The 576,716-nt window shown below is 41.0% G+C and overlaps 1 protein-coding gene and 1 long non-coding RNA gene across 6 annotated transcripts; one reads left to right on the top strand and one right to left on the bottom strand.

The window, feature by feature from the left end:
- Positions 1-245,866: 245,866 nt before the first annotated feature.
- On the bottom strand, positions 245,867-262,945 carry LOC144593562 (uncharacterized). The gene is made up of 3 exons (XR_013547268.1): positions 262,719-262,945; positions 262,108-262,143; positions 245,867-245,946 (listed from the first exon to the last, which is right to left on the bottom strand). It is a non-coding gene; the product is annotated as an uncharacterized LOC144593562 (long non-coding RNA).
- Positions 262,492-565,970, top strand: klhl29 (kelch like family member 29). Of its 5 annotated transcripts, none has more exons than XM_078399306.1 (15): positions 263,299-263,416; positions 303,215-303,287; positions 411,099-411,414; positions 457,728-457,875; positions 473,742-474,263; positions 478,764-478,841; positions 499,167-499,305; positions 511,220-511,416; positions 513,213-513,472; positions 520,152-520,350; positions 525,496-525,678; positions 530,214-530,394; positions 542,675-542,868; positions 546,893-547,037; positions 559,954-565,970. In XM_078399306.1, the coding sequence occupies exons 3-15, from the start codon at positions 411,142-411,144 to the stop codon at positions 560,135-560,137; spliced, it is 2,703 nt and encodes a 900-aa protein (XP_078255432.1). In that variant the 5' UTR covers positions 263,299-263,416; positions 303,215-303,287; positions 411,099-411,141; the 3' UTR covers positions 560,138-565,970. The 5 variants fall into 5 exon arrangements, with proteins under 5 accessions (XP_078255433.1, XP_078255432.1, XP_078255436.1 ...); XM_078399309.1 differs by lacking the exon at positions 303,215-303,287 and adding an exon at positions 384,256-384,342 and having other exon boundaries at positions 263,376-263,416; XM_078399307.1 differs by lacking the exons at positions 263,299-263,416; positions 303,215-303,287 and adding an exon at positions 262,492-262,966.
- Positions 565,971-576,716: the final 10,746 nt, after the last annotated feature.

Here is a 576,716-nt window from a genome sequence, read left to right as displayed (position 1 = left end):
CAGCAGTTGATGCGTTCACGCTGTATTGGGGGAAAATGTTCTTTTATGCTTTTCCACCCTTCTGCCTCATCAGTCGGGTGTTACGCAAGATTCAATTGGATTCCGCTTCAGGAATCTTGATAATACCCGACTGGCCTACACAGCCATGGTTCCCAGTGGCCCTCGACATGGCTGTCGAAACACCGTTGGAATTCCCCAGCAGTCCGGAATTATTAATCCACCCAGTGTCAGGCATTAGTCACCCGTGCCATGACAGAGTCAATCTCCTGGCTTGCAGATTCTAAAAAGACCTATACTGGGCCTGGGACTGTCTGAGGACGCCATCAACATAATGACCGCATCCCACCGGGAGTCCACCAGGCGACAATACCTGACCAACATAAGAAAATGGGAACGGTATTGCTCCGAAACAGGAACTACCTACACTACAGCAACACCCACCAGTGTTGTAGAATTCCTGGTTGGATTACATCGGGAAGGACTCAGCTACAGCGCCATAAATACAGCCAGGAGTGCGTTGTCAGCTTATTTGGTTCCAGCAGCAGGACAACTGGCTTTGGGGTCCCATCCTCTAGTAATCAAAATCATGAGGGGCATTTTTAACACTAACCCTCCCAGACCAAGGTACACTCAGATCTGGGATGTCAGCATTGTGCTGACGCACCTTAGGGGATGGCCACCACCCAGGGCACTCACGCTGGAACAACTTACACTGAAATCAGTCATGCTCATGGCACTAGTGTCAGCTCAAAGGGTACAATCCCTCCACCTTCTGAGGCTGGACAGCATGACAGAAACATTGGACTGTTTCACATTCCACATTCAGGGACTGGTCAAACAAACTAGACCAGGTACCACGCCTCCAGTTATGGAGTTCTGCACATATTTATCTGACCCACGGCTGTGTGCCAAGACCCATCTCGCCAATTACATAGACACAACACTCAACTTAAGAGGGAGAGAAAAAGCCTTATGGATAAGCCACAAGAAGCCTCATGGTCAGGTGACGAGCCAAACCATTTCAAGGTGGCTCAAGCAGGTGCTCAAGTCCGCGGGAGTCAATACCAATGTTTTCAAATCTCACTCCACCAGGGCTGCATCTACGTCGGCGGCAAGTCGAATGGACGTGCCTATGGACCATATTCTGGCCAGAGCAGGATGGTCCTCGGAAAGAACTTTCCAAAGGTTTTATAATAAACCGCTGGCGCAACCTGCTACATTTGCAGACAGAATTTTAGAGTCTGCAGATAATATTTAATTTGAGCCCTGGGGAGCTCTCTGTTTTTTGTTGTCATTAATAAACCTTTTTTGTTCACAAACAGGCTCTTTATTGCGATAACATACTTCCTCCCTCTAAGGTCTTCAGACAGTGAGTGAAGCATGAGCTGGTACACGGTTCGGAATCACAGAGCTTTGAAGTCTTCACGTAGTCACTCACGTGACTCCGAAATAAAATAGTAAGATTAAATGAGAACTTACCAGTTCGAAGTTTGATCTGTATTTTATGAGGAGTTACGATGAGGGACTACGTGCCCTCCGCTCCCACCCTTTTTTATACAGATCAACTGGTAATCAAGTTCTTATTTTTTCTTTACTATATTTATTTCAATCGTTGTGTTTTTTCTGTGAATCCACACCGCTGCTTTGAAGAATGTCGCGCATGCGTGCTGGACGGGGTCTTCACGTAGTCCCTCATCGTAACTCCTCATAAAATACAGATCAAACTTCGAACTGGTAAGTTCTCATTTAATCTTACTATTATATCCAGTTACTGGGAGCTCTACACAAAAAGAAATACTGGATTAAATGAAACAAGTTCAATGGCAAAAAGTGAGAGAAACAATTAAGAACTTAATTTTGCCTTCAACTCACTGTTGGTAATAGACAATAGACAATAGACAATAGGTGCAGGAGTAGGCCATTCGGCCCTTCGAGCCAGCACCGCCATTCAATGTGATCATGGCTGATCATTCTCAATCAGTACCCCGTTCCTGCTTTCTCCCCATACCCCCTGACTCCGCTATCCTTAAGAGCTCTATCTAGCTCTCTCTTGAATGTATTCAGAGAATTGGCCTCCACTGCCCTCTGAGGCAGAGAATTCCACAGATTCACAACTCTGACTAAAAACGTTTTTCCTCATCTCTGTTCTAAATGGCCTACCCCTTATTCTTAAACTGTGGCCCCTGGTTCTGCACTCCCCCAACATTGGGAACATGTTTCCTGCCTCTAACGTGTCCAACCCCTTAATAATCTTATACGTTTCGATAAGATTCCCTCTCATCCTTCTAAATTCCAGTGTATACAAACCTAGTCGCTCCAGTCTTTCAACATATGACAGTCCTGCCATTCCGGGAATTAACCTAGTAAACCTACGCTGCACGCCCTCAATAGCAAGAATCTTAATGAAAACTACAGAATACCATCCTACATTTGTGTTTCATAGAGTGGGTTCTTCTGCCTGTAATGACTTCTTAGTTACTAGCATTTCTCTGAAATAAATGAAAAATAACTTTCTTTCAGATCACAAAGTGTTTCGTTGAGGGAGTGGCCCAACATTAATTGTAGTCATGGAGTCATATGGCACAGAAACAAGCTCTTCAGCCCAATTTGTACCATGCCAATAAAGATGTCTATCTGGATTATTCCCACCATTCCTATCCAAGTAGCCATTCAAATGTCTTTTAAATGTTGTAATAGCAGCCGCCTCAACCACTTTCTCTGGCACCTCGTGCAAATTTCATACAAACAGCACCCATAGTCAGGATTTAACCCGGGTCTCTGGCACTGCAGGCAGCAGCTCTACTGCTGCTGTACCGGGTCATCCTTCATCTCTCTGACTACAACACTGCTCAGGGCGCAACCACTCACTGTGAAAGTCCTTGGTTTGATACCTCAAAATGCAGCACCTCACAATTATCCAAATTAAACCCATTTGCCATTCCTTGGCCACAGCAAGCAGATCAAGATCCCGCTGCAATCCTTGATAACCTCCATCACTGACTAAGATACCAATGTCATCTGCAAATTTACTAACTATTTCTTGCACATTCGCAACCAAACTGTTGATCTAAATGAGAAACGACAATGAGCGCAGTATCGAGCCGAGGCATACTACTAATCATAACCATAATCATAACCATAATCATAATCATAACAGTACTTGATTAGCCAAATATGTTTTGCAACATACAAGGAATTTGATTTGGCATACAGTCATACCAATAAAGAGAAACAAGACACCCAAATAAATTTTTAACATGAACATCCACCACAGCGACTCGTCCATCCACAATTACCATTATGCTTCCTACCATCAAACAGTTTATGTACCCAATTAGCTAGCTCTCCCTGGATGCTATGTGATCTAACCTTACAAAGCAACCAACCAGGTGGAACATTATCAAAGGCCTTGCTGAAGATCACATAGAGGACGTCTACCACCCTGCCTTCATCTCCCTTTTTGGTTACTTCTTCAAAAAACTGAATCAAATTTGTGTGACATGATCTCCCATTCGCAAAACAGCACTGACTATCTCCAATTAACTCTCATCAATCCAAATACATATATATCTTATCCTTTAGATCCCCTCCAGTAACTTACTTACCATACTTACTTACCACCGAAGTCAGGCTTACTGGTCTATATTTCCAAGGATTTTCTTTGGAACTCTTCTTCAATAAAGACACAACATTAGCCACCCTCCAGTCTTCGCGAACCTCACTCATAGCTATTGATGATTCATATGCCTCTGCTTGGATTCCTGCAATTACTTCTCCAGCTTCCCACCTCTCTGGTACAGATATACCTGATCAGGTCCCGGGGATTTATCTACCTTCACACATTTTAAGATGTCAAGTGCATCCTCTGCGTTAAAATAGACTATCCCCAAGACATCCTAAGTAACATTCCCGAGTTGCTCAGTCTTCAGTTATTTCTTCATGGTAAACACAGAACAGAGATATTCATGGAGGATCTTGCCCATCTCCTGCGGCTCCAAACATGGACACCCACTTTGGTCCCTGAGGGGCCCTATATTTTCCTCCAGCACTCTTTCTCCCTTAATATACATAAAAAATCTTTGAATATTTTTAAATTTTTTCTGCCAGACCTATCTCTTGCCCTCTTTTATTCCTCCTGATTCCCCTTATTCAGTATATTCCTGCAGCCCTTATACTCCTCAGAGGAATTCATTTGATCCCAGCTGTTCAATCCTAGCTAACTAATACTTCATTATTTTCTGACAAGAGACTCAATCGCTCTTGTAATCAGGATTCCCTACTGCTGCTGACCTTGCCTTTCACTCTAAGAAGAACACGCAGGCCTTGAACTCTGATTTGTTAAGAGATATTTAACTCTTTACTGCAGCAAATTATTCCTATTTCAACTTTTCCACTAACCATTGCAAACTTTAAACCTTACCTGCATACTTTAAATTTACACAAGGTATTTGCGAGCACTCCAAGTCATTTTTCTGTCCACGGAGCCAAGGGCACCACAGGTGAGATGCCATATGCTGTGATACTTTGCTCAGAACACACTTGGGAACTGATTATTTTCTCTACATTTCTGGTTGCTTACTCATGATATAGACATGTTTAGAGGCTCAGCTGGAGAAACCTGAAGGGAATTCACACTCAGTGGTAGATTTGATTGGTGTTTGGGCATCAATGCAAGATCCAATAACTTCTATTTTATTGAACAAAACACCGTGGAGAAAGCAAATTTTAAAAGAGAAAGATAATGATTATTTTGTCGGTGGCATGGAGTAACTCTGCTGTTTGGATTCTACTTTTACTTTTCCATTATTTGTACTGCAGCTGTTATGCGCAGGAGTAATTTTACCTTTGTAGATTTTTAGCTCCATTTAAATCACAAAATCACACAGATGTCACCGATCATAAACGGCACTTAATTAAAAAGATGAAAAGTTGGCTGCTAGGTATTCACACGATGCCCAGATGTACCCTCAGATAGTACAATTCCATCTCATCAGAGTACAGATAGAATCAATTCTGCTTAAAAGCACTCGGGGAACAAGTCGAAGCAATGTGGGCCACCTTGTGTGCCTGCAATGGCGGCTGACTGAACAAATGCGAGCAAACTGCTTGCGATTTTCCAATGCAGTTACTGAGAGAACATCCCCTGATGATTGTGTGTACTCAGATAATTACTTTCCTAATGTGGAGTTAACAATAAACATAATGCAACAAATTGCTTTCCAATGTTCAACGGCTCTACTTAAAATAACATGATGTCATACCAGTTGATTATGCGTTCAAACACGAACACTTTGAGCACCATTCACTATCAGTCATTCGTCCAATATGTAAGGAGTGGGGAGAAAATTCAATTCTGAATATCAGTTTTAGTATTAAATAAAAGTATAATTTTAATGCATTGCTCCAGCCAATAATTCTTGATTTTTTTGTTGTTGATGATGCTCAGGCAGTGATTTCAGATCAATGCCTTCTATATTCCAAGAAACCACGAAGCCTTTACATGTACTCCAGTTGACTTGGAGCTTTTATAATAAAGCAAATCAGCTGTACTTTCACAAGTGTAACAATTCATATTGAAGTTTATTTTAAATTGATTAAAAGAAACAGGTAACCTTTGGCAAATATATTATTGGAATGCAAACATAACCAGCACACATAATGAAACTTTAGATCATTGAAATAAATGTTAAGCTGTGAGCCTGATACCCATTTTAACTATTATGCCTTGCATCATGAATTCCATGTTATAAAAGAGAACAGGAAGTTATTCTGGCACACTAGAATTAGCTCTGAAACAAATTGGGCTGCATATTCAACTTAACTATACTTTAGAAGTGTATTTTTCTTCATTTTGTTCTTTATTGTAACACTCCTTTGGTTGTACTCATTATGGCTCAATACATTTGTATTTTTTTGCTGCTTTTGCAGTTTGGTGCATGCGCATAAGTTCATCAAAATTTTCCTTTATGCGGTAATGTTAAGATTATAAATCCATGAATGATCTAAAAATTTCAGGGCACCCAATTACAAGAAATTTATCATCTTTATTCATTCTGGTTTTAATTGTCACCCCAGGCTTTTATATATTTGAAGTTTCATCTTCAGAGACCTTGCAATTTAATTTAATGAAAATGACCCAAAATATTTCAGCTTCATTAAGAAAGCTATTAAAAAGTGTTCAGTCCATATAAATTGGATACCTCTCAGGCAGAGCACCCCACACCGTATACCAAAACAGAATAAGAAGATACAGCAGCCACACAAACAGTCAATTATAATTCATGTAAATGAGTGGTTTGATGGTCTTTCTAACTTTAAGGTTAGCAAAAATCGCTGCCAAAATAGCTCTCCTGCCACTGGAGCTAATGCAAAGCCTACGATATTTCGTCATATGTGTCTCCATCAGTATCTTATGCATTTTCACATCTTGCTACTGGTAGTGGAAAGAGTAGATAGGCTTTCATTACCGTAAAGAGCAGTAGTTATCTCTGTAGTTATCACAATTCCTTCTTTCCTGAATAGTCCCAATGTGAACACTTCAGATTCCCTAGCAAGTTCTTCTCTTCTCAGGTAAGGGAGATGAGTTCATGAATTCACAGCAGCGTGCTTCTCTGCCATGCTTTAGTAGTTTACTTCAGTTTAGTTTAGTTTAGTTTAGTTTAGTTTAGTTTAGTTTAGTTTAGTTTATTGTCACGTGTACCGAGGTTCAGTGAAAAGCTATTTATTTGCATGCTATCTAGTCAGCAAAAACGACAATACATGATTACAATCAAGCCATCCATAATGTACAGGTACAGGATAAAGGGTATAATGTTTAGGTCAAGATAAACTCCAGTAAAGTCCAATTAAAGATAGTTTACCAGGGAAACAACAAGAGGGAACAAATAGCGGTGGCTGGTGTAGAGAAATTTACATTGTTAGCCATAGGTGAGGTTCCGTAAGACTGGAGGGTGTCTAATGTTGCACCGTTATTTAAGAAAGGAAGCAAAGACAAGCTAGGTAACTACAGGCCAGTGAGTCTAACATAATTGGTGAGAAGGTTGTTGGAGAGTATTCTCAGGGACTGGATCTACCAGTGTTTGGATAGGCATGAATTAATTTAGGATAGTCAGCATGAATGGGAAATTACACCTCACAAATCTGATAGAGTTTGTTTGAAGAGGTCACGAAGAGGATTGATGAGGGCAGGGCATTGGATGTTGTCTCTATGGACTTTAGCAAGATCTTTGAAAGTTCCCATATGGTAGGCTGTTATGTATGGTTAGGTCACAGGACATCCAAGGTGAGCTAGCCCAGTGCTTCTTAAACTATTTCAGTGTCATTCACCCTTGACTCTTTATCACAAAATTTCATTCACCGTCGACTAAATTTTCTTATATTTTTTGGTAATTTTCGTCTTTTTCTCACTTGTGTATAATTTTATATATATTAAGTCATTCACCCCTCTAGTTTCATTGGTCAGTGCAGGGGTCAGTGCTAGGTCCACCATTGTTTATTATCTACATTAACAATTTGGATGACAATATAGTTAAAGTTTTCAGTAAGTTTTCAGATGACACCAAAATTTGTGGTACAGGGGACAAGAGGAAAATCTAGATCAGTTGGAAAAGTGGGTGAGCCAAAGAAAGGTAAATGGAATTTAACTCTGACAAGTGTTGCACTTTGGTGTGTCAAATCAGGGCAGAATTTAAATAGCGAACGGTAAAGCTCTGGAGAGGGTTGCAGAATAGAGAGATTTGGGAATACAGGTGAATGTTTCTCTGAAAGTGGCAAGTCAGCAGTCAGTGTGGTGAAGAAGGCTTTTGGCATGCATACCTTCATTGGGAGAGGTAGAGTGCAAAAGTTAGGACATGATATGCTTGTATAAGTCATTAAGTCATAAGTCATTGTGGACTGTGACATTGGGAGCTCGCAGATCCCTGGTTGGCGGCCGATTTTCGGGGGCTCCAGCAACAGCATCTCCGGCCGCCAGAATAGTGGGGCTTGGGTCAGCCAGTAGCTGGACCTTTCATCGTCCGTCGTGGCTTAAAATCAGCCGCGGGATCTTCCATCGCCCGGCGGGGGCTTCAGTCGGGAGCCTTAATCGCCTCGACGCAGCAGTTTTGACTCCCTGGCCGTGGGTGAAGAAGCAAGAAAGAGATAAGATTTTCTTCTTACCTTCCATCACAGTGAGCAGGTGCCTGGAGGAGAGTCACTGTAATGGATGTTTGTGTTGAATTATGCAGTTGTGTGTTTTTGTTGCTTTTGTTGTTTGCGACTAAATTTCGTTCAAACCTGTTTTTGAATGACAAATAAAGAAATTGAATTCAATTCAATAATGAGACAATATTTGGAGTATTGTGTGCAGTTCTAGTGACCCAGCTACAGGAAGGATGTCATTAAGTATGCAGAAGGGATTCACCATGATGACAACAACACTTGCACTCTTCTGTTATAAAGAAAGATTGGACAGGCTAGGATTGATTTTCTTTGGAGCATAGCAGGCTGAGAGGTGACCTTACAAAATACAAATATAAATAAATAAAACGGAATAATTCAAATTCATGAGAGGTATGGATGAAGTGAACTCTCACAGTCTTTCCCCTTGTATAAAGACAGCACCCAAGGTCAGGCTTGAACCCAGGTCTCTGGTGCAGCGAGGCAGCAGCTCAATCCGCTGCAACACTGTGCCACCCTATTATTTAGAAAATATTCTTACTCCCTTATATTTATTGAATTTTAATGTTAAAGAAACACATTGTTCCTCTGTGTAAAGTTCCCCTTACTCGCTTTGCAATCTTCCACTGGTCTCAACTGGGATCTGGTTTGACTGGATTATACACAATTTTGTGCACATGGCTGGTCCACCAACTTCGTGGATTTATTCCCCGTTCCTTTGCGCAATAAATTTGTTGCTGTTTCCCACTTATACATCATCTTGTATTCATTATATTGCTGTGTAGGTACTCGTGTATCTTTTAACCAGAAAGATACAAACTTAGCCATGGTATCAGAACATGGAGCAGACTTGCACCATCTGTCTTAAAGGCCTCATCTGCCTTTTCAATAGATAATAGAGATCATGGGCTAGAAATCAGATCCATGCATACAAGCAATTCATACTCAATTAGTGCTGGTCTTTAGTCCCAGTTTGCTTGCTGCTCATCAGAAGTTGGTTCTGGATCCTCTGTGTGCAATGTGTTTCAGTCCAGCTTCAGTTGTCAGCTTGTGGGGGGGGAATGGGGGGAAAAGAGGGGCATTTGGCGGGGAGGAAACGAGGGGGGTTGAGCGAGAGGGAAAGAAGGGGAGCTGTGGTGGGGGAAGGGAGGGGGGGGGGGATCTATAATCTCTGCTGCTCACTTACAAAAAAGACTGGGAGCCTTTTCAGCAGAACTCAAAAATGAGGATATAATTGAAGGGTGTGTATTGCTGCTCTGCCTTGCATACCATATCTACCTCCCTCCGTGCCTTATGGGCAACATTATGAAGATTTCATCAGTTGTGCTCCCTTAACTGACGATAGCATTCTTTCTTTAATCAATGCAGAGCAAGCCGTGTGTTGCAGCGTGTTGATCAATCCATTTCACGCAGTGGCTTAAAGCTACTCCTGACACAGGAGTCAATCAGGCCAATTTATCAGGTGTGGTGACTTCCCCCGACACAGTGAAGCCCTACTCACAATGACGGCAGCCTTTCCTACCGCTGTTCAGTGGCGAGCATGGGAATAGTTCTGCGGTTTAGCAGCTAGCCCAAGGAGAATTCTTTAAGCATTGAATTACTGACTAGCAGTCAGCCTGGCAATGAAGAGGCAGCTGGGAGCTCTGCATACAGCTCCCAACTGGAGCCACATATGTCTTGTTTCAGCCTATGAATCTCTGTACTAAGCACCATTATGCTTCTTTTAATATATTTTTACCTAATTTCATGACCATAGTCAAACCAAATGAGCTGAACTACAGTTGAGACTGAAAAAAACAAGATTCCAGGTCCCCCTCCCCAGCATAGTGTTGGCAAATGTTTAAGCTGCTGAGAACAGTGGATGAACCTAAGGCTAGACTTACCTACCTTATAGAGGACTCAGGACTTCAACTTGAAACCCCTATTTATCGACTATTGAGCTGCCTTCAATTGCATAATCCCATCCAAACATCTCTAAAAGTTCCTGGACCTAGGAATCTGCTCCCACATCTGGTTCTGGATTGTTAATGCCCTGACGCACAGTCCACAATTATTGAGGATAGGTGACAAAACTACCTCCACAATAATTCTCAAGTCCGATGTCTTACAAGAAAGTGTTCTCGGTCCCATACTTTACTGTCTGTACACTCACAAATGTTCGATCAAATTCTGCTCTAACTGAGTCTATAATTTTGCACTATGGTGGGCCGGATAATGAACAATGATGAGATGGAGTACTGGAAGCAGTTAAAGAACTTAGTAACATGGTGTCAGGACAATAACCTCTGTCTTAATGTCAGTAAGACGAAGGAGTTAGTTATCAACATCTGGACCCATGGTGGAGTATATGCCCCAATCAGCGTTAATGGTGCGGAAGTGGAAATGATTGAGAGCCGTGTACATTCTCCACGTGACCTATGTGGGTTTTCTCCGGGTGCTTACAACTCCGAAGATGTACAGGTTTGTAGATTAATTGGCTTTGTAACAATCCCTTGTGTGTGTAGGATAGTATTAGTGTGCGGGGATCGCTAGTCGACACGGGCACCATGGGCTGAAGAGCCTGTTTCCACACTGTAACTCCAAGCTAAACAAAACTAAACTTAAACTTCAAGTTCTTTGTCATCTATATATATATTAGTAAAACTCTCATCTTGTATGTATGTATGTATATATATTTGTATGTATGTTTGTTCCCGAAATACAGCCAAAACGGTACATGATAGCGCATCAATTTTAGGCTCATTTTACTCACCATTCACCTGTAGGGTGCATTGATAAAGTTTTGTTACATTTTAAAAGTAATTATCTTAATAAACTTTAATAAATGCACTCCCCCCTGCGCAGCAGCGACAGGAGGACCGCCGCCCATCCCGGCGTGCCCCACGCTTGACCTTCCTCCCGTGGTGCAGCGCGGCAGCAGAGGGTCAAAGAAGATGGCCACCGGCAGGACGAACATGCGGTAGCTTCTTGCCGCCGCTCTCCTTGCCGCTGCAATTGCCGCCCGGGGCTGAGGTGAATGGCTCCCTTTCCCCTTTCCTCTCCCCACTCACCCACCCCCAGCCCCGGGCGAGACTCCCCGCCGGCAACGGGTCCACGGGTCGTCAGTTGGGGGAGGGTTGCCGGGCTCGCAGGAGAAGTTTGGAACCAACGGGTCTTTGGCTCGCTCTGGCTGCCACGATGGCGCCCAGGGCCAGGGTGAGTGGCTCCCTTTCCCCCCTCACATGCCCCCAGCCCCTGGGGAGACTCCCCGGCCGGCAACAGGTCCATGGGTCGTGACCTCTTTCCGTCCGCAGGTCACCGGGCTCACCCTTCCTTGAAGCCCCTCTCTCTCCTCGGGTCACCAGGCTCCTCCTGGGGCTTTACTTGCCCTCAACACCTCTCTCCTCAGGTCACTGGGTTCACCCTGTTCTCGGTACCTTCTCTCCCCTCAGGTCATGGGGTTCATCCTGTCCGCGACGGCCTCTCTCTTGACGCCCTCTCTCTCCCCCTGCTGTTTCTCCTGGGCCTTAGAACTCGACATCCTCAGGTCACTGGGTTCACCCTGCTCTCAGTGCCCTCTCTCTCGCTCTCCTCGGGACAGCGGGCTCGCCTTGCTCTTGGCGTCTTTCCCTCTCAGGTCATCGGGTTCACACCGCCCTTGGCACCTCTCCCTCCCTCCTGAGGACACCAGGCTTATGTTGCATTCGCCGCTTTCTCTCTGCTCCGGTTACCGGGCTCGGGTTACCTGGGTTGCCCGCTCTCTCAGGCCCTGTCCCCGGGTCGTCTAGTTAATATTATTATCGATCCGTCATGGACCAACTTACATTGATTCGACAGCCAAGGAGGCATACCAGTGCCTCCACTTCCTGAGGGGACTGAGAAAATCAGCATGTCTCCAGTGACTCTTACAAACTTCTACAAATGCCCCATTAAAGGCATACTGTCGGGTCACATCGCAGCTTTTCACTGAACCTTGGTACAAGTGCCAATAATAATAAACCTAAACCTATTTTTTTGGGGAGATCCTAATGTGCATGAGGCCTTTACACAGCATGTGTTCAGTACAACTAAAGAGGGTGAACTATTTCAAGGTAAAGAAATTGTCCAGAAGGAGATCATCTGCTCACACAGGCTGCATCTTTAATAGGCCTGTCCACGTGGAAATATTCAATTGCTCTTTCTCCATAAATTTTATTTCCATTTTCTATGTATAAAATGAAAATCAGCATTGAATCTGCTTCCACCACCTTCCACTCCTGATCATAACAAGTTGCTGCTTCGAAAAGTCTTCTAATCCCTTTCCTGAAGTTTTGCCACCTTAAGCAGATACAATTCCACAGGCAGTATTGGGAAATATTACTGAGGAAGGGGATTTAGTCTTCAATGTGAATCATGTTGGAATTAGGCCAACCTCCAGAATAACCTTCAAAAGGTCCTGTTCTTCCTGTGTCACCAATATCAAGTTGCAGGAACATTTACATCATTAGAACTAACCCTAACAAAATAAGAGTGGAATATACTGCAACTCTGAAATTAAGCAGAAGCAGCTTATTGAAGGAAACTTTAGTCACAGATGTATACGGCAGAGAAACAGCCCCTAACTTGTCCAAGCTGACCAAATTACCTTCCTGAGCCTGTCCCCTTCACCTGTATTTGGCCCATATCCTTCTAAATATTTTCTAACCTTGTACCCATCCAAATTTATTTTAAACATTGTAATTCAGAAGAAGGGTCTCGACCCAAAACGTCACCCATTCCTTCTCTCCAGAGATGCTGCCTGTCTCATTGTAAATTGTCCCAAATGTGTAGGATAGTGCAAGTATAAGGAGTGATTGCTGGTTGGTGTGGACTCGGTGGGTCGAAGGGACTGTGTCCACACTGTAAAGTCAAAAGTCAAATGTTCTGAATGTTCAGACTTCTTCTGAAGAAGGGTCTTGACCCGAAACATCACCCATCCCTTCTCACCAGAGATGCTGCCTGGCCTGCTGAGTTACTCCAGCTTATTGTGTCTATCTTCGGTTTAAACCAGCATCTGCAGTTCCTTCCTACACAGGGACAATTTTTCTGAAGCCAATAAACCTATAAACCTGCCCATCTTTGGAGTGTGGGAGAAATTCCATGCAATCATAGAGAGAACATGCAAACTCCGTACAGTCAACACTTGTAGTTAGGATCGAATCCGGGTCTCTGGCAACATGAGGCAACAGCTCTTTTAGGTGCCACACCTAAATGTGTATAGACTGGAGTTGATGGGAAGATTTTAAGCATCAAGGCATTTGCAAATTTAGGAGTGGTCAGAAGTTAACTCGAGAAAAGTCTCAGCACATTTGGAAACTAACTTCAAATGGACACATCCAAGTTTTGCCGAAGCTGTATGAGGGGCAGGCAACTTATTCATTCCCAGGAAGTAAGTTGACATTTAAAATATATTAAATTGACTGGGACTTTCATTAACATATGAAAATTGGGGAAGTTTCATGAATGTTATTAAATACATATATTTTGAATATTCTGAAGGAGCTCAGGGTGGGTTACTTATGGAATGTAGAAAATTGGGATTAGAAGGTCAAGGAAAGACTTTTCTGGGGAAGATAAGACTTGGCAATATTAAGCATGGACTGTTGAAGCGAGTCTCAGCTCATTCATTTATATTACAATATTAATCCCAGCATAAGATATAAAGGACCAAGTGAGCTTCAAGAAAATCATTATTTCGCATTTTAGCAAAGACATGGAAGGTAGGGAATATGTTATAGATATTTTATACTCTTAAGCACATGCAAATTTATGATTGCCTCTGCAAATAATCATTGTTACCAAATTTTCACCTTATCTATGAGCATTGGAATTATCGGAGAAGTGTATATTTTGTTTCAATTAATTTAGGCACAGGTGGCATTTTTTTTCATGAAACAGACGGTTGCTGAATGATTTGTAGATAAAACCATGGAGATTAGTACACTGACATTTGAGGGCAAACGGTTATTCACTTGAAGCTGGCCATTAAAAAACTTAAAGGCTTTTTTGTTAGTATGAACCAGTCCAGTGCAAGCACATTATTGCATCCAGGATAGTGAAGAGTACAGTGGTATCAAAGAATTATTAGTGAGGAATCCCTGTGCAACACACTGATAGCTTCCCAATAATAACAAATAAGTAAATCACCATATCCCTTACACAAATCTTCCAGTTATTGTCAGCCCGATGCAATAGGTAACACCATGACCATTGATGTAGTTAACAACTCTTTGATTCAACCTTGCAAGCCACTCGGGTTAATGGTTAATTATGGATGGGGAATAAATGCGAGCCCAGCCAGCAATTACTATATCTTACGAATGAATAAAAGAATCAGAGTTTTTGAAGAGGAATACTGCTTTCCCAATGGGTATACCCGCCATGGTTGAACAACTACAGCATAAGATGAAGTAAAGAGAATATGAACTTATGAAATAGCCCCCTCGAGTCTGCTCAGCAATTCATTAAGACCTCAACTAATCCAATTGTGGCCCTTTCTGTCCTGATCCCTAAACCTTTGATTAATCCAAAGAAATGTAAATGTAGGAGATATTTAACAAAATAATATTCACAGTTCTCTGAGATAAAGAGTTCCAAAGATTTGCTTTGCTCTGAGAGAAGAAAGTCAATGAAGAAGGCAGTGCTGACAACAACAGCTTGGGCATTAATAGCAATATGGGCATTGACTACAACCGCCACATCCTTACTGCCAGCAGCATTGTGATGCCATTCACCATTGTACCAAAGTTAAACCTCTTTTTTACTACTGCAAATTCTCCTTCTTGGTAGCCTTTCCTTTAAACAATTAACTATCCATATGACCACAGCATCTTTGCCACCAAAAACCTCAGAGGTTGAAATGCTTGTTTGAGGAAGATTTTATTTGGGGTGACTTATAGAATGCAGTACCTCATCTGCAAGACAATCAATATTTGAGGTGAATGCTTTCAGGAGGAACAGCTACCAAATGGTTTGAGGGTGTTAAAGTGGAAGAAAAGTAATTAGGGTTAATGCATAATACCATCGATGAACAAGTCTGGTCAGCTCAGTTGGTTAGAGCATGGTGCTAATAGTGCCAAGGTTGTGAGTTCAATCCCTGTATGGACTTTAAGATAAGAAGGCCAGAATTTAAGCAGGTACTATTGCAACATTTAAGAAGCATTTAGACAAGTACCTGGATAGGATAGGTTTAGAGGGAAATGGGCCAAACGCAGGCGGATGGGACTAGTGTAGATTGGGCCTGTTCGTCGGCGAGGGCAAGTTGGGCCGAAGGGCCTGTTTCCATGCTGTATGACTCTATGACTCTAGGTCCAAGGTATTGATTTGGAGCCCCCATTTAACTAAGGAGTAGTGTGAAAATGTAAGTGTAGAAATTATGTTTTAACAAGGTGCAAACACCCAGGGCAAAATGCTGACAATACAGAATCTCTTCCTGTAAATCTCACACATAACACAATCATTTGATTTTCTTTTTCAGCTGCTATGTTGAGGGCGGGGGTCTTAACCCTCATTGCCACTGCAATGGTAGATATTCTATCCAACTGCAATCAAAATTTTGTTCTTGACAATGAGGTAATTCAGAGTGGAACGAAAAGCCAAGCTGTGTTTCATTTTCTACCTGCTTGTCCATAGTGTTCTGGTGAGTAGTGGAAATCGAGCAATAATTCAAAAAGCTGCTGAGAAGCTTTCTGCTGATTAAATTATTTGAAGCTGGTTTCCACCAATACTGATGGTCGTGTAAATAGGTATGGCCAGAAAAATGCCATTTACCTCCATCTAGGGGCTTGTGAGGGTGCAACGTTTCCTCAGTATTTGCTGGAGCACATAAATAACAAAGTGGAATGCTTGACATGTTTGACTGGTAGATGTCCCATTGCTGGAGTAACTTTTAAAAGCTGTTGTTTGGAAAGTAATGTCCATGGGGTGACCTTGAATTACAGGCTGCTAGTAGCTCAGGTGAAGCTGGCATTTAAAATAAAAACAGATATGTTACAAACACACAGTAGATCAGGAAGCATCTGTGAAGCGAGTAACAGAATTAAAATTGCAGGCTAAGCAGTTCAGGCCTAAATGTCTAAGTCTGCACACATTAAGCCATTGTTCTATTTACACAGAACAAAGTAGAGTTGCAGACATTAAAGGAGCTTTGTCCAAGAATTGATGCTACACTGCCTGTTTCGGATGTACAAGCTTTTAGACTTTTGACTTTGGAGATACTGCATGGAAACAGCCCTTCAGCCCACTGCCAGTGATCACCCTGTGCACTAACACCATCCTACACACTAGGGACTGTTTACAATTATACCAAAGCCAATTAGCCGACAAACCTGTATGTCTTTGGAGTGTGGGAGGAAACTGGGGCACCTGGAGAAAACCCATGTGGTCACAGGGAGAATGTACAAACTCCTTAAAAGCAGCACCCATACTCAGGATCGAACCCAGATCTCTGGTGCCGGAAGGCAGCAACTCCACCGCTGTGCCACTTTACCACCCTTTGCCTTATTTGGGACCATGTATTAGAATTAGGGGCACCATAACATTACCTCTTATTATAATCAAATAGAGGCCCACCACAATGGAATTTCCCTCCCCTAGTTTTAAACATGATTCAAATTGTTTGAAATATAAATATAATATGTGCAGAATTCCTCAGCTGTCTCCATATGTGAAAGTTTGTTGCCGATGCTGTTGTTTTACTCACCAAGATAAATCTTACACCTAACACAATCATTTGATTTTCTTTTTCAACTGCTGACTGATTGGCTGTATGTATTTAACAAGCTCTGAGTGTTTTTGGCCCTGTTCCAAATTGCAATTCATTCATTACTAAATTTCTGTGTTGCTGCCAAGAACAAAAATCAATGTGAGTCTCAGACAGGATACCCAACACACTTTATGAAATCTTGCACAACTGATAGCCTTAGAAATAATTGCCTGATTCCACCATTGCACTAATTAAGGTGCGTATAGGCCCAGTGTGTTCCATGTGATTGATTAACGAATTCAGAATGTCAGCAAAAATACTGCAGATGCTGACAAGCGGGCTGTTGAGCTAAAATGTTGACTGTTTCTATTTCCACAGAGATCATTAGACTTGCTGAGATTTCCCAGCATTTTCATTTTTTTTCTTTTCAAATTTGTGTCCTTCATTTTAAAGAAATATTTTCCTGAGGTGGGTGGAGGAGTTGAAATGTTATGTTGATAATAAGACTACCTGTGAAACCTAGATGTGAATTTCTGCACAAATACAACTAATTTGGGTCAGATTTGTTCATTGGTTTCTGGTTTAATTCTTGCTTACATTTTCATTTCCATATCATCATGTTGTGGCATTTGCAATTATTCATTACACATTATTTTAAAGGATTACACCTGTCATGTGCCATTGAATGCAAGACCTCAGAGAATTTTCTGTGTTTTCTTGGAAATTTTTCCATATGTGCTTTATATAAAATGTATGCTTCTACAAGAAACTACAATGCGGTTTAGCAGAAACATCAATATTCTGCTTTCAAAGAATTAGAAATCTCATTCCGTGAGCTGTGAAATCACTTAATCGTCCTCTGAGGCTTTTAATGAAATTAACATCGAAGAGCTCTGATTTCTACTACAACATGGTTTGGATTTCATAGAGTCAAGGGTATTTTAAAATAGGTTACTGCATTAAGTACCATTGGCCTATATCTATGCTATTTTCTGAACCCATGGAATATCTTTATCGTGTACAAAGGAACTGCAGATGCTGGTACATACCGATGATCGGCATAAAGTGCTGGGGTAAATCAGAGGATCAGGCAGCAACTCTGGAGAGAAAAAATGGGTGACGTTTCAGGTCAGGACCCTTCTTCAGACTTCAGAATATATTGATTGGTGCTGTACTATGGAACAAATCAACTGACAAGAGGAAATTTGCCTTTGGTTGCTGACACGAACTGTGCACATCAGCCACCAGTTTTACTCTCCACCCTACCTGGATTGGATAGGTTTTGAGGGATATGGGCCAAATGCAGGCAGGTGGGACTAGCATAGATGGGACATGTTGGTCAGTGTGGGCAAGTTGAGCCAATGGGCCTATTTCCATGCTGTATGACTCTATGAGCCAATATTTTGTTCCAAACGCAACTGACTATCAGGTGGTGAATGCATCCTGCTGCTGATAATCCTACACTGGCAAACAAAGATGAATTCAATAATACAACTATCATTGCCCAGAAATCTTTTAGTCTCCAGTGTTTATATTTCTGTCTTTTCTCCAGTCCTTTAAATGAAACCTTTAGTTTTGCTAAAACCTATTAACGTGTAGCCTGCAGCTCAATAAATATCGAAAGCAAATGGCTTGTTTCGTACTGATTGTTTCTTTTCCCCCACTCAGTCTTGTTCCTCAGTTTAGTTCAAGTTATCTCAAACCATCAGAGGACAGTGAGTGTAAAATGGCACTTTCATTATAATTCTGAGCTCGCAGGTACAGAGATCCCAAAATCAACACGTTTCCTGTTACCTCCCACTGGTAAGGAAAAGAGCACAGCTCCAGCTTAAAACAAAATGCTTCAAATATTCAGTAGGTCAGACACATGCATGGAAATACAAACAGAGTTAAAGTTTCAAGATGACTGATCTTCTATATCTCTCTACGTCAGTCTATATCTCTCATTTCCCTCTCCCCTGACTAGTCTGAAGAAGGGTCTCGACCCGAATCATCACCCATTCCCTCTATCCAGAAATCCTGCCTGACCTTCTGAGTTACTCCAGCATTTTGTCTATCCCAAAATCAAGGGTTGTGTTTTCTTCATTTCACAACATTCCGTTAATTTTTTTACAACAAGTGCATAGAGACGTTACTGACCATCCATATCTAGCACTGCACTAAGGAATAGTTTTATTTCCCTTAGTGAGAAGGAAAACAAAAGCACCCTCTTGAGGTATCGTTGAGGGCCCAAGATGAGATATTTCACAGTTATGCTGATAACTGAATGTGCAAATTTGTGTTAAATGTAATGCTGATCAACTGAAAGGTGGGCATTGTCATTGACAGCATCATTACACAACTGAATTGAACTGCAAAGAGAGGGTTTATAATATCTATCTCTAAGAATATCAGAAACAGAAGAAGGGATGGCACAAGAAAGATCTCATTAGAGACATAGGTGCCATGAAGTAGGCAACAATCAAAGCACAATAGAGTTGACAGTCTAGGCACAATGCAGTTTATCATTAACAGGAAGTTATGTAATCTCTTTAGTATTACAGCAACAGACTACCACTGTCATCTTGCTCCAAAGGGAATAATCCACACATTAATAAAATATGTATTATTACAAAAAATATGTACAAAGTTATTTGATCTCCTTCTTCATTGCAAAGTTCTATAGGGAGCTTGTGATAATAAAACACAGAACAGAAAACTACTGCACAGGAACATGCCTTTTGGCCCACAATATCCGTGCAAACCATGATGCCAAGATAAACTAATCTCATATGCCTGCACATGACCTATATCCCCTATTCCCTACATATCCATGTGCCTATCTAAACACCTCTTAAATGCCGCTATTGTATCTGCCTCACCAACACCTCAGGCAGCACGTTCCAGATACCCACCACACACTGTACAGAAAATGCTGCCCCGCACATATCCTTTAAACTTTGCCCTTCTTACATTAAAGCTGTGTCCTCTAGAATTTAATGTTTTTACCCTGGAAAAAAGGTTCTGACTACCTACCCTATCTAGGCCACCAATAATTTTATAGACTTCTATCAGGTCTTCCTTTAACCTCTAACGTTCCAAAGAAAACAATACAAGTTTGTTCACCTCTTCTTGGAGCTAATATCCACTTACCCAGACAGCATTCTGGTAAATCTATTCTGCACTCTCTCCAAATCCTCTACATCGTTCCTGTAATGGGGTGATCAAAACTGCATGCAAGGCTCCAAATGTGGCCTCACAAAATTCTTATAGAATTGTATCATGCCTTCCTGACCCTTATACAATGCCTTGACAAATTAAGGCTGGCATACCTGATGCCTTCTTTACCACTTCAAATACATGTGTTGCCACTTTCAAGAAGCTATGGGCCGGGACCCCAAGATCCCTCTGCATAATGCTATTATTGCTATCAAGCATACACCTTCCCCTTACATTCCACCTCCCAAAGTGCAAAACCTTCTACTTGCTTGAATTAAATTCTATCTGTCACTTCTCCGCACATTTCTGGAGTTGATCTCTATCCTCTCTGCCACAACTCCAGCAATCTAGGTTTGGTCTGCAAACCCATCTACATTTATGTCCAAGTTATTTATGTACATCACAAACAACAGACCTCAGCACAGTTCCCTGAGGAACTCCACAGGTCATATACATCTAGGCAGAATAACACCCTTTCACCACAACCTTCTGTCTTCAATGTGTAAGCCAGTTCTGGATCCATATGACCCAATCACTGTGTCTCCCATGGATGTTAATCTTTTGGATCAGTCTACCATAGAGGACTTTATCAAATGCCTTGCTAAAATCCACAGCCCTATCCTCATATGTTTTCAATCAGTGGGAAAAATAAAATATCATACAACTCGTTGAAACAGAATGGCAAAGGCAGACAATTGATTCATTGGAATTGGCTATCATCTATGATTAAGTTGGTAATTCTAGCTTCTTAATTGAAACGTCTATTCCTAGATTCACTTCCAATTCCAGAGACTTGAACTAATGATTCTGAGGTATAAAGGGTGGTCACATGTACCACAACGTGAACAGCAGGTGGGTGTGAATGAAAGTTTGTGATCAAGGCCACTATCAGGGTAAGGATACTGGATGCTTCTCATTCCTCTAAATTAAATTCGTTTTCAGAAAATTCAATAGCATTTTGGCAACCCATTTTGCAATTAAGTTTTATTTTGCTTCCAGCTTCACTCCTGATTCAAACTCAGTTACTGCCCTGATTGCAGCAGTACATGAACAGACTTTTGTCTCTCATGGCAAAACTAATGGTAACACCAACATCATGGTAACACCAATTCTATATCAGCAACACAAACATCACGGTGGTGCAGCAGTAGAGTCGTTGCCTTTCAGCACCAGAGACCCTGGTTCAACCTGACTACAGGTGCAGTCTGCATGGAGTTTGTACGTTTACCTTGTGACTGCATGGGTTTTCTCAACGTGTTCCAGTTTCCTCCACATTCCAAAGACGTGCAAGTTTGTAGGTTAATTGGCTTCTGTAAATTGTCCTTAGTGTGTGGGATAGAACTAGTGTATGGGTGATCATTGGTCGCCACGGACTCAGTGGGCCAAAAGGCCTGTTTCCATGCTGGATATTTAAGCTAAGCTAAACTAAAAAATCTGTGCAAAGGTTACAAGCTGAGTCCTTAGTGGTAGCGCAGCGGTAGAGTTGCTGCTTTACAGCGAATGCAGCGCCGGAGACTCAGGTTCGATCCTGACTACGGGTGCTGCACTGTAAGGAGTTTGTACGTTCTCCCCGTGACCTGCGTGGGTTTACTCCGAGATCTTCGGTTTCCTCCCACACTCCAAAGACGTACAGGTATGTAGGTTAATTGGCTGGGTAAATGTAAAAAAAAATTGTCCCTAGTGGGTGTAGGATAATGTTAATGTACGGGGATCACTGGGCGGCACGGACTTGGAGGGCCGAAAAGGCCTGTTTCCGGCTGTATGTATATGATATGATATGATATGATATGAAGCACAAAGACATTGGAACCTGATAGAACTCAAAGGACACCAAGGTGATATCTTGTAGTCAGCCTTTATCCTCATCTTTCTCATTAAAAAGCCAGAACAACCACAGATTTCACTTTACATTCATAGTAAATATTCTATAAATAATGAATAAAATAATGCACTTTGCAGTGCCTGTGTGTGATTTTTTCCCCCCCACACAAAATAGTTTGTTTTATGCATTAGGCTTTATCCTGCCAGAGGCAAAAAAGCTGAAGGGTAAATTTTTACAGCAATTCGAATGGTAGTTCCCTGATGAATTTCTATCCTGGCCTTTGTTTTAGTTTCTTATGAGCAACATCTAGATTGTAGATGTAAAGTTATTTATTCAGATCAAGCAGCTATACAGAGCAAATAAAGTGAAATTATAAGGCACCGGTCCGACCGCATTTGGAGTATTGTGAGCAGTTTTGGGCCCTCTGTCTGAGGAAGGATATGCTGGCGTTGGATAGGGTCCAGAGCAGGTTTACGAGAATGATCCCAGGAATGATTGCGTTAGCATAAGATGAGCGTTTGATGGCATTTGGCTTGTACTCGCTGGAATTTAGAAGGATGAGGGTGGACCTCATTGAAACTTACCAAATAGTGAATAGAGTGAATGTGGAGAGGATGTTTACACCAGTGGGAGAGTCTAGGACCAGAGGCCATAGCCTCAGAATAAAAAGATATATTTTTAGAAAGGAGATGAGGATGAATTTCTTTCATCAGAGGGTGGTGAATCTGTGGAATTAATTGCCACAGACATCTGAGGAGGCCAAGTCAATGGATAGTTTTAAGACAGAGAATGACAGATTCTTAATTAGTATGGGTGTCAAGGGTTATGGGGAGAAGGCAGGAGAATGCGGTTGAGAGGGAAAGATAGATCAGCCACGATTGACTGGTGGAGTAGACTTGATGGGCTAAATGGCCTAATTCTGCTCCTGGAACTTATGAAGAATTTTTTGGAAGAATTTCCTGGAAAAATCACAGTTAAGAATCTCAACCCTGCATCATCCACTGAATAAAGACATAACCAATGGATGTCACACTACACATCTTGCCGCTCCACTGCGCAGTTTTTGTTCATAATCACCACATTGTGAGAAAGTAGGGTGAGAAAAGGGGGTGTAGTTTGTGGAGGGCCTAGAGGTTTCCTAAAATTTGAGAATTCAACGTTCATAGTGTTGGATTGTAAGAATGCCAAGTGGAATATGAGGTACTGTTCCTCCTATTCTGCAGTATGAACAGAACCTCATATTCCACTTCGGTAGCTTAGAATCCAATGGTATGAAGATTGAATTCTCCAATTTTAGCTTCCCTCTAAGTAATCCCTCACAACTCCCTTCCTTTTTCCCCCCACACTGACATTTATCTCCCCACACCCCTCCCCTTCCCTGTGCCTAACCTGGACTCCCACCGATTTCTAACTTCAGTCCCCCCCACTACTTTCCTCCCTCTGGCTTCACAGTTCGCAACTCGTCAAACCTGTCTCACACCTTCTGCTTTTAACTCAGGCTTTTATTTCAACCATCTGCCCATCAAAACCCTCCCTCGCCAGTGTTCACCTATTATCTGCCCCACTTCATCCCTTCTCCCCCCTCTTGCAAATTTATTTCCCCCCTTCCCCCTTCAATCAGTCTGAAGAAGGGTCTTGATCCGATACGTCACCTTTCCATATTCTCTAGAGATGCTGCCTGACCTGCTGAGTTACACCAGCACTGTGTGTCCTTTTGTGTATTAACTAGCATCTGTAGTTCCCAGTTACTACATGCGCTACTCTCTTTACTTCAGTATTCATAGTGAGTGCTGTAAACCAGACGAATACTGGTGAAATTGATCTTTTTCTTCTTCCATGACTCAACATAACCAAAGGCAGGCAGAATGTCACATGGTTGTATGTAAATAAACATTGCACTTTCCAAAAGCCACAGCGAAAAATATATATTTACTGTTGCTTGAAGCATTTCAAAAGAAAGCACCATCACATACATGTACATCACGGTAGCGCAGCGGTAGAGTTGCTGCTTTACAGCGAATGCAGCGCCGGAGACTCAGGTTCGATCCTGACTACGGGTGCTGCACTGTAAGGAGTTTGTACGTTCTCCCCGTGACCTGCGTGGGTTTTCTCCGAGATCTTCGGTTTCCTCCCACACTCCAAAGACGTACAGGTATGTAGGTTAATTGGCTGGGTAAATGTAAAAATTGTCCCTAGTGGGTGTAGGATAGTGTTAATGTGCGGGGATCACTGGGCGGCACGGACTTGGAGGGCCGAAAAGGCCTGTTTCCGGCTGTATATATATGATATGATATGATATGATCATAAATTATGTTCAGTAATGTGTCAGAAAAGGCATGGAGAATACAAAAGGGCCATTGGAGAGTGGGGGAGGCCGTCGGAGTGCGTGGAAGGCCGTGGAAGGGGGGTGGCACTGAGAACGAAGAGGAGATCCGGCCGGGGGGGGGGGGGGGGGGGGGGGGAGTTGGCTGCTCCATGTGTGGCGTCTGGCAGTAGATTGGACTGTTCAGTGAACTTTTGTAACTTTGTCGGCGCCAAGAAGTGGCGATACTTGTTTACCGTCTAGGTGAGGTCTGCTACATGATTTTACCGGGTTGTATGCAAAACAAAGCATTTCACCGTGGATACCGGTGACAATAAAGTATCAGTGAATCATTGAAAAGTCATAAGGTCATAAGGAATAGGAGTAGAATTAGGCCATTCGGCTCATCAAGTCTACTCCGCCATTCAATCATGGCTGATCTATCTCTCCCTCCTAACCCCATTCTCCTGCCTTCTCCCCATAACCTCTGACACCTGTACTAATCAAGAATTAATAGGGCTTTAATAAAAGTTTAATAGGGCTTTACTTTGATTCTTGATGGGAAGGTACATCCATGAGCAGATGTCTATGGCTTATTCCAGTAGATGTCAATTGGCAGCCCACGGCTTAAGTTGCAACCTTCCACTGTGAACGAAAGATAACCACATAATGTGTTTTATTCTTTGGAAAGTTCAAAGGAAGGTCTGTCTTTACTTCCAATCTGGCAATTACTTCAGCATTTCAATAATGTTAATACTCCGGGCTTCCAGTATTCACGCTGATGCAGCTGTTATTTTAAGAAGAAATCCATCATTACTGACCTGCTGTTGAATTCTCCACGTCAACTCTGAATCTTCACAGAATTAGTGACAAAGCAGCATGCCATCTGCATAACCAATCGAAAGCTGTTGTTCTCGGCTGAATAACTCCTAACGTAACACCTCTCTGGCATTTAATAAGTGGAACGAGGCTTGCACTAGAAGAAAATGTTTGTTTACCAAAATAAGGAAAACAGCCTCCAGCAATTTCAATTTAGGCACTATGAACAGGATAATGTTCCAATGTCAGGAAATTATATTATACACTAGCAATGCCAAATAATTTCTTTTGTAGACTATGACAAAGGTAATTTCAAGGTTCTTGTGAATTATGTGCCTCTCACACATAGATAAAATAAAACTAGTAGTACAGAAGTGACAGCGTATTACACTAGGCATTTTTTGAATTTGCAATAAAATAATTTACCTGATTTACGAATACAATGCCTGTTTTAATATTGAATTGATGGCAACTCATAATATTTTATGATGAATTGAAAATCATTTTGAAGAGCCAAAGGATTTTTGTTCCCATCAAATAAACAAAATCTCAACAGCATTAGATCACACTATATTCACAGCAGAAAGATTATAATTCAACATCTTGAAATTGTGCAGCCATCAGTGAAGAAAGTATTTTCACTGAGTCAATGATCCTTTCAAAAGTGAAGGTTAGACTGTATATATAATCCCACAAAATAAATATCAAAGCCAAGCAGCTCTACAACCTTTTGGGCAATTTTGCAATGAAGTATGGTGAAGTAATAATGGAGTTTAAAGGCGAGAAGTGCTTCACCACACGGAGCATTTGGATAACAGTAACAGGATCGTTCCGAGTCAGCATGGATTTACGAAGGGGAAATCATGCTTGACTAATCTTCGGGAATTTTTTGAGGATATAACTAGGAAAATTGACTGGGGAGAGCCGGTGGATGTGGTGTAACTCGACTTTCAGAAAGCCTTCGACAAGGTTCCACATAGGAGATTAGTGGGCAAAATTAGAGCACATGGTATGGGGGTAGGGTGCTGACATGGATAGAAAATTGGTTGACAGACAGAAAGCAAAGAGTGGGGATAAATGGGTCCCTTTCAGAATGGCAGGCAGTGACTAGTGGGGTACCGCAAGGCTCGGTGCTGGGACCGCAGCTATTTACAATGTACATTAATGACTTGGATGAAGGGATTAAAAGTACCATTAGCAAATTTGCAGATGATACAAAGCTGGGTGGTAGTGTGAACTGTGAGGAAGATGCTATGAGGTTGCAGGGTGACTTGGACAGGTTGTGTGAGTGGGCGGATGCATGGCAGATGCAGTTTAATGTGGATAAGTGTGAGGTTATCCACTTTGGTGGTAAGAATAGGAAGGCAGATTATTATCTGAATGGTGTCAAGTTAGGAAAAGGGGACGTACAACGAGATCTGGGTGTCCTAGTGCATCAGTCACTGAAAGGAAGCATGCAGGTACAGCAGGCAGTGAAGAAAGCCAATGGAATGTTGGCCTTCATGACAAGAGGCGTTGAGTATAGGAGCAAAGAGGTCCTTCTGCAGTTGTACAGGACCCTAGTGAGACCGCACCTGGAGTACTGTGTGCAGTTTTGATCTCCAAATGTGAGGAAGGATATTCTTGCTATTAAGGGCATGCAGCGTAGGTTTACTAGGTTAATTCCCGGAATGGCGGGACTGTCACATGTTGAAAGACTGGAGCGACTAGGCTTGTTTACACTGGAATTTAGAAGGATGAGAGGGGATCTTATCGAAACATATACGATTATTAAGGGGTCGGACACGTTAGAGGCAGGAAACATGTTCCCAATGTTGGGGGAGTCCAGAACCAGGGGCCACAGTTTAAGAATAAGGGGTAGGCCATTTAGAACGGAGATGAGGAAAACTTTTTCAGTCAGAGAGTTGTAAATTCTCTGCCTCAGAAGGCAGTGGAGGCCAATTCTCTGAATGCATTCAAGAGAGAGCTAGATAGAGCTCTTAAGGATAGCGGAGTCAGGGGGTATGGGGAAAAGACAGGAACGGGGTACTGATTGAGAATGATCAGCCATGATCACATTGAATGGTGGTGCTGGCTTGAAAGGCCAAATGGCCTCCTCCTCCTGCACCTATGGTCTATTGTCTATTGTCTATTATCTAGAATGACCATACTTTGCTCTGTCCTTTTGAGGGCATAACATTAAACATATAATGTAGTAACAGACTTTTCTGGAATTCTCACTGAAATCTCTGACTTAATTATTTTGATTTAGATTAGCACTAATCACTGAAGAAGGGCCTCGACCTGAAACATCACCCATTCCTTCTCTCCAGAGATGCTGCCTGAGTTACACCAGCATTTTGTGTCTATCTTTGGTATAAATCAGCAACTGCAGTCCCTTCCTACACATTAGCACTTATCACTCGTACAAATTCATTCGAATTGAGTTTAGGGTTGAGTTCAGTTTATTGTCATGTGCGCAGTGAAGAGTTGGCTGTGTGCCAACCAGTCAGTGGGAAGACAATATGTGATTTTATATTGAGTCAGTGATAATACAAGCCCTTCCATAGGTATAATCTTAAAAGCAGGGTCATGGATCAAGTAAACAAACTGATCACCAGTCATTCTAATGATCTAGTCTAATTTTGCCAGGAATGCTTCACATAAAACCAATGTGACCATTGTCTCTGACCAGCCAGGTCTTGCTTCTAATCACAAATTAAAGGGCAGGCCAGGTAGTTGATTTCTCTAAGCTGTATGATATTGTCATTGGCATGATCCTGAATGTCTTCTTTAAAAATAGCAAGCTATAAATCATGGAAAACCAAGGTGATAATGGAATGTTGCAGACTCAATGTCAAAAGTTTGCTTCATTGATTTTAAATGTCTCTGATAGTCAGAGCCAATTAGTATTTGCTAAATTTAGTTAACGTGATTAAAGTTTCAATGCTATTCTAAAATATAAACATTGAAAACATTATTTTTATTTAAAACTGATTGAATTATTGTTAATTAATTTTAAAGATATATAATAAAATAGAGTAAAATAAACGTAACTGAACATTGATGACCCTATTCAAAGGAAAGGTCATGTTGGTTGGCCGCTTCAACAATGATTGGTGTGAAGTTGAGGGTCCTGATGGTAAGTGTGTCTGGCCCCTTTGATCAATATGTTATTAATGCCCCTGGACCTCAAGGTAAGTCTGAGACACTGCAATGTGCCAGATGTGCTAATTTCTGTCCAGTATATTCCACATATTTGCCCTGCAGTGCAAAATAATGTAAATTTGGAATTATTGATTGTTCAGAACAAAGTTCTTGAGTTTTTGACAGCCAAATAAATCAGCTGGCTCAATCAGCTGTCAAACCTTTTTGCGTCTGGTTTGTCAGTAGGATTTGTTCTGGCCTACCCACGTGACAATATAGGGTTCCACAATCTCAAAGGCAATTCCATTTAGCAAAGGGCTTGTGCTCAAAGAAGTAAAATCTGGTGAAGCTACTGAATATATGTATGTGTAGGAAGGAACTACAGATGCTGGTTTCAACTGAAGATAGACACAAAATGCTGGATTAACTCAGCGGGACAGGCAGTATCTCAGAGATGAGGAATGGGTGACATTTTGGGTCTCGACCCGAAACGTCACGCATTTCTTCCCTCCAGAGATGCTGCCTGTCCCGCTGAGTTCCTCCAGCATTTTGTGTCTATCTTCGAAAATATGTATGTGTTGGCCACGTAAGTCATGGGTCAAAACAGGTGACTTACCAACAACATCCACTGGCTACTTTATACACCTTTTAATCCCCCATTGCCATTCCCATAGTGACCTTACTGTTCCAAGCCTCCTCCATTGCCAAAGGAAGGCCACATGCAAACTGGAGGAATGGCACTTCATATTCCGTTTACAAACCAACAATGGATTCTCTAATTTGTGGTAATCTCTACAATCCTCCTCCCTTTTCTCCCCCACATCACCTTGTTCTTTTCCCCTTCCCCTACTCTGTGCCCCATCCAGATTTGCACCAATTTATCCCCTCCCTCTCCCGCTCCACCCACATTCCTTCCTCGGGTTTCGCAATTCACTACTCTTTAATCCTTTTGTTTCACATCTTTGGTTTTAGTCTCAGGCCTTTGTTCCAACTATCTGTCTATCAAACCCACCTTCTCTCCTGCCCCGACTCAAGACTTCACCTATCCATGTTCTCCAGAGATGGTGCTCAACCTGTTGAGTTAGTCCAGCACTTTGTGTACTACGTTATTCACATGCTGTTTACATGCATTGTTATTTGTCATGATTAGAAGCTCTAGGAGAAGAATTAGGCCATTTGGTCCATCAGGTCTACTCCGCCATCAATCATGGCTGATCTATATTTCCCTCTCAACCCGATTCTCCTGACTTATCCCCATAACCCCTGACAGCCTTTATATTTTAAGCACATGCAGTTTTAAGTTTGAGTATTCCCTCTCAGAAGAAGTCATCTCCATGGGTGCCTGGCTAATTGGTCTACACATACATAAACCCTGATTTAGACAGCTGCACGTCATGTGAAAATAGGCAAAGGACCATATGAATGCATATTAATAAACTCAGCCAAAAGAAACATTAACGTCAATCAGCATTACTCCTTCTCCTTTCTCAAACTACCATGTAGCTGCTGTTTTAAGTAATCCTTAGCTGCTGGGTGATAAGGTTGAAGCAATGCCAGGCAATTAGAATCAGTCCTCTGATTGTACTAATTCATCAAGACTATGGTTATTTAAAATGTCCTTTTTGAGCTAAGTGTTCAAAAACCCTGCACCACCTCTGCAAACCTGCAATGTCAATCAGCACCAGCGGATTTCCCACTGCTCAAGTGATAAGCTTCCAAACAGCAGCACAATTAGAGCTGGCAGTTAGCCTGAGCTTGACTTACTGAGATAAGACCTGGATGTCAATGACTGCTGGACTTCCAGCCAGCCTAAACCGGGAGGTAAAGTAAACCCACATCGCCTGATCCATGTGTGCTCTGCACAGTCATAATATATGAATGAGACTAGGCTTTCGCACTTGATTTAAGATGATTTATAGTAATTGAGTCCTAGAATCTTACACAGAAACATAGAAACATAGAAAATAGGTACATGAGGAGGCCATTCAGCCCTGCGAGCCAGCACCACCATTCATTGTGATCATGGCTGATCATCCACAATCAATAACTTGTGCCCAACTTCTCCCCATATCCCTTGATTCCACTACCCCCAGAGCTCTATCAAACTCTCTCTTAAATTCATCCAGTGATTTGGCCTCCACTGCCCTCTGTGGCAGAGAATTCCACAAATTCACAACTCTCTGGGTGAAAAAGTTCCTTCTCACCTCAGTTTTAAATGGCTTCCCCTTTATTCAAAGGCTGTGGCCCCTGGCTCTGGACTCCCCCAACATTGGGAACATTTTTCCTGCATCTAGCTTGTCCAATCCTTTTATAGTTTTTTATGTCTCTATAAGATCCCTTCTGATCCTTCTAAACTCCAGTGAATACAAGCCTAGTCTTTTCAATCTTTCCTCATATGACAGTCCCGCCATCTCAGGGATCAATCTCGTGAACCTATGCTGCACTGCCTCAATTACAAGGATGTCCTTCCTCAAATTAGGAGACCAAAACTGTACACAATACTCCAGATGTGGTTTCACCAGGGCCCTATACAACCGCAGAAGAACCTTTTTACACCTATACTCAAATCCTCTCGTTATGAAGGCCAACATGCCATTAGCTTTCTTCACTGCCTGCTGTACCTGCACGCCAACTTTCAGTGACTGGTGTACAAGAACACCCAGGTCTCGCTGCACTTCCCCCTTACCTAACCTGACATCATTGAGATAATAATCTGCCTCCTTGTTTTTGCCACCAAAGTGGATAACCTCACATTTATCTACATTATACTGCATCTACCATGCATCTGCCCACTCACTTAACCTATCCAGGTCACCCTGCAACCTCCTAACATCCTCTTTGCAGTTCACACTGCCACCCAGCTTAGTGTCATCTGCAAACTTACTAGTGTTACATTATGGAAACAGGCCCTTCGGCCTAACTTGCCCACACCGGCCAACATGTCCCACATACACTAGTCCACCTGCCTGTATTTGCCCCATTCCCTCTAAACCTGTCCCATCCAAGTACTTGCCTTAAACGTTGCAATAGTACCTTCCTCAACTACCTCCTCCGGCAGATCATTCCATATACCCACCAGCCTTTGTGTGTAAAAGTTACCCCTCAGGTTCCAATTAAATCTTTCCCCCCTCACCTTAAACCTTTGTTCTCTGGTTCTCGATTCCCCTACTCTGCGCAAGAGACTCTGTATGTCTACCCGATCTATTCCTCTCATGAATTTGTACACCTCTATAAGATCCTCTTGCGCTCCAAGGAACAGAATCCTAGCCTGTTCAACTTCTCCCTAAGGCTCATATCCTCAAGTCCTGGCAACGTCCCTGTAAATCTTCTCGGCCTCCTTTCCAGCCTGACAACATAATTTCAATGGGTATATGTGTTAAAACATGCTGCTTCATTTTGTAATTCTTTATTCTTTAGTCAAACAAATTGGTTGCAGTATTCATGAAAAGTTGTTTTGCCTGTTTACCTGTTAACAAATATTATTTTTCTTCCTCCTTCTTAGGAATTATTACTATTATTATTAATAATTCACTCATAAAGAATGTCTCAACTCAGCTCTTTGAGTTAAATATCAACAATGTCAGGAGACTTATTCTGTGAGAGTTCTTTTAGGCAATCTAGAATCTTCAAGTCAATTACATCAAAGTCATTGATTTTACTTAGTTGGAATGAACATTTTCCTAATGACTTCACTTTGTAAGTATTTGGTGGAAATATTCATGAGCTATTTGATGTTCATCAATTAGCTTCAAGCCAGAATCATTGAACGACAAATTGCAGGCACAAAAGGGGCAATTGGGCCTATTGAGTCTGTAATGGGATACAATTCCATCAGCAACATTCCCATAACCCTGCAAATGATTCTCTCTACAGTGCCTGTTCAATTCTGTATTGAAACTACCTATTGATTTTTGTTTTCACTATGTCGTGAATTCCAGATAACTCAGAGTGAAATAGATTTTCCTCAACTACCCCTTGTCTCTTTTGCCCGTGAATTAATTCAATACCCTTGGTCCTTGAACTATTTACGTCCGTGAACAATCTCCTCCCGTTTGCCCACATCAAAACCAGTTACGAACCTGCACATAACCAAAACCCTATCCACCTTCTTTGTTTCAAGGGAATAATTCCAGTTTCTCCAGACTAACATTGTAGTGGAATTCCCTCTTCCTTTGTACATGTGTCTTTCAAGATATCCACTTCTTCTCCAACTGTGTTCTTAGGTTTATGTCACAGACGGAATTTCTAACTATTATATTGAGCTACTATTTCTTTAGGTCTGGCTTTGTTCCTGTGCTACTGATCTAACATCCATCAGTGTTTTCTTACATTTGTTGCTCAGATCTCCCCTAACATTTTTCACCTCTCTCCCTGGTCTTTTGTAGTCTTCTTTAGATTCCTTCATGAGCTCATAGAGCCTCCAGGTGTTACAGATGCAGTAATCTTTACCTGGATTTGTGTACATATTGAGGTTTAGGTTATAATGGCTGAGCTCACTGTTCTCAAACTGATGGCTAATTTATATTTATGCAGATTTCGAATCGATAATTTCTCAATCGAGGGTAAACTAGCCAATAATATAAAGGAGGATAGCAAAAGTTTTTTTAGGTACGTGAAGAGGAAAAAAATAGTCAAGGCAAATGTGGGTCCCTTGAAGACAGAAGCAGGGGAATTTATTATGGGGAACAAAGAAATGGCAGACGAGTTAAACCGTTACTTTGGATCTGTCTTCACTGAGGAAGATACACACAATCTCCCAAATGTTCTAGGGGCTGGAGAACCTAGGGTGATGGAGGAACTGAAGGAAATCCACATTAGGCAGGAAATGGTTTTGGGTAGACTGATGGGACTGAAGGCTGATAAATCCCCAGGGCCTGATGGTCTGCATCCCAGAGTACTTAAGGAGGTGGCTCTAGAAATAGTGGAAGCATTGGAGATCATTTTTCAATGTTCTATAGATTCAGGATCAGTTCCTGTGGATTGGAGAATAGCAAATGTTATCCCACTTTTTAAGAAAGGAGGGAGAGAGAAAACGGGTAATTATAGACCAGTTAGTCTGACATCAGTGGTGGGGAAAATGCTGGAGTCAATTATAAAAGACGAAATTGCTGAGCATTTGGATAGCAGTAACGGGATCGTTCCGAGTCAGCATGGATTTACGAAGGGGAAATCATGCTTGACAAATCTACTGGAATTTTTTGAGGATGTAACTAGGAAAATTGACAAGGGAGAGTCAGTGGATGTGGTGTACCTCGACTTTCAGAAAGCCTTCGACAAGGTCCCACATAGGAGATTAGTGGGCAAAATTAGGGCACATGGTATTGGGGGTAGGGTACTGACATGGATAGAAAATTGGTTAACAGACAGAAAGCAAAGAGTGGGGATAAATGGGTCCCTTTCGGAATGGCAGGCAGTGACCAGTGGGGTACCGCAAGGTTCGGTGCTGGGACCCCAGCTATTTACGATATACATTAATGACTTAGACGAAGGGATTAAAAGTACCATTAGCAAATTTGCAGATGATACTAAGTTGGGGGGTAGTGTGAATTGTGAGGAAGATGCAATAAGGCTGCAGGGTGACCTGGACAGGTTGTGTGAGTGGGCGGATACATGGCAGATGCAGTTTAATGTAGATAAGTGTGAGGTTCTTCACTTTGGAAGTAAGAATAGAAAGGCAGATTATTATCTGAATGGTGTCAAGTTAGGAGGAGGGGGAGTTCAACGAGATCTGGGTGTCCTAGTGCATCAGTCAATGAAAGGAAGCATGCAGGTTCAGCAGGCAGTGAAGAAAGCCAATGGAATGTTGGCCTTCGTAACAAGAGGAGTTGAGTATAGGAGCAAAGAGGTCCTTCTACAGTTGTACCGGGCCCTGGTGAGACCGCACCTGGAGTACTGTGTGCAGTTTTGGTCTCCAAATTTGAGGAAGGATATTCTTGCTATGGAGGGCGTGCAGCGTAGGTTCACTAGATTAATTCCCGGAATGGCGGGACTGTCGTATGTTGAAAGGCTGGAGCGATTGGGCTTGTATACACTGGAATTTAGAAGGATGAGGGGGGATCTTATTGAAACATATAAGATAATTAGGGGATTGGACACATTAGAGGCAGATAACATGTTCCCAATGTTGGGGGAGTCCAGAACAAGGGGCCACAGTTTGAGAATAAGGGGTAGGCCATTTAGAACGGAGATGAGGAAGAACTTTTTCAGTCAGAGGGTGGTGAAGGTGTGGAATTCTCTGCCTCAGAAGGCAGTGGAGGCCAGTTCGTTGGATGCTTTCAAGAGAGAGCTGGATAGAGCTCTTAAGGATAGCGGAGTGAGGGGGTATGGGGAGAAGGCAGGAACGGGGTACTGATTGATAGTGATCAGCCATGATCGCATTGAATGGCGGTGCTGGCTCGAAGGGCTGAATGGCCTACTCCTGCACCTATTGTCTATTGTCTATTGTCTATTGTCAATAGCTTTTTCTAAAGAAATTCAACATTTCTGAAGAATTCATGCTGAGTGTAATACAACATGAAAATAAATTAATAACCAATAATAAAAAAACAGGGAATGCCAGAAACACTCAGCCAGTCAGTCAGCATTTGTGAAAAGAGAAATTGAGTTAATGTTTCAAGTCAATCTGATTTGCCATTTCTTTCTCCTGTCACCATTTATGTCGTAAATAAGGGATTGGACGTGCTAGATGCAGGAAACATGTTCCAGATGTTGGGGGAGTCCAGAACCAGGGGCCACAGTTTAAGAATAAGGGGTAGGCTATTTAGAACTGAGATGAGGAAAAACCTTTTCACACAGAGAGTTGTGAATTTGTAGAATTCTCTGCCTCAGAAGGCAGTGGAGGCTAATTTACTGGATGCATTCAAAAGAGAGTTAGATAGAGCTCTTAGGGCTAGCAGAATCAAGGGATATGGGGAGAAGGCAGGAACAGGGTACTGATTGTGGATGATCAGCCATGATCACATTGAATGGTGGTGCTGGCTCGAAGGGCCAAATGGCCTACTCCTGCACCTGTTGTCTATGTATCTATGTACTTACATCTTCTTCAGGCAGAAGAATTGCAATTAATAGGGCCTCGTCATTCTCTGTCAGCCAGCACCACTCCTTTTAGGTCTCCACACAATCACCAAAGCTTCTCTATGTTCTCTGTGCCCCTTCTCCTTCTCTGCAATTTGAAATATATAAGAACACAGATCATAAAACAGTAAACAGAAGAACAGGCCCTTCAGTCCACAATGTCTGTGTCGAACATGATGCCAAGACCACCTCTTACCTGCCTGCACATAATCCTGCACATAATGGAGGGCTACTCCATTCCCTGCGTATCCATTTGCCTTTCCAAAAGTACCACTTTCGAATCTGCCTCATCCACCACCCCGGCAGTGCGTTCCACTCCACTCCCCTCCCCCCCCCCCCCCTTGAGTAAAAAGCATACTCTATACATCTCCTTTAAACTTTGGTCCTCTCACCTCAGAGCTATGCCTCTAGTATTTAATTTTTCCATTCTGGAAAAATGGTTCTGAATGATTACCCTATACAGTATATGCCTTTCAGAATTTTAAAATTTTGATTTCTAACATTGCCTACATCTGATGGATGTTCATCAACCTGAAAGATTTACTTTGTTTCATTTTCCACAGATGCTGCCCAACCTGCTGAGAAATTCAACTAATGCCATTAGCTGGGAACACTCACAGGGAGCTGGAAAATGTATTCAGCATTTCAATGGTGCCTCATCTTTCCAACATCTCTCTCAACAGGCCTCCTTCATGGAGAATTGGGACAACAGTGAGCATTGTGTGGGAGGGCAGCTGGCATCTGAACCTTGTGGTCAAAAGGGAGGCACATTTGCTTGATGCTGGTATGTTGTGGAATCGTATCTGATGATTTTAATTTTGATAAGCTAGTTCAGCGTGAAACGATTGCTAATGAGGAAGATTACGTTTGAGAAGATGCCTCTTGATTCGTGCATGATTTTTGTAACGGATCAGGCCCTGGAGTTGGCCAAGCCAGCAGGAATTGTTAGAACCCCTCGCACCCCTCCCCCAACCCAGCACAGTGGCGCAGCAGTAGAGCTACTGCCTCGCAGTGCCAGAGACCTGGGTTTGATCAGTGCTGACTGTGTGGAGTATGCACGTTTTCTCTGTTCCAGTTAAACCCTCTGGGTTTTCTCCGGTTTCTCCGGTTTCTTCCCACATCCCAAAGACTCACGGGTTTGTAGAGTAATTGGCCTCTGCCAAATTGCCCCTAGTATGCAGGATGCAAAAGTGGGATAACATGGAACTAGTGTAAGGGTGATCGATGGGAGGCATGGTCTCAGTGGGCCGAACGGCCTGTTTCCACACTATTTCCAAACTAAATTAAACTAAACCCTGCTGAAAACATCTGCACTATTCATCTGGCTTACAGATTTGTTAGTGATTCATTGGACAGAGCATTAATTGTGCAGATATTTACTTGCCAGGAGTGCCAAAAGGTTCCATTATCCTCAGGGAATCAATTGAAATGTGAACAGCTTTGCTAGTTGCTGCTAATGGGCATCTGCGATCATGAGTTTCCTCATTCTTGGGTTGTTTGCCTACAAAACTTTCTCAATTTGCACCACTCCACTACATAATTGTGCTGGGTCTATGGAATGAGCTGCCAGATGAAGTCGTTGGGGAAGTTACAATAACAACATTCATAAGGCATTTGGACAGGTACATGGACAGGAAAGGTTAAGAGGGATTTGGGCCAAGCGCAGGCAAATGCCACTAGTTTGGATGGGGCATCTCCGTCGGCATGGATGAGTTGGGCCAAAGGGCCTGTTTCCATGCTTTATGACTCTATCTCATTCTCTCCCTAAGAGAGACACAATAATTCTCTACTCAAAGAGAGAGATAGTTATCTCCTTCTCCCTGCAGCAGGACAGTGTGGGATGGGGGAAAGGAGCTTCCCGAGATAATAGCTTTCCAAATGGCACAGAGACTATTGTCTGCACTGTACATCACTTTGAGATTAGCATGCAAAAATCCAGGGATGTCCAGCACTCACATGGGATTTTCATTACCTGAAAACACAGTGGAAATCCAGTCATATGCAAAAGATTGAGATGAATAATGCCAGATAAAACCAGCTAGGGCTAACTGGAATCTTCTCTTAGGTTAGAGATTATGACTAGAGTTTCCAACGATCCTATATTTTACAGGATTTCCCAATGTTGGGGGAGTCCAGAACCAGGGGCCACAGTATGAGAATAAGGGCAGGCCTTTTAGAACGAAGATAAGGAAAAACCTTTTCACTCACAGAGTTGTAAATCTGTGGAATTCTCTGCCTCAGAAGGCAGTGGAGGCCGATTCTCTGGATGCTTTCAACAGAGAGTTAGATAGAGTTAATGATAGCGGAGTCAGGGGGTATGGGGAGAGGGCAGGAACGGGGTACTGACTGTGAATGATCAGCCATGATCACATTGAATGGCGGTGCTGGTTCGAAGGGCTGAATGGCCTACTCCTGCACCTATTGTCTATTGTCTATTTCTAAAAGGAAGCTTAGACTTCCCATATTATGAAGGCCAAGGGGTGGGCCTGAGATTGCTTGGATCAGCTCAAACACCAAATATGTAACCACGCACTTTATAGAAAAGTTACAAGCCCTCTACATTGTTGTGACTAGGGTACTCATGTGGTAAGCCTATGGCTACAGACCAGAGGGTGGAATGTTCAGACATCAATTATTATCATTATTACTACACTCGTATCAAACTGAAATGCTTTCTTGATTGCAGTTTTTTAAACTTTTGAAATTGCATTGTGGTTTACCTGTTTGCCCTGTGTTATTAAAAATAATTTTATTAAAATTGCATTTGTTTCAATTAGTTTACATAAAATCAATGGCAAGCCAATCATCAGTACCAGCGTTTAATGAGATCTTGTTGGACTAACATGTTATTATAGGCTTTTGGTATTGCTTAAATATTCCTTCTAGTGATTCAATTTGCACTTCAATAATTTGGAACATATCTCTGCCAATTTGAAGATTTTAGCATTATCACAAAACAATTAAAATAAAATCCTTACATCCACTCTAAATCCTCTAAAATTACTAATTTTACTCTTCTTCCTGGGCCAGCTAAATAGTTATTAAAGGTTTTATTATCAATATTTTTAGCATAATCCAATAAAAATTGTAAGGAGCCGATAGAGACCGGCAAGCTGCTATATGTCATCAAAATGATTGTATTAGGCTTCTTCTTAACGCAATTTTATTTACTCTGCTGTCTCTGAGGCATACTGTTTTATTGCCTCACGTTGATAAGTTTAATGCAGACTGTTTCCTCTGCATTATTTTAATATGCTGGTGATGCCTTGTGGCAATCCTCTAAGACAAAAAAATAAAATTAAAAACTGGGTAATTATCCCACCGCCTCACTCTCTTTCCTTCTGATTATTGTTCCTTGTCTTTCTTTCTCCGCACATCACTCACTCATATTGTTCTTGTTTGCACCCTTCCAATTGCATATCCTCATATCATATCATATCATATATATACAGCCGGAAACAGGCCTTTTCGGCCCTCCAAGTCCGTGCCGCCCAGTGATCCCCGTACATTAACACTATCCTACACCCACTAGGGACAATTTTTTACATTTACCCAGCCAATTAACCTACATACCTGTACGTCTTTGGAGTACCTCATCATACCTGTACCTCATTGCTTTACTGCCTCTGAATCCTATCAGGTGTTATGTTTCCCACTGTCTCGTGCACATTATTGAATGAATGAGCTAGGATTAATTTGAGGGTTTGCTCACTCACATGTGGTAACTTCCAAGGAGGAGCTGCAGATAAATGATGGCCTGGAGATGGTGATGCTGCTTTCAGTACTTGCCTTTAAGGAAAAATACTTGCCTTTAAGGAATAGGAATAGGAATACTTTATTGTCACATGTGACTAGGCACAGTGAGATTCTTTGCATACATACACAATGTATACAAACAGCAGCCACCTACGGCACTGACAAAGTTACAAAGCACGCCGGCTCCCCCCTTTTGTGTCCCCCCCCTAACAGTTCCCCCACGCTGGGTCCCCATTGTCCTTTGTCTCCTCCCCCACCTATTGTCCATTGTTATCCCCCCCTCCCCCCTTTGTTCTCCCTCTCTCCCCCCTCCTCCCTCACGGAGGCCCCCCCACGCCGGGTCCTCCATTGGCCTTCCCCTCCCCCCTCCACGCTCCCATCGACTGTCGACCACGGGTCAACCCACGAGGCATCGCTGCCGCCGCGAGGCTTCACCACCGCCGAGGCCCCATCGTCGCGAGGCTTCACCGCTGCCACCGCTGAGGCCTCACCACTGTCAACGCCCCACTTCACACCTCCGTGGTGCCGACCCGGGCCCTAGCCGCGGGCTCCGCCGGCCACTCCACCGACCCGGACTCTGATCTGCGAGGCCCCGGCCGGGCCCCAACTCGGGCCTCTATGTGGCGATCCGGGAGGCATCAAAACCGTGGTGCCTTGGTAGATGCCTCCGCCATGTTCCCAGTCCACAGTCGTGGCCCGTCGGGAAGATAGAAGAAACCCGACAGCACAAATGTGTGGTTAAACATGGAAATCCCAGAGGTTTTTCTCAGGTTGCAGTTTCCTTTGGTGGAATCAGTAAAACGCAGTAAATTGCAGAGGCCATTCATTATTTACAATCTATACAGACTAAAACATACAGAAAACCTACCCTGATGAATGAGACATCCTGTGTTTTTATAGTTCACATATCCTTAATTATTGATTAACAACTGCTCTAGTCTTGAAAATCGCTTCTTTAGAAAGTAATTGATTAATTGATTGATATTTTATTATCACATGTCAGAGTGAGTGAGATTCTTTGTTTTGTATACCACATACTAGGTATGCAAAGAGTCGCCACATATAGAGCGCGGACAAGGTTACAAAGTATTTATTATAGTCGTCAATAGTCCCTCTTTGTTCTTTAGGCAGCCGTCCCACACCGGATTCCCCTTTGTTCTCGGTGGCATGTCCTCGTCCGACCTCCAGCACCCACTGTCTGATAATTAAGTCAAAATTCCTTATTCTAACAGTACATATATTTTAAAGCATGTATATGATATTTTAGCTTCACTATTGAACATACGAGTCTGTATCAATGTTTATTTGGCTCTCTGTAAATATTTTAAAAGTCAGTAAAAAGGTTGTGCATTTTTCTTCTCGTTTTCTATTTAGAAAAATTATTCATAGGCCATAACCTGCTTGAAGCTAACACTTTAGCAAAACTCCACATACTGTATCACTACAATGGAAATTCAACACAAAAGTGTCTCTTTATCACTGATCCTTACAGCAAATAATATGTCCCTTCAATGTTCACATTTGTTTTTCAAAATTAGAATGGGCAATTGACAGAAAACTTATGTTTGGTAACTGAAAATCAAAAACCAAAGGTGCCAGAAATCATAAATATAAACAGAAAATCCTGAAAATAGTTAACATCTGTGGAGAGAAAAGCAGATATTTCCTCCCCTGACATCAGTCTGAAGAAGGGTCTCGACTAGGTTTGCCAACTTTCTCACTCCCAACTAAGGGACAAAAAGTGACGTCACCGCCCCACGTGACCTCACCCAGCCAGCGGCTATGTGCTACCGCTCCACCAATGGCGGCCGCCCGGTCCGGGAGGCGGGTTGCTACACAACCTCTGTTAGGTGGCGCCCGGGCTACCGGGCCGACACTGTCTGGGCCTACAGTGTCCGGGCCTACAGTGCCCGGGCCTACACCATCCCCCGGGCCTAATACGGGACAAGGGCAGTCCCGTATGGGACAAACCAATTTATCCCAATATATAGGATAATACGGGACAGTTGGCAAACCTAGTCTCAACCCGAAACGTCACCCATTCTTTCTCTCCTGAGCTGCTGCCTGTCCCGCTGAGTTACTCCAGCATTTTGTGTCTACCTTCGAGAAAAAAGCAGAGTTCATTGACCTGAATATTTCCTTCACTCTACCCATGCTTCCCCCCACAGTCTCAGTCTAAAACTAACTAGTTTAACAATTCGAAACACAAAGTGTTGGAGTTACTTAGTGGGTTAGGCAGTATCTGTGGAGGGAATAGATTGGCAACGTTTCCGGTAGGGACCAAAATATCACCTATGCATTAACTTGCAGCAGCATAGGACTCGGCCTGGCGAGTTGAGGCTGTATCCCAATCGCATGCCCAGCTCTCACGGTGAGGGGAGCCCACCGAGCCCAACCCCTGTTCATCCTGTGGACCCGGATTCAGAGAGGGGACGGAAGGAGATGGCTGGACGCTTGAAAAAGGGCCCTGAGAGAGGAACCGGGGGGGGTCTTATCTTCTGCGCCCTCAAAGTCGGCTGCAGGAGGTGTCCCCCAGAAACAAGGGCTGGAGAGGGCCAGGCATGGAGAGGAAAGAAAGTTCGCAGGATGACCGGAATGGAGGTGACATCTGCAATGGGCCTCGAGGCCAACTGCAGCTGGGACTGTAAAACGGCATAAAAATCGGTCCTCTTGCATTGGTATCTATGTAACCGGCGGGCTGTTCTGTAAATTCTGTAATCACTGGGGCGATTATGCTTATGTACAGAGATAGTCTTGCTGATCTGTATGCAAAAAAATGTATTTCAATATACCTGTTACATGTGACATTAACGAAACCATTGACCATTAACCATTCACAGATGCTGCCTGCTCTGCTAACTTACTTCATCACTTTGTGTTTTGCTCAAGATTCCAGCATCTGCATTTCCTAGTGTTTCTTTATTCTCTAGCTCACCTAGTTCTAATGAAGGGCCCTAAACCGGAAATGTTGACTAATCCTCTTTGCACAGGTAACACCTGACCTGCTGAGTATTTTCAGTTTTTCTCTTATTACATCCCATGACTGTTTGGCTATGCTCAAGTGGGAGAATAATTTAGGGATGAATATTTTAGCAGGGGAAGTATTGGCTGAGGGTGGCATCAAGATTGTGGGGATGTGAATACGACTCAAAGTCAGTTTAGACAATGAACGACATGGACCTCAACTTATTGTGGAATTGAAGAAACTATTAGAACACTGCCCATTTCCAGCACATGTGCCAGGATAAATGAACCAGGACAAACCATGATCTTAGTTTAAAATCATAAGGTAATTATTAAATCATTTGTCTCCATGAAAACTAAGAAAAAACAGAAATTTGGGTTTTAAAAGGGTTTACTCAATACTGGGACCAGTACGTTTAGGGTTGCTGGAGCCAAGATACTGAGGTTGGATAAACAGCTGAGGAAGCGAGGCATCTGAACTGAAAAAGAAACAGGTTTTGCATGGGAACAAACAGAGAATAGTAAAATGTGTAGCCTGGTATTTCCATGCAATGAAAGGGAACCAAGGTATCCAACTTGATATTGTGTGTTCAGATTTTCAGAAGTTTCAGTGAAAAAATAATACCAAAGATTGTGTTAGATGTAAATAGTGAGCAAATATTGTGCTGATTTGGATGTTTAATATAGTTACAGCAACAGAGAGCATCTCCACCAGTGGGCAAATCAATAGCAGAGAGCTGCAAGGATCAGATTTAGGGATTTGTTCTTTATCTTTATTGTCAACTAGACCAAGTGGACCTGTTGGGCCCAAACCTCTCCTGCATTGGTGCGGCACCCTCTCCTTCTCCCCCTCCCCTCTCCCCTCCTCCCCTCCCCCCCTCACATCCCCCCTCCTTCCTCCCCTCCCTCCTTCCTCCCCTCCCCTCCCCTCCTCTCCCGTCCCCTCCCCCTCCCCTCCCCCTCCCCTCCCCCTCTCCCCTCCCCCTCCTCTCCCCTCCCCTCCCCCTTCCCCTTTCCCCTACTCCATTCCCCTCAACTCCCCTTATCCTCCATCCACCCCCTCCCTCCCTCCCTCCCTCCCTCCCTCCCTCCCTCCTCCCTCCCTAGGAGATAGATTTAAACTTAAAAATGTGAATAACTTTAAATATATAACACCGATTTCAATGAAACAACTTTCATTAGCACCAAAGGGACGACGGTGAGTAAGGTGGGCCTAAAATCGTTGCACTATCATGTACCGTTTTGGCTGTAGTTCAGGAACAGACAAACAAACAAACAAGAGTTTTAGTATGTAGATGATCCAGAAGAAGGTAGAAGAACAATCTACATGTCTGCAGATCATACAAAAATCCTTAAGGGTACAAGATATTAGTTGAAAACAAACCATGGCTAGATTTAAGTGGGAATCTCATGGAAATATACAGCATAGAAACAGACTCTATTGTTCACCAAATCCATGACGACCATCAACTACCCATTTACATGGATCCTATATTAATCCCATTTTTTATTCTCCCTACATTCTCATAAACTCCCTTTAGATTCTGCCACTCACATACACTCAGGACAATTTAAAGTGACCAATTAACCTTCAAACTTGTACGTCTTTGGGATTGGGAGAGGACCAGAGCAACCTGAGGAAAACCACATGTAAAATCTAAAGCGAGGATTGAACTCAGATCTCTGACACTGTTTGTTAATGGCTCTACAAGCTGAGGTGCCCTAATGAACTTATGCATGATGCAAGCATTCTAATGCAGACAAATGTAGCATTCTGCATTTAATCATTGGTAAGTCCATGCTGGGAGATATTGTAAAACAAGAAAAAAACTTTCAGAGGACGACTGCTAATAATTGCCAGTTTAAGGACAAAGCATTGATTCTTTTCACCTTGTAAAATTCTCAAGGAAGCTTGATTCAGGTTTTTGTTCAAGTCAGTAGGTCACTTCAGAAAGATAATGATAGGAGAACTAAAAAAACAACATACCAGTTATTGAGTGAACAAAATCCCCCTGGAGAAATGAAGCACGTCATTCAATATATATAGTTACAGAAAGCATCTGTGTCTGTTCAACAGATGTACATTTGACATGGAGACAAGCACTGTAGGTGACCTTCTCTCAGAAAGAGGGCATTAGCAAGGTGACATCCAAAACTAAAACTTTGAAAACCATTTCAAGGTCTCGGCTAGATTTCACAAAGATCCAGAATAGATCATTCATCAATAGGTACATGGCAATGCAGTAAGGAGTGTATCAAATAAGGACCTTATGATTGCACACAATATCACTTGGTAATTTCAATAATGCTTGAAGAATGAATGTCAACATTTATCTGACCAAATGTAGGATGTTCATGTCAAGTAGTACATTTTCAATGTAGAATTCATACAGACAATTTTCAATTTAATTTATCTTTCTGCAGGAGCACACAAAAAACAATATAATTTTTTTTTTAATATCAATGCCGCTATTCAATTTGCAACCAGAAGCATGATATTTATTATTGCATGGAAACATGGGTAAATGGACAAGGACAATATACTCTAATACTTGCTTTCAGTTCAACTAATTCACTTCAGTTTATTAACTTTTAACAAAAATATTTTAAAAGAAATGAACATGTCTACCTCCCACAAATTTAACGCTGACTGATGAGTTGAAAGGGAATCTCTTTTAACTTCTTGAAGCTTGCTTTTAATGGGATCAGGACCAATCCTCAATCAATCATGAAGAGTCTGAAGAAGGGTCTCGACCCGAAACGTCACCCATTCCTTCTCTCCTTAGATGCTGCCTGACCTACTGAGTTACTCCAGCATTTTGTGATACCTTCGATTTGTACCAGCATCTACAGTTATTTTCCTACTCAATCAATCATGAGTCACTTTTGACAAATCAGTACAGTTAAAAGAATGCAACTGTTTTTTTCCACCTAACATTATCAATCCTTTTTCAGAGCAATTTAATCCACACTAGACCAAGTGGACCCATTGGGCCCAAACCTCTCCTGCATTGGTGTAGCACCCTCTCCTTCCCCCCCTCCCCCTCCCCCTCCCCTCTCCCCCTCCCCCTCCCCTCCCCTCTCCCCCACCCCCCCTCCCCCCTCCTCTCCCCCCCCCCCCCCTCCGTCCCTCCCCCCTGGTTCTTGATTCCCCTACTCGGGTTAAAAGACTGTGCATTCACCCTATCTATTGCCCTCATCATTCTATATACACCCCCATAAGATCATACCTCATACTCCTACACTACAAGGAATAAAGTCCCATCCTACCCAACTTCTCCATACAGCTCAGACCCTTGAGTCCTGGCAACATCCTCATAAATCATCGCTGCACTCTTTCCAGCTTAATGACATCTTTTTTATAGCAGGATGATCAAAACTGAACACAACATTCCAAGAGCAGCCTCACCAACACATTGTACAATTGTAATACAACATCAACAACACTATTCTGAATACCCAGACTGATGAAGACTAATGTATCAAAAGTCTTCTTGGCCACCCTATCTACCTGCGATGGCAACTTCAGGGAACTATATATCTGTACTCCTAGATCCCTCCACTCTATATCATTGTGCAAGCCCCTGCCATTCACTGCATTGCAACACCTCACACTAATCTGCATCAAACTCCATTAGCTATTCTGCAGTCCATTTCCCCAGCTGATCATGATTGTGCTGTAATGTTTGATAATCAACTTCACCATCTTGGATCTTTTTAAGGCTCAGATTGACAGTGCTTGATTAGTACGGGTGTCAGGGGTTTTGGGGAGAAGGCTGGAGAATGGAATTGAGAGGGAAAGATAAATCAGCCATAATTGAATGACGGAGTAGACCTGATGGGCTGAATGGCCTAATTCTGCTTCTATAACTTATGGACTTAGAAACTTATCTACAAAACCACCAAGTTGCAAATGACACTACTCTGCACATGACATTACAAACGTACTAATCATACTTTGTCATATAGACCACAAAGAGCAATGGACCAGCACCGATCGTTTACGCACACCACTAGTCATAGGCTTCCTATCTGAAAAACAGCCTTCCACCATCATCCTCTGCTTCCTTCCATTAAGCTAACTCTCTATCCACCTGGATCCCATGCATCATTGACCACGAGTAAATGATGCAGTAATAAAAATGCCAGAAGGCACAACTTCAAACATTAGAATGTGAACTGTTAATGATAATGACAATGGAAGCCAATTGTGACCTGGTGAAAGAATTATATTTCAGCACTTCCTGAGTAGTTTTTGAGAAACAATACCAATCTCTAATTGCTGGAAAATATATTGATCCAATACTAAGATGCACAATATTGGATGAAAATAGCCCGTTGGCAATTGTTACAAAGCTAAGTTTCGATCCAAGTCATCTGGATATCAGTGAGCTTTATTACAGGTTCATGACCAATTTCAAGCTTTAATTTAAGATTTGTGTATACTTTCTTCTTTCCACATTAAAAAAAAAATGGGATTCAAGCAACTGTTATTTTGTTTAAAGGCAGAAGTGAGTATATCTTTTGGTTTGTTTTGGTTTTTTTAAATTTGGTCCAAAAAAAGGCAGATACACTCAACAAAATTTGAAATAGGGGTCACATTCTCTGACCTCCATGAATTCTATACTTACTCTGCATGCAATGTGCTAATTCATAGCAAGTATCATTATTAATGAGACCATAATAACTATTTTTACGGTGCTTTGTTAGTTTCGTTCAATTCAATTTTCTTTTATGATACTGAATCTCTATTCATAGCTCCTGAAGTCATTAATTTCTGCAATGTTTTCCTTCTAGGATGTTTCAACAGTAAGTTATGTAAATAATTGAAAGGTACCCCATTTATTTGTTTTGTGTGTGCTATCAGATCTCATTTAATAAATTTGTTCTGTTTTTGGTTCTACTTTGCAGCAACATCTGACCAAGGAAGAATATTTGTCTTGGCAATGAAATTAAAAACCAAAAGTGGTAGAAATACTCAGCCAGTCAGCCAGAATCTATTATCAAAATGTTACAACATGTGTAGCAATTAAACCACTGACTCAAATCTGAATTTCTGAACTGTTTCCTTTTAATGTGCTGGCCATTCCTCCAATTATAATTCTGTTTCCTTTTGTATGGAACGAGCTGCCGGAGGAGGTAGCTGAGGCAGGGACTGTCGAAGTGTTTAAGAAGCAATTAGACAGGTACATGGATAGCACAGGGTTAGAGGGATATGGGCCAAACGCAGGCAAGTGGGACTAGTGTAGATGGGACATGTTGGTCGGTGTGGGCAAGTTGGGCCGAAGGGCCTGTTTCCACACTGTATGACTCCATGACTCTTTTGACTCTATATGGATCAAATTCAACAGTCAGGCATCTATGGAGGGGGGAGATACAAGAGACTGCAGATGTTGAACTCTGGAACAAAAATAATCTAGGGTAATATAAACAGGAAATGCAGGAAATGCTGGAAATCCCTAATAGATCAGATGGCATATATGGTTATTGGAAAAAAATTGAGGGTATCAGTTGATGACCTGTTCTCTCTCCATGAAACAATCTGCTGGAGGATGTCAGCAGGTCGAACAGTTTCTATTGGTGGAAGAGAATGGTCACTTTTTGGGTTGAAGCCTGTATCTGGACCTCATGTGGGGATTTGACAAAGGTCAATCATTCCTTTCCACACACGTAAGCTGCTTGCTGCACTAAGTTCCTCCACCACGTCACTTGTTGTTCCATGGTCCAACATCTGCAATCTCCTGTATCTCCCCCCTCCATTGGTGCCTGACTGCTGAATTGATCTATATTTTGAATTTTTAATTTAGTTTCTGGTGACTCGTGTTTCGCTTCCAGCTGGGGTCAATTAGAATCAAAACTTAAAGGACAATATTAGAATTGCAGAAATGGCCAGCATTTTAAATGGAAATAATTCAAACATAGATTTGCCACATTCTTAAAAAATGAACAGGTCCAACATAAATTAGAGCTCTAGGCTGCTTAACTGGATGGAACATAAGATTAAAAAAGAAAATTAAAAGAGTGGTAATACAAATGTAAGGTTAGTTATACAAGTAAGAAGCACATAGAGCATTAAATCAGAACGGATGTATAAGGAGATAAGAAAGTCAAACCAAGAGATTAAATGGACTACCAGGTAACTTAAAAGGGAATCCTAAGATTTTCTATAAACAGCCACTTGAGAAAGGGTAACATTGATTGCATAGACGAAATAGAAATCTGGAAACAAAGGCAAATCTTAACTAACAGGGATATTAAATGTATCTGTCCTTGTCTATGGATAGCAACTGGTCCAAATGAAGTACCAGACTGTACATATCAACTAGCAGAGATATTCACAGACATCTTTAAGCTCTCACAACTCCATTGTGAGATCCCCATTCTGCTTCACAACGACCAATGTCATCCGGTGCCAAAGTAAAGTAAGGTAGCGTGCCTTAATGTATACTATCTAGTGGCTCTGACATCCACCATCATGAAGTGCTTTGAGAGGCTGGTGATGATGCACATCAAGTCCAGCCTCCCAGCCAGCCTTGATCCATTGCAGTTTGCCAACCACCATAATAGTAGATGTTATCTTCCTGGTGCTAAAGTCTTCTCGGTAACCCCTAGACAACAATGACTCCTACTTATTGACTATAACATCTTTTTCAACACCATATTCCTATCCAAACTCATCTCCAAACTCCTGGACCAAGCACACCCCTCTGCCGCTGAATCCACGACTTTCTGGGCCATAAACCACAATCAGAGATAAGTCACAACACCTCCTCCACAATAATTCTCAACACTGGAGCTCCACAAGAATGCGTTCCCAGTTAGATACAATAGTTCCTATATACTTACAAATGTACAGCCAAATTTGGCTCTAACTCCATCTCCACGTTTGCATTTGACGCCACTGTGGTGGGCCAAATCATGATCAATGATGAGACAAAGTACAGGAAAGAGATGACATCCACATGGTGTCAGGAAAATCATCTCTCCCTCAATTGCTGCATTAAAAGGAACTAGTTATCAACTTCAGCAAGCATAATGGAGTAGATGACCCAATCCACATCAATGGTACCAAAGTGGAAATGGTTGGGAGCTTCAAGTTCTTTGGCATTAATATTACCAATGATCTGTCTTGTACCAACCATATTCATGCAATAGTCAAGGCAGAACACCAATGCCTCTAGTTCCTGGGGCGACAAAGGAAATTCAGCATGTTTCTAGTGACTCTGAAAAATTGCTATAGATGCACCATAAAAAGCATAGTATCGGGTTGCATCACAGTTTGGTTTGGGAAGAGCATTGTCCAAGACCAGAAGTAATTACAGAGGGTTGTAAATGTAACAGTCCATCATACAGACCAGGTTCATGCACTTAAACACCTAGATTCTTCTGAATTTCACTCATTTGCAACCTCTCTCCATTTTGACGATAATCTGCTTTTTGATTCCTCAGGAACTCATTCTTCCCCATATTCAACTCCATGAACCAGAGTTTCACCCAGTCACCAAGTCTATCCACATCCCATTGCATACTCATAATATTTTGCCCTTCCACCTATTTTCATACCATTGACAAACCTGGAAACCTTACATATTGTTTCTTCCTCCAGATGATGAATTTAAATTGTGAACATTTGAAGGCCAGGAACGGATTTCTGGGGGACCTTCACCAGTTACATCCTTCCAACCTGCAAAAGACCTATACAATACAACTCTTTGTTGTCTATGTGACAGCTAGTTTATGCTAACATGCTTCTTCCAATATCTCGGGCTCTTCATTTATGCATCAACCTGTCATGCGCTATCTTGTCAAATGCTTTTTGGAAATCTAAATATACTACATCTAAAGGTTCTGGTCTGTCAGGTCTCTCTGTTATATCCTGAAAGTATTTAATCAAATTTGTCAAACATGATTTACCTTTCATAGAACCATGTTGATTAGGACTGATTATATCAAACCTAGTCACATGGTTATCAGTTTAACAGGATCTCAGACATCCAACTTCCATAATGGCAGAGGTGGCAATTTTTAAGTAATATTTTACACAGAGGAAATAAAAGAATTGGATGTACATAAGAATATATTTTGAAATACATATTGAAGCTATTATAATTGCTTTAGATAAATCCAGATTCCTAAAAATTACGTTTTTAGGCCTGAAAGTTTACAAAGCGGCAATTTTATGTCATTAAAATCGTACTTCAACATGCAAAACAATTAGAATGTTTTTAGGTCTTTTTCCAGCAATACCCGCTCATAATTGACATTTTCTACAATCCATGGTGTAGGAAAGCAAGCTGCAAAACATTGCAGTTGTTGAGGAATGTAAAAATGAAGTACAAAGCCTTATTTGTTCCAAAGTTTCCGCGGAAGCTTTAGAACCATACAACAACACAATTCCTTCAGCCCACTGATTAAGAATGACCATCCATTTATACTAATTCTATTTTCTCCCATTTTATTCTCCCCACATTCCCATCAAATGCTCTTCCATTTTGTCATTCAGTTACATATTAGGGTTAATGTTTGTTGGTCAGTTTAACCTACCAACCTGCACATCTTTGGGATATGGCAGGAAACAAGAGCACCTGAGGGAAATCCTTATGATCACAGGCAATATGTGCAAACTCCACACAGACACATTGAGATTGAGATTGAAGCTGGTCATTGAAACTATGAGGCTGGCTGTGCTACCAGCTGTGCTTTAGTGCTAAACAAATCCTTACTGTGCTAAAGTCCTACAATTTGTGTCATTTTCATGGTGTGATGATGACAAACACAAGTGCTTTCTCTGTCAATGCAAACCAATGCATTTGGCTGCGCCTAACGGCTGCGGCTCTCTGGCAGTCTGTTGTCTTTTTTTCTTTTTTTTGTTTGTGTCGGTGTTGGGATGGTTTTTGTTTCTGTTTTTGGCTGTGTATGTGTGGTGGGGGTGTGGGGTGTGGAGGGGTGGGGTGGGGTGGGGTGGGGCGGGGGGAAACCTTTCTTTTATTAGGTCTCTTCCCCGGGGCGCAGCTCGCCCGCGGGGCCTTCCATCGCCCGGCGCGGCTTGGCCGCTGGACTTAACATCGCCAGCGCGGCTCGGCCGCGGGACGTTTCAGTGCCCGGTGCGGCTCGGCCACGGGACGTTTCGGTGCCCGGCGCGGCTTGGCCGCTGGACTTAACATCACCAGCGCGGCTCGGCCGCGGAACGTTTCAGTGCCCGGTGCGGCTCGGCCGCGGGACGTTTCAGTGCCCGGTGCGGCTCGGCCGCGGGACATTTCGGTGCCCGGTGCGGCTCGGCCGCGGGACGTTTCAGTGCCCGGTACGGCTTGGCCGCTGGACTTAACATCGCCAGCGCGGCTCGGCCGCGGGACGTTTCAGTGCCCGGTGCGGCTCGGCCGCTGGACTTAACATCGCCCGGTGCGGCCGCGGGACGTTTCGGTGCCCGGGGCGGCTTGGCCGCGGGGCCTTCCATCCTCTTGCGGGGGCTGTGCGTGTCGGTTGCCTCGGTAGGGGTCGAGCTGCCTGTCCGTGGGTGCGGGGGGAAGAGAGGGGAAGTTTTGTTGCCTCCATCACAGTGAGGGGGTGTTTGGAGTCACTGTGATGGATGTTTGTGTTGGGGTCGGGTGTCCTGTGTTCTTTTCTTTTTTGCTGTGTCTTGTGACTGCTGAAATTTCGTTCGGTGTTGTGCCGAATGACAATAAAGTGTTGTTATGTTATGTTATGTTATGTTATGTGCCATAATCAAGATGGCCTGGTAACAAAACAACTCATTTTTCCAACACATAGACATTGGGAGTGCATTATTTTTGAGGAGCAATCATTCAGGGTCTTTAAGTATCTTCCTTTCAGAAATTGGAATTTTCAATGCTAACATTATCATGCCACAAGCCCAATGTATTTACATTTCTACTTTTCTATAAAACAGTTTAACCTTAATAAAAATTAAAGGTAAATTTGACCTCTATGTTCAAATAACTTTATTTTGCTTATTAATCACTATTGATTCAATCATAAATCAATAAATAGACTAAGGACATTTCAAGCACAGCGGTAGGTTCATCGGACACTTGCACACATATCTGAATTGAACTCCATTAGCCATTCCTCGGCCCACTTGCCCAACTGATCCAAAATCCTGCTGCAATTCATGATAACCGTCTTCACTGTCTACAATAGTATGATCTGTAAAGCAAATCATTGATATTGATGATAATGGGCTTAGCACCATGAGACACACTACCAGTCACAGGGCCCCAGTCTGAAAAACAACCATTCACCACCAGCCTTTGCTTCCTACCATAAAGTAAATGCTGTATCCAGTTCGCAACATCTCCCTGGATCCCATGTGATTTAACCTCCCAAAGTAGTCTACCATGCGGGACATTATCTAAGGCCCTGCAGAAGCCCACATAGAATATATATATGGCGATGCTCATATCTACATTCTTGGTTATTTTTTTCATACATATTTGTGAGACCTGATCTTCCAAATACAAAACCATGTTGACTAGCCCTAATTTCTTATCGCTATCACTAATAGACCTCTGTCTATCCAAATGCAGGTATATTTAAATCTTCACTACAAATTTGTAACTGCGATATCTATCAGGTTCTGCTAGATGTGTCTTTACCTCTACCTGCAAGCCATACAATGCTATACCAATGACACAGTTCTGCTTCTCACACCTGCAGCACAGTCATTAAAATAAATATTATGTATTTTATGGGTCTTCCCGTCCACTCTTTGGTATATTACATTAGTTACAGCTTCCTACCTTAACTATTACCACAGATAACCATTCATTTTCTAATATCAGGCTAATATACCTATTCTAATTGTCTTCAAATTAACTCTACTAAAAACCGGTACATTAATTTTATTATTCTTTCCTTTGACTTCTGCTGGAAGACCAGATCTAATTACACCTTGAAGAGAAGCAAGTAGTCTGTCTACATCTTTCCTGCGGTCTTATTTTAAATGCAACACTGACATTTTCTGCTGTACATTATTTTTAATAAGTGCATAAATGTACAACTGGCAAATGTGTATTTGCTGCCATTTACTCAGATAATACTGTACAATGAATTTGTTTTATGAATGAGTCTTCTATTTTTAATAGACCACCAGAACCGGTTCATCTAAATTGCAAATAACATTTTCTTCCAATATCCTGTTTTCCAACACCCTTAAGTCACTGTCCAAGCACTTTAGTGTAGTGATACCATTAAATGAATGCAATCAAATACATTAGCTTTTTTATGCCTCAGATGTCTCATCATGTCTACTTTGCCCATGGCAATTTCTTTCTAATAATTTTCTAACAAATGTTATTCCTCTTGCCTTCATTTTCTAGGTGAAATAACAGCATCTGGGTCAGAGATGGAGACTGCATTTCATGACACAGACATAGCTTTAGATAAATAAATTATATACCAGTTAAATACCTAAAAACACATGGTACATAATAGAACACAGTAAAAGGATAAACATCTGTTCTCATTAAAGCTGTTTTGTCTGCACACTGCGGTGTCATCTGTACTGCAGAACAAAAACATTCTTGATGCAATGTGTTAGCCTTAAAATGAAGAACCAGACTTCCACAGTAAGGAACAATACTGGGTTCGTGGAACCACAATCTCAAACTTCCAGGAACTATTAATCTTTATGGCTGGGCACACTAGGGTTTACATAACCTCGAGCAGGAATTTTCTGCATTCAATCAGCCATTTTCCCAGTCTCGTGGTGGCTAATATGTTAGATGGATAAGGAGGTCACACACAACACAAAATAAAAGAAGCACCAGTTGCATTTAATGGAGGCAATCTAACTTCTCTCAGAAACCACCATTACATGTTTTAGTTCCTGTTCGAGCCACACACATCTCATAGATAATAAAACCTATTTGCTTTGAAATTTATTCCTGAGCATGTTAAACATTAGCTTCAGCATGTTATTCTCTGCTTGTGCAATACAGGCTTTTGAACGTATGGTCGCAAGTACTGCTGCTACTGTAAAATATGTTTATCCATATGGGGTAACATTTTGGAAATTTGCAACTTGGTCAGCTGCATAAATAGTCATCCCTAAGTACTAGAAAGCGAGATAACATAGCACTACTGTGACTGGGTGATCGATGGCTGGCATGGACTCAGTGGGCCGAAGGGCCTGTTTCCCTGCTGCATATCTAAATTAAACTAAACTACTACATTAGGCTTTATTAAAAAACTGGAAGGAGCACATTTGTTGCATCACTCAAAATAAATAATTAAGTAACTACAGGATAAAGCAAGGTTGAGTAACAACATTTTAAGTCAAATAAATGATTGCAATATAAGGAAAATGGCAAAACATGTCAATAATGATGGTAATGAAGTTGAATTTGAACTCCCTGTTATAATGGAGAAACAAAAATAAACTCCAGGTATTTAGTCATAGTCTGTATAAAAATAAATCTTTGATCTGTGTTAATATTAAACTGAGATGTGAAAATGTGGGTTTTCCAAAAAGTGCAAAAAATCTAAAAAGTGTGTATGTATCCTAAAAATGCACATGATGCTTTAACAGGAGTGATCAATTCATGTTGGGAGGAACATGACAAAAGATAATACAGAAGATCCTTTAGATAATTTCACGTTATAATGTATTCCAGTCAAAGAATTAATGAGACCTTGGCTCGGAAGCACATTGGGAATGAATTTCAGCTTGCCTGTCTGACAGATTTTATAATCAGCGAGCTCAATATCATATTACTTCCAGGATTGGCATTGATTGCATAATGGGTGCGATGAGAACAAAACATCACAGCAACAGTACTTGAGGGCCAAACCAAAGATAAAATCTGTGGAATTTTGAACGGCAGCTTTCCCTGTCGTATCTCCACCTGCACTGCGACCTAACATCGTGGAGTTGGCAGCCTCTTGTTTGGGACTTCTTGAGCTCCAAAACCGCGGAGCCTGTGGACTTTAACATCTTGGAATGGGTGATCCGTTTGCCAGGGTCGTCCTTTGGTGCTCCACCTGCAGGAGCTGCGGACTTTAACATTGTGAAGCTCGCGGTCCCTAATTAGGGACCGATTTTGGGAACTCCAAGCTGCAGGAGTTTCCACCGTCTCGATGCGGGAGCTTAGACCGCCCCGACGTGGGAACTCGATCACTGGCTGCGGATGGTTCGACTTCCCCAACTGCGGGAGGAAAGGAGGAAAGAAGATGACTTTAGTGCCTTCCATCACAGTGGGTGATGTGGAGGAGCCGCTGTGGTGGGTGTTTATGTCAAATTGTTATGTAGTTGTGCATCTAATTGCTTTTTTGGTATGACTGTATGGCAAACCAAATTCCTCGTATGTGACAAAGCATACTTGGCTAATAAATTACGATTATGATTATGCTTATGAGATGAAGAGCAGTTACAATGGATTCAGAACGGTCTAAGACTGAATTTTACAAAAAGTTTGCACTGTTTAATATTGGTTCCACTCCGAATGCAACATTGGGAGATACCACCCTCCAGCAGTGTCACAAAATAGGAGGCCAGCAGCAATGATATAGTCTCACTCTTCCGGAAATAGTACCTTGGGTATCTCAATGATATGACCAGATCAAGAAAGATAAGGAAAGGTACACATTGACCAGCATCAGACTATGCACATTACACTAACTTCTCAGTCTGCCTCCTCATGCCTGGCCCATCACATGATATATCTGATCAAAGGCACAATTGATTTTTGTTTATTTATTCATTTTCCAAGATCCGGGCAATACTAGGAAGACAACATCATCCAGCTAATCCCTAATATCCCATTGGCTTCTATCTCAAAACTCCTTCCACAACCTATACCTGACAATCTATACCTCTCTTGTTCCAGATGCCCATTGTCTCCTGCACCTCACCTGGTTCTAGCTAACACCTAGCAGCCCCAGTTTCATCCCTCCCTCTCATCCCTTTGCAATTGCTATCACCCCTCCAAACTCACACTCCTGATGCAGGATCTCCATCTGAAAATCAACAACTCCTTTGCCTCCACAGATTCTGATTGACCAGCTGAGTTCCTCCAGTGGTTTATCATTGCAAAAAGAAAGAAGTTTAGAATTGTTGGAAGGCATTTCAATTTAGTTGCAAGGTATCACCACTGGAGTTCCTCTGAGCAGATCTTCATCAATGACATTCCTTCCACCTTAAGGTCAGAATTACAGATGTTTGCTCAATGTCCTATTCGTTCACAGTTCCTTAGACAATGAAACAGTGTATCCCGCTTACACAGTAAAACATAGATGACATTCAATGCTAGGCTAGTGGAGTGGCAAGTTCATGCATTCCATGTGTACCAGACAATAAGTATTCAAGCACAACATCACTTACATTCAACAGCACTGCTATTTTGATGAGCCTTCTCCTTCCATATCCTGGCTTGACGAGGTGGGGGTGGGGTTCATAAGGGGAGGGTCTACATTGAATAGAAACATCTGTACCAGTCACAAGTATCCTGGGCTAACAAGGGGACGTCAATGGCTATGAATCAGGTGGTGTCTTTGGAGTAGTATACATGAACCCACTAATGCTGAAGGCAATCAATACACCAGCAGACACTCAGCAGGACTTTGCAGGATGCTTCTGGGAGGAAGAGAATCAGGGCATAGTCTCTCACCTCGAAGGATTAGAGTTTAGGCATCTATCTCTCTCTCTCTCCCCAATAAAAACTGGTCATGATTCATCATTAATATACACTTCAAGATTTCAAGATCAATTTATTGTCACATGTACCAATTAAGGTACGGTGAGATTTGAGTTACCATACAGCCATACTAAGTAAAAAGCAACAAGACACACACACACATAAAATAAAATTTAACATAAATATCCACCACAGCGGATTCCACATTCCTCACTGTGATGGAAGGTAATAAAGTCCAATCATCTTCCACTTTATTAAACACCTGAGGAAGTACAGCTGATCATCTCTTATTCATTTTAAACAAACACTTCAGATAGTTTTTGAGGAACTCAGAGGCCCTTTTCAAAGCCGGCTTGCCATGAGAATGGATTAGTTCATGTCTGCTCACACAAAGCTTGAGATCAACATTGGAACCATTTTTATTCTCAAACATTTTAGAAGAGTGAAGGATGAATCACAATAATCCACTTAAAAATATATATTACTAATTGGCCCAGTGGTCATTCCAAAAATAGGCTTCAACTCCTTTACCAAGATGATGCAGAACATTTGTCTTAAAATCACTCAAGTCCATACCTTCGGTGCATACATGTACTAAAAAAGTATACTGCACATTTATTCAGGGGAAAGTCACTAAATCTTCATGTTAATAGGTTCTAGGAGCAGAATTGGGCCATTCAGCCCATCAAGTATACCCTGCCATTCAACCATGGCTCCCTCCTAAACCCATTCTCCTGCTTTCTGCCATAAACCCTGATATCCATACGAATCTGTCAAAATCTCCACCTTAAGAATATCCATTGACTTGGCCTCCACAGCCTTCGGTGGCAAAGAATTCCACAAATCTTACTAAACATCCACACTCTCAAGTTTCATATTGATAGCCATCCTTCAGAACTGGGAAATTTAGAAACAGAGAAGAGCAGAAAGAACAAAAGGGGAATATGTGAAAGACAGAGAGCAGAGTGGAGAATGGGTGGACAAAGGCTATAGATGAAAAAGTGTAAAATAAGGAGAAAGAAGTTGTGCATTGTGAAGCTAGAGGAAGAAATGTAGATGGAAGAGGAAGGGGAAGAGAGAAATGGGTATGAGTTCAGGTGGGAAACTGAGGAGTAAAAAAAAGGGGCAAAGAATTTTGGTTAGTGGCATTAACGACAATTTGAGAATTAAACATTCGTACCGTTGGGTTATAAGCTACCCCAAGCAGAATATAAGGTGCTGTTTCTCCAGTTTGCATGTGGCCTCACTCTGGCAATGGAGGAGGCCCAGGACAGAAAGGTCAGTATGGAAAGAATCAGGAGTGGAAAGAGGAGTTAAAATGGATAGCAACCGGGATATCCAGCAGGCAATCACCCCCTCCACTCCCAACTTCATTCCTTCTTCTGGTTTCACAATTTGCAACTCTTCTATCTTTAATAGGCGGTCGGGAGAGCAGCTAAGTTGAGGAGAGTCAGTGGCGGGACAGGTCTGGAGGCGGGCAAGCTTGTGATCTTTAGTGAAGTCCAGGTAAGCAAAGAAGCGTCTATTGAAGACATGGATCCCGTGGAGAATGAAGTAAAGCTGAGGTCCACTGCAGGTCTGGACGTGAAGCCCTGAGCTGCGGAAAAGACTGAACTAGGGCCTGTTGGTGCCAGCGCATGGCGGCCTGTGTGAAATACAGGGCATGGAATGACAACTGTTGTGAGAACTGATGGACTGATCATTGGTACTTGAAATCCAGGTTGGATCTGAAATGAGAAGTCTGGAACCACAGCTGGGTTGGTCCCAGTTCAGACTCACCTTGATGGAACAGCACCTCATATTCCGCTTGGGTAGCTTACAACCCAATGGTATGATTATTGAATTCTCTAACTTTAGGTGACATCTACAAATACCTCCCTTCCCCCTTTCAACATTTCTCCCCACTTCCTTCCCCTGAACCCTGGCTGAACTTACACCAGTTTCTTCCTCCCACACCCCCTCCACAACACTTTCAACAAAAAAAATGCTTGCTTTTGAACAAGCTTTACAGTTTCGAACTATGTATTTCTGTTAGGCTCTCATCTGTTTCTATCCAACGATCCGCCTATCAGGGAACATCCTTGAACAAGGTCATCTGTTGATATTTCCGCCCTCTTCTCTTCCAGTTTTCATTTCAAGCCCCACCCCCTGTAATTAGCCTGAAGAAGGAACCCGACCCAAAACATCACCTATCCATTTTCTCCAGAGATGCAGCCGAACCTGTTGAGTTACTCCAGTCTTTTGTGACTATCCTTGGTGTGAACCTGCATCTGCAGTTCCTTGCTACGGTATAACTCATGAAACATCTTTTTGATGCAAAATTACATCATCTCATGATTCAGTCATATTAGCAACTCTACAAGCAAACGAGCAAAAGATAGACACAAAATGTAAGCCTAAGCCTGTCAATGTTGTGTAGCTAATTGGACTAGTCAATAGAATTTTTCAATTCAGATAACAACTCATTAAAAATTATCCTAGCTTGAGCTGTCACTAAATGACACAATAACACATTGTAGCTCAGGCAAAGGAAGGTAGAGTGACAATTCTTTCCAGCTAACTTAAAATTAAAGTTATCTATGACTCCCTATAAAACATGCATTAGCAGCAGCTACACTGTATTTTACTTGTATTAATACATTTCTGATTACCAATGGAGGTGATGGTGTTGTAAATGGTGAGTAAAGAAGGTGCCATCATAAACCCTACCCCTCCCCAGGTAAGGTCAACAGATAACTGCTTGAGGTTAAGTTGTAAAACCACCATTTTTAGTTTAGTTTAGAGATACAGTGTAGAAACAGGCTCTGTAGCCCACCAAGTCCATGCTGACCAATATTCACCCCATACTGTAATTCTATTCTACACTCTAGGGACAATTTACAGAAGCCAATTAACCTACAAACCTGCACGTCTTTGGGATGTGGGAGGAAACCGGAGCAGTGGATAAAACCCACGCGGTCACAGGGAGAACAAGCAAGCTCCGCACAAACAGCACCTGTAGTCAGTATGTGTAGAAAAACCTGTAGTCAGGATCGAACCTGGGTCTCTGGTGCTGTAAGGCAGCAGCTCTACCACTGCGCACTGTGCCCCCCCTAGCACCACTGCTAGTGGTACCATTAAACTAAACTAATTGTGCAATGGAATGTTCAAAATGGAAAGTTTGAATGAATAAAATTCATTCAAACTGCTCCAATTCTACCCCATCTTGAGAAGCTAATATGGAAACAGTCAGATTAAAATGCTGTCAGAATTCTTGTTGCTCCTTACTTTGAGGTATATTTGATATTTAATTTTTGGGGGGGCAAATTTTGCTTGCTCTGGCTGACAGTTCTGAAGGGAATCAGCCTTTCAAACTGAAGGAAGTCTTGGACTTAGCTGCATGCCCTGTGAGTTCTGGACTTAATTGATTTTCAGGGGACCAAATTCATCACTACTCCCATAGATAGGATTACTTTGAGGAATCACCTCTCAGATCTGACCTGGGAGTGGATCAGAGACCCCAGTCATCTATTTGGATCAGTGGCCTGCTGATTAGAAAGCAAAGAGGAAGCAGGTTATGTTAGAATATCTTTACTTTGGAGTAGTGTTTATAATTATTTATTTGCCTATTAACTTAAATTTGTTTTTAACGGTTTACTTTCAATTACTTTGGTATTACTCGACATTAAATAAAAGATGTTTAAAAAATAAAAATCCATGACATCTTTGATAAAGGAGAGAGCTCCATATTCAACTTTACAATCTGTCAATGCCTGTCGGGGTTGTTTTGGGATGAGATTTTCACACTGCATCGACAGTGTTCACACACTCGGGACAATTTACAATTTTACCAAGACAATTAGCCTACAAACCTGTACGTCTTTGGAATGTGGGAGGAAACCAGAGATCCTGGCGAAAACCCACGCAGGTCAAGGGGAGAACGTACAAACTCCATACGGACAGCACCCGTAGTCAGAATCAAGCCCGGGTCTCTGGCGCTGTAAGACAACAACTCTACAGCTGCCCACTAACTTTAAGTAGAAACAAGGAACTGCACATGCTGGTTCAGAAAAAAAGACACAAAGTGCTGGAGTAACTCAGCAGGTCAGGCAGCATCTCTGGAGAGGACGGATAGGTGATGTTTTAGCTCGGGACCCTTCTTCAGACTTCTGTATTATTGCCTGACCTGCGAGTGACTTTGTGTGCTTCTACTTTAACTTCCATAATCTGCTCAAACTTTCAGATAGATAATCTTTTAGGATTATGCTACAACACTGATGATTGCTAACTAGGTTCTATTGCTGGTGTCACAAGGACCTGCAATTTCTGGAATGTTGAGCGATACACCAAGTGCTATAGTGACTCAGTGGGTCAGAAGAGGTTTGAAGAATGATCCCGAACCAAAAGGTCCATAACCTCCCAGAGATGCTGCCTGACCTGTCAATTCACTCCAGCATTTATGTTATGCTCTAACTGCTGGTGTGTTAGACAACCAGTGGCATGCACTAAAACCAAAGGAATTAATGTCTGTGTGTGTTCACCTTGTAATTCTGGGTACTGGTCGCAAGGATTCGATTAATATCATATAAATGCAGCCAATTAATTCTTAACATTTCTGAAGGATTATAGATTCTTACTTTGAGCCATCATAATAGATTTGTTGCAAGTTTGCCACACCTTCTGGGAGTGCACCTCAAACTCCACCATGCCTGTAGGTAGCGGGCTTTAAATAAACAATTAAAAAACTATAATTGAAAATCTAATGAGTGCAGATAGTGAAAATATGAAATAATGACAAAAGTGCTGGAAAAAACTCAGCAGATCAGGCAGAATCTATAAAGAGAAATAGGGTTAAAATTTCAGGTCACAATTTCTATTGACCCGAAATGCTAACTATTCTTCTTTCTCCATACATGCTGCCTAATCATTATCTCCCACACATGCTGTCAATACTAATGTTAATTGGTGGAACTAACATAGACTCCAAGTCTATGTGGAGTTCTTGCCATCATCAGCTGTAACTTTGGAGAAATAGCTGCAGGACGGCAGGAGGAAGATTGTATGTATCATTTTATCCAGAGTCTCTGCATTTGTTTCATCTATGTTCCAGTGCATGAGCATGAAAACTCAAACAAAACATTTTCACTAACAGGATCTTTCAACGTTTGCCCTTTCTTATTCCATATGCATTGATATGGGAATTACAGAGCGCCTGAAGTCTGTGACCACCAACCAAGTGGTAAGAACCAAAATCAATCTTTCATTAAAACCAGTCAGACTCCTTGGAATATGGTCCATAACGTGCAAGGCTGGTCAGCAAAAGCACTAACATTTTCAAGATAAATTAGTGATGTTCACACAGTCTGTTTCCAGTTTCAGAAGTAGGATATAAATTACAGCTTGCAGTTATAAGACACACTCACAGGAAGGTTGTTTCCAGAACGAGTGCGGGGGAAAAAAAAATCAAAAGATTGGCTAATTAGGTCCTCGAAGACCTTCTTGGTCTATAATTAAACACACAGAGGGCACGGGCTGAAGACAGAGATCCGGCACCTCTATGTCGGGCCATGAGCAACCAGAAGGAACAGAAGAGAGTTAAATGAGTGTGAACCGTACATGTCTATACTTGCCCCGAGGCAATTCTTCACAAAAATGATGTTGAGGAAGAGAACCATGAAGAGTGAAATTTGTTTTGCCTTCACCTCATAGACGTGATGCTTCAATTGAATAATTGGAGACAGAGTTAATTACACAGGTTATATAATGGCAACACTCGGTAACACTGCCCTTTATAATTAACAATGTTCTTCAGTACCAGGCATTCTAGAGGATAATAGTATTCCTTTCATCATTCCACCAGAATGTAGACCACACCACGATAGTGTTAATATGCGTGGATCGCTGGTCGGCACGGACTCAGTGGGCCAAAGGGCCTGTTTCCGCGCTGTATTTCTAAAACTAAAACTAAAACCCATCATGTTGTGAACCGCACAACCCTGAAGCTTGAAAGTTAATGTGAAAATATACTGTACAATTACCTAGAATGCTTGCATCTATACTTTAAAAAGATAATAAGAAAAATATAATATTGCTGAAGTCACAGATATTGTACTATATACTGTGACCAGGGCACGGAAACAAAATAAGGCTCTTTTATGCCAGTATTAGTCATCGCCCCATCTTTCAGTAGTTGACTTAGCATGTCATTATTCCATGTTCATTCTGCTTAAAGAGTCAGTTGGAAGGGAATGAGCAGTATCAAAGTTCTTTCATGGCTTCAGGAGCTGTTGGATCCTGAAAATAATGAGGAATAGATTGGTTGAATTTATAGTTAGGGACAGGGAAAAATTTGCAGATAAAACTGAAACACAACTAGAGTAATCTGGTTCATCTAAGAGAATTATAAACCAAAGAGATGAAACAGGGTTGAGAGGGACAACAACAGGTGTGATTAACAAACTCAGTGCTTGAAATAGTAGGCAATATAAGGCCTTGCTGAGATTATTCTCGGAGAATTAGTTTTGATCTTGTACAGAAAGGAAATGGTAGTGTTGCTGTGTGAATTAAATCTTCAGAGGCTACCCTCCAACAACCTGTGAAATGAAGCTTCCGGATGGTGAACATTCATCCTTTAATGGAAAATGGGAAATAGATTGCGTGAGCTGGAAAATTAGAACGGAGCTGAGAAATTGCCTTTTGGGATTTGCAACATATAACTCCCTGCAAATGCACAGCTCAGAGCTTAAGTATTGAAAGCAAGATAAATTCTCCGTAGCTCTCTACATACTGCTAAGAAAATACACTTTTGTGAATGCGCATGTATGCGTGTGTATGAATGCTTGTGTTCGTGAATTTCACTGAAAACATTACTCCAATTAACAATTGAGCCAGATTGCATCAAATTCCTACCTGCTCACTCATAACCTGTTTATGTGAATGGTTTTGTTTCATGGTTCAATGGTTGAAAGGTGCTTTATTATCCCATGTACCAAGGTACAGTGAAATTATTTTTCAGCGTACAGATCGATAAGATTATTGCCATGTAGAAATACAATCCCAGATTAGGAACAGAATGTATAGAACAGCCTATCGAGTTCGTATGCAAGAGTCGCCAGGTTTTGGCACCATTTTCATCGACCCAGCTGCAGCTGGCCATAAAGGCCCATTGCAGCGACCACCTCCATCCAGATCGTCCTGCCAACCATTGTACCTCTCCTCGCCCAGCCACATTCAGTCGTGTCCCGGGGGTGCCTCCCGCAGCTCTTGAGGGTGCAAATGGCATCTGGTTCTTCTTATCGGCCCTTTGTTCTGGCGTCTGCCACCGTCGCCGACTCTCCAGTCTCCTCGGGAGTTTCCAACTCCAGGCAGCGGGTACGCCAGGCATGCTGCCGGGGAATGACCGTGGCACATCGGGAGCTGCTGCCACACGGCGCGCTGCGAGAATATGCCAGGGAATTTTACAATCAGATGTTGATCATTCTTCCGAAATAACGAACAGTGAACAGGGGACGTACAACAAGATCTGGGTGTCCAGATCTGGGTGTCCAGCAGGCAGTGAAGAAAGCCAATGGAATGTTGGCCTTCATAACAAGGGGAGTTGAGTATAGGAGCAAAGAGGTCCTTCTGCAGTTGTACAGGGCCCTAGTGAGACCGCACCTGGAGTACTGTGTGCAGTTTTGGTCTCCAAATTTGTGGAAGGATATTCTTGCTATTGAGGGCGTGCAGCGTAGGTTTTTTAGGTTAATTCCTGGAATGGCGGGACTATCATATGTTGAAAGACTGGAGCGACTAGGCTTGTATACACTGGAATTTAGGATGAGAGGAGATCTTATCGAAACGTATAAGATTATTAAGGGGTTGGACACGTTAGAGGCAGGAAACATGTTCCCAATGTTGGGGGAGTCCAGAAGAAGGGGCCACAGTTTAAGAATAAGGGGAGATGAGGAAAAACTTTTTCAGTCAGAGAGTTGTGAATCTGTGGAATTCTCTGCCTCAGAAGGCAGTGGAGGCCAATTCTCTGAATGCATTCAAGAGAGAGCTGGATAGAGCTCTTAAGGATAGCGGAGTCAGGGGGTATGGGGAGAAGGCAGGAACGGGGTACTGATTGAGAATGATCAGCCATGATCACATTGAATGGCGGTGCTGGCTCGAAGGGCCGAATGGCCTCCTCCTGCACCTATTGTCTATTGTCATCTTCAATGAAAATCTAAATGTATTTAGTTACTCATTGGCTCAGTGCAAGGGTTCTTAATCAGGACTGAAGTTATTCTGCCCAACCTTTGTTAGTAATTAGATTAATTACTGAGACTTCCCATGTTATTGAATCCAAAATAAGATTGGTGCATTACATTCGACTGAGTCTGAAGGAGGGTTCTGACCTGAAATGTCACCTATTCTTTTTCTCCAGAGATGCTGCCTGACCCGCATTTTGTGTCTATCCTCGAGAGATCTGCTGAGTTACTCCAATACCTGGTGTTTTTGTTTTTGTTTTACTTCTGCAATGCTATCAGTGACTATGCCTCTACCCCTCTCTCCAGCAATTCCTCCCTTCCAGATGCAGTTTCTCACAGTAAGACGTGGAAATATAAACGGCAGACACCCTTGAAAATTCAACCTCTGATTTCCAGTTTGCAAAGAGCCTGCATTAGTTCTCCAGTAAGCTAGGCACAGGCTATGATCTTTAAGAAGAAACACAAATGAATACCTAATGTCTGAAAACTGGCTTAAATATCTGAACAGCAAACCTAATCCACCACTTCCATTTGAATTTTGATCCCTGTTTTCTGTGATTTATCAATGTGGCTTGGATTATTGCTTCCTGCAATATACTCCAGTGAACACTGTGAGCTCTCCAAGCAAATTCTATAGCTGGCTGGTTTTGGAAAGATCAATTCATGAACATTTAAAATATGATTGCCCAAATCAGATAACGTACTGAGTGAATGAAGGAAAAGGCGGGCATTTTTCCAACTCTGTGCTGACAAAGTACCCACAGTACGATTTTACAAATGCTATTTGATTTTGTTCTCCTCAGCATTTGCAGAAAGATGCACATATTGCACAGATTATGTCAGTACCAAGCCACTATTTCATTTCAATTCCATTGTTCAGTAAAAAAAAACAACTCAGCAGTCACACATCAGTAATATGTTCTATGAACAAACCATTGAGGTAAGCAAGCAGCTGCAAAAGGCAAGGCTCCAGGGGGACCAATCTAGGAGCTTTTACCAACTCACTGAACTCAGCCCTGATCCTGTTGGAAATCTTGACGTCAAGCCAACTTTTCTTCCCTGTGCGGAAGCTCCTTTCTGAGCAAGGAGCGTGAGAAGCATCACTACAGTTCCTTGTCACAGTGGAAAAGTCGGCACTTGGTGGCACGGCAGTGTAGCGGTAGAGCTGCTGCCTCACAGCGCCAGCAACCCGGGTTCGGTCCTGACTGTGTGCTGTCTGTGGGGAGTTCTCAATGTGACTGCATGGGTTTCCTCCAGGTGTTCTCGTTTCCTCCCGCAATTCAAAGATGTGGAAGTTTGCAGGTTAATTGGCTTCTGTAAATTGGCCCCAGTGTGTAGAATGCGAAAGTGGGATAACATTGAACTAGTGTGCATAACATAGATCAATGGTCGGCGTGTACTCAGAGGGTTGAAGTATCTCTAAAACTCAGCTAACATTACCAAACGTAAAACAAATTCTTCCTTTTCAACCCCTGTCACCCCCCTCCTCCAGCCCTTCCAGTTCTTTGCAATCCACTTCCGGCAGTTCTGAAAATGGAGTTGCCTAGAATGATCTACGTGTGGCGGCTCCCAGGGGTCAGGCCACTCCCATATCGAACCTTCCAGCACGGTGATGGACAGGTCCGGGGGCGGCTCCCAGCTGCAGAGATAATCCGGGGGCGGCTCCCAGCTACACAGATAAGTAGCAAGGATTTTGGCACGAGCCCAGTTCAGTCTCTCACTGAAGCGGAGAGTAGTGTGCTGTGCTCATTAAAGCCTCTACAGAATTTGCCTGGCTCCTCGCCTTCATTCCGGGCTTTCTCACGCACCCGCTACATACGCTTAATTTTTAGTTTACCACAGGTACAAGGTTGGGGAAGGGAGGTGGAGTTGGTAAAATTCCTGCGCAGGCACAACTCAAACAAAGCAGATTTGCACCTTGGTAAGTGGAAATGAGCAGAAGGGTGGCACAGTGGTGCAGCGGTAGAGTTGCTGCCTTACAGCACTTGCAGTGCCAGAGACCCAGGTTCAATCCCGACTACGGGTGTTGTCTGTACGGAATTTGTACGTTCTCCCAGTGACCGCATGGGTTTTCTCCAAGATCTTCGATTTCCTCCAACACTCCGAAGACGTACAGGTTTCTAGGTTAATTGGCTTGGTATGAGTGTAAATTGTCCCTAGCATGCACAGGATAGTGTTAATGTGTGGGGATCGCTGGTCGGTGCGGGCTGGGTGGGCCAAAGAGCATGTTCTGCACTGTATCTCTAAACTAAACTAAACTAAACTAAACTGTTGAAAGTTTAACGGTTGTAAGGTCGTGTGAAGGTCATATAGGAAATGTGCTCTAGCAATTCACTTATAAAAAATATGAATAGATTAATTAGGTCAATTATTTATCAGATCTGATAATATGCTTCTGGAGTTCTACTTATGTCCTGCAGTAAAGTAGGTAAAAGTGCAGCAAAAATCCTAATTTCAAGAAAGATTACAGTTATTTCTGCTGCACCTGTTGTTAGTGTTCTGCCATCAAGATAGTGTCTTGATTCTATCATGTGCTTTTAAATGATGAATTACTGGAGAGCAAGCTTCAGCAGGCAGACTCAGGGTAGTGGTAACAAGTTATGATGAGGCCCATTGCAGTGCAGAAGGTGCATTAAAGCTGACCAGACACTTTGTTCAATGCTTTTCAGCTTCCGTTCAGCTCTCAGCAGGCCACGAGAGGCAGCCACAACTCGTGCTACGGGAAACAAAGTCTCACCCCCATCAGCTCCTTGACACCAATTGATAGCTCAATACTGTCTGAGTTTTGCTTCACTGTTTTTAAATGTTTGTGGTATTCCAAGCTACTTAAAAGCAATCTAAATGGATTTAATTCAGAATACTTTATTGTCATATACACAATGGTGCAATGAAAGTCCTTGTACGGGTGAGGCTCACAAAATAAACAGTATACCTACAGTAATGATATGTACAACAGAGTGCAAAACTGCCGAATGGTGCAGACAGAACTGTTTTGGTTGCACTAGGGACTAGGGGCTTTTTGCAATTATTTTTTTTAAATCTATTGATTTTTTTGTTTATTATGTTATCTAAGAGCACTGAGTTTTCAGGCCGGTTATGCTGTTGCAAGTCAGGATTTCATTGTTCTGTTTCCAGTACATTTTACCATTAAACACTCTTCACTCTTGAAGAAATAAAATTAAAAGCACAATAATTGAATAACTGAATGAGGTAGAGTTAAGCGTACATGGCAGCATTTCCGGGAAGTAGATGTGAAAGTGGTGATTGATTCAGGGAAATTTTTAATGCAAAAATCATAAGAAAATGTAAAACATTCATTGATCCAGTGAAGTAATTAAAAACATAAAGTTGAAGCAATATATAAAAAAAACAAAAAGCTAATCTGAACAGCTTTTCAATGAAGACAAACAACACGGTTCACATGCATGGATTTGCATTGCATTACATATGCCTGCCATGGCCGGCATAAATGTGGGGAGCTGGATTCATCCAACCCACTTCTCAATCTCAAACTACAATGGGGAGTCCAGCACTGGAGAGGAACATCATGTGAGCTGGCATCTGACCTCCAGCACGTCTCCAGATTGTAAGCAAAGCCGACATCAGTGTTTGACCTAGTCCCGGGTCACTAGAAAGGCTTCTGCTTCAGGTGGCAGAGTGGCACAACTGGTAGAGATGTTGCCTCACAGTACCAGAGAATTAGGTTCAATCCTGAGTTCGGGTACTGCCTCTGTGAGGTTTGCACGTTCTCCCTGTACATGTTCTTCCTCCTGATTATCCGGTTTCCTCCATCATCCCAAAGATGTGTGGGTATGTAATTTAATTGGACTCTGCAAAATTGATCCTAAAATGTCGGAAGTGGATAGGAAATTGGGATAATGGAGAATTAGTGTGAACCAGTCATCGATGGTCAGTGTGGACTTGGTGGACCAATGGGCCTGTTTCCATCCTATATCTTTAAACTAAACTAAACATAACTTAATGCTAAAGGGAATGGTGGTGATGACAGCAACAGAGGGCTTCTATTTCCACATCAGGCGAGGTGAGGTCCATGAGAAGAAGTGATGAAATGGGACAGGTTGAAAAAGATGGCTACATATGGCTTGATGATTTTCATGATCAAATCAGTTTGCCACACTTGCTAGTATTTCCCACCGTTAAGTCGATAACTATCAGACGTTTGCTTTTCTCATTCTTAAAACACTGAATTGTATTCAACTGCCGTAATACGACATCATAAAATTAAGCCTACACAGAAGCAAGTTCTGTTTCATCAGTTCAACTGTGCTGCATTCAGTTCTTGAAATAACATTTGTAAAAATCTGGCAATAAATCCTTACCTTTGACACCACTTTTAGCTGGCCTTGTTAAACGCTGTTGCTGTAAATCTGCTGGTTTTACGAGGCGATTTCAGAATGAGATGAAGTTAAGTGTTGGGAAGCAAGGTAGGTTCTCTAGAGCCTTAGAGGTGTCAGATAACTTGCCTCTGCAAGGTATGTTCACCTGATTAACTTTCAAAATGTTCAGAGTCTACTTCTAAAGCTTGATCAGGTGCAGTCATTTGTTAGGACTTTAAGGAAGCTGGCACATGAACACTCTCTAAAGTGATTATGTTATTTCGGACCATTCTCTGCCATTCCTCAATGCAGGGCAGCAGACTCATTGGTCTGTAACCAATGCAGGGTTATAGATGCCCCATGCCATGAAAGACTGCACAGAGATATCCGAGGAAAGTCTGTCAGCTTCTCGACAGAATCAAAGAACCATGTGGCAGGGGATGCCAATTACTCCACTGCATGTTATATTCTCCTTGAGAAAGATGTCGAATTAGTCCCACTACCTGATGTTCAGAAAGGATTGTACAAGGGCAGAGTTGATGAAAATGAAGTGGTAATTTTGGATTTAGTTTAATTTAGTTTAGTTTAATTTAGTTTAGTTTAGTTTAGTTTAGTTTAGTTTAGTTTAGTTTAGTTTAGTTTAGAGAGACAGCGCGGAAACAGGCTCTTTGGCCCACTGATCCAGGCTGACCAGTGATCCCCAGACACTAACACTATCCTACACACACTAGGGACAATTTACAATTATGCCAAGCCAATTATCCTACAAGCCTGTACGTCTTTGGAATATGGGGGAAACCGGAGCTCTGGGAGAAAACCCCAGCAGGTCATGGGAAGAAAGTACAAACTCTGTATAAACAAGGCACCTGTAGTCAGGATCGAACTTTGGTATCTGGCGCTGAAAGGCAGCAACTCTACCACTGCGCCACCGTGCCGCCCTTAATTAAAGCCTGGCTGCTCATTGGAACTCTGTGATAACCTTTCCGCATTACGAAAAGTGGATTTTTTTTCAATATGTACATGATATGAAAAACATTTTTTTTTTCACTACAAGAGGCAATTTGCAAGTGCAGTGAGAAAGCATTTTGAAAAGCAAAGTTAGATCAAAAACTTAAAATTATGCTGTACCTTCACCTTTCTATGCCATTGTAAAACCTTCTTTAAAAAATCTGTATCCCTCAACTGTGCTTTCTTGCCCTAATATCCATTTCTTTTGGAAAATTACTTCTTTTAGAATTACTCTGGAAAAATATATTTTGGAAAAATCAAGGCAGTAGAACTAATTGAATGTGTAGAAAGAAACTGCAGATGCTGGTTTATAGTGAAGATAGACACAAATTGCAAGAGTGACTCAGCGGGTCAGGCAGCATCTCTGGAGAAAAAGGAATGGTGACATTTTAGGCCTTCATCAGACACATGTCTGAATTCAGGTCTGAAGAAAGGTCCTGACCCAAAACGACACCCATCCTTTCTTTCCGGAGAAGCTGCCTGACCCGTTGAGATATTCCAACACTATTGTGTCTATCTATTACTAATTGGAAATATTTCTCAAGTAATATACAAGACACAGTAATAATAATAATAATGCATTTTATTTATATAGTGCTTTTCATATACTCAAAGACGCTTTACAGAGATTTAGAGAACATAGGGAAATGAATAAATAGATAAATAAGTAAATAAGTAAACGAACAGAGAAAGGAGACAGAAGGTGAGGTGACCTTCAGTGGTTGAAGGCAGTACTGAACAGGTGAGACTTCAGCGATGTTTTGAATGTGGTGAGTGTGGAGGAGTCTCTAACGGTTTGGGGTAGTGAGTTCCATAGGGTGGGAGCAGCGATGGAGAAAGCCCTGTCCCCCCCAGGATCTGAGTTTGGTCCGGATGTGGGGGGATAGGAGATTGGCAGCAGCAGAGCGGAGGGTGCAGGTGGGAGTGTGCCTGTGGAGGAGGTCGGTCAGGTAGGATGGGGCCAGGTTATGGAGGGCTTTGTAGGTTATGAGGAGGATTTTGTACTGGATTCTCTGGGGGATGGGGAGCCAGTGGAGTTTGTAAAGGACGGGGGTGATATGGTCACGGATCGGGGTGTGGGTGAGTAGACGGGCAGCGGAGTTTTGAATGTATTGAAGTTTACTGATGATTTTTGAGACTATTTAGTAGACTATTTGGCCTCCATATGGTCCTTTGATTCTGTCAAGATGTTGCCAAACCCTCAAGATATTACAACTGTTTACTACCACTGAACTTCTGTGCTCCAAATTTCTCTGTCCTGGAAAACTCTCCAAGAGTTTTTATTAAATACAAAAAAGCTGTAAATTATTTTGTTCCTTGGCGGTGTAAATCAAAGTTGTTATTTTTTTAAATCTGTACACATATTTCAGTTCGGGACCTTCTTCATTGCAGTTCATTACATTAATCCAAAATAATGTCTGGAATGGAATAGTTATGGAATAAAATAAACTCGGCGATCTGGAACACAAACATCTGTTTGTCTTTAAAGTTTAACTTTCCCAAAATAATGTTGGGAATGATTGTATGCTGTTTGATGTGGGTTCAGTGGTGAGATCTCAGAGGGATGATCTGCTGTCCTACTGCTTACTTTTAACAACACCAACTTCTATTTTTATAACTTTTTCCTCAGATGCACTTTCAACGCTGAGCTAATAGTCATGGATTCTAATCCTATCTTCTTCTTGCGTTTGAGGCAGCAGAAGTTATGAAGCTGCTTCTGCTTCTGCTGTCTCTGTTTGTTGTCGTTCGCCTGGCTGAGGTCAGTTGACAGGGCTCACCACGGGGAGGTCGACAACATGAGTCCCTCTAATCCTATGATCTCCTGGGTTTCCTCAATGTTCTTTCCAAGCATAGAGGCAAACTGGGATCAATCAGCCCAGGCACCAGGGCTAACACATTGGTGGGATTCGTCTAGATTCATTTATTTTGTGTATCTCACTTATCATGCTGATCACTCCATAATCCCCCAGGGCAACAGCCATTAATAATCAGAAGGACACAAGTGCTGGAGTAACTCAGCGGGTCAGACAGCATCTCTGGCGAACATGGATAAGTGACGATTCTGGTCGATTTATGATTTTGATTTTATATGTCTCTATAAGATGCCCTCTCATCCTTCAAAACTCCAGTGAATACAAGCCTAGTCTTTCCAATCTTTCCTCATATGACAGTCCCTCCATCCCAGGGATTAACCTCGTGAACCGACGCTGCACTGCCTCAATAGCAAGGACGTCCTTCCTCAAATTAGACCAAAACTGCACACAATACAATAGACAATAGACAATAGACAATAGGTGCAGGAGTAGGCCATTCAGCCCTTCGAGCCAGCACCGCCATTCAATGCGATCATGGCTGATCACTCTCAATCAGTACCCTGTTCCTGCCTTCTCCCCATAGCCCCTCACTCCGCTATCCTTAAGAGCTCTATCCAGCTCTCTCTTGAAAGCATCCAACGAACTGGCCTCCACAGCCTTCTGAGGCAGAGAATTCCACACCACCACTCTCTGACTTAAAAAGTTCTTCCTCATCTCCGTTCTAAATAGCCTACCCCTTATTCTTAAACTGTGGCCCCTTGTTCTGGACTCCCCCAACATTGGGAACATGTTTCCTGCCTCTAATGTGTCCAATCCCCTAATTATCTTATATGTTTCAATAAGATCCCCCCTCATCCTTCTAAATTCCAGTGTATACAATACTCCAGATGTGGTCTCACCAAGGCCCTACACAACTGCAGAAAGACTTATTTGCTCCTGTACTCAAATCCTCTTTTTATGATGGCCAACATGCCATTAGCTTTCTTCACTGCCTGCTGTACCTACACGCTTACCTTCAGTAACTGGTATACAAGGACACCAAGGTCTTGTTGCACTTCCCCGTTCCCTAATCTGACACCATTGAGATAATAATCTGCCTACTTACTTTTGCCGCCAAAGTGAATAACCTCACATTTATCTACATTATACTGCATCTGCCATGCATCTGCCCACTCACTTAATCTGTCCAAGCCACCCTGCAACCTCCTAACATCCTCTTCGCAGTTCACACTGCCACCCAGCTTTGTGTTATCCACAAATTTGCTAGTGTTATTCTAATTCCATCATCCAAATCATTAATATATATTGTAAATAGGTGTGGCCCCAGCACCGAGCCTTGCAGCACTCCACTCTCCTCTGCCTGACATTCTGAAAAGGACCCGTTTATTCCCACTCTTTGCTTCCTGTCGGCAACCAATTCTCTATCCATGTCAATACCCTACCCCCAATACCATGTGCTCTAATTTTGCTCACCAACCTCTCGTATGGGAACTTATCAAAGGCTTTCTGAAAGTCTAGATACACTACATCCACTGGCTCTCCTTCATCCATTTTACTTGTCACGTCCTCAAAAAATTCCAGAAGATTAGTCAAGCAGGATTTTCCCTTCATAAATCCATGCTGACTTGGACCAATACTTTTACAGCTCTCCAAATGCGCTGTTATTACCTCTTTAATAATTGACTCCAGCATCTTCCCCACCACTGATGTCAGGCTAACTGGTCTAGAATTCCCTGTTTTCTCTCTCGCTCCTTTCTTGAAAAGTGGGATAACATTAGCTACCCTCCAATGCACAGGAACTGATCCTGAATCTATTGAACATTTGAAAATAATCACCAATGTGTCCACGATTTCTAGAGCCACCTCCTGAGTACCCTGGGATATAGACCATCAGACCCTGGGGATTTATCAGCCTTCAGTCCCATCAGTCTACCCAATAATATTTCTCACCTAATGCAAATTTCTTTCAGATCCTCTGTTCTCTAATACATCTGGGTGATTATTTGTGTCTTCCTTAGTGAAGACAGATCTGAAGTACCTGTTCTATTCTTCTAATTTCACCCGTTTCTGCCTTCAAGGGACCCACATTTGTCTTTACTAATCTTTTTCTCTTAACATACCTAAAGAAGCTTTTACTGTCCTTCTTTATATTTTTGGCCAGCTTCGCTTCGTACCTCATCTTTTCAGCCCATATTGCCCTTTTTGCTTTCTTCTGTTGTCCTTTGAAAGTCGCCCACTCCTCTGGCTTCCCGCTACTCTTTGCTATCTTATACTTCTTTTCTTTTAGTTTCATTCCATCTCTAACTTTCCTTGTCAGCCATGGTTGCCTCTTACTCCCCTTAGAATCTTTCTTCCTCTTTGGAATGAAATGATCCTGCATCTTCTGGATTATGCTCAGAAATTCTTGCCATTGCTGTTCCACCATCATTCCTGCTAGGATCCTTTTCCAGTCGACCTTGGCCAGCTCCTCTCTCATGCCTTCATAGTCCCCTTTGTTCAGCTGCAACACTGACATTCCTGGTTTAACCTTCTCCCTCTCAAATTGCAGATTAAAACTAATCATATTATGGTCACCACCTCTAAGCGGTTCCTTTCACTTGATGTTAATTCATAGATCTGGATGAATGATCTGGACATCTGAGTTCAGATCCAACCAAGACAGCTGGATAATTTAAATTCAGCTAATTAAAAGTAAAGCTTAATCCAAAATTATAAAACCCATAAATCTGCCAGATTGTCATAATATCCCATCTGTTTCCCTTTTGGCAAAGGAATCTGCAGTCTGTACCCAGTCTGATCAATGTCTAAGTCCAGACCCAAAACCACATGGTTTGCTTTCACTGTCCCCTGAATGATTGGCCAAAAACTGTTGTGTATCATGTCCAGTGAATTAATTATGTAAAAATATGGAAACTAAAGTAATTGCAGCAGAAAAAGAGATTGTTTACAATGTGGTTTCCATCTCTGAAAAAGAATAATGTTAAATAAAAGGATGTAACAAAAAATGAAGCACAGGTTGCAGAAAATGGTTTAGAAATTTGCAATTCTTTGTACCCAGTACAATGTTCATCTTCAGTAATTATCACTGCAGCAAGCTTGTAGAAAAGACAATAGCCTTACCAGGAAGAAAAAAGGAAGATATAATATACCAATGATGAAAATTAGTAAATGCTGACTAGTTTCACATTTATATAAATTAAATCTCTAAGTATTACAGACAGGAATTCAGCGCTGGCATATTAAATGTAGTGTAGAAGTTGGGTAATTAGACCCTTTGGGGCATTCTTCACATTGCATTGGATCCATCAATGCTTAGAAAATGCAAGCCAATTACATAATCACCACAAACACTTAAGGGGATGACTTGAGAGTGGTAAAAACAACTTCTGTCTCCTTTTTATCTCTATCCACCGTCACTTACTCCACCCATTTGCTAAACAAACCCCCCCACCTCACCTGTAGCTTGTCCCACTCCCACCTCTCTTTTCTCCCTCTCTTTCTCCCCCTACTACAAACTGTCTGAAGGGTCCCAACATGAAACGTCATTTGTCCATACCCTTCACGAATGCCATCCGTTGGGTCTGAAGAAGGCCCGAAACGTCACCCATTCTTTCTCTCCAGAGATGCTGCCTGACCCGCTGAGTTACTCCAGCAGTTTGTGTCTATCTTTGATTTAACATCCAGCTTTACTGATATGAGTCTACCTTCTACAACGTGCAGAATGAGGAACTGTATCAACTCCTTCAAGCAGAGGGTTTGTAATTGCAACAACTGGGGCAGCATATGGGAGTCCAGGCAAGTTTATATTCCATCCAACGAAAGGAAAATCAGTTCAGGGAAATTTCCATGAAGAGCTGGAAAGGAAACATTCCACTGAGCAGATGGACAACTGCAAAGTCATTGATGCATGAAGTTTAACAGCATGGAGGAAGAATCTGCTGTTGTGTCTGATCAACCAGCATTTGAAAACACACCATGGCCATTTAGTCATGAGAAAGTAGATAATAAGGCTGAGAAGGCAAGTGGGTCACCATGAATATTGTGGAGAAGGAAGCAGTGACTATTATATCGAAATTCAATTCTTCAGTAGAGGTTTCTGTCTCTGCTGCAGAATATAGGAATTCCCATTTCACCAAGCTTTCCCAGGAATCTAAATCACTTTTGGCCCCATTACCGTGCATTTTGCTAATTATTTTGCAAGAGGTAGTTAGTTAGCCAAGTATTGACTGATCTGAACAATTGCAGATGAACAGTTCTCTGTTCATGGAGCAAGTGAAATCTTGAGGCATCTACATTGGACTCCTCAGTACTTTCATGAAGGCACGGCTGCTCCTGCAGAGGTCTTGAGTTACTGTTAAAACATCGCTCTTGGACACTTCAAAGTAAATGGTGGGGTTTCAGGCAGGTAACACATGCAACAAAGCAGATTAAGAACCCATTAGACCTGTCACATCTGTGCTGGTTCTTTGCTGGGGAAATCTAAAGATCCAACTACCTCTCTCTAACAGGGATTCACGTGTCTGCTAACTGATGAGGATGAGCAAATTGACAGAAGAATGAGCAACAATGCCAATTGAGCAACAATGATCAGTCAACCATCTGTCTTAACAATGTCAAAACCAACCCTATATTTGTCCTCAATCAAGTGACAGTAGGCATACCAAATTACATTTGTTTATCTTAATGTAACTTATTGGGATCACTTTTCCATTTTAATCATGACTAGGGATAATTTTAAGAGATGAAACCTCTATGTCAATATACTCTCTGCCATGAGTGTAGAAGATCTCCAAGTTAAAGTTTATTGCACAAAGCAATTAGAAGCCAGATGCATGTATGCATGTATATGTGTTAACTCCAGGTTATTCTCACTATTAAGAGATTTAATTATCTTCAAACTCCTTCAAACTGTATTTCGATGTCATTGACGATGGGATGTTCTTCAAGAGGATGAGGGGGGATCTTCTAGAGGTGTATAAAATCATGAGAGGAATAGATCGGGTAGATGCACAGAATCTCTTGCCCAGAGAAGGGGAATCGAGGACCAGAGGACATAGGTTCAAGGTGAAGGGGAAAAGATTTAATAGGAATCTGAGGGGTAACTTTTTCACGCAAAGAGTGGTAGGTGCATGGAACAAGCTGCCAGAGGAGGTAGTTGAGGCTGGGACTATACCAACATTTAAGAAACAGTTAGACAGGTACATTGAGAGGACAGGTTTGGAGGGACATGGGCCAAGTGCAGGCAGGTGGAACTAGTGTAGCTGGGACATTTTAGCCGGTGTGGGCATGTTAGGTCAAAGGGTCTGTTTCCTCACTGTATCACACACTCTATGACTAAGTTTCCACCTCGGGTTACCAGCTTAATTGGTCACTGCCATTCACATCTAGATAGAAACATAGAAACATAGAAAAATAGGTGCAGGAGTAGGCCATTCAGCCCTTCGAGCCAGCGCCGACATGGCTGATCATCTAAAATCAGTACCCCGTTCCTGCTTTTTCCCCATATCCCTTCATTTCATTAGCCCTAAGAGCTAAATCTACCTCTCTCTTGAAAACATCCAGTGAATTGGCCTCCACTGCCTCCTGTGGCAGAGAATTCCTTCTCTCCAGAGATGCTGCCTGTCCCAATGGAGCAGGATGGCAGAGCTTTGATTTGATCTAATAGATGTAGATTCATTTAACTCAGCTTTTTGCTTGCTGTTTAATAGGCACGTAATCCTGCCTTGTAGCTTTCATAGTGTTGTGTCACAGTTCCCTTTTTTTTAAACAATCGAGGACAACAGATGTGACTGTGAGAGATGTAACCTAATTATTTCACTTCTTAATGGAGGTTAAATGAGGTGCTGATCAGTCAGGATATAGACTCACAGAGCTACATGGACTGCTCCATTATTATCATAATGACTAAGAAGACATACCAATGCCTCTACTTTCTCAGGAGACAATTGGTATTTGGCATGTCTCCAATGACTCTTACCAACTTCTGCAGATGCATCATAGAAAGCATATTGTTGGGTTGCGTCACAGCTTGGTTTCCAACAGCTCTGCCCAAGACTGCAAAAAATTGCAGTAAGTTGTAGATGTAGCCCAGTCCATCATGCAGGCCAGACTCCCCACCTTTGATGCCATCTAGATTTCAAACTACCTCGGAAAGCAGCCATTATAAGCAAAGACATCTCTACTCCTGCCTCTTCACCCCGCTTTCATTGGGCAGAAGATACAGAAGACAGAAAATGCGCACTTCCAGACTCAGGGACAGCTTATTTCCCTCTGTTATCAGGCATCTGAACAGTCCTTTCATAAGCTGGGATGCAATCTGATTTTCCTCGACCTCAATGAGGTCACTGGACCTTGTCTCTGGAATTGTTGTGCTATATTGCTGAGAACTATATTCACAAGCTCACAAGTTCACAAGTTATAGGACTAGAATTAGACCATTCGGCCCATCAAGTCCACTCCGCCATTCAATCATGGCTGATCTCTGCCTCCCAATCCCATTTTCCTGCCTTCTCCCCACAACCCTTGATACCCATTCTAATCAAGAACCTGGTTATCTCTGCCTTCAAAATATCCACTGACCTGGCCTCCACAGCCCTCTGTGGCAATGAGTACCACAGATTAACTAAACCTCTGACTAAAGAAGTTTCTCCTCACCTTTCTAAAAGAGCATTTAATTCTTGAATTCTGAGGCTATGACCCCTGATCCTAGACTCTCCCATCAGTGGAAACATACTTTCCACATCCACTCTATCTATGCCTTTCATTATTCTGTAAGTTTCAATGAGGTCCCCCCTCAACCTTCTAAACTCCAGGGAGTAGAGGTTCAGTGCTGTCAAACACTCATCATACGCTAACCTACTCATTCCTGGAATCATTCTTGTAAACCTCATCTGGACCCTCTCCAGAGCCAGCACATCCTTCCTCAGATATAGGGCTCAAATTTGCCCATAGTACACCAAATGCGGCCTAACCAGCGCCTTATAAAGCCTCAGCATTACATCTTTGTTGTTGTACTCCAGTCCTCTTGATATAAATGCTAGCATTGAATGCTAGCAGGGAATTAGGGGTTACGGGGAGCGGGTAGGGAAGTGGACATGAGCTATGGTTAGTATAGTAAGACCTGAGTAATCTCCTGGACAAGTTTCGATCGCCTAGCTTGGGGTCGGAGAGGAATTTCCCGGATTTTTTTCCCAAATTGGCCTGGGTTTTTATCCGGTTTTTCGCCTCTCCCAGGAGATCACACGGTTCTTTTGGGTGGGAAGAAGGGCGATAGTGGGAAGGGGGTTGGGGTAGGATCAGCCATGATCGTATTGAATGGTGGAGCGGGCTCGAGGGGCAGGTTGGCCTACTCCTGCTCCTATTTTCTTGTGTTCTTGTGTTCTTGTGAATTTGTCTTCCTTACTACCGATTCAACTTGCAAATGAACTTTTTGGGAGTCCTGCAACAGCACTCCCAAGTCCCTTTGCACCTCTTTGCACCATATTCTGTACGATGTATCTCCCCTCCACTCGACCTTTTGTACTTGAGTTTGCTTGATAGTAATTAGGGTAGTATTATCTGATTTGCATGTAAAAGAAAGCTTTTCACTGAACATTGGTTCACGTTACAATAACAAACCAATACTTACTTTAATAGTGATATATGTGCTATATGAGAACATTATCATGTTATGTTCTACCTCTGAAATCTATCCCATTAGCTTCAATTGAATGAACTCTGGAAGCATCAAATTGTGCGATGATACAACTCTTAGCATATTTGTATTAACCAAGAGTAGATTTGGAGATATTTCTGCCTTCATCTGATGAGGGAAACAAGAGACCTCCTTTCAGCATCTTATCCCAAGATGACAATAAGATAGCCTGCCCTTAGTATTTTACTGAGATTACTAAATTATTAAATTGTGTGGCCTTGTCTTGGTGTAAAATGGGACCTGTGGCATTCTGGCAAGAGTACCGCGCACTGAATTGAGCACACACACGTTGAGTGTTTTTCACCAATACTGCACTGAATAATGTGATAACATACTGTGCAATCGAAAAGTATTTGAGTTCATTTTATTTCAATCTGATTTTGATGCTAATTGTTCAAGGAACTCTGAGATACTGATTTGGTACATTTTCCAGAGAAGAATGATGTTGGACCTTACCAAGACTACAGTTTCAACACCCCAGAGATATTTTATGAAATACTCGAATAGACAGCATCTAGACTTGGAGAAAGCTATTACTTGAGTGTAATCTTGTTGTCATTGATCCAATGCACATTTGAATTCTTCACGATGCATCCTTTTTTTTCAGAACTTTAGGCAATTTCTCATCTGCCTTGGTGGGATCTGAGCTCATTCTCCCAAGGCTGCTGCTTGATGGTCCCATACCCCTTAGATGAATCAATGAATTATTATAATCCTGCGCGTAGGGTTATTTTTTCCATCCCATCTTTAACTGTCGTCAGGATATACTTTCAGCAAACTTCTGCTCGTCTCAGCAGGGAAAGCACAGGAAACTGATTCATCTGTAAGAAGAGACGGGACAAATGGGAAGCTCAACTCATCCTGCTGTGCAGTAATTTGTTTCCTGTTGGCTGATCTTGAAACAAAATGATATTGACAGTGGGAATAAAAGAGTCCAGACTATCCAAGCAGGGTGAAGAAAAACATGGAGACTAAAGTCTTATTTTCTATCATTTTATTGAGATTTTCTCAGTTCGATCATTGCTGTTTATAGAGGCAGAAGAAACACAAGCTGCATTTTCAGTGCATTAATGGAAGAAACAAGGAAAGAAGATTATTTATAGGAACTAAGGATTAATGCCATAAATTCACAAAATGTCAAGCTCCAAATGTTAGCTTATCAACGTCATCAATAACTGCCCAAAATGCTATTACAATATCAGCAAAGCAGAATTCCCTGGCAAGCTGTACAGATGGATTTCAGTTATGATTAATGGCATAGTGTTGATGAGAAGATATGGAATAAAATAATATTGTAAGAAATAGTTTCCCTTTTTGGCTTTGTGTCTGCTCTACTGTCAAAAGCAGTTGGAATAATAAATTAACTTGATACTGCACCATTCTCACAACAAGCACGAACACATCTTTCAGGTCAAACCATTATGTGGATGTCAGAGAGTCATAGAGTCATAGTGTCATACAGCACAGAAACAGACCCTTTGGCCCAACTCGTCCATGGCGAACCATGATACCCCATCTAAGCTGGTCTGATTTGCCACTTATTAATTTTATTGACTACTCTCCACGCAATTATTTTTTGTCACAAAACCCGCAGGAAAAGTTCAACGTAACAGAATATAGGAGACCACAGTAAATAATGGAAGCGGTGTTCTACTTAAGGATTGAGAAATAAATAGAGTGTGGAGAAGAAAGAGACAAAGAACAGTAGGGGCAAAGTTTACACTCAGAGGCTGGTGAGCATTTTGAACGAGCTGCCAGAGGAGGTAGTTGAGGGAGGTACCACAACAGCATTTAAAAGACACTTGGACATGTACATGGATAGGAAAGGTTTACAGGAATATGGGCCAAATGCAGGCAAATTGGACAAGCCCAAATGGGGCACCTTGGCTGGCATGGATGAATTTTGCTGAAGGGCCTGTTTCAGTGTTATATGATTATATGACTATTACAAGGGGGAACTAGAGTTAATCCTGTTACATGGAAATAAAGGAAGACAAAGATTGATTAGATTAAAAGAGAAAGAAGATAAATGAGATAGAAAAAGAAAATAGGAAATTTAAAATTAAGGTGTGTCTTTTTCAAATCCCTCATCAGCAATTACTACATGCAAGAGGGAGGTTAAAGCATTTTAATGTTTCCCTTTTTGGACATAGGAATTTGATTGGCAATGCACTGACGATTAACTTCTTATGAAAATATTATTGCACTGCTGAAGTCATATCCTAACATTCTGCAATGAATCTAAAGATTGATTAATGTACAAAATACTGCAAGTTCATGAAAAGACTGCTGAGGTAAAGTGAAGTAGGATTTATCTTAAACACATTTTAGTGCATTGAAAAGGTTGAATGAATTCAGAAGGCTGTAATTTAAGGTATATCTCTTAATCTTGTAAAATTGGTTGGCATTAGGTTGGAGTTATGAAATTTTGGCATCCTTCCATGTTTTGTTCTCTGAAAACATTCAGAGTACAGTTGATAAATCTGCCCGCCTGGCTGTGTTTCTACCTGTCTACAAACAGAAACTGAAGTAGGAGGATCCAGTACAGAATCATGCAGTGCTGGTCTGTGGAAACAGATGAGATTCTTTGCGACTACTTTGAGTCATTGGACTGGTCTACATTTAAGGACTCTGTGTCCAACCAACATGAGTGTACCATTGCCATCGCAGACTTCATCAGTAAGTGTGTAGACGAATGCATACCAAAGACGATGATAAGTGCATTCCCCAACTGGAAACAATGGATGAAATGTAAGGTCCCCTCCCAGATGAATGGGCAGCTTAGGGATGCAGCAATAGAGTTGCCACCTTACAACACTGGACACCCGGGTTTGATCCTAACTATGGGTGCTGTCTACACGGAGTTCGTACGCCCACCCCATGACCAGTGTGGGTTTTCTCCAGGATCTTCGGCTTTCTCCCACACTTCAAAGACGTACAGGTTTGTAGGCTAATTGGCTTGGTAAGGTTGTAACTTATTCCTAGTGTGTGTAGGATAGTTAGTGTATGGGGATCACTATTCGCCACGGACTCAGTGGGCCGAAGGGCCTGTTTCCACGCTTTATCTCTAAAATAAACTAATCTAAAAAGTTGAAGTCCAAGTGTTCAGTCTGAAGAAGGTTCCTGACCTGAAATGTCACTCATTCTTTTTCTCCAGAGATGCTGCCTGACCCGTTGAGTTCCTCCAGCACTTTGTATCTATCTTCGGTATACATCAGCATCTGCAGTTCCTTTCTACGCTCCAAGTCTAGGTGGTCAACTCAAACAACCCTTAGCCATACAATTAATCTTTTTATGACCTTTGCGAATCTATCAAGGATGCCATGAAGGAATTCCAGACCAAGCTAGAGCCCTAAGGCAACGACACAGACACTCTACAAAGATTGTGGAAAGGCTTGCATGCTGTAATAGACTACAAAGTGAAGCCAGGCAGTATTGCTGGCAACAATCCCTCCCCAATGAGCACAATGCACTCTTTGCTTGCTGTGAACAGAAAGTCAGTGGAAGGATATCACCTGCCCTGTTCGACTAGGGTACGTCTGTACCAAAGGTCATCATGGCAAATGTAAAACAGGCCTTTTTGAGAGTGAATATGTGGAAAGCAGCTGACCTGGAAGGAGTCCCCAGGTCTGTCCTCAGGCCATGCGCGGAGGTGCAAAGGATCTTCGAAGTGCCGGTGCAGGTTTCCTAAAAAGTTCATTCGTGAGTCGAATCGGTAGTTTGGAAGGCAAACGCTATGCTGGCATTTATTTTGAGAGGACTAGATACAAAAACTGGGATGTTCCGCTGAAGCTCTTTCAGGCACCGGTCAGACTGCATTTGGAGTATTGTGAACCATTTTGGGCCCCATCTTTGGTATGGCTAGTGGTTTATTATTGTCACGCGTACTGAGATACAGTGAAAAAAACATTGTGTGAAATCATACTGTACATGAGTACAACATGTAGTGCAAAAAGAAAAATAACAGTTCAGAATATACTGTTAGAGCATTATAACATTAGGTGCAGAGAAAGTGCAGGATAACAATGAGGTAGGTTGGAAGATTAGAACTTCACCTTCTGCTTTTGGAAAGACCACTCAAGTCTTAATACAGTGAGGAAGAAGCTGTTCCTGAACCTAGTGGTATGTGCTTTTAAAAATTTAGATCTTCAGATGAGAGAGGAGAGGAAATGACCTTGCAGATCCCAGCCCTATTTCTGAAACTCCTAGAATTGCTTAGAATTGGGATCGGCTCATGGGAAAGCATGTGGAACAAATGGCCTTTTACCAATAGTTGGAGAAGGGAAAGTTCATGTTACAACCTGCCAGAGGAAGGTCACGCATGTGTTCTGGTGCATCATCTGTTGGCCAATATTTCAGGTTCTACTGTGACATAAACAGCTTCCACTGAAGATATGAATGCAGCAACAGGAGTTCAGATTGAATGCACACAGTTTCTGCTCACGTCTAGCCAGCTGGTGGATATCAATGCTCAAAGATGCTCACAGTGTGCCTCTGCAGTCCAACAAGCAGTCGACCAACAGATCGCCAGGAGTGCTGAGGTGCAGTAACTCCATGGAGCGTAAGCTTGCTCCTGTTGATCAGGATGAGAGTGTTCCAGATCCCAGAACTGCCATTATGTGCATTCAACTTGAACTCCTGTTGGCTATTATTCCGCTCGGATGGCTGCTGTTCAATGTGCGAGCATGCAGCTTGAAGGCGGGTCTACCAGACCCAGAGTTACTGCATCTTGGGGAGAGAGTGATGGTCAGTGACAGTGAAAGTATGGGTGTGGTACAGGTACTGAATGAATGGTTAAGGTTTCCGACATTAGTTGATCTAATTTTTCACACACAGCTTGGATAGAAAGAGACTGTTTAAGTTGTTGCTCTCTTCTTCCACCTCCTCTATCCATCTCCTCCTGCTACACTGTTCTTCAACCTAGTAGGTGCTGGCCACACACAAACGGCAAGTATGGGCAGCATAGAGGATTGAAACAAATTTCCTGAGAATGCTTCATCTGAGTGTTCTACAGTGTTCTTCTCGAGTAGTTGTGATTGTTCACTCCTAGCTTCACCATGGTTGTAAAATCACACTTCTTGTCGTGTCTTGTATGTGGGCTCACAGCATGAGGAGCCTATGTCATAGATAACCCTTGATACCCAGTAGCTGTCTGTTGCTTAGCTGATGCAGTTACAGGCACAGACTGAAGGCTTTGCGAGTGCCTTCTGGATAACAAGCACTGATCTGCAAGCTATGGCGGCGCTGCCATAGCAGCTGCGGCTTACCTGCGGTCCATTTGTCTTTGTGTTTTTGTTGTTTTTTTGTCTTAATTGTAGTTGTGATGTCGTGTTTTTGTGTTTGTGTACTATGTGTGTATGTGGGGGGGAGGGGGGGAACTGTAAAATTGTAAATAGGTGTCCCTTCCGAACGGAGACCCGACCTTTGTTTTCTGGGTGTTGTCTCCGTTCCTGCTGCGGCCCAACCATCGGCCCAACTCCTGGAGCTGGCGGCCTCCAGGGCTCCGGTTCGCAGAGCCCGCGGACCGGACTTACCATCACCGAAGCCGGCCGTCTTCGGAGGCTGCGGGAGCGGCTGCGACTCGCCTTAGGCTCGGGCCGCGTGGATGCCGACATCGGGAGCTCCGGCAGCGGCAGCGTGTTCGCCCGCCCTGGATCACGGGGCTTGGGTCGGCCCGTCGCGGACATTTCACCGTCCGGCGCGGCCTAAAATATGCCGCGGGATATTTCTCGGGGGCTTCAATGTCGGGAGCCACGCCCCGACGTGCAGCAACAGCAGCAGCGTGTTCGCCCGCCCGGATCGGACTTATGTTCGGCGGAGCCGGCCGTCTTCGGAGGCTGCGGGAGCGGCTGCAACTCGCCTTAGGCTCGGGCCGCTGCGAACCGTCCGGCGCGGCCTGCAACCACAACAACCTGACTGCGGGAGAAGACGGCAGGAGAAGGGAAAGACATTGTGGCCTTCCATCACAGTGAGGAGAGGACTGGAGGAGACTCACTGTGATGGATGTTTCTTTGATGGATGTTTCTTTTTTTGTGTGTTTTTGGGGTTGTGTAATTTTAATGCCTATTTAATGCTTTTATTGTTGGACTGTGGGTGACTGAATTTCGTCCAATATTGGATGACAAATAAAGCTATCTTGAATCTTGAATCTTGAATGCTGTGCATGGTCATAAATCAACTGGAAATTAAGAGAGTGGAATGCCTTTTGCTAGTGAGGTAGCAAAGTTCACAAATGGGGCTATCAATTACATTAGAATTAAATGGTATAAAAATCGCATTGTGGATGTATCTAATGTTGTGCAAAATAATCAAGAATTTTAATTTTGCACTTTACAGATTGGCAGACTTTCCTTTGTCATGCCATACTGAAAATTGGTTTTACATTGATGCGTTGCAAGTTCTCATTATTGTTAGTATTAAAGCCTCATAGCTGCAATCCATGCAGCCATATCATAAAGAGATGAACAAAACTTGGCTTCCTATTCATGCAAACCTTTAAAATTGGGCCATTTAGTTTATGTAATTTCTTCCCATCCATCTAAAACATAACACTTCATATTTCCTTGTGTATGGTTGCATAGAGACCATTTCAATTATCCATATTTCCCAAATTGTATTGCTAACTTTTCACTGTTTACAATATTTTCAAGTTTTACGTCATCCATAACTGAAATTATGTCCTATATATCCAAATATAGGTAATTAAAATGCATCCCTCCAGTCTAAAACCAACTGCTCATCATTATTCTGTTTCCAGTCTCCTCACTTATTTAACATCCCTGTTACTGTTGTCCTTATAATTTCATGGTTATCAATTTTGATAACCTTTCTATTGGATGATAGCATATCAAATGCCTTTTGAAAGTACTTCTACAACACATCAGCATTACCTTCATCAACCCTCTGTTATCTCACAGGAGAACTCAATGAAGTTAGTAATCTATAATTTCCCTTCATCAGGTACATCCATATCCTTTCAACTGACAATTGATTTTAACTCAGCCCAGTTTTTAAATGTTACCCCATTATAAATATGGTAGAATCATATTAGATTTAGTGTGTAGAAACCTATTATTTTATTAGCACAATAAACATTTCCCCCATTAAGAAATTCATAATACATGGATGTGGCTGCCTGTGTTGGCATTGAAATGGAACTTCAGTCAGTCAGGACTCACTGCATACAACGTCTAGATAAGTTCATGAGCTCATAAGTCATAGGAGCAGAATTAGGCCATTTGGCCCATTAAGTCTACTCCACCATTCAATCATGACTGATCTATATTTCCCTCTCAACCCCATTCTCCTGCCTTCTCCCCATAACCCCAAACACCGCTAATTATCAGGATGATGGCTCTACACTAAAGAAAATGTAGCATTTTCCTCACCTTAAGGATGGTTGCATATCTGTTCAAAATATTTATAATCGAGGGACTCTTCAGTGCTAATAAACTTCAAAGACTTTTCTCAAAGTATTTTTATAATTTACATTCAGTATCTGGACCATAATTAACATTAAGGGAATGGCTTAAATTGTAATTGTGGAATGACATGTTAAAAATACCAGTGACATGGTTATCTGTTGTATATCGAGGTTAGCAATTTCAGAAACAGGGCAAGGAAAGTAATTAATTAATGTGCATTAATTAATCTATTATGCTTGATTCCAATTAAGGAGCCAGAACAACTTCCTCCTACAAATTCATCTCAGAGTCTCAGCAAACAAAACAAAACAACAATTTAATCCATGCTTCCGACAATGTCCTAAGACACATTTGGATAAGCCCCAGGAGTTTATATCCGCCTTTAGGCAACTCTGGACCACCAGCACTATCTCTCTTGTAATGCTGACATGTTCTGGACATCAGTGTTCTCTTCTCTGACCTCCCTAGCTTCCACACCATCTCCACAAAAATACAGGTGAGTTCATTTAAGACCTTTAAGATTGGGGTGGCAAAGTCGCACAATGGTAGAGTTGCTGCCTTACAGCACCAGAGACTCAGGTTCGATCCTGACTATGGGTGCTGAATGTATGGACTTTGTACGTTCCCCCTGTGACTGCATTGGTTTTCTCAGAGTGCTCTGGTTTTCTTCCACGTTCCAAAGAAATGCAGGCTTGTAGATTAATTAGCTTCTGTAAATTGATCTAGTGTGTAGAATAAAACATAGTGTATAGATCATTGCTGATCTGCGCAGACTCAGTGGATTGAAGGGCTTGTTTCCACACAGCAATTCCTAGTTCTTTATGCTGCAGCGCAAGAACTGTGCTTTAATAAAATTGTTGAATAGAAAATGTTTGAAATAGGCAAGTACAGTGAACTCTGAAAAAGAAAATTATAAATTAATGTACCCCTATTTCCAGAAACCTGACCTTGGCTTATTATTTCATGAATATCTTAATGAAGAAATGCTTCAAACTGTCCCAGCTGAAACATGGCAGCAAAAATGTTCAATCTTTTCCCATATTCATTGAATTAGCACAGTAATAAATATAGTGTCATTAGGTTTATTATCTATAACTGACATCCAAAGATATAGAAAAACTAATGTAAAACTAATCATTTTGAGCTATTAAGTATGTTAAAATTTAGAACAAAATGTACTAATGCTGTACAATGAAATGCTTTAAAATCTAATTAAAGCCTCATCACGATCCTTGTACTGTGAAAGGCTTGAGAATTTAGAAAATGGTAGACTAGGTTATGCTAATGAGATCCATCTTATAATAACTGGCTTAATTAGAATAGTTGCTCAAGCATCAGCAATCACTAACTGGTATATTAAACCCTTAATGAAAAAATGCAGAGTGCTTGTGATATTCCCAAAGTACCAGTGCTTTCATTTTAAACCAGCAGAAAGTGGACAGTAGCATTATTCCATATTTAAAGATGCTCGCTTGTTTTTTGATTGAATTGAGTGAAAGATACAACATAGATACAATGCCCTTTGGCCAACTAGTCTACATTGACAAATAATCATCTGTTCACTCAAGATCTATGTTATCCCACTTTCAAATCCACTCTCTTCGCACTAGGGGCAATTTAGGGAGGCCAATTAACCTTCAAACCCGTGCGTTTTTGGGTTGTGGGAGGAAAGCGGAGCACCTAGAGAAAACCCATACAGTCAGAGGGAGAACGCGCAAACTCCACACAGACAGTACCTGAGGTCAGGATTGAACCCTGGTCTCTGGCACCGGGAAGCAAGAACTCTGCCAGCTGTGCCAATGTGCCAGCTTTTTTTATATTATTGCAAAAAATTATATAATTGAATGAATATGATTGTTTTGCAGATTAATGTTTAAATAATTTTATAAAGTGTGAAATCATGTATAATTTCAACCCATGCATAATAAGCCAAACAAATAATATCACACATAATATTGCACTATCAGCCAAAAAAAGGGAAATTATAATCATGTATCAACATGCTGCAATATTGAATTCTATTGCTCTTTCAATTATCACTCAGAAATTTAAATTCCACCTGTAACATGCTAATATAAAAGTTTAAATAGAAAGACAATCGGGATTATTCCTTAAAGAACATGTGACCCATTTGCACAATCTTATTCCACTTCCTATGATCAGGTAATACAATTGCCGAACTGTAGGAGCAGGAAAATTTGATCTCCAGTGAGTCTCTAGTTTCATCTGCATTGTTATAGAAAATATTCTATGGGGTGCGGCAATTCCTCAGAACAAGGAGCACCCTGTATTGATAACGGCCTTGTTTGAGAAGCCTTCTAAGATATCCTTCCTCAAAACTGAAGTCTTGTAGCCCTTGGCGAACAATGCGATTCCTCCTCCTCCTCATCACAGTCTCAGTTTAGTTTATTGTCAAATGTAACCAGGTACAGTGACAAGCTTTTGTTGCATGTTATGCAGCCAGTGGAAAGAAAATATTTGATTACAACCGATCCATTCACAGTGTACAGATACATGATAAGGGAATAACGTTTAATGCAAGGTAAAACCAGCAACCTCCGATATAACGTCTCCGTCTCACCTGAATATTCTGTACTCCAGGATATTGCATTGCCAATCTTGCTCATCTATCAACCATGTCTCAGTAATGCAAAAGTATTGTGGTCCCACAAATTCAGTTAATCTACCGTACCAATTAGATTTCTTGCATTAAAATAGCCACAATTTAGCTTTGCATTCCCCTCATGTTCATTTATCCACCCGCTCTGCCTTCACGACTGACTAACTTTTTTCTTCTCCAGATGACTGTGCCTTCCCATCTGAACACTTATCCAAAAGCACATTTTGAGCTTAATATATTCCTTTATTCGTCCCAAACCGGGAAAATTTACAGTGTTACAGCAGCAAAGTGGATAGCAGGAGAGCAAGACATCATTCATTATAAATAAAAGATACATAAATTGTCATCAGTTTTCTGTGTGTTCTTAGCTGTTATCGTTGACTCGTCTGCAGGGAGCAGTGCTGGTTGTGCAGTCGCGGGAAGGAAGGACCTCCTATATCTCTCCTTCACACACTTGGGGTGAAGGAGTCTGTCACTAAAGGAGCTACTCAGTGCAGTGACAGTGTCCTGCATGGAGTGGGAGTTGTTGTCCAGCAGCGATGTCAGCTTTGCCATCATCCTCCTCTCTCCCACCACCTGCACTGAGTCGAGGGGGCAACCCAGGACAGAGCTGGCCTTCCTGACCAGCTTGTCGAGTCTCTTCCCTTCCGCCACTGAGATGCTGCTGCTCAAGCAGACCACTCCATAGAAAATGGCCGATGCAACCACCGTGTTGTAGAAGGTCCTTAGGAGTGCCCCCTGACTCCAAAGGATCTGAGTCTCCTTAGCAGATGAAGTCGGCTTTGGCCCTTTCTGTACAGCGCATCGGTGTTTTCAGTCCAGTTTATTGTTGAGGTAGAAACCCAGGTACTTATAAGAATCCACCCTCTCGATGTCCATTCCCTGGATGTTCACCGGTGTCGGGGGGGCCTGGCTGCGCCTGCGGAAATCTACCACCATCTCCCTGGTTTTCCCCGGAAGCAGTTCCGATGGCACCAGTCCACAAATTCCTTGATCAGTTCTCTGTACGCCCTGTCCTCGTCGCCTGTGATGAGGCCGACGATGGCAGAGTCATCAGAGAACTTCAGGAGTCTGCAGAGCTGTGCCTGAAGTCCGCAGTGTACAGGGTGAACAAGAATGGTGCTAGCACTGTTCCCTGCGGAACCCCTGTGCTGCAGACCACCCTGTCCAAGACCAGGTCCTTTGTCCTCACATACTGTGGTCGGTTGGTGAGGTAGTCCAGAATCCAGGATGTGAGGTGGTGATCCCCATCAGAACTGCCCCATCCATCGACTCCTTTAAGTCCAGGCTCAAAACCTATTTCTACTCCCTAGCGTTTGAGGCTCATTGAGGAGGCGCTGTGAACTGTTTGCGTGCTACTGTATGTTTCATTTTTTTTCCTTAGTACCTAATCAGATGTACAGCACTTTGGTCAACGTGGGTTGTTTTTAAATGTGCTATACAAATAAAATTGACTTGACTTGACTTGACTCCTGTGCGCTCCAGCTTGCTTATGACAAGTTAATCGCAAACTCAAAAGAATGGCTTCCCACAATTTTCCATTCATTAAACTGAATGGATTGAAAATGACCAAGAGAACACTCATGCGTGGGGTTCAAAACAGAAAATCATAATACCAAGAGTGCACATTTGGAAACTTAGTTATCTCTAGCTTATACTATCACTCATATTATTATTTCAAATTATTTCATGCAAAATATTAACATGTGTGGATTGGTTAACTGTACAAATATGACTCCTCTGGGCCCCATGTGGCTACTCCTGCATGAAGAGTGGCTAACTGGACCTGCATTAACTGACTGGTGGCTGTACAGGCTTGTGGTCTACGAACCAAAGCACTGGGCAAACGTCTAATTCCCCAGAGGCCCAGGCACAACCAGGGCTCTGTAGATGTGACGGAGAAAAAGAGGGGATGATTTATGCCTGACCTATTGTGAATTTTGGCTGTCCCCAGAGTTGCAATGATCACAATATCGAAAAAGTGAAAAACTATTGAGTCAGGAGCTTTTGAGAGAAAAGACTCTCAGAAGAAAAAAGACTATCTTCTGAGCTTGCAATATAGCTTGCAATATTGAAGCTGTTTGTTTGAACAGAGAGCAGTTGCTGTATTTTATTTTTATTTTTTATTTCCCCACGTGGAATGTACCCCATAATAAAATGGAATTCATCTGAAATTGGCTTCCAATTTGAAATATTGAAGTTGGTAATGTAATCCCACCACAACTATTGAAATTGGTGTTGCCTACCAGAAATATAACACAAAATTTATAACTGAAACATTAAACAGAATGTTTCGGCATTCTTTGGCAAATCGAGTCCGTGCCAAACCAACAATCACCCCTCACACTAACATTACACACTAGGGACAATTTTACAACTTTTACTGAAGTCAATTAACCTATAATCCTGAACGTCTTTGGAGTATTCCTTTCATGCTTTAACATAGAGGTCATGGTACAATTGAGTGGCTTGTAAGGAAATATACATTCATCGCATCGCTACCTGCTTGGAGTCACATATGGGTCAAACCGGGTTAGGAATTAGATCTCCTTCCTGAAGAGCATGAGTGAACCACGGAAGTTTTTGTTTCAATCTGCTAAGTTTATTTTTCAAACTAAGAAGTCCATCTTATTATTCTTAGTGAGATTTGAATTTGTTTCTCTGGATTGTTAGCAACAATGTCCATTCGTTGTTTACTATGCACCACCAATTATGTCTCATGTTTTGGAATGTGGACAATGAACCTGATCTCTTAGCTATCCCTATCTTCAGCTGCTTCATCAATGACTTTCCTTCCATTTGTAATGTCAGATTGAAGATTGTTAACTGACAATTGAATAATGTTTAATTCCACTTACAACTCCTCAGAAAATCATGCTGCTTGCATCAAGACTGAGTAATTCAAGTATGGGCTGATAAGTTGTAAGCACCAATCATATCACAAACGTTCTAAACAATGACCAACAACCGGTCTCACCACCCACTCTGACATTGAATGGAATTACCATTGCAAGGTCTCCATGATCTACATCCTTGTGGATACCATAGAACGGAGGTTAAAGGGGACCAGAGACATAAACTGGTTTTGAAATAAAATAAAATAAAGCAATCCCCCAAATAAATAAATAAAACAATTGAATAATATAATGGTACTATAACAACATTTAAAAAATATTGGACAGGTTCATAGATAGGAAAGGTTTAGAGGGATATGGGCCAAATACGAGCCCATGGGATTCATGTACTTGGGCATCTTGGTCAGCGTGGGCAAGATTTGTGCTCAAGGCCCTGTTTCCGTGCTGTATGACTCTACGACTCAATTATTGTCAGAATTGTGCAACCGAAAATTGAATAAATCTGAACAAAACACAATGACAGCAAATTTTAAGTCATTTTCTGCCACTCCAGGAATTTAACTGGCCACTTCTTAGGATGATTGACCTTTAATTTCCATGTTAGTCATGCACAAAATGTCGTCATTTCCCACGCAAGGTGCCTTTTGGAGAATCAAGCACCAATCATGCCACAAACGTTCTAAACAATGAACAACATGGAGTTTCACCACCTCCCCCTAAAATCGAATGACATTACCATTGCCAAGATACACCATCTACATCCTTGTGGTCATCATAGAACAGATGTTAAAGAGAACCAAAGACAAGTCTATCTCTTAGAGAGGTTGCAAGTTCCTATCCATTTTGTCTGCTCCACTGCAAAACCTCCTCAAGGTATTACCTTCCTACACACATCACTTAGGCTCTGTGCTTTCTGCCAAGATGATTTGTTGACTGTGCTTTTTGTTGACTGTGCTTTCTGCCAAGATGATTTGGATGAGGATGCAGTGGTCTTTGTTGAGGTTTGTCCCAAGGAGCTGTATAAGCAAGGATCTCTGACCTATGGACTGTTTCCAGGAAAACATACTGACTGCTGTTGGAAGATCGTCAAGTTGGTGAAAAATACACTGTGTAATATGTAATTGTGTAATCTTGTGTAATATGATACTTTTAAGTGAATGCCGCTCAAGAGTGCAGGAGTACAGGTGAAGACATACACTGAAGACTCGTGGGGAAAGATCTCAGTCTAGTGTCCTTCCAACACAGATTACTGAAGTTCCTATGTTACAACCTTTCAGATACTTCATAAGTGTATTGCTTACAGTTGAAACATAAATGGCATATATGTATTCCAATATATTGAATGATTGTATAGCAGGACGTGAACTGATTATATTGTATAGCCTGTACATATTTCTATGAAACATATATTTTTCAAATTAAAAAAATACCGCTGCTATAAGAGCAGGTTTGACGCCTGATATACTGCAGTGAGTAACCCACCTCAGGACATATCAAAGGCCTTGTCTCCATCTGCAAGGCACAGATTATTAATGTGATGAACAAGAATGAATATAGCTCCAACAGCTTTCAACAACTAACTATCCAGTATGACCAGCCCATTTGACTAGTACCCAAAACATTCATTTCTCTCCTCCCACTCCTGCCCACCACCACCTACATTGTGGCTCCAGTCTGCATCATTTACTAAATCCATTGCCATTAGTCCACAGACCACAAGGCTAGTTCCAAACAACCTCCCAAACCAACAACCTCTGATGGCAATATCACCAATACCAGAAATTCTTGCATTCCAGATACCACCTTGATGTGCCAGTCCTTCATTCCAAAACCCCCTCATAAACAGTGGGGTCACCAGATACTGCAGTGGTCCAAACAAGCAGGTCACCACCACCTCCTCATGTGCAAGTTAAACAGCAATAAAATGCTGGTCATAAAATTAAAAATTAGAAAAACAACACAGAGCCTAAGTGGAAGCATGAAATCCTCAATACCAAGAGGCTACCTCAGAGGGAGAAGATGTTATGTGCATACACCATATCACACACATGCATGTGCATACATACATGCACACACATACACATACGTACATGTCTGTTGCTGTTTATAAACGATTTGCACAGGAGTAAATACATGTTCAATGCTGCTGAACATTTTGCTTATATTTGTCATACTTTGAATTTAAAAATAGCGCTGTACCAAAAGCACTAGCAAAATGGTTTAGTGTAATAAACACTTGGAGTGCAAATGCTCAGAAAATATATCAGAAATTCTTGAGCTTGAGAGGAAGAGAATAAATAAACAGAAAGACCAAAAACCACTTTCAGCCACTATTTTGAAATATTAAAATCTATTTGATCCTGTGGATTTCCACCATTGCTATTTCTCCTTTTCAGTCAATACACTCTAAACATTTGCCCATATTATCTTTGTTTCTTAGATAATATGATGATTTTTTTTCTTCTACAGTTATCTATCTAATGGTCTTTTTAAAATCCTGATTGTCATGATTTCAGCAGCAATAGTGCTTCTCAGTACCTAATTAGCCTTTGCTTAAGAAAAGCCGATCTGATGCCCACCTTTGTCAGGATTTATTATAAGAGAAGTATTTCCAACTCATTAACACAGTTGTTATCTACTGCTTAAAAGTTATCTAAATATATTACTGTTCAATAATAATACTGCAGAAGAGGTGGATGTTATTCAGTTGGGTATTGTAAAACTAAAATAGCATTGACATTATAAACGTTCAATTATAATTCGCCTGAAGGAAATTCTTAATGAAATTACAAATGTCTTCTGGGTTACCTTGATCTTAATCTTGCATTTAAACTACCAACAAATCTTATTCTCTTTTTTTGCATAAACTGGTTTGGAAATTAAATTAAATAACACAATTTTTGTCAGAAATATGCAATTGAATAATGAATAAATCTGAATTTAAAAAAAGACAGTGAATTTCAGGTCATTTTCTGCCAATAAATTAATATGACTGATCATTTCTTAAGATGATTCACTGTTGATTTCCATGTCAGTATTGCATGAAATGCAATGATTTCCCAGACAAGGTGCCTTTTGAAGAATTGCAGTAAAATTAGACTAAGTTAGCCTGGGTGTAACCTTAGTTGGGCACTCCTGACATAATCACCTTTTAATATTGCAGTGCTGGCTTTGCAAAGCTAAGTTTCCATTTTACCTTCTTCTGCATCCCCCCTCCAAGCACACTGCCCCTCCTAATCTTCTTCACGACATTCTGAAAACAGCCCTCCCACTGCTGATCTGATGTCCAAGGCCCACTGAGCCAGACTTTCTAAGCCCACAAAACCACTGCTAACATCCATCAGCTATTCTCCTGCCTCTCCACTGCATGCATCTGATTATTCCAGAGTTCCCATAGACATAATGCCACCTTACTGCTTTTTTGCTCCTGACCTCGGGCTCCGATTGTCTTTGTAGAATCCCTTCCCAGTCCAAATCATTTCTTGAAGATGCATTCCCCCTCCATTCCCACTCTGAACTTCGTCAGGCACTGGATGCAGGCCATAGTTCTTGATGTCTGATCATCTCTCTATTCCCACATCCCAAACCTGTCCTCAGGACTGGGAAGCAAATTTTCCATTACAGAAAAATGCGATGCTCTTGATTATGTCGGAATATGGTCTTGGGTGCAGTTGTAATTTGCAGCTCGGGGTCTGTAACCGTAATGGCCATCACCATCCCATTACAAAGCCATCCAGCACACCCATCATCGCACTTATTTTGCATCATTGCATATTTTGCAAATATTTAAGTAAAATATTTCTTATTTACCATATCTTTATTTTCCAGAGAGATTCTCGATTTCCTTTAATCCTTCTGCTGCATCAGAATAGATGTTAAAAACAATGTATTAAATATTTGCAAATGTCAACACATTTTGTAAATTGTATCACCACAAAGGTAATAAAATTTGCATATTTTAAAAGCCTCCTTTATTTGAGTCTCTGACCTCATAAATTATCAAAAAAACAGCAAATACTAATTATAAATTCATGCACTTGGCCGCTTGATGACTGTCTGCTGTGTGAAAAAGTCACCATTGTATCCATGGCAACAATTGCTCACTTTTGTTTATATGAACAGGTTGTCACGGTTTCCCAGTGAATGGCTTTGCTTTACCATTTATAAGGATCAACAAGAAAACAAGAGCATTCGTAATTATCTGAGTTTAGGAACCTTAATGTCACGGGACAAATGGCACAGGGATGGGGTTATTCGTACAGTCATTGCTGCATTCCTGGAACTGTGAGTCACATAAAGGTGCCTCACATTTCAGCGCATTGATTAGTTCAAATTGTCAACGTGCAAAAATTGCAATCGATGGAACACAATATTTGGCCTGCACGGTGACCACACCTTGATTTGTATGAGTTGTTGTAGAGGACTTGGTCTTTCTTTTTTAAATAACCACTGTACCTGACAAACTTGAGATATCATTATCACAACAGCAGCAGTCATTAGACGTGATGCCCTGCAATGTATTCATCTCTTCAGATGATGTGCCGCATAATATAAAGTGCTACAGAACTCGGTTCTGAGCTCTAGCGAAAGAATTAATTTACATTTGTGAAAATAATTACTAAATAAGCTCCGTATGTAGCGGATTTGTCTAATTTTGATTTGAATTAAGCAGCAGTTCATTCGACAGGTGAATATTTAATGTTCATCATACAATACTTTTGCATACGCTTTTGTAAAATATGAGCGCAATCTGATGTGTTTCTCAGCAACTACACATTCACAGAATGGAAAGTGTGGAATTAGTATAGTGATATAATTAATATTTTCTCCGACAGTTGCCACTCGTATATCTGTCCAGTTAGGCATGAAGCCCTAACTTGTGAACTTGAGAACTTGCCCAAAGTTTACACTAATTCCATCCTTTTGCTTCATGCCTAACTGGACAGATATACGATCCATTTTTCTGCCTTCTCCCCATAACCCTTGACACCCGTTCTAATAAAGAATTTGTCTATCTCTGCCTTAAAATATCCACTGACTTGACCTGACTTACAATGACCTCTGTGGCAATGAGTTCCACAGATTAACTACCCTCTGACTAAAGAAGTTCCTCCTCGCCTCCTTTCTAAAAGAGCGCCCTTTAATTCTGAGACTATGACCGCTGGTCCTAGACTCTCCCACCAGTGGAAACATCCTTTCTACATCCACTCTATCTATGCCTTTCATTATTCTGTAAGTTTCAATGAGGTCCTTCCTCAACCTTCTAAACTCCAGCGAGTACACGCCCAGTGTTGTCAAACACTCATCATATGCTAACCTACTCATTCCTGGAATTATTCTTGTAAACCTCCTCTGGACCCTCTCCAGAGCCAGCACATCCTTCCTCAGATATGGGGCCCAAATTTGCTCACAGCACTCCAAATGCCTGACCGGCACCTTATAGAGCCTCAGCATTACATCTCTGGTTTTGTATTCCAATCCTCTCAATATAAATGCCAGTTCATGGATACTACTGGAAAAAAATCATTGAATATAGACATAGCGCAGTACAGCATAGGACCAGTCCCTACGACTCACAATGTCCACGCTGAACATGATGCAAGCTAAACTAATCATCTCTGCCTGCACTTGATCCATAACCCTCCATCCATGTGCCAATCTAAATGCCTCTTAAATGCCAACTCACAGGTCTTAAATCAATTCACAGGTCCTCTTTTTATAGAGTTCCATTTACAAGTATTGTCATCAATAAACAACTCACTGCAATAAAATATTCACAACTCGCTGACGGACGGGGAAATCTTGTCATTTTGTCACGCTGCTTTGACTCCTAAGAGTCACAAGCATCTGTTGCCTGCCCATGGAATTAATTTTGGTACTCCGCCTACAGATTGTAATTTAAACCACGTTTTGCATATGAATTTTATTATGACGATTCAAAATCTCACTAGATACGCCTATACTTATGAATCCAAGGGAATGTGCTTGCATCCTCTCACAGAATAATAGTGATTTGCATGCCCGAGGCAAGTAATAAACTCTTATTGTTACCAGTTGGTGCATAGGAATTTCACTCCAACTCACATCACATAGGACAGAATTAGCCACACCAAATTAGCTCTCATTATAAACTAGCCCATCAAATGGATGTTTGTCTGAATGCAATCATTTACAGCGCCAGTATATTAAATCAGACAAACCCATCAAATGACCTTTGAAAAGTTTCAACTGAAACAAATATTTTTTAGGAAGTCAAATGATTAAGGACTGCAAAACAATTGATTTTTTTGTACCAGCATCTGCAGTTATTTTCTTATACTGATTTTTTTTACAATGCTGATTAAGGCATCTTTTAAGAACCTTACTCTATCCTGATCTTTGTTATTGGTATAATTGTTTTGTTTGGATATTCACCTGTTGAATGCAGACCTGGTTTGTCGATCTGCCTGGACGACAATGTTAAGCGCTGTCCAAGTATGTGACAATCTCTATCGTTTAAAACCATGAATACTGTATATATGACATACATTTTAGGTTACAGCAACATTCTCATGATATGGGGATCAAGTAACTTTCCTGATTCAATGTCAGCCAGCTGTTATTCATGTGAAAGCCAATCAATTTTCAGAGGCGAATAAGCAATTCCAACTTGTCAATTAAGTGTGTCTGTACTTGTCAGTAATTTAGGGTGGCACAGTGGTGCAACGGTAGAGTTGCTGCCTTCCAGCGCCAGAGACCCAGGTTCAATCCTGATTCTGGGTGTATAAGAAAATAACTGCAGATGCTGGTACAAATCGATTTATTCACAAAATGAATAAACTGATTCTGGGTGTTGTCTGTATGGAGTTTGTACGTTCTCCCTGTGATCACGTGGGTTTTCTCCAGGTGCTCTGGTTTCCTCCTACATTCCAAAGACGTATAGATTGCAGATTTATTGGCCTAACAACTGTCCCCAGTGTGTACGAAAGAGCTAGTATACAGGTGCATTGGTCAGAGTGGACCTAATGGACCAAAGGGCCCGTTTCCACACCGTATCTCTAAAGTGAGATCCAATCCATAGGATAGTAGCTTCTGGGATAATACCGCTTAACAATTCCAAACTTACTCTTTCTTGCTTAAGACCCTTATCATCTCCATCAGCTTCATCGTCTTCACCTTTAGGGTGGCACAGTGGCACTGTGATAGGGTTGCCGACTTTCAGAAAACGAATGGCTTTCTTCATTGATATTACAATTTAAAAAATTTTGCAATGAGATTAGATTTTGCCTGGGCTCAGACAAAGGGGCTATCTAAGATTTGGATTCATTTAGTTTAGAGATACAGCATGGAACCAGGCCCTTCGACCCATTGAGTATAAGCTGACCATCTGTTCACGCTTGCTCTGTTAACCCACTTTCTCATCCATTCCCTAGAAATTAGAGGCAATTTTACAGAGGCTAATTTTACAGAGCAAAAATGCAGCCAATGGAAGTACTTTTTCCATGTTTGCTTTATCTAAATTTATCACTTTCATTTTGCCACTTCTGGCAAATTTTGTTCTCCTCTGATTTAATTCACTATAATAACTTCTCTATTTTTATTCCAAACCATTATTTATAAAGCCAATTAATCTACAAAACTGCATGCCTTTGGGATGTGGGAAGAATCAAGAGTACCCAGAGGAAATCCACACTTCACAGGGAGAATGTGCAAACTCCACACAGACAGCAGCCGGGGTCAGGATCAAACCGGGTCTCTGGTGCTGTGAGGCAGCAGCTCTACCAGCTGTGCTACTGTGCCACCCAGTGATACTCCAGGAGCCAAGAAATCATAGGTGATACAGTGTGGTGGATCCAGGTTCTGATGTTCTATAAGGAAAGTGCGCTGCATGTCCCCATTCAGTAGTCAGCATATCGTGCCAACTTTGTCATGAGAGTTAATGTTCACAAGTTCAGAGGAGTAGAATTAGGCCATTCGGCCCATCGAATCTACTCCGCCATTCCATCATGGCTGATCTCTGCCACCTAATCCCATTTTACGGCCTTCTTTAATCTGCAATTTGAGAGGGAGAATGTTAAATCAGAAGTGTCAGTGTTGCAGTTGAACGAAGGAGACTATGAAGGCATGAGAGAGGAACTGGCTAAGGTCAACTGGAAAAGGATCCTTTGCAGGAATGATGGTGGAGCAGCAATGGCAGGAATTTCTGGGCATAATCCAGAAGGTGCAGGATCATTTCATTCCAAAGAGCAAGATAGATTCTAAGGGGAGCACGAGGCAACCGTGGCTGACAAAGGAAGTTAGGGATGGAATAAAACTAAAAGAAAAGATGTATAACATAGCAAAGAGGAGCGGGAAGCCAGAGGATTGGGTAACATTCAAAGGACAACAGAAGGTCACAAAAAGGGCAATATGGGCTGAAAAGATGAAGTACGAGGGGAAGCTGGCCAAGAATATAAAGGACAGTAAAAGCTTATTTAGGTATGTTAAAAGAAAAAGATTAGTAAAGACAAATGTGGGTCCCTTGAAGGCAGATATGGGTGAAATTATAATGGGTAACAAGGAAATGGCAAAAGAGTTGAACAGGTACTTCGGATCTGTCTTCACTAAGGAAGACACAAACAATCTCCCAGATGCACTAGATGATCTAGGGAGACAGAGGAACTGGAAAAAAAATGCATTAGGTGAGAAATAGTATTGGGTTGACTGATGGGACTGAAGGCTGATAAATCCACAGGGCCTGATGGCCTGCATCCCAGGGTACTCAAGGAGGTGGCTCTCGAAATCGTGGATGCATTAGTGATCATTTTCCAATGTTCAATAGATTCAGGATCAGTTCCTGTGGAATGGAGGGTAGCTAATGTTATCCACGTTTCAAGAAGCAGCAAGAGAGAAAAAGGGAAAATATAGACCAGTTAGCCCGACATCGGTGGTGGGGAAGATGCTGGAGTCAATTATTAAAGAGGTAATAACGGCGCATTTGGATAGCCGTAAAGGGATTGGTCCAAGTCAGCATGAATTTATCAAGGGGAAATCCTGCTTGACTAATCTTCTGGAATGTTTTGAGGATGTGACAAGTAAAATGGATGAAGGAGAGCCAGTGGATGTAGTGTATCTGGACTTTCAGAAAGTCTTTGATAAGGTCCCTCACGGAAGATTGGTGAGCAAAATTAGAGCCCATGATATTGGGGATAGGGTATTGACATGGATAGAGAATTGTTTGGCAGACAGGAAGCAAAGAGTAGGAATAAACGGGTCCTTTTCAGAATGCCAGGCAGTGGAGAATAGAGTGCTGCAAGGCTCGGTGTTGGGGCCGCAACTATTTACAATATATATTAATGATTTGGATAATGGAATTAGAAGTAACACTAGCAAATTTGCAGATGACACAAAGCTGGGTGTCATTGTGAACTGCAAACAGGATGTTAGGAGGTTGCAGGGTGACTTGGACAGGTTGAGTGAGTGGGCAGATGCATGGCAGATGCAGTATAATGTAGATAAATGTGAGGTTATCCACTTTGGCGGCAAAAACAAGGAGGCATTGAGATTATTATCTCAATGGTCTCAGATTAGGTCAAGGGGAAGTGCAACGAGACCTGGGTGTCCTTGTACACCAGTCTCTGAAAGTAAGCGTACTGATACAGCAGGCAGTGAAGAAAACTAATGGCATGTTGGCCTTCATAACGAGAGGATTTGAGTATAGAAACACAGAAACATAGAAACATAGAAAATAGGTGCAGGAGGAGGCCGTTTGGCCCTTCGAGCCAGCACCGCCATTTATTGTGATCATGGCTGATCATCTACAATCAGTAACCTGTGCCTGCCTTCTTCCCATATCCCTTGATTCCACTAGCCCCTAGAGCTCTATCTAACTCTCTTTTAAATTCATCCAGTGAATTAGCCTCCACTGCCTTCTGTGGCAGAGAATTCCACAAATTCACAACTCTGTGGGTGAAAAAGTTTCTAGGGACTAGTGGAATCAAGGGATATGGGGAGAAGGCAGGCACTGGTTACGGAAACAGTCCCGTCAGCCATCCGAGTCCATGCTGACCACGATTGCCCATACACAAATTCTATCCTACACACTCGGGACAATTTACAGAAGCCAATTAACCTACAAACCTGCACATCTTTGGAACGTAGGAGGAATCCGGAGCACCCGAAGAAAACCTATACAATCAAAGGGAGAATGTACAAACTCCATTCAGACAAAGCCCATAGTCTGAATCAATCAGGTCTCCGGTGCTGTAAAGCAGCAACTCTACCATTGAGCCACTGTGCCACCCCACAAAACTATTTTGATAAATCTCTGCAACTCCCAGTGGCCTTCATATCCTTCCTAAGGTGTAGTGACCACGACTATGTGCAATGGTTTAACTTGGACCTCACTAGAGCTTTGCAGATGTCAGCATAACTTCTTTGTTTTAATTAAAAACCATTATTTAATGGAGCCAAAGGACCCACGTGCTTTACTAACCAATCCCTACAGAGTACCAAAGCAAAAGTGGATTAATGTAACTAACCTAACACCAATCATCCTCTCAGCAGAAGGATTTATTGGCATGCTTATGGCCATTGATATAGATTGAGCTAAACTGGAGTAAACGTGGGCAGAGCTTGTAATCATAAGAAGTCATTTACATTAATCTTACATTGATCCAATTTTATGCTCCTCTATTATCATTCAACTTACTTCTTCACCTTGGAACATGCAAGTTGGTATCATGCAGTTCCGGATAACTCCTGCATTGGTAGACCAACGTGTTCTGGGCAAATCTAAGTGAGTTGATGAACATCAGCAGCAGGCAATGTTTGTCTCAGTGTGTTCTCTTGGGTTACACAGATGCTCACTTTGAACACTGTCAATGACTACTGCGTCCTTTTCCAGACCTTCTTGCCACTTGCACTGTCCATAAGGTGGTGGACGATATTCTCATCCTCACCACAGCTATTTGAGGACAATGTGCAATGAGATTATGACAGCAATTGGAGAATTCAAACTATTTTCTATTTGTGACATTTAACAGAAGTGCAATATCTTGACTGAAAAATACGTCTGTCAAAAAAGAGCTAAATATCCCATGATATTTGGAGCTGTCCCCATTTCCCTAGTGGCATTATTATTTCTTAACTATTACTAAAACTGACAATCATTAAAAATCCAACTATTCAGAAACCTCAATTGTTCAACATCGGCCTCACCAGATGATGTTTCCCCTGCTCCCTTTCAACTCACCAGAACTTCAGTCCCCATGCTCCCTAACAATTCCTGAAGGTTAGTAAAATATTCATTGTACTTAAAATCTAAAATGGATCACAAAGCAGGGTATAATTCAGTGGGAAATTCTACCAATTTTTGTATGGCATATTTCATTATCTGTTTCTGTGCTTAGACTAATCATTTTTGGTCTTGTTTTTTTAAATATCCCTTGGTTACTGTAACCCAGAAACTATTGAGAATAATGGACCTACCCAACAGTGGAAACCAGAAGAGACAACTCATCCATTTTATCATTTCAATATTCCAACGGCTAGAGTTACAGGAGGATTTGTAGGTTCCAAAATGACAAAACAACTAGAGCTGAAAATCAAGTTGAATTACTCAAGATGCCAAAAATAACAGTAAATGACAATGCAGATACACCACATACAAGGCAACTATTCAAAGATATTATTGCACATTATCTGGTAAAATTAGAAAAATAATTCAAAGCGTACGCGATGGAAGGAATTTTGTCAGTCTGAGATGACACCTGAATCATAAATTATTACTGTTCTAAACATGAAATTGTGGCCTTGAACTTTTCAATTTTACATTACATTCCCTAGATTTATTATTTTGGTTTCCAATTAATTTCATAGTCTGGAATGAGAATGGTTTGTAAATCAGATCAGGCACTTTGAAATCTAAGTGGTATTATTGGACTAAAATGGAGGCAGACTTTGTTGGTCATGACATTTTCAATTCTTTTCTGTTTATAATCAATTTTGTCTTTTCCAATAACAGAGCAAAATGAAAGATATGGTACAAATGATATCGGTAAGATTGCATAATCGCAGATTATGGAAATTGATATGTACAGTAAAATAACCACAATTATTCAGATATTAAGGTCAGAGAGGTCTAAAATCAGGAAGCGCATCTTCATAAAAATGGTTAGGGATATGATACCTTCTCGAAGTCGCTCTGGAACGTTGGGCCAATTGAAGACCTTCTAGAATAATGGTACTTCTAACCCAAATGTATTGAATAGATCTCTCTTGGCAGTATTAAGGGAAAGGCAGATGAATGGATCTGAACTATAGATTGGTCATGGTTTAATTGAATGGAGGAACAACCATGTCCAGTCCCCAATTTTCTATGAATATTACATTCACATTATTATATGATTGCTGGTGGTTCTCATGTCAAAGACCTAATTTTCAAAATGAATCACATTTGGTCCAAGATAAATGTGGGTACACTATGCCCATTCCAATTTTACATTCTGAAATCTAAACACTTATCTGCATGCTAATCAAACTTATTAAACATTATATTATTGATTAATGTGTAAGAAGGAATTGCAGATGCTGGTTTAAACCGAAGATAGACATAAAAAAGCTGGAGTAACTCAGCGGGACAGGCAGCATCTCTGGAGAGAAGGAATGGGTAATGTTTTGGGTGGAGACCCTTCTTCGCAAAGGATGGCCAAAGATGAAGCAATGGCATGGTTTGCAAAGGGCTGAAATTCTTTTTGTCTTTGTTTTCTATTTTTGTTTTTCTCTTTATGAATTCTTAAAATAGGACCACTGTGGTGACAGTGGTTTGCTTGACATAATGTTAAAACTAAAGATTGACAGAAGATGCAGGTTAAAAGAGAGGAAAAGAAATGTATATTCTTATCATACCTGTATTCTTATTATACCTGTATATTGTAAGAAAGTGTGTCTCAGCTTGCCTTAAGGAGGTTCCTATAGTTACAATGAAGTTCCAATATATTTTTTAACCAATAACATGTGCATGACAGTGTTAATCAACCAACCCATTTCGGAATCTCAATAGATGCCTTAGTTTTGATGTAACCTCGAAGTACAGTTCAAACTGGATATTATTATGTTCTAATTACCATCATCAATTTTATTTGGGACAACGATATGTTCTACTACATATATATATATTTGTGACTACACGGAATTGAGCAATTAAGAAAAAAATGAAAGCTAGCATTGAAAGAGGCAGATAGTCAAACTCCAAATGCAAAAGCTTGATAGACAATAGACAATAGGTGCAGGAGGAGGCCACTCGACCCTTCGAGCCAGCACCGCCATTCAATGTGATCATGGCTGATCATTCTCAATCAGTACCCCGTTCCTGCCTTCTCCCCATACCCACTGACTCCGCTATCCTTAAGAGCTCTATCCAGCTCTCTCTTGAATGTATTCCGAGAATTGGCCTCCACTGCCTTCTGAGGCAGTGAATTCCACAGATTCACAACTCTCTGACTGAAAAAGTTTTTCCTCATCTCAGTTCTAAATGGCCTACCCCTTATTCTTAAACTGTGGCCCCTTGTTCTGGACTCCCACAACATTGGGAATATGTTTCCTGCCTCTAACATGTCCAACCCCTTACTTTCTTACTTTACTTCCTTCTCTAACTTCTTTTCCAAGGGGCTTTCTTTTCCCAACACTCTCTTGCACTTCACGACTCTTGCGCACTTTCTTTCTTTACTTCTTTACTTCTATCTTTTTCTTAAAGCTCAAAAAAATGAAGCGGTATAAAAAATGTATTAAGATATATCTGTTGTATTATTGTAATTTACCGTACTTTTAATAAAAATATTTAAAAAAAATAAATTAAAAAAAAAAAAAAAAAAAAAAAAAAAAAAAAAAAATCTTATACGTTTTGATAAGATCTCCTCTCATCCTTCTAAATTCCAGTGTATACAAGCCTAGTCGCTCCAGTCTTTCAACATATGATAGTCCCGCCATTCCGGGAATTAACCTAGTAAACCTACGCTGCACGCCCTCAAAAGCAAGAATATCCTTCCTCAAATTTGGAGACCAAAACTGCACACAGTTCTCCAGGTGCAGTCTCACTAGGGCCCTGTACAACTGCAGATCTCATTGTATGTCCCCTGTTCCTAACTTGACATCATTCAGATAATAATCTGCCTTCCTATTCTTACCACCAAAGTGGATAACCTCACACTTATCCACATTAAACTGCATCTGCCATGCATCCGCCCACTCACACAACCTGTCCAAGTCACCCTGCAACCTCGTATCATCTTCCTCACAGTTCACACGACCACCCAGGTTTGTATCATCTGCAAATTTGCTAATGGTGCTTTTAATCCCTTCATCCAAGTCATTAATGTATATTGTAAATAGCTGCGGTCCCAGCACCGAGCCTGTGGTACCCCACTAGTTACTGCCTGCCATTCTGAAAGGGACCCATTTATCCCCACTCTTTGCTTTCTGTCTGTCATCCAATTTTCTATCCATGTACCCTACCTCCAATACCATGTGCTCTAATTTTGCCCACTGACCGGCTCTCCCCTGTCAATTTTCCTGGTTACATCCTCAAAGAATTCCAGAAGATTAGTCAAGCATGATTTTCCCTTCGTGAATCCATGCTGACTCGGAACAATCCTGTTACTACTATCCAAATGCTCTGCAATTTCGTCTTTTATAATAGACTCCAGCATCTTCCCCACCACTGATGTCAGACTAACTGGTCTATAATTTCCCGTTTTCTCTCTCCCTCCTTTCTTAAAAAGTGGGACAACATTAGCTACCCTCCAATCCACAGGAACTGATCCTGAATCTATAGAACATTGGAAAATGATCACCAATGCATCCACAATTTCTAGCGCCACCTCCTTAACTACTCTGGGATGCAGACCATCAGGCCCTGGGAATTTATCAACCTTCAGTCCCATCAGTCTACCCAACACCATTTCCTGCCTAATGTGGATTTCCTTCAGTTCCTCCGTCACCCTAGGATCTCTGGCCACTAGAACATCTGGGAGATTGCTTGTATCTTCCTTAGTGAAGACAGATCCAAAGTACTGGTTATTGATAATAACCAGAAGCTCTTGCTGAAGTAATTGCTGAGTGTGATGAACATGAGACTTCCACAGTAACCCAGAGACCTGATTACTTTATAGATTCTCAATGTGGTTTCAGGAATTTGGGGATAAGCAGGATCAGCAAAGTAGGAAGTAGAGTACTCATCAACCTTCCTGAGTCTCAAAGATGTCCCATCAAGTATGAGTGCTCATCCTAAAGGGATCTGGGTGTTTCCGTAAATACGGGTACCAACCTGTGACATGAGTGGCCAAATTTGAAAGTTATTAAATCATAATGAAATACCACAGGATTAAAAATGGGTCCACCTATGATCCTTTTGAGCTAATTTGTGATCAAAATCGACCAAAGTCTGACCAAAATATAATACTTTCAAAATTTGACCAAAAAATGAGAAAAAAATAGATTTATAAAACATAAAAGGCAGGTGGGATACTTACTGATTTCGAAGCTCCCTTAGAAAATGTCGGCACCTAACCCACAATGTGGCCCGCAGTTCACACCAGGGTCATTATAATCGCATTGTTTGAATTTATTTTAAAATCGTGACGAATGCAAATAAGACCCGTTATTGCTCCATAAATAACATTCACGACGTTACTCAATGGGGGGGACAACAGAATGAGACATCGCTAAAATAGGTGTGGGAGCTATTTTGCTTTTATTAGTTATTTTGCATATTATTATATTACTTTGTATCCTGCTGTATTTTTGGATACCAAGAGGGTTAATACTATGTTTACATATATGGACTGGGTGGTGCCATGGGCAGGGCCAGATCATTAATATAACTTGCCCAACACTGGCATAATGCTTCAGTGTGACACCAAAGATATTAAGGTCTTAGTGGCCATACAAGTCAAGCCTGCTAAGATAATAAGATTTTAGCAAGTAACAGGATATGAAGGAGTGTCAGTGAGAAACTAAGTTTTTACTAGAAACAAACAAGTTAATGACAAGAGATAAGCTAATATGTTTTTACTGCAACTTCAAATAAACGACTAACTAACTGCAATGTCGTGCAGATCTCTCTGTTGTTATTATTTGAGTCAAGAACCAACTCCATAAGACCATAAGACATTGGAACATAAATAGGCCATTCAGCCCATTTTTAAACTGAAGATTGATCGGTTCTTGATCAGTAATGGCATCAGAGGTTATGGGGAGAAGGCAGGGGAATGGGATTGAGAGGGAAAAATCAGCCATGATCAAATGGTGGAGCAGACTCAATGGGCTGAATGGCCTATTTATGTTCCAATGTCTTATGGTCTTATGGACCCATTTATTAAATTTACTGGCTCAGCCAAATATACCATTAACTTGTTGACCAGTTGTCCAAGTACAACTTCAGGACAAAATCCAGCTCCGTGTGGTAAGATATCATTTCTTGTTTTGGAGACACAAAGGTCTGCAATTGCAGGAGCAAAAAAAAGCAAGCTGTTTGAAGAACTCCTCAGGTCAGACTGCATTTGTAGAGGGAGATGGACACTGGCATTTCGGGTTGATCCTTGATATGGACTCATTCATGTTTTCTTTGTTTTCCAAAATATAAAGGTGTCAACATGAATTTTCACTCACACTCACGGAGTCTTGACTTACCTGCTATTCAAATACTTCTAAAACACAAACAGAATTCATTTAGTCTTGGACAATTCAGTAATGGACGTTCCCACTAAATGGTTAGGAATTAGTAAAACCAATTAAAGAACTAGGCATCAGAAAAAATCATGCAACATCTGCCGAAGAAGTATTTTGGAACCTGATAACTTATTTGTCTTTACTCCAGAAAGTCATAGAGTCATGGAGTCATAGAGTGATAAAGTGTGGAAACAGACCCTTTGGTCCAACTTGCCCACACCACCTAACAAGTCCCATCTACACTAGTCCCACCTGCCCATCACCTCCAAACCTGTCCTATCCATGTACCTGTCTAATTGTTTCTTAAATGTTAGGATAGTCCCTGCCTCAACTACCTCCACTGGCAGCTTGTTCATTACACCCACAAATGAAAAAGCTACCCTTCAGATTCCTATTAAGTCTTTTCCCCTTCACCTTAAACCTATGTCCTCTGGTCCTCGGTTCACCTACTCTGGGCAAGAGATTCTGAGCATCTACCTGATCTATTCATTATATTATACACCTCATTAAGATCATTCCTTCATTCCCCTGCGCTTCAAGATATATTCTTTGGAAAAGATTCTCGATAGAAAAGCATTGGAGATTTAGGGGCAAATAAAGAAACACAAGTCAATGAAAATGGTAATATACTGTAAAAGATTAATCCTATAGCTATCAATCTGAACTATAAAATTAGACCTATGCATAGCTTAGTGTATTCTAGCCCTTCTTTTCAGATGAATGATACCTCCAATAGATTCCATCTTCAGTCAGTATAGATTAGGTGTCTCTCGGCCCCAGATGACCAAGAAATAATCGCATCCATCCACAGGTGAAAACAGACTATGCACTGGAATTCATTTAAAATTAATCACCCTATAAATATTGAAAGAGTATGTTTTAGGCCAAAAGATTTAATATGATAAAATAAAACATTGGATTCTATGTGAGTTCTGAAAGTCAATTCCACTGGTGAAACAGTTTTTTTTCATTTCTCTTAGGGAATTTGTAGCAGCACAGTTTTGTTAGACTAACTAATTGAAGGAAAATCCATTAGCAGTTCCACTATTCAATGTGTTAAAAATTAGTTTTCAACCACACAATGACAAACATGAGAACATTGTGCTATTCTGCTTTCTTCCTGATTAATTTGTGATCTATTGCACAAATCAGCTAGTTTTTTTTTAGCTTTAGAAATTTGACTTGCTGAGTTTAGTATTTTACTACTAAATAATTTCCAGCTTTGAATCAATCATTCCTGTCTGGAACATTCAAATGCATAATAAACATGACCGCACTTGGCATTATTATAGAAGCATTAATAGCTAACATTCGACAGAATGGAATAGACACAGCAATAACACACCATTTTTTTTTAAATACCCAGAAGTGTGTAACGTTTTGTAAAATATGACCTACACAGAGAGACGTGGATTTTGCGCCTTCTTTCCAGTTTAAGGGTACTTTCAATAGATTCCATCTTCAGTCAGTATAGATTAGCCATCTCTCAGCTCTAGATGACTAAGAAATAATCCAATTTCTCCCAGAGGTCAAAATAAAGGTTATAAGGGTAAAGGAAACTACAGATGCTGAAATAAAAAAAGGAGCTGTGGTAATTATAATTGACTGAGCCTTTGACTGTATCTCATCTACCACCCCCAGCTCTGCTCTCACATCTTTCCTCTTGGACAAAGCTAGGATGGATATCTTCTAGTCCCCATTTTCCACTCCACCAACCTTCACAGTAAACACATTATCATTTGCAATTTTTTCACTTTCAATGAGGTTCCACCACCAGATCTAGTGTGACTTGTGGTGTGGCTCAGGGATCAGTGCTGGGCCCATTGCTATTTGTCATCAATATCAAAGATTTGGATGAGAATATACAAAGCATGATTAATAAGTTTGCAGATGACACTAAAAAAGGTGGTATTGTAGACAGTGAATATGGTCATCAAGAATTACAGCAGGGTCTTAATCAGCAGGGCAAAGGAATAGAAAATGAAGTTTAATTCAATTAAGTGTGAGATACTACTTTTTGGAAAGTCACATGAGTCCTGGGGAGTGTTGCAGGGGACAGGGATTTCAGATAGAATCGAGAACAAGAAGGGCATAGGTTTAAGGTGATCTGCTCACCTTTAACAAGATTTAACAGGAACCTGGGTGGTAATGTTTTTACACAAAGAGTGGTGGGCATATGGAATGAGCTACCAGAAGAGATACTGAAGACAGATACTATCATAATGTTTAAAAGACATTTGGATAGGTACATGGATAGGATAGATTCAAGGGTTATGGACCAAGCAAAGGCAGGTGGGACTAGTGTAGATGGGACATGTTGGTCTGGTCAGCGTGGACAAGTTGGGCCAAATGGCCTGTTTCCACACTGTATGACTCTAGTACGTACATATTTCTTCCCAATGGAGTGGAGAGAAGAGGGAATGATCAAGGTGTAAGGCACAAGCCAGTGGGAAGTGTGGATGGAGTCAATGATGGTGCATGGTGGTTTCTGCGAAGCACTGGGCTCTTGCAGTCGTGGACTCTTGGCTCTGTGGGGTGAGAAAAATGCTACGGAGAAATCCCTCATCATTGGTCATAATAGGTATGTTACATAGTATGTGTCTATGTTGTTATCAGTCTCCAAAATGAACTAACTTCATTGGAATGAATTTCAGAGGCAGAGTAAATTGTGGCTGTGCTGCTATGTGTGGCTTTTAGCACCATTGATCAAGGATACAAAATGATTTTACCTAGTGTCAAAGTATGTGAAGTTTAATTGACTTCTGTGTACCGCTGTTAAGTATGTCAATATTTCTAGGTCAGGAGAAAAAAGCCAGCAGAGCTTTTATACATTATTGTGAATATACTAATATTAATATATCCTTGTGACAACTAAATGTTAAATATTTGGGTCAGCACATACCTTCTGAGGGAATGATGACATCAGCAGTTAGCGTCAGAGCACATGTGCTCAAGGGTGATTTTGGATAATGTTTCTTTATACCTAGGGTACCGGAAATCCAGATTTCCGGTACCCTAGGTATAAAGAAACATTATCCAAAATCACCCTTGAGCACATGTGCTCTGATGCTAACTGCTGATTTCATCATTCCCTCAGAAGGTATGTGCTGATCCAAATATTGAGACCAGATAACAAGAGTTCAAAATCAAAATTGTATACATATTTGATGGGCATTGATAGATTTGTCGGTGCACTTCATTCATCGTTTATTTGAAGGGTGTAACAGATGGCCTGCTACTCCCATGCTTTTATTTAAAATCAACAAAGTTTTTGAGATTGGAAGAATAAAATCTGCACATAACTACAGATGAAAAACAGGAACAATTATTGATAAAGTGGGCTGACTAGTTCAGCAAAGATGACGTGGTCAGTAGTCACAATGTACGCAAAAAAAGAGGACCAATGAGCTAAAGAACGATTCATTTTTCTCTTTATCCTTTGACAAGCTAAGGGAGACGAGAGGCAATCTACCAGCTCTAATGTCCAGGCTTCCTCTTTAGCCCTTCTTGAACACCTGCTCCTCTTATCCTACACTGAACATGGAAAAATAAATGATAAATATGTTGTAGGCCTCTCCTGACTCCACATCTAAGTTCTGATCTGAGCCTGTGCTGTATAGGGTGAGGTTGAGCAGCCTAGGATTTTATTCCTTGGAACGCAGGAGAATTGGCTGGGTAAATGTAAAAAATTGTCCCTAGTGGGTGTAGGATAGTGTTAATGTGCGGGGATCGCTGGGCGGCACGGACTTGGTGGGCCGAAAGGGCCTGTTTCCGGCTGTATATATATGATGATAATAGAAGAATAGATAAAGTAAATGCACAGAGTCTTTTGCACAAAGTTGGGGAATCGAGAACCAGAGAACATATGTTTAAGGTGAGGTGGGAAAGAATTAATAGGAACCTGAGTTCCTATTTTTTCACACAAAGGATGGTGGCTGTATGGAACGAGCTGCCAGATGGTGAAGTTCAGGTAGGTAGTATCACAACGTGTTTAAGAAACATTTAGACAGGTACATGGATAAGATAGGCTTAGAGGGATATGGACCAAACACAGGAACGTGGGACTAGTGTAGATGGGGCATATTGATCGGAGAGGCAGGTTGGGCCGATGGGCCTGTTTCCACGCTCTATATCTCTATGATACTATGACTCTATGTTGAAAAGAATTGTGCATCCTATTTGGCAGAGGTGGAATGCCTTCTACTGCTGTATATTACTCTCTTGTGGATTAATCAAATGTTTCAACATTGAATCAACGCAAAGCAGAATCCATACCATTAACTTTGAGTACATCTTTAGTTTAGTCTCTTGCAACTATTGCTGTCTGAGTTTCTAGGGAAGCAACTAATTCTCGGTCTGCTACCTCTCAAGCACAAAGAGGTGGTTTAGGCTGAAACATCTTGGAAAGTAATTTGACTTGTATGCAACAAATAATATGCCAGAAACAAAACCAATATTCTCTAGAAATGTCATTCAACAAATGCCTTTGGATTGAGATGATGCATGTCGGTGCGGCATCCAGTGAAGGTGAGCTTTCATTATCTCTGCCTGTTTGCTGCTTCTTGATTCTTGGAAACTCTGTAGTGCCTGAAATGCAAAAACAAAATGGATATGTTGTGCAGGAGGTAATTGTGAGGATGGGGTGAGGGTGGATCATTGATTGTGTGCGCAGTGAGTGGGTAGAAGAAAGAAGCACATGCGCATGTGAAAACCAGCTCGAGTTTGAAGGTGAAAAGCACAATTTCTGAAGACCACATTTACTCATCAGTCATTCTCCATCCCAAGGGACTTTCTAAGAAGAAGATAATTGGGAACTGCATTAAATGTAATTGCAATGACACAAAAATTTCATAATAGGAAGGTGATAATGAAAAGATGGAAATGGATGCATTCAATCAGGAACTGAAATCAAAGAGATAACGTTTCAACAAGATGATAAGCATTTTTTAATGATATTTTAGTATTAGAGAGTAATGCACAGACTTCAAAATCAGTTGAACAGTCGACATTTGACTCGATTAGGTATAAGCTTGGGGATGCATTCCAGACTTAGCATGCACATCTTGCAAAGATTAAACAAGAGATTACAGAGGTTAAATTCAGTAACTGCCAAAAATGGTGCAATCTTCCTTTGCAGCAACAGCAAGAAAAAATCAACAAACTAACCTGCAAGTAATTAGTGATCACTTTAAATTCTGTTGGTATGGGACCAGGCTTCTTCCCTCCGACAGGGTGTTTATGTTTTATTCAAGCCATTGTTAAGAGTTTTAAGTCCCAAAATCACATCAACTGTGACATACTATCATTGTATGTTAAAGATAGATACAAATGCTGGAGTAACTCAGTGGGTCAGGCAGCATCTCTAGAGAACGGGGAGCAGCATCTCTAGAGAACGTGGATAGGAGATGTTTCAGGTCGGAGAAGAAGTCCGACCCAAAACGTCACTTAATCTTGTTCTCCAGGAATGCTGCCTGACCCGCTGAGTTGCTCCAGCACTTTGTGTGTATCTTTGGTATAACCCAGCTTCTGCAGTTACTCGGCATCATATTTGATCATTTCATGCTAATTGATGTAGTATGTTTCTATCGTGTGTCATTTGCTTTGAGTTCAGTGCACGTATCCTATCTACCATCATCACAAATGTGAAATGTGACATGTGGCATAGGTGTGAAGGGCTCTCAATGGAGCCTATAACTCCCAAACACTCATCGGAATTTTAGATAATTACAAAGTTGATGCTTGCTTCACACTTCCCTGCTGACCGGTTAGCATGCAACAAAAGCTTTTCACTGCACCTCGGCACACGTGACATTAAACTAAACTATAAACATGCAAGCAAATGAGCTAGGTTGTTCGAACCCCATGCTGGTTACAAGCACTCATTAAATAGTATGGGGTTGCAGCTCCTACACAAATAAAACATCAGCATTGAAGCTTGATAGCAATGCAATTCGGATTCAGTGTTTACATGGAACATTAATCTTGATACAAACTTGCCTTACATATTAAGAAATCAAAATTAATTTTGTATGAATAATTTTCACTTTTGCCACCTGAGCAGCAAACGTCTGGAACAGATCAACAGCCCATTATATATGAAAATTAAAATTAGCTGAGCTGTATAATTGATAAGCAAATTATTCCCACATCTTATCTTCCCAGAGGTGAAGGTGAAAATTCTCCCCCAGTTATCTTTTCCCATGCACTCAAGATTAAAAGATGGTGATAAAAAATGTGATTATTGGGTCCTTCTTATTTTCAATGGATGTTATTCTTGCATCAAGACATCATGATATGTCTTTGATCTTATGGATCTAATATTAATTACTTTTGAAATTTTTAAAATTTTCTCAGTGAAGATTCTACTCTGATTTGACTTCCCAAAATGCATACCCCACACTATTCTGAATTCAACTCCATTAGCTATTCTTGGCCCACTTGCCCACCAATCAAGATCCTGCTGTAATTCTTGATAACCATCATCACCATCTATAATACCATCTATTTTAGTGTCATCTGCAAACTTACTAATCATGCTTTCTATATTCCCATTCATATCATCAATATAGATGACAACCAGCACTACATGTTACAGTCTTCCAGTCCGAAAAATAATCATCTTCCACCATCAAACTCTGCTTCCCACAATGTTACCAACGCTGCATCCAGTTACCTAACTCTCCCTGGATCCCATGCATCTAACCTTCCATAGCAGCATGTGGAACCTTATCAAAGGCCTTGCTAAATTCTATATAGATTACATCTACTGGCCTGCCCTCATCAACATTATTCTTAATTTTTTAAAAACTCAGTCAAATTCACGAAACACGATCACCCATGCACAAAACCATATTGACAATCCCGAATCAACCCATGTCTTTCCAAATGGATGTATATCTCATCCCTCAGAATCCTCTCTAGTAACTTTCCTATTACATGCTTACTGTTCTCCTTTCTTACCATAGGTTCCCAGGTTTTTCTTTGCAGTTCTTCTTAAATGGGCACATAACATTAGCCATCCTCTAGTTTACCGGGCACTTCATCGGTATCTAACAATGATTCATATATCTCAGCCACGACTTCCCCGTTTTTTTCTCTAGCTTTTCAGTGTCCTTGGATATATCTGATGAGGACTAGGAGATTTATCTATCTTCATACATCTTGAAATCCTCAGTTATAATACATAATTTCCTCAAGACATCTTCATTAACTTTTCCTCATTCCCTAGTTTACAAATCTTTCTCCACAATAAAAACAAGGAGGACTTTACCCATCCCTGCAGCTCCACACAGAGATGACCACTGACAGATTTCCGAGGCACCCTATCCTCTCTCTAGTTACCCTTGGTCCTTTAATATACTTAGACAATCTTTTTGAATTCTCCTTAATCTTACAGTATTTCAGATTTTAATCTTAAAGCCAGAGTTATTTCATATCCCCATTTTGTCTTCCTGATTTCCTTCTTAAGTATACTTCTTATTCTTCCATGGATGCACTTGATCCCAGCTGCCTATATCTGATCTATGCCTTCGTTTTCCTGACCAGACTCAGTTTCTCTCATCATCGAGGGTTCCTTTTTCCCACCTGGCTTGCCCTTCACTGTAAAAAGGAAGTTGCACTCTCACATGCATACCTCAAATTCAGGTTACTGTTATTGTGCAGTAATAACACACAATGCGATACATTATTCAATCATTTCAAGCACCCATTATTTGCCCCAAGTATGCCTTCTCTATTGGCCTTTTCCAGTAAAAAAACAATTTCCATTTTGCATTTTGATAAGGTTGTTGATTCTGCTCCCTTTAAATAACTCTCTGTTTTCAAAAGAAACAAGGTTTGTAAACCTTGGTTATGTCAACTGACATCAGTTTGCAATCAATCAAAAAACAAGGAGTAGGACACAATGTGCTGGATTAACTCAGCAGACAGGGTATATTTTGGGTCAGGACCCCTCTTCAGAGTCCTCGTTCTGAAGATGGGCTCCTGACCTGAAACATCACCTATCCATATTCTCCAGAGATGCTGCCTGACCCGTCGAGTTACTTCAACACTGTGTGTCCTTTTGTGTAAACCAGCATCTGCAGTTCGAATGAATTGAATGAATGAATTGAATTGAATTGAATTGAATTTATTTGTCATTCAAAACAAGTTTGAAAGAAATTTAGTTACCATGCAGTCACAACACTAAAAAAGCAACAAAAACACACAACTACATAATTCAACACAAACAGGAGTGATTCTCCTCCAAGCACCTCCATACTGTGATGGAAGATAAAAAATAAAGTCTTATCTCCTTCCTGCTTCTTCAGCCGCGGTCGGGCAGTCAAAACTGCTGCGTTGAGGCAATTGACGCTCCCGACTCTGACGCCCCCGCCGGGCGATGGAAGATCCCGCGGCCGATTCCAAGCCGTGCCGGATGAGGAAAAGTCCCGCGAACGGGACGACCCAAGGCCCACGATTCTGGGCGGACGAAGATGCTGACGCTGGAGCCCCTGAAACTCAGTCACCAACTAGGGACCCGTGAGCTCCCGATGTCACAGTCCACAGGACCCGCGGCCGCGATGGAAAGTAAGTCTGGAGGCCGCCAGCACCCTGTTGCTAGGCCGCAGCACGAACTGAGATGCGATCCGGAAAAAGGTTGCATCTCTGTTGAAGAAGCAGATTTAAAAAAAGTTCCCCCCCCCCCCCCACATAACTAAAAGTAAACTATAACATACATCTAACATTAAAAACAAGACAAGAAGGAAAAGACAAACGGACGGCAGGCGAGCCGCAACTGCTAGGGCAGCGCCTTTTAAATCTTTCCCCTCTCACTTTGAATCTATGCCCTCTAGTTTTAGATCCCCCAATCCTAGGATTTTTTTCTGAATGATTTTGAGAAAGTTATAAATATTGCTCCAAGATAAAAGATGTCATCTACTTTTTCGACTATGAAGACTGGATATCTTTTGTCTGCACTTACGAAACCAAACCAGGTTTCTGTTTAGTATCTCAAACAAGAGAAAATACCTCTGAAGATGCAATATTCTTTCAAGACTGTAAAATAAAGAGCCTGGACCTCTGTTTTCAAGTCGTTAGACTGGAACTTGAATCCACCACCTTCTAACATAAAGACAAAAGTACCACAGCTAATTTGAATGCATTTAGCACTATTACCTTTGCCACAACCCAACAACCAGAGATCATCGGTTTTAATTAAGCTTTTACCGAGGTTCTAAAATAAATTAATACATGAAAAATAGTAGTGGATCGTCGGAGAATTTGAACTGTTTCCATGATCGTGCAGTATTGTAAGGTTTTATTTTTAATTCCCTTCATATTCACACAAGTGAATTATTAATATTCTCACTTTCTGATTGTCAAGAAAAGATTGTTATTGTCTTCAAATGAGTAATGAAGCACAACATTATTCAGAAAATAGTTGTGGTGATATTTGTTACTCTCAAGGGAAGCCATTCACGATACCAGAACTGTCAATTTCAATAAAGAAATATCAAAGATGTGCAAGGACACTTCTTCTCCTCTGTATCATGTCGCACAGTAATCAACATTAGTAGACAATAGACAATAGACAATAGACAATAGGTGCAGGAGTAGGCCATTCAGCCCTTCGAGCCAGCACCGCCATTCAATGCGATCATGGCTGATCACTATCAATCAGTACCCCGTTCCTGCCTTCTCCCCATACCCCCTCACTCCGCTATCCTTAAGAGCTCTATCCAGCTCTCTCTTGAAAGCATCCAACGAACTGGCCTCCACTGCCTTCTGAGGCAGAGAATTCCACACCTTCACCACCCTCTGACTGAAAAAGTTCTTCCTCATCTCCGTTCTAAATGGCCTACCCCTTATTCTCAAACTGTGGCCCCTTGTTCTGGACTCCCCCAACATTGGGAACATGTTATCTGCCTCTAATGTGTCCAATCCCCTAATTATCTTATATGTTTCAATAAGATCCCCCCTCATCCTTCTAAATTCCAGTGTATACAAGCCCAATCGCTCCAGCCTTTCAACATACGACAGTCCCGCCATTCCGGGAATTAATCTAGTGAACCTACGCTGCACACCCTCCATAGCAAGAATATCCTTCCTCAAATTTGGAGTAAGTTCTGATCATTGACAATGTAACTGGTAGCTGGAAAGATGTCAAAATGCTAACAGCTGAGAATCCACCTGAGCGCTTCAAGAATAATGATATGAGAACTCAAGAGCAAGAAACTCGACACCTGAAAATAAGAAAGAGTTTTACACTGAAACCACTATATGTGGTTTCACCACTGAAACCATCCTCTTTATGCCATTAGCTATTCCATTGACATAGACCTTCTTCTCCGACATGACCTGCTAACCTGATCAAGCACAAGGTGATCTTGTTCATGACACCAAAAGCAATTATACTGATGAATACAAATGCAACTGGCACATTTCATGCTCCATGAAGTAAATGATAGCAATTCATCTTATCAATACATTGTCTAAATTCAAAAGTCAATGTGCAATGATAAACCTCAGAACTTTTGGGGTTACCCAGGCTATCACTCCAAAACAGCAAAAGGAACTTCCATTGCTAACACATTGCACATCATTTTCAGGGTGGCACAAGTACTTGACTGCAAATGAAAGGACATGTGAAATGTAGCTACTGTGGCAATGTGGGGAATGCAAGGGCCAATTCACACACAGAAATCTTCCAATATTTTAAGAGTCATAATGATCTAACAATCGTGAGACGGATTAGTCTTGCCCTATTGATGATGTTTTGTTGCAATAAGAATTCTGTTCAGTCTGGGAGTAAATGCAGGCCAGGCATTTGGTGCATGTGCTTGGCTGAGGAGCTAATGGTGCAAAGCTACCGTCTGTTGGATTATGACTTAACACCTCTAAATCAGAAGCTGAGTAACAAACTAATTAGTGCTGAAGATAGACACAAAATGCTGGAGTAACTCAGCGGGACAGGCAGCATCTCTGGAAAGAATGAATGGGTGACGTTTTGGGTTGAGACCCTGCATCTGCAGTTCCATTCTACTTCTGCTGAGTTACTTCAGCATTTTATGTCTATCTTCAGTTTAAACCAGCATCTGCAGTTCCTTCCTACAACCATTCCTTCCATCCAGAGATGCTGCCTGCCCCACTGAGTTACTCCAGCATTTTATGTCTAACTTCCGTTGAAACCAGCATCTGCAATTCCTTCCTACAAAATAATTAGTGTTGGACGCTGCGGCTTGCCTGCAGTCCGTCTGTCTTTTGTGTTTTTTGTTGTTTTTGTCTCAATTGTAGTGTTAATATGATGTAGTGTTGTATGTTATGTTTGGGGGGGGGGGGGGGGGGTGGGAGGGAACGGGAACTGTAACTGTAACATTCTCTCTCCAGAACGGAGACGCGACCTGTGTTCTGTATCGTGTCTCCGTTCCCGTTGCGGCCTACCACCGGCCATGCACCTGGGACCACCTGGGTCTCTGGTCCGCAGAGCCCGCGGTCTGGACTCACCACCTGCGGCGCTGGCTGCCTGCGAATGCTGCGGGAACGGCTGCGACTCGTCTCCGGAGGCTCCGGCGCGGGCCGCGTGGACGTCGGAAGCCCGCAGGCCCCTGGATGGGGGCCGACATCGGGAGCTCCGGCAGCGGCAGAGGCAACGTGTCCGCCCGCCCCGAATCGCGGGGCTTGGGTCGGCCCGCCACGGACCTTTCACCATCCGGCGCGGCCTGAAATAGGCCGTGGACCTTTCACCGCCCAGCGGGGGCTTCAATATCGGGAGCCCCGACCGCCCCGACGTGGCAACTCCAACAGCCTGACCGCGGGACAAGACGGCAGGGAAGAGAAAAAGACATTCTGGCCTTCCATCACAGTGAGGAGGGACTGGAGGAGACTCACTGTGATGGATGTTTCTTTTTGTTTGGTGTTAGTTGTGATTGTATGTGTTATTGCATTTTTATTGATTAATCTTATTGGTCTTATTGTTCAACTGCGGGTAATGTTTCATTTTACTACACATTTATGTGTATGTAACAAATAAACGACTATTGATTGACTATTGAAATGCCCATCAGGGCATGAGTAAAGTACTGATGACCATAGTTTGTGGCTTCTATATTACAGTGTCCAAATGGTAACAATACATTCACTAGTTCTGTGATGGAGTTGCTGAGCCTCCAACCTAGGTTATTCTTTATGACAAAGCTCACTCGATTAAGATAGCATTCATCTTCTAGTTTAACCCTCCAAAAGGTGTATCACCATTTTGTTCTTTGAGGTGGTCTACCGCTCAACTGATCTCAGTCAGGACGACAACATAAATGTCAAAGTCTCTGAGTTCTGTTGCTACAATGGAGCAGTGTTCTGGATTGCCACCGTTGGAGTCAGCATGAGGGTCCTGACTGTCCATGCCCTGATAAGACCAGCAAGAACTTCTTCTCTGACCTTGAAGAAATTCTGGTCCACACTCAGAGGAAGACAGACTGATCCTCTGTAGTGACTCATTGCCAGAGTAAGAAGGAGAGCAACCCCCCTGGGATGGAATGATTGGCAAGAGAGGAGAAGGGAAGGCTAACTCCAACAATATCCTTCTCTTAGAGTCAGAGAGTTATACTGCACGGAAACAGGCCTTTTGGCCCAACTTGCTCATAGCGACCAAGATAAATCATGGACACTAGACTCATCTGCCCGCATTTGGTCCATGTCCTACTAACTCTTTCTTATCCATGTACCTGTCCAAATGTCTTTTGTCTCCTGACAACATGCTTGGTGAGCAGTCTTATTATGACTAACAGTCTGTTCCATGAGAGGTAAAATTACAATTACCAGGCCTCGTAACCAACCATGGTGCAGGCACTTGAACCCATTAAGATTATATTATCATTTGAGTGAGGGACGTCAAAAATGTTAATTTCGTTCAAACTATAGCAAATGCTGATAATTGCCAGACTCTCTCCTTAATACACTGTATTGTCTCCTTCAAACTGAACCTCAGCATCAATAAAAATATTGCCCTAAGAAGATCAATATCAGAGCTATCAAAGACTCCACAAAAGCAAATTCATTCAGGCAGCACCTCATTCACAATCTACCTACTCCCAGAAAACAGGAGTCAGATCTATAGCTTATCGTTATCAATAGCTTATTGGTTTTCCTAAAGTCTACCACGATTTACACGTGTGAGGAGAACCTGAACTGGTTTAATGAAAACTAGTAGAAGATCCAGGAGCTAGCCAACTGCAAAACATAAGTTGTGCCTGCATTTCAAACTCCACCACTTTTCACGGGGAAAGAAAGAACATTTCAGGCACTTGAAGCAGTGGTCCAACAGAAAACCCATGAACGAAAGAACAGGTCACGGATAGAAAAAAACACAGGAGGCTCAGCAACTCACTACCATCCATGACATAGAGATCCTCTAGCTCTGACAAGTCACAAACAACCCATACATGCAAACTAAACTAAACTAACGCTGCAAAATCACTTTATGTTATTTGAAGCTTCATAGATCAAATAGGATTGCATCAAATATGAACTGCTGCATTTACCCACTCACGCTAATTCTATGATACTTCACTGTTATAAAGTAGAGTGAGTATATATAAAGCCTTTACATTTCAGAGGTAACAATAATGAAATATTTCTCTGATAGAATTTCAATTAATCAGCAGGAATTATGAGCAGACACATTAAACCTAAACAACATTACTCAATAATCACTTTCATCCCTGCTCATATTTAAAACCATGTCTCATCTTGCTTTGAAGCCCATTCCAGTTATTGTTCTGAAATTAGATTTTTTGGGAGAAGATCAGAAGATAGAAATGAGAGAATATCTGATTGTTTTATGTCCAACAGTAAAAACAACATCCAATGGAGAGAACTAAATGATCTCACAATGAATAGATTAGATAATTTATCTGCAGTCCTACCACATGTGGTCACAGATGGTAGCACAGAATTAAACCAGTGTGGGGATCAGTGATGGTAATGCAATTGAATGTCAAGGATAGGTGGTTAGACTGTCTCTTGCTGAGGAGGATCTAGGTCTGTTCCCAAATTCAATGAGTGGGCTCCTATCCACTGTGAGAGCTAAAGAAAAGGCTGATACATTTGCAACCACATTCAGCCAGAAGAGCCAAATCAATGATCCACCTCAGCTATCTGCTGGGATATCCACCATCACCAAAGCTAATCCCAAGCTAATTCATCGGAGTACTAGATTCATCAAAAGTGACAGATGAGCAGTCATCCAGGTGTAGAACTGAAGACATGCACTGAGAGACATGCACCAGAAGGGGGAGGGGAGGGAGGAAGGGAGGATAAGGGGGGAGGGAGGGAGGGAGGGAGGGAGGGAGGGAGGGAGGGAGGGAGGGAGGGAGGGAGGATGGGAGGGAGGGAGGGAGGGAGGGAGGGAGGGAGGGAGGGAGGGAGGGAGGGAGGGAGGGAGGGAGGGAGGGAGGGAGGGAGGGAAGGGGAGGGGAGGGAGGGAGGGAGGGGAGAGGGAGGGGAGAGGGAGGAGAGAGGGAGGAGAGAGGGGAGGGGGAAGGGGGGAAGTGCTGCACCAATGCAGGAGAGGTTTGGGCCCAACAGGTCCACTTGGTCTAGTCAATTCTAAATTCTGATCTAGAACCCAAAGCTTATTCCTTTACTAAAAAATGAACAACATAGAGCAAACAAGGAAAGCTGTTGACAGGATCTGAAGAGTGAATTACTACATTTCAATATTATATTCAGCAGTGTTATTGCTTTCTATTTGAATAGCTTTTGTTAAACTAAAATTAATTGGCAGGAACATTTTGCTTATTGAATGGTGGCTCCACACACAACCATCAGCTGGTTGCCAATGGCTGCCACTTCTGAACATCAATTCTGCCACAGCACAGCACTGAGTCTTTTTATCTTTTATATTTTTCATCTTCTTCTGGCATAATAACAACTTCTAAGAATGGTCAGTGCACAGTACCTCCTCGTTCTTTAAGCTCCTCTTCCTTTTCTTGTGACTCACCCTGTGTAATACACCAGGTTAACCTATTCTTGGTTTGTGGATAGGAATAGGTTTTCCTGATAGACACCAGACAATTTCCTAGTTTTTCTCCCTCTCTCAATCTCAACAGCAGCTTTATTGCTTTGCGAAGGTAAGAAGAATCAGAAATATCATAAGAATCCTGCTGTCCGTTGATTTAGAGTCATAGAGTCATACAGTGTCTAAACAGGCCCTTTGGCCCAACTTGCCCACACTGACCAACATATAACCGCCACAACATGCCTGCGTTTGGCCCATATCCCTCTAAATCTGTCCTATCCATGTTCCTGTCTAATTGCTTCTTAAATGTTGTGATAGTCCCAGCCTCAATTGCCTCCTCCGGCAGCTTAATCCATGTACCCACAACCCTCTGCATGAAAAAGTTACCCCTCAGATCTCAAAATCTTTCCTCTTCCACCTTAAACCAATGTGCTCTGGTTCTCGATTCCCCAACTCTGGGCAAGAGACTCGGTGTGCCCACCTGATCTATTCCTCTCATGATTTTATACACCTCCATAAGATCACCCCTCAACCTGATGCACTCCAGGGAATAGAGGCCCAGCCTGGACAGCTTCTCCCTATAGCTCTCCCTATACCTCGAGTCCTGGCAACATCCTTGCAAATCATCTTTCTTGTTATTCTCATGTGATGTCACCTTCTGAGTGTGACGCTCAGAAAAGCAATAATTTCTGACCTTTGACTTTCAATACTGGCTCAGCACAAGCCGAATGCGAGGCAAAGTACTTCCCACCCCTCCTGTCATGTGAGTTACAAGGATTTCCATTGTCTTTACAGAGAGTATACTATCCTCTTTAGATATTGTGCATTTTATTTTCCAGCCTAACAAATGAACACTCATTCACAAAATGCTGGAGTAACTCAGCAGGTCAGGCAGCATCTCGGGAGAGAAGGAATGGGTGACGTTTCGGGTCTAGACCCTTCTTCAGACTGATGTCGGGGGTGGGACAAAGGAAGGATATAGGTGGAGACAGGAAGATAGAGGGAGATCTGGGAAGGAGGAGGGGAAGGGAGGGACAGAGGAGCTATCTGAAGTTGGAGAAGTCGATGTTCATACCACCGGGCCGCAAACTGGTGGTTCAATAATGAACACTCATTATTGTCAGTCACAGGCTGTTTAATTTTAGAACTATTTCAGAATTCTCATCACTTCTCTCACAGAATCCCCACAGAGATACTGAGACAACAACAGACATCCAGGCACTGCAGGAAGCTTCATCCATTTAATTGAGTTCTTCCATGTGCAGGTGTCAGTGTATTTTGGTTGGTGCACAGATTGATGCCTTTGCATCTGTAAATGCACATCTCGGTTAAGTAAGGATCTAGACACCTATTGTAAAAAAATGTACACTCGTGCATTCACAGGGAAGACATGGAAACTCCACATTAGACAACACCAGAGTTCAGGATTGAAACAAGGTTACGGGAGCCATAAGACAGCAACTCTCCTATCCGTGCCACTGTGTCACCATACACCCCAATTTCTGCAGTCATAGAATCATTGAGCTGTACAGCATGGAAACAGGCCCTTTGACCCACCTTGACCGTGCCAAAACTGGGCTAGTCCCATTCGCCTGCATTTGACACATAGCCCTCCAAACCCTTCCTAACCAAAAACAGTATCTGTCCAAATGATTTTTAAACATCGTAATAGTACCTGCTTCTTTAGCTTCTTCTGGCAGTTCATTCCAGAATCTGACTAACCTCTGAATGTAAATGTTGCCTCTGAGATCCTTTTAAAATATCTCCCTAAAACCTATGCCCTCTAGTTTTAGAATCATCTACGCTGGGAAAATGACTGTGGGCATTCACTTTATCCATGTCCTTCATGATCTTGTACATCTCAGTAAGGTCACCTCTCAATTTCCTATGCTCCAAAGAAAATGTCCCGGCCTATCCAGCCTCTCCCTATAATTCAAGCCTGCAACCCCAGGTAACATCCTGGTAAATCTCTACTGCATTCTTTCCAATTTAATGACACCCTTTCTGTTGCTGGGTGACCAGAACATCACAAAATATTCCAAATGTAGTCTCACCAGCGACTTTGTGGAGATTCCCCAAATCGGAATCTCCAGCTTTCTGTGTTGATAAACTGCAATCACGGAACAATGTGAATGGGCTTTGTATGTGCGCATTACTGAAGAAAAAAACATTTTTCAGACATCAGAAACAAAATACCATGAACCTGAAATAAAGACTGAAGTGGAAGGCAAATCTGTCAACATTTGAAAGAGAAAATTGCTTAGCATTTGTGAAGGGTATTTTGCTGGTGGTCAAAAGCCCTTTGTCGGACTGACCAGAGCATGAAGTGGTGAAACAAGAAGGGAGGATACAGCTCCAGGAATACTCCTTCACAGGGTAGCAGTTGAGGGTTTAATAAACTGTAAACAGATGTCAAAATGCTGAAAAAAGCATCCATTGGGCTTTTGCCACATGCACTAGAGGAAGAATACATATCGCTTTACTTCAAAGCATTCCACTTGAAAGTGCACATAGCCCTTGGGTTGTGTTTTCTGAAAATGCTTTGAAATTTGGCCTGTACAGCAAATGTAAACAGTGTCATTCTAGTGTAAGGCTGCTGAGCCTTTTCTTTAACACACTAAAGAATTGCCCTTCAGTGCTGAAGCAAACGTTTTAGTCACTTGAACACACTTATATAATGAAAGAGCCTTTATGGATCAAGTATCTGACAACCACTTTGTGTAATTAATCTGGCTGCTAGCAGTAGACACACAATGTATCGATGTGAAAGATATTTGTATTTAGTGAGATCTAGAATTCATATCATAATCTACTGGAATATCTACAGTTTCAGCTTCAAATAATACCCGTAATAGTAGGGATCACATAGGGCCACAGATGCTGGTATCTTGAGTAACAAGCATACTACTAGATGAACTCAATGGGTTAGGCAGCATCTGTGGAAGGAATGGTCAGAAGATGTTTCAAATCATCTTCAGAGGGTTCCCAATCCAAATCATTGTCTATCGCTTGCCCTCCAAAGATGCTGCCTGACCCGTTGAGTTTTTCGAATAGTTTGTTTTTTTGCTGTTATCTGAATAACACAAAGGTTTACTTTGTTCTGGAACATACATTAATGGAAACATATTAATGCTCGTAAAAGTCTCCACTCTATGTTCTGTTAAAGTTGGAAATTGTTTACATAACAAAGGAAATGTTGGATGTGTACTAGCTAGAAATTAATAGACTTGCATTTTTATAACACCTTCACATTCCCATCAAAGCATCCAAAAGTATTTTACAGCTAATAAAGTACCTCTAAGTTTGTGACAGCTCGAACATTGGAAGCTCACAGAAACATCAATGTGCAAATACAAGATGGCGGCTGAGGAATATGGTCCAGGACACCAGACATAAATTCCGGATCTTATTTACATTATTGCCAGGGAACATTTTATGTCCCCTTTGGAGATTTGACAGAGCCTTGGTTTAATACAGCTACTGAAAGACAAACCTAAGATATTACCGAATCCAGTCTACCCAGTTCCTTAACCTTTCCCAAGCAGTACTGGATGGTTGTCAGCCTAAATAAGATGCAACAGTATCTATTTGTGAATGTTGTGTGTGGAGATGGTGGAGTGGAGTGACAAAAGTTGTGGAATCAAAATAATAAAACAGTTCTGTGCTTTCAGGGAAGATAAGACATTTCAAAGTCTCAAAATGGCACCCTTTTTTTCCAGAAAATATTGCTTCAAGGGTTTGTGCAAAAATCCAAAGCATCCAACTCCATGTTTTTACCAAAAGATGCCCCAGCATTGCATCTTAACTGCTCAGCAAATTATCTGGAAGGAGATTTTTATTTTCAGTTGTTAAATGTGTACTGTGGCTTTAGCCAGAACTGAGCAGATTGTAGACATTAGTGGGTTTCAAAAGTCAAGAGAGTTTTATTGTCAAGTCCCAGTGAAATTCTCACTTGCAGCAGCACAACAGAATATGTAAACATAGTACACTGTAAACATTATAATAAATGAAAAAAAAGTTCAGTGTGTGTATAAATATATACACACATATATACTGGATACATACATATACACACATTGTTCCACAAACAGAATTAATTTTCAAATTATAATATATTCTCACAGCTCCTTCCTCCCACCCTCCTCCCAGCCCCATCACCACAATCACGTCCTCACTGCAGTAAAACAATCATTCTAGTGCACAGTGCTGAGTTTATGCTGAACATAAACCTTGTCAGAGAAATCATATTGTTTAATATGGGAAGAATATTTCTTTTACAAATCGTGCTTGAAAATTTTTAAGACTGAGACAAAAATGAACATGTATTTGTTAAATGATGCAAACCCAACTGTATGGTACCTCCATGTATAAATCGTTCAGGACCCTGGTATGTACAGGGCTCCTGTCAAACGCATGTTTCCTGAAATTTAGATTTTTTTTTTAGATTTAGAAATAAAGTTATTTGCTATTTGAAAAAAAAAATGAGCATCATTAAATAATAAACACTCATACCTTTGCTCAGGGCTCTCTAGTTGAGTGACTATAACTTCAGCAGAGGTGCAGGGGAAAACTTAAATGGGTTTTCTGTTGATATTATACCTATCACATTGTCATTTATGGCATTGTTTATGTAATTTATGTCAATACTGTCATTTAAATTAATTTTACAAAATTGTCATCTGCAACAGTGGGATTTGATGCAGTTACATGTTCATCAATTGAAAAATAAACTTGGGAAACAGCAAACAGCTCCATCGCATCATGATAACCTTCAATTGACTGCTTGGGAAGAAGTTTAATGTGAAATTGAGTTTGGGTTTGAATTTAATTGGTGATGGGGAATGAACGGTGTGTTAAAATTGATAAAAGTATATGGAATCTAGTTCAATGCCACGAACTTCAGCATGAAACTTGGTGTGTGCAGCAATCTCGGTTGAGAAATGGTTGTCATTTTCCTAATCTCCAGGCTTCCAGAAATTTGCCTGTAAGACAATGATGACGTGCGTGAAGAGGTTTTACTCCGAGATTGCCTGGTTCTAACTTTATGTTCTGCCTCCATATTCAAGAATCCTCCACCAGCAAGAATTAGTTTACCCTTAGCTACAATACTGAACCTTTATTACTTTAAGTATACTGATTAGATCATTCCTTGACAATCAAAGATTATGTAATTGAGGGCGACATGGTGGTGCAGTGATAGAGCTACTGCCTTACAGCTCCAGAGACCCGGGTTCGATCCTGACTATGGGTGCTGTCTGTACGGAGTTTGTACATTCTCCCCGTGACCTGCGTGGGTTTTCTCTGAGACCTGCTATAGTTTTGCTCTGATATTTATAGTCCTTTGTCTATTCCTGTTTGCAGTTATTGAAATGACTGTGTCTCCAACTTTGTGCTACCGGCAAACTGAAATTTAGTGCTCATTATTGAGTATAAAAACTTTAATATATATATATATGTGGAATTATGCAAGCCCCTCTTTCCAGGCAAGTTCCCATGAATTTTGTGATGCACAAAACTAACATTATTTTCTTGCTCTCTTATAGTTATAAAATCATGCAGCATGGAAATGGGTCCTTTGGTCCATTAAATTTGTGACAACCATCATGCAGTCAGTTTGTACTTTTATCAATTAATTTTCCTCACATTCCCATCAAGTACCCCAATTTACCTACCAATCCACATGCCTTTGGGATGTGGGAGGCATCAGGAGCACCTGGAGGAAACCCATACGGTCACAGGGAAAATGTGCAAAGTCCACACAGAAAACATCATGGATCAGTTCAAACCTGCCTGGGTCATTTAAACTGAGAAGCAACAGCACTACCTTCTGCACCATTGTGCCACCATCTGTCTACTCAGACTTTCTAGGAAGGATATGTATCCTCACCCATTCTCTACTCCTCTATCTCCCTGTCTACGAATCATTTGCTGCCACTACGTTATCTAATACCCTCTCCATTGGTGCATAGGAGTAAGAAAGTAAATGTCACATGGGTTAACAGAGTTGAGTCAGGAGAAGGTGAAACAATTTTCTCCCGAGAGAATCACCAATTCTTCAATTGATGAGATTTTTGTGCCCATGGCAGTCATTATCCCGAGGAAAAAAGTCTTACCACTGACTCATCCTCACCTTCTTCTTCATCCTCTTCAGTTCACATTGCTGCGATCCGGCTGCAAGACAAATAAGAGAGAGATGGATGAACACATCCCCTTGAAACTGAGATGGCAGCAAAAGGTGAGGAAGTCTTTTACTTTAGCTACTTCATGCTCTTACAGTTCTTTGAATCTACTGTCATGATTCAGCCTCCCGCAATGCAGGTAGTCCCTAGATTACAACGGGGAACTGCTCGTAACCCAAACTGTTTGTAAATCGGAAATGAACAAAAACAAGAGGATCACAGAAACAGCTGTAACAGAGGATTAGCAGGTGCAGGGAGAGCTGCCGCCAGCCAGGCTCACTGATTGAGTGAGTGAGTGAGTCTGCTCAGAGCTCCTTACTGTCCTCACTCAACTCTGTCCCCAATTAATGCAGCTGGGGGGAGGAAGAATGTAGGTGCAAAAGCACCATTGCCACCTGCAGAAGATCCTTGCAGCACTGCAGCAGCCTGCAAATACATCCCCATTCACCCCGCTGGTGTTCCAAGTACTCATTCATAAATTGGGCATTCTTAACAGAAGGAGGATCTGTAGAGATGCAAACTCCCAAAATAGAGTGGTCCAGTCCCTGCTTCCCTGAGATGGCCAGCTCTGAGATATCTGGAAAGCCTCTTCTGACCTTCTGACTCTCATGGATGGTATGCATACGTTTTCCCCATTATGAGTTTGAATAAATGGAGTTATCTAAATCTGGACAGAATGTACCTCAGAACTTTGTCCAACCCTCCATTTAATCCATTCAGTTTACTTTTCTGTTTCGCTCTCTTTAGTAATTTAATCCAACTTCTAAAATGAATATGTTTGAGGCATCTAATTTAGGCTAAGCAGAAGTAGAGTCATAGAATCACACAGCATGGAAACAGCCCTTCAGATCAATTCATCTATGCTGACCATCTAAATGCCCTATCTAAACTAGTCCCGTTTTTCTGTGTAGGAAGGAACTGCAGATGCTGGTTTACACCGAAGATAGATCACAAAATGCTGGAGTAACTCAGCGGGACTGGCAGCATCTCTGGATAGAAGGAATGGGTGGCGTTTCGAGTAGAGACCCTTCTTCAGACTGAGGAGTCTGTGTTTGGCCTATATCCTCTCAACCTTTCCTATCCATGTACCTGTTCCAGTGTCTTTTAAATGCTGTTAAATTATTTCCCTCGATTACCTCCTCTGGCAGCTCGTTCAATATGCCCACCACTCTCTGAGTGAGCAAACAAGTTCAACCTAATTTTAATGAATGATCGAGTTCAGTAAGTATCTGAAAAATAGCTCACAGGCAATGAGCAACTGAGGTTGAAGTGGAAAAAGGAAATTTACTGTCTCTGCATCCAAGTAAAATGATTCACACATATTAGTTTTAGTTCTAACAACCCTCTGAGCTGCAATGCATTGCGATGGTTGACTAGTGCTACCCATAGAGGGTGATCAGTGTACTAATGTCCAAACAGGTAAGGGGCAGTAACAGCATCACTGCAGTTGTAATGTGATTCACAGCTCCATGAATGAGGCAGGTGCCACTGCTACTTCCCTTCCCAAGGCGTGCGAGATATTTGTTTGATATTCTTCCCATGAGCAATAAGTAGTCTCTCTCTCCGATGTTACATTTAGAATAGTTGAATGTTAACCTTTAACTTAGTCTCTCCTTCCCTGCCTCCTGCCTTGGGTGTCTCTGTCTTGCAATCCACTTGGAAGCATTCATTAACATCTCAGGCTTCAAGGACAACTACTAATTACTCAACTGAATCTTAATGAATGCTTGCTAATTTCTGATCACTCTCCCAACCTGTTCCTAAATTTTGAGGCCATTTTTGGTTAATTAAACCATCTGAAAATTATCATAATGCCTCCTCCACCCCATCCCTCATTGCCAAAGCAGCCACACCTACTAAGTCCACAACCCAAATCCACCATATCTCCTTTTACCTTCTGCCTGAGTGACTGTTCTCATGTTTAGGCTCACATCCTGTGTACATTTTCTTTCTATTCAGGCCATAAATATAAGTAAATGATAGTAAGCTTACATAATTGCTCTGGAGGCAACCTTTATGCCGAGTAACAAGACTTACTAGATTATAAAATAAGGTGACATATGATGAAATAATGGGTTGACTGGGCTTGTATTCACTGGAATTTAGAAGGATGAGAGGGGATCATAATGAAACATATACATTTCTTAAAGGATTGGACAGGCTAGATGCAGGAGAAATGTTCCCGATGTTGGGGGAGTCCAGAACCAGGGGTCACAGCTTAAGAATAAGTGGTAGGCCGTTTAGGACTGAGATGAGGAAAAGCTTTCTCACCCAGAGAGTTGTGAATCTGTGGAATTTTCTGCCATAGAAGGCAGTGGAGGCCAATTCACTGGATGTTTTCAAGAGAGAGTTAGATTTAACTCTTAGGGCTAAAGGAATCAAGGGATATGGGGAAAAAGCAGGAACGGGGTGCTGATTTTAGATGATCAGCCATGATCATATTGAATGGCTGTAAGGGGTTTCTGCGCCGAGCTTTCGCCCGACCTAAGGTCCCTGTGCCTTGCTCTGGTCCCTCGACCAGGCCGCGCACACTGGTTCCCCGTGAGTGGTTCGACCCACTCACCCCCTACGGTTCTAGACACTGGACTTAGATGCAGGAGCGTTGATAGTGCAGAAAATTCAACCAGACCAGATTTGAAGACCAGGGTTTAAACGGAAAAAGGCTTTTATTGAGTGCTTGGGACTATGGTACATGAATGCTTTGACACAGTTCTATAAGACATATGCATAATTACATGAATACTTTGACACTGAATCATAAACGCAATGTTCTATAAGACATATACTTGACTGTAAGATGGGGAACGTACGACACATCGTAAAATTGGCCAACACATATTCACTTACACCCACGTTAATTAAACCACCCTCCCCTCTACACTAAACTATGTCCAGGATGTGCAGGATCGGGGTACATGTTCACCATGGGGCTATTACTGGGGTTACTGGCTGTTCGTGCTGCTTCCTCCGATGTTTTCCGTTTCTTGCGTGCCCGTGCTTCTCCGTGAGTTTCTTCCTTCCGTTCTTCTTTCTTTTACCGTGCTGTGCTTTGGTTCCCGTGTGTGTCTTGCGTGAGTTTTTCCTCTTTTGAAAACCCAAAAATCGTGGCCAGTTATACTAATCCTGACCCGTCCTATCTCCCGCCAGATCTCGGGATCTCTTAGTTTCAAAGATAGGTTTCGAGTTTTCTCTTTGTTCTGCGTTATGTCGGGGGGTACCGGTGATGGCTAGACGGTCTGTTAATCTGTTTTTCGTTAAGAGGTGATGGGTTTAACTGGTTTCCCATCACCTGCCAGGTAAGTTTCTATGGGCTATTGTGCCCCCTTAACGGGATTAACTGTGTAGGTCGGCTTGGGGCATTGTGAAGCATGCTGATGTCAGCGCCCCAGTGTCTGGACTTCGACCTGGTTTCGGGGGTTTCTGCACGGCCAATATCCATCTATTGTTCTGGCCGTGGCTTTGCAGAAAACCTAGAGACTGGGCTGTGGGGTTTTTGCTTTTGTGGCTGGTCACGAGGTCCCGCGGCCATCTTGGGACCCACTGATTGTGACATCCCTTGTTAAAAAACTGACCGCAGCATTTCTCTGCTATCAGCCCCAGTCCCGTATAAAATGTCCAAACTGCAGCTCTTTGGTTTTGTTGATTGCAGAATGAGGGAAAACTTCTCAAATCTTACAGGCGGTGCTGGCTCAACGGGCTGAATGGCCTACTCTTGCACCTATTTTTCTATGTTTCTATGTTTCTATTTACTTGACAGTGACAAATAATATGGAGGAGGAACTCAGCCGGCGTAAATGGGGATCCCAAACCGAAATGTCACCTGTCCATCCCTCGACAGATGCTGCCTGACCCACTGAGTACCTCCAGCACTATGCTTATAACTAAAGATTTCTGCATCTGCAAGATCTTGCATCTGTTATTTAGACTGCAAATTGTGCCATATTGGCAATTTACCTTCAAAGACCAAAGCAGTTAGAAGTTGGATCAGAATGTGATTATCTTGCAGAACTCAGAATTCAGCTTAAAGTAAATGGTTACATCTTCAAGTGACACTATTTATTCATCATATAAATTCTTTGAAATTTTAAAGTAAAAGTTGTTATCTGCTCAGATATATATATTTTTTATTGGCCAACATTACTGTTTTTTTGAGGAGGAAACTAAAGGACCTGTCCCATTTTAGGCGATTTTAAGGTGACTACCGGCGACTAGGCTATCGCCGACAGTTCGCCGGGTGTCGCGGGCATGATCGTGAGGCATCTTCCAAGAATCGTAGTGGATCTCAGCGCGTCACTGACAAATCATCCGGAGTGAAATTTCTCGCGACAGCTGGCTTGTCGCCAGGTATGGTTGCTTATTGCGGGCGCTGTCGCCTGCTGTCCCTGAGAATCTATGCTATTAAAATCTGATGTGCTCATCCAGTATTACGTGTGATTATTCAGACTGAAGGTAAAGAACTTGATTTATCATCCCCAGGTTTGCTAGGTTCTCTTAGATGCATTTAGAAGCACATTATATTAAAATAAGTAAAGTCATTTCAAAATACCATCAAATGCTTGTGTTTAACCAATTTATTTACCGTCAGGACATTTGACTGGTAGATTGGAGGCGACAGTTTGACGGTCAGGTTAGCGTGGGAATTTTCGTGATGTTTATGGCCATCATCCATTACATTTAAAGTGGGCTGGGAAATAGTATGGGATATGCAACCCAGAAACCAGATATGTATCTCCCATACATTTTCAAAGAATGCCCACACACTTTTCACAAAAATCCACTTAACCACTTTTTAAATTATTTTTTATAATACAGCTATTAGTAAACTGGAAGTAAATCCAGTTTATGCCTTTAACTTCAACTTAATTAGCACTTCAACTCCCCCTCCTATTCCCAGTCTGATCTTTCTGTCATGGGCCTCCTCCAGTGCCATAGTGAGGCCCACCGGAAATTGGAGGAACACCACCTCATATTTCGCCTGGGCAGCTTGCAGCCCAGTGGTATGAACATCGACTTCTCCAACTTTAGATAGTTCCTCTGTCCCTCGCTTCCCCACCTCCGTCCCAGATCTCCCTCTATCTTCCTGTCTCCACCTATATCCTTCCTTTGTCCCGCCCCCCTGACATCAGTCTGAATAAGGGTCTCGACCCGAAACGTCACCCATTCCTTCTCTCCCGAGATGCTGCCTGACCTGCTGAGTTACTCCAGCATTTTGTGAATAAATACCTTCAATTTGTACCAGCATCTGCAGTTATTTTCTTATACAGTTTATGCCTTGTTACAGTGATGCTTGGTTTTTAAGTAAATCATACAAGATGTTATAGTTCAAAGCTCACAAGTACTTGTCAGTGATATTCAGCGAAAATTAGGACGCCGGAGAAGCATTGACAGCGTGGGAATTTTGCGATGTTTCCGAAGACGCTGTAATCTCGACCTGACTCGGCATTATCGTGTTCATTGTCGTCGGGTAAAAGAAAAGTTCGGCAATCTGCTACGACTTTGACAGTCGCTGGCAGTCGCCTTAAAATCGCCTAAAGTGGGACAGGCCCTTAAAAGCATGCAAAGCTGTAGATCGGGTTTACATGGACTTTAGTTAGGCTTTTGACAAAGTCTCATGGTAGGCTGGTCCAGAATGGTAAGGCACAAATCAATTGAGGTGTGTTGGCAAAATGGACCCAAAATTGGCTTGGTGATAAGCAGAGGGTAGTGGTGGATGGCTGTTTTGCTGACGAGAAGCCTGTAACCAGTGATGTACAGGAGGGATCAGTGCTGGAACCTTTGTCATTCTAATATATATTAATGACTAGGCTGATAATGTAGGGGACAAGATTAGTGAGTTTGCAGTCAAGATGAAAATTGGTAGATATAGACAGCGATGAAGCATGTCTAAGGGTGCAGCGGGATATAGGTCAGGTGAAAATTTGAATGGAGTGGTGGCAGATAGAATTTAATCCAGACAAGTCATAAGTAATGCCTTTTGGGAAGTCAAATTCTTATAAAACATATAAAGTAAATGGCAGGGACTTACAAAATATTGATGTACAGAGAGAACTTGAGGTAAAAGTTCATAGTTCTCAGATGTATAAGGTAATGAAAAAATACATTTGGTATGCTTGTCTTCATGGCCCAAGGCAATGAGTATAAAGGTTGGGACATCATGTTGCAGTTGTACAAAGCAAGCAGTTGTACACTTCAGAATGTTGTGTGCAGTTCTGGTCACTGCACTTTTGGAAGATGTGTTAGTAATAGAGAAATTCTATAGGGAGTACAGTAGAGATTCACCAGGGTTCACCATTGCTTGGAATGATGGGCTGTAATTAGATGTAGAGATTGGATAGGCTGCATTTATTTTCACCGGAAAATAGGAGACTAGTGGTGATCTTATAAAGGTTTATTAAATTATGAGGGGCATAATCAGATTTTTTTTTTCCAGGACTGTGTAGTCTAGAATTAAGGGGCATAGAATTAAGGTGAGAAGGGAGGAATTTAATGGATATCCGAAGAGTAGATTTTTCATACAGAGTGGCGAATATCTGGAACAATCTGCCAGAGGAGATGGAGGAGGCAGAAACTATTATAATTTTTAATAGATGATTCAATTGGTACTTGATTAGGAAGAGCTTAGGGAGATGGCACAGTGGTGCAGCTGTAGAGTTTCAGCCTTACAGCGCCAGAGACCCGGGTTTGATATTGCACGTACTGTCTGTACGGAGTTTGTACATTCTCCCCATGACCATGTGGGTTTTCTCAGGGAGCTCTGGTTTCCTACCACACTCCAAAGATGTACAGGTTTGTAGGTTAATTGGCTTTGGTAAAATTGAAAATTGTCTCTAGTGTGTAGGATAGTGCTATTGTACGGGCTGATTGCTGGTCAGTGCAGACTCAATGGGCCGAAGAGCCTGTATCCACGCTGTATCTCTAAAAACTAAAAACTAAAAAAAGGAACATAGGTCTAATACAGGCAGATGGTATTAGCATAGATAGACATTATGCTTTATGATTTCTATGATTTTTTATTTCTATGAAAATCCAAAGAACCATTGCAGTGCTAATTGGATCACTGAAATGCTCACATCGAATTAATGACACTGCTTGCAATATGCCATTGTTTCAGTGCCATTAAACTGCCCTCTGGACCTGTTCATGAACAAATGATAATTCTTATAGTGGCTCAGCTCATTTACATAGCTTATTGGCAGAATGAGTACATGATTCACAATGTGTAAGGACTGCATTTGAGAATCAATCACATCCACTTCAAATGACAAATGCAATCAGATTACCAAACTAATGCTGGTAAAATGTGACATTGGTATTGGTATTGGTTTATTAACTTTTCCTCTCCTCCGACACTGGCAACCTCAACATCCTCATCCTACTTGACCTCAGCGCCGCCTTTGACACCATAAATCACTCCATTCTCCTCACCCGACTTGAAACCTCCTTTAACATCACCGGCACAGCCCTATCCTAGTTCAAATCTTACCTCTCTGACAGGCACCAGTTCATCTCCATTAACAACTGTAAATCCCCCACCGCTCCCCTCCCCCAAGGTGTCCCCCAAGGCTCAGTCCTTGGCCCCCTCCTCTTCATCCTCTACCTGTTCCCCCTTGGTCAATTAATCCGACGTCATGGTCTCAACTTCCACTGCTTCGCCGATGATATCCAGAGGGTAACGGTTGACAATTGTATGTCAGGTTGGAGGCCAGTGTCTAGTGGAGTGCCCCAAGGATCTGTGTTGGGTCCACTGTTGTTTGTCATTTACATTAATGATCTGGATGATGGTGTGGCAAATTGGATTAGTAAATATGCAGATGATACTAAGATAGGTGGAGTAGTTGATAGTGAGGTAGATTTTCAAAGTCTACAGAGAGACTTGGGCCTTTTGGAAGGGTGGGCTGAAAGATGGCAGATGGAGTTTAATGCTGATAAGTGTGAGGTGCTGCATTTTGGTAGGACAAATCAAAATAGGACGTACAGGGTAAATGGTAGGGAATTGAGGAATGCAGTGGAACAGAGGGATCTGGGAATAACTGTGCATTGTTCCCTGAAGGTGGAATCTCATGTGGATAGGGTGGTGAAGAAGGCGTTTGGTATGCTTGCCTTTATAAATCAGAGCATCGAGTATAGAAGTTGGGATGTAATGTTGAAATTGTACAGGGCATTGGTGAGGCCAAATCTGGAGTATGGTGTGCAGTTCTGGTCGCCAAATTATAGGAAGGATGTCGACAAAATGGAGAGGGTACAGAGGAGATTTACTAGAATGTTGCCTGGGTTTCAGCACTTAGGCTACAGAGAGAGGTTGAACAGGTTGGGTCTTTATTCTTTGGAGCGTAGAAGGTTGAGGGGGGACTTGATAGAGGTTTTTAAAATTTTGAGGGGGACGGACAGAGTTGACGTGGGTAGGCTTTTCCCTTTGAGAGTGGGGAAGATTCCAACAAGGGGACATAGCTTCAGAATTGAGGGACAAAGGTTTAGGGGTAACATGAGGGGGAACTTCTTTACTCAGAGGGTTGTGGCTGTATGGAATGGGCTTCCGGTGGAAGTGGTGGAGGCTGGCTCGATTTTATTATTTAAGAGTAAATTGGATAGGTATATGGATAGGAGGGGATTGGAGGGTTATGGTCTGAGTGCAGGTAGATGAGACTAGGTCAGGGAAAATGGTCGGCGTGGACTGGTAGGGCCGGACAGGCCTGTTTCCATGCTGTAGTTGTTATATGTTATATGTTATATCCAGCTCCTCATCTCCACCAAGTCAATCTCCACCACCACACACTCTACACTGACAAATTGCATCACTGAAATAAAATCTTGGCTTCAATCAAATTTCCTCAAACTCAACTGCAACAAATCTGAAATCATCATCATTGGTCCAAAAACGCTCACCAAATCCACCCAAAACTTCATCCTCAATATTGATGGTCTCCCAGTATCCACCTCCCCTCACATCCGGAATCTTGGAATCATCTTTGATCAAACCCTCTCCTTCGACAAACACATCAAACACATCACAAAGACAGCCTTCTTCCACCTCAAAAACATTGCCCGTCTCCGTCCATCCCTCTCCTCCACAGCTGCAGAAACCCTCATCCACGCCTTCATCACCTCCCGTCTGGACTACTGCAATAGCCTCCTCTATGGCGCACCCTCAAAAATCTATCATGATTTTATTCATTTTATACATGAATTTGTACATATGTACAATCAAGCCATACACAGGTGCAAAAGGCAGTGCAAAGAATAAATGCAAGAGTGCAGAATATTGTGTTTTACAGTGTTACAGTTACAGAGAAGTCCAAGGTCTGCAATGAACTAGACTGGAAGATTGGGACTACACACTAGGTTATGGGAGGACTGTTCAGTGGTCTGATAACAGTGGAGAAGAACCTGTTCCTGAATCTGGTGGTATGTGCATTCAAGCTTTTGGATCATCTACCCAATGGGAAAGGAGAGAAGCGGGAATGACAGAGCAGAAAAGAGTTCTTGACAATGTTGGCTGCTTTTCTGAGGCAGCATGAAATTTAGGTGAAGGCTGCTTTGTGCAAATGTTTGTAAATGGACTTAGAGCAAAATGTCACCGTACAGCAGTGAGTGTGTAGGGAGTATAGTAAGTGACTGAGAACACATCCTTGTGCGGCAATGGTGTTTAAAATGATTGGGGAGGATGTTTTGTTGCCAATCCTCACCTACTGTCGTTTATGGGTCTGATGGCAAAAGTGGATGCTGACTCCAAATGTTGGAAAAGCATTTGGTTGGATTATAGTATTGAAGACAAGGCTTTAGTCAATAAATAGGAGCCTGACGTAGGTAGCCTTGTTATCTCGATGTTCCATTGGTGAGTGTAGGGCCAAGAAGATGCTATCTGCTGTGGCCCTCTTGTAACAGTAAGCATACTGCAGTAGATCAAGGCCATCTGGAAGGCTGGAGTTAATATCCTTCATGACCATCCTTCAAAGCATTTCATGATGATGGATCTCAGAGACATTAGTCAATAAGGCATGCTCCTTGCTTTTCTTTGACACTGTAGTGTAGGAAGGAACCTTCTCTCCAGAGATGCCGTCTGTCCCACTAAGTTAATCCAGCATCGCTGAGGAACATGGATAAGTGATGTTTTGGGTCGGGATCCTTCTTCAGTCTGATTGTATGGGGGAGGGGAGGAAACCTGGGAGAGAGGAGAGGCAGGCAACGCATGCAGGTGATAGGTAGATCCAGGCATAGGGGTGGGGAGGATTGATGGTTGGAACAAAGGCCAGAAGTTAAAGCCGAAGATGTGAGACAAAAGGATTGCGGTTGCAAATTGTGAAGCCAGAGGAAGGAATGTGGGTGGAGTAGAGGGGGAGAAATAGGTGACAGCATCAGGTTGGTTGGTTTTCCAACACTTCCATATTCCTCTCTATGAACTGTTCACAGAATTTTATCAAAAATGCCTCTAACATTTATACAACAATTTGCGATCAAAAATAAAATTTCATCCTAAAGGCATGAAGTTTAATTAAAAAGAAAATGAGGATATAAAATAAGTCAAAATCAATAATAAATAGAATAAAAAATATTGATGTAATTTCTTAATTGCCAACTTTTCACTGAATTGAGGTAATTAACCAGCACTATTTCAATAATTCAAATGTGCTTCAATGGAGCATAAAATCAGAAAGTCATAAAACAAGGATTGCAAGCTATCCCATCATTTCTCCAATGGGCACGTTTGTTTAAAACTACCCTGAGGGGGCTCTGTAAAATATTATTATGGACTCTGAAGTCATCATATAATTCAAAAATTCCAAATTTTTGCAGTTTATATTACAGTCATGTTCGATTCAGTATTTGTCATCTTTATTACATTTGATTCTGTCCATTTACTTCATAGGTTGCGTACTTCCCTTATTAGATTATAATCTTTTGTGAACTCTAGTTACAGTCCATGCAGTCACGGTTACATAGCTTAGACTTCTATTTTGCACACTGGCCAATGTTATTGCTATCTTAAGGGAAAACTTCAATTTGAGGCAAATTCTGGATAGTTTAGTGCTGTGGAACTGAACTAAATGTTTAACTCCGGTAGCCACAATTATATCGTCATTTTAACAGTCCAAGCTAAATTTAAACTATGGTGCTGTCATTCTGTGGCTTGGCAATTTAATTAGTGATATAAAGGCCGCAGATAAAAATTAAATGTACTGGTTGTATATATACCTGAAAATATTCCAATGTTCCCATCTTTTCCTTCTCTGTCACACACACACAAGCACACACTAAAGTAAATTCTCATTCTACACAAACTCACTCTACCCTGTAAATTAATGGCCTGTCCCACAAATGTAGCTATATTACAGTGAATAATAAGCTGGTTTATTTATGAGCACTACCTCATTCTGCAGTTCAGAAAAAATGGTGTAAGTGATAATAAAATGTCATACAATGACCACAGTCCCAATTATCTCCAGGTTTTACCACAATTCAATTGCATTCATATGTATATGTGCTAATTTCAGAAATTCCCCAGGATAATGTAGAGCAATAAATTAACATTCAAATGATTCATGTGAAACACCAGTGTTTCATCGCCTTCGTTGGGAAGCATTCTGAGGAATAATGTTAGTTATACCCATTTTTTTGCATTTTCCCTTTTTTCTGCCCCAATCTCTAGAAGATGCTGAGTTAACTGTGCAATTTCAATCACACACTAATTACGAGTTTGCCAGTCAGGTGGCTTTTGATTTCACATTGACTAATACACTGAAGGCCTAAATTTAACTGTGGTCGGGAATCAGATTGGCAGCAGGCGAGACAAGAGTTCCATCCTTCCCTGACCCAAATATCATGAAGACTAGGTGCCTCATCTCCAGACATCCAGCTTCCATACGCAGGACTCAGTCTGGGCTGTTGATGGCATCAGAATACTTATGGAATGACCAAGCCTAACTGTATCAAGATAGCTTAGTTTAGTTTAGAGATGCAGCATGAAAACAGGCCTTTTAGCCCATTGAGCCCACATCAATCATCCATTCACACTAGTTGTATGTTATCCTACTTTCTCATTCACTCCTTACATAATCGGGGCAATCCTCAGGGACCAATTAACCCACACACCTTTGAGGGAGTAAACCAGAGCACCTGAAGGAAACCAACAGGCACAATGTGCAAACTCCACACAGGCAGCTGCCACGGTCAGGGTCTCTGTTGCGGTGAGGTAGCAGCTCTACTAAGTAAGCATTGTACCACGCAAGTGCTGAAGGGATGGTCAAAAGTGAATGGTGAGAACCATATAAGGCTTTCGTGGACCTACAAATTTCCTTCTTTAACCTGCATTTCCTCATACATTCTAATAGGGAGAGAAGATTAAAATAACCTTCGAGAACCTCATTAGGTTATTTCAATCTGGTGGTGCAAAATGTACAAAACTACCCAATATCAATCTGAGAGGTGTTTCCAGCAACAACCTCTGGGAACATTGAATAGAAATCCTGCCTGATTCTTTTTTTCGAAAATAGTATACATTCTGGGCCAATATGAATAGAACCCAGTCTGAAGAAGGGTTCCGACCCGAAACGTCACTCATCTTTTTTCTCCAGACGCTGAGTTACACCAGCACTGTGTGCCTATCTTCTGTGTAAACCAGCATCTGCAGTTAATCCCAACACATACAGTAAATAGAACAAATATGACTCTGTTGGAAGCTGATTGGTACAAATTATATGTGGCAGATATCTTAAAAAGCAAGTCATCTCAAATGAGATATTTACCTTTTTTGAGGAGATAACAAATATTGTATATAGAGTGAATTTAAGAAGGCATTTGACAAGGTTCTACTGAAGTGATTGCAGGTATAAATGAAAATACAAGGAAGTGGAGACAACTTATTGATTTGACCAAGGAATTGATTAGGAGCAAAGTGATAGAAAAGCAGAAATATGCCCTTGGTTATTTGCACAGTGCATAATTTAGTATCACTTACATTTTGTTCTCTGTAGTCACAATTTGGTTCCATTGAAGTCAATTTGAAAAATGTAATGCAAAATGCAAAGGACTGAAGATTATTTTCTTTACTGAAGAGTTATGGATCTGTTCTTAATTTGGTAGAATGTATTGACTAGTGAAGATCCCAGAAATAAATACTGGGAATCACAGTTTGTTATCATAGCGATAAATAACTTTTAATGAATATGTGCATATAATAGTAGAAACAAGGAACAATGATACGTAAGAAGAAACAAGATCTGCTTTAAGTGTGTCACTCAAACAAGATACAGAAGGTTCATAATAAACATGGTCGTGATTGATACCTTTTGCTGTTTTTATGCTTTAATTTTATAAAATGGAACACTATCTTAGTAATGTAACTGAAGCTACATTATCTTATTGTCCTGGGCAAATTATCTGATCATTCTCACACTGCAGGAAATTTGACCAGACATCCTGATCCACCCATGCTTCTGATATGGTTTCCTCACCAATCAAGCATGAGAAGGGATTAGGAACAAGAATGTTCCAAGAGTAGAATGCATAGGGATTGGCATTTTCACATGCATGACTAGGATTAAAAATATATTTTTTTTTGGTATGACCTCAATGTGCAGCTATCATTAATGAGCCTGTTGGGAAATGTTGGAAACAGCATGCCATGGCTCATCTTTATCAGCAGGTATCAAGTCAAGTCAAATTTATTTATACAAGTACATTTAAAAACAACCCACGTTGACCAAAGTGCTGTACATCAGAGCAGGTACTAAAAACACAATAAGAAACAGACATCACAGCACACAGGCACAACAAAAAACAGTTCAAAGGGAGCAGCACAATGTTGGGGGAGTCCAGAACCAGGGGCCACAGTTTAAGAATAAGGGGTAGGCCATTTAGAACAGAGATGAGGAAAAACTTTTTCAGTCAGAGTTGTGAATCTGTGGAATTCTCTGCCTCAGAGGGCAGTGGAGGCCAATTCTCTGAATACATTCAAGAGAGAGCTAGATAGAGCTCTTAAGGATAGCGGAGTCAGGGGTATGGGGAGAAAGCAGGAACGGGGTACTGATTGAGAATGATCAGCCATAATCACATTGAATGGCGGTGCTGGCTCGAAGGGCCGAATGGCCTACTCCTGCACCTATTGTCTATTGTCTATTGTCTAAAACAAAAATCAGCCCCATCAGAAGACTTCAAAACGCTAAAGAATAGAAGTATGTTTTGAGCCTGGACTTAAAAGAGCTGATGGAGGGGGCAGATCTGATAGGGAGGGGGATGCTGTTCCACAGTCTAGGAGCTGCAACTGCAAAAGTGCGGTCACCCCTGAGCTTAAGCCTAGACCGCGCGACAGCCAGTAGCCCCTGGTCAGCCGACCTGAGGGACCTGGAGGTAGAGTAAGGGGTTAGGTTTCTGATATGGGGGGGGGGGGGCAAGCCCCTTTAGGGCTTTATATACAAACATGAGAATCTTGAAATCGATTCTGAACCGTACTGGCAGCCAGTGGAGAGAGGCCAGAATAGGGGTAATATGGTCCCTCTTTCGGGAACCTGTAAGGAGCCTTGCTGAGGCATTCTGGACTAATTGCAGGTGGGACAGGGATGACTGACTGATAAGTTTGAGTGAAGAATCCAGCTTAATTAAATGAATCAGACCAATGTGTACACAGGAGCACGGTTGAGTATTTAGTTAAGTTTAGAGATATAGCGCGGAAACAGGCTCTTCGGCCCGCCAGGTTCGCGCCGACCAGTGATGCCCGCATATTAACACTATCCTACACACACTAGGGGCAATTTTAACATTTACCAAGCCAATTTACCTACAAACCTGTACATCTTTGGAGTATGGGAGGAAACTGAAGATCTCGGTGAAAATCTCCGACGCTGCAAGCGCTGTAAGGCAACAACTCTACCGCTGTGCCATCGTGCCGCAATGGAGAGAATTTAACAAATATAAACGTACTTCATACAAGAATGAGAGTGCATTTACTAAAGCTTCTTTTAAAAATGACCTTCAAAAAGTAATTATTTGTTCCTGCCACAGTTCTTTGATAGGTCATGTACAGGGCTCCAAAGCTAGCCCACCCAACTTGACTTTGACAGAAATCTAGCAAAAGAAAATGTTGACTTCTAAATCTGAATTTCCAATCCAGTCTCCCATTACATAAAGATCTTTACTGGGAACACTAATTCTTGAAGTCTGCTTTTTGTCACTATTTTTCCTACCTCCTCCAAATACATTCTCTAGAAAGACAGGGAATACTATTAAGTTGGATAGTTAGTCTGATCATTTAGTTCATTTTCAGAAAAATCTTCTCCTTGAAATTCACTCATTATAAAGATAAATCCAGCAATTCATAAAGCAGTGACCTCTTGGATTAGTTTTCATTTGATCTGTTTCTGTTATATTGCCAAAATGTAAACCACCCCCTTTCTACCTACACCCTCCGCTTCCCACCCAAACCACCCCCTCACCAGGTACCTTCCCCTGCAACCACAGGAAGATGTAACATCTATCCCAATAACTTCTCCCTCACACCTGCCTTCCACTCAGACCATCCTCTCCCCAGGTACATTTCCCTGCAATTGCAGGAGATATAATATCTGCCCCTATAACTCCTCCCTCACATCAAGAATAGAGTACGCCTGGTCCTCACCTTTCACCACACCAGCCTTCACATCCAACACATCATTCTCTGACATTTCCACCACCACATGATTCCACCACCAGTCCCATCTTCCCATCCCCACCAATTTCCACCTGCAGAGTGCGGTTCATCTGTAACTCCTTGGTTCATTCATCCTTTCCCAGCTACTGCATTTACACCTATGCCCTTTCCAATATAATTTGTTTTTTAAGTACTGGAGGAACTCAGCAAGTCAGGCAACATCTGTGGAGGGAAAAAGACAAATGGCATTTTGGGTCTGGATCTTCCTCAAAATCTCGTCTGGCCATTTCCCCCCTGCACCAAAGCAGCCTGGCCCACTGAGTTCCTCCAGCACTTTGGTTTTTACTCAAGATTCCACCCCAACCCTCTCTGGCAGTGCAAATTTGGTCTCCAAATTTGAGGACGAACATTCTTGCTATTGAGGGCATGCAGCGTAGGTTCACTAGGTTAATTCCCGGAATGGCGGGACTGTCATATGTTGAAAGACTGGAGCGACTAGGCTTGTATACGCTGGAATTTAGAAGGTTGAGAGGGGATCTTATCGAAACATATAAGATTATTAAGGGGTTGGACACGTTAGAGGCAGGAAACATGTTCCCAATGTTGGGGGAGTCCAGAACCAGGGGCCACGGTTTAAGAATAAGGGATAGGCCGTTTTGAACGGACATGAGGAAAAACTTTTTCAGTCAGAGAGTTGTAAATCTATGGAATTCTCTGCCTCAGAAGGCAGTGGAGGCCAATTCTCTGGATGCTTTCAAGAGAGAGCGAGATAGACCTCTTAAAGATAGCGGAGTCAGGGGGTGTGGGGAGAAGGCAGGAATGAGGTACTGATTGTGAATGATCAGCCACGATCACATTGACTGGTGGTGCTTGCTCGAAGGGCCGAATGGCCTCCTCCTGCACCTATTGTCTGTTGTCTATTGAATTTACTTCAGTACTCATGGTACCTCATTCATTCCAATTGTAATCATTGTGGGTGTTGAAAATACATATTTCAAGGGTTGCTTCTGTCTCAAATAACTCTTCCATTGTCCAAATTGAAATTGAATTAAAAATGTTAACTTACAGTTATGTATGACTCGTTTAGGAAACATTTGGACAAGTACATGGATAGGACAGGTTTAGAGGGATATGGGCCAAATGTAGGCAGGTGGGACTAGTGCAGATGAGACATGTTGGTCGGTGTAGGCAACTTGGGCCGCAGGGCCTGTTTGTCTGACTCTACGACACAAAAGGGTCTATGCCTGAAACAATCGCTGATCCGTTTGCACTGAGACTGTGTGAAACTGCTGATCATAAAATCCAGCTGATTATCTCAGTGCCATTAAGGGATTTAAACCAATATGGGGAAATTAAATACAATCTGCCACTTAAGTTTCTCAAATATACTGATGATATCATTAAAGTAGAACTCAGATTTTATAGAATCACAGAGTGCAGCACAGAGGAAGCTATTTACCCCCATCAAGTCTGGACTGGCTCCAAGCAAGAGCAATCCTGCTCATCTCCTCCCAGTACTCTCCACATGGACCTGCAGATGCTTCCTTTTAAAATACACATACGTCTCCTTTTTTAACACAATAAACTGTGCCATTTTAGTAAAGTAGATATTTTCAACTGGCTACCATCTTTTCTGTTTAATAAGGAAAGACTGATCCAGATTAACAATTTTTTTTGTTGTTTGATAGTTATTTCGGAGAACCGCCTGGTTGCATTCCTGCTGTGCTCAGTTTCGATTGTAGCCATGCTGTTTTCCAAGATGGTTCCCTGCAGAGAAGGATTGGAAAACAGCATGGAGAACTCTCAGCAGGTCACTGTCACATCCTCTGGCTATCTTCAAAAGAGGGTTATTAGCAAAGCATCCACTTGCTTTTTCAGTGGCAGGATTGGAACTGTCTTTCAGAAACAACAATGTGAAAATAAACTGATAACATCAAAACAAATGAATGATTTTATAATGCAAAAAAGTGTTCCATTACTTTTGATTTATTGTTAATGATTTGCTGATAATTGGTTTGTACAAGGAAACAGTAAATATTCTCTTCATTCATTATAATCCCAGGGTGGAAATGTCAGAGTCGAGAGAGCATTACTTTAAGGTGAAAAGAGGAAAGTTTAAAGGAGATGAGTGGGGCAAGTTTTTTTTTTACACAGTGACCATAAGACATAGGAGTATGAGGCCAGTATTAGACCTTTAGGCCCATTGAGTCTGCGCTGCCATTTGATAATGGCTGATCTATTTTTCCCTCTCACCCTCTTCTCCTGCCTCCCCCCCCCCCCCACATAACCTTTGACACCCTTTCTTATCAAGAACCTATCAATCTCCACTTTTAAAATACTCAATGATGGACTCCAAGCTATCTGTGGCAATTAATTCCAGAGCATGGTGGAGGCCTGGAACATTCACAGGGGTGGTGGTGGAGGCAGATACAATGGAGGCATTAAAGATGCTTTTAGATAGGCACATGGATATACAGGTAATGGAGACATATGAACCATGTATAGGTAGATGAGATTAGGATTTGGTATCATGTTCTGCAAAGGGCCTGTTCTTGTGCTTTACAGTTCCATGTCCTATAATCAGCTTAGCATCAACATCTATTAATAAATTTAGTTGTTCAGGTTTCACTGGTTAAGTATATTCTAAGCTTTTCCACCACGATAATATCCTGAGTTGTAAAGGAAGGCCCTATGGCTAGAAACAGCATGAACAGAGAGGAATGATCCATGTAGGCCTAAGGCTCACCCAGTGTTGAATCCGCAGAGACCTATTGCTTTCCAGTATGGATCTTCCATATGTTGCATTTGAAGTCCTTTTTAAAAATATTCACTTACAAGGAATGAGGTAGGATTTACTGCCTTTCATTAATTGTCCTTAAGATTTAAGTTGAGCCACTGGAAGTCTGGGAGAGACCGATTGAGAAAGGAACCGTGTTTGAATAATGGTATCAATTGAATGACATAGACAGAGCTCGAGGGTGGGATTGGTGAGAAGAACCAAAGCAGAAATCATGTCACGTGTGGAGGATTTGAATATTGCCCTGCTACAGTGTGGATTGGGGGCGAAACAATCCTTTCCACAAACTTACCTGTTGTGCAGTTCTGCTGTATGTGGGGCTGTTATTTCTATGACCGTAGTCAGAACAGGATGGCAGTACAATTGTACACTGGGGGCTTCAAAACAGTCATCACTCATAAGTTCATCAGTGATAGGAACAAAATTAGGCCATTCAATCATGGCTGATCTATCTGTCCCTCCTAACCCCATTCTCCTGCCTTCTCCCCATAACCCCTGACACCTCTTTACTTAAATACTCAAAAGACCTAATGCAGGGACACTGGGACTGTTTTATTTTGCTTTTATTGTGGTAGGTGGCAAACTAATTATTGTGTGCATAACTCCTCATTGGCACGCCAAAGATTAAGATGTTGATCAAAAACACAGAAACTGGAGAAACAATATTGGATTTCTAAGCCTGGTATCTTACAGTTTTAAAGCATTGTTTCCCCAGATATGAAAATTTCCTGCTGTGACAGTTCTGGCAAATATTGCTAAAAGGGGTTGTACAATGTCCAAAATAGTAATAATGTTGAGTTTGGGATCTCAGAATCCAAACAAGCGTGTTGAGTATCAGTTGGAAAACCTAGCTAAAGGAAAGGTAAACCGTTTGACTGCTCCTACAGTTCAATCAGGCTTGCATGAGTACACTTCTCTTCAGTGAGGGAGATTAATGCACAGTAAGTATTAGCATTGCAGAAACTCTTATTCTTGGTGAGTTATGACTAAAATAATAAAGCCTGTCATCGAAACACACCGTGGTAATATTAGGCAAACAATTTCAACAAATATAAAGAATTCTGAATTGCAAGTTTATGAGATCATGGATCTGTAAAAAGCAACTAAATCAGCCTCCAATGTAATCACACTTTACAGATCAGGCAAGATGATAGGCTTAATAGCTTAGATTTTAGCTGAAGGCTCGAAGACCAGTAAAACATGTAGACCAGCTGTGTGATCTTACAACTAGAATCCCTATTCATTTTGAAAGATAAGATTTTACAAAATTCGACCAGCAATCTGCCACTTTCACAATAGCCATTTGCTATAGTAAACATGGGGGAAATGGAGGCCAACCCATTGGGCAAGGAGGGGAGATCAGGCTAAATAATTGTTAGAGGTGGAACCCAAGGAGATAGCAGATAACAGCCCAATTTATTGCTCAGACAGCAGCAGACAATCTTTTTTCAGGTCCCACCAAAATACCTCCACACTCACCTTTGTGAATCTCCTTGTATTGATTGATTGAAAGATGTAACATGGAATCAGGCTCTAGCGCCTACTGTTTCCACTCTGAACATTGATCAAGCATTGACATTGGTTCGATGTTATCCCACTTTCTCATCCACTCCCTACACACTAGGGGCAATTTACCAAGGCCAATTAACCTACAAATCCGCAAGCCTTTGGGATGTGGGAAGTAACTGGTTCACCTGGAGGATATCCATGTGCCTCAGGGGAAATGTGCAAACTCCACACAACAGCACCCGAGGTCAGGATCGAACCTTAGTCTCTGGCACTGCGGGACAACAGCTTTACAAGGGATGCCTGCTAAAGCTGTGACTCCCTTTGTTGTGCAGCTGAGTATTCAGGACAGAGTGTGACCAGAATGGACTTTACTTGCTAACTTACATTCAGATCTTGTTAACAGGTTGCATCACCAGAAAAAGTTAGCAATCTTGTCACCCAGGTCAAACCCTGTGGAGTGAACAAAAATACCAACAGGTTATTTCTTGGTTAAACCAAAGTTTAATGCTGGCAACCCAAATGAGATTCTATTTTCATGGATGTAATTAAAAATATCTGATGATACAAATCTATGGCTGTAAATGCATTTAATTTAAAACTAGCCATTGCATAGGAAAGCTATTGGTGGAATATGATGGTGCACTCCAGTGGCATGGAGTGCAGGAGGCAGGAATGGCAGGTATTGAAGGATGGTAGGTTGTGTGGACATGGGGACTTGATCAATGTACAGAGTGGAAACAGTAGGCCGTAGAGCCTGATTCCATGTTACATCTTTCAATCAATCAATACAAGGAGATTCACAAAGGTGAGTGTGGAGGTATTTTGGTGGGACCTGAAGAATTAGGGACCAACTGTTTGTATGGGGAATGTGTGTGAGTGAGCGTGTGCATGTGCAAAGTCCCTGAGATATGAGCCAAAAGAACCCAATTTATTGAGCAGACTGACATAACACACAGGTGCCGTGGTTGGCCCAGAGGTCATAAGGTCAAAAAGTCCTAAGGTCAAAAGGTCAAAAGGCAGAACTAGGCCATTTGGCCTATCAAGTTTACTCTGCCATTTATTCATGGCTGATCTATCTCTTCCTCCTAACCCCATTCTCCCACCTTCTTCCCACAACCCTTGACACCCGTACTAATCAAGGTGTGATGTGAAGATTGGCATTCACTCTTCAGGGGCTGCAAAGTGGTTGAACATTATTCTTGCCTCATTTGCTTCCAGTCACTTCACGTTCCAGTTTCGTCATTCAAACAAGCAGCCCTTGACCTGGGAGTGAACCGCCCCATACTACAGCTGTGTTCGCTCGTCTTAAATATTGAAATGTCTTAATTCACAGGATATATGATGGGCCTGAAGTGGAGTGGTATGTTCTATGATGCTGAATGTGTTGTTTAATCTTTGTTTACATGTGCTACCAAATCTAATTAATAATATTGTGTTACTCGAGACTTATTTTGCTGAAATCAATAACAGCTGGACATTTAATTTGAATTTATATTGATATATTAATGCAACCACATCCCATATTCAAATGAAAGAGAACAGTTCATATTTCTGTGTTTCTCATTACTCATCATGTCAATCCTGATGTGAATCCAATACATGCTCAGGAACAGAACTATAATCCTTTCTTAAGACACTGATGTACAATTCATTTTTGCTTGATTTGTTTTATATTCCTATTTAAAACCTTATCAATGTGGAAACAAGCCTTATGTTAAGGATGTAATAAAATGTCAAAGATTATTTTTGCTTCTGCAATCTGAATGCAATGATAATGTTTCCAGCTGCACTGACAATATACATAAATCTAGAAGTTTTTCAGCATCGCTTGCTTCAGTTGCCAGTGCTCTCAAGTTAAGAGGCTCAGGTTTTGGGTTCAGTTCAGGACTGAAGTACATAATCTCAGCTGACAAACATCGCTGCACTGCAAGAATCAAGGGATATGGGGCTTGTGTAGGAAAGTAGCATTGAGGTAAAATATTAACCATGACTTATTGTATGGTGGAAAAGACACAAGGGGGTTAATGTCTTGCTGTTGCCAACAGCAATACTGGGAGGGCTATGTTTTTGACACAGTCCATGAGTCATGTTGGGATGTCCACAATCATATCTTCACAGCCTCACAGCCACAACCTTTCCGCAATACAGTGATACACGAGCACAAACTGACGGATTGTCTACGTAGACTTGGTCACTGTTTCCAAATATCTACTAACGATCATAGGCATTTATACATTTAGACAATTAAAATGAAAATATTTGTATCATTTATAATATTAAAAATGAAATATATTCAAAATACACACAATGGATGCAAGTTAATTAAAATCATCAATTTTAATTAAAATGAGCTTAACAGCTTTTTGCAGTGACCCTTAGAAGTGACATTAAGGCAGATATCTGCTAAAAAGTGTATCTTGTCCTCAGAATGATTAAGACCAGCCCCAGAGTCAGTGAAGGATCTGGGGATGGAGTAGGGAGAATAGTGGGGGGTGGTGTTCAGTTGCATCAGGTTACTAGTGTGTCCTGTGCTTCCGCATTTCCCCACTCCAGTGTAAAAACATGGAAATAAGGAATATACTGATATGTACACTTGAACTAGCCATCAACATGCTCCAGCTTATAAGGACTGGTAAGTCTGTGTTTAAGTACCAGAGGTGCCATTTGAAGACCGAAATGTTGGCTGGGATAAACAAACATAATTCTGCCATGACTTGCGTCTGATGTTATAATGTAGGCAGAGCATCGTATCATCCAGCTGTGATCGGACCTGACACTGGGTTTGTTGGTCTGGAGTTCAATGAATTTTGAGGGCATTTGGAGTCATTATCAAATACTTTCAGTTAGGCACTGTATGATTTATTCTAGTTGTTGATACAATTCAACAAGAAGATGACACTTACCACAGTTATTTGAAGGTGGAACAGCCAGCTGAGAGTGGTGTGGCCTTTCTGAATAAATGCTTGCGGAAGCTTTCTGCAAAAAAAAGCAAGTTGTTCCTAGCTTTGAGTACGTTAGTTAGCATTCCCATTGGAATGTAGCATGACTGGGAAAATAAGCAGAACACTTGCAAAACAGCTCTAAATACTGGATGAAGAGGGAGGGGGAGGGGGAGGGGGAGTGGTGGAGGAGGAGGGGGAGGAGGGAAAAAGTCTATTTCTGCCACGAATATTCATGGAGCAATTCCCCTATTGGAATGTCAGTTTCAGAGCTTCAGTGATGTCCTCCCGCACTGATATCTACCATCTGCCGCAGCTGTACCTACAATCACAAAGCAGGACAAGGGATGCATTTCCACTGACCATGACAACCGATGTTTATTCACCAGGCTCCACCTGCGATGACTCTGCAGCTTGCTGTCAGCTGTTGCATTAAAAAAGTTCATAATGTTGGCTATTCAAAGAGACAAATTTCATTTCAATCTCTTTTGCCAGAGACCAAAATATGCCTTATAAATAAACCAAAAGGATTTCACTCCCTTGATATACAGTGAAAAATTAATGGCACAACAACATTCAGATTTACGCCCAATCGCAACAACCAGGAGCTCAATGCTCTTAAGACGATGGAATTGATTGTAGACTTTAGGACAGCTCCCCCTCCCCTCCCCCCACTCACCATCAACAACACCACAGTCACATCTGTGGAGTCATTTAAGTTCCTTGGAACCATCATCTCCAGGGACCTTAAATGGGAGGCCATCATCGACTCCACAGTCAAAAAGACCCAACAGAGGATGTACTTCCTGTGGCAGCTCAGAAACACAATCTGCCACAGGTAATGATGGTCCAGTTTTATACTGCCATCATTGAGTCTGTTGTCACCTTCTCCATCATGGTCTGGTTTGGCTCAGCCACCAAGCACGACATCCGGAGGCTGCAGCGCTTCATTCGATCAGCCGAGAAGGTTGTTGGCTGCAACCTTCCCCCCATCGACGAACGGTACTCTGCAAGGGCCAGGAAACAAGTGGGTAGGATCATCTCTGACCTCTCTCAGCCTGGCCACAAACTCTTTGAAGCACTTCCCTCTGGAAGGCGACTCCGGACTGTCAAAACCACCAGAGCCAGACATAAAAACAGCTTTTTTTCCACGAGCAGTAGCTCTACTAAAACAGCCAAAAGTCTGTAGCCTCCTTTTGCTCTGGTATTTTATTTAATTCATCAAATGTTTAAATTATAATGTTTTATTTTTAGTTATGTACTGTATATCGTGTTGTTGCTTGCGAGCAAAGCACCAAGGCAAATTCCTCGTACGTGTACATATTTGGCTAATAAAACTTATTCACTTCAATTCAATTCAATTCAATATACTACTTGCTGTCAACACGAGTTCTACAGCAATCTGCTGTTCAATCTATATTTAGTCACTATTGCAATCTAAGGCGATAAGACGACATGATGACATTGTTGATTATGGTAAACATGCATCACCCATTTACATGAGTGCATTTGTTGAGAGCCACAAAAAGTGATGCAGCAGACAATTGCTCGAAAGACCTTACAATATGTAGAAATATTTAGCAATGTACAAAGTGCTGGAGGATCTGTGGAGGGAGTGGATAGGCAACATTTCAGGTTGGAACTCTTCTTCAGGCATAAATATTGGCAGTGAACACCAAATGCTGCACAACTATTGAACAGCTGAGGACATGGGGATAACATTATTGCTCCTACCAGCATGTTGAGCGTACCTGCCTCCCATAAACTCAGTCCCATTGCAATCAATGGAACCAAGCAGAGGAAGGCAAGTACAACTGGCAGCAGATATTCTTGTACATTCAACACTGTGAACTTTATTTCAATTTCTCTTCCACATTGTTTTGGAAATGAAAGAAGATAACCAATAATAAATGACAGAAAAAAGGCAGTATTTCTCTTGCCATCTTTCCATTATGAAGGAACTTGCACTCTCTCAATCTCTCCGTCCAAAGGCCTACTTTGGATTAATCCTGGAGGTATTATATTAACAGTGGTTGATCTTCAAATAAACGGGGGAATATTCTTTCAAATCTTCAGAATATTTAATATGCAGTCCATATTGGTTGATGATAGATTTATCAAATATTCAGAAATATTTTATATTCAGAAATATTTTACAGATATATGCTTTTTTTAATATAAATAGTTTTTGTTGATGGTGAGAGTGTGTAATGAAAAATCACAGTGGGGTTTTCCTTGTCCTTTTGTCAATTCCAGACCCATCAAGAACAGAAATGAAAGTGCCCTTCTGTGAGATTTCAAAGATAAAAATGTGACAGAGAAGGAGTTATCAGTCGATGGATTAATGGTTCTAGGCCAGTCATCTGCCCAGGTTCACAAGTACAAAAATGGTCTGTCTTTTTCCATCACATGTTAGGTGGATACAAAGTGAAAGCTCGTACATTGAGGATAGACACAAAATGCTGGCGTAACTCAGCGGGTCAAGTAGCATTTCTGGAAAGAAGGAATGGGTGACGTTTCGGGTCGAGACTCTTCTTCAGACTCAATACATTGAGGTATATTATTCCTCCACAGGATGGTGACTGATGTCGAAAATTCACTGGATTAGTTCTGGCTTCTCTAATCATGATGATATTTCATGTTCTCTTCAAACAAACTCATTTATGTGGGACCCAACATGGATGAGAGGAGATCTTATCGAAACGTATAAGATTATTAAGGGTTTGGATACATTAGAGGCAGGAAACATGTTCCCAATGTTGGGGGAGTCCAGAACAAGGGGCCACAGTTTAAGAATAAGGGGTAGGCCATTTAGAACAGAGATGAGGAAAAACATTTTCAGTCAGAGAGTTGTGAATCTGTGGAATTCTCTACCTCAGAAGGCAGTGGAGGCCAATTCTCTGAATGCATTCAAGAGAGAGCTAGATAGAGCTCTTAAGGATAGCGGAGTCAGGGGGTATGGGGAGAAGGCAGGAACGGGGTACTGATTGAGAATGATCAGCCATGATCACATTGAATGGCGGTGCTGGCTCGAAGGGCCGAATGGCCTCCTCCTGCACCTATTGTCTATTGTCTATTGTCTATTAACAACCACATCAAAGACAAGACAGATAGAATGGGTGATCCACCAGCCTCCTGCTGAGATCTATTCCTGCATGGGTGCCTCTTTTTATCCATTGATATCACAAAACTGCTGAGCACACTGAAAACATAAAGGCACATAAGGAGAAATTCACTCAGGCTAATTAACACCCACGTTTATATTCAATCCTTTTATTTGCAACAATATGGTTCAATAGTTTCTTGATAGGTGTCTTAATAGTTTCTTTATAGATCTCAATAAGTGTCATCATCAGCATGATCGGATTGCATTTAATCTCCGATAACCCATTAATGGATCTTTAATTTCAAGTTCTGCCAGACCACCTGGCTGCAGATGTCATTACCCCCTTATTTGAAACGTGGCCAAAAGACATAAACAAGATTAGATGGGCTGTCCTTGACGTTGATTCACTATTTAATCAAGTGTGTCATTAAGGAGCACATTTGAAATTAAACTCAGTGGGAATCAAGGAAACCTCTCCACAGGATGGAGTCATAAATAGTGCAAAGGAAATGGGTTGTGGGTGTTGGAGGTTGAATGTTTCAGTCCCAGAACGTAGCTGCTTGACTTCAACAGTGCCACATGTTAGACTATTTATTCTTTCATCAGCAACCGCTGACAATGTTCAATTCATTCACAATTCCTCATTGAATGAAGCAGTGTGCGCTTGCATGCAGCAAGAACTGGATGGCCTACAAAATAGCCTTTGAACTATTATGTGACAAGTTACAGCCTGGCACACAAATATCAAACTAGAGTTCTGCTTCAGCCTTTGTTTAGCAAAGGAGACCATCTTGGTAAAGTTGAAACAGTCTTACAAAGATTTTTAAGGGGTTGAATGAGAGATAGAATTACTTGATAATGCTTATAAACAAAGCCAAATGGCATTTTTAGTGATTAATTTTTTGGTCTAATGCCTTCATTTAACAATGACCAGTTGATCGGGACCAAATGAGTTGTTGCTGAGGTTTCATGCCCAGCATTCATGTTATGGGAGAGGACTTTTGATTCATTCCTATCTTCACCTGCCCTCTGTCGAGATTTTATTGTAAAATCCTGAGAAATCCACCTTCCAAACTGAGTGTGAACACAAAGTGCTGGAGTAAGTCAGCAGGTCTGGCAGCCTCTCTGCAGATATGTGATGTTTTGGGTCGGGACCCTTCTTCGGACTAGTTGTGGGAGGGGGAGCTGGAAGTGAGGAGGAGCAGGACGATGCCCGGCAGGTAATAGGTGGATACAGGTGAGGGGGGAGGGGTTAATAGGAAATGATTGAACAAAGGCCTGAGATGATGACAGATGGTGTGAAGAACAGGCCGGCATGGTGGCGCAGCAGTAGAGTTGCTTCCTTCACAGCGCTTACTGCGCCAGAGACCCGGGTTCGATCCCGACTACGGGTGCTTGTCTGTACGGAGTTTGTACGTTCTCCCTGTGACCTGCGTGGGTTTTCTCCGAGAACTTTGATTTCCCCCCACACTCCAAAGACGTACAGGTTTGTAGGTTAATTGGCTTGGTATAAATGTTAAAAAAATTGTCCCCTGTGTTAATGTGCAGGGATTGCTGGTCGGTGTGAACTCGATGGGCCGAAAGGCCTGTTTCTGTGCTGTATCTCTAATCTGATCTAAACAGAAGGACAGAAGACTCAGTAAAAACAGTAAAAACTTAGCTAGTCCACTCTAAGCAACCTTAGATAGCTATCCAGACAGAAGGTAGACGTTATCTTCAATAATTCATAAGAGTAACATGGAGAAAGGGTGGCACCTTTTTCTGGGGACCCTCCCGATCTGGATGAGACACAGAAGAAGCTTTAGGACCAGGCGAAACAGTCCCAGTTACTGGAGGAAGAAAGAACATGAGCCAAGGAGGACTCCTTCCACTCTGTGTACCCAAATGGTCTTTTCACTTGTCCTCTTCTTTCAGAACTCTCAGTGCTGTTACTCAGCCACTGAGCCACAACAAACATTGTCTCAGTACATCATCCTGCACATTCCACAAGTTCAGAGAAGGAGACAGCAACATTGCTGCATAAAAATAAATCTGATGGACATCTGCTCTTGTACCTCCAGGCAAGATATAATTATAGCCATCAGTAACGGGAAGAATTTTATGTGAATACGTACATTTCAAACAGGCATTTCTGATTAATGTAGTCCCCTTTTAACATATCTTTGACCACGATAATTCCTATTGTGTTTGCCACTGCTCAATTCATGTCAGATCAGTTTCCTGCTATCAAACTGTTTTGTTAAGATTCCCGAATAAACTTTTCTTCCATTGGGAGTATCTGTTTGTGTAAATTCTGCTACTCAGACTGCCGATCACATTTTCTCATTAAATGGATTGTTCTACAAAATAAGACAGTTGTATTGAGTTCCTACAGGACAGCACAATCCCTGCTGCTGAGAACCAGTAAACAGCTGGTGGCTCATAGGAACACATATCTGTTGGGTTTTATGTTTTGTGCATGAAAGGAATGTTATAGGTTACACGGCTTAAAATCAAGAAGTCACGTGCCAGGTAAGTGGTCCTAGCTACAGTATCACCAGTGATAGATCCATTCCATCAAGTCCTGTTAGAATTTAGGGCCCAACTGCCAAACTAAGTTGCGTACAGTCCTAGCCAAGCTTCTCAAGCCAATCCCCCAACAGGTGCCTGTTGGATAACAATGCTGATAATGTTCGAGTTCTCAGATGGAACTGGGTTAGAGCAAATCTTAACAAAGGGAAGCCTAGCCTTCCCTGGTCCTACAGTGTTGGAAGGAACTGCAGATGCTGGTTTAAACTGAAGATAGATACAAAATGCTGGAGTAACTCAGCGGGACAGGCAGCATCTCTGGAGAGAAGGAAGGGGTGACCTTTTGGGTCGTGAAGAAAGGTCTCGACCCGAAACGTCACCCATTCCTTCTCTCCAGAAATGCTGCCTGTCCCGCTGAGGTACTCCAGCATCTTGTGTCTACCTAAAATGTTGGAACAGTCCGGACCTTGTTGAAGGCTTCTTTGCCAAGTGGGGACATTGTATGCCCAATATTCATCAGAATTCTTGGCTTTGCCCTTGCACCCCAACAATAACAACTCATACTTATCTACCCTTCATAACGGTGTTCTGGGGCACTTTTAACTCCTCTACATTTTTCTTGTAGCATTTATTAACGCAACTTGTTCACTAAGAAGTGGAAACCATTTAAGAGACATATTGAGAGAGATTTGATAGAAAAGATAAAAAGTGAAGGAAGTAACTAATTCCACAGCCAAAGTTAAATCAATGAATCATAGTTAATAGTTTTATTTGGCCACTGTAACCCACCTCTAATATGCAGATGAGTGACAGAAAGTGGGTAAATTAATGGGAATAAGGAGGGAATCAAACGGGATTGGTGTTGGATTAGTATAACTGGGTGAATGAAGGTCAGCAGGGACATAATGGGCTGATGGGCTTGTTGCTGGTCTGAATGACTGACATGGTTCAAAAGGTAAAGAGACTTTGTCAACAAAAGTTTTATCGCTTTTGCTAAATGAATCACAATTATGTAAATAAAATCACACAACCATTTGTGATCCCATAAGTGTCATTAATTACTGCACATATTAAAAAAGCAGCATGCTTGCAATAAGACCAATTATTTTTTAGTCCCAGTTCAATAACCATAGGCATTCACTTATTGTTAACATGTGTGTTTTTTATATTCAAAAATAAATTTCATGTATGAAAATATACACCAATGAACCAAAACATTATGATGCGCCAAAACATTATGACCATCTGCCTAATATGCTGTTGGTCCTCCATATGCAGCCCCATACACAGCAGGGCACGATGCACTGTGTATTGTGACACATTCCTCCCGTGACCACCATTAATATTTTCTGTTACTTGTGCCATAGTAGACCTTCTGTCAGTTCGGACCAAACGGGATAGCCTTCGTTGCCCTCGTGCATCGATGAGCCTTGGGCGCCCAACATCCTGTCGCTGGTTTGTGGTTTCTCCCTCCTTGGACCACTGTCGGTAGGTACTCACCACTGCTGACCGGGAGCACCCCACAAGCCTTACCGTTTCAGAGATGCTCTGACCCAATCGTCTGGCCATAACAATTTGGCCTTTGTCAAAGTTGCTCAGGTCTTTACTCCTGGCCAATTTTCCTACATCCAATAGACAATAGACAATAGACAATAGGTGCAGGAGTAGGCCATTCGGCCCTTTGAACCAGCACCACCATTCAATGTGATCATGGCTGATCATTCTCAATCAGTACCCCGTTCTTGCCTTGTCCCCCTACCCCCTGACTCTGCTATCCTTAAGAGCTCTATCTAGCTCTCTCTTGAATGCATTCAGAGAACTGGCCTCCACTGCCTTCTGAGGCAGAGAATTCCATAGATCAACTGCACACATCCAACACATCAACTTCAAGAACTGACTGTTCACTTGCTGCTTAATATATCCCACCCCTTGACAGGTGCCATTGCAACAAGATAATCAATGTTATTCACTTCGCCTGTCAGTGGTCATAATGTTTTGGCTGATCGGTGTTTACAAGAAACACCAAATTAATTGTGTGCTTTGTTTCTGTTCATAGTGTCATTCAGTCTATACATTCATAATGTTGTCATGTTTTATCCATTTGTGGTGTCAGCACATTCTTATGTACAAGATACATTGCCACTCCTGTAGCCTCCTTGGACATTATCAACATCAAGTGTTGGGGAGTAGGCTTTTACTCAATGCTTAGCCTCTCAATATCTTGTAGCAGCAGGATCTTCAACTTTGGTCCTTCCCTATGAAGCCTTTGCACTGGTTGCACTAAGCTTCAGTGTGTTCCTTAACACATACTCCTGAAATTTTGAAATCACACTCCCCCTCCCCCGAGACTGTACAAGGATTGAGTTGCTTTCACCCCACCTGTCTCAGCATCCAACATATTATTCCCCAACATTTCTGCCACCTTCAATGTGATCCCACCACCAGTCATTTTCCTATCCCCACCCCTTTTCACTTTCAGCAGAAACCATTTCCTCTGAAACTTCTTGGTTCACTCATCCCTTCCCATCCAAACCACCCCCGCCCAAGGTACTTTCCCCTATAACTGCAGGCAATGTAACACCTGTCCATATACCTCCTCCCACATATCCATCCATGTATCTCAGCAGTCCTTCCAGATGAGACAGTGGTTCATGTGCACCTTCTCTAACCTCATCTATTTCATTTGGTGTTCCTGATATGGTCTCCCATACAATAGCGAGATCGACCATAAACTAGGCGACCATTTTGTTGAACACTTGCGTTCGGTCAGCTAAGGCTTGCTGGATCTTCCGATTGCTAAGCAATTGCTAAACGATTGCCGATTTTAACTCCCCTTCCCATTCCCAAACTGACCTTTCTCTCCTGGGCCTCCTCCTATGCCAGAGTAAGGCCACACCAAACTGGAGGAACAGCATCTGATATTCTGCTTAGGTAGCTTATAATCCAACAGTATGACCACTGAATTCTCCCTCCTTTACCATCCCCAATGCTTTTTCCCCTCTCTCTTCCTTTTGCCCCAATTACACATTTCTCACTTTCCTCTGCCTGTTTCCACCTTTATATACCTTTCTCTGGCTTCACATTTCATACATTTTCTACCTTTATTTCCTTATCTCGCATTTTTAAAATCTTTTCATCTCTGGCTTTGGTCCAACTATCAACCAATCAAAAGCCCCCCTGACCTGTATCCACCTATCACTTGCCAGACTTTGTCCCGCCCCACCTATCTTCTAGTATTCTCCATCCCCACCTTCCCTCACCCCCTAAGAGAATTAGTCTGAAGAAGGGAAGCTGTGATGCTGTACATGTCCAGGATGGTAGTGACCAGACTTCCCCCACTCCCTGGCCTCCATAGGGTTCGATGAAACAAGGCAGGGAAAGTGGACAACCCTGTCCTATTGCAGACTTGATGGGAAAGCAAATTGTTTCTCCTATTGATTGTGCACTGCAGATGTCCGTGTAGAGAACTAGGATCTAAATTCCAGATTGCCTTCCCAAAGTCCATTTTGGAGATGAACGTGTGTGATGTTGAATATGTGTTGCCAAAGGCTTATCCCTTGCCTAAGCTGAGCACACAAGTGTCCACCCCCTGTCCAGCACATGGGTGATGGTATCACTGACCAGCACAGGTTTGGTCCAACTGGATCACATGTTCCAGAACGGAGGAATAGATCATGCAGATGCACAGAATCTCTTGCCCAGAGTAGGGGAATCGAGGACCAGAGGACATAGGTTCAATGTGAAGGGGAAAAGATTTAATAGGAATCTGAGGGGTAATTTTTTCACACAAAGGATAGTGGGTGTATGGAACAAGCTGCCAGAGGAGGTAGTAGAGGCTGGGACTATCCCAATTTTTAAGCAACAGTTAGACAGGTACACAGATAGGACAAGTTTGGACAGATGTGGACCAAGCACAGGCAGGTGGGACTAGTGCAGCTGGGACATGTTGGTCGGTGTGGGCAAGTTGGGCCGAAGGGCCTGTTTCCACACTGTATCACTCTATGACCCTATGACTCTTTAACAGACTAAACCTGATCGACGATGACCTTGCACTGGATCCTGTAATCCACATTCAACAGCAAGATGGGTCTCCAAATTCTGATGTTTGTCCTCCATAACCATACTGATAATCTGTAGGACCAACAGTGTGACCACCTGCATAAACCGGTTCACACTCCTGCAAGAAAGTATGTCCACCTTGACCGTGGCAAGACATTACAACGTGGCAACACATCATACTGTGTACTTTCCACTGCACATGATATGTAGTTCACTTCCATTGTTTTGTTTTACAATTCAGGGTTCATTTTCACTGTCAACTGTCCTGAGCCCGGACTCTCACAACTTTTGCAAACTGCTGCTCTGTCAACCAAAAAAGCAAATCCAAAGAGAGGCCCCAACCCAAAACGTTGCCCATCCATGTTTTCCAGAGATGTTGGCTGACCTGCATCAAGTCTGAAGAGGGGTCCCTGAAACATTGCCTGTCGATGTTCTCCAGAGATGCTGCATGATCCATTGATTTACTCTAGGACTTTGCATCTTTTTTGGTAAACCAGAGCTGCAACTCCTAAATATACATTTGTTTTTGTATTTGTACACTGAATACAATGTTCAACAATGCTCAGATAGAAATCATCTTTCACGGATGGTAAACTTACTTAAATCGGGCGCCGTCTGTACGGAATTTGCACGTTCTCCCCGTGACCTGCGTGGGTTTTCTCCGAGATCTTCGGTTTCCTCCCACACTCCAAAGACGTACAGGTATGTAGGTTAATTGACTGGGTAAATGTAAAAATTGTCCCTAGTGTGTGTAGGATAGTGTTAGTGTGCGGGGATCGCTGGGCGGCGCGGACTCGGTGGGCCGAAGGGCCTGTTTCCGCGCTGTATCTCTAAATCTAAAAAACAAACAAAAAGGATTAGCGAAAGAAGTGGCAATATTTTAATTTTGAATATAACTGTTTGATCGACTCTATCGGTTATAATTGGAACAACAACAAATGCTCTCTCTTCGAGAATGCACAACAAAACTAGTATGTAGCGGAGGGTTGCGGGAGGTGGGTGGTGTAGTGCGGGAGTCAGCCTAAACTGACATCATTGCAACAAAAGTAAAATAGTATATTGAGAACAAAGGAAAAGTTGTTGGTTCAAACAGCATGAGCTATTGCAGGGAATTACTGAAAAGAATGTACTTGTCACATTGGAATCAAAAACAAGGGGAAGAATACTACTAAAATCAATGCACTTAGTCAAACACTGGGAGGTTATTCCTAGAGACAGGAATTCTCTCATCTCCTCAGAGGTAAAGGATGGCCAATAAATCTTTTCAAAAATTAGTTAAGAAATATGTTAACAAATCTTGCAACACCACAAAAAGCAAAAGATGTTTCCTGTGCTGAAGTTCTGCAGAAGCTACAGGAGCAACCCTAAACCCTCAGATGCTGACATCTACTAATAGGGAACTAGTAATCAAAGGTTTGACAAGACTGCCAGTGAGTGCATCAAGTCAAGTCAAGTCAAGTTTATTCGTCACATACACATACAGGATGTGCAGTGAAATTAAAGTGGCAATGCCTGCGGATTGTGCAAACAAATTACAATTACAGCATTAAAATTAAAATTAATACAGAATTTTTTTTTAGTCCCTGGAGATATAATAGTTAACAGTCCTGATGGCCTGTGGGAAGATACTCCGTTTCATCCTCAGTTTTCACAGCATGACAGCGGAGGCGTTTGCCTGACCGTAGCAGCTGGAACAGTCCGTTGCTGGGGTGGTAGGGGTCCCCCATAATCTTGCTTGCTCTTGATCTGCACGTCCTGATGTATAGGTCCTGCAGGGGGGTGAGTGTAGTTCCCATGGTGTGTTCTGCCGAACGCACTACTCTCTGCAGGGCCTTCCTGTCCTGGGCAGAGCTGTTCCCAAACCAGATTGAGCTGACTTGTCACTAAAACTTTTACAATTTTTTTCAACTGTGGGTTTTTGGACAAGATTGTTTTGTGGCTTAATCAATTAGTAAATTCAATCTAAATTGTTAAGCACATAGTTATTAATCATGACAAAATATTAGGAAAACTCAACAGGTTAAACGGCATCTGTGAAGATAATATAAGAAAATAACTGCAGATGCTGGTACAAATCGAAGGTATTTATTCACAAAATGCTGGAGTAACTCAGCAGGTCAGGCAGCATCTCGGGAGAGAAGGAATGGGTGACTTTTCGGGTCGAGACCCTTCTTCAGACTGAAGATAAAATCTGAAGATAAAATTCATTATCTGTGAAGATAAAATCTGTAAGGATGTTTTGGGTTAAGGCTATGCATCAGGACTGTGTGGGAAGAGGAAGAATTGCCAGTATTCAGCAATACGAGGAGCTGTGATAGAGGCTGGTAGGTAATGGGTGGAACTAGATGGGAAGAGGAAGACGGGCAGATTGGACCTGGTGGGTCTACCATCCACTCCCCCATGAGCTTCCATGTGCCCAATCTCCCCTCATTATCTGGTTCTACCCAACACTTACCAGCCTCTACCCCACCCTCACACTTCTCATACCACTACACATTGGCAACCATTCCTCTTCCCGCTCAGTCCTAATGTAGGATCTCAACTCGAATTGTCACTTCTCTGTCTCCACAGATGCTGCTTAACTCATTGAGTTTGTCCATATCATATCATATCATATATATACAGCGCGGAAACAGGCCTTTTCGGCCCACCAAGTCCGCGCCGCCCAGCGATCCCCGCACGTTAACACTATCCTACACCCACTAGGGACAATTTTTTACATTTACCCAGTCAATTAACCTACATACCTGTACGTCTTTGGAGTGTGGGAGGAAACCGAAGATCTCGGAGAAAACCCACGCAGGTCACGGGGAGAACGTACAAACTCCTTACAGTGCAGCACCCGTAGTCAGGATCGAACCTGAGTCTCCGGCGCTGCATTCGCTGTAAAGCAGCAACTCTCCAGTATTTTGTTTTTTTTGTTGTTGCAGATTCCAGCATCTGCATCTCTTTTATTTGACATTGAATCTTACATTTGAGCTTGCCAGCAAAATTGAAACATCTGTGGAAATGAAGGCACTGAGGAATGCTGAAGAATTCTTCCCAATCCAAATTATAAATATGGCAATGGTTCACAATCATGGGCCAGTGATGGAGACCGAAGCTCCAAAGCAGAATCGGAAGCACGAAGGTGAGATTGGCATAAACTGCTGTTGCAGATATAATGGAAAGCATCCAAAACATGGGTGTTAACATAAAACAACAAAATATTTTTTCTGCCAGGAAAAAAAAGGACCCATATGCTCACCATGCAAATCTTAAGCCATGATAGTTAACCAAAACAGTTCCAGCAATGTGATATCTTCACAGAAGGAAGGTTTTCACAACAAAAAGCCACAGACTGGAAGTTTACTCAGAACTGAAGCCAGTGAGAATAATAAAAAATACTGTGCTGGAGTAACTCAGTGGGTCAGGCAGCATCGCTGGAGACGGTCCAAGCTCTTCTTCAGACTGTTTATCATAGAGGAGAGAAAGCTGGAAGAGGCAGAGGCAGAACAAAGTCTAGCAAGTGATAGGTGGATATCATTGAGGGAGGAGGTTTGATCAGCAGTGCTTGAACAAAGACCAGAGATGAAAAGACAAGACGTGGGAGATAAGGAGATAAGGCCTTCATAACGAGGGTATTTCAGTATAGGAGTAAAGAGGTTCTTCTGCGGTTCTGCCCTGGTAAGACCACATCTGGAGTATTGTGTACAGTTTTGGTCTCCTAATTTGAGGAAGGACATCCTTGCAATTGGGGCAGTGCAGTGTAGGTTCATGAGATTAATCCCTGGGATGGCAGGACTGTCATATGAGGAAAGATTGAAAAGACTAGGCTTGTATTCACTGGAGTTTAGAAGGATGAGAGGGGATCTTATAGAGACTTATAAAATTATAAAAGGATTGGACAAGCTAGATGCAGGAAAAATGTTCCCAATGTTGGGCGAGTCCAGAACCAGGGGCCACAGTATTAGAATAAAGGTGGGGGCATTTAAAACTGAGATGAGAAGGAACTTTTTCACCCAGAGAGTTGTGAATATGTGGAATTCTCTGCCGCAGAGGGCAGTGGAGACCAAATCACTGGATGGATTTAAGAGTGAGTTAGATGGAGCTCTAGGGGCTAGTGGAATCAAGGGATATGGGGAGAAGGCAGGCACGGGTTATTGATTGTGGATGATCAGCCATGATCACAATGAATGGCGGTACTAGCTCGAAGGGCTGAATGGCCTCCTCCTGCACCTATTTTCTATGTTTCTATGTTCTATATGGAGCGAAGTGACATGACATATGAAGCCAGAGAATATAGGTGGAAGGGGAAGGGTGAATAATGTGTATATATCAGGGGAAATAGTGAGTCTGCGGTCAGCGTGTCTGCCCCGACACTGTCCTCCACATCAGACACAAAGGATGCGTTCTACAATAACCTCACATCCATCATCAGCAGCATCCCCAGCAAGGAAGAACTTGTTCTCTTGGGCGACGTCAACGCCAGAGTGGGGGCAGTCCACGAATCATGGTCTTCCTGCCTTGGGCAGTTTGATGTGGGCAAAATTAATGAGAACGGTCAGCGACTGCTCCAGCTGTGCACTTACCATGACCTGTGCATTGCAAACTCGTACTTCGAGACAAAGCCCCAGCACAAGGTATCCTGGAGGCACCCACACTCAAAGCACTGGCATGAACTGCATCTGATCCTTGTCAGACATGCTGCCCTCAAGAACGTTCTCCCCACACGCTCCTACCACAGTGTGGACTGCGACACAGACCACTCCTTGGTGTGTTGCAAGATCAGGCTGCAACCAAAGAGGTTCTACCATACCAAGAAGCAGGGGAAACCCCGCATCGATGTCAGCAAGATGCCCCATCCAGACCTCGTGCAACAGTTTGCAGAGGCTTTTGAGAGAGAACTTGGCACCTCGTGTCCTGGAGACTCTGCAACAGAGAAGTGGGAAACTCTGTGGGACACCATGCATCGCACAGCCTTGGCTAGCTTTGGGAAGAAGATCTCAAAGACACACGACAGGTTTGAGGCCAAGTCAACCGGGATGACTCCCGTCATTGAAACGAAGCGCGCCGCCATAGCCGAGTACAAGCGGTCAGCCAACGAGAAGAACCTGCAGATCCTCAGGGCTGCCAGGAGCAAGACTCAGCAGACTGCCAGGCGTTGTGCCAATGAGTACTGGACACAGCTTAGTGAGGACATCCAGACGGCCGCCATAACAGGGAACATCAGGGGAATGGACGATGGCATTAAGAAGGCACTAGGACCAGTCCAGAGCAAGACAGCCCCTCTCAAATCCTCTACTGGGGAAGTAATCACAGACAAATGCCAGCAGATGGAGAGATGGGTGGAACACTACTCCGACCTCTACTCGAGAGAGAACCCTGTGTCCCTCTCAGCCCTTGACGCCATCGAGTGCCTGCCGACCATGGATGAGTTAGATGGAGAGCCGAAGGTAGAAGAGCTCAGCAAGGCCATTGACAGCCTGGCCTCAGGCAAGGCCCCAGGCAGCGATGGGATTCCCCCTGACCTGATCAAGCATTGCAAGACTACCTTACTGCTTCCTTTGCATGAAGTCCTCTGCCAGTGCTGGCAAGAAGGAGCTGTACCGCAGGACATGAGGGATGCCACGATTATTACCCTCTACAAGAACAAGGGCGAGAGAAGTGACTGCAACAACTACAGAGGTATCTCCCTCCTCAACATCATCGGCAAGGTCTTTGATCGGGTCATCTTGATCCACCTGCAGAAGCTGGCAGAACGTGTCTACCCAGAGTCACAGTGCGGTTTCCCAGCTGGAAGGTCAACAGTAGACATGGTCTTCTCCCTTCGCGAGCTCCAGGAGAAGTTCAGAGAACAGCGGATGCTCCTGTATATTGCTTTCATTGACCTCACCAAGGCGTTTGACTTCGTCAGCAGAGATGGCCTATTCAAGGCTCTCCCAAAGATCGGCTGCCCACCAAAACTGCAGAGCATGATAGAATCCTTCCACATCAACACGAAGGGGACAGTGCAGTTCAATGGCAGTTTCTCGGAGCTCTTCGACATCCGCAGTGGCGCCAAACAAGGCTGCGTTCTCGCTCCCACACATTTTGGGATTTTCTTCGCTCTGCTCCTGAAACATGCCTTCGACACTGCAACAGAGAGGATCTACCTGCTTACTAGATCAGACGGCAGGCTCTTCAACCTCACCAGCCTCCGAGCCAAGACAAAAGTACATGAAGCTCTCATCAGAGACATGTTGTGCGCCGATGACACAGCAGTTATGTCCCACACCCAGCAGGAACTACAGTCATTGATGGACCGCTTCTATCGGGCTTGTAAGGGCTTTGGACTGACCATCAGCCTGAAGAAGATGAACGTCCTGGGGCAGGATATTGAGGCACCGCCTGTCATCACCATCGACAACTACAAACTCGATGCCATCCATCATTTCACGTACCTCAGCTCCACCATCACCGACAACCTCTCCTTGGACACAGAGATTGACAAGACGATCGGGAAGGCAGCTACAACTCTCGTTCGCCTCACAACTCGAGTGTGGACCAATCCAAAGCTGACAGTGAAGACGAAGATAGCAGTCTACAACGCCTGTGTCAACAGCACGCTGCTGTATGGCAGTGAGACATGGACTACATATGCCAGACTGGAGAGAAGACTCAACACCTTCCACCTTAGAAGATTCCGCCGTATCCTGGGTATATCCTGACAAGACAGAGTGTCCAACGCCGAGATTCTGTCTCGCACTGGCCTTCCCAGTATGTACACTATACTCAGGCAGCGCAGGGTGTGGTGGCTGGGCCATGTCCACCGCATGGAGGATGGCCGCATTCCAAAAGACATCCTCTATGGAGAGCTGACATCTGGGAGGAGAACCATCGGCCGCCCCCAGCTACGTTACAAGGATGTCTGCAAGAGAGATTTGAAGGCGCTCGACATCGATGTGGAGTCCTGGGAGAGCCTTGCAGCTGACCTTACAAGGTGGAGAGGTACCCTGAACCAACATCTCAAAAGGGGGGAAGAGAAACTGCTGAATGCGGCAGATAGGCGGGCACGCAGAAAGGAGCGCAGCAACTTCAACAAACCAGAGACCACACACAAATGTGGCCTTTGCGACAGAGACTGTCACTCCCGCATTAGTCTCTTCAGCCACAAGAGACGCTGTTCTAGCCGAGGTGTGGAGCAAGCAGCCAACTTGAATGCATCACCCATGGTCATGGCCTAAGATGTTATATATGGAGCAAAGTGACATGACATATGAAGCCAGAGAATATAGGTGGAAGTGGGAAAGGTGAATAATATGAATATATGAGGGGAAATAGTGAGAATAATGGTGAATTAGATTTTCATACTGTTTACACTGCAAAGTTGAAAAGCACAGCTGCATCAAGAGGAAAGGATGGTTGAAAGGTGAAGCCTGAAATATAAAGGGACATCTTGTGAAAATAGGAGACATAATTACAAACATAAGCATAACTTGCTTAATGCCGGCAAGGAATATACAAGACAAGAAAAGTTATGTCCTCATTATGTGGTCCACAAGCTGATCTCATGGAGACTACAGAATAGATGACACGGGGTTCTATTGAAAAGAATCAAGAAACAAAAACATTTGTTTCATAAGTTAGCGCAGCGGTAGAGTTGCTGCTTTACAGCGAATGCAGCGCCGGAGACTCAGGTTCGGTCCTGACTACGGGTGCTGCACTGTAAGGAGTTTGTACGTTCTCCCCGTGACCTGCGTGGGTTTTCTCCGAGATCTTCGGTTTCCTCCCACACTCCAAAGACGTACAGGTATGTAGGTTAATTGACTGGGTAAAAAAAAAATGTTAAAAAAAAATTGTCCCTCGTGGGTGTAGGATAGTGTTAATGTACGGGGATCGCTGGGCGGCGCGGACTTGGTGGGCTGAAAAGGCCTGTTTCCGCGCTGTATATATATGATATGATATGATAAGGTTTACTGGAGATTATATTATAGATTTTTTTTTTAAATCTTTTTTTTTTTTTTGGACCAGGCCATTGTGACAAAATAACTGTATGACTGAGTGAATGTGTGCCAAAATTGAGATTATATAACTGAGGTAACTTTCACCTACAGTTCAAAAATGTCCCATTTATTTCAAACGAGACCAGCTATGAACAAGAAGGAGCAGGGAAGAGGGAAAGAAAACCAATAGCCAAGGAGTGAGGATGCGTAACAATCGTACGTCTAAACCTAAACCTAAAGATTAATTGGACATAACAATGAAGGACTCTCAAATTACTTTTTTTTTACTTTGAGAGAAACATACTGGGTCAAATTGTTCTTCTTTATAAGTGGTCATTCAGTCAACAAAATGTTAGCTTCACGATTTAAATGGTAACATAGTTTGGACTCCCACACCACATCTGTACACAGCAGCTTAGAGATATACAATGTGCTGAAGAACAGATTCCAATATATCTGACCTCCCATTCCACTCCATTGGAAGAGCCCAGCAGCACCTGTAGACCATCCCAAACTGAGGTACTGGGTGTACTTTCCATGTGGCCCCTGTGCTTTACACTAGAAGGATGGAGGCCTTCACTAAAGAAATGAATTTAGTTGCGCTTTTTTGTTTCTTTATTTTGCTGTATATTTACACTTGATTAATTGAAAGCAGAATAATAGATTTCTAATTCAATATTTTCTCATTTTTAACTTACTTTCAAGATCTTTGTTTGTTATTTTAATCCATCTGAACTGTTTTGAACAATTCCTTTGACAACAGTGACCTGTCAAAGGCAATAAATAATAATATATTCCTTTATTCGTCCCACACCGGGGAAATTTACAGTGTTCTAGAAAGGGGGCCTTAGGTTCCATCACCTCAGACTTGGCCATCACTTAGGAGTAGGAATGCTTTATTGTCACATGTGACTAGGCACAGTGAGATTATTTGCCTGCATACCCAATGTATACAAATAGCGGCCACCTATGGCGCTGACAAAGATACAAAGCACGCCGGCTCCTCCTTTTGCTCTGCCTCCCCCACACAGAAGTTCCCCCACGCTGGGTCCCCATTGTCTTTTGCCCCCCCCCCCCATTGTCCATTGTTCTTCCCCTCCCCCCTTACGGCTCCCCCACGCTCTCATCGACCATCGACCACCAACCGAGGCATCGCCGCCACCGCGAGACTTCACCAATGCCAAGGCCCCATCATCGTGAGGCTTCACCGCTGCCGCTGCTTCACCGCTGTCGCCGCCCCACTTTACGGCCCCGTGATGCCGACCCGGGCCCCGACCCGCGTGGGATCCGTTGGTCGCTCCGCTGACCCGGACTCCGACCCACGAGGCCCGGCTCATGTCCCATGGTGTGGTGGACTCCAACATGATCTATCTCGCAGTTAAGTGTGAGCTTCAGATGAATGTAGGGGCTGAGTGTGAGGGGAGTGGGGGATGGGGCATGGGCACAATCAAGTCCAATACTTGATCAGGGCACTTTTGCAAATATTTTAATAATTGTTGCATCAAAGGATATTTATCTGTTTTAATCACATCAGGCATTATACTCAATTTTTTTGTTAATACAGAGTGGGTAATTATGAGGTCACTATCCTAAACTATTCCTTGCCTTTCCATTGTTTAGTTTTAGTTTAGTGATATAGTGTGGAAACTTGCCCTTCGACCCACCAAGTCTGTGCCGACCAGCGATCAACTGTACGCTAGCTAGTTCTATGTTACCCCAATTTCACATCCCGCACACGAGCGTCAATTTACAGAAACCAATTAGCCTTCAAACCTGCACGTCTTTGGAATGTGGGAGGAAACCGGAGCACCCGGAGAAAATTCACATGATCACAAGGATACAAACTCCGTAAAGACAGAACCCATAGTCACGATTGAACCCGGGTCATCAGCGCTGTAAGGCAGCAACTCTACCACTGTGCTGCCCTGGTGTTATTGATACATTTGATCATGTAATGTGTTTGTACCAGATGTCATTATCCTACTACTCCGGTAAAGCAAAGACACCAGATTCAGTTCTGCTTAGTTAGATTTAGATTTTAGATTTAGAGATACAGTGAAGAAACAGGCCCTTCGGCCCACCGAGTCCGCGCCGCCCAGCGATCCCCGCACATTAACACTATCCTACACACACTAGGGACAATTTTTACATTTTACCCAGTCAATTAACCTTCATACCTGTACGTCTTTGGAGTGTGGGAGGAAACCGAAGATCTCGGAGAAAACCCACGCAGGTCACGGGGAGAACGTACAAACTCCGTACAGACGGCGCCCGTAGTCAGGATCGAACCTGAGTCTTAGGCGCTGCATTCGCTGTAAGGCAGCAACTCTACCGCTGCGCCACCGTGCCGCAGTAATGGCTCCTGGACTCAATGTGCATGATCCAACTCTTCCTTTCTTTGTGTAAATTGTGGGACATGTCCTACCTTTTTGTTTAATTGGGGATTATGCAGTTTAATGATCACAAATAATATAGCACTCCATGACTTCAGCTGACAAAAAGGGCTGTGAGACAATAAAAAATTAACATCTTGACATTTAACAGAAATCGCATTTTTTTCAGGCAAACCTAGAAAATAACATGAGGTTGTACAGCCCTTAGGCACTGCACATACAGTCCACAGTTTGGAAAGCCTGCATGACAAATACAAACAACAATCTACTTTGCAGATGGTACACAATGTGTGACCTTTACCAATGAAATGGCAAAACATATCTCACAATGCTTTGTACCTGTGACTCATAAAATGTCTGTGCTTCTAATCAGATATAATACAACCTTCTTATTTGACAGACCTTAGGAAAAAATTTAATATTTGAGACTGTGTTTAATATAAAAGCTAATAAAACCATAACTTTTTCTTAGTATAAGAAAATAACTGCAGATGCTGGTACAAATCGAAGGTATTTATTTCACAAAATGCTGGAGTATCTCAGCAGGTCAGGCAGCATCTCAGGAGAGAAGGAATGGGTGACGTTTCGGGTCGAGACCCTTCTTCAGACTGATGTCAGGGGGGCGGGACAAAGGAAGGATATAGGTGGAGACAGGAAGACAGTGGGAGAACTGGGAAGGGGGAGGGTAAGAGAGGAACAGAGGAACTATCTAAAGTTGGAGAAGTCAATGTTCATACCACTGGGCTGCAGGCTGCCCTTTTTTTTAAACCGCTGGGCTACAAGCTGCCCCATCAGCCAGCGTATCCAACAAATCATCCTCCAACATTTCCGTCACCTACAACGGGACCCCATTACTGGCCACACCTTCCCATCCCCTCCCCTTTCTGCGTTGCGCAGAGACCGTTCCCTCTGTAACTCCCTGGTCCACTCGTCCCTTCCTACCCAAACCACCCCATCCCCGGGCACTTTCCCCTGCAACCGCAGGAGATTGAACACCTGTCCCATTACCTCCCCCCTCAACTCCATCCAGTCTTTCCAGGTGAGACAGAGGTTCACCTGCACCTCCTCCAACCTCATCTATTGTATCCGCTGCTCTAGATGTCAACTTCTTTACATCGGCGAAACCAAACGCAGGCTCGACGATCATTTCGCTGAACACCTTCGCTCAGTCCGCCTTATCCAACCTGATCTCCCGGTGGCTGAGCACTTCAACTCCCCCTCCCACTCCCAGTCTGACCTTTCTGTCATGGGCCTCCTCCAGTGCCATAGTGAGGCCCACCGGAAATTGGAGGAACAGCACCTCATATTTCGCTTGGGCAGCTTGCAGCCCAATGGTATGAACATTGACTTCTCCAACTTTAGATAGTTCCTCTGTCCCTTTCTTCCCCTCCCCCTTCCCGCATGGTCTGGTTTGGCTCAGCCACCAAGCACGACATCCGGAGGCTGCAACGGATCGTTCGCACAGCTGAGAAGGTTGTTGGCTGCAACCTTCCCCACCATAGTCACAGCTGTGGAGTCAGTTAAGTTCCTTGGAACTATCATCTCCAGGGACCTTAAATGGGGGGGCCACCATCGACTCCACAGTCAAAAAGGCCCAGCAGAGAATGTACTTCCTGCGGCAACTGAAGAAACACAATCTGCCACAGGCAATGATGGTCCAATTCTATATTGCTATCATTGAGTCCGTCCTCACCTTCTCCATCATGATCTGGTTTGGCTCAGCCACCAAGCACGACATCCAGAGGCTGCAACGGATCATTCACACAGCTGAGAAGGTTGTTGGCTGCAACCTTCCCCCCATTGACGAACTGTACACTGCATGGGCCAGGAAGTGATCGGGCAAGATCATCTCTGACCCCTCTCACCGTGGCCACAAACTCTTTGGAGCACTTCCCTCTGGAAGGCGACTCCGGACTGTCAAAGCAGCCACAGCCAGACATAAAAACAGCTTTTTTTCCACGAGTGATAGTTCTACTCAATAACCAAAGTCTGTAGTCTCTTTTTTGCTCTGGTTTATTTTCACCCACATGTTTAGACTGTAATGTTGTATCTTTATTGTTTTGATGTGGTTATGCTTTATTCTTAATTGTCAACTGTTTGTGTTGTCATTTTATGAGCGGAGCACCAAGGCACATTCCTTGTATATGCATACTTAGCCAATAAACCTATTCATTCATTCATTCATTCATTCATTCATCTCTGGAGCTGCAAGGCAGTAACTCTACCACTGCGCCAGTGTGCCGCCCAAAGAGAAACCACAATGAGAAGGTGCACAAATGATGTCTGCACTCAATCCCAAGCTGTGTCTTCCCAATGGAATTACTGCCTTTTCATTCACCTCCATAATGTTGTTGGCTGTGTCCATAGAGGTCTTTTGATTGGCTTTGAAAGCTTTACCTTCCAGGTTTGAAGTCTCCAATACTCCACTTGTCAATGTTAAACCTCCATAGTTCAGAGCTCCATCAAAATGTTACATTATTGTAGTCTCAATTGTCCATGCTAAAATTATTTTACAGTCCCGCTCCCTCACAGCATCAGTTTTGATTTCAAACTTCTTCTTTTCAGCCTTCCCATAGCAACCTCCAACCTCCCCAAGATCCTTCACATTAATGTCCTCCACCTTATATTGGCTTTCTTGCTACAGCTCAGCTGATTACAGATGCACTTTCTTCTGGTGACACAGAGGTGCTTGATTGCAATCACCAAGTACACTTCATTCCACTTCCATCTACTTTTCACACAATCTGGATCTTCCATTTTCATGTTATTGGAAACTTTGTTCCTCCATGACCCTGCAACTTGCACATAGCAAGTAACTATTCAGTCAGAGCAGGCTTATTCCAAATATCATTTTGGAAGGTTACCACGAATGAGCTCCTTCTTCCTTGCAAACATGCTGTGCCTGAGTGAGGCTGCCTCAAACCCTCACAACTTGTTGTCTTTGGTAAAAAAGAAATCATGCGAGGCATTTTTGACGGGAATAAGAATAACACCATGGACACGGTACTGTACTGGATCTACTGTAAGGATTCATTTTCCACTTCCAGCTCATTCTATATACTCTGCAGAAAAACACAATCTCTTTCTCCGGGGAGACCTTTCTCTTTGCTTCTTCTAGAGAACTGATCAAGGAGTTTGTGGACTGGTGCCAGCGGAACTGCCTCCGGATCAACGCGGGGAAAACCAGGGAGATGGTGGTAGATTTCCGCAGGCGCAGCCAGGTCCCCCCGAACTGGTGAACATCCAGGGAATGGACATCGAGAGGGTGGATTCTTATAAGTACCTGGGTGTCCACCTCAACAATAAACTGGACTGGACTGAAAACACCGATGCGCTATACAGAAAGGGCCAGAGCAGACTTTATCTGCTAAAGAGACTCAGGTCCTTTGGAGTCAGGGAGCACTCCTAAGGACCTTCTACGACACGGTGGTTGCATCGGCCATTTTCTATGGAGTGGTCTGCTGGAGCAGCAGCATCTCAGCGGCGGAAGGGAAGAGACTTGACAAGCTGGTCAGGAAGGCCAGCTCTGTCCTGGGTTGCCCCCTCGACGCAGTGCAGGTGGTGGGAGAGAGGAGGATGATGGCAAAGCTGACATCGCTGCTGGACAACTCCCACCCCATGCAGGACACTGTCACTGCACTGAGTAGCTCCTTCAGTGACAGACTCCTTCACGCCAAGTGCGTGAAGGAGAGATATAGGAGGTCCTTCCTTCCCGCTGCTGTGAGACTGCACAACCAGCACTGCTCCCAGCAGACGAGTCAACAATAACAGCTAAGAACACACAGAAAACTGCACCATGGACACAGTCGGTGCAGTACTGTACTGGATCTACTGTAAGGATTCATTTTCCACTTCCAGCTCATTCTATATACTCTAGAATATTTATGTATCTTTTATTTATAATGAATGATCTCTTGCTCTCTTGCAATCCACTTTGCTGCTGTAACACTGTTAATTTCCCCGGTGTGGGATGAATAAAGATATATATATTATTATTATTATTATTATTATTATTATTATTATTATTATTATTATTATTATTATTATTATTATTATTATTATTATTATTATTATGCTTAAAACTCCCCTTCCACAGGCCACACCTGCTTCTGACCCACATCAATTTTCTTGGATGCTCAGGGGTGTAGAACCTTCTGTGGTTCTCCACTTGATGTTGCGTTTCCCCTTTTATATTTCTTCCAATACCCATTAATACCCAATAATTTCTTCATTTCATAAAACACTTTCTGTTTCTGTCTGTGTAGCTACCCTGGTGCTACCATTGTTACGATGATCAACCGATCTTGGACTCTTGTGGTCACCTTTAATATTCAGGACACTTTCACTATTTGACGTGCCTTACAAATGAAAGTTGGTGTTGATTATTTATCCTCACTATCCAAAACCTGACAGTTACTCTGGGTGAGATCAGTTAGCTGGATTTCACTTCCACCCCACCAAATTTACCTTCTCTTGGGTTTAAGGGGAAGGTTTCCCAGCAGAAATAGCCAGTTTGCAGTTGGTACCCAAAGTGAAAATAGCTGCTGAGAAAGCAGACCTGACTCATACGCCTGGCTCATTTCTATGTTATTTGTACAAATTATGTCATTGGGAATATAATACAATACGAAATCAAAAGATACATAAATCATATTCTGCAACAAGCGTGTGAAAGCATGCATATATTGCATCACTGACATAAGACAAATGACCCCCTCCTTCTGTCTCAGCCATGGTTCATAGACAGAAAAGTAAGACCTTCATAGTTCAAGACCAAGGTCCCAAACATGTAGCTCCATTGAAGTGCAAAAGGAATGGTGATTACTGTCTTCTATGTCTATGGCATGTCTTCTATCAGATAGGGTTTAAAACGCAGGCCACAACAGCGGTAATATTTTTACACCTATCTTTCCAAACAAGGAACACTTGTTATGGGTTGTCATCATTACTATTTTTGGTCTGCGGACATGATTAAGTAAATGCTAACAAATTTTCGGACATCTCCCAAAACTGAAGTTATTTGGGTCTTGAGGAGGACTCTAAGTCTTCCTAATTGTGAAGAACAGACAAATCCCATGAACATTGTGGTAGAAAATAAAGGATCATCATGCTATAAAGCAAACTAGAATGAGAAGATTCCTTTCAGGCTAATCATCGCAAACCTGTCACGAGCCTCCAGAAGACAATTCAGAATAATTTTCTTTTCATATTAGGGTATGTCCTTTCTTTCAGTGCAAACATTTTGGAACCTGTAAAACACTGAAAGCTAAATGATAATTGCTTACTTTAGCTCAAAAGGATAGAATGTACTGTCTGGCTCCAGTCAGGCTGAGGTTTGTTTAGCTGCTTCCTCAGGCAATTGCAAAATGTACCAATTGGAGTGTTATTGTCACCGACAAACTGAGCTGCCTTAAGGTTCACCTGTACAGATGAGAAGAATTGTGAAGTTCTGCAGCAGCTACTAAGGATCTTCACACCATGGGGAAGGCATTGATGCAGCAGTAACTATGGGGGTATGGCGAGTCCGGAAACTTGTCCGTTGTGGAAGAAGTTTATTGCGACAGCAATATTCGTATACAAAGGTTTAACAACAAGATAACGGACAACCATCAAAAACTCACTGTCTTCTTCGAAGACGTCTCCGAACTAACTCTTTTCGGGCGCCAAAAGCGCACATGACAACGCTGTCCAATCAGCGATGTCGCTCTCTGGACCAATCCCTACGGTCGCGCTCACACGTGACCTTGCTGGCCAATCTGAGGGTTCGACGACTAGGACCATTCTCTATGGTCGCTACAGGGGAAAACATTCTTGACTGTGCCAGTTTTTAAAACTTTAACCAAAGATAGACACAAAAAGCTGGAGCAACTCAGTGGGACAGGCAGCATCTCTGGAGAGAAGGAATGTGTGACGTTTCTTCAGACTAGTCTCCCTCTCTCCAAAGATGCTGCCTGTCCCACTGAGTTACTCCAGCTTTTTGAGTCTATCTTCTGAAATCTATGGTGATACATGAGAGGAATTTGGGAGGGGGGCGGGGGGTTGCATTTCACTAAATTAAAAATGCATTATGTCAACACAGAATATAGAACAATACAGAATAGGAATAGGACCTTCAGCTCAAAATCTCCATGCCAAACAAGGTGTCAGGTTATACTAATCTCCTCTGCCTGCACATGATCCATTCCCTTCCATTTCTTTCATATCCATGTCCCGATCTAAAAGCCTCTTCAATTGAATATCAGCCTTCACCACCAACCCTGGCAGTGCGTTCCAGGCACCCACCGCCCCCTGTATGAAAAATGGTGTCCTGTACATCTCTTTTAAACTAAGTCCATCTCACCTTAAAGCGATGCCCTCTAGTTTTTCACAATTCCGTCTCGAAAAAAGATTCTGACCACATACCCTATCTGCCTGCGCCTCTCATGATTTTAAATACTTCTATCAAGTCTGCCCTCAGCTTCTGATGCTAGAGAAAAAAACATCCAAAACAATGAGTGATAACGCATTCTTCACGCAGCAATAGGAAATATGAACCCCAATAATCTTTGTAGTTTGGCTGATGGTTTATCCTAACGGTACAAGTTCTCTTTAATTCGCTAAATAGGATCCTATTGTGTTAAATAGTTATGCAGAGCCCATTATGCACAATCTTATCTATCTCAGCGGAGTGTTAAAGTCATTGCTCTTGAATTTCTGGAGATGAATTATTCCCCAAGATCATATGAAGGTTTTGGGTTTTCCAGACCCAGAATGTATTTTCAGGTCCCTCAAATTAAATTGACCTTATCTCTTGCTGGGGGATGATAATTCTTATTTCAGTTAATTCAGAACATTGTAAGAACACAGAACAATGCTCTGATGTAGTTTTCAAGGAGTCAAGAAGACACTAATACTAACTCCATAATTTTTAGTTTCCCCTCCATATAAGTTCATAAGTCACAGGAGCAGAAGGAGGCCATTTGGTTCATCAAGTCTACTCCACCATTCATTCGTGGCTGATCTATCCTTCCCTCTCAACCCCATTCTCCTGCTTTCTGCCCTTAACCTTTCACACCCTTACTAATCTTCCACAGCTGTCTGTGGCAATGAATTCCACAGATTCACTACCCTCTGACTAAATACATTTCTTCTCAACTCCTTTTCAAACATATACATCCTTTTATTAGGAGGCTATGCCCTCTGGTTCTGGACTCTAGACAAATTGCGGATGCAGCCCAGACTATCACACAAATCAATCATTATATTCACTCCATTTATACCTCATGCTGTCTTGGCAAGGCCAGCAGCATAATCAAGGATGAGTCACACCCTGGCCACTCCCTATTCACCCTATCCCATCAAGCAAAAGTTATAGAATTGTGAAAACGCACACCTACAGATTCAGGGACAGTTTCTTCCCAACTGTTATCAGGCAACTGATCATCCTACCACAACCAGAGAGTAGTGCAGAACTATTATTGGTGACCCTCAGATTATCCTTGATCGGACTTTGCTGGCTTTATCTTGCACTAAACGTTATTCCCTTATCATAGAAAATAGGTGCAGGAGTAGGCCATGCGGCCCTTCGAGCCAGCACTGCCATTCAATATGATCATGGCTGATCATCCAAAATCAATACCCCGTTCTGGCTTTTTCCCCAGATCCCTTGATACCCTCAGCCTTAAGAACTAAATCTAACTCTCTCTTGAAAATCTGCACTGATGTGCAGGATTTTTGTTGATGGCAGTATAGAAGTTGGGAGGTCATTTTGCAGTTATATAAGACATTGGTGTGGCCGCATTTAGAGGATTGTATTCAGTTCTGGGCACCGTGTTATAGGAAAGATGTTACCAAACTTGAAAGGGAACAGAGAAGATTTACGAGGATGTTGCCAGGACTCGAGGGTCTGAGCTGTAGGCAGATGTTGAGTAGGCTGGACCTCTATTCCTTGGAGTACAGGAGGATGAGTGGTGATCTTATAGAGATATATATATAATCATGAGAGAAGTAAATCGGGTAGATGCACAGAATCTTGCCCAGAGTAGGGAAATCGAACACCAGAAAACATAGGTTTAAGGTGAAAGGGAAAAGAATTAATAGGAATCTGAGGGGTAACTTTTTCACACAAAAGGTGGTGGGTGTATGGAACGAGCTACCAGAGGAGGTAGTTGAGGTAGGGACTATCCCAATGTTTAAGAAACAGTTAGACAGTTATATGGATAGGATATGTTTGGAGGGATATGGGCCAAATGTGGACAGGTGGGACTAGTGTAGATGGGACATGTTGGCCAGTGTGGGCAAGTTAGGCATGAGGGCCTGTTTCCACACCATATCACTCTATGACTCTATGGCAGTCATTGGGTGTGGACTGGGTGGTACTAGCTGTTTGGGGTTACCTTGGTGGGAATATGATTTGCATTGTCGTGATTGTAGGCTCAGATGATTTTCCATCATCTCTTGAGATCTTCGGTTTCCTCCCACACTCCCACACTATAAAGACGTGCAGATTTGTAGGTTAATTGGCTTTGTATAAGTGCAAATTGTCCCTGGTATGTGTAGGATAGTGTTAGTGTGCAGGGATTGCAAGTTGACGTGGACTCGATGTCCAAAAGGCCTGTTTCCACGTTGTATCTCTAAACTAAACTAAAAATAAGATTTCAATGGTGGAATTGGGCTGCCAGATGATGACCCCAAAGCAGGGTGAGTTTCCGACTGTGCTCACGCACAACATCGGGCAGCAAGGTGGTACAGCAGTAGAGTTGCTGTCTTACTGATCCTGACTACGGGTGTTGCCTGTACAGAGTTTGTACGTTCTCCCTGTCACTCCTTGGGTTTTCTCCGGGTATTTCGGTTTCTTCCCACACCCCAAAGATGTGCAGGTTTTTGTAGGTTACTTGGCTTCTGTAAATTATCCCTAGAGGGAAGGATAGGACTCTTCCACGCCATCGCCTGATTTCCCACACCACCTATCTATTCTGCAGGGATTTTGCAGCAACCTCAACTGAGATGTAGTCTTGTTCCCCCTCCCTAAGAGCTGGGTATCCCATCCTACCATGATTGCCAGTGGCAGTCTGAGCTGGTGAAAGAACACAGAGGAGGTGGGGTGAAATTCAGTCCCTTGCGAGGGGTGACATAGGGACTGATGACGCAGAGCCGCTGTGGATAAAATTGAGGAATTATAATGGTAAGAAGACACTAATGGGAGTTATCTACAGTCCCCCAAACAGTAGCCTGGATATAGGATAGAGGATGTAAGTTGCAGTAGGAGTTAATCTACAATTTGAGAGGGAGAAGGTTAAATCAGAAGTGTCAGTGTTGCAGTTGAATATAGGGGACTATGAAGGCATGAGAGAGGAGCTGGCCAAGGTCGACTGGAAAAGGATCCTAGCAGGAATGATGGTGGAACAGCAATGGTAGGAATTTCTGGGCATAATCCAGAAGATACAGTATCATTTTATTCCAAAGTGGAAGAAAGATTCTAAGGCGAGCAAGAGGCAACCGTTGCTGATAAGGGAAGGTAGGGATGGAATAAAAATAAAATAAAAGACATATAACATAGCAATGAGTAGCGGGAAGCCTCCTTAAAGAAGCTAACTATCCTTCTTTATATTCTTGTCCAGCTTACCCTTCCCAATCCTCAGGCTTACCGCTACTCATTGCTATGTTATAAGGATAGTTAGCTTCTTTAGGTATGTTAAGACAAAAAGATTAGTAAAGATAAATGTGGGTCCCTTGAAAACAGAAAAAGGTGAAATTATGATGGGTAACAAGGAAATGGCAGAAAAGCTGAACAGGTACTTTGGTTCTGTCTTCACTAAGCAAGACACAAACAATCTCCCAGATGTACTAGAGGACAGAGGATCTAGGGAGACAGAGGAAATTTGTATTAGGTGAGTAATAGTATTGGGTAGACTGATGGGACTGAAGGCTGATAAATCCCCAGGGCCTGATGGTCTGCATCCCAGGGTACTCAATGAGGTGGCTCTAGAAATCGTGGACGCATTGGGGATCATTTTCCAATGTTCAATAGATTCAGGATCAGTTCCTGTGGATTGGAGGGTAGCTAATGTTATCCCCCTTTTTGGGTAAGGAGCGAGAGAAAACAGGGAATTATAGACCAGTTAGCCTGACATCGGTGGTGGAGAAGATGCTGGAGTCAATTATTAAAGAGGTAATAACGGCGCATTTGGATAGCACTAAAAGGATTGATCCAAGTCAGCATGGATTTATGAAGGGGAAATCCTGCTTGACTAATCTTCAGGATTTTTTTGAGGATCTGACAAGTAAAATGGACGAAGGAGAGCCAGTGTATCTGGACTTTCAGAAAACCTTTGATAAGGTCCCACACGGGAGATTGGTGGGCAAAATTAGAGCACATGATATTGGGGGTAGGGTATTGACATGGACAGAGAATTGGTTGGCAGACAGGAAGCAAAGAGTAGGAATAAACGGGTCCTTTTCAGAATGGCAGGCAGTGGCGAGTGGAGTGCCGCAAGGCTCGGTGCTGGGGCCGCAACTATTTACAATAGTTGCAAACATTAATATATATTGATGATTTGGATGATGGAATTAGAAGTAACACTGGCAAGTTTGCAGATGACACAAAGCTGGGTGGCAGTGTGAACTGCGAAGAGGATGTTAGGAGGTTGCAGGGTGACTTGGCCAGGTTGAGTGGGCAGATGCATGGCAGATGCAGTATAATGTAGATAAATGTGAGGTTATCCACTTTTGCGGCAAAAACAAGGAGGCAGATTATTATCTCAATGGTGTCAGATTAGGTAAAGGGGAAGTGCAACGAGACCTGGGTGTCCTTGTACACCAGTCAGTGAAAGTAAGCATGCAGGTGCAGTAGGCAGTGAACAAATCTAATGGCACATTGGCTTTTAATGAGAGGATTTGAGTTTAGGAGTAAAGAGGTCCTTCTGCAGTTGTACAGGATCCTGGTGAGACCACTTCTGGAGATTGTGTGCCGTTTTGGTCTCCTAGTTTGAGGAAGGACATACTTTCTATTGAGGCAGTGCAGCGCAGTTTCACGAGGTTAATCCCTAAGATTAATATGAGGAAAGTTTGGAAAGACTGGGCTTGTATTCACTGGAGTTTAGAAGAATGAGAGGGGATCTTATAGAGAAATATAAAATTATGAAAGGACTGGACAAGCTAGATGCAGGAAAAATGGTCTCAATGTTGGGGGAGTTCAGAACCAGGGGCCACATTCTAAGAATAAAGGGGAGGCCATTTAAAACTGAGGCGAGAAAAAACTTTTTCACCCAGAGAGTTGTGAATTTGTGGAATTCTCTGCCACAGAAAGCAGTGGAGGCCAATTCACTGGATGAATTTAAAAGAGAGTTAGATAGAGCTCTAGGGACTAGTGGAATCAAGGGATATGGGGAAAAGGCAGGCACAGGTTACTGATTGTGGATGATCTGCCATGATCACAATGAATGGTGGTGCTCGCTTGAAGGGCCAAATGGCCTCCTCCAGCACCTATTTTCTATTTTTCTATGTTTCTTTTGTTTATGCAATTGATATTCAGCCCCGGGCAGGCAAAATATATTTTCTGTGCTGAGAATCCCTGGAGCAGCCTCTCTAATGTTCCAAATTCACTATATTATATTAAGTTGTCAGAGTGCTGGTATAGATTCTCATTCCTCTCTCTGACTTACTTTCAAGAGAGAGCTGGATAGAGCTCTTAAGGATAGCGGAGTGAGGGGGTATGGGGAGAAGGCAGGAACGGGGTACTGATTGAGAGTGATCAGCCATGATCGCATTGAATGGCGGTGCTGGCTCGAAGGGCTGAATGGCCTACTCCTGCACCTATTGTCTATTGTCTATTGTCTATTGACACTGAAAACATTGAAACTTTAGTGTTCTGGGTACATCAGAGAGATGAGGAGGGAAGGGGGTGTAGAGAGGGAGGGGAGGACAGGCCAGCTGTTCAGTGAATGGAGGAGGACAAACTCTGATCAGAAACATCATCAGCCTATTCCCTCCACAGATGCCGCCATCTATCATGATACCTTGTATCTATACACTGTAAATGGCTCAATTATAATCATGTATTGTCTTTCTGCTGACTTGATAGCATGCAACAAAAGCTTTTCGCTGTCCCTCGGTTTTCATGACAATAAACTAAACTGTACTCTATCCAGGCCTTTCACTATTTGGTCATTTTTAATGAGCTCCCCCCTCATCCTTCTAAACTCTAGTCACACTCCTCGTCACTAAACAGCAGTGCATGGAAAGTAGCTTCATCAGAAGGACTGCATCTAATGGTCTCATCAGAACTGCACCTATATGCATCAGAAAAATACATAATCACCTTTGCAAGGGCAATTGGGGATGGCAATAAATGTTGGTCTCATCAGCAATAACAATATCTGAAGAAATCGATTTTTAAAACCTCATCCAGAATGATACACCTCATCCATGATTTTTATGAATAATACTTTATTTCTTTGATCAAATTATAATAACAAAAAAAATCCTATGCTACAAGCTACCCTTTGAATGAGATGCATGCCTATAAACAGATATTGTCCAGAAGGCCATTTGGTTGCCATGCCTCTTAATAGCACCCATTAAAAATTACTTTAAATCACGAGAGGTAGGCAGTCAGAATCTTTTTCCCAGGTGGAATTGTGAAAAACTAGAGGCCATAGCTTTATGGTGAGAGAAGTAATGTTTAAAAGAGATGTGCAGGGCACGTTTTGTCATACAGAGGGTGGGTGGTGCCTGGATCACATTGCCAGGGTTGGTGGTGGAGGCAGATGTAATAGTGGCATTTAGTAGCAAGATGCTAACTATTTTGAAATATATGTATTTTTAATTATAACAACTTAAATCTAACTAGGTATGGGCATTTCAAGATGCATTAAATCGACGAGCTTCAAAAAACTGAGCAATAGTTTTCACGTGAGTCAAGTTGATGGAATGATATCTGTAAATCTTGAATAATACTGGAATTGAAAGCCGAGCCTAGGGCACAACCACTTTACAAAAATAAACAGGTTTTGCACAGCGCCCCCCATCTTCCTCTTAGGTCCAAAAGAACAAGAGCAGATGTTTCTTTGTTTTGGAATCGTGTGGTGTGGGACATACTTTGCAGCTTCTGTAATGAAAATCCCCTAAAGTCAAATCGTTCCTGAATTATGGGCTAAATTCTGCAAGTACTCTACATAAAATTCATCCGATTCTTTTATTGAAAGTCACGATTCTTCTCATAAGAAGATTCACAAAACCAGATTAACATCAGTTAGCTTCAGGAAAATTCCAACCATACCAAGACTTGATGCTTGGTTAACAAAATGTTATCCATGACAGAATTCACAAAGTTAAAGTGAATGGGTGTTTGGAGAGGTAGCTTCCCTTTTTAAAAAGGTTTTGTAACACTCTCAGATCGAATGGCATCTATCACTTTATCATAGATCTATAAACCTCTTAACAGTGCAGGATTATGTAAGACTAGCTGGGCGTGGACCGTTGGGCCCAAACCTCTCCTGCGTGCCTGGCAACCCTCCCCCAACTGATGACACTCACCCACCCCATCCCCACTCAACCCCCCTTAAAACTCCCCCAGGGCCAGAGGGGGGAGAGGAAAGGGGAGAGGGGGCCACTCACCTCGGACCCGGGTGGCCATCGCGTCAGCCAGCCGCAGGAGAGCTCTCCTTACCCCCCATTGGCCGCCACTCCCATCACTCCCCTCCCCTCTACCCCTTGCCCCCACTTTCCCCTCACTACCCCTCCCCTCCCAATCCCCCCTCCCCTGCCCCCCTGCCTCCTCCCCTCCCTCCTCCCCCTCCCTCCCCCCTTCCTCCACTCCCTCCCCCTTCATTGCCTCCCTCCCCCCTCCTCCCTAACTCCTCTCACCCCCTCCCCCCTCGCCATTCCCCTTCCCCACCACTCCATCCCTCTCAACCCCCCTTATTCGCCCTCCACCCCCCTCCCTCCCTCCCCCGCCCTCCACCCCCCTCCCTCCCTCCCTCCTTCCCTCCTTCCCCCCTCCCTCCCGAGGAGATAGTTAAATTTTAAAATGTGAATAACTTAAAAAATATAACACCAATTTCAATGAAACTTCTTCCATTAGCACCAAAGGAATGATGGTGAGTAAGGTGGGCCTAAAATTGTCACGTTAACCTGTACCGTTTTGGCTGTAGTTCAGGAACAAACAAACAAGAGTTTTAATATATAGATATTAATGGGAGAACGTAATTAGTAGCATTATCTTGGTATGTATGTGATTTATAATTCTAATAATCCATGCAAAACCACATTATTTTGTTTAATGTTTCAGTATTTCTCTGAAGCAGATTAATATAATTCAGCAAATACTGCTGTAAACTTTCACAGCTTTTTTTAATAAACAAGTGATAAGCAATCTACCTGTTAAGACATGCCATAAGGGGAAATACTGTGATCTGGCACTCCCAGCAAGGACAAATTCAACCAGGGAATAAACTCAGGCAAAATTAAAGGTGTTAAAACTACCTTCTCCTGGTGCAAAGTTTCACTTACTGAGATTTTAGTATTCTTGTCAAACCAAAAATATATTTTCCAGTTATTTCTTAACTTTCTATTTCTGTTTTTTTTTCTCTCTTTTAATTCCCCCTTTGCTTTCTTGTGTTTCATTTGACTTTCTCTGCTTGATTTTTTTAAATAATTAACTATCCTTCTTGGTTAAAACTGTTCATGGGGAATTTAAACCTCATTAAATTGGCTGAGATTGCTTTTTGTGAGACGTTTAAAAGCCTCTGATCTGAAACAAGAACGCAACATTACTTAAATCAACTTCACGTTCTATATTAACAGAGGAGGAATGGGGGTGGTGGTGGCAGAGTGAGCTAGGGGGGAGCGGGAAGGGGGAGGAGGTGTTGGCATCAACGCGCACTCAAGAAATTGGTTAGTTGGTTGCTCACTTTAACCTTATAAACATTGAACATGGAAAAGTACAGCACAGGAACAGGCCTTTCAGCCTGCAATGTCTGTGCATCACCCCACCCCAACCTCCCCTCCCCGATACCACCAACTTACTTCCAGCCTAGCTCAACTGTGACCTTGCATTGCAGGTTTATCAGGTTAACTGGCAACCAGTTTGTTACCATGTTGAATGTGTGAGGAAAAATAGATGAGAAAGTGGGATAACAAGGAATTGATCATTTCGCTGAACACCTCCGCTCAGTCCGTCTCAACCAACCTGATCTCCTGGTGGCTCAGCACTTCAACACCAACTCCCATTCCCATTCTGACCTTTCTGTCCTGGGCCTCCTCCATTGACAGAGTGAGGCCCAGCGCAAATTGGAGGAACAGCAACTCATATTTCACTTGGGCAGTTTACACCCCAGCAGTTTGAACATTGACCTTCCACTTCAGGTAGTTCCCCTCTCTATCCCCTCCCCCTTCCCAGTTCTCCTACCAGTCTTCCTGTCTCCGACTACATCCTATCTTTGTCCCACCCCCTCCCCTGATGTCAGTCTGAAGAAGGGTCTCGACCCGAAACGTCACCCATTCCTTCTCTCCTGAGATGCTGCCTGACCCACTGAGTTACTCCAGGAATGTAGGAATGTAGCAGGCCAGGCAGCATCTGTGGAGGGAAATAGACAAGTGTTGTTTTCTGGATCTCTGGTGCTGTGAGGCAGCAGCTCTACCAGTTTATTCAATTTAATTGTGTCGGAAGGAACTGCAGATGCTGGTTTGCACCGAAGACAGACACACAATGCTGCAGTAACAGTGGGCTAGGCAGTATCTCTGGAGAAAAGGAATAGGTGACATTTCAGGTTGAGACCCTTCTTCAAACTGAAGAAGGGTCTCGACCCGAAAAGTCACCTATTGCTTTTCTCCAGAGATGTTGCCTGATCTGCTGAGTAACTCCTGCATTTTGTGTCCATATTCAATTTAATTGTTGGTAATATGTTGTTAGCTTTTCCGATTCACATACTCTGTAAAGGAGAGCAGGCAGGTTCAGAAATCTGACAATTGTAAATTTGTGCTCGAAAGCCGATGGGATAAACCAAATCCGTGGATGGCTCAAATGCTTTGAACAATTCATCGACTACTGAGTTCAAGATCAGTTCATTATCTTTCTCAAGTAACCCTAATATATTCAAACAATCAACTTCTCAACCTGGTCTCCAGCTTCTTCTGTGCTGGCATGCCAGAACATTGCAGGAAATACCTCTCACAAAATCTTTGGAGAGTGTCGAGAACTCATCGCACCGGCAAATGGAAGAGCAGGAAAGCAGAAATGGAAGGTGATAAATACAGTTCGATCACTTGCAGAGTAAAACTAAAGGCTGGCAAAAATTTATTTCTCTCACAGAATAGTGCAGCACAGGGAAAAGCCCTTTGGCACACAATATCTGTGGGGATGATGTTAAGCTCTCCTGGCTGCTTTCTCTGCCTGCATGTGATTCATATCTCTCCATTCCCTGCATATCCAAGAGCCAATCTAAAAGCTCCTTGAATCCTCCTATTTATTTAGTTTAGTTTAGTTTAGTTTAGTTTAAAGATACAGCTCGGAAACAGGCCCTTCGGCCCATCGGGTCTGCGCCGACCAGCGATTCCCGCACATTAACACTATCCTACACCCACAAGGGTAAATGTTTACATTTACTAAGCCAATTAACCTACAAACCTGTACGTCTTTGGAGTGTGGGAGGAAACCGAAGATCTCAGAGAAAACCCCCACGCGGTCACGGGAAGAATGTACAAACTCCGTACAGACAGCACCTGTAGTCGGGATCGAACCCGGGTCTCCGGCGTTGCATTCGCTGTAAGGCAGCAACTCTACCACTGCGCCATCCCAACAGCACAAACCAGGCACCCATCACTCAGTTTTTAAAAAATGGACCAAATATCTCCTTTCAACTTTGTCTCTACAACCTTTAAGCTATGCCTTCCTGTCTTTAATGTTTCCACCCTGGAAAAAACTTTGGATTAGCTAAGCTTTCTATGCCTGTCATAACTATTATATACTTCTATCAGGCTTTTCCTCAGCCACCCACACTCCAGAGAAAACAATCCAGGTTGGCCAACCTTTCCTTACAACAAAACTTCATACTTACTCAAATTAATTTCCATCTGCCATTCTCTGCCCATTTCTGTGGTATTTCTATATCCCATTTTATAATTTGATAGCCATCCTCACTGAAAACAACTCCACCAATTTTACTGACCAACCCATCCACATTTATGTCCAAGCTATTTATATGTGTCATGAACAACAGAGGTCCCAGCTCAGACCCCAGCGGAGTTCCACGGGTCACACTCCTCCAGCCAGCCTCTCATCGTTGAGAGAGGTAAAATTCAAGGAGTAATGAGATTAGTTTCAGTTTAAAGTAGTACTTGGACAGTGGCCAAGTGGCCCTCGTGACTTTGCCATTGTCATATCTCCTCATATTTAACTCTCATATATAGAGTAACATATATAACTCTATAACTCTCATATATTGTCTCATATATAGAGTAACATATCTTATGCATAATAAATTATATATCATATATTATGCATAATAAAAACAGTGACATTACACTCCCAGAATCAGTGCTGTAAAGTATTTTGATCATACTCAGGTGGTGAGCTTTCTGAAACTAGGAAACAGATGTGACAGCAATCCTACTTAGTCAGCGGGTCAGGCAGCATCTCAGGAGAGAAGGAATGGGTGACGTTTCGGGTCGAGACCCTTCTTCAGACTGATGCAATTCAATGAAAGAATGGGTCTGAAGAAACTGAAGAAGAGATGCTTTCTGACCCGTTGAGTTACTCCAGCTTTTTGTGTCTTTGAAAGATTAGGTGATATATATAATAAAGTTTCAAAAGAGGGAAATTAAACAGTCATATTAGCCAAATTGTCATAAATGCAATAAAACTGATATAAAACAAGGGTTTTCAATGAACCACAAGCTGTTCTTAAATAGCCTCAATTAATTCAAAATAGCTAACAGCAGAATTCTGAACCAGTTTCAGAAGCACATCCCACTAGAAATAAAATATCTTTGTTGTATGTAGCTGCCACTTGCCATTAAACAATAAGTAACATAATCTACATTGCAATGTCCAGAGGTAAACCCTGCAAGAAAGCTGGTAACTCAAATATCCTGGCTGTGTCACTTGCATCTCCCATGTTGCCATCAATCACCAGTTCAGTGCAGGCACTGACAGGTACTTCAGAAAAAGAACAGATTGAACCTTATCTAAATGACATGTCCGCGACATTGCATCAACTCACGCTTATTTTGTCAGTGCAAAAGTTTCCATGATGGGCTGTTCAGCCAAAAAAAGGTGGCTGTGAGGTTTTCACTGATGTGATCAACATAAGGTTGGTATATTGGACCTGAATGATCTCATGCTTAAAGTTAATCCTGAGAACACTAGAAAGACCTTTGTCATGAATCTGATGATGTAGGTTTTAAATGCCGAGCAGCACTTTGTTCCGCCACTGCACTTTTAACCACAGCTTCCAGCAGGACCACCTATCATTTGTGAGGTTTGCAGATTAACATTACTATTGAGAAGAACACTCTCAATGTTCTTCATTTAGCATCTGTATGCTGTTGAGCAAAATTCTAAAGGCATTTATCTCAACCTCTAAAAATCCAAAAAAATCGAAATCCAAAATAGCTTTATTTGTCATTCGTTCAGAACGAGATTACTTAGCCAGCAGTACAAAAACACAAGACACAACCCCAACACAAACATCCATCACAGTGACTCCAAACACCCCCTCACTGTGATGGAGGCCAAAAACTTCCCCTCTCTCTTCCCTCAAGCCCCTCCCACGTACAGACAACTCGACCCCTACCGAGGCGACCGACCCACACAGCCCCCGCAAGGAGATGGAAAGTCCACGCAGCCGAGCCGCACCGGGCGATGGAAAGTCCCGCGGCCGCACCGCGCTGGAAAGTCCCGCGGCCGAGCCGCGCCGGGCGCCGTTCAGTCCCGCGGCCACGCCGCACCGGGCGATAGAAGGCCCCGCGGCCGAGCCACACCGGGCGATAGAAAGTCCCGCGGCCGAGCCGCTCCGGGCGCTGTTCAGTCCCGTGGCCGCGCCACACCGGGCGATGGAAGGCCCCGCGGCCAAGCCGCACCGGGCGATGGAAGGCCCCGCGGCCGCGCCGCACCGGCCACTGTTCAGTCCCGCGGCCGAGCCACACCGGGCGATGGAAGGCCCCGCGGCCGAGCCGCACCGGGCACTGTTCAGTCCCATGGCCGAGCCGTACCGGGCGATGGAAGGCCCCGAGGAAGAGACCTAAAAAAAGAAAGATACCCCACCCCCCCACATACACCCCCCCCACACATACACGCCCCCCCCCCCACACTTACACAACCAAAACAAAACACCCCAACACCAACACACAAACAAAAAAGGACAAAGGACAAACAGACTGCCAGCGAGCCGCAGCCGTTAGGCGCCGCCACACGTGACCACACGTAGATTCCACCCAATAACTCCTGCCACCATATAGGAACCACAGGTCCTTATAACACTTAATTCCGGGAGCTCAGAGAGTCTGTCCTCAAGCAACATAGACGACTAGCAGTAATATCAATGGAGGCATACAAGAACATTCAAGGATAGAGAACTCTAAGTCCATTTCAAAGCATCATGCAAGAAGAGATTTAAAGTAAACATCTTCATACCTAGATTGCTTTAAAGAGCAGCATGTATGCAGCCTTAGGTTCCCAAAGCAGCCATCATACCATGTGTGAAGATTTGCAGACTTATATGGACTCTTCTTCCCCAAAGAGAGAAAGTTGCAGAGAGTTACATTGTTCGCTTTATTGTGAGGTGTAATCTAGTGTAAATAAAATTATTCAAAGCATCAGTCTGGGAAATGAGAGAGGATGGGAAATTGACCCTGAGGTCTGGCAGTATTCCTGATGATTCTCCTCAAAATCACTTCTCCTCAGTGAATTGCAAGAGCATGTTGATTCTGAACAATGAGGTGAACATGTTAGATCTTTGATGCTTCTTGTATAAATTTTTAAATAATGCATTTAGTTGCTCAAAGATCACGAAGGTCACCAAAAGTCAAATTCCATACATTGTTTAATCTATCAGTCCAAGCTTTCTGTGTAGGTAGGAACTGCAGACGTTGGTTTAAATAGACATAAAGTGCAGGAGTAACTCAGCGGGACAGGCAGCATCTTTGAATAGAAGGAATGGATTACATTTCGGGTCAGGACCCATCTTCAGACTGAAAAAGAATCTCGACCTAAAACATCACACATTCGTTCTCTCAAGAGATGCTGCCTGTCCCACTGAGTTACTCCAGCATTTTGTGTCTATCTTTAATCTATGCCTCATCTCCTTATCTTCAGTCTGAAAAAGGGTCTCGACCCAAAATGTCATCCATACAATACCATACAATACAATATATCTTTATTGTCATTGTACCCAGGGGTACAACGAGATTGGGAATGCGCCTCCCATACGATGCAATAATTTAAGTAATTTAGACAACAGCAACCCAACGAAACAATTGTAACAGTTTTAGTTTTAGACAAGGTAAAGTGCAAGTTGATCTATGCGTTGTGACCATCCGGCTCAGCAGGACCGGTTCATAGCAGCTATGGCCCTGGGGATGAAGCTGTTCCTGAGTCTGGAGGTGCGGGCGTAGAAGGCCTTGTATCGTCTGCCCGATGGAAGGAGTTCGAACAGACTGTTGCAGGGGTGTGAAGAGTCTTTGTGGATGCTGGTGGCTTTTCTGAGGCATCGTGTGTTGTAGATGCCCTCCAAGTCTGGTAGCTGTTTTCCGATGGCCCTCTGAGCTCTATGGACTACCCGCTGTAGAGCTTTCCTTTCTGCCTCCGTGCAGCTGAGGTACCACACAGGGATGCCATGCGTTAGGATGCTCTCTATGGTGCAGCGGTAGAAGGTCGTCAGCAGCTGTTGGGGTAGACCAGACTTTTTCAGTGTTCTTAGGTAGAACAGTCTTTGCTGTGCCTTCTTGACCAGCGCAGCAGTGTTATTGGACCATGTTAGGTCCTCCGAAATGTGAGTGCCCAGAAACTTGAAGCTGGACACTCTCTCCACACTGTCCCCGTTGATAGAGATCGGGGCATATTCCCCGTTATGTGACCTACGGAAGTTGATGATAGTTTAAGCTATGTGTGATTCTTCATTGAAGGTGCTCATAAGATATTTTCTTCTTCTTACATTGAATCATAGTCTAACATTGTACTTCAGAATTAAATCAATTGTATTATTTACATTTTAGAAATTTAAAAGACAGGAGTCTTACACGATCAAATTACATAGCTCTCTACTCAGAGGGCTAAATGGATCTCAACGACTCAATGTTGCTATAGTAGGGTAGTGAAAGCTTCTCAACGTACCCAGCATGAATGTTTCTTTCTCCACCACAGTCCACTCTCTCCCACCAAGATGTGTTCAATGTAGAGGCGCCCAAAAGGAGATGCAGCAAGGGACAATTTGAAAGAGAATATTGTCAGTTGAAATGTTATCATCTTGAGAGAATAAATGTGTTCTGGGTCAACTATTGATTCATCTATTCTGACAAGTTATCTGAATGCCTGAGGTCTCAATGCATGAAATGCAATTTCATATCCCACCAGAGCAGTATGAAAATGTATTATGTTTACTGAATTCCATTGTTTAAAATGTGATACTTATGAAGCAGTTATTAGCAAAATATCCATGAAAAAGGGATTGTTGCAAATACTAATCTTGTTTATTAATGTTCTTTGAAGGAGACCTAGTATTGTCATTGAGCAGTTTGGATTAAATGCAACTCCAGTTCCACAATTAATATACTCAACTCTTACTTGCTCTCTGAAGAGGGCTTGCGAGCTTTTGACTCGATACAATTGCTCATGGCTTATGAATGCCTTTCACACCAACATTCGCATCTTCAGAATAACTTGTCCTTTTTAAGAAAGATCCCCCACAAAACAACTCATAGGTAGTCTTGGATAAATGGATAAAACACTGGCAGTGCTCACAACCGATGCACTAGATATAAACAGTACGAAATATTGTATTTCATATCCTTGAATTCTTTATGAAATGCAATCTGTCAGTGACTTCCCAGTAAAATTAGGTCAGTGACTGAGGAATTCCTTTCCCATTTTATTACCATAATGGGTCATCGCCAAATGTAAATAATCTCACATTATGAGATAAATTGGGTATCTATAAAAATAATTTTAAACACTTCCAATCATAAGATCCTTAAATTCTAGTGACAGCCAAAAGATTAACATAAAGGCCACAATACTTAGAAACATAGCGTAATACAGCATGGCAACAGGCCCTTCAGCCCAACTCGACAATGCCAACCATGTCCCTATCAACCTTTCCTATCAATGTACCTCAGAATGAAAAGGTTGCCCCACAGGTTGGCATTAAATATTGTTCCTCTCACCTTAAACCTACATTCTCAGGTTCCTGATTCCTGATCAGGTGAAAAATTTCCTCTCAGAAGCAAGCTGCAATTGGAACTCACTCCTTCAGCAACTAGAATATTCTAATCACCTAACCAAGAAGGCAGATTATATTGTATTTAACTGACCCAGAACAAGAGATGCATGCCGGAGAGATGAAATGCATTTGCTCTTTTTGTTGAGTAACTGGACTCAAAAACATTGATCTTTATTAATGTTCTCCACCCGTATTCAATCTATTAGGGATTGGTCCCTTGAATATCTAAGTGCACAGGCATCGTCAGAGGCGACCAGAAACATAGAAACATAGAAAATAGGTGCAGGAGTAGGCCATTCAGCCCTTTGACCCAGCACCGCCATTCAATATGATCATGGCTGATCATCCGAAATCAGTACCCTGTTCCTGCTTTCTCCCTATTTCCCTTGATTCCATTAGCCCTAAGAGCTATATCTAACTCTCTCTGGAAAACATCCAGTGAATTGGTAGTGAATTCCACAGATTCACAACTCTCTGGGTGAAAAGGTTTTTCCTCATCTCAGTCCGAAATGGCCTTCCCCTTATTCTTAAACTGTGACCCCTGGTTCTGGACTTCTCCAACATCTGGAACATTTAAGAACTGTTTAATTCTTAAGTTTGTTTTACATTTTCACCTCCAAAATCTATTTTCTCCCTACTAACAAGCTACCATTTCCCATCCAGCTGCCCTTTACAAATTGCAATATATTTTACCCTGAGGATCAGACAAAGTACTTTGTGCTGGCGCTCTGCAAGGGCTGCCATGCAACTGCCAATTAGGAACTGCACAAATGGGCTGATTTCCTTTTCTTCCGCAGAGGGAAACAGTTACATCTCCACTCGATGTCTCTCCTTGATGCTCCAACCAATACTGGAGACTTAACACGCAGGGATTTGTGGCTTCAAAGCTTCATCCCATCACACCATGACAAAGTGTTTTGATACATCAGTGCACAGCAACAGCATGTCTCCAATCGAAAGAAAAAAATTCATTCTGCTTGTTGGGATTGAAATTGAACTCAGGTTCCACTAGAGAAAGAACCATGACTGCGTTCAAAGACATTCTGCCACCCAGACAGAGTTAAATTGGTTTCACTTGCTACACATTTTGAGTCGGTTTTTGAATAGAGTTCAGCAGCAAGTAGTAGGAGTGGGTTGTTCAAACAAATTTTCTTATACAAGATTAAATCTCCAGGTAGGTCTAATCCATCGTATTACTTTTTTGGAACTGGTTTATGGAATGCAATAGTGTCCTTTATCCTTAAAAGCATTTCTTCAAATTAAACCAGTTTGATCAAAACTAACCGTTTTCATTTCCAGACTTTCCAAAGTATTCCATTAAAACAGTACATCTACACAAGAGGGACCTTGGAATATAATTGCTATAAGGCACTTACCCCCACTAGGGTGCACAGCTGTTATTTAGTTAATAGACAATAGACAATAGACAATAGGTGCAGGAGTAGGCCATTCGGCCCTTCGAGCCAGCACCGCCATTCAATGTGATCATGGCTGATCATTCTCAATCAGTACCCCGTTCCCGCTTTCTCCCCATACCCCCTGACTTCGCTATCCTTAAGAGCTCTATCTAGCTCTCTCTTGAATGTATTCAGATAATTGGCCTCCACTGCCCTCTGAGGCAGAGAATTCCACAGATTCACAACTCTCTGACTAAAAAAGTTTTTCCTCATCTCTGTTCTAAATGGCCTACCCCTTATTCTTAAACTGTGGCCCCTGGTTCTGGACTCCCCCAACATTGGGAACATGTTTCCTGCCTCTAACGTGTCCAACCCCTTAATAATCTTATACGTTTCGATACGGCACGGTAGCGCAGCGGTAGAGTTGCTGCTTTACAGCGAATGCAGCGCCGGAGACTCAGGTTCGATCCTGACTACGGGTGCTGTACTGTAAGGAGTTTGTACGTTCTCCCCGTGACCTGCGTGGGTTTTCTCCGAGATCTTCGGTTTCCTCCCACACTCCAAAGACGTACAGGTATGTAGGTTAATTGACTGGGTAAATGTAAAAATTGTCCCTAGTGTTAGTGTGCGGGGATCGCTGGGCGGCGCGGACTTGGTGGGCCGAAAAGGCCTGTTTCCGCGCTGTATATATGAAATGAAATGAAAGATCCCCTCTCATCCTTCTAAATTCCAGTGTATACAAACCTAGTCGCTCCAGTCTTTCAACATATGACAGTCCCGCCATTCCGGGAATTAACCTAGTAAACCTGCGCTGCACGCCCTCAATAGCAAGAATATCCTTCCTCAAATTTGGAGACCAAAACTGCACACAGTACTCCAGGTGCGGTCTCACTAGGGCCCTGTACAACTGCAGAAGGACCTCTTTGCTCCTATACTCAACTCCTCTTGTTATGAAGCCCAACATTCCATTGGCTTTCTTCACTGCCTGCTGTACCTGCATGCTTCCTTTCAGTGACCAAGTCTTTAGGTAGACAATCCGTCAGTTTGTGCTCGTGTATCACTGTGGTGCGGTCTCACTAGGGCCCTGAAAATAAAATAAATCAGATGCTAATGTGAAATTGAAGTCACTTTGATTCTGGTGTGTAATCAATGTGGGTTGAATAGATTCTCAATAGTTCGGAAGGTTTAGCTCTACTCCTAAAGGAAGCTTGTGGAGATGAAATGTGACATTGTGGTGAAAACATTTGAAAAATGTTGGCGAAAGACGCAGTCTTGTTTGGGTCTAGTCTTCACTGATATTGGCCCTGCTGAAGCTCATTTGATTTTGATCATGGTTTGCACCTCATCGTGAAATAAGTATAAAGTAGAGGTGAATTTCTTTTGGGACTTCAATTTAAAGAGAGTGCATCACATTCCCTCTGCGTTGATGGTGTCAAAGGCTTTATTGATGTTGTAAAAGGCCAGGTAGAGTAGATGGCGTGATGTCCTGCATTTTTCTTGAAGTTATTATGCGGTGAGGTTTATGTGCACTGTTCCTCTGGATGGATGGACTCCACATTGTGATTCAATGAGTAGCTCTTTGGCCCCTGGGATGATGTTGTTGAGGAGGACATTGGTGATGACTGGAATATAATGGGTAGATACCCTGGTAGTATTGACAGACAGATCTGCCTCTTGGTCACAATTATGGCAGCTAAGAAGTCTCCCTGTACATTGTCCTCTTCCCAGATGTGAATGATGACATTGTAGTTTTAAGGCTGAAGCATGCTAAAACCATAGTGATACCAAGTTCAGTGGCTAAGCTGTAGAATCCAAAGTTTGTGGTTGTATAAGCTTGAACATTGAGCACCAAGGTCTCCATGACCCTTTCGCTTAGGGATATGGGAGGACGCATCTAACACTCAATATCCATGAAACAGAAGTCCTCTACCAAACTGCTCCTGTGACACGACACTGTCCTCTAATATGATGGTTTAATATAAGACTGTGGGGAAACATGGAGAACGTCCCATGCCTCAGCAAGCACTTCACCAGCAGCCACTGACGATAAAATTCATCAACTCCTTTAGTGTTCCAGCATAGCCATTAATCAATTGAGATCAATGATATTTAAAGATCAAGATCTCAAGACTGGGACAAAACCCTTACGGTTTACCAGGCAGCAGTGATCCAAGGCTGCTTATGTACTTTTGAGACCCAGCCAACCTCGTCCAGGCAGCTCAGACACAAAGTTGTTTCCACATAATCCTCTAAATTTTCTGTTAGGATAAAAGAGCCAACTGTGACAACAACCCCATCATCGAGATCCTCTGTTGGCTCTGTTGAACAATACACATCAAGTCAAACCAAGGCAAATTTTTTGTCATGCGCATAAGTACGGCGAGATACAAGAACAATGAAAAACCTTGCTAGCAGTAGCATCACGGGCAAACAGACGCAGACACCCAAAAACATAAATTATACATAAACTATTCCGGACTGCGAAAAGAAAAAACTATGCAAAAATAAGACATTAGTGCAAAACACAATTTGAAAAACAAGTCCATGTTAGCGCAAGAGTGGTCCGTAGTGTTCAGTTACTGAGATAGGATTAGGGTTCTACAGGTCAGTTCTAGGATGGTTGTAGGAATGTAGCTGTTCCTGAACTTAGTGGTGTAGGATATCTCTTGCACAATGGTAGCACCAAGAAGGGGTCATCACCTGGATAGTGTGGATCCTTCAGGGAATGCCTTATATTTTTGATGTTGCGAAGGGTTGGGCCCATGATTGCTGAATGCTGAATCCACTATTCCCTGCATTTTCTTGGGTTCCTTGATGCAACCAGTTAGGATATTATCATAAAATCATAAGATCATAAGATCATAGGAGAAAGGAGCAGAATTAGGCCATTCGGCCCAACAAGTCTACTCCGCCATTTAATTATGACTGATCTATCTCTCCCTCCTAACCCCATTCTCCTGCCTTCTCAAAACCTCTGACACCCGTACTAATCACAATCTTGAGAAGGTTGATTTGTGCCATAACCAACCTCTCGAACATTTAATTATGCATGCCTAACATCGGATTTCTGAAACAAACACTTTAGTCCAAACTCCCCCTTGAAAAAATTACCAGGAAATTGCAAGAAAAGATTCAAGGATATTCTTAAAGTTTCCTTAAAAGAATGCATCACTGACTACTGGAGATCTCTGCCTCAGGTTCACTCAAAATGGAGAAGAACCATTCAGGACTGTATTGAGAACCTCAAGGCCATGCATCAGGCACAAACTCAATGTAAGTGGTAGAAGGAGTACATCACCTCACAAACTACCCACCCAGCTGTCCTGTTGGTAACCCTCTGCCCATCTGTGACAGTCTCTGGCTCCCAGATTGGCTTCATAAGCACCACAGAACCCAAAAACACAGAGTGAAGCAAGTCATCCTTAATTCAGAGGCACTGGCCTTAAGACTGTAAAAATACAAACTGCAGACTTCTGAAGTTTATTTGCTCTGCTTTGTATTCCTGAAATGATAAAAGCAAAAGTCAAAGCACAAGTGTGTCCTGTTTTGCAGGAAATCACATGGAGTAGAATTTCTGCTGCGATCATAACAATCGGTGATTCTGAGCCAAGAGGTTCACAAAATTCTCTCCATTGTATGGGGGGGGGGGGGGGGGCTGAAGAACTGAGAAGACAGCACAGATCGAAAGGGGCCAGTCGACTCTAGATCAGAGATAATGCAATAGTACATCCAAACAAATGAAGAGAGCAAGCCAAGTTATGATTTACATTAAGCCAATGGATAGTATTCAGCAGCTCTAGAACAGCCTAGAGAGCAGGTTTGAAACCTGTCAGGACAGATCCAAGAAAGATGCATATCTCTATGTTATATGATGCCACAATTACACCACTTGGACACTTAACACACATCTTGGAATCCATTTTTAAATATGTGAAAGAAATGTCAATCAAAATAGTAGAATATTCTAATTAATTACCTATGTTTGGCAATCAAATTTTCCACAGTTTATGAGAATTCTCATGTATGTTTGCCAATTATGTAATGAAAGAGAAATTTAAGGAGGAATTACATTTTATTTGAAAATTGAATAATTGCACATGGATTTCAGACGCTCAGACGATTTGAAGAAACTCAACAGATGAACAGTCTTTAAAGTTTTGGACTCACCTCTCAAATGTTTTCACAATTATCAGTCATCAGTTGTAGGCGCCTGGCATTAGATTACCCCTCCATCTTTTTTACTGTTGTATGCCTCAAGTGTGTGTGGGTGGTAGGAGACTTACCAGTCATCAATTAGTCTCTAATCCACCACATTTTTGTCATTTTTGTTATGTGGGAGGAAATCCCTTTGCTCTATCTATTGCACTTGAGTTTGACCTGATTGTATTTATGTGTGGTATATCTGATCTGTTTGGATGGCATGCAAAACAAAGCTTTTCACTTTACCTCAGTATACTGTACGTGACAATAATAAACCTAAGTCTAAACCAAAATATCTGAGGGAAATGCATCTGAGGATAGTGTGGGCGAAAAGCACGAGAAGACGACAACCTTTTTTTCAAATGAGAAATGAGAAACAAAATCACAATTCCCTGTTGCCTGTCAATCAATGAAAGGCATAAAGGAAATAGAGGATTGACAAAAAAATAACTGCCATGACGTTGGATAAACATGATGATGTGCTTTTCTTTGTCATGCATCCTACAACATTGGTACAGAGTTCAAGTGGGAAAATGCCTATTGTAATTCATTCCCATAATCCCACAAATAGGTGCAAACATTAGCTCATATTTAATTAATCATTTACAAGATCTTCTGCCTGGAGAAAAGAAACATAGAAAATAGGTGCAAGAGGAGGCCTTTCGGCTCTTCAAGCCATTGTGATCATGGCTGATCATCCACAATAATATTCAGTATTTGAACTGATTTGAGTATTTACTAATCCAAAGATACCAGTTTCCTTCGGGTTAATTTTCTGTGTTGCTCCAAGAGAAAGTCAGACAATATTGGGATGCTATCTTGGGATCTCAGATTTCTATTCGGAGTTTGAACTGAATGAAAATATTCCAAAGAACGCTAAATCAGTAAGCACAAGAGTGGGAAGTCCTGAAGGGGGTCATAGGAACAGAGTGTGATATATAGTGTCTTTTGGGTGCTGTGTAGGACTAAAGGATCACTGAGCACATAAGCCATCTTTCCTTAACACTAACGCAACTCTAACCTCACTGCTTTCCCAGGTCTTTACTTTTCAGCTCATGAGATACAATGCACCACTGGTGGTTTTGCTGTCTTCTACGGATGTTTTTCCTGATTCTTACATGCAGTGCATGGTTACTTTATCCAGCATAAAGGCAAAAGAGCCAGAGAAGCACAGATTCATCTCACTATGTCTCCAGTCCTTTAAGTAGTACTGTGGATTTCCAAAGCCACACGAGCAGCAGTGGAGTTTGCAGTGACAGGGAAGAGAAGATCTGTGGCAGAGTAGGAGGTAAAAAAGATTCTTGTTCTTGTTTTTACACACATTTCCATCAGCAGCAGCATTATTTTGCTTTAGGAAACTATTTTGCTAAATTCCACATTCCCAATTTCCCTAACCCCAAATCTTCATCAACCACCATCCATTTATGGCAGCACAATGGCACAACTGGGAGTACTGCTGCCTTACAGCAACAGAGACCCAGGTTCGATCCTAACCTTGGGTGCAGTCTGAGTGGAGATTTCACTTTCTTCCTGTGACTGGGTGAGTTTCCTCCGGGTCCTCCGGTTTCATGTGATCATAAGATCATGTGATAGACGCAGAATTAGGCTATTTGGCCCATCAAGTCTACTCTGCCAGTCAATCATGGCTGATCTATCTCTCCCTCCTAACCCCATTCTCCTGCTTTCTCCCCATAACCTCTGACACCTCCCACATTCCAAAGATATGTAGGTTTATAAATCAATCAATCTCTGTAAAATACCCTCCTGATGTGTAGGGAGTGAATGAGAAAGTTGGATAACATAGAACTAGTGTGAAATGGTCAGTGTGGACTCAGTGGGCCAAAGGGCCTGTTTCCTTGATGTATCTCTAAACTAAACTAAACTAAATTGGGTGATATTAGAATTATAAAAGTTCTCAGTTGCAGGAAAAAAAGGGAGAGCAAAGAGAAGGGAAGGGAGATCTGTGGTAGAGTAGGAGGCAAAAATATTGTTCTTATTTTAAATCACCGATTTCCAGCACTTGCAGTATATTTTATAAGGAAACTCTTTCTAAATTCCGCAATCCATCACCCATCCCCCACCCCAAATTTGAGTCTTCAATCATCCCTTCCAAATTGTGCACAATCAGTACTGCTTCTACTGAGATCAAGAATTTCCCAATTTCAGAGGAATGCGAGTGAGATTCCCAATACACTGTTTAAACTTCATGTGTTTTCTGGTAGGTCTTGTGGTTTGGTAGAACTGAATTTCACCAGACTACAACCGTGGCCCATGAATTACTGGCATGACAATATGTATTGTGAATCTCCAGAACCTTGATCAGGAAAGTCAAGTCTATCCTGTTTTTTATGAACACAAACTTCCGTTAATAAATGAATGTTTCAAGGCTTTCAAATGCTTGTGTGAAGTTTGCAAAGTTTAATCCAAAATAATGCATATTTAAGCACCAAATAAATACCACAAAAAGAAGAAATGTAACTGTATTTGAAACCTCATCGTCAATTCATGAGGAAACTATAAATTAAAACCTCTTGGAAATATCCATGTATTCCTTGAATAAAATGTGTCCATTCACATTAAGCAATGCTTGATTTATATTGAAGATGTGAGCAAACAAAGCTGCAGGTGGTTTTAATCACAGTTGTTATGACACTCTTTGATGTACCATTGAGCAGATCACAAGAAAGGAAAAAATCAGTTGCTACGATCATACATATGTAACTTTTCTCAAAAAAAGCTTTGGGAATTCAATGGCCAATATGTTTTGACATCTTTTGGAAAAGACAAAGACATTCACATAATCTCACAGGACATGCAGAGGCAGCTTTTTACTTCAACTTCAGAGAAATGAATTAATGCAAACTGAGAATTATGAAAATGATGAACAATGAAAATGATTAAATATTCAGAATACTCTTAAGGATCATAGAAATGTGTAGAACTTGTCTCATCAAGTCTGCAACAGAAAACAGCTATTCCTTTTGCCCCACTTTCTCCACAACCCCCAGCTATTATTCTTCTCCAATAGTTTTTGTTATCAAATTCTCTCTGCAGAGCTTCTGTTGAGTCTGTATCCACCATCCATAAGGCAGCAAATTCCAAATTCTACCAGCCCGATGCCTGGAGAACTTTCACACCTGTCACCTTTGGCATTCCGACAGTCATTTTACTAAAGGAAGAAGACCTCTCAATGTCCTAAAGTGAAAAGTTTAATCTTGGGAGTAGATGCAGCGTAGTCAGAGATATGATGTCCTTGCAAGAGGCAGGCTGGGAGGAGGTGCAGTCAAGGTAGTTGTGTGATTATAGTAGTGGATTTGTAGTAAACATCAGTCAATAGTCTGTCCCGTGATGGAGACAGACAGAAGAAAATGGGAGAGAGGTGTCAGAGATAGCCCAACATGTAATCACAAGATTTATCTTTCTTTGGGTTAACTCTCATCAATTACATATATGGAAAATATTCAGCAGAAGCACAGATTTTTAAGGTAGACTAGAAAGCTAAAGTAAAAAATAAGAATACATTTATTAAAATGTACAAAAGATAGTGCTATCAATTATCTTATTCAATCAATTTGTACATTAGAAATATCATTTATTCATGATAAAACTACAATGACATTTGTTTGCTGTGATATGACAGGTTCATCTTCTTGTTTCTTTCATTAGTGAAATGAATTGTTCTAAATTATTTGTAGTCCCTCTGTTGTCAAACTACTTCACTTTCTTTTGATTCATACAATACATTCTACACGTCTTCAGTTCAGATAGCCTGCTGTTTCATTTTGAACTAATCAGCAAAGCAAGACAATAAAAATCTTCTATTAATTCCACAAATGTGTGTCATGCAAGACTAGAAGCACTTTTAGATATTCTTAACTAACTTCTATATTTAATTTTGTGCAACTAAGAATTCAATAGCTGGAGAATGCTGAATCTTTGTTTTTTTTATAATGGCAGAAGAATGCTAAGTTCAATTAACCAATTGTTACATATCTAAATATTTCGCAGAAAGGAAAAATATATTGATATTAATTTTACATTTTTCCCCACAGAAACTTTTTTTCCCCACTAACAGAAAATAAATGATGTTAGACCCATATTTTATACATAGAGATAGTTTGAATTTTCTAGGATGTATTTCCAGGACGTGGAGGGGGGAGGGAAGGGGAGGGCAGAAGGGAGGGGAGGAGGGAGGGAGGGAGTGGGGGGTTGAGGGGAGGGGGAGGGGGAGGGGAAAGGGGGGGAGAGAGAGAGGGGGGAGGGGGGAGGGGAAGTGGGGGAAGAGGGGGGAAAGGGGAGGGGGGAGGAAAGGGTGCTGCACCAATGAAGGAGAGGTTGGGCTCAATGGGTCCACTTGGTCTAGTAACATATAAAAACTAAGTTGTATGTGTGTGTCCATTATGTAGAATGAGGTATTTATTGACAGTGAAAGAAGCTCCATTTATCCAATGATTTGTGCCTGCTATGGATTTTGTTCTCACCAAATACATATCGACTTTCCAATAGATATTTATTGTTTGAGTTATAAAATACAAACTAGACAAACCGCTTATTCATGAATAGCTTGTTCAACTAGTTTCATTGGGGAAAGCCTTTTTACATGAAATGCTTTCAGTTTGATGCAAAAATAACATTGCCTTTCATTATTGTTTATGAAGTACAGAAAAAAAAACATACTATTGGCTGCCTCGCCCACAATCTGGAGTTCCCGCTCAATGCTTCTCCACTATTCTATTGCTCTCTTTTAATTTAAGCCTCTCCGTAAACTAAAAGGTCACAGCATCACAGTGTACGGTAACAAGACCTTTCGTCCACTGAGTCTGCAATGTCCATAAAACACCCATTTACAACAATCCTATACTAACCCCTCTGTATTCTTTCCATATTCCTGTCAACTCCCTTCATATTATATCACTCACCCACATATTAGGGGTATTTTACAGTAGCCAGTTAAAAAAGCACATGCACATTTTTGAAGACATAAGAGATTGCACATGCTGGAACATAAAGCAAAAGCCAAGCTGCTGGAGGAACTCAGAGGGTCAGGCTGCATCTGTGGAGGAAAATGGGTAGAAGACAGTTTATGTTTGGACTGAAAGAGTAGAAGGGAGATAACCAATATAAATATCCAAATGGTCGCAGGGAGAATGTGCACACTTCACATAGACAGCACTAGGGGTCAGAATCAAACTAAGGTCACTAGGCTCACCACTCTGCTGTGCGAACGTAGAAAGATAGAAAGATAGAAACATTACTTTTGGTCAGCAGCCTGATATCTCCTCATGTGGCTTATTGTGAAATTCTATCTGTTTGTTCGCACTCTAGTGAAATGCTTTGGCATATTTTACTATGCTAAAGGTGCAAGTTGTTGGTATTGATGAATAGGTATCAATTTTTAATCATTCCTCCACTTCTTTGTTGATGGTTAGGCAAAGGTCTTTGCAGAGTTATGTTAATTCGATTTGTTCTTTTTGTCAATAACTCGTACCTGGGCAAATTGGATAGTTGGCCAGGAATGCCTTAGTTTAATCATGAGGCTAATTGGCTCTGATAGGAAATGTTCTGACATCAGTTAAAACATTAGCAGTTTTACTATCAAGTGACTATCCACCTCCACTCATTATACCCTCCATAAACTTCTTACATGAAACATCTTCTCCTTTGGCTTCAGATATTTCTGCCAACAGTGTTACTGTGGAGACCTATGCATGTCTTTATTTTCTGCGATATGATAAGCATTTTTGTTCCAGTCCTGTTCAGGACTCCTCCCTCGAATCCTTCCTCCAGAACATTGACAATATCATTGCTGTTTCCTACTCTTGCTCCAGACTACAAAATGTATTTACTCTTTTCCCAATTTCTACATCACCTTCAAATGGTTCATCAGTGTCCCCTTCTTTAATCCTTATCTGCTTTTCCATCTCTTTTACGGAACAGATAGGTTATTGGCCAATACCAAAAGTTCTTTTGAACTCTTTGCCACAGTGAGCTGTGGGGAAAATTCAAAAGCGTAGATTTAAGTTGAGATAAATTAATCAGTAAGGGAATCAAAGGTTAGAGGGAGATGGAAATATTCTGCTCTTGAAAAATATAAAATCAGCCATGATTCCATTGAAAGGTAGAATAAGCTTAAGGGATCAAATGGCCTACTTCCGTTCCAACATCACATAACTCTATGCACAATACTTCATCCTTTTTTTAATCCTCAACCAAGAAGACATACCCACCCATGGTTTGCAGCCCTTTAGTTCAGTTTAGAGATATAGTATGGAAACAGGCCCATTGGCCCACCTGATCCATGCTGACCAATGTTTGTTCTATTTTCCACACTCCTGCCCACATATCCTCTTCCTCCAAGAATAGGGCTCCCTTTATCCTCATCTGGCAACCTATAAACCTTTTTATATTCAGTGGGTCATTCTCCCTTTCCAAATAAATGTACTGAATGGTTTGGCCCTGCAGTGAAATTTGCTCTACTTGCTAATCCTTCCTCACCCCCTTTCCCACAACAATATCACATGCCAGTACAGAAGGTGCAACTCTTGTGCTTTCATATATTCCCTCCCAAGCAAACAGTGTCCATGTAAAACATTATTTCACATGTACTTTCTTCAGATTGGCATATCCTGCACAATGTGACCTTCTCTATGGGAGGGAAACTAAATGCAACTTGTTACTTGCTTTGTAGGATATCTGTGTTTAACTTTTGATTGCCTGTTGATGCCCGTTGACTATCCACCAGACATAACCGATCAGATTTCCCATCTGTATTTACAAACATAGTAGGTCTACTTATTTTGAGGCCTTTGACTTAATTATGGCTCAATTACCAGTATAACCAATGAGTTATTCAGCTCCCAGAACAGAAGTACTTTTTACAGAGGCTAATTTACATCAATAGCCTGGCCATATTCAGTGTAGCCGTTGGGGCTGTGGCAATGTCAATGGAACATTTTTGTACTTATGTAAATAGAAGTTTCCTTCAAGTCCCTCTATGTTCTGTGTCACTACTGCACAGTTATGTTGACGCCTTAATGTTATGCTCTTCTTTATATCGTCCCACTACATCTAGACTTCCAGCCACGTCCTCCAGATTTTCAGTCAATGTTCACTCTGTCTACACTTGGCACCTTTTCAACATGTTTTTGGAGCCGCCACCCACCCCCCACCAGATATACCTTTGATTATTCTTTTACAAAAGTTACTTGTGGTTTCAGGGCCTACATTTTTCTCATTTGCTGTTCATTCATTTTCATAAAAGGAATTTTATTCCATCACTGAATTAACACAAGCTTTGACGTTTATACTGGTAAAGTATCGCAGCAACTGCTTGAGGTTTCTAAAAGATTAATATTGTGACTGGAGATTTGTCAAGATTGTTCATGGTTCGAGAATAAATATAGCCTCCAATTTTGCAGGAAAATATATGAAGCCCTAATTGTTTTCTTTATACCAGGGCATTTTGCAAAGAGCTGCTTCTCCCTCTCTTGCTCTCTCTCTCTCTCTCTCTCCCCCTCAGGAAAGTACAATATGTTCTGGTTATGAATATTCTGTTTGGGTTTGAAAAACAGCAGAAACTTCATAAAGGTCATTTGTTTTGGATTGTTTCACGCAGATATTTTAATAGATAATAAACAATAGACAATAGGTGCAGGAGTAGGCCATTTGGCCCTTCGAGCCAGCACCACCATTCAATGTGATCAAGGCTGATCATTCTCAATCAGTACCCCGTTCCTGCCTTCTCCCCATACCCCCTGACTCCGCTATCCTTAAGAGCTCTATTTAGCTCTCTCTTGAATGCATTCAGAGAATTGGCCTCTGAGGCAGTGAATTCCACAGCTTTACAACTCTCTGACTGAAAAAGTTTTTCGTCATCTCTGTTCTAAATGGCCTACCCCTTATTCTTAAATTGTTGTCCCTGGTTCTGGACTCCCCCAACATTGGGAACATGTTTCCTGCCTCTAACGTGTCCAACCCCTTAATAATCTTATATGTTTCAATAAGATCCCCTCTCATCCTTCTAAATTCCAGTGTATACAAGCCTAGCCGCTCCAGTCTTTCAACATATGACAGTCCCGCCATTCCGGGAATTAACCTAGTAAACCTACGCTGCACGCCCTCAGTAGCAAGAATATCCTTCCTCAAATTTGGAGACCAAAACTGCACACAGTACTCCAGATGCGGTCTCACTAGGGCCCTATACAACTGCAAAAGGACCGCTTTGCTCCTATACTCAACTCCTCTTGTTATGAAGGCCAACATTCCATTGGCTTTCTTCACTGCCTGCTGTACCTGCAAGCTTCCTTTCAGTGACTGATGCACTAGGACACCCAGATCTCGTTGTATGTCCCCTTTTCCTAACTTAACACCATTCAGATAATAATCTGCCTTCTTATTCTTACCACCAAAGTGGATAACCGCGCACTTATCCACTTTTATAGCATTGCCCTCTTCAGCTGCCAAGACTCCCTTTTTCAAGGCATTGCACATGCTGTTGTATGACAAAATCCAACAGAAAACCAATGATTGCAAGTAACCTTTCAATATAATATTTTTGTTGATTCCTGATTCCCAATTTTCATACCTAGCAATTCAATATTTGTGGGTGATCATCAGCAGAATTAAGTAATTAATGAAAACGGGAACTTAACCTTGAACTTTTTGGTGAAGTGCAGTCAAGAAGAAAAATCTGCAAATGTTGGAATCTGATGGAAAGGTCATTACCCTGAAATGTTAATGCTCCACGGATGCTCTCTGACCTGCTGAGTGTCTGCAGCATTTTCCATTCCTAATAACGTTAAGATAAAGTAAAAGGTTATCAGATACTTCACTTAATAATCTATTGACTGATTGTTAGCTGAATAGATTATCAACTAAAATATAATTTTCAAACACTTTTTTAAACAGTAACACCTTTTGCCACATTTTTCTTTCAAATTTTGTATCATATATAATGCAAAACAGAGAAACAAACCTTTTCTTTTAAATAACTAGGCAATAGAGGAAATTCCCTGTTATAAGTCCAGCTTTTTGTGGTATATACCAATCAAATCAAACATTATCTGCAAATGTTATGGTGTAGTTTGCTATCTGATTGAAAATTTACTATAATAATCAAAAATATTTAGGATACGAATGAAAAATGTTACTGGACTAATAAAAATTTCAAAAGATTCAAATTTTGTTTTTCTTTGTAACTGGAAAATTCTCATGAAAAGAGACCACAGCATTCCTTGAATTGTTTGGGGTTTACAAGCAAATGTTCAGCTGAATTTCTGAATTGGCCATTTTATAACATTATACTTCGACTTGATTCTATTTTTAAATCAATAATTATTTCTGCATCTATGTGTGAGAGGGAGAGATACCAGAGTGAGAGAGAGATAGAGAGTATGAGCATAAAGGGCCTGTCCCACTTAGGCAATTTTTTAGGCGACTGCCGGCAACTGTCACAGTCATAGCAGGTCGCTGAAAAACCGGCGGCTGGACCCCCCCTGCGACAATGTCTACGACAAGCTACAGCAACCTACCACCTAGTCGACGTCAAGTTACGGCAAGCTACCGACAACCGGCGACCCAATCGTCGTGACTTAGGACGTCCACCTACGATCGCACCTATGACAACCTATGACCACACAGGCGACAACTGAAGTCAACCTACGTCTACCCGCGACCAGCTACGACTAGCTGTGACCCTGTCGGCGACAACTGAAGACAACTGAAGACAATTCACGTCATTTTGGCCTCTGGTTTTGACGTCGGTACCTGTCGCTGGTTTAATTAGGTTGACGTAAGTCATTGACGCTAGTCTCCAATGAATTCACCGAAGTCAGCACCGGCAACAACCAACATCACCTGGCAATAACCTGGCGACAAGCTACAATAGCACCTACGATCATTTGCGTCAAGCTACGATCATTGGCGTCAAACCAACAGTTGCTGAAAAATTTGAAACATCTCAAAATCGAGCAACGGCCAGAAAAACGCTATGACTCTTTGGAGACTACTCACGACCATACAGGCAACACCCTGGCGACCATGCGGCGACAGCCTAGTCGCCTGTAGTCGCCCAAAAAATCGCCTAAGTGGGACAGGCCCTTAAGAGAGAGAGGAAAAGAGACAGTGGTTGAGGTGAAGCAGGGGGTGGAATGAAATAAAATAGACACATGTTAGGGAGCAAAAGTTAACCAATCATCCTCTATGTTCAATTTTATGTGAAGTGGTTGAACTTGTATTTACTGGAACCACCAGCACTTTTGCAGAGCTGGAAGGCTAACAAAGATCTATTCTGCATTTTCCTTAAATCTCCCTCTCCTTTGACGTCTCATTTTTACACCTTACACTTCATTATCTCTGTGTCTCCCCCTCTCCTGGCTCTCAGTCTGAAGATGGGTCTTGACACAAAACGTCACCAATTCCTTCTATCCAGAGATGCTGCTTGTTCTGCTGAGTTATTACAGCCTTTTGTGTCTATCTTCGGTGTAAACCAGCAGCTGCAGTTCCTTCCTACACATTTGGACAGTAGCCTATGTTGTTCCTACGTTTAAGAAGAGAAATAAGAATAATCCAGTAAATTATAGGCTGGTGAAACTCACATCAGTGGTAGGGTAGTTAATGGAAAGGATTCTGAGGGATAGGATTTACTCAGATTTGGAAGAGAATAGGTGAATTAGGGACAGTGCATGAGTTAATGTAAAGCAGGTAATGTCTTACAAACTTGATTGAGTTTTTTAAGGAGATGACAAGATGATTGATGAGGGTAAAGCATTGCATGTTTTGTACATGGACCATGTGCAAGGTCCCTCCTGGTCCAGAAGATTGAGATGCGTGGGATCCACAATGACTTGCTAATTTGAATTCAGAACCGGTTTACACATGGAAGGAGGTGGGTAAAAGTATGTTCTTCTGGCTGGAGATCTGTGACCAACGATAATCCAATAGGATCAGGGCTGGGACCTCTGTGGCATGATACATATGAATAACTTTGCCGAAAATGTAGATTGGTTAATTTGTAAGTTTGAAGATGATGCAATAATTGGATAGTGAGTCATAGAAACATAGAAACATAGAAACATAGAAAATAGGTGCAGGAGTAGGCCATTCGGCCCTTCGAGCCTGCACCGCCATTCAATATGATCATGGCTGATCATCCAGCTCAGTAACCTGTACCTGCCTTCTCTCCATACCCCCTGATCCCTTTAGCAAAAAGGGCCAAATCTAACTCCCTCTTAAATATAGCCAATGAACTGGCCTCAACTACCTTCTGTGGCAGAGAATTCCACAGACTCACTACTCTCTGTGTGAAGAAATGTTTTCTCATCTCGGTCCTAAAAGACTTCCCCCTGATCCTTAAGCTGTGACCCCTGGTTCTGGACTCCCCCAACATCGGGAACAATCTTCCCGCATCTAGCCTCTCCAACCCCTTAAGAATTTTATATGTTTCTATAAGATCCCCCCTCAGTCTTCTAAATTCCAGCGAGTACAAGCCGTATTGGGTCTAAGTTCATACTCCCTAAAAGTAGCAACACAATAGATAGAGTGATAAAGAAGGTGTATGGCAGGGCCTTGGTCAGAGCATGAAATACAAGGATGGAATGTACAGTTGCATTTTTAAAAAACTTTTCAGGTGAGCTGCCGCACCAGTTTTGTGGGTTCAGAGGTGGCTGATGAGAGGAAGATGGGAAGTACAGGCTCATCCACTGGAAGGCCTGGAGGTGCCTGAGATATCCCTCCATTCTTCACAATTAATCTCGCACCAGGGAACTGGGTACACAGCCTTGAGGTGCCCTGTGCTGATGGTTATCGAGGAGAAAGTGATGCCAATTCATACCCATGGTGTTCTGTAGATAAGGAAGTCAAGGATCCAGTTGCAGAGGGATGTGTCGAGACCCAGTTCCCTGAGCTTGGTAACAAATTTGCAGGGGGTGAGGTGTTGAACGCTGAGCTGTAGTTTATGAACAACAGCCGGATGTATGTGATTTTATTGTCTAAGTGGTCCAGTGCAAAATGGAGAGTCAGGGAGATTGTATCCTTTTTGATCTATTGTAACTTTAGGCAAATTATAGTGGGTCCAGTGAGTCCCTAGCTGAGATAAGGCTTGATGTGCTTCATAATCAGCCTCTCAAAGCACTTCATCACCACAGATGATAGTTCCACCAGTTGGTAATCGTTGACGTATGTCACCTTACTCTTCTTGGGCAGCGCCATCATTGATGCACTTTTAAAGCAGGTGGGCACCTTGGACCTCAGTAATAAGAGGTTGAAGATATCCACAAAATCTTCAACCAGTTGGTCAGTGCACATTTTGAGAAAGTTACTAGGTATACCATCAAGACCAGATGCTTTCCGAAGATTACTTTTTCCTGAAGGATGGTGTGATGTCAGCCGTGGTGACTGAGATTGCAATATCATTGGGGGCTATGGAGGCCCAAGAAGGAACATCAGTATTCTCCCTATTGAAGCTGTACAAATCTGCTAGCAATCTGGGTCTTTTGCATTTGGACACAATCTGTAAAAATTTTGAATTTTCAGACATTTGTTCTGGCATCTCTGTTGGCAAAATTCTTAAATATCTGGTCCAATATGCATAGATTTTATGCAATAATGTTAACAAGGCATAGGAAATGCCATCAGGAAATATGTTGAAGGACACTACCATGCTGTTCTTAATAGGAATATCCTGGAAAATATTAGAAATAACATTGAAGAGCTCAAAGGACTAAAGACATTAAGAATATCAAGAAAAACACAAAATGTTTGAGTAACACTATGGGACTGAAGAAGGGTCTCAACCCAAAACGTCACCCATTCCTTCTCTCCAGAGATGCTGCCTGTCCCGCTGAGTTACTCCAGCATTTTGTGTCTATCTTCTGTTTAAACCAGCACCTTCCCTGCACATCAAGAAAAACAGTACCATATTAGCATGAGAGCAGTTTTGAAAAATAAAACCATAATGGACTGTAACAGAATCAGATGATGAGTGATTTGAGAACTCGGCTTTCATATCTGATAATTATCCTGTACCTCTTTCACTTTTTTATTTTTTTTAATTCGAATTTGTGTTTTTTATTCGAGTTAGATAGAGTCCTAGGGGCTAGTGGAATCAAAGGATATGGGGAGAAGGCAGGCACGGGCTATTAATTGTGGGCGATCAGCCATGATCACAATGAATGGCGGTGCTGGCTCGAAGGGCCGAACGGCCTCCTCCTGCACCTATTTTCTATGTTTCTATGAATCGGCAGTGCTGAAGCTACCTAAAATTTTAGAGTCTGGAAATTTTGCATCAACCAGCTTGATTTATGTACAATTCCAAAGTTTGGTGCAAGAGTGTCTTTAAAATATATGGTACCCCAGCATTAAAGTTAAGATGAATTATGTAAAGGTTGCAGACCAATGTTAGATGAAATATAACACAAATAAAGGCACTCAAGTAGAAGAAAGCATGGATGGCGCCTACTCCATGAACGGCATTGAAATCATCAAGGCTGAAAGAGATTTATAGGTATTAATGGATTTGTTGTACAGAGGTAATCAATATAGCAAATGGGTTGTTGAACTACAAAGCTAAAACAATATAGAATAATTGAAAGGAAATCATGCTTAAACTGTAAAAAGGAAGGCATCATTTAAACCCAAGTGATTGTTCAGAGAAAATTCCCAACCAAAGTACTACATATCAGGAGTAAAGTGTAAAACATGGCTATTCATTCTTGAAACAGAGGCAAAGAATTATCTTCTTGATTCATTCATTAAGATTATGTTACTAAAGGATTCACTTTGTAAAATGTATTTTTATGTATATGTGCATGGCTAACATGCATTTGAAGATTCCATTTAGATTTTGCTGATAAACATAATTTTGGTGTTGCTCAAAACTTGCTGGGCATAGGATCCCTTTTAAGTGGACAACAACAAGCTTTGTTCTTATTCAACTTTATGCATATTTACTTTTCATGCTGCATTTGCAATTACTTCATATGCATGCAACACAGATTTCATTCAGCAGCACAAGCTAATCTGCCACCAAAAAAGCTCAAAATGGAAGAGAAAACACACAAAATCAACCAGCAAAGACAAAACAGAGAACCTTGAGGAACAAGGCCAGGTAATGGAAGAAGCTGTTGGCTCAGCTCATAAATCTGTGTCTTGGACTATTGCCATTCCTGATGTGCACCATGTGACATTTTGTCTCTCTCTGTGCTGAGCTCATTGAAGCAGCATTAGGAACTGATGTGATTAGTGCTCATTGATGCTCCAGTTACATCTCAATCTGTGATAGTCTGATGCTGCTGCTTTTGATCAGCATTATTATCAGATTCCTCTTTACTGATACTTCACTTCATTACCTAAATGAAATATTTTTTCCACAAATGACATCTTAAAGACAATGGTTGTTTCTGTTTTGCATGGTTAATATGTGGCTGCACAATGGTCTTAAAAAGGACCAGGCTACAGGGAACAAATAGTAAGATTTCTGACAAGGAGGCACAGGGAACTGCAGATTTGTCTGAAGAAGGATCGTGACCCTTATAATCTTATGAAATCATGATCTTATGACCCCAAACATCACTTGCCCATTCCCTCCACAATGTGCTGAGTTTCTCCAGCAGTTTGTATTTTGTTTAAGATTTGTTACCATGTTACCATATCTGGTGCATCTTGCATCTGCTTATACTAGATAGCATGATGGAACTTATGGAATACAAATTAAATTTGTCTTTGACGATGTGGTTAAATATTTAGAATTAAGGTTAAAGTTTGGAACAAAGGTATGTATTACCAATATGCAATCAGCTCTTCTTTTGTGCTTAGGTGAAGATTCAATAAAACCCATTTAGCTGATTATTCCACTAATTTATGCCTGTATTTATCAATTTGTTCTCGTTTCCCAAAAGATAGAAATCCTATGGCATCATTTAAAGAGCCAGCAAAGCACTGAGTTCATGTCTGGAGAGTGCCACAGCTAAAGAAAAGTCCTTCTAACCTCTAAATTCAGTTTTAAATGTTTTCTTTCAATAGTAATGATGGACATTTATTCAACACTTTATTTAAACAAAATCCCAATTTTTGTCCTCTCAAGCACTTGACCAGCAAATCCCAACTGGACTGACATTGGAAAAGAAAACAGCCAACTTTTACTTCTATCAAACACTGGATGAATTTACTGGATGAATTTAAAAGAGAGTTAGATAGAGCTCTAGGGGCTAGTGGAATCAAGAGATATGGGTAGAAGGCAGGCACAGGTTACTGATTGTGGATGATCAACAATGATCACAATGAATGGCGGTACTAGTTCAAAGGGCCAAATGGCCTCCTCCTGCACCTATTTTCTATGTTTCTGTCTAACTGGAAGGATCAGGTCCATTGCCAATTGTGCACCTTACCTGATTTTGTTTTGGAAAAAGGAAATCAAGCAGACTGGCAATGTGTTTGCTCCAACCAGCTTCTGGCACAGTGGGTAATTAAAAATCTACCACCTGCTTTAGTGCACAAGATGCCACTCTTAAATTTAGTAATCAATTTGTTATGAAGATAATTTGTGATTTGTGATTTGTGATTTGTGATTTGTGATTTGTCCAAATTTGTCCAAATTATCATTTGATTTGTCTTTAAGTGCTGGCGTTGAGGTCATTGTTGGTACATTATCTGGAAGCCGAGCAGAATGCTGCTGCAATACTTGGATTAAACAAGAATTGCAGTGAGAAAGTGCAAGAGCAAAAAGTTAAAATAAAACCTGTTATGCACCAAATGTGAAATGAAACTAACTGTGACAGAATTCTCATTCTTAAAATTAAAATGTGTCTTCAAAGTTGTTTGTGAATTTTCTGTTTATGGTGGTTGCAGTTTTTTGGTGGAGTTCCATTAAGCTAAATATTTTAAATCAGATTTTGGATTAAATTGATATTGAACAAACTAGTGTTTCGGGGAATGTGATCACTCTACCATATTGACATGCTTCTTTGTGTTAATATGTTTGCGATTCTGTTGGTCAAACAAACAATAGGATGAAAATCAGAAATAAAAACAAAAATGCTGGAGATTCTCAATAGGCCAGGCACCATCAAAGGAAAGAGATACACAATTAATATCTTGGTGAATGACCTTTCATCAGAACTGAAAAAGTGAGGGGAATAACACAAGCTACAGAGAAAGGAGATATGCAGAGAGAAAGAAAAAAACCAGAAGTTTGCGATATGGTGGAGATCAAAAGAATCTAGTTGGTACATGTGTTGATAGTATGGTCCAAGAGCGTCCATTTAATGTTTCTGAATCATGTCTTATCTGTTTGAAGGCAAAATAAATCAAGGAAGTGGAATGAGATGATAGAGTGGAGAAAAAGGGAAATTATGGAATTGTGAAATGTAGAACATAGCAATTGCTGAAAATCACAAAAAAAAGATGACGTGAGAAATACAGTACACTCCAGATCAGGTGACAAACATAGAGAACAACAAGAAGTGGCTGACCTTGTACCAGAATTGGCATCTTTTAATTCATACAGGTTAGGCTGTTTGATCTGAAAATAACAAGTTTAAATTTGAGTGCTTGACACTACCACATTCCCAGATGTCTGACCTATAACCTCACCACTATTTTCCTTCCACGTCACCCCATTATAGACCATACAACGTAGAACAGGACAGCAGAGAAACAATACTCCATTCACAATCATGCCAATCATGACATATCTCTCTGTTTCCTGCCTCTTCACATGTCTGCCTAAATAACATCTCTACCATTTCCCCTGGCAGCACAATCCAGCCACCTGCCACTCTGTGTAAAAAAACCTTACCTTGCAAATCTCCTTTAAACTTTCCCCATCTCACCTTAAACCCCTGTCCTCTACTATATTTATCTCTTTCCTCGACGCAGATGCGACTTTTCCGTATTGTATCTTTGTCCGCACTGCGGCCTAACATCATGGAGCTGGCGGTCCCTTTGATGGGGATCGACTTCGGGAGCTCCAACCGCGGGAGCCTGCGGACTTAACATCATGGAGATCGCGGTCCCTTGGTTAGGAATTGACTTCGGGAAATCCAAGCTGCAGGAGCTTCGACCGCCACGATCGCTCGCGGGAGCATCGATCGTCCCGACACAGGAGCTTCGATCGCCGGCTGCGGGAGCTTCGATCACCCCAACTGCAGATGTTTTGACTGCCCCGGCCACAGGAGAAAAGGAGGGAAGAAGATAATATATTATTGCCTTCCATCACAGTGCACTGTGGTGGAAGTTTATGTTAATTTTTATGTAGTTGTGTGTCTTGTGTTTTTGGTATGACTGTATGGCAAATCAAATTCCTTGTATGTTCTTACATACTTGGCTAATAAATTAATTACAATTACAATTACAATGACATTTTCTATCCTGGAAATAGACTCTGAACATCTACTCCTCTCATAATTTCATAGACTTCTATGAGGCCCTCTACTACCCCTATAGTCCACCACGTGGAGGGTAGTTTCAGTAGAGGGGAACTGGTTGGATCTAAATTCTGGAAATAAGCAGAATAAGTGATGGGGGGGGGGGGGGGGTTGAGTCCAAGGCCTTCCTGATGGGGAAAAGTAAATAAGAATTGGATGTTCATGATAAAGATGATGCCGTGGAGGCAAGATATTTGGAAGGTGTTGAAATAGTATACAGCATTAGAGGTGTCATGGATACAAGTGGCAAGGGGTTGGACATGTGGAGTCAAGATATACTCAGGGTCTGAGGATATAAGTCTTCAAATGAGACTGTCTGGCAAAACTTGTTCTCACCCTGACAATTTCTATTTTGATTCCCCTACTTCCTAGATGTAGCCATGGGTGACTACATGCCTGACACATCATTCTTTGACATTTCTGCCAGCTACAATATTATTCCACCACCAGCCACATCTTCAATCCTCACCTCTTTCTGCATTCTTTGAAAACCACGCTCTCTGTGACTTCCTGGTTCATTCATTGATCCTCACCCATCCTCTGCTTCTTCCTTTTGCCCCTTCCCCCTTCCCCGCAACATTTTCACACAAAGGGTGGTGGATGTATGGAACAAGTTGCCAGAAGAGGTAGTTGAGGCTGGGACTATCCCAAAGTTTAAGAAACAGTTAGACAGGTACATGGATAGGTCAGGTTTGGAGGCATATGGACCAAGCACAGGCAGATGGGATTAGTGTAGCTGGGACATGTTGGCCGGTGTGGGCAAGTTGGGCCAAAGGGCCTGTTTCCACACTGTATCATTTTATCACTCTATCTAACTGTAGGAGCTGAATACCTGTGTGTACATCTCCTCTCTCATTTCCATCCAAAAAAACGAAAAAGACTATTCAAGTGTGAGAGATCTGCATTTTCTCCAATCTTGTCTGTTGCATGTGGTGCTCTCAATGTGCCCTCTACTCCAAACTCCAAACAATTGCTTTTTTCACAGCTGCACTCTGTTCGCTGTGACCATCTCGATCTCACTGTTGCCGGCCATTCTAATTCCTCTTCATATTCCCACACTGACTTGTCTGTCCTCTGCCTCCTCCATAACCAAAACACAAACTAGGGGAACGACACCTCATATTCCACCTGGGTAGTCTGCAACCCAACCACATAAACATTGCATTTTCCAATTTCAAGTAACCTGCACCCCCTTTCTCTCTTTCTGTCTCCTATTATCTACCCTAGTTCTCTCTCACACCCCCTTCCCACTTCACCCCCAGCCCCCTATCACCCTGCTTTGTTTCTCATCTGCCGCACACACTCCTCCCACTGGATGTGTTTTATGACTGTTGGCAGACCAATTTCCCTCCTGGGATAAATAAAGTTATATCGTACCCGTATCGTATCGTATCTCCTTCCTCCCACTATTGTTCACCTCAGCTTCCCTTCTCTTTGTTGTTCCACTTTGCCACCATCACTCATTCAATTCCATTTTTCACCTTCCTTTCCAGAATCTGTAGCCTCTTATTCTCTTCCTCACACCCCAGCCTCTGTGGCTATCTTCACTCTTTCCATCGATCTACCAATCAACCTCTCCTCACCTGTATCGGCCAACCACTTCTAGACCCCTGGCTCCACCCCAACTCCATAAATTGGTCACTTCCCCACTACTCTTTTTGTCTGGATGAAGGGTCACAACCAGAAATATCATCTACCCATTTCCCTCGACATATGCTGCCTGTCTCACTGAGTTCCTCTGCTGCTCGTCTCTTTTGCTACTGAGGCATGACTCCCTGGTTCTGGACTCCTCAGCAAGGGAAAACATCTCCCTGCATCTGGCCTGCAAAGCCATGTAAAGAACTATATAATTTCCAACGAAATCTACTCTCATACTTCTGAACTGTAGTGGAAGCAGAGCCAGTCTGCTCACTCCCCATCTCCAGAACCAGGGCTGCACAGAGTGGTGCAACTATAGAGTTGCTGCCTTGCAGCACCAGAGACCCAGGTTCGATCCTGATTATGGGCGTTGTCCGTAGGGAGTTTGTACATTCTCCCTGCGACTATGTGGGTTTTCTCCGGGTGCTCCTGTTTACTCCCACGTTCCAAAGACGTACAGGGTTTGTAAGTTAATTAGCTTCTTTAAATTATCTCTAGATTCAGGGATAGAATGTAGTGTACAAGGTGATGTTGGTTAGTGCGGACTCGGTGGGCCAAATGGCCTGTTTCCACGCTCTATCTCTAAACTAAACTAAACTAAACCAATCAAATCAATCCCAGCATATCCTGCCACCTACACATTTACAAATTTACCTTGCTCCTGCATCCACATTAGAATCTCAGAATCAGAATCAGAATAACCTTTATTGTCATCTTATACTTAATATAAATTTATATTAGTTTAGATAGGTATAATGGCTAAAATGGTAAATCTGTATTCATATCTGTGACCAGCTGGGAAACCTCTGCAGTAAAAGAAGTTATTTCCATTATTGAACATTTCTTATTTGTTATTTTTAACAGTTGCCTTTAAATCCTAAATTCAGCATTTTTAAATTCTTTCAGCTACAAATGTTGTTGTGATGACATAGGAAATTGAAATCATTAACACAGATGGGTTGTGTGGGAGAATGATGCCAAACACTGCTATCACTCCAAAAGTACAGACCTCTGTTGCTTCCGGTGTTTATGTATAGTCTCCATGTCGGCATAACACTCACTGCTAAGTTCAGATGATATCTTGCTATAAATGTAGGCGATTCTTCCCCACAGTAATAAACCGCTGAGTACATTCCTCCTTTCCAAACCACACAAGTTAGGTACTTGAAAAACCTTATGCAAATCCTTGTACATACTGTATATTATCATGGTTTAGCTTTTCAAAACCAAAAGTAATGGCTAGAAAACTGATTAAGAGTAAAGCAAAAGTTCACACTCATGAAAAGTTATCACTTCTGTAAACACACTAGGGACTGTTAACTAAAGGAGATACTCAACCACTATTTTGTCTGCAGCAGTAGTTTCCACTGGAATACAGTAAAAATGATTCATAAACCTTTCAATTTTGATTGACAAATCTTTCTAAAGATTTTTTTTAAGTTCTTCCAAGCAAATGAAGAAAACCCTGCCTCTGAAAGAAAAGTTGAGTAAATCAGCACATTCAAAACACTGGAGTTTTTTGAAAGAAGCGTAAAAAGCATAAATACTGTACAGCAAATCAAAACCTCACTGGAGCATTAAGTGTAATTGCTCTTTTGACAGTGCACATTCAAAATTTTATAAGATCATGTCCTGAAGTTGATCTTTTATTTAATTGGGTGGGTATCATAAATGTTGAAGAAGGCATTTAAATTTTTTTACTCAGCCTCCACAATAAAGGCAGAAGCTTAATTAAAGTTTAATGCGAGCTGATCAGTTTTCATATGGTTTGGGGAACTCAGAGGTCCTTGGACCAGCACCATGTCTGGGGCTTCACGGGGGAGAGATCATTGGCAGTTGGAGGCAGTTGGATAGTTAAGGAAGGCAAGAAGCTGGGGACTAGAGATATAGGATGCCATGTACTGGGAGATCTTCAACTAGTTACGGGGCTGAGCAAGTGCTCCCAGGAGGTGATGATAATCGACTGCATGGCTTGGGTGAGGTCATATATAAATATCAGGAACTCCGCTAGAGGACTAAGGCAATCAGTGGTTTGAAGACTGCGTCTTGGAGTGTTAAGCTATCGGAGGAGTTTTGGGACCATTGGAGATTGCAATGTTATGGCCAGTGCCTAATGGGGATGGGAGTGAGATCAGTGATTTATGATGTGTGAGTGCCATTTGGCAGGGCAGGGGGCAGAAGTATCAAAGGGAAGTAAGGGGCTAACCTTGCTGAGCTTCCAATGTATTGTTGTGCTCGTAAAATACGATTTGCCTGTGCATGCCAAAAATGGTTGCTGACATACTGTCGGTTCCCCGTGATGTTCCATCAGGAGCTGTATATAGGGAATAATTTCATCCTATGTGCATCTACCATGGAAATCATATCAGGCATGCAAAGCTGACGCAGGCCAGTCAAATTTCTGAAATCACTCCATGCTAATTAAATGCTCAACTGCTGAATGCTGAACAGAGCAGCATTATATTATTGACCTTCTAGGTAACTGTATTTTTAAAGAAGCTTTTGAAGGACTGTAAAGCAATATTCTCCACAGAAATAATCAAATTGAGACCATTTTCAGACTGCATGAACCATACCGACAAATATCATCAAATCTCTCACCAAGGGAGATAAACATGTCAATGAGTTAATTGAAACAGAATACATATTAACCAATGCGTAAATATTAGTGGAGAGGAAATTCCATTTAGTTATCATTTAATTAATTTGTCAATTCCATTCCAAACATTAAAACGGCATTAAGATCCAAAAATAATTTTGTAGTTTTAAGACCTAATTAGGAATTTATTTATTTAATTACATATAATAAAAGTTAAACCTGTCATAAGAAGATAATTTAACTGCAAATATTGAAAAACATATCACAGCTCAACAACTTTATGTTAATATATCATTATTTTGTGTCTTTCTTTGGTGCAGCATTTTGTGCCTTTCTTTTGTAAACCGGCATCTGCAGTTCCTTGTTAAAACAACATTATTATGCGCAGTACATGAACAATTTTTATTCAGCCACTTACAATGAAGCAATAGAATTTTTTTTAACAATTTAAATTAGTTACATAGAAAGATCCTAGGATCCATTGTAAATGCAAACATTGTTCCAGAAATATAAATAAAGTGATGCAGATTTCAGGATATGAATTGAATGGTTCCATAAGCAATGATTGAATGTCTGATTATTGAAGAGACTAGCCATGCAGCTGGCACAGGAAATATGGGAATAATCTTACCAACCTCCTCTATTGGGTGAAGGGGAGAACGGAGGAAAGCAAAGGCAGCAGACGCTAATGTGTCCTGGTGCACTCGTTACTAACCACACTGGAAGCAAATTTCTGCAGTGTAACTCTATCCCAAATGGTCAAGAATTCATATTACTAAACTCCTTTGAGTACTTTATTAAATGTTGCCATGGCTATTTCATGAATACAGTGAATGGAGTTTGGAAATTGGTTCAGATGTCATAGATAGACTATCATTGTGCTGCAATGCAAAACTAAAATACAGCAGCTGCTGGGCATCTGAAATAAAATCAGATTGTGAGGAATAATCAGCATTCAACATAATGTCTGTGTTGGTGAACTGTCAAACATCTCACAACTATCCTAGTTCCTCACTATAAACCAAATACTGTTTTACAGTAGGCTATCTTTCTGCTACTTACCGTGACAACATTATTTCCAGCAGTTATAATAGTTTGGCATCACAGCATAATTTCGACAACACAATAAATACAATCTGAAAGCATTTCTTTAATAAATTTCTTTAATGTGATACAAATTTAAATGATTTTTAGCACATAATTTCTGATCAATTCAACCTGTATGACAGATTGCTTTAATACAGTTACATAATATATTGTCCAATTACTTGCTGGAACCAGAGAACATTTTTTAGCTTTTCATGCTTAATTATTCAAAAGTTGTAGTCCATATAATGCTTCTAAGAAAAATTATACTTGAGAGGTGACTTAAGATTTTAATTTGACTGATTATCAGTTGCGGGCTAACGTAGTATTCAACACTGTAATTTTGCGAAATACACAAACTGAACAGGCAAATGTGTAACAGAATAGGTTCAGGAGAATCAATCATGAAACACAATAAACCCAAGAAAGAGATTCAGAATATTTTCTTTGTAGTCGCAGGCTGCAAACTGTGCAGAAACAGAGCAATTTGGCACTCCATCAACACAAGTCATCAGAAAATTAGCAGGTCGATATAGAAGGCAAAGAGTGGAAAGTTATGCTTTTTTTTTGTTTTAGATTTTTTGTCAGGCATTATTCAGAGTCACCATATCAGCTTTGGAGGGTTAGAGGGCAGATTCATCAGAATAATATTGAAACCAGGAGCAAAAAAATTACAGGATGCATTGCATTTCTCAGACCGTAAAAGATCTCAGGATGATCAAATGGAGGGGGATCCAAATTGCTAAAATGATTTGACAGCATTATTGCATTGGAAGAAGAAGGGAGCACAGTCACTTAAAAGGGAACAGGGTCACTTAGCAGGAAAGGTGAAGTGCATTTTCCATACACAATATGGATCTCCCCCCATATGGGATGTAAATGTTTGGATGATCAGTGCTTTCAAGATAGTTTCATTTTTATGGACCAATGCAGATCCATAAACTGAATATTAAGTAAGATGAGAGTGAGAAACAAACAATTCTAAATTAGGTATTTATTGGCAGGGAAAATATAACAGCTGAACACAAACATTTTCAGCTGATCAGAAAGGACTACTGTAAATTTGCAAAGGATAGATCATAAATTAATAAGACAAAATTGTGAATTTTTTTAGGCATTGGTTCATGTGGTAAACATGATACTGTCTGTTGATTTTTTTTCTTGTCGACTTCCAGAATTTATTTAATGAATTCTCTTGTAGCATATTTTATCTACTTCGATCAGGTCACCTATCAAGCTTCCTACACTCCAGTAAAAACAATCCAAGACTGTCCAGCCTCTCCTTATAGTTCATATTCTTTAATCCAGGCACACCCTGGTGAACCTCTGCTGCACACTCTCCAAAGCGCCCGTCCTTCCCGTTATGCAGTAATCGGAAGTAGTCTGAAGAAGGGTCTCGACCTGAAACATCGCCCATTCCTTCTCTCCAGAGATGTTGCCTGTCCCGCTGAGTTGTCTACCTTCAATTTAAACCAGCATCTGCAGTTCTTTCCTACACATGCAGTAATTGGAACTGCACAAACTACTCCAAGTGTGGCCTAAACAAAGTTATATGCATTTTTAAAATGCGACTTGGGAACTTCTATACTCAACTCCCCAACTGATGAAGTAAAGTATGACATATATCTTCTTTACCACCCAATGCACTTGTGTTGATTAATAATGAGAGCTGATTAGTATACTTGCGGGAAACAAAAAATTGTAGATATGTGAATAGTGTAAAAGATTATCACTATCACATATATCAGCAAGATATAGATCAACTGCAAATATGGACAGTGAATGGCAGTTGTAATTCAATCCAGACAAGTGCAAGATACTCCACATTGAGAGGTCTTCTACGTACAGAAGTATCTTGGAGTGCAAGAAGAGGCTCTAAAAGTGTTGCCAATTTTTGCTGTCTGCAAGTTTATTAAGCAGCCCACTATTTTCATCCGTCATTTATTTCAATCACAAACAACAGAGGCCCCATCACTGATCCACTGTTCACAGGGCGCCGATCAGAATGACACCCCTCCACTGCTATCCTGCGTCTTGTATGGCTAAGATATTTCTTTATCCAATCTTACAATTTATCGTGGATCTAATGTTCATGGCATTGAATCTTCTGGTTCAGCCTACCGAAAGGGACCTTGTGAAGTAAAGTCCACGCAGACAACACCCACTGCCCTACCCTCATCAATTATCAAAAGAGGATATGATATGTCCTTCGTGAGTCGGATTAAAGAAAATCCCAGGCATTTTATCCATGCATTTGAAACAAGAGGGTAACTGGGGAAAGGGTAGGATAACTCAAGGTCTAGAGGTGATTTATGAATGGAAGCAGAAGTAGTGGGCAATAATCAACCTTTATTAATTTCTTGACATGCATGAATTCCTCAGCACTGTTAAGGTTGTTTACAGGCCAAACACTGAATGCACAACCCTTTTGAGTGCCAAGAATAAAGGTGAACATCTCAAGGACAAAGAGACAGTTAATGCCTGCTGAGAGGAACATTTAGAAGACCTCTCCAACTGTGACTCTTTCCTCAACATGAGCATCCTTGACTCCATCCCTTGATGTCACTCCTCACTAAAAAGAACCTGAAAAAGATGATATCCCAACTAAGAATGTCATCATGGATAATATCTGCACCTGAGGCCTTGTTTGTTTTACCCCAACAGCTGCTGACGACATTCTACCGCTGCACCATAGAGAGCATCCTAACACATGGCATCCCTGCGTGGTACCTTAGCTGCACGGAGGCAGAGAGGAAAGCTCTTCAGCGGGTAGTCCATAGAGCTCAGAGGACCATCGGAACACAGCTACCAGCCTTGGAGGTCATCTACAACACACGATGCCTCAGAAAAGCCACCAGCATCCACAAAGACTCTTCACACCCCTACAACAGTCTGTTCGAACTTCTGCCATCGGGCAGACGATACAAGGCGTTCTACGCCCGCACTTCCAGACTCAGGAACAGCTTCATCCCCAAGGCCATAGCTGCTATGAACCGGTCCTGCTGAGCCGGATGGTCACATCGCACAGTGAACCGGCACAGATCTACTTGCACTTTATTCTGTTTTAAAACTGTTACAATTTGTTTCATTGGGTTGTTTAAATTAATACTGATTAGCTAATTAAATTATTGCATCGTATGGAAGGCGCATTCCCAATCTCGTTGTACCCCTGTACAATGATAATAAAGATATATTGTATTGTATTGTATTGTATACTGTAATTTGAGAGCTTATATCACAGTTCTAAATTTTCTTTTTCCACATCCTAAACGAACAGGATATAAAAGTAAGAAAACAAGTTCAACCCTTTCGGGCAGCACAGTGGCGCAGTGATAGAGTTGCTGCCTTACAGCGCCAGCAACCCGGGTTCGATCCCGACTACAGGTGCTGTCTGTACAGAGTTTGTGTGGTCTCCTTGTGACCGCATGGGCTTTCTCCAGGTGCTCTGGTTTCCTTCCACATACCAAAGACATGCAGGTTTGTAGGTCAATTGCTTCTGTAAAAATTGTCCCTATTGTGTAGGATAGAATTAGTGTACGCAGTGATTGTTGGTGACCGCAGATTCGGTGGGCCGAAGTGTCTGTTTCCACGCTATATCTCAAAACTAAGCTAAAACTATAGAGGAGTATTCCTTCTGTCTTCCACAGAGATAGTCATTGCCGGGGGCCTCCTGAAAAAACTGCTCACAGCTGAAAAAATATTCGCTGATTTGCAGTGTGGATTTCTTCAATCTGGAGGCACAGAGAATGTGATCTTCACAGCATGACAACCAGAAGACAAATGCAGGGAGCAGCAGTGACAACCACTATACCTGGCCTTTATCAATCTCATTATAGCCAATGTGCTACCCACAATTTCAAGTCCTAGAGATACAAGAGACAGTGGATATTGAAATCTTGAAAATCTTTTCATACATTTGCTTCATAATAGCTTGCAAGCCATGATCCTAACCAATGGGTCTCCTTCACTGATATGCATGATAGGATTAACTCTACATGCAATGCCCATAAGACAAAGGTTTCATACCAACCTCCCCTTTTCTTCAGCACCACCCTCTAACAATAATGGTTGATGTTGAAACCCTCAAAGAAAGGCAGGACACCTCTTGGGCCTTGGTATCCACTCCTAATGAAGCCGGACATCGATGATGAAATTCACCACCACCGTCAATGTTCCAGCGTAGCCTTTGGTTGACTGAGAACAGGCTATTTGCAGATCAAGATGTCAATCACAACACAAAACTCATTGTTTACTGCATTACCTACAGCAAACCTCAAGGCACAGGGAAGATCTCACCAATGCTGTCTCTGTGCAACCTTTCAAATTCACTGGAAGGATTAGGAAGCAGTGTCCTCTCCATCTAGAGGTACTCCAAGTCCTAATTACACTTTGTCAGCTCACTGGGTGAAGTCACATCATTCACCTGCCTAACACCATATCCAGAAACAAACATGTCATGAAGAGGGATTACCAGGAGGAAAAAGGGAAAAAAATAGGATTTGCACAATGCATTTTTGAAAATAATGCAACATACCCACTGACCCCTGGGTCTCACTGATATGTGACTGCTTAAAAGGGAGAAGTACCATTTTATACGGTATTTTATATCAAGCATCCAGGCATCAGGAGCATATGATAGCCTAGCACAAATGGAAGGAATGCACCATTCCACAAATTCTTTGTTTAGGTTAGTATTGAGACACAGCATGAAAACAAGCCATTCACCCCACAGAGTCCACTCCCACTACCTATCACCCGTTTTCATTAGTTTTAGGTGATCCTATTTCTCTTCCACTCCTTACACACTAGGGGCAATTTATAGTAGACAATTAACCTACAAACTTGCATGTCTTTGAGATGTAGGAAAAACCAGAGCAGCCAGAAAAAAGCCACACAGTCATAGAGAAAGCGTGGAAACTCACAGAGACAACACCCAAGGTCAGGGTCAAACCCGGGTTTCTGGCACTCTAAGGCAGCAACGCTACCATCTGAGCCAATGTCCTACCCACACTTGTTTTTATATTATCCTCTGGGAGAGGGGAATATGTCCAACCTACTTGCCAGGCATATGCTCATGTCGTCCATTTTGCAACCCCTTCATTCTTTTGTCTATGTTCTTCATTAATGGTCTCATTCTCTTACTCATTGACCAGAAAACCTTGTTTAAGGTTATCCCCACGGTCACCTGGTATTGAACAAACTTCTTTTGTCGTCTCCTGAGTTCAGACAAAGGGTCTTTGTCCTGAAATATTGGCTCTATATCTCTTTTTATAGATTGAGCATGACCCCCGCTGAAAATTTCCTGTTTTTCTTATTATTGACCTTTTGATACCTCAACACGGAAGCAAAGCTGTGAGTCATGAAATAACTTTGCTTTACACAGCAGTAATTGCTAACTGCAATCTAATGCATGTAGGCAGAAGGATTTTGTGTATAATTTAAAGAGATTTTTAGATCATGTAATAGAACAATTTGATGCAGTGGCACAATCAGCAATGATCGTAACCCCAAGTGGGTTTTGGACAATATGCGTGTTGACTGAAATATGACCTTGTACGTAGACCATTGAGTGCTAGAGCACTTCAACTTCCAGCTAGGTTTACATGATGCCGATTATCTACATGCCACCATCGAGGAGTTCGCAGTCTCGGGTAGAGACTGATGTCGGGAAACTCCAAAGCCGCACGAGGTTCGACCAGCCCCGACTCGGGGTAGATCACCCGGTGCGGGGAGCTGAGATTCCCCCCCCCCCGTGATGCAAGAGCTTGATTGCCCGACATGGAGGGCCCAACCGCCGGCTACAGGAGTAAGATCGCCCCGTCAAAAGAGGGCTCGAGGCCCCCCACCGCGGGAGAACAAAGAAAGGAAGAAGTTTGAATTTTTTTTGCCTTCCATCACAGTGAGGAATGCAGAGGAGTCGCTGTGGTGGATGTTCACGTTAAAATGTATTTTGCGTGTTCTGTTGCTTTTTATTGGTATGACTGTATGGCAAATTAAATTCCTCGTATGTTGTAAAACATACTTGGCTAGTAAAGTACGATTATGAATATGATTATGCTTATGATTATGATTGATTATGATTATGATTACCTGTCCGCCCAAAACAAAAGGAAACTGCTTCTGGCCATTCAGCATTAGAGGATGCCACACTGCAGTCAGGAAATGCTCCCAGATAATCAGATAAATTACTGTGAAGGGAATTCATGAAGGTTACATAGAATGGCGAAAGATAAAATTCAAGGGATGGGAGCTCATGATTTAGTAATGGAATGATAAGAGTAAGATTGTTCCTCTGATCATCTTGGAGGAAAGGTTTACATTGAAGTTCCTCTGCTGACAAGACCAAATTTCAGGCTAGCAGAGAAGCTTCTATGCTCAGGCCATAGCTACAATAAAGCTGTTGATCGTTGACATACTTGGCCTCCTCATTGACGGCAGAAGTCTGTAAATTAAAATCGACAGAGAAAATAGTTAACTAATGAGTAAGTAACAGAGACGTTCTTAACTGATCGTCTGGTCAGATTCCCCTGGGTGAGTTGTTTTAACGTCAGTTTCCACATTATTATATTAAGGTATCACTTAAATAAACAAACTCATTTTCAGTTTCATTGCTGGAGAAATAATTGTAATATTTCAAAATCAAAACAAAATCACAATATTAACCAAAATAAAGATTTTTTTTTTTTTAACTGATTTTATTTTAAATGATGATCTATCCAGACCAATGTAGGGTCAAGTATTTCTATTACTTTAAAAAGCCATTGGTCATGTATGTTATTAAAAACTTTACATTTGTCCAGAATCACAAAATAAATCAAACTCGGCTTCAGTCCAGAAATAGTATTTACCTATAAATCTCCATAAATAGCTGTCAACCACTCTAAAGAGGCCTACACTCACTGTAGCAAAAAAGGAAATGGCAGGGTGAGGGGGCGATTATGGTGAGACAATGGTGAGGCACACAACAGACGACCTTACTTAATATAGTGATAATTATGTACAAGCCCTTGACATGCTTTGATACACGATGCATCATTAAATGGGGTTTCCTGCACAACTTCCAACAAACATTCAACGGAACTCATTATCAGCAGTCTTGTTCTCAAAAATGTAATTATGTTTTTGAGCAGGGTAGGCTTTTAATGGATCTATCTGCACCTTATACTTTTTAATATTTATCACATCCCCTTCTACACTGCAGTGGCAAAGCTCGACAAGATGAATTTAGAAATGCAAATGAGCTAGAATTGCATCTTAATGGCTGTAACTGTTGTGCTTGCTTGGACTCACTGTGGAATAGAAATCAAATTGACAGTTGTGGAGATTGGCAGCTGGTGTTCCATACCTACCGAGAAAGCAGGCCAGGCTGGTGCCTGACCAGCGGGGATTCTTGCTTCTTGTGAAAACCAGTCCAATAAACTCAATAATTGGACGTGAATGCTTCAGTAAACTTGATGAAAGAAAATCAGAAAACATTGACAGAAAGGGAATTCAAAATTACAGAGACAAAGACTTCGATTTTAAGGGGGAACAGTTAAAAGAGACCAGCTCCCTCCCCACCCTGAACTGGAATTGCAATTTTCAATTGTGTTGGGCAGAGATGTCCACTGTTATAGACCTTATGTAGAAAAGGAAAATGCAGGTCAAGGAACCTGATCTGCCATTTTAGCCTCATGCTTGACATAACCACTCGGTCAAACCTCCCAGAACTGATGAAGACCCAGAGAAAGCACAATAATATGAGGGATATATTTGGCCGTTTTCTCTGGGCCGCAGAAAGGCCGCATCAAGAAGAAAGTACAAGAGTCCGGGAACCGTTATGTCCAGGTGCAAGAATAACTTCTTCACATCAACAATCAGGCTTCTGAACTACACTGCACAAACCTCCCTCAGCAATGATGTACCATACACTTTGTTTAGGTTGCACTGTGTACTTCAATTGGCACAATTACGGACTGTTTACCTAGTATTTCTGATGTATCACAAAATGCTGGAGTAACGCAGCAGGTCAGGCAGCATCTCTGGAGAGAAGGAATGGGTGACGTTTCGGGTCGAGACCCTTCTAGTATTTCTGATAATTTATTGATAATTGATTATTGCACATTTATTTGTTGTGTTGTTGCATTAATGTGTCTATAAAGCTGTAGCACAAAACAATTTTGTTGTTCTGTTGCAGGTGCATATGACAATTAAACACTTGAATTGACTCTTGATTCCTTTTACCCAGATTTGCACTCTGTTGCACAATACCCACCCAACAGATGGAGATTTTGTTCAAGAGATCCCCAAGGAGCAACTTTTTCCAGAATTCTTAATTCTCATCAAGGGAGACCATTTTAACATTTTAGATTATTAAAGTCAAAGTCAAAGATGATAAGACCAAACATTATGACAGAGAGTGTCTTTATGAGCATGGTTCAATTATATTCTAGACATTACATATCTTGGAATGGGCTGACAACATGCACCAACTGCTCAAAGAGAATGAAAAATAGTGTATAAACAAGGATCAAAAGGCATTGAACAACTGATAGAAACAGAGTTTAAGCAGTGAGACCTTATTAATAATCTCTGAAAGGATAATGTACTGAAGCTTGCATGTGATACTTCAAACTGTGCAATGGGTGCTGCGATCAGTCATATCAGTGAACATAATTATGAGCTGACAGAAACAAAAGTGCTCAGCATTATTTTTTGAAGAGAAGAAGTTTTAACAATTTCCACAAGGAAGAGTTTTCACTTTAGTCACAGATCGTAAACCTCAATGAACCATTTTTAGTCCAGAATTTGTGATTTCAACTTTGGCAACTTCCAGAATGTAGAGATGGGTGAATTTGATATCTCCATATGACCAAGCAATTGAGTATTGGTTTTCCAAACAAAATGCAATTGCTGACATGACAGTTCATATGCATTTAGACTTGAACACCTGCTTTATTTTAGGAGTCAAAGGGTCATAATGTCATATATAGTGGAAACAGGCCCTTTGGCTCAAATCCTCCATGCCATCCAACATGTCCATCTAAGCTAGTCCCATTTGCTCAGGTTTGCCTCATATCCCTCTAAACATTTCCTATCCATGTATCAGTCCAAATGACTTTTACATTTTTTTATTATATCTGCTTCAGCCATTTCCTCTGACAGCACATTTCAAATATCCACCACACCATAACTACACCCAAGTTCCAATTAAATCTTTTCCCTCTCTTCTTAAACCTAAGCACTCCAGTTCTTCATCCCTCAACCCTGGGCCAAAGACTGCATTCACCCAATTTACGTCCCTCATATTTTTAGAAGATTACCATTCAGTTTCCTATGCCCTAAGGAATAAAGTTCAACCTCTCCCTACAGCTCAGTCCCTCAAATCCTGGCAACATCTCTGTAAATATTTTCTGCATTCACTTCAGCTTAATGACATCATTCTTATAGCAAGGTAGCCAAAACTGAACACTGTCTTCCAAGTATGGCCTCACCAACGTCTTGAACAACTGCAATATTACATCCCAAATTCTACACTCAATGCCCTTATGGATGAAGATCAATATCTTCAAAGCTTCCTTTACCACCCTGTCCACCATTGATGCCACTTTCAGGAAACTATGTACTTGTACTCCTACGTCCTTCTGTTCTACAACACTCCCACGGCCCTTCTGTTCACTGTGAAAGACCTACCCTGATTTGTCTTTCCAAAATGCAATACCTTGCACTTATCTTAATTAAAATCAATTTGCCAATCACCCTCTGTCTCCTTTCATCTAGTTAATTATGTATCAAATTAGCTAGCTCTCCCTGGCTCCCATTAGATCCATCTTTTCAGAGCTACGTACATGCGGAACCTTATTAAACACCTTGCTGAAGTCTGTTTTTTTCTTGCTTCAATTCCCACCCACCCCCCCACCCCCCCCATCAGTCTGAAGAGGGGCCCCGACCCAAAATGTTACCAACCCATTTTCTACAGAGATGCTGCCTGACCCGCGAAGTGCTTCCAGCATTTTGTGTCTATCTTTGAAATATCTACGTTGACCAGTGATTGCAATAAGAGATATAGCAAAACGTATTGGAAAAATTGGTTGATGAAATTAATTCAGAATTGGATAAGGTACCAGGCAATGAGAAATATTATTGTTAGGACTTCAAATAGTTCAGCTACAATGCGAATGACATCTAAACACAATTAAGATGGTCCCAAGTGTCTGAGAAAGCCAGGTGATAGATTGAACTTTAATTATTGGATATTTGGGAAAACACACTGCCAAAGATGTCGTGTGGACTATTTGTATGTAAATGAACCGCATATGTGACATAATAATATAATTCTGTGTGAGATTTAAATGCAAATTATTGTAGTTTCTAGTCTTTAATAAATGAGGTACTGCTTATTTAAAAACCTTTCATGTCTCTAGGGTTTAGTTGATGCAGTGCTCACCGGTTCAACCACAATGTCCAACTATATCAGATTCCTCCTGGTGAAGTATTGATTCTAACCACTTTCAAATCTTCAGTCAAATTGTGGGATAAAAAATACAGATAAATGCATGTAGTGTTCTCACAAATGTATTTTACAACATAACTGCCAGGGTAGGGTCATGGTGCTTTTTTTAAATCCAGAATAATCACAAAACAATAACTTGACCTAGCTTAGTCATAAGAAAGGCCACACTGTAAAAGATTCAAGTGGGTGTTCAGTGTTATAAATAATGAAGTGAGATTCTGCAGAGATTATCCTTTCACTGACCTTTCTACTGGAACCTCTCAGAAAATCAACTGCCAATCTTTAAAGACAGACAACTTCATTCCAGAATGATTAAGGATTAGCAGATAAATTGGCTCAAAAATGTGCTTGTCATTTGCGAGGCTTATTGTTACCAATGTAATGTTAACCGTACAAGGGCAAGTTGCTAGATTTGCAAGATAGAAATCATTGGGCACCTCATTCAGGGCATCCAAAATCTGAGTAAACAGGTCAAGCAACTATGTATTCCTTTAACCAATTAGTTTTAAGGATTAGAAACCACGAACTACAGATGGGTCCCTCACTGAAGTCAGATAAGGGATCCATACCCAAATGTCATCTATCCATGTTCTCCAGTGATGCTACAGTACCTGACCCACTGAGTTATTCCAGCACTTTGTGTCACTTTTAAGGATTGTTTACTGAACAATAGACGAATGAAGGGTACATCAAAGTGGTTCAATTTACTGTCAAATCAGGTCAAAAAGTTGAAATAAGAGAGGAGAAAAAAGAATGTGTTGGGGGAGGGGAAAAGGGGTAAAATTAAAGACGAAAAAGGAAATCCATTTAAAAAATATTTCCAGAAACAATGAAAACAGAAAGGAATGAGGCTCAAAAAAAGAAATCAAACAATGGGACTAAATGGGTCTTCTTTAGCTTGCCAAGCAATAACTGGATTGAATGTCACAGGATTCTATGATTGGGCATCAGCTATTCACAATCTATATCAACAGTTTGGCTGAGAGGACCAAACACCATATTTTCAAGTTTGTTGCTGATACAATACCAGGTGGAATTGTGAGCCGGGGGAAGCATATAAAGAGGTTTCAGGGGCAAGTAGACAAGCTAAGTGGTTGGTCACAACATGGAGAATAGCCTAGAAAATGTGAGGTCATCCACTTTGTTGGTCATAGCAGAAAAACTAGAGCTTTTTAAGTGTTAACAGATTAGATAATGTTAATGTTCGAATGAACTTTGGTGTCACAGTTCACAAAAAGCTAATACAAAGTTGTAGCACGCAAAAGTTGTAGGGCGGCACGGTAGCGCAGCGGTAGAGTTGCTGCTTTACAGCGAATGCAACGCCGGAGACTCAGGTTCGATCCTGACTACGGGTGCTGCACTGTAAGGAGTTTGTACGTTCTCCCCGTGACCTGCGTGGGTTTTCTCCGAGATCTTCGGTTTCCTCCCACACTCCAAAGACGTACAGGTATGTAGGTTAATTGGCTGGGTAAATGTAAAAATTGTCCCTAGTGGGTGTAGGATAGTGTTAATGTACGGGGATCACTGGGCGGCACGGACTTGGAGGGCCGAAAAGGCCTGTTTCCGGCTGTATATATATGATATGATATGATGATAATTAGAAAGGGAGATGATATGTTGTCCCTTATTTTGAGAGGATACAAACCCAATAGTGAAGATGTCTTGCTGCAATTAAATAAAACATAGGTGAGAGAGCACTAGGAGTATTGTGTATAGCTTTGGTTTCCTTTCCGAAAGACGGAGAGCAACGTCCAACAGAGATCGACCTGATTCGTATTGACTGGAATTGAGAAGAATGATGAAAGATTCATTCAAAATTAGACAATTCTTGCCACACTCGGAAGAGTTTCCCATGGCTGGGTAATCAAGAACCAGGGGTCACAGTCACAGAACAAAAGAGGGTTTGCAATCTTGAGAAAGCATCAAACTGATCGAGAGTCTCAGCAAGCCAGGCAGCATCTGCTGAGAAAAATGTACAGACAACAATTCGGGTTTGGACTCTCAATGTTCATACCATTGGGTTGTAGGCTCCCTCAGTGGAATACAAGTTGCTGTTCTTCCAGTTTGCATATGACCTCACTTTGGCAGTGGAGGAGGAAGACAAGGGTCCTGACCCAAAACCTCATCCATCCATTTCCCTCCACAGATGCTGCCTAGCCTGCTGAGTTCTTTCATCGTGTTGTTTTTTGCTCAGAGGAGATTTTGATAGATTTCTGGATATTTAGGATTTAAGGGATCTGGAAATAGCTCAAGAATTTGGAGCAGGAGGTAGAAGATGAGGTATGATCTTATTAAATGTCAGATCAGGCTCAAAGATTAAGATTAAGATTTTGATGCCCTTATCTTATAAGCAGAGCACAAATATCAGGCACCACTGAGGTTCAAAACGGAAACTTTTCAAAGACTGATCAATTACAAAGATCAAAGTAACTGATCAATTACAGATTAAATGCTGACCGTGCCAGTGACATCCACATCCTGCATTAATAAAATTTATTGCAGGCTATTTAGAAATCAGGCAGGTAAATGATCACACATTTATGTTTTATAATTCCACAGTAAATGGTGGAGCCTTGGCGATTGTTGTAGAACAGAGAGACCGAAGAGTGCAGGTACATAGTTCCTTCAAGGTGGCAACGTAGGTGGACATGGTGCTGGAGAAGGTTAGCACACTTATTTCATTAGTCAGGATATTGAGTATGGGAACTGGGAGATCATGTTACTGCTAAGTAAAAAATTGATCAGGCCACATTTGGAGTATTATGGTCAGCTCTGGGCATCATGCTATAGGAAGAATGTTATTATGCTGGAAAAGGTGCAAAAAAGATTTTTGAGGTTATTGCTGGGTCTGGAGAGTTTAAGCCACATCGAGAGGGTGGATAGACTGGGTATTTCTTTTCCTTGAGCGTAGAAGGCTGAGGGATGATCTTGTAGAGGTATATAAAATCAGACATAAAATAGGTGAAGGAGTAGGCCATTTGGCCCCTTGAGCCAGCACCGCCATTCAATATAATCATGGCTGATCATCCAAAATCAGTACCCCACTCCTGCTTTTTCCCCTTCTCCCTTGATTCCATTAGCCCTAAGAGCCAAATCTAACTCTTGAAAATGTCCAGTGAATTGGCCTCCATTGCCTTCTGTGGCAGAGAATTCCACAGATTCACAACTCTCTGGTTGAAATGTTTTCCCTCTTCTCAGTCCTAAATAGCCTACCCCTTATTCTTAAACTGTGATTCCTGGTTCTGGACTCCCCCCAACATGGGGAACATTTTTCCTGCATCTAGCCTTTCCAATCCCTTAAGAATTTCATATGTTTCTAAGAGGGACATAGATAAGATGAACATCCACAGTCTTTTCCCCAGTGTAGGACAGTCTAAAATTAAGGGCATAGGTTTAAGGTGTAATGGGACTGATTTAAAAGAGACCCACGAGGCAATTCTTTTCACGACGAGGGTTGTCCATACATGGAACGAGGTGCCAAAGGAAGTGGAGGGAGTACAAATGTGACATTTAAATGATGCTAAGGCAGGCACATGGATAGGAAAGGTTTGAAGGGATATGGACCAACAATGGTTGCCTCACCGACAGTCTGTCTGTCCCTTCCTTCTTTGTGTTTAAATAGTATGTGTTAAATGTATTTTTTTTAGAGTTCTTTAGATTGTTTTATGTGGGGGTGCGGGGGAGGGAGTTGGGGGAAACTTTTTCTAATCTCTTATCTCGACAGAGATGCAATTTTTTTCCCGTTTCATACCTCCGTCCTCACTGCAGTCTAACATTGAGGAGTTGGTGGCCTTTGGTGGCGATTGACCGGGAGCTCTATCGCGGGGAGCCTGTGGACATACCATCACAGAGCTCACGATCCCTTTGCCAGGGATCGACCTCGGAACTCCAGCCATGGGTGCTTGCAGACTTTAACATCGTGGAGCTCACGGTCTCTGGTTGGAGACTGATTTTGGGGAAGTCCAAGTCGCAGCGGCTTCGACCGCCGACTGCGGGTGCTTTGATCACCCTGACTGCGAATATTTCAACTGCTCCGACCGCGGGAGAATAAAGAGGAAGGAGCTTGGACTTTTTTGCCTTCCATCACAGTGAGGAATGTGGGGAATCCACTGTAGTGGATGTTTATGTTAACTTTTATGTAGTTGTGTGTCTTGTTGCTTTTTTTTCATATGGCTGTATGGCAATTCGCTTATCACTGAATCTTAATTGGTACACGTGACAATAAAAGACCTTTGAGACCTTTGAGACAGGGCGCCAACAAGAGAGATTAGCTTAATTAAATAACTCCGTTGGCATGGACCAGTTGGGCCGAAGGGCCTATTTTTATTGTCGCTCTATGTCTCAAATTTGTCTAGTCATTTGGAGCATAAACTAGGAACAGGCCTGCTGTTTCTATGTAGTAAATACCATGCAAGGATAAATACACTCTTCAATTCTCTGTGGAAGAATTACAAACTAAGCTAAAAGTCAGGCTAGGACTCTGACAGCCAGAAATGTCAGCTCAGGACAGTTCCCATTATTGCACAAAACTACTATTCTGGAGGCTTTGAGCACTTGCATTCATACGAATGAGCATCATGTACATCCCTAATAGACTTCAGAGGACTGACTGTCATTTTTAAGTACAGAAGACCATCCTTGGGCAAGCAGCTGTAAAAATAGGTTCTGCTGGGTTGGATGTAGTCACTGATGCACATCAACTTTGGCATTAAAGTTGAAGAAGATGGTTTTAAGCATTTATTATTTATTTTCTGTACATGACTAAATTCAGGATTTCCCACGCGTGAACTGGATTGCGTTTTTAACCTGATATGAATGAGACACTATGAGGAACTGAAGCTGGGCTATGCAACTGTTCATGAACTCAGCAACAAGACAGTCATCTTATTCAGCCTAGAACCATGTTTTGCGTACTGCATTTGATACTGGGCCAACTCTTTCTGGGGCAGAGCATTGTCTGCAGTGCATTATTTGTTAAACTTACTTCTTCACCCATTAGATTTTTTTAAACCATATGCCGTTAGATTAAAATTCACATTGAATTCTATCTGCTCATTCAATCATTTGCTTCTTCAAGTAATAAGTCAACTGCACCTGGTATTCCCAGGTGATTTCCTGTAGCATCTGTTAATCCTTCTATATAGATGATAAGGTAGATGAATGGGATGCTTTATTGTCAGCAAACAAATATTGAATTAATGGCAGTGGCTGAATAAATAATATATCTAAAGTTATACCATATGGTACATGATTTAACCTTGTGAACTGAGTTGCTCGAAGGCTGAAGTTAGTTGATGTAAAAATCTTTATTCGTCAAAGGATCCCCACAGTAGAATCCCCAAACTCTATGGGCATTGAGTTTACATGTATTAAACACAAAGATTAAACTAAACGATTAACTACACTTTCAAAGGTACAGTACACAAAGACAATACACAATTACCTACAGAAATGATGGCTGCAATTATCTAAGTTATCACAAAATGCTGGAGTAACTCAGTGGGTCAGGCAACATCTCTGGAGAGAAGGAATGGGTGACGTTTCGGGACGAGACCCTTCTTCAGACTGATGTTCTGTCTGAAGAAGGGTCTCGACCCGAAACATTACCCATTCCTTCTCTCCAGAGATGCTGCCTGACCCGCTGAGTTACTCCAGCAATTTGTGATAGCTGCAATTATCTACTAAGCTTAAAAAAATGTGCGTAGACTAGTAACTTTGCAGTATTGGATATTTGCAGTGGGAGCATATTGTAGCTGCCAAGACTTGTGGTGGAGACTTGGACAAGCCACATCATCAAAATGAAAGGATGTGCCTTAAGAAAGTAGATGAGGAGGAATTTCTTTAGTCAGAGGGTGGTGAATCTGTGGAATTCATTGCCACAGGCAGCTGTGAAGGCCGTCAATAGATATTTTTAAGGTGGAAATTGACAGATTCGTGATTAGTAAAGGTGTCAGGGGTTTTAGGTAGAAAGCAAGAGAATGTGGCTGAAAGGGAAAGATAGATCAGCCATAATTGAATGGCGGAGTAGACTTAAAGTCATAGTGTTATAGTGTGATACATTGTGGAAACAGACTCTTCGGCCCAACTTGCCCACACCGGTTAACATGTCCCAGCTCTACTAGCCCCACCTGCTCACGTTTGGTCCATATCCCTCCAAACCTGTCCTATCCATGTACCTGTCTAACTGTTTCTTAAATGTTGGGATAATTCCAGCCTCAACTACCTCCTCTGGCAGCTTGTTCCATACACCCACCACCCTTTGTGTGAAAAAGTTACGCGTCAGATTCCGATTAAATCTTTTCACCTTCACTTTAACCTATGTCCTCTGGTCCTCGATTCACCTACTCTCAGCAAGAGACTCTGTTCATGTACCAGTTCTATTCATCTCATGATTTTATATGCTTCTATAAGATCATCCCTCATCTTTCTGCGCTCCAAGGAATAGAGTCCCAGCCTACTCAACCTCTCCCTATAGCTCAGACCCTCTAGTCCTGGCAACCTCCTTGTAAATCTTCTCTGTACCTTTTCCAGCTTGACAACATCTTTCCTATAGCATGGTGCCCAGAACTGAACCTAATTCGCTAAATGTGGCCTCACCAACGTCTTATACAACTGCAACACGACCTCCCAACTTCCATACTCAATACTCTGACTGATGAAGGCCAATGTGCCAAAGGCCTTTTTGACCATCCAATCTACCTGCAACTCCACCTTCAAGGAACTGTGCACCTGCACTCCTAGATCCCTCTGCTCTACAACACTCCCCAGAGCCCTACCATTCATTGTGTAGGTCCTGCACATGTTAATCTTCCCATAATGCAACACCTCACATTTCACTGTATCAAAATGCAATACCACACATTTTTCTGTAGGGCCTAATGGCGTAATTCTGCTCCTAGATCTTATGAACCTATGAAGACGACTATGAATATCAATGCACATTTGCTTAATAACCTAAGCTGGAGATTTCTGGTTTGATACCGGCCAATTACCATACCCCATTGTTTTACATTAGGCTGATGCATGATACAAAGAGGTATGATCATGTAAGTAGAGAACCTGTCTGTTTGCAAAATTGTCCTTTTAATTTCAAGCTGATTACGGTTTTCGATGTACATTAGAACAGATATTATGAAGACCAATCTTGTTTTGAATGAATGGCTGCTTGTTTCACTTAATTTTATTATCCCTGAATAATTCCTAACAGTACACATAGTTCTTATCATTAATATGACACAGGTCTCATCCAAGTAATTACCAGATCTTGCAAAAAGAGCTAGCTGGTAGCACTCTAGGAACTCAGTAGTAAAGACTAAAGAATGGCAAGGCCATTTGTATGCATTCTCAAAAAATGAAGGTGAGTCAAAGGATTAGGAGTGAAGTCATCTATATACTAAAACTCTCGTTTGTTCACATTCCTGAACTACAGCCAAACCGGTACACAATAGCGTGTTGCTCCCGTGAGGGGGGGGGGAGGAGAAGGGGGAGGGGGGATGGGGGGAGGTGGGGGGTGGGGGAGGGAGGGAGAGGGAGGGGGGGAAGGGGTTGGGGAGAGAGGGAGAGGGGGTTAAGGGTGGGGGGGTGGGAGGGGGGTGGAAGGGATGGGGAGGGGGAGGAGTGGAGGGAAGGGGAGGAGGGATGGGGGAGGAGGGAGGGGGAGGGAGAAGGGGGAGGGGGAAGGATGAGAGGGGTGGGGGGAGGGGAGAGTGGGGGAGGAGAGGTTGCTGCACCAATGCAGGAGAGGCAACCCTAGGGGGAAGGGAGGGGGGAGGAAGGGAGCGGGAGAGGGAAGGGAGGGGAGGGAGGGGGAGGGGGAATGGGGGAGGGTGGGGGTGGGGGAGGGAGGGGGTGGAGGAGGGGAGGGGGAGGAGGGGTGGGGGGAGTGGAAGGAGGGGAGGGAGGGGGAGGGAGGGGGAGGGAGGGGGGCGGAGGGAGGAGGGAGGAGGGAGGGGGAGGGAGGGGGGAGGAGAGGGGTGGGGGGGAGTGGGGTGGAGAGGATTCTGAACCAATGCAGAAGAGGCAACCCTAGGGGGGAGAGGGGAAAGGGGAGGTGGGGAGAAGGGGAGGGAAGGGGGGGAGGGAGGGGGTGAAGGGTGGGGGCGAGGGAGAGTGGGGGTTGGATGGAGGGGGGAGAGGGGAGGGGGGAGTGGGAGGGGAAGGGGAGTGATGGAGGAGAAGGTTCTGCACCAATGCAGGAGTGGTTTGGGCCCAACGGGTCCACTTGGTCTAGTATCAAATAAAGAGGAAAGATTCGACTGAAAAAGAGACTCAACCCAAAAAGTATAGTTATCATTCTAAATGATGGTTTATCAGCTGTTTGAGGCAAGAAAATGTTTTGCTCAGCTGGGGTTCACTGACTGCTACCACAGTCATGCCTTCATGAAGAAGTGAGCATATGACAAAAAAAATGTAAATTCTTTGCGAGTTCTGTTACTTTTCTGACACAACAATCTTCAAGGACTCTCTATATGGAGGTGAAATCATTTTGATGGCAAATCATTGACTCAGATCGTGTTTGTGAATTCCTTCATCAACTATTTTTAATCTCCCTCAGTAACAATGCTGAATAATTGGCAGAAAGAATTTAAATATCAATTTCCAGTCTCTATAATAGATCGGTAATATTTTGGTTTGTGATCCAAAATTATCATTTATTTGTGGATAGGTCTTTGAAAATGATTTATTAATAATGAAACATGAGTTAAAGTAATAGGATACAGTCTGAAAAACGGTCTCGACCAGAAACATCACCCATTCCTTCTCTCCAGAAATGCTGTCTGTCTCGATGAGTTACTCCAGGATTTTGTGTCTATCTCAGTTCAGTTTAGTTTATTGTCACGTTCCGAGGTACAGCGAAAAGCATTTGTTGCTTGCTAACAAGTCAGCCGAAAGACAATACCTGATTACAATCAATGCATTACAATCAAATGATTACAATCAAACGAAAATAGCTACCTACAGTCACTATATCCATGGACTATCCCAGAGTGGAACATCCTTCCCGACACCACCAGATGTGCACCAACCTTGTCACTCTTCAAGTCAAAGCTCGACAACTTGGACATGGATCATCTCACCAAACTTGCCCACATAAAAATCTAAATGATCTTTTTGCAACCAGTACCACTCGAGCGAAACCTGCATGAGATAGCCCAGCTGTTGGCAGTTGTGCAGTAGAAAACAGAAACAGAAACGGTAGAGCATTGACAGTGTACAGATACATGATAAGGGAATAACATTTAGTGCAAGATAAAGCCAGCAAAGTCCGGTCAAGGATAGTCCAAGGGACATCAAAGAGGTGGATAGTAGTTCAGCACTGCTCTCTAGTTGTGAGAGGATGCTTCAGTTGCCTGATGACAGCTATCTTTGGTGTAAACCAGCATCAGAAGTTCCTTCCTGCACGATACATTAAAAGCATTAGATGAAGCAAGAAGTGTAGTCTATATGGAGCTTGAACAAGGGCTGGGCTGGATGGTCTATTTTTATACTCTATGTTCAATTTCATTCAAAATAGTACTCGTCAAGCTTTTATCGCATTGAACAGGGATAAAAAAATATAATTGTGCATATTCGGGATATCTTGAAATAAAAACCGATATAGTTTTAAATATTCAACATGTGAGGCAGCGTAACTAGAGAGAGGGAAACAGCGATGACACTTCAATTCAATGGCCTTTCATCATAACTGGAAATGGTAAAAGTTGTTACTGCTTTAAGCAGGTAGAGAGGCAGCAATAGAGGACAGAGGAGGAAATTCAAAAATTCTGATGTAACTCAGAGGGTTTAACTGAAGAAATGCTGAATGAGGATGTAAAATAACATGGGTTGGGTACTGAAATTTGTATTCGGAGGTGACACTGCAGGAAGTGTAATTAGGAATAACAAAAGATTTATCAATTTCTGCCGTCCTATCTGGTTATAATGTGAAATTATAGAATTTGATGTATAATTCAAAGCCTGCGCTTGAGAGTTTTTGGAAAGGTTCATTTGAATAGCGTAGGAGGGCAGAGAGAGAGAGAGAGAGGTCAGATTGAAAGTGCAGTGCAAATTAAACTGGTGTGGAACCAGAAGCTTTCAATTACATTTCAAATTCAGCGAGGGTTTTCTGCAAAGTGGCCACACAATGTACATTTAGTCCCTGCGGCATGTAGGAAATTGCGCTGGGAGCAGAATTCTAAATTGACATAAGTATAAATATTTGCGGTTTCACCTAGAACGAACGTTTGGGGCTCTTGACATGGTATAGGTGTTACTTACCTGCCACAGGCAGAGGTATGGGAAGAGGAAAAGATAATGAGGGTGAGTGAAGAATAGAGCAGGATATCACTGAGGGAATGATTCGGTAAAAAAAGTGACGGGAGAGGGGAGAATACGTGACATTGGTAGTTTCATGTTGAACTTGGATGAAATAGCATAAACTGATCGACTGAATACAGGCTGTTGGAAAACAAGATGGGGGTCAAAGAGACCAGAAAAGCAGAGAAGAGTTTAGGGGAGAAGTGTGGGAAATGGGTTGGACATCATTGGGAGGTGGAGAAAAACCTTGGTTGAGGAAAACAGGAAATGTATCAGTAGGAACATTCAAGTAACATCACCAGATGTAACAACTGGCAGGATGAAGTGTGATCAAGATGACTTTGGGAGTCAGTGGGTTTGTACTGCATGTTCGTCAGTACTATTTCCCAGAAATTGAGATAGAAGGTTGAGGAGAGATGGAAGAAATGATAATGATGTTTTAGAGGTTGGGTTGGGAAAAATAAGCAGCAGCAATTTAGTCCATGATGTGAAAAATGAATAAATGAAAAATATAAAGCCCCCGAATATCAAAGTAAATCATGCCATACAGCTCCAGAATCACAACTACTTATGCAATAGGACAGATGAAGCTGGTACATGGGCTATTATTTTACCAGGTTCTGTTATGCATTTTATTTAAACCCAATTGGCTGAGATATATATATATATATATATATATTAATCAAATACACTGTAATAAGCGAGTCAAGGGAAAATTAAAAATATACTTTTAAATTGGTGTTACTAACTATTCCCTTGCTACATATGGACCGCACAGACATCAAAATGGCATAATCATTTAACATTTTGATGTGCATAATCGTTCAAGCTGTTGTACTTTCAAGCTGTGAAATGACCTTTCAAAATGAATGAAAAATGTAAATTAGCAAAATGAAAGAACAATAGTAAAAACTGAGACAGAGATTTATGATCATGACTTTTCAGATTTGCCGTTGCTAAGTTGTCCTTTTGGGATGAGCAGATGCATTGTCAACAGCACAACAGAGTATTTGGAGAATTTCAGATGTAGTACTTTACCATATTTTTAACCATTGTCATCACTTCATGTAATCATGACTTTTCTTCCTCAAGGTCTCAACATTAGCCTTCAAAGCTGCCTAAGAATAAAAATAAACAAAAAGATGAAATCTATCTAATGGCAGCAGCTATTTTTTTGTAGCTGAGCAGTTACGAAACTTTAATTTGTATCAAGCATAGAAATATGCCTAACTATTATGAATTAGCATTATGTAAAGTTAGGAATTTAGGGTCACAAATTTGGGCCACATACTCTACCACTGATACATGTACTGCAGAGAATTATTTCTCTCCCTCTGGCCTCCAAGCCCTTGTATGTAATCCAGTGGTTTCAGCCATGCCCCAACACTCTTTTTTCCAGCATTTACAAAGCCCAGACCTTGGATGCCCTTCATCCCCCTCTCCTCATGTTTGCATTGCATCCAAATACTGTCTCTTCACCTCTCATTTACAATTATGTTCTCATATTTTTTTTGCCTCCACATACTCCTGCTCAAAACCCAATGCTCTCATTCACCAGGCCCTCACAATGGGCCTGATTGTGCTACAAAGCTTTCTTCCATCTCTTGTTGAACCCCATTCATCAGAGGTGTGGTTGGAAGCAGCCTGACTTTTAAATCAGTAAACAGTTTGATTGTAACTTTAGAGATTGGACACAAAATTCTTGACATTATGGGCATTCAGCAACCTTCCAAATACTTGATTGTACTTGTGTTAATGTACAAATCATTGTGACAAAAAGACTGATGAACAAAATTGTAAATTACAAATTCATAGTATCAATTAATCCTTCATATGGAAATCACATGACTTCTAAGTAGTCAGTTATTTTCTGACAAACTCTTTTGGAACTTATCTTAATCACTCAACATATTTTTTTGTATCCTGCAATACAAACAAAATAAAGATGCCTGGATTGAATCTATTCAAGATTGTGTTTATATATATTTTTTTATTGAACTTTACAAAAGTGTAATCATCCAGTAATACTGCAAAGCAAAAATAAAACTCAATCATTTGTACAGTAAAACAAATGTTATCTTTTATAAATTGAATTACTAGTAAGCATCAACTGTACTTGTTTCTATACGCACTAAAAAAGATAAATTAATGAATTAATGAATGAATAAGTTTATTAGCCAAATATGTACACATACAAGGAATGTGCCTTGGTGCTTCGCTCGCAAGTAACAACACGAACATACAGTAACAATTAAGAATAAAACAAAAAACATTAAAACATTACGAATACAACATTACGATTTAAACGTGTGAGTGAAATAAACCAGAGCAAAAAGAGGCTACAGACTTTTGGTTATTCAGTAGAGCTACTACTCGCGGAAAAAAGCTGTTTTTATTTCTGGCTGTGGCTGCTTTGACAGTCCGGAGTCGCCTTCCAGAGGGAAGTGCTTCAAAGAGTTTGTGGCCAGGGTGAGAGGGGTCAGAGATGATCTTACCCACTCGCTTCCTGGCCCATGCAGTGTATAATTCGTCAAAGGGGGGAAGATTGCAGCCAACAACCTTCTCAGCTGATCGAACGATTCGTTGCAGCCTCCGGATGTCGTGCTTGGTGGCTGAGCCAAACCAGACCATGATGGAGAAGGTGAGGATGGACTTAATGATAGTAGTATAGAATTGGACTGTTATTGCCTGTGGCAGATTGTGTTTCCTCAGCTGCCGCAGGAAGTTCATCCTCTGATGGGCCTTTTTGACTGTGGAATCGATGGTGGCCCCCCATTTAAGTTCCTTGGAGATGATGGTTCCAATTAACTGAAATGACTCCACAGATGTGACTGTGGTGTTGCGGATGGTGTGTGGGGGGAGCGGTGAGGGAGCTCGCCTAAAGTCTACAATCAATTCCATCAAGTGGCATCATGATCCATTGCATTGTATCCCAATTTTCCTTCCATACTTCCATTCTAGTATCAGATTAGAGGATTTAGTATTATCTATTTTGGAGGCATCAAAACATTATAAATAATTATCGGGATCCACTAACCTTGAGACCAAAGAAAAGGAAGCACAGCATTTCATGAGTTTGCAGTGCCTGCATACGTAATTAATTATTTTTCAATGTGTTTACTACAAATTCCAACCAACATAATTTATTATTGCTTATGCTGACCATAGTTGGTACAATCATATAATAGTTAAAGAAGAGAACCATTTGGGTCATTAGGTCCATATGACATGGTTTGAATTAAGACCGTTCCACCCAACAGCCATTCCCTCCATATCGCTGTCAATCCCTCCTTCCTGGTACTTATCCAGTTCTCTTTTGAATAATTCAATTGAATCTTGCTCAACTACTAACCCTGACAATGCATGCCACACTCTAAACACTCACTGACTGAAGAGTTCTTACATCTTCATCAATAAGAACAGTTTAATTCTATCTACACTCCATACCCTTCACAATTTGAGATATGTCTTCAGATTCTCTTACAACACTGCACTAAGGAGAATTACCCCAGGTTGTTCAGTCCATCCATAGTCCAGGAATTTTGTCACTTCCACACTCACTTTAAAATCCTTATGTAAGGCTCCCAGAGTTGGACACAATACATCAATTATGGTTGCACCCGTTTTTTATCCAGTTTAATTGTTGGTTTTGTACTCTTTCCTCTGTTGATAATCCAAGATCACTGGAAAATCTCTTAGCCACTATTTCAAACTGCACTGCCACTTATATAGGGAATGGGAAAGGGATATGGGGAAAAAAACAGGAACGGGGTACTGCTTTTAGATGATCAGCCATGATTATATTGAATGGCAGTGCTGGCTCGAAGGGTTGAATGACCAACACCTGCACCTATTTTCTATGTTTATAATTAACAATGCAAATATACCACAGATCTCTGTTCATGCACCCCTTTTAGAATTATTCCCACTATGTCATATTGCTTCTCATTCTTCATACTAAAATGTACCATTTCACTTTTCTCAACATTAAATTTCATCTGCAGCCTATCCACTACTCTGTCTGAATCTCCTTCTGTTCTATTGCTATCATTCTCACACCAGACCAAGTTTTCCATCATCTGTAACTTTGGAGATGGTGGCCTATACACGGAAGGCCAAGTTACCATCAGGGGGCGCAGTACGATGGCTGCCTCGCCAACGGTCTGTCTCGTCTTTTTCCTTCTTTGTGTTTTTAGTTTTTTGTAAAATGTATGTTTTAATTTATCTTTAGTTTAGTATTATGTGGAGGATGGTGGGGGGAACTTTTTTTTATCTTTCCTCGACAGAGATGTGACTTTTTCCATGTCGTATCTCTGTCTGCACTGCGGCCTAAGATTGTGGAGCTGGCGGCCTCTTGCTGGGACCTTGGGAGCTCCAACCGCGGGAGCCTGCAGGACTTAACATCTCGGAGCTGGCGATCCCTTTGTCAGGGATCGACCTCGGAGCTCCAACCGCGGGAGCCTGCGGACTTTAACAATGTGGAGCTCGCGGTCCCTGGTTAGCAACCGACTTCGGGAGTTCCAAGCTGCAGGAGCTTCAACCACCCCGATTGCGGGAGCTTTGATCGCTCCGACCTGGGAGCTTCGATTGCCGGCTGTGGGAGCTTCAATCGTCCATTCTGTGGATGGTTTGACTACCCCGACCATGGGCGAAAAGGAGGAAAGAGATAAAGACTTTATTGCCTTCCGTCACAGTAGGGAATGTGGTGGAGCCACTGTGGTGGATGTTTATGTTAAATTGTTATATAGTTGTGTGTCTTGTTGCTTTTTTGGTATGATTGTGTGGCAAACCAAATTCCTCGTATGTTGCAAAACATACTTGGCTAATTACGATTACGATTAATAATTTACATGGTACCTCTAGTGGGGCTCATCAGTTGTCCTTGTGTATCCTTTGCTGAAATTCATTGTACTTTAGCAAGCAGTACAAAAAACAACCTATATTACTGCGCTTTGTTTCCTGGTATTAAGCCAATTTCCTCTCCAAGCTAAGACACTCCATGGCTTTTTAATCCTCATGAAAAGTCTATTATATGGAATTTTATTGAATACTTTTTGGAAGTCTATGTATTCCACATCAACAGTAGTTTCCTCATCAACTCTCGGTTTCATCAACAACAAAAAAAGCTTATCAGGTCAGTTAGATACAATTTCCCTTTACAAATTCACACTAGCTTTCTTCAATTAATCTGTATTTGTTCAAGTGACTGCAAATTCTTTACCTGATTAGTGTTTATGAAATTTTCCCTTCACAGAGCATAACCTGGCTAGTCTATAATAGCTCAGTCTATAAAAAGTGAACTAAATGTTTCTGTAAAAAATGTTATAAAAATACAGCAAAATGCTCTCATTACTGGCATGTATGGAATGTTTTCAAGGCAATAAAATAACTGGGCAAGTGGAGTTCTATTAAACATCACTGCACTGATATCAATGGAACCATTATGACCAGAGAACAGTAATGATTCAATTTTGTCAACTTATTTCACTATTGCAATCTGTTTTGGATCTAAACGGACAGGTAGCAAAAACCTACCGAGAAGCTATCTCTTTAAACATAAAAAGAAATACCTTGCAAAGATACCAACTAGTAACTGACACCATTTAGAAATACTTTCACTTTATAAATCTCATTAAGTCTACTAATACTTTACACATGTTTAATAATACTTTTATCAAACTTATTAGGCCTTTGTTTTAAAGATATAATGGATTTCCTGCAACATTATTTCCGTAGTCATTTTAATACTAATTAGCACATATTGTACATGTTATGATAGGCACTGATAACAGGAACTAAAGTCTTGCAGTGAAACATAAAGGCCATCATAATGCAAAAAATATATTTGAATCGACAAGGTCAGCTTCAAACAACCATTCCCTGTAAATTGTCCCAGTGTGAATGTTGCAGACAAATGTGATGGGAGATCAAACCAACATATTTTGTACATATTCCTTTCACCTATTCATCTTACACACATCCATCCGTCAATGTAACTACCTCAATTTAGGTTTCAAGGCACCGTTCACCAATTTCAAGCATGAGACAGTATGAGGATTCCACTCTAAGCTCCCAACAGACAAGTCCATCTGGAACACATTTTGGGTTAAAACGGCCTTCATAAATTGGATGCCATGACTAAATTTTATAAATAGACTACTTTCAATGAACAATGCATATCTACACTTGAAATGGCAGGGATTGATGAAGATAGTTAGCACACGGATTTACTGGTAGGATATCCTGTCCGACTAATTAAATTGAGCTTTTCGAAAAGGCAACTAAATATATTAATGAGAACGATGGGTTGATTTCCCGAATCAACTAGTCACAGTATTCAATCTCTCAAGTCTACTGTCCTCATCTACCTCAAGAAAACCTCCATCTTTCCAGTACTCAGGAAATGTAAAGTGATCCATCTCAATGACTACCACACAGTAGCTCCAACATCAACCATAATGAAATACTTTGTAAGATTGGCAAGGACCCACATCTGCCTCTGTTTTCCAGTCAATCTTCACCCTTTACAACTTGCATATAGGTGTACCTAGGATGGATTGGAAGCACTAGTAAGAGCATGTAAACATAAAAGAACTGCGGGCAAATTGTAGGATGATGGGTGTATTAATAAGTTTGCAGATGGCTTTGTTGTCTATTGACAATGTGAAATGTGACCCAGGAGAAGAAGAGGATATATGACGCTGGCAAAGCTCAGTTATGATGACACTGAATGGTGGGACAGGCTTGAGCAATAAGGTGGCCTGTTCTTGCTACTGTTTTTTTGTGCTCTTCTTGTGTTATTCTGAGGATGAGAGGGGGCTCCTTTTAAGAACATTGTTATTCATGTCCTTTTTTTAATTTAAAAGGTGGTGTCAGGTCAGCCCACAGTAAATATGATATATTTTGCAAATGCTTCATAGTGTGCCATTGGTAAAAGGAACAAATGTTTGGGGTGATGGATGGGATACCAATCAAGCAGCCTCGTGTATCCTGGATGGTGTAAATCTTGTTCCTAATGGTGCTGCAGTCACAATGGCATTCAGTCCAATTAACTTTAATTGAAGTGGAGAACTGCAATAAAGAATTTAATACTTTCACATTATGATAATATTTCCAAATGAAACAGATACCAGAGGTAATGTAAAATGTTAACACAAAGCAAAGTTGTGGTTTAAACATTAAAATTTTCTAATAGAACATTAGAAGTATAGTACCTGGATCCAATCCTGGGAACTACACAATGCATGTGGTCACCAACTCAATAATTTCAAAGCATATTTTTCTTTTAATTTTTCCTCTGTACTCACCAACCCGTTGCCCTTTCAATGCTGGTGCTGTATCTTAATAACATCCATTTCTACTTTGCACTTTTTTTAGATTTGTTCAGTCAAAGGGACTGTGGGTTTATGGGCAATTTTATTATTCATTTTACTGTTAATCTCAAGTTGATTTCAAATTGAAAAGGCAGTTAAAACCGTGGAATTTCTGGAGTATGACAAGGGGCAAATCCGATAAAATTGCAGCTGGGTATCTACCACAAAGGTTCAAGCAAAGATACATTTACAAATCCATAGTTGTAAAATCAATAGGACGTAATGTTATTTCGATTTTAAGTGTGTGTTGAACCTGATATGCTATAGTAAAGTAAAATGTGGATGCTTGCAATTGGGATTATACATCAATAGGTGAATGACAATATGTAAGAAGGAACTGCAGATGCTGGTTTATACCAAAGACACAAAATGCTGGAGTACTTCAGACTGAAGAAGGGTTTCGATCCAAAACATCACCATTCCTTCTATCCAGAGATGCTGCCTGTCCCGCTGAGTTACTCCAATATTTTGTGTCCATCCATTTCTATCTAAGTTGTGCAAATGTTTTTTGATTAAAATGTGCCAAAACCTTTTCTGCTAACTAAATGAGGAAAGTAACAATTATAAATTGATGGTGCGTTAAACTACACTGCAAACTGAGACGTGTCTATATTTAATCAATAAAATTAAGCATATTAATATAAATATTCAAGGAGGTTGCAATTTTAATGTGTTTGTTTTAGACACATTTACAATGATAAAATGTCTCATTTTTAACAAGTATTTTTTAGTTTAGTTTAGAGATACAGCGTGGAAATAGGCTCAAAGATAGACACATAATGCTGGAGTAACTCAGTGGGAGAGGCAGTATCTCTGGATTCAAGTAATGGGTGACGTTTCGGATTGAGACAACTTCTTCAAGGAAATAGGCCCTTTGGCCCACTGAGTCCATGCCGATGATCAATCACCAGCTCACTAATTATATGTTATCCCTCATTTGCATCCGACATACCAGGGGCAATTTACAGAAGCCAATTAACCTACAAACCTGTACGTCTTTGGAATGTGCAAAGAATCCAGAGCACCCAGAGAAAACCCACGCGGTCACAGGGAGAACGTGCAAACTCCACACCACTCATAGTCAGGATCGAACCCGGGTCTCTGGCGCTGAGGTAGCAGCTTTATCACTGTACCACAGTGCAGCCCTTTTAGTTAATTGTTGTTGAAGAATCTGTAGTAATCCTTAGCATGAGTGCAAAATTATATCTTTCCCACATTTGGTGATCATTCATGAGTTTTTTTACAACTAATATCCGTCATTAAATAACTAAATGTTTTGCAGTGAATATTTACTGTTCCAATTTATATATACACATGACTGTGTATGCCTGTGACTCTGGTGTGCCTCAGGGTTCAGTGCTGGGCCCGTTACTGTTTGTCATCTGCATTAATGGATGAGAACATACAGGGTAAGATTAGCAAGTTTGCTGATGATACAATAGTGGGTGGTTGTGCAGATAGCAAAGATGATTGTGAAAGATTGCAGCAGAATCTGGATCAATTCGCCTGGTGGGCTGTGGAATGGTTGATGGAATTTAATATGGAGAAGTGTGAGGTGTTGCATTTTGGGATGTCTAACAAGGGCAGGACCTACAAAGTGAATGGTGGGCCGCTGGGGAGTGTTGTAGAGCAGAGGGATCTAGGAATGCAGGAGCATGGTTCCTTGAAGGTCGAGTCGCAGGTAGATAAGGTGGTCAAAAAGGCTTTTGGCACATTGGCCTTCATCAATCAGAGTATTGAGTATAGAAGTTGGGAGGTCATGTTGCAGTTGTATAAGATGTTGGTGAGACCGCATTTAGAGTATTGTGTTCAGTTCTGGGCACCATGTAAGAGGGAAAGATATTGTCAAGCTCGAAAGGGTTCAGAGATTTACGAGGATGGTGCCAGTGTTAGAGGATCTGAGTTATAGGGAGAGGTTGAGTAGGCTTGGTCTCTATTCCTTGGAGCGCAGGAGGATGAGGGATGATCTTATAGAGGTGTATAAAATCATGAGAGGAATAGATGGGGTAGATGCACAGAATCTCTTGCCCAGAGTAGGGGAATCGAGGACCAAAGGACATAGGTTCAAGGTGAAGGGGAAAAGATTTAATAGGAATCTGAGGGGTAACCTTTTCACACAAGGGGTGGTGGATGTATGGAACAAGTTGCCAGAGGAGGTAGTTGAGGCTGGGACTGTCCCAACATTTAAGAAACAGTTAGACAAGTACACGGATAGGAAACGTTTGGAGGGATATGGACCAAGCACAGGCAAGTGGGACATGTTGTCCGGTGTGGGCAAGTTGGGCTGAAGGGCCTATTTCCACTCTGTATCACTCTATGACTATCTAAGTTAGTAAACTGTCTTCAAGCCTGGATGCATCTTGTGTGTGCTCCTATGATTACTGACACCATAACTTTAAAAAATGCAAGAAACATGTATTGATCTCCACTATAACCTTGGATAAAAAATACAAGAAAATTCTAAGATGCATTTTAATATTTTTCTTTATGTTCTATGGAAAATATCTCAAACCAGTCCAAACACTTTCGATGTCTCCATCTAGTGTTTGCTTTTATTTTCAAAACATTCACTGGAACACTTTGGTACTTAATCATCTAATATATTTTCTTCAATCTTTAATTCATTTTACTTATCTTATTCACTTTTACATCATAACAAACAGATTTGTTTGGATTTTGGTCATTTCTAAATATCCAGCTACTTACAAGGATGATGCTTTACCTGATTCTACTTTGTGCATATAGAATAGCCATGAGTAAAGTTAGAATATAAATACTGCAATAAAATCAAATGTAATCCATGTGTCCATATTACATCCAAGGACACTGTAGAATTATTTTGATTTATTAATAAAACATCAGTATTAAAAAATCAGTTGTTTCCTAGATACTTGCTAGTTCATATTTCAGCTTCTTCCCCAAGTGGCCGCATCTTAACCTTACTGATTCAGAGTGCTTTATAACAGCGTCGTTTAGGAGTATAACAAAAATAGGCCCTTATGACCTGAAATAAATATGCATGTTACACACATGTGCTTCTTCAATGTAACTGAAGGTAGATTGCATGAACACACATCAGTTGGAATCTACCAATCTCTTTTGACAAACACCTTTGTTAAATTTATTAGAACAGTTATTGCAGCAGCAATAAGAGTCAATAATCACTACAAAGTTAAACCAACCTTTATTCCCTTCACAATGTTGTTTCAGGCATTCTGCCCGAGTCATATTTCAAGTCTCCAAAGCCTGCTGACAGATAAATTTAACCTCAAAATCTAACAGTTCAGAGGTAGCATTTTTAACAAATATAATTATTCTAAGGTTAGCTTGTAGCATAACAGTTGACATATTCCTTACCAACTTTATCACAGATTCGTTAGTATTTGTTTGTGCCCTATAAACACACAAACTTGATCTCTGTATTTTACAGTCTCCAAATAAGCTCTGAAAAATCCAGAAAAATACAACTGCAGTCTGTTTTATTCCTGATGGAACCTACACATGTTCACTCCAAGGTTAATATGTTACACTCCTTGAACACAGATATAATGGTCAAATCAATTTCCCTTGTACCTGCTAATTAACTTTTTAGAAACTTTCTTTGGAGCTCTCCAAATAACAATGCTACATTTTAAATGATCTGCAGGATGCAGGGCGGCACGGTAGCGCAGCGGTAGAGTTGCTGCTTTACAGCGAATGCAGCGCCGGAGACTCAGGTTCGATCCTGACTACGGGTGCTGCACTGTAAGGAGTTTGTACGTTCTCCCCGTGACCTGCGTGGGTTTACTCCGAGATCTTCGGTTTCCTCCCACACTCCAAAGACGTACAGGTATGTAGGTTAATTGGCTGGGTAAATGTAAAAATTGTCCCTAGTGACAAAATTGTCCCTAGTGGGTGTAGTGTTAATGTACGGGGATCACTGGGCGGCACGGACTTGGAGGGCCGAAAAGGCCTGTTTCCGGCTGTATGTATATGATGATGATATGATATGTAGGGAGTTGCATTCAACTCCCCCTGAAACTGATTTTCAATTGGCTTAGATGAAATACAGTTCACCTGTTATAACACCTAATTTTCATTCCATTCATTTCTTGAGAACAAAAAATCCAATGGTTGTCTAAAGAATGGATACCCGAGAAACACTCCATTGAATCTGTCCCAAAGACAAACATTCATGAAGATATGGAATAACAAAGGTTAAAGATGTAAAGTTTACCTGAATGGAGTACTTTCAGTGCATCTCCATCTACCTTCACCCCAGGTCTGGAATCCAGATGTCTAGATTATGATATTGTCTCTGGCCTTTTTAATGAATATTTCAGAGTCAAATACCTTATATGTCAATAAATCCAATCTAAATTGGTTTCCATTGAGCCATCTGATGTTCCCTGTTGTACCATTCACGCTCTTTATTAAATTAATACAGTGGGAAAGGTAATCCCACATCAGACACAAGAAGAAAGAAACTAACAAGATACACAACAAAGTGAAGGTAATATATAACAATGAAAAGGGGATTAATCTCTTCTGATTTTTGATCCCCAAGAGTTATTCAATTGTCTAACCCGATTTTTTTAATGTACAGGTTCACATCTAATTTCTTATTACATTGCATCAGAGGATCCACCGTCTACTACATCAAAGATCACCACCCTCAAATGTCTAGAGACTTAGTTTTGAACCAATTTGTCTCTGCAGCTAAATTATATCCACTGCTTCTATGTCCAGTTGCATCTTTGTTTTTCTTATTTTAACAAGATTGTTTCCCCAAATATTTCTTCACATCTAAATAATTTAAAGCTGAGAGTTATCCATAATATTCCATTTTGAGTTATTTATGCTATGTCTAGATATAGGCAGCCTGAACTATTGTGGATCTTTTTAAGGGAATGGAATTGCAGTTGAACAGGACCATTTATAAATTGCAAGTTACAAACTAGGCAGTGGAGAGATACTAACCTGCTTTCATATTCCTCCAGGAAACACCTGTAGTTTAATGCCAAGAAATAGCAGAGACCAACCAGCCAGAACTCTCTTCTGCCAGTAGTCCCTGCATGTCATGTGAAGCCTTAGTTATTGGTGAAAATAAATGTGTAGTATTTATCACTATTGTGTTATGAAGTGTTGAAAGTACTTGGACTCACCTTATACAATTGCACTCATACACCCCCAGAACATATGTCATATTTTCCTTTGGACCTTTTACCAAACCATGGCAACATTGTAAATGTTTTCAGATAGAAACACCTTATTAAATAATTAACCTTTAACTTTGTAATGGTATTTCACATATTTTGTTATAATAGATATGTAGGATTATATTTCTGAATGACACTCTACATTTGATTCACAGTCACTCACTTTTGCTTCCCAACGACTTTACATTATTTGTCAGTTTAATTTTAATCTTTGAAAACCATGAAACAAAATTATCTTATATGATCTAATGACGTAAAACAGCACATTTAGAAATTCTGCCATTAATTAGTGGGCCTTTCTGCCATAAGAGCACTTGTCCTTAAACTTTGCAAGAACAGCAATTAAAGTTTTCTAAAGACACTTTTATGATATGCAGAAAATGTTAGAATGTGGAGAAGAAAGCAAAATGTATTCCGTCAGAAGTCCATATTTCCGTGCGGAGCTAGACTTTGAGAGTAATTATTGTATGCACGGTCCTTATGGAACAGGGTTAGTGAGCTATTTGATAGAAATGTGGATGGATATGCATAACAGTCAATATTCAAGAACCAAGAGTGTTTAATTGTCATATACATTGAACCATGAAACCATGAACAGACCAATGAAATTCTTACTTGCTGCAGTTTTACAGGCACATTAACACAACAAATAGGTGTACAATAATCAATATACAATAAATTATCAGTGATACTATGTAACCAGACCATAACAGTCCAGACTGAAGTGTGTGGTTCAAGCTCAATAAAGTTCCTGTAATTGTTGCTGTGGAAGGGATGTGGTCAGGTTGTGCAGAGCGGTTCAACAGCCTGATGATTAATGGAAAGAGGCAGTTCTCAAACCTGGAGGTCATGGTTATCAAGCTCCTGTACTTCTTCTCAATTGTTCCAATGAGATGAGAGCATGGCCAGTGTTCTATGGGTCCTTGATGATATTAGCTGCCTTTTTGAGACTGTGTTTCCCCCAAATGGTGAGGATGTCAACACCTGACAATGTTCCAGACTGGCAATGTTCGCCACTTTCTGTAGTCTCCTTTACTCTTGGGCATTTGAGTTACCAAAGCAAGCCATGATGCAGCCAGTCAGTGTCTGCACTTGTAGAAATCAGATAGTAAATGTTAAGCACTGAAGAAAGATTAAATGGCTGTGTTCTTAAGGCAATGATATCCAAATTTATTAGAAATGTTGGTTTCCTAAGTAATCAGATCTGGTTGGTGGTTTTCTACATAACATGATCGATATATTTCAGCCCAATGTAGTTATATATTAGCTAAATGCGTTTGTTTGCTGCGTACTACTGTGGGTGACAACACTAAAGACACTTTTTCAATTATTCCTTGTTTCAGCTGGCAACAAGATGATTCTTTGTGCAGGCATCTAAGCCTTTGTTAACCTAGAAAGAATTAAGTTTGGCAGCATTTTCAAAATTTACAACATCCAACACCAGGAAGGACAACGCAGTCAGTCCTGGGAACTCCAAGTCATCAACAATTCTGACCTTGATAGAGGACTTCATAAACTGCACCGAAATCATGCAAATCTCCTCCTAGTACTTAACAACGATACCTACACAGGTGTGGGATCTGTAGATTTTGTCACAGGGGTTTGTTGGTCAGGGCAGGATAGGTGGGAAGATTCTGATCTCCTTCTCCCATTTATACCAGGCACAGGCTTCCATGTGCACCCAATATCAATATCAGAATTACATTGTCACCCCAAATGGTCCTTCTCTAGTTTAAATGGTCCCAAGACACAGTTAGAAAATGGTGTGTTGCAAAGGAGGCTTTGAGAACATCTATAAATCTTCTCCTGTCTTCCTGGTAGCATCAGAGACCTTGGAGTGATGTGTTGGTTTAGGGAGATGGGCATGCAAGTGCTACTAACTGAGTGGAATTGAGCTTCAATGTTGGGGATGTTGACCCAAGACAGACACAAAAAGTTGGAGTAACTCAGTGGGAAAGGTAGCATCTCTGGAGAGAAGGAATGGGTGACGTTTCGGGTCGAGACCGTTCTTCAGACCCAAGAGATTTTGTTTCACATATGCTTGAAAATTTTGTTTGATTTTGCAGAAACCATGTCAGTGGGACTACTTCTCTGGTGCTTTGAAATGTTTTCTGTACAGTGTCCAATACTGAGAAAAATTCAGGAAGTCAGGGATCATTGGTGCCTGGTAGACACTGAATTTTGTGTTGGGTTAGATGTTTGCCTCTTCAAACATCCTTTCTCTGTTATGGCAGTAGTTTGTGCTTGAACACAGAACTAATTCACTATTGATTGGTATTGCAGTATATAGTCAGATGGATTATTGTTGAAACTACAGATTTAATTTTTGTTTCTGAATTCACTGCAAACGTATTATGCCAAAGAGTTCAAAATCAACCTGGGTTTGAAAACAATAATATAGAAAATTCATAAGAGCAAACACCCAAGGTAGCAAATCAGTAGAACCTTTGAAGTCTAGAAATGATTGAGTTTAACTTATAATCCCCATGGAACAAAATGACATTCTCATCAGAAATCAATGACTGTCTTAAGTTAGTAGACAAATAATTAGGTCGGAGGTGGTTGTTTACCTCAGAAACAATACCAGTAAATCAATAAAAATTTAAAAGTATTGCATGGATAGCTCATGAATTTACTGTCACACAAACGAAAAGGAGAGCCTGTACAACCTGCAAAGTTCAAACAGCAGCAGCCTCAGCTGTTTGCAGCTGAAGAGAAACATGAAGCAGTTTACTTTGCGCTCTGTACCTGGTTAGATAAAAATTATATCGTTCCATTCTGCTTTTATCTTCCCTGTACAGATGCACTGGTACTAAATCATTCTGTGTTAGTTCACCCATTGTGGTCTTTACATAATGTATGCCCCAAAAGGTTCAATTAAAAAAAGAAAGTTGTTAATTATACAAGATAAATAAATTGTAAACATTGCTTACGTGGAGGTGTCCAACAAATTGATCTGGATGTTTAAATGAGATGTACATTTCTCAATTCTCTGGATGTTTAAATGTCATGTCAATTTCTCGATTCGCATTTGGGACTGTAAAATAATCCTCATATTTGGTTTAAGAGCAGAGTTCAATTTCTTGGCAAGCAGTGACCAGTAACTCAAATGGAAATGAATACATAGCAACAATGAGCAGACAAGGTAGTTTCAATGAAAGGTTAGGAGCCACACACACCATTGACGAATAAAGTCTACAAAATATTGATCACAATTCAACCTCTGTGTTAACAAACCCTACGTTCTTAATATATTTTCACTAATAATGTCTGTGTATGAAGTTTCTATAAATAAATGCAGTAATTTATGAAGCTAATTTGATAGTCTGTTAGAAATCTATTTATAGTGAGTGCTTATTATTACTCTGTTTGGAATGAGAATCTTGCCAAGGCACCTCTTAATTGATGCTTTGTTCCCTAAGTATTAAGCTGTACAGCAGCATGCCATCACATTTTTTCTCCTGATGTGCAAGCACAAACTAAATAAAAAATCCCTCTTAAAATACTTCGCTCATTGCATGATTCATTATGAATTTCAGATTTTTACTACGGAGGTGAGGTTTAGCAACATAATTGAAGATCTTGGAACATTGACATTTGCCCTTTATATCTGTAAATCAATAACGTCTTGAAATTGTTATTTTAATTAAAAAGTTAGGTATGAAAATAATCAACCGACTATTTTAATGGAGGTGCCTACATTGTGCTTACATTACAATTGAACCATTTACAGTGTATAGATACATGATAAGGAAATAACATTTAGTGCAAGGTAAAGCCAGCAAAGTCCAGTCAAGGATAGTCCAAGGCTCACCAAAGAGGTAGATAGTATTTCAGCACTACCACAACCAGAGAGCAGTGCTGAACTACTATCTATCTCTTTGGTGACCCTTGGACTATCGACTTTGCTGGCTCTACCTTGCACTGAATGTTATTCTCTTATCATGTATCCATACACTGTAAATGGCTCGATTGTACTCATGCATTGTCTTTCTGCTGACTGGATAGCACGCAACAAAAGCTTTTCACTGTACCTCTGTACATGTGACAATAAACTAAACTGAAAACTGTATTTTATATGTCAAGGAAAAGATCATTTAACGCTTCATGAAAGTTTTATATGAACGTACTATGATTGTACACCACACAGATTAGCTTCCAGGTTGCAATCTGATAGTTTATATATATTTTAGGAAGGCTTGACACAAAATGCTGGAGTAACTCAGTAGGGCAGGCAGCATCTCTGAAGAGAAGGAAGCAATGATATTTCGGGTCAAGACCCTGAAGGCTTTCTCTCTTTTAATGACAGGAAGGGCCATACCATTGCTTGATATAAGAGTTTATATCAAGCAATGTATATTATACATTTGTCATATAAATTATTATTACCAATTTATCTGTTCATTGTGCATTGTTCACAATAGGGCAAAATACATTCTTGCCCTTCTTCACTCACACCACCACCACCATTGGGATTACAATCAGGTGTGGATGCATTGCCGGCTAGAGGTCAGCACCGTGCTCTGGTGACAACTGTGTCATACCACAGCCTTAACTGTCGGTGGAGCGGCTAGCAATTTCAAGTTTGATGAACTTCAGCGTGCGACACGATCTATTTGGCAGCATACGTCGAAAAGCTCGAGTAATAATCCCTGTACGGAAGGCGTGCGTCAAGGCAACCAGCCCCTTCTTTATTTACTTGACTCACCATTTCATACTTCCTTTCGTTTTCTTCCAGTTCTTCCTTAAAACAAATAATACATATATATATTTAGAAATGAGACGTTTCATTTCCGTAAAACAAGGTTACCATTGCAAATATGGTCCCCCTCCCCACCTCCTCCTCCCCTCCCCTTCAGGAGAGGGGTTAATTGCGCCACATCGGTCCATGTATAAAGCCAAAGAAAAGGTCCAAATCGCCCAGCGGCTGCAGGGGACGCGCTCAATCGGATCCATTATTGCAGAACCAGATCACACCTGGTGTGCACGGGGGCGCGCGCGCGCGTTCCCGCTCAGCGTGAGCTCGCACAGTCCCGCGTATTGCGCGCCTCCCTCTGCCTGTGTCTCTCCCCAGTTGCAGGGGAGGCTGAGGTTGATGCTGAGCGCCCGGCTCCAGGTCTACTCCAGCTGGCGCTCGCTCGCTCGCTCACTCGCCCGCCTGTCAGTCAGTCATCAGTCCGACCCCAGTGCGGCCGCTGCACCCAGCAAAGGGAGGGCGAGCAGCAGCCGGTCAATAAACAGTCGCCTGTTTATCCACGGAGAGAGGAGGGGGGGGGAATTAAAAAAGCGTTGCGAATTAACAAGATGAAAGCCATTTACCGTCCTGCTCTCAAACGAAACCTCGCTGTTTAAAAATCCGGAGCGCAAGAGGGGAATGAAATAACAGTCTGCAGAACCGCTGGCTGCAATGGTTTCACCTCAAATATCTGGAATCTAAAATAAACTGGACATCTTTCAGGACTCCTGTCCGTTTAACCCCAAAAGGCAACCCTCCCTCCCCGCCTTGCCCGGGCGTCTAAGAATTTGCAAGGACGCAACCTCCAAACTCTGGACTCCGGTGAAGCAAGGTAAGCTGCGGTGAATTTCTCGTTTCAGTCAGCGGGCGGCTTGCTTGTCTTCGGGCAGGGTGGGTTGTTCTGGTGAAACAGGTTAGTTAGCCTGTTTGCAAAGTGACCCGACGGTTTAAAAGTTGAATGCTTACGACGAGCAGCCGCTGGGACTTTTGTCATGTAATGTGCTCCGGCTCCGAGCTGGGCGAGCGGTGGAGGCGCTACTGCCTCCAATCGGCGGCTGTGCTGGGCTGGGCACACACACACACACACACACACACGCCTGACACCAGCTCCAGGGCACGCTACGCTTGCGCGCCTCCCCGCTCTATAAAACTTGCTGTTCGCCAGGGAAAGTCACACATTAAACATTTGGATTTATAGCGGTCTGTACATTGGAAACCCAACTAGGTATAGGCTGCGTTAAGTGGCTGATAAGGGTCTCTAAGGAGCGAAAAGCACCTTTAGGTAAGCTTGTTATTCTGATGTTTCTTTCCTCCTTCTGGTCGAATTGTGTTCTTGACTGACTTTGCGCTGTTTTAATGTACTACTTTTTAAATTGCCTTACATTATGAAATATGGTCTGATGTTAATTTACCAGTCGGAGGTATATATTTTTAGGAACCATTATCAACATTTTAAACAATAATTCAAGCCGTGTGACCACGATTTGAGTACCATGAATGTATCTTTATTTTCAGAACTTTTTGTTAGACTTTACGAAAGTTGATGTACTTGTCCAGATTTTCAGCAGAATATTGTTCATCATGAGAAAGGCTAAAGTGTTTGTATCAGTATAGATGATGGTACAAGATGAGAGTATTTTCCTGGTAACTAGAAAGGATGAGTTTAATTTAATGGCGATTAATTTCAGTAATCTATTTTCATGTTAAAATATTGCGCTGTTTACCTGGACTGTGGTTTCTGATGTTGGTGGAAGTGGAACGGGTTAATGCCATGCCTATTACCGGTACGCGGCATCGGGTGATTGTGTGTGCCAGAAAACCACGTTGATCCGACCAATGCTGGATCTCTCGTACAGTCAATCGCTAGAGACAAACTGGAACTTGTCATCTCCGTTCTAAGGTCCCGCAAACCATGCACGCTGCATAGGGTGGTGGTGTGTGGGTGTGTGTGGGAGGTCAGTTACTGTATCGGATGTTTTTTTTTAAAAACTGCTACTACCCAATTCATGCTTTTGTTTCGGGACATTAACCCTAAAAGTTGCATCACCCCCACAAGCTTCGTATCGATCGGGCAGAAAGGCGAATCGAACAGTTTCCATCGGGTGACTGGGTATCCATTTCTATGTCACAGATCCAAATATCTTTAAATATACACTTCCAGGTCTCGGTTCCTGGCATCTCCTCAGTGGATTAGCACACTGCTGATAAACAATCTATCTCATGAAATAACATTGGCATGACAGTGAAACCCCATCTGAAAAACGGACTATTTTAGAGATTGAGTAAGATAAATATCAACATAATGTCATTGCAATCGTGAATGGTACTCCGGCTCCTTAATAAGCAAAACGGGTAGCTAACGGGTGATTTTTGTCATGACCAGAGAAAACGATGAATGGGTCACCTCTAGCAGATGGTAATGTTTTGGTGTTTCGCACAGAAGCATTGGCTATTACCTTTCATGCATAGCTCCTTAACGTAACCATTTGTGAGGAAGAGTCATAATGTTAGAGTGAGATGGAGCTTGAGTGCAAAGCATCTCTCCTTCAGCAAAGCCCACTGCTTTACCTGGTTATTATCTTGTAGCTGTGAGTGAGAGCTTACTATGTGCAAATTTGCTGCTGTGTTTCATCCCAACGATTTACAAGTCAAAATAATATTACCATGAGATGAACAAAAATATCCTTTATAAGGCATTCTATCTTTTTTCATTTTCTTTCAGTTTTTGTTTACACAATGGCAACAGATATTTCTGAACTAGGTTTAGTTTCCAGATTGGGCTTCAGTGCATTGTTATGCCAATGAAATCAAGAGAAATTGTTCTTCAATAATGTGCTGATCCACTGACAAGATTCCAGGAAATGAGACCTGGAAGTGTACATTTAAAGATTTTGATGTGTGATTTAGAAATGGATCGGAAATTGTAATTAGACATGACATAGAAAATAGGTGCAGGAGGAGGCCATTTGGCCCTTTGAGCCAGCACCGCATTTCGCACTGCAATGCAATTATCTGGTCCACCAAATAGATTCTTTTAAATTAAACCGTTATAATCCATAAATTCAGTATTTTATTTAATGAATATGCTTAAACATAATTATAGCTGTAAATTGGTCTAAATTGGTCTATTGCTCTATTTGTACAAACGGAACGGCTTCAATTTAATTAGCAATTCTCAAAAGTGTTTAATCGTGCAATGTTTGAAAAAGCTTGAAACCCCATTTTTAAGATTTGTGAAATATTGTTGCTGCTCTCTGAAATGTAGGTTGGTGGTGCGAAAGGGTTCAAAGCATTATCATATTCAATCTACATATGAATGATTGCAGTTTTTAAATCTTGTTGAAAGTAGGCAAGCATAAACTCATGACTACTTTGCTCTAATTCTTGGATCAGAAATTATGAACAATAAGTTGAAAATAGAAAATATGCATTTTTTGATATCAGATTTCTATTAAAATATATATTTTGCTTTCACGTCTACCTCCAAACATTTTGGTTAGATTTGCTTGTGTCCTATGTTATTCATAGAAAGCACATTTCGTACAGAGCAGTGATGTTTTTAAATATTTTATATTATATGCTTGCTTCAGAAGTCTAGAAATTCTTCCACAATAAGCAGCTTGGGGTTATACCACAAAATGTTGCAACATATCTACTGAAATATCGCCATCTTATGACCAGATTAGTGTGTGTAACTTATTTAAATGATGCCAGATGTTGAGGTATCTTTTTTTTCTTGACACTATACAGCAACATTTAATTTGCTGTTACTCTTTTTAATAGTGGTGTCATAAATTTAAAGATTGTTATTATGTTAATTGATTTACGCAAGTGTGTGCAGAGTACTTGGGAAGCTTTCACAGATCTCCTTGGATATCTGTGGCACTGATTTTTAAGTTTGCTGTCTATAAATGTATCAGAAAAGTTTATTTATTCTTGTTATTTTATGTGTTATTCCATTACATACTGTAATGTAAACATTTTATTGAAAAATTACTTGCTGGTTGACACAAAACTGATAAAAATAAATGAGCAAATAATAAGCTGAGGGAGTAGTATTTAAATTATGTTGTCTGTTTAATTATTAATGTTTGCAAGCTACCTTACAAGATCACAGCCAGCTAGTTACAATGCAATCCTTTCCAGTTATATTCATCAAGGAGACTTCAACAATATTCAGACTAGGGCATGTTCATCAGACCTCAATGATTACTAAAGAGAGCTGATGTGGGAAGTTAACCATTTACTCATTCAAATAATTTAATAGAGCATGCGAGTTGTGAACCTGGAGAAAGAAGAACAAATATTGCAATAGGCTCAAGTCCTTCTGTAAATACCAATCCAGTCATAATGATGCTTTGTGCATTTTGGGTTGTTGTAATACGTGGATAATTCTACACAATGTACTGCAGCTGTTATGATTGCCATCAATAGATGTCACTTGAGGAATGTGTACTTTTATTCCATAATGCTCACTCTCTACCAATTAGTTCATTAATTCCTGTTTAATTTACTAATGTAAAATAATGGATCAGTGGATGATTGGATTACAGTTAGCAGACATACAGATTATTGCCAACATCAAATATTAATACACCTTTTCGAGTGCTAATTGCCATGAGCAGAAATATTAAATCCTAACTGGATATACTTCCTCGCTCGACTCCATCTAGTGACCCCGTCAGTCCTTTCAGGTTGGGCAGAGGTTCATTTGCACCTCCTCCAACCTCATCTACTGTATCCATTGTTCTCGATGTGGGCTCCTATATATCAGCGAGACCAAGCACAGGCTGGGCAATCGTTTCACTGAACACCTACACTTAGTCCAACTTGTCCGACGCAATCTCCCACTTGCCAAACATTTGCACTCCCCATCCCATCCCCATACTGACCTTTCTGACCTGGGCTGCCTCCACTGTCGGAGTGAGGCCACGTGGAAATTGGAGGAGCAGCACCTCGTATTTTGCTTGGGCAGCTTATAACCTAGCGGTATGAATGTTGATTTCTTCAATTTCAAGTAACCCTGGCATTTCCTCCCTTTCCCCACCCCCCCCCCCCCCCCCCCCCCCCCACCCAACTTCACCTTAGTCTTCCTACTGTTTGCATCACTGGATCCATTTGTTGTCACCTCTTCCCCAGTCAAAAATAGGCCATTGTGGGCTCCACCATATCATCTGTTGCTGACCCTGATTTGTTCAGGCCTTTTCGTACCTCCAGTTCCCCCCTTTCCACCCCCCACCCCTATTCAGTCCAAAATGTCACCCATCCTTTTGCTCCAGAGATGCTACATGACCCACTGAGTGTCGATCTCCAATCGACATGACCAATGACTTTTCTGAATCTTCTCCGAATAGAAATGAACCAAACTATTATAATAAGGTGTTTTAATAAAAGCCAAGAACCCTCCTGGGAATGTAATCACAGAATGTCTCCCACTCTAACACCTCCCTGGTGACCTAGTGATCTGTGCTAATTTAACTATTGATAATCAGGTTAATGATAGGCCTCGAGACTTGCATCTCAATATCCTCTGGTTAGGGATGAATAGCTTCCATGGAGCTCTTGATTTGGTGTTTTGCACACCTTGTTGGAAAACATCTGTGCTTAAAAGAACAATGTATCCCTGTCTACAGCCATGTAGTTTTCCCATGCAAGACAAATAGTCCCAGAAGCACTGGAGAGCACTTGGCGCCGCTGTAATCTTAACTGAGGAATAACAAACACTTATAATGAACACCTAGATTGAAGTGGACCCTTTGGGTCCATATCTCTCCTGCCGGTCTCTCCTGGGGCAACCCTCCTCCAACTGACGATCCTGCAGGCCTGCCAACCCTCTCCAACTGACGAAGCCCATTGCCGGGCAGAGAGTGTCCTCCAGGGCTGTGGGTGGGTGAGGGGGGACAGAGAAGGGGAGAGGGAGCCACTCGCCTCAGCCCCGTGCTGCCAGCGCTGCAGCCAGAGCGAGCGGTGGACCCAAAGCCTTGACTGCAGCACGGCAGCGAGGGTCAGTGAACAGCGGTGACGGCCATCTTATTGGACCTTCTGCTGCTGCGCTGCACCACGGGAGGGTCAGCCACGGGGCACGCCGGGACGGGCGCTGGTCCTCCCGGCGGGGAGGAGGAGCGCATCTATTAAAGTTAGTGGCAGCTCATGGGCTCAGCAGCCCCCTTCCTCTCATTGGCCCCAAACCTCTCCTGCATTGGTCCAGCACCCTCTCCTCCGTGCCCCCCCCCCCCCCCCCCCCTACTGCATTTTGTGTTTTTATGACTGTTAGCAGATCAATTTCCCTCCTGGGATAAATAAAGTTCTACCGTATTGTAATATGCATTGAAAAAATACTGTTGTCTGAGGATGTATAAAGATTGGCAGTAAGAGCTCGTGGCCAGCATTGTCCAGTAAGAGTGAAAGACAAATATATCAAAATTAGAGAAACTTGGACCACAAAGGATATTGAAAGTTGGATTAGGGTAAGAAAAAATAGAAAGGCTATCCTGGACGTGCAACTGGGATTGATAGTCTTTTGAAGAACATGGGGATGGACGGACACTTTATTGTCACATGTTCCATGAAGGTACAGTGAAATTCTTTGTTTTTACATAAACAGTACACAAAAGAGTCGCCACATGTTAAAATTGCCTCAGACTGAAGAATGGAACATGTTTAAAAATAAAATGGCAGCATTTAAAAATATATATTTAATGAAAGTAAAGTGTTTTATTTCTGAAGCTTATTGGGATGTGACATGGAGTATAATATCATGATATATTACGGAGCTACTGCCACAGTCTGAATACACCTATCATTTATAAAATATAATCAAAAGCGGTTATGTTTCCAGTTCTTGAGAACACCAATTTAAAAATTGTATATGAATGTCTGATAAGTATTTCCCCATTTCTTTTTGTAAAGGCTCGGGTATTCTGTATTGTAACATTTTAAAAGTTCCAATACTGACTTCTAGTGGCTAGAATTTAAACACTTTATCAATGCAACCTATTTTTTTTTCTTGGTCCTATCCATTTGAATAGAAGCTCATTTTTGGTCAAATTAAAGTTACCAAACAAATGCAGTAGTTGTGGAATGTATTTGTTTCTTCTTCTGCAGACCTTTATTTGTGTTGCCATGTTGTAGCTCGAGGTGCAATCCTCGTGGCTATTCTTCCCATTCTCTACAGCAAAAAAAATTAACCTATGGGGATCATCTCCATCCCACTGCTTTTAAATGTCTGGATCACAATTTCCCTATGTGCAAGAGCATGTTGGAAAATCGGTAGCGCAGCGGTAGAGTTGCTGCTTTACAGCGAATGCAGCGCCGGAGACTCAGGTTCGATCCTGACTACGGGTGCTGCACTGTAAGGAGTTTGTACGTTCTCCCCGTGACCTGCGTGGGTTTTCTCCGAGATCTTCGGTTTCCTCCCACACTCCAAAGACGTACAGGTATGTAGGTTAATTGGCTGGGTAAATGTAAAAATTGTCCCTAGTGGGTGTAGGATAGTGTTAATGTGTGGGGATCGCTGGGCGGCACGGACTTGGAGGGCCGAAAAGGCCTGTTTCCGGCTGTATATATATGATATGATATGATATGAAAATAATAAATGTTGCACAATAATAAATTCAGTTATATATTTTTTAAAACCTCTAAATGATTAACTAAATGTATAAAAACAAATATGGACATCTATATACTAAAACTCTCGTTTGTTTGTTCCTGAACTACAGCCAAAACAGTATACAATAGCGCAACAATTTTAGGCCCACCTTACTCACCGTCTTCCCTTTGCTGCTAATGGAAGAAGTTTCATTGAAAGCATTGTTATATTTTTAAAGTTATTCAATTAAAAAGTTTAGATTTATCTCCTGAGGGGGGAGGGGGGGGAGGAGGGAGGATAAGGGGGAGGGGAGAAGGGAGAAGGGGAGGGTGGAGGGAGGGGAGGAGGGGAGTGGGAGTGGGAGGGAAGGAGGGGGAGGAGAGGGTGCTGCACCAATGCACGAGGTTTGTGCCCAACGGGTCCACTTGTTTTTTCTAAACCTTTCCATAGTTAGGGTTTTTTTGTTGCTATTTAGGATTTATCTAGAGGAACCAGGTGGTCTTCTAAATGAATAATGTTTAGATGTTAAACTCTGGACAGTATAATGAATCTTTTGGAAAGTGTTGTTTTTGTTTTCATAGGATTCATTATTATGTGTTTCAACTTGTGCCTCAACATCTAAATATTCTGGGAGTACTGAGTTCAATTTGCTAGCAAGATGGAGTAAAGAATGCAACTACCTATTCATGTGTATGCAAGAAATCTGAGGTATTTCAGAGATGTGTAAATATTGTACTATCTACTGAAAGAAAATATTGGTTTGTGTATCACCCTTGCTTTTTGTGTTCTTTTTGCTCAATGTTGTGTTTATGCATTTCTATTTTTAGATTCACAGGGCACAACTCATGATATCTGGTACACAAGGTTTAAATGCCATTAAGGTTGAGAGGTTGGAAATTAACTCACTATAACCAACTAGCTCACTATATGGGTTGATTTCATTGGTGTGAACAATTGACATACAGTGAGAAGGTTTTAGAAAATCATAATTATTGAAACCATGGGTCTGTGATTAAAATGGATACATTTTGCTGCATATTCAGATTACTGTTGTGCTTGACGATTTGTTGTAAGTCAATTCATAAGCGTGATAAACTTGTACATACAAAACATACTAAAATCTTCCAGGTGGTGTGCATACACCTCCTCTAACTTCGACTACTGAATCTGGTGTTCCCAAAGTGGCCTTTTTTTACATTGGCGAGACCCAGTGTAAATTGGTCGATCATTTCGCCAAACACATGCTTGGTCCACCAAGGCGTGCTGGATCTCGCAGTTGCTAATTGTAGATCCTTGTCTGGTTTTACTGTTGTGCATCCGGTCCATAATCCAGGCTGGGTTTTGTACTGCGTTATCCTGGTGTTAGTTAGGAGACTATCCTGAGGGCTGGAGGTAACGGTAGCCAGCATCTGTACTGCCAATGATCTGCTAATAAAGGACTTGTATACACTGGAGTGCCTCTGAATGTACCCACTCACAAACATGGTGTCAGAAGTGGCCGTAATTTAGCTTTTTGAGTCACCACCATTTGTTTCCTCAAGACTTGACGTCTCTAACCATGGCTGAATCTTTTCGGAAGCCTGATCCACTTGTCTTCGACGGCAACATCGGTGAATGTTGGTGCACCTTCGAGGAGGATTACGATGTATTGATGGCTGCTGCACACCACGACAAGACTCCCCGCGTACAAGCATCCATTCTCCTCAATCTAGCAGGTTTGGAAGCAATCCGTCGAGCGAAACTGTTTGTTTATGCTGAGGCTGTGCTGGATGCGGCTGGTTAGTCTGTGGATCACACACCTGCCGAGACGATTCATGACCCTGTGTGCCTTAAGAATAAATTTCGACAGCTGTGTGATCCACAGACTAACCTTATCATGGAACGGCACAAATTCTTTGCATGTGCCCAGAAAGCAGGTGAGCCGGTTGAAGCCTATATAAACTCTTTGAAACACGCCGCGTCGAGTTGCAGATTTGGTGACCTGTGTGATGAACTCACTAGAGACAGGCTGGTGTGTGGCATCACTAATGACAAATTGAGAAGGGACCTTCTGCGTGATTGCGATCTGACTCTAGCTAAAGTGATCAGCACCAGTCGGATTTATGAATTGACATGTGTCCACGCAAAAACTTTGAGTGCTGTGCCTCAGCCTGTTTTCCGCATTGACTCGACAGGACCGTATATCAGAAAGGAACGTCGACCATTCAAAGTGACACAAGCCGAGCCTGGCTTGTTTGGCATAAGATTTGTTAATGATTGCACTAATTGTGGTTACTCTCATATAGCCAAACAGGAGAACTGCCTGGCTTTTGGACAGATTTGTCACGGTTGCAAACGAAGAAATCATTTCTGGAAATGCTGCAGAAGTTCCAATACGATTGAGACAAAACAAGTTGTACATTTGATAAACCCGGAGCCTTCACACGACTTATCTGATAGTGATACTGTAAACTTTCCAGAGAGTATGCCTTCAGTGGATGGAGTTCGCCTCAATACACACTCTGTCCGGGGCCAATTAATTAAACACAAAGATCCCATGGTCACATTAAAGATAAATAATGTGCCTGTAGTTGTGAAGATAGACACAGGTGCGGCATGCAATGTCATATCTCATGCCGAGTTCAAGGCTTCACAGAGCTGAAGAATTAAAAATATGCGACACAACCCTCACAGCATACGGGGGGAAACGAAGTGCTTCCTCTTGGAGTGGTGGAGCTACAGTGCCACCTCGCGGCACAATCGTACAATTTGCAATTCTGCGTCGTTGATCGCACAGTCGTGCCACTCGGCATTGATGCATGTATTGACTTGGGACTTGTTTCATTCGGCAAGGCCGTCCATCAGCTTGCGCCAGTCCTAGACTCCACACGATGTATCCTCGTGGACTACAAGGATCTCTTCAGCGACGAACTGGGCAGGCTGCCTGTCATAAACTCAATGACTATTGACCCGGATGTGAGACCTGTGGTCTGCCCTACTCATTGCATCCCAGTCGCCATGCGAGACCAGGTTAAGGCAGAGCTCGACAGGATGGTAGCTCTGGGAGTTATTACTCCAGTTACGGAGCCCACTGACTGGGCGTCCTCAATGGTGGCCGCCACCAAGAAGAACAAGCAGGAGATACGTATATGCATCAACCCGAGGGATTTGAACACTGCACTCAAGCGACCTCATCACGGGATGGAGGAGGTGGCCGCACACATGGGCAAGGCGACAGTGTTCTCCATTCTCGACGCTATGACCTCGTTCTGGCAAATTCCCCTGGACCACAAATCATCTCTGCTCACTACTTTCAGCACATCCTTCGGACGGTACAGATTCTTGCGAATGCCGTTTGGGATTAACGCGGCCAGTGAAGTGTTTCAATGCTCTATGGCGCAGCTCTTCGATAGATACCCCTGCGCGATTGTTGTCAATGACATTATCGTGGCGGGTAAGGACGTGCAGGAGCACGATGTTAACTTAAGGAAGGTACTGAATCGTGCCAGGGAGGTACATTTAAATCTCAACCCCAACAAGTGCAGGTTCCGTGTCAACAAGGTGAACTATGTGGGACATGTTTTCACCAGTGAGGGCCTTGAGGCTGATCCTGAGAAGACAGCAGCCATCAGTGAGATGGCAGTACCAACTGACATCACCAGCCTGCAGAGGTTCCTGGGCATGGTGAACTATCTTGGCAAGTTTATTCCTCACTTTAGCGAACTCTCCGCTCCATTGCGACAGCTTATTCACAAAGACATTGCATGGATGTGGCATGAGCAACAACAGCGAGCTTTTGACACTCTCAGACACCTGATGTCGTGTCCTCCCACCTAGCATATTTTGACCTCAATCGACCAGTTAGGCTGACCTGCGACGCATCCCAGTAGGGCCTCGGCGCTGCGTACCTGCACTGCAGGATGGCCAGCCCATTGCTTATGCCTCAAGGACCATGACGGACGCGGAGATACGCTACGCACAAATCAAGAAAGAACTGTTGGCGGTTCTGGGTGGTTTGAGATCGATTTACTCTGCACAATTTCCTCAGCGGCGAAAATTCCAAAACTGGCAAGACATTTCTCGGTCCATGCGTCTCCTCACACCCTCATGTCGGATAATGCCAGTCAATTTACCAGTCAGTGTTTCAAGGACTTTGCTACGCGCTGGGATTTTAAACACATCAACAGCAGCCCGGAGTATCCACAGTCGAACGGGGTAGCCGAGAGGGCTGTCCGTAATGCCAAACAGATCATGGAGAGATCCAGAAGAGCCGGGTCTGATGTATTCCTGGACCTCCTCAATCTCCGTAATGTTTCACGTGACCCAGTGTTGGGTTCGCCGGCCCAACGTTTGATGTCCAGACAAACTCGTACCACCCTTCCTGTTGCAAGACACCTGCTGCAGGCCCGTGTTCACGAGCCCCAATCTGTTCAGGCTCAGCTGCAACATAAACGGCAGATCCAGAAGGCATATTACGACAGGTCTAGCCGTCCTCTCCAGCCTTTGTCGGAGGGTCAGATGGTCCGTCTGCAGACCCAGAAGGGTCATGATCGTCTGGGCATAGTTATTGGGACCTGCCAGGAGCCACGGTCCTATCTTGTCCAATCGGAAGGAGGAACCTACCGGCGGAACAAACAACACCTATGGGTGAATGAGCCGGTGCCATCTCAGCCGCGTCCGCATGGCTACACAGAGGTCGCAGATGGAAGGTTACAGACCGATGGAGGCCAGGCGTCGGCAGACCGCAAGCTGGTCTTTATACCAACAAAGGTCGCTGGTGCCGGTGATGGAATCACACATAAAATCGCCTATACAGTCACCCGTGACATCACCGGTGCAGACTCCAGTGCAAAAGGCTGTTGCGAGACCAGTGCTGTTTGAACCACTTCCTACGGTGCTGCCACCTACAATGGGTACGGCAGAGGGCCTGTATCGTACTCGTGCAGGACGGGTCTGTAAGCCCAATCCCAAGTACCAAGACTGTGGCTAGACACTTATTATGGACTCTGATTAATTACAGTCCTTACCGTTCCCTTTCATTTATCTTACTCGATTTGTATCCTCGTCTGCTTAGCGTTTGTCATAGTTGCTGTTTTCATCCCTTATATTAGGATGTCGGTAGGCTGTAGTTTTTTTTCATATTGTAGTGGCTTTATATACTCTTATCTAGTTTGGGGGTTTATGCTTAAGAAGGTGGATGTAGATGCATGTCTGGTTTTACTGTTGTGCATCCGGTCCATAATCCAGGCCGGGTTTTGTACTGCGTTATCCTGGTGTTAGTTAGGAGACTATCCTGAGGGTTGAAGGTAACGGTAACCAGCATCTGTACTGCCAATGATCTGCTAATAAAGGACTTGTATACACCGGAGTGCCTCTGAATGTACCCACTCACAAACACTAATCATTTTAACCCCTCTTCCCATTCTGACACAGACCTGGGCCACCTCCATTGCGGGAGTGAGGCCATATGCAAACAGAAGGAACAGTGCCTCGCATTCCGCTTGAGTAGTTTACAACACAATCTTACAGAAATTGAATAATCTAATCTAATTTTAAGTAACTAATCTATAAACAGCCCTTCTCCCCCCCCCCCACCCCTCTTTTGCATGCCCCATCTGGAGGTGCACACATTTGCTCCCTTCCCCAGTCTTCCAACCTATTTCCCTTCCTCTGGCTTCATGTTTCACACCTATGCCCGACCATCTGCCAATCAAAACCCCCTCCCATATATCCACCCATCACTTGCCACACGTTTTTCGTTCCCCACTTCTCTTCCAGCTTTCTTCTGCCCCACCCCAATCATTCTGAAGTAGAGTCCTGACCCAAAATGTCACCTAACCATGTTCCCCAGCGATACTGTCTGACCCGCTGAGTTACTCCAGCACTTTGTGTCTTTTTATACTAAAATATATTGTTTTGACCCTTTTTTAAACATGCCACAAGGTCATAAGGAATAGAAGTAAATTAGGCCATTCGGCCAATCAAGAATACTACGCCATTCAATCATCAAGTCAATTTTATTTGTATAGCACATTTAAAAACAACCCATGTTGACCAAAGTGCTGTACATCAGTTCAGGTACTAAGAACGAACATACAATGGCACACAAACATAACAGCACATACATAAACAGTTCACAGTGTCCCCTCAGAGGGCCTCAAACGCTAGGGAGTAGAAATAGGTTTTGAGCCTGGACTTAAAGGAGTCGATGGAGGGGGCAGTTCTGATGGGGAGAGGGATGCTGTTCCACAGTCTAGGAGCTGCAACCGCAAAAGTGCGGTCACCCCTGAGCTTAAGCCTAGACTGCGGGATAGTGAGTAGCCCCAAGTCGGCCGACCTGAGGGACCTGGAGATAGAGTGGTGGGTTAGAAGATTTTTGATATGCGGGGGGCAAGCCCGTTTAGGGCTTTGTATGTGAATAGGAGGAGCTTAAAGTTGATTCTGTACCGTACTGGGAGCCAGTGGAGAGAGGCCAGAATCGGGGTGATGTGGTCCCTTTTACGGGTACCCATCAGGAGTCTTGCTGCGGCGTTTTGGACCAATTGCAGGCGGGACAGGGATGATTGGCTGATCCCAGTGTACAGGGAGTTTCAGCAGCCTAGGGATCTATCGCTCCCTCCTAACCACATTCTCCTGCCTTCTCCCCATGATCTCTGACACCTGTACTAATCAAGAATCTATCTATCTCTGCTTTAAAAATATCCACTGACTTGGCCTCCACAGCCTTTTGTGGCAAAGAATTCCACAGATTCACCACCCTCTGACTAAAGAAATTTCTCCTCATCTGCTTCCTAAAAGAACGTCCTTTAATTCTGAGCCTATGACCTCGATGTTAGACTCTCCCATTATTGGAAACATCTGTTTCGCTATTCTGGTTTCCTGTGGATTCATTCTGTGCCCATCTGTAATTTGCTCGTGTTAATTTGTTTTCCTGTAACCCTGGATCTTCCTTTGTTTAATCCTATTTTATATCTTTATAAACAAAGATCTTAGCTGTTTATTGCCCAGCTTTTGGCAATGTTTAGTTCATATTCTATAATTATCAAGTTTAAATCATGTGACATCTATGTACACAACTTGCATTCCTTGCCAGTGCAGTGATTTTTGACCTTCTCATGCTCTTTAATGAGACAATAAACAGCTTGTTTCTTTCAATATTTTCAGCAGTTTTGTCTTCTAATTTTATCCAGATCATACCATCTTCTAGCTTTCACCTCCATGCACAGCACATTTTTAGTTATTATAGTCATCTGAACATCCTCGTATGGAGCTGTTGCATCTCATTCTTTAAGCCACAGGAAAATAGTGACCCAAAACCTAGTGAGGCTATCAGTACTCACCATTTCAGTTGAAGAAATCCAACTGTGGTTCTGGATTGCACATATACTTGGTGAAATGTGGAAGTCTAGATATTTAGTTTAGTCTGGAGATACAATGTGGAAACAGGGCCTTCAGGCCACCAAGTCTGCTCTGGCCAGTAATCCCCACACATTAGCACTATCCTACATACACTAGAGACAATTTACACTTGTACCAAGCCAATTAACCTACAAACCTGTACGTCTTTGGAATGTGGAAGAGAACCGAAGATCTCGGAGAAAAAGCACGTGGTCACAGAGAGAACGTACAAACTCTGTACAGCCAAGTACCCGTAGTCAGGATCGAACCCAGGTCGACTGGCACTGTAAGGCAGAAACTCTACCGCTGCACCACAGTGCCACCCTAATTATTACTCTGCAATTTCTTAATTTAGCATGCAGGATGTTGTTTTCCAATGCTTTGCAATGTAATTTGCTAGAATCAGTGAACCAATATGAACTTTGGCTATTTATAAAATAATCTTGGTGGTAAAATACCCTGAAAACATAATAAAAGTTACATTAAGTTACATCAGATCTTACACAGTTTTAGTGACCTACTGAGCCATTAAATTGCTTAACAGCCTCCCAGGCTGCAATTATGGTGTTGTTCCCAACCATTTTACAATTAAAACATATTTCTTGAAATTTTATTGTATTTCAGCTTGTATCTTAATCTCCTCTGTACTCCAGTGGCTATTATCTGCTCCATAATCTCTGTTTTCATACCATTTGTGTCTGAGAAAATTGTTCAATGTGTTTGGCTGCTCAACCAGTTTCACAACAGCACTTGCTTAATGCCAGGGATCCCATTGAACTGATTTTGTGGAATAATTTGATTAATGTTTTAAATTGGAGCCCACTGTTACCCAATCACTTTGATTTGCTTTGTTTGACAAATAACGTATTCTCTTAATGACATGAAAACTAACCATTTTATAAACAATCTGCTTTCTGATACTACAGTTTTATTGCCTGTCCACTTCAACACCCTCTAGTATCTCTTTCCATCGACTTTCCCATTCTTTAGTATTCTACTTGGTTTTCCTGTCCTGTCAGGATCCATCTGATGACTATACATTGTTTAGACCTTGCATTCTTATTTAGTTAAATTGAGGATTAATAATATGGAAAAACTACAATCCTGAAATTGCTGACTCATAATTAAAGGTCCAGCCCTGTTCTACTGGTTAGAACTTGCCCAGAAACATAGCATCCAATAGTCGTGGCAAGATATTACGTAATAAATTGCCAATTGGCCACCAAAAGAAGCCCTGTTCAGAGATCAGCGGAGTCATCTAAAATATGCCCCTGGCTTAGCTAGCTATCAAAAATTAAAAAGTGTAGATTTTGGATGTTGACCAACAGGTAGCTGTTCAACCAGTTGTACAATGTTATTGTTTGTGGGCCCATCACTGGGAAATTCAATAGTGCTTGAGGTCGAGTGATATTAAATTGGCATTGCGTAAGACAAATTGGCTACTTCAGGAATTGCTTCATCAGACTTACCAGCGTAATGTCTTTACATTATTTTCAAGGATTGTTAGAGGAGCTTGTGGGGTTGTTCAAAGTCCCTCATGGTTTGCTGATCCAGAAGATTAAGATAAATGAGATCAATGGGGGCTTGATGATTTTGATTCAGAACTGGTGTATAGAAGACTGAGGATTACAGCAGGATCTTGATCAGTTGGGTAAATAGGTTGAGCAATGGTTAATGGAATTTAATGCAGATAAGCACAAGGGGTTGTATTTTGAGAAGTCAAACCAGGTGAATGGCAGACCCTTGGGAAGTGTCGTCGAATAGAGGGATCTAGGAAGGCAGGTACATAGTTCCTTGAAAGTTGTGTCACAGGTAGATAGGGTGGTCAAGATGGTTTTCAGTATATTGGCATTTATTAGACAGGGTATTGAGCATAGAAGTTGGGATGTTATGTTACAATTGTACAGTGTGTTGGTAAGTCTGCATTTGGTGTTTTTAGAGTATTATGTTTAATTTACTCACCCTGCTGTTGTGAGCTGGTGTGAGTGCAGAGAAGGTTTATGAGGTTGTTGCCAGGACTTGAGGGCCTGAGCTATGGGAAGAGATTGGGCAGGCAAGGACTTTCCTTCTTGGAATGCAGGAGCTTGAAGGGTGGTCAGCTGCAAGTGGATAAGATCATTAGGGGAATAGATGGGGTGAATGCACAGTGGTTTACCCAGAATAGGGGAATCAATAACCAGAGGATATAGGCTAAATGTACATTACAGAAAACAGGGAAGGAAAATACTGCAACCTTCATTTATCATTTAATAACACAGCACAGTTTGGTTCAGGATCAATGCTGAAGGGGTTTGGGTGTCATTGGTTGGGATGAAATATAGAAGGTCATTTGGCCCACTTGGTTTGTGCTGGCTCTATGCACCCAGCTGCCCCAGTCCTGAGACATCTCTCCATGGAGCTCTGAGCAATCTGTTTTCTGTTAGGTATCTAGTTCCCTTTTTAATCACCAAATAGAACTATTTTCCTCAAAGCAGTATATTCTGGATTCTACACACTCACAGCATTTTTTTTCATGGTCCTTTTGCAAAAGGTTTAAAATTTAACATACTAATATTCATTCCTCCTTGCATCAACTCTGAATGCCTGATTAATTAAATACCACCACTTTGATAGCTCTGAGATTTAGCACTGCTGCATATGACAAAGACATCAATTGAGACACTTTTAAGAAAGTGAATCTAATTAAAATAACCATTACATTTTCTTTTATATCCATTTGTAGTTTTAATCATCTTTAATATAGAGTTTTAATAATACTGTGATATCCAATTCTCTTTTCGTGTTCGTGCACAGATCTACAGTGCCCTCCATAATGTTTGGGACAAAGACCCATTATTTATTTATTTACCTCTGTACTCCACAATTTGATATTTGGAATAGAACAAATCACATGTGGTTAATGTGCACATTGTCAGATTTTAATTAAGGCCATTTTTATACATTTTGGTTTTGCCATGTAGAAATTACATCAGTGTTTATACATAGTCCCCCATTTCAGTGCACCATAATGTTGTGACACAGCAATGTCATGTAAATGAAAGTAGTTATGTTTAGTATGTTGTTGCATATCCTTTGCATGCAATTACTGCTTGAAGTCTGCGATTCATGGACATCACCAGTTGCTGGGTGTCTTCTGTGGTGATGTTCTGCCAGGCCTGTATTGCAGCCATCTTTAGCTTATGCTTGTTTTGGGGGCTAGTCCCCTTCAGTTTTTTCTTTAGCATATAAAAGTCATGCTCAATTGGGTTCCGATCAGGTGATTGACTTGGCCACTCAAGAATTGACCATTTTTTAGCTTTGAAAATCTCCTTTGTTGCTTTAGCAGTATTTTTGGGATCATTGTCTGTAGAATGAATCACCGGCCAATGAGTTTTGAGGCATTTGTTTGAACTTGAGCAGATAGGATGCGTCAATACACTTCAGAATTCATTATGCTACCACCATCAGCAGTTATATCATCAATGAAGATAAGTGAGGCAGTATTTCAGCAGACAAACATGCTCAGGCCATAACACCCCACCACTGTGTTTCACAGATGAGGTGGTATGCTTCGGATCTTTTTCTCCTTCTCTCTTTCATTCTTAGCTCTTGCCATCACTCTGATATAAGTTAATCTTGTTCCATCTGTCCACAAGACCTTTTTCCAGAACTGTGGTTTCTCTTTTAAGTACTTCTTGGCAAACTGTAATCCGGCCATCCTATTTTTGCGGCTAACCAGTGGTTTGTATCTTGCAGTATAGCCTCTGTATTTCTGTTCATGAAGTCTTCTGCAGACAGTGGTCATTGACAAATCCACACCTGACTTCTGAAGAGCGTTTCTGATCTGTCGGACAGGTGTTTGGGGATTTTTCTTTATTATAGGGAGAATTCTTCTGTCATCAGCTGTGGAGATCTTCTTTGGCCTTCTAGTCCCTTTGAGATTAGTAAACTCACCAGTGCTCTCTTTCTTCGTAATGATGTTCCAAACAGTTGATTTTGGTAAGCCTAAGGTTTGGCCGATGTCTCTAACAGTTTTATTCTTGTTTCTCAGTCTCGTAATGGCTTCTTTGACTTTCATTGGCACAACTTTGGTCCTCGTGTTGATAAACAGCAAAAAAAAATCCAAAGGTGATGGAAAGCCTGCAGGAAAGACGAGGTGCTGAGAGCTCTCTTACACCTGCATTAAGGAGGCAATTAAACACACCTGAGCAATTACAAACGCCTGTGAAGCCATGTTTCCCAAACATTTTGGTGCCCTGAAATGGGGGGACTATGTATAAACACAGCTGTAATTTCTACATGGTGAAACCAAAATGTATAAAATTACCATTTAATAAAATCTGACAATGTGCACTTTAACCACTTGATTTTTTTAAATTACAAATCTCAAATTGTGGAGTACAGAGGCAAATAAATAAATGATGGGTCTTTGTCCCAAACATTATGGAGGGCACTGTATATCACGTGAATAATGCAGAGGGTGGAGAAAGATGAAATCCTCCTTAATATCTGTAGCCAGAAATATTCTGCTGGGAATTTGGCACACTAGTGGACTGACCCAGATTGGATAATCAGCGGAATAAATTAATAAATCTCTATGCATTCACTGCATTTCTAAGCTTTGAGCAGTTGTATGGGACTTTAATGTTAATAATATCCCAGATTGTCACAATTGATCTGTCTCCAGTACAGTTTCCTAACTTTTGTTATGTCTCGTGAAACTCTGACTTAACTAAATTTGTTGCCTCAACTTTAAATGGACTAGCAGCCTCTGTCTTTTCAGTGTAAGCATTCCAAACGTCTAACCTTTATATGGAGAAACTTTATGCGGAGATACAGCGAATCCTTGGATGATTCTTGAATAATCTTGGTTTCATGTTTAGATTATTCTTCCTTGTTCTGGATTACCTCACAGAACTGATGGCTGTGGGTCTCTGCTTATGCTGTGTGTCCTGGGGATTCTCACACGCCACTATGGTGGCTGTTTAAGTCTATGTTTAATCTTTATGTAAATATACATCTTGTTGATTTTTTTGCATGACTGTGTGGCAAATCAAATTTCACTGTACCTCGGTACACATGACAATAAGTACCATTGAGCTATTCAAGGAAATAGTCTATCCTATACCCAGATCTATAATAGTCTATCCTATACCCAAAATGGCGGCGCTGCCCTAGCAGCTGCGGCTCACCTGCGGTCCATTTGTCTTTGTGTTTTTGTTGTTTTTTTTGTCTGAATTGTAGTTGTGATGTGGTGTTTTTGTGTTTGTGTACTGTGTGTGTATGTGGGGGGGAGGGGGGGAACTGTAACATTGTAAATAGATGTAAATAGATGTCCCTTCCGAACGGAGACCCGACCTTTGTTTTCTGGGCCGTGTCTCCGTTCCTGCTGCGGCCCACCATCGGCCCAACTCCTGGAGCTGTCGGCCTCCAGGGCTCTGGTTAGCAGAGCCCGCGGATCGGACTTACCATCACCGGAGCCGGCCGTCTTCGGAGGCTGCGGGAGCGGCTGCGGCTGCGGCTGCGACTCGCCTTAGGCTCGGGCCGCGTGGATGCCGACATCGGGAGCTCCGGCAGCGGCAGCGGGTTCGCCCACCCCGGATCGCGGGGCTTGGGGCGCGGACATTTCACCGTCCGGCGCGGCCTAAGATGGCCGCGGGATATTTCTCTGCTGGGCGGGGGCTTCAATGTCAGGAGCCACGACCGCCCCGACGTGCAACAACAGCGGCAGCAGCAGCGTGTTCGCCCGCCCCGGATCGGACTTATCATCAGCGGAGCCGGCCGTCTTCGGAGGCTGCGGGAGCGGCTGCGACGCGACGCGCCTTGGGCTTGGCCCGCTGTGGACCGTCCGGCGCGGCCTGCAACCACAACAACCTGACTGCGGGCGAGGACAGCAGGAGAAGGGAAAGACATTGTGGCCTTCCATCACAGTGAGGAGAGAGAGGACTGGAGGAGACTCACTGTGATGGATGTTTCTTTGATGGATGTTTCTTTTTTTGTGTGTTTTTGGGGTTGGGTAATTTGAATGCCTATTTAATGCTTTTATTGTTGGACTGTGTTTTTGGGGGTTTTGGGGTTGTGTAATTTGAATGCATATTTAATGCTTTTATTGTTGGGCTGTGTTTTGGGGGTTTTGGGGTTGTGTAATTTGAATGCCTATTTAATGCTTTTATTGTTGGACTGTGTTTTGGGAGTTTTTTGGGGTTGTGTAATTTTAATGCTTATTTAATGCTTTTATTGTTGGACTGTGGGTGACTGAATTTTGTCCAATATTGGATGACAAATAAAGCTATCTTGAATCTTGAATCTTGAATCTTGAATCTGCATTGTTCTGTCATATTTTAACTTTTGAAACTGAAGCAAAGTTTTTGCACCCTAGCCTTGTAATTCAAATCTTTAATCATAATTGAATTTTGTACAGTACCAAGGCCAAATATACCATGAATGTCTGAAAATAAATCAATCTATTACAGCTGGATCGGATCTGATGGAAGTTCCATGCAATGAAATACAGTGTCCTCCACAAAAAACCATCATTTATTTATTTGCCTCTATACTCCACCATTTGAGATTTGTAATAGAAAAAAATCATGTGGTTAAAGTGCACATATTTTAATTAAGGCCATTTTTATACATTTTGGTTTCACCATGTAGAAATTACAGCAGTGTTTATACATAGTCCCCCCCCCCCCCCCCCTCCCCCCCATTGCAGGGCACCATAAAGTTTGGGACACAGCAAGTACATGTAAATGAAAGTAGTCATGTTTAGTATTTTGTTGCATATCCTTTGCATGCAATGACTGTTTGAAGTCTGTGATTCATGGACATCACCAGTTGCTGGGTGTCTTCTCTGGTGATGCTCTGCCAGGTCTGTATTGCAGCCATATTCAGCTTATGCTTGTTTGGGGGGCTAGTTCCCTTCAGTTTTCTCTTCAGAATAAAAAAAGCTTAATTGGGTTCAGATCGGGTGATTGACTTGGCCAGTCAAGAATTGACCATTTTTTAGCTTTGAAAAACTCCTTTGTTGCTTTAGCAGTATGTTTGGGAACATTGTCTTGCTGACGAATGATTTGCCGGCCAATAAGATTTGAGGCATTTGTTTGAACTTGAGCAGATAGGATGTGTCTATACCCTTCAGAATTCATTCTGCTACTAGCATCAGCAGCTGTATAATCAATGAAGATAGGTGAGCCAGTACCTTCAGCAGCCATACATGCCCAGGCCTCAATCTCATAATGGCTTCTTTGACTTTCATTGGCACAACTTTGGTCCTTATGTTAATAAACAGCAATAAAAGTTTCCAAAGGTGATGGAAAGATTGGAGGAAAGACTAGGTGCATAAAGGAGGCAATTAAACACATCTGAGCAATTACTAAGAACTGTGAAGCCATTTGTCCCAATTATGGCGCCCTGAAATTGGGGGACTATATATATAAACACTACTGCAATTTCTACATGGCAAAACCAAAATGTATAAAAATGGCCTTTAATAAAATCTGACAATGTGCACTTTAACCACATGTGAGTTTTTCTATTACAAATCTCAAATTGTGGAGTACAGAGGCAAATAAATAAATGATGCGTCTTTGTCCCAAACATTATGGAGGGTACTGTATGACTTTCTCACTTGTGAATTCCAAACCACTTTTTGATAAAGGCCAATATCACTTTAAAATTTTGTTATTACTTTTTGTACTGGCTGTTAAGTATTGGAGTTGGTGTGTACCTGATTATTGTTATTCCTTCACAGCTCCCTAACCCCATCATTGAGAAAATGTCCTCATTCATTTTCTGTGATTTGGAGCAAATGTTTTTGAGTTTGATTTTGTCCTTTAAAAATGGATTCAAACTAAACATTTATCAAGTTTGCCATTTAATTATTGCTCATTAGTTTCATCTGCACCATTTGTATAAATAGCCCAAACAATGCCATCTCCCTTTGTCCTCTTGTTGTAATAGTATTGGCAATTACCTCATTGGGATCTACCAAACTACTCAAAAGTTTCTAACCTTTTGACAACGCAATGGCTTCACTTCCTCTGCATGTGTAGTTTTCAGGGTAAATGCAGATTTGAGTACAGTGGTCTTCATAAAGGAATGGTGAGAGGAAGGAGGAGAAGAGGGAGTTGAGGGTACATTTCAGACATAAACCTTAAATGCTAGGAACATGAAAGAGCGGCTATGAACTTGGCAGAACCAGAAAACTATGGGAAAGAAATTAAAAGGGTTAGCTCTGTAAGGCATAATCCCGAAAATGCAGCTCACAGATTTGGCTATGTCTGCTGAGTGAGACATGGGAGTGGAGTGGGGGGAGGGGGAAACGCTTCACTTTCTCTTGACTCACAAATCGAGCCACACTAAACATTTGGCTGCTCAATCCAAATGTTCCCATTCTTTTTCCTGCAGGTTGTGCTGAGCCCAGCTGTGCATCAGAAATTTAAAGCATTTCAAAAAAGGAAATTTATTTAAACTAATCAGTCACATTTTTTCCTCTCTAGCCTCTTGGACACTGAAAACTATTTCAGTCAAAATGGGATATTTAGGCTCAGTTTTCCCAAATTTGCTCATCAATTGACACCCATGGAATTAAAGGCAGACACCCAATTTAGTTATGCATATAAATCATTTAACCATCCAAATGAAATTAAAAGCATTTTGAGACTTAATTTGGTTTGAATTAGGCAGATTTGTTAGAATTCCTGCTCCCAATTAGCCACAAATGAATTGGTGCTGCAAGGTGGGTTGTTTTGTTAAACAACTGCCAGATCATGTGTGGAATGTAAACAGTCCATATGTAACCAGCGCTGCCCAATGGAAGGCTGAAACTGGATAGGCGGGCAGTCAAAATGCCTCTGTTGTTTGAGTGCCCAGTGATTTGAGCAACCGGCAAAAATAGCTACCCAGAGTTGGCATATACCCAGAGTTATGTTTGTCTGGCTCTCCTGTCAGGACCAGATTGCAATTTCAATTTGGTCCTGTGCACAAATCCATTGAGAAAGAGGGGCAATGCAAGAAGAAGCTGAAAAGATGTTTGTTTATTTTGTGCGTTCAGAAAGAACAGAGTTCCACTCCATGTCTCTGCGAGCCTATGCTCTTATCTCCTATTTCCCTTTCCTAAGATTCCAATAACATTACCTGGATTCCTATTCGAATGCCAACCTATTCCAAAATTTCAGTAGTAAAATACAATAAGAACTAATTTCAGTTTGTGAGACTGCATAAATATCACAATCTTTTTGTTTCACAGGAATCTGGACATAATAACGACAAATATCAATAATATTTCAATGTTTATGCATAATTAGTGACAACAAATGCAACAACCTTGTATTTCCTCTCCATTGTAATTTAATGTAACACATGAACAGCCCAGTTCTTTCTTAACATCAAGAAAGTACAATCCACTAAAAATTCAATTTTATGGAACATGCTAGTATTAACTTGCGTTTGGAACATCTTGCATAGCCAATCCAAATTATGTGCACAATTATGCAATCCTGTTGCATCACAGCTAAAGTATGTTTCAATTGTGAACAGAATATATTTAATTTTTGCTTCAGTTTTGTCATGTGAAGGGGAATAGAAAATTGCTTTTTTACGAGCATCATTTTACAACAATAGCTAACACACAACTAATGCGAAACATTGAAGACTACTGTAGGAATTCAGTGTCTGGTTATATCCAGTTTTCTATTCCCCCCCACTGCAATTTGTCTGAATAAAGGTCTTGACCTGAAACGTCACTTATTCATGTTCACCAGAGATACTGTCTGAATCACCAACTTACTCTAGCACTCTGGCTTTATATGTTACACCACGTATAAAAGTTGAATGCAATTCAGTACAATCTCTTAATTTCCCTTACACTATACACTTTGCACTTGCAATACGTTGTCTTTGGAGTATGCTGCATAATCTATGCCAATTATGTAAACCTTTTGCCAGTTTTTGTATTACTATAGGAATTAAGTTGTAATACAGTATGCTTGCATTAAGATTTGCATAACTTGGCACAGGTTATGCAATTCTGTAATTAATTTCTGCTTGACAAAATCATCAAGTGCAGTTGACTCGAAAGATGCCAGCATCATTTAACACGGCATAAATAATTGCGGCTAATACTAATGCAAGGTTAAGCATTGAAGTCTACTGGTGTTTAGCATTTATCAAGGATAAAAGAGGGAATTCATGGATAAAGGAGGGAATTTGTGCTTGGTGTTGAGAATACTAACATACAAGGGCAGTTTGAGATCAAGAAGGAAGTGGTGTTATGGCTCTTGAAGAACATTGAGGCAGATACATCCCCTGGGCTTGATGGGATCTATTCCAGGGTATCAAGAAAGGCAAGAAACTAGATTGTACAAAGCTTGTTGAAGATCTTCACGATTTCTCTAGGCAGAGGTGAGGACTGGAGAATAGACAATGTTGTTCCTTTAAGAAGGGGAAGTGGAAATAATCCAGGACGTTATAGGCCAGTTAGCCTCGCAACAATGGTAGTGAAACTATTGGAGAGGACTCTTCAGAAAAGGATTTACTTCCATTTGGAAGGGTATGGGTTAATTAAGGACAACCAGCATGGCTCTGTGCACAGCAAGTCATCTCTTACTAACGATCGAGTTTATTGTCGAGATAATAAAGATGATCGATTGAGGCGAGATCTGATTAGAAGGATATAAAATTATGAGAGGCATACATAGGGTAGATGTAAGAAAATAACTGCAGATGCTGGTACAAATCGAAGGCATTTATTTCACAAAATGCTGGAGTAACTCGGCAGGTCAGGCAGCATCTCGGGAGAGAAGGAATGGGTGACAAGTCTGAAGAAGAGTCTCGACCCGAAACGTCACCCATTCCTTCTCTCCTGAGATGCTGCCTGACAGAATAATTTTTCTTCATGATTTTATGTGCCCCTAAAAGATCACCCCTTGGCCTCCTGCACTCCAAGGAATCGTGTCCTAGCACTATCCCAATCTCTCCCTATAGCTCAGACCCTCGAGTCCTGGCACCTTCCTTGTAAATCTTCTCTGTACTCTTTCCAGCTTAATGACACCCACACTTTAGCAGAATGACCACCACTGAACACAGTACTCCAAATGTGGCCTCACCTTTATCTTGTGGAATGATTCCACATTGTAAATCCCTTTGGAATACAATGGAATTTTTCAGTACCTTTCACTTAAAGCTCGTTTCGGGATTGATTATAATCTATTCTCATTGTTCATTTGTATTAATTTTGGGGAAAACGCCATCCCAACTTCTGCACTTAATACCCGGATTGATGAAGGCCTATGCACCAAAAGCCCTTTTTACCAACCCATCTACTCATGACATGACTTTTAGGGAACTATGTAACTGTACTCCTTGATTCTCCTCCGCTCTATAACACCCCCCAAGCCCTACCACTGAGAAGGTCTTGCCCTGGTTTGACTTCCCAAAATGCTACGCCTTACATTTATCTGCATTAAGCTCCATTAGTCATTCTTCCATCCACTTGCCCAGCTGATCAAGACCTTGCTGTAATTTTTGATAACCATCTTCACTGTCTATATCACCCACTTTAGTAACCAGTAAGTATACATCATGAAACAGAACAAACCACCTGTTTTTAATTCCTAATGTACAGCTTTTTAAATAATACTATCAAAATGGAAGAAAAGGAAAACAGCATTTGTAAACAATGACCCACAAATTGGACTGTGACGAAGCATATAAATATGTTCTACGAATGTGAATTATTGGTGTGCTCATTTGAAAGATTCAAGAAGCTCAATATGTCAACTATCTGCAGGAGTATACAATTCAAAGGTTATTTTCCTTAAAGAATCATGTTGTATTTACATATTTTGTAAGCAATACAAAAATAGCACTTTACCCATGCAGGCAACCTTTTTGCAAAGCATTGGCCTTTTGATAACTCTGTAAATTGGTTCCTTTTTGGGCACGATCACTTTTGTTTCCAAAAATCTTCTATAAATTAACATTCTCTTGCCATGTATTTTCTTTCAGTCTCTGGACCGCTTCCAAATGTGACTTCTCTCCATGTTTATAGAAGTATAAATTAGCACGTAGGCAGAGTCGGTCATCTGATTATACTTCTGCCATGAAATAACAAAGTATTAATTGCTACAGATCATATCACGAACTGAGCAAAGCTGCATTTCCCAGGGCATCAAGCATTTGTGCGCTTAAATTCAGACCCTGTGCATAATAATAAACTTTTGTTCATTTAGAATCTTTTTATCAAGGATCACCAATTTCCTTTCTGGCACAACTAAATTGGGGAAAAATTGTCTATCTGTACCAATTCAATGTAAATCATGACATTTGCAGGAAGAGGGATTTTAATAGAAGTGGAACAATGCTTTTAAATCGGGCTTTCCTACTGCATTTATATTTTAAATTCATTGAAGTATTAAACATCAAGGGTCAATATCTTCAGCGAGAAGGTATTTGAGAAGGTTTATGAATATAAAGCAATTTAAACTTGTCAACAAAGTTTTGTTTTTCTCCTTGCCCTCAATAGTGACACCTGTATATATAATTTTTCAAAATGTAGTTGAGATTTGAACTTTTTTTGTGTATTTAAAATTATTGGGCATTCTAACTTTAAATCATTACAAGGCATTATTTCTGAAATTGTCACGAGCATTTCTGGATTATTGCTTCCTCCTTCTTCCTCCTGGGGTATTATTCAATCCCAGTAACGTGCCCAAGCATGCTGATAAACACCAAAAATAGTTATTGTTCCACACAGTAGATGCTGTTGCAGCTGATTAGAGTACAGTGGAATTTCTCAGTAGCTTTCATTTCAAAAGCTCTTGTAATGATTGAAGATAGTATTTTCTCAGTGTTCATTTATGTTAATTCAGAAAGTGGCAGATAATATCAGCCATTATTTGCAGAGATTATTGCTTTCCTAAATTTGAGTTTTTGAACAATAACTTGCTGATAACTAACAAAGTTTCATCTGGATTGGTAAAAAATGCAGATGCTAATTAACATCTTTAGCTGCAGTGCCATACATTACACATTTAGCATTTTATATATTGACCAAGTTTAATTGATTTGTGAAGTTTTGCAACTGAATACCATATTTAAACTTGGCTAGAAATCCCTAATGGCAATAAAAATAAACAATAAATAGTGGATTAACGGTCAGTGTTTTAGACCATTGATTCAGAGATGTAAGATATAAATCTCAGTTTAATAATTGGGGAATTGCAGAAATCGTTTGATGTCATTCCCGGGATTGGCAACCAAGAAACTATATTGGGTTGTCATAAAAATCCATTATATCACTAATGTCTAAGAGAAGGAATCTATTATCCTTACCTAGTCTCAACAAAATGTGACTCCAGATGTGCCAAAGTAGTTAACTTTTAGCGGCCACCTCAGTGCAGGACCATTGAAAGATGAACAATGTATGGCAGAATTGTCAGCAATGTCTACATCTGCTGGACGAATACAATTTTAAAAAAAGATGCCATGAAAGACTGTTAAATACTTTGCTAAAGCAACAGACAGAACAACATTGAACCAGTATATCATCTGTCATGTATATTGGATGAGGAAAAAAGGAAGTCTGAAAAGATTGCAGTAACAGACAGTAGCTGCAATCTCTTGGCATTTTGCCATATGATTGCAACAGAAGTTGAACTCTGATATGTGATCTCAACGCCACTGGAATTGTTACATGGGCCTCTTGTTGAAGAACATTTTACATTGAAAAGCATCTAAACAAATACATAATAAGAATTTGCACCATGAGAAATGTTTGCACAACAGATTCTTCTAATTTGATAGCCCAAAATGTTTGTATATAAAATAAACCCTACAAGTATGATTTAATTTTGACAAACTATTTGCAAGTGATAATTCAGACCAAGTAAGAATATGCTATTGTGTGTATCTGTCACCTTTTGGAAGAATTGCAACAAAACAGCTGGCAATGCATCATTTTCTGCAACTGAATTACTGAGCCATCAGTGTTGACAGCAGCATGGAACTGTCTCAATAGACTTTTTGTACTCGATCATAACTCGCTTTTGATGAGGTTTGCTTCAAAATATTTCACAAGTCATTAGGGAAATAGGAATGCATCATTGAGGTTTTGTGTATTCATAACTGATATTTCTTCTCTATGGGAAGCTCAAATAGTTTAATTTGATACTCCTGAAAGAAGTATGTGGGTTTCTGAAAGAATTTCTGAATTAACAATCTGTTAATCAGCTGTAGAAACAAGGAACTGCAGATGCTGGCTTGCAAAAAAAAAAAGACACCGTGCTGGATTCATGTCTCAGTTGGTCAGGCAACATCTCTGGAAAATATGGATAGGTGATGTTTCGGGCTTGGAGCTTTCTTGAGATTATGGGGGGGGGGAGAGAGAGTAGGAGCAGGACAACGCCTGACAGGTAATAGTAGATAAGGTGAGGGGGTGGGAGGGATTTGATAGATAGATGATTGGATAAGGACGAGAGATGAAAAGACCGATATTAATCAGCTTAACCCCTACCCTCGCCTTTGCAGAAGTATGTATGACAAATAGCATTTTTTGCTTTTTTAGCTTTTTTAATTTTCAATATAACTGTCTATTAGTTACTTCAGTTTAATTTCACTTATGTTTTCACATTTTCTGCAAGTCTTTTAATTCTGTTCCTTTTAATAATTTTGACAATCAAAACCATGAATTGAAAATTATTTTATTAAATCGTACATCAATACTTCTATTTATTATTGTCATTTAAGAAAAAACAACATGCCTGTTGAGCAACAAAATAAAATGTTTCTCGTATAATGGTGGTGGTAAGATTATTTTCCTTTTTATTAACACAATGCATTATCCAAATAAGCTTAATCTAAGGCAAATAGCCTCATGCATACGCTGCTGAACTACCGGTAGCTGATTCATGACGTGAAACACCACGTTAAATATAAATAAATAAACTCACTACATCTGTGTATACAATATATGTTAGAGTTGGTTACATTACTACATTATACCAACTTCCTGTTTAAGAGTCAAAATAAATATATTGTGGCAGTACCCGGGGACTAGGCCACTCCCTGGATCATCCCCCTCGGCACGGGTTGGACAGGGCTGGTGAAGGGACTAGTGCTACATGGTTTGCCTGAAGGGGCTAGAGATAACTCGTGCTTGAGACTGAAGAGAGTGTGGATGTTCTGGTGCTGCATTAAAATTACTGTTAATACCTACCTGGCGTCTTGCCTGATTCTTACTGCGTGCAGACCCACTACACTGGTGACCCTCGACATTTCCTCGCAAGTCGCGATGGACCCGAACGTTCCTCAACACGCACTACCCGGCCCTGCCGGTCAGCCTCCTCTGGACCCTGCCGGTCAGCCTCCTCTGGACCCTGCCGGTCAGCCTCCTCTGGACCCTGCCGGTCAGCCGCCTCTGGACCCTGCCGGTCAGCCGCCTCTGGACCCTGCCGGTCAGCCGCCTCTGGACCCTGCCGGACCCCACCCCGTGAACACTGCCGACCGCGCCGCTCTCCACGCCGTGGCGTTGAAGCTGCCTCCCCTTTGGACCGACGACCCTGATTTCTGGTTTGACCAGGCCGAGGCGCAGTTTGCACTGCGGGGAGTGACAGCTGATGCAACCAAGTACTTTTACGTTATCGGCGCCCTCGACCAGGCCACTGCGCGACGGGTCAAACCTTTCCTCCGCCCCCCCACCCCCCCCGGCGGGTAATAAGTATGAGGGCCTCAAAGCCTTTCTAAGGAAGTTCAGCCTCAGCGAGGCCGAGCAGGCGACCCAGATCATCATATCATATCATCATATCATATATAAACAGCCGGAAACAGGCCTTTTCGGCCCACCAAGTCCGTGCCGCCCAGCGATCCCCGCACATTAAGACTATCCTACACCCACTAGGGACAATTTTTACATTTTACCCAGCCAATTAACCTACATACCTGTACGTCTTTGGCGTGTGGGAGGAAACCGAAGATCTCGGAGAAAACCCACGCAGGTCACGGGGAGAACGTACAAACTCCTTACAGTGCAGCACCCGTAGTCAGGATCGAACCTGCGTCTCCGGCGCTGCATTCGCTGTAAAGCAGCAACTCTACCGCTGCGCTACCGTGCCGCCCATCCTATGGATGACTGGCCTGGGTGACCACCGCCCGTCGGTTCTGCTGGGCGATATGCTGGCCCTGATGGGCGACCACGAGCCCTGCTTTTTATGTAAACACACTTACCTGCAGCAGCTGCCGGCAGCTCACCAACGACCCGTTTACCGACATGCACGCCGATGGGCAAGCACGCCGATGAACTCTGCATGGTGGGCAAGCACGCCGATGAACTCTGGATGGCCCGTCAGCTGGCCCTCGACGCACTAGACGTTCCTCCGATGTCTGACGATGATCCGCAGATCGGTGCCGCGTCTCCACCGCGTTTCGTGCCTCTGGTTCTTGGGGGGGGGGGGTCCTGTGGCGGTACCCGGGGATTGGGCCACTCCCTGGATCATCCCCCTCAGGGCTTCTTGATGCATTGCTTAAAAATCCTGCCTTCTGAGCAAATTAAATGATTAAATATTTAAATTCACATTTCATGTCATTTTTAGGAGAATTCTCCATTTAAAGTTGATTTGTGGCATTAACAGTGTACATTGTTCAAACAAGCAGCTGCTCAAATAGATTTAATTTTCTAATTTAAAATATCTCGGGTATGTTGGATGAAATGGTGAGTTGCCAATTTGCTTACATGGTGCAAGGAAAACATAGAAACATAGAAACATAGAAAATAGGTGCAGGAGTAGGCCATTCGGCCCTTCGAGCCTGCACCGCCATTCAATATGATCATGGCTGATCATCCAGCTCAGTAACCTGTACCTGCCTTCTCTCCATACCCCCTGATCCCTTTAGCCACAAGGGCCACATCTAACTCCCTCTTAAATATAGCCAATGAACTGGCCTCAACTTAGTCAAGACAGAACCAAAGTATTTGTTCAATTGGTCTGCCATCTCCTTGTTCCCTATGATCAATTCACCTGTTTCCGACTGCAAGGGACCTACATTTGTCTTAACTAATCTTTTTCTCTTCACATATCTATAAAAGCTTTTGCAGTCAGTTTTTATGTTCCTTGCCAGATTTCCCTCATAATCTATTTTCCCTTTCCTAATTAAGCCCTTTGTCCTCCTCTGCTGGACTCTGAATTTCTCCCAGTCCTCTGGTATGCTACTTTTTTGGGCTAATCTGTATGCTTCATCTTTTGTTTTAATACAATCCTTGATTTCCCTTGTTAGCCACGGATGCACTACCTTTCCTGGTTTGTTCTTTTGCCAAACTGAGATGAACACTTGCTGTAGTTCATCCATGCGACCTTTAAATGCCTTCCATTGCATGTCCACCGTCAACCCTTTCAGCATTAATTGCCAGTCTATCTTGGACAATTCATGCCTCATACCCTCAAAGTTACCTTTCTTTAAGTTCAGAACACTTGTTTCTGTATTGACTTTGTCACTCTCCATCCTAATGAAGAACTCCACCATATTATGATCACTCTTGCCCAAGGGGCCTCGCACAACCAGACTGCTAACTAACCCTTCCTCATTACTCAATACCCAGTCTAGAATGGCCTGCTCTCTCGTTGGTTCCTCGACATGTTGGTTTAGAAAACCATCTCGCAAACATTCCAAGAAATCCTCTTCCTCAGCACCCCTGCCAATTTGGTTCACCCAATCTATATGTAGATTGAAGTCACCCATTATAACTGCTGCACCTGGTGCATGCATTTCTAATTTCCTGCTTAATGCCATCCCCAACCTCACTACTGCTGTTAGGTGGCCTGTACACAACTCCCACTAGCATTTTCTGCCCCTTAGTGTTTCGCAGCTCTACCCATATCGATTCCACATCCTCCGAGCTAATGACCTTCCTTTCCATTGTGTTAATCTCCTCTCTAACCAGCAACGCTACCCCACCTCCTTTTCCTTTCTGTCTATCCCGCCTGAATATAGAATATCCCTGGATGTTGAGCTCCCAGCCCTGGTCACCCTGGAGCCATGTCTCCGTAATCCCAACTATATCATAATCATTAATAACTATCTCCACATTTAATTCAACCACCTTATTCCGAATACTCCTTGCATTGAGACACAATGCCTTCAGGCTTGTTTTTATAACACTCTTGCCCCTTATATAATTATGTTGCAAAGTGGTCCTTTTTGATCTTTGCCCTGGATTTGTCTGCCTGCCACTTTTACTTTTCACCTTGTTACCTATTGTTTCTACCCTCACTTTATACCCCTCTGTCTCTCTGCTCTTGTTCCCATCCCCCTGCCATATTAGTTTAAATCCTCCCCGACAGCACTAGCAAACACTCCCCCAAGGACATTGGTTCCATTCCAGCCCAGGTGCAGACCGTCCTGTTTGTACTGGTCCCACCTCCCCCAGAACTGGTTCCAATGTCCTAGAAATTTGAATCCCTCCCCCTTGCACCATTTTTCAAGCCATGTATTCATCTGTAATATCCTCCTATTTCTACTCTGACTAGCACGTGGCACTGGTAGTGATCCAGAGATTATTACCTTTGAGGTCCTACTTTTAAGTTTATCTCCTAGCTCCCTAAATTCACCTTGTAGGACCTCATCCCGTTTTGTACCTATATCGTTGGTGCCAATGTGCACCACGACAACTGGCTGTTCACCCTCCCCCTCCAGAATGTCCTGCAGCCGCTCTGAGACATCCCTGACCCTTGCACCAGGGAGGCAACATACCATCCTGGAGTCTTGTTTGCGGCCGCAGAAACGCCTATCTATTCCCCGTACAATTGAATCCCCTATCACTATAGCCCTTCCACTCTTTTTCCTCCCTTCCTTTGCCGCAGAGCCACCTACGGTGCCATGAACTTGGCTGCTGCTGCCTTCCCCTGATGAGCCATCTCCCCCAACAGTATCCAAAATGGCATATCTGTTTAGGAGGGCGATGACCGCAGGGGACTCCTGCACTACCTGCCTGCTGCTACGCTGGCTAGTGGCCACCCGTTTCCTTTCTGTCCGCTTATCTTTTACCTGCGGTGTGGCCAACTCACTGTACGTGCTATCCACGACCTTCTCAGCATCGTGGATGCTCCAGAATGAGTCCAACCACAGCTCCAACCGTTCAATGCGGTCTGCCAGGATCTGCAGCTGGACACATTTCCTGCACACGTAGTCATCAGGGACACCGACAATATCCCTGATCTCCCACATGTTGCAGGATGAGCATTCCACGGGGCCGATCTCACCTGACATGTCTTGCCCCCAAATTAAATCTAATCCCTCTTAATCCTTTAAACTGTACCTTTACTAAAAAGCACTGAACCCTTAACTCACTGAACCCTTAACTCACTGAACCCTGAACTCACTGAACCCTTAACTAAAAGTACAAACAAAAATCAGAAATACAACCCCGGGGTTTCGACCAATCAGCTGCTTCCTCTAGTCTGCTTCCACCAATCAGCGGCTTCCTCCAGACCACTTCTTTTGAAGTGTGAGGGAACGTTTTTACACCAACGCTGCTCCAACCGCCTCCAACCGCTCCTGGGCCTCTGTGAGAACAAAGCCCCGTGCTCGGTTTTTAAACCTACCGCCCGGACGCTGCTCCAACCGCCTCCAACCGCTCCTGGGCCTCTGTGAGAACAAAGCCCTGCGCTTGGTTTTTAAACCTACCGCCCGGACGCTGCTCCAACCGCCTCCAACCGCTCCTGGGCCTCTGTGAGAACAAAGCCCCGCGCTCGGTTTTTAAACCTACCGCCCGGACGCTGCTCCAACCGCCTACAACCGCTCCTGGGCCTCCTGGGGAACTTCAGCCAGCTAGTTAGCGTTATGCCTCATTGGACACTGAATACTGAATGATCAACTTTAAGTTGCAGCTGGTGCCACTGATGTTGAAAATTACATACCTCTTTTTCCTCTTGCTAACCCACTTGCCTTGCTCTCTAGGATCTTTCCAAATGTTTTATAACATTTTGTTTTGCATTGTTATGTTTTATATATTGAAATTTAAACATCCAAAATATACCACTACTTCAAATGCAGCAGATAATATGTGGGTTGATATGACACATGAGCTTTGGATTGCTCTCCATTCCTCCACTGCTTACTTTTCTCTCTGCTTCCCTGATGTGTTGGCTATTACTGATTCTGTCCACTGGAACCATCCAAACAAATGTTAACATGTTGGGTGTTGAGATTTGTCAGAAAAGTATATGACTTAAGGTACCAATTCCAATTCAATTTTGTCCCCATCCATACATTTCCTGTAGAGGTTACTGATGAGTAATCAGGCATTAGCAATCCTGTCTGGTTTTTTTTTGTGTGGCTTGCCCAGAAGTGTTAAGCTAATTATAGCACTCCAACTGCTGCTTCAAGCAAGCTCAGCTAATTCAATGCTGCCTGGGAATCAAATATGATTTGTAGGATTTTGTACTTTAGCAGTCAGCACTGTCTTTATTTTTTTAAAAGCAGAAAATACCGAGGTTAGACAGAAAATTCAGAGTGTTACTTTTAGGTTGCTTTCCTTTCAGCACAATGTATAATCTTTATCTAGAGATTTGCTACAGTAAATTGACTTGTTGGGAATATAGTTTGGGGACAGGGTTTCAGCATTGCTCACGCAATTATCCAACAGCACTTTCGTCAAATGCTTCTCCCCATTAATGACAAATTCTACACATTTTATCTTAAGTATTTTCTCACTTTAAGAATCCATTTCAAGTCAAGTATTCCATCACCGTCACAATCAAACAACTTCATTATGAAACCTAGGAAATTATAGTATTGAGATGTATCTTCTCCGTTAAATTATTTTCCACTAATAATAGCTTCCTGCTGAAAGCTGGTTTCCTAACATTTTATTGTAGCTGATAGAAATGTTTCAAATTGCACTTTGCAGCTGTACAAAAATTGAAATTACCCCAACATGTAAAAGGAATCGATGTGAAAGGTGAGATGAGCAGTGGATTAAAAGTATTATATATGTATACGCGAAGTATAGGAAGTAAAATGGATGAGCTTGAGGCTCAGTTAGAGATTGGTAGATATGACATTATGGGGATTACAGAGACGGGGCTGCAGGAGGATTTAGACTAGGAACTGAATATTCAGGGTTATGTAGAAAGGACAGGCTGGTGGGCAGAGGGGGTGGGGTAGCTCTGTTGGTGAGAAATGAAATTCAGTCCCTTACGAGGGTTGACATAGGGACTGACGATGTAGAGTCACTGTGGATAGAGTTGTGGAATTGTAAAGGTAAGACGACACTAATGGGCATTATCTACAGGCCCCCAAACAGTAGCCCGGATATAGTTTGTAAGTTACAGCAGGAGTTAAAACTGGCATGTCACTGTGGTTATGGGGGATTTCAATATGCAGGTAGACTGGGAAAATCAGGTTGGTTCTGGATCCCAAGAAAGGGAGTTTGTAGAGAGCCTCCGAGATGGATTCTTAGAGCAGCTTGTACTGGAGCCAACCAGAGAGAAGGCAATTATGGATTTAGTGTTGTCCAATGAATCAGATTTAATAAGGGAACTCAAGGTAATGGAACCACTTGGTGGTAGTGACCATAATATGATTAGTTTTAATCTGCAAATTGGGAGGGAGAAGGTTAAATCAGAAGTGTCAGTGCTGCAGTTGAACAAAAGGGACTGAAGGCATTAGAGAGGAGTTGGCCAAGGTCGACTGGAAAAGGATCCTAGCAGGAATGATGGTGGAACAGCAATGGCAGGAATTTCTGAACATAATCCAGAAGATGCAGGATCATTTCATTCCAAAGAGGAAGAAAGATTCTAAGGGGAGTAAGAGGCAACTGTGGCTGACAAGGGAAGTTACGGTTGGAATAAAACAAAAAGAAAAGATGTATAACATAGCAAAGAGTAGCGGGAAGCCAGAGGATTGGGTAACTTTCAAAAGACAACAGAAGGTAACAAAACGGGCAATATGGGCTGAAAAGATGAAATACGAGGAGAAGCTGGCCAATAATATTAAGAAGGACAGTAAAAGCTTCTTTAGATATGTTAAGACAAAGATTAGTAAAGACAAATGTGGGTCCCTTGAAGCAGAAATGGATGAAATTATTATGGGTAACAAGGAGTTGAACAGGTACTTTGGATCTGTCTTCACTAAGGAAGACACAAACAATCTCCCAGGTGTACTAGAGGACGGAGGATCTAGGGAGGCAGGAACTGAAAGAAATTTGCATTAGGTGATAAATAATATTGGGTAAACTGATGGGACTGAAGGCTGATAAATCTCCAGGGCCTGATGGTCTGCATCCCAGGGTACTCAAGGAGCTGGCTCTAGAAATCGTGGATGCATTGGTGATCATTTTCCAATGTTCAATAGATTCAAGATCAGTTCTTGTGGATTGGAGGGTAGCTAATGTTATCCCACTTTTCAAGAAAGGAGCGAGAGAGAAAACATGGAATTATAGACCAGTTAGCCTGACATCGGTGGTGGGGAAGATGCTGGAGTCAATTAATAAAGAGGTAATAACTGTGCATTTGGGTAGCCGTAAAATGATTGGTCCAAGTCAGCATGGATTTATGAAGGGGAAATTCTGCTTGACTAATCTTCTGGAATTTTGAGGATGTGACAAGTAAAATGGATGAAGGAGAGCCAGTGAATGTAGTGTATCTAGACTTTCAGAAAGCTTTTGATAAGATCCCACACGGGAGATTGGTGAGCAAAATTAGAGCACATGGTATTGGGGGTAGGGTATTAACATGGATAGAGAATTGGTTGGCAGACAGGAAGCAAAGAATAGGAATAGACGGGTCCTTTTCAGAATGGCAGGCAGTGGCGAGTGGAGTGCCGCAAGGCTCGGTGCTGGGGCCGCAACTATTTACAATATATATTAATGATTTGGATGATGGAATTAGAAGTAAAACTAACAAGTTTGCAGATGACGCAAAGCTGGGTGGCAGTGTGAACTGCAAAGAGGATGTTAAGAGGTTGCAGGGTGACTTGGACAGGTTGTGATTGGGCAAATGCATGGTAGATGCAGTATAATGTAGATGAATGCGAGGTTATCTACTTTGGCAGCAAAAACAAAGAGGCAGATTCTTATCTCAATGGTGTCAGATTAGGTAAAGGGGAACTGCAACGAGACCTGGGTGTCCTTGAACATCAGTTACTGAAAGTAAGCATACAGGTACAGCAGGCAGTGAAGAAAGCTAATGGCATGTTGGCCTTCATAACGAGAGGAGCAAAGAGGTCCTTCTGCAGTTGTATAGGGGCCCTGGTGAGACCACATCTGGAATATTGTGTGCAGTTTTGGTCTCCTACTTTGAGGAAGGACATCCTTGCTATTGAGGCAGTGCAGCGTAGGTTCGTGAGGTTATTCCCTGGGATGGTGGGACTGTCATATGAGGAAAGATTGGAAAGACTGGGCTTGAATTCACTGGAGTTTAGAAGGATGAGAGGGGATCTTGTAGAGACATGTAAAATTATAAAAGAATTGGTCAAGCTAGATGCAGGAAAAATGTTCCCAATGTTGGGGGAGTCCAGAACCAGGGGCCACATTCTAAGAAAAAAGGGGAGGCCATTTAAAACTGAGATGAGAAGAAACCATTTCACCCAGAGAGTTGTGAATTTGTGGAATTCTCTGCCACAGAAGGCAGTGGATGCCAATTCACTGGATAAATTTAAAAGAGAGTTAGATAGAGCTCTAGCAGCTAGTGGAATCAAGGGATTATGGGGAGAAGGCAGGCACAGGTTACTGATTGTGGATGATCAGCCATGATCACAATGAATGGCGGTGCTGGCTCGAAGAGCCTAATGCCCTCCTGCACCTATTTTCTATGATTTCAGGCAGTAAGAATGTAGGTTTATGCACAAAACTAATCTGATCTAATGGGGAGGGGTGGGGTGGGTGGGGGGAGGGGGAGAAAGGGAGAGGGGAAAGATGGGGCACAGGGAAAGGGGGGAGGGGAATGAATTTGTGGTGGGGAGGTGTTTTGCATAGTTTAATTACTTAAAATTGTTCATACCATTGGGTTGTAACTACCCGAGCAGAATATGAGCTACTGTTTCTCTGCTGGTACATCTGTTTGCCAGCTTTCAGTGATTTGTGTACGGCTGGAAATGATTGACATGACTTGAACTGGAAATAGTTCCAAATCTGATTTACTCTGTGTTGAGTTGGTTTTCAATTGCAGAGTCCTGAAAAAAACAATGCTTTGGAATTGATTTTCCAAGTACTCATTCATAAGTACAAAAACATTGAACCGGTAAACTTGTTGTTTGTTTTTGTATTGTGGTGTTTATACTTCCAATACCATGGGAGACCTTCCTAGTTATGTAGAGAAATTTGAGTATCTTGAGTTAAGTTCAATGGAAATACAAAGCAGCAGAAGCATTAAACAGGATGTTGGTTAAATCTAATTTCTCTTGCTGTACGAAATCAAAATTTGACTAACTCAAATTTAGCCTCAAATGATACAATTCTGTCTATTAATGTAGATCTGTGTATGTTTTGTTTTGAAATGAGAATATAGAAGTGACCATATTCTGCGGTTTTCCATTATAAACCATTGCAGATAAATTCCAATGCTCCCCAATGCAAGGATGGTCTCCTGACAATTGCCTTGGGATGTAGGCACTGCTGACCAGGAGATGCTCAATTTCTACACCAAATGTGTGCTGGTCAAAATTATTTGAATGAAGGTTTGAAGAATGTGATTGGGTCCGTTCTGTGGCTGTGGAAGGTTTGGATTGGAACACAATCTTTCAGAAGAAGAATGGAATTGAAACCGCTGTATGCAATGTTGGAAGAGGAGCATTAAGATCAAGGCAGAAGACATGGAGTGGAAATTTAGGATTAGAGACTGGCATTATACCAAGTGGCTCAGGGGATTGGGATTAAAATGAATGTTATGCAAATCGGACTCCAGTCAGACAGAATCAATGTGCCAAGGGCTTGGGGCAACCACAATTAATGTGGGTTTGGGCAGTGTTTTGTGAACTATCAGAATCAGCTTGAAGATTAAGGTAGAGGGTGGGGATGGTGGCAGCTCAGAGGCTGGGTCGAGGTGGCCTTCCTGGAGATAGGAAATTATGGAGTGTCTGTGGAACACAGTGGAGAATATTTGAAAATGGAATGAGAGTAATTGAGACAAAAGAAACTCCAAATACTGGGATCTGGAGCAAAAAACAACAAAAACGACGGAGGCTTAAGCAGCATCTGCGGAGACAGGGAAGTAATTGACTTGCTTAGCTGCTACCTCTGTGGAAAAAAAAGTTATTCTGGGAGTGCCCAGCAATTGTCATTCCTAGGAGAATGTGGTCCTATTTCCTTACAACGCACCAAACTGGTGATGCACTTGTAAGTGTCTGGTCAAATTTCCTGAGTGACGTGAAACAATTGTATAGTGAGCTTTTTATCTGTGGGAAATGCTATTTTGAACCGCTTAATACTGTAAAAATGTCCACTTGCCTGCCCTTCACTTCTCTCTTTACTTTATTTAAAAAAATACTTTATGAAGTGACCATCTTATAAAGTGACTGTTCCTCAGTCTGAAACATTGGAGACATCTTATGAATAACAAAGCAATTAAAAGTATGTTGTTTCAAGATTAAACCTGAAAGTGAACTTTGTTTCATTGCATTGACCCAATTTCTTAATGCCACACAGCTAGCATGTAAACCTTGCCTTTTAGGTGCATAATAATGGGGAAAAATTCATTTGGGATATATTATTTTTTTCAGTCATGAAATTAGCATTCAGTCTTTAAATTTTACATTGCATTTGCTAAATCTCAACTACACCAAGTTGTGAGAATGTGATACTGACTCAAAAGACTTCATTGTTGTTCAGATCACTCTAATAAATATGTAAATTCACATGTTCACCGTTGCCAGATTCAACATTTGGTACACTACATTTGTTTATATTAAAACTGACCAACAGGTTCTTGGAGATAACAGGAAGCAAATAACATGGGCTTTATTTAAAAAGATTCTAATCTGCATTGTGAGATTCTGTATAATCAGTCGAATGTTTGTAGATGTTTAGGCCTATTTATGGCACTGCTAGCTTTTACTGTCTTCAAATATTCTGGAGGGTTTTTTGGAACTGCAGGACAAGCATTGCCCAGAGCTTGTAAACAAATTTATTGTGTTTGCATCTGCCCTTAGGAGTGAAGATTGAGGAGTAGGAGGAAGAGCAGTGAGTCAGAATGCAGAGACCAGCAGCTGCTCTCAGAAGGAGGTAAATAAGGAAAGTGGGATGCAAGCGACTGCAGATGCTGGAATCTGGGACAAAAAAAGTGCTGGAAGAACTCGGCGAATCAGGCAGCATCTATGGAGGAAGATGGACAGACGGCATTTCAGATCATTAGACTGAAGAAGGGTCCCAACATGAAACATTGTTCATTGCCCTCCACAGATGTTGCCTGACCGAAGTGACTCCAGCAGTTTGCGTTTTGAAATAAAGTTAACTTCTGCCCTACTTCATTAAAATTAGCAACGACATTGAATTTTATTGGGGTTTTTTTCCTTTGCTTAGCTGAAACTGAGTAGGCTAGATAAATCATAATTGCACAAGAAATAAGATATGCCATTCGGCCCCTCGACCATGTTCTGCTGTTCAACTAAATCATGACCTGATCTTTCTCATCAAATGCCATATTCCATTTTCCCATTTCCCTTTATTCCTATAGTATCCACAATCCATCGCTCTCTGTTTAGAATGCAATTGTTGACAGAGCTGTAGCACACCTGTAGGATAAAAAAGATTCGCCAACCTTTGGACTGGAAACAAAATTGCTCCTTATTTCAGTCAATAAACTGTTCACATATTTACTTTTAAACTGTGACCCCATATTCTAATTTCTTGAGCCAGAGGAGACATTCTCCGAATAATCTACCTTGTCTTTCCCTCTAAGAATGTTTACATTTCAATGAGGTCTCCTTGCATTCTTCTAAACTTTAAACAGAGGTATAGCCTACCAAATCTCCCCTTGTGTGATGGACTTGCATCCCAGGAGCCAATCTAATGAAAGTTCACTGGATTGTCTCCAGAGCAATGTTATCCCTTTTTAAGTGAGGACTTGAAAATTACATTGCACAGTCCTGGTGTGGCCCCACAAATGCTCTATATAATCTTTATTCGGGCATTCAATTCCTCTTGCAATAAGACCAACATTCTATTGCTTTTGTTAATTGTATGCTGCACCTGCAAACTAGTTTCAGTGACTTGCGCACAAGGGCATCCTAGTCCCTTTCGAAGGGCGGCACGGTAGCGCAGCGGTAGAGTTGCTGCTTTACAGCGAATGCAGCGCCGGAGACTCAGGTTCGATCCTGACTACGGGTGCTGCACTGTAAGGAGTTTGTACGTTCTCCCCGTGACCTGCATGGGTTTTCTCCGAGATCTTCGGTTTCCTCCCACACTCCAAAGACGTACAGGTATGTAGGTTAATTGGCTGGGTAAATGTAAAAATTGTCCCTAGTGGGTGTAGGATAGTGTTAATGTACGGGGATCGCTGGGCGGCACGGACTTGGAGGGCCGAAAAGGCCTGTTTCCGGCTGTATATATATGATATGATATGATATCAACGTTTCCCATTTCTCACCATTTCAAAGTATTCAGCATTTGTTTTTTTCCTATGGAAATGGATCTACTTGCGTATTTGCACCTTGTACTTAACCTGCCATGTTGTTGTCCATTCACTTAGCTTATCTATATCCCCTTGAAGCCTTGTTACACCGTCATTGCATCTTATATTCCCACTAGTTTTCTTTGTCTTCAGCAGACTTAAACTTGCATATGGCCCCCTTGACAATCTTATGAATAACAGCAGTCAAAACACTGACAAAACAGTTGTGCTTGATGCAACCTGTCAGCCTGAGAAAGACCCATTCATGTATCCTTTGATTTCAATTTGTTAATCAACTGCCAACCCACGTTAGCATATGACCTTAAGGTCATTATGCTATAACCTTGTTCGTGAACTTCCTGTGTAGGCCTAATTAAAAACCATAAAACTCCCGACTCTCAGCATTCACTGGTTTTCCCTGATTATTCTATTAGAATAATCCTCAAAATTATTAGTCAACTATAATTTCCCTTTCCAAAGTTCATGACTGAGAAGATTTGACATGATTTTAATTTGCAAGTGTTTTGATATTGCATCTTGAATTGTAGAACCCAGCATTTGCCCTGATGTTGATGCAAGGTAAGCAGATCTGCAGCTCTGTGTTTTTTCACCTGATTTGTTGTCCTTGTGGAAAGTTCCTCTCTGTCACAAAAGCAACATTTGGTTTTATCAGGAAAAGTCTTCCGAGTTACTGCAAGGTGTTTTTTAAATTGGAAGAACTTGCTTCAAAAGCACAAACATTTTATTTGTGTTGCTCGTGAGATCAGGGTGTACACCAGGCTGTTTTTTAAAGTATGCTCTTAACAAACCTCTTTCCTATGAGAGCATTTCTAAGTCACCACTGTCTAATTACTCTTTAAAGCAAAGTTCTTTGCCTAATTCAAGTTACTTGGATTCCGGCTTCTCATTTTCGGAATAGCTGAACGAGAGTAGGCATGGCTGGCTGTCGCTAATTGTGAGGAGAATGGTAGTGACAAGATCATTGAGGGAGATGGCAGCTGTTAATGTCGTGTACACAGCTTTGTATGTCAGTTGTTGGAGTTGGTTTGTAATGGAATATTGGAATTTATCCAGGCATGAACTATGGAGTTTTCTGGCAAATTTATGATCTAGAATAATCAGATTTTTAAGATTGTTTCAGTTTTATAGACCTGTCTTGGATGACCATAATGTATCGCTCTACATAAAAGCAATTGACATGCTGTGGTTTTTGTGGTTTTTTTCATGGATCCTGGCTGTACATAGTCACCTTCTTTAAAATTGATTACATTAGCCCATGTATCAAAGACACCCAGGAAAAAACATGGGCTTTGAGCTCCCACAGCAATTGTCAAATGACCTTCATTCAGTAGGCTATCCAGCAGATGATACATAGTGTGATACATTCAGGAATCATCCATAATCAATTGGTATCTTACTTTAAGAGTTCTGAATTCTGTTTGTTCTCTTAATTAAGGAATCAAAATTTGTTGCTCCTCCAGGCACTTACTCCTACCTATGTCCTTTGTGCATTATTCTCATTGAAATCATAGTTACTGCACAGAACCAGGCCCTTCAGCCCAAAGTACCTTTGCTGACCAAGATGCTTCATCCTCACTAGTACCATTTGGCCTGTATCCCTTTAAACCTTTCCTATCCATGTACCAGTCCAAATGTCTTTTAAATGTTATTCTAGTATCTGCCTCAACTACCTCCTCTGGCAGCTCGTTCCATGTACTGTACCTGCCAACCTCTGTGTGGAAAAGGTTGCCCCTCGGGTTTCTATTAATTTTTTCCCCCTTCACCTTAAACCTATGTCTCCTGGTTCTTGATTCTCCTACTCTGGGTAAAAGAATCTGTGCATTTACCCAATCTATTCCCCTCATGATCTTGTACACCTCTATGATCTCCCTCTCCCCCTAGGACTCAGGCTCTCAAGTCCTGGCAACATCCTCATAAATCTTGTTTTTCCAGATTAAGATCATGGTCTAAAAAGAATACAATTGATATTATTCTCTTGCTTGTCAGGGTAAATTTAAGCGATGTCTAGTTGGACTTGTTAGCTTCCCAGATCAGATTAAAGAGATGTACCTAGAGCAGTGAGAGGATCAAAGGCTTGAATAAACTGCATAGCAAACTATTTATGCTTATTTCTTCTTTGAATTATGGTAGCAAAGAATTGGTTTCAGTATTTTGTTTTTAATTTTGTATTAGAAGTAAATGCTTTTCTGATTTATGATGTAAAATTATAAAATACTTTCAAAACCATGTGGACACACAGACATGGATGATTTCCCTTTTTTAGGGTTAAATATTTTGTTGTACAGAATGATATTATATACCTTATGAGGCATTGACAGATGTTTAAATTATTTTGTTGCATGAGATCAGCAGCATTGAATCTATCTTCTCTGTCTATCAGATATCCAACTCTTTTGCGGCATGGTACCAATTTACAAGGAAGGGAGCAGCTACTCCTTTACTGCAATTGGTCCTTTAAAAAAAAAATCACTTGTCCCATTTGGGAAAGGAATCATCTTGATCACCGATTGTGGATGTGGGAATTCCCTTGGGAATGAGAGTGGCAAGATTCCTTACCTGCTGAAAGACTTTAAGGCTTGCATCAGCATGCGATTTCACCTCCCACTCCACTGCCAAAATCAGCAAGCTACAAAACTCAAGCGTGATATTACTTCTGCACCTTTTCCACACGTATAAAATTAGAATTGACAAATCATTTCTACCCTGGGCTTATTTTTACATTAAGTAAAACTACTGATTATGAGCTGAAGAAAAGTGATAGGCAATTCCATTCATAAGTGAGAACTTGGAATAGGAATACTTTATTGTCATATGTAACATATATAACAACATAAAACATATAACAACTACAGCATGGAAACAGGCCTGTCCGGCCCTACCAGTCCACGCCGACCATTCTCCCTGACCTAGTCTCATCTACCTGCACTCAGACCATAACCCTCTAATCCCCTCTTATCCATATACCTATCCAATTTACTCTTAAATAATAAAATCGAGCCAACCTCAACCACTTCCACCGGAAGCCCATTCCATACAGCCACAACCCTCTGAGTAAAGAAGTTCCCCCTCATGTTACCCCTAAACCTTTGTCCCTCAATTCTGAAGCTATGTCCCCTTGTTGGAATCTTCCCCACTCTCAAAGGGAAAAGCCTACCCACGTCAACTCTGTCCGTCCCTCTCAAAATTTTAAAAACCTCTATCAAGTCCCCCCTCAACCTTCTACGCTCCAAAGAATAAAGACCCAACCTGTTCAACCTCTCTCTGTAGCCTAAGTGCTGAAACCCAGGCAACATTCTAGTAAATCTCCTCTGTACCCTCTCCATTTTGTCGACATCCTTCCTATGTGACTAGGCACAGTGAAATTCTTTGCTTGCATACACAATGTATACTAATAGCAGCCACCTACGGCGCTGACAAAGTTACAAAGCACGCCAGCTCCCCCTTTTGTTCCCCCCCAACAATTCTCCCACGCCGGATCTCCATTGTCCATTGTTCTCCCCCCCCCCCCCCCCCCCCATTTTCCATTGTTCACCCCCCTCCTCCATCATGGTGGTCCCCCCCATGCCTGGTCCTCCTTTGTTCTTCCCCTCCCCCCTCACGGTGGTCCTCCACGCTCTCATCGATCGTCGACCATGGGCATTGCAGCCGCAGCGAGGCTTCACCACTGCCGAGGCCCCATCGTTGCGAGGCTTCACCGCTGCCATCGCTGACCCCTCATTGCTGTCGATGCCCCACTTCATGCCTCCGTGGTGCCAACCCGGGCCCCAGCCGCGGGTCGGCACCAGTGGCATTAATTATGCCACTGAAGAGTTAATTGTGCTATCATCAGCATGTATTTTAAATTGCTGTTCATGTAATGTGAAGGCGTGTCATTCACGTCATTTATTTGTTAATACCTGCGCCTCAAATATATTGTTCAGGTCTGTCAAAGCCAATTCCATGAATTAAATATTCAAAATTGTTTTAGTGTTAAGGCTCTACCTTTGTGGAATTGCAGCAATTATGGGAGGTGATTTAAAAAAAGCACAGCCACTGAAGGTAAAGAGATCTGGACTGAACAAAGAGGACAGAGGAGTGTGGATAAAGATAGTGACAACACTGCCAATTCTGGTCAATCGAGTGCCAAAGTGGAAAGATATACGGTGTGCAATATTGCTGTGACAGTTATGAAACGTGGAGATGAACAAAAAAAAAATCAAGTTCATTATCAGAGAGTATAAGGAGTGTTAAGTTAATATACTTGAGGGTCTTGTCATTATAAGCTCCAGCCTCAATTGAGGCTAGAGCTGAGACTACTGGTTTTGTGGTGGTCGGAAAACCTGAATGCATAGATGACAGATAAATGAATGAAGAGAAATTGCAGATGGTTGGGTGAGTTTAGGATGAAAAGTAGCAAAGTCCATCAGGTCAACACCATGGAAACATCAATCGGCTTCACTGAAATAAAAACCAATAATGCTAGAAAATATTCCGCTGATCAGAACTATGGGAAATAGAGCAGATGTGATTGACAGCTCGGGGGAACTACACTGAGGAAGAAAGAAGGAATCTCAGAATCATTGGAAGGTGTCATTGTCATTTGGGTATGACAGAACTGGAGAAAATGGAAGAATAGCTTGGAGTCCCCAAAAGGCATCCAGTGCTGATGGTGTACCTGGCCACCACCATAAAATCTCCACGGACCAACGGGCTGGAGTTTTTGCGGACATCATCAACCTCTCATTACTAAGGCTCGAGGTTCGCACCTGCTTTAAAAGTTTAATAGACCATCAATAATACTGGTACCCAAAAAGAGCAAGGTGACATGCCTCAGTGACTGCCAACTGTTGGCACTAACGTCATTGCTTTGAAAGGTTGATTTTTGTGCATATCAGGAAGGACATGGACTCTTTTACAATTTGCCTTCCACTGCAATAGATCAAATGCGATTTCATTGGTTCTCCACTTGGCACTGGACCACTTGGACATCAAGAACGTGTACTTCAGACTATTGTTCATCAACAACAGCTCATTCAATATTATCATGCCCTCCAGACTTGTTACCATACTCTAGGAATGGGGTCTCTGCTCATCCCTGACTGCCTCATCAACAGACTACAGTCAGTAGGAATTGGCACTAACACTTCCTTCCCGGTAACCATCAGTACTGCAGCAGCTCAAGACTACGTGCTCATTTCCCTGCTTTACTCGCACTATACACGTGACTGTGTAGCCAGCTCCAACACCATCATATGCCGACTATACCATCGTTGGACGAATAACAGGTAATGATGAGTCCAAGTATAGGAGGGAGATTGAAAATCAGATTGAATGGTGTCGGAACAATAATCAGTAAGACAGATGAGCTGATTGTTAACTTTAGAAGGGGAAAGCTGAAAATCCATGAAGGTGGCTTCAGCGATGGGTTAGCAGTGCAGCGAGTTAACAATTTCAAAATCCTAGCAGTGCAATATCTGAACGTCTGTCTGAGCTCAACGCATTGATGTAATTGTAATGAAACCTCATCAATGCTCTTTATAGAAAATAGACGCAAAGTAACTCAACGGGTCAGGCAAAATCTCTGAAGAACACGGATTGGTGAAGTTTAGGGTAAACCAGCATCTGCAGTTCATTATTTCTCCATCAGTGCTCTACTTGCTTGGAAGATTTACCAAGGTCGACAAATACGTCTACAGGTGTATGCCCAGTAACCAAGATTACAGAGAGTGATGGACACTGCCCGGTCATCACAGATACTGAGCTGCCCACCATCGAGGGGATCGAAAAGGAAGGACTGACTCAAAAAGTCCATTAGTATCATCAGATATCCACACCACCCTGACCACTTCTATCATCAGGAAGAAGGTGAAAACCATGGCCAGATTCAAGAAAAGCTTTTTCCCCAACAAACATCATACTCATGAATAGCACAACACTTGCTTCTACTAGGTCTTTGGTTGCACTAAAGGTTTTTTTGTTTTGCTCAAATATTGGTATATTTACCTTATTGAATTTTAGTTTTCTCTATATATCTATGTTTATTGAGTTGACAGGCCTGTTATGCTACTGCAAGTAAGAATTTCATTGTTTTGGTATTGGTACATAGGGCAATTTAAAAACCCTTGACTTTTGAGTCCTTTCAAGAAGCAGGGTGAAATGAGGTGTGGTCAAGATGGCTGTAGGAGTCTGCGGGCGTTAAAATTGGTTATCAACCTCTCCTGAGATGGGAAAGAGCGAATTGATGAAAAGATTCAGAGAGAAGGGTGGAAGTCGGCAGCAAAGATGGTGAAGCTTTTGAGTTGTGTACAGAAAACAGCTATGTAATGGAAAAAAGTGTGGAAAGAGGCCAAAAGAAAGGCAAAATGGATTTTGCTCCACAAATTTCTCAGAAATGGATGTAACTTTGACTGATAAAGGTGCCCATAATCACATCTTTTTTTGTTTGGAATGGATGAATTAATTAAGTTGATGAGAAAGTTGTTTAATGTGTGAACAAGTTCAGCTTCGGAAAAAGAGAATGGTGGTGGAAGGGGGAATAGGGAAGATTGCCTTCCAACAGGCTGTGCGACTTACTGCCGCGGCAATGAGAACAAGCCAGGACAGGTTGCCAGCCTCTGCTCACCTTGTGCACCACAGAGGGGGAAGTCAGACTGAAGGCATGTAAGCGGACCAGCAGCAGGGCAGGGCCTCAACAGTGGACAGGGCTGCTGAAGGCGCTGCAGCAGCGTGGAGCATGGCCCGGTGAGCCGTGGGTGTACTCCAACCACAGGCCTGGCTCGCTCAGAGAGGGTAGGCCGCTGAGCCCGCCACCGCCCCCTGCTCGCCCCATGGATTGGGAATCGGAGAGGAGATGGAGGGAGATGGCGATGGCAGCTGACTCTGGACAAAGGACCCGGAGATGGGAATCAGGCGGGATCTTGCCTTCTGCACCCTCGAGGTCGGCTGCAAGGGGTGTCCCTCTGGGGATTGAAGGCTGAAGAGGGCCAGGGATGATGGTTCTTGGGGAGACCGGAATGGAGGAGGAGACGGCTGCAATGGGCCTTTGTGGCCAGCTGCAGCTGGGACTGTAAAATGGCACCAAAATGCCTGCAGCATTTGGATTCAGTGGGCTGTTCTGTACATTCCTTACTGAGTGGGGGATTGTGCTTATATACAGGAATAGTCGGGGATCTGCATGAAACAAAAGTATTTTGCTGTACATTGTACACATGACCATTGACCATTGGTTGAGCTTTTGTTCGTGGGAGACATGAAGGACCTTCTAACCATTTGGCGAGTGATGGGGGTGCAAAGAATTTGGCATCCATGTTGACATTGAGTCAGTTACAACCAGGAAATCAACATAGTGATGGAGGGCATCAGTAATCCCACAAATGTAGTGGGAAAAGTCTAGTGAGAGAATGAAGAATAGAGTCGAGATAGGAAGAAATAAGTGCGTGGGTCAAAAACGTAACTAGTAAATGTTGGTTGATTCCCTACAGTAAATTCATTTCATCCATTCCTTTTATTAAATATCCTTATTGATGTTGAAATTCCTCCTCAATTACATCTACAGTTGTACTGTGTTCTACGTTTCAATCTCTCTTGGTTTAATTAAATTTACCCCACCCTTTCCAGAGCAAAGGTGTTTTATTAAATGAGTATATCTGCTGAGTTTGTATTAATAAGTTATATATTGTCACCAACATCATTAAATCTTTTCTTTTCAAACACAATTGAGATGTACCTTAAAATGCAGATTCATTTTCGTTCATCTGATCACCAGTCTCATTACTAACATTTCCAGAGTACTCCCAACTTAAGTTCTGTATAGGTAAATCAGTGATTCTGGGGCAGATGAGAGGATAATTTAATTGACCGTAACAACTAATTGGTTTAATCAAATATCATCCTTGATCAGAATAATACCACAACAGGCAAAGCCTACTTCATTACTGACTTGATATGCAACTGTATTTTTCCTGATATTCACCTAAACTGATGGTAAATGTTTTATCTATCCAGTAATTTGCTTCTCTGCATGCTACATAATTATGTTAGTAATAATGTGGGGAGACGAGTGGTAGAAATTGCGGCCTCATATTGGTAGTTTTATTAAGAGATAAAAATAGGATTATCAATAAGATTTTCAAAAAAGATAATTTGGAAAGGACATCTGCAAGGAACCATAGACACTATGCACCTTTGTTATCAGTTGTCTCCCAACTTCATGGTCAGAAGTAAGAGTTACTTACTTGATCACGTTCTTATTGTTGCACAGACATGCTCCTATACAGAAAATTGTATAACATCTTTTGTCGCATCATGACGTCTCAAACCATTTCACAGATGAATGAATTTTGCGATATCTACTATTATAATGTAGAAAAACATGACAAATCAATTTATCTACAGCAAAGCCAAAGATGATAATGACCTACTGGTTGAAGGACAATGTTGGCCAGGATACTGCTCCACTATTTCTGAGCAGAGCAAGCCATTTTTAATACTCTTCAGGGAACACAGAATATCTGGCCATGTCAGTTAGCTTGGGTACTCGGGTTTCTTGAATGACACATGAAATTATGACTGCGTCAGAGGTAATGCAGTAAAAAATATTTTTAAATTCCCTATAGCCATCTATTGTTTTAGCATTGTAGTTCATAAAATAACTGATACTGCAATTGCATTTGTTCTTGGTAATTAGTATTCAAATTGTTTTGTTGCATAAGAAATTGTTCTCACCAAATTACATACAGAGCTAAAATTCTGAGGCCACACAGATTAAAAGTTAAAATATGTTGATTGGTTGCAATTCTATGAGATGTGATCTAACTTTTGTTCAAAATTTTTAATATACAATTAACGATCCACAAATAAAATTACATTCTCCAGAGTAGCTTATTTTTCTTTCCCCGAGGATAATTATAAAGAAATGTGGGTCATCTCCTGTTTCTGTGTTTAAATAGGAAAATTATACCACAGCAGCGAGATGCTCTCTGCGAGATATGTTCTCTATGACGGTGAATGTACAATATAAATGGAGTTGTTTTTTTCCAAAATTTATATTACTAATTTTGATCTATTGAAAATATCTGGTTGGGTAGAAATCTTAACATTGTGAACAATACACTTTTCAGATTTTTTAAAACATACAAAATTTCTCCTTCAATACCTCACACAATTTTGGCAGTTTGTAAAATTCTCTGTGGGCAATTAAATTCTGGCAAGAGATTTTAAATTATCATGTTAGTTCAACATTCTAATGATAATTTCATTCTCTGCTTCATGTATATTATTAATTGCTTAACACAGTCCTTTTTTGAGTAGATTTAAAGCTTCAACCATGACAAAAAGACTTGAACTTGACACACACTGATTTTTTTCTTTTTTCATAGCAGGCATGGTAGGATAATGGGAACCGAGTAGCACTGATGTCTCAAATGCAGGTTCAGAAAGACTGCATGATTTTAAAAAAGCTAAATAAACAGAAGGGTCTCGACCCGAAATGTAACCCATTCCTTCTAACTGTTTTGATGACTTCCAGACAGACTTTCGACCACACTACAGCACTGAGACTGCTCTTGTTAAGGTCTTCAATGACATCCACTTAAATATAGACAGTGGCAACATTTCAGCCTTAGTATTACTGGATCTCAGTGCTGCACTTGATACGGCCGACCACACCATATCACTAGACTGATTGGAAAACGAGGTTGGACTTTCTGGCACAGTACTAAACTGGTTTGAATCCTACTTAAAGAACCGGGACTACTTTGTGTCTATAGGTAATTACACATCAGAGTGGACAAATATGACATGTGGAGTTCCCCAGGGCTCCATTCTGGGGCCTCTTCTGTTTAACATCTACATGCTTCCACTGGCTCAGATTATGGAAAACAACAAAATAAGTTACCATTATTATGCAGACTACACACAAATCTACATAACCGTATCACCAGGGGACTATGGTTCAATACAAACATTAAGTGCATCGAACAAATCAACGATTGGATGTACCAAAACTTTCTTCAATTAAACAAAGACAAAACTGAGGTGGTTGTTTTTGGAGCCAAAGAGGAACGATTAAAAGTCAGCACTCAGCTTCAATCGGAAATGTTAAAAACCACGGACAAAGCCAGAATTCTTGGTGCTGTCATGGACCTGAATTTCAACAGCCACATTAAGACAATTACAAAATCAGTCTGCTATCACCTTAAGAATATATCAAGGGTTAAAGGACTGACGGCTTAGCAGGATTTGGAAAAACTTGTCCATGCATTTATCTTCAGTAGACTTGACTACTGTAATGCTGTTTTTACAGGTCTCCCTAAAAAAATCGATTAGACAGCTGCAGCTGATTCACAACCAAGAAAGTGGATCACATCACTCCAGTTCTGAAGTCTTTATACTGGCTTCCAGTCTGTCAAAGAATTGATTTCAAAATACTACTGTTGGTTTATAAAGCACTGAATGGTTTAGGGCCCAAATACATTTCTGATCGTCTGCTACATTACGAACCATACAGACCTTTCGGGTCACGGTTTCTTCAGGAAACGGTGCTTCCCCTCTTCCATTATAGATGAGGCTCTCACTAGGACCTCTTCTATATCCCGCAGCTCCGCTCTTGCTCCCCCTCCCCCCATTCATAACAAGGACAGAATGTTCTCACCTTCCACCCCATCAGCCAGCGTATCCAACAAATCATCCTCCAACATTTCCGTCACCTCCAACGGGACCCCACTACTGGCCACATCTTCCCATCCCCTCCCCTTTCTGCGTTCCGCAGAGACCGTTCCCTTCATAACTCCCTGGTCCACTCGTCCCTTCCTACCCAAACCACCCCATCCCCGGGCACTTTCCCCTGAAACCGCAGGAGATGCAACACCTGTTCCTTTACCTCCCACCTCAACTCCATCCAAGGCCCCAAACAATCTTTCCAGGTGAGACAGAGGTTCACCTGCACCTCCTCCAACCTCATCTATTGCATCCACTGCTCTAGATGTCAACTTATTTACATCGGCGTAACCAAACGCAGACTCGGCGATCGTTTCGCTCAACACCTTCGCTCAGTCCGCCTTAACTAACCTGATCTCCCGGTGGCTGAGCACTTCAACTCCCCCTCCCACTCCCAGTTTGACCTTTCTGTCATGGGCTTCCACCAGTGCCATAGTGAGGCCCACCGGAAATTGGAGGAACAGCACCTCGTATTTCGCTTGGGCAGCTTGCAGCCCAGCGGTATGAACATTGACTTCTCCAACTTTAGATAGTTCCTCTGTCCCTCTCTTCCCCTCCCCCTTCCCAGTTCTCCCTCTATCTTCCTGTCTCCACCTATATCCTTCCTTTGTCCCGTCCCCCGACATCAGTCTGAAGAAGGGTCTCGACCCGAAGCGTCACCCATTCCTTCTCTCTTGAGATGATGCCTGACCTGCTGAGTTACTCCAGCATTTTGTGAATAAATACCTTCGATTTGTACCAGCATCTGCAGTTATTTTCCTATACAGATCTCTCAGGTCGTCTGGGATAGGTCTGCTTTCTATCCCCAGAGTCAGAATTAAACATGGAGAAGCAGTGTTTAGTTTTTATGCACTACATATATGGAACAAACCCCCAGAAAACTGAGAGTTTGCTGCATCTCTCAGTTCTTTTAAATCGAGGCTGTAGACGTTTCTCTTTGATTCTGTTTTTTATTAAATCAAATAATTATTCATTTCTTACACTGCACTGTAACTATTATTGTATTTTATACCTGTCTTATTCTATTTTAGCTTGTTTTTATTTTCTATAATCTTTAATGACTGTTTTTAATTGCTTTTAATTGCTCTTTAATGCTTTATGTAAAGCACTTTGAATTGCCTTGGTGCTGAAATGTGCTATATAAATAAACTTGCTTGCCTTGCCTTCTATCCAGAGATCTTCCTGTCCCGCTGAGTTACTCCAACATTTTGTGTAAACCAGCATCTGCAGTTCCTTCCTAAACATTTGATTGCGTGCTTTTCTTTTTACCATTCATGCTCTTGAAATCATTTTGAGTTTGAGATTCAGCTCATGAATTCCAAAACATGTCATCTTGTATTTCGTATTTTTCTTACAACATAGGGGCCATTTAGATTTTGCTGGTTCAGAATAATTTAATTAATCTTAATTCCCTGGAATTTATTTTCTCCCATGCCTATTGATTAACTCTCTTCCTCCTCCTCCTCCTCCCCCCCCCCCCCCCCCCCCCCACCTGCCTACTGATTCTCTTTCCACCTTGCATTTGAGGCAATTCACAGTAGCCACTTAATCTACCAGCATGCCTTTAGAGTGTGGGAGGAAACTGAAGATCTCGGAGAAAACCTACACTGTCATGGGGAGAACATACAAACTCCGTACAGACAGCAGGGGTTGAGATAGTCGGGGTCGAACCCGGGTATCTGGCGCTGCATGCGCTGTAAGGCAGAAACTCTACTGTTACTCCACCATGCCATCCTGTCTTATCACTTTTGGCACTCTGCTCTTTTTTTTTTACACCAGCCTTCACTCTGCTCTTTTTTTTAAAATCCCCATAATACTGCTTACCAGCCCCTCCAGTGTTCTATTAACCTACAATATGATACTATTTGAGGGGCAGCACGGTGGTGCAGCGGTAGAGTTGCTGCCTTACAGCAAATGCAGTGCCGGAGACCCAGGTTCGATCCCAACTACGGGTGTTGTCTGTACGAAGTTTGTACGTTCTCCCCGTGACCTGTGTGGGTTTTCTCTGAGATCTTCGGTTTCCTCTCACACTCCAAAGACGTACAGATATGTAGGTTAAATGGCTTCGTAAATGTAAAAATTGTCCCTAGTGGATATAGGATAGTGTTAACGTGCAGGGATCGCTGGTCGGCACAGACCTTGTAGGCCGAAAATGCCTGTTTCTGCGCTGTATCTCTAAAAACTAAAACTAAAAACTAAAACTACTTTGTTCATCTAATTGCATTTGCACTCTTGCATTCCATAGGGCTGTATGTACTGTGTAAAGTTACTCAGTGGCTTCCAGATCATAAAAGATAATTATAAAAGGTAATTACAGTACCAATAACAATTGTATCACAACATATAATAGCTTGGTTTCTAAACCTGCTGCAAACTCCAGAGTTCCTCCTTAATCTTTATTGGAGACTCTTTTCTAATGCAAATAGTCAAGAGCTCCACAAGTGCCTTTATTTCAATCTTGATACTTTTCCTGGAACTCGTAGCGCATAATTATGCTGCATTGCCATTTGCAGTCGATTCCAAATTTGAAAAGATTGCTTTAAAAAAACACAGCAATTTGCTCAGGATTATAATTTCAGTAAACAGTTTGAACTATCTCATAAATTCTCCCCTGGTCATTACATTGCAGTATTTTTAAGGTGTTTCAGAATTAATCATGCTTTTTAAATGTGTCATTTGGGAACTGCAGCGATATTTCTGAAACAGTAGACCAAACTGTAAATAACTCCCATTCTGACCATTATGATGATGAGTCTTTCAATAGAGGGCCAGCTGCCAGTTAATTTTAATGAGCTGAAATTTAAAAAATGTACATTGCATTAAATACCAATACCATTGCCCTCTACATGTTAGATTAGATTTTATAAATTAGAAAAATTGAGTGTTTTGTTTTCTTTGCATTTCAAAGAAAATATTGTACACAATTTGCTGAAGATGAAGTGGTTGTTGCCACTTCTAAAAATAAAATTGCACTCGTTGGTGACGAGCATTGGAAGTCACAAGTGGTTTCCTTGATCTCATTTGCATTCCCAGTGGCACAGTCATTAGTATAAATCAAAGGTAGCTGTACTCTTTAGCAACAGACTGGGGAACAGAATGAGATTTACTCTGTTTCTATCTGAACTAATTTTGCCCTATCTTAGCTATACTTTATTATGGTTGTTCATGAATGAATACTTAATCATTATAAGCTCAAGAAGGCAGCGGAGTCTGGCATTGAGCCAGAGAGGAAGAAAACACGACATCAAACACTGTCAGATTATTAAATTTTTCTTGAGAAATCAAGGCATGAAGCACAGTCTTTTAAATGGCTGTGTCCCAGAAACATTCCTTGTGTTACCTTGAGAAAGGTAATATTGGTTGACTACGATTTAAGCTATTCCCGTGAACACGAATTTCTTGTGGTTAGATTTCTCTAACTTCAACTGCACAGTGAAAAGCATCCTTGAGCTAAGCAGCATGTAAATTTGGAAATAGCAGTTCTATTTTCCTTTAAGGGCTACATTTTGAAGATAGACACAAAATGTTGGAATGACTCAGCAGGACAGGCAGTATCTCTGGAGAGAAGGAATGGGTGACATTTCAGGTCGAGTTCCTTCAGGCTACATTTTGAAGATTTCAGTTCCATGACATTGTTTTAAATATGAACAACTCACCCTTCATCAAATGTCATTTTCTAGAATATAATAAAGTATCACTATAGGGCAATGCGATACATTGCTGCAGTTAATTGGTGTGAAGAAATTGATCTCTTTTTGCTATGGAAAGGATATCTTTGGTACAGTTCTTCCATTTAATTTTACTGTAGTCATTAAAAGTGAACTGATTTTTAATGTCTTAGAAATCTATTTGGACAATTTTTAAATTAACAACTGAGAAATTTATACTTCAGCATTGTCTAACCTTTAGTACATTTCTTTTATTTTGCATCCTTTTTGAAAATTTTTCATTTGAAATTTCTATTAGGAAATAATAAATTGCATCTTGCAACTGCTAACTGCCAAATGTTTTAAAATGAGTCACAAGTACATTTCACTGTACTTTGAGTTGTAACACGATTAGTAAATGCTGTTGGTATTAGAGCAGTAAAAGAAAAATATTAGCAAACGCTCCTCAAACTGAAGAGAATTGAAAGGCATTGATTTAGAGATGGACTGTGTGATTTCACTAACAGTCTCCTCCCTAATATACAACCCTCTTCAGATAATTGTTCGAAATGCAGGCTTAATTTTACAGTAGTTTTCTTCCATCAGACCCCAAGCACAACCAAGGTTGTACTCTGCCAGCTAATGGCACTCCAATGACCCGGGTTCAAATCTTGACTATTCCAGTGCTGTCTGTGTGGAATTTTGCACATTCAGTGATTACAAATTCTATAATTTTGGGTGCTATAATTTATTTCCACATCATAAAGTGAAGTGGCTTGAAAGATTATTTTGCATCTGTAAAATTCTCCTCGCAAAGGAGAATCCTAGGAGCTTCTCTGGATATATTAAGAGAAAAAAAAGGTAATTAGGGAGAGAATAGGTCTTCTGAAGGATTGGTGTGATCATCTATGTGAGGAACCAAGGAAGATGGGTGAGGTCTCGAATAAATACTTATCTGTAGTGCTGAGGAAAATTCTAGAATGCATAATATGTTATCTCAATATTATAGTGTTACAGAGAGAAAGTGCAAGGTCTGCAATGGGATAGGTTGGAAGATCAAGTCTAGACCCTAGATTATGGGAAGATTGTTCAGTAGTCTGAGAACTGCGGTGAAGAAGCTGTTCCTGAATGCAGCGGAACAAATGCTTTCAAGCTTTTGTATCTTTTGCCCGATGGGTGACAGAAGAAGAGGGAATGGCTGGGGAGAAAACGGTCCTTGATTATGTTGGCAGATTCCCGAGGGCGCGTGAAATATAGATGTAGTCGATTGGGAAGGGAAAGGAGTGTTTTGAGAGGCTGGTTTGTGTGATGGACTGTGTTACATGAATCAGAAAAGTTTAGAAGGATATTAGCCCAATGCAAGCAAATTTGATATAAATCCACTGCAGGTAGCAGACCTTGGTCAGCCTGAATGAGTTGGCCAAAGAGCGAGTTTCCATGCTGTATGACTCCGACTCTTTGTATGTCGACGTGACACTATCTGGGGGACGAGATGATGTGAAATTGGAGAGAATAAAAAGAATGACTCTAATATTGACGTAAATGAGTTTTTGATAATTATCACAGACACATTTCTGTGCTATATGTTTCCATGTCCTCTGTGGCAGTGCCTTTAGATGTGTAGTACCTTGACAGCATTCATGGATCTAGGAGTGCTTCATGGCATCTTGATCACTGAGGTTGTTGTGAGCTTTGCTGACTACATGTTGAGTTATTGCTGGGTTGCTGTGGTGCAACTTATGGTGGTTAATTTTGACACTGCATGGAGATCTAAGGACAGGTCACTTCGTCCTGATGGACTTTGGACACTTCTGAATAATTGTGTGACGCCAGAATATAGTCCAATGCTTTTGTTCTGGAGTTTAGTGACAATGAGCCACAATGATAAATTGATGTACTATATGCCAGTTGTAATGACCGTATTGAAGTTAATTGTTGATTATTGTTGTTTGCAAATGAAATTTAAAGTACTGGATAATGTGGGAGTTAATGAAATTTGCTCCAGTCAGTGTTATGATTGTAAATCACAAATGGAATATGAGCTCCATTTTTAACATAGCTTCAACAATTCCCCCATTCCACCTACCAAACATCTGTTTGAAATGGAAACCGTTAAACTTTACAGAAGTAGATTATGGAGGTGTGCTAGAAAGGCTGTAATCCAATCAGTGGCAATATTATAAAATCAAGAGAACCCAAGCGGCTCTTAATTATGCCATTTATATTAAATTCCTCTCCACCCACCATATGTCTGTTGGAAATTGAACTATGTTGTTAAATTTTGTACCACTACACAAATGAATGCAGTCAGGAATAGGTGTAAATCAAGTTTATGAAGCAACCCGATTGCTAAGTTGTGCTAAATTAACCTAAGGCTATTAACAGTTTATTAATAGACTAGTCATACGGATTGTTTTTTTTTACTTTGGAACTGCAAATAATTAGTTTTCTAATTCACATTAGGGTTTGTCTGAGATTTATTTCCAACTTAATAACCATTGATATATATCTAAATTTATCAGAGCTAATTTGTGTCTTGTTCATCACGAATCAAAATATTGTAACTGAATACATTTATTATAGTTCCTATTGTGAGTGTAACAACATTGTATTTAAAAAAATATATATATATATATGTATCATTGTGGCTATCCCTCGAGGTCGAGGATGATGGTCTACGTTCTGTTGTTTTTATGAACTCTCAGGTGGCTGATGAATCCGATCCTGCTTTGAAAGTTCTTTGGCATTCAGGGCAGGTAATTCCAGATATCAGATCGGGCTTTGGTAGTTGCTTCCTCTCTTTCTGTTTACTTCTCTTTACTTCTAATTCTGCGCATCTGTTGGCTTCGAAGGTCGCTGTTCCTTTTTGGATGATGGTTCGCCAGAGTTTCCTGTCCTTGGCATTGGTTTCCCGATTTTCGAGTATTTATCTATATATATGATATATATAATATATATTGCATAATGTATTTTCTACTTCTTAGTCCCTTAGGATGGAGGATGATTTGCCTCCATTCCAGTTCTATATGATCAGAAGTGGTAATTAGGCTTATTGCTGCTGATAGAATGGAAGGTACCTGTCTGGATGGTCAGGCTTTCGCGCCATTTATTCTGGGCTACGGTGTGTACCCTAGTGCATAAAATTGGAGATTCTCAGTGTCAAGTATGGGTTCCTCGGCATAGGTGATGTTACAGTTGTTCAAGGATGTTTTCAAAATCTCCTTGATTTCTTTTTCCCCCCCATTGCCTACATGAGAATCTCTTGCCATAGCAAAGCTTGGAAATAGTGTCTACTTTGGGATTTTGAGTCAGGGTTGCAAATGATGTGGTCTATTCATCGGAGCCAAATGAGTAGTTAGGCACTCGTTGATGGAGATCTTCACTGGAAGCGGACTATATTCTTGGTTTGTTCAACTGAAGATGAATTTGGAGCGCTTTGTGGAGAAAGATATATGTGATATATCTCTCCAATGCTTTGAGGTGCCTGCTGAAGGTTTTTCATGTGCCTGGAGCATACACAATCTTTGGGATTACTGCTGCCTGGTAAACCAAGTGCTTTGTGTCAGCTTGGAAGTCTTGATCTTCAGCCTTCTTCCTTAGTTGGCTTAAGGTCATACTGGCACACGGAAGTTAGTGAAAAATTTGATCATTAACATTTGCTGTCACCATGAAGTTGTTCCCAGTAATCCATCTTTTTCAGGGTCTCGTTGTGAAGCTCAGTTGAGGGAGGATGATATTGTACAGCAGGGGCAGATGGCGAAACTTTGTTTTGTAGCTTATTGTATAAAGCTCTAAATGTAAGCTTTTTCTGCCTGTTAGACTGAAAGACTAGAATGGAGGTAATGCAGACCAGACTTTTTCCATGATAGACAATAGACAATAGGTGCAGGAGTAGGCCATTCGGCCCTTCGAGCCAGCACCGCCATTCAATGTGATCATGGCTGATCATTCTCAATCAGTACCCCGTTCCTGCTTTCTCCCCATACCCCCTGACTCCGTTATCCTTAAGAGCTCTATCTAGCTCTCTCTTGAATGTATTCAGAGAATTGGCCTCCACTGCCCTCTGAGGCAGAGAATTCCACAGATTCACAACTCTCTGACTAAAAAAGTTTTTCCTCATCTCTGTTCTAAATGGCCTACCCCTTATTCTTAAACTGTGGCCCCTGGTTCTGGACTCCCCAACATTGGGAACATGTTTCCTGCCTCTAACATGTCCAACCCCTTAATAATCTTATATGTTTCGATAAGATCCCCTCTCATCCTAAATTCCAGTGTATACAAACCTAGTCGCTCCAGTCTTTCAACATATGACAGTCCCGCCATTCCGGGAATTAACCTAGTAAACCTACGCTGCACGCCCTCAATAGCAAGAATATCCTTCCTCAAATTTGGAGACCAAAACTGCACACAGTACTCCAGGTGCGGTCTCACTAGGGCCCTGTACAACTGCAGAAGGACCTCTTTGCTCCTATACCCAACTCCTCTTGTTATGAATGCCAACATTCCATTGGCTTTCTTCACTGCCTGCTGTACCTGCATGCTTCCTTTCAGTGACTGATGCACTAAGACACCCAGATCACGTTGTACGTCCCCTTTTCCTAACTTGACACCATTCAAATAATAATCTGCCATCCTATTCTTACCACCAAAGTGATGCAGAATATTGGAAGTTAGATGCAGCATTGCTATAGAAAGATTAATAAAAGCTTTGTGACAATTAACACCAATCTGCACTGAGATACTGGGTCTGCGGTGAGACCATTGGTTAGGACCATGGCATGCATACTGTCCTGTAGCAAATGTGGGATAGAGACAAATTTCTGTGGACAGTGAACTTTGAAAAGCGTTCTTCACACACCTCCTTTGACAGTCAAAGGCTTTTGAGATTCAAAAAGTTCATGCAATTGATGCCTCATCCTGGATTTTTCCTGGAGTTGACGATTGCGAAGATGATGGCCAATGTGCTTGTAGATGGGCAGGATTTGCACTGTGATTCAGGGAGAGATGCTGGCTATTTTGCCTGCTGGCAGAAGATGGTTGGAGAGGACCATAACAATGACTTTTCCAACCAGTTGGAGGGTCGGTTGTAATTACTACAACCGGATTGGTCTTCCTTGGAGATGCTCACAGGTACAGCAGCTACATAATCCATTTGGAGTTCCCTTCCAAGAGGTGGCCGATGAGGTTAAAAATTTATGATGTTAGTTTCCCTGTTTAATTTTTTATTTTGCACTTGAGCAGAGTTAATATCTAGTCCCAGGGCTTTGTTGCTCTTCAAACTATGTATGTATTTGTTTTTAGGATGTGTCAGTATGGGCGGCATGCATTTCACTGCAGTACAAGTAGTTCACTATAACTGAACTTCCCCAGTAATGAAGCTGTACATGTGCAACATTCCTATGGTTGCATTGAAGCATCTAAAGAATTTTGTTTTGGCTTTGAGTATTCACTGAGTGTAATTCCTTTGTAACTGGAAAGCTGGTCAATGATACTTAGCAGCTCATGATGAAGATCCCTGCACATACATGTAAATATAGTTGCAATTAGTGTAGGAAGGATTAAATCGAAGATAGACATAAAAAGCTGGAGTAACTCAGCAGGGCAGGCAGCATCTCTGGAGAGAAGGAATGGGTGACATTTCAGGTCGAGACTTTTCTTCAGACTGAGAATCAGGGGAAAGGGAAATTAGAGATTTAGACAATTATATTGAGTCTGCTTTATGTGATTTGAGAGCACCATAACCATTCTCTGTGGAAAGATGCTCTGATTTTTATCATATCATATCATATCATATATCTACAGCCGGAAACAGGCCTTTTCGGCCCTCCAAGTCCGTGCCGCCCAGTGATCCCCGTACATTAACACTATCCTACACCCACTAGGGACAATTTTTACATTTACCCAGCCAATTAACCTACATACCTGTACGTCTTTGGAGTGTGGGAGGAAACCGAAGATCTCGGAGAAAACCCACGCAGGTCACGGGGAGAACGTACAAACTCCTTACAGTGCAGCACCCGTAGTCAGGATCGAACCTGTGTCTCCGGCGCTGCATTCGCTGTAAAGCAGCAACTCTACCGCTGCGCTACCGTACCGTGCCGCCCCAATGCTGGTAATGAGGTCATTGGTAACAGACAATATGGGAAATATTAAGGGAAAACTAATGGTTTATGGCAATTATCACGTGTACAGACGTGCAGTGACATTTTTTGCATAGTTTAGTGAAGTATTGTCATACCAAAGCAAAATCCCCGATTAGTACAATGTGCATAGAAATAGTCCATGCACCAGTCGCCAGGTTTTGGCACCGTTTTCTGGAGAGGCACCTGATCCAGACGAGTCCATATTACTAAAAGGCCTACAGCCGTCGCCTCCTTCTGGATCGTCCATCTTCATTCTTTGTGCCCCGGGGTCACCTCTTGTGTAAACCATCGCCGGCTCCCTCCATTCTCCTCTCTGACTCTCAGTCCTCTGGAGATAAGCAGGTGGCTGTCCTCTACAGGCCGCAAAGCTGCCGGTCCTCCTTCCTGGCCACACGGCCCACCAGTCCTAAGGGATCAGGACTTTTTTTCTGAAATTATTAGCCAGACATCATTGTCTGTGCAGTTATTTATTGGACAAGGCTCCCTTTTGACACCTGTTTATCATAAAAATGATGTTTTATAAATCTGAACTTTGTGTTCACTAATCTAACTAAATTTTTAAAACATCTATTTTTCCCTTTTGTGTATCACAACAAATTCATTTGTTCTGTTAGTTTTTCCATGCAGCAAGTCATGCATGTTACCGCAGACTGAAAATTGGTTAAACAAATATTTTGGGCATTGGGCAGATCATAGAAGACTCCCATTCCACTCGTGGGGAATGAATCTAAATCGATATCAACACAATTACAAGGCCCAAAACCCTTGTCCTTGCCTGCTTGAAAGCACTTTTGGTGTGAAACTGTTCCATGCAATATGTGAGTTTCAGTTTCAACTGTACAGTCGAGTGTTTAATATCCTAAAAACAGAATTATAAACCTGGAGCTGTAAGTGGATCATTAATTAAATTTGCAGCTAGATTATCTAAGTTTAATTAAATTTAATTAGAATCATACTTATGGTATTGCTAATTAATACGACAAAAGTTTAAACAAAGTAGATAGGTGGTGAACTCCCACAAAACATGAAGAATTATATGGATTAATGTTTTAATTCAAAGATCATGCATGTGACACATGCGCAAAACTTTGGAAATTAGTTTTACATCCTATGAACCAAAGATAATAGAGGAAAAAGATATACCACTCAACCCTAAAAACCGTGGAATGTCATGGCGCCATTTTAGTAGGTAGAAACTTGCAGAAACATTTAAAAAGAAAAATAACAAAAATCTGTGAATTGATAGATGAGATATATTCTGCATTTTAATGGTATAATCACACATACTGTTCCCCAAAGCACTGATTACATTGCGAGAGGCATAGCGAACGGTAGGTTTTGCCTGCTAAAATGGCTCCTTTGCGTACTACACTTCAGTATAGGCGATTTCAACGGAGTGGTCCATCTTGTTCCTCCAGTAGCTTTGCTATGAACCAAGCAGTAGTTTAATTTATTGTTGTGTACTGAGGTACAGTGAAAAGCTTAATTTGTTGGGTTCTATCCAGTCAGCGGAAAGACTATACATGATTACAAACAAGCCGTAAACACTGTACAGATACAGGTTAAAGGGAATAATACTTGATGCAAGGTAAAGTCCAATTAAAGATTGTTAGAGAGTCCCCAATGAGGTAGATGGTAACTTAGGACCATTCTCTTGTTGCAGTAGGATGCTTCAGTTGCCTGATAACAGCTGGGAAGAAACAGTCCCTAAATCTGGAGGTGTGTGTTTTCACACTTCTATACCTCTTGCCTGATGGGAGAGTTGGGAAGAGGGAATGGCTAGGATGAGACTCATCCTTGACTATGCTGGTGGCCTTGACGAGGCATTGTGAAGTGTAGATGGAGTCACTGGAAGGGAGGTTTTGTTGTGTGATGGTCTGGGCTGTGTCCACAATCCTCTGCAATGTCTTGTGGTCTTGGATGAATCTGTTCCCAAAACATGCTGTGATGCATCCTGATAAAATACTTTCTAAGGCCCATCATTAGAAGTTAATAAGAGTTCTTGGGGACATTTTGAACTAGCACAAGTTCAGCTCACCAGCACTGTGTAACTAATGCAAATGGGAAATCATGAGGCAAATGCTGTTAGCTGGAGTCTTATCAAACATACTGTGTTTGTTGGAGCTGTTCCAGTAGAGTTAAAATGCTGGCATCTACATGAAAATCTGGAGAATTGCCCAGAACTGAACTGTTCACAAAAAACAGGAATAATTCAATCTGACTGACTACTGACCAATCATGATTATCAGCAAAGTGAACAAAAAAAAGTGTTATGCTCTCCAGTAACATGCTCATCACTTGATTATGCACAACCTTGTGCAAATATTTGAACAGACTTTGGAAATGCAAAAAGAAATTCACTATGCAGTTGAAGATGTGACAAATAAGCACCGTTGAACCAAATATAGACCAAAGAGCAAGATTTAAAAGGAGAGACGAGTATAACTGCAGTTGACATTGCGACAGCATTTGACAAATTGTGGCATCAAGGAGCCCTCAAAGTGAATTCACTGAGCATCAAGCGGAAAACACATGGTCAGAGTCATACCTCACATAAAAGAAGATGACTTCGTTGGAAATCAATCATTCCAACCCCAAGATTCCAGTTGGGAGTACTGAGGGCATTATCAAATTCCTAATCATTTTCAGCTGTCATCAATGGTTTTCCTTTTTGTTATGAGGTCAGCAGTTAGAATATTCACTGAATGCATAATATTGAATTACGTTTATTTTCCTCTCCAAATAAAGCAATCCGTTTCTGCAAGTAGCAAAATATAGACAATGCCTAGCAATGGGCTGTAAAGTAGTAACTACTATTTACTCCTCAAAGTGCCAAACAATGACGAGCATGCACAAGCGCGTAATCATGTATCGTCGGCAATGATAATGCCATTGTCTTTTGAATGACCCATCAACATTGTGGGGATCACCATTGAAGAGAAACTCTATTGGACCAGCAACATAGAGGCCATGATTGCAAAGATGAAGTATCTTCTAGCGAGTGACTCTCGTCCTGACACCCAAAGCCAGCAGTGAAACTGAAATTAGGAGTGATGGAATCATTTCAAGTTGTATGGATCAGTGTTGCAAAAACAACTCTCAAATCTTGACAACATTTAGTAATAAACTGTGTAGGAGCCATTTTGTGTTTATTAGCTACCTTAGCATATTATTAGGTATTTATTCACAAAATGCTGGAGTAACTCAGCAGGTCAGGCAGCATCTCAGGAGAGAAGGAATGGGTGACGTTTCGGGTCGAGACCTTCTTCAGACTGGGTCTCGATCTGAAACGTCATCCATTCCTTCTCTCCTGAGATGCTGCCTGACCTGCTGAGTTACTCCAGCATTTTGTGAATAAATACCTTTGATTTGTACCAGCATCTGCAGTTATTTTCTTACACTTAGCATATTATTATATTATTTTGTATTCTGCTGTATTATTTTTGGACCAGGGGGTTGTTGTAAGATAATACTAGGCTTATATATATGGGCTGGGAGGAGCCATGGGATGGGCCAGAATTATGAGTATAATTCACCCAGCACAGACGCAATGCTTCAGTGACACCAGGAGTCCGCTAGACATAGGGTTCTAGCAGGCCATACAAGCCAGGAGCTACTAAACATTGGGTTTTAGTAGCCATACAAACCAAGCCTACTAAACATAGGGTTTTTAGTAAGTCAGTAACAGGATACGAAGGAGTGACAGTGAGATACTAAGTTCTTACCAAACAAACAAAGTAAATAACAAGAGATATACTAATCTGTTTTGTATTGCTACTTCAATAAACGTCTAACTAAACTGCAACATTGTGAAGATCTCTCTGTTGTTATTTGCGTCAAGAAATATCGCGCCATCTTCTTCATCAACAGTAAGCTTAAGGACTTTATTAGGAAGACTAAAGTTGCCGTTACAAGTGTAAGAACTTATCTTGGCGAGAGGGCTATTGTAAAACCTTCCTCAGCCAGAGTGAATAGATCAAGAGCTATCCTCGGTGAGTGAAGATAAAGTAAGCCTGTCTCTTAGAGTCATTTTAAAAGGAACTGGCTCTAGGAAGGAGACTGAACTTAGTGTAGCGACTAACAAAACCAGGATTCTTTTGTCGCAAAACTTTGAATTTGAAACAGACTTATAAGAGTCACTTTCTGCGTTAATCTGACTACGGAGAAAGGAAAACTTCAAAAGCCGGTACAGCATTAAGCTTTATTTGGAAAGCTGTTTTTCAGAAGTTGTATAAGAAAACTACGACTGAAAAATGTTGGAAATGCTAGAAACAAAGAACTGACCTTGTGCAAGCTTGCTATCTGTTTTGTTTTGAATTCCTTTGAAGATACGTCTTTACGTCAATACGTCTTAAAGGGATATTGACATATAAGTATACTTGTACATAACTGATATTCGGCCAGCAGGTGGCGACATCAGAATGGATTCCCAAAGGGAAAATGGTTTTTCTTCAATAGATCAAACTTCTAAGTTCTCTTATGTCTCGAAGTGGGTTGTTACCCTGAAAGGACAGCGTGAGATTGAAGAAGAAGAGAAAACCAGAAAAATGCAAGATGTAAACAAGCCACATCTTGGGCGCACTCTGCTCGTATGAAAGCTAAGGCAGACCTGGCCATTCCTGCAGAACAGGCTGCATGAGATTGAGGCACAGCAAGAAGAAATGCAAAAGGAACAGAACAGAAGACAATTGGAAGGGGAAAAAGAACACCTGAGAAGAAAGGAAGAACAGAAGAAATGAGATGTACAATTGAAAAACAAAGAATTGTCAATTGAAGAGAAGAGAAGACAATTGGAAATAGAGCTTGAATGGAAGAGGAAGAAGGAACAGCTGAGAAGACAGAAGGAGTGATTGGAACCAGATGTTGCAATAGCAGCAGCCAAGACAAGACTCGATGTACTTGAGGCTAGGAAATCAAGATACAGCTTGACAGCAGCTGATGGGATGAACTCTTTTTTTAAAAAGAGGAACTGTCAAAAGCCCTACCTTTGTTAAGGCAAGAGAAAAGCCGCAAACAAACAACAGCAGTTTGGCAACGACTACAGAACCTGTAGAAGCACAGGTGCAAGAAGATCATCCTGAAATACTTCATATTGAACAAAAGGACAAGGAAAAGAAACCAGAACAGAAGGAAAAGCCAAGTGCGAGTGATGCTGTTCTCCCATCTCAGATGTGTGACCATATCGGGGCCAGTGATGAAACCTGCATCTCCTCTAAATGAGTCCAAGCTGATCCATTGGCTAGAGAATCTGGTCCTGAAAATACTTGTCTGAGCACAGAGATGACTGAGACCAACTCTGGACTAGCACTAGAAGATCGTGAATCTTCAGATCAAGAAATGATAGAACTGGAAACTTCAGGGGATCCTGCATCAGAAAACCCAGGACACCTTGAAGACGTTTCAACCAAAGTAATTGCTGAAAAAGCTAGTTCCACAGAGAACTCTACAGTCGATGGTGGAAAACTAAATGAATTCACCACCAGCAAAGCTGAAGATGACCATCCAGAAATCTCTCTTGCAAATGAAACTACCCTGGATGGTGAACTGAGAAGAGACGACAGCAGGGATGCGAATGGCTGCCCTGCCATTGCTGTCAATCGAATATCTATTGCAAGGCAAGAGGAGCTTCTGATCAAGCAATACAATAACGATTTCATAATGGGGAAAATCCAGAGTTGACACAATGCTGCAAAAAGAATTACAGCTTCAACTGGACAAATCCATCTTCTGGACCGATAGCACAATGTACATCAACAACAAAACCAACTGCTTTCAAACCTTTGTAGCAAACAGAATCTCTTTTGTAAGGGATGTTACTGACGTATCACAATGGGGATATGTTGGCACAAAGGAAAATCCTGCAGGTGAAGCTTCTTAACCTGAAGGAGAAGGAGATTGAAGAAGATCCTGTCCAATGGGCAGAATATTGGAGACTATACCAGATGCACAAGGTTTTGTGTGTACTGTTCGACTTCAGACTAAGAGCAACATCTTGGAAAGACCGATTATGAAGATATGTCTGCTCCTGGAAGCTGACACCTGAGTAGAGCATAGACAGGTGGCTTGAAGATTGAAGAATTACTATAGTAGATTAGATGCCAATATATAGTGCATGCTTTTTGATTATGTATGAAGTTTTTATGGCTCCTTTTAATGTTTATTAGTAATTGTTGCGTTTATATACTTAGAACAATTAGGGGCCGGTGTGTAGGAGCTATCTTTGTGTTTAGTAGTTATTTTGCATATTATTATATTACTTGTATCCTGCTGTATTATTTTTGGACACCAGGGGATTGTCGTGAGATAATACTAGGCTTGCGTATATGGACTGGGAGGCGCCAGAATTATGAGTATAATTCATCCAGCACTGACGTAATGTTTCAGTGACACCAGGAGTCCGCTAGACATAGGGTTCTAGCAGGCCATACAAGCCAGGAGCTACGAAACCTAGGGTTTTAATAGCCATACAAGCCAAGCCTACTAAACATAGGGTTTTTAGTAATTCAGTAACAGGATACGAAGGAGTGACAGTGATATACTAAGTTCTTACCAAACAAACAAAGTAAACAACGGGAGATATACTAATCTGTTTTGTATTGCTACTTCAATAAATGACTAAACTGCAAAGTCTTGAAGATCTCTCTGTTGTTGTTAATTGCGTCAAGAAATATCGCTCCACCTCCTTCGTCAACGGTAAGCTTAAGGACTTTATTGGGAAGACTAAAGTTGCCGTTACAAACTGTTTGATAAACATAATAAACTATTTGATATTCCACCTGCTCATAGCCTTAAACTTTGATTTCCTGCAGAACACGGTGGCTGTAGTTTATGCCATCTGTACAATGCACTGCTGTTGCTTGCTTAAACTACTCCACTTTCCAAATCTACACCACTACCTTCAGAAAAATGAGAACTATATGTGGAATGGGAATACCACCATTTGCATGTTCTCCTCCAAGCCAAACGCCATCCGGAAAAAGATGTGCCAGCTCCACCATTTAACAAGATAGAATGTAGAACAGCACAGGAGAAGAACAGGCCCTTCAGCTCTCAATGTCTGTGCTGTACATGATGCCAATTCCATCACTTACCTACCTGCACATAATCGTATCCCTCCATTCCCTTCATATCCACGTGCCTAATCAAAAGCCTCTTAAATGCCACTACAATATAGAAGCATAGAAAATAGGTGCAGGAGTAGTCCATTTGGCCCTTCGAGCCAGCACCGCCATTCAATATGATCATGGCTGATCATCTAAAATCAGTTCCCCATTCCTGCTTTCTCCCCATTTCCCTTGATTCTGTTAGCCTTAAGAGCTAAATCTAACTCTCTGTTGAAAACACCTTCTGCTTCAACCACCACTGCCGACAGCATGTGCAGGCACTCCCTTCTCTCTGGGGGGAAAATATTGTCCCGCACATCTCCTTCAAACTTTATGCCCCTTGCCTTGTGACTATGCTGTCTAGTATTTGATATTTCCACCCTGGGGAAAAAGATTCTGACTGCCATATCAAAGCCTCTCATAATTTTATATATTTCTATCAGCCACCTCCGGCGTTCCAGAGAAAACAATCCAAGTCTGTCCATCGTCTTCCTGTACCTAATACCAGCTAATCCAGGCATCATTCTGGTAAACGTCCTCCGCACCATTTCCAAAGCCTCCACATTCTTCCTGTAATGGGCCAACCAGAATCACATGCTCTAGGCCAAATGCAGCCTAACCAAAGTCCTATAAAGCTGCATCATGACTTCCTGAATCTTGCACTTAATGCCTGACCCATGGATGCAAGCATACTATATGCCTTCTTTACCACTCTATCTGCTTGTGTTGTCACTTTCAGGGACTTATGGACATGGACTCCTAGATCCCTTTGACATCAATGCTGTTAAGGATCATGCCATATTTGACCTTCGCCTTGCATTTGACCTTCTAAAGTTCAACACCTCGCACTTCCTCGCATTAAACTCCATCTGTCAATTCTGAATAATCCTATTATCCCTCAATCAAATGCTTGAATACACTCAGCAACTGAGTCTCTACAGACATCCTCAGTAATGAATTCTTGACACTTGCCACTGTATGATGTATGTATTAGCATTTCTGCCCTGAATGAACATTTATCCTGTGAATTTGACCTCTGGTTCTAGACTGTCCAACCTGTAAACTATCAAGTCCACATCTACTCTGCTAAATCCATTTAGCATAAATGTAGAAATTATTCATTAACAATTATTAATAATAAAAGGAATTTATTAATTAATAAACTTATTATTGCATCAAATACACAGCTTATTTTTGCACACTAAAATTGGTCTTAAAAAATCAAACCATCCCCATGCACAAAATATAGGCGTGCAATTCTTGTACAGTCAAAACTACGTATGAAGGATTCTCCAGGAATTGCAGTTGCTGGAATCTTGAGTAAAACGCATCGTGCCAGAAGAACTTGGTGGGTCAGGCAGCATACGTAGAGGGAAGGAGAGGGAACATTTCAGGTCAAAACTCTTCAGATTAATTATAGTACGGGGGAGAAAGCTGGAAAAGAGAGCCTTTACTCGCTGGAGTATAGAAGGTTGAGGGGGGGACCTCATTGAAACTTACCAAATAGTGAAAGGCCTGGATAGAGTGGATGTGAAGAGGATGTTTCCACTAGTGGAAGAATCTAGGACCAGAGATCATAGTCTCAGAATAAAAGGATGTTTCTTTAGGAAGGAGATCAGGAGGAATTTCTTTAGTCAGATGGTGGTGAATCTGTGTAATTATTTGCCACAGAAGACTGCGGAAGCCAAGTCAATGGATATTTTTAAGGCAAAGATAGATAAATTCTTGATTGGTACAGGTGTCGGGGGTTATGGGGAGAAGGCAGGAGAATGGGATTAAGAAAGAAAGATCAGCCATGACTGAATGGCGGAGTAGACGATGGGTTGTATGCCTAATTCTGCTCCTATCAATTATGAAAAGAGAGGTGGGGGGGCAAGGCAAAGTCTGACAAGTAGTTGGAGAATGTAGGTGCGAGGGGGGTTTGGCAGATGGGTGATGCAAGTGACAAATTAAATGAGGGTGTCAGTTAAGGAGGGAAAATGAGTGAAATTTAAAGCCAGGTGGAAGAATGTAGGAGGGCACAAAAGAACTTCCAAAGTGGCCCATTATTGGTAAAGGAGTGGAAGAGTTAATTAGAATTGGCCAAAGATACTAGAGGAACAAGATGAACCACTCTGTCGAAATCGCCTATACTGAAGTGTAGTATGCAAAGGAGCGTAATGTCTGCCATTTTAGTAAGCAAAACCCGCCGTTCGATATGCCTCTCGCAATGTAATCAGTGTTTTGAGGGAACAGTATGTGTGATTATACCATAAAAATACAGAAGATATCTCATCTATCAATTCACAGATTTTTTTTAATTAAAAAAAAAATGTTTCTGCAAGTTTCTGCCAACTAAAATGGTGCTTTTTAGAGTCGAGTGGTCTATCTTGCTCTGCTCGATTATCTTTGGAATTGGTTATCCAGAGGCTTGTTAAACAGCTGATTGCCAAGTAAATTTGTGCAGATGCTCTTGAAAGCAGCTGCATAGCCTTTTGATGATGTATGTTCTAGCTAATGACTAATCTTAACAGTAGCCACCAGTTTGCGAACATGTAGGATGGATATTGACTTCATGGGTTGCTCAGCATTTTAGTTTAGTTGAAAGATACAGCATGGAAACACGCCCTTCAGCCCACCAAGCTCACGCTGACCATCAATCAGCATACAACAGTTCTATGTTATTCCCACTTTTACATCCTGCACATTAGGGGCAATTTACAGAAGCCAATTACCTACAAACTTGCCTGTCTTTCAAATGTGGGAGGAAACCAAAGACACCCCACACAGTCACGGGGAGAATGTGCAAACTCGATACATATAGAGCCTGTAGTCCAGATCGAACCTGGGCCTCTGGCTACAGCTCTACTGCCTCTGTTGATTGGTGCTGGAATGTGAAAGTACAGAAGTGAGCACAACTGGTGTCGTATGTCGCACCCATTTTGTGCAATCCCAATTGCATGTATTTTAATGTTTTGGCAAAACTAACTGCTCCCAAAGGTTTTTACTTCATTCAGGCTATGCAGATATTACTGTCACATAGTACTATGGTATGCCATAATAAGGTTCAAATAACTGCTTGGAGAGGAACAATATTAGATTAATTACAGTCAAAGGTAGAGGTTCTCTGGAATATTACAGATATATACAAATATAACAAATAAATCCAGATTTAATTAACTTCTACTTTCATGGCGTGATAAAATCTTTGAAAGATGATAGCAAGTAAGAATTTTAAAACGGTTGTCTTGTGATGAGGGTGATTAATTATTTGCTGAAACCTGTTTTGTTGTTCTGCATTTGTAATTATATTTTTGGAATCAGTTGGTTAAATTAGAGCTAAGGTTAGGGAGACACCAGTGAATGGGTTTGCAGCATCATTGCAGTGTTTGATGAAGCTTTGTTATTCATTTCAGAAAGCATTTAAGAAAGTATGTGTTTAATGCATTACTTTGTATTCCATTCTTTTCCTGTTTGAGCCTTCTCACGTTGATAATACTCAAAGCTTCCATATTCTAAGGTGCTTTTAGAGCCAATTTAAAACTTTAAATTAAAACTGGGTTTCAGGGAGCCATTAAAATGCAGCCTTGGCTGCTCCAAGTGAAACATGTTTGGTTAGTTTAGTTTAGAGGTACAGCACAGAAACAGGCCCTTCGGCCCACTGAGTCCATGCCGACCAGCGATCTCCCCATACACTATACACCAGCACTATCCAACACACTAGGGACAATTTATAATTTTACCGAAGTCAATTAATCTAAACGTCTTTAGAGTGTGGGAGGAAACCGTAGCATCCAGAGAAAATGCGCGGAGGTCACTTGGAGAACATCCAAATTCCATACAGCTTCCATATATGTCTTGACTCTTGTGCTAGAGGGAAAAGTGATAGCTTAAAGTTTTGTGCATGGACACCAAAACCAAACTGTGGAAGGACTTAGCAGGTCAAGGGGCATCTGTGGAGACAAATGATATTTTAGGTCAAACCATCTGTGAGGACTGAGAGAGAAGAGGAAAGATTACCAGTACATTGCAGTATGAGGTGAGGGGTGTGGGTGGAGAGTGGAATTGAGAACAGGTCACGGTTGGAAATATGTAGGAAGGAACTGCAGATGCTGGTTTAAACCAAAGATAGACACAAAAAGCTGGAGTAACTAAGCGGGACAGGCAACATCTCTGGAGAGGAATGGGTCTCAAGAAGAGTCTCGCCCGAAATGTCACCCAGTCCTTCTCTCCAGATTTTTGTGTCTATCATGGTTGGAAATAGATGGGGAGGGGATGGTGTGGTGAGAAAACAGGTGGAAGGACGTGAAAGGTAAACATAATGAGAAGAAAACTAAGTACCTGGGTGAGGACGAGAACATTGGAGAGGTGTGAGTTACCTGAAATTGGATGATTCAATGTTTATACCATTGGGTTTCAAACTATCCAAGCAGAGATGTTATTCTTCCAATTTGTGTCTGGGCTCTCTGTAGCAATGGAGAAGATTGAGGGCAGACAGGTCATTGTGGTAATGGGAAGGAGAGATAAAATGAGATGTAACTGGAAACTTGAGACCAGTACCGCTGTGGACAGAGTATAGGTGCTACACAAAGCGCTCACCTAGTCTATGCTTGGTTTCACCAATGCAGGTTAAGTGTCACACCTACTACCTGTTTTGATAAGTCCTGAAGAGGTAGCTTGCTGGGTCTTCAGAGAGCAATCTAATCAACAGTAAATCTGTATTACTGGATTATTATTTTTTATTAAAGGACATCTGATTCCCTATCTCAGTTTAGTTCTCCCCCGCCACTCCACAACAATCCCCCTCCCCCATACTCAAAGACAATATTTCACTATTCTTTCCTTGATCAGCTTCACTCAGAGATAAACTGCCCACATTTTCAAGTACAAGACATCTGACTTTTCAGAGAGATATAGCCTTGTTATATGCAGTGCAAACAATATATGGTGTAGTGTTTCCCTTCGTGATATTAGTTATCTGCTGATGCACCTAGCAAATCAGCAGTGTGGTGTATGTAAAGTGGGCACTGTAATCATCATTATTGGTAGGGGACTTTTTAGCATGCTGCTCGTATTTCACTGGGCATGGGTAACTAAGCATCATGATCCCAGTTCCTCTTCTTAATGCTGCATAATTTATCCTTTTAATCTGATTCACAGATTGTGATGAGATTTATGAGGGTAGCGCCATTGGTAGAGTTGCTGCCTCGCAGCACCAGCGTCATGGGTCCGACCCTGAACTCTGGTGCTGACTGTGTGGAGTTTGCATGTTCTCCTTATACCATGTGAGTTTTCTCTTGGTGCTCCAGTTTCCTCCCACATCCCAAGATGTGTGGGTTTGTAGGTTAATTGATCTCTGTAAAGTGCCCCTAGTATGAAGGGAGTGGATGAGTCAGTGGGATGACATAGAAGTAGTGTGAATGGGTGATCAATGGTCAACGTGGACTTGGTGGGCTGAAGTGCTCGTTTCACTGCTGCATTTCTGAAACTAAGAGTGAAATTGGCTGACATTGTATCCTCAAGATTTTCTTTTCTCTGCCACTTCAGTGTGAACCAGTTTTAAGTCATCCTTTGGACTAATTTTAGCATCAACAATTTCTGAATGCTTTTTCTGAATCTCAATAGATTTTAAGGATCCAGTTAAGGATTAAGGGTTTAGGGTTTCAATGAGATGATAACGTAACTATTGCAATGGCCACCAGAGACTGATTTTTTTAGTAGTTGACATTCCAATATAATATTTTTAGCTAAAACTAGAAGAATTCCGCACAAATTAAGAACCTTTAATTGAGTTGGTAAAGAAGAAAAATAATATCGTGCGGTGAATATGCACAAGAGTTTTTGAGCAAATTCGATTGCGGTTTTTAGTGACTCATGAAAAAAGATCTGGGTTGTTGTCTGCTCAGAAAAAAAAGATGCTTGTGATACAGAAGGCAGCCCTTCAGGGTGTTGTATCCCGGCCAACTGAATCACCTTTCCCATCTCTCCAGACATAATTTACAACATATCAAGTACTTTCCCTTTGCTCTATCTATTGTACTTGAGATAGAACTGATTGTACCTATGTATGGTATATCTGATCCATTTGGATAGCATGCAAAACAAAGCTTTTCACTGTTCCTCAGTACTTGTGATAATAATAAACCAAAGCTACAGTAAGCCTAAACCTATTTGTGTTAGTACAACATGGGCAAAATGCCTTGGAAGGTAAGAAAGATGTTAATCATGAATGTCAACCCTGTCGAACTTGTAGGTAGAACTAGTCAACCTCAAAGCAATGGTATAAGACAATAACTGCAGATGTCTGAAGAAGGGTCTCAACCCGAAACGCTGCCCATTCCTTCTCTCCTGAGATGCTGCCTGACCTGCTGAGTTACTCCAGCATTTTGTGAATAAATACCTTCGAAGCAATGGTATGGTCACTTCCCCCTGCCGGCATGAGCCCTTCTTAGAAACATAGAAACATAGAAAATAGGTGCAGGATGAGTCCATTCGGCCCTTCAAGCCAGCATCGCCATTCATTGTGATCATGGCTGATCGTCCACAATCAATAACCCGTGCCTGCCTTTTCCCTGTATCCTTTGATTCCACTAGCCCCTAGAGCTCTATCTAACTCTCTCTTAAATCCATCCAGTGATTTGGCCTCCACTGCCCTCTGTGGCAGAGAATTCCACAAATTCACAACTCTCTGGGTGAAAAGGTTCCTTCTCACCTCAGTTTTAAATGGCCTCCCCTTTATTCGCCCCTGGTTCTCGACTCGCCCTACATTGCGAACATTTTTCCTGCATCTAGCTTGTCCAGTCCTTTTATAATTTGATATGTTTCTATAAGATCCCCTCTCATCCTTCTAAACTCCAGTGAATACAAGCCTATTCTTCCAAAACCAATCTTCCAAAACCAATATCCTTCCTCTTCATGGATTCCTGCTGCTGGCCTTCTACCCACTTTGGACCTTATTATTTCCAACTGTTGGTGAAACACCAACCATCTTTACTTCTTCATTCTCCTTACCCACTCCAATCTCACCTCCTCTGAATGCATAGCACTCCACTCACCCAGTAGCAATCCCAACATTGTTATCAAACTTGTCAATAAGGAAGGTGCTATTGTAGTCTGGCAAGCTGTTCTCCAACCTTCAGTTTCCAGCCTCCCATTGCCTCATCTTTACCATGGGCGTCCATTCCTTTTACACCCCCATTCTTCACCAAGAAGGTCTTTAGGCTTTTCTGTTCTTCCTTGAACAGAGACCCACTCAATTTTCCTCTACTACCACTTCCCTCCACTTGGTAGAACTTGTCCTCATCCTCAAAAGCTTCTCCTTTGTCTCTTCTCACTTAAGAACCAATGAGTTTCATTACTTCAGCAACAAAATCTGGACCAGTAGACCATGGCTATGTGGATATTTCTTCAACAATGCAATTCACTGTCATATAGTTTTCCCTAAGAAACTGATAACTTCAAGACAAAGTTCAAAATAAGTAACCGACTCCCTGATTGAATACCTCGGGTGTGTTGCAATACTAATTGCAAGTGACAAGGTTTTAGAATTTAAGTATAGATTGTGTTTAACATACACTGCCAAGATATTCTTCAAAGTAGTTTTAAATTTACATACACAATCCTTTCATGTTCTCCACATATGACAGCAGTTGTCCTGGAGGAGAATTTCTACAGGATAAACAATTATTAACTGAGAATCTATACAAATGACAATGAACCTTTTTTTCCTCCCCAGAGATATGTTCTCTAGGAAGGCTGTCAGGCAAACATCCCAACAATCAATTGTAGTAACTATTGATGACCTCAGAGAGACTAGATTCTTCAGAATGCAAATAAAAACTAAATGCAAATTGCTGCCAATTCACCAAAGGAAAGTTCTCCCTTTGACGTCAATGGGTGATTTCCACAAACAGAGTAAAACATCCTGACACTACCATGAAACATTTAACACCGCCTTCAGTAAAGAAAGAAAGCTGTAATAAAGCCATCGCAAACTAAAGGAACAGCATCTCGTATTCTGCTTGGGTAGCTTCCAACACAACAATATGAACATTGAGTTCTCCAATTTTAGGTAACAATTCACCCTTTTCCATTGCTCCCCCTCTATCCCATGCCCCACCCAGGTGCGCATCCATATGTGTCTTGTGTTCTTTTTTGTATGACTGCTATGTAGTTTCGTTCGGTACCTTGGTATACTGTTATACTGTTATATCTCCCACTGTTGTGCCCCCTTTCCCCTTTCTGCCCTGTCCCCTTCCACCTGTATCCCTAAGTCTGACTTCCCATTTCACTCCTCTTCTCTCCTTATCTGTTATCCTTTTGTCATCTTTTCATCTCTGGCCTTTGTCCACCCATTTTTCAACTCCCTCCTCCCTTCACCTGTATCCATCCCTATCACGTACCACCACATCTTTTTGAGCTTCCCCCCCCCCCCCCCCCCAACTACATTCAGTCCGAAGAAGGGTCCCAACTCAAAACGTCACGTATTCATGTTCTCTAGAGATGGTGCCTCGGCTGTTTTGAGTTACTCCAGCGCTTTGTGGTTTTTTTTCCAAATAAGTTTTTTTTAACCATTTAAGGTTCTTTGACATTTAAGGTTCAAGTATAAAAGGACAAGTCTATTTGGATTTAGACATATATGTAAGTGATAGATTTGGAATGCAGTAAAATGCCTGGCTCACTTTGTACTTCTAGTTGGTCTGTACTCTCTTACATCAGATTTCCAGTTTCTGCAGTTTTTTCCTTTGAAAATACATGTTCTTTACTGGTATTAAACACTAATAGCAATGCATTTTTGCATCAGTGCATTACCCTGCCTTGGAAATTTATTCCAGGGGGTAATATGCTGGTGACTATATAAGTGCACTAAATTAGCAGGAATTAATTTTCAGATAAATATTCCTAAATATATAATTTGTAAGATTGCTTAATACAGTTTCCCGAATTTCACATTTGCTTATTTTAATGTTATCATCACATTGATATTTCTAAATGGGATCAATAGTTAGTATTGACTGTTATCATGAAAGGACAAGCAGGTTGCATCTTCTGCCGATCATTTTAAGAGCTATCAGTTACATTATTCAGAGTTTAATAATAATTCATAACTTCATGCTTTGAAAAAAATCAATTTTTTGAGATGTCATGTACAGTGACTAGTCTATTTATCTGTCTATTTAATGTTGGGAAGGCTTATAGCAGCCTATCTATTTTCTCATATTTTGTAACATTAGTGGAACAACACATGTGAAATTAAACTTAAAAATAGAGATTTTTAACTGCAAAAGGAGGTTTGGCCTATTCTACGGAGTGAGATTTAGAATGTACTTAATGGGCAGAATAGAAAGCTGGAACTTTCAATAGGAAAAGTAAAAACTTCACTCTTCCCATTCTGATATTTTGGCTCACCTAGACCTTCAACTTTCCTGATTTTGTTCCTCAAATGGAAGGACCATAATAGCACATAGGGGGAATGGTTTTCAAATAATGATATTGTTTTGGGAAGCAGGGCTGGGCCTTGACAGTGGACAGAGCCCTTGGAGGCCCTGCAACAGCCTGGACAAAAGGCCCGGTGAGCCCTCGGTTGGCTGCGGGAGGCGCGCCCCTCCCCCCAACACCAGGAAACAAAGGTTGAAGAGGGCCAGGTGTAAAGAGTGTCGACAGTTTGCAGGATGACTGAAATGGAGGAGGAGATGGTTGCAACGGCCCTTTGAGGCCAGCTGCAGCTGGAACATTAAAACAGCTCCAAAATGGCACATTTTGCATATGGACTCGGAGGGCCGCTCTGTGCATATTGCACTATCTGGGATTATTGTGCTGATCCATGGGGATAGCCTTGCAGAGCTGTATGTAAAAAATGTATTTTACTGTACCTGGTACAAATGACAATAAAGAGATCATTGAATGGGCCTGGGGCAGGAACTGAAGGTATCGCCAGCCCCACTGTGGGAACTTCAAGCAGGGTTGAGCAGTGGAACACAGCTGGTAAACAAAGTTTTGCAACTTGTGTATATAATGCTGGCAGTTCCACATCCAACTCCCAGCAAATCCCCGTAATCTATGGGTCACTGTAGCACGTGAACCTAGAGTGTTGCGCAGCTTTGTTCCACTGGGGCTTGTTTCATTTTTGGTTACTTCAGGGATAACCTGTCTTAATTTTTGGCTGCTGCCCAGAAAATTGATGGACCTTGAATGATGGATCTTTGAACATAAAAGTCTAGTAATTAATGGAATTATTTAATGAAATAACCACATGAATTTCTGCACATTAAATACGTGCTATTATGTCCCCGCACTACAACATTTTGTGGTAAAGTAGATCCGCTGAAGAGTATTTTGAATGTAAACATGGTTAAATACAAGCACAACTGATGGGAGAAAGTAAAACGTATTGATACATTGTTATTGTGAAAGTCCGAGAGACTTTGAATAAATACATCAAGGTAGAAATCCATCTGGATGCCCCACAGGTAGAACATGCCATATCACTGGCACAATGAGTTACAAGTTCTCATCCACTGTTGAAATGGGTGAAATGCCACCATAAATCGTACTGTGGATTGGAAGTTGTCCTTACTGGAGGCATCAACTCAGAGCATCTGTGGTGCTATTTAAAAAGGAGGCTGCACAACTTAAATACGGGGTGCACTTTGGCTGCAGGGAGGTGGAAAGCAATACTTAAGAAAATTTAAGAGCTCTACTACCTTGCAGTTGTGATCTTGATAAACGATATAATGAGAGCTATTCTCCAAGCTGTTGTTACCTTGCCAAGCTGCTCAGATGGAGTGCGCCAGGCGCCAGACAATGATCATTTTCAACAGATGAGAGCTGAACCACTTCCACTCGACATTGAATTGAATGCCATTACCATTGTCACATTTAAGTAACAGCGAGGCTCTCAGCAGAAGCTAGGTTAGATCAGCTACATCCTACCCACCAAGTAGAACACACTTCTCAGATGTGTGATATAATATTTCCATCTATTTGGAAGAGTGGGGCTACAAGAGCACTATTTTTTCTACAGGGGTCTGCCATTTTGGCATTTTGCCACAATCTTAATTATTCAACTGGCACATCTGCAGCATGCACTGTATGTCTTTGTCAGGTTTGCTGTCAGGGTGGTGGATAATCTCCAGGCATCATCTCCAAGTTCCTTTCTATCTTGCACTCTAACTAAAATTCGTATTGCATTCTTTTATTTATTACTGGGTTAAAATACTGGGAACCACATTCTAGTAATCCTGGCCATTCACCATTTGTACTGCAATGAGTCAAGAAATCCAATTGCTTATCTATGGAAGAAAACTTTGGGGTGGACACCCTGTTGGCCTAAGATACAAAGTTTTTTTTTATAACTACGCAGTTTTCTCACATTGTTTGGGAAAAAAAAGGTATTTCCATCAGAACTTGTTCTCTGAAAGGTTTTGTGACCGTTCGCTTTCTAGATAAAAGCTATACAAATATTAATTGCCTTGGTAGGATGTTGCTTACGATCTTCAAAATCTATTATTGACTTGAAACATTTACAGTTTCTCTCTCTGCAGATGCTGTTTGCTCTGCTGAGTATTTCCAGCATTTTCTTTTGTTTTTATTCCATAATATTAAAAGTTCATTTTCTGTGGATTAGCAGTTTAGAACTTTTGGCATTGTGAATTACTGAAGTTTGATTAGGTTTTGATATCGCCAAACATATTTCTCCAAACACATTCTTGTATACAGAAACTAAATAACAACACATATGTTACTGCGAAATTTATTTAATTTTAAATTTAGTGACAATTTAACCAACATTTGGCTCCTAAAGTGTTGGCTTATGGAATATCTTCTGGAGATGGCTTTTCAGTGGTAGTTTTGTTTTTAACTGTGTGAATTTTAATCATCACGATCTGTGTGCTGTAAATCAAACAGCTTTGCCTGTGCAATGGAATGGATAGGCATTACATTTTATTTACTCAGAATATGACTTTCTCATTCAATCCCGTTAGGTTTTTTTTGGCAAGTTGTAATGTGGAAGGAAAATATAAAGTACATCTGTTGCTGCCACTTTCATCAGCATGCTGGCCAGGATGCTGGCTACATATTTCTATTATTAAAATTGTTAATTGAAAGAATAAATAATTGCAATTATATATCGTTCATGTTTATATTCTGAGTTCTCAACCACATGTGGTTAAATGTTAGTGTGGTCAAATGTTAAACAATAAACCTGGTGTCTCTTATTAATGAACAAATTTGTCCATGTGAAAATCACTTGCTGAGTGTTGCATAAGGCAAAATAAGTTCTAAATTGGTAAATGAATATGCAATTCTCAATGCAAATTCTGTACTTAGCCCATTTATAAAATGAGATTTCAGCAGGTGCATTACATTAACTCCCACGTTCCCTTTCACCTGTGAGATTCAAAGTATTGTCTTCTAAATACAAATTTTAAAACCAAGAACCTAGACTTGTTTTAGACATGTTGGCATATCAATTTATGTTACCGCCATTGTATCATGAATTGTTATTTGTAAAAGATGTATGGCCAACTGAGAATCCATTCATTCACTAAGTACTTCTAGAACATGGTTATTATTTTGTTCATTATTTTTTTCCAGCAACCGTGCATTTATGGGTGATCAACAGTCGGTGTGGCCTCAGTGGGCCAAAGGACATGTTTCCATGGTGTATCTCTAAACTAAACTGAACTAACTGCTTTGGTTTGAAATTGTACTCATTCTTATCCATTTTAGTAAAGATCATCAGATCAGAATATTTTATTTTGGGTGACTCATGACGAACATCATAATTAAAACCATATCCAGTTAAATTCTGCAGAACTTTGCCCATCTACTGCTGGTTGCCTGCTGTTGCAGTTCTTCCAATTTGTAAACTAATTTCCAATCCTCGCAAGATTTGTGATGAGACATATTAGTTTTAAATTACTTTGATTCCAGTTCTCTAATCATAGTCAAATTTTATTATCCTTTTCTCCCATGATTGTTGTTTGAATTTTATATTAAAAATATTATTGCTTCGTGTCACTGCTTATTAAGTCATACTTCTAAATTTCCAGGTTATCATTTATGAACCAGGCAAATACTCAAAAATACCAAGAAGGCATAATTTAAAATGTGTGGGAGCCGATTTTGCATGGGAATTCGCCCACATAATGGACACGCCTTCAGAAAAAGTCATGGGAGTCCAAGAGGGAAAATACTATGGGACCTTGTTGTTCATAAGTCTGTGTTGATAAGTTGGACTTCGTGACCTGGAGATCTCTTTTATTGTGCTGAGGGCCTTTTTACTGAATAAATGAGTTTGTGTTTCTGTGATCAATCAGAAGCTTAATTATAAGATGTGGGCGAAAACTAGGATCTGCATGGGATGCTTCCATCAACACCCAAAGAGGGGAAATGCTGCCTGAAAATGTCATCCAATTATTGGAATTCATGGGATGTAGGCTGTTGCCCAAAGGAGCAGCAAATAAGAAAGATTGGCCTACACTCACTGAAGTTCAGAAGAACAAGAAATAAAGTCACTGTGATGCCAGAAATTCTGAGGAACATTTCAATTAAGTGCATGACAAGGCCCTAAACTCCACTCTGCCATTTCATATGAAAATGCTGCTCTGATAATACCTTCAAATCCATATTCCTGACTACCTGCAGTAACTTTTCATTACTTCACATAAAGTGTTTATTTACCTCTGTTTTAAAAATATTCAAAGGCTGTTCCTCTGACCTCTAGGGATGGGACTGGTTCATTGACTGGTTCAATGCCCTTTAGTAAGTATGCTTTAAACTTTTATTCAATAGTTATTCATGGATAGTGAACTCTGCATTTTGTAATCGTCTCACTTGACAGGCCTATGTGCAAAACTTTTAAGGTCTAGGCATTAAACTTAATACCAGTGGCATGTAGTTAGTGTTCATTGCAACTAATGACAATATTGACAGTGACAATATATGTACTGGTGTTTTTAAGGACTAAGTTAAAAATATGACGTGATGAATGCCTGTGTCAAGAAGTTAATGCAAGAGTTTATCGCCAATGATTTAAAAAAATTGGATCTAATTTTGTAACCTTAAGGTGTCCATCTAAAAAAAATACAAGTAAAACTGGTGTTACAGTTAAACTATCATTTGTTTCAACATGCAAGTGCTTGATACACTGTTCATCTGTAATATTTCATAAAAGTGGCAAGAAAATCTGCAGACTCTCGGCTTTAGTAACTGGTACATTGCAGGTACATTGATAGCATGGATTCAATGCAGTAGGTATACCGAAGATATGAAATGCGAACTTTAAATGTGCGGACTAGCAGAGCCAATAGTAGCTGCAAAGTCAAATGGGCCTGAAACAGTAGTTGACAAAAAAACAGCACAATAGAAATGTAGGATGATTTCCCAAAAGAAGGACTAATTTGTACCTCTTTACATTAGAGAAAAACCAATTATGGAGCTCATTAATCTAATTGTATCTTGTTTGTTTCCTTTATCTTCACTACAAAGAAATGCAGACTGGACTATTAGATTAAAACAGGCACAAAACGCTGGAGTAACTCAGTGAGTAAGGCAGCATCCCTGGAGAACACGGATAAGTGGTGTTTCGGGCAGGTTCCCTTCTTCAGACTGATGGATTATTAGATTGTTTTGTATATAAATTACATACTGGTCCTGTGTCATGTTGGGAAAAATGCCTGCATCACTCTGATTCAGGTGACAAGTTTTTACATTTTAACTTTCAAGACTGCAGTTTTGTAGAGCTTCAGAATTAAACTGGAGGGTGGAAGTTAACACGAGGGTGGCAATGTAGTTAAGCATGTAGTGCCACTGCCTCACAACTCCATTGACATAGTTCGATCCTTATCCCTCTAGAGTTTTCACATTGTCTCAATAATTTATTTTGGTTTCCCTAGATGTGCTAGTTTTCCCTCGCATGCTGATTAGTAAGTTAATTGGCTCTGATCACCTGCCCAAATGTGGTGGGTGAAAGAAGGTGGAGTCGATGAGCATATGAATGACAAAATGTTTTGGGCAAATTTAGAGGATGGGATTAATTAAATTATCATCTGAAGCACTACAAAACTGCAAATGATCTTGAAAATGTTAAATTTCAAAACTTGTAGTCTGAATCAAAGGGGTGCAAGCAATTCCAACATGAGGCAAGACCCATACATACACAACTATAGACTCACTGGGTGAAATAACTTCCTTTGATATAAGAAAATATAAAATATGCAGGGGGGGTGGGGGGGTGGGGGGGGTGGCACATGTACAAATGCAGACTGGACTGCAGGCTTTTTTTCTGTTCTGAAGGAGTCATTGCAGGGTTATAACCTTTATATCCAGGCATGTTCTGTAGCAATATTTTGCTTTATACAGGGAAGATGATAATAGTTTACACAGATGTGAAATTTAATTGACCTTGCAGTATTAACGAGATTAGAATGAATTTGCTTTATTTTAGAACTTTGCAGAGTTTGAGTAAATTTAATCCTTTATCTCGGTGAACTCCAAACAAGATCTGAATCATTAAAGTTGTTAAACCCAAGCCAACAGTGTAGCTTGAAATTCTGGCTCAATCCCAAAATCTTTTTCTGTCAAGGTTCAGATTTATTCGTGAACAGAGAAAGCTGCCCTTCATTCTGAAGTAAAAAATTGCAACCTCCTTGTTTCTAATCTAGGTTTGGCGGCTAGGTTAAGGGAGGTTGACTTCATGCCTCTGCTTTAATGTTTTCAACTTTTTAAAAAATTGAAATTGTTGTGTATTCATGATCAACATGAATGTTAGCAGGTTGTTCAGTTGAACTCTCCACTTCAGCTATGCATGTTGCAGTGTCTGCATTAAGATGATTAAGCTGTTAAAAATAGTTTGGTGCCATTACCCTTGGATCACTAATTATTTCAGGAAGGTTGCTAAAAGCATTAGCACTCATGCTTTTAGTTATTTATGGGAAATTGATGGGATATTTTCAAGTATTTATTGAACAAGAAGATCAATACAATTGCCAGGTTGTTTTACAGAAGACTGGATGTGGATATCTGAATCAATACCTATACCGATGAATTTAGACCTATAATTCATAGTTTGGACTTGTGCTTGTTCATTCTCCCGGTTACTATTATGATGGAACTATGTGGGTCCCTGTGGGGTTTATGAAGTATTTGAAATATGCTGTTGATATATCGGTGTATCACAGCTTAGCGCTGCATAGATAGCAATTCAGCCGACTGTGGATGTTTCTTAAATGCATGATATTACTTTCTGCTAGTGTGAATATTTTCCAAGACATCAGTGTCATGTGTTACTGAACTATATGTTTGATTTTAGTTGTTTTATCAGTACACTACATAAACACTGTAAAATGTAATTCCAATATTTTGAGTGTTCCTAATGCAGACATGAGTGACTGGGAGAGAGAGAATGTTCAACCTATTCCCCACCCTTTCCTTAAAATTTAACAACATTAACATTGCCAAATCTCTCACTGTCAAATTACATCTACGTCAGTCACATAAATACTGTAAGAAGGTCAGGGGTAGGTATTCTGTTACCATTGATTTGACTCCTCAACTTACAAAACTTTCCTAGATCTACAGCTAACTTTCCTAAACATTCACACGATCCACCAGCGACACATGGCCACAGTTCAACACTATCAACAAAATACAATGCACCAGCTTTCCAAGATTTCCACATTGACAACTTCTCCCAAAAGGAAGACTGCAGCCTCAGGAAAACGTGAAAACCCTACTTATCAAACGATATCTTCATAGCTCTGAAGTGGTTTAAGAAGAGGGCCCCCCACCACCTGATTTTCAAAAGATTACATAGGATGTATCGAACAATGGAGCCATTTAGTCCAATCAATCCATGTTGGTCTTTCCTTTTAAATCTATCAGCAAAATGCTTCTGTTCTTCTCCAGCATATACTCATCCAGCATGCTTCAAATGCTTCAACCACTCACTGCGGGTAGGTTCCATGTTCCTACCACTCCATTGCACTGCATTTCATGGTGATTGTCATCTGTTGATGACTTCCAGGACTTCCAGTGTAGCTCATTCCTCCCATGGATAATGTAATTTAACAATGCCTCAAGTACATGAGTATTTGGACTATTAAGGAGAAGCTTTCAAAGGTCAAGAGTACTTTCAAGGATGTGAACCTGACTCTGTCAATATGACATCTAAATCAAGAGCTTTTTACCCTCTATCCTTCCCTAGGCTGAGGATGTACAACAAATCAATTAGAACTCCAGCGATTGCTGAAGCTCATTCACAGTAGAAATAAGAGATCTATTTCATTCAGTGGGCTATTCTGAACACTTTCATGGGAAGACATTATTGAGCAAATTAAGGAAATAATTCAAGGAACTGCTCAAAGGTTCCACGAAAATGAAAGAAAAACACCCCAACCCCACCTTCCCCCATCCTGACTCTTGGAAATCCTTGGACCTTAGACATTTAAAATGGACTAGACTAAGTGGACTCGTTGAGACCAAATGTCTCCTGCATTGGTGCAGCACCCTCTCCTCCCTCCCCTCCCCTCTGCCCCTCTCCCCCCTCCCCCCTCCCCCCCTCCCCTCTCCCCTCCCTCCCCTCTCCCCTCCCTCCCCTCCTCCCTCCCTCCTCCACTCTCCCTCCCCCTCCCCCTGCCCCTCCGCCCCTCTCCCCATCCCCTCCCCTCCTCCCTCCCTCCTCCACTCTCCTTCCCTCCCCCTGCCCCTCCCTCCACCCCTCTCCCCTTCCCCTCCCCGCACTCCATCCCCCTCAACCCCCCTTATCCTCCCTCCTCTCCCCCTCCCTCCCTAGGAGATCGAATTAAACTTTAAAATGTGAATAACATTAAAAATATAACACCGATTTCAATGAAACTTCCATTAGCACCAAAGGGACGACGGTGAGTAAGTTGGGCCTAAAATTGTTGTGCCGTTTGGCTGTAGTTCAGGAACAAACAAACAAATAAATGAGAGTTTTAGCATATAGATAATGAGCATTGGGGATTGTATTGAGGACTTCTGTTCCAAGCATTGGAGAACACAAAACATTGGAGAAATATTGGAATACACAAAGTCCCAATGTGAACAAAAGACAAAACAAGGGACCAGCGTATTAAATGTTCATATGCTCAGGGAATGGAACAAAGAAATTCTTACTCGCAGCAGCCCCACAGGCACATGAATGCAACAACGCAACAAATAAGTGTACAATAATCAATAATGCAATAAATTATCAGTTGTACTAGATAACCGGACCACAATAGTGCAAACTGAAATACATGGTGCAACCAAAATAGTCAAGAGCAGATTCTTACTGAGGTAGATTTATATTCAAGGTTATGTAATATGGTTCAAGAGCCTGATGGTTGCTGGGGAGAAGCTGTTCTCGAACCTGGAGGTCACGGTTTTCAGGCTCCTAATGGTAGTAGCAAGATGAGAGCATTGCCATGGTGGTGTGGGTCTTAAATGCATTTTTGAGGCAATGCTTGCGGTTGATCTCTTCAATGGTAGGGACATCAATACAGGTGATGGACTTGGCAATGTCCACTACTTTTTGCAGCCTCCTTTGTTCTTAAGCGATCAAGTTGCTGAACCAAGCTGTGATGCAGTCAATGTGCTCTAACGTTCACCTGTGGAAGTTTGATGGAGTATTTGGTGATGTGCCAAAGTCCCTCAATCTTCTAAGGAAGTAGAGGTGTTGATGAGCATTCTTTGTGATGAGATCACAATGTGATGGTCCCAGGACGGAAATTCAGAGATATGCATGCCAAGAACTTGGCGTTGTTGACTTTCTCTACCATTGTCTCGTCAATTAAGGCAGGTTCATGGATCATTAACTTTTCCTTCCTGAAGTCGATCATTGGCTACTTGCTCTTGCTAATGTTAAAAGCATGATTGTTGATGTGGCATTACTCAACCAAATTATCTATCTCTCTCCAGTTCTCTGATTCTTCATTACAGTTACACCACAGCAGTTTCATTGGCGACTTTAAACATGGCATTGGAGCTGTGTCTGGTTACACAGTCATAAATATAGAGAGAGTAGAAAAGAAGACTGAGCCCACAGCTTTGAGGTGCCCATTTGCTGATGATCATTGAGGCTGAAGTGTTGCTAATTCATACTGATTGTGGTCTTCCGATGAGGAAGTCGAGGATCCACAGTAGAAGGAATGCACTACCTTGCAAATCGCACACTTGTCTACCCCATTGGACACTTCCAGCCTGTCAAATGGTCCCACAATTGTCCCTTCAATCATCACTGATCCCACTGAACTAGATTTGATGTGTCATCCTGAGTTTTGAAGGACTGCACTAGAAAGAAGTGACTAGATATCATATCATTCTCCTGATGTATCCAAGCATTTTCAACTCTAAGATCTACATGCATAATAAAGTTTGTTATGGTCCCTGCTACATCTGTTGGTATTTTTTAACACCAAGATGACTACACGTAATGAATCAATATATTTTTTTAATTCAAACAGCTCAGGTGTACTAGGTGGGAACATCTGAAAATTGCCACTGCAAACTAATGTTTTGGCTGATCTTGCATTTAATTTTCCACAACTGTGTGGTATTATCTTTGAATACACAGACTGTGTAATGAGGTTTGAAGAGATAATTGGATTTCAATGTTGTGTAGTCGGTTAGGGGAAATATACGATCTGTAGGAATAATCTGTGAATTTGACCTATTTATGATGTGTGTTGTGGCAGGGTACCAAATTGCCCTTCTAATCTTCCATGAACAAATTTTAAATTTTATAGCTTTTTGTTTTCCATCATGCTTCTGCTCTGATATTAATTTGATTTTTTTTTCCAATTAACCGATAGTTTTGGAAGAAAAGTGCAAACTAAAAAATAATTCATGTCTTCTGTGATTGCTATAATTTTTGCTTTTATTCTTCCAATAAATGTCCCTGCAAACAGTAAAGGTGAGGCTTGCCCAACTAACGTCTCCCTCGGATCAGTTTACAAGATAGCTTTTAACTTATTTTAACTCTGCTGATAGTTGGAGAAGTCGTATAAAATAATGCTTTAGAATATTTTCATCATTAAATTGAATTAATTAATTCATTGTGCTTTGTGCAAATAATCCCCAATCATTAGTAATGCAGACACTGTAGCATTGTTTTCTTTTGTTTCCCAAAACAATAAAGGAACTGTGAGATCTTTTCATTTATTGTTATCCCTTTCAAAAGATTTAATCACCAGTGATATCTGGAGAGAGCAAACTAGATAGACTTTTGTGGAACACTCACACAATAATATCTCACTAATCAGTTGAGATCAGCTGGAGCCTGATGATTTTGAACTAATTCAGTTTGACAAAAACAACAAAAGAAAGAGGCTTATGATGTTGCGAGCAGCTCATGATTTTGTGATGCGCTTGTGTAATGAAAAGTCTAGCATTTCATGGGAAGATGATTAAAGGATTTATGTACCTTTCACATCCTCTGGACATCTTCAGAATTCGAGTTAAAAGTATAAAGACTTATTATGCAGACATTGTGTACAAAGCATTTAAACCGATTTCTGAAGTTATGTGTGATGTGATCAGGTCTTTGAGATTTTGTGTGTTTTTTTCCTACATTACTCATTATTTTATTTTTGCTACTGGTTATATAAAAACAACATTCAGTTCAAGTTTTCTCAATGTATTGAGAAATTTCAAACTATTGGAGCATTCATATCCGTTGTCTATGCTTTGGGATATTTTTCTATTAATGCAGATTGGTTGTTGGCTATTTTGTTTTAATCTGGGGTTTTCCTGTTCAGTTTCAAAATGTGAGCGAATATGAAGTAAGTGGAATAGAGTTTTATCCTAATAATTCCTGAACAAACTAAGTAATGGCATCACTAGTATATCAATAGTATATTGCACCACCATTTAAGTTACAAAGTACCTCTTCTTTTGAAAGGGAAAACCCCCCAAAATTATTGCACTTCCAATCCATGTCCCTTCATGTTTTTCCAGGGAAATTATTTGCTCGTAGATGCAGATGATAATTCAAAAATCTTCCTTCTCAAAATCACAAGGGTGATGGAATAATTTCCACTGTACTCAAGATGTCCGGGATCATATAATCTTTGTAATTAACAGCTCATCCAACTTCAAATACTTGCTTCTTAAGCGGCACCATCAGTGCACCATTGTGTGAAAATACCTTCTGCAAATCCACTACTGCAACTTGTTGAGGTGGCTTGGACAATGCTTTCCATAATTCACTTCCACTGCTTAGCTGCAAGAAGACTAAGAAAACCCAAGAAATACAACTTGAATCTACATATTGTTCCTTTGCCATTGTTTCAACATTATTAGTGCAAAATCTGAGAACTCTTTATCTGATAGACCACTGCAGCTAAACTGGGCATAGACAATAAGTGTGTTAGTGATTATGCACATCACAGGAGTCAATATAACATAATGAATCAGCTGAATGAAGGTTTTTACCCACATTAATGTGCATGATTTCATTTGCCTAGTTACTTCATTGAGTGATGTAATTCTCAGCTGATGGAGCAGCTGCCCCACAGCTTCAGCGACCTGAATTCAATCCTGACTTTTGGTTCTGCTTCTGTGGAGTATGAACATTCTCCCCGTGACAACATGATTTTCCTCCTTGTGCTCCGGTTTCCTCCCATGTCAAAAAGACATGCAGGTCAGTAGGTTAACTGGCAACTATAAGTTGTCAAATCTTTGTGTCTTAGTGAGTAGTCACACCTGGATGAGTTGATAAAATGTGGAGGAAAAGAAAAACTGGGATGAATAATGAATGTAGGATTATTTGAAATGGATTGTTGATGGTCGGCGTTGACTTGGTGGGCCAAAGGGCCAGTTTCCATGATGTACCTCTGCATGTATCTATGTATTTATGAACTTAGCAGTATGTAATTGGGAGATAGTAGGGAAATGAATGGCAAGAAAGCTAACATCTTTAAACATGTTGGAAAGCTGACACTCACCAGAAATGCTAACACTTCTTATGCTGTTGTCTTCTTTTTCATTGGAAGGAGTGAAAATGTTAATCTTGCTCAAGGCTTTAGACATTTGTCTGATGCTTGAAAGGAATTGCTCGTGTTAAGGTTTATTGTTGCTGAGGAGATACGAGTTGTGATGGGTCTCGTATGGAGATGACATTTGAGGACACAATAATTTGATGTCTGCTTCCTGAAGGAAGCGTTGAAAAAAATGGCAGGCCTGTACATGAGCTTATTTGCCAGCATGCTAGGTTCAAATATCTCCGGTCGAATTGCTCTTTCCTTTATTTCAACAATAGAGGCAATTTAGTTATCCTCTAAACCGTTATCCATTATCAAAATGTCCAAATGATTGTCAATGCTAAAAAGAAATCTTCATCGGTAGTGAAACAATTCTTGCATTACAAAAGAAAAGGGCAAGAGGCAATTCCAAGATGACACTAACAGAAAATTTCATGTTGAATATAATGAAGTCTTTTGATGGAAAATGAACAGTAAATATTGTTTTCAGTGGCATAGGAAAGACAAGCAAATGTGATTAAACAAAAAGGAGTGATGTTGTTAGGAAATATATAGGCAGTGAAATGTTGCTTGAAAAGATGGTGAAAGCCAGTTCAGTAGCGACTTCGAAAAGCACTTTGGTTAAAATCATGGAGGGTATCCCCCTCCCCAGTGTTAGGCAAAAGAGCATTGAGGTGGAAATAATAAAATAATTCTGCCAAAGTACTAGCACAGGCTTGTTCCTCCCAACGGCTTCCTTCTCTATTTTTCTGCAGCTTTTTGTCCAGATTACCAAGGTATTATTGCTGTCTAAAATAATCAGATGTAACCTTGCAAATCTTTCAAGGCAGATATTCATTTCAAAAAGTACCTAAATGGCAAATTCAATCTGTTTAAATTCCAATGGAGCACTAATTTAGATTCTAGTTACTATTTTTATTTAAATGTTTCTATTGGTTTTGGAATTATTTCATTATATGGAGGGTTGTCACATCTGAGCCACTAATGCAGATGCATTATAAATGGAACCGGCTGGTATCTAACATGCAGTCCTAGACTTGTAGAAATTTGCCCAGATGGCCATTGTTCATTTGGAGGAGAAGGAATGTTTGCAACATTCTCATTTGGATTTATTGCCACCTTTTGCTTATCATTGTATCTCAATGTTTTTAACAGCATCCAACTTTGATGTTTTTACTTATCACAATGTAATAACAATCCGTCAGACTATTCAAATGCTTTGAGTGCACCAGTTAGAGAGATCCTTTGCTCCTTGAGCTCACTCCCTCCATCATGAAATTCTGCTGTGACTTAAATAATTCTTGTTTTTTGTGCTTCCTCCAGTCTTTCTGTAAATGTTACTCTACATATTATTGGCTCTGTGAGTGGAAACCATTCCTGCTATTTGCACCAGTATAAATTCATTTGTACTCGATTTATTCTCTCCAGGGTTTTGAAATAATAAAGGGAGTAACCTGTTTTCATAATCTTGATAATCCATTACGAGCAAATATCTTTAGGTGCAAGTTTGATTTCCAGTACTGCATTTTAAATTATAACTAAATGAAACCTGGAAAATATTGAAGCTCTCGTTAGGTTTTCTCCTTAGGAAAATGCAATGTGTAGTTTTCTGAATTTCTACCTCAAATCCCTGCTCAATTTACACTTGCACTTATTTTTAACTATAATAATGTCTGGTGCTAAGAAAAAGACACTGTGCTGGAGTAACCCAGTGGGTCAGGCAGCATTTCTTTGGAACATAGGTGATGTTTTGGGTTAGGACCATTCTTTAGAGTGATTGTGGTGGTGAGGATTAAGGGGGTAAAGCTGGAAGAGAGGAAGAGCAGGCCAAAGCTTGGCAGTTAATAAGTGGACAGGTGAGGAGGGGGTGTGGTGGGGGATTGATGGGCAGATGAAGGCCAGAAATGAAAAGACAAGTAGTGTGAAACAAAAAGGATTGATGAATTGTGAAGCTAGAGGAAGGAATGTAGGTGGGAGGGGAAGTGGAGGAGAGAAAGCAGTGCAAGTCCAGGTGGGGCACAGTGGAGAGAGGAGAGAAAAAGAAAGGATGTGGGGTGGGGGAAAGAAAGGAAGTGGTGGTTTTAGTTAACGAAAATTGGAGAATTTGATGTTCATACAGTTGGATCGTAAGCTGGAATATGATGTGCGGCTCCTCCAGTTTGCATGTGGCCTCACTCTGGCAATGGAGGTGGCCCAGGACAGAAAAGTCATTATGAGAATGGGAAGAGGTTAGTAACTTAACTGAGAGGTTAAGTAGGTCTTGATGGCTTTAACGCAAGTGTTCAGTAAAACTGTTGCAGAGTCTACATTGGTGTCCGTGTCTCCGTTGGTCTCACCAATGTGCAGGAGGCCATATCGGGAATGCTGGATGCAGTAATGCGGTTAGAGGAGGTGCATGTGAACCTGGAAGGACTGCCGGGGTCCCTGCAAATGAGGGAGGGGGTATAGGGACAGGTTGCAAGAGGTGATGTGAGTGGGAAGGAATGAGTAAACCAAAGATTTGCAGAGGGAGAGGTCTCTGCTGAAAGAGGAAAGGAGTAGGGGATGGGATGACACGACCGGTGGTGGAATCACATTTGTGATTCCTGTTTTTATTTTATCATTGACTCTTACCTTTTTCTTGGGCAGGTGCATTACGTCCCATATCTGCTTCTATTGCAAGATTTGTTCTTTGCTTTTGAAGAGTTTGCATGGAAAAGCTTCCCAACCGATTGCAAATAGATTATATTTAACCTTCACTCCATGCCCTCTATTAAGATTCCAATGAAGTGAGAGAAAATCTTGGCAGCCCATCCTCCACCTCGTAATTCTATAACCTAAGGAATAACAGCATAGATATTTTTTTTTACCCACATAGATTAGACAATAGACAATAGGTGCAGGAGTAGGCCATTCGGCCATTCGAGCCAGCACCACCATTCAATGTACTGCATCTGCTCCCAAGATGAGGCTTTTCATTCTAAGACATCAGAGGTGTCCTCTTTCTTCAGTAAATGTGGCTCCCCCCCCCCCCCTTCCCCCACCCTGCTGTTGTAGATGGATTCCTCACCTGCCTCTTCTCTAATCCACAGTTCTGCTCTTGCTCCCACTCTCCTCAGACGGAACAAGGATAGGGCTCACCTGGTCCTTACCTTTCAGTCCACCATCCTCCACATCCAACACTCTGAGAAGGATCCACATCCATTCTCTGACATTTCCGCCACCTTCAAAGTGATCGTATCACCAGTCACATCTTTCTATCCCATTGTTTTCTGCTTTCTGCAGAGACAACTCCCTCCATAACTCTTTGTCTACTCATCCCTTTCCACCCACGGGAGATGTAACACCTGTCCCTATACCTCCTAACTCTCATCCATCCAAAGACCCAAATGGTTCTACCAGATGAGACTGAGGTTGATGTGCACCTCCTCTAAACTCATCTACTGCATTTGGTGCTGCTGATGTGCCCGCCTTGACATTGGCGAAACCAAGCCTAAACTAGGCAACCATTTTGCTGAACACTTGTGCTCGGTCCACCAACTGCTGGGAGATCATTTGGTTGCTCTCTTTACCCTTCCACCTAATTTCCTTCCTCTCGCTTCACATTTCACACCTCATCTATCCTCAGCTCCTATTCTCACACATTTTGTCATTTCATCTCTGGCCTTTGTCCAACATAGGCAAATGTAAAACCCACCTCACCTGTATCCATCTATTACTTGTCCTGCTCCCACCTCTCTTCCAGCTTTCGCCTCCCACTACAATCAGTCTGAAGAAAGGTCATGACCTGAAACGTCACCTATCCATGTTCTCGAGCAGTGCTGCCTGACCTGCTGAGTTACTCCAGCACTTTGTGTCTTTTTTTGAAAACCAACATTTGCAGTTGCTTGTGCCTTTGCAGTCGCAATAAGAAGAACAGGCTATATTTAAGTGATGTGTAGGAAGGAACTGCAGATGCTGGTTTACACCAAAGATACTAGAGGGACAACATGGACCACTCCGTTGAAATCACCTATACTGAAGTGTAGTACGCAAAGGAGCCATTTTAGTAGGCAAAACCCACCATTCGTTATGCCTCTCGCAGTGTAATCAGTGTTTTGGGGGAACAGTATGTGTGATTAAAAAAAAAAAAAAAAAAGGAGCAAAAGGTATTGGAGACAATATAATAATAATTGACAATATTATCAATTTAAAAATGTATGACTGAAAAGAAGGTTATGTACCTATCTCCAATAAAAATTTATCTTATAAAAAAAAAAAAAAAATGCAGAATAGATCATCTATCAATTCACAGATTTTTGTTATTTTTCTTTTTAAATGTTTCTGCAAGTTTCTGCCTACTAAAATGGCTTCCTTGACGTACTACGGTTTTTAGGGTTGAGTGGTCTATCTTGTTCCTCTAGTATCTTTGGTTTACACAGAAGATAGACACAAATGTTGGAGTAACTCAGCAGGTCAGGCAGTTTGATGAAGGGTTTCGACCCAAAATGTAACCTATTCCTTTTCTCCAGAGATGCTGCCTGACCCACTGAGTTTTTCCAGCATTTTGTGCCTATCTATATTTAAGTGATAATGGTCACTCATTATGTAGGTCCCCTGCTGATAGCCTTGAAGATTCAGTTCACATTAGCTTTGTGCAATAATGTGTTGAACAGCAACTAATGCAAATTATGGTCACACTCTATTTTGGAAGCAATGATTAGAAGTTAATTATGTAGTATGATTGGTTGCCGGAGTACTAAACAATTTGTTCACATACAGAAACTGTTGTGTACTTCAGTCAGTGTAACAGACAATAAACAATAGGTGCAGGAGTAGGCCATTCAGCCCTTCGAGCCAGCACCGCCATTCAATGCGATCATGGCTGATCAATCTCAATCAGTACCCCGTTCCTGCCTTCTCCCCATACCCCCTCACTCCGCTATCCTTAAGAGCTCTATCCAGCTCTCTCTTGAAAGCATCCAACGAACTGGCCTCCACTGCCTTCTGAGGCAGAGAATTCCACACCTTCACCACTCTCTGACTGAAAAAGTTCTTCCTCATCTCCGTTCTAAATGGCCTACCCCTTATTCTTAAACTGTGGCCCCTTGTTCTGGACTCCCCCAACATTGGGAACATGTTTCCTGCCTCTAATGTGTCCAATCCCCTAATTGTCTTATATGTTTCAATAAGATCCCCCCTCATCCTTCTAAATTCCAGTGTATACAAGCCCAATCGCTCCAGCCTTTCAACATACGACAGTCCCGCCATTCCGGGAATTAACCTAGTGAACCTACGCTGCACGCCCTCCATAGCAAGAATATCCTTCCTCAAATTTGGAGACCAAAACTGCACACAGTACTCCAGGTGCGGTCTCACCAGGGCCCGGTACAACTGTAGAAGGACCTCTTTGCTCCTATACTCAACTCCTCTTGTTACGAAGGCCAACATTCCATTGGCTTTCTTCACTGCCTGCTGTACCTGCATGCAAAATAAATGCCGTGTGTAACTTCTTTAATAGTCAGTTTTCTGCATTTAGTTCTTGAAAAAACATGTATTTTTATTTGTGCATTTAATATAATGCATGGAACTTTCTGCAACTTTTTTCAACATTATGGAATTTATATTAATTGCCAGAAATTGGAAATGTTTTAGTTGATTTAAGTTGCATTACGTGTTCGCCCAAAGTAATGGATGGTTATATAGCTGAATTCTTGCAGGCTAAACATCTATTTGTTTTGATTTAAAGGAGGTTAAATAATTACAGGAGCCAGTTGTTTTAAGGTTGCATTCTCCACTGTATCTATTGAATCGGTACGGAGTAGGAATGGTAACACCTTGGCTCTAACTATGCCAATAAAATTTTTATTCAGTCAAAGATATGGTGCTGTGTCGACTAAAATTTATGGACTGAAAGCTACAACGTTATTTTCATCAATATTGGTAACTTGCAAGTGGAAATATGAGCAGTAATTGATAGGTTGAATAATATAACATTCAATTCACTGGGACAGTTTTAAGAAAAATGGTACAATAAAAACTGTAAAATGATCAACCTCAATCTTCAGCTTTCTGAGTGACAGCTTGCAGAGGTGAAGTCAGGCTCATAGTCCTTTTTCCCCTCCACTTTCCCTTCGCAATAGTACTTTTTCTTTGATAATACTGGCACAAACAATTCAGAGTAGGCACCACTGATTTTTTTTTCTTCTTTAGTGCTGCAATAAGAAAACAAGCATTCGCAGCTTTTTTTTATTTATAAAGATGGCAATCACATTTTTTGTACTCTGGAACTTGCAATGCTGTGAAAATTGACAGGCGATAGTCATGAGCCAAGCTGCAGCAGCTTGAGAGAGATGGAAAATGTAAAATGGACTGGAAAATATTGCAGGCCAATATTGCAAGATTGCAGTTCAACAATCTATGTTCCAGGAGAGTGTAAGACACGATCTACAAAATCAAAACTAATAAGTAGCTCCAAACACTCATGTGTATATCCTTAGTTATTAAACTAATTTCCTGCAATTATGTTTAGAAAGAAGATATCAGGAACTAAATCTAGAAGAACCAAATACTACTCTGGTCCTTGGTGTAATGTTAGTGCTTCTGAAAACATTTGATTTTCCTTTCATTCGTTTTCCAGTGCCGTTCAGCAATGTGTGGGATTGATTGAAACATGTTCCATTTTTAACATCTATCCTTCCAATTAAGTATTTTCAATGTCTTACAATTCAGTTTTATTTCTTTAATTTATAATGACAAGAACAAAGGTATCAGTCTGAAGAAGGGTCTCGACCCAAACGTCACCCATTCCCTCTCTCCTAGATGCTGCCTGACCTGCTGAGTTACTCCAGCATTTTGTGATACCTTCGAATTGTACCAGCATCTGCAGTTATTTTCCTACACGACAAGAACAAAAGTCGCCTCTGCATCAAAACTTCAACTTTGCCACATTCCTGAAATTTGTTTGTCAAACTGCCATTTTCAGGTAGGAACCTTTATGAATTGTCGGCATCAGAAGGTACATGCCCCAAAACTAATGTTGCAATCAATCTTGCTGTTTCAGAGCATTGAAAACATAAATATATATTTTTTAACAGTAATTGGGTTTTTTTCCCCTAAAGCAAATACTAATTTTGGAATGTTTTGATACAATCAACCCCGAATGGACTATTGGAAGATCCGTTCAATCCACGCACCAGACACTGGATCTAATTATGTAAACGTAAACTGTCTTCACGTTAACCTACTTTGAAGCCTTATCTTTTTAATAAAGGATCTATGATCATTAGCAGCAGACTGCGTCATACATTCATGGGACAGCCTACAGCCCACAGTTACCACCAGAGGTCATACATGTGCAAACGTAACTGGTGCAGATCTTTGAGGTTTACCTCAAGGGCTGGCAGTCTCTCAGACTCCACTGGCAGAGCCTGAGTGGCACCAGGGCCTCTGAGGACACACGGATGAAGCTTTGATTCAGTCTTATTTTGATTCAGTGATTCAGCAATCAAATCTCAGGGATTTCCTTCCTCTCCGACATTCAGAAACATTTAAATTATTAACTTTCTTGAAAGCTTCGGCAGTCAGAAAATCCCCTGCTTGATTAGTAATCAAAGGTGAGAGCCTTTGTATCTGTGACACTCGGAAGCACTAAATTAAAAATGAAAATGAATAAAATGTTGTTATTTGAATTACCACAAATATAATAGAGTATGCTTAAAAACCTAAATAATTACAAAAACATTGAACATAACCAAAATAATATTTAAGAAACTATTTAATTTTAATTTTGTTTGCCCTTGGCAAGCTGTACAAACCTCCTTAAAATTAATGGAGTCCAATTAAATCAATGGATCTGACAAGGCACTGGATCCAGGAGCCAATTTTCCCAATGTTAATGTTGGGATAATTTAAGCGAGGTGGACTCTACCATTGGTTTCCAAGGGAGCACATTTAACTGTCATCAAATTAATTTGGAATTTCCAAGTCTGGCTATGTGTGCTTGGAAATCTTGGCTTTCTTGGCATTTGCTGCCAGAATCCACATTCATATGAACGAGTTCTTCCACATTCAAATAAGACCAATCTTAGCATTTATCTTTTCATTTACCAGTCCCTGTGATCTAAGCATATCTTGTAGCTAAATTTAATTTATAATTTCTTTAGATGTATCCGGATAAGATGATAAACTGATATTTATTGTTAACTCCAATTTTTTTTTGATAAGGTCATGATAAGCTGTCACGTTGAATATGTGTGCTGACGTTACTCCCACGGTAGTGTTTAGTAAGGAGTTGTAGGTGGTGGTGTTCCAGTGTAAGTGTTGCCCTTTCCATTCTCGGCAGTAGGTGCTTTAAGTTTAGACGATGAACTTGGAGCATTGATAACTTACTGCTGTACATATTGTAGACAAGGTACTGATGTAGAAGAGACATACAGGTTTGTGCTGCAGGGGGAAGCGATCAAGTGAATTGCTCTGTCCTGGTTTCTGTTATTCCTCTTGAAGGTTATTAGAGTTAGGTTCATCTAAGCAAGTTGGAAATATTTTATCTCGACTCTGGCTTATGTCTTGTAGTGAAGGCAAAGCTTTGGCAGTCAGGTGAATCACTTACCAGAGAAAATATTCTCTCTTTTAGCCACAGTACCTTTGTGGTTGGTACAGTTTATGGCCACCAGAAGAGGAGATGGGGAAAAGTATTGATGTCACCACCATTAACTGCCATGATTTAATGTTTAGATTGCCTCTTGTGGGAGATGGTTATTACCTGACCCACATGTGACATAATTACGTGCCATTTATTAGTTCAACAGAAATATTTTCCAGGACCTATTACAGGAGTATATGAACTGCTGCATTAATGAAGAATTTGAGAGTGATTACATAATTCTCCATTTCAATGGCAGACATCTCCATTTCTGACCACCTAATTTTGTTCTATTTCCTCTCTGTCAATTTAGTTGTCCTCTGCTGTAACTTCTCTAATACGTTAATATCTTTCTCAAAATATGCTGAACAGAATTACACATTGAAGGGCAAAGACCACATTCCTTATAAACTCTACTTTCCAAGTACTGCATTCTATCTGTTTGGCTGTGAATCCTATTTTCTGCCTTTTGAGCAGCCATATACCATGCTGATGAATTGAGCAAACTATCAGCCAGTGTCCTCAAATTCCTGTACTGTATTGTGACTTGTAATACTATTTAGCCTGGATTTACTTTGATTTACTACTTTTTCCTAATCTCTTAATAGCATATTTTTTCACATTCAATGTTATCTACCATTCATCAGCATCAGGGACACAAGAGATCAATATTCAGACAAAAGCATTGGACAAATACTTAACCCATTTCATCATAACTCTTCATCAAGTAAAAGCATCTCATGTTTTCCAGTTATACTGCTGTGGAGTTAACAGTGCCTAAAATTGCCTTGTCACAGCGTGTGAGCCGCCACCTCCCCAGCATGATCTGCAGATCTAACTGAGCAAATGAATGAACCCTTTCTTTCCGAAGGCGTCACCTGACTGCAGTCGCGAATTAGCAAATACTTACTAATCTTAGAACTATGGTTAGCGCCACTTGACTAAAGTAAGAATAATGAGCCTCTATGTAGCAAGTCTGCCTTGACCTCGGGACATCTTCAAGCACTTCACAACTAATGAAATGCTAGCCAAGGTACAGTGAGATTGATCCCATCATAGTTACTTGACTGCTTCGGGGATGCTAACTTCAGCATCTAATCCAAAGGTGGCATCTCACAGCATTGAATTCACTCACCACAGCATTGATCAATCAGGTGTTCAAATTAGAGGTGGGCCTTAAACATCTTTATATAGATGAAAGAACATCACATTGCCCACAGGCTACCATTTAAATTAAGCATTAACATGGCTATCAGATTTGCTCAGACTTGCTAGTTTGCAGACTTGCTTTATTACAACACCCTGATTGAACTCAGGGGCATTGTCAAGAAATTTTGGTATGAATCATAAATAGTGTGACTATGTCACTTATGAGATCTAAAGACACAGGGTGCCACCAGCAATGGCTGCCTCGCCAACAGTCTGTCTGTCCTTTCTTTCTTTTGGGTTTAATAATATGTGTTAAATGTATGTTTTCAGTGTTCTTTAGCTTGTTTAATGTGGGGGGTGGGGGAAACTTTTTCTAATCTCTTACCTCGACGGAGATGTGATTTTTTTCCGTATCGTATCTCCGTCTACACTGCGACCTAACATCGAGGAGTTGGTGGCCTTTGCTGGAGATCGACGAGGGCTCCACCATGGAGCCTGCGGACTTAACATCACGGAGCCTGCGATCTCTTTGCCAGGGATCGATCTCGGAGCTCCAATCGTAGATGCTTGTGGACTTAACATCACGGAGCCCGCGGTCTCTGGTCAGAGACCGACTTCCGGGACTCCAAACCGCGGGAGTTTCGATCGCCCCGAAGCGGGAGCTTCGATCGCCCCGACGCGGGAGTTTTGATCGCCCCGAGGTGGGAGTTTCGATCACCCCGACGGTGCTTCGACCGCCGGCTGTGGGAGCTCCGATCGCCCCGATTATATTTATAAAATCTACAGCTTTTACATTTATAAAATCTAAAGCTTTTTGTTGCATGCAAACCAGAAACAGAAAGACAATCGTCGTCGTGGCTATCCCTCGAGGCCGAGGATGATGGTCTACGTTCCGTTGTTTTTATGAACTCTCAGGTGGCTGATGAGTCCAATCCTGACTTTGAAAGTTCTTCGGCATTCAGGGCAAGTAATTCCAGATGTCTGATCGGGCTTTGGTAGTTGCTCACTCTGTTTGTGTTTACTTCTCTTTACTTCTAATTCTGCACATCTGTTGGCTTCGAAGTTCGCTGTTCCTTTTTGGATGATGGTTCGCCAGAGTTTCCTATCCTTGACATTGGTTTCCCAATTGTCGAAGTCGATTTTCCATTTCTTCATGCTGGCTTTAAAGGCGTCTTTGAATCTCTTCTTCTGCCTCTTTTACGTTTGCCTTCTTTAAGCTGGGAGTAGAAGGTTTGCTTTGGTAGATGCTCGTCTTCCATCCGAACAACATGACCGCTCCATCTTGGTTGGTTCTTGATGACGAAGGCTTCGATGCTTAATTTTTTTGTTCCATTCAGCACGCTGATGTTCGTTCTTCTGCCCTCCCAGCTGATATTTAAGCTGCTTTGAAGACACCGTTGATGGAACTTTTCAAGTGTTTTCGGAGGTCATCGTTATGTTGTCCAGGTTTCTGATGCATACAGGAGCATTGGAATCACCACTGCTTTGTACACTAACATTTTGATGTCTGTTCGGATGTCACGATATTGAAAGACTCTCATTCGAAGACATCCAAAGGCTGTTTCAGCACACTTAAGGCGAGGTCCTTCCCTGCTTTTGCAAATAGAAATTCCACGATAGTTTCCGCAGTCAGATTGATCGCCTTTCCTTTTGTAGATGGTAACGATTGCTGAGTCTCTAAAGTCTCCTGGTACGTCTTCATTTATCCAGATCTTGATGCGAAGTTGATGCAGTTGGTAATGGAGCAGGTTACCTCCAATTTTGTAGACCTTGGCTGGCATTCCATCGAGTCCAGCTGCCTTGTTGTTTTTCAAGGTTTTGATGGCTTCCTTGACTTCTTCAAGTGATGGTATTCTGCTTAGCGGGTCGTCGGCGGGCTGCTTTGGAATGTTGTTGATCACATTCCTGTCAAATGAGGCCGTTTTTATTTAGATCTTCAAAGTGCTCCCTTCATCTAGAATTGATGTCAGCATTGCTCTTCAGAATGGTGGACCCATCTTTGCTTTTGAGAGGGGCTTGACCGTGAGTGGATGGGCCCAAAATGGCTTTGGTTGCGTTGAAAAAGCCTCAAGTGTCGTTGCAGTCTGAAGAAGGGTCTCAACTCTAAACGTCACCCATTCCTTCTCTCCTGAGATGCTGCCTGACCCGCTGTTACTCCAGCATTTTGTGAATAAATACCTTCAATTTGTACCAGCATCTGCAGTTATTTTCTTACACTCGAGTGTCGTTGGCGTCTGCTAGTTGTTGGATTTCCTGAGCTTTCTCCCTCCACCATTGGTTTTTCAGGTTTTGGGTGCTCTTCTGGACTGCAGCCTTGCATTCCTGATAGTACTTCCTTTTGGTAGCCGACTGTTGGTCATTTTGCAACGTGATGAAAGCTTTTCTCCTTTCATTGATGAGTTGTTGGAGTTGTTTGTCATTATCGTCGAACTAATCCTGATTTTTTTTTTAACTTGAACCCAATTGTTTCCTTGCAGGAGACGATGATAGCATTCTTCAACAGATTCCAGTGTTCTTCGACAGATGGTGGGATTTGTTGGAGCAGCTGTTCTTGAAGTTTTTGTTGAAACTTCTGTACATGGTTGATGTCATGAAGGACACCAACATTGAATTTCTTGATAGTGTTCTGGTTTTGATGTTTCCTTTTGGGCTGAATCTTCATTCTCATGATGGACAAGATGAGACGATGGTCTGTCCAGCACTCGTCGGCAACAGTAACGGCTCTTGTTTTCAGTACATCTTGTTGGTCACGGGATCGTACGATGATGTAGTCGATGAGGTGCCAGTGTTTAGAACGTGGATGCTGCCAGGAGACGTTGTGCCTGTTTTTCTGGCGAAATAAGGCGTTTGTAATCACAAGGTTGTGTTCAGCACATTTAGTGAGGAGGAGTGTTCCATTGGCGATGGCCTTGCCAACTCCTTCCTTGCCGATTGTTCTGGTCCAGAGTCTATGATCTTTCCCGACTCTGGCATTGAATGATTACAATTGAGCCATGTTGGCATGCTCCTGAGATTACACTATCACAAAAGTTAAACTCTGGCTAATGCATTTCCTGTAATATTCATTTTTCTCTTCCCACAATTGCTACCTGATCTGCACAGTATTTCTGGGACTCTCTTCCACACAAGATTTTTTTTTAGCAATTTCTATGTTCTGCATCTAAGTAGTTTAGCACTTTTTAAAATTCTCCTTTGTTACTTGTTTTTCTTCCTTTATTGGCCCAAACTCTTGTCAGATCAATTGCGAAGGAAACATGCATTCATCTCCTTTCTTGAATGGCACCAACATCAGTTTCATCTGGATTCTCGTGGTCTCTACCCTCTCACTAACATGTCCTTTGTTCCCATGAACTGTCCCCTTTCTCTGCAATTTAAAAAATACTTGCTCTCTCACTTTTCTGCTTCTGTATTTGACCTGACACTCTGCAAGATGCTGCCTGATCTACTGAGTATCTCCAGCACGCTTTGTTTTTAAACTGCATTACTTGTTGCCAGTTGAGCATTGAAATACTCTTTCCTTTTCTCAGCTTCTTGTGTGTACCTTCTCCTTCATTGTAATGAAATATATACAGGATTAAAGGATTCGGATCAATGAATGGAGGAAGCATATGGTGAAGAGCACAGATAACCATTTATTCAAGCAAACACAAGTAAAACACAGAAACAATACAAAATAACTCTCCTGCAGGCGCAGATTTTGTTCCTTGGCTTCACGTGCAGATATTTCTTCCACGTCACTGAATCTCAAATTCATACTCCTTGAGCTGGAGCTCTCCCTGCTTTCATTTCAGCTGTCAGCATTGTTAACTCAATTCTGACTGACTTTGATATAATTATTGTTCCAGTCATATCTCATGCTCAACAGCTTGTCACTGGTGCAGTGTGATATCTGTGAATGGTGCCACCATTCATTGTTGCTTTAAGGAGTCTACTTCCACTTTCACTCCTGCAGTGGTGGTAGTCACATGTGTAAGCAGTCAGCTTGGCATCTGGTAAAATCCTTTCCATGTTGTCCATAACATTCTTTAGGATTTAGAAATATACTAGACCAAGTGGACCCGTTGGGCCCAAACCGCTCCTGCATTGGTGCAGCACCCTCTCCTCCCCCACTCCCCCCTCCCACCCCTCCCCCTCCCTCCCTCCTCCCCTCCCTCCCTCCTCCCCTCCTCTCCCTCCCTTCTCCCTTCCCCTTTCTCCTCCCCTCCCTCCCCCTCCCCCCGCCTCCCACCCTCCCTCCCCCCCTCCCCTCCCCCTCTCCCTCCTCCCTCCCTCCCCTCTCCCTACTCCCCCCCTCCCCCTCCCTCCACCCCCCGCTCCCCCCTCCCCCCTCCCTTCACCCCCCTCCTCCCTCCCTTCACCCCCTCCCTCCCTAGGAGATAGATTTAAACTTTAAAATGTGAATAACTTAAAAAATATAACACCGATTTTAATGAAGATTTTTCCATTAGCAACAAAGGGATGACGGTGAGTAAGGTGGGCCTAAAAGTGTCGCACTATCGTGTACCATTTTGGCTGTAGTTCAGGAACAAACAAACAAACGAGAGTTTTAGTATATAGATGAAGCCAATAGGCATAAGGTGCCTAATTGGTTGTTGAGACACGCTAACAAACAGCTTATTATTTACAGTAAAGTTAAAGTAAGACAAACAATTAAATGGTTTGCATGACAACTACTTGTCACCCTGGTGCTTTTCCATGAAAAAAAGCATGCATGATTTTTAAAGTAGATTTAAAACACTGTCCTTTTACATTTTGCTTCTCTTTTCTCAATCACCTCTTGACTTGTGTGTGCTGCAGTATAGAAAGCAAATAATATTTATCAATAAGAATAAGACAAACTCCTATTTCAATCTCTCTGAAGTTGCTTCTTCTATTCCAGGAATGATGTGGAAAAATGCCTTGGGCCAGCTCAATTATTTGCAACTAGACTGAAAGAATGCACCAGTTAGTGCATAGGCTGAGAATGTGATAACCATTTCCACTTTCTTGTGAGTAGCAAAATTAAAGGAGGTAGCAAATATTTAAACCAATTAAATCAAAAATATTCTAAAATCTCAACAGTACTGGTACAGGATTTTCCACTTGGCATTTGACAGTGTTTTATTTGAACTAAATCTGCAAATGATTACGCAAATGACTTCCTAGGAATTCCCAAATATTTCTGCGCTGAATATGACCAGGAAATCAATGACAGCCAGACTTTATAAATATGCTGTTTTCATCAATTTCAGTGTAAATTGGCACATGCAATGTGGTAAGGAAAACAGTTGCGTGAAAAATATTGATCTTTGGAACCTGTTGCGAGGCAAATTTAGAGAGAAACATTTCTTAATGTGCTTTCTAGCTTAACAACAAGGCATACCTATAACCCATGAAATGATTACAGGTAATTACTTATGGTAATAATTTGTTTGCTTCAGAATTATTATAGTTAGCTAATTCCAGGTTAACCATTTTCTGCTATAACCCTTTTGCAGTTAGTATCACACAATAAAAAATTGTTTCTGTTATGATATCACAGAAAATCACAAAATGTGTACTATTTGCTTGAGGACTGTGTGATAATGTGGAATAAATTTAAATGACAGGTGTCAAAAATTAAAACAAATGTAGAAAATCTGAAATGTTTCAAGACGTACGATCTCATTTCCCGGCTGATCTCCATAAGCTAAAAACCTGGTTAGAGACACAAGAAGACAAGAAAGTAGGAGCAGGAATAGGCCACCAGGGCCTTCACGCTTGCTCTGCCATTCAATATGATCATGGCTGATCTACGTTGGCCTCAATTTCTCTTCTGTGTCTGCACTGTGTCAGGGGTTATGGGGAGAAGGCTAGGAGAATTGGGTTAGGAGAGAGAAATAGATCAGCCATGATTGAATGGCGGAGCAGACCTGAGGGTCCGAATGGCCTAATTCTGCTCCTATCACCGATGACCTTATGACCTGTGCTGTGACTCACACATCTTTCTGAGGCCAGTTCATTGGCTATATTTAAGAGGGAGTTAGATGTGGCCCTTGTGGCTAAAGGGATCAGGGGGTATGGAGAGAAGGCAGGTACAGGTTACTGAGTTGGATGATCAGCCATGATCATATTGAATGGCGGTGCAGGCTCGAAGGGCCGAATGGCCTACTCCTGCGCCTATTTTCTATGTTTCTATGTTTCTATAACCTTCAATTCTTCAGATTTTCAGTTATCTATTTACACCTTTAATTTATGGCCACCACCCAAGGTCAGAGAACGCCAGAGATTCACTGTCTTTTGAGAGAAGAATTATCTATGCAACTCAGTTTTAAATGAACACCTTCGTATTTTGTAGCTATATCCCCTTATTTTGAGCGATTTTTTATTATAATTTATTATTCTTACTATTTTATTTATTGAGCTAGATTAGATAACTGTTTAATCTAGCGCAATAAATAAAATAGCAATATAGTGGTACTGCCAGCACAACTATAAAATGATTCCAATGTCATAAAATTAGAGTAGATAACTATCTAATCTTATGACATTGGGATCCTTGTTCTGTTGTGCTTGCTGTACCACCATATATCAGACAGATTGCAGAAAAAGGCTGCGCATTTACAAATTGAGACGATACAAATGGTGCTTTGGTTGATTTGCTTTAAAAACATACAGCCAACCTCTCTCTCCCCATTTGTTTATTTTTAGTTATGAATTAAAGCAACATTTTTTACATAAATTTAAGCTTAAAGAACTCATAAAGGGTAGAAAAGCAACTGTTAATGTCAATTTATGGAGCAGTCTGTAAACATAAATCATTGAGAATAATGTTTCTTTTTCACTGTTATATCATTTTTGCAACAATTGAATACATCTAGTAACTCGGAAGATATTCCCAAAAAATAGACCTGATTTCTTGGAAGTTGTTGGAAAGTCTCCCAATAGATTTTCCATTAATTAATATATGCTCCAAAGTCCCTTCTGCAGTGAGATGTGTCTACTTCTACGTTTGAGCCCTGCCTCAACATGACTGAGTTGTTGGAAAAGACGTCAAGTGTGGGAGAAATGAAGAGAATTTTTAGATTAAGTAACACAGTGATTTCATTAAAGTATCACAGTAAGATTATAGTACTGCTACAAATGTAATGCAGGAGTAAAAGGTATGACTTGACACTGAAAGACCTTCTGTTCTGTGCTCATGTAACACCATTTGACATCTAGATTGAAATAAATTTTGGAATGAATTCAAATCATACATGCCCACAGAGAAAACAAACTAATGGAAAATTTAGAAAAAATTGTGGGCACAACTCCAAACAAAAACTGACTTACTAAATAGACTGGGTATAAGCCTAAAATGTGTGAAAAGAAATAAACACACAAAGTAGGATGTTTTTGTTATTAATCGCCAAATAAACCCAACATTCCTCTGGAATAGGTTGGGGGTGGGGAGATGGAATATATTGCAAACCCAGACCACGATTGAAGGAGGGGGACATATTTAAATATGTTTCGCTGTTCATAACTACTTTCCATCAAATTTCTGCTCACATCAAATACTTGGTACCATTTTCAAAAGTTCCCTTTAAAAAAAAAAACAATGCTCCTTCAGGGACTAAAATAGTAGTTTATATCTTTTATTCATAACCACATTGGTTTTCCTCTCTGCATTTCACATGGACATCCCCCCCCCCCCCCCCCCCTTCATCACACTGCCATTTGTAAAGGCACTTCATCCCTTTCCCACCCCTCAATTTACACAAACACCATTCTCCTTCTTTTCCACCTCCCACCACAGTTTACGGAAATCCCATTATATTTTGTCTGAGCATATCAGAGACTCTGTATATGCTCAGACAAAAGACTCTGTATATGCTCTTGCTGAATGGATAGCAAATTGGCTCCATGGAAGGAAGCAGAAGGTAATAGTGGAGGGTTGCTTCTCAGACTGGATGCTTGTGACTAGTGGTGTGCCTCAGGGTTCGGTGCTGGACCCATTACAGTGTCATCTACATCAATGATTTGGATGAGAACATACAGGGCAAGATTAGCAAGTTTGCTGATGATACAAAAGTTAGTGGGTTTGCAGATAGTGAAGATGGTTGTGAACGATTGCAGCAGGATCTGGATCGATTGGCCAGGTGGGCGGAGGAATAGTTGATGGAATTTAATACAGAAAAGCATGAGGTGTTGCATTTTGGGACATCGAACAAGGGCAGGACCTACCCAGTAAATGGTAAGCCTTTGGGTAGTGTTGTAGAGCAGAGGGATCCATGAGTACAGGTGCATGGTTCCTTGAAGGTCGAGTCACTAGTCAAAAAGGCTTTTGGCACTTTGGGCTTTATCAGTCAGAGTATTGAGTATGGAAGTTGGGAGGTCATGTTGCAGTTGTATAAGACGTTGGTGAGACCACATCTAGAATATTGTGTTCAGTTCTGGGTACCATGTTATAGGAAAGATATTGTCAAGCTTGAAAGGGTTCAGAAAAGATTTACAAGGATGTTGCCAGGACTAGAGAGTGTGAGCTATAGAGAGAGGTTGAGTAGGCTGGGTCGCTATTCGATGGATCGCAGGAGGATGAGGGGGGATCTTATAGAGGTGTACCAAATCATGAAAGGAATAGATCGAGTAGATACAGAGTCTTTTGCCCAGAGTAGGGGAATCGAGGACCAGAGGACATGGGTTCAAGGGGAAAAGATTTAATAGGAATCCGAGGGGGTAACTTTTTCACACAAAGGGTGGTGGGTGTGTGGAACAAGCTGCCAGAGGAGGTAGTTGAGGCTGGGATTATCCCATCATTTAAGAAGCAGTTAGACAGGTACATGGATAGGACAGGTTTGGAGGGGGTATGGACCAAGCGCAGGCAAGTGAGACTAGTGCAGCTGGGACATTGTTGGCCATTGTGGGCAAGTTGGGCCAGTTTCCACACTGTATCACTCTATGACTCTATTATCATAGTCATAAACACGAAAACAGGTCTTTCGGCTTAATTCACCTATGCCAAACAAGAAGCCCCATCTAAGCGTCCCATTTTCCAGCATTTGGCCTGTAGTGCTCTCAGCTTTTATTATCTGTCAAATACTGGAGGCATAGCTATTAGGTCAGAGAGTGAAAGTTTATAGGAAATGTGAGGCAAAAGTGTTTTTTTACATAGTAAGTGGTAGGTGCCTGGAACACGGTGCCAAGGATAATGGTGGAATCAGATACAATAGTGGGATTTAAGAGGCTTTCGGTTAGGTGCGTGAGTATCCAGGGAATAGAGAAACATAGAGTAGGTACAGGCAGAAAGGATTTGTTTAAGTGATTGGCACAGAGATCATATGCCAGAGAGCCAGTTCCTGTGCGGTACAGTTCCGTGTTCTATGCTCTAAAGTGTTGATGTGTGAGGTACACATAGCAGCTATTTCTTTATGCAATCAATGGCAGCTATCAGCTTAAACCTTCAAAATATATCGAAAAAACGGTCGAGAAGGAAATTGCCTCATCTTGAATCGCATCTTTTATATTCTTTTTGGCTGTGCATGTTTAGTTTATAAAAGACTCATCCCAGTGTGATAAAAAGTATTGTTTTGAATAGTGGTTAACTCTTTACTTCACTCTCAAGGTACAGGTTTTCTGATAAGGCTCGTGTTTTAAAATTAAATAGCCAGTGGGCGAAGGACTTGAGACACATGGCAGTTTCAATATTTGGAGAAAAAATAAATTTATATTATACTACTGTTTTTTAGATTACTGATTCAGTAACATAATTGATGCACCAGCCCCTATTATTAGTGTTATGAGAATTGTTACAGAATTCAGCAATGATGATTTGAAATAGTTTTAAAGCCTAAAATTATTTTGATTCAATAATTATGAATGGGCAAGGCTCTTTTTCATGTGGTAATCAGATCAGTTATGATGAAAACAGTAAGAAATCTTTTTTTTAAAGGATAAAGAATTATAGTACCTCCAGCTAGAATGATAGCAAAAGAGATTAAGGGGAATTGAGAGGCAGTGTTCTCCATAAGTGATTACATTCATGTTCTGAAATTGATTTGGAAATGATTAGTGGTTGATTATGTTGCAGTCTATGTAATAAAGCATTTTTAGAAAAGCAAGCTCTTTGTCCAAATTTAAAAGGATAAGGTTTTTCTCCCGAAGATAGACACAAAAAGCTGGAGTAACTCAGCGGCACAGGCAGCATCTCTGGAGAGAAGGAATGTGTGATGATTGGGTTGAGACCCTTCTTCAGACTCTTTTATACATACTTCTTTGCCTTGTCCTTGTTTTCTTTTGAAATAACACAATATTACCAAAATCTAATCAATGCAAAATTTGATCAATATCTTACTATTTTTTGTTTTTTCTCAGGCCAAAGGCATCATTTCTGTTTTGTTGCTGATGCATATGACAATTAAACACTCTTGACTCAATAAAATTTCCCAATAGCTATTCCTAATGCATTTTAAAGCTTACACCCTTCACAATGGAATCAAAGTGCTGACTTTATGATTTTTGTTGCTCTTTGATTTTTAAATATCCTTTGAATAAACTATGATATTAGCCGGGTCACGTGTAATCAAAAAAATTCATATGGAATATGATTGGTGTTTATGTAAGTTAAAATATTCGCAATGTCTAAATATATTAATGTATCACCGGTATACAATAGCTACATCTGGGTGAAGTGAACACAAACAGTTAAGGTGCAGCACATTAACAGGTGCCCAATGGAATAGGCTAAATACGATGTATGCATTAGATTTTTTGACCATGAGTAACATACAAGGCTACCAAAAAGGCACCATCTGATAAATATTTTTACATAGGAATAGTTCCTTTAAGCAATCTTTCCATTTGTTTTGTTGATCTTATTTTTCCATATCTCCACAATTTTGGCCATTATTGGCACTCCTTAATTGCCCTTGAACTGAATGGCTTGTGGGCTACTTCACAGAAACTTGAGTCAATCAAATTGCTGTGGAACTGGAGTTGAATGAAGGCCACACTGTGTAAGGATGGTTGATTTCCGGTCATGAAGGATAGATGTTTTTTAACAACAATCTGTTGGCTATCGTCACTCACGACTTTTTTCTCTAAATGATTAATTATCAATCTGAATTTAAATACCATACATGGTGAGATTTAAATTCAGATCTCTGAATTGTTAATCCTCTGAGTTACTAATCTGGTAATTTAACTATGAATGGGATTAGAAACTTCTTTGGAATATTTAGAGAAACAGCTTTGGCTTGACCTAAACTGAACTTTTGCAAGAATTTGGAAGTTCAAATTTGGGAGAGCACTGTGTAGTAGATTTTTTAAAATCATTTATATCAAGTCTGTTTACCTGGCAGAACCTTTTGTTCTGCTGCTACACTTGTCCAGGAAAAGGCAGCACTTTTTCAAAGCATGAGACCAAGCAGTGAAATGTTGCTATCCCCAAGTATCTTCACCAGTGGATGGAATGACATATGGAGGAAAAGTTAACTACAAAGTTGAACCGGAAAGGAGAATGTTTATACAGGTGCATGCCTGTTGAGTCCATGAAGCCCATGGTTTAAAGTAAAACCTGAGTTCCAGTTGGAGCTGATTTGGGTCCAAAAAACTACAGCAAATCACCAATGAACAATTTAGGTACCTGCCAAAGAAAAAGTAAAACATGTTTAAAGGACCATGCTAGTTTTATAAGTTAGAAAATGCGATGGGGGACTGTTATTTCTAGCTGTTTTTGGAGATGCAACACCTGTCCCTTTACCTCCCCCCTCGCCTCCATCCAAGGACCGCGACAGTCTTTCCAGGTGAGGCAGAGGTTCACTTGCACCTCCTCCGACCTCATCTACTGTATCCGCTGTTCCAGGCGTCAACTCCTGTACATCAGTGAGACCAAGCGCAGACTCGGTGATTGTTTCGCTGATCACCTTTGCTCACTCTGCCTTAACCTACTTGATCTCCCAGTTGCTCAGCACTTTAACTCCCCCTCCCATTCCCAATCTGATCTTTCTCTCCTGGGCCTCCTCCATTGTCAGAGTGAGGCCCAGCGCAAATTGGAGCAACAGGACCTCGTATTTCGCTTGGGCAGCTTACACCCCAGCAGTATGAATATTGACTTCTCTAACTTCAAATAGCACTTGCTTTCCCTCTCTCTCCATCCCCTCCCCTTCCCAGTTCTCCCACCAGTCTTACTGTCTCCTACTAATTTCTATCTCTGTCCCGCCAACTCCCCTGACATCAGTCTGAAGAATGGTCTTGACCCGAAACATCACCCATTCCTTCTCTCCAGAGATGCCACCTGTTACGCCAGCATTTTGTGTATTCCTTCTTTAAAAAGCATCGGCCCCACTACCGCAACAGCACCCCCCCATCCCAAACCAGCACCACTACACTGAGAAAAACACAAGGGCAGCAGAGGTAAGTAAGCACCACTACCTGTCACTTCCTCTTGAAGTCGCACTCTATTCTGAACATTCTTGCATTATCATTGTGCAAATATATTCCCCCAAAAACTGTAGGAGTTTGAAAAGGTGGATCACCATCACTTTTTTTTCTAGAGCTGCGAAAGAATGGAAATGAATGACAATAATCTCTAAGAATTGCACATTCCAAGAAATGAATAAATAATGAAACATTTCCATTGACCAGTGTATATCCTTGAAGCCAGTTCTTACATGGAGCAGATACTCCATTTACCAACTCCCCACAAACCACTGAGACTCTCGCAGTGCAGCACAGTGCAGGCCTTTCCTATCAGTACCAATATTTTGGGCTTCTGCCCAGAGTTATTTGAGAACCGGTTAAACCCTCACCCCAGATTTACAGACTAACAAAGACATTCATTGCTCATGATGTTCACAAACACTCGATATACAAAGTATTAAAAATAATTTAAAATATGTTAAATGTTTAAATCATTTAAATCCAGTATTTAAAACACTAAGGGAGAGAGAGAATATTTGAATATATTCAAATCAAATAAAATAAAATGAAATTAGCTTGAGCACCTTTCTCCCTTCAACTGACTTTCTCCATTAAAATGCATGAGTGACTGGCCTTGTGCCAGGTTAATCTGGCATATATTCAACATGCAGATTTCTCAGCCTAAGTGGTGACATATCTTTGCAAATTTGTACTTTTCCATGAGCTGTCCGATGGGAGTGCAGTTAATCTGTCAGTGACGATCACTATTTGGAAGTTTACTTGGAGTAGCATGGAAACCTAGAAAATTGGTTTTGGAGGAGGCCCTTCAGGTCACACCACAATGAATATAACCATGTTTGACCATTCACCCTTTTGCCGCCACCACCCCATGTCTTCTGATCCGTTTAGTAGAAAGGGACAGCACAGTGACTCATATCAGGACATCTGGCGAGCGGCTCCAGTGACCCAGATTCAATACCCACCTTGGGTGCTCCCTATGGCTGTGCGGGTTTCCTCGTGTGTACGTGAGAGGGAGAATCTGTGGGGGGAGGACTGGGGAGGAATTGATCAGAATGTGGGGAGATTAAAATGGGTCAGCATGATTCAATAAGCTGTAGGGCTGTTTCTATGTTGCATGGGTCTCAAAAAAGGAAGTAAAATACATTAAGTTAATTTTGCAGGATTTTATGGTAAAATATGTCATTAGAAGAGAGTCTGAAGGAGCGAATTAATCTGCACTTGGAAAGGTATTAATTATTTAGAATCAGCATGATATTTTTAAGGGACGATTCTGTCTGACCAATTTAATTTTTTAAGATGTAACAAAATGCTTTAATGGGGGTAGTGTGGAAGGTGCGGTATATGTGGACTTAAGCCAGTCTTTTTGAGACGATGCCATATTTTCCAAAAGGTCCATTGGATTTGGTGCATGTTGGTAAGCTGGATCCAAAATTGGCTTATAATAGGAGGCAGATGTGACAGTAGATGATTGTTTTCATAATTGTAACTACCTGCCCAGTGGAATTTGCACAGGAAGTTAAACAGTGAGCGAAATGCCTGCATCTATTCCGAAACTTATCAGAAATTGCACTCTTAACCTGCACATCTGATCTGGAGAGGAGTAATAATAATAATGCATTTTATTTATATAGCGCTTTTCATATACTCAAAGACGCTTTACAGAGATTTATAGAACATAGGGAAATGAATAAATAGATAAATAAGTAAATAAGTAAACGAACAGAGAAAGGAGACAGAAGGTGAGGTGACCTTCAGTGGTTGAAGGCAGTACTGAACAGGTGAGACTTCAGCGATGTTTTGAATGTGGTGAGTGTGGAGGAGTCTCTAACGGTTTGGGGTAGTGAGTTCCATAGGGTGGGAGCAGCGATGGAGAAAGCCCTGTCCCCCCAGGATCTGAGTTTGGTCCGGATGTGGGGGGATAGGAGATTGGCAGCAGCAGAGCGGAGGGTGCAGGTGGGAGTGTGCCTGTGGAGGAGGTCGGTCAGGTAGGATGGGGCCAGGTTATGGAGGGCTTTATAGGTTAAAGTAATCAGAGCGATCCTTTAAAGAAGTAAAGGCTGCAATATATATTTTTAAAGAAGAGGTCTGAACCATGATCATTTGAGGCCGTTTGCAGTTTTCATTCTTATTTTGGGTTTCCAACATCTGCAACATTTATTTATTTCACTGGTTTTGTTTGGTAAAATGTGCACTGGCTCATCTGCCATCCTGTGGTATTTTGTCATTTTCATAGCCTTTTTACTGTGATAATTTTAAATTGTTCTGCCTTGCATCTTGTAATAAAATTCTTCGAATTGAAACACTTCTGATAGAGGCATCTTAGAAAAATGAATTGGGGGTGATATATTGTCTATGTACGTACAGAATACAACAGCTCTATGACCCAGTGGTTGTGTTTTATTGTCCAAATGTACTCGGGTATCATATACCATGATGCAAACGTGGAAATCCATTATGTTATTGGCCTTTATTGATAAACTGAATGAAATAAATTTCCAGTTAAACGAGTCACCTGTATAAAGTATAGCAAATAACAATTTTAGTTTCCTGTAAGAAATGGTGCAGATTGACTTTTTGATGTATCTCTAATTTTTCCTCTTAACCATCTCAAAGAGTGATGTAGTGCATGAAATTGCTTGTTACTTTGTAGCAGGTGCAGGGAAAAATATTGGATGGTTGAGACGGCAATATATATTGTAAATGCATCTAATGACTGTGCAGCTCCAGATAAGTTAACATTAAACCACAGGAACAACACAGCTTGCAACAAAACATTAGGAAATGTTGCATCTGTTCTGTGATTTAGTTAAGCAGAGCAGATGCACCCATGCCAATTAGGTGGAAGGCACAGAATTTGTGAGCATGTAACGTGACCCACAAGTAGGACACCTCTTGCTCTGAAACACAAAACACAAAAACATGGGGTGAGAGTTAGAGCACTTTTCAAAGATTACTTTGCATTTAATGTTTCTTGACAGTCTGTGGTTCTCTCATTATTAGGAAACTAAAATGTCCTTGGGAACTTTTTATGTTGTGCAATTCAATTCCATGAAACGACTCAACGTGCCATTACTCAAAACCCATTGGGCGGGGACTGGGGCGGCAGGGGGTGGTGGTAAATTAATTAATTTAGTCCCTTCTGTGGTAGCTAGTTAGTCCATAATAACAATGTTTATTATTTAAGGCTGAAATATTGTCACTCCCTTCAGCTGTATGTTGGAGTGAATTGGATAGAAATTGAGTTGCAAGGACAGTTTCAAGTTATCTTATGCCGCTTCATCAATAACGATCATTTCTTTTTAAGATCAGAGATGCGGCAATTCATTGCTTATTGTTTAACTTAGCTGTTTTTGTAATTGCTCAGATATTGAAGCCCCCCATGCTTGCATGCAAAATGGCATGCATCATCATAATCGTAATTTATTAGCCAAGTATGTTTTGCAACATATGAGGAATTTAGTTTGCCACACAATCATACCAAAAAAGCAACAAGACAGACAACTATGTAAAAATTGGACATAAACATACACCACAGCGGCTCCTCCACATTCCCCACTGTGATGGAAGGCAATAATGGGGAGTTCTCCCCAATCTCCACCACCGACCTCTCTGACCTCTTCACAGGAATAAAAACTGCCACCTGCTCTCTGGACCCCATCCCCTCCAGCTTTGTCAAGGCCTGCCTTCCTGCTCTCTCTCCACTTATCACTGCAACAATAAACTCCTCCCTGTCCACTGGCATCGTCCCGCCATCCCTCAAAATCGCTGCTGTCACCCCCATTCTGAAAAAACCTGGTCTAAACCCTGACACCCCAAACAACTTCAGACCAATCTCCAACCTACCCTTTCTGTCCAAAGTTTTGGAACGTGCTGTAGCTTCCCAACTCAAATACCACCTCTCTACCAATAACCTGTATGAAACTTTCCAATCCGGATTCCGCTCAAACCACTGTACTGAAACTGCACTCCTCAAAATCACAAACGACATTCTCCTCTCCTCCGACGCTGGCAACCTCAACATCCTCATCCTACTTGACCTCAGCGCCGCCTTTGACACCATAAATCACTCCATTCTCCTCACCCGACTTGAAACCTCCCTTAACATCACCGGCACAGCCCTATCCTGTTTCAAATCTTACCTCTCTGACAGACACCAGTTCATCTCCATTAACAACTGTAAATCCCCCACCGCTCCCCTCCCCCAAGGTGTCCCCCAAGGCTCAGTCCTTGGCTCCCTCCTCTTCATCCTCTACCTGTTCCCCCTGGGTCAATTAATCCGCCGTCATGGTCTCAACTTCCACTGCTTCGCCGATGATATCCAGCTCCTCATCTCCACCAAGTCAATCTCCCCCACCACACACTCTACACTGACAAACTGCATCACTGAAATAAAATCTTGGCTTCAATCAAATTTCCTCAAACTCAATTGCAACAAATCTGAAATCATCATCATTGGTCCAAAAACGCTCACCAAATCCACCCAAAACTTCATCCTCAACATTGATGGTCTCCCAGTATCCACCTCCCCTCACATCCGGAATCTTGGAATCATCTTTGATCAAACCCTCTCCTTCGACAAACACATCAAACACATCACAAAGACAGCCTTCTTCCACCTCAAAAACATTGCCCGTCTCCGTCCATCCCTCTCCTTCACAGCTGCAGAAACCCTCATCCACGCCTTCATCACCTCCCGTCTGGACTACTGCAACAGCCTCCTCTATGGCGCACCCTCAAAAATCATCAGTAAACTTCAATACATTCAAAACTCCGCTGCCCGTCTACTCACCCACACCCCGATCCGTGACCATATCACCCCCGTCCTTTACAAACTCCACTGGCTCCCCATCCCCCAGAGAATCCAGTACAAAATCCTCCTCATAACCTACAAAGCCCTCCATAACCTGGCCCCATCCTACCTGACCGACCTCCTCCACAGGCACACTCCCACCTGCACCCTCCGCTCTGCTGCTGCCAATCTCCTATCCCCCCACATCCGGACCAAACTCAGATCCTGGGGGGGACAGGGCTTTCTCCATCGCTGCTCCCACCCTATGGAACTCACTACCCCAAACCGTTAGAGACTCCTCCACACTCACCACATTCAAAACATCGCTGAAGTCTCACCTGTTCAGTACTGCCTTCAACCACTGAAGGTCACCTCACCTTCTGTCTCCTTTCTCTGTTCGTTTACTTATTTACTTATTTATCTATTTATTCATTTCCCTATGTTCTCTAAATCTCTGTAAAGCGTCTTTGAGTATATGAAAAGCGCTATATAAATAAAATGCATTATTATTATTAAAGTCTTATCTTTTTTCCTCCTTTTCTCCCGCGGTCGGGAGAGTCGAACCATCCTCGGTCCATTGAAGCTCCCGCAACCGGCGATCGAAGCTCCCGTGTCAGGGCGATCAAAGCTTCCAAGGCTTGGAGCTCCCGAAGTCGGTCTCTAACCAGGGACCGCGAGCTCCACGTTGTTAAAGTCCTCAGGCTTCCACGGTTGGAGGTCCAAGGTCGATCCCTAGCAAAGGGACCATGAGCTCCACCATGTTAAGTCCACAGGCTCCCGCAGTTGGAGCTCCGAGGTCGATCCCTGGCAAAGGGATCACGAGCTCCACGATGTTAAGTCCGCAAGCTTCCGCGGATGGAGCTCCGAGGTCCCAGCAGGAGGCCGCCAGCTCTACGATGTTAGGCCGCAGTGCAGATGGAGATACGACACGGAAAAAGTCGCATCTCTGTCGAGGAAAGAGATAAAAAAAGTTTCCCCCACCCCCCCACCACCACCCCCCACATAAATACAAAACTAAAGATAAACTAAAACATATGTTTTACAACAAACTAAAAACACAAAAAAGGAAAAAGACGAGACAGACCGGTGGAAAGGCAGCCATCGTACGGTGCCCCCTGGTGGTCATGAACTCCACACTTGCAGTAATGTGGCGGACAATGGAAACAACAATTTTTTTCCAATAGCAGAGAAGCTAGCAACGTTATCTTGTCGTTCATTGGAAGTATTATTACCAAATCTCCCCACCAATTTCCTTGTGTCATCATTAATCATAAATTCACCAGACAAACCACATAAACTCTGTACTAGCAAAAGCAGGTCAGAGGTTGAGTAATGTGAGCAGAGTTGTCTATCCTCTTACCTTCAAAAGCCTCGATCATCATTTGCAACACATATATTAGGTGAATTGCTCTACCCTTGCCTGGATCAATGGATGTACAACACTTGAATTCCAACTCCACGCAGGCCTTGACTCCCATCTACAAGCTTAATCAGTCATTTCCCAACGAGAAGCTTCCAAATGTGCAGTGCCATCATCCAGAAGAACATGGGCATCAGATGCAAGAAATTATACCCAGATAGGTTTTTCTTTGAGAATATGCCATTCTGTAGTGAGTATGCATCATATTCATTCGTTATTGTTATCGTTGGTCAGATTAGTAGAACTCTGTACCGTAAAACATCAGAAGAATACCATCATTGGGTGATTAAGGTAGATCTAATACCATTTTGCACGTAACATTGCTGATATGCTAATCCAGCTAACAATGTTGATATCCTAAGAATGAAGATTACAGATTTGGACTAAATTAGTTAATGCTTATTATTACTTAGAACAAAATGATCAGTTTGCAGTTGAGTTGCATATGCAGTTCTGTAACCGTTCTCTATATCTTTGTAATTTCCAATAATGCATATTCAGACCTCCAAATGTTTAAAGTTTAGCCCACATTTTCAGAAATTCCACAGTGCTTTGGTATTATTTATGTCCTCAGTCCATTGAGTGTGGATTTGCTTTGCTGCACATTCTAGATTTGTTTTATTTGTGAAAACCATTACAAATAAGGACACCTGGCTTTTCAACAATCGGTGTGCGTGTCAGACCATTGTTTAAATTAGTGTAAGCCGTGGCGCAGGCCACTCAAAACCTATTTATATAATAGTTTATACTAGTTTCAAGTAGAAGGCAGACTTCAAAAATGCTATTCTGTTCCAGCAACAGTGATTCTATCTCCTAATACACCTTGTTTTCTTCCAGCATTTCAAAATTGTGGTTTCTCTTCATTTTCCATGCTTTTGCAGTCCACATTTTGGTTAGGCTCAGGCTTAATATCACCCCATGATTACAAACTGATTTACCCAGGCCTTTCCATTTTTTTCTGCTTGAGTAGTCTGTTTCTCTTGAAGGGCCCATGTGCCCTTGCTTTACCTTCCTAAAAATTAATCCCCAAGTTTCTTTGTGTGCCCAAAGCTAAATTATATACCATGCACTTAATTTCCAAAAATAATTCAATCAGTCTTCGACTGTATCCAGGGCCCTCTGATGTGAGAATCACACGAGTCTGTATTCCTCCAAGTAGATTTTGTCTGTTTGCCCCAAATCACCAACTGTTTGTTCAATGTCTCTTCCCCTAATTCTAGAATTATTGTGTATTAAAATCTTGATCTTATTTTTTAATTATTTTATATTCAAATCTTTCCCTGGCCGCCTATCCATATCTTTGTCATTTCTTCAAAATCTGTCTAAAATCATGTTTCTCCTATACTGGCTTCTTGTGCGTAATTTGCATTGTTATGTTTATTTATTGCACATTATGTGCCTTTGTCTTTAGTGAATTTCTGTCTTGGGTGGTTAAGTGTAAATGGCAAAATTAGCTGAGACCAACTGTCCACATTAGCAGTTTCTACAGTTACAGTATGTTCGTGTATCGAGGAGCAAGCAGTTAATCTCTATAGTCTGCAGTGGGAGGTGGTAATTTAACAAACTATTCATACTCAGTTTGTAAAGAATAAATGCGGCTAAAATGACAGGTGTTAAACGTTGCAGAAACCAGATTATTAATTTTCCCTTCCACCTTTCAATTCAGCTAAATGAAATCCACTCAGTTAACACAATGCCGAAGTTATTTGGCTGCAACGTCATTGACCGTATTTCCAACGTCAGTGGATTACAGGTAACTAAATCAATGCTAACAAGCCAGCCTGTATTTGTGTTGAAGTTGGCTTTCAAACAGGGTACTGCCATTCTGTAAAATTGAAAATATCCTTTTAGCATCTTGATTGCTTTTATGATCCACACTGACTTGCTGTTATTAGCTAATAATAATTTGTCCATTCTGGAATAGGCTTCACAAACATACTAACCAATCATCTGTGAGACTATTGCACAGGTAATTTTTTATTTGTACCTGCATTCATTGTGTAATATTTTGGTTGAGTAAATCCCAAGTAAATCTTTTGGCAAAACAAAACCCAAGTAAAACCATTTCTTTGCATTACTCATTCAATTCAGAAATCAGCCTCTCTGCAATCATTAGAGAATTATTCTCCTAATTATCTCAATGCTAAAAATGCTGCAGGAGATATGAATCTGCATGAAGTATTCAATTGGCCCTCTGCCAGATTCAATTACCTTTCGGCACACTTTTTCCAGATCTCTCCCGTAAGATGTCCAGTAAAGATGAGTAGCACACCACTCAGATATTTTTTCATAAAAAAGTTGAAATCCTTGGGGAAATTCCAGAATAAGTGTTGATAAAAGCAGGTTAGGCTTGTCTCAAATTTTCCCATTATGTTTGAAAAGTCCTCCTTTTATTTACAAAGTAAGCAATCATAGTGTTAGAGGGTAGAAACAGCCCCTTCAGCCCAACTTTCCTATGCCGACCAAAATGCCCCATCTACACTAGCCTGCTTTGGTGCATAATCCAAAAACCTTTCCGATCCATGTACCTGTCAAAATGTTTCTTAAACATTGCGATAGTACCAGCCTCAACTATCTCCTCTGGCAGCTTGTTCCATACACCCACCTCCTTTGTGTAAAAAAAAGTTACCCCTCAGGTTCCCATTAAATCTTTCCCCGTTCATCTGAAACCTTGTGTCTTCTGGTTCTCGAGTGAAAGATGGTGGACCTGTGAGAGGCACTCTCAATCTTCAGTTACAATTTGCCAATTCTCAATTAGTTGGTTATGTCGTGAGAAGGCATCAGTTTAAGCACTGGACAAGAAACTGCCGTGCAGACTCCTGAGTAAAAATTAGCTGACAATTTAAGCGCCTTTTACCCTTTTGATGATCTCCAGGTCACTGTCCACAGTGCAAGCTTCATCTGTGACAAGGTGGATCCTTGTGCTAAAGACATTGCTCCAGCATTCCAAATTAATGCTTAACTTGGATGTCCTTAATGTCTAAATATCCAGGGAATATCAACCCATTTTTCCCTTAATGATTAAATTATTCCATTTATCCACTATAATGTAAATATATTTTCTATTATTTCTTATTTAATCCTGAAGAGTATCAATGATATGCTTTTGAAGACACAAATACCACTTTAGTTTAAATGTTATGTTGTGTTCTCTTTGAAATAAGAATCAATCTTGGGTTTCCTTTCTGTGCTTTCCTCCTGAACCAGTCTTGGGAGTCTTCAGACATCCGTGTATTGTTCTGACTAGTTCTATACATATGCAGAAGATTCCTCAAAGTAACTTGGTTTTACCTACCTTTTACAGTAGATATTGAATTGCCCTGATTGACGGGAAAATTATTTCTAAAAGTTAGCATACAAATCAGACAACTTGCATGATTACTCTACTATTTTCAAATTCATAGCATTCTTCAAACTGTTTTCCCTCGTGCTGTTTTTATTTCATCCTAGTACCTTACTAAATAAACTCTATGACAATATTTATATAAAATTTGTGTGCAGAAAGATCAATTTCTTACCTCCACTTTTAATTCTAGGAGTTTCATGAAGGCTACAATTTAGGTTTCTGTTTAGTCTCATGTCTCCTCAGTATTTTGTTCATTGCAGTCAGTTCGAAAATATATGCCACTGGTGAATAGGTTAACAGAGCTGAAAAATATCTAATTATTTGCTTCATAGCCAATTTCACTTTAACCTTTTTTGGATATTTGGAATAATCAATGTGCACTGCATGAATCTCGCTCTCCGCTAGAAATACTTTATTTTCAAGCTGAGTTTCGAACCACTCATACTTACATCTTCATAGGAATGCCTGCCTTTATACACAGTCAATCTGTTGCCGATGCCCTCATCTATATTTCTGTTATTTTCAGAATTGCCATCCCACCTTTTTGACAAAGCATCTATCTGTTTGCATGCCTACTCATTTTAATGAGGACTCTGTTAAGATGCCTGAACTAGATTGCCCAGTGTTTCAGCAATTATGACGTTCAGTAGCTCAGTTTATCAGAGGATCATATTTCAATATGGAATTCCATGTAAGAATTTTATGTCGTCCAAGAGATCTATATTTAGTTACTGTGCTTCTAGATGTTATAGCAGCGCATTTGGAAAGCAGTGACGGGATCAGTCAAAGCCAACATGGATTTATGAAGGGGAAATCATGCTTGACTAATCTTTTGGAATGTTTTGAGGATGTAACAAGTAGAATGGATAAGTGAGAGCTAGTGGATGTGGTGTATCTGGACTTTCATAAAGCCTTTGACCAGGTCCCACACAAGAGATTAGTGTGCAAAATTAGAGCACATGGTATTGGGGATGGGGTATTGACATGGATAAAGAACTGGTTGGCAGACAGGAAGTAAATAGTAGGAATTAACGGGTTATTTTTAGAATGGCAGGCAGTGACTAGTGGGGTGCCGCAAGGCTCGGTGCTGGGATCCCAGTTGTTTACAATGTATATTAACGATTTAGACAAGGGAATTAAATGTAAGATCTCGAAAGGGCCTGTCCCACTTAGGCGATTTTAAGGCGACTGCCGGCGACTAGGCTGTCACCGACAGTTCGCCGGGGTGTCGCGGGCATGATCGTGAGGAGTATTCCATAAATCGTAGTGGATCTCATCGCGTCGCTGAGAAATCATCCGGTTTGAAATTTCTCGGCGACAGCTGGCTGGTCGGCAGGTATCGTTGCTTATTACGGGTGCCGTCACATGCTGTCCCCAGGTTTGATAGGTTCTCTTAGATGCATTTAGAAGCATATAATATTAAAATAAGTAAAGTCACTTCAAAATACCATAAGTTTGCAGATGACACAAAGCTGGGTAGCAGTGTGAGCTGCGAGGAGGATGATATGAGGCTGCAGAGTGACTTGGATAGGTTGGGTGAGTGGGCAGAAGCATGACAGATGCAGTATAATGTTGGTAAATGTGAGGTTATCCACTTTGGTGGCAAGAATAGGAAGATTAATATCTGAAAGGTGTCAGGTTAGGAGAAGGGAAGGTGCAACGAGACCTGGGTGTGCTTGTACATCAGTCACTGAAAGTATGCATGCAGGTACAGCAAGCAGTGAAGAAAGTTAATGGCATGGTGGCCTTCATTGCGAGAGGATTTGAGTTTCGGAGCAAGGAGGTCCTACTGCAGCAGTACAGGGCCCTGGTGACACCGCATCTGGAGTATTATGTGCAATTTTGGTCTCCTAATTTGAGGAAGAACATTATTGCTATTGAGGGAGTACAGCATAGGTTCAGGTTAATTCTCAGGATGGTGGGACTGACATATGATGAAAGAATAGATCGACCGGGCTTGTATTTGCTGGAATTTAGAAGGATGAGAGGATAGAAACATATACAATTCTTAGAGGATTGGACAGGGTAGTTCAGGAAAAATGTTCCCAATGTTGGGGAGTCCAGAACCAGGGGTCGCAGTTTAAGAATAAGGGGTAGACCATTTAGGGCTGAGATGAGGAAAAACTTCTTCTCCCAGAGAGTTGTGAATCTGTGGAATTCTCTGACACACAAGGCAGTGGAGGTCAATTCACTGGATGTTTTCAAGAGAGAGTTTGATTTAGCTCTTAGGGCTAAGGGAATCAAGGGATATGGGGAAAAAGCTGTAACAGGCTACTGATTTTGGATGATCAGCCATGATCATATTGAATGGCGGTGCTGGCTTGAAGGGCCGAATGGCCTACTCCTGCACCGATTTTCTATGTTTCTGTTTGGACTGTGTTTGCAGATCACAAATCTGAGACAGGAGTTTTGGGTAGGCAGAGTTTGACTGCATGAAGTCTTTGTGTTCTGCTTTTGGAGGTGGCTAATAAATTTAGTATTGTCCTCCCAGCAATATGTGTACAATGGAATAAGTAAAAAGAGACTGTAAATGGCCAAAGGAAAGCTGTCACTTTGGCCACTGCTAATGCTCCTAAACTTCTTTGTGGTCTGTAATGGAATGCCAAGATTGTGGTGCTAACTGGAGCACTCAGTTTTTCCCACAGCTCATACCACATTAGTGGCAGCCAGGGGACTCGCATCCTTCCACTTTCTTGGTCTAAAAATGGTGCTCCAGCTGTAACTGCTGAGCTTATCAAGCTCGACTGCACAGTTCTCTACCACATATATACCATGTGTATATGTGGTTCTCATTGAACCCACTCAGACTCCTGTGACATGCCTGTCATTTTGGAATTTCACACGCCCATACTGGAATATTTTCGGAGATATTGCAGGCCGTACTTAAATAGACTACGTGCTTCTGCATATTTAACTGAGCAGACACTAATATAGCGTTAGCATCTCAACCTGAAGATAGGCAGCAGTCATGTGGAGTCTCAAGTCAGAAGGTGCATTATGCTCTTGCAGTTTCAAGACCAACGTTTGTTCGGAGCTATCATGTATCAAAATCAAATGATCCACTTTCTCTATTAAACATGGTTATTAATTCTTTATGCAAATGCAAAGAAATGAAACAGTACGCTGCACTTAGGACAAAATTCCACCGTTTCTTTTGGGATGATTTAAAAGAAAATTTGATCATTAAGTTTAAAGGTCAGATACACTATCCATTCATCCTTGCTCAATAAAGCAAGTAATGTTAGACAAATTGATGTTGAGGGTGAGACATTTGACTTGTTCATCTGCTCGAGGTCAGTGTTGTTTACTTTGGAAAAGAGTTTTAAATTGTTGGGGGAGACCTTCGGCAGAGATGAAAGATGGTGTGCAGGAAGAATAAAAAAATGAAAGATGAGGGAGAGCAGCAGTGAAAACTGAATGTGAAAGAAATGGATTAAGGAAAAGTTAAATCTTTCCCATTTTCTTTGAGGCTACCATATTTGGTTACTTTCCCAAATGTGATTTTTGAGGGAAATGAGTAAAAAGTGGTGATGGGAAGAAGCATGTAGTGGACATGTTGGAGATTGAAGAAGAGACACGAATTGATGCGAGATATCATGTCACATCTGGATATGATTCTGGATATATCACAATTTGTAAGCTAGATTAACTTGGTTCACAGTGGGAAAAGTATGCTCTGTGATACTTACTCCAACATTATTCAAACGTATTGTTGATTATTGACAGAGTTGCTCAAGACTATATTGACATCACCTGTTCAAAGAATTTCAAGGGTTTCAAACCCTATTAACCAAATTAAACTTGACAATCCATAAAAATTTTGAAAAATGATCAAGTGTTCGCCTCACATCAAGAGAAAAAAAATATTTTCTTGAAGTTATAGGCCCTTAAGTTGCCATACTTCTGCATCAAAAGAGAATGAACTGCAACTGTGGTATTTCTGTTGATTAACTTATTTATGTTCATTGCAGCATAAAATGACATAAATTCATTATAAAATGAGTGTAATTTAATGAATAGCACAATGGGTTAAAATAATAGTCCATCTCATAACTCCAGCAACTAGGGTTCAGTCCTGACCTCCAGTACTGTGTGCGGAGGTTGAATGTTCACTAGGAAACCTTCCTGTCCTTTGTTTTCTTAATCACGAGGGGCTGGTATTCACCCTTTCCTAATAATAACTTTGACTCCGCTCCTCATGACCCCATTTTCAAAAGAACACACAGAGACTGCAGATTCTGGGATTTGGTGCAAAAAAAAGCAAGCTGCATGAAGAAGTGGGTGGGTCAGACTGCATCTGCGGAGGCAAAAGGAGAGTCAACGTTTCATGTCGAACCTCTGGTTCATGACTGAAGATAACTTGGTGCAGGTTCTCAATGAGAAACTTTGATTATCCCTTTGCGATTATAGATGCTGCCTGACCTGCTGAGTTTCTCCAGCAGCTTTTTTCTTTACCCTATATTCCAAAAACCTGGGCCACCGCAAACCATTGGTTTGCTCTACTCCTTTCCTATCACCAACTCCATAATCATCAATAATGCTTCCCCTTTTGACTATATCCTCCACCCCTGCCTGAGGAAGATTCTGCAGTGCCAGTATTACCCTTCTGCAGACCTTGTTCACTGAAAGATATCCTGCTGGAAGCAAGTTCTAAAGTTCACTTGTGCCTGACTCCTACACACCCACTCCCACCCCCTCTTCCCAACAAACCCCTGCAGGCATGTCCAAATTTCTGACCAGGAATAAGATGATTTGGAAAAATAAAATTAGAAAACTGTCTGTCTCCGTCATCCATTGCAGGAAAGGGGTCCAAAGGCTCATTTATACCATAATCATAAATGTCAGGTTTGTTTTAGCAGAAGTATATTAAAAAATGTTCTGGGAGCATGCTTCTTCTCTCAATAAAGCAGTTGCTATGAATTATTTAAAATGTTATTTGAGGTTTTCATGGACCTTTTCTAAAGAAATGATGGAGAATTGTTTCTGATGGAGGAAAAATATGGCTTGATTTTTGAAAGCATGAACATTTTTAAGAAGTATGACTTTTCCAGTGCTTTTACTGTAGAAATCTTATTTTACAATTTCTGGATATGAAATACTCAAACTATAATAGTTTTGTCTGTACCCACAAAATAATAATATTCTGGAGAATAATGAAATCTCTTGTGAACCAGTCTACAAATAGTACTATGTAGGAACGAACTGCAGATGCTGGTTTAAACCGTAGATGGACACAAGAAAACTGGAGTAACTCACAAGCAATATCTCCGGAGAGAAGGAATGGGTGACGTTTTGGGTCGAGACCCTTCTTCAGACTGAACCCTGAATCCTGAAGGTCTGAAGAAGGATCTTGACCCGAAACATCACCCATTCCTTCTCTCCAGAGATGCTGCCTGTCCCACTGAGTTACTTCAGCTTTTTGTGTCTATCTACAAATGGTACTGATGAGTGTTCATCTGGTTAAATTCCCATCTTTTCATTACATAGATGCTGCATTATGCCCACTTCATTGATGTGGAGGCCTATTAGTCTGGTTTTGCTGACAGTTTCTCCCTTGTGTGCTCTGAGGATATTTCCATAGCTCCAACCAACTTTTAACTGTCTCTGTATTCACTCTCGCTTCCTAGTGAACATACTGAACTTCAGTATTATGGTCAAGGTGGTGCACCATGTTCTTTCTACCTGACCTGCCCTCTCTTGCAAGCACTGTGCCACTTCTGGTGTAATTAGGAGGTCTCACATTGACTTCATCAATCAACTCAGACCCATGGAAATAGAGTGCAGGCAAGTCAATCACGATCCCATGGGACTTTCTAAGAAGAAAAGATTATATATTTTTGTAATTGCCTTTGAAGCTTGCAGGTGGTACTTCGATTGATTAATTGCAGTTTTTAGATCCCACAATTCTTCAGGTGCTCTATGAACTTGCACTGGAGAAAAAGCTAGTCTTTGCATGTAGCTTCAGCCTCTTGCCACTGGGTGACACCACACAGATTTTGGCTGTGCTACAGCCCCCTGGCGGCTTGTGCTTTCTTGGCCGGCAGACAGGCAACATCACAGAGCGGTGTCTGTATTAAAGAAGATACTCTGCATGCAACCATTCAGGTCAATTCCTTTCGAAATCACAGCTTTAATGATTAAAGGTAGTTCTGCTCCACCATCTCCTGGGGCAATTAGGATTGGACCATGAAGGCTGGCCCTGCCAAGTCTGCCTGTTGTGCATTGGATTCTTCTCATAATTGCACTGTGGAGTATTAGGTGATGTATTAATACCCAGCAGTACCATGGAATTATGTCTGCTTATTACAGCAGTGGATACTCAGGCACCTGAATTATGTTGCATCATGCATTGGTATTACTGCTTTAAGGTAAATAGTTATGCCACCAACCTAAATATACTGCGACTAAAACAAACCTCACATTTCTGATTACTATACCAATGAACCTTTGGAGCCCTATCCCATAATGGACGATGAAGACAAATAGTTTTCCTGAGGATACTGAGGAAATTGTCTCCAATGACTCTTACAAACTTCTACAGAGGCACCACAGAAAGAATACTGCCAGGTTCCATCACAGCTTGGTTTGGAAACAACTCTGATTTCAACCACAAGAATTTGCAGAGAGTTATGAATGTGGCCCAGTCTATCACACAGACCAGATTTCCCATCATTAATTCCATCTACACCATGCAGCCTCGGAAAAGTAGCTAACATAATCAAAGACTTGTTCTGCCCTGATCATTCCTCCTTCCTGCTCCAGTCAGGCAAAAAGATACAGAAACTTGAAAGCACGCACCACCAGACTTACCACCACCGCCCCTCTGTTATTAGGCTTCTGATCAGTCCTTTCACAAGCTAAGGTACAATCCGATTCACCTCTACCCCATTGTGGACATTGGCCTTTGTCTATAGAACTATTGCACCACAATGCTGAGAACGATATTTTGTACTCTGCATCTTCCCCTTTGCTCGACTTATTGGACTTGAGTTTGATTGTGTTTAAGTAGTGTTTGACGTGATTGTATTTATAGTAACTGATCTGATTGGATAGCATGCAAAACAAAGCTTTTCACTATAACTCCCAAGGAAAGATCAGAGCTCTGTAACATGATTCATTTCCCTAACCTTAATGTTTGTGAATACCTTGATCTATACCAAAGCCAGCCATCCTTATCCTTCTGATGCACAGAACTTGTCTGAACTTGTGTTGCATAAAGGCGCATCTGCTTTGATTTATGTGAATGTAGGTCCCACCCAGGTTACGACATGGTTATGTTGCTGATAATTGTGGACACAGCCCAGGCCATCACACAAACCAACCTCCCTTCTATGACTCCATTTATACCTCACGCTGCTTCGGCAAGGCCAGCAGCATAATCAAGGACGGGTTGCACCCTGGCCACTCCCTCTTCTCCCCTCCCATCAGGCAAAAAGGTATAGAAGTGTGAAAACGCACGCCACTAGATTCAGGGACAGTTTCTTCCCGGTTGTTATCAGACAACTGAATCATCCCACCACAACCAGAGAGCAGTGCTGAACTACTAGCTAACTCTTTGATGTCCCTCGGACTATCCTTGACCGGACTTTGCTGGCTTTATCTTGCACTAAATATTATTCCCTTATCATGTATCTATACACTGTAAATAGATTGATTGTAATCACGTATTGTCTTTCTGCTGACTGGTTAGCACGCAACAAAAAGCTTTTCACTGTACTTCGATCCATGTGACGATAAACTGAACTGAACAGACTGTTCTTGAACTGAACAGTTTGCAAGTTAGAAATGTGGCTGAAATAAAAACATAAGCCAACCAAGGGCAAAGTGTTGTTGAATCAGAGCGTTTAACACAGCCATTCAGATTTCCCTGGAAGATGCAATTATGTTGCTCAACATAGAGTTCCCACATGGCAGAAGATGCCTGTCCCCTCACACACTGGCAAATCCACACCACAGGTCTTCCAAACACAGGGACTCAAACTGGGGAGAACCTATATGTTAAAGCCGTCTCTCGAGCATTATGCCCCTGTTCTTTCCACATTGCAATCATCGTGTAAGAACATAACAAAATGGAGTAGAAGTGGGGCACTTGGCAGCTCAAGCCTGCTCTGCTATCCAATATGATCCTGGCTGCTTTGGCCCAGGACTTGTCATTTCTTCTGTACCAGTTCCCCATGATCTTTCAAAAATGTAACAACTTCCTCTTTACACACCCCAGTGATCAAGTCTCGGCAACCCTCCCGAGTAGAAAATTCCCGTGTAGGGAATTCCAGAGGTTTGGCAACCCCTATGGGAAGTATATCATTGTGATACCACAGGCAGCAAGGACCCCCTTCTACAATATTTGGTCCATTATTGTTTGAAATAATATTTAAGGTTGGCTTTTCCCTATTTGACAGCCTTGCGAGAGTATTCACTGTCAGATAGCACTATTAATAAAGCTCCATTATAATGGGTGCAGGCATGAAACGGGCCCAGTTCGGAAAAGCTCCACATGTGGATCCTGTCAAGGGAAGAGTGGATGTTATTTACTGTTGATGCGTTTTAGTGAGAGTGACTTTAAAAAAACATGATACAACCACATTATTTTGCCTGTCAACTGAATCATAATCCATCATCTGGACCTTAACCACCACTCCACGCCTTTCCATCTTCCACTGATTTTCCTTCTGTGCCTTTAAGGGAATAGACTACAAGACTGGACCTACATCGGATGGGTTTTCTATTTAGCAGCTGCAAATATGGCACTGATGTTACTATGCTGTATGAACAAATTCTCCAGCCCAGATCATACTGAACCTAAATTGCATATCTGCATCACCTTGGGAGAGTTTCAGTCTTCAGTTTCAGGGAGAGGTTGGATGGACTTGGATTGTTTTCTCTGGAGCATTTTTGTATGAGAGGAGACTTGATAGAAATATGTAAAATCATGAGAGAATTATGCTAGGGCAGGTACATTTTCCCAAAGTGTAAATATACAAATGAAATACAACAAATATATAAAGTGTAAATATAAAAATGTTTAATATAGATGTGCTCGGCAAGTTATTTTTCACACAGGAAGTGGTGGGGGCCTGGAATGCACTACCACGGTGGTGATGGAGGCAGATACGATAATGGTATTGAAGAGGCTTTTAAATAGGCACATGGAAGTGCAGAGAATAGGCAGAGGATATGGATCACGTACAGGCAGATGAGATCAGGCATCATGTTTGGCACAAACATTGTGGGCTGAAGAGCCTCTTCCTGTTCCTGTGCTGCACTGTTCTATGTTCTAATGTAGTGTTTGAACTTCTTCCTGTGTTGGCACTTGGATATTACATATTCAGCACATCCAAAAGTGTCAGAGAAACACATATTTTTAGTTTAGCAGTTAATACCCAACAGCATGAAGTAGGTAACAATGTAACATGATGTCTCAAGGTAATAACAACTCCCACAAACCTTAAGCCAACACTTACATTTCTCACAGATATACCTATCTTACATCTTATGGATAAGTATTTTTTTAAACATTTGTAGCTGCTCTATGACCGTAAGCACAAAATTATAACCATTATAAATTGTCACTGCTCTGGAAGGAATCATTGTTTATCATGAGGCACATCTATGTCTTTTCCACAATATCGTCGTGGCTATCCCTCGAGGTCAAGGATGATGGTCTACGTTCCGATGTCAGAACGAAGACGCGTGCGCGTGTGTTTGTTTAACGTGTACTTGATGTTGCACTCCAAGAAGCACATGGTCCTTCACAAATCAATCAACTAATTCCAATGACAAGGGAACCAAGACGGTTGGAGCTGATAGATTTGTTGCAGCCTTCATCCGGCTTCACAGCCGTTAAGTTCAAGATAACTTTGTTCACCTGATCCGCAGTTGAGGTCTTGTACGTTGGTGTCCCTACCAGAAGCTAGTGCTTCCGACGGCATAGCTCTCGGAATCATGGGGGCACGCAAGCCTCTTCACCACAACATGGTGAACGATTCCGAAGAGGTCCAAAATATATTATAATGCAAACAATATATTGCCTGCGAAAGCAAGATTTTAAGCAAGAATGTTTTTTTCATATGTTAGGTTGCTATCTGGGTTCCACCCCCGCATTGACTCAATTTACAAATCACACTGCCTCAGAAAACAGCCAACATAATCAAGGACCTCAAGGTCATTCTCTCTTCTCCCCTCTCATATCAGGCAGAAGATATGAAAGCTTAAAAGTACATACTACTGTATGAAAGATATTAAAGCTTAAAAGTACATGGAAGCTCCCACAGCCCGGTGGTTGGAGCATCCGTCAGGATGATTGAAACTCCCATGTCAGGGAGATCGAAACTCCCGCGTCGGGGCGGTCAAAACCCTCGCGGCTTGGAGTCCCCAAAGTCGGTCTCTGACCAGGGACCACGGGCTCCATGATGTTAAGTCCACCAACACCAACGGTTGGAGCTCCAAGGTCGATCCCTGTCAAAGGAATCACGAGCTCCGCGATGGTAAGTCCGCAGGCTCCGCGGTGGAGCTCTCGTCGATCTCCAGCAAAGGTCACCAACTCCTCGATGTTAGGTCGCAGTGGGATGGAGATACGATACGGGAAAAAATTGCATCTCCATCGAGGTGCAATCCCCTCCCCCACCCTCCACATAAAACAAGCTAAAGAACACTAAAAACATACATTTAACACATACTATTAAACACAAAGGAAAGAAAGGACAGACAGACTGTTGGTGAGGCAGCCATTGCTGGCGCCACCTGGTGGTAACTTGGTTGAGAAATGAAGTAAATGAACAGCATATTAACACCATCCAACTGTAGCAAACACAATTTTAATACCATGGAGTTGACTTATTTTCCTGCAATAGGAGTAATAGGGAAGATGGACACAAAATGCTGGAGTAACTCAGTGCATCAGGTAGCATCTCTGGAGAAAAGGAATAAGTAAATATTTGGGATAAAGACCCTTCTTCAGATGTAACAAGTACAGGTTTTGTCCCATCATATTGCACAGGAAAATTCTCACGGGTTACAAGGATTTCCTGCAATAGTTTGAACCTTAGTATAGATTTAGGTTTGAATAACTTAGGGAAAGTAAAATAGAAGTTTGGAAAGACATTTGGGATTGGAAGCGATAAGTAGCAGATAGAAATTGTGTCAATTTTAATTCTGGCAATGACAGTTGCTATTTAAATCTTTGGAAGTCAAGAAATTATTGTAATTTTGACTTAACACAGCTTTTAAATTATTTTCTAATGGCTCCACAATTTCATACCTTTACATTGATCTCCATACCAGGTCTCTTGCCATACCATCATTGCAGCTTAATCTCAGTAGGAACAAGTGAACCTGAGCAGCAGCTTCTGGTTTCTTATTTAACTGCACAAATTTATTCTCTGCTGTCTGAAATCCCACAGTGTAGTTATTATTCTCACCATTGTCCATAGCTCAAAATCTGGGCTATGATGTGTGGCACGGGTTAGTTGTAGGGAATAGAGTTTGGTGGCTGTGAAGTGATAGATTGAACTTGTCATAAAACAGAAACAAATTTCTATTTTAGTGCATTGTGGTAATGTTACACTGAATGTAAACTTTGACATACCAAGCAATTGTCTGTATTGACTGAAGAAAACTAGGTGAATGTGAACATGAAAATGGAAGATATATTGAATTTTAAAAATACCAGTAGTTGAACTTGCTGAGAAACTGATGGAAATCTTTATGAACTTTCTTGATATTCTCGACACTTTAATTCCCAATAAACATTCAAAATACTACATTCTTAGCAACAGATATGATAATGCCCCCATCAGACTTTTCTACAAAAGACTGGCTACAAGAAATATAATATCGGCTGGTGCAGAATATAAAACATCAATAGAATCAATCGAGATTTACCAGTGAAACAAGTATACCACCAACCTCCGACACAACTGCATGACATCTAAAGATTATTTTGCAATTATTGTCATGATACATTTGCATAACAGTAATTAAAATCTTTCCCAAACTTCCATACCCGAGACGGATTTTGGAATATGGTCATAAACAATAATTGGTTAACTACTTTGATGCCCATGACAAACTTGATTTTTAAGCTTCAGCAATAAAATTAATTTCTGAAATGTTGAAATAATTTTGATCCCTTCACAGTGTTGTAAAATATCCCAACTAAATCAACAGTGCACCACTCATTTCTATCAGCTTTTCATTTCTTGTATCTTGGACATGTTGGTTATGAAATATTGTATGCGTTACAATTTCTAAATGTACTGCAAATACAGAAAATCCTCAGAGTGCCATTCTGACCTCAACTGGTGAAGTGAAGGCTGTGAGTGATAGATTTTTCATTGCTTTTTCACAGCGAAATAATTGCTTGCAGCTATTAAATAAAGTGAGGCAATCTAATTTTCTGTTCTTGATGACACAGCAAAATATTAAAAAAAGACTCGTCCCTGAAGTGATTGACAGAAATGCTCAGATGATATTAGTGCAATTTCTTATACTTGGACCATCTATCACCAGGGGACCCATTTTCCTTTATTCACTTCTTTTCATAACAAAAAACAAGCCGAGACTATTCCTGCCTTAAAGACAAATAGTTTTTTCTGCTAAAAACAGGAAATAAAGGTTACTCCTGAATTATTTACACTATTTTGAGGAAAATAATGCATTTGGTTAGTCACATTAGCTTTGATTCGACTGTGAATTAATGGTTCATTTGTGCCATAATCGATTGAAAGGTATTTCATGCCACAGACTTAATAGCTAGATAGTTAATAATCCATAAAGGTCACTGTACCATTTCAGATGAAAATTTGCATTGAACATATTCTGACTAATATGTACAAAGAAATCATATTTACAGTAATTCATTTTTAAAAACATGAGGTCATTAAACATTAAGTTATGTTGGGCAGGCTACATTTTAACCTTGAAGGAATAGATAGGAACAGACAGGGGACTGAATGCAATGAAAGCAATAATCAGAAGCTAACCTTCCCTGCCTATCTTCTGCCCACGTTATATCTGGTGCATCAAGTAAGCATGTGGAAAACCTCTATCCACCTCCCCACACACCCACTCGAATAATCTACTGTAGGTTGGCAATTTCAATTTGGTCATACTTAATTGTGTGGGCTTTTGTGAGGAGTTTGGGGTGTAATTCTGTGCACACATGTTTCCCAGGCTTCCTGGAACTTGCCAGTCAACCACTGAAACATCATTAAATGGGGTCTAAAATGTTGTCAGGAAAATCAGATGATACAGACCACTGGCTTATGGCCACTTTCTCAACTAAGAGACTTGTAAGTAGTGTTCAAGTTGGGTTCGGAACTGGTCTACACAAGATTTTTGGGCATGGTGTTTTCCTTCTGCAGGATTGTTTTCTCTTCTCTCCAAGCAAACATTGGAACTATTTGGAGATGGTGGTTACCTTCTTTAAACATGGCTTATGTAAGAAACCAAATTGGTGCCTATTACAACATAATCAAAGTTATCTGTTAACAAAAAAATATTTAACTTGGGCATGCTGAAGATGTCTTGAGGGATTTGTAGGATTCCTTCGATGTGCAATAATCAAGATTTTCAAATTGGTGTTGGCATTGTACATTCTGCTTAATATTGCACTGCACCCTAGGATCAAAGACACAAGCTGAAAAAAGGGAGATCCTGTAAACTGAAGAGGTAGGTAGACACAAAATGCTGGAGTAACTCAGCGGGTCAGGCAGCATCTCTGGAGAGAAGGAATGGGTGACGTTTCGGGTCGAGACCCTTCTTCAGATTGAATACTGAAAAGGTAGAGCAGGTGAGAACGAGGAGATTGACGATAGCAGACAATAAAAGAGCAGCAGTTAACATTTATGCCCAGGTGCTCTCATCACACGAGGGTCACGAAAGTTCCTGCAATTTGGCCATCTCTCATGACGAAACTTGTTTTCCCATTTCACCATCTCAATTTTATACCAAAACAAGCCAACTGTACTCAGAAAAAGACCCATAGTAATTCAGCTGGTTAGGCAGCACCTCTGAAGAACATGGATAGGTGACGCTGAAGAAGAGTCTGAAGAACGGTTCTGACCCAGGACGTCAGAGTCTGAAGACCTGAAATGCCATCTATCCATGTTCTTCAACAATGCTGCATAACTCGTTGAGTCACTGTCTTCATTTCTAAACAAACATCTGCAATATCTAGTGTCTCCAGCCTTGCTAAGCTTGTAGGCAACCTTCGGCCAGAGATTCTTTGTATCTTTGGCAGGCTTTTTCCTATCACTAAGAATGTTTTTTTTCAAGTACCTACACTACACAGCATAAAATCTGGTGAGGAGCCACTGAATCTTGTGTGAGCCCTTTCTACATTTGCAGAGCCCTTTAACAATGAAGTTTAAATTGACTATTGCATCAAGTCTGCTCGGATACTTAGAAATATTTTAATGCAGAGGTTGTATTTAAGTTCTTAGGCTCCCTCGGTCATGGCTGACCATGGGTGATGCATCCTAGTTGGCTGCTTGCTCCACACCTCGGCTAGAGCAGCGTTGCTTGTGGCTGAAGAGACCAATGTGGGAGTGACAGTCTCTGTCGCAAAGGTCACATTTGCGAGGTACGTGAACTGATGGATGGCATCGAGTTCGTAGTCATCGATGGTGGTGACAGGTGGTGCCTCTGTGTCCTGTCCCAGGACGTTCAGGTTCTTCAGGCTGATGGTCAGCCCAATGTCCTTGCAAGCCCAATAGAAGCGGTCTATCAATGACTGTAGTTCCTGCTGGGTATGGGACATAACTGCTGCATCATCGGCGAACAACATGTCTCTGATGAGAGCTTCATGTACTTTTGTCCTGGCTCAGAGGCTGGTGAGGTTGAAGACCCTGCCATTTGATCTAGTATGCAGGTAGATCCCCTCTGTTGCGGTGCCGAAGGCATGTTTCAGGAGCAGAGCGAAGAAAATCCCAAAGAGTGTGGGAGCGAGAACGCAGCCTTGTTTGACGCCACTGCAGATGTCGAAGGGCTCCGAGAAACTGCCATTAAACTGCACTGTCCCCTTCATGTTGATGTGGAAGGATTCTATCATGCTCTGCAGTTTTGGTGGGGAGCCGATCTTTGGGAGACCCTTGAATAGGCCATCTCTGTTGACGAGGTTGTACGCCTTAGTGAGGTCAATGATATCAATATAAAGGGGCATCCGCTGTTCTCTGCACTTCTCCTGGAGCTGGCGAAGGGAGAAGACCATGTCTACTGTTGACCTTCCAGCTGGGAAACCGCACTGTGACTCTGGGTAGACACGTTCTGCCAGCTTCTGCAGGGGGATAATAATAATAATATTCATTTATTGTCATTGCAACGAGTGCAACGAAATTAAAAAATAGGCAATCCTGACGGTGCGTACAAACATATATGCAATAAATGCAAAAACAAATAAATACAATTATATTAAGTACAAAGATTTTTTTAACGGTGTTGCGTAGTGCAGAAGGTAGTGTTCAGTTCTCGTATGGCCCTGGGGTAAAAACTGTTCTTAAGTCTGTTTGTTCGGGATTTGATCGACCTGAAACGTCGACCAGAGGGCAGATGAACAAACAGACGGTGGCCGGGGTGGGATGGATCTTTTATTATTTTGCCTGCTCTACTGAGGCAGCGTAGGCTGAACAGGTGCTCCAGGGAGGGCAGTGAGCAGCCGATGATCTTCTGGGCCGTTGTGATGACCCTCTGAAGGGCCTTCCTGTCCTTTTCTGAGCAGCTGGCATACCATGTGGTTATACAGTATGCCAGCACACTCTCGATGGAGCAGCGATAGAAGGACATCATGAGCTTCTCCTGCAGGTTGGTTTTCCTGAGGATCCTCAGGAAGTGGAGTCTCTGCTGTGCCTTCTTTACTGTGGTGATGGTGTTGGTAGACCAGGTAAGATCCTCTGCGATGTGCGTACCCAGGAACCTGAAAGCGGGTACCCTTTCCACACAGACCCCATTGATGTAGAGTGGGTCGTATTCTACACTGGTTTTCCTAAAGTCAATTATAAGTTCCTTTGTTTTGGAGGAGTTCAGGACAAGATTGTTCACTGAACACCATGCTGCCAGCCTTTGGATTTCATCCCTATAGACTGTCTCATCTCCTTCTGAGATGAGTCCAACCACAGTCGTGTCATCCGCGAACTTGATGATGGTGTTGGTGGGATGGGTGGGGGCGCAGTTGTGAGTGTAGAGGGAGTAAAGGATGGGGCTCAACACACAGCCCTGTGGTGAGCCGGTGCTCAGTGTAATGGTGGAGGAGAGGTGAGGGCCTATTTTGACGGTCTGGGGGCGGTTGGTCAGGAAGTCCTTGATCCATTGGCAGATGGTTTGGGAAAATCCAAGGTCAGAAAGTTTGGTGACCAGTCTGCTCGGGATGACCGTGTTAAAGGCAGAGCTGAAGTCGAGGAAGAGCATCCTCACATAGCTCCCCTGGTGTTCAAGGTGGGTCAGTGCAGTGTGAAGAGCAGTGTCGATGGCATCCCCTGTAGACCTATTTGCTCTGTAGGCAAACTGGTGTGGGTCGAAGGTGGGTGGGAGGCTGGCTTTGATGTGCTGCAGGACCAGTCTCTCGAAGCACTTTGTGATGACCGGTGTGAGTGCTACTGGACGGTAGTCGTTAAGGCCGCTGATGACAGACTTTTTCGGCAGTGGGATGATTGTGGCGGACTTCAGGCAGGGAGGGATGGTGGATTTTAAAAGGGACAGGTTGAAGATTTTTGTGAAGACCTCAGATAATTGGTCTGCACATTCCCTCAGCACTCTGCCCGTCACACCATCGGGGCCTGCAGCTTTCCTGGGATTCACTGCTCTGAGCACGCGCTTAACATCATACTCCTGCACAGTGAAGGTGTTGCTGTCAGGTGCTGGAGAGGGTGTTATGTCTGCCACTGCAGCTTTCACCTCGAAACGAGCAAAGAAACAGTTAAGTTCCTCTGCCAGCGAGGCGTCGCCGTCGGCAGTCGTGCGGTTGCTGGTCTTGTAGTTGGTGATGTGCTGGATGCCTTGCCATACCCGCCGTGGGTCATTGTTGGTAAAGTGGTCCTCAATCTTCCTCTTGTAGGACGCTTTGGCATCCTTGATGCCTCTCTTCAGGTTGGTTCTAGCAGCACTGTATAGAGCTCTTATCACTAGACCTGAAGGCGGTGTTACGGTCCTTGAGGAGAGACCTGACATCCTTTGTCATCCAGGGCTTCTGATTGGGATACAACCGGATACGTTTGTCGACGGTGACATTGTCAACACAGTTTTGGATGTAGCAGAGTACCGTAGATGTATACTCCTCTAAGTCCTGATCCTCAAAAAATCCCAGTTGGTCCTTTCGAAGCAATCCTGCAGCTGCGAGGAAGCTCCTTCAGGCCATGTCTTAACAGTCTTTATGGTGACTGGAGCTTTCCTCCTGAGTGGGGTGTATGCTGGAGTTAAGAAAATGGACAGGTGATCTGACTGCCCCAGGTGTGGTAGTGGTGCTGACCTGAAACCCTTCTTAATATTTGAATAAACCTTGTCTAGTGTGTTTTTCCCCCTGGTAGCACATCTTATGTGTTGTTCAAGTTTCGGGAGAACTGACTTTAGGTCTGCATGATTGAAGTCCCCGGCTATGATGTGGGCTGCTTCTGGATATGTGCTCTGTTGTGAGTTTATTGCACCGAGCAGGTAGCCTAAAGCTGTGCTAGCGTTAGCATTCGGTGGGATGTAGACTGCTGTTACTATAACCCCTGTAAATTCACGGGGAAGGTAAAAAGGCCTGCATTTAACTGTTAGGAACTCCAGATCAGGAGAACAATGACTATCTATGATTTGGATGTTAGTGCACCAGTTGTTGTGCACGTAAATGCATAACCCCCCCCCCCCCCCTTGCTCTTACCGGAGTCGATGTTTCTGTCCCAACGAAACGCTGTACGCCCGGCTAGCTCAATGGCTCCATCTGGGATAAGTGGATGAAGCCATGTCTCTGTTACTAAGAGAATGCAACAGTCCTCCACGAGTTTGTTTGCTGATATCTGTAGTTTTAGTTCGTCCATTTTGTTGATGATGGATCTGGCGTTGGTGAGAAACATGCTGGGTAGCGGTGGTTTGTGTGGCTGTCTCTTTAGCTTGGCAAGTATACCGGACCGGCGTCCTCGCTTTTGCTTCCTGTTTCTCCTCCGCCTGCGACGCCTGTTCGCGCTGACAACTATCCACGGAGAGCCCGGTGTCCTGGCTATCTCTTCCGGTATATTTTGCGGGTGTGGAAATTCGCGCATAAGGTCCCGTTTGCACTCCATCACAGTGAGGGGGTGTTTGGAGTCACTGTGATGGATGTTTGTGTTGGGGTCGGGTGTCCTGTGTTCTTTTCTTTTTTGCTGTGTTTTGTGTGACTGCTGAAATTTCGTTCGGTGTAAAAAGCCGAGTGACAATAAAGTGTTGTTATGTTATGTTATGTTATGTTATGATCAGAAGATCCTTGCGGGTTGTAAGTAGGATTTGCCTGATTTGCCTGATTTGCATGACTAAAATTGACTAACAGACATAACACAGATAACACACATAAAACGCACCAAGATGACCCAAGCAAAGACCTTGCCGACAATGTTGAGGAGGGAGATGCCTCTGTAGTTGTTGTAGTCACTTCTCTCGCCCTTGTTCTTGTAGAGGGTAATAATCGTGGCATCCCTCATGTCCTGCGGTACAGCTCCTTCTTGCCAGCACTGGCAGAGAACTTCATGCACAGGAAGCAGTAAGGTAGTCTTGCAATGCTTGATCAGGTCAGAGGGAATCCCATCGCTGCCTGGGGCCTTGCCTGAGGCCAGGCTGTCAATGGCCTTGCTGAGCTCTTCTACCGTCGGCTCTCCATCTAACTCATCCATGGTCGGCAGGCACTCGATGGCGTCAAGGGCTGAGAGGGACACAGTGTTCTCTCTCTCAAGTATAGGTTGGAGTAGTGTTCTACCCATCTCTCCATCTGCTGGCATTTGCCTGTGATTACTTCCCCAGTGGAGGCTTTGAGGGGGCCTGTCTTGCTCTGGACTGGTCCTAGTGCCTTCTTAATGCCATCGTCCATTCCCCTGATGTTCCCTGTTATGGCGGCCGTCTGGATGTCCTCACTAAGCTGTGTCCAGTACTCATTGGCACAACGCCTGGCAGTCTGCTGAGTCTTGCTCCTGGCAGCCCTGAGGATCTGCAGGTTCTTCTCGCTGGCTGAACGCTTGTACTCGGCTATGGCGGCACGCTTGGCTTCAATGACGGAAGTCATCTTGGTCGACTTGGCCTCAAACCTGTCGTGTGTCTTTGAGATCTTCTTCCCAAAGCTAGCCAAGGCTGTGCGGTGCATGGTGTCCCGCAGAGTTTCCCACTTCTCTGTTGCAGAGTCTCCAGGACACGAGGTGCCAAGTTCTCTCTCAAAAGCCTCTGCAAACTGTTGCACGAGGTCTGGATGGGGCATCTTGCTGACATCGATGCGGGGTTTCCCCTGCTTCTTGGTATGGTAGAACCTCTTTGGTTGCAGCCCGATCTTGCAACACACCAAGGAGTGGTCTGTGTCGCAGTCCACACTGTGGTAGGAGCGTGTGGGGAGAACGTTCTTGAGGGTGGCACGTCTGTCTAGGATCAGATCCAGTTGATGCCAGTGCTTTGAGTGTGGGTGCCTCCAGGATACCTTGTGCTGGGGCTTTGTCTGGAAGTACAAGTGGGCAATGCACAGGTCATGGTAAGTGCACAGCTGGAGCAGTCGCTGACCGTTCTCATTCATTTTGCCCACATCAAACTGCCCAAGGCAGGAAGACCATGATTCGTGGTCTACGCCCACTCTGGTGTTGAAGTCGCCCAACAGAACAAGTTGTTCCTTGCTGGGGATGCTGCTGATGATGGATGCGAGGTTCTCGTAGAACTCATCCTTTGTGTCTGATGTGGAGGACAGTGTCGGGGCATACACGCTGACAAGGGTGACTGGGCCTGCGGTGGTGTTGAGGCGGAGAGTCAGGAGTCGCTCTGAGCCATTTCTGCCTGGTTCCACCATGTTCAGCAGGCTGTTCCTTACTGCGAAGCCTACTCCGTGCTCTCTGGGCTCGTCAGGTTGTATTTAAACTACCCTGACAAAAGTAATTCACAAAATTTCACAGCAGATGCCCTCTATGTGTCCAGGACGTTTGGTTGCTCAGCTGATTAGAGCTGGCTGGTGCATGTAGATGCTTTTTTACTCCAAAGATATTTCTTTATTATTAGAATTAAGTAAAGGTTTTGGAATAGTCAACACTGTCAGCTGGCGAGAAAGCGCATTAATTTTGACTCTTGAAAGGCTGCTTATCATCAGTAGGCATTTCACCATAGCTGAAGAAATTGTCGTCAGTCATCAAGCAATGTGGTGGGCAGGCTGCCACATTCTAACACAAGCCTACTGCATTTATATACTACATTCTTAGTATCCCTGATATAATTATAATTCACTGCTCACGGATGCTAAGAAATAGCAATGCAACCTTTGGTGTATTGTTGAAAAGTTGAGAGAGGTGATCCATTATTGCGGCAAAGCTCATTTGCTTTTCTGGAATTGACATCGCTATCTGTTGTGGAGACAGGCACCAACTGTTCTATTAGCAATTAAATTGGCAGTGATTTTTTATTTAAGATTGTAGTTAGTTTAACCATATCGAGCAGAACCTACTGTCACAGAGTTAGGTACTATTAAAAAATTATACCTAAAATCAGATTGAATGCTCAGAAGCTCACTTGATTGTTAAAACTCTGGTAGGGGTGGGGGGAGTTCTGTCTGAAGAACTTAAATGCAAAGAGGTGGGTGCCAGGGTCTGGCTGTTTGCAAATTCCACCAAGGATATCATGGCATTGCTGCAGTTTCTTTCAAGATATAATACCAGGATGCTTCCATGTGCAAAACAGTGGTGGAAATAGTATAGAAACTTCAGATAATATTATACACAAAAAAAGTGTGATCTGGTACGATATCCGCACAGAGTTGTTGTTAGGTCAAGTTTAATTATACGTCACATGCTATTGAATGCTATTAGTTGGGAATAAATTTTATTTTCAAGTGTGTTACTAAAGTAACTTTTTAGTTCAGAGTTACATTTTTTTTTAATGTTGACGATGAAATAGTTGCTTGCAATTTACCATGAATTACATTGGGAATATATGTTGAAGATTGCAAGAGCAAAATACCATAGGTGTTGGAAATCTGAAATAAAAATAATTGCTGGAATTACTCTAAAGAAGGGTCTGGATCTGAAACATCACCTATCCATGTGCTTGAGATGCTGCCCGACCTGCTGAGTTTTGTGTCTATCTTTGCTGGAAATACTCAACAGGTTTAGACAGTATAAGAAGCAACTGGTTTAAACCGAAGATACTGTAGACACAAAATGCTGGAGTAACTCAGCGGGACGGGCAGCATCTCTGGAGAGAAGGAATGAGAGGTCTCGGAGAGATAAATTGAGGTAACTTATTAGGTCAGATAACCCTTCATCAAAAATTGGTTGCAGTGTCTGGGTAAGTTTTGTCTCTTTCCACCTTATATTGAAAACATAATTGCACTAGTGTACACAGTGGAGAGGTCATTCTGCATTGAGCAGACTCCTCTTCATTTGTTACCTTACCAGCAATCTTCATTTCTTCTTACAATCTTCATTTTAAAGATTTAATGTCATTTCCTGCCTTTAAATATGTATTAGATCCCTGCTTTGGGAAACATTTAAAGCGTTTGTGAGAGGATGTGTTATTGCTTTTTAAGCGTCTCAAAACAAGAAGAAGCGGGCTGAACAACATGACCTAGAAAGTCAGATAAAACAGTTAGACATAACAAATGCCATCGCTCCCTCTATTGAAATACATAATAAAATTGCAGCTCTCAAATATAAGTTAAATTATATTCTCTCAGCTCATATTTTAAGGCTTTTTCAATATACTAAACAAAAACATTTTGAATTTGGAGATAAACCACAGAAATTGCTAGCACGTCAACTCCGTAAATTAGAAGATGATTCTACAATTCATAAAATTAGATCAGAAAATGGAGATTTGCTTAAATTACCTAAGGATATTAATCAGAGATTTTTGCAATTTTATCAGTCATTATATTCATCAAAAATAACAGATAGCTCTGCGCAGATGCAAAACTTTTTGCAGGAATGTAACCTTCCTGGTTTGAATGTGAGTGATAGAAATTCACTGGGCACAGAAATAACTATGAAAGACGTTGAAGAGACCATTAAATCCATGAAAAATGGGAAGACTCCTGGCCCTGATGGCTTAAATAATGAATTTTATAAAACTGTATATAGTCACGCCTTTAAACAACAGAGATTACCGCAAACTCTGACTGAATCAACAATAATCCTCATTCCTAAAAAAGATAAGGATTCTGAAGACCCTGGTTCGTATAGGGCGATAGCTCTTTTAAATACTGATCAGAAGATATTAGCGAAAATCTTAGCTCATAGATTAAGTCTAGTTATAGATAAATTGATACACTCCGATCAATCAGGCTTTATAGCCAAACGATATTCATTTTTCAACTTGAGACGCTTGTTCAATATAATTTATTCAAATAGACTATTAAACGAAGATTTAGCAATCATCTCGCTAGATGCTGAAAAAGCATTTGATCAAGTAGAATGGCCCTATCTTTTCTCAGTGATGGAAAAATTTCAACTAGGTGAAAATTTTTGTTCATCGGTGAAACTTTTATATACATCCCCAACAGCTAGAATATTAACTAATCAAATGCTGTCATCCAAATTTCATTTATCTAGGGGTTGTAGACAAGGATGTCCACTATCACCGCTTCTATTTGCCCTTATTATAGAACCACTTGCTGAGAGTATTAGATCAAATTCAGATATTCATGGCTATAACACTAAACATACAACCAATAAAATTTCTTTATATGCGGATGATGTATTAATATATATTACAAAGCCAGAAATTAGCATTCCGAATTTATTAAATCTCATAACTCAATTTGGTTCATTTTCAGGTTATAGAATTAACTGGTACAAAAGTGAAATTATGCCAATAATGGAGCATAATCCGGCCATACTTCAACAATTTCCTTTTAAAATTGCCTATGGAAAGTTTAAATATCTAGGAATTTACGTGACTAGGAAATATACTTCTTTATTTAAATTAAATTTTCCTCCTTTACTCACTAAATTACACAGAAATATCCAATTTTGGAAAACACTTCCTATATCATTAGTTGGTCGTAGTAATGCTATAAAGATGATCTTTCTTCCACAGCTACTATACTTATTTCAAGCAATTCCGATCTATCTTCCAAAAAAGTTTTTTTTTTTAATTGATTCAATTGTTACTAATTTTATTTGGGACTACAAGACTCATAGAATAAATAAAAGACATCTATGTAAGTCTAAAACTAATGGAGGAATTGCCTTACCTAACTTCTTATTTTATTATTTGGCGGTTAATATTAAAAATATAACCTGCTGGTTGGATGATTCTGATCAACAACCGGATTGGTTAAAGATGGAGAAAGAGGATTGTTTACCATTTGATATTGGTGCGATCCTCTTAGCTCCAATAAATTTAAATAAAAAAACATATGGAGGTAATCCCATTATACACAGTGTTATCCGTACCTGGAAACAATTAAATCTTACGTTAAAATTGAGTAAATTATCTGTTTTCCTTCCTATTGCGAATAACCCTTCTTTTAAACCGTCTGTCTTAGATAGAGGATTTGCTCAATGGAAAAGTTATGGAATTAAAAGGGTGGGAGATCTTTATCATAAGGGAACTTTTCTTTCTTTTCAGGATTTACAGCAGAAGTACGGATTACATGTTAATAATTATTTTAGATATTTACAACTTAGAGATTATGTAAAATTACACATGCAAGAATATAAGTTTAGAGGTCCAGAAACACTTGATGTATGCCTGAATCGACATTATAATTCAAATAAATTAATATCCTTTATTTATAATACTCTCCTTGACACTGACATTCCGTCATCAGAATCTTATAGACGAGCATGGGAGGACGAATTGAATCAACTCATAATGCAAGATATATGGGATGAAAGTTTACAACATATACACCAATGTTCATTAAATACTAGACATTCCTTAATACAATTTAAAATAATACATAGATTACATTATTCGAAGACGAAATTAAATAGGATTTTTCCTAGTATCTCTCCTATTTGTGATAAATGTCCATTTCAAAAAGCTAATTTACTCATATTTTCGTAACTTGTATAAAAATGCAAAACTTCTGGTTGGAGATTTTTTAAATAGTTTCTAAAGTTATTAACAAAAAATTGGATATGGATCCAAAATTAATTATATTAGGATTATCAGAACATACTACAAATTTTACAACAAGTCAGGTACATTTTCTTGATTACAGTATAATAACTGCGAAAAAATTAATACTTAAATTTTGGAAAAAACCAATAACCCCCACAATTAAAATGTGGACTACGGAAATGACAGAGACCCTGCATTTGGAAAAAATAAGATTTGCCTTAATTGACAAACCTGAGTTATTTTTTAAAATTATGGTCTCCATTTATTGAATTTTTAGAAAAGTAAATGGGTTTGGCACAGGACTAAAATAAAAAATTAAAATTAAAAGTTGAAACTTGAGTTAGGGGTTGGATGTAGAACTGTGGTTATTGTCTCCCGGATCTACTCCCTTTAATTTTTATAGTTATATCTTTTTTTTTTTAATCCTCTTATTCTCTCTTCCCAATAGTTTATAGTTTTTTAATTTTACTTTCTCTCTTTAAAAATTTAAAAATTGAAGCTATGTAAGAACTCTGTAACAAATGTGTTTTTTATTTCTATTTGTACATATGCTTTTCAAAAATTTTAAAAAATAAAATAAAAAAAAATGTATTAGAATTAGTTTAATGTATTCTTGATATTATGGACATTTGGTGAAATTATTCAGGAAAGTTGCCTTCAAAGATGCTTTATTTATTTTGTATTTGTATTTAGCATTGGAGATGCATTAAAACCAACCTGTGGTTTGAAATACAGTCACCAGTCAAAATAACTGTTAACTTCGTACAACGTTCAGAAACATAATATGCTCCAATTATGTTGGCTTTATCACTTATGTTGGCAACTCAATAAGCTGCATTCTTATTTGTAAACAAAAGTTTATTTTTTAATATCAACCATACCTATATTCATTAATATGTGTTCATTTTAAATTCCAGATCCTGTTGACTTCCCTTGAACGGATATAAGTGTACTTTGGAGATGTCACGGCATCACAGCCGGTATGAGAGGGATTATCGCAGTGGGTGGGACTGGCAAGAGCGCATCAACAGCTGTAACAATGTAAACAATACCAACTGCACCAGTGGCATTCCCAACAACAACAGCATTACCAACCGACCTGCTCTTCTGCCATTCCCAATGGTTCCCTCCCATCTCTTGACTGCAATCACACCTGTCTCCACCACAGCAAGCAATGAGATGATGACAAGCTTAATGTCCAGCTCCGCTTCCTCCACAACAACAACGTCTAAGGTTGGGATATTGCTATCAGATAATAGTGTACACTGATTCGTATATTTTTATATTGCATACAGTTGAAAAAATAATCTGACCTCCTTTGGTTATTGTAATTACTACTCATTTTATGCTGACTTTTATGATCTGGTGAACGAAACACAAATGGTGAAGAATTTTCAACATTCTTTGGCAAATGGAAGTTTGTCATAACTTTATGCCTGACTTAATTTTAATTTCATGAATTCTAAGCCATAATTATACAAATATCTCTGTACATTTTTCCATGTATTAATGTGACAATTTTTATCCTCCATTTTAAACGTGAATTCAAGATGATCCAACTGGCAGTCAGTTTAATATATGAAAACTGCTCACAATTGTAAATTTCTACTCATGACCGTCTCACTGCTGTATGACTACTGATCACCAAATTACACCCACTTTTTCATATCATTTGTCATTTCATCTACAGGTTATTTGAAATGTTACATTGGCAGTGTTACATTATGCAATGAAAAGAGATATGTTAAAAGTTGTTTCAACAACAAAATTATACATTAAGGAAATGGGGATGTACAAAGAGATCTGGGTGTCCTTGTTCATCAGTCACTTAAAGTTACCATGCAGGTACAGCAGGCAGTGAAGAAAGCTAATGGCATGTTGACCTTTATGACAAGAGGAGTTGAGTATAGGAGCAAAGAGGTCCTTCTGCAGTTGTACAGGCCCTTAGTGAGACCGCACCTGGAGTTCTGTGTGCAGTTTTGGTCTCCAAATTTGAGGAAGGGCATTCTTGCTATTGAGGGAGTGCAGCGTAGGTTTACTAGGTTAATTCCCGGAATGGCGGGACTGTCGTATGTTGAAAGACTGGAGCGACTAGGCTTGTATACACTGGAATTTAGAAGGATGAGAGGGGATCTTATTGAAGCATATAAGATCATTAAGGGATTGGACACGTTAGAGGCAGGAAACATGTTCCCAATGTTGGGGGAGTCCAGAACCAGGGGCCACAGTTTAAGAATAAGGGGTAGGCCATTTAGAACGGAGATGAGGAAAAACATTTTCACTCAGAGAGTTGTAAATCTGTGGAACTCTCTGCCTCAGAAGGCAGTGGAGGCCAATTCTCTGGATGCTTTCAAGAGAGAGCAAGACAGAGCTCAATGATAGGGGAGTCAGGGGGTATGTGGAGAAGGCAGGAAGGGGGTACTGATTGTGAATGATCAGCCATGATCACATTGAACGGCAGTGCTGGCTCGATGGGCCGAATGGCTTACTCCTGCACCTATTGTCTATTAACTTAGTTGTATATCCCAAGAATTAGTGCTTAATAATTAATCCACCTTCCAGATCTGCTACTGGTGAAACATATTAATTTCCATTTAATGCTGAAAACCGATCTGTCAGAGGAAGGGGTTTCATTCTGTACCTCCTCTTTCAATTCCTTCCATAATGATAAGCCATCTTTACATTTAAACTCCAAACACTTCCTCAGTTCAGATCACTTATCATGTATATTTGATACTCATTTTCTGCATGAATATTAGAGAACAAACCATTAGAATTCCTTCCTTGCAATAATGGGTCATGATCATGTGCATTTGACCCATGAGAGAGAATTTATTCAAGGGTGATATGAAATCAGAAAAAAATTGCAAAATGTTATGAACAAATGTGAAAATTATCCAAAAATACCATTATTTTTTCCTCTGCATTTTATGTGACTAATGTAAGGTCAGACAATGGTAATGACCTAACAGGAATGATAATTTACATGTTGTTTCATATATCCTCTTTTTGAGAGGATTCCTATACTTCTCCAGTGTTACAAAAATCAAAAGGATTCCACAGTTTGGAGTTGTATGAACTACCAGATTCCAGGCAGTGAAGAAAAAATACTCTCTCTTGCATTCTAAGACTCTCCCTGAAGGAGCTGTGTAAATGTTGGACTCTCATACAGTTAACATGCATATGTGAAAGTTAAATTATTGACTGTGCTTTATATTACCTTGGATACACTTTTTCTATTATGAAATATTTTATTTTCACTACAGTCTGACTTTTTATAAATGTCTTCCGAATTGGTAATGCAGACATCCATAAGCAGGTTCCTGTGTTTATGGTTGATCATTGTTCCTATGTCATGCTTACGGGCATTTGGGGCAACAGCTTGTTTAGAACGTTAGCATTTCATTATACACATTCCAAAGTCCTGGATCTGTGACAGATTCCAACCAGTGAATCTGTTAGTATGTTCTGGTATTTCATAGACTTACTAAGACAACCTGCACCAAAGATCAGTTTAGTATAGTTTATTGTCATGTGTATCGAGCAACAGTGAAAAGCTTTTGTTGCGTGCTAACCAATCAGCAGAAACATTATACATGATTGCAATCAAGCCGTCCACAGTGTATAGATACAGGATAAAGAGTATAACGTTTAGTGTAAGATGAAGTCCAGTAAGTTCTGATGTTGGATGGGGCTGATCCTAAACCATGTTGTGATGTATCCTGATAAAATGCTTTCTAAGGTGCATCTGTAGAAGTTGGTGCGAGTTGTTGGGGACATGCCAAACTTCCTAAGCCTTCCAAGGAAGTAAAGGCATTGGTGGGCTATTCTTAGTCACGTGTGTGACCAAAAATGTGAAAAATTGTGGAATACATCTCTTCTAATTCTGAAAGGATTACAGGTAAAGTGTTTTGTACTGTATATATGACTTATCTATGTCAAATTTATCAAGTAAAATGTTTATGTTATGCTGACAATGTTTGTTTAGGGTCAGAGGTTAAAGATGACTTGTCACGCGTGTGACCATGTAAGATGGGTGATGGGTTGAGACAGAGAAAGAGAAAATAATGACAGATTGACATTGGTGGGTGATGGGGAGTTGGAGTGAGAGACGGAAGCTGGGAGGTGATAAGTGAAGACGCACAAGGCTGAAGATGCTGGAATTTGATAACAAAGGTAGTTTTTCAGTGGAACCAGATGAGGAAATGATGATGGGCAGATGGAACCACTTGGGGCTGAGGATTGGAGACCCAATAGAGTATGGGTGATAGACAGATGGATCCAGTTGTGGGAGGGAAGAACCTGGGGGGATCAGAATGACAGAGAAAAAAGCACATGAAATGTGGTTTACCTGAAATTGAAAAATTCACTGTTCATACCATTGGATTTTAGGGAATATATGAGATAGCCCTTTGCCTATGCTGATGCTGCTCGATCCACTGAGTTCCTTCAGTTGTTTTTGTACCATTAGCAATCTCCATTCTAAATTAGGTTCCCTATTCCAGTTTACTATTGGTTTAAAAAAAAAATGTAAACTTAAACATTTAAAATAAATGTAACCAATTAAATTATTATCACCTTTAATAAATTGCAGAAATAGAGAGATTAAAACTACCATCAGAATGACTCTTAAAAGTAACTTAAAATTGAAATTCTTAACATTCACAGTAACCTCTCAGTTGTAATACTGCATTTATATCTTTAAAAAGTCTGCACACAGACATTCTTTGGTACATTCTGTACAGTGATTGTTAATAGAATTGCAACTTACGAATGTTTAAGAGGATATAAAGATTGTGAGTTACTAAGTACATTGTGTCATTGGTCTTTGTGGAAAAATAATTTATCCATACAAAACAATCCCTTCAGTCATGTTTGAGATCAATTTAAATTGGTTCAAGGATAAATTCACATGGTTTATTAAAAAATATTAAATTGGTTCAAAGATAAATTAATATGGTTTATTATTAATGTCACGTGTAAACTCCACTGTGGTAACTTCAAGGATTATTCTCCAAAAGGTTAACACCAAGTATATGTTGACTTGAATCTGAGGATGAAGTGCTGGGAGGGGGAGTCACGTATGAGACGGCCTTTGATTTAAAATTATCAACATCACTGTACGTTCTTTAAAGGTGTGTAGCATAGAACTTTATTAATAAATCAGCAGAGAGTTCCATTGAATTAAAGTAAATCAGCTTCTGTTGTCTCGAGATAGAATGACAAAATTCTAGAATGTTTTTTAAAAATTGCAGCTAATAGAGCTTTTTTAAAAGTAAATTCATTGCTTATTCCAGTGCCTGTGTAAATATGAAATTGATTCCAACCTTGCTTCTGAAAATAATTCATTAGTCTGCTCAATAATCTCATCAAGTCTGTTCAGCGTTCCCTCAACATGCATATATTATGTGCTCAAGCATCCGAGTGAAACTTAAATCTGTGACTGGCAGTTCTACTTACCATGACTAAATAATACTGGGTGAGGTTTTGTCTTGCCCTTTTCAAGGAAACTAGGAATGTGTAATGAGTGTGTCCTTGCCAGCATTGTCCATGTGCCAGGATGCAATTAAAACAAAATTATTCAAGTATATTCAGCTAATAAATGTCTTGTCAAATCACATCATCATTTACCAGTGGCCAGACAGTCCTACATCGTGCACGCTGAGCACTCAATACAGACCATGACCATAGTGTTTGAGGTCATTCTCCATTATCCATATTCACATCAGCTTGAGTCTATCAGTGTGTCTTTGATGATGGTATTCAAAGATCTTGTGTAGTCGGTTGAGTCGCTTGCCAAGGAACTATCCAGGGAAGTGATAACTTCTGGCCATGTTTCAGGCAGGTTGTTTGACAATTAATTTAGTGGTAGTGACATGGAGGCTGGAGTAAATGTGAAGTGTTATTGCAGGCACCACTGGCTGAAGCATCCATTTTCTTGCACGGAAACACAGTTAGTGACCATGTCTTGGACTCTGAAATTTATCTTTGTTGCTGTTGCAATAGTAGGTGCTTGATATATTGGCTGAACTGTTTCACGTATGTGACCACAATTCATAGTTGTTTTTTTTAACTGTTGTTTCAGTCAAGGTATGTGGATGATTACAACACTTTGACATTATTTCCTGCTATATGTGCTACTGTCCAATAATTTACCTTGCTATCTATGGACTGTATTTTGGATAAATAGAGTTCAGTTTGCATGTTGCAAAGACATTTTGGTCATCAAGGCATCATGTGGTCAGCTAACAAAACATCTGACTGTTTAGAGCTATGGTGCTAGTGGGACCTTTCCAAAGACTTTAAATGCATGTGAAAGTAGCTGGCAGTGATCATGTCATGGGATCTTAGGATGGCTCCAACATGAAAGGAGACAGTTTTTACTGTTGAGCCCATCCCAGGTCTCTCCATGAGCAATTTTGTTTGTCCTCCTTCACTTCCTTTCCACGGCCCTGTAAATTCTGTCCCATCATAGACAAATTCAGCCCTCCATTGGATGTTACCATTACAACCCTGGCACTCCAAACCCTAACCACTCATTTTATTTAATACAATATTCTCTTGTCAGTAATTTGCCTGTAACTCTGCAAACTATTCTCTCAAATGCATATTCATTTCCTTTCGTAAAGGCAAAACTCATGTTTCCACCTATGATCCAGATTTGAACTGCGCTGACTTAAGAATTATTTCCAAACCTTATATCTTCAGGCCAATGTTTTAAATGTGTATTCATGTACCTTGAATCATCTATTAACTGGAACAATCTTTTCTTACTTATTCAATCAAAACCACCTATGATCTTGTACACCTCTGCCAAATTTTCTCTCAACCTTGTTATGCACCAGGGAAAACAGCCATGCTGCTTTCTCCAGTCTAACATAAGGTGCAGCATGTGAGTGCAGCAGGTAGATTTGGGGTTGGGATATATTGTTGGGTGTTTTAAAGTGAATTTTGATTTCTATCTAAACCATGGTCTACATAGCCTATCTATCCATATGAATATCAAATGTCAGTTCAGAGATGGGCAAGTACATTTTTACTGTGAATTCAGAAGGATCACCTATGTAATGGGGCTTAGTGTTTGTTCTGCCACTTGCAACACAGTGCAGACAATATTTTGTCTAAATGTTGTGTAACTGAGTATTGTAGGAAATGATGTGAATAACCTCCCCCAACTTCAACACAGTGCTGTTCAGAAGGAATGTGAATTGTTTAATGAAATAGGACTGAAAATGGTGGGTGTATCCAGCCAGCCAGGCGATATCTGTGGAGGTAGAAATAATGGTTCTGGTCAATGACCTATCATCAGAACTGGGAGAAGTTAGAGATAGAATTATTAGCTGCAGAGGGGGTGGGGGTGGGGGTGGGGGGGGGGGGGGGAGACCTTTGATAGGGCTGAGTGGTGATTGGAGAGGGAGGATTCAATGATAGGAGTACTTGGTAGAGCCATAGCAGGGGGGCAAAGGCCTCAAGATCACATTGAGTGTGGAGCTGAGAGTTGAAGTGATAAGAATTAACCTTGCAGTCTAAATGAAATTATTCTGCAAAGCATTTGGCCAACTTACATTTGGCTTCCCATTTGGAGACTGCATCCGAAGTGTTAAGTTCAATATACAATACTAGAAGAAATATAAGTACTTCTAACATGTCTCCTTTTCCACAACCATGGTCTCCTCTCTGCCATACTTGACAGGACTCTCAACATTTGTTTAATTTCCTGCACTTCAGCTCCCACCCCTTCTCCTTCCATTTAGACCAAGGGTGGAGTTCCCCTCCCACTACTCCCAATTCCCCTTTGAACAGACCATCCTTCCCAATTTCTGATACCTTCAAGCTCATGCAACTGCAAACATATGTTTTTCCGACTCCTTCTGCCGAATTCCCCATTCAGTTATCAATACCATTGCTTCAAATATACTTTAGTTTAGCCATCCGTCACCACCAATATCCATCGTCCCCAACCCCTCTTTGTGGCAATGTCTCCCATGGCTAACAAAAGTAATCCCATCTTTCCTTTACCTTTTCCGTTCCCACTTTCCCAGTGAATCAGTGATTTGTTCATATTGCAGCAGACATTTTAGAGTATTATCCAAAAGATTAAGGCACTTGAATTGAATTGAATTGAATGGAATAGTTTATTGTCACATGTGACATGTCAGTGAATTCTTTTGATTGCATGCACAAGGTATAAAGGGATCAGATTCAAAATTGGCTTGGCTATAGACTGAAGGCAGCAGTGAAGGCATTATTCTGACTGGAGGTCTGTGTCCAGTGGTGTTATAGAGTTGTAGAGTTTTGCAGCATGGAAATGGGCCTCATGCTGAATAAGTTGGCATATTGGCCTATTCCTACTTGGAATACTTGGTCAGTACGGACAATGATGTTCTCTAAGAATCAGTGATGTTGCCTCTGTTTTTTGTGAAAAATACAATTGATTTGGACAAAACCGGAGGTGGACTGATAGGTGAATTTGCAGATGACCCAAAAATTGTCAGAGTTGTGGACAATGAGGAAAGTTGTCCAAGGATTCAGCAGGCTATATACCAATCGGAAATATGGGCAGAGAAATGGCAGATGGAGTTTAATCAGTACAAGAGTGTGGTGCGCCACTTTGAGAGGTTAAATGTAAAATTAAAGTATATAATAATAAGTGGTCAGAGCCTTCGGAACATTACTGTGCAGTGGGATTTTGGGGTGTAATCAGCAGCTCCCTGAAAATGACAGATAAAGTTGATAAGGTGGTAAAGAGAGCATACACCATTTTCACCATCAGTTGGGATGTAGAATATAAAGGTCAGGAAGTCACATTGCAGCTGTCTGAAGGTTTTATTCAGCTCTGGTTGCCCCATTACAGGAGGAATGTGAAGGCTTTGGAGAGGGCGCAGAAGATGTTCATCGGGATGTCGCCTGGAATAGAGGATATTAACAATAAACTGAGGTTGGACAAACTCGGATTGGTTTTTGTGGAACATCAAGGCTGAAGGGAGAGTTGAAAGAAGTATCTAAAATTACGAGATACAGTTAGAGTCAGAATGATTTTCCCAGGATTGAAAGTTCAAATGTTAAAGGGCATGGATCTATGGTGAGACACAGTAAATTCTAAAGAGAATTCTGAAGCAACTATTTTTCCACAATGTGGCAGGTGCCTGCAGCCTGTGACATCAAGAGGTGGAAGCAGACACAGTATCAATACTTAAGAGGCATTTAGACACAAGCAAGGCATAGAGAGATATGGATCACCTCTGGGATTAGGTTAGCAGGCTGAAGAGCCTGTTCCTGTGCTATATTTATCTATTTCTATTTTAGTTCCAATTTATATTAACACAAGTAGTCGACGATTACTTTTCCCTCAGTCCTAATGAACTTTGTTATCACAGTTCAGCACTGTTAACAACATTAGCACCCAGTGATAAAATGCACTTAATAATCATTGAATTGGTTCCACGTGACAGTAATAATGTTGCATTGAAGTCACAAAGTACAATTCTTGACAATAAACCCTTCCATTTATTGTAAAATGGAAATGTGTTGCTCGTTATAAAGAGCTGGAAGGAGAAGATAATATCAGCACGTAGGCTATTGAAACTATTGTGAACAAAGAATCAAAGTACATGAGTATAAAATTAGAAATCTTCAAATCTAAAATTAATCTTGGATTAGAAGAAATTATTTCTGAGAATTGCCTATCACCATGTAATTATTATTGTAGTGATTAACATCACTTCTAGAAATTAAAAACTGGGTGAAAAATTGTGCAAGTATTAGACTGTTGATTATATAGATGAGGATTCATAGAGTTAGTAGTGTTAACTGTGCAAAATGCCACATAGTTGATATGTAACCTTTTGCCTACTGAAATCTACCATCTAAAGTTCTGCGATTATCTGAATTTTTTTATTTCATAAAGGTATAAAATTGTTAAAGAACCTTTATGTCAGAGGGTTAAGTAAATAGGATGAAAATTGAATGAATTGTAATGGTCATCTGAAGAGGTGGTTAGTGCTTAGAGTCATCCTGCACGGAAATGGGCTTGAGGCCCAACTCATCCACGCCAACCAAGATGCCCATCTAAACTAGTCTCATTTAACAATGCTTGGCCCATATCCCCCTGGATCTTTTCTTTCCTTGTACCTGCCCAATCCTCTCCAGTTCTTGATTACCCAAACATAGGGAAAAGGCTGTATGCATCTATTCTGTCTATGCCCCTCATGATTTTTTAAATCTCTACAAAGTCATCTTTTGTTCTATGCTACAAGGAATAAAATAGCATAAAGGGGTAGCAAGGAATAAAGTAGCCTGCCCAACCTCTCCCTGCAACTTAAACATTTGAGTCCTGGAGGCATGCTTGTAAATCTTCTCGCACTCTTTCCAGCTATAAGGCATCTTTCCTAAACCAGAGTGACCAAAACTGATTTCCACCATTCTCACTATTGGTGTGGCTTCACCAACGTCTTGAATAACTGCAAAGTAACATCCTAACTGTTATACTCAGTGGCCTGAGTGATAAAGGTCAGCATGTCAAAAACTTTCACAACTCTGTCTAGCTGTGATACCACTTTCAGAGAATTATGTACAACACTCGCCAGGGCCTTACGGTTCATTATGAAGATCCAGCTCTGGTTTAACTTCCCACAATGCAGCACCTCAAACATATCTGAATTCAGCTTAATTTGCCATATTTCGGTCTACTTGCCTAGCTAAACAAGATCCTGGTGTAAATCTTGATAATTACAATACCACCTATTTTAGTTTTACCTGCAAAATGATGCCTTGAATATGAAGACAGAAGGAATGGGTGACGTTTTGTGGTCGAGACTCTTCTTCGGACTGATGTCAGAGGAGAGGGAGGTACATAAGTAAGGAAGTTTATAGATAAGGAAGTGTAAGGTGTGTGTAAACAGGACACAGGGAATGGAGATCAAGGAAAACATAGAATAGATTAGTGTTAGTTGGGAGCAGGTAACAACAAAGCAAATAGAGATACAATGTAGTCGGAGACAGTAAGACTGGTTGGAGAACTGGGAAGGGGGAGGGATGGAGAGAGAGGGAAAGCAAGGGTTACTTGAAGTTAGAGAAGTCAATGTTCATACCGCTGGGTATACCTGCCTGTCCCGCTAAGTTACTCCAGCATTTTCTGTCTATCTTATGTCTTATACCCAACTAACATCAACTTACTTGGTTACTTTAAAAAAAATCAAATTTGTGAGATATTATCTCCCACGCACAAAGCTATGGTGAGCATCTGCATTTAATTTCTGTCTTTAGAATGCATGTGTATCTTAATCCTGCATAATCTCCTCATGGGGCTGAATGTCTTAAAACGTGTGAATGTAGATAACAACCACAGAGGTCATGCTTAGGGGTCTATAATCCATAGGTTTTTTGTTGCAGCTCTTCTTAAATAGCTATCTTCCAGTTCCCCAGCACTTCACTGGTGGCTAACAATGATTCAAATATCTCAGCCAGGCCTCCTGTGATTTATTCAATCGCATGCCTCAGTGTTCTTGGATATACCTGACCCGGAGATTTATCTAGTTTCATACATTTTAAAACATCTAACACCACCTCGATTGTAATGCAAACTATCCCTAGATACCCCCATTAACGTTCCCCAGTTCCCTGGTCTTCTTTAATCTTGTTGTATTTCATGCTTCATGGCATAAGAACATGTATTTAAAAAATGGTTTTCATTTTTGCATTCTATTTTGATGAACAATAATTGGTGCTCTGATACTTTTGCCATTCTGGCCCACTGTGTGATGAAGTATTATTTCCTCGGCAGCTTCCTGAGAAGGGAGGTTAATAATATCTGGGAACTCATCCACCTGGTGCATCAGACCCATCTTGAGAAAAGAAAGAAGATGAATAGAAATGAATAGAAATGATTGTTGTAAGATTAGTGTGCACAATGGAACAAATGAAATGTAGAAAAATCCTGAATAATTTATTTTAAAATCTTTTTCACTTCTTAAGATGATATCCTAAGTATTAGTTGTCTAAACTTTGGTTAGGATGAACAATTCTTAATAAATTTAAATACAACTACATATCCAGTTCAGAAGTAACAGACATATATTTATTCACAAAATGCTGGAGTAACTCAGCAGGTCAGGCAGCATCTCAGGAGAGAAGGAATGGGTGACGTTTCGGGTCGAGACCCTTCTTCAGACATATATTTGTTCTTTCAATGGCAATACAGTACTTGGTTAGTAACGTGGATAGGCATGGGAAACTGCAGGTGCTGGAATTTGAGCAATAAATATAGTGCTGGAGGATCAGCAGGTCAGCAGCATCGGTGGAGGGAATGGGAAGATGACATTTCAAGCTGGGACCTTTCTTCGTGTTGACCCTTCTTGCTGCCTGATCCACTGAGTTGCTCCAGCAGTTTGTTTTCTCACTTTGTTAGTAATAATTGACAGATTTGATTGGAAAATTGCAATTTGACCTTGATCTATATGTTGCCTTAAGCAAAACATTGAAAGTAAATGAAGGGAGGTGTGCATGTACTTCAAGATGTCGAGAAAAGATCCTTGATTAGGTCTGACACTTCTTTCAACATCTTCACATTTAACCATAAAAGTACTCTTCTTAAGTTATCCATTCTCCATCAAATTTGATTTCAATTTTGCAATCCATGCAAAGACCCAATTGTCTATAATCACTTTCCCTGCCCTGCCCTGCCCTTGTTTCTTCATCCCTCAATTTTTTGATCCTTCTGTCCACATTGAAAATTAATTTCTGCCTCCTTCCTATTCTATATTCCTCCATATCTTCTCCCAACCTTTCATTGCTCTGACCATGAATAACACCACTGAAGGAGGTAAGGAGAATATCAGCAAGAGGAAAACGTGCTTAAAAAAAAAGGAAATGTGGAATAAACTTACAGAATAGATTTGATCCAATTTGAAGACACAGTGTATTGTTTTCTGCATTTTTGAAGCAATGCTGCATTTGTTCTCTTTAAGATAGAGTTTGCTTGAATTTCCCTCTGATACATTTTCAATTAAATGTCACCATAACAAGTTAAGGAAAGAAAACTTTTCATTAGAATTGCATTGTTTCTGCTCCTGGATTCTTTATGAAAGTAGGCATGCTGGTTTTCATTAGTGAATTCAACTGTGTCTGTAAACAGTCTATCCTAGTAATTTACCATCTCAATACGTTTATGTTTGTTTTGTGAGCAGAAGTGATCATTTCAATGCCTCATGAACTGACTTTTCACTTCAATGAAAAACAGAAATATGCATCATGAACAATTTAATGACTTACATGGTATTGCAGAAAAAAATCTGCTGCCTCCTTAATAAATGGTTTACATTTAGCCAATGGCACTGCAAGAAATATGGATTTAATTCCATGGTTGTTAGATAACATCCAACTGTAGCTATTTTCTAGTAAGCTACTAGCAGCTAGAAAAGAAACACTCCACATGGATTCCTTCAGCATCAGTCGCAAATCAGTTATAAGTGAAAATAGATGCTAATGAAAGGTTGTTGATGTCAAATGTTAACTTGTTTCCCTCTGTTTTAGCTACCTGACCTGCTGAGTATTTCCAGCAATTGGTCTTCTAATTAAGTTATGGTGCGAGTTATGTAGGAATGCTGGTTCTCAATGTGGAGAGATGATGATGTAGCAGTTTAACAAAAGTGTTTAAAGTATAAAGAGTTTAAACGCAATTTGTTAAGAGAATCTATTAAATCTGCCATGATCAAGCAGAGAACATCAATTTAACATGTTTGGTAAAAGTATCCCAAAATAATCAGGAAAAAAATAATGAGTGACTGCAATCTGGAATGTGTTGCCTGAAAGGTTGGTGAATGTATATTCATTAATAACATTAAAAAGGAAGATTGAGGGACAAGGTCAACTTTACAGGCTGATACTGTTCCTGATGCAGGGTCTTGACCTGCAACATCAACTTATGCTGTTTGACTCCAACAGTGTTGTGCTGCTTTACATACTATGTTCTTCCAACATTCTGCTTTGTCCAAGGAAATGGGTCTCATCGGATAAGTCTACCTGGGGATTTACACATGCTACATAAACTGATGACTTCTCATTGAGCGTTAGCAAAACATGTCACAGATAATAAACAATGCACTGAAACATTTCCATGTTGGTTGTCACCATTTGTCCCATTCTCACCTTATTTCCATAAAATTCTTCCTCAAAGGTCAATACTCATGCTCCTTTGCATCAATACATAATTACACCTGTTTGACAAAGGTCTTATCAGCAATTTATAATTGACAGCATAATAATACATTTCCAAGGGTTTTCAATTCCCATTTTTCCAAGGAGATTCCTATTTGTAAAAATGTCAAAATCAAGAGCACCTTGCAATCTGTTTTGCCCATCAACTGAGGCTTAATTGTGTCTACTTGTCATCCAAATAGACCATCTGCTCTATTGCAGCAAATTCCAATCTCTGGCTCTGACCTCTGCTTTTGGCATGTTGGCCTTCATCCGTCAGGGAATTGAGTATAGAAGTTGTCCACATGTTGTGATTGGTCCCATAGAATTAGCTTATACAACCTTCGGTACACCAGATCCAGAATTAAAGTTGTACTACACTAAAATAACCTTGTGAATATTCATTATCATCACTGATGACATGAGAAAATATTTCTGCCTAGTCCTACAATTTCATTGGTCTTCACAGCCACCAAAACGTTAGGTACATCTTTGAAAAGTAGTGAAATCCTTTTACATCAATCACAATTTTACATTATAGTCCATTACAATGCATTGTGCTCATGCGACTCACTGAAGGCCTCCAGACACAATAGAACATCATGGTCACTAAACCAATAACTCCCTCCTCGCATTAATCTATCCATGGTAGCTTGAAAAATCTCCACAGAATAACTTTGTATGTCTGCATGTTGGTGGTCAAGTCCATTCTGCACCAGATGAAGGGTACTGACCTGAAATGTCCTCGGTTTATTTCCACTTATGCTGCCTGACCCGTTGAATTGTTGATCATTGGTTTGTTTTAATGTGACTTCTTACTCTCCACACAGCTGCATTATTTTATCCACCTTGTTCAAAACAACTATTGGCAAAACCTGCTCTGGTCAGTTTCACAAACACACAGTACTAGTCTAACTTGTGCAATTGCTTTTCAACGTAATACTTTGTAATATATAGACTGGCCTGGGCTGATGCAAATGTGTGGATATCTTCTAACTCCAGTATTAATATATTTGAATACTTTATCAGATCTTTCCAATAATAAGGCATCTGCACTGAAAATATTCTTCCCAACTAGCTTCCCTTGTCCATTAATGTTTCTTGTTTTTGTAGGTTGCTGCAATGATGTATTGTTTTTTCTCCCTGTTCATTGCATTACACAGTGCAATCCATTTGTTTTGATGTCTGTAAAACCTTACATGAATGTTTTCAGTTTGGCACTGCTTTGTCTTGATGAATTTGCTTGAATAAGTGTGCGACATATCAAGGTCTTCATTACCATTAATTTGATGTCAATAAGTTATTAAGAGTCTACCTGTTTATTACCCTTTTGCTTGTAGCAGAGATATAGTTTGATCACTTCCTCATTGTCTGAATAAACTTTAAAATTACAAAATGTTTGTTTTGAATTACAGCTGAAGTTGCTTTTATTGCTTGTCTTGTGGATTTGCAGGGTGTTGAAATATATCCATTGACAAATTATAGAACGATAGACTCTGGAGCACAATAGTATTTGTTTGAAATCATGCTTGAGTAATTAGAAAAAAATGGTCGGATTAATGGTTGGAAATATTGCTCTGTATGTTCACTGCCTGTGAAATTAAACTGCTTTCATCTTTTTTTTTTGCATATATTTTGCACTTGTTTGCTCTCTTTACATTTAATAGAAAACAAGACCAAGTGGACCCGTTGGGCCCAAACCTCTCCTGCATTGGTGCAGCACCCTCTCCTTCCCCCTTCCCTCTCCCCCTCCTCCCTCCCCCTCCACCCCCTTCAGATTACATGAGATTCGTATTTTAACATTCATGGATTTTACCATCAGCTGTGCAGATATATTCATAACATACACAGACTGCTTTTGGGAATGATGAGTACTGCTATTTATGAGACGATGGTAAAGCAAGATTTTGCATCTTGAATAGCAGCTACAGCTTGTAGTGTAATATTGTTTTCTGTGGGAGGTCAGGATGGAACTGAGGAGATGTGAGGATCGATGATTACTTTGGAAATGATAGCTGTGATTAGGTGTCACACAAATGCAAATTTGTTTTAAATATGGGAAATATTTTGTAAATGTTATTCAAAAGCCTGAGAACATGAACCAACTGTAAAAGGATTTTTTTTTTAATATGAGGTGCGCAATGCCTCTACTCAAACCTTTTAATGCCTTTGCCTTAATAGGTTTGACTTTGTAATGCAGTCAGCAAATAACTTGATTGCATTTGCTTCAGAAAAAAAATGGTGATTATTATGATGCTGCTTGCTGATATGTGAGAACTATAAATGGGTTGGAATTCCCACAGGGTTTCACTGTTGGAAGTGTGACCCAGCCTTTGGAGAAAAGCTAACATTGCCAAAGTAAATTATTTCATAAGTGTTTCTGCTGAATTTACAGCAGGAGGTGCAGGAGAAAGTCATAGAGGTTCAGGGACGCTCATTTATTTAAATTTCAGGCATGTGTGATTTCAGTTAACATGAAAGCTGATTTTTCTACGTAATTAATGGCCCATTAACAACATTAATTCTAAGAAATCACCTACTTCAAAGCTTTAAACTCATGTAACTTAATTTGTGGGTTGTTACGTGCAAATGAAGAAATGATAAAGCATTCTCATGCTTTTTGTAAATTGGATGTGGAATTCTACCCCATGTGTGTTTATGACATGAAAGTATTTTGTTAAATACATTCCAGAAGCATGTCCACTGCCTTTTAATTGTTAACATTTGTGTACCTTATTTATGTTGACAATAGTTATTACAGGGCTTAAACATTCATTTGTGTGCTCACCAGAATAAGTTGTCGTGTCAATGTCATAGGGCAGACATTATAATCTTGCATGTGAATTGATCCAAAACTTGCCTCACGGAGGAGCAGTTACTTTTTACTGGAATTATGCTTTTGTAATATTTTACTAATTGAGGTATTTTTTCTATGTACAGATGGCTTGCAAAGAAAAAACTGAAAATAATTGCTATTTTTGAACTAATTACAGGTTCGTGCAAAATAGCAAAGATTATTTGATTTATACTGAATTGGTTACCACATTTTGAAAAAAACAATTATCCCCACTGCCTTTTATTTTGAATATTTCAGTTTTGATACTATGGTAGAGCCGTTACTACAATTATTGGCAATTGCTGCTCATTATGAAAATATAATGAGCATATAGTCATGAGTATTCACCATTGGTAAATTTAACAATATTCAAGCAATCTGATTTTTAAAAATCATAGATAGATTTTTTGTATGTAAATGTTATTATTACATCTTTTCAATTTATTGAGTCACACACACACACACACACACACACACACACACACACACACACACACACACACACACACACACACACACACACACACACACACACACACACACACACATATATATTGATAGAATTCCCTAGTTCCCCCTTTCACCCCTCAGCATTGACACATTATCTTTCATATTTTCAGCTTTCCACAGGGAGCATTCTCCTTGTGAATCCTTCATCTGCTCATCTGCACTTATCTACATGCCCCTCATCGTCTTCTAAAACTTACCCCTGCAACCATAGGATATGTTACACCTGTCACATTACCTCCTCCCATAGCACCATCCAGGGATTTAAGCAGTTGTTTTAGGTGAGGTAGTGATTCACCTTCTCTTTGCACATGGCCCTCTACATTTGGTGCTCACAGTATGATCTCCTTTGCATTGGTGAAACATAGCATAAATTAAGTGGCCATTTTGCAAAGCAAATGCGCTCTGTCTGCAATGGCCATCTTGAGCTTATGGTTTCATGCCACTTCAGTTTCAGTTTAGTTTATTGTCACGGGTACAGTGAAAAGCTTTTGTTGCATGCTAACCAGGCAGCAGAAAGACATTACATGATTATCATCGAGCCATTGCAGTGTGACATGATGAGGGAATAATGTTTAGTGCAAGGTTAAGCTGGCAAAGTCTGGGATAGTTCGCGGGTCACCAATGAAGTAGAGAGTAGTTCGGCACCGCTCATGGTTGTGGTAGGATGATTCAGTTGCCTAATGACAGCTGGGAAGAAACTGTCTCTGAATCTGGTGGTGTGCCTTTTCACACTTCTATACCTTTTGCCTGATGGGATAGAGGAGAAGTTAGAGTGGCCAAGGGTGCGACTTGTCCTTGATTATGCTGCTGGCCTTGCCGAGGCAACGTGAGGTATAAATAGAGTCAATGAAGGGAGGTTGGTTTGTGTGATGGTCTGGGCTACGTCCATAATTTGCTGCAATTTCTTGCAGTCTTGGATGAAGCTGTTCCCAAACCAAGATGTGATGCATCCTGATATGCATCCCGATATAGTGCTTTGATGGAGCATCTGTAGAATTTGGTGAGAGTTTTAGTGGCCATGCCGAACTTCCTGAGCCCTCTAAGGAAGTAGAGGTGTTGATGTGCTTTTTTAGACGTTGCTTCAATATGGGTGGCCCAGGAGAAGTTGTTGGTGATAATGACTTCTAGGAATTTTAAGTTTACAACCATCTCTACTTCGGTGCTGTCAATGCAAACTAGGGTATGTGTACCGCTTCGCTTCCTGAAGTCGATCACTAGCTCCGTTGCCTTGCTGACATTGAGAGAAAGGTTGTTGTCCCGACACCAGGACATGAGGTTCTCAGTCTCCTTCCTGTACTCTGTCTCATTATTATTTGATATCCGGCCCACAGTGGTGGTGTCATCACCGAATCTAAAGATTGAATTAGATTTGTGCATGGCTGCACAGTCATGGGTGTACAAGGAGTAAAGAAAGCGGCTGAGAACGCATCCTTGCAGAGCACCAGTGTTAAAGATTATCAAATTGGATGATTTGGCCCCTATCCTCATTGATTTGGGTCTGTTGGGCAGGAAGTCGAGGATCCAGTTGCAGAGATGGATGCTGACACCAAGTCCCGCGAGTATGGTGATATAATGGTATTAAAGACAGAGTAGTCTATGAATAGGAGTCTGACATAGGTGTCTCTCTTATCCAGGTGTTATAGGGATGAGTGTAGGGCTAGGGTGATGGCATTATCCGTGGAACTGTGGTGGCGGTAGGAGAACTGTAGTAGGAACTCTTCTTCCTGCTCCCTCACTGACATACCTGTCCTCAGCCATCTTCATTGCCATCGAGAGACTAAACACAAAATGGAACAACATCTCTTATCCTGCTTACAGTTCAATGGTATGAATATTGAACCTAATTTTAGTAGCTGACATCCCCATGCTCTCCTTTCTCACACACTTAGGAGTAAACTTAATTTATTCTCCTTATGTTCATCTCTTCCTTCCTCGTCTCATACCTCGGTCCATCTGCACATCCTCCCTTCCACATCTGGCAATTTTTCCTCTTCCCTCCCTGCAATGAAGCAGAGTCTCAACCCAAAATGTGAACTTCCATCTTTAGATATAACTCTTAGGGCTAACGGAATCAAGGGACATGGGGAGAAAGCACGAATGGGGTCCTGATTTTGGATGATTAGCCATGATCATATTGAATGGCGGTGCTGGTTCGAAGGCACGAATGGCCTACTCCTGCACCTATTTTCTATGTTTCTATGTTTTGCCTCCACAGAAGCTGCTTGACCCACTCAGTTCTATCAGGATTCCAGCATCTGCTGTCGCTTTTGTCTTGGTCTTGAGCTTGGATGGTGCTTTCTTCTCTTGCTTTGCTAACCTTTGCAAGAATCTCTTTATTTCTACATGCCATTTGTGCTTGCAGCTTCAAGTAGTTTAGGTTATTTAGTTTGGTTTGGAGATACAGTGCGGAAACAGGACCTTCGGCCCATCGAGTCCAAGCCGACTAGTGATCCCCGCACACTTACACCATCCTACACACAAGGGACAATTTACAATCTTACCAAAGCCAATTAACCTGCTAACCTGTACGTCTTTGGATTGTGGGAGGTAACTGGAGATCCAGGAGAAAACCCAGGCAGGTCATGTGGAGAACGTACAAACTCCGTACAAACAAGCACCCATAGTCAGGATCGAACCCGGGTCCCTGACGCTGTAAGGCAGCAACTTTACTGCTGCTCCACCTTGCCGCCCTACAATTGCCGTCCTACAATTTATCACTAATGTACCAAAATGTAATACATTCATTTAATTTCTTGAATGTCATTTGCCCATTCACCAATGAATTGACCATGAAACAGAAATAATGGTATTCTTAATGTAATAGGATTTATTTTTTCTATTTAAAATAAAAGCATCAGAACAGTTGATTTTAAATATATAATTATTGACTATTGAGGATAATAGCAGATATTGTGCAAATCTCTATAGTGCAGGTATTGCAGTTCAAAATTCTACCTTTCTGTTGTACTGCGCGAGACAAAATAATATAGAAATCTTCTAAGTACTTTAATCTATCGTTCCCGTAATGAAGCCTTCCAAGATTTAGTTTGGTAAGGTTCCCATCATTGATGCAATTAAAAGTTGTATTCAATGGGATGTTTTTCATTTATTTTGAGTACCTGCGAGTGCAGAATAAGCAAATGGTGTGATGAAGAGGGGAGGCACGTAAAATAATAATTTAAGAGTTTTGCAAGTATGTGATGCACGTATTCTCATTTTTTGAAATATTAAAATGTTATAGTTGCTATTCCAGAGGATAATTTTATGCATGACCTTTATGTTTGCCTTTTTCAGTATCCAATAATGATTTTGTCTTCCAAATTAATACGCAAAGATTACACTTGATGGTTGAGTTGTGACAAAGATTTTACCAATCCTTAAACAAGCAATTTGTTTTTGAGGAATGTTGAATATAACATTTCAGTTACTGTAATATTTTCAAAAGCTTTAACTATCACTGCAAGGCAGGACATAGTGCAATTAATAATTAGGGTATAGCACTTGGACTTAGCTCAAGAAGGCAAGAGTAAATGCCAATTTTTTTCTCCCATTTAACTTGTATTCACGAATAATGATTTAAAAAACCTCCTCTAATGATTCTGGTCCCACATGGTAACAAAGAATAAGTCTAAAGCATATCTCGTTGCCACTGATAAACTGATCGTGTTACTTCTGGAATAAACAACAAATATGGCAATGTATATGATACTTTTAATGTAATGTACAGTTCAATAGTACTTATATAACAACTGTTAATCTTGCATTGTTTGCCAAGTCATTAATTTTATCAGTTTAATATTTTTAGGTTTTTTGCTGAAAGCCAAAGTTTGGGTCCAAATTTACTTGCATGTCGGTCTACCCACTTTCATATCAGAGGTACCATTGATGAAAGTGAGGCCTATATTTAAACCGAAGATAGACACAAAAAACTGGAGTAACTCAGCGGGCCAGGCAGCATCTCCGGAGAGAAGGGAATGGGTGACGTTTCGGGTCGAGACCCTTCTTCAGACTGAAAGTCATGGGAAAGGGAGATGAGAGATATAGACGATGATGTAGAGAAATATAGATCAATGAATGAAAGATATGCACAGAGAGGGAGCTGGGAGAGAAAATGTTGCAGAGCCAAACTTCAAATTTTGCCTTCAAACTCAACGTATCTTACATGGAGTTTTTTTTTAAATGCCATTTGTTTTCCCTCAATAAATACATTCTTCATGAGATTCTCTTTTCATATGAAGCACCTAGATCTATCAATCACAGACTCTGTTTTTTAAGTTCATATTGAGAGCCGCCTTGATGTTAAAAAATGATCTGTGAGGCAGAGATCACAGCATGGTACACTCAAGTATGCAAATCAAAAGGCTGATACACACAGAAATTATCTTTAGCCTGATCTACTTAGAGTAAATTCAATTATTGTGCAATTAATATCTAAACTATGGGTGGAAATGATCTAATTTCACAGCTAAATTGTTGATTTTCTTAGCGTTCATTCATGATATATTGATGTCTGTCTGAATACTACATGGTCCTGCATGCACACTGTCTCGTGTGCATGCCACATGTACAGTCGGCAAGTCATTGGTTCCAGCGGCTTTAGGGCTTGTCTACCTTGCATGTGAAGTCTGGATTCGGCGGATTGCGCGGAGGAAACCACCAGAAGGTTCAATGGGCAGAAAGACGATCCCAGAAAACGTCGTGGAGCGCAAACAGGGCAGAATGAGATACAATAGACAATAGACAATAGGTGCAGGAGTAGGCCATTCAACCCTTCGAGCCAGCACCGCCATTCAATGCGATCATGGCTGATCACTCTCAATCAGTACCCCGTTCCTGCCTTCTCCCCATACCCCCTCACTCCGCTATCCTTAAGAGCTCTATCCAGCTTTCTCTTGAAAGCATCCAACGAACTGGCCTCCACTGCCTTCTGAGGCAGAGAATTCCACACCTTCACCACTCTCTGACTGAAAAAGTTCTTCCTCATCTCCGTTCTAAATGGCCTACCCCTTATTCTTAAACTGTGGCCCCTTGTTCTGGACTCCCCCAACATTGGGAACATGTTTCCTGCCTCTAATGTGTCCAATCCCCTAATTATCTTATATGTTTCAATAAGATCCCCCCTCATCCTTCTATACGTAGGATACTTCTGACTATCCACTGCATGCTGACCTGTCCCCAGCCGTCTTGACTATGTCTTGCTGCTGGAACCCGATAGGCCAGGACGAGAGAGTGAGGCCAACAATCTGTGCAACTCCCCCTCACTTAAATCCAAGTCAAGCACAAGTCATGATTTCAACCCCATACCGTGCAACCTCAAGTCCTGTGGCGATGGGAGAGTGGCGCAGCAGCAGGTGTGCATACACTGGAACTTGATGCCCTCATTGCAGCAGTCCCACAGTCAGAGAAGCTTATTGTCCTCGGGGACTTCAACGCCAGAGTGGGGACAGATCACAAGACTTGGGAAGGGATCATTGGAAGACACGGCACTGGCAAGTGCAACAGCAACGGTGTTCTACTCCTGAAGATGTGTGCCGCACATGACCTAGTCATCACCAACATACTCTTCCGCCTCCCCACCCGTAAAAAGACATCTTGGATGCACCCACGCCCCAGGCAATGGCATCTGATTGATTATGTCATCACCAGGAAGAGGGACAAGCAGGACGTGAGAGTGACAAAGGCCATGTGTGGTGCCGACTGCTGGACTGATCATCGCCTCATCGTGTCCAAACTCAAGCTTCGCATCGTGCCCATGAGAAGACCCCAAGGTCAGAAGACTGCAAAGAGGCTCAATGTCTCCAAGCTGAAGAACAGCAAAGTTGCAGAAGAAATCTCCAGAGACCTTGATGGCAAGCTGGTGGACATACCCCATGATGACCAGGACAGCACTGAAGAACAGTGGGTGGCCTTCAGAGATGCAGTCTATTCCATCGCCCTCGAACACCTCGGGCCAGCATCCCGCAGAAACCAGGACTGGTTCGACGAGAGCGATGAAGAGATACAGGCACTGCTATCAGAGAAACACCAACTGTTCAGAGCACACCAGAACAACCCCACGTCACAAGCAAAGAAAGATGCCTTTGCCAGTGCAAGACAAAAAGTACAGAAGAAACTCCGTGAGGTGCAGGACGCATGGTATAGCAAGAAGGCTGATAAAATCCAAGGCTACGCAGACAGTCACGACACCAAGCGTTTCTACAACGCATTGAAGGCAGTGTATGGACCCCAGTCCTCTGGCTCCTCTCCCCTCCTCAGTGCAGATGGGACCCAGTCGCTGACAGAGAAGAAGCAAATTATGGAGAGATGGGCTGAACATTTCAACCAGGTCCTCAATCGCCCTGCTAATATCAATGACGAGGCCATCACTCGCCTACCTCAGATGGAGATCAACCAGGACCTTGACAACCTCCCGACAGAAGAAGTCACAAAGGCCATCAAGCAACTTTCCTGCGGCAAAGCACCAGGATCAGATGCAATTCCTGCTGAAGTGTGCAAAGCAGGAGGCCCTGTCATGATGCAGAAGCTGACCGTACTCTTCCAGTCCATGTGGAATGAAGGGAAGGTCCCACAACAGCTGAAAGATGTCAGCATAGTCCACATCTACAAGAGGAAAGGCAACCGCCAGTCTTGCGACAATCATCGAGGCATCTCCCTCCTGTCCTTAGCTGGGATCTTGGCTCGCATCCTGCTCAACCGTCTCATTCAACACCTTGAGCAGGGTCTCCATTCAGAAAGCCAGTGCGGTTTCCTTGCTGGACGTGGAACTGTTGACATGATATTTGCTGCATGCCAACTCCAGGAAAAATGCCAAGAGCAGCACGGCGACCTGTTTGTGACCTTCGTCGATCTGACAAAGGCCTTCGACACTGTCAGCAGAGTTGGCTTGTGGAAGATAATGCAGAAGTTTGGCTGTCCCAGCAAGTTCATCACGATTGTCCGGCAGTTCCTTGACGGCATGATGGTGAAAGTGCTAGATGATGGAGACGAGTCGGAAGCCTTTCCAGTGACAAACGGCGTGAAGCAAGGTTGTGTTCTTGCCCCTACACTCTTCAGCATGGTCTTCTCTGCCATGCTGACTGATGCCTTCTGTGACTGCCAGGATGGAATACACATCAGGTATAGGACTGACAGCAGTTTGTTCAACCTCAGCGCCTGCAAGCTGTTACAAAGGTGAAGGAGACCATCATCAGAGATTTCTTGTTTGCTGATGACTGCGCCCTCAACGCCAGCACAGAGCAGAAGATGAAGCATGAAATGAACTTCTCACAGGCCTGTGACAACTTTAGTCTCTCCATTAGCACCAAAAAGTCTGAAGTTATGTACCAGCCCGTGCCTGGAAAGCCCTAGCAGGAACCACACATCACGGTGAAGGGACAGAATCTACAGGCAGTCGACAGCTTTACCTATCTGGGTAGTACACTCTCGCAAGTGAACATTGACGCTGAGGTCAACAACAGGATTGCCAAGGCCAGCGTTGCCTTTGGGTGACTCCGTGAGAATGTTTGGGAGCAGAGAGGACTCAGCCTTACCACCAAGCTGAAGGTTTACCGTGCAGTGGTACTCACCACTCTTCTCTATGCCAGTGAGACCTGGACTGTCTACAGCAGACATGCCAAACAGCTCAACCACTTTTACTTGAGCTGCCTACGCAGACACCTTCACATCAGGTAGCAGGACAAAATTCCCGACATAGAGGTCTTGGAAAGGGCCAGAATCCCCAGCGTCCACACCCTCCTACGGAAAGCCCAAGCTAGATGGACAGGCCATGCCGTCAGAATGCCCGAGAGTCGACTGCCAAAACAGCTTCTGTATAGAAACATAGAAAATAGGTGCAGGAGTAGGCCATTCGGCCCTTCGAGCCTGCACCGCCATTCAATATGATCATGGCTGTACTCCCTCTATGGCAAGAATGTCTTTCCTCAGATTAGGAGACCAAAACTGTACACAATACTCCAGGTGTGGTCTCACCAATGCCCTGTACAACTGCAGCAGAACCTCCCTGCTCCTATACTCAAATCCCCTCGCTATGAATGCCAACATACCATTCGCTTTCTTCACTGCCTGCTGCACCTGCATGCCTACTTTCAATGACTGGTGTACCACGACACCCAGGTCTCGTTGCATCTCCCCTTCTCCTAATCGGCCACCATTCAGGTAATAGTCTGCTTTCCTGTTCTTGCCACCAAAGTGGATAACCTCACATTTATCCACATTATACTGCATCTGCCATGCCTTTGCCCACTCACCTAACCTATCCAAGTCACGTTGCAGCCTCCTAGCATCCTCCTCACAGCTAACACTGCCCCCCAGCTTCGTGTCATCCGCAAACTTGGAGATGTTGCATTCAATTCCCTCGTCCAAATCATTAATATATATTGTAAATAGCTGGGGTCCCAGCACTGAGCCTTGCGGTACCCCAGCGGTGGAGAACTGTGTCAGGGCAAGCGCTCAGTAGGAGGCCAGAAGAAACGGTTTAAGGACTGCCTCAAAGTGTTCCTCAAAGACTTGGACATCAACCTCAGCACTTGGGAGTCTCTTGCCCTGGACCATCCAACCTGGTGTAGCAAGCTCACCACAGGAGCCCGTGCAGCAGAGAACAGAGGAAACGCACCGTGTGCAAGGCCCGGGCTACCTCCACTTCAGCACTCATTCACTTGTGTCCTACGTGTGGGCGTGCCTTCCGGGCCCGGATTGGCCTCACCAGTCACTTCCGGACCCACAGTTACCAATCCTCCAACTGAAAGTGAAGTCATGGTCATCTTCGAACCCGAAGGACGAACAACAACAACATGGTCCTAATGTTTTCATTCTCTACAAGAATGTTTTTGGAACTTAAAAATTATAGCTTTGTACTACTTGGTTTGCTATCCGGAAGAATTTTCCAATGTGATCGGCTGCTTGGCTACTTGATGACTTCACTGTTGTGGGATGTACAGCAACATCTGACAATGTGCATAGAAAGCACTACGCCAGACAGATTTGGTCAACCTTTTCAGCTATCTTTCCTCTGTCATTCAGATCCAGATCATTTCTATTTAACAAAATTTAATTTGCAACACCATATTCTTCCAGTCTTTTAATTTTATCACCTTAAAGTCAAGTCATCATGTGCACAAGAAAGGTTAGGTACAGGTACGATGAAAATTTTGCTTGCAGCAGTATCACAGGCTCAGACAAATCAAGATTGTTTTATTCTCGTATGTCCCAAAACAGAACAATGAAATTCTTTCATACAACACATGAAAATATAAATTATACTTAAATTACACTCTAAATTCTGCAAGACAGTAAAAAGAAAAATAACGGTGCAAACAATCAAAACATTATTACTTTATGAGGCTGGTTATGGCACACATTTGCTTCCAGAGGTTGGTTATGGCACACATTAACTCCAGCCTACCAAGCAACTTTAATCCACTGCAGTTCATCCACCACTACACCGGTCCATGGTTAATGCCATCTCCCTGGCCCTACATTCATCCCTGGAACACCTGGAAAGAAGGACACTATGTCAGAACCCTATTCATAGACTACAGCTCTGCTTTCAATGCCATTATCCTAACCAAGCCCACCTCCAAACTCGTGAATCCTGGAGTCAGTACTCCCCTCAGCAACTGGATCCTCGACTTCCTGACCACCAGACCACAATCAGTGCGGATAGGTGGCAAATTATCCTCTACAACAGTCCTCAACACCGGTGCCCAGCAAGGATGTGTTTGCAGCCCCCTATTATACACTCATAACTGTGCAACCAAATACCAATCTAACTCAATTTACAAGTCGCAGACGACACCGCCACAATAGGCCCGATTTCAATAATGATGAGATGGAATACTGGAAGGAGACTGAGAACTTTATAACCTGGTGCCAAAACAACATCCTCTCCTTCAATGTCAGCAAGACAAAGGAGATTGTGATTGACTTGAGGAAGTGAAGCAGTACACACACCCCAGCATATGTTGATGGCACCGAAGTAGAGTTGGTTGAAAGCCTCAAGTTCTTAGGAATAAATATCACCAGAAATTTGTGCTGGACCAGCCACATCAAAGCAATGGCCAAGAAAGCACACCAACTTATCTTCCTTAGACAGCTTAGGATGTCCCCAATAACCCTCACCAACTTCTACAGATACTCCGAAGAAAACAGTTTATTGGTATGCATCACTGCATGGTTTGGGAACAGCTCCATTCCACAGGGAACAGCTCAGTTCCACAGGAATCAGACACAATTGTCATCACCGTTCTATCGCAATTGGTTCTGAAATGGACATATTTACTTCTGTTGACACTTGCACCATGATACTCTATCATTGTAATATACAAACTTCAGCATTTTTAGGTTGCATTGAAAAAATATAACATAAAAAGACCTTTATTTTTGGAAATCTTGCAGAGAAGAAAACTTATTTTGAATCTGAAATAGTAACCATGAATATAATTGTTTTTACAACGTGATTTTCTATAACGTAAAGTTTCTTTGGAACACAACTATCACATTAGAGCAGATACACCTGCTCTTAATCTCAAATATGTTTTTTTTTTTAATTTTGTACAATGGCCCCCACTAGGTAAAACTCCAATTATTTGGAAATCCTGATAGAGCAGCATCTGAATCATTTTAATGTGCAAGTGGGGAGTGCATTCAGAACCAGAGTCCCAGCATATGGCCAGGGTGGTGGTTTGAACTGTGGTCAGATTTGGAATCTGAGCTGAGACTAGGGTTACAATAGGGGTGCGAACTATGGGTGGATTTGCAGCTTGAGCAGGGTCTGGAGTGTTTTATATTTCTCACTCCCTTTAAAACTCACTGAGTTCACTGGAATATTTATTATACCTCTGTGTAGCATGCTTAAAAACAAGTGAAATTAAAATGTTGATAACAAAGTTAATTTTCCAGATTGAAGAATCTTTCTCAAAACTGCCTGTTTCGCTTCCCACAGAAGCAACTGAACCTATTGAGTATTTCCAGCAATTTCAATATTTATTTTGGACTTCCAGCATCTACAGTTCTTTTTGAAATAATAAAAACATGGTTGGATATTAATAGCAGAATAGTCCAGAAAATCTGCTAGTTTGGCATTACCAAAGTCTCAAAGGTGCCGGATTATAGGAGGTTTGCTGTATATATCTTTATAATGTTCTTTACTGAAATAAATATCAATGAAACCCATTTTTATCTGATCTCTCTATTGAACAAATCATCCGCCAACATTTCCGTCACCTACAACGGGACCCCACCACAGGCCATAGCTTCCCATCCCCTCCCCTTTCTGCATTCCGCAGAGACCATTCCCTCCGTAACTCCCTGGTCCACTCGTCCCTTCCTACCCAAACCACCCCATCCCCGGGCACTTTCCCCTGCTACCGCACGAGATGCAACACCTGTCCCTTTACCTTCCCCCTCAACTCCATTCAAGGACCCAAACAGTCTTTCCAGGTGAGACAGAGGTTCACCTGCACCTCCTCCAACCTCATCTATTGCATCCGCTGCTCCAGATGTCAACTTATTTACATCGGCGAAACCAAACGCAGGCTCGGCGATCGCTTCGCTCAACACCTACGCTCGGTCCGCGTTAACCAATCTGATCTCCCGGTGGCTGAGCACTTCAACTCCCCCTCCCATTCCCAGTCTGACCTTTCTGTCATGGGCCTCCAGTGCCATAGTGAGGCCCACCGGAAATTGGAGGAACAGCACCTCATATTTCGCCTGGGCAGCTTGCAGCCCAGTGGTATGAACATCGACTTCTCCAACTTTAGATAGTTCCTCTGTCCCTCTCTTCCCCTCCCCTTCCCAAATCTCCCTCTATCTTCCTGTCTCCACCTATATCCTTCCTTTGTCCCGCCCCCCTGACATCAGTCTGAAGAAGGGTCTCGACCCGAAACGTCGCCCATTCCTTCTCTCCCGAGATGCTGCCTGACCTGCTGAGTTACTCCAGCATTTTGTGAATAAATACTCTCTATTGAACAAGATATGCTGAGGTAAATCAAATTCATAATTTCTTCTGTAAATCAATTTTATAACTGCTTAAAGATCAGAGAGTTCCTTGCAACATATTGCATCTGAATGTTTTTCACAATGAAAACGTTAATCTATCAGCAGCGCAACAACAGAATCAACAACCTTTAATGATATTCTTGTTTGTGTATTGCTAACAATTTGTTTTGTAAATGGATCCAGGTAATTTGTAAAACAAATTTACTGCTCTATTGCGAAGACCTTTATTTTATTTTATTATTGTTCACATTCATTGGATTAATTTTGTCATTTGAACCAGAGGCATTTATTTGTGTACTGTTTGAGGCTTAATTATTATTTGTCCTTTATAGAATATATTCCATTAATTTTGTCTTCATTGTTCCTTCCTCTTCTTAGGCAGGTCCTTGGGACTGAAGGTGACTTGGTTCCATTTTAGTTTTGTGAGTTCTGACATGACTAATGTGAAAAATTCCTCCACAGGTGGAATGGAAGATGGCTGGTGGGGCAGGCTGGTATGCTGTTGTGGAGTAATGTACACCTGCTGTGGGGTCCCATAAGTGACCTGGAGTTTCACAACACTGTCTCCAATACTTTAACTCCACTTTGAACAGTCATGTGCTTGAGATTCACACGAGTCGGTGAGATGTTGCACTTCTTCACTGAATCATCTAGCACATTCTTGAATCTTTTCATTTGTTCACCAGGTCATCTCCTCCCAGCACAGCTGGTATTAGTTTCTTGGCATTAAGGATGTTGGTCAGGGAGCAGATTTTAATCTTGGTTCTTATGACTTTCCATTGAATTTGGAAGATTTTGTAGCAATACTTTTCCAGTTCCTTGAGTTGCTGCTGTAGATGGTTGAAATCTAAGGTGCATAAAGGAGTCCAGGGATTATTGGTGTCCAATAACCATGAATTATGTGCCAGTTCTGTGCTCTTATTCTTCACTCAAAGACAATGGTGAGTTTCATCATCAATGTCCACCTTTTCTGAGCCATTGCTCCAACCATGCTTGACTTTTTCACGTTTTGCAGGACCTTGTTATGAATCTTTATTGGGAGAAGGCAATGTGGTGCAGTTGGGGCAGATTTGTAGAGGATTTTTGTCATGCAGATATTGACTATTAGGCCCCTCCTTTTGTACTTCAGTGCAAGTATTAACAGTAGCTTGATGGTCAACATCTGAATGTGTGCCAACCAGCAAAGTATTCACAAACTTATTTTGGGAGTATGGTCGAACGAACAATTTAAATTTGTTAAACTTAATGCACATAATAAATAGTAAGTGTTCACTGTTTCAAAAATGCCCACCCACAGACACTTCAACCACTTGCCCATCTTCATTCCCTAATATTAGGTCCGTACTGTTCCTTCTCTAATAGTCTCAAAAACCTCTGCTGGATGCACTTTAAAAAATCTAATACCTCTAAACCTTTCGCACTAAGTTATTACCAGTTAATCTTGGAGAAATTAAAATTCCTAACTACTGTAGCTGTATTGCTTTTCTGCCTCTGTGATTTACCTATTTATACTCTCATCCAGCTCTCTCTATTGGGATAATCCAGCAATGTGATAACTGCTGTGTTAATTTCGAATTTCTATCTATAAAGAGCCTTCTAGTAAATCCTCCCTAGTTACACCAGTGTTGGCTTTGATTTGCAATAAAAAAATAAATCGCATACAATTGCAGTAAGGCAAGGTGATTCCAAATACAACTAAAGGATAAAGTTCTAGAACAGTTCAAAAGTACCAGTGTTTGGAAAGCAAAAACAAAATCCGATATGGTGATTCTGACAGCTTCCATCATGGGTCAATCTACATCTGATACAGTGAGAATTCAGTGCCAATATGTACCCTTAAGAGTGAAACATGTGGAAGGTAAGTCTCTTGAGAAGAAATCTAGCTAACTTGGACCCTGTGGGAAAGATGTAATGCCCAAAGGACTCAGGCCCTGTCAGCAATAAAATTTTCCTTCTCTTGGGTAATATTTTGCAGTTGAGGAAACTAGAATGATTCATGGTTGAATGTTTTTGATGTCTAGCCACTTCTTACTGCAGAAGACATAATTTTCCATTGATGTACAAGGATATTGTTTTTCAAAATTCCAGCAAATCTTTGGGATAAGTACTTTGAACTTGCTTATGGAATGAAAGTCCTCCTTGGAGAACAGATTGATGATTAAATTGAGATGCTTCAAATGTCATTTGTTCTGTGGCTGGAAGTGTGGAGGTGGGATTTAGCACATGAGGCTTTGATCTGGATTATTAACTGTCTTTGGAAAGGAGTTCACACAAGAATATCTTTTAAATCTAGAATTCTTTTCCCTCCACCCCCTGGTGCTTTTGAGACCAAGTCAGATGAAAATGTTAAAATAGAGATTGATAAGGGTTGGGCAGGGTTACAGTCAAGGTCTAAGAATCAAGATAGTAAAACTCACACTGACTTAGATTACAAAACAGCAACATCTTGACTGGTTTAGTCATGAAATTTAATGTGTCGCCAAATTAATCATAGCAACTTTCTTGTGAATGGAAATTGCATTGACAAATAGCTCCTTTCATTATGAAAATTGTCTGGCTCATCAAGCCTGGTGTCCAACCTGATATGCCATCACCAGGCCAATAATATCACATCTTTGAAAGTCTCTATTTAGAGGCTGTTTCAACAACTGTACTTCTTTGTGACACATGTCTGCAAGTTCCATGGTGAAGTAATGTGTCTTTAGGATAAATTAGAAGCAGAGCTTTGGGGAAATATAAAGTATACTTTATTCTTAATGTTTTGGAAGGAACTGCAGATGCTGATTTAAATGCTGGAGTAACTCAGCGGAACAGGCAGCATCTCTGTAGTGAAGGAATGAGTGATGTTTCAGGTGGAGACACTTCTTCAGACTGACAAAGACTTCAGTCTGAAAAAGGGTCTCGACCCGAAACGTCGCCCATTCCTTCTCTCCAGAGATGCTGCCTGTCCTGCTGAGTTACTCCAGCATTTTGTGTCTGTCTATACTTTATATTTTATAGCTATTAACTTTCTCTCAATAACTTGTGAGATACAGGTACATCTTTATGGTTAGTTTTTAGCCTTTGTATTGGGGCAAGGGGGAGAAGATTGCTTGTACAGTTGTCGGGGATGGAGCTGGAGAGGAGTATTGATATCATGCATGCTGCCAACATACATCATATAATATTGACACTATTATATTAAATCAATTAAATTAAGAACTTATGAAATTAATTGTCGATACAACTTGTAGCCTGCATTACTGACATGCTCAGATTATGTGAGGGGTTCCTTCCAACGCAGTTGGAAAATTATTCATTCCTGTTCATTTGAAATAGTGAGTCACGTAGACTTTCTTAGTTTATTTGCAGTAAAGGGCTATAATTCTGCCCAATTTAAAAAAAAAGAACATCAAACCCTTTTCAATTTCATGTTAAATTTAGTTTCATACATTTTCTCATAGGTTGTCTTTGGTATCTTGGAAGGATTTGTCTCTTAAAAACAGAATAGATGAATCATTGAGATTGGAGTGATACCAAAAGAATCCAAGGCCTCTAGTCTTAAGATCCTTTATATAAGCTCTAGTTGATTTGAATCAATATGCAAATCAAATAGCAATGCAGGCCGCCCTCATTTTTTATTTTTCAATTTTGATTTTAAAACCTATTGTATATTTCTAATGAATACTGTCCAATGATGAAAAGTAACCACTACATCCATAATTGCAGATTTAACTCTTTGGGTTAAAGGAATCAAGGGATATGGGGAAAAAGCAGGAACGGGATACTGATTTTAGATGACCAGCCATGATCATATTGAATGGCGGTGCTGGCTCGAAGGGCCGATTAGCCTACTCCTGCACCATGTTTCTTTCTATGCCTGTGAACCACTAATATTGAATACATTGGTTGATGGGTTAACGGTAAACTTGATCACATGTTCAAAAGCAACATTTGGAATAAAAACCTTTGGTACATACTTCCTTAAATAGAGTAAATAGGGTGTCGAAGAAGACATTTGGCAGGCTGACATTCATCAGGAGTTGGGACAGAATATTGCAGTTGCATTCATTGTCTGTCATCATCGGCAGCTGTCATGATGAAAATACAAACAAAATATCAGCTTGCATATTGCTTGGGTCTAATTGTATAAAAGGTTTGTTATATAAGCCTTAAAGGTGCTTTTAGGGCTGAAATGTGATCAACTTTGGTGAAATGCATTGACCATTTTTGGTTTGATTTTGTTTGGTGTGAAGGTGGATTTGGTAGTGTGGTATTGTGCAGCAGTCAAACCAATGGCTATAAGATTAAATGACCTGGGCACTTTTTTTTCTGAGGTTATAAGCTGTCAAAAGGTCATTAATGTGAAAGTACTGTGGTAACTCAGCAGGCCAGGCAGCATCTCTGAGAATATAGATATAACAGAGTACTATCAGTTAGCAATCATTTGTCATTCTTCATATGTGCCGTTTGTGAAGGAAAGTTATCCTTTTTTAATAAGAATTTTCCCATGTGGCCAGGAAGTTACTCGACATATTTTTGAAAGCCTTGTTCTATTTGTCAGTGGTAAAGGTCTTTGGCTTGCCAGCAGCTCTCTGATGTTACTCAACTATGTGCTAAACCTGGATAGTAAAAAAACTAGAGTGCCTCTATATGTGGTTTTGAACATACTTCTGATAAGAACTAAGTGGCACCTTAGGTACCTATTTGTGATTAGCACTCGGACCTGAACAATGATCCCTGTTCAGAGATGTGAATCAGTCAGACATTTGAAATGGGAATTATCTTTTTTACCTTTAGTTAAGAAGAACTGCAAGCATTTAAAAGCAAAGTTGTCACTAGGTTTGATTTAACAAAGCAGTTTCCAAGATTCCAGTATCTGCTACACAAGATTAACTTTTGTGATCTTTATTGAGTGACAGTGCATGTAAGCTTCAATTGTTAAGTCTAACATTTGAATGACATTATTATCAAGGGAATTAGTTACTTTCACCAAGCAAGTTAACAGCTGAATCCTTTAGCAAAATACCTGTTCAAGTAGGAATTGGTATTTGGACTATTACAAAAGGGTCTGAAGAAGGGTCTCAACCTTAAATGTCACCTATTATTTTTCTCTAGAGATGCTGCCTAGCCCGCTGAGTTACTCCAGCATTTCGTGAACAAAAGCATGCTGACTGTCCCGGATTAACCCATTCTCTTCTAAATGGGAGTAAATTCTATCCTGAAGAACCCTCTTCAATATCTTCCCCTCCACTGAAGTGAGGCTCATCGGACTTTAATTCCCCGGATTCTCTCTAGCTCCGTTCTTAAATAAAGAAGCATCATTAGCTATTGTTCAGTTATCTGGGTCCTCGTCTAAGCCTAGCAAAGATGCAAAGATCTTCATCATGTCTCCTGCAATCTCTTCTCTTCTCAATAACCTGGGATAAATGCCATCAGATTTTGGGGGTTTATCCACATTTAGGCTTTTCAACACCCCCAACATCATCTTCCCCTTAATGTCAAGCTGCTCTGCATATTAGTATATTCACAAAATGCTGGAGTAACTCAGCAGGTCAGGCAGCATCTCGGGAGAGAAGGAAAGGGTGACGTTTCGGGTCGAGACCCTTCTTCAGACCGAACCGAAATGTCACCCATTCCTTCTCTCCCGAGATGCTGCCTGACCTGCTGAGTTACTCCAGCATTTTGTGAATAAATCGATTTGTACCAGCATCTGCAGTTATTTTCTTATACTGCATATTAGTATTCTCCACACTGATCTCACTGTCCTCCACGTCCTTCTCCTTGGATGCAAAGTACTTGTTTAGTGGACCTTGAGTGGACCTACCTTCTCTCTGACCTACCCTGTGCACAGTGGTTTTCATGGTCTCGCAGATCCCAAGTCCTCCAGACCCTTCTCTGGGTAATGATTCATTCATTCTTTTAGCACCGTATTTTTTTAAAAAACCTAAGTGAGGTTAACCGACAGCAAACTGTCTTAGACGGCTTAATGCAGAGGTCTTTTTTGGCTGCATGTCAGAAAATCAGTTGTGGGTAATCAGTATATATATGTTGGCAGTTCAGAAGTGTTACTTTGTGGATGCAATACAAGAGAAAGGAGAGTGAATAATACTGTCATGTCAATAAACAGCAGTCAAAACAGTCTGTGCTTTACAGAAATGGAAAAAAGTTACTGCAAAAGTACAATTCTTGCTCTTTTCTATTTGGAGGATAACTGTTTACTATTTATCCAGTATTTCCTACAGTCACTTTATTCTAGATATTGAATAGTTGGAGGTTAAAATCCCCTGACACTGGGACTTCATGACAAGAGCATTTCTGGTGATTAATTACTTTAAAAATATTTACATACATTTTCTAAATGATATAATAAAGGTCAGATGGAAAATAGTAATTGAGTAAAAGGACGGTGTTCAGAACAGATGTCTGCAGCACTGGCACCTTGAACAAAATATAATAATTTCCCCAGCATGTCAGAAAATCAATTGTGCACTGTAGAGATATAAATATGACAACTCTGCAAACACTTAACTCCTCGTTAATTAGAAGTGCCAATCCATTTTTATGAGAGCAAGACAAACTCTCATGAGGTTAGTTCAGATTTTCAGTATCTTCAGCATTTGCTTTACAGCTTAATGTGTGCTTGTAAACATAACAATGTTTGCCTATCTGTGGGTCAGGGTGGGTACTGCCATTTTGTCCCTGTGATGCAATTTATTTTAATGCATGCAGAGAGACTTATTTTTTATTTCGGTTTAATTTCGGTTTAATTCGTACCTGGCATAGTTCTCTTATGGCTCAGTTCTCTTAACACTAATATGATTTAAGATCAGTGCAGCTCAATAAAAAGTGTATTTAAAATAACTCTTTCTTCAATAGTTATTGTTTCATTCTATATTATGACCTTTATATGTGTTGTATGCTAAATTGACCTTTTAGTATGCTTATTTTACATCACGCTCAAGTGTGTGAAAGAAGAAACTTGGTATTTAATGCTTTTGAATTCATTTCTCTAAATGCACATTCATCTAACAACCCCGAGTTTCTGTAAGGTGAGGTGCTCCTTGTGCTAAGAATTACAAGCAGCACAATTGACAGTCTCTGCTGATGAAGAATAGCTACGTTTTGTGGTGTCTGTGATTGTGCTTTAGATATTTAAAAAATTCAAACTTCCGTTGTCTGCAAATTGTCAGTGTTCAATGTTCAAATGCGCAAGTAACCAATTCACGTGAACTTTACCAACTTTTGGACTTTCATAATTCAGGCTACATAATTAATGATTGCAAAAACAATAGCAGTAATTTACCTTGCTTTCAGTTATTCTTGTGAAACAGGCAATCACCTAAGTTAATATTGATCTCTTTAAGTCACTAGAATTTTCGAAAGATTAGTTAGACTAATCCAATGATGTAATCATCATTTAGACCTCAAAGAAATTTGATTCGGCAATGTTAGTCCTTGTTTTGAAACTTTCGCCAAATGTCTGACATTTGACAGCCTGGCAGAATAATGAACATAGTGCTCAATCAGTAAACATTTTTGAACAGGAAATAGGCAAATTCATATGCCAAACAGGGCTGGATAAAAACTGTGCAGGTTTATGAAGAACACATGGTATGTCCTGTGCAATTTTAGAAAATAACCAAATGTAGAATGGTGCATAGACTACATAATCATATCTTATAATGTAAAAAAATTAGAAGCCATTATTACTGTAGCAGTCTGCATAAATTAGAAAATAGTTACCATCTTGTTTTAATTTTGTCTCAAAATTATTATTTTGCCAAGTATATCAATAGATAATTTGCTGAATGAACAAGCGGGAATATTATTAAGAAGAATTTTGATCTGTCTGGCCATTGAATAGCTAAAGAAGGAATAGAAAATGCAGTAGGAATAAAACAGATTTCTGAAGGGAACAGAATTGTGACTCAACAGTACTGTGACAATTCCATTCCATAAGATAGCAGGGGCTGACCTGGATAGTGTACATTATGTTTGATGAAATGAGGTAGCTGAAGCCAAGACCAAACTAATTCAATTACTCGAGCAACATTTGACAGTCACTTTGCTTTTATTGATTTTTCATGTGTGGCATGATGGTCCTTGAATGAACCTATATGATATAAATGATGTGCCCAAGCTAGCCTTGGGCACTTTGCATCAGAAAATCTTCATAGTTCGGACATGGTGTCAAATTATTTCAACAAATCATGGCAGAAGAAATGATGATTATGTGTATTTTATTATGAAGAGTATAAAATATATTTTATATTCTTCAATTGAGAAGTACATTAGCATTGTATTGTGATGGAAGCACAAAATGATGAGGTAATATATAAAGTACATCTTTGAGCTATAGTTTGAGCATAGCTGAAAACGTTCCTTTAAATTTACATCACAATCACTTAGAACTTACACCGTTCTTCACCTTTCCCAATATTCCAACATTGGTTTCTCCAGACAGATGCAACTAAATCGAGTTTGCATAAATATGTAAGGCACCAACATTCCACACAGGGTGTTTGGTTTTGTGGAAAAACTGCTGCTTTGCTAAAGCAAAAAAATAGGTGCATCATGCATTAGTTAGTTTTCAAACCCTTTGACGCTTTTCACTATCTGCCCACAGAGTCCCCAGACATCTCATTAAGATAATGAGAACCAATAGCACTGCAATCTGAATTTGTGATTCAGCCTTGCAATGCATGACGAGTAAATTTGAATGAGAAATGGAAGGTGCAGCTGTCAGCAGTGGCTGAGAGTGCTGGAAGTGATGAGATTATCAACTTCAATATATTCCTGCAACATTGATTCGCAATTACCACATGTGGGAATTGCTTTTTGTTTGTGTTCAGCATATGCAGTCTTTGATTGGCTCCTGTCTGTTGGTGATGTGAGGTCACCAGGAGATTTTGATACACTGCCCTCACCTAGCTTGCCCTGTGTGTCTCTCAAGGCAGATATATCATGCAATATGGACATGCCTACATATGATATTATTTATGAAGTGAGAAAATTCAGACCCTATTTCTAAAGGATTCATTCCAGTTGATTTTACCAGTTCCTCCCTGAAGAACCTTCATAAGTCTTCTATAAAATTTGAATGAGTTTAGTTTGCCAAAAGCACAATAGGAAGCTCTTCCAACCTGGAAAAAGAACCAACAGCCAGATTTAACCATTCACGATAAACTTGACTGTGGCAATGAAAGAGAAGTACACTTTGAATTTTAATGGCACCAAGACATTGTAAGCATCCACAAGCTGTGTGTCTGTCATAACAATGAGTTTGCAATATGTGCATGAATTAATCAGGTATTTGACATCTTGGGTGAATAAAGATAGTAATTGATTTTATTTACACATCTAAGCAAGAGGGCAACAATGTAGGAATATTTCAGATTAAGGAAAGTATTCACTTTTCACAAATTCCACTACAGATTAGAAGCGATTTCCATTGTTTTTTAAAAGCGTCTTTGATAAATTCTTCCGCAAAAAAAATGCTGGAAGAACTCAAGCATCATCTGTGGAGGGACAAGGAATTGTGGACATTTTGGGTTGAGACTGTACCAGATACTGTACCAAATTTTTGTTGCACCAAATTTCAGCATCTGTGGTCTGTTGGCTCCATTAACTTCCTCAAAGGAATACAAGTTTATTTGTGAAAAGATGCAAACAATGGTGCACTTTACTGCACTTATTTTAGTGTATACACCTTTTGGATTTTGTCCCTGCTGACCTTGCCAAAACAGACAGTTTCTATAGTGCACATTGCACAACATTGATGCCAACCTGAATGTAAACTGCTTGAACAGCAGCAAATCATAGTATCTTAGAATATTTGCAAAACACAGGAAGAGGTCATTTGGCCCTTCATTCTTATTCCAGTCCAAAAGAACCATCCATAATAATCCTTTCTTCAAGCAGTTGATCCATGATCCTACATTTCAATACACAGCTACTTTTCAAATGAGCTCTACAACAAATGAAATGCCGATAACAGAGTGAACAATGAGCGAATGATTGGGATCTCACAGGGGCACTTTAACTATCTTACAGGGGCACTTATTCTGTCTTAAAACTGTTACAATTTGTTTCATTGGATTGCTGTTGTTTAAATTAATTAATTATTGCTTTGTATGGGAGGCGCATTCCCAATCTCGTTGTACCCCTGTACAATGACAATAAAGATATATTGTATTGTATTGTATCTTAATTGGGAGCAGGGGTGCAGCAGGTAGAATGCAGTACCAAACAGCTCTGCTTTCCTTGGCTGGCTTTGTGTGCACAAATTTACACTCACAAAGGACTTTGCTTTGATGGCAGAGCATCACGAAGGCCTGTGGCTTTTAGATCAGCATGTAGTGAGTCCAAAACGAGCGTTATTGTTCAAAGGTCTTTATTCGTAGGTAACCGTAACAAACTGCAACTGCTTACTTTGGACACACACTACTTAACTAGCCAATACAATCTAATCTCATCTCTCCAGCTGGGCACCAGACACAACTATACCTCGCGCTCCCGCATCTCGTGACTCGTTAGCCCAACCGAGGGTTCGAGACCCCCCCGCTAATTCGTATGTCCCTACAAGCACATGAATATGTAGGATTGAAGGAATATGGATGATGTGCAGGCAGATGGCGTTAAATTTAATTTGGCATCATGTTCACCATAGAAATTGCAGGCCAAAGGACTTGTCCTTGTTCTCTTCCAAGGCCTTTCTGGAGTTATCACTAACACCTGGATCCAAACCCATTCCTCCCCAATACCTTCAAGCTATATTCCCTTCTCTGGCTTCACAATTTGCACCTCTTCTATCCTTATCTCAGACATTGTCTTTTCTTCTCTGGCCTTTTTCCAACCATCTGCCTATCAAACCCCTCCTCACCTATCCCAGCATATTGCTCACCTTGCCCTAATTTGACACCATTCAGATAATAATCTGCCTTCCTATTCTTACCGCCAAAGTGGATAACCTCACACTTATCCACATTCAACTGCATCTGCCATGCATCCGCCCACTCACACAACCTGTCCAAGTCACCCTGCAACCTCATAGCATCTTCCTCACAGTTCACACTACCACCCAGCTTTAGATCATCTGCAAATTTGCTAATGGTACTTTTAATCTCTTCATCCAAGTCATTAATGTAAATTGTAAATAGCTGCGGTCCCAGCACCGAGCCTTGCGGTACCCCACTAGTCACTGCCTGTCATTCTGAAAGGGACCCATTTATCCCCACTCTTTGCCTTCTGTCTGCCAACCAATTTTCTATCCATGTCAGTACCCTACCCCCAATACCATGTGCTCTAATTTTGCCCACTAATCTCCTATGTGGGACCTTGTCGAAGGCTTTCTGAAAGTCAAAGGTACACCACATCCACCGGCTCCCCCTGTCAATTTTCCTAGTTTCTTCAAAAAATTCCAGAAGATTAGTCAAGCATGATTTCCCCTTCGTAAATCCAAGCTGACTCGGAACGATCCTGTTACTGCTATCCAAATGCTCCGCAATTTCGTCTTTTATAATTGACTCCAGCATCTTCCTCACCACTGATGTCAGACTAACTGGTCTATAATTTCTCATTTTCTCTCTCCCTCCTTTCTTAAAAAGTGGGATAACATTAGCTACCCTCCAATCCACAGGAACTGATCCTGAATCTATAGAAAATTGGAAATGATCACCAATGCGTCCACGATTTCTAGAGCCACCTCCTTAAGTGCCCTGGGATGCAGACCATCAGGCCCTGGGGATTCATCAGACTTCAGTCCCATCAGTCTACCCAACACCATTGCCTGCCTAATGTGAATTTCCTTCAGTTCCTCCGTCACCCTAGGATCTCTGGCCACTAGAACATCTGGGAGATTGTTTTGTATCTTCCTTAGTGAGGACAGATCCAAAGTACCGGTTCAACTCATCTGCCATTTCCTTGTTCCCCATAATAAATTCCCCTGCTTCTGTCTTCAAGGGACCCACATTTGCCTTGACAATTTTTTTTCCTCTTCACATACCTAAAGAAGCTTTTATTATCCTCCTTTATATTATTGGCTAGCTTACTCTCGTACCTCATCTTTTCGCCCCGTATTGCCTTTTTAGTTATCTTCTGTTGCTCTTTAATAGAGTCCCAATCCTCTGGCTTCCCACTCTTCTTTGCTATGTTATACTTCTTCTCTTTTATTTTTATGCTGTCCTTGACTTCCCTTGTCAGCCACAGGTACCTCTTACTCCCCTTAGAATCTTTCCTCCTCTTTGGGATCAATTGATCCTGCAACTTCTGCATTATTCCCAGGAATAACTGCCATTGCTGTTTCACCGTCTTCCCTGCTAGGGCCTCCTTCCAGTCTAATCTGGCCAGCTCCTGCCTCATGCCTCTGTAATCCCCTTTGCTATACTGTAATACTGACACTTCTGATTTTCCCTTCTCCCTCTCAATTTGTAGAGTAAAACTTACCATATTATGATTACTGCCTCCTAATGGCTCTTTTACCTCGAGTTCCCTTATCAGATCAGGTTCATTACACAGCACTAACTTCAGAATTGCCTTCTCCCCAGTAGGCTCCAGTACAAGCGTATCCTCCTCACCTCAGCCTCCTGGCCGAAGACTCGCAGCCAAAGACTCGCACTTTTCTCCACAGGGCACTAAGACTCGCAGCCAAAGACTCACACTTTTCTCCACAGGGCTGCACCCCTTGTGCAAGCCTTGTTTATATCAGTGTCTAAATTGACTAATTGACCAATTTATCAGACTTCTCATTTAATAGATCAGCCAATCCTTGCACTATCCTGCCTTCCTCTGACTAGCTGGGAGGTATGTGCTTCACTGAATGACTGCTAGCGTCCCTTTGGCGCTCATTTTTAAACGGACTTTTACCTGCAATTCACACTTACTTACTTTCAGCCAACGGTTGTCCTTGCTGCTGCTGCTGCTGCTGCTGCTGCAGCTCTCCCGACCTTGGGTAATTTTGGGTGCCTGTTTAGTGCTTTTATTGTTGGACTGTGGGTGATTGAATTAACATTTTGTTCAAGATGGCCGCGCCGTTGTGTTTGGCTGCCTGCCACTGTATGTTTCTTTTTTTTTCCTGGTCAGATGTACAGCACTTTGGTCAACGTGGGTTGTTTTTAAATGTGCTATACAAATAAATTGACTTGACTTGACTTGACTTTACTGAATCAAGGAAGAGCACAGTTTTCAACACAAATGGCAGATAGAAATTGATCTGCGTCATTCTGCAGTTGGCCTCAGTGGGAGAATTGCCGCTTAGCAATGGTTGACCACATGCTCCTTCTAGTAATGTGTCCTCTATTGAAATTCTACCTTCAGAAGTTTTGCTGTAGTGTGAATTGTGGTTGACATGTGACTGAAGGTTCGAAACCAAAAATCAAAGTATGTTTCCAGTTTAGCGTTGATACCACAGGGTAAATATGCATGACTTATATCGTATTGATATTGGTTTATTTACGAGTATTTTTTTAGCATGCAATCTGCATCAGTTCATCTGGTATTAGGTGGTATCCAGTGTGAATTGCTTACAAGCAGCTTACTGAAAGGAGGAATTTATCTGGAATATTGGTTAGGATAAACTCCTGGCTCTAAGTATTTGACTAAGAGATCTCAAAATATTTATTTTTAAAGTAAATTAAAGTAAACTAAGTTAAGTGTTAGAACCATATTTACTGAAATTTCAAGAGGAAAATATAATTCAATTACATGGAGTTGCATGATGTTACTTTCAGCGCACAATGGAGTGCTTAGTTTTATAATGGTCAGTTGTTTTTTAGAAATATATCTCCTTTATTTTGTCATAAAGAGAGTGAGCTTGGCGTTTTCTCAGTGCAGTTGAAAAAAAACATTTAACTCTGTCCCCTATTAATCTGCTGCAACAGGAAATGGTTTGGGCACACCATTTTGATTCTTCTCTGATGCAGGGAGAATACATTTGGAATGCCGGATGTTAAAGTGCTATTTTGATCAGTATGTATTGTTCTCTACATATAATCAAAATAATTATTTTGCACAGCGTTCTTTGCCCAGAGTAGGGGAATCAGGAACCAGAGGACATAGATTTAAGGTGAGAGGGCCTGTCCCACTTTAGGCGATTTTAGGAGACTGCCGGCGACTTGGCTGTCGCCGAAAGTTCGCCGGGTGTCGCGGGCATGATCGTGAGGAGTCTTCCAAGAATCGCATTGGATCTCAGCGCGTCACTGAGAAATCACCCGGAGTGAAATTTCACGGTGACAGTTGGCTTGTCGCCAGGTATCGTTGCTTATTGCGGGCGCTGTCGCCTGCTGTCTCCAGGTTTGCTAGGTTCTCTTAGATGCATTTAGAAGCACATTATATTAAAATAAGTAAAGTCATTTCAAGATACCATAAAATGCTTGTGTTTAACCAATTTATTTACCGTCAGGACATTTGACAGGTAGATTGGAGGCAACAGTTTGACGGTCAGGTAAGCGTGGGAATTTTGCGATGTTTATGGCCATCAGCCATTACATTTAAAGTGGGCTCCCAACCCAGATATGCAACCCAGAAACAAGATATGCATCTCCAGTACATTTTCAAAGAATGCCCACACACTTTTCACAAAAATCCACGTAACCAATTTTTTAACTAATTTTTTTAATACAGCTATTAGTAAACTGGAAGTAAATCCAGTTTATGCCTTGTTACAGTGATGCTTGGTTTTTAAGTAACCCATACAAGATGTTATAGTTCAAAACTCTCAAGTACTTACCGACTTGTCAGTGATTTCAGCGAAAATTAGGATGCCGGAGAAGCATTGACAGCGTGGGAATTTTGCGATGTTTCCGAAGACGCTGTAATCTCGACCTGACTCGGCATTGTCGTGGTCATTGTTGTCGGGTAAAAGAAAAGTTCGGCGATCTACGACTTTGACAGTCGCCGGCAGTCGCCTTAAAATCGCCTAAAGTGGGACAGGCACTTTAATAGGAATCTGAGGGCCAACCTTTTCACGGAGAGGGTGATGGATATACAGTGCCCTCCATAATGTTTGGGACAAACACCCATCATTTATTTATTTGCCTCTGTAATCCACAATTTGAGATTTGTAATAGAAAAAAATCAACGTGGTTAAAGTGCACATTGTCAGATTTTAACAAAAGGCCATTTTTATACATTAGGGTTTCACCATGTGGAAATTACAGCTGTGTTTAATAACTGGCGTATTGAGTGCAGTTCTGGTTGCCCATCTATACAAATGATGTCACCAAGTCGGAAAGGGTACAGAAAAGAATTACCGGCATGTAGCTTGAGTTCTAGGGAGTGGTTGGATAGCAGTGACGTTTTATCTTTGGAGCATAGGAGGCTATGGGGTGACATTATTGTGGTGTACAAGATCATGAGGGGCATGCGTACCATGAATGCGCACAGTATTTCTCCCAGGCTAGAGAACTGTAAAACTAGAAGGTATACACTTAAGGTGAGAATTTTGAGAGTGATCTCAAGGGTAACTATTTCTCTCAGAGGGTTGTTTGTATCTGGAATAAACTGCCAGTAGAAGTTATAGAGGTGGATACAATTATGACCTTTAAAATACATTTAGGCAGATATATGGATATGGGGGGGGGGGGGGGGGGTTAGAAGGTTATGGGCCAAAAGCAGGTAATTGGGGTTAGCCCAGTATTCCAACTTGGTTGTAATGGACAAGGTGGGCCGAAAGGCTTGTGTTTCAAGTCAAGTCAAGTCAAGTTTATTTGTCACATACACATACACGATGTGCAGTGAAATGAAAGTGGTAATGCCTGCGGATTGTGCAAAAAAAGAATTACAGTTACAGCATATAAATTAAAGTTAATATAGAGAAGACAAAATTTATTCCCTGGAGTTATAATAGTTAACAGTCCTGATGGCCTGTGGGAAGAAACTCCATCTCATCCTCTCCGTTTTCACAGCGTGACAGCGGAGGCGCTTGCCTGACCGTAGCAACTGGAACAGTCTGTTGCTGGGGTGGCAGGGGTCCCTCATAATCTTGCTTGCTCTCGATCTACACCTCCTGATGTAGAGGTCCTGCAGGGGGACGAGTGTAGTTCCCATGGTGCGTTCTGCCGAATGCATTACTCTCTGCAGGGCATTCCTCTCCTGGGCAGAGCTGTTCCCAAACCAGACTGTGATGTTGCCGGACAGGATGCTCTCTACAGCCCCAGACTGGAAGCATTGAAGGATCCTCAGACACTCTGAATTTCCTCAGCTGTCTAAGGTGGTAAAGGCACTGCTTTGCCTTACCTTTGCCTTTGCTGTACTGTATTGTTCGATAACTCTGTATTGTTATTCGGCTATTGAGCAGAGTTTTCCAAGATTTTGGCAGTTGATGAAGGAATGAAGTTATGTTAACATCAGGATTCATATTCAATTTGTCCATGTGGAGTTTCTCCCTATGGCCTCATACGTTTCTTCTGGGTATGTTTCTCATTCCAAAAATGTGTGAGACAGTAGGCTAATCAGCTACTGTAAATTGTCCCTTGCGCGTCGGTGAGGGGCAGAGTGAGTTGCTGGAAATGTAGAGGAAATAAAGTGGATTGGGTGTAAATGGTTGCTTAATGGTTAGCACAGACTCGATGTGCATAAGGGCCTGTCTTTGTTGCATGATTCTGTGACAATATACTGTTACGTGTACAGAATCAAAAAACATTTACATTTTTGGTTTGTTTATTTGTGTGTGTGTGTGTGTATTTGTAAGTATGTGTGCATACACACACTAAACCTTTTTTTTCTCTCTCATTTGTTATTTTGTTTACAGTGTACTAAGTTTACATATTCTGTTGTGCTGCTACGAGCAAGAATTTAATTGTTCTATCTGGGACATATGACAATAAAACACTCATGACTCTTGACTCTTTAGAGCAACATCACATTTCTCCCAGCACATCTAAAATTCTCCAGAAGAAATGTAAATTGGTGATGGGCAATTTGAAAATATTTCCCTGCATGGTTCCAATTTAGGTGGTGTCAAGGAGAGGATAGCTGTCTGAGTCATAAAATGATGTAGGATGTTGCATGAAATGACCATATCTTTGTTGGGTAAACAGAACCTATACTCCCAATCTGCCCTTTCTCCTAAATTGATTCTTATTTTGGACTGACAGTAATTGTTCAAATCAAATTCTCATGTCTGTGTTTTAGCTGCTTTTATAGTTTAATTCCTGCCATAAAGCATTTAATGTACCTCGGTGACCAATTGATCTTGAATGCTTACTTTATATTCTGCACATCCATCAAAACAGTGCACACCACAACATTTTCCTGCTGCTTATTAGTCGATCTGCTGCACCAAGAGTATAGGTTCCACAAAAGTTTGTTGATTTTTCCTGTTGTTACTTCCTTCCTTTGCTTGATAATACATAACCACCAGTTTGAAAAAAAGTTGAGTGTTTTACCATGTTAAAATGCATAAAAATATATTTGTCTTAATTTATTAATATTTTTGTTTGATACATGGAAGACATAACAAAGAAACAAAAATCTATCTTCACCTATGATATCATGCCGAGTTCAATCAATTTTACTTTGCTGACTGAGAATTTATCTGCTGTGTTAATTACATACAAGGGTTATTAGTGTAGGAAATGTACTCTGGAAATTGCCAAATCATCTTTTTTCACTTTTACAGAATTTCAACCAACATAAGAACTGGCTTGCAGTTTTAGATTTCTCTTAGCAAAAATTGAAATATTAAACAAAATCAAATGTTGAATTGATGCTTTTATATTCCAGCCTTCAGAAAGCCAGAGACCACAATGTAAACAGGTAACCATAGAACACAATGTACTCGATAGTCCTAGATGAGTCACCGTGCCAAAAATCTACCATAATTCACTTTGACGTTCAATTTACTAGTGTGGGGAAAAAAAAGTGAAAATATTAATTCAAAACTGATATAATCACTGGAAACTTAACCGTGGAGAGTAAATATTTGTAATATATTCTCAACTATTTCCAGTGGCTACGTATAGGATGGTTTATTGTGGAGCATTATAGGAGCCATAATGTCTAAATCTCTTTATTTTTGCCTTCTTAAATATAGACTTCAAGCACTGCTAAGATTGACAGTCAGACCCAAGGACAAATGCTAAGTAAAAGTGTGAGATGGGGACAAACTCCTATCAATCAGTCAACTCCCTGGGACACTGATGAACCACCATCCAAGCAGATGAGGGAAATAGAAAATGCTGGTATGTTTTTATTTCTTTGCTTGAACCCAAGAGAAAGTGTAAAGTTCCTCTTTTGCTTTTTAGTGATGAAATCGTTGAGTTGCATTGTAGCTCCCAAGTTATTTAAATAGTGGAGCTGTTCGCTGAGATTTTTAATCAAAGCACCTTGTTGTGTATTCCTATAAGCGGGTCTAAAGAAAAAATATGGCTATGTCTGATCCAGTCCAAAATATGTGTTGAATACTTCCAAAGGGAGTTTTTAATTCAACTAACATGAATAATGCTAATGTTAATGTGAGAGTGATTCCCAATGATCATCACCCAAACCGATTTATTTATCTGGTGATTCCTAGCAGAAATTCTCATGTACTTTGCTTTATTTTGTGGGGTGAAGGAACACTGGAATTCAACCAAATTACTAATTTTAACGCAAAATTTTATTCAATAGAAATTGAGTTAATGCAATCATTTGTGTTATTTGTTTTAAAAGAACCATGCTAGAAATTGGCCTTGCTATAAATGGCAACTCGTGAAATTCAAAATTATTACTATTATATGTTTACATGAATTGAGCTTGGAGATCTTTGAGGATTTGATAGGGAATTGGAAACAGGTCGGCAATAAGGTTGATCAGGGCAGGAGAGCATAAGAAACTAGGTGAGCGCAAGATATGGTGAAATTCTTTCTCAAGTTGCAGTTCATGCAAACAACAGTTTGATAAATAGTGATTAAGTTCAAATCCTGTTTACTGTTACACGTTTAAAATTAATGCTCGGTCGAGGCAGCTTTTAGGATATCTACATTGGTCTCCATGTGCAAACTAAAAATACCAGATTTAAAATGTTCCGTAGCTATTAAATTTGTTGAAAGAGAGTCAATGCTGCAGTCGCCTCAAATGTTATCGGGCAACTGACCCGTCCTCTCACTAACTAGAGAGTGATCCTGACCCCCCCCCCCCCCATCCTCCTCATTGGTGACCTTCGAGCTATCTTCAGTCTGAATTTACTGGGCTTTACCTTGCACTAAATGTTAGACCCTTTATCCTGTATCTGTACACTGTGGACATCTTGATTGTATACGCTTTTCGCTGACTGGGTAGCACACAACAAAAAAACTTTTCACACTTGACAATAATAAACTAAACTAAACTAAGAGCAGTAAGCAGCATGTGAACAGCAAGGCTCACAGATTTTTTGCATAGGGCACAGGAGCCTGGAAAATTTAATCATTGCATATATTTTCCCATGTTCAAGTCCGAGTGTTTCCTGTCTGCTTCAAAATATTGTGCCAACTACTTGACCTTATGACTTGCAAAAGTATATTGCAAATGGAATTCACTTTAGCTTTGTTTTTCAGTCATAAAATGGCTTTGGCACGGCAGTTTTTAATTGGTGGCCTCTGGCATTCAATCTGATCTGTAAAGTCACAGTATTGTAAGTGGATTCCTATTAGCTCCCTAAGATTTTCCCAAAGCAGGAATGGGCACAATGAAAATGCAGAATCTCGAAGATACTTGGGGGTTCCTATCCATTCTTTTCTGTAGTACCTTGTGAAAGGCAATACTATTACAATATTCACAGCTTGAAATGGAAAGGCCATATAAATTAGTGAGCTGTGCAGTTTTAATGAATTCCTAACAACAACTGTAAGACTCCTGACTCCTGACTCCAGGAACTCTTTGCAAGCTAGCCTGGTGCCAGACTCAGCCACATTTTTAGGCTTGACAAATAAACTTTATGAGGATGCCCAGCTTGCACCACAATTCCCCCAATTCAGTTCAGTGAGGCCAATGCTGAATTTCAGTTCAGCATCTCTTCACCACCCAGGGAGTATACTACCCATTTGATGAAAATAACTCATTTATATATATATATATATATAAATATTATATAATTGTGCAGGAAGGAACTGCGGATGCTGGTTTACACTGAAGAAGGACACACAACACTGGAGTAACTCAGCGGGTCAGGCAGCATCTCTGGAGAAGAGGAATAGGTGACATTTCGGGTCGAGACCCTTCTTCACACCGAGAGTCTGGGGAAACTAGAGATATGAAAGGGTACAAAAAAATGAATGAAAGGTATGAAAAGTACAAATCAAAGCCAGCAACGATGATCAAGGAAAGGTGGGGCCCACAATGGTCCATTGTTGGCTGTGAAAAAGGTGATAACGAGTAGATACAAACAGTGAAACTAAACAGGATGACAGTGAAACTAGTAGAACGACTAGGGTGGGGGGAGGGATGGAGAGAGAGGGAAGGTTTACTTCAAATTAGAGAGATTAATATTCATACTGCTGGGTTGTAGGCTGCCCAAGCAAAATATGAGGTGCTGTTCCTCCAATTTTGCATTTGGCCTCACTCTGACAGAGAAGGAGGCCCAGACGGAACGGTCAGGAATCGGAAGCGGAGTTAAAGTGTTTGGTAACAAGGAAACCGCATAGGCCAAGGCGGACTGAGCATATGTATTCAGTGAAACGATCACCCAGTCTGCACTTGGTTTGCTGATATACAGCAGTACACACCTAGAACACCGGATACAGATATATTTATTGTCGCCCCTATTGTTCCTCATGTGTTCCAAAGCATAATTTGAAATCTAATTTCACACAAGAATAAGACTGGTGCCCAGCCAAATAAGTTTTTCAAAGGCCTGGTAATGAATGATAGCTGATCGTGCAAGAGTCTGACCCATGGAATTAATGAATGACAACATTTATTACAGCGATAATTCAGTTAATTCCCAGGATATGGCAAGGTTCTGTTGCTGTGAAATCTGCGTAACCCAATTAATTCCCAAGTCAGAAAAGCAGTCACAAACTTAGTTTCCATGCAGAAGACGTGATAGGCTCGACGGGCCGAATGGCCTACTCCTGCACCTATTTTCTGTTTCTATGTTTCTATGATAGGATAAACCAGATAACGGGCAAGTGGAACCAAGTAGGGGAAGGGAGAAAGAATGGGAAAGATAAATAAAGGGAGGGACAACCTAGATGGACATGAGGGAGAAGATGTAAATTATGTAAGGTGTAAATTTTCTGAAATTAGAATATATAGCATTGGAATGGAACATATGCTACGCAAGCAGAATGTACAGCTGCTCAGCTCTGTAATGAAGGCACAGTTATTCATGTTGTACCCCACAGATACAGCTACACAATTTTTCAAATAAAGGGGGAATCAAGTAAAATCCCTGCTGTCTAACTTTTGTTCTGAGCATCACTAAATGAGTATTAAAGTATACAAATAGATCTTGTCCATCAGGAGCTCTACTGCTTTTTTTTTTCATGTAACCTTTCCATTTTGAGTGTCAGAGATTAGTTTCATTGCTATCATTCATGCTGTTTGAGAAAGGAACAAATAAGGCCAAATATAAGGGAGCTTAAGAGATTTATGTCATTCTGCCATAACTACTTCTACAGTCACGTACACAATAATTTAGCCGAAGACTGTATGCATCTGCAGACATGGTGCATACAACATCATCACTCCTTTAAACTCGAAACTCTACCAGCTGCTAAATTGCTATCCCTGGATATGTTCAGCTGTTTCTTTTGTGTTGTTGAGCTGAACTAACTTTCATATTAGAGACAAAAGAAACTGCAGGTGTTGGACTCTTGCATTCAACACAAAATGCTGGAGTAATTCAGTGGGTTAGCAACATCTCTGGAAGACATGGATATGTGACACTTCCAGTCAGGAACCTTCTTCAGACTCAGTGGCTATAGTAGCGTGTCTAGGGCAGAATATGGAGTCAAAGTCATACAGTGTGGAAACAAGCCCTTCGGCCCAACTGGCTGACCAAAATGCTCAAAGAGTCCCACCTGCTTGCGTTTGGCCTATTTCCTTCCAAACCTATGCTATCCATGTACTTGTCCAAATATTTTTTAAACATTGTGATAGTATCTGCCTCAACTACCTCCTCTTATTCTATATAGCTTATTCTATACACACACCACTCTTTGTAGAAAAAAAGTTTCCCCTCAAGTCCCTATTAAATCTTTCCCCGCTCACCTTAAACCTATCTGACCTTAATACCTTAACCATTAAACCTATGTTACCTTAATACTGTAAGCATTGAGTGCAACTGGTAGAGATGTGTCATAGTGTAAGGGGTTTCTGCGCCGAGCTTTCGCCCGACCTAAGGTCCCCGTGCCTTGCTCTGATCCCTTGACCAGGCCGTGCACACTGGTTCCCCGTGAGTGGTTCGACCCACTCACCCCTTACGGTTCTAGACACTGGACTTAGGTGCAGGAGCTCTTATAGTGCAGAAAAATTCAACCAGACCAGATTTTAAAACCAGGGTTTAAATGAAAAAGGCTTTTATTCAGCACTTGGGACTATTGTCCATGAATACTTATACAGTTCTATAATACATGTCTATGAAACACATACCGAATCACACGAATACTTATAACTATGAATCATAAAACACAGTTCTATAAGACATATACATGAATACCTTTTACTTATGAATTCTTAAACACAGTTCTGCAAGACACATACACGAATACCTTTTACTTATGAATTCTTAAACACAGTTCTGCAAGACACATACACGACTGTAAGATGGGGAACGCACGACGCATCGCAACCTTGACCAACACATATTTTAGTACACACCCAACGTTTATTCACAACCACCCTCCCCTCTACACTAAACTATGTCCAGGATATGTAGGATTTGGAATGCATGCTCACCATGGGGCTATTACTGGGGTTACTGGCTGTTCGTTTGGCAGTATTTCTCCTCGAGTTGCGTGCCTGTTCCTCTCTCTTGCATCCGTTTTTCTTGCCTGTCTTTTCTTCCTCCTGCATTCGTTTTCTTGCCTGCTTGCGTTTCCTGCAGGTTTTCTTCTCGAGTTGACTTAACTTCTTCTTCCAGTATTTCTTCTTCAGTTTAAAACCCAAAAGTAGTGGCCAGTTATACTGTTTCTGACCCGTCCTATCTCCCGCCAGATCTTGGAATCTCTTTGTTCAAAAAGATATGTATGAGGTTTTCTTCTGATCTGCCTTATGGTCGGGGATACCGGGGATGGCCAGACGGTGTAAATTGGGATTTCATTGTGAGGTGATGGGTGTTAACTGGTTTCCCATCACCTACCAGGTAGTTTTCTATGGGCTATTGTGCCCCCTCACTGAGATGAACTGTTTAGGTCGGCTTGGGGCATTGTGAGTATGCTGATGTCAGCGCCCCAGTGTCTGGACTCCGACCTGGTTTCGTAGGTTTCTGCATGGCCAATACCCATCCTTTGTTCTGGCCATGGCTTTGCAGAAAACCTAGAGACTGGGATGTAAGGTTTTTACCTTTTGTGGCTGGTCACGAGGTCCTGCGGCCATTTTAGGACCCACGGATTGTGACATCCTTTGTTAATCTGACCGCAGCCTTTCTCCGCTATCAGCCCCAGTCTCCCGTTTAAAATGTCCAAACTGCAGCTCTTTGGTTTGCGTTGCTTTTCAAATGAGGGAAAACTTCTCAAATCTTACAATAGGTAGAGATCACCCCTGATTTTGGCTTGTAACACATGATGGCATTCGAGCCCTGCCACATTAGTCTGGAATCTGTTTGACTGAATTGAGCCTCAAACATGTATTTGCTTCTCTCTTGACATCCCTGAAAACCTTACAGAGATTTTACTGGGCATTCCTGTGTAGTGTGGCCATCCTTCATGAATGCCTTGGACCTGGACTTCAGCAGAGTGTGAAGCTCTCTGTGCAGCCAAGGTTTCTGGTTAGGATAGACCCTAATTGTCTTTGACTGTATGCAGTCATCAATGCATTTCTTGACGAAACCAGTGACGGCTGAGGTATAGTCTCAAACAAGGTGGTCTTGAAAATGTTCTCTTCACCAACACAAGGCAGTCCTGACGTAGACCCTCAGCCTCCTCTGATCACTGCTGGATTACTCTTTTCATTGGTGTCTCGTGCGTCACTGTCAGTAAGCATCAGGAACACATAATCAGACTAGTCGAAATGAGGGCGAAGGATGGTGCAATAGAGATACTTGACAGTGGTGTATCATCAAGAATGTTAATGTGCCATGTGGGGCAAGAGGCATGCTGTTGGTATTTGAGGAGCGCATGAAATTACCTGTGAAGATGAAATGGCATCAGGGTTCACTGTCTCAAGGGAGTTGATGACTCTCTTGAGAAAGTGAACGCTGGCAGACAAGATGGCAGAGGTGAATTCCCTCACCAGGTAAAAGAGATGACGTTTTATGAACAGGTATTCCACGTCTGCAGAGCAGAATTGAGCTGGGACCGTCCCATCAAGTGCACAATAAAGCATTGACCAAAAAAACAGATGCCGCTGCCATTCTCCTTGCCAGAGGATTCAATGTGGTTAATACAATAAATGGAGAAACCCTCAGATTGTCGCTCAGGGTCAGCTGAATCAGGCAGGAGCCGTGTTTCAGTGAAACAAGAGCACAGCTGTCGTTATCTCCCTTTGAAACAGAGTCCTTGTTCCTTCGAAATAGCGATTATTGTACAGGCAACCTTCAGTGCTGGAAAGTGATTCAGCGTGGTGGAAACTGTTTGTTAAAAAATGTGTTTTGCTTCCTGGTTTAATATGTGTAAGGACATCTTAATGGGATTTGCTGCTCAGACAGTGCGATGATGTATTTAATGCTCAACACCGGGGATCTACTTGAGCCGATTCTTGACAGCAAGTAATATTGGAAAAGGGCAACTCGCAGCACAGAGATTAATTTGCTAAACGTTTTAAGGACAAATTATGTAGCAGTCAGCACCACGTGTTTGATTGGAAAGTTTGGATCGTTATATGGAACAGTCAAAAATGAGGTTTTGCAGACCTTGTTACAATGATGTTTTGTCTCTTTATAATGAGGGATTTGAGACCATGACATGGAGGATGACGGAAGGCAACCATTTGACTGATAAGGTCCATGCAAACTTCCAGGTGAACAAAGCCATTAATACTTTTCCCTTTCTCATTTCTTAGTGGTTCTTAGTGGTGAAGGTGTGGAATTCTCTGCCTCAGAAGGCAGTGGAGGCCAGTTCATTGGATGCTTTCAAGAGAGAGCTGGATAGAGCTCTTAAGGATAGCGGAGTGAGGGGGTATGGGGAGAAGGCAGGAACGGGGTACTGATTGAGAGTGATCAGCCATGATCGCATTGAATGGCGGTGCTGGCTCGAAGGGCTGAATGGCCTACTCCTGCACCTATTGTCTATTGTCTATTGTCTTATGTACTCCTGCAACTTATTCTCTCTCACAAGTCGATCAACTTCTGATTAATTTTACATTATGCTATACCAAAGGGTAATAATCTGCAATAGCCAGTTAATTTATTATTAATATATTGTTGGGATGTAGAGGAAACCAGGATCACTCGGGAGATCCACAAGTTCACCGCAAGAACATGCAAATCTTCAGCGCCTGAGGTTCAAACCAGTCTCAGGAGCTGGGAGGCAGCCCTTAGAGTGTTTGTTCGTTATGTTGTGCCATGAGCAAAATCTGAAAACATTTTGCATTCTTCAGCCATCATAAAGGTCTCACTTACATTTGCACAAGCTCATGCCCAAATCCTTTAGTTCTTCATGAAATGTGACTGATAATAGGTGTGCATTTATTAACCATGACCAATTATCTTTGAGTTGTGGATGTGTATGAAACTCCTTAACAATGGCTTGCATATATCTGCTTGGCTGTTTGCTGATAGGAATAGGTGTTACTTCACTTCTACCCAACAAAATATTGAATTGTCTAAATAATTTTAGGACAGCTCAATACTTGACTTTTGAGAATGAATTTAAGCGAGTGCATGGTCATCAAGTGGATATGGTCACAAAAGTGGCAGATGGAATACAAGAGGGAAAATTTAAATGTATAAACATTGTCGGAAGAAAAAAACAATGAATACTTTTTTAAATGTTGAGGTCTAAGGCTGAAGTGTAGGAAGAAATTGCAGATGCTGCTTTACACCGAAGATAGACACAAAATGCTGGAGTAACTCAGCGGGTCAGGCAGCATCTCTGGAGAAAAGGAATTGGTGATGTGTTGGGTCGAGACCCTTCTTCAAAATGAAGGTCAGACAGGTCAGAGCAGCATTTTATGGCTATCCAAGGCTGAAGTCTTGGTTTCTGAAATACAGGGGATTAACACGCAGATAGGATGAGGAGTTAGAAAGGCTTTACATCACTTAATTTTCTAACTCCTCACTCTATGTGCCAATAAGTCGAGAAAATGTGAAGTGCATGATCTAGCCGGTGGGTGGAAGTGGAAAAGTTAGTTGCTTTTAAAACTAACTGGACATGCACTTGAGATGCTGTGGGTTAGCTTCAGTTGTTGGAATGTGGGATTTAAGCTGCATAACTCTTCTTTGGCCAATACAGATATAGTGGGCTGAATGGCCACCACCTTCTATGCCATAAATTCTCATGATTTTACTATTCACAAAATTTAGAAGAGATAAAGTGAATCCTACACAAATATGTGCACATGATTAGAATCTTTGTTTTATTATTGATATATCTGCAATATCTGGTCAAAAGCAGTGGAGAAAACATATTTTGCTGTAAAAATATCAGTTTAGCATTTCCATGATTATTTCAAAATCAAAGAAGATCATCTGCAAACTTTAAGATTGTATTTGAATATTATGTTTGATCTTGGGCAAGTGAACTTGACTCAGGACAAATAGCTTGGTGTAGAATTGAATAGTACTAAGGGATTGCCAAAGTCATGCAGCCAAGTCAGTCTTAATCTTCAGTCACCAAAGGAAGATATGGAAAATTATATTGTTAGTTGGAACCTTACCTTTTGATGACCCTGAGCTACTTCTTAGTCAAAACATGCACTTAATAGGAAGCTTTTTGTTTGCACAATCGCCAGTATTTATTGACTATAATCTCCAGAAATCTATCCAAGAAAAACAATGATTGAAAATATTCTGAAGTACCTCTATTTCACATAGAAGCAATGATTGTATGCAGTTTAGGGATGCCTGATTGTAATTTGCAAAAGACACATTTGTGAGAAAATGCAAGATATAACAAGAACTCGGCTATGTGTCAGAAGAATGGGTGTGCTGTTAAAAAAAGGCACCAAGTGCTGGAGTAACAGCAGCAGGTCAGGTAGCATCTCTGGAGAACATGGACAGATGAAGTTTCGGGGGGTCAGGACCTTTCTTAAGCCTGAAGATTGTCTTTTTTTGTAAACCAGCATCTACAGTTCCTTGTCTCTACAGATAAGTGCTGTTGTAAGTCCTTATAAGTATTATGAGGCTTTCAACCTTTAGCACGTCCTCTCTTGATGCAACCGTGACATTCTCCCTAATTGGCGATGCAACTCTCCTTCTCTTTTACATCCATTTCTGTTACATCTAAAACATCTGTATACTGGAATAATGAGCTGCCTGTACCAGCATCTGCAGTTATTTTCTTATACTGCCCTTCTCTTAACCAGGTTTCTGTAATTTCATATACTAATCCAGGCTTTAAACTCTTCTCTTTTACCCATTGCACTCCTTGCATTGAAATAAATACATCGCAGACGAACATTCCTGCCTTATTCAATAACTTGACCTTGCTTGTTTTTGCTTTTCGATTTTTGACGTAACCGTTACGTTCTCAATCACTCCACAGCTGAGCAACTAATTACCTTCACACCACACTAGTTTAAACACTCCTAAGTATCAAAACTCCCTGCAAGGTTATTGGTCCCCCTCAAGTTTAGAAGCAACCCGTCCAACTTGCCCTGGATGAGTTCCCAATGAGCTAGGTATCTGAAGCCCTCCCTCCTACTCCAGTTTTTTTAGCCATGCATTCAGCTGTATTATTTTTCTATGTCTGGTCTCGCTAGCACATGGCACAAGGAGTAATCTCAGGATTATAACACTGGAGGTTCTGATTTTTAACTTTCTTCCCAACTCCTTAAATTCCATAGGCACTACCTAATTTCTCTTTCTGCTGGTCCACAATCTCTTGCTGCTCACCCTTCCCTTTCAGAATGTCCTGTACCTGTTGAGGGACACCCTTGACTCTGGCACCAGGGAGGCAGCACGCAATCCTGAAATCATGGCCACAGAAATGCCTGCCTGTGCCGCTGATGAAAAGAGTTCCCTATCACTAAATCTCTCCCAGAGTTTGACCTTCCTTGCTGCACAACAGAGCCAATCATGGTGCCTACTGATTTAACTGCTGCTGCTGCTGCTATTCCATGAAAGGCCTTCCCATCCCCTCCCCACCACCAAACGGTCTCCAGAATGGCATACCTGTTTGAGAGAGGAATAGCCACAGAGGACTCCTGCACTGCCTATTTGTCCCACCTTGCAGTCCCCCATTTATCTGGCTGAATCAAAGATGTGACCGCCTCACTGAAACTCTAATCTACAATACTTTGTAGTACTGTGTGCCTCCTGTATGCTCCTCAGTGAGTCTGAATGCCGCTCCCTGAGGTCTACAGTTCAGCTCCAGGTGGACAAACTTTGTTCAAATGTGGGATCCAAACCAAGGAAGAAATCCATTAAATTAACCTTCAAGTAACCCTTCAAAGGTATTTATTCACAAAATGCTGGAGTAACTCAGCAGGTCAGGCAGCATCTCGGGAGAGAAGGGATGGGCGACGTTTCGGGTCGAGACCCTTCTTCAGACTGAAGAAGGGTCTCGACCCGAAGAAGGGTCTCGACCCAAAGAAGGGTCTCGACCCGAAACGTCGCCCATTCCTTCTCTCCCGAGATGCTGCCTGACCTGCTGAGTTACTCCAGCATTTTGTGAATAAATATCTTCGATTTGTACCAGCATCTGCAGTTATTTTCTTATACTTCAAGTAACCCTTGCTTTCCCTCCCTCTCCATCCCTCCCCCTTCCCAGTTCTCCGACCACTCTTACTATCTCTGACTACGTTTTATCTCTGTTTGCTTTGTTGTTACCTTCCCCCAGCTAACAATGATCTATTCTACATTTTCCTTGATCTCCATTCACTTTGCCCTGTTTCCACACCCACACTTCCTTATCTATCTATCTCCCTCCCCCCTGATGTCAGTCTGAAGAAGGGTCTCGACCCAAAAGCTCACCCATTCCTTCTCTCCAGAGATGCTGCCTGTCCCGCTGAGTTATTCCAGCATTTTGTGTCTATCTTTGGTTTAAACCTGCATCTGCAGTTCCTTCATACACAATCCATTAAATTAAATAGGATCTTATTCTCATTCCTGTCCTTTCCCAACAGTCTTCCTGTGAGCACAGAACACAAGTGAATGATTGCCAGCGTTGGTGAGGATTTGATACGGTGGATCGAAAGTACGCAGTAAAGGATTAGCAGATAGTTGCAGAGATGTAAACCAGATCGTGTTCACTTTTGTAGAATGGATTGTGTTTAAAATGCATTTAATGTGAAATACTGAGACACAAGGAGTCATTGGAGAGAGCGGGGAATGAATGGAGAGCAGACAACATGCATGCTGTAGCAATAAAAATGGCAGCGTCTCCTATTTCCAAATTTAATTAAAGAAGATCCATTGTGTTCATCCAGTGTTGTGTAACCAGGATAATGATGTGAAAAATTATATCTTCTGTAATATGCTGGCTTTAATTAAATATTGTAGGAAGATATTGCATTCTTTAAAAAAATTAATGTTTGAGTATCATCCATAACATTCCAAGCAATTTCACATCCCAGTCAGATGTTGAATGTTAACCTCTGCTGTTGCTAAAGCCAGATGCATTTGATATTTCCCCGAGGCAATAGATCTGAATTACCCAATAGGTTGTGAATAGCAAGGTTTTGATTCATTTTGTATTCTGTGATGGAGTTAATTTGTGAAACCTGCATTGCATAAAAGGTTCAATTCCAGAACCAATTTCAGAAACGGTGTACTACATGCCGTGGCAATATGCATTTAGCACATGTGCTGGCAAACAAATTTCCTTCCCATTTTATTTTAGTGGTCCATTTCCTTTTAAATTAGTATTTCAGTGGCATATATATAAAACTGTATTCTCTCATATACAAAGTTTTTGGCTCTCTTTACCTCGTCAGTCTTTGCCCCAAAAACAGAATTGAAAGCTGATTTTGATGTAGTTTTGTGCAAGATCCCTACTCCTCTCCTGATACCCTATAACTAAGTACAGACCGGAGATTGACCATGGGACCTGCTGGTTCGGCTATTTCTTTATGTCCTCTATTGCATTTAGCCTCTCGAGTATCATTATCTTGCACGCCTTTTTATCCTTTGAAAATCATTGGACATATCTCTCACTTTAAAGTACGTAAATTTGCTTTGAATTTGTTAGGTTTTTAAGCACTTAACCTGGCAGAAATGAAGACATACAGATGCTAGTTGAAATGTACCAGATTGCTTCAGGTAAATGGCAACCCTAGTCACCTGCGCTACACCGTCAAACAACTCAATAGACAATAGACGCAGGAGTAGGCCATTCAGCCCTTCGAGCCAGCACCGCCATTCAATGCGATCATGGCTGATCACTCTCAATCAGTACCCCGTTCCTGCCTTCTCCCCATACCCCCTCACTCCACTATCCTTAAGAGCTCTATCCAGCTCTCTCTTGAAAGCATCCAATGAACTGGCCTCCACTGCCTTCTGAGGCAGAGAATTCCACACCTTCACCACTCTCTGACTGAAAAAAGTTCTTCCTCATCTCCGTTCTAAATGGCCTACCCCTTGTTCTGGACTCCCCCAACATTGGGAACATGTTTCCTGCCTCTAATGTGTCCAATCCCCTAATTATCTTATATGTTTCAATAAGATCCCCCCTCATCCTTCTAAATTCCAAAAGAGCAGACAAGTTTCCTCAGAATTCCAGTTCTCAGTCAGGGAGATCTGCCACTGAACCTACATCAGGATAAATCTGTCACAAGTACTGTATGCCCATTAAATTGAATAGAAAGTTATAGCTGCTGGGAGAATAATAAATCTACTTTTGTCTCCTTTTTCTCTCTGGCCTTTGTCCACCCATCTGCCAATCAACAACCCCTCTCACCTGTATTCACCTATCACTTGCCAGGCTTTGTCCCACCACTACTTTCTCCCTCCTACTACAAACAGTCTGAAGAAGGGTCTCAACTTGAAACAGTGCTTATCGATATCCTCTAGAGATGCTGCCCGGCCCTCTGAGTTACTCCAGCACTTTGTATTTTGCTTTTAGAAAATATAATTTATTTGATTAATTCAGTAAGTTTAATCCATTTAATTAATTTTTTTAACACCTGAGTGCTTTTACCCGGCTATTTCTTAATCTACTAGCAATTTTAATTGTTTTGTTATTGCTTTTAATTCTTTAATCTCAGCAGTGGCTTTGGCAACCTGTGAACAGGGACAGGTTAAAAGCCATGTGGGGAGTGCATTGTGCTCAGCCATATTGGGTGACTTACTTGGTCTTGCTGTGCAGGTGGGATCCAATCCCCCAGTGGAAGTCCATGTCTGAGAACCTGTTAGCAGAATTAGTGTGGCTGGAGGGCAGGTAGCTGAGACCTTAGAAGCCTCATTAGTCAGAGCAGGATCTGGATGTATACTTTATTAAAATTATACCCTAATTAACCTACAAATCTGTACGTCTTTGGCATGTGGGAGGAAACCGAAGATCTAGGAGAAAATGTTTTATGCACCCTTTAATGATCAGGATGAATAATCCTTAAATGTTGTTTAGATAAAATTTTGACATTGAACAGAGCCAAAAAAAAGGAGTAGAGGAAGTATATGCTGTCTGTACGGAGTTTGTACGTTCTCCCCGTGACCACGTGGGTTTTCTCCGAGATCTTTGGTTTCCTCCCACACTCCAAAGACATACAGGTTAATTAGGTTGGTATAAAATGTAAATTGTCCCTAGTGTGTGTAGGGTATTGTTCGTGTGCGAGGATTGCTGGTCGGTGCGGACTCGGTGGCCTGTTTCCGCGCCGTATCTCTAAACTAAACGAAATGTTGTGGAATACCCAGCATCAACGTCAGGGCCACTGATTTATTTAATATACATTCAGGACTTACACTTGGGTATACAATTTCCAAATTTGTAGATGGTATCTCAACCTGGAGCTCTAGTGAATAGTGTGTGCAATACAAAGACATTGACAGACTAGTGCCGGAAGCAGAAGTCAAAAGTTAAGGGGAGAATTAATGGAAGTTTTTTAAATTATGAGAGACATAGATAGGACACACAGTCAGAACCTTTATTCTCAGGTCACACTTTCAAATGTGCTATGTGGTGCTGGACAAAAAGTTGTTTTTTTGGAAAACTTTGAGAAGTAGAGAGAAACAGATTATTTGATGCATTCATTATTTCTGATTTAGATATCATAGAAAATGCATCTTGTTTAGATAATGGGGACTATATCTTACAGTATAAATTGTGCTGATATATTTCTTAATAACTGAGTTTGATAGTATTAAAGTTGTTTAACGGTAAGTAACCTTGCAATGATGATGCAATAATGTTCTTTTCAACATAATGCTGTCTTTATATTTTCGTTATTGAGCTACTTTTGTAAAATCAAGACCCACATAAATTACATCAACTCCACTTCTCCCACATCTTCCATGCCCCAACTTGAGTTACGCGCCCCAACATGTAGTGCTCACACTCATTATCTACAGGAAGAGTCCAAGAAATAATGCAAATTGGTAAAAATGTACTTTAAGTGAAGTTAAATATTACACATTTTATAATATTACACATTTTGTTTGAAAGTTGTTTGTTAATTGAGTAAAAGGGGGTGCCCAAAAAACATTGTGAGAATTCTGGCTTACTGGTATGCCCACCAGACAATGCAGGTAAAATGGGGCCAGAGGGTCTCAGCCCCATTTGGGGTTAGCAATGGCGTCAGACAAGGGGGAATTTTGTCCCCAGTTCTTTTTAATCTCTATGTAGATGATCTGTCCAAGCAATTGAAAGCCTGTAATACTGGGTGCATGATTGGTAATACTCTAGTGAACCATATTATGTATGCAGATGATCTTGTGGTCCTCAGTCCATCTAGTGCTGGTCTCCAGCAGCTCCTTCCTATATGTTCTGTGTATGGTGTGGAACATGATATCAAATATAATGCCGGTAAGTGTGTTGTTATGATCTGTAGAACCAAAGAGGATAAATGTCTGAAGTTTCCTGATTTTGAATTGTCTGATAATAATCTTAGTGTCTGTAATAAGGTAAAATATCTTGGAAATTTTATTACAGAACAAATAACAGATAATGAGAATATTTATAGGCAACGCCGCATGATGTATGCACAAGCAAACATTCTCTTACACAAGTTTAGTGCGTGTACAGATGGAGTGAAGATGTCTCTGTTCAGAGCATATTGTACACCACTCTATACTGCACACTTGTGGTCAAACTACAGAAAAGCAAGCTTACAGAGACTTCAAGTAGCTTATAATGATGCTATGACAATATTACTTAAGAGACCTAGATGGTGTAGTGCAAGTGAAATGTTTGTGGCAGCAGGAGTCAATACTTTACAAATTGTCTTAAGAAATCTTATGTATAAATTTATTTGCTGGATTAATGACTCTGAAAATGAAATCATCGTGGCCTTATCAAACATAAGGTTTAGCACTACACGCTACCAATCCCAGCAGTGGAGACATTGGTATAGTTGTCTCGTTCTAGGACACTGATTTTTTTTATTCTTCGTTTTAATCGTGTATTGTGCTTTTGTATGTAATTTATTGTGCTTTTGTATGCAATTTATTGTGCTTTTGTATGTAACTTATTCTATGTAATGTCTTGTCTTCTATCTGGACCCTGAGTCTGTAATAAACTAGTAAGTAAGTAAGAATAAGATATCTTTGAAGCGCTAGTTCATGCCTATTTAAAGATTGAGCAAAATATGGATTCCAATTATTAGGCATGATTGTAGAGCTATGGAAATCATGGAGAGGGTTGACACTTTAATCATTGCTTTCTTTAAATTTCAGGTCCAACACCATGGGTCCCTTCAGTTGCTGCCGTCGGCCCACCTGCCCTAATACCTCCCACATATGGGATTGCGCAGGCACCAACATTTGGCGTTCAAGGTCCAGTGATTGGAGTTACGGCCACAATCCCACCTCCAGTTCCTCCTCAGCTTCCACTTATGACAACACACTATCAAGTACAGCATCCTTCACAACCACTAAGCAACATGGTTGTGAATCTGCAGAGTCAACCATTGTACACAACAAGTCATCCGATGACCGTGTCCCCTCTCACTGGGGTGGGTCAGGTGACTCAGTCTGCCCCTACCACAATTGGGAATGGTCACATGAGCTGCCCCATTCTGCATCCATCTGATCTGCCTTCAGTAACTCTTCCTAGTAATGCTCAAGGCGTCAATGGGCAAGTTGTTTCCCAACTTCCTTTAAACCCGACACAAATCGAAGATGACAAAAATGGTACCCAGATGCTACGAACTGTTGGGACGGGAAAGTACGAGTTCACAGACCCTTGGCATCCGAAAGGTAGGTTCAGTTTGCTGTTTTATTGTATACTTAATGTGGAAGCATGCTTCATTAATGCCTTTTATCATCCACTTGGTATATCATGGTCTGCAGACTTGTAGAAGAAGGAATATATAGAAGGAAATTTGATTTAAACAATTCTTTGTACAATGACATTTAAACATTTGAGGATAATTAACTGATTCTTTTGAAACAACAACTCAGTTGCAATAAATGCGTCCTACTTATTCTGCTTCAATCAAATAATTTTGCAGGTATTTAAGATTGATTATAATTTGTACAAAAATTAGTCTTTCTCAGTAAGAACAATGGTGATATTCTATATTTTTTAATGTACTGTCCTGGTAATGGTAGTTGGTATCCTGCATCATCTTGCCGAATAATGTGAACTTCTGAACATAAGTGGTCTACAAGTGCTTAACTGGTAAGCTGGTCATTAAGAATAGAACTTAATTTATAACTTGGAACACTGTTGACTATTTCATAACTTGCAGTAAGTTCCAGTTTTTTTCATGGGACTGAATCTGAAACAGCAGATTTCCGATCGAGACACAATGATGATCATGCACACTTTCAGTTATGAATACACATGTTGTTCTTTGGTTATCCTTAAAAGTATGATCAAATATCATATAAATTTACCTATTGAATAGGAGAAAATAAAAGTAGCACCAAGCCAAAAAGAGTAAAGAATAATGCTGTAAATCTGGAATGAAAGACAAATTGTGGAAGAGATGCACGGCTAATCATTTAGATTCCAATTAGATCTTTGTTTAAATGTTATGATTTTTCATTATCTTCTGTCACCTTTGCAAAATCCACGCCATATGATTCTTTAATATCATTTATCTCTGCACTATTCAATGTTTCTTGCCACATGTGTAATTATCGAGTTTGGCTTAAAAAAGTGAAGCCTCAAAGAATGTTATTCATTTCTCCCAGTTAATCTATCACTGCATCTATGGTGTTTATTTCACAAAATGCTGGAGTAACTCAGCGGGTCAGGCAGCATCTCAGGAGAGAAGGAATGGGTGACGTTTCGGGTCGAGACCCTTCTTCAGACTGATGTCAGGGGGGGGCGGGACAAAGGAAGGATATAGGTGGAGACAGGAAGATAGAGGGAGAACTGGGAAGGGGGAGGGGGAGAGAGGGACAGAGGAACTATCTAAAGTTGGAGAAGTCAATGTTCATACCGCTGGGCGGTGTGCTACTTATGTTATAATGATTAGGAGCTTTTCCTGCATCCAACTGAAAATGAATTATTTTGCCAGTCTTCAATTGCAGGGGATTTAGATAACTATCTACTTGAAATTATGTACCTCCTTTAAAGTAGAGATATGTCACAAGGTGCTTCAGAAATTATTGTATGCCGAGGTGAAGTTTGATCTGTTGGGAAGCACATTCTTGGCAAAAAGTTGTGTTTAAGTGAAGGTTCTGGGGCTGCAAGGTCGTGAGTAGGAAATCCTGGCAACTGGCATGTGGTCGTACATCACAGGGTGAAAAAGAGGAGGATGCACTAGAAAACAAAACTCAGAGGATCAAGGAGGGTTATGTGATTATAACTTGCTCCAGTCTGCTAAAAATAAGGAGAAGAAAATGTGCAGGATTTTCAAATTGAGGAAGTGAAATGTAAGTTGGAGGTTTAGGCATTGGCATCCAAGAACAGGGGGTGAGTTCTTATTTTGTGTTAAAGAATAGCTGGAATTGGGTAAGGAGGCAAGAGTGTGTGTCAGCAAACTCAGATTGTGGGCTTTCGAAGAGCTGCAGAGAAGAACTCAGCAGACTACGAAGACATTTGTACAGCTGTTACTTGTTTTAAGTTTTTAAAACATACAGATAAAACATCAGTGGGAAAATAAATACCCCTATTAATTATGATGCTTGAAATATTTTATTTCTCCTCTGAGTAAAATCAATCTATTAATGTATTGGTTTTGAATCAGTTAAGTATTTTAAAAACAACCTCATGAAGTGCTGATGGTATATTTTGCTGTCTATATATCTTTATGTGGGCAATCTTAACCCCTGCTAAATCAAACTAATTTTCTGGACCAGATCATGCAGGACTGGGCCAGAATTGCCGCCTCTAATCCCTGGACATGTACATTCGCCTGTGTTAGCAGTAAAAGACTGGACCTTTCTTCTGCACCTTTGAGTCCAGGAACAGGCTCTGGATAAATGAGCATTGTGCAGCATATACAGTTTAAAACTAAAAACAGAATTTCCATTTTATATAAATGTTAAATACCAAATTGAATTAAAATATCTCAAGAACACAAGATAATGATTAAAGACCAGGAACTAAAGCGAAACAATACTTTCTAAAGCCAAATGTCATCCTCTTGTCCAATTAAATCTTTACCCTATAATCTCCTTTGAAGTCAGTCGGCATTTTGAATCGTTCCTGGAAGAGGATCTGGGCCTGTTGCAGGGGAATCCCTGCAAATCTGGTCATCACAATTGGACTCTAATGACGGAAAGTGGTGACAGATGCGATGCCATCTGTCACTCAGCAAGTCTCAGACTTCTGTGTTTAAATGCACATATCTAGAAGTCTGAGATTTAACGGAGATTAAATAGTCGTTCTCCATAGGTTCTGATCAGAATTGCCAATATTGGATAGCAAGATTCATTCCCATAAATTTCTTATGAAATAAACAAGATTCCTTCTCCAACCCAGTGAAGTTGTACAATGTGAGGCACTTGGTGCCAGAAGAAACAACTTCCATAAGTGCTTGAGAGAGCTACTGCACTGAAATGAAATTGTGCGAGAAAGACATTGGGTACCCATCATCGCTAGGGGTTAACTCCACTGCATCTTAATTGAGTTTGTAATGATTATAATTACTTTCACCTTTATCTCCAGAATTTGTATGAAAAACTCAAATCAATTATGATGTAATATTTTGGTTGCAAAATAAAACATGATATGCTATTTGGGTCAATGACCATAATCAATTGATGAGAAAGTCTGGTACCTTATAGGATCCATTTTCCTCTGCTATTCTATAATGGAATGCATATGTGCCCAATTATTCGGGTTAGCGAGTGTACTGATGATCTATTTTTAATGGTTCTTGGTACTTTTACATTGCTGGAGAACTTTTTTTTAGAGCTTCTCTGAGGGATGGAGGTGATCTCGCCATTACTGAAGGGGTGATTCATTGTAGAAATGAAGAGGTATTCCGAGCTAGTCATGTTACATTTCTGAGATTCCATATAAAAATCTTCCCTGTGTCGGATTTCTAGTGAGACCTGATACTAAATATTTCATTCAAATTTCTTCCCAATGTCTTGATATTCCAGGATATGCTGAGTAAAACCTTATCAGGATGAGTTAAGTCATTTAAAAGTCTTCCATCTCGGTCTCAGACTTAAAAAGCCTATAGCTGTACCAAATGTTTCTATAGATTTCCATGGGGGAGATTCAGCCAGATGGTTGGCCAATGTGCATCAATGTAAGGTAAATAGGAAAGAAAATGGGTAGGAATTGAGGTAGGTGATTGTGGCGCTACACATGGGCTAGTTCTACCCAGCAATGGCACTAGTGGGGATGAGACAGGAAAATCAATCCAGTAATGCCATTGCCGCCCTTCAGCAAGCTGTGTGTTATTTATTTAACTAATTGATTCACTATTTAACACTCTTCAGCATAACTTAATATTTGAGGATTTGTTGCTAATTGTCTTCAGCATTTGGACTGTTTCCACTGAAGTTAAGATAACATCAATAGTTAGACTAATGCATTTCACAACTTTGGAGGGTACTTTTATTTTCCCCCTCCACTGAATTGCTAGGAGCTTGTACATTGAAAGACAAAAGCTAAGTACATTTCCCAATCCTTTTCTGACCCTGGCACCATTTCAGCACCTCCCCCACCCACCGACCCCAAAGTCTTTGCACCATCTTGGCATGAGGTATAGAATCTGACCCATCATGAAACTGCCCACTGTCAAATCAAACACATTCCTACCAGGGCAGATGAGGCATTTGAAAGTATTTAGAACTTAAATTTTGTTTTACAAATTTATTTCTGTAATTTTAGCTATTTGCCCTGAAGTACATTTCTGGGGCAAAGGCATGTGCGAAAAGTGAGGTTCACCTTTCATTTTGTCGATAAATAGTACTTATTTTTTCAGAATAATTATATCCAAACCTAAAGTGATCCACTTTTTGGGTATTGACTAGAAATGCCTCCATATGAATCACTTCAGGTTTCATTCACAAAATGCTGGAGTAACTCAGCAGGTCAGGCAGCATCTCCCGAGATGCTGCCTGACCTGCTGAGTTACTCCAGCATTTTGTGAATAAATACCTTCGATTTGTACCAGCATCTGCAGTTATTTTCTTATACTTCAGGTTTCATTACAGCAGTTCCCCCACTCACCCATAGCTGGGAAGTCATGGGGATGATCATGTGACAACAATTTAATGGACTCATCAGAAAATAACTTTTGAGTAATTTATGTCTTTTGACTCTGCCCTGGAAATTCTCTGGAGGTGATCGACGCGAATCCCCCGTCAGCACCATGGACCAAGCTCAACCCAGACTTGACACCACGGAGGAACTTCAAGCAGGTGAGGTGTCTTTAGCTGATCAGGGCCTTCTGGAGACTGAGACTCCAGCAAAATACTTCACTCCGGCAGTTCTGGTCATCGACCATGAGTTGCCACTGGTAATTAATGGCATGGTGGCCATGGATAGCCAACAGATTTGCACTGTGGCCCAGTCATCAGCATAATTTGGCACCTCAACCAAGATTCCTCGTCTTCATTGGCTACTTGCCCAGAGTGCATTCAACGTTTAATAGCACACATCTTTAAAATAGATTGAATAGAGTCATAAGAGTCAGATGTCATAAAAAGAGATGTCATAAAAATTGGATAGGGATCAAATTTAGCCCATTGTACATTCAGACCAATTTGTTTACATGTAAAGACAAATTTGAAGATGAAAAGTCTAACTCTAGTACTTGAGCTTCTCACCTTCCCCAAAATATTCTAGACACATTTGGGTTCAGGAAACAAACATTTCTCATGTAGTCTTCTAGCTGCTTTTAGACCAATTACATTGAATAAATTACAGCAAGGATTAAAAGTCTGCCTGCCAATATCTCCCCCACACTCCCCTCTGTCCCCAACAATATCTCGAAAGTTCCTTCTTTCATCCACCTATCTCCACCCTACCCCATTCCAACACTGCTTTTTCCAGGAAGAAGTTAGGAAGTCCATGCCCAGATTTTTTCGTGAGTTTAGTGGTTATAAAAATCTGTTTCAAGGAAAATGAACCATAACTATTTTAATTGGCAATACAAACTTGAGCACAGTTGAAAATATTTTTGAAAACTTAGAAGAGTTTTACTGTTTCAATGTTTTAGAAGAGTTGGCCTGTTGAAATATTATTCACTTATGCCTGGGTTATTACTGAAATTTACGGGCTAGCAGCAGAGTAGACTTGTGCCTATCTACTATTTTAATTATAGTTTTGTTGATGCCTGTCAATTTTATAGATTCAAGGTCAAAAACTTTGCAAACATTTTGCTCTCCGATGCATTAAATAGTATCCCAAAAGTGCTTGGAGTATGCTGTGCTTGTCTTTAGGCAGCAAAAAAATGTTGTTATTGGAGTGTAGGTTTGTAAGCTGTTCGAGTGGTAATGAGAAGCCTGCATATTCACATTTGGAAACAAAACATTGTGGGGTAAGAGGCCAATTATGATATATTTTGGCTGAATTGCACAAATCAAAGTAAAAATTTGAAGAAGAGGTACAGCTGAGACATCAATAAAAAATGCAAAATAATTCAGGAACATGTTCTGATTTTTAAAAATAATGATTTCATGGTAATATAATGTGCAATAAATTTAAATACCAATATATAACAGTAAATCAGTTTTAATTTATTTGCTTGAAATTAAACTGTTGCCTTGAAGAAAAATAATGTATTATATTAATAGTACAGTCTGAATAGTTTCTCTGCGATGTAGAAAAATGTGAGGGTCTCTCATTGAAACATAAAGTTCCAAAAGAGCATGACAGACTGGGTGTTCCCCTGGCTGAAGGGTCCAGAACCAGAGGTCACAATCTCAGAATAAAGGGCACCCCATTACACATTGAGATGAGGAGAAGTTTCTTCACTCAGACAATGGTGTATCTTTGTAATGCTCTATCGCAAAGAGCTGTAATGAGGGGAAACAAATTCAGTCGCTGAATTTATTCAACAGGAACCAATTGATTTATGGATATTAAGGGAACTGAAAGATATGGAGAGAATATGGGAAAATGAGCTGAAGTAGAAGACCAGCCATGATTTTAATGAATGTTGAGCTGTTCCTGCTGCAAATTCTTATGTTCGAGTACTGCTTGAAGAAAATGCGTAGGCTCAACAGTATAAAATAATCTTGATCATGGTAGTACGAACACTATATGGGAACTAATATGAGACAACAAAAAAATGGAAACAATAAAAAATGAATTTACCTTTATGTAGTTCATCCTCAGGATGTCCCAAATAAAAAAATAAATCAGACATTCTCAGCCGTTCAGGTAACAACACCTGGTTAACATTTTAGGGCAAGTACTTTCCATGAGAACAATGAAAAGTTGATGACACAGAGATTCAGTAAGTTTTACAGTGCAGCAATAGGGGCAAGTGAAGAGAGGAGAGAAGAGAAGACCAGGAAAGTTATGTAATGGACCGGAAGATAGGAGTAATTAAATATCATGATGTCATAGAGGTATTTTACAGCTACTTTTGGCATTTAGTAACCTCCTAGAAAATACTGCAGCTAGTTTATGCGTGGCAAATTTTTCAAATGATAATGGGATCATTAGCCAGCTAATTCAGAACTTCCTAAGGATGTATTATATTTGATGTATTTTCTGACATTTCTGCAGTAAATTGGTGAATTTGGTGATAGTCGATGAGAAATGCCCTTTTTGTGCAAAGATGAGAAGGAATGCAATGACAGAGCAGTCAAAATAATATAGATGATAGAACATGTTTTGGTACCAGTACATTCATTGCTCTGTTTCTGTCAACTCCGTGACTTCCTGCTCCTCGCCTCACTGGATTATCACAGATCTGAACAGGTTTAGCCTATTTAGTTTTTTTTGTTCATTTATGTGATGTGGATATTGTAGCAAAGCCAGAGGATATTGTCTGTTATTTATTTGCAAGTACTGAATAGCTTGCAAATGGGCATCAAAGAGTCAATCAGACATATTGAGTAATTTGAATCCATACAGAGTACAGACTGATCGATAGCTGATCGACTGATATAGACAATTCGATAATTTTGTGATTACCACTAATATGACCAGTTGCTGTATTTGTCCCATTGTTTGATGGAGAACCATACCTCAATTTAGACTTTTGCTGAACATGGGAGAATTTAGTTTTAGTTTTTCGTTTTTGAGATACAGTGCGGAAACAGGCCCTTCGGCCCATCGAGTCCACAGCAACCAGCAATCCCCATACACTAGCACTATTGTACACACTGGGACAATTTACAATTTTACCGAAGCCAATTAACCTACAAACCTGTACGTCTTTGGAATGTGGGAGGAAACCGGAGCACCCGGAGAAAACCCACGCAGTCATGGGGAGAACATACAAACTGCGTACAGACAACACCTGTAGTCAGGCTTGAACCTGGGTCGCTGGTGCTGTAAGGCAGCAACTCTACTGCTCGGCCACTGTGCCACTGAATTGGTATTGGTATATTTCCTTGATTTGCTTTGGGACTCTATAGAACAGTCATTACTGAATAAAATGCTTTTGGTTAATTTCAAATAAAAATAAAAATAGAATTTGTCATCAGCTGATGAAACAGAATTCTTGATCTAAATTCACATTCTAATCTTGCAATTAGGGTCCCAACACACATCATTGAGATCTCATTGTACTCGATAAACTAGGATCGGTTGCTTATCTTTACAATTACACCTGAATGCATTGGCAATCTCAACATGTCAAATTGCACCAAAATACAAAAATGCAATGCAAATTTATTGCTTAATATAATGGGTTACTCCACATAAGATCAAAAGAGAAATTACAAAGAAAGTTAAAATACTTGATCTGCTAAACAGAACCATTTATTGGCAAGATTTTACAGTAGCTAGACTGCAGCATAAATTCTTATAAATTGACATTCATTTGTGCAGTTCCCATGAGTACCAGTGAAACTTTAAAATGTAGCTTTGTTCTGCTTTACAAATTATTTCTACCTGAAATCCTGCTTCAGCAAATTTAGAAGTTATACTCGGGCCTTATTTCGGAGAATGTTCAATTTTTAAAAATGTATAAATCTCCATCATGCTGCAGCAACTACATATGATATGCATATGATAGACTTAAATTATATAGCTGTAGTAACATTTTTTACATGTCATAACTATGGTACTGACTGCCCAAACGGGTCTAACAGATTATAATTCAAAGACAAGCAATCCTAATATTACAGTTCATTAAATGAAATTATTGAACAGACATTTTGGCAGCTTCCTATTGAAAATACAACTGGGTTTTACCTACACATCGTGTTTTTTATCATTATCAAGTTCCATGATACATGACCTGCAAGGAGTCGTGAATGACTTCTGAAACAAATGTCAAATGAAGCTAGTATTGGAGTAAGTGGTTGACCTTCCCAAACATAGCATTTGAGAATCCCAGATTGTATCATCAAGCAGTTGATAAATATGAGTTTGAGATTTCAGTAAAACGTTAGTTCAACGAAAGATAAGAATTATTTTGTTCATCTAGCAACACCTAGAACTGAAGTACCAAGCTTGAATTGGATCAGGCTTTACACTTGCAGCTCTCATTAGAAAATTAGATATTTTTAGCATTACATATTTTAACAAAAAAATTGGAAACAAAATTTAAAGAATTCTTCTTCTGTTGTTTACATGAGTAGAGCATAACTCTCCCCATCTCATCATCAGATGATCCTGTGATGTTGAATATTGCACCATTTGAAATATAATTATCCCATTGATCTTTGACATTTTTACTGTTGTGCCAGAGTGCTAACATGTACACTTGTGCTCTGTTTAGTGTACAACATGTACACTTCTGCTCTGTTTAGATGATTAGAGTCTTGTATGTTTTATTATCATTTAACTTCACATTTTACTAAACGCTTTCAGGCTAATATGTAATCCAAGTGGAGGATGAAAATTCTAGTGCTTCGGGTAGCATAAATGGGTACGTCCAGTTGTGGCAAACCTATGAACATCAATTCTGAAGTTTGTGAAGCCAGTACGAGTTAATGTTCGGGGGCTGCACCTGTCACATCTGGGGCAAGTCCATGCCATGGAATTGGGAAGCATGGCATGAGGTGCCTTTGCAGGGTAAGAAGAGTTGCTTGGCCCCTGTTCCTAGAACCTATGGTATGACCCAGCACCTCTACAAATAAGATAGACATAAAATGCTGGAGTAACTCAGTGGGGCAGGCAGCATCTCTGGAGAGAAGGAATGGGTGACGTTTCGGGTCGAGACCCTTCTTCAGATAAGGGTCTCAACTTGAAACATTACCCATTCCTTCTCTCCAGAGATGCTGCCTGTCCCACTGAGTTACTCCAGCTTTTTGTGCCTATCTTCGGTTTAAACCAGCATCTGCAGTTCCTTCTTGCACACCTTCTAAAAATAGTTCAATTCCCAGAAGTAAAGTCTGGCGGGCCAGGCTACTTCCCTGGTCAGCCTGTATCTACCATTTTGCAAACCTCACTAATCTTGGCATGGCTGTTTCCAACCTTGCACCAATTCTAGCTATACAAGGAAGGTGGCTGCTCATGGTTTGAAGTTTCCAGACATTAGGGATTGCCTCATTATGTCACTTGCTCTGTAAAAATTGGGAGGAGGATCCATCCTTGGAATTGCAGATGTCGGATGAAATCTGCTGGAGTTATGGTGGACCACAAGGGCATTCAGTGCCTCACTGTTGAGACTAAATGCATTTTAAATGTTCGATCAATTTTTAATTGTATATGGATTACTCTGCTTTATCTCATGACATGTCTGGCAGATTTTTTAATGATTCTATCACCCTTTTAATAATAGCCTTTGCAAGAAGATGTTTATCTCTGAATTGCTGAGCTTTCTCGTTTAAATTCACTACTCACTGCTCTAGTCCAGTCAGTGTGATCCTCAGTCCGATACTGTGCGTCTGCAATTAAATTCCAGATCACAGCCTGCCAAAGTACAGAATGCTGTTTGTAGTTGTTGAAAGGCTACATTTTTGAAGTGCCGAGGCTGAAAATTCTCTTCTGTCATTGACCTTGTTGATGGAGACAATGACTGGTAATAATGACAGTTCGGGTCTGTTGGTGAAACAACTGTAATATCACAGCTGTTAGAAAAGATATGTGAAACCACTGATACTGTACAACCATTAGGCAATTGTCCACAATCTACAAGCACATGCCTGTATTTACATAATGTTTGGATGTCATGTGTTCCTACATATAGTTTTTAGAGACACAGCATGGAAAAAGCCCCTTCGGCTCACCGTCAACATCGACCATCGGTCATCCATTCACATTAGTTTTATGTTATCCCACTTTCTAATCCAATTCCATGGGGACAATTTACAGAGGCTAATTAACCTACAAACCTGCACGTCTATGGGACGTAGAAGAAAACCGATGCACCCAGAGGAAACCCATGTGGTCAAAGTGAGAATAGCACCCAAGGTCAGGATTGTACCTGGGTCTCTGCTGCTGAGAGGCAGCATTATTTTTACAATATTGTACATTATTTCTGCACCAGAAGGTTGGTAGCAACATTGAATGCCACTGGCTAAGCCAGCATTTAATATTGCTCCCTATTTGTCCCTAAAGTGAGGGAGTAGTTAAGGCTCAACAGTGGAAGATATGGAGATGTGGTCTGAGAACCATACTGGATAAGCACACCTGACTTCCTTCCTCAATGGTTATTGATGGACCAGCTGGGTTTTTACAGCAACATGACAGTTTCATGCTTCCCTTTACTGAGACTCGCTTAATATTCCAGAGTTTTTTAAAATTAAGTATTTAGATCTATTTTTCATCTTTGCCATGGTAGAGTTCAAACGTGGAATTCTCTGCCACAGAGAGCAGTGGAAGACAAATCACTGGATGGATTTAAGAGAGAGTTAGATAGCGTTCTAGGGGCTAGTGGAATCAAGGGATATAGGGAGAAAGCAGGCACGGGGTATTGATTGGGGACGATCAGCCATGATCACAATGAATGGCGTTGCTGGCTTGAAGGGCCGAATGGCCTCCTCCTGCACCTACTTTCTATTCTATTCTATTCTATTCTTGTGACTCTCGATGAATGGTCCAAAACTCTGACTGCTAATCCACCTCTCCACCATATCCTCACTTCAATGCTTTGAAGTCAAAATGTTTTAAGACTTTCCTTCTTTAGGTACATGTGTTGGGGAATTCTGGAGTTTTTTTCCTTTATCAGGCATAGTCATTTAATAAATCAGTTCAGCATTTTCAAAAATGCGATGTAAAATACTCATCCAGCTTTTGCTCTGCAAGTCTTTGGGGGAATTCTGGCAACCAAAAAATATGAATGGTGGGTAGGTGTTGAAGGTTCTAAGCCCTAACTCAAACTGCTTTCAAGTCGTTGAGAGACACAAGAAACTGCAGATGATGGAGTCTTGAGTAAAACAACAAAGTGCTGGAGTAACTCAGTGGGTTAGGCACCATATCTTCAGACTCAATATGCTGTGTGATGTTTCGGGTCAGGAGCCTTCTTCAGACTGACATGATTGGGTCAGGATCCTTCTTCAAATTACTTTGCAGCTGAAGAAGGGTCCCGATCCCAATGTCTACCCATTTCCTCCAGAGATGCTATCTGACCCACTGAGTTACTCCAGCACTTTGTGTTTTATTCAAGTCGCTGACTGGGATTATCATTAGAAGCCAACCTGTTTCAAGATGTGGGTTGGCAATTCTGACCTGTTAATGAGCCTAGTACTCTAATGTACTAGATCACAAGAAGCAAGCAAGAAAATGCTATAACAATAATGGACATAGGCAGAGGAAGCAGGACTGCTTCTCCCAACCTTTTCATCAGGCTGTCTACTCTCATTGTGCTGCCAACATTTCTTTAAGTACAGGTCTGCATTGATGAATTTGAAGATCAAGCTATGTAATTAATAATTAGTATTAATTACATAGTAAGTCTATAAAATTGCATTCAAAAGTTGTATTTCACACCCATTGGCTGTGGGTATGATACTTTAATGATCTACAATAGCCTCACTTCATACCCAAAGATTCAGGATTTAGTTACCCAAGTAATATGTTTCATCTAGAAGCAATTTTCTCGAGAATATTGGACACTAAACTCGTCATTTGATAACTGCAGAATGTAAAGGAAAGGGGGATATAAACTGTTTCTCAAAGGTGAAAAGTGAGAAAACATACAACAGGATTACAAATATTATTTATCAGAGTAATTTGTCTGAATATTTATTCAGGTAGGTTACATAGGAACAGGCAAAGTTCTGGACAGGAAACAAGGTTGTATCCCACATCATAGTGTTTCAATGCTATAGCTTGCATTTTAGGTCTTGCCAATTAGTCTCTGGTTTGGATTTCTCTAAGGTTCTAGTCTAGTAGGCAAATTGACCAGACACAAAATGCTGGAGTAACTCAGAGGGACAGGCAGCATCTCTGGAGAGAAGGAATGTGAGACGTTTAGGGTCAAGACCCGTCTTCAGACTGATGTCAGGGGAGTGGATGGAGACAGTAAGACTGGTGGGAGAACTGGGAAGGGGGAGGGGATGGAGGGAGAGGGATAACATGGGCTATTTGAAGTTAGAGAAGTCAATGTTCATACTGCTGGGGTGTAAGCTACCCAAGCAAAATATGAGGTGCTGTTCCTACAATTTGCGCTGGGTCTCACTCCGACAATGGAGGAGGCCCAGGACAGAAAGGTCAGATTGGGAATGGGAGGGGGAGTTAAAGTGCTGTAAAAGTGCTCCAATGCAAATTGACCAAGTGGATATCATTCTCCTCTGTGCTGTTTGAGATTGAATATATTTCACGTTTGCATAAAATATATCATAAATTTGTTGAAATTAATTTTTAAAACATAATAATTACCTGAAAAAAGCAACACAATAAACTAAACTCAAGCTGCCAAAAATGTCTAGTTTTAAAGCACAGAAAGATAAGGGAGGTCTGAATTGACATTATTAAAATGGAATATCACAAGGCTAGAAAATAAACATTAGAGTTACCCCCAATGCGATATCACCCTTACTTCCGAGGATGAGATCAACCATCATCAGTAAACCATGAAAAAAAAATCATTTGACCCTACTCTCATCAACCTGGAAATGTTTGATTCAAAAGAGGCTACAAAAATTGAAGATAGGGTAATTCTTATCTGTGGCATTTCTCGTTACAATAAGCATATTATTTTCCCTGATTATAAATAGAGCCCTTCATTCTCAAAATAATGTAAATCATAGACCAAGATCTTGCTATATAATTAAAAGTGGCTATTGTCATGCAGGTAACTTATGCCATAGTCTGAGTAAAGCAATTAAAAACAGTATGTGGATATACAAAAGACCGTTTGGTTGATTAAATCTGCTTCAAAAAGGAAATTTAATATTAATAGTTGCACATTTTCAGAAACGAGTGACACACAAGCATTGCAATGAGTCCACGTGATCTCATGCTGTAGAAATGACAATTATTATGCAGTCTACTGCTTTATGCTTTTTTTTATAAACAGCAGCATTAAAACTTTGACAATACAGCTTGAGGGCTGATATGCCTCTTTAAGCAAAATTTATCAGCATCCATGAACACTGTTTTAAGATACTGTCTATTGCACTCCATTGCTTGCTGTAATCTTTATTTCCATGAGTTGTAATGCTTAATTTTCCACTGTTTTCCTTTAATGTTTTGTATTTAGTGGAATTGAATGTGGGGAAATCGAGTACATCTGGAAGCTCATTTTCTCACACTGGTTTAGCCAACATTTTTTCTATAAAATTGCATTTCACCAAATGTTACAAGAAAATAAACTGCCACACTTGTGTCTGCAATCGTTTCCAGTCTACAAAATCTTATTTTGTGTTGTCAGTTATTTATTACACTTTCATGTCATTTAGTCGGCATTATGTATTGTGGGATGAGTCCATCAAGATTTTATTCCATTGATTTCACTTCACTCATCCAGATGTTTCCATGTGTTTGCTTATATAATAGGTTTGTTTAAAGCTAAGTGTACAAGAGTGGCATGATCTGATCTGTTAATTAGAAATCTGAAAATAAACAGGCTGCTTAAATTTCTATTCAATTTGTATTAAATTGATTTCAAAAGGAAGCTTTTTTATTTTAAGAGGAACTGGTTAATAGTCAACTCATAATTACGGGATGCAAACAAAATAGTCATTTGATTTCATTTAAACAAGATCGAGGAAATCTGCAAAAGGCGATGAGGAGTAAAGCGTTGCCAACAAAAAGAACTATGATAGACACAAAATGCTGGAGTAACTCAGCGGGACAGGCAGCATCTCTGGAGAGAAGAAATGGGTGACGTTTTGGGTCGAGACCCTTGTCAGACTGATGTCAGGGAGTGGAAGGTACATAGATAAGGAAATGTATAGATTAGGAAGTGTAAGGTATGAAAAGAGGACAAAGGGAATGGACATCAAAGAAATGTAGAATAGATCATTGTTAGGAAAGAACTGCAGATGCCAGTTTAAATCAAAGGTAGACACAAAATGCTGGAGTAATTCAGCGGGACAGGCAGCATCTCTGGAGAGAAGGATTGGGTGTCGTTTTGGGTTGAGACTCCTCAGACGGATCATTGTTAGTTGGGAGAAGGTAACAACAAAGCAAACAGATAAAATGTAGTTGGAGACAGTAAGGCTGGTCGGAGAACTGGGAAGGGGAGGGGATGGAGAGAGAGGGAAAGCAAGGGTTATTTGAAGTTAGAGAAGTCAATGTTCATGCCGCTGGGGTGTAAGCTGCCCAAGCGAAAAATTAGGTGCTGTTCCTCCAATTTGCGCCGGGCCTCACTCTGACACTGGAGGAGGCCCAGGAAGTGTGTGGATATATTAGAATCATACTGCCTGGAAATTGGTCTTTCAGCCTGCCAATCTAAATAGTCCATCATTACCCATCGCTATTAATTCCCTTTTATTTCCGACATTCCTTTCAACAAGGTGCAAGTTGCAGAGGCCGAATAATTTATAAACTGCGCATTTCTGAAATCTGGGAGGAAATCTGAGCACTCACAGAACACCTTTGCAGTCACTGGGAAAACATGCAAACTCCACACACACATTCAGCAGTGGAGGTTAGCACTGAACCTGGGTCACTGGAGCTGTGAGGCACCTGCTCCACTAGCTGTGCCACTGTGCCACCTTGTTAATAACAGAATGTTTCAGATAACCTTGTTAACAAGGGACAAAGAGCAGCATAGTGAGTAGCAAATATAGCAAGGATTTTGCAGTCAGTGCTGAATTGTCCATGAATATCATTGACCAATGAAAATAACTGCATTTGCTTTTCATGGTAGTTCTGAACATTGTGGTGGAGTAGGAAGAGTTGGTAGATGATTTTTGTCCAGTGGATGGCGGGAGTAAAGCCCATCCTCTGCTGTGCTTTAGTGAACCAGTCGAGGATGAAGTGGAGGTCAGCCCCACAATGTTTGGGACAAATAAAAGGAATATATATTTACAATGGAGCTGCATCACAATCCACTCACTGTCTCTCCCATATGTCAAGATGGACAGAAAATACTGGAGTAGCTCCGCGGGTCAGGCAGCATCTCAGGAGAATATGGATAGTGATGTTTTGGGTCAGGACCCTTCTTCAAACTGATGGTGGAAGGGGAGAGAAAGCTGGAAGAGAGGACACAGCCCAGCAGGTAATAGGCTTAATATCCCTCCCCCTCCAAGTGAGAGAGAGGGGGAGGGATATTAAGTTACTCAAAATTGGAGAATTCAATGTTCATATCATTGGGTTGCAAGGTACCCAAGCAGAACATGGGGTGCTGTTCCTCCAGTGTGTGTGTGTGGCCTCATTCTGGCAATCAAGGAGGCCCAGCACAGAAAGGTCAATATGAGAATGGGAAGAGGAATTAAAATGGATATCCTGGAAGATCCTGACATGACAATGGAGCGAGGAATCTGGCAATTATTGAAGGGCATGTGAGGTGTCTCAGATGTAGGTCAGAAGGGACTGGACCATGGGAAAATAATGAAATCAGGGTATTTTGAGATTAGTTCAGTGGGGCAGGAGTAGGCAGAAACAACAGGTCTAACAGGACAGTTCTGTTTGTGGATGTTGGGAAGGAGATAGAGGCGTACAGTGCAGAGTTGGGGAACGATGTTTTGTCAAGGCCAGCAGCATAATCAAGGATGAGTCTCATCCAGACACTTCCTCGAACCCCCTCTCCCATCAGACAAGAGGTACAGAAGTAAGAAAACACACAACTCTAGATTCAGGGACAGTTTCTTCCCAGCTGTTATCAGGCAACTGAAACATCCTTTCACCAATTAGAGAGCAGTCCTGAGCTACCACCTACCTCATTGGAGACTGTCGAACTATCATTAATCGGACTTTTCTGGACCTTGTACTAATTGTTATTCCCTTTATCTTGTATCTCTACACTGCGGACGGCTTGATTGTAATCATGTATTGACTTTCTGCTGACTGGATAGCAGGGAACAAAATAGCTTTTCACTGTACCTCTATACACGTGACAATAAATTAAACTAAACTAAAGATAAGGTTGGAGGCTGTGGAGGGGACACTGCCAGAGGCAACGAGATTGGAAACGGTCTGAGGGATGATAGCCTGGTGTTCAACTGTGGGGTCATGGTCAAGGGATAGGCATGAGGAGGTGGCCGAGAGTAGGTGCCTGGCCTCAGTACCTTAGAGGTCAGCCTGCCAGATTACAATGTCACTTCCCTTGTTGGTAGGTTTAATAACAGTGGTGGGATTGTTGCGAAGGGAGCAGAAGGCTGTGCGTTTAGAGGAGGTGAGATTAGAGTGGATAAGGGGAGTGGAGAAGTCAAGACTGTTGATATCGTGCCGGCAGAAAAAGGAAATAAAAAGGTCTAGAGAGGGTAGACTATCACTGAATATAAACTCATTGTCCTTGCTCATTGAGAGCTCTGTGGGTATTATAAAAGGAAATTAATACAGTCCACATCAAAAGAGGGAAAGAAAATAAAAAGAATGCTATGTCAGAGAAGGTTGATGGTAACAAGTTTTCGAAGCAGAAAAGAGGAAGAAATTAGGCAGTGAATTTGAGGACGGTAATGTGATGCTGAATTAATGGTTGGCTTCTCATGGCAGAGAGCAGGAAGCAGGGAATGAAAAAGTTAATGTTAGAAAATTAAAGGATATTATCAAATATATAAAGCAAGAAATTATAGCAAGTTCATGGAGATATTCCTGGCATGTTCATGGAGAATTCATTTAATTCAGATGAATGCAGACATTAATATCTCCTGGACTAATTTTAGGGCTTATTTTTTTAATTAAGCAAAGATTGTGAAGGAAAAAAATGTCAAGTAGCCATGAAAGGGTATCAAAAGCTTGAATTCAGCTTTCACATAACACTTAAGAAAGATTTCCACGATGAAGTCGACAAAACTGTTGGTCCTATGTGTGAAAATTATATAATGAAACTGCTATACTAAGATCTGTTTGTGGTTCTCCATTCTGCTACAGGCATTGTTGAAGACTGTATCATTGCATAGTGTCTCCAATTTGCTTCCTCAGCTAGCAATACCACCATGATGAGGTGCAGATACCCCAAGTGTAACACATTATTTTGTGCGGCAGAGTGCTGAATTTCTGCATTGGTTTTATGCAAGTGTGGTACTGCATTTATAAAAAGTTACTGTTTTAGACTTGTATGTGAAGTTGTCCATTAGATCAGTGGACCTTAATAGGTGCTTCCTACTGCCAGTTGGATAGATTTCTCAATAGGATTTCAATGAAAAAGCTGGGGTTTTGAGTTTGTTCTCTGGTACTTTCTTCCAATCTTTTTATTTCAATGGAAAATACACAGCAGAAAATGTCAGCTAACATTATATGGTGTGCCTTATCGTCATTTATCTGTATATTACACAAGGAGCAATATGATATATATCTGGCTATGACAGTTGAACAAATCTTTTTCCATACTCCAACACAAAGAGTCTAGAGATCGTTAGTGCTTCCTTCAGGAGTGTGGTTACTAAGATGTTGATGGATTACAATGTTCTCCTTTTTGGTTGTTCTCAAATCATTGAATGCTTTCACTTTTCAGACTGTAAGTCCGCAGATTGCAATAAGCTTTAAATTAGCCCTCACCTTTTGGACACTTGCACGGAACGCATTTTTCCCAACACCAACAATTTGGGCATTTATAGCACTGCTCCTTCCTCTAACACTTCTGTTCCATGCTCAATAAAGCAATTTGAATTTTATATCTACCGCATTCATTTCTGCTCAAGCATGGGTCTTGAAATTTCAGAAAGAGATGCTTCCAGAAATCCTAGCTGCAGACTTTTAATGTAGTCATTTCAAAGAGGTCAGTTGGCCATAAAATGTGGTGAATGGATAGATTTTAAAACTGCATAATATTTTTTTTTTAAAGGAAAAAGCACAGAAATGGCCATGCAGAGTTTTATCCTAGATAGAGCTCTTAAGGATAGCGGAGTCGGGGTATGGGGAGAAGGCAGCAACGGGGTACTGATTGAGAATGATCAGCCATGATCACATTGAATGGTGGTGCTGGCTCAAAGGGCCGAATGGCCTACTCCTTCACCTATTGTCTATTGTCTATCCTCATGGAAAATAATTTAATAGCATGCTGCTGCTTCGTTCCATACCTTATAATGTTTATTTTTCCTTGAACAGCTAACTCCCTTCTAAAAGAATCTTTGGTCTCTACTTCAACAACTAATTTGTGACTGAAAATTCCACATTCTGACCATCCCCTGTATAAATACTTTTTCTTCTCAAATGATTGTCATAAATTTGCACATTCCCAGTGTTGGCTAACAGTAATAAACTACCTCAAGTCACATAAGTGTAAACTCTTCAAAATGAAATGATTTTTCACACATTGCCTTCAACTTTCTTCTTGACGGTAATCCTAGGCAAAACAACGCGGCTGGCGTGCCCAGGTGCTCCCTGTAGAGGTTGGTTGTAGAGGGTTTGTAGCCATGTCAACAACCAGACTCCTGAAGGGAATGGGAGTCCGAGGACAGGCCTTCCGGCAAGCCTCCAGGTCGCTGTCAGAGGCTGCCGAGCGAAGCAGCAACTGGCTGTGGCTGAAGAGGAAAGACTCCAACTGGGCTGCAAAATGACCAGCAACAGGGGTAAAAACGGAGAGGAGCGCACCTGGCACGCCAGGTATCGCTGGGAGAAGAGCAGGAGAATGAAACAAGAAAATTGTAGACCAGTTAGCCTGACACCTCTGAATATGCTGATGGCCATTATGAAGGAATTATCAGAAGGACATTGCGAAAAACACACAATACAACTAAGCAGTCAACATGAAAATAGTTAGAGGGAAATAGTGTTTGAGAAATTTTAAGTACTTTGAGAATCTTACAAGCAGAATGGAAAAGGGGAGTTACTAGGTATTAGGTATTCCCAAATAGCATTCACTATAATACCGTTTGAGAGGATACAAGGTCGTAGAGGATGGTCAAACTGAGAGATAAGTGAGAGCCAGGATAAATAATCTCATGTGGTGTGATGGTGTAATGCCACTATGCCCCAGTTCTCCAGGGTTTATAAGGATGAACTTACCCACCACCCATTTAGCAAGTCCCCTATACGTCGCTTTCAGTTTAGCAAGCTATAATTGGAAGAATACTATAAAGATCAGTGCCAAGACTTTAACTATTCAGAATCTATCTTGATTACATAGTTGAGAGGACTATCTACTGATAGGAAGCAGTAAATATAATACAAAATAAGAAAAAGAGAAAGTAAGAAAGAACTGCTGAAAATGATTGGTGTAGGCATCTAGATATCCTCATAGATGTAAAGCAAAATATCAGCTTGCAGGTCAATAGGTAATAGGAGGGCAATTAAATATCCTCTTTAATAGCAAGGAGGACTGAGAACAAAAGTGAAGAAGACTTGTTTCAAGGAAAGACAATAAATCAGAGTAAAGTGTACAATTTTGGCCTCCTTGTTTAAGAAGGGGTAAGAATTAAGGAAACTGGAGCAGACGTAGGCCATATGACCTCCTGAACCTTATCTACCATTCAGTAATGTTCAAATCTTGACCTCAACAACATCCTGCACTTTCCTATAACCAATGACTACCCTACATTTCAAATCTCTTCAATTCTCCATCCTAAGTGACTCTGCCTCCAGAGCCGTAAGAGAATATTAAAGAGTAATGACCCTCCGAGAGGGGGGGGGGGAGGGGGGGACGGCCTCAAATCTTCTGAAACGATTTCCCCTCATTTATAGTTAACCCAACTAGGGGAAACATCCTCTCACTATCCACCCTGTTGAATTCCTAAGAATCTCGTATGCTTCAATAACATCTACTCTTCTAAACTCCAGTGAGTATACTCAATCTGCTCAAACCTTCTTGCATGTCAAACTCCATCAACCGAAGAATCAACCAATGGATCTTCTCTGCACTCCCTATAATGCAAGTGCACCATTCTTTAAGTATGGTAACAAAAGCTATATATGGTACTTCAGGTGTAGTCTCTGCAGAGGCCTAAAAGGTTGCATTAGTTTTAGTTTTATACTCTAGTATTACACTCCAACTTTGCAAAAAAGTACAACATCCCCAATTGTTTGCTGTGCGTTTAATGTTCCATGTCCTCGGGTATTGGAGATAGTTTGGAGGAATTTCATTAGATTGATGCCTGGAATGAAAGAGTTGATTGATGGGGCAAGAACTTCACTCGCCAGTGTTTGGAAGAACGACAGATGATCGTATTGAGTATTTTTTAAATTTCATCATTGATCGTTTTTTAATGCGTCTGAAAATCAGGAGGATTCAGAAGCATTGACAAACAGAAGCATTGATGAAACCAATTAGCAAAGCTGAAGCAATGCTTTGATACCTATTTAAAGTTTTCTCGGCCATTTTATTCAGTCTTTATTCTGGCCTGCATATGTTACCTAATTTATAGCCAATAACATGACCACGTGGATACTTTCATGTAGCACTTATCCTTGTAGATCCAGAAACTGTGTATATTTGTGCCAAGTGTGCTTAAGCAAGTTCCACATCTATTCTTGAGCTATTCTGCTATTTTTGTATAGCCTAGACCTTGGGAAAACTCAGCATTTGAATTCAGGTGAGAAAACTGAATTTGCAAGGCAAATGCTTTAACAACATTGCTGTAGGCCAGGAGGAGCACCAGTGTTGACAGTACAGAACCCCATTGTATGTCATTGAATGGACTGTCTCCCCCCCCCCCCCCCCCCCCACCCCCACTCGTCACTTTAATTTCATGTTTCTTGTAACTTGTGTTTTATGACTGGTGACAGACCAATTTCCCTCTTGGGATGAATAAAGTTCTCTCATATCATATAAATCATCTGCATTATGTTGTGCTCATAGTAACATATAGAACTGCAAGTGATTTGGAGTAATAGCACTTGCCAGGATGTTAACAGCTCATTCAGATGCACCCACTATGACTGAGGGAAATGGTCTCTACCTGAGATGTGTCAGCAGAGGGTTAGAGGCAGAACTCTAGCGACTGCAAACTACAAGCCTGCAGCTCCTGTCCCACAGTTTTAATGAGAGCAAACAGCCATGATCACCATTTTTTTGGACGCAGGTTACATGCTCAGCTTTTTATTTTTGTGGGAAGCAGATCGAAGTGAAGAAGCACAAACAATCAATCTCTTCCTGAACAGTTTGTTTTCCCACTTTATGTCAGCAATTGCCAAACCAAGTGCTGGAGTCCATATCCATCTTCTGGAGGTTCTGTGGATTCTGTTCTGTACGAAATAAAATCCCAGATCCAAAGGAGTATTGATTCACTTCAGCGATTTATTTACAGTGAATAATTTGTGATCACTAATTAGGAAAACATGCAATAGGCACATTCACAAGGGACAGAAAGTGTTGCCATTGTACAGTGTTTCATTCATTAAAGTCTTCAGGTTTTGATAAATGCCTCAAAGAGTGCAGTCTGAAACAGCAGAGATCTGAGATATTCTTGAATCTCAAAAAAGTTTTGTCATCCACTTGCTTTTCTCTCCCTATTTTTCCCTCTTCAGGTCTTGATGGGCACGCACCGAGATCCAGAAGGCACATGAGCGACCCTGCTCCCTGACCTCTACTAATACTTTTCAAGGAGATCCTAAGAATCTATTTACCTTCTAATGTTACTCTTCATCCATTTGGAAAAGTACTTTTGCCTAGAAATTAATTCCTGGTTACTGCACCTTATGGTCTACATAGATGCAGAGTTCCATTCAATTCAATTGAGTAATTTTTGGAGGCAGTTATCTGTCAGTTTTAGGGCTAATTATCGGGTATTGCCAAGTGCATATGACTTTCTTAGTCACTGATCTCAACAGCTGCTACAGCAAAACCTACTGCACAACACGCGGCACGGTGATGCAGCGGTAGAGTTGCTTCCTTGCAGTGCCAGAGACACGGGTTCAAACCTGACTATGGGTGCTGCCTGTACGGAGTTTGTACGTTCTCCCTGTGACCTGCGTGGGTTTTCTGCGGGAGCTCCGGTTTCCTCCCATACTCCAAAGATGTACAGGTTTGTAGGCTAATTGGCTTGGTATTGTAACTTGTCCCTGGTGTGTTGGACAGTGTTAATGTGTGGGAATTGCTGTTCGGTGCGGACTCAGTGGGCCGAAGGGCCTGTTTCCACACTGTATCTTTAAACTAAACTAAACATGTCAGGGAGAAAAAGTTAATAAAAGTCACACTCTTGCAGCAAAAGGTTTTCAAATCAGATATTGGCACAACATAAGAGCTGCAGAAATCAATAGGCATTTGATCAGTCCAAAAATAAATTATTGAAGAATGTAAAATAATCCATGTTAATTTCAAAATGGTAAATTGCACACATTAAAATGGAGCATGTGAAGAGTTATATTTGGAAGCAAAAATTGCTATTAAAAATAATACTGAAGCCAAGGACAGGAAAACTGATATAAGAACCATGAGTATTGACTGCACTTAAAGTTCATTGCCTAGCTTTGCACTCCGTATTTGTCATGAGGACATAGTCAAAGAAGTTGCAAAGAAAGAAAGAATAGGTTGTTTCATGTCAGCTGATAAATCGAAGGCTGTGAAGCACTCATACTGTAGATAGTACTGTTCAACCAGTAACTGAAAGAGGAGGCTCAACTCTAACAGGTGGTTGTGGAGGCTATAGACCTTCTGTGCAAAAGAAATGGGGCAGCACATAGGTTTTGAAACTTATGATTTGCCTGAAATTCAGCTCCAATCTTTTCCTATATTGAAACATCCTAACTAGCTTAAGTATGTAATAAAGTATGAATATTAGTTTTAATAACTATATATAGGGAACAAATATGGTCTTCTTAAGAAAAAAGCAATTGCCTCATTAAAGGTTATTCCACTTATTTTCCTTTTAAAGTTTTTGCACCTGAGGATCGCAGGGTCCTCATAAAGTGAAGATCATCTTTCCTCCCTGTTTCCACAATAATGATGTTTAAAAACTTTAACAGGAACATACATTTTACAGACTGGAGCTACTACTATGTTCCTGGGTTAATATTTTGTATAAAAAGTTTACTCTTTAAAAATAATACTGAATACTGTTAAAACTAAATAAAGACAATGAGTTCCTTACATGGGAAAGTTTTATACATTCCTCTGTGTTTCTGAAGTCAATAAAAGCAGTCCTTCGTCCGTGTTATCTTAAACATCGCTTGCAATTGCACAGCCCAGATTATAGGTTCACTGGCAGGTGAAATTGGTCTTCAGCAACAGGGCTGAATGGGTAGTGTTGAATCAGCACCTGCCTGATTATCCTCTTAAATAACATAAATGGAAACAAAACATTTATAATAGGTAGACAGGTCACATCTCTTCTAAGGACAATTTCATAAATTCAAATGAATGACTGCAATCAGTCAATCAATTTGGCTTCCACAGGTATTTTAACTTTTAATTTTGTAAGCATGTTCCAAATTTTTAATGAAAACACAATAAATGAAATATCTCTGCCAAATATTCTTGTAATATGTACTTCTATCTACAAGGCTGTGTCAGATCAAGTATGTTTTATTTTAATGTAAATGCTGAATGTTCAATAATTGTAAAAAAAATAAAACTGATAAGCAATTTGAAAATTTTAATACCCTTAAAAAATTGGTCATGAAAAATTGTGAAAGAATAGGAATATATATGTTGCTTGACAGTTTTAAAATTTAGGAAATTAGTTCATTTTTAATGAACAAATCTTGTTCCTCCAGGTACATTTTGCTTTAACCAATTGAGTTCTTAGTGTGTTTTATTTTATGTGCACAGTGCCATGTTCGCAATGATACAGTAAGTTCTCAAACTAAGGTATTCAATCTTTTTATTTGGTGGATATGATTCTATATAATAATTAGGATAGAAGTATTTTGATTATTTCATTTTGTCTTTTTCTCTCGTCTTTCTGTGCTGATTCCCGCATTGTCTTTAGTTTTGTTCATGAGGTAAAATATATTTTACCCTTCACGTCCTGGGAGGATTTCTTTAGTTCTTTTGTTTATTAAACCGAATAGTGTGTGCTTTATTTTTTGCACAATGCATCGATGATTTTTTTTTTTTGCCAATGCCTTGTGTGTACAAACATTAACGTGTGCGACTCGGCTAGAGTTCACCAGGTATCTGTTTCTTTAATTCATTCAAAAATTTCGTCATCGGAATCCTGGCAATGTCTGTCTTCTCTGTTCTGCAGAAATGTTGAAGGAGTTGAACCAGCAACGCAGAGCGAAAGAGTTCACAGACCTGAAAATAACTGTTGAAGGCAAAGAGTTTGAAGTCCATCAAAATGTTCTAGCTTCCTGCAGCTTATATTTCAAGGAACTGATCAAAAGGTTTGCCTTCCTCAAGCTGTGATCTGGGCCGTTCTTTTGTAGGGTTCATTCGTGTTGCTTTCCTCTCTTGCAGATTTATGAAGATAGACCCTCCTGTCACAGGGCCAGTAGCCATTCCTTCTATCATTTCAGATGAATGTATTTTTAAATTGAAACTAAACTTGGGTTTATTTGCCTAATATATTTTTAATTAATAGCTGCTCAATTTGGAGTGAAGAAATGAGATGTTCCATGACTGAGGATCGTAATTTATTTGACAAAAAGCTCGCTCTTTGAACACTTTTATTTGTTTAATTTTAATCTGCACAAAATTGTTATATAATTGCCTTAAATTCATTTTTAATTTCTGCACTTTGCAGAAAGGTCATTTACAGCGATCTGCAGCACCTTGCTGAAAGATATAATACTAAGGGGTCACCTTGATAATAGACACACTGTGGTACATAATTAACCAGCATGATTTTATTAATTGAATGCCTTAGTCTGCATTAAATCAAAAAGATTATAACAAGCTACATGTGCTAAATTTTACTAATTCACTTACATGGCAAAGAAAAATAATAAATACAAAGCAAATGGTTAAATTACATGAATAGCACATTTTTATTAAGTTGAGGTTATGATTTAAGTTTCGGACATCCTTTTATGCAAAAACTGCATAATTGGTACACTGCAAGGAAATACAATAACAACAGCATGAAAATCATAGTGCGGAATTTTTCAATTCTGTGGTACCAGGAAGTAAATGGAAATGACTAGATATAATTTTGGCTTTAAAGTCCTTCAATCTGTGTAATCATTTTCCAGCATGCTTAAACACCCATTATGTGCTCCATTCAATCTGTTGATATGGATGTTGTTAGATGTAGCATGATTTAGTTGGATAAAAATGTAAGAGTTGCATGACATGAGATATTAAGGCAAAAAGTCTTTCCTGGCATAATATCTGTTTATTTTCAAGTACCACGTAATTGAAAGATTTCCTTTCAATCAACATTGTGTTTGTACATATTTTATTCAATTAAATTCCTTGCAATCAATCAATTCATACTAAATTCACTGGGTTTCTGGCATTTTGCATGGTAATATTAGCCAGTTTGGGACTTTACCTGGCCAGACTCTGCCAGTAACCTCCCAGATAGACTTCGCCGCTACAAGCCACATGGAATAGAGCAGTGGAGCAGGAGCTCTCTGGAATTCCTGAATGTTTACGTGTATATAATACACATGTTTATGTGTGTTACTGCACTCTCTGATCCTGCATCAAGTTAGACCTGGTCCACGCTCAACTGTTGCATTCACTTCAATTGAGATTTAATTGCTTGTACTTGTAGTAGTATTCTTAAATATTTTTAGATAACACTTCACATTTTTAACATGAAGAAGTTTATATAATTTTAATATTAACTGTCAGTGATATAGTGTTGGAAAAAATTTGACAGCTTTTCCATCTACCAAATAATTTGCTACGGAGGTTGGTTCTGTCCCTTCCTTGTGAATTCCTACAGCTGGTCTGTGATGATTCTGAACCTTCAGTAAAATTCAGGCTATCAATTGGTTAATTATTGGGCTAGCATGAACATGATGGGCCAAATGATCACCACCTGTATCATTAATTTCTTTTTACTGCTTAATTCACTTAGTATCAGATTGCCTTAAACCCAAGTTAATAAAATGCTTAAATCAAACTAGATTTTAACTTCAATACTATTTACTTGTTTGCTTATCTACTTTCCATATAATTTACATATAGTTTTGAGGATCAAGAAAAATACGTGAGTTCAGAAATAAAGTTTATGATTTGTATTGTCAGTGTAAAGAACTAATTTCTTACTAAGTTATTTAAGCTGTGAGTACCATTGTGATAGAATTGCAAGATCATGTTGTATGCAAACTAAATAATGTTTTTTTACTCAAGACATAATCTTAATGAAACAATTATTATGGAATTTTATAAATGACCAATACTGAAGAAAGATAACTGATGCAAAAAAGCAGTTCTATGAGATATATAATATAGGTTAATTGACACAAAATGGCTTGCATACTTGTTAACTATAGGGGCTGGTTATTGTACTTCCATGTAGTTCAGTATAAATTGGAATTACATTATTCCATTAAAATATCTCGAAAGAGATATCTGGGCGGCACTGTGGCGCAGTGGTAGAGTTGCTGCCTTACAGCTCCAGAGACGCAAATCTGATCCCGACTACGGGTGCTGTCTGTATGGAGTTTGCACGTTCTCCCCGTGACCGCGTGGGTTTTCGCCGAGATCCCACACTCCAAATACGTATTGGTTTGTAGGTTAATTGGCTTGGTATAAATGTACATTTTCCCTAGTATGTGTAGGATAGTGTTAATTTGCGGGAATCTCTGGTCGGCGTGGACTCGGTGGGCCGAAGGGCCTGTTTCTGCTCTGTGTATCTAAACTAAACTAAACTAAACTAAACCAAAATGTTGGTTCAATTTTACATTGCAATCAATGTTTTTTTAAAATTTGCTTCAATAGTTAAAGGCTACAACTTAGCATTTCATTCATTATGGTATTTTTGGATTTCTTAAACGAAACCATAGTATTTGAATGCTGACACAGAATTAGTCCATGTCTACCTTTAACACTTGCAAATTGGAGGGAAGATCAATGATAAAACTTCACAATCATCGTCCCTGTTTTTTTGAAGAATGGTTTTGACCCAAAATGTCACCTGTCCATTCCCTCCCACAGATGCTGCCTGACATGCTGAGTTCCTCCAGTAGTTTGTTTTTTGCTCAAGATTCCAGCATATGCAGTTCCCTGTGTCTCTTTTTCTTCCATTGCCCTCAAGATGTTCCATTGAGGGAAGCAGAAGCAGTTACTTTTTCTTCCATTGCCCTCAACAGAGGAATGCACACTATGTGCGGCACTATGTGATGAGTGCTTTTGATGTTGTTTATACCCTTGGATATTTCCGAATTCTCACAGCCCAATTCTGTGTGGTCTGTTAACAATTTATGTCGGGTAATCTTTCCCACTTGTGTCTCTTGCACAAAGAGTTAACTTATTTATCCCGTAAAGAGGACATAAACATGTTGGATGCATAGTGTATATCTCCTAGATACTCACTTTTTGGTGGCATAAAATACCAGAGAGTATATTTGACAGCAGATGGTGCAGATTTGGTAGGTTGCCAGTAGACTCCAGATTTCTTGTGCACATCTGCTAATGTTGTGCTATCAGTATTATTGCCTCAACTTTGCTAGCGCTTATGCATGGGCACTCTGCTTCATTTATTCCAGAGTCTTCAATTGACAGCTTGGTGCCTTAGGCTGTTCAGTAACGATTTCTTATTCTCAGTATAGAATATCCCATGGCGTCCCGAAGTTCATCCACTCAAAAGGCATGGAAATGCCAATTCAAAACTTCAATTGTGCTGTCAGGGTAATGAATCCTATGACTTAAATTATGATAGTTCTGGCAGTTTTGCTTTAATTGAATGTTTTCCTCAATCAGCACCTTAAATCAGGCCCTATTCTTCACCTGTCATATATTCTATCTCACCCTCTGCATAGGAACTCTAAAAAAGAATAGCTCCCAGTTTCAAAGTTTTATATGAGGTGTCCCGATGATGATATCCTTTGTTTAGTCTGTGACAACACCATGGATCTTAAATTATTCTGCCATGCATCAATTTCTAGTGTGATGGGAATGCTGATTACTCAACTGTTAAAACAGTCACAAGTTTTCCTTTGGATGCTTCTTGTTGAGTCATTGAGCCTTGCGCTTGGATTAATATATTGTTCTTTGATCTCATTCAAAATCTTTAATCTAAAAAGGTTTCATGATTACTCCTTTACATAAGAATTGTGATGGCAAAAGCATTTCCTCCCACTGCTTCACTTAGAAACAGAACATCCCGAATCTCAATAATATTACAATTCAAATCCACAAATCCAGTGCCAGCAGAATAAAGACCTACGTAACCACACAATGACTGCTATAATTTGATCCCACTTACAATAATCTAATTTCTAAACAACATATAAACAGATCATAGGTAACATCAAATTGTTCTATCTCTATTAATCTGGAAAATGCCAGGAAAAGTAAAACTACATTTCAATAGAGCTGTGGTGAAAATGTAAAAAATATCGCAACATACCCATGTAGCACCAGTCCCAAAACATTGGTAATCAGTTCATGTTGGGAACTTTTTTCTTGAGAAGATGCATTCTGATGTACTTTCCTACAACAGATCTTCTCTGGGTTTCTTTTTTCCACTGTATTTTATAGAAAATAAATAAAAATGTAGGAAACACACATTTGTTTTACTTGATTTTTTAAAATCATTTATTATCCCCCTGTGTTATAACTATTAGGTAAAGAATGAAAATGGACTTAGAAAAGGTTTAGGGGATACTTTTACCAGTATTATTCTGTAAATAGCCTGATTTTTAAATTGCCCTGGAAAAAATGGATTTAAAAAAGTCCTTTTATTTGTTGTTTTATCTCAGTGTGATTTTCTACCTTGGCCTAATGGAAGACTAATGTTGTTCTTATTGTAGAATATATACTTTTTTATTGTAGCACACTCAGTAGCAGAAGCAGTTTTTCTCTCTCCTGCCCCTTTTTATTAGTCAATTGATGATTTTGCTTGCAGCATTTTTCTGAGATGATTATGAGCAGATTAAAGCTTTCGTGGGACCATCAAAGACTTTTGCCTTGCTTTTGATTATCTATTTAAATGGATTTACTAATTAGAAACAATAGGTGCTTTGTCCGCAGGTTGTTGTTTGAAAAATACATTTAATACTCAATTTTCCTATTACAGAACAAGGTTGAAGCCTTCTTAGTATAACTCCACTTTCTTTCTTTGAGGCAGTGCGGCTAATTCGATTGTGGCATTCAAATCGGTAACAATGCTTAAATGGTAATGTGGAAAATTAACCATCAGAGGAAGCAATAAACAGCAGTTCCAGATTATTATTTGGAAAAAAAAAGAAAGTCTCAATGATTATGATTTTGGTGTACATCAGACAGACCATATTCTATTTTGACTCCTCCCGTTTCCTACAAGTCCAAGGCGTAGCTATGGGCACCCGCATGGGCCCCAGCTATACCTGCCTCTTTATAGGGTACGTTGAACAATCCCTGTTCCAAGCATACACTGGCCCTATCCCCAAACTCTATCTCTGTTACATTGATGACTACATTGGTGCTACCTCTTGCACCCATGCAGAACTATTGGACTTCAACTTCACCACCAATTTTCATCCTGCACTCAAATTTACTTGGACCATCTCTGACACCTCCCTCCCCTGTCTTGATCTCACAGTCTCCATCACAAGAAATAGACTATCGACTGACGTCTATTACAAAACCACTGACTCCCACAACTATCTCGACTACACTTCTTCCCACCTTGCGTCCTACAAAGACTCCATCCCCTACTCCCAATTCCTCCGTCTACGCCACATCTGCGCCCAAGATGAGGTGTTCCATACTAGAACATCCGAGATTTCCTCATTCTTTATGGAATGGGAGTTCCCCTCTCCCATCATAGATGAGGCCCTCACTCGTGTCTCCTCGGGACCCCGCAGCTCTGCCCTTGCTCCCCCTCCCCTTAGTCGCAACAGAGACAGAGTCACCCAAGTCCTTACCTTCCACCTCATCAGCCGTCGCATACAATATATAATCCTCCAAAATTTCCGCCACCTCCAACGGGATCAATAGACAATAGACAATAGGTGCAGGAGTAGGCCATTCAGCCCTTCGAGCCAGCACCGCCATTCAATGTGATCATGGCTGATCATTCTCAATCAGTACCCCGTTCCTGCCTTCTCCCCATACCCCCTGACTCCGCTATCCTTAAGAGCTCTATCTAGCTCTCTCTTGAATGCATTCAGAGAATTGCCCTCCACTGCCTTCTGAGGCAGAGACCGTTCTGAGGCTAGTGGATCCTACCACTAGCCACATTTTCCGCCTTCCGCAGAGACCATTCCCTCCGCAACTCCCTGGTTAACTCATCCCCTCCCCAGGTACATTCTCCTGCAACTGCAGAAGATGCAACACCTGTCGCTATACCTCCTCCCTTGACTCTGTCCAGGGACCCCGACAGTCCTTTCAGGTTAGGCAGAGGTTCATTTGAACCTCTTCCAACCGCATCCACTGTATCCGTTGTTCAAGATGTGAACTCTTATGCATCGGCGAGACCAAACACAGACTGGGTGATCATTTTGCGGAAAACCTTCGCTCAGCCCATGTGAACCAACCTGATCTCCCGGTTGTTGGACACTTTAATTCTCCTTCCCATTCCTACACAGACCTTTCTGTCCTTGGTCTCCTCCATTGTCAGAGTGAGGCTAAACGCTAATTGGAGGAACAGCATTTCATATTTCGCTTGGGCAGCTTACAGCCCAGTGGGATGAATATTGATTTCTCTCACATCTGGTAGCCCCGGCATTCCCTCCCCCACCCGTTGCACTAGCTTCTCATTTTCACCCGACAAACAGCTTACAATTGCCTGTTTCCTTTATCATCGTTACTTTTTTGCATATCTTTCATTCATTGTTCTTTATCTCTCCACATCACTGTCTATATCTGTCATTTCCCTTATCCCTAACCTGTCTGAAGAAGGGTCTCAACCCGAAACATCACCCATTCCTTCTCTCCAGAGATGCTGCCTGTCCTGCTGAGTTACTCCAGCTTTTTGTGTCTATCTTCGGTTTAAACCAGCACCTGCAGTCCCTTCTTACACATCTTCTATTAAGATATATAAAGTGCAAACATCAGTGTATGAACTGTTGTCTAATATTTCCTCTGTCGGTTTTGAACTGGGTAAAGCAAATAATGTTAGGATTGGAAGGATTCCAAATAAATATTAGTTTTATGAACTGAAAATGGCTGTATCTGATTATATGAAGGCATATTGTTTCCTTTACCATTCTCAATAGACAATAGACAATAGACAATAGACAATAGGTGCAGGAGTAGGCCATTCAGCCCTTCGAGCCAGCACCGCCATTCAATGCGATCATGGCTGATCACTCAATCAGTACCCCGTTCCTGCCTTCTCCCCATACCCCCTCACTCCGCTATCCTCAAGAGCTCTATCCAGCTCTCTCTTGAAAGCATCCAACGAACTGGCCTCCACTGCCTTCTGAGGCAGAGAATTCCACACCTTCACCACCCTCTGACTGAAAAAGTTCTTCCTCATCTCCGTTCTAAATGGCCTACCCCTTATTCTCAAACTGTGGCCCCTTGTTCTGGACTCCCCTAACATTGGGAACATGTTATCTGCCTCTAATGTGTCCAATCCCCTAATTATCTTATATGTTTCAATAAGATCCCCCCTCATCCTTCTAAATTCCAGTGTATTACAAGCTTGGGTTGTAAGCAATGGGTGTTGTGAAAGTGATGAATTGAAGTTTCTGATACGTCCATTGTGGGGTTAAATATTATATACTGTTAAATACTGTTGCCAACGTGTAAATTTAGACAGCATAAATCATATAGTCTGATTTGAAGAACCACACAAAGGAAACTTTTGATGCTCTGAATTGTGTGTCAACAAGTCAGTCGCATTCAAAAGTAAATGGATTACATATTTGTCAAATATGGCTGAACTACAAAAACTAATACGCAAAATTTTAAGTACAGCCTCTTGGGCATTGCGCTACTGTTTATTTTTTAAAAATCTGGTTCAGAACTTTGAAATAAAATGGCTCCTTGCATATTTCAAACTTCGCACCTCTATTTTTTGTAGGTGCTGATGTTTGGGAATGAAAGGTTGTCAATAAAGTATTTCTTACAAGATTAAATGTCGTTAGTCTGATAAAATAATTTATTTTGCACTTTCTGACTACTAATATTATATGAATGTGATTTTAATGTATTTCCATAACCCTGTGTAACTTTGAACTATCCTTTTGAAATGAGAAGTGGCTTGGAAGTGATCAAGTGTAACTTTCCAGATCCAAACTGCATTCAAACATAAAAGCCATTCAAATCACAGTTCAGCATAAATTGTATATTACACACAGCAGGTAACCCTTTGAGGACTGAAGTGACACTTCACACCTGAATAAAATTTGCACCATCTTTCCTTTCTACTTAAGGACCAGTGTCCAGGATTGGGCTTTATTTGCAGGATGAAAGGATTGACCACAGCAGTCAACATTGCTTGTTCTTCCAGCCATTGCTCATTATCTCTTCCTGGTGCATGTTTAATGCTATCTAGGGTTTTTCAATATGACCTTCTTTGTGGATTCCTCATTTGTATTTGTCTGTAAATCATTTGGTTGATCTGGTAGATGTGCGTGATTGTGTTAACTATGCAGTGTTCCCTCAGCTGAAACTATCCTATATTTCTTCCTTCCTGATGTTTTCATTACTAATTCTCTTTTCACTTCCATCTGCTATAACCACAGTTTTTGTCATTAATGCATATATTTACTCAGAAAGTGTTGACTTTGAAGATATCTGTGGCAGCATTCCATAAAGTTTGGCAGCAAAAGTTAACAATCAGTGTTATAAATGTCATGTCGCTGGAAATTAGTGCACTTTTGAAAAAAATATTTAGTACTTAATGAGTTAATTCCCCTGTTCGTGAGTCATGGTATCTCTGATAGATGCATCTCAGAGTACTAGATTAACTTTTTTTTTAAATTAGAGTTCTTGATTGGTTTTGCTTGAAGTTATATCAAGGATGGAAAGTCTCATTTCAGATGAGTTTGGGGAAGGATCAGGGGTATTGATATGAAAAGAATCCTCCCACTTATCCAACTGCTTTGTTGACAGAAATGGATGAGGACTATATTGGTGTGGAAACTGTTCTTGTGCTAAAAAAGGTTACAAGAATATGTTGGGAAATGTGGGGAAAGTTTGAAAAAATTGATATTAATAATATTCATAGTATATTAATCCTCATTTTTCACTCCATTTCCATTCTAATTACCATTTCACCTCAGTCAAGGTAACAAACCAAAGCAAATTGAACATAATCACGATTGAAAAACTAAATGTACACGTATTAAGAAATTACTAAGCTTTTGCAGTACATGTCATGGAAAATTAGATCCCATAATACTTTAACACAAATACTCTGAACTGATAGATTAAATATTTCACTCCGTCAAGTTTCATAGAAGTTAAAAGTTTGACACTTCCCTATTATTAGACTTTCCACACTTGTGAATAAATGTTTGTAACTCACCCTTTATGCAGAAGTATGTGTTGTTATATCTCCTCACTCCTCACCTTATAAATAAACCACTAAAACATTAATTCTCAAATATTTGACATGATTTCTCTATTTGCATCCATTCAAGCTAAATAGATGAACATTTCCATGACAACATACAAAGGCGGTTGATATAGGCATGTTCTAACCATATATTTATTCTCGTCACAGGAAGTGCCATCTATATTCTATTATTCCATAGATAAAGTGGATTTTTTAATTTAATTTTAATATAGAATTATTAGAGTTTAATTTCCATTCTTTCCTTTCAACCCACATGTTTATCGGGCTAGGCAAGAATGCTAATTTTGTAAATTTAACATTTTTAGTTAAATAATGAATTTGTACGTGTATCTGCATGTATATTTATGTTTAATATGCCCATCTAAAACCTTTCAAAAGCCCCTTGTTTACCCCAACAGGTGATATTTCAAATAGTAACATGGCATCGGAGACCACAAAAATGTGGAGAGTTGAAACCCTAAAACAAAGTGATAGATTTTAATGAGGATTTAAAATGCAGAATGGTGGTAGGATAGAGGCTTTTGGGGAAAGAGTTCTGGAAGCAGGAGCTTACGAAATCTCCAGCGCTTCTGTGAAGAGGAATATACATTTTATATTGGAAAAGGCATGTTTGTATATGCCTGAAATGCTGTTTATTCGGTCTGTGTCAGAATGTGCATGAAGAATTCTGTAGCTGATAATGGAAGGATGGGAAATTATTTGACCCTGCATGTGTCATCGGCTTAAGGAGAAATTAGGAAAACAGTAGGATGAAGTTCATGGAGTAAACTCAACTAGTAGAGTAATTTGGAACTGTACTTGTATTTATTTACATTTTGATGTAGTTGTTTTGTTAAAACACGATTATCATGGAAGCAATGGATACTCATAGTTTTTAATTTACAATCATCTTTGGTGTCATTATTTTTCATTCTTGGTTATCCTACACTGATTTAATATTGTTTATGTATATTGGATAAGAGATTTTAAAAAGTTACCTTGCATTAATTCAAAAGGCATTTTGCAATAAACATAACCCTGAGGTGTGTAAAGTGCAAGAGAAAAGGACAAAGAATCAGTTTGCGGAACCTCTAGACATTAGTGTTGCCCGTGAATTCCAGTGTAATCCTAGTGCAAAGGGATATGGTCTGTGCCTCCATGAGTATAGGCCCCAAAGAGGGATTTTTAATGGTATGGGGGTGTTATTCCCAGACTCTTATTTGTGTGGGGGATCCAAAAAGATGTAATGTTAGCCTGCTTCTAGACCTTGTTAACATGAACCCAGAGAAATCCCCAAGTCCAAACAGAAGAACAAAGGTAAGCACTCCTTTGAAAATGTTTTATAATTTCACCTGGATATCCCTCGTGAATGGTGTTATTCCATTTGTCTGCCATCTTCATCTCTACCCAAATGGCCTGCTTCAGGCTGCAAATGTTCTCTCCTGATTTTCCTATAAACCTAGGGTCTGCCAGTGGTGGAATTTTGCTGGAGGTTCCCACGGGCTAATCTAATGGCCCAGAGCTGGAAGTCCTGATGAAGCCTTACTGGAGGAATACAGTGTATTAGGATTCCTAACTATTTCACAAAATGATTTCCAACTGGCAATCATGGACAGTATAACCAAGCTGACATCCATTAATAAGTTTTCTCTTTTGTGTGAAATCCTGTGGTCCCACACTTTCTCCAGATAGTTATAAAGGATCGGAATTGGACCATAAAATTCCTATATGATGCAGCCATTATAGAAATGTGTAAAATTTGGAGCTGATAAATTCAATGTGTTGTTGAATTACAAATGTCTAATTTTACGATATTTAATAATATTTAGAAATTGGAAGCTGCCACGTGTTGCACATATTGATTTCAGAATTAAGATTCGCTCAAAAATAGGCATAATCAACTTTATTCCAAGCATTTAAATATTCACGAATCCATTGCTACCTTGGATTAAACATTGCTGTATATAATCTCAACACAATACCAATCTGGTAACATTCTGTGCAATTTTTTGCATGTAAAAATTACAGGAATTTATTGGACTCGAGAGGATATTTCTATTACACTTGGAAGAATCACTTCTGGAAATAGCATGCGATAAAACTTAACACCATATTTTTTTCTTTAAGTAAAACAAATGTTTCTTTTTTTAACAGGATTAAACCCTTTTATCTACAACTCCTTTTGAAATGAGTTTTATGTCAAATTTTGTCTTCCTTTATCAATGTAACTAATGTACTTCTAAGATACAGGACTGTTTGAAGCCCCGATGTTTTGCTTTATTCAGGGGAACACCTGTTTAACAGACAGCCTAGGCCACAGTCATGGAACCCCAAAAGGATGGCTGCTGGCTTCCTGTGGCAGAATTAGCCCTTTTCCCCAAATTTCTGCTTTAACCATTTTGTCTCCACCCACTTTCCTCTATTTACAATCGTGTGTCATTAGGGCTTTGCTTTCTGTTTATGAGCAATTATTTTATCCTTAATTTGTCTCATTCCATTTTCAATAACATTTTGCATGATGATGTGGGTTATTTTTTGCACTGGTTTTGCTTACTCTTTCTCTTTCAGCTCACTTTTTTAAAATTAGTAGAGCATTTTAGTGCACAGTATGTGGAGTGAAGCCACCGTTTCGTTAAACCATGGAAATAATTGTATTTGCTTCTAATTTCTAATGTATTGCCTGCTGTTGTCAGGGCTTCAAAAGACAACAAGAATGGAGAGAAGTTGGAGTTGACGATTTCGAACATAAATGCAGATATTCTGGAAATGCTGCTGGAATTTGTTTATACTGGTTCACTCATCATCAATTCCGGAAATGCCAAAACCCTGCTGGAATCTGCCAGTAAATTCCAGTTTCGAACTTTCTGCAAAGTTTGTGTATCATTTTTAGGTAGGTAAATTATTCATACTAGATTACGAACATTTATTTTTTTATGCAGCATGCAAAACTTTAAAGTATCCCCAGTAACTATGTAACTTACCAAGATAGTTTTAGGTCTGTGTCAGTTTTCTCACTTAGAGATTAATCTTAAGTTTTGAAATTTCAAAACATCTAGCTTCAGTCTTTTAGGAGTGGGGTGTGGTGGTGGTGGTGGTGTGGTCAGCGAGGTTCCTCATCTGCCTAAAATTACCCTCCACACGCTTGATGTTGGTGGAAGGATATTGACTCCATGGGTTCCAACAGCTGAACCTGGCATAGTTCAGCTGGAGGAGGTGCTGGCCCTGCAACTTTAACACATTGCATGTGGAATACCAGTCTCCTACCCAAATTACTGGAGAATTTAAAGCCCAATCTTGATGCTTCCCATTGTATTTTAGAATGAGCCACAACATTGAACAGTATTATTCTAGGGCTGGTCTTGAAACTACTACAGAAATACAGCACCAATGAGCTACTGAGGTTACCCTTGCGATATTGTTTTGATTACAAGCATGCTAACTGGATGTATTCTGAGTGAACGCCTGCATTTTCCCACAGGAAGAGAAATAATAAACTCAGTACAGAATGAAAAAGTCCATTGAAGCTTATGGCCACTGAAGTTAAAAAGTGCTCTTTCATTTAATCTACATATGCTTGGATATCTGTGTTTCCTAATAATGTTCACCTATTTTCACTTGGAAAAAGTTTGAATGGTGTTTAAATACATTTTCCGTGATTTGTGGCTGCATTCGTGGACAAGCCATCACAGAGAGATCAGTAATATTTACACCAGCATTGCCAATAAGGACCATGGGTAAATGAAAAACATCCTTACAAGTATCCACAAGTTTTCATGAGTGTCACCAGTCCATGCAAAAGCATGCTCTATTTCTAATTTGAAATATGTAATTCTGCAGCTGAGATAATTTACCAAAATAATCACATGCAGAGCATATTTAACTATAATTGTTTAGATTTGAGGGTAATGTTTAAAATCCAGTCAAATGTGTAAAAATTGCCAAACGTATTCTACTGGAGGCATTGATAATAAAAAGTTATTGAAGTTATTCTGATAAAGGTTATTCTGATAATATTGCCAAACCACCTCGTGGCATGGTACTTTGTACCATAACTAAAATCCTCATTTAGGTTTCTATGATTTCTTAGAGAATTTTCTTAGTCACTCGAAAACTTCTCTTCAATGTATTCCCCCCAAACTATTACTCAGCAGTTTTTATTTAGAAGACTTTTAATGTAATGCAAGGAACAGATCATAAAATGCTTAAAATTCAAGGTATTTACTCTTGGGGATAATTGCTTCATTAAGAGTAAGTTAGGTAATATTTTGTTGTTGGGTGAAAATTTTACTGCTGTTCTGAATAATCATTTTCTTTGGTAATTATTCCATATTTGTATACATTGGGTATGCAAGCAAAGAATTTCACTGTACCTAGTCACATGCAACAATAAAGTATTCCATTCTTCCATTCCATTCTATTACCAGTATAAAGCAGTATACAAATAAATGGCGTACTCAGTCCTTATTTTAATGCATGCGGCATGAGTGGAACATAAGAGTATAATCGTGTGTGTGTGTGTGTAAGTGCTAGAATGTGTTGTATTGAAACTTCCTTGTCATAGTCCAGAAACCTTGGAGCTCAAAGCTTTAAAACAAGTGTGAGCTACATGTTCAGTGGTATGAATTGTACACCTCGGGTATCAGCTGGCTCCCACACTTTTTTGACATTTGTTCATTCCTCTTTCAGAAAAACAGCTAACAGCAACCAACTGCCTCGGAATCCTAGCCATGGCAGAAGCCATGCAGTGTAATGAACTGCACAGCATGGCAAAAGCCTATGCATTGCAGAATTTTCCAGAAGTAACTGCTCAAGATGAAGTTCTGAACATCTCAAAAGATGATCTTATTGCGTTTCTCTCCAATGACAGCCTGAACACAAAGGCTGAAGAACTTGTATATGAGGTTGTAATTAAATGGATTAAGAAGGATCCATTGAATCGAACACAGGTACACATCTTGAACTATGAAAGTCGTCAATGTTTCTCTACACTGTAACATTCTTTCTTTGCAAAGTTTAGAAATCTAAATGCAGACAATTCACAGGTTGCACTTTCCATCAACTGACTCTCCAATATTCAACTTGGAAATGCCTCCTCATCCTTAAATGCTTCCTCAAGGTCTATGGCTGGAGTGTAATTTACCTGAGCTGAAAATAGTCCAGCAGTGTTCAGTTCAAGTACCTGTTGCTCATGTGATCTAAAATAGTGCAGGTAGGCTACTTGGGCCAGCAATCATTTCGCCCACAAACAATCTCACCTTGCCCATTGTACCCATTCAGATTTTACCTGAGTCACAGTTAATTATAGAATCCCAATGTTGTACATATCGGCTCACTGAGTACAAATCACTGATTGCACTGTGATGTGAACAAGCCAATCAACTTATTAATGTCCGGACCGCCACCTGAGAAGAGATTAAGTTTGGATCCTCAGAGTGTAGGAAAATGAGAGAGGACAAAAATCTAACAGGAAATGAGGAGAATGTTTCCCCAGGCTGGGATGTCTAGAAAGAGGGATCAGAGTGAGGGTACAAAGCCTTAGGTTTGGTACTGAAATAGAGAGAATCTTTTTCATTCAGTGGGTGGTAAACCTGTGAAATTTGGTGCCACAGTGAACTGTAGAGACCTAGTTGCTAAATAAATTTAAGAAGATGGACACATTTCTGGACATAAAAAGCATCCAGGAGTACAGAGAGAGAACACGAGTACAATACTCAGATAAATGACCATCTAAGATCATACAGAATGGCGAAGGATGGAACGGCCTACTCTTCCTATTTCCTATCTTTAAATGCTGAGATAGTTATGACCACTATTCTCTTACCTAGACTCTTGGACGCATCTCCCAAAGGCATTTAGGTTGTTAACAAACCTGAGTGGTGGATTGATCTTATTTTCCACCATTTTCCACTCATCCTACGATGAGTGAAACTACATAATTTACAAATATAAAAATACTGTACTTAAGTTCTTCAGAATCATAGCTATGTCTTAACAAATATTGTTAAACTAGTCTAACCAATATTACTTTGAAGAGTATGTTATTTTATTCTTCCACCCACCTTTTTGCTATATTCCAACTTAATGATTAAGCTTCCACGGCCACAATGATAGTAAGATCAAATTTGGTGATCTGATAAAAGTGATCTGCTGAAAGTTCCTATTACTCCTAAGTTGTCAGCAGTCAAAATCTTGGAACACTCTACCTAACAGCAGTGTGGGACGAACTTCATCAAACAGATAGTTCCAATTCAAGGAAATGCCCTGCACCCTCTAGAGGACAGCAGGAGATGAGCTTTTGTGCTTGCCTTACCACAACTCCCACATCCCATGTACAATTTTCTTTCACAAAAATTACAAGAATAACTAATTTGCCTATGATTTCTTATTTGCTTGTCTTCATCATTTTCTGCAATAATTTCATGTTATAGGAGCAGAATTAGGCCATTTGGCCCCTTATCTACTCAGACATTCAATCATGGCTGATCTATATTTCCCTCTCAATCCCATTCTCCTGCCTTCTCCCCATAAACCCTGACACCCGTACTAATCAAGAATCGATCCATCTCCACCTTAAAAATATCCATTGACTTTGCCTCCACACCCTACCGTGGCAATGAATTCCACAGATTCACTACCCTCTGACGAAAGCAATTCCTCCTCATCTCCTGGCTCTTCTATTCTTTCAAATGTAATTTTTAACCAGAATTTTGATCAACTTAGCCTTTAGTTCTTGGCTTTGCCATTTGCCAGATCCCAAAGATTTGTCTCCCTGAAATTAAAAAGTCTTTCCCCAGAACTTGATGCTCAATTATCTTAACAGTTAAATGTACCACGGAAAGTATCCACCCTGTCCAAAGCTTCCACATCTTTCCTGTAATGGGACAACCAGAACTACCCCAAATACAGCCTTTCCAAAGTCCCTTAGAGCTCCATCATAGCTTCCTGATGCTTATATTCAATGCCCCTAACATTGAAGGCAAACATACCATATGCCTTCTTCACCACACTATCCACTTGTGCTGCCACCTTTAGTGAGCTATGATCTTGGACTCCAAGATCCCCCTGCACATCAATGCTGTTTTTTTTTTTTTAATTGTGGCTAATGCTTTTTAATTGTTTCGATGTGATCTGATCAGTGACAGTAAGAAAAGGTGTAAAAGGCCTATTGACAGTGAGCTTGCAGGCTAGTGGGAGTTGCACAACTCCAAAAGATATGTAGGACTGCAGGCACCCTGAGCAAAGTAAATCTGGAACACAAGATCTGGCCCATTACAACCTGTGTCCTTGTGCTTATCAGCCCATTATCATGGGAGATTTTCATATTAATTTTTTCACAACTAACCCACCCATGCCTTTCCTCACAGCCAGTTGCATTTGTTAATAGCCTCTGCTACTTGCTGATGGAATTCCAGCATGCTGCTCCCTGTTCAGATCATTAGAGACTGCCACACTTTTCAGTCACAGAAGCCGCAACTTTCCCATTAATCTGTGATTAAATTTTTATGTTCGGGGCCATAATGTCACTGCACCAATTTGGTTCCAGATTCCCTTTCGTCTTTTTATGAAATTTGTGATTTGGAAGTTTAGTGGCATTATTAACGTAAATTAAATTATTTATAATATGCACTCTCCTGTGCAGAAGTAGTTTTCTTACATTACCTAGCCTCTGTTTGCAATTTCTGTTCTTTGCATTCCCATTCACACTGCCCTCACCTCCAAGCTCAGAAACACACCCTCCTTCTCGCATCCTTTTGACTCATTCATTCTTTGCCACTTACCAAAGTACCCATTGTTTTACATCCATGCTTTCTTTCTGCTTTTCCCACCCCTTCTTGCTGCATTCCTTCCAGTATTCCTCTCATTCACTCCATTCATGAACATCACCATTATTCCGGTAATTTTGTGCTCTCTCACCCTACTTGACCTGAAAACTGAATTTGTTCTTATTTCTCTCATGTGAAACTATCAGAATATAATGACTCAATTTTTATTTTGCTTATTTATCAAATGCATACTTTTAAGCGTATCCTAGTGCACTCACAGTACACACCAAAATGCATTGCAGGTTAGCGTAATTGAATATGGAAATAGTTAATTATAGCTAATACGATGTTGAACTATTTGTGGATTGTGTAGTTATTGATCAAAGTACAGGTCTACATATTGAATTGAGTACAGGTAGCTTGTCTAAAAATCAAAACCTGAGACAAACAGCAACAAGTAACTCAACAATACGAATCAATTTTATTTCATCAAATAATATTGATGAAATACTATTTAAATAATAGTTTGAGGGTTGATATGAATAGTTAATTTCAGTGATACATCTTTTTTATTAATGTTCTTAATAGGGTTTATAAATTAAATTCGACCCTTAAAACTTAAGTAACCTAAAGTGATTTTCAAAGTAGGGGCATAGTTGGTCATTTTCACATTACAAAGCTGTAATGGCCTCGGGTGCAGAATTTTTATACTAGTCACTCCAGATTCAAGTATACAACTGATTCTCATACATGAATAATTCAGTGGAATACATTTTAAATATATTGTTTCAAAAATGTGTTGTGACTAAATCCAAACAAAGCTAGGTACAATGCTCCTTTCAGAAAGAGGGAATAATTATGTCATCAATGCTCATGGAACAATGTGAAGCCAGTCAACCTACTGTGGTTCTTTGACAAAGGAATCCAAACCAATCCCACTGTCAACTCTCGGCTGGTATATTTTCACTTTGTCTGCCTTAAATATCTAACTACTGTTTTCCCATAGAGGATTATATGGACCACCACATGTGGCCAGAAACCCAATGCTTAGATGGCCTTCTAAGTAAAGACATTTCATCTAACTATCTGAATCAACCACTCCTTGTCAGTCTTTGAAAATGAAAATAATTTCAGGTCCGCAAATCTGATACAGAAACAGTAGTAATTTTACAACAATTATTAGCCTTCTCTATTGCAGTGGAAATATTCCTGGCTTACTCTTTTTTAACATCTTCTTTGTGTGTGGGTGATGTGATCCTACATAGTCATAGTGATACAGTGTGGAAACAGGCCCTTCGGCCCAATTTCCCCACATCGGCCAACATGTCCCACCTACACTAGTCCCACCTGCCCGCATTTGGTCCATATCCCACCAAACCTGTCAACTACATCCTGAAGTAACTCAGTGGGATAGGCAGCATCTCTTGAGAGAAGGAATGGGTGACGTTTCGGGTCGAGATCCTTCTTCAGACTGATGTCAGGGGAGTGGGCGGGACAGAGATAGAATGTAGTCGGAGACAGTAAGACTGGTGGAAGAACTGGGAAGGGGAGGGGATGGAGAGAGTGGGAATGCAAGTACTATTTGAAGTTAGAGAAGTCAATGTTCATACCACTGGGGTGTAAGCTACCCAAGCAAAATACGAGGTCCTGTTCCTACAATTTGCGCTGGGCCTCACTCTGACAATGGAGGAGGCCAGGGACAAAAAGGTCAGATTGGGAATGGGAGGGGGAGTTAAAGTGCTGAGCAACCGGGAGATAAGTAGTTCAGTGAAACGATCGCCGAGTCTGTGCTTGGTCTCGCCGATGTACAGGAGTTGACACCTGGAACAGCGGGTACAGTAGATGAGGTTGGAGGAGGTGCAAGTAAACCTCTGCCTCACCTGGAAAGACTGTCGGGGTCCTTGGATGGAGTCGAGGGGGGAGGTAAAGGGACAGGTGTTGCATCTCCTGCGGTTGCAGGGGGAAGTATCTGGGGAGGGGGTGGTTTGGATGGGAAGGGGCGGGTTGACCAGGGAGTTGCAGAGGGAATGGTCTCTGCGGAAAGCAGAAAGGGGTGGTGATGGGAAGATGTGGCCAATAATGGGATCCCGTTGGAGATTGCGAAAATGTTGGAGGATTATATGCTGTATGTAACGGCTGATGGGGTGGGTGAGGACATGGGAGGAGGGGGAGCAAGAGCAGAGCTGCGGGATAGTGAGGAGACCCTAGTTTCGCTTGGGTAGCTGATTCCAGCATTTTGTGTCTACCTGTCTACCTTTGATTTAAACCAGTATCTGCAGTTCTTTCCTACACAACTACATCCTGGGTTGTTCTTTGGACAGCTAAAGGCTTTGTAGTAACTGTGTCCTTTTATCAATGCTAAGTGAGGAATCACGAACAGATGAGAAGGAGTAAGCCATTTGAGTTTTTGTCATTCACTTGGATCATGTCTGATGTCCCACCACCCACCTTGATCCAGAGCCTTTCACAGCCTACCTAACAAAAGTCAATTGTGCTTAGATTTTTAATTTTCTATTGACTGATTCAGCAGCCTTCTTTTGAAGTGCATTTCAGATTCCCAGAGCCTATTCTGTGAAGAAGTATGATTGAGTCATACAACATGGAAATAGGCCCTTTGGGCCAATTCATCCATGCCGACCAAGATGCTCCATCCAAGTTGGTCCCATTTGCCTGCACCTAGTCCATATCCCTCTATGCCTTAATTGTTCATGTACCTGATGAAGTGGTTTTTAAAGTTGTCACTACACCTGCCTCAACTACTTCCTCCAACAGCTTGTTCCATGTACCCACCATCCTCTGAGTGAAAAAGTTACTCCTCGGGTTCCTATTAAATCCTTCTCCTCTCCACCTTAAAGCAATGTTCCCTAGTTCTTCACTGTCCTACTCTTGGTATAAAACTGTGCATTAATGCTATCTATTCCCCTCATGATTTTATATACCTCTATAAATTCACCCCTCAGACTCCTGTGCTCCAGAGAGAAGGATAAATCAAAGGATAATATTTGCAAATTTGAGGGAAAGTTGAGAACAGTCGAGGAAAATAAATTGCTTACACAGTGGCTGGGAGAGAAGTGGGAGGACAAACGTTTTGATGACCCAAAGACCTCAGTTGAGGGACTCTCATGGATAGGATGAGCTCATTTGCATGAGGGGAGGGAGATAGGTAAGAAACTCAATTGTGATGGAAAATCAGAGGAAAGGAAGTCGAACCTTAGAAGAAGTTTGGACAGTGGGATTGGAGAAGGGTGGAAGTAGCAGCTGATTGGTTATCTTGGTCTTGGTAATAAAGGACCAATATGTTGTTGGTCTGACGTTAGAAAAGACAGGGAAGAAATCCAATTTTGAATAGAGAAAATAATCTGGGAGGCATTTTGAATTCTGAAGGGTCCTGACACAGATGAGGGTACGATAGAATTTCTGTAGTCCAGCCAGATGTTGCAGTGAGCTGCTAAACCCATTGTCGAGAATATGTGTTCAACCCTTCAATTTAAGAGAGAGTACTTGAGTGCACATTCAAGGGAAGCAACCTAGTTACAAAACCCTCCTTTTGACTATTCCAATCCTGGTATAATCCATGCTTTAAAGTCTCTTCAGGTTTAATGTCTCTTTCTAATTCCGGTCTGTTGTTTATTTATAATTCTTCACATCTTTGAGCTACTGTATTTGCATGTATCCTGTTCAGTTTAACTTTGTGCGCCATACAATTATTGTAATTGAAGTTGGTTGAGAGTTTGAAAACAACGCATCCTCTCTATCTATGTCCCATGTGTTTAGTTTCTATACAATATCAGACTTGAGCAAAAGGCTGCATGCATATTTTGTTATTATTTTGCCTTGATAATAGGGAGTACTTTCTTTTCAGCATGTGTCAGAGCTGTTGGCTGTGGTCCGCCTGCCCTTTATTCATCCAAGCTATCTGCTAAACGTTGTTGACAATGAGGAATTAATAAAGTCCTCAGAGGCTTGCCGAGACTTGGTCAATGAAGCAAAACGCTATCACATGTTGCCACATGCACGGCAGGAGATGCAGACTCCTCGAACACGGCCAAGGCTATCTGCAGGTAGGGCTTTACATCATTCTCTACCCTGGAAATGAACTGTGGTAGAGTTTGGATTTGTCGTATTGGTATTGATTTATTATTGTCATGTGGACTGAGCTACAGTGTAAAACCTTGTTTTGCAAGCTATCCAGGCAAACCGTCCCACACATGGGTATATCAGGTAGTGCAAAAGAGAAAGCAGAGTTCAGAATATAGTATTGCAGCAACAGAGAAAGTGCAGATGAAAAAGTGTAAGGGCTGCAACAAAGCATGTGAGAGGTCCATTTGAGACACTGATTACAGCAGGGAAGAAGCTGATCTTGAGTCTGGTGGTATGTGCTTTCAAGCTTTTGCATCTTCTGCCCGCCAGAGAGGGGAGACTATCTTGTAGCATTTATTTGTAGACAAAATATTCACGTTTTCAATCTGATCCCTTTTAGCAAGTTACTTACTGCTATTAAATATATTTCTTTATTTGTCCCACACCGGGGAAATTTATATATTCACTGAAGTTATTGCTTCACAATCGGCAGTCATGTTTAAACTCATATAACTTCTGCAGAAACAAAATTCACATGAAAAAGCAACTCATCTAAAGGAAAGGCAAAGGCACCACCTGCCCATTAACATTTATCAGTACTCCACCATGCCAAAGACATGGATGTGTCAAAAATAAAAAGGGCATTGAATAAACTCTGTGCAAGATCCAATATCAAAATGCCTTGATAATATCACAGTAATTGAGTTGGGGATTCGACAGACCAGTGATTGTAAGGGAATTAACACAAGGAAAAATTACACTTGACCCTGTCAGTGTACCTGTTGTAAATACAATCAAGCTGGACCACGTTGGCCAGATGATCACCATGCATTCCTTTTCGAAATAAAGTTCCAGCTTTATGTCAAGGGCATACCAGCAGCAGCAGCAGAATTGTAGACATTCCCCATCTGTAATCTCATCATCTGCATGTGAAGGGTGTACCTAAAGGTGCAAAAAAGCACTGCGTGCATGTTAAATAGCAGATGCTTTACACACAGCGAGCATATAATTTCACATGCATCAGATCGTTGTTCTTCAGCATTTATACATTCTGTCATGAATGGTGATGGATACGAGAATAGAGCTATTGTATGGGTGATCATTGGTTGGCATTGACTCTGTGGGCCAAAAGACCTGTTTCCACGCTGCATCTCTAAACTAAACTAAAGTAATTAAACAAGCAATGGGAGGAGGAGGCTGCAAGGACATTAGTATGAAAGGAAAGACTGAAGTGTGCAATGTTGAGGCCTGGCTGAAGACTGCCAAGTAACATTTGTGCCAGGTGTTCGGTAAGAACATACCCCAAAAAGGAATCTAGTCAGTTGCCTTTCATATTCAACAAAATTATCATCATCTGACCTCCTCTCTCAATATCCTTGAGATCACCATTAACCGTTGCCTGTGGCCTATTCTGCTCCTGCAAGTAAGAAATTCATTGTTCCATTGTCGGTACATATGACAATCAAACACACTTGACCCTTTTGACCATTGAGAAACTTAAACTGGCCCAGCACCCTAAGTACTGTGGCTGTAAGAGTGGACCATGAAAGTTGTTAATCTGCAGCATGTGACCTGACTATTGGTCATTAAACCTTTCTTCTCATCTACAGAACATTTCATGAGTAGAATGAAATGCTCCACACTTGCTCAGAGAGTGCTGCTCCAACAACACTCAGGACAAAGCTGACCATTTACCTTGCACCCAATGCAATGCCCTAAGCATACTTTCATTCCCCACTTAGAAACTTGCATCAACCATTGCATATAAGCTGCAATGCAGCATCTCGTGCAAGTTTCTTCTCGCAAACCTACAGCTCCTCCCACGAGGACAGCAAACATATAAGTACAGCAGCATTTACAACTCTTATATCATTTTGTTTGGAGTGATATTTGATGGATCAAAATACTGTTCTTACCTATCAACACTATAGAGCACTTTCAATGCATGGCTGCAGTGGTTCAAGATGGTGACTCACTACCACTTTCGGTTGGCTCTTTCCAGATGAACAAAAGATCTCAGTTTACCGATGAATTCCACAATCATCAAAAAATTAACAATAAAATGTATTGGACATTTCAAATGCAGTTATTTATAAGTATGCATCAAGCATCAGCTTAACTGCAAAATGTATTTTAACCTAGCCTGAAGCAACAATTGTCTTTGCCAGCAAATTGAGTAGCATTCAGAGCTGAAGTCCAGTGGTTTTGTTTTAAATGCATTTTGCCACAGATTTGAATAGAATATCTGTGCAATCTCTGCCCAAAATTGAGGGTTGTCAGGTCCTTGTAGTTGTTACTTGCCAACCAACAGCAGAGAGCCCCCATGAAAAAAAACATGATGTGCTTGCATATCTACTTTCAAAATCATTGTCCCTCATGGAAACAATTCCATAAACACCTGAGAAATGCTTCCAAATGCCACAGCTGTGTTCGTGGGGTAGAACATTTAAAACGTGCAATTGGGTTGCATGAACATGTTTCAAAAATGTACTTTAATTGTAATCAATATTCTCCAATTATCTGTTATAAAATGGTACCAAAGATGAGCTGGTTCTTCTGTAACTATGTTTGGCATGGCTGCAGGGTGAATTGGTTGCATGCTTTCTCTGCAAATCCTGAAACTATCTTGCTGCAGGGGTTTAGGGTTTCGCAGTTCTGGAACCCACCTGATAACTCAAGCAACTGGTAATATAATGTATTAATGAACATTGCCAGCATTGCAGGTTATTCCACGAGGGCAAACAGTACATTCCTCCCTCAGCTAACATCTGTGTATGCCGGGTATTGTTCAGACAGCGGCCAGGAATCAGAACTGTGACCAATTTCATTCTCATTTCCTAGCATAGGGATGGCCAAATCTAATTAGTGTTTCTGATTGTCAACCAGCTATGTATGTGGGGTGACATTTTTCCCTTATCAACCCATGGATCAACCCATTCAGATATTGGAAGAAACCCACATATTTCTTTTGTTCTGGTCTGCATTAATATATTTCATAACTGCTGAAATAAAACCATCAATATATAAATTTAAATAACATACATTCTGACAATCAAATTACCTCTTCAGATATTCTGACACTGCTCTTTAATTACTGTAACAGTTCTTCAATTTCTGGTTATCTATCACATAATAAAACGGTCTGTACTCTTACTATCTTACCTGAATTAAAGTGCTCCTGCAGTTAAATGAACAAAGCCAGGCCTTTAAATGCTCTCTGAAGGCTGCAGTTCAATGTTTAACAAAGAAAAATGGGATATAAAAAGGAAATCATTAGAGGGTCTTTGACGGTCAATTTAAAAGAAACAAAGCTATTTACCCAGCAGAATGGAATAGCCGTGCTTTGATTGCCATTCTGTACTGATACGATCCATAGATTTGTTGCCCTCGGATTGGGTGTCCCTGGGATAAAGAGTTCTCAGATTAAGTAAGTGTGTCATGGGATGTCTCTCTGACTTGATCAGTGTTAGAAGTTTCCACGAAAGTCGTGCATAAAGCATGGCATCTGGAAAAAGATACCAGAAGTTTCAAATGGAAACTTTTCTCGGGTTGGAGGGTGAGGCCATTATGGGAACTGTAGGCCTTCTTGCACTTGGGCAAGAAGTGCCTAATTGTGTATATAGTAGATGGTGTGATGGTCTGTTTCATCTGCCACTTATGCAAAGCTTCTCTATGTTCCCAATGAATGGTCTCAAGGTTGCTACATCCTTCTCCACACTGAGCAGTCATGGGTCAGAGATTACCAAGAGCAGATGTGGACATTACATATTTCAGAGAGACTTTAAGCACTTCTTTAATGTTTCCTCTCTCCCCCTGGCAATAACATGACAGAGCTCACAATAGAGTAACTGTTTTGGGAATAGAGTAACTGTTTTGGGAATAGAGTAACTGTTTTGGGCAAATGGGCACACAATGGAAACATATGAATGACGGTTAATGCTTGGTGAAGAAGGGATTAAAGTGGGCTGATGGAGATGGGTAAGAATCTGTGGCAACTATGTTATGGGATACAAACCAAAGGCTTTGATAAACAAAGTGAAAGGTAGGATGCTACAGGTAGAAGAATAACAAGTAGCAGAGAAAATACCAAAGTAAATAAATAGGTGATTAAATGAAAGTTGTCAACTTGTCACAAAGACATGGTTGCTATTTGCAACTACGGAAACATGCAGTGTTAGTGTCTATTGAGCTTCCCCCTGAGTTTTGTGGGTTCTGAGAAGACTGAGGCCAATGAGTTGATTGGTTGGTTAATTGCCCACTGTAAATGCCCTTGGTGTTCTGGGGATTGGTTGGAGTTGGTGGAAACATGGGAGAATAGGTTAGAGAGAAATGAAAGAAAGTCACAAAATGCTAGAGTAACTCAGCGGGACAGGCAGCATCTCTGGAGAGAAAGAATGGATGACGTTTCGGATCGAGACCCTTCTTCAAAAATAGCGTCAGGAGAAAGGGAAACAAGAGGAATAGCTAGTGATGTAGAGATATAGAAAAAATGAAAGAAAGATATGCAAAAGAGTAACGGTGATAAAGGAAATAGGCCTTTGTTAGCTGTTTGCTTGAATTTAGTTGGGGTTTGGGATTGCTCTGATGAGCCAGCATAAATTCAATGGTAGGCCCCGATGTCATAAGGAAATTCAGAAACATTGAGCTACAAAACTTTATAGAGTGTGTTTAATTTAAAAGTAGGAAAGAAAACTGCAGATGCTGGTTTAAATTGAAGGTAGAAACAAAATGCTGGAGTAACTCAGCGGGTCAGCCAGCATTTCTGGAGAGAAGGAATGGGTGACATTTCGGATCGAGACCCTTCTAATTTAAAATGTATAGATCAAGAAAATACAATATTAATGAGTTGTGCTCTATATCCCTACACAGTATATTTAGACAAGTGTTAATCCCTTTAATTTAAATGGATTAACATCTGTCTAAAAATATCTCATGGAGGTTTGAATCATGTACACTTTAAGCATTAATTTATGACCTTTAGTAATTGGGAAAGATTTCCCAAGGGTGTTTTTTTTCATTCTTCCTGTGTAAAGGATTATAGCTATGAGAAAAGCAGTGAAAGTTGGGTGCCTATCAATCAGAAGTGCTTTGTTTTGAGTCCGACTTTCTTCTGTGTTGTTTTTAAGGTGTGGCCGAAGTAATTGTCCTGGTTGGTGGTCGACAGATGATTAGAATGAGTCAACGAGATCTCACAGCTGTCAACTGCTTTAACCCACAGAACAACAAATGGTACCCATTAGCCAGTCTGCCGTTCTATGACAGGGAATTTTTCAGCGTTGTGAGTGCAGGAGACAACATCTATTTATCAGGTAAATGTTGCAGTGCTTGTTTTTTTCTTAAATTTCACCCTTTTTTTTACATGTGTGCTTTTGTCAGCATTTAATTGAAACTCGCCAATATTCAGAGAAAGCAAATGATCTCTTGTCAAAACTTTGACTGAACAACAATGAGCAAGTTCTCCAGTTAATATAAAAATGGGCTGTTCAGATCATACCTTTGCATGTACCATCTAAATGAAGTAAAGCTGGAAATTACCTTGCCAGGTAACCTTCTGGAATCATTAACAAAAATGGTTATTGGAAATCTGATAATAAATGGTTTAATAATTTAAAAAGGTAGTTAGAGAAACAGATCCATGCAAAATTTCTCTGTAATACCAAAGGATAAAAGATCAGCATGGAAAAACATGCCCCTCAGGTTCCTGTTAAAACTTTCCCTTCTCACCTTAAAATTATGTCCTCTGGTTCTTGATTTCCTCTACTCTGGGTAAAGGACTGTGCATTCACCCCATTTATCTCCCTCACAAGTTGAAATATTCCTTAAGTAGATTCATTTTTACCAAATCTGAACACCATACCACATCCCTATTTTAAATTTTGCTGATGGTGACTGACATCACCATCTTTATTTGTCTTCATTTCTTTCCTCACTACTTTGGAAGCTACTTCTCCATGCTGTTTAGGCTATGGACCAAGTGCTGGTAAATGTGATCAATATAGATAGTTACTTCATGGAGGGCATGGACATGGTGGGTAGAAGGGCCTGTTTTTGTGCTGCATGATTTTAAAGGTGTATGAATAATCCATAATCATACAAAGCTCTGATCCTAAATGACAAATCTTTTACAGAGATAAAGGAGGATGCATCTTAAATCGCATGGAATATTAATTTGTCAAAGAATGAGCAATTTAGTGTATGGACACTGTCTTAAATATAAGATAGTTCAAGAAGCAGAATTAAATAAATATGCTCCTTTATTGTACAGTGCTAATAAATATTTTCATCTCCTATAACTTTATGTAAAATAACAACTACACGAGGCCTGCTTCTTTAAAATTTTGGCCTGATTTTAGCTGGAACATGGTGTCCACAACTGAGCTGATACAACTATCCATGTAATAGAACCAAATAAACTTCAAGATCACATGTTTTGTTGTGAAGTCCTTTCGATAAGTTTGTTTATTTATAATGTCACAAAATGAATTACATTATGGTTTCTTCAATATTCCATTTTCAGTGCTGAGTTATTCAGATTCTCACTTAATTTAACCAGAAATATTAGACCATTCAGTCCCCTCATGATTGACTAATTTATTCTCAAGCCTAGACAGGAATGGAAAACGTATTTTGTCAGTGTTGCTCATGTCGGAAGAACCAAAAATAAAGCACAAAATCATACAAGTATCTTTATTTTCTATTTAAATGTAGTTTTCACATAAAATAGAATGAAATGGGTACTACTTCCAAGGTTAATGATAAGGTTTAACATGTAAAGGTTCATTCGACCATTATTTATATTCACAATAGGTAGTTCACAACTATATTTGAAAATGTAGCTAAGCCTCTGGAGTCAAAGGATAATATTATTAAAGTCGATCATATCCAATGCAAATAATTAACTTTTATTGCACAAAATGCTTGTGAGAGCCTTTATCACTTCAGAGCAGGACCCATCGGCATGCTTCAGCAGACGTTAATTGCTCATGTGGTGATGACACTAATGCATATTCCATTGATTTCATCTGTTAGAAGAGAGTAGTGTTTCTCTTACTTGAGTCTGTGATCACAACATGATAAGTTTTACTCTGCAAATGGAAAGGGAGAAGGGAAAATCGGAAGTGTCAGTATTACAGTATAGCAAATGTTATCCCACTTTTTAAGAAAGGAGGGAGAGAGAAAACGGGTAATTATAGACCAGTTAGTCTGACATCAGTGGTGGGGAAGATGCTGGAGTCAATTATAAAAGACGAAATTGCTGAGCATTTGGATAGCAGTAACAGGATCATTCCGAGTCAGCATGGATTTACGAAGGGGAAATCATGCTTGACAAATCTACTGGAATTTTTTGAGGATGTAACTAGGAAAATTGACAGGGGAGAGTCAGTGGATGTGGTGTACCTCAACTTTCAGAAAGCCTTCGACAAGGTCCCACATAGGAGATTAGTGGGCAAAATTAGGGCACATGGTATTGGGGGTAGGGTACTGACATGGATAGAAAATTGGTTGACAGACAGAAAGCAAAGAGTGGGGATAAATGGGTCCCTTTCGGAATGGCAGGCAGTGACCAGTGGGGTACCGCAAGGTTCAGTGCTGGGACCCCAGCTATTTACGATATACATTAATGACTTAGACGAAGGGATTAAAAGTACCATTAGCAAATTTGCAGATGATACTAAGCTGGGGGTTAGTGTGAATTGTGAGGAAGATGCAATAAGGCTGCAGGGTGACTTGGACAGGTTGTGTGAGTGGGCGGATACATGGCAGATGCAGTTTAATGTAGATAAGTGTGAGGTTATTCACTTTGGAATTAAGAATAGAAAGGCAGATTATTATCTGAATGGTGTCAAGTTAGGAGGAGGGGGAGTTCAACGAGATCTGGGTGTCCTAGTGCATCAGTCAAAGAAAGGAAGCATGCAGGTACAGCAGGCAGTGAAGAAAGCCAATGGAATGTTGGCCTTCATAACAAGAGGAGTTGAGTATAGGAGCAAAGAGGTCCTTCTACAGTTGTACCGGGCCCTGGTGAGACCGCACCTGGAGTACTGTGTGCAGTTTTGGTCTCCAAATTTGAGGAAGGATATTCTTGCTATGGAGGGAGTGCAGCGTAGGTTCACTAGGTTTATTCCCGGAATGGCGGGACTGTCGTATGTTGAAAGGCTGGAGCGATTGGGCTTGTATACACTGGAATTTAGAAGGATGAGGGGGGATCTTATTGAAACATATAAGATAATTAGGGGATTGGACACATTAGAGGCAGGAAACATGTTCCCAATGTTGGGGGAAGTCCAGAACAAGGGGCCACAGTTTAAGAATAATGGGTAGGCCATTTAGAACGGAATTGAGGAAGAACTTTTTCAGTCAGAGAGTGGTGAAGGTGTGGAATTCTCTGCCTCAGAAGGCAGTGGAGGCCAGTTCATTGGATGCTTTCAAGAGAGAGCTGGATAGAGCTCTTAAGGATAGCGGAGTGAGGGGGTATGGGGAGAAGGCAGGAACAGGGTACTGATTGAGAGTGATCAGCCATGATCGCATTGAATGGCGGTGCTGGCTCGAAGGGCTGAATGGCCTACTCCTGCACCTATTGTCTATTGTCTATTGACAATCTCGGAACTGGCAACGCAAAAGCCACACAACTGCAAAAGCATTGTAAATATTAGTAAACTATGTGATGTCATATTATTTATCATAAAATGAATATTTAGTTAAACAGTGGTTGAACCAATTTCCTTACTGAAAACAACCGTAATTAACATAAGAAAATAATTGCAGATGCTGGTACAAATCGATTTATTCACAAAATGCTGGAGTAACTCAGCAGGTCAGGCAGCATCTCGGGAGAGAAGGAATGGGTGACGTTTCTGGTCGAGACCCTTCTTCAGACTGATCCGTAATTAACACATGTTTCCTGAGCTAATAATATCCAAATAACCTTTCCTGCAGTGAGCATCCTGTTGACAATGTTATTTTCTGTCTTATCATCACAAACACATCAAGGTAGTGCATTTAGTTTCTAAAATATAGCATTACCAGAATGAATGTTAGCAATCAAGGCATTTATCAGTCCTGAAATCCTGGATCCCTGGTAGATGAAATGCGTTATTTCGAACCCATGGGCGAGTGGAGCTAAGGGAAGAGGACAGCTATGAATTTGCAGTTACTCTGCAATTCAGTTGGGGTAACACAATGACAATGCGATTATATGTCAGGTGGGATGCTGCTGGTGGATTTTCCACTTAACCCTGCTTATACTTTGATTATAGCTGTGGCAGTGAGTGCTCAATAGCTTAACAATCTGTATAATTTAGTTTTGTCACTATGTGCCTGAATGAGGATCATAGTGAATAGCCAATGTCCTGTCACTCTGTTTTGAATTTGGTGATGAGTTTTGCAACCTGAGTTTATAAAATGAATTACAAACTAAATGAAGCAAGAAGTGTAAGTATTTAGACACAAAATGCTGGAGTAACGCAGCGGGCCAGGCAGCATCTCGGGAGAGAAAGAATAGGTGACGTTTCGGGTCGAGACCTTTCTTCAGACTGACATCAGTCTGAAGAAGGGTCTCGACCTGAAACGTCACCCATTCCTTCTCTCCCGAGATGCTGCCTGACCCGCTGAGTTACTCCAGCATTTTGTGTCTACCTTCGAATTAAACCAGCATCTGCAGTTTTTTTTCCTACAAGTGTAAGTATTTTATAGATTAGATGAACAATACCTTATGGAGAACTAAAGGTAATTTTCATTATATATTTAGTGCTTATCAAAACTAGTGGTCATATCATTTCTATAATTATATTTTCATTTTCTTTCTCCACTAGATGTCTTTTAATTTTCCTTTGTCTTGTCATCCTAGGAGGCATGGAGTCTGGAGTCACCCTTGCTGACGTTTGGTGCTACATGTCCCTCCTGGATAACTGGAACCTGGTTTCACGAATGACCGTCCCGAGGTGTCGACATAATAGCCTGGTGTATGATGGGAAAATTTACACCCTCGGTGGCATTGGTGCATCGGGAAACCTCAATCATGTGGAAAGGTAAATGGGGAATGAAAAGCTGACCTGAAAGTATAAATTGAGTTTTCAATAAATATAATGAGAAACAAAAGTGACAATGGATAAAATAATTTCTCATCTTCCTAAACTTTAAATCCTGTGGGTTATATTGTTGAATTTACTATTTCCATACCAAAACAAGTTAAACTCAAAGAAAAAGATCTTTGCGATCTGGAACTATTTCCAATTTCTCAAATGGAGACATGGGAATATACATGAGGACCAAAAACGTCCTTTATATCCTGTGCACTCCGCAAAATAAGAACGATAAATTCCTGGGCCTGATCAGATATTCCAAGGACACTGTGGGAAGCTAGAGATGAAATTGCAGGAATCCTGGCTGAGATATATGAATCCTCATTAGACACAGGTGAAGTGCTGAAGACTGGAGGGTGGCTATTGTGCCTCTATTTCAGAAGGGTTGCATAGAAAAGGCTGGGAACTAGAGACCAGTAAGTTGAATATTTGTGGTAGGAAACCTATCAGAGAGGATTTTCAGGATTATACATGCATCCGGAAAGACAGTGATTAGGGATAGTCAGCAGTGTGGGAGATTGTGGCTCACGAATTTAATTGATTTTTTGAAGAAATAACCAAGATGTGCAGGGACATTGATGTAGCTTACATGGACTTCAAAGCCTTTGATAAAATTCCACGTGAATAGGCTGCCCGAGGAAGCAATTGAGACAGGTGCAATCAAGAGGTAAACAGGTTGCTGTAGACCACACAGAATCCAGGCAGAGCTAGCTGACTGGATATGGACCTGGCTTCGTGATAGGAAACAGGGTAGTGGTGGAATATTGATTTTCAGTCTGGTGGCCTAAGACTAGTACTGTGCTTCATGGATTGATGTTTGCAAGGTGACACTAAATTAACCAGTACCATTGACAATGAAGATGGTTATTAAGAATTACGGTGGGATCTTGATCAGCTGGGCAAGTGGGCCAAAGAATGACTAAAGGGGTGTAATTTAAATAAGTGTGAGGTATTCCATTTTGGGAAGTCAACCTAGGGCAGGACCTTCACAATGAACAGTAGGGATCTGGGGAGTGTGGGAATCTGGGGGTCTAGACCATACAGATCTAGGGATCTAGATCAGATGGATCTAGGCATACAACTACATAGTTTCTGGAAAGTGGCATTACAGGTAGATAGGGTTTGGTACATTGGCAATCATCAGTCAGTGAATTGGGTGCGGACGTTGGAACTTTATGTTAGAATTACACATGACGTTGGTGAGGCCCTACCTGGAGCAATGTTTTCAATTTTGATCACCCTGCTCTAGAAAATATGCCATTAAGCTGGAAAGAGTACAGAGAAAATTTACGAGGATGTTGCCAGGAATCAAGGGCATGAGCTACAGTGAGGTTGGGGAGGCCAAGACTTTATTGCTTGGAGTGTAGGAGGCTGAGGAGTGATCTTATACAGGTGTATAAAATCATGAGGGGAGTAGAAGCGTGAATGCATAGAGTCTTTTTCCCAGGATAGGGAAATCAAGAATTGGAGGACATAGGTTTAATATGAAAGGGAAAGAACCTGAGGGTCAACTTTTCACACAAAGAGTGGTGGATGTATGGAATGAGCTGTCAGAGGAAGCAATCGAGACAGATAAAATCAAGAGTCAAAAGTGTTTCATTATCATATGTATTTACGATGGGACAATGAAATCCTTACTTGCAGCAGCATAACAGGCCAGTAAACGCAATACTCACAGATAACATACAATAAACAAAAAAAATCAAGAAAACTAATACTAGTGCAAAAAGGCCTTAGTGCAACCAAAAGCAGTCCACAGTTCACAGCTTAGTTAGTGCTGTATAACATTGAAGAGCATGATGATTGTTGGGAAGAAGCTATTCTTGAACCTGGTGGTCATGGTTTTCAAACTTCTTCCCGATGGTCGGAGTGAAATGAGAGCATGGTGAAGGTGGAGTGGGTTTCCGATGATGCGACTTGTCTTTCTGAGGTAACGCCTTTGATATATCCTTCAGTAGTGGAATCATGATGGGCCAGGCGATGTCCACGTCTTTTTGTAATCTCCTTCATTCCTGGACTTTTGAGTTGCCGAACCGGGCCGAGATGCAACCAGTCATTATGCTCTCTACCATACACCTGTAGAAATTCAAGAGAATATTTAACAATATACCCGAATCTCCTCAATCTTCTAAAGAAGTAGATGCATTGATGGGCTTTCTTTATGATTGCATCATAAACATTGACTATTCCTTTGCCTGCACTGGTGCTGCTTGACCAGCTGAGTTCCTCCAGCAGTTAGTTTTAATGCCCCAGACCACAACATCTGCAGTCTCTCGAGTCTCTAATCAAGAGCAGTGGTTGCCTGGTGATGCCTGTGCAAAAACCCTTGAAAGTGGCAGGCAATCCTAGTTAAACAGTGCTTTTGCGTTGTAAGTGGTGGCATTGAACAAAGAAAAAAATGAAGTCTTCTAAACCTGTACAAATCCCTGGTTAGGCTTCTCCTGGGACATAATACAATGGGAAAATTGCCATGATCAAGGGGGGGATACTTCCGGGTCTGAGGGAATTCAGTCATGTGCAGAAATTAAAATCATTTTTCCCAGAGCAGGAAAGATTGTGAAGGCTGAAACGATAGAGCTCTAAGGGAATATTTTCTTAGGGGGGAATAGATTGGCTAGTCGTTGACATAAATTAAAAATAATTGGCATAAGAACCAGAGGGTGGTGGAATTAGATCTCAACTGATATTGCATTGAAAATATGAAACATCACCAGCTGAATGGAGCACCACACTGGAGCAACATTTTTTTACTGCAATTGCAATCTTTTCAGTTGTAATTGAGGAAAAGCTGTAACTGTCACAAGAAACAAATGTTTAAACTTAGAAACATAGAAAATGGGAGTAGCCCATTCGTCCCTTCGAGCCAGCATCGCCGTTCAATATGATCATGGCTGATCATCCAAAATCAGTACTCCGTTCCTGCTTTATCCCCATTTCCCTTGATTCTGTTAGCTGTAAGAGCTATATGTAAGTCTCTCTTGAGTACATCCAGTGAATTGGCCTCCACTGCCTTCAGTGGCAGAGAATTCCACAGATTCACAACTCTGGGTGAAAAGGTTTTTTTCTCATCTCACTCCTAAATGGTCTACCCCTTATTCTTAAACTGTGACCCCTGGTTCTGGACTCTCCCAACATTGTGACCATTTTTCCTGCATCTAGCCTATCCAATCCCTTAATATAAGTATGTAGTCCATAAAGCATCACCAACATAATCACCATTTACTGCCCATCTTTCACCTCTCTTGAGAGGGTGATGATCAACCACTTTCTTGAACCACCATAGTCCTTTTGGGTAAGGTACTCTCACAATGCTGCTGGATAGGGAATTCCAGGATTTAGTTCCAGCGATAGTAAAGCTAGAATGATTTAGATTTCCAAATAGGATGTGCTTAACTTTAACAGTTCCTTGCTGGTACTTTTAGTTGGCTTGCTAGAGATCACTATTTTGGGAGAAGCTATTAAAGTAACATAGACTGATAAATCCAGTGTACATTATAGGAAAGTTACTGCAGCATCAACGCATCAGTGGTGGTGGGCGTCAATGCTGAGGATGGAAGTAGCCACTCTCACCTTATCTCTAAAATGCAGTTCTTTTGTCCATGTTCGGAATGAAGTTGCAATGAGATCCACAACTATATATTCTCATGAAACCTAAATTAAAGATCAGTGAGTCTGCTGTTGACAAGTAAGTCCTACTTGATAGAATTGCTAATGACACCTTCCATACTTTTGCTGACAACTGTATGTCAATTGATGGGGTTGTAGTGGCCTGGACGTGGCCAGAAATAGGCTAGACACCAGGCACGTTTTGAAAGTTCTTTAATGAAGGTTGTGAGCATCCACTCACAACGAGTTCCACCGAAGGGATGAAACACTCCCCCATAACCCCTGAGTAGAAACCCCGTAGCCTGTGGGCAGTCCCTCGTCCCTGTCCGTCAAGTGCCGAGGGGACTGACCCTTGGAGTGGCCCAATACCCAGGGACCGCCACAGGACCCCCCCCCCCCCACAAGAACCAGAGGCATGAAACGGACAGGATGGCGCACGAAGCGACCAGCCCGGGTGCGCACCACGCTCGGCGCAGGAACCGGCGGCCGACCGACAGGTGGAGGGGCCGGAGCAGACACTGGAGGAGGTATCCTAGATGGAGGGCAACCTCGCACCAGGCGCTGCTGCCTGACATCCACGAGCATTGAATGCGCTCGCAGGAAGTCGGTGCCCAGCAGCAGATGGGAAATGTCGGCGACGACAAACCGCCACGAAAACCAGCTATGGCCGAAGTTGAGGGCGAGCGTGCGGACCCCGTAAGTACGGATAGGGCTCCCGTTCGCCGCAGTGAGGAGGGGGCCGTGTTTGCCCGCACGGATGTGGGCGATGGAAGGAGGCAGGACGCTCAACTCCGCTCTGGTGTCCACGAGGAACCAACCCTTGGTGCGGCGGTCCCGAGCGAACACACGATGAATCAGGCCGGCCGCCGAAGGAATCACTGACGGCCGGCCCCTGCGCTTCCAGTGAAGGCACAAGGTGACATTGCCTGGCTGTTGCTCCCCAGCGGCGGTGATAATAGCACCAGCCCCCTCTGCTTGTGTCCGGTGGTATAGGCGATGGTGCTGACTGGGCCGACCACCAGTGACCTCTGCTGGTGTCAGAAGGAACTGCCAGCGGATCGTCCGGGGACGACGTGCCTGCGCCGGGGTGCCCGATGGCGGCCGGATTTTGCCGCCGAGGTCTCCCTGAGACGCGGTCGACAGAGGCCCCGACCTGCTGTGCGCCTCCCGACGCCACGGAGAGGACAGCCAGCGATTCCAGTTCCTCCTGACAGGACATGCACAGCTGGTCAGCGCGCTCGCCCAGCGCCTCCATGTTTGTGAAGGGATCGCTGGCGAGCTGCAGGCAGATGTCGGCTGGGAGCTGCCGACGGTAGGCATGCTTAAACAAAAAACAGGGCTCATGGTCGCCCATAAGGGCAAGCATGTCTTCTAGGAGGGCCGACAGCCGGCGGTCACCGATGCCGTCCATACACAGAATCCGAGTTGCCCGCTCATACTCGCTAAGGCAAAACCTCCTGATGAGCAGGCCCTTGAGGCCCGCATATTTGTTAGTTGCCGGAGGGGCGCGGAGGTAAGGTTTAACTCGCCTCGCAATCGCCTGGTCCAGAGCGCCGACGATGTAGAAATATTTGGTTTCATCCACTGTCACGCCCCGCACAGCTAACTGTGCCTCTGCCTGCTGGAACCAGACATCAGGCTCTTCGGTCCACAAAGTCAGGAGCTTTAGCGCAACGGTTTCGAGGTCGGCGGGACCGGGTTGTACATCGTTCTGGTCCATCACGACACGTGATGAACGTCGGGGTCACCAGTGTAGTGGCCTGGACGTGGCCAGAAATAGGTTAGATGCCAGGCAGGTTTCGAAAGTTCTTTAATGAAGGTTGTGAGCATCCACTCACAACGAGTTCCACCGAAGGGATGAAACACTCCCCCAAAACCCCTGAGTAGAAACCCCGTAGCCTGTGAGCAGTCCCTCGTCCCTGTCCGTCAAGTGCCGAGGGAACTGACCCTAGGAGTGGCCTAATATCCAGGGACCGCCACAGGTTACTATTAAAGCAAATTAGATCTGTCACAATATTCTCAAGGGGTATCACCATTTTATTTTATATGACTGCCTTCCAATTAATTGAACTTCAACTTCCTTTCTTTCACTCACCATCCAAACTAAATCTGGAATACAATGCAATAGGTTTGTGGTTAGTCTAAGCCATCTCATTGCATCCAAATTGTTCCTGAGAATTATGGCAGGTACTTCATGGCCAAAGGATCTGAATAATCCTGAGGAAAAATGATATGTACATATATATATATATATATATATATATATATATATAGTTACTAATTTTTTTAATTGGCCAGCAATTTGTTGTAAGAAAGTCACATCCTACTTATAAAAATAGCACCACTGCCTTATAGTGCTCCTTCAATTGTTAGTGACAACAACATCTCATATTTAAAGTTACTGTGAATTTAATTTAATTGCAATATTTGAAAATTAATTTTGAACTCACCATAGCAAGTTAAGTCTAGTAATTATAATGTAACTACTCTTTTAACAATGTCGTGTTTCTTTTGACTTCCAATCAAATCTTTTGCAGAAAATAATTATTTATAGAAATGGAGTATCAGAATGTGAATAATTTCAGAAGATTTCTTACTTTGCCTCTCTCTCTCGTATTTCATTCTCTCCTCATTTCTCATTCTTTCTACTAACATCAAATTCATAGGCTATACATCCCTCTTTTGCTCACTCCTCTATCTAATTTAGTCATGCAGCCAACTTGCTGTATACATTTCTGCATGTTGACGAAAGACTAGATAATCCATTGCATTCTCAATAGAAGTGGTGCAAAGTCTATTATAGAAATGAAAAACTAGTTGGCCTAGATTTTGCTGGAGTTGGGTATCTAATGACCTGTTCATAATATTCCGGTTTAAGTTGACAGAGGTCTCTCTTCAGGTAGACCTCATTGTGACTTCAGATTGATTCATAATTTACTGCTGGGAGTGAACAATTATAGATTCCAGAAATGTGCTGTATCTGTGAACTATAGTGTACAAAGGCAGTTTCCTGATACAGGAAGCATGTGTTAAAGATCTGTCTACTTTTGCAAAGGAATTGAAAAGTCTCCTATTGCCAAGTTAATTAAACAACATTGATTTTTTTTTAAACATATATCAAGTATTTTGTCAGTAATGCCCTGTTATTTGTGGGACCTAGTGCATAAGTTGACTGCATGTTTTCATGTATCAATTAACTAAATATTTCCATACATTATAATAATGACTACATATATGGGATACTTCATTTGCCTCTTAAAACATGGAACATCTTGAGATTGCTAAAGAATATATAAATGTCAGGTATTGCAATCAAAGGGATAATGCCCTTTCAGAAAACATTTATTCAATTTGAACCTATTAATGTGGAAGCAATCTTTTATTAGCTATTATGCAGTAATTCATAGATCAGAATAAATACACTGAGAGAATATCGTGTCCAAGTAATATCTCAAAGATATACTCAAAGGTACATGTTAGAGAAGATTATCCATTAATCTTTTAAACTAAATTAAAACTGACACCCCTTTATTTTATTCACACAACAAATTGCAATACTAATATACTGTAGGTATAGCATTTTCTTGCTCTGTAAATGTGGGCAAATGTGAATCCCTTACAGAGTGAGTTGAAAATTTGGAATAAAGAAATGGCAGTGGATTTAAACAATCCCTTTGCCTCTGTCTTTACAGAATGGCAAATGGGATCCCACTACTTGAGAACAGAAGAAGAGTGAAAGTGTGAAAGTACTGATTTGTCGCCTAATGTCAATGTTGGGGAAGATGCTTCAATCTCATGAAAGATCTAATAACAAAAAATAATAAGATTGAGCAGAGTCACCATGGATACATTCATGGATATATTTCACATATATGTGAAAGAAAAATCATGTTTGACTAATCTACTGGAACTCTTTGAGGGTGTGACTTGTAGAAAAGATAAAGAACAACCAGCGGATACAATATATTTGGATTTTCAAAGGCTTTTGATATGGTCCTACACAGGAAGATAATCAATAGGGGTAGAAGGTTGGGAGTAATATACTGGATATAGATGAGGGAATTGGTTATCACACAGACAGGCACTACTGAATCTTAACGTGAGAGGAGTGTTGCACTGCACCAAGAGGGACGTGTTAAGCCTCCCAGGAGGCCTGCAAAGAAGTCGGGTCAATGGAGCCCTGTGGCCGGTCTTTGCATCAGCGGAGCCCTGTGGCCTGGGTCGGCGTCAAGTGGTGTTCTTTGGTTGTTTAGTCTTGACAGTGGCCTCAATCACCTCCTTGATTAGGTTGTACACTTTTTTCCATCTATTATCAGGCCCAAATAAACTGCATCTTCCAGCAAAAAGGCATATTTCACTGTTCTTGAGCTTAACCTGAACATCTACAACTACTCAGAGATTTTCCTCCTCTGTAGCAGTTGCAACCACAGAATTGCACTGTAAAATGTTGGACCAGCATCTATATCTTGTCATCGTGGCCTGAAATATTTTGATCATGACTTCACTCCTTAAGACACTTGTTACATGTATCAAGTCACAAGGAAGAGGCTTGCATAAAAATAAAGCGAACAAGCACCACAAAGAAAGACACAACAGTCTAGAGCAAAACTCTGGATAATGTTATCCTTGATTGTCAGATAGACAGACAACATGGAACTCTTTGATGTGGTCCCTCACTGCCGTACATTGGCAACTGCTTGTTTGTGTGAACACACATAGATTTTTTCTACTTTGGGTATCGCTCAACACCTCTGTGGAATTTTACCTACAGGCTATGTTGTCTGAGCTTGTTCAACTCCTGCTGAGTAGGAAGCTTCAATCAGTAGATATGGTGTTGGTTGACTTGGAGTTTGACTTAATGCCACAAAACAAATATTTGGACATGCCACATGTGGCTCTGGAAACTTAACGAGATGAGCTTGAAAATTGTAATAATAATGTGATCTTCCAATCCATTTAAATCCTTTATTCCAATTGTTTTTGCATTCAACAACTGCGAGTTTTAAGAGTAGCATGCTAAACTACACATTACACCTGACCTTGGGTTTTCAATGTTTATCCAAAATGTCTTCAGGTCTAGCACAACTTTTTGTCAATGGCAATTAGCTGATATCCATGTACACCTCTGCTTATAATTGAGTAGTCAGTAGCTAAATTGTTCAATAAGGCACTTGTTCCATGAATAAAAGTCCTCATCGGTGTTAATTGTCGGATAGAACCCAGAATTTGGGATTTTGGTGGTAGACTGGCAGATTTTCTGGATTACTTGATGTAATTTTTATTCATTACCGAACATGATTTTAATTTGCCTTTTTAAAGAAATTACAGTCATGTAATAACCCAGTGAACCAGGTAAGCTGAAAGAGAGCACAGGAAACGGCACGGTGGTGCAGCGGTAGAGTTGCTGCCTTACAGCGAATGCAGCGCCGGAGACTCAGGTTCGATCCTGACTACGGGTGCTGTACTGTACGGAGTTTGTACGTTCTCCCCGTGACCTGCGTGGGTTTTCTCTGAGATCTTCGGTTTCCTCCCACACTCCAAAGACGTACAGGTTTGTAGGTTAATTGGCTGGGCAAATGTTTTTTTTAAATTGACCCTTGTAGGTGTAGGATAGTGTTAATGTGCGGGGATCACTGGGCGGCACAGACCCGGTGGGCCGATGGGCCTGTTTCTGCGCTGTATCTCTAAATCTAAAAAAAATCTAAACTAAACCCGGTGAGTTTAAAAGGAGCATGTGTAAGAGGAACTGCAGATGCTGGTTTAAACCAAAGATTCACACAAAAAGCTGGAGTAACTCAGCATCTCTAGAGAGAAGGAATGGGTGACATTTCAGGTCAAGAAGTCTGAAGAAGGGTCTCAACCCAAAACGTCCCCCATTCCATCTCTCCTTCTGTCCCACTCCAGCTGTTTGTGATTATCGTGAGTTTAAAAGGAGAATGAGAATGGAGTAAGTTTAAAGGGAGCACAGAGACAGGTTAGCCAGATGTCAAACCATTCAGATATTTTATCAATACTGCTCTACTTAGCTGACATCCTTCTGGCTTGAATTGTTCATCTCGCCATACACATTGAGGCTTTATGCCCTTTTTAGTCTGCAATTAAACTTTTCATTCTCTAAGCTGTCATACCTGTGATGGATCATTTTAATTAAATGGTACCATTTATTCTTCCCTGTCCTGCTTTGAGCAGCAGAATTGCTGATGTAACTTGGAGCTAAATGTGAGTAAAAGTGTTGGATTTTGATTGTCTTATAATATTTTCCGATTCAATACTTTAATCACATGGATTCAACAACTCAGATATGCAATATAAGAGTAGATAGATGCTAATAAATAAGGTTATATTAACAATTCCATAATCCTACAATTTCTCATTTGCCAGATTTATATTCAAACGATGGTGGTTATGCTGCTGCAGTTATCGAATTGATGCCAAGACAGTCTTATATGTGCTACAAACTGAGTTCTGAATACCTGCTGCCACTAATCTAGAAAAAGTACAGCTTCGTTGACACCTTTAAGTACGCAAGAATTGGAGCTCTGTCAACTGTCCTTCAATTTTGTGAAGCGAAACATTGAATTATACCATATTAATCAGGAAAATGGGTTTGCAGTTTTCAACTCCAGGATATATTTAAGGGTTCAACTTCCCATCTGACATGAGCTAGTGCAATTGTCATTCATAAATTGATCAATTATAAATCAGGCAATTAGGTGTTCAGACCATTCAATTGGTAAGGAAGCCAAACAGAATAAGTATAGTAATTTAGTTGCATTTCTGCTCTATGTTACAGCTTATCATTGAGGTACAGGGTGGACTGATTATGGAAAAAAGGTAGACAATGTGTTTCGAACGAAAGGATAATACTAATTTTAGTTTTCATGTTTAGAGGTACCGCAATGGATAAAGGGCACTACAACCCACCGAGTCCACACTGACCATCGATCAACCGTTCACATTAGTTCTATGTTATCCGACTTTCACATCCACTCCCTACACACTAGGGGCAATTTACGGAGACTAATTATCCTACAAGCCTGCACATCTCTAGGATTACTTATAGGCCAAAAGCTAAGGGTCGTTTTTCATTTCTTCACGTTATAACATTCTTCGCCACAATGTTATTCATCCCTAAATTGCCACTGAACCAGGGTGACAATTTTGACTAGACCATATTGATGGGTCCAGAGTCACACGTAGGACAAAATCGGTAAGGACAGATTTCCTTTCATGAACATCAGTAAACAAGATGCAATTTTCCGGCAAACCAGAAACTTTATGATTGCTGACTAGATTTATTTTACTGCTTGAATTGAAATTCCTTGATGGGATTCAAACTCATGACCCTGGATCAATGGCCCATGTCCTTGACTGGTGGTCCAATAATTTAGCCACATTGCTATTGCACCCTGGGACTTTGAATGATTTGGGTTCTTATTCTATCCCGTTCCTTATGGAATGTGTCTTTACACTGTCTTCCGCCTGAAAATTATATCATAGAAGATAATATGGCAATGATTATGAAGACTAAATGCACATTTTTGGTGTCATTTCAAATGGTGCTTCTTGGAAGTCCAATCCATTCAACCTGAATCAGTTCAGTGGTATAATGACAGAGGGCTGGTTCCGCCTAATGATACAACTCTAATTTCTTGGCCATAGCCAGGATGTGTTAAACCCCATTCAGAGACAAATGATATTTAGAGTCATACAGCGTGGAAACAGGCCCTTTGGTCCAACATGCCCACACCAACCAGCATGCCCCATCTAAGCTAGTCCCACCTGCCTGCATTTAATCGTCCATACCCTACTAAACCTATCCTATCATGTACCTGTTGAAATGACTTTCTGGAAGTTGGATGGAGCAGTAATGGGATAAAGGATGGAGTGTGATAATGGGAGAAATTGAAAGAAAAGGGTGACACAGTGGCACAACAGTAGAGTTACTGTCTTACAGCACCAGCGACCCGGGTTCAATCTAGAGTGATGTCAGTATGGAATTTGCACATTTTCCCTGTGACAGCGTGGGTTTTCTCTGGGTGATCCAGTTTCCTCCCACTTTCCAAAGGTGTGCAGGTTTGTAAGTTAATTGGCTTCTGTAAATTATCCCTGGAGTGTACAATAGAACTAGTGTGCGGGTGATCGTTGGTCGGCACTGACTCGGTGGGCCGAGGGGCCTGTTTCCACACTGGAAAATAAATAAATAAAAACCAATCTGTCCTTGTCCCATAGTGCTTCCACTGGTATGCCTTATTCTTAATGAGAAGTTGACAGGTCCCAACATTGCTGTATTCGGGGCTCCTTTTATGCCATTCACAGGAATGACGAGTTGATAACTACTGGCTCTTATTAATCACACAACCAGTGTAATACTGATAGTTTTAGAGTGTATTCTCTGACCTAATTCATAATCACCAAAATGAAAACACAGCAAAAAGCTGACTGCCTGGAGGAACAGTGAGGTTACGTAGGACCAAATGAGAGGAAAATCCCATCACATAATATTAAATAAGTTACAAAAATGATGTTATTTACTGTGTAATTGCACTATTTAGTGAAAGGTATTTTCAAAATCACTGCAGCTAGTGATTAATGATGCTTGAAAATTCTGTTCTTCCAGGTACGACACAATAACCAATCAGTGGGAAACTGTGGCTCCTCTTCCCAAAGCTGTGCATTCTGCAGCTGCAACTGTGTGTGGAGGCAAAATATATGTGTTTGGTGGTGTGAATGAGTCGGGACGGGCAGCTGGTGTTCTGCAATCATATGTTCTTCAAACAAACACATGGACTTTCATCGAATCTCCTATGATAGGTACAGTAGCAACTGTTATTGGAATATTGCATAGATCTCATGGGATTATCAATAATATCAGTGACATTAATTCATTACTAGTCAACAGGAGTTGAAAACATAATGAAGATAATGTCCCCTAGATTCCATCCTGTTTCTAATTACTGTCATTGATATGCAGGAGAACAGTAGAATCCTTGCAGAATTTCATGGCCAATTTTCATACATTTAGATCAATGCAGGAGTTTTTGCTCAGTCTCGTGGGGGTTGGTTGGTGGGTTGTTTTATTATGCTGCACAAAATCATTCAAAATTAATGTGGCAAAGCCAAACTTTAAAGAATAAATACACTGAAATCCCAAACCCTTTTTAGTTATACATCAGAAGATATTGGTCATTTGGCAGTTCTCATTTGTAAAATGCCTTGATTAATTCTAGCGTGTAATGCTTTTGCATATTTAGCCCAGAGAAGTATTCTACATAGTTACTGTGCATGTTCGAATACACTCAACTGGACCAGGGGAGTCACTACTTTATAATGTGAGAGAGTAGCGAGCCATCATCCTTTATCAATGTTTCACAGGAACACCAATGAGAGTTAGCAGGCTAATTATTATCCCTTATCATCCTGTTCAATAAACAATAGCATTTCAACCAAATGGAAGTGATTAACTGCTGCATCAGCTTAATACAGAGTTAGCATTATACAAAATAACTTCATTGTTTTTTAAAATATTCCATCATTATGATTAATGTATTAAGGATATGTTATTTCTTGGCTCAGAATGTTAATTGATTTTTGTCTTGTTTTATTTATACCGTAAATCTGAAGAAAGGCTGTAAATTTCCCTTTGATTTCACCCTGTGATCAGCTCCTGTTCTTGGCTGCTGCTCAAGGATATTCAGTGTGGAATTCGAGAAGGACACTTTAAGCAGGGACAGAGACAAATCTAAAGGATGAATTACTCGTTATGTTTATCTCCACGAGGTCATTCTCTGCTCTGTCCTCCTATTGCAACATAGCTTTGAGTGGGAGACCAAGTACGGATGACCAATGGTTCATAACTCAAAGCTCTATTGTTTCTCATATGGGTGCCCTGTTACACTTCCTAATCTGGCACAGAGAATGACAATACAACTATCAATGATTGATAGTTCATCCCAAAAATGGAACCTTCAAAACGTAAATGGTTATCTAGCGATTGGATCAGAGAATCTAGGAAGTAATTTAAGACTGAATGCCAAGGCATTACTTTTATTCATTCACAGAATTATGGCCCAACCCTAAATCGCCCTTGACCAGGTGGTGGTGAGGCACCAACTTGAACCTCTGCAGTCCTGGTGATGATATTCTCATAATGTTGTTGCTTGGAGATTATTCAGATTCTAACCCCGGCAATGATGGAACAATGAACAGATTTTGACTTGGTGGGGAACCTGCAATTGCTAGTGTTGCCATGTGCCTACTGCCCTTGCCCTCCTTGGTGGTGGAGGTCATGCTTTTGGGAGGCTGTTTTGGAGTTGGCCTTGGTTAGGGACTGAAGTCCATTTTAGAGACTGTATTAGCGCAGTGCAATATTAGTGGAGAGTAAATATTTAGCGTGGAGAATGTAGTGAGTGAGTTAACATATGATGAGCATTTAGCAGCACTGGGCCTGTACTCACTGGAGTTTAGAAGAATGGGGGGGGTGGGTGGGACCTCATTGAAACTTACCGAATATTGAAAGGCCAGGATAGAGTGGATGTGGAGAGGATGTTTCCACACGTGGGAGAGTCTAGGACCAGAGGCCACAGCCTCAGAATAAAAGGACATACCTTTAAAAAGGAGATGAGGAGGAATGTCTTGAGTAGGAAGGTGGTGAATCTGTGGAACTCTTTGCCACAGAAGGCTGTAGATTATTTTTAAGGAGATTGATAGATTCTTGATTAGAATGGGCATCAGGGTTATGGGGAGAAGGCAGTAAAATGGGTTGAGAGAGAAAGACAGATTAGCCATGATTGAATGGCAGAATCGACTTGATGGGCCAAATAGCCTAATTCTGCTCCTATAACTTGTGAACATAATCAAGTGGGCTACTTTTTTCTGGGTTCCATTGTGTTTCAAATGTTTTGGAGCAGCAGTCATCCAGGCAAATGAGCGTGTTCCATCAAACAATTATATTTCATAACAGTGAAAAGAATTTGCAATATTAGCTGAACCACTCACTTACTGGCGACACAACCCTTGACCTGCTGTTATAACTACAGAAGTAACCCTTGCAATGTGAAAAGAATGGGTCTTAATAATGGTAATGCATTCATTGGCAAAGAATTAAAGAAAACAGGAAGATTAAATTTGTAAAATTGTGAGAGGTATAGATAGGGTAAACAGACAGAACCTATTTCCCAGGATGGAAAAAATCAAATACTAGAGATCATAGCTTTCAAGTGAGGGGCAAAATTTAAAGATGTGTGGAGCAAGTTGGGGTTTTTTTAACAGAGGCTGGTGAGTGCTGTATCACCACTGCCAAGATGTTCACACTCAACAGGATGATCAATTTTCCTGATGTTCTTGTGTCTCGCTTCATTCGGGTCGAAATAGAGAACACATAGATTCTAAAGAGTGATAACCGTACTGAATCAGCAATTACCGATGTTTCAAATTGGCCACAAAATCCTCACGGACGCATTCCGAAGATGCCTCTTGCATTCTACTTGTTTGTGCTTATCTTCTAATTTCATTCCAAAATTACAGAATTGGTGAACTTCAAGAAATCTCTCACTCTATTGGATTGGGTTTGCACATGATTAATGAGGAAAAAATGTATTATAAAAATTACATTATCTCAATATTTGTTACTTCTGTGACAGAGGCCATTTTTAAGAAAAGTCCCACCAAAGGGCAAATGAAACATATAGTCATACAGCAGGGAAACAGGCCTTTCGGCCTTAATCATCCATGCCAACTATGATCCATCAATGCTCGTACCATATCCCGTTAAATCTTTCCTTTCCTTTGGCTCATAACCCTCTAAACCTTTTCTATCGCAATTCACAACTCTTCACTCCTTTCTCCCACACCTACTGCTTTTTTATTTCTGGCCTTTGTCCAACCATCTACCTATCAAACCTTTTGTCCTGCCCCTTCTCTCTTCCATCTTTCTCACAAACCCCTACAATCTGTCTGAAGATGGGTCCCAACCAAAACATCACCAATCCGTGTTCTCCAGAGATGCTGCTTGACCCACTGAGTTACTCCAGCATGTTTTGTCTTTTTTCCTATCCATGTTCCAGTTCAAAGGTCTTTTCAATGTTGTCATTATACCTGCCTCACCATTTCCTCTAGCAGTTCATTCCATATACCAAACACCCTCTGTCGAAAAAGGTTCCTATTAAATCTTTCCCCTAAAACTTTACCGTATGTCCTCTAGTTCTGGATTTCTCTGAGGAAATAGACTGCACATTTACCTCATCTATTCCCCTCAGTCTCCTAGATTCCAAAGAAAAAAATTCTCCTCTGCTCCATCTCTCCTTGTAGCTGAGGCCCTTGAGACTTGCTTGATGTGATAGGCACTCTTAAATATGTACAGGTATCTTATAGGTCTTTGATCATGAGAATCCTGTTTGGTATTTAAGCCACTAATCAATTGCTAGCCTGCGTAAACTGTTTGTTATGAGTGCCTATGGCAAAGAGAATCAGCCACAATTTAATATGGGTTACTGATTCAAAGACCAATGAGACACCACTTTGACTAGGCGTTCACAATTCATTTTATCTATTACCAGCTTTATATTGAAATAGGTTTTATAATTATTTTGTTTAAATGGACATTGCCACATTAATTTCATTGTCATTGATTTGGTAGAACATGCATTTTCAAAATTGTGAAAACAAAAGGCTTAAATAGAAATTGGCATTAAGTGCACTGGGAAACCAAACTCATTAAATTATGAATGCGATTTTTAGAATTCTTCGCACTGTATTCTTTTTTAAATGCTGTTTCTGAATTACTAACATGAAGTTCCACATGAATTTAAGTGTTGAATTTATTTTGTTCCATCAATAGATAACAAGTATGCTCCTGCAGTTACTCTCAATGGATTTGTCTTTATTCTTGGAGGTGCCTATGCACGAGCAACCACCATATATGATCCTGACAAAGGGAATATCAAAGCCGGGCCAAACATGAATCACTCCAGACAATTCTGCAGGTATGAATAAATCAAACAACAGTCTTTTTATTTTCTTGACAGGGGTAAAACTATTCAGCTAGTAAACCGGCAGCCTCTTTTATCCATTTTTGTACTTGAATGTAAGTCAGCACTACTGAAACTGTTACTTTAAATTCCGTATCATAGATAAACATTTAAGACAAAATCATGGTCATCTGATTATTTCAAATAGCACCTAATTGTTTCAAAGATCTTTACCTCGCCTCGCCTCACTATCCCACTTCAAATAATCACCAATTGGCACATGATTAATGAGGGAAAATGTATTATAAAAATTACATTGGTAAATATTGGTAACAAAAATCTTTGTAACTTCTGTTGCAGAAGTGACAGAGGCCATTTTCTTTAAAAGCCTCACTAAAGGATAAATGAAGCACAGAGACAAACAGGAGGGAAACAGGCCTTTCGGCCTAAATCGTTCATGCCAACCAATGCTTCGTCCCAAATTTGAAGCTCTATCGAAGATAGTCCGATATCCCATTAAGCCTTTCCTAACCTTTCGCCCATAACCCTCTACCTTCTAAACCTTTTCCATTGCAATTCACAACTCTTCAATCGTTTGACAAATAATCCCAATCTTATTTTTGTTTGGTTATTACCCACACTCAGGTGCTCAGGTTTCATAATTCCTTAGCAACAAATAAATGACATCCACAACAGAACCAACTGCCATGCCAGAGAAAATAATAACCTTCAACCTAAGTCAAGTTGCAACCTTCAGACATAAATCTTATTCCTAATTAACATGCAGATGATTTCAAGTAGCTCCGTGAATTTGTAAAGAAAATTTTCTTTGGTTCCTGTTTACGACAGACATATTAAAACCTCCTTCCAACACCTAGAGAGTAGTCATGAATTACCACCTCATTGGAACTGCTCAGTCTATCTTTGATCGGACTTTATCTTGCACTAAACATTATTTACATTATTACCTTTATAATGTATCTGTACACTGTGGACGGCTCGATTGTAATCATGTATTGTCTTTCCGCTGACTGGTTAGCACGCAAAACTTTTTAATGTACCTCAGTACATGTAACGATAAACTACCATAAAAATTGCCTGTAAATATACATTGGAGATAAGTGTACTTTAATTTCCTCTCTATCAATCCTCATCATTTTTCTAAGTGAGGTCACATTATTGGGCGACTGGGAGGGAGAAGAATTAAGTGTGTCTCAGGAGGCGGATGTAGGAAACATGAGGCATTACCCATGAGTTGCTTGAAGTATCCTGTCTTTACCTCAAACACACTCAGCCAACATGCCAGAGCTGTAGGTGTTAGAGAATTGCTGGAGTCAGCATCAAGCAGACAATGAAACACAAGCTTAGCTTGGAAAATAGAATAAAACTGCAGTTGCTGGAAATCTGAAACAAAAACTGAAAATGGTGCAAAAACCTGGCAGATCAGTGGAAAGAGAAACAGTTAACATATCGGATATGCCGCCCCTTAATCAGATCTGGGAAAGAAAGACGCAAGTAAGTTTTCAGAAGAGTATGCGGGGGAAGGGTGAGAGAGAATAATGGGAATGTCTTTGCAAGGATGAGGTGGAATGCTATTGAGGGACAATTACCAGAACATTAACCTACTATATCTGTGTCGTGAGCTCTTTAAGGGGAAGGTGATGGGACCTGCCAATTATGCAGACTCCACATCTAGTGAAATAGCACACTACATTGCGTGTAGGATAGGAAAAATTCATCCAACATGGTTTAAAGATAGAAAATTAAAAATTCTGGGAATACTAAACAGGTCTGGTAGCGTCTTTAGAAAGAGAAACAGTTAAGATCTCACACAAGAGGCCCTTCATCAGACCTGATGGATAGGGGAGCAACGAACTGTGGGTGGAACCAAGGGAATTTCTCTGAAAGACTGAACATGTTGCAGATGGGATGAGATGGTAATTTTGTGCAATTTGTTGCTGATGTCTGGTTCTGGCCTTCTGTGATGTGTAGGGTTAGGGATGGTGGAACGGGGATGTCACCATTGTCAGTCAGCAGACAGGTCCGCTTTGACATGCTGTTTTTTCCTGACGCATTATGACGCAAGCCCCGCTTTGTGCTATTGTTGATAAATGCAGTGTATTTAGAAATAGAGACTCAAGGTTGTTAATTATGCATGGTAAGGTAGGCGACAAAGGTGCAACGAAGTGGATAACTCAGTGATTAATTTTGCTTCAACTATTAAATTTGTGGGTTAACAGTGATATATTGTACTGGGATACTGGGGACTCATTTTCAAGCACACATGCACAATATAAAGCTCACCTGCTGTGCAGAATTTCAGATTATTTACCATGTCCTACACATGATTGCCCAACCACTGTCAATTACAATATGATTGGTGAGGAGGTGCCAGGGCAGTTGTGTTTTGTTGTTGCATATTTTGCAAAATACTTGGCAGGCCATATTTAGGTATAATTAGCAAATAAAATAAAATTGGTGAGGTGGCAGAAGCTTCTACTCACTGGAAACGAGGCATTTGCACTTCTAAAATAATGGTGGAGTCTGACCATTGGTGATGTTGTCATGGCAGTGCAACAATGTCATTAATATCTGAGGCACTTCTGCCAGCAGGGTTCACAGATCCTCTATGGATTTGTGCGGGTGGAAGGCAAAAGGCAACTTATCCTGTACCAAGACTACAGATGACTATAGAAAATTACAGTGGGATTGTAATTTAAAAGTAGAAACATAATTAAGAATAGTAGTGGCATTACATTCTCTCAAGTCTGCTCCTCGGTATAATAACAGTTGATTTACCACCCCACATAGATTTGTCTGTCCTACAGTTTAAGAGTTTTGCAAAACCTAATTTATGTCAATATTAAATATATTCAGGGATGAAGATGGCCCAGCTTCTAAGGTAGAAAATGAAATGGCACCCAAACCTATGAAGAAATTCCTCTTCATTTTGTTCCAAGATCAGTCAGGGTCAGTCCCACATACTGAGACTTTGATGATTGGGTCTTAACACACCAGGAAAAGCAGCCTTTCAAAGATCTAACATACTGAGGCACATAAGAGGTTTATATACTTTGTTTAGATCACTGTTCATTTTTCCAATTAGAGGCAGGAAACGTGTTCCCAATGTTGGGGGAGTCCAGAACAAGGGGCCACAGTTTAAGAATAAGAGGTAGGCCATTTAGAACTGAGATGAGGAAAAACTTTTTCAGTCAGGGAGTTGTGAATCTGTGGAATTCTCTGCCTCAGATGGCAGTGGAGGCCAATTCTCTGAATGCATTCAAGAGAGAGCTAGATAGAGCTCTTAAGGATAGCAGAGTCAGGGGGTATGGGGAGAAGGCAGGAACAGGGTACTGATTGAGAATGATCAGCCATGATCACATTGAATGGCGGTGCTGGCTCGAAGGGCCGAATGGCATCCTCCTGCACCTATTGTCTGTTGTCTAATCTTGAGTGATCAAGATCATTTTACCGAATCTCCTCAGAGGATACCTCTGTTATCCTAGGAATCAACTGGTGATCCTTCATTGTGCCCACGCATGGGTAAATGTGAGAAGGCCTGTTTGCCTCCTGAAATGTGTGCTGTACCATATGAAAACAGTCTTTTTCAATTTTATTCAAGTATCTGCTCGAGGGACAAGTCTTTTATATTTCAAATTTCTAATTTGATATTTTAAATAAAATAATCTGACATTTGAGGATTTACACTTATCGTTGACTTGGGAAAGCAGCCAACAAGAAAGGTCTCAACCTGAAAAGTCACCTATGCCTTTTCTCCAGAGATGCTGCCTGACCCACTGAGTTACTCCAGCTTTTTGTATCTATCTTCAACATTCCCTCTTCTTCCCTATCCCATCAAAACATACAAAAGCTTGAAAGCACATACCACCAGATTTAGGATTCTTCCCTGCTGTTATCAGACTACTGAATGGTTCCCAAAGCTGGGGTGTAGTCCCAATCTTCCAACCTACCATATTACAATCCTTGGACTTTTTCTTTGTAACTGTAATGCTATAGTGCCATAACACTGTATTTTGCACTCTGGTATTTTTCTCTTTATACTAGATGTTGTACTTTAATACAGTTTGATTGAACTCATGTATGGTATGACTTGATTGGATCGCATTCAGTAGCTTTTCATTGTATTTTGGCAAACATTCCAATACCAATAGGGAACTGAACCCTTTATAATATGTGCAATAGGTAAAAAAGTTTTAAAAATATTTTGCACAGAAATTAAACCAAATTTTCTTATAATAGGCAGCGTAATTATATTCCTTTGTTTTACAGTACTCCTTAGGAATAGTAATTTTAATACAAATAAACCATTAATCATCTGCAGCTTTTCTCCGATTATTGATGCTGGTTTTGTATAATAAAACATTGTATATGGCTCAAACAAATCATTCTGACATCCTCACCATTGCTTTCCATGCTATTATTTAAGAACCATTAGAAGCTCTATTCTCGACATCTTTTCTTGTAGAATCTGCTTGCAGTCTATGATTGGTAAGTAACATGGTACTTTACAAATTATTGAAATGCTTCCTTCTGCAAATAATGGGCAGAAGCCCAGCTGTAGGCCATCTGTGCGCTGCAGTGAGGAAATATGAGATGTCTCTTCACTCTTTCCCTGGACTTACCAGGGATTGCTCCTGAGGGGCTGGATGCTTCTCATAATTAACCACTCAGTGTTACACCAGCCACTGCTGGCACATTCAGCACAGTCCCATCCATTTGTATTGGCTCACTGCCCTTCAGTAGGAGAAAGGTAAGTGTGTTCTTTTTGTACTTTAATATTACTAAAGTAATATTCCCAACTAATTGATCAGATGAATTATATAAAATAAATGCAAAAATTAAAGTATCATTTTTTTAAATTAGTGAAATGTGTTGCCATTGTTTCTAAATGCATCAGAGATATTTAGTGACAGAGGAAAATACCTTCCGATAACGCAAATTGTCTGAGGCAATCAGCAGGATGCTAGTTTAAGTGGTGATGACTGTTCATCAGATTTCTCCCCCTCTCCAACCACCCCATAGCCTTACATGGGCTAGGAACTTCATTTACCATGTTTAAATGATCATTATAAAATCATTCCATACAGATAATTAAATGTTTTAAGCTAATTTTGCTGCTTTTAAAGATTTATTAAATTCTGTTAAATTCCTGTTGCATTGAAAACCGATGAAACTGCTGTCAAGGCTCTTTGGGGACAGATCATCTCCATTTCTCTGTTGGAGGTCCTTCATATCTTCGGGACCACAATGATGGAGCTTTGCCTTACACATCCAAATAGGCCTGGGATGACTGTGTCAACCAATTATGGACAGGTCTTTGTGCCAGCAAGATCTGGCCCCATGCATCCTCTTAACCAAACAGATTGAAAAATTTGTTAATGGACAGCACAGATCCCAAATATTCCGATTTGAATTTGTTGGTTCAGATTTGGCATTGAAAGCAAAATAGAGAGAGCAAGATGAAAGACACAAAAAAATAAAAAGGGATTCCACATTAGCAGAAAGTTAACTTTCAATGCCAGAGATTACATTTGGCAGTGTTTAAGACGTAATATATATTTAACACCTTGCCTTATATGTCAGAGCTCTGTTAGTTCGCTCACATCCATATAATATGTTAAAAACGTGATTAAATGTAAATGTGTCAAACTTATAGGTGTAAATAATTTGAAAGGTTGCTTTCTGATGGAAAGCAACTTTTCATTTTCCTGCTAAGTATTTTGCTTGTACAAAAAGAATATTAATAATTTTATGACAATATTTCTTACTGATTCAATCCATGGTTGTACAGTTTTAAACTCAAGTATTCTGCTGAATAGCATATCTTATATATGATTGACCTGCTAAAGTGACAAATGGTCAAGGATAAAGGTGTTTATTAATAAGCAAAGAACCATATTATATAAGTTGCTCTGGAGATCTGAGTACTTTACTGGTTTTGCATTGTGACAATAGCGTAAATTTCAGAAGGATAAACTTTGTGGTTTTCATTGTACTGAAATCTAACCTTACGAATATAAGAAAGTGCAAAAGCTATGGTAGTATCTGATTCACCTCTAATCCATTGCAGACATTGGACATTATCTAGTGAAATAGCACACTACATTGCTGGGAACTATATTCCGCACTGTATCTTCCCCCTTTGCTCTATCTATTGTACTTGAGTTTGACTTGATTGTATTTATATATAGTATTATCTGATCTGATTGGATATCAGGCAAAACAAAGCTTTTCACTACATTTCATGATAAATACTATTGATTTCAACTTTAATTATGATCTATTTTCCTCCTTGACTTCCAAGTACGGAATGGGCAAACTGGAATAGTTTCCTCATACAACCACTATCATGCTGTGAACTAGTATTTTTAAGGAGCATAGTAGATGTTGCTCCAGCATAATACTTCATATAATCCAAAAAATAGTATTATTTTAGTTTGTTTCGCATTTTTGTGATAATATAGAGAAAGCTGTGCACATGAGAAAGAGGCTAGCATCATTTATGTAAATTCATCACTGTACATTGAAGTGGGAAGCCTTGAATGTAATATTTATGGGTAGGGCAACTCCATCTATTTTTTGTTTCAATCCTAATTGTATTACTGTTCCCAGCACAGCATGTTGTTTGTATTATCATTTGTCTGCAGTAGACTTCAATGCTCATGTTCTTCACATAACTATAACGTTAAGTCCCCAAATGCAAGAGAGGCAAAAAAAGCATGCAGAAAACATACACAAAGAAAAACATAGGTGTATCCAGAATGGATTTAATCACTTTACAGCACCATTGAACCATTATCTCTCAGTATGGCTAAAATAAGTATTTAATATCAATTATCTTTTGAGGACATTTTGAGGAGAATTTACCTATTTTTGCATTTAAAGAATCCTCTTCCTTAAATAAACATAATGCCTAACATTGATGTTTTCTCCATTTCTGGTGTTTGTGTCAATGTTTGATCCTTTTAATATTTTAATGGTTGCAGCATATGATATACCTTTTCTGTGCTTGAGATTTACATTACACATTGGTCACATGATTAATTAAAATAGCTGATTATAGCTTCATTTGGAGCAGAACAGTAACATGGTATTCGACCCAATATGTTTGTGTTCAAGTAGCAAGAGAATATGAATAGTATTGAAAGGCAATAACACAGCACTTGCTGATAATACATAAAATCCATCTCTCAAATAGAAAAAAGGTTTTACAAACTTTTATTTTACAAAAGACTGCTCTTTTAACTTTCAGCAGTGCTGGCTGGATTTTAATATTAGTAACTAATTATATTTTTTGATTGCTATTTCTTAACAGCATGATCCTTGGCTTATTTACACTTATCTGGCATCAGAAATACTGTGGATAATAAATCTTAACACTTCTTAATTAAGTCCAGTGTTCTTGCTCCCTGGCTCATTTACAATGTCTTATGATTTCTTGATATGCATTGCTGTCATACCCTAAATCCAAGCAAGAATTTGTCAATTTAGAGGTCGACATAATTTTACAGCAGGAAGATTTCCAGTTATAACACTACATCCACGAATAACTACAGATCAAATGAATGTTCAGAATGTGAGGTGAATCACAGGGTTTTCACCACATCAGTATTAATTTAAATAGATTTAAACAATCTCAGTTTAATGAGGTTCTTGACTTAAACTTGCTCAGAAACTTTGCAAAATGGTAAATTTGTCAAACGCTGCAAGGCCATCATGGTTGTAGCAAAAATTAAAAGGTCAGAATGCTGATGTAATATTCAAGCATATTTTGCATCAGTAAGTATTCGTCAAACATATTTGAAGGTAAGCACTCTACATTCTAGTAGATTTTGCCTTGTGTCTGTGAAAGGTGGGACCTTATGCTAAAGAAAAGGTTTTAAAGAAAACCTGTCTGTCCACACCCCATTAAACACAAGATATCAATTTTCATTTAAATTCTTAGAAGTGTTTTTACATGCAATGTTGAAAATATAGTTTATCTCATTTGCTGTCCATTATGAAAATAAATTAATAGTTAAATATAAAGCCTCCCATATTAGATATTGATTTTTTTTAATTCCTGATTTTGATTCAAATTAATTTGCATGCTAATCCACCAACACTAGAACTATATGTTAAAGAGGTATATACAGAATAAATATTTATAAACCATTTCATTGCATGAATATAATTACTACAAGCAAGTCAGTGAAATCCCCCTGTGAACTGGATGGGTCAGCATCTACAAAGAATCACTTTATTTTCCTTTGAGCAGAAACATTTTGGAAATTAGGTTAGATTTTAAACCTATAATATAATGATGGGTATGGTTTTGAAAAGAGAATGCTTAACAGATGCCATTTACTTAATCATCACCCCTTTGTACTGAATTCAGCAGTAACATCTCGCTGTAGGATATTGCTCTGTTAGAAGTGAAAACTGACAACTATTTTAATTGGACTGTGGCAAGATAATTTTAAGCAAAGTAATTAGTCAGGAAATTGTCCACAGAATTAAGGGATTTGTGTCCAATGCAAGGATTTGTTTTTGAAATCAAGGAAGGCAAGAATAAAGCAGAGAAATGTTAGGGTTCAAGATCAGGTATGGTAGTGCAGGTTACCTGTCCACGTTTATCTTATGCTCCTACTCCAAACAATGTTTTAGCTATTAATTTCACCTCTTCATTTGTTTTAATAATTTATTTTCTGACATACTCCTAACTCTCTCCTACTGCATCATGTTGACATTTTAATAGCAGCGTAATGTGATCCACACTCCTTTTGGATCCACAATCATTCTTTATGGTGTGCTTGTCCCAATAAAGTGATCAAACTGTCCAAGTTATCATTGCTCAACATTCACAAGAATGAAGAGCAGATTATCCCTGTCAATTTTTTAATGTGTGGTTAGAAGGAGAAAGAGTTAAATTTTCCAGTCAAGGATTCTTTGACTAAATCTGGTTCTGTTGAAGGGTCTTTGATCTGAAATGTTAACTCTGTTTCTCTTTCCACAGAGGCTGCCTGACCTGCTGATTGCTTCCAGCTTTTTCTGCCTTGGCTTTAATTTCCTCGGAAAGACATTTAAAGCTAAGCTGAGACATTTAAAGCTGAGCAAAGGAGCACAGTGTTTTGGTCAATTAGTTTGAACAAAACGGCTTGCAGTTCATTGTACCAATTAACTTAAGTGCAATCACTAGGAGGTTGGCAAACAGAAGATTTCAGGAAATGACCTTGCTGCTCTATGCAGAATTCTGTGCCATAAATAATTTGTCCTTTAATTGGACAGTAATTATAGGTTTCTTAGTCTGCCTTAAAGTTAATTGCACTCAATGCAAAGTGTACAAATGGTTACAAGTCAATAAAATTTAAAACAAAACTCAAGTGATTTTGAACGTACAAGTTATCGTATTTTGTTCTCAACTTATGAGAAATTGTACTTGATTTCATAAATAATCTATACATTTTGTAATGCAAATCATTTACTGTTTACGGAACTAAAGCAGATAAAGAAAGAATATGCATTTATCTAGCACCTTTCATGAGCCAATGACATCCTGAATTGCTTTGCAGTCAATTAACTACTTTTAAGTTTTTTAATGTATTTATAACAATGACCAATTTCTGGATGGCCAGGAATGAGATAAATGACGAGATCACATGTTGCAGGCTTTAGTAAGAGATAAATGTTAGACCAAACACAGGATTTTTCTTTTTCTCCAGAGATGCTGTCTGACCCACTGAGTCACTTCAGCTTTTTGTGTCTATATCACAGGAGTTTTCAGCTGGTCTTTAAGTAGAACCAGTAGATATTTTAAATAAACCCAAGTGTAAATAGGTCCCCAATTTAACAACAGAACTGAAAGATTACACCATTCTGCAATCAGTAGAACTTTTGCTTCACAACTCCTAACACCATGGTTCACGTTTGACCTTCATTGTTGTCTATGTGGAGTTTGCATGATCTCACTATGCACCTGGCATTAATGAATGGTAACATCGAGGGCAAGTTGATGTTAATAAGTTACAAGAATATGTGGTGGGTGACGGGGTGGAAGAATAAGAATCCAATGACAGAGTCTCAGTGGGGTGAATGGCCTTATTTTATATTGTACAGTAATAAGGAATTTCAAGTAATGTACCTCTCCGTACCATTGTCTTGATGCATTAATGAATGTGTCCAAAACCCTGGAGTGGGGCTTGAAGTGGTGACTCTGAACTGAGAATACCACCAGGTGAAATGTGCGCTGGAGGCTAGCTGTACAATTTTAGAACAACTATCCCCAGATACATCTGTCTCATGCCTGAAACTATTGAAGGTATCAAATTGCCAATATGTCATACAAGTCTTCTGTTCCTGTAACAGCACAGTGAAATTATTTTGTAGCTGAGCCTTGCAGACAAGGAAGACTCTAGGGAAAGTCTTCTTATCGTCATCCCAGAACATGTACAAAAGTATGAGAGCAATCAAAGAGCATATCAGCACTCACCACTGAATCTGATCACTTGAGAGAGGCACGCAAAACCACGTCCCCAGAGAAACTCGATGCCTTCAAGAGAGGAGAGAAGCAAAATCAGCAAAGACAATTGTGAGATTGAGGTTGTTTTTGAGAACTTGTTTTAAATAACTTAATTCAGCAAAGTTTATACAATAAGACAAAGGTTAGAAAATAGACATATAAAGTTTGCCTATTCTTAATTATATATACGGAAGTGCAAAGCGTGGAATGATTAAGGGAAGTAATCCAAGGACTCTGATAGACGTGTATACAATGATATCGGAGTTGTTCGGGAAATGTGGCTTAAAAATGGGTTACGTGTTGAAGCTCATGGAACAGGACAGCACAACACAGGAACAGGCCATTAGGCTCATAATGTCTCAGGTGAATGTCAGGCCAAATTAATCTCCTTTGCCCTCCAAACCTTGCATATCCTTCTCCAGTGATTCAATTTTTATCTCACTTGAAAACTATTAAAAAATCATTGAAAACTATTGAACTGTTTAGTTCAAAGATTAAGTGCTAGAACTTTCTTGAAGACCTATTTGATTGGAGACTTATCAAGTTGTGCTTGAGTACGGTCAAACACTTGAACAAAGGTATTTTCTTTCTTACATATCTTCACACACTCCTTAACAAAAGTGAAGGAAAATTAGCAGGAGCTATTTATCTTTTTCATGAATAAAGATCTAACACATTCAACCAAAGCTTCACAAATCAATATTTATTTTCTTCCTGTTAGCTAAATTCCGAATTTTGATTGCTATGAAAATCATAGCACTCAGGAGAAAAAAATGTAATGTCAAACTAGATTGTTAATGCCACAGAAATGTTTGAGTTCTTCTATGTTATGATTACAAAGGCATCCAATACACCCAAACATATGTCACATCATACATGCATTGTATGAAAAGCAAAGTATCAAATTGTCAAAATAATAGCTAAACTGAAATTATGCATTGAAAGAACACACTGCAATCTTCAAATAGAAAGGTTATAAACAAGAAATAATAAAACATAATAGAGTGCTAATAATAACATACCAAAAATAGAGGCATTGATGAGTAAATCACTCAGAATTCAAATTGCTGACCAGCAGGGCAACATTGACTGCAGAGGCAAAGCCTAGAATCCCCATACCATCCGCTGTTGCTGCACCCCAGAAGTACTCATGGTTGCCGGATAACTATTCTCAAAACAAACCCATGATTTGGCCCAAGGTTGGCTGGCTGTCATCAGATGGCAAGTCAGGACATGTGTATTCTCTACTTTTGTCATGATTATACTTAACATTAAGGCTGGTCAGCATAGAGAAGTCAATGCGCAGAGTGCAGCAGGCATTATAGATGTTCTGAAAAGCACAAAGTGCTGTAGTAACTTATCAGGTCAGGTAGCATGAACCTCTAGAGATGCTGCCTTACCCACTGAGTTACTCCTGCACTTTGAGTTTTGCTCGAGATTCCAGCATCTGCAGTTCTTGTGCCTCTATTATAGATGTTCTCTCCATCCAAGGCCAGTTTAGCATATTGTGAACAGATGCCATCGGTATATTGGACCAAGGCCTAGAATTGGTTGTTCTTTGTGAAGGTAATAATCTTCAACACAATGTTAAACTTGGAAACAAATATGGTGCAAAACATCAAGAATAACTGGACAGAAGAGATTTTCTAATCTCTTGCAGACTTTGGCACTAGTTTTAGATTCGAAGAAGAGCTCTCAACAGGGTTCAATATTCAAGATCACGGCGTTTTCAAATGAAGGATAATTCCCTAGAAAAATCAACTGTAAGAATGGATATTTTACAATTGAATAAGTAGTTATAAGTAATCCATATTGCTGTGCTTCTAGAGTAAGAAGATCAGGGTCTTGACACAGAGTCTCAATCCAAAACATTGACTTGCACCTTTCGCTTTCACAGATACTCCTTGACCTGCTTATTTCTTCCAGCGTTTAGCTCTTTGTTCTAGATTTCAGCATCTGCACTCTTTACTCTTCTAAGATCTATACCAGATCAGTTAAGGCAACAAATTAAGGACATGAGTGAACCTTTTTGATTTTTATATCAATCTAGTGACTACATAGTAAATATCATTGTTACTCGCTTTTGATCAAATAACATTTTAATTGACAACATGTACCTTCCCCTGCTGACATCATTGAAATTGAACTCACCTCTAGTTGTTTTTATTTCTTCACATTTTCAAGCAGATTTTGTTGCCGGTTAACTATTCTTAAAACAATTCCATTGAAAAAGTATCCATTCCTACACCGTGTCTACAATGTTGAAGAATAACGCTTGCTGCAGCAAATTTAAAATTGTCAGACCATAAGCAGCATATATAAGTGGCAATTGAAAATGTACCCTTTTATCTTAAACTTAGAATGATGATGATTACTTGAATAGTTAACTCACACTGATTATTTATATTACAGTGCCGTAGTCCTGGAAGGGAAGATCTATGCTACTGGAGGGATAGTCAGCAGTGAAGGACCTGCATTAGGAAACATGGAAACGTATGATCCCTGCAGTAACAACTGGACACTCCTGCCAAACATGCCTTGCCCAGTGTTTAGGCATGGATGTGTAGTCATCAAAAAATACATTCAAAGCGGTTGACACTGTGAGACGATACCAGTTCCTAAATTGTTTTATTCTGCTGCTGCAGTGCGCTAAAACAATGAATATGTTGCTCTTTACTGTCTACATTGAATGTAGATTCCATAGTCACCATTGGGTGAAATAAGGCAAAAGACCCTATGGATGTATTATAGTATAACTTATGGTACTTCTAGTAGTGTCACAAGACATGGCACTTGTTTTAGATAATGGGCAATTCAGGTAAGAATGCCTGCTTTATAACAATCATCAGTTTTGCTTTCAAACAGTTTACCTTTATATTGTTATGGCCATTTAGAAGGTAAATCGTTTGTAGAGTGTAACAATCTGCAGTACCAGAGTAGCAGCATGTAAACAATTCACCGAAAGCAAACGACGGTCCCACAGAGCTCAAGCAATCCCAGAGAATGTGCTGAAGATTTCAAGAAATTCAATAGTATACAGGGACTATACCAAGAGGGAGCTTGGATACTTCCGTACATCATGCATATCTGAAATGAACAGAAGCAGAAGCTGCCCTCAAAGTCACGCAATCCGTTTCCAAGCCAGTATTGGAAAAACAAAAGCAAATCAAGATAAAAGGCAGTTTCATTAAGTTACACAAAATATTCAGCTGCAAGTGTAGTCAAATTTTAATAATTGATTTTAGAAATAATCTATATTTGAAAGAAGAATTTTAGATCCACATTGTTTTATTATCAGTGGGTGACGTTTCGGGTCAAGACCCTTCTTCAGGTTTATTATATAAATCCAGTATGACACATGTCAGCTTCAGCTCTTCCAATAGTACCGTATGAAAATAATCTATATGGTCACATATTAAGTAGTATCCTGATTTTCAACCCAATGAATATTTAATATGCCATGTATAGTAGTTCAGAATAAACTTCCAAATAAAGCCACAATTTTTCATTAGCAGTTATATATAGAACTACAATGTGTGGACCAAATATACTTATGTACAGTATTTTCTGACAATTGTAATCTTATTTAATAAATTATTAGGGTATTTTTTAACCGTGTTGCTTTGGGCCCATATATAAAGTATTCCCTGGTCAACTAATAGGCAAACAAATTACATGCATTAAAATTGTAACATGCAACACATATCGAATGAGACAAACATCTTGGGGAAAAAATCTAATCCTTCTTTAAATTAATAATGTTTTCGGACAGAATCCCACTTCACTGCAATATAAGGTCCCCTCCCTTGCATACCTTCCACATGCTACAAGAGTTTGACGTGGAGTTTCATGAATTTTTAAGTGAACCGCAGACTCACCATATTGTCATGAAGCTATATTTAAGCAATACCATATGTCCTGTATTCCATAGTCAAAGTCAAAAGTTTACTTACTCTTTCACAAACTGAACTGGGAGTTGTATTTATAGCTGTAGATGATCTTTCTTCTTGTCATCTTGGATCCAGAAAATATTTGCTGTTGACACTTTAATGCAAACATTAATAATGTAATGAAAGAAAGCCCATCTGCATGTAGGATGGGGGTCTCCTCACATTTATGAAACAAGAGTGCCATACATATTTGTGCATTCTGAATTTGCTTTATCAATTGATGTAATCCACTGAAACCCATTTTCAAATTATTTTTTAAAATACACATTTATATTCCACCATTCTGGTAAAATTTAGACTAATTGACCTTCAATGCCTATTCCAATTATGTATAACATTGACCTCCTTCCATTTTGATCAGTGTTTGGTCTTGTAAGGTGATACAAGGGTTTCAGAGATTATCCCTTGGGTTTCACATTCAAAGTATAAGCAGTTAATAACCATCTGTTTCCATGATTGTGGTGCCATATCAATATTCAGATTGGAACTTCTTAGCTCAGATATCCTAGTATCACAAATGACATATGCTTGAACAAATATCAGTTCCTAAAACGCAACAATTCATGGAAATATTCTGAATCATATATCCTAATCTAGGGGGAAAAGCAGCCCTAGCGACACAAAGAACTGCAAATGTTGGAATCCTGAGCAAAAGAAAATTGCTGGAGGAACCCACTGGGTCAGGCAGCATCTGTGGAGTGAAATAGATAGACAACATTTCAGGTTGGGACCAGATTCTTCAGAAGAAGGATCCTATCCTGAAACGTCGTCTATTTTCCTTCACAAATGCTGCCTGCATTTAGCACTTCGCTTGCATCTGGACTTTTGTTATGACAATTATTGAAAGACATTCATTGCAAAGACCAAAGGTTATCCATTGACTGAGGTTACATATATCTTTGACAACATTTTGCATAAAAATCATCTGGAGGAATCATTGAGGCACATTTAATCTACAAAACTAAAACTTGCAGAAATGTTCATGAATTTACTAAACATTTAGTAAATGCATGAACAAATTCTGGACAAGCTCGATGCAGGAAAAATGTTCCCAATGTTGGGGGAGTCCGGAACTAGACTAACGAGTCCACAGTCTAAAAATAAAGGGGAGGCCATTTAAAAATGAGATGAAAAAAACCCATTTTCACCCAGAGTTGTGAATTTGTGGAATTCTCTGCCACCGAAGGCAGTAGGGACCAATTCACTGGATGAATTTAAAAGAGTCAGACAGAGCTCTAGGGGCTAGCGGAATCAAGGGATATGGGGAGAAGGCAGGCACGGGTTACTGAATGTGGACGATCAGCTATGATCACAATGAATGGCGGTGCTGGTTTGAAGGGCTAAATGGCATATTTTCTATGACTGGTCATCTAAATTAAGACGCAGAGTGCAAAGCTAATATTTAGAGATGCCAAACTGCAGCTTTTTTAAACCTACCCAATTTTAGTATGCTCTCTTGGTTTGCAGAGATTGGGAAAAAAATAAATGAACCTCAAAGATAGAGTTACTTTTATTCTTAAGATGATATGCAAACTCCGCCTCCCACCCCATACACATATGCACCATTATAATGCTCCACATTCACATTTTTCCAGGCAGTACTTAGTGGAAAGAAATTCAACTTACTTTTGGATGTGCAGGCACATACATTGAATGGCCCAATGTTGCAGAGCACTGACCATTTGCAACGTGGTAATATTTTCAAATGTGAAGTTTTCCACAAATTGATCTCTTCGAACCCTGGGGTATGGAATGGTGCACACGACCAAAAAAAAACACCGCCCTACCTGCCACATTGTTCCACAAATTCTATTTGCGATCTTCTGAAATATCAGTCATGGAGGTATGAAAGAAAATGAATTCTTAACAAACTATATTCAGCAATAAATGTGTAATCTCACTTAAGAGGACATGGACAGAACGGCAGGTACAAAGTTGAAAGAAAAATTCACAGTTATGCAGTAGAACTCCTTCTGAAGTCAGTACCATCTGTTATGGAATATAAATGAACTTGAAATTGCATATGGAAACTGTCATCCGAAGATGAAAAGGGTTAATTTCCCATGAACATTGTCTCACATTTTGATGAGCATAGAATTTATTTGAAATAAAATCAAAGGGACAAGGAGAAAATGTCACAAGAAACAAAATAGGTATAGTTTTCTTAACATGTACTTATGGTCAAATGGCATTGAGCTCAGAGATGCTACATTGTAAAAAAGTAGGTACAGTGCTCTCCATAATGTTTGGGACAAAGACCCATCATTTATTTATTTGCCTCTGTACTCCACAATTTGAGATTTGTAATAGAAAAAGTCACATGTGGTTAAAGTGCACATTGTCAGATTTTAATAAAGGCCATTTTTATATATTTTGGTTTCACCATGTAGAAATTACCGCAGTGTTTGTACATGGTCCCCCCCATTTCAGGGCACCATAATGTTTGTGATATAGCAATGTCATGTAAATGAAAGTAGTCATGTTTAGTATGTTGTTGCATATCCTTTGCATGCAATGACTGCTTGAAGTCTGCGATTCATGGGCATCACCAGTTGCTGGGTGTCTTCTCTGGTGATGCTCTGCCTGGCCTGTATTGCAGCCATCTTTAGCTTATACTTGTTTTGGTGGCTAGTCCCCTTCAGTTTTCTCTTCAGCATAAAAAAAGTCATGCTCAATTGGGTTCAGATCGAGTGATTGACTTGGCCACTCAAGAATTTACTATATTTTAGCTTTGAAAAATGTCTTTGTTCCTTTAGCAGTATGTTTGGGATCATTGTCTTGCTGTAGGACGAACCGCCGGCCAATGAGTTTGAAGCATTTGTTTGAACTTGAGCAGATAGGATGTGCCTATACATTTCAGAATTCATTATGCTACTACCATCAGCAATTGTATCATCAATGAAGATCGGTGAGCCAGTACCTTCAGCCCAGGCCATAACACCCCCACCACCGTGTTTCACAGATGAGGTGGCATGCTTTCGATCTTGGGCGGTTCCTTCTCTCCTCCATACTTAGCTCTTGCCATCACTCTGATATAAGTTAATCTTCGTCTCATCTGTCCGCAAGACTTTTTTCCAGAACTGTGTTTGCTCTTTTAAGTACTTCTTGGCAAACTGTAATCTGGCCATCCTGTTTTCGCAGTTACCAGTGGTTTACATCTTGCAGTATAGCCTCTGTATTTCTGTTCATGAAGTCTTCTGCGGACAGTGGTCATTGACAAATCCACACCTGACCACTGAAGAGTGTTTCTGATCTGTTGGACTGATGTTTGGGGATTTTTCTTTATTATAGAGAGAATTCTTCTGTTATCAGTTGTGGAGGTCTTCCTTGGCCTGCCAGTCCCTTTGCGATTAGTAAGCTCACCAGTGCTCTCTTCTTAATGATGTTCCAAACAGTTGATTTTGGTAAGCCTAAGGTTTTTGGCTGATGTCTCTAACAGTCTTATTCTTGTTTCTCAGTCTCAAAATGGCTTTGACTTTCATTGGCACAACTTTGGTCCTTGTGTTGATAAACAGCAATAAAAGTTTCCAAAGGTGATGGAAAGACTGGAGGAAAGACTAGGTGCTGAGAGCTCTTTTATACCTGCATTAAGGAGGCAATTAAACACACCTGAGCAATTACAAAGACCTGTGAAGTCATGTGTCCTAAACCTTATGGTGCCCTGAAATGGGGGGACTAGTATAAACACTGCTGTAATTTCTACATGGTGAAACCAAAATGGCCCACCGACTCTGTGCCGACCAGCAATCGCCCGTACACTAGCTCTATCGTACACACAGAATCGAATCTGGGTCTCTGGTGCTGTGAGGCAGCAACTCTGTGCCACTGGATCACCCCCACCCAGTATGTTACATTATTGTTAAGGATGTATTTCACGCACTAAACTGAATGTCATGACGATTATAAATTTCCAAAACAAATATGATTAATAACATAAAATTGAAAGAAGTCCTCAATTGTATCATTGGAGGACCTGCACTACCATAAAATGCTGAACCTTTAAATTACACAGTCCCTGATTATCTTTTTAGAGTAAAGTGTGAAGTGTAATTTTGGAATCGCTGAGTCACTTTCAACCACAAATGCTTAAAACCGATGCTCTTTAGGAGATCTAATTCTGCACAAGATAAATTTCAAATCCAGGTTCTGCCACCTTAACCCCTCTTAAAGAATATTACTATAGCTGCACGACAGTCGCTTCATGGTTTCTTTAGAAACAATTCAAAATGTTTCCCAATCCAAAGGAGTCAATCAGAGATGGACAATATTATTCTAAGAAATGTTATCTGTTTGACCTACAAAAGTAATATATAACATTTGCTGTGAAAAAGCACAATGACGCAGTGAACATCAGAGAGTAACAGTGTATCTGAAATGTTTTTCCTCAATTGCAGTATTAACATAAATAGAAGAATGTTTTAGATAAAAGTCTGTAGAAAGGATTTTTTTTTGCATTTAAGTAGAAATGACTATTAAATTATACCATATGATACTTCATTTTTGTATGCAATAAAGTGAAATATTCATTTAGATATTGTGTTTAAGTTTTCTGTAAAATTACATATTATTAACAGCATAGAAACAAATCATTTGGGTCTATTAATGCCTGCTCAATGTTGATATGTATGTTCTATATAAGTCTCCCCACATTCACTTCAATTCAGGATATCAACCTTTTCTCCTATTCATCTCTCCTTCATGTCCTAACTAAAAGCATTGAGTGTTTTGACTCAGATGCACCCGGTGGTAGCAAGTTCCGCAATCCAACCACTCTATGGACAAAGACGTTTTTCACGCAAATGGAAACATCTTTTCTACAGAAGACTCCGTTGGCCGTTCTGAATGATTTTGAAAACTTACCCGACTCACTCCATGGTTCTTTTTTTTTAACCCCCGAGAGAAAACAGCTATAGATTGTTAACAACAGCTATAATTTCAGTTCTTGTATCAATCTTGAACATATTTCATGAATCTTGCCTCATTTTTGAATTATTGACATTCTAGATATGTTCTAGCCATGGTATGCATAAATTTGAAATGATTTCTGATGGAGGTCTAACACTCAAATTCTTTCTTTCAGCTGCTATCTAGGCTAGTGAGAATTTTGAATAAAATAAGATATAAAGTGCAGGAGTATCTCAGCGGATCAGGCAGCATCTCTGAAGAACACGGGTAAGCATCCAAAGATGCTGTCTGACCTGCTGAGTTACTCCCTGCTTTAGGTCTTTTTTTGTAAACCAGCATCTGCAGTTCTTAGTTTTTCGATTTTTAGTAAAAACTTTTATTTCAAATAACTTAGCTAGTTTTCAATTTTGTTTCTCTAGAAATGGAACATAAAACTTTTATTTTATTCTTTAAAAAGTATTGCTAACACTTGTCGTTGGTTTGAATGATTTCTAAGTCTGTTTTCCAGATTCACTCTGGCCTTTTTGGATTATTAATTTGTAAAAAGTGTGCATCTTCCTTCCTCCTATCAAATTGCACATTCCCACATAAATCTATATTTAAATTTACGTGGGCATTTACATTCTTAATCTGAAGTGTACTCGAATTTAATTTGATTTTGTCCTTTCTCCTTTTGTGACTTTCTTCTGAAAATAAATTAGATTAAGTTGGGCAGAGGTGAAAAGTACATATATATACACAGTGTATAAATTAGCTAAAGCAAAGTGCTGAGGGACTGAAGTCTAGAGATTAGCCAAAATGAGGTCAGAATCAGAATAAAACATCCAATGGATGTTAGAAGACCAGATAAGATTGCAGACATAGAATTGTGATGAAATTATGGAGGCATTTAACTATGAACAAAATCAGATTTTTAGGGAAATGATTAATTACACAGTTGCCTAAGCAGTAACCACATAAATCAACAGGAGAGCCATTTCTGTGAACCTTACATTAGGGTTGGAGGTACATGGAGTCATCGGCTCTTTGGCCCAAATTATCCATGCCGAACAAGATGCCTATCTATGTTCGTACTATTTGCCCACATTCGACCCATATTCCTCTAAACCTTTCCTATCCATGTACTTGTCAGAATGTCTTTTAAGTTTTTTTATTGTAGCTGCCTCAACTACTTCATTTGCAAGCTGGTTCCATATACCCACAACCCCCAGTGTGAAAAAGTTACTCCTCCGGTTCTTATTAAATATTTCCCCTCTCACCTTAAACATATGCTGTTCAGTTCTTCATTTCTTGACCTTGGGAAAACCTTGTTCACTCTATCCACCTGTTCCTGTTCCCCTCTCTCCCCCCACCCACCCACCCACCCACCTCGTGATTTTATACACTTTTATATATCCCTTTGTCTCCTGCTCTCCAAGGAATAAAGTCCTAGCTTTCCCAATCTCTCCCTCTGGCCCAGGCCTTCAAGTCCTGGCAACATCCTTATAAATCTTCTCTGCACTCTTTCCACCTTAACGGAACCTTACCTATAGAAGGGTAACCAAAATTGAACATAATTCTCCAAGTGTGGCCTCGTCAACATCTTGTACATCTGTAACATAACGTCTCAACTTCAATACTGACCACCTTGACTGATGAAGGCCGATATGCCAAAAGCCTTCTTTACTACCGTGTCTACATGCTACACCACTTTCAGGGAACTATGTACCTGTACTCCCAGATCCCACCTCTCTACAACCCTGCCCAGGGCCCTAACGTTCACTGTGAAGGATTTGCCTTGGTTTGAATTAACCTTACCTGAATTAAACTAAGTTTGCTATTCCTCAGCTCATTTGTCCACCTTCATCTACAATATCACCATTTTGGAGCCATCTGCAAATTTATGAATCATGCTTTACACATTATTATGCAAATTGTTGATTTTTATGACAAATAGCAGTGGGCCCAGCATTGATCCCTGAGCCACACCAACAGACCAAAAAACAATCTTTCACCATCACTCTCAATCTTCTACCATTAAGCCAATTCTGAATCCAGTTAGTTAGCTGTTCCTGGATCCCATGCAATCTAACCTTCCAGAACAGCTTATCAAAGATCTTGCTGAAGTCCATATAGACCATGTCTTCAGTCCTACCCACAAAAACCTTCTTGGTTACTTCTTTAAAAACTCAAATCAATCTGTGAGAAACAATCTCACATACACAAAATCATCCTGACTATCCCTAATGAACCATAGTGTTTCCTAATGCAGGTGTATCTTCTCTCAGAATCTTCTTTGAGTACCTTGATCCAATAATTTTATTACCAGAGATATTAGGCCTACTGATCTATAATTCCCATGTTTCTTTTTGCAGTCCTTCTTAAAAAGAGGCACAACAGTTGCCACCATCTGGTCTTCCGGTACCCCGCCCATGTCTAAGGATGATTCATATATCTCAGCCAGGGCTCCAGTAATTTATTTTCCAGCTTGTGTCCTTGGATACACCTGATCAGAACCGAGAGACTCACCTACCATCACAACTTTTAGAATGTCCAGCACCTCCTTGACTGTAATACAGACTGCCCTTAAGACATTGGCATTAAGTTTCCCAAGTTCCCCAGTCTTCATGTCTTTCCCCGTGATAAAAACAGGAGAGAAATATTCTTTGAGTACTTTGACCATTTCCTACGGCTCCATGCATAGATGACCACTTGGGTTCTGAGGGCCCCTATACTCTCCCAACAGCCCATTTCCCTTAATATCCTTGTAAAATCTCATTGGATTCTCCTTAATCTTATCTGCCAGAGTTATGTCATACCCCCTTTTTGCCCTCCTGATTTCGCTCTTACGTTAGCTCCTCAATTCCCAAACTCTTCCAGGTTACACTGTGACCCAGCTGCCTATATCTGAGCCATGCCAACTTCCTTTTTCCTGACCGAGCCTCCTGCCTGCTTGCCTGGCCTTTTACCTTAAGAGGAATAGTGATACCTTGAATCTCACCATCATTAAAAGCATCCCTCATTCTGGAAGGTAGACACAAAATGCTGGAGTAACTCAGTGGGTCGAGCAGTATCTCGGGAGAGAAGGAATGGGTGATGTTTCGGGTCTACTCCGATCAGCCTTTGGAAGTTGCTGTCTAATACCATAAAAGTTGACCTTGCACCAATTTAGAACTTTAACTAGTGGATCAGCCCTGTCCTTATCCATAACTATTTTAAAGCTAATAGAACCGTAGCCCAACGTGCTCACCCACGGACATTTCAGTCACTTGTCCTGCCCAATTAATTTCCATGGAGGAGCTCAAGCTTTTGCCCTCTCTCTTGTAGGGCCCTTTGCACATTGCCTGAAGAAACCTTCCTGAACACATTTGACAAATTCAACTCCATCTTAGCCCTTGGCAATACAGCAGTCCCAGTTTATATTAGAATAGTTAACATTCCCCACAACCCTATTAGCCTTGCACCTGCCAGCAATCTCCTGGCATATGTTTTGCGCTAATTCCCATTGACTGTTTGGGCCATATATTACAATCCCATCAAGGTGATCATCCCCTTTTTATTTCTCAGCTCCACCCATATAACCTCACCGGAATATCCCTTAGTCGTTATCTCGGACTAATGACATGATGTTCTCCTTAATCAATAAAGCAACTCCCTCTCCTCTTTTATCCCGACCTCTATCTTGCCTGTAGCACCTATACATTCAATAGACAATAGGTGCAGGAGGAGGCCATTCGGCCCTTCGAGCCAGCACCGCCATTCAATGTGATCATGGCTGATCATTCTCAATCAGTACCCCATTCCTGCCTTCTCCCCATACCCCCTGACTCTGCTACCCTTAAGAGCTCTATCTAGCTCTCTCTTGAATGCATTCAGAGAATTGGCCTCCACTGCCTTCTGAGGCAGAGAATTCCACAGATTCACAACTCTCTGACTGAAAAAGTTTTTCCTCATCTCAGTTCTAAATGGCCTACCCCTTATTCTTAAACTGTGGCCCCTTGTTCTGGACTCCCCCAACATTGGGAACATGTTTCCTGCCTCTCACGTGTCCAACCCCTTAATAATCTTATATGTTTCGATAAGATCCCCTCTCATCCTTCGAAATTCCAGTGTATACAAGCCTAGTCGCTCCAGTCTTTCAACATATGACAGTCCCGCCATTCCGGGAATTAACCTAGTAAACCTACGCTGCATGCCCTCAATAGCAAGAATATCCTTCCTCAAATTTGGAGACCAAAACTGCACACAGTACTCCAGGTGCGGTCTCACTAGGGCCCTGTACAACTGCAGAAGGACCTCTTTGCTCCTATACTCAACTCTTGTTATGAAGGCCAACATTCCATTGGCTTTCTTCACTGCCTGCTGTACCTGCATGCTTCCTTTCAGTGACTGATGCACTAGGACACCCAGATCTCGTTGTACGTCCCCTGTTCCCAACTTGACACCATTCAGATAATACTCTGCCTTCCTATTCTTACCACCAAAGTGGATAACCTCACACTTATCCACGTTAAACTGCATCTGCCATGCATCCGCCCACTCACACAACCTATCCAAGTCACCCTGCAACCTCATAGCATCTTCCTCACAGTTCACACTACCACCCAGCTTTGTATCATCTGCAAATCTGCTAATGGTACTTTTAATCCCTTCATCCAAGTCATTAACGTATATTGTAAATAGCTGCGGACCCAGCACCAAGCCTTGCGGTACCCCACTAGTTACTGCCTGCCATTCTGGAAGGGACCCATTTATCCCCACTCTTTGCTTTCTGTCTGTCATTCAGCTGCCATTCCTCCCTTAGCCAGGTTACTGCAATGGCTATAACGTCCCAGTTGTATGTATCTATCCGCGCCTTGAGTTCTTCTGCCTTATTTGTCAGACCACATGCAATGAAATCAATGCAATTTAATCCACCCATCTTTCCTTGCACCCAGTCATACCTGCCTGGCCCGTGTACTTAACTTGATGTAACCGATGCCCATGTCGGCTTCCAACCTCTCACATTGCTCATCATTACTGCATTGGATCTCATCCCCTTGCCAACCTAAACCCATGCGAGTGCCACCTGCAAACCTGCCCACCACAATATGTGTCCCCCTCCAATTCTGGTGCAACCCATCTCTCCTATACAGGTCACCTCCTCTCTAGAAGAGACCCCAATCGTCCAAAAACACGAATTGTTGTAACGTGCACCAACTCCTCAGCCAGGCATTCATCTGTCTTAGCTGCCTTTTTCAGCACTGGGAGTAATCCAGAGAACACTACACTTGAGGATCTGCTTTTTAACCCTTTGCCTAACTCCTTATATTCACTCTGCAATACCTCATCCCTTTCCCTATATCAAGGTGCACAGCTATTTCAGGCTGCTCACCCTCTTCCTTGAGAATATTCTGCAGCTGCTTCAAGACATCCTGGACCCTGGCACCAGGGGGGCAACACACCTTAAGGAGTCCCATCTGCAGCCACATAATCTGTCTGTCCCCCTTAAAATTGAGTTCCCCATCATTATATCTCTGATTAACTTTACCCTTCCCTGCTGTGCTTCACAGCCAGGCCTGGTAATATAGACTTGACTGCAGCTCTCCACTGAATGGTCACCAGCCCCCTCCCCTCTTCCAAAGGAACAGTATATTGTTTACAAGGGGCAAGTCAAAGGGGATTGTTGCACATTCTGCCTAATCTCTTTCTCTTTCTTGGTGGTTATCCATCTGCTTTCTATCTGTACCCTAGTTAATTTTTAGTTTACTTAGGTTTATTGACACGTGTACTAACGTACACTGAAAAGCTGTTTTGGTGCATGTTATCCAGTCAGCAAAAAGACTACATTATTACAATGCACAGGGTACAGATACAAGATAAAGGCCTATTTCACTATAACTCGTGTCCATGACAATCTCATCCTCACGATCGATCCTGAGGTCATCCAGCTGCAGCCACATTTCTCTCACTCAGTCTGTGAGGAGCTGCAGCTGGATGCACCTCCTGCAGGAGTCCTCAGGCACACTGAACGTTTCCCTGACTTCCCACATCATGCAGACGGAGCATATTAGAGCTCTAACTGCCATCCCGACTGCACTTGGACTAAAGAAGAAAGTTACAGAACATGACCTTATCTTATCTCGCCATCACCCTCTGCTCAGACTCCTCGCTGAACCCTCTTGAGCCAAAGCCTCAGCACTTTCCCTCAAACACAGCACTGCACCTTAACATAGACAGTCCCAAAACAGCCGCTCTGCTTCTGCCTGCCTTCCAACAAGAAAAGATCCTCCTCGACCACTAAAACTCCCGTGCTGCTGCTCGCTCTCTGCGGAAAATAACCTGGCCTCACTCGTAGAGCATTATAATTTGAATGTATTTGTCAAATGAGACTACATTAGTTCCCACTTTTATTCCTTTGCCCATTCCTTTGTGGATCTGTGTCAATAGTCAATAGTCGTTTATTTGTCACATACATATAAATGTGTAGTGAAATGAAACATTACCCGCAGTTGAACAATAAGACCAATAAGAATAATCAATAAAAATGCAATAACACATACAATCACAATAACACATACAATCACAAACTAACACCAAACAAAAAGAAACATCCATCAGTGAGTCTCCTCCAGTCCCTCCTCACTGTGATGGAAGGCCACAATGTCTTTTCTCTTCCCCTGCCGTCTTGTCCCGAGGTCAGGCTGTTGTCGGCCTCCTACACCGTTGCAATTATGCCTGACATAAATAAGCTTAAGGAACAGCACCTCATCTTCCATCTGGGTACACTGCAAACCTACACAATACCATACTCTCCAACTTTAGGTAACTTACTCTTTCAATCCACATCATTACTAAACAGTTGTCTGTCATCAATTACACTCAGTGCTTTTTCTATTAATACAGTCTAGCCTGCTAAGCTCATCCCACAGGCTTGCTGTTAGCAACACATAAGGCAGCTTAATGTGCCACTAAAGGCAGCTTCAGTTCATTTGGTGTCATCAAAAGCAGAGATATTACCTTTGTTTTAGAGATCCCTCCGCCACCAACTCTCCTGACTGAAAATTAACGTTTTCCCTCTTTTCCAGATCTAAGTCCTCAGCCAAAAACAATTACTGTTTTTCTTTCCACAGATGCTGCCTGACCTGCTGAGTGTTTCCAGATAGTATATTCCATCTATATACTAGAACGCTTGTTTGTTTGTTCCTGAACTACAACCAAAACGGTACACGATAGCAGGACAATTTTAGGCCCACCTTACTCGCCGTCATCCTTTTGGTGCTAATGGAAGAAGTTTCATTGAAATCGGAGTTATGTTTTTAAAGTTATTCACATTTTAAAGTTTAAATCTATCTCCTAGGGAGGGAGGTTGAGTGGGATGGAGTTGAGGGGGATGGAGTTGAGGGGGATGGATGGGGGGGGAGGGTAAGGGGGGGTTGAGGGGGAGGGGAGGGGATGGGGGGGAGGGTGGGGAGGAGAGGGAGGGGGAGGGCTGAGTTGGGGTGTAGAGGGGGCTGCACCAATGCAGGAGAGGTTTGGGCCCAACGGGTCCACTTGGTCTAGTTTTCATTTAAAATGTTCACAAGTAAACATCATTATGTTAAAAGAAAATGTATCAATCATCCTCTCCATTTAAGAACATGGCTTTAATTGCCATGGAATTACAATTTGTTAGAATCAGGACATTTAATTTACTCATTATGGACTTGTTAATGGAACAAAAATATATCTACTGCCTGTAATAATATCATATGCATATGCAAGACTACTTTGAAAAGCCACTTGAAGTATTCCAATCCTGTGCCCAAGTGCAGATGCTAACACAAAATGTGTAGTTTGACAGGAACATGCTTTGCTCTTTCCTTAATTAGCAATAGGCGGGTGTTCATAAGTTCTAGTAGAATTAGGCCATTCGCCCATAAAGTCTACTCTGCCAATCATGGCTAATCTATCTTTCCCTCTCAACCCCATTCTTCTGCCTTCACCCCATAACTCCTGACACTCTTACTAATCAAGAATCTGTCAAGTTCCGCCTTAAAAATGTCCATTGACTTGGTCTCTACAGCTGTCTGTGGCACTGAATTCTAGAATCATCACCTCAGATTTACCATCCTTTAACGAAAGAAATTCCTTATCATCTCCTTTCTAACGGTACGTCCTTTTATTTTGAGGCTATGGCCTCTGGTCCTAGACTCTCCCACCAGTGGAAACATCCTCTCCACATTCACTCTATCCACGCTTTTCACTATTCGATGAGTTTCAATGAGGTCCCCCCCCCCCCCCCTCATCCTTCCAAACTGCGAGTACAGGTCCAGTACCTTCAAATACTCATCATGTTAATCCAATCATGCCTGGGATCATTCTCGTAAACCTCCTTTGGACTTTCTCCAAAGACAGCACATCCTTCCTCAGATATGGGGCCAAAACCTGCTCACAATACTCCAAATACAGTCTGACATGTGCCTTATAAAGCCTCAACATTACATCCCTGTTTTTGTATAGTAACCTTCTTGTTCTGATCTTCAAGATATTTATAATAAGTGGTCGCTTATTGCATTGAACACGAGCAAATAAGAGCACCTTCCTTAGAATCAGTTAGTCTTCAAATGGAGCTGTTCCAAGCGCTGCAAAGATTTCCTCTCAGTTGTGCATGCTCCCATCATGCGAGAAACATCATCCACTCTTTCCCTCCTGAAAAATGTACATAGTCTCGATCCTGAAAATCAGAATTATTGTAGGTGCTGGAAACCTGAAAGAAAACTGAAAATGCTGGAAACGCTCAGCAAGTCAGGCAGCATCTATGGAAAGTGAAATAAAAGTTTACAATTCAGGTCAAAAACACATCCTAATTTCAGAAGCTCCATGACTCTAGTGGGTGTAGGATAGTGTTAATGTACGGGGATCGCTGGGCGGCACGGACTTGGTGGGCCGAAAAGGCCTGTTTCCGGCGGTATGTATATGATATGATATGATATGACTCCGTGGCGAGTTCTGCCTAACCACACATTAGGAACTGGAGATTTGACTTGTGTCCAAAAACTTTATAAGCCTATCTTCAGATTGATTCAGGTGGTTTACATTCATAATATTGTTTCCTTCAAAGTATATACATTTCTACGCTACTTCAGAATCCAATCTTGCAAAAGCTTTCAACTAATCCCAGTTGTCTCACGATGGTAGTAAATTCACCTGAATCTATCTTCTGCTGTCAATTTGTTCAGGCTCATAAGACCACCTTCAATTCCTTTTCTCTCAGCATCACTCTCACAATCTCATTCTATTCAGTGCCTGATCCTTTCCAGATTTCCTCCAACCAAACAAGCATAAACAGACATAATCTGGGATCATTATTGAGCCTCTCTCTCCCTGCCATAGCTTAGGCAGGGAGAAAAATAAAATAATCACTTTAAACTTTGTGACCAGGCACCTTATATGGATGATTCAGTACTTTCTCACTTAGTTCAGCTACCTCAGTAGCTTTTCTTTTCTTTACCCAATAGCTCATTACTCCTATAAAAGTTAGAAGTCACCTCTGTGCTCGTCCTACACTCCCGTCTATTACCTGTCTCCCTGATTTTAGCCCTGGACCCCCCCCCCCCCCAAACTCCAGCCCTGGATAGACTGGATTGTCAAGAGGATGTTTCCACTAGTGGCGATCTAGGACCAGAGGCCATAGCCTCAGAATAAAAGGACGTACCTTTTGGAAGGATATAAGGAGGAATTTCTTTAGTCAGAGGGTGGTGAATCTATGGAATCCATTGTCCAAAAGGCTGTGGAGGCCGTGAATGAATATATTTAAGGCAGAGATTGATAGATTCTTGATTAGTACAGGTGTCAGAGGTTATGGGGAGAAGGCAGGAGAATGGGATTGAGAGGGAACGATAGATCAGCCCATGATTGAGCAGAATAGACTTGATGAGCCGAATGCCTAATTCTGTTCGTATAACTTACCAACTGGATCTCATCCAACAGCAGCCTACCCCGACTATAGGCTTCAACTTTCATGCATTTCTAACATCCTTTTGCCACTTCATTCCCTGGGCTCCTGTTGACCATGACCCTGAACTTTCTTCCTTCGTTATTTATTACTACTTAATCCAAAGACTGAACCTGGTCCATGCACCAGTTAAAAGGCAGAAAAGATCCTTTTCTTTGGACACTATATCAGATCCTTTTAAGAGTGCCAGGGGTCATGGAGAGAAGGCGGGACAATGGAGTTAGGAGGGAGAGATAGATCAGCCATGATTGAATGGCTGAGGCTTGATGGGCTAATTAAGATCATAAGGAATAGTAGAATTACGCCATTCGGCCCATCAAGTCTACTCCGCCATTCAATGATGGCTGATCTATCTCTCCCTCCTA

The sequence above is a fragment of the Rhinoraja longicauda genome, chromosome 5 (assembly GCF_053455715.1).
Source record: "Rhinoraja longicauda isolate Sanriku21f chromosome 5, sRhiLon1.1, whole genome shotgun sequence".
Taxonomy (NCBI): Eukaryota; Metazoa; Chordata; class Chondrichthyes; order Rajiformes; family Arhynchobatidae; genus Rhinoraja; species Rhinoraja longicauda.
This window is presented reverse-complemented; position numbering and strand designations above follow the sequence as displayed.

What these genes read in the sequence shown, in the direction of transcription:
- klhl29 (XM_078399307.1), top strand. Translation starts at nt 411,142, where the DNA reads ATGTCACGGCATCACAGCCGGTATGAGAGGGATTATCGCAGTGGGTGG. An exon ending in ACGGCCAAGGCTATCTGCAG is followed by an intron (nt 520,351 to 525,495) that starts GTAGGGCTTTAC and finishes GTTGTTTTTAAG; the next exon opens with GTGTGGCCGAAGTAATTGTC. An exon ending in CACTCCAGACAATTCTGCAG is followed by an intron (nt 547,038 to 559,953) that starts GTATGAATAAAT and finishes TTTATATTACAG; the next exon opens with TGCCGTAGTCCTGGAAGGGA.